At 36.4% G+C, this 520763-nt stretch overlaps 7 protein-coding genes, 2 long non-coding RNA genes and 1 pseudogene across 12 annotated transcripts; 5 read left to right on the top strand and 5 right to left on the bottom strand.

Moving 5' to 3' along the window:
- Positions 1–3365: 3365 nt before the first annotated feature.
- Positions 3366–157271, bottom strand: AP3B1 (adaptor related protein complex 3 subunit beta 1). Of its 3 annotated transcripts, none has more exons than XM_026717706.2 (27): positions 157027–157271; positions 137802–137877; positions 135809–135883; positions 128985–129080; positions 125501–125661; positions 125063–125129; positions 119015–119197; positions 111543–111698; positions 107753–107850; positions 104269–104323; positions 104104–104175; positions 102188–102250; positions 101659–101791; positions 99140–99249; positions 87813–87989; positions 83602–83788; positions 82538–82668; positions 81593–81728; positions 79760–79904; positions 77327–77474; positions 65785–65854; positions 63901–64007; positions 45754–45985; positions 43993–44077; positions 23979–24076; positions 18861–18999; positions 3366–4121 (listed from the first exon to the last, which is right to left on the bottom strand). In XM_026717706.2, exons 1-27 carry the CDS (start codon positions 157158–157160, stop codon positions 3968–3970), a joined length of 3288 nt encoding a protein of 1095 aa, XP_026573491.1. In that variant the 5' UTR covers positions 157161–157271; the 3' UTR covers positions 3366–3967. The 3 variants fall into 3 exon arrangements, with proteins under 3 accessions (XP_026573491.1, XP_026573483.1, XP_087783314.1); XM_026717698.2 differs by lacking the exon at positions 157027–157271 and adding an exon at positions 142129–142398; XM_087927188.1 differs by lacking the exon at positions 3366–4121 and adding an exon at positions 22873–22900 and having other exon boundaries at positions 18912–18999.
- Positions 157272–162660: 5389 nt separating this feature from the next.
- On the bottom strand, positions 162661–171344 carry LOC148127393 (uncharacterized). Its single transcript, XR_015742328.1, has 2 exons — positions 171124–171344; positions 162661–162869 (listed from the first exon to the last, which is right to left on the bottom strand). It is a non-coding gene; the product is annotated as an uncharacterized LOC148127393 (long non-coding RNA).
- Positions 170732–203808, top strand: SCAMP1 (secretory carrier membrane protein 1). The gene is made up of 9 exons (XM_026717742.2): positions 170732–170965; positions 182876–182953; positions 183314–183412; positions 183512–183623; positions 184809–184937; positions 190218–190377; positions 192084–192185; positions 195011–195128; positions 198130–203808. The coding sequence occupies exons 1-9, from the start codon at positions 170909–170911 to the stop codon at positions 198292–198294; spliced, it is 1020 nt and encodes a 339-aa protein (XP_026573527.1). The 5' UTR covers positions 170732–170908; the 3' UTR covers positions 198295–203808.
- Positions 203809–206355: 2547 nt separating this feature from the next.
- Positions 206356–306020, bottom strand: LHFPL2 (LHFPL tetraspan subfamily member 2). Its single transcript, XM_087927190.1, has 5 exons — positions 305632–306020; positions 258462–258578; positions 253435–253498; positions 224944–225674; positions 206356–211904 (listed from the first exon to the last, which is right to left on the bottom strand). The coding sequence occupies exons 4-5, from the start codon at positions 225371–225373 to the stop codon at positions 211648–211650; spliced, it is 687 nt and encodes a 228-aa protein (XP_087783316.1). The 5' UTR covers positions 225374–225674; positions 253435–253498; positions 258462–258578; positions 305632–306020; the 3' UTR covers positions 206356–211647.
- Positions 215824–218429, top strand: LOC148127394 (elongation factor 1-alpha 1 pseudogene; annotated as a pseudogene).
- A 20102-nt stretch (positions 306021–326122) lies between the features above and the next one.
- ARSB (arylsulfatase B) lies at positions 326123–394194 on the bottom strand. Its single transcript, XM_026717730.2, has 8 exons — positions 393916–394194; positions 388231–388417; positions 386713–386903; positions 385141–385348; positions 364312–364555; positions 361813–361883; positions 329398–329523; positions 326123–327082 (listed from the first exon to the last, which is right to left on the bottom strand). The coding sequence occupies exons 1-8, from the start codon at positions 394174–394176 to the stop codon at positions 326817–326819; spliced, it is 1554 nt and encodes a 517-aa protein (XP_026573515.1). The 5' UTR covers positions 394177–394194; the 3' UTR covers positions 326123–326816.
- A 3542-nt stretch (positions 394195–397736) lies between these two features.
- DMGDH (dimethylglycine dehydrogenase) lies at positions 397737–437953 on the bottom strand. Of its 2 annotated transcripts, none has more exons than XM_087927189.1 (16): positions 437615–437953; positions 434308–434479; positions 431911–432009; positions 430338–430502; positions 429005–429209; positions 421069–421317; positions 420548–420746; positions 418014–418183; positions 416452–416605; positions 415231–415396; positions 414047–414177; positions 412819–413036; positions 412477–412634; positions 411062–411121; positions 400618–400752; positions 397737–399796 (listed from the first exon to the last, which is right to left on the bottom strand). In XM_087927189.1, the coding sequence occupies exons 2-16, from the start codon at positions 434365–434367 to the stop codon at positions 399581–399583; spliced, it is 2385 nt and encodes a 794-aa protein (XP_087783315.1). In that variant the 5' UTR covers positions 434368–434479; positions 437615–437953; the 3' UTR covers positions 397737–399580. The 2 variants fall into 2 exon arrangements, with proteins under 2 accessions (XP_087783315.1, XP_026573504.1); XM_026717719.2 differs by lacking the exon at positions 437615–437953 and adding an exon at positions 436813–437150.
- A 95-nt stretch (positions 437954–438048) lies between these two features.
- Positions 438049–460032, top strand: LOC113447452 (betaine--homocysteine S-methyltransferase 1-like). Its single transcript, XM_026717676.2, has 8 exons — positions 438049–438158; positions 441983–442115; positions 447225–447343; positions 449185–449376; positions 451190–451337; positions 451752–451934; positions 456875–457103; positions 458832–460032. The coding sequence occupies exons 1-8, from the start codon at positions 438123–438125 to the stop codon at positions 459016–459018; spliced, it is 1227 nt and encodes a 408-aa protein (XP_026573461.1). The 5' UTR covers positions 438049–438122; the 3' UTR covers positions 459019–460032.
- Positions 460033–460323: 291 nt separating this feature from the next.
- Positions 460324–463191, top strand: LOC148127395 (uncharacterized). The gene is made up of 3 exons (XR_015742329.1): positions 460324–460442; positions 460997–461053; positions 463071–463191. It is a non-coding gene; the product is annotated as an uncharacterized LOC148127395 (long non-coding RNA).
- Positions 463192–469479: 6288 nt separating this feature from the next.
- On the top strand, positions 469480–516489 carry JMY (junction mediating and regulatory protein, p53 cofactor). The gene is given in 13 exon segments (XM_026717666.2): positions 469480–469650; positions 469653–469892; positions 469895–470598; positions 498148–498321; positions 500720–500870; positions 501631–501800; positions 503609–503774; positions 505462–505649; positions 507153–507233; positions 508425–508520; positions 509354–509888; positions 510846–511155; positions 515369–516489. Coding segments are annotated over 12 exon segments (2838 nt in total). The 5' UTR covers positions 469480–469625; the 3' UTR covers positions 511154–511155; positions 515369–516489.
- Positions 516490–520763: the final 4274 nt, after the last annotated feature.

Consider the following 520763-nt stretch of genomic DNA (forward strand, 5'->3'; position numbering starts at 1 on the left):
AAATTGTCCACTTTGACTAATAAGTGGTGGTAAAGAATGAATATTGTAAAAGAATGTAAAAGTTCTCCAGAATTTTTGAAGCCAATGTTCTGGGTTGAGTGTACAGTATACTATTTCTCCATGAAGAGAAACTTTATTGTCTTACTAACAAATACTGAAATCAACAATCTATGACAATTGTAGAACCAGTTCAAGAATGCAGTATGTGATGATTTCTTGCAACTCAAGAGGACAAATATCAATGCTCTTAATATCAAGATCAATAGTTCATGATAAAGATCATGAACAATCTTTTCTGTATTTTTAAGAAAAACTCAAGGATTTTGCAAAATCATTTAAAGAATATAATTTGCCAAAACCAACAAACAGTACAATTAATCAAAATGGTGGCAATAAAGAATTATTGCACAAACTGCAATACAACAGAGACAAACAGCAGAAATTTTAGTAAACACTGAGCCCCTACTGAATAATGAACAAAAAGCAGTATCTGACTGTGTGTAAGTACTTGCAATCTTTTTTCAATAATTTTCATTGATGCACCATGAGAAATGGGAAATACATTTGTTATCAACTTGATCCTTGCTGGAAATGTTGCTACCGCTGTAGCATTATCTGGTATTGCAGCAACATTGATGTCTGATGGTAGACAGCTCATTAAAGATTCAAGATACTCCTCAAAGTGAATGAAAGTGCTTTATGTAACATAAACAAAAAAACCAAATACCCACCCCCACCCAATTCTGCAAATTTGGTTTGACATGGAAGGCTTAATTGTCTGGGGTGACAGTCCCTTTATTAGGAGAGTGAGCTTTGAAGCCGAAGACTAGTCTTTTCATGATGTATGAAAAATGAGGCCCTTGGGAAAATCTTAACCATTTGCTGTGGAAATTTCAATCAGCTTCTACCAATTGTGAAAAGGAAAAAAGTTGCTAATGTGCAAAATCCATGCATCAAAAATCATATTTATGGATAAGTTTCAAGTTTTAATTAAAGAGAAGCATACAACTGAGAGAGGGATGTTGGTGAGGTCAAAATTCAGAAAAATCAAAACGATGAAATAGAATTAGCAATAACACTTATATACTGCTTCACAGTGCTTTACAGGCCTCTTTAAGCGGTTTTACAGAATCAGCATATTGCTCCCAACAATCTGGGTTCCTGAAAATATGGTTCTGCAGGCAAGAACTATTGAAGAATGTATAAATTTCATCTACTCAACATTTGACAACCCTGCAGAACTGTTCTCAAAGAACAGTTCTTTGAGAACAGTTCTGCAGGATTCCACACAATAAGATATATGTTAGACCATATTAATGACGAACTTGAATCTTCCAAGACTTTGCAATGGAATGTGGATGGCTATGGAAGAACTCCGTAAGAATCTGGAGAAATCAGTATTCCAGCATGGTCAGTTGTATGCCACTTTAAGCCAAGGAAAAAGAAGTGAAAATACTTGAAAAGGCAGATCAACCACAAATGTTATAATCAAATGTGTCTTTTGTTAAACAAAAATCTTGTATATTTGTCTTGCTATGCACCTTTAATAAAATGTTCTGTTCTTAATTTTAGAATCTAAACAATAGCAATCTGCTCGTGGTCATTCTGTTTCTCTACTTAAGTAAAGAAAGATGTCTGAAAGGATGACCCAAAGGGCCAAGGACTATATAGTAATAAATAAGATTGTCTCAGCATTAGGGCAAGAATAGGAATACTATTCCTTTACTGCATTGTACATTTTTGCAAAACAGGCTTAAAAATTGTGGTGAGAATCAGAAGCATTTATGAGAGGATCTCTATCCTTAGGTAATTTTAGAATATTAGCTGGAACCAATTCATATATTATTTTATATTAAACCTCAGTGGCTCTGGTGATGCAATATTATTCAAACAGCATTTGAAGCATTGTCATATTACAGAGGGTAATTACATCATATAATCTAATTCTACAGCAATAATTTTCAAATGGGCCTTAGCCAATGACGCTGCCAAGAATGCAGTAGATCAGTGGATCCCTTGTAGCCTTTTCTTATATGTGAGGTACATCAATGATGGGTGTATGTCTTGTTATGCATTCATAGTACAGAAATACCATGAGACTATACCACTGAATTTCTAGATGGTAGAGTACAGCAGATAGATAAAAATGCATTTTAATTGAAAATTACTGATTAATATTTATTTTTTCTTCTGTGACTGATTTCTACAGAAACCTAGTCTATTTCCCTAATATTTTAAATAGTAATACAGTCAATAGAAAAGAATGTTAGCACCCTCAAGCAAGAAGCTAAAACAGCTCTTTACTGATGATCCACTCAAGAAAAACAGACCTGCATTTAGATCGTATCAGTTTTATGTGCATTATATCATGATAATTATTGAAGCCAATAATGTTAATACTATTATCAATGCATTGTTCTCATATATCACAATTCTATTTCTACTGCTGCCAGCATAAAATTTTCTAGGCAAGTTCCAAGACCTTTTGTAACACCCTATCAAGCTGGGGTGGAAGTGGAAAGGACCAGAGGTGGTATTCAGCAGGTTCTGGCAGTTCTGGAGAACTGGTAGCGGAAATTTTGAGTAGTTTGGAGAACCAGCAAACACCACCTCTGACTGGAGATTTTATAGTATCCTTTCCCTGCCACACCCACCAAGTCATGACCACAGAACTGGTAATAAAAAAAAATTGAATCCCACCACTGGAAAGGACAGTGGAGAATGCACAATTTTTTCCCCGTTTTTCGTTCCCCTTCCCAGTTGTTTCCCCCTCAGCTCTCTTGAAACAGAGCATTCTGTCAAAGAACTGACTCTGGTTAGATAGGAATGCATTAAAAAAAGGTGCAGGTAAAGAACCACTAAAAATCTCCGTATGCAAGAATTGGAACAAATGAAACACTGTTGGAAATCCAATACTGTTTGATTTCAGGAATAGAATTGATTAATTTTTATTCATATGCTATAATTATAGGACTGTTCTTTCACAAGGCATATTAGCAACTTAAAAAAAACTTATTAGAGCCTATGTATTGATTGCAGAGTGTTCTTTTTTTGCTAGGGTTCTGAAGGTTTTTAAAAAGTTCAATGTAACTAGTTTGTGGTCCTCGCAAAAGCTTCTGAAGATGCAACTACATGCACAGGAAAATAGTTCTGCTGGGATACCCAATGCAGAAATGGATTGCATGGCCAGAAAACTGTGAAGGCTAATTGCACCGCAGCTCTTTTTGCATGAAATATCTGTAGTCTAGTGCTATTTTACTAAAAAACAAACTAGTAGTGTTTAAATATGTAGGATACACACACACACACACACACACATCAGTTGGGGTGTCGCCAATTCTCAGAAAAAAAGGGAAAACCCCATATTTATCATAATGTGACTTTATTATCATCTCAATGTTTAGGAATTATGGCAGCTACAGAAAGCAGATACAAATAAATGATTAATACAGGCGTAACCATTGGGCAATGAACACTAAAAATGTGATTCCTTTAAAATGACAGCCCTGCCCCCAAATTCCATTTCCCCAAAAGCTTATCTCATGATGAACCATTTCAGACTGATTTCCACAAACATTATTTAATTGTTCTAATTAAACTGATTTTTTAAACTAAGTTTTCTAAGTCAGCTTTTTTCGCAGAAAATAAAAAAAAATCATAATAAAACTAGCAGAGTGAAGGGAAAAATCAGGCTAAAAGGGAAATGTGTAACTAACATTTAAAATTTAACCGAGAGTAAAATGCATATTTCTTTGGTTAGAAAAAAGGGGGTGGGGGAGTGGAACAATATACTTGTTTGTGTGATAGATGTACACTATAGCATTCTAAAACAGGAGACAAGAATGTCAAGAGTGTATTCTTCCCCCACCGCCAGATGGAAAGGCTATTATTATAAACGAAAGGCAGCCGTAGTGGATGCCAGGTACTGTTGTGGTGTGCCAGATTCTGAAGTCCAGATGTAAGCGGGTTACCCCTGGGACAGGACAGGCTTCAGCTCCCGCAGAAGAATGGAGCCAATCACCGTCTTCTCCGTGTTGATGAAGAGCTGTGCTGTGGATCCTTCTTCCAGCTCCACTGTGACAAGCACAAGTGACCCACTGTGCACAGTTTTAGCCGCAAACCTAACAGATTAAAAACAAAATTGGTAAGTGGTTCCCTAGAAAACTAACATAAAATGCAGCGCTTGTTTCAGTGATTAAAGGGATGAAACTTCACAAGACACCCATAGAATACAAAGCTGTTCCAAAGCCAAACCATTAACACTGCACCACGCTATATGAAAATAATACAATTTTATATAATGATATCTATATAATTTGCATAGAAGAATACTACAAATGCTTAAAACATAATAGTTAAGTTTGAATTTTGCCTGAAACAGCTTCGCAGAGCACATAACTGATCTGAAGGTTAACTGCATTCATTAAGGAGTCAAAATCTTGCTAATATAACATATATGGTAATCAATAAAGAAGGGCCTCCACAACATATACTCTTGAGTACCCTCAAAGATTCAAACTTTCCAAATTAACAAATCTTTTTCAGTTTTACATATTGGAACATTAAATAGATTTCTAATGACTTTAAGCCAATAAAAGGAACCATGAGCTATAATCCTCTATTACTAAATTCCAAAACATGAAAAACCTACTCATTACATGGAATTAAAAGCAAAACTAGTCTTTTAAGCACTGCAACTGATTGAAAAGCCATTTTAGGCACAATGAACTTCTGTCAATCCCGTTAATTCATTCTACATGCAGAGCCAGACCCAAGAGACAGGATGGAAAGACATAGCAAGAGGCTACTTTTCAACCTTCCACAAAGCAAACTGCCCCCCTTCTCTGCGTGGAAAAAAAAAAAAAAACCAGGGAGAACCCAAGGCACAACAAAGTTGCTGCACATGGGCTTTTGAAAACACTAACAAGTGTGGAGCAGGTCTGCGACCCACAGTGACCCCACTTTGCGGGGCCAATTCCCTCTCCCCTTTCTGAATGACACGTGTCTGAATCAGAGCCATCTGCCTCAATTTGCGCAACATCTTCAGCCACAATAGGACCCAGTTAGCCCTGACAACAGCTCACAATACATAAAAATAAAACTGCTGTGCTGACAGCACGCCATCAGCTATTCAAGAGCAAACCAACTGGTCAGTGTCTCATGTCTGACAATTAGCATGGGCCTTGCGCAGCGCCTCCTGGGCTCCTTAGGGATCTGTTTAATTACCATCAACATAAAAGTGGGAGTTTATCAGCAGATACTCAAAAAGCTTCACTCTAGACTTAATTAAAATATTAGCCTCTTCAGCAGGAAGCAGATTCTCTTTAAATGAAAAGTAATTTCTTTTTTTAAAATATTAAGTATATCAGTATCAAAATCTTGTAACACATTATACTAATTTAGGAAAATATAAGCCTTTCCTAACTGCACTCTTCATAGGTCAATGTATTTATTTTATTTAGATTAAATATACTATTTTCACTCTTCACGGCTAAGAAGAAAAAAAAAAACATACCCATCAAAGCAATGCCAATAGGGCTACTTAGTCTTTTTCTTTCAGCAAAATGTTAAAATCTATGTTTCTCCCATCAATTTGGAAAGGGTGATAATTAAGTAAACAATACTCTTATTAATCTATTTCTTTATCATTTGTGTCTTGGGACTATAGAAGTCGATTATGCCTGATTTCACATAATAAAAGCACCAGAGCTAGGGCTTTCATGGTTTTTCATAGCCTCAAGGTTCATTTTAGTCTTGTTCTAGTCTAAACTGCAAGCGATATAAAGTCAATGTTATTATAAAAGCAAACATAGCCCAAAGGCACAATGGGGTCAATTCTGGTTGGGTGCTTTTCATGTCACTTAAGTAATTAGTTAAGAAAAAAAAACTCTTTGAAATCTCTTGGAAAAAGATTTTGTTGTAACAGTAAGAAATCTGTACCGCCCACCTTCAAACAAGTATTAACTTCCCATGTGGCAGGGATTAATGCTGCTATTATATCTAAGACAAGCTAATATTGGAAGCACTTATGCAAGTCAGATGATGAGTAGTGTCTCACACAGCATTTTACTGTTAAAGACAAATCTATTTAAAAGGATAAGCAAGTGTGGTTACAAATATTATGGGTTGTGGGAGGTAAACATTACTTCAGTAAAATTAACACCCAGACAACACTCAAGAACACTTGTGTCAGTAAAGAAAACATACACAAACATGTTGAACAATGACTTAATGGAGAATACAGTGGCTCTAAAATGATGGAGGTAAGCTACTTAGGAAACCTGGCAAAGGAATATACAGTCCCATACATCCAAGGCATCTATACATAGACATTTCTCATCTGTAACCTCACCAGGTTGCTCTGCAGCTTTTGTAACTTCTATATACATATGTTCACATGTTTCTTATAAGTGAAGAATCTGCAACTTATATACATTCAAGATAAAACACTTGAAATTATTAAACTATATAATTTTTAAAAACCCACCCCTTAGTCTATTTTATCTATATGTATGTACAACCCTGGCATATAAAGTGCATGGGGGATGGTTTTGATTTTAAGACATTGGAACTTCAACTGCTAAGTAGTGCAGTCATTAAGTGAGTTTTGCCTATATTTACAATTTTTTTTTGTTAAGTGAATCACCATGGTAATTAAATGAACCACAGAGTCAATAACCAAATCTGGCTTTTCCCATTGCCTTTCTCTCTTTTGCTATGCAAACACACACACACACACACACATACCCTTTATTATTTTTATAAGTAACCCAAGGTGTTGTTGTTTGAAAGCCCTCTAGGAAGGCTGTAAATGGTGATCATATGACCCCAGGATGTTAGAGTCATTGTAAATACATTGCAGTTGCCATGAGCCTGAATTTTGATCACGTGATTGCTGCAACAGTCATAAATGTGAGGATCAGTCATAACGCACTCTTTTCAGCAGAACTGTAACTTTGAACAATCGTTAAATGAATGGTCATAAATCATAAGTTTTGAAATTAAATGCTGATCCTTTTAATGTATATCCACTTTGAAAAAGAGATCTACACTTAAAAGGAAAGTCTTCATAAAGAAAAAAAGCCCTTCAAATTACATACGGTTACCCTTGTCCTTAAAAGGAAGCAGTAAAGCAAAGTCTAATTATGAAAAATATTCCTGATTTGAATTCTACAGCAAGGGTATCAAACTCGTGTCGTCATGTCATCACGTGATGTATCGCAACTTTCCCCCCTTTGCATCTGGCCTGCAGGTCTGACATCCTGTTTTAATGTAATAATCTGCTGATTTTTTTAAACTAATACTGCTCCCAATCTCTTCTTCACTCTTAAAATGAAGATAAAAATGTATAAGTTGATTTAGAAATCACCATTTTCAGAATCAGAAGGCCACTACATTGTTTCTTTTGTTTAAAAAAAGACTTTAATTGTTTATTCACTTATATAATCACTGGCTACAAAAGATTTGCAACACTTTCCAACTGCATGCTTTCTTTCATGTAGTTCTGATCCAAGTTCAATTTCTTCCTCTTTTCAGATTAACCAGGAATGTTATAATAGCCCATTCATGCTACAACTTTTTTCCTACTCTCTGCATGTAGCTTTCATTTATTGCCTGCTGAAGCAGACAGAATCCTATTAGTAAGAAAGACCATCACCAGAGGCCCAAGCCCTAGCTGTATAAAAATAATTAGCCCAAAGTTGACAAATGAATAATGAAATTGTACAATGAATTAGTCTTCCAATCCAAAATACCAGGATAGTCTTTGAGCAGACGTGAAAAGAATCTACAATCTTGCAACTATTGTAAACCATAAACTTAGCATAAACCAGTCCAAACTAATAAAAACAATTGTTCTTGTTCTTTTATCAGTAACCTAAAGAGAGCTGTAAGTCATAAACAAAAGTCACTTTAGGAAGTAACTACACGGTGAAACAGAGTTTCTAAAACAAGTAGATTCTACAATTTCATATACTGTACATACCCAGCAATTTTATTTATTTTCTCCGGCTGTGCTTCAAACAAAATAAAGCCACAAAAGGCAAGCCAGTCTCTCCTCAACCCCGTCTCTGCCACTTCGTTATATTGGCAGATTCACAGCTCTGTCTAGAAAAGTATGATTGCAATTGTATTGTTTAGTTTCATTTTATTCTTCTTATTATGCAGTTACCACAATTCAACTCTCAAACCAAACCATAAGTATTATAGCTTGAGAAACAGAATGGCACGTGCAGTTATTTAATATTGAAAAACACTACAAAAAGCATCAATTTGTTTTGTATCAACATTTAATAGTTATTCTGGCATTTAGTATGTCTCTTAGGTTATTACAATGTTTTGTACTCTGAAAAAGAATTAGTTTCCTGCAAAATTCAGTATTTCTGTGTTAAAAAAGGAAATTATAAGTAGTACCATTGTGTAGTTCCCATTATTGAGAAGCAGCTATAATAATCAAATTGTAAAACTGAGCTCTCAGCCAGAAAGGTTAATTTTACACAAATAATCCATAGTGGTTTAAACATAAACCGGCTTGCAAGTATGCTCTGCTTAGAGAATCAGTTGACAACAACATAGAGAAAAAAGTGATCCATGTATTTTGCGCTTCTTAATTTCAGATATAAAAGCAGTGCTGCTCTCTAGTGGACAGTGATCAGGATAGTTGCCATACCTATCTTGATTCATAAAAAAAAAAAAATCCAAATAGCACAGAGGCAGATTTAAAACTAACGCACTGCTATTTAAAATGGAATTTTGGCTCATAAATAGTAACATTCTGTAGAGATCATCTTTGCACACAAATAAGAATATGTTAAATGGAGTTAATTCAATATTAAATTCAACTTTAAAACATATCCCTATTAATAAGGACGTGTACTACTACAAGATGAAGTTAGATATGCACTCCATCATTAACTGGTCAGAAGACTATAGGATTTGATGGACTGTCTACAGAAATATTGCAAGTAACAGAAGAACCAAACAGTGACAGCGAATTGGGAATAATATAGCAGACAATAGATTAGAGATGACTACACACAGATACCAAAGAAGCATACAAGGGAGACATAACAGGATGCAATTTTATGCTGACAAAATAATCATCCAGTGCAGAATAGAGCTTTACATGAAAAGGGAGATGCCAAATATTCAAGCTTGTCTTAAATTGAAGAACAACTGTATTTGTTTTATTATTTGCAAAAAAAAAAGTGCCTTTTCTATGGATTATGAAAAAAAGAATAATAGATGTCATTTACTTGCATCTGTTTCAATTTACTGGAACTGGGAGGCAGGAATGGAAGGGTACTAATACTTTTAACTGCATCTATATGCCACTAACCGAAACTCAGTAGGGTAGAAATGAAGGCCTTGGAAAACATATTGAGATATTGTAACAGGTCCATACCAAAAAATCAAAATTCTGACCATCTGTGGAAGCAAAAATTGTCCTTTGAAACATGATAGAATGAATGTTGATACTTTTGTATTTTGGTGATGGAGAAAAATTCTGAAATATTGTAGCTAGCTTAGCTCAAATTCTCATGTTTTGGACTCATAAAAAGAACAGATGGTAAACCTAGAAGGAAAGAGAAGACAATGACCAGTAGCAAGGCAGGTGGACTCAATTAAAATGGTGTTGGATGCACCATTGCAAACCTGACAACAGGTCAAATGTTGGAGAAGATATATCTATGTTAGGGGTGTCAAACTCAAGGGGCTGGATCCGGCCTGCAGGGTGCTTAAATCCGGCCCGTGGGGCTGGCTGGAAATATCAAAGGACCCACCCGCGGTGCCTCTGGCAGCTAAAATGGGCCGTGTGTGAGGGCCCTGCACCTCATTTTCACCCTCTATGCCCCCCTGCAGCACTCTACCAGCCTAAAAATTGGCCGAATACGGGCTGAAAACAAGCCAAAAAACAGTCCAAAAGTGGTCTGAAAATGGGCCATGTAGCCTGTTTTCAGCCTGCAGATTGCTGCAGGAGGCCATGGGGGGCAAAAATGAGGTGCAGGCCACACATGGACCCCACACATGCACCATTTTGGCCAGCAGGGTGCTGCAGGAGGAATCTGTCCCTGCCAGTGGCCCACAGAGGGGAACTAAAATGCTGATCCGGCCCTTGAAGAAATCCAGTTTGACACCCCTGATCTATGTGTTTGCTAAGGGTTGACAATGACTTGACAGCACATAATAAATCAATCAATTAAATTCAATACCTAAGCATAAAACCACTCACATTTCTGTGAGCCCACCTCTGAAACACAGAAAAACTATTCCATCACGTCAGTATAATCATTAACTTCTCCACTGACAGGATTGGGGATAAGTTCATTCACATGGATACATATCTATATACCTCAGTGCCTCTATTTTTAATTCGGAAAGATATTGAGAGTATCTTTTAAGGACTAATGACAACCACATCCTGGAACTTTATAAATTATTAGAGGAATGGAAGGCTGTGAGTTTTAAACTGGATGATTATTAATTACCTGAGGAAAAGTGTTTGAAAATCAATATTAACATTGAAAGTCAAATGCAAGTAAAGTAAGAAAAATTGATATATTAAGTTTAAAGCTAAGTGTCATAATGAAAAATTGTTTTGTTAATACATTTTAGCTTGCAAAATCTTCAACAATTCAAAATTTAGATCAAGCCCAGGTATGTGAATTTAATGGCTAAAATTGGCCATTAATACACTATAGGCTGGAAGATTTGGTTTCAAAGCATTATTTAAATGTTAGAATAGTCAACTAGTGGTTATTAAAACAAACAGTTCTCTGGGTTGTAAAGTGTAATCTCTTTCATGCCCATCGGGGGCATCCACAAATGGATGTTGGTCAGTAGCAGCTGCACAGTTAGAATTCTGAGATGCTTCATAACTTCATAAGCATCACAAACATATCCCAGAACAAGAGTTTGCAATTATTCCCTATGCTGTGTACAATTATTCCTATTATTCACAAAGCTGTGACTCTTCAGAAATACTGAATTGGACCACTATCACTTCTAGACTTTATCCATGCTCAATGATATAAGGCAGAAGAAATTTCTAGTGCTTAAGTTTTGTATAGAAAATTGTATGTTTCACACTGTTCATTACTAACAATAAGGATGCAATTCCAAACATAGTATTAGCCAACCTTGCCAGTTGGAGAGTTTAATCATTTTCCCCCAAGTGGTTATCTCTAGCGAGTATGTAAGAAAAAATATGTATAGTACTTATATTTACTATAAAAACAAAAAATTATGAATGTTTATCAGGAAGAATATATTATACAAATGTTTAAAAACTAAAATCATACAATATTCTAAGTATCTATTTTAAGAGGGTTGTTTTGTTCATTTGTGGGTGGAAAAGAAAGTATTCTTACATTAAATATTTTGTGCAGATAAGGCTAATTTGCGTAAGAAGGATTTCCAAAAATTTTTCCAGTTTAATTTTTTTCAGAAAACAATAGAAATATAGTGATTTGCATTAACAGCTGATTATGAATGTAACTGCACTGCTAATAAACAAAGTTTCATATTATAACAATGCTTTGTCATCAAGAAGTAATAGCACTCTTAAGTATACAATTGATGATTTAGTCAGATGTAATTTCTTTCAGGTAGAAAAAACATTAATTGGTAATTTTGGTTATATTGTTTCTCCAAAAGCAAAGTTATTTCATATCTGCTTCCAATGAAACTTTTGGGTAAGAGTTCATACAACACAAATACCAAATGACTATAATTAGAATTATGAACTGGCCCAACATACTCATGAATTTAGATATATCATTAAATCTATTTGACTGCAATGAATATGCAACTTTCATGCTGTTAAATGACAAACATGAAGCACTACTTATGACTATTTTTTACTTCTCAATCATCTATATGGGATGCAATTTAAAATGATAGCATGTGAAAGTCTTAAATATACATTGAAAATCAATTGGGATTTTAATAAAAAATTCTTTTCATTGAAAGAAAAATATTCCAAAATGACAAGATTATCTTTATTGGTGACAAATTTCAATTACCTTTTTAAAATTCTAATAATTTCCAGTATAGTTATTATATATTCCACAACAAGATAATATTACCAACCTCATTATTGATAATATAAGGCAAAACATCTCTCTAGCTGTATACTGAATTAGAAAAAAGATATAAATGTATTTATGACTTTGGTAAGTTACATGAATCAATAGACAAATTTCTAGATTTATTTTTTAAGAATATAACAATTGTATTGATTTTATTCATTCATTCATTCATTCTTGATACCTCACAACACCCAACCTACTTGTACTCTCTAAAATATAAAACAAGCTTCTACAAGCTTCTACAATGAGCAGCAACTGAACTACAGAGACAACAACAATTTCTTAAAATATCAAAATTGAGCATAATTAATGTGAAAACTCTAAATGTTGTTACCTGAGACAATCATATTTAGTAACCATCCAAAAGCTCCATGCTGCATGCAGCAAAAAAAAACCAAATAAAAGTTCAAACCATCTAATGGGAATAAATAATAATTTTTTGGTGGTAGTTGAAGATGCTATAAGTATTTATTAGTATATTGAATGCTTTTTTTTTCTAGATGGAGATTTATTTTTCTTTATTATTATATTTTTCTAACTTTTCAAAATATAAGCAGCCCAGAGCTGTCTGAGATGGAAAACTTCTAAATTTAATAAACAAATTGAAATGTTGCTGGATGGTTCCATTTCAGATACACACAGGAATTAGATGATCTGTTTGCATGCCTCTGTAAGCAGGTGTACCTGTTTGGTAGACCCTTAAGCCTGTATTGTTAAAGCTTTTCATGAACCTGCTGCCATCAACTTGTAGAATCCGGACATTTGTTATAAATACCATAGCAGGATGTCTCAAAGTGTGGAGTCACAAAACCTGTGTCAGATACAACAGGGTGGGGGGAAGGGATAGTCCATTTTTTATAAAGTTATTTATTCAGGCTTTATAGACTAAGTCTGGTGTTTGAAAACAGAAAATGATTTCAAAGGAACAAGGACAATTGGGACTGCCTGATTTGAAACCATATTTTGGAGCTTGCTGCTTAGTTGGGATGAAAAAGAAGATTTTGCTGAGAAATAAAATAATTTTAGAATTAGAAGCACACAATTTGAAGTTTGGATGGCATGGTTTTCTATAGTACAATATGATTAAGGTTAATGAAGACTTTACAAATTATCTTTCTTTTCTTTCCTTTCCTTTTTCGTTTTTTTAACTTTATTATTCTTTATTACTTTTATTTTCTAGTTTTTATTTTATTAAGATGTCTTCAATAAAAATGATGTTAAACGAAAGAAAAAACTGTTTTTGTAGGATGTAAGAAAAAAAGTTTTTAAAAATACAATCTAGCAATACTACTGAAAGTAAACTGTCAAGAATATATAAAGAAAGGTACATCTTTGAATAGATGGTTCATTTCTTTTCTTGCCAAACCCCAATTAAACCCTTAGTTTTACTGGGGGGAGTGGTGGGATAGGCAGAAATAAGCAAATTCATTTATCATTTTATATGGTAAAATTTGAGAAATCCTGTATTAGAAGATAGAACTATTCCAATACGTAACTGGGGATACTATGGCAAGGTTAGTTACTTTCACTTCCACAAAGCTTTTGACAAAATTCCACCAAAAAGATATCTGAATAAACATAAAAAGTCCTAGGTTAACCAAAGTCCTCTTAAAGAGCACATTACAGACCAGAAAACACTGTAAAGGTTTATTTTTCACAATGGAATACTGTACAGTAAACAAGTCAGATATCCCAAGGATGTGATTATTAACTTGTTTATATTCTGGAGATATGGATGAGAACTGTCAGCTTTGCAGCTGACAACAAATCAAGATGATAAGGCAAAATACAGCTGTATGCATTAGAAGTGGAGTCATGACACAGTTCACAGAGAAGTCTAACCCAGTGAAGATTATCCATGGAATCACATTTCAAATATTAAAAGCTACATCCTGACAAATCTTTACTACACAATAAAACAATTTTATTTTCATGGTGATAGCTGAAAATCATATATTGTCCCAGATAATAAAGACTGAGTTTTAACTATAATAGGTAGCAAGATACAATTGTGGCAAAATTATAGAATATAAAATAAACAAGAATATATTTTTCCTTGTGCCATTGCTCAGCTGAATACCTAATTTCCATAGTACTGTCATGTCTTAGTATATTTATTCATGTAATTTCATACTTCTCATCTGTTCTACTACCTTCTCTTATTGATATCATTATTATGATTATTACTAATTTGTTGTTTTGCATGTACACTGTTTATGCACCGGAGATAAATTCCTTGTATGTCTAATCACACTTGGCCAATAAAGTATTCTATTCTATATATACCACTGTGCAGTAATATACACTCCAACATTCTTTGATTTAATCCAAAATATAAAGTAAAATGTTGCCATAAAGACTACTAAATGTTGATACGATCCAGATTCCAGATCATATGTTTAATATAGTATTTGTTTTCACCAAGTAAATACAAGGAATATTTAAATATGTTTTTAAAAATAAAATATAGACAGTTATACAGTTGTTTTCATAGTAAGCACAATATCTGTAAAATATTGCATAAGTTGCAATATAGTAAGAGATTTCTTCAGCCTGTCCAAAAACTGTAAAAAAATTTTTTTTGCATAAATGTATAGAGAACTTCCAAAAGGAATTACATTGAAAGATGTTACATTACAAAAACATCTGCTTAGCCCTGAAATGCAAGAGGGAATGAGAAAGAAACTCAAGGCTGGCCCACCTTGATTCTCTTGAGAGGAAGAAAAAAAGGGAAACTCAGCCAGACTTTTAAGATTCTGTTATTAAAAATGAAGCTTTCATTAAAAATGGAGGCTTCAAAAGGATTGAGGAAATAGCAGCTGCTTGCTGAATAACACTGCCATGAGGCTTTCTCTATAAGAAACTTGAGCTCCCACATTGGCTGGGCATGTCTCTCAGAAGTGGCAAAAAACAGAAGGGTAAGTTAGGCGTGGCTGGGTCCTTGACCAGTTGAGGAGGCGGCCAAGTCCTGGCAGGTGGGAAGTAAGCCTAAAGCTTGTAAGCTGCACTGATAGGCTTGTCAGCTGGCCTGAGACTCCCCTGACTGGCTGAGTAAAAAGCAAACTGAAGGCCTGCAGGAGGATGGGGATTGGGGGAGGGAACAGGCCCAAGACTTTGGATGGGTGGGAAACAAAGTATGGATGCCTCAGGGGTGGGGGGAGGCCTTGGAAGGTCTGGGGCAGGCAAGCATTACGGCTTCCCAAGCATACAGGCAGGCTCCATTATAGTTAACTCAAGGACTACCTGTGTCTCAAAAGGCTGATAGTGTGTGAGCACCATACAGTATCTCTTCTCATTCTCAACTGGCCTTAGAAATGTGTCAATTGAAGTGCAATTCTGTAAATGTCTTCTATTTGATTATCTGCATAATTATAAGCCATAAAAGGGTATTAAAGTGTTAACATGAGTTTAGTACTTATGGGTAAAATTATCTGCATCCAGTGTGCATGGCAAACTAGACATGCAGCTTGTTCATTCACAACTGGTTCTTCCTGAAATCCACAATAGTAGAAAGGAACCAAATGTTAGTTACTTACTGTGTTGTCTGAACCAGACAGCTGGTCTGTTGTGTTCTTTAGAACTCTAAATAATAAATCAAGGTTTGTTCATGGTATATGAACTGTGTTTTGCAAAGCATATAATGAATCATAATATGATTTCTCAGTTCAGAAGTCTCACAGGTGAAACTATTTCTGTTTATTTGGGGGGAGAACAGAGAAGCAGAAGCCAAATACACAGACACATCACTCATTCACAATCAGTCATCACCAAAATGGAGCTATTGTTTGAGCCAGCCTTCTTTCAGCTTTTTAAGATAATATATATAGACAATAATGAAACTTTTCAGGATATAGTGAAAACATCATCATCATTTTGTATGCTACCCAACTCTTAACAACACTAAGAATGGAAGTAGATGAAATTCATAGTTCTAATTTTCATAAAATTTCATAGAATTTTTAAAACATGTAATATTACATGTCCCCTCCCATCAAAATACATATAGACATAAATCTGTTAAAAGTATCTTCCTCAGTAAGGTAGTCCTTGACTTACAACTCATTTGTTTAATGATGAATGGCATGAACTTACAATGGCATGAAAAAAGTGATTGATGACCATTTTTCACACTTATGATTGTGAAAGACAGTTGTCAAGTAGGTTTTGCCTCATCTTATGTCCTTTTTTGCCACAGTTGTTAAGTGAATCATTGCAGTTGTTAAATTAGTAGCACAGTTATTAAGTGAATCTGGCTTCACATTAACTTTGCTTGTCAGAAGGTCACTCGTGGTCACGTGATCAAAATATGGATACTTGGCAACTGGCATGTATTTATGCCGGTTGCTCTATCCGCGGGTTATGTAATCAACTTATGTGACCTTCTAGTGGTTCCTTGACCACTGAATGCATTGATAGGATGATACAGCAAATGAGACCCAAACCTTGGACACTATGCTATGCTGTGATATTAGTATAGTATAGTGTAGTGTAATATAATAATACAATACAATATATTTGCATATTTGATTAAGATAAAAGCAATCATTTTGATGTGGAAGGGCTTCAGGAAAACCAAAGTTTGAAAACATTAGTAAAATGCTCAGCTCATATACACAAATGGACCATCTGCAGTATTTTTTTCTTTCATAGTGCTCCCTTTTTTATCACAAAAACATAGACAAGAAAAGAAGAATCCTATTTTAGAAGCTTTATTTTGCACTCAACTGCACAATTTGCCAAAAAGATCAGTAAAACCAAGTATAGTTTTTAAAGTGATTATTAAATATTTTGAAATAGAAATTTTGAGTTTTAATTCATTCAAATATTATTGAAAAGTGAGCAAATATTTCTGTCTAATCTCTCTAAAATCTGAACTATTTTTTGTATTGGGAAATCAGCAAGCATAGTATTTTTTGTTCAAGACATTCTGAAATTTGATATGTGCCATATGTTTGGAAGTTCAGGAAAAAGTACTATCTAAAAGTATGCACAATGAATTTTGCACCTTTTCAAATACAATAAAACAAAATACAAATTTTAGTGTAACAATTACATGTAAATAATGTTCAAATAATTCTATTAAAATAGTACTAGAAAAAACATATAATTTCAGTTTACTGATAAAGACTGGAAGTTTCTACAGACTTAATCTCTTAGAATTTGGCCAAGTAAGTACTACTATCAGCATGCAAGTGTTTTCTTTTAATATAAGGACTGTTATTATGGTTTGTTAGTCAGCCAGATGTTTTGACTAGATTTGGCATTTTTAGCCAGGTATCAAAGTCCTTCCCATGGACCTAGGATAGATAAGATATTGTTGTTTGATGGTGTTAATGGATCGTTGCAGGATGTAATTATGATGATTATTATTAAACATTTACCTTAAAAACATGAACATTAAGATAAGGTTCACATTCATTTTTAATATAATTGCAGTGTTTCCCTTTTAAAGGCTGTATCAAATGCTGTTTTTTAGTCTAGAAATGAACTTCATACTGTGTAATGCTAATGTTTGGATGTTACAAAGCAGAATACAACTCATTATTTTTAAAAAAGAATCCATTCTCAGAGATCTTCCAACAATGTTCAATCAATTGTAATCAATATTTCTACTTATTAAGGCAAGAATCTGTTTAACAAGCTTTCTTTCCCAACTTATTTTGTAGTTGGCTTTTCTTTGTCCTTTTTTTGACACCTTCCTGAGAATATTTTTATCACAGATGCTAAGTTGCTCAGTACTCTTCCTTTGTTTCAGCTTATTTTTCAAGGTCTCACTTATTAGAGTTTGTTTCCTCTTTGTTTCTTCTACATTTTCTTTCCTAAGATTCCCTTGTTTCTTCTTGACTTCCCTGCTGCTAGCAAATATTTTGTTCCATCCAAACTTATATTTATCCATCCTTGATTTAAGCTCAGCTTTATCATTACTCCCAGAGTTACATAATTTTATATTTTTATATTCAATAGAAAAATATTGATTTAGAAACCCATAGATTTCTAAAGTTTAGAAAATGATAAGCCTTCTTCTATTAACACATATAAAGAAAATAGCTGATACACTGGTTTTCTCTATAGTTTTATTTAATCCTGTAGTGATAAAACAGTGTTTATAAAATTTAACAAGGACAATTAATTTACAGTGGCTTGTGCAATATTTTCTTTTCATCCTGTTTCTCTGTACATTGATGAATTCTGATTCCTTATTTTATCGAGTAATGCATTCATAAGGATACAGAAGTGTTCCTCATAAGCAGAAAAAGTGCCATCAGGAAGCTTAAAAATAGGAGCCAAATATGATAGTAGCTGACAATAATTATTCAGTAATTCTGAAATAACAGTTATCATTAAAGGGAAATTATGCAAATAGCACAAAACTGCTATTAGAAATGACACAGTGGTACAAATTCCCACTATGAATGTGTCTTTTTTTGCCATTTCTACATCTTACACCTGAATGTTATAGTTTATGAATATTTCCTGTAGTAAGTGGTCAAGGAGGAAGCACAGACAATTTACCTATGATTCTCTCTGATTTTTATCTATATATATTCACATGCATGTAGAACATTATTTATAAACAGATTGCTTGAGTTAATTGGGATATTGCTAGAAGATATTATTGCTATAATTGAAAATGGGTATTCACAAGCCATAAATTAGTATCATTTAAGTGTGCTAAAGACCAAACCTGACTTGGAATGCAAACTTTAAGTAGCCGCATATTCATATACAAAATTTCTATATTAAACTTTACAGATTTTATACAGTGATTACCTGTGGATGTTATCTTCACCAGAAGGAACTCCACCAAGGTTTGCTATGCTTGTTACCTTCTGCAGTATCATAAGACGGGTAGTATTCTGTGGTGCCACAGAGATTATAGCGGATACTTCATTCATACCAGTCAGCCTTCCTGAAACAGTAGAAGCTGGTTATTAATACAATTAATATTAAAGACAATGTACAGCACCTGAGAATACATTTAGTTTTTGTTAAAAGTTTAACTCTTCTTTTTTAAAGAGATTTTGGTATATTTTAAGAATACAGTATAAATTAAAAAAAATCAATTATTCCTATTATTTAAATTTCTCTGCAGATGACAAAAAGATATTGAATGGCAACAGACAAAATAGCTAACTTTCCCTCCTCTATAAAAGCTTGAACAACTTTAGCTCTTTCAATTACACCCAAAGAACAAATGCATTATTATGGAAATTCTCCTTAAAAGGTGTACATGTAAATAAAAGACACTGGACTGGAAACCAGTGCAAGAAAAAAATAAAGAGACATAACATAGGGTCAGCCGCTCCGTCTCATGTGTATCACGTGAAGCCTGATTACCATGTTGTGAACACTCTTGCTAGTAATAGCTAATATGCCACAGACTTTACTGCAGACAGGCACAGAACTGAGGCACATGTCTCTCTGCTCACTAGGATCAAATGGAAAGAACAAGCACATCCAAGTCCCATCTCAAAGTCTATTCATAACATGGCTAAATGATAGGCAGCAAACAGTAATGGTTAGTGCTAGAAGCAGAAAAACACATTTATAGGAGTATTAACATGTTTAATTTGCTTGAATATCAAAGTTTTTCTTTCCTTTAAGCCAAATGTTTCACTCAAGAAAATATTAACATTATCCAGCTTTTTAAAAAAAACCAGCAAATTTAGTTAGAGCTGTATGTTTCTGTTGCAGATATTTAAAAATTGACATTAGGCAAATACTTCAAAAAAATACAGAAGCCATCTAAGGCTGCTTTTAAGCAAAAGCACAGGACTGGGATAACACTGTTGAGAGATGTGTGTACTCATTAAGGATTTAAACCTTCTCCATTAAGCTCTATTGAAGAGCAAATGCTGAATAAATGAATGCAACTATGTTTATGTTAAAAGCCTGTTTTCCGTACCATGTAATTAAGGGAAATATTGTACAAAGCCAGTACTTTTGTCAAGCTCCTGTAAATGGAAAGATGGATAGCACTCAGAGAAGGGAATGCATTGCTTCATATTTAACCTTAACACTCTTGTCATTAATGGTTTGTCTAACTTGTTCTATAAAGACAAGGTACTGCTCCATTGAAGTAAAATTTAAAAAAATCAACTAAACCATGCTTTTCAGAACAGAAGATTCATTATCATTGACTAATGTATTGGCATAAAGCAAAGTAACATCCTATCAAGTAAGGCACACATTCAATCTGCCTTACCACTACCACCACCCCCTTTATTTTTAACTCATGCTGTTTTATTGTTATAGGCAATTTGTACCACTCAGCATGACAGTGTAAACTGAATCAAGATTAATTTACATGCAAAAGAACACTTAGCATGGTAAGCAAATGTATTGTCTCGATTGCTGAGGTGGAAAAGAACCTGAAAAGAAAAAAAGGTGCTCTAATTAAGGGGCATCAAATATGATTGCTTGTGGTAGTTAAAGGCCAGAAAATAGGGAATGCCTGACCATTTAAAGAATTAGCACCTTGCTTGTTAGGGAGAGAGAAAATGTTGTAAGCATAAATCTTGATAAAATCAAGCAAACATTTTGTGGATTTCCTTTTCTTTCTTTTTTTTAAGATACAGCATTTATATATATCTAGATATAGCCTTTATATATAATATATTTCAACTAAATGAAATCTACTGCCTGCACTTGGACCAAAACAGAAAGTTTAAAAAAAATCCAGAAAAATAAATTGCCACTGAAAAGAATTAGGTTTCAAAAATAAAATAATTACAGATCTTGCATCTAATTATAAAAATGTACAATAACAGCATTCCTAATGAATAACCAAGCAAATTAAAATATAGCATGAAGCTGGAAACACAAAGGTTGTAGGATTTTTAGTAACTTTGACATTATAAAAAAAATGACAACATAATATTAAAATCATTGACAGTGATTAGATCCTTTGGCTTCTTCCTAAAGAATTCTGGGTATTTAAGGAAAACTGCATGACACCTCTGCGAAGCGTGGTAGCCTGTTATATTACAGAAAGAATTAGCACTGGTATTATTAAATGATTTGCATCAATAAACACTGCTCAATATTTGAAGTTGGAAACATAAGCTAAAGGACAGACATAATTTAAAATGATTATGGAGAGCAAAATCAGACAAATTTCAGCTGCTGCTTCAAACTATGTCAGAAGGGAAGGGCTAGAAAAAAAAACCCTATCCAGAAGATCCTGTGCACTAATAGCCCTTCCCATCTTTTCGGGCTACTTAAAAATCTTAAGCAGGAATATCAGCGTTCATTATACCCATTATATTGCAACTATGCGTGTTTATTTCTGTTGTAAAAATAATTCCAAAAGTTATTATTATTATTTTAAGAAATCCTGTTTATTTCAAAACATATTTAAGAAATGAATAACTATCAAGTGAAGTATTTCTGGATATGAAAGTCTGAGACACTTCAGAAAAGAAACAAAACTCAGAAATCATTCTATATTGACTACATTATTATATTTGGAAGGCCTTTTATCATAAAAACTATGGGAAATTAGGAGAATCCTATCTGAGATTAATACTGCAAATGTTTGCAAATTTAATTAGATGCTACAGATAGGAATAGGGATTATTTTTAAGTAGATGCAATATATCCTGGATTTCACTATTAGTAGTGGTTAAGTTTGTATATCACATTAAGCGATTGCTTATTTAATTACAATTTACTGAATACAGCACAATGGGTTAGCTTGTTGCAGCAACAAACTAAACAGAAACCCACCATATCATTTTATGTGATAGACTGATAGTGTGATGTGGGAATTGATCAGAGAACTAAAATTGGACTGCATACTTTATAAGTCTTTCCATATAAGCCTACTGTAATTCCTTGAAATGATGTACATAGGTTGGAGAGAACTGCTAAATGGGATGCCTTTAGTATGAACCTAGGATGTCCTTCTATCCATGGAAGGCTTTCCCCTGGGGAAACCTATGAGCAGAAAACCCCTTGAGCAAGATACCTCTGCTTGATTTTACGTTTCCTGCATATAATATGAACATACCCATTTAGCAAGCATTGTATTATGCAATATTTGAGGTGTTTCAGTTGCTTTTCCAAGTCTGCCTGGATCAGGCCAAATCTGGATACAATCTGATTTAAAAGCTCTGCTTAAGAATTCCCTTTTCTATATTTTCTCAATGGCTTCTTAATCTTATTTATAAAACAAATAAACCTAAAAATGAAGAATTCTATTATTATGAATTTTATAAAGTAGCTGAAACATTTAACTAAAAAAAAAAAGAAATTTTAAACTAGCAGTAAATTTCACAGCATCAGTCCTGCATCAAAAGAATGAATTCAGGAAGACAGAAAGAGCCATACTGAAATGTCAAGAGGCTTCCATGGATTTACAAATACTTCATATAAACAAATTTTCAAATAGCTTATTCAGAGTAGCCTTTCTGCTCTATTAAACATAGCAAATAACTGCCAGATGTATTCAGACAAATAATCAACAACCTCAGAAGTAAAATGGCAGAAGAAAAAGGAATTTTGGCAACAACTCCATAGAGGGCCACAGCTATTCTCAAAGTGCACTTTTTCTATGCACTCTTGGTTCTGAATGGCCAGCCATGGGGGGAAAAAGCTCTCAGTCACATTTAAGCATAGAAAACTCAATCAAATACCAGGCAAGCGAGCACACAAATAAGAATGAGAGAGGGACAGAGTACAATATCCCATTTTGCTTAAAACTACACTGCCGGAAAGCAATTTGAGAAGATGAAGGAAATTGTTCACAAAAAAATATGAGAAAATTCAAAGGCTCACTCACCTTGGTTGCTGTGCTCATGTAAAGTAGGCTTTAGGCCAGCAAGAAGTAAGAATGGTAAATAGTTATGAACAGATTAAAAAAAAAGAAATGGCCTAATTTTAATATCAGATGTCAACTGCATGAAAATAATATAACTGAAATAATTGCTGAGTTATTATTTCAAGCCACTGAAGGCAAGACAGAAATATATATATACAGTATTATTCTGATGCACTATCCTTCTTTAAAAAAAGCACACTTTGGGAGGGTTTTTTTTTGGGGGGGGGGAATGTGATATACTAGACTGAAATAATTGACAATATGAGAGTATAACCTCACATAAACCATTTAAAGAAGCATATGAAATATGGAACAGCTGACATATTTGCTGAACATATTTGCCAATGGAAGCTAAGCAGGGTCTCAAGCCTGGTTAATATTTGGATGGAGAACTACCAGGAAATACTGGGGATTAGGATAAACAGAGAAATTGAAAAACATTCCAGTAGAAAGTTGCATGGATATTTTGTCAGGAGAAGAGCTCAATTGAGAAGAAAAAATTATTTAATACAAAAGAGCTTCTTATATTTAATGCAGGTAAACCAAGTAGAATTTTGGAAAATTAACAATCACTGTTTGAATAGGATATTAACTTATTGTAAAAAAAACTTCTAATGCAACTAAGTGCATAAAACTTTTAATAATGTAGCTGAAGATATTATGCAGCCAGTATAAACCAGATACAATATAAAACCATCATGTTCTATAGAATAGAACATATAGTCAGTGCCAATATAGTAGTTTTTATACACCAGAAATTCTCAATGATAGCTGAATAGAGGAACTCTAGCTTAATATTGGTTAATATGACATAATGAAAAGGTCTGCCCTAATACCATTTTTTGATATTTGCAATGAAATTACCACATGGTAGAAAGAGGGAAAAGGATAAAAGCTTGTTCAAGAAGACACTTCAGGCATTATGAAGTTTTTGATGATAGGGCTATGTAACTTCATAGCTGATTTCTGGAAATATGCGTATGAAACACTAGAACTGAATATCTGGAATTCTTACAATATTTTACAGTAAGATAATTTATTTATCTAATTTTAAAATTATTTCTCACCTTTTTCTTTCCTGAAATCCTTTTCTGTCATAGTTACTGGTAAAAGTAACTCTCCAACTGGAGGCTGAATACTAACACTGAAGTGATCATTCTTTGTACTATGGAAGAAAACATAGAAAAGTGAGAATTGTATGATTATGTACATTTTTACAAAAAAAAAAAGAAAAAGAAGAAAAAGAGAAAATATAAACTGATTTTCCCAAGTAAAGATAATTTTACTCTTACCAGAATACAGAGGAGAGGAAAGAGAAAGGCTCATTATGATTTTCAGCATTGTTTTTATTTATTAGGTTAATTTTATTTTTATCACTGATTAGGTAGTCCCAAAAATGTTTTTTCAACAGGTAGCTATACTTTATTTTTTCTTGAAGAAGTTTAGCTTCTCATCCAAGTAGCATCCCCAGCATTTAATCAGAACTGAGGATGCTTCTTGGATGAGAAGCAAAATGCCTTCAAGAAAAACCAAAGAAAATCCAGTTGTCTTTTGAAAAAGTAATCTTTGGGAAAACAATGACCTGGATGACTGAAAATCTCTGTAAGCACAGGTTACATAACTTGTTTATGGTTTATTACTCATCACCTTAATAATCTTTTGGCATAAGATTCCATTTTTTTAGGTGCCACAAAGAAAGTTAAGACATGGGGATTAAAAGCAGTCCAACAAGTACAACTGTTTCCTATAATGGTAAACTGTATGCAAAACACAAGGCAAGGCAGAAGGATATTATGAATCCAGCATTGTACCTATGATAAAATGGCAAGATGGAAATGAAGTTTTGTTACTTTTCCTAGTATTTTTAAAAATTAATTTCCCTCTGTATTGCTAACAATGCAATTTACACCAAAGCTTTAGTAGAAAATGATCCTGAGAATTCAACACCACACTAATTTTCTCATACTATGTTTCTCAAATTACCCCGTTTTCTCTTTCTAAATTGATATTTTTAAAAGGTCCTTCAAAAAATTCAGGTACAGGCAGAGCAATCAGGTACTGTTACATTTTTCCTTCTTAGATTAGATTCAGAGCTTCTCTCTGAACTTGAAGAAAAAAAACAAGTGTATCTTAAGGTTCCTCACGACGATCCTATGCCTGTAGATTAAGTCACTGTACAGTTTAATTTTTTAAATAATTAAAAGTAAAATATGAGGTGAAAATAAGAGTCAGGAGAGAAGAAACAAACAAAACAGTCTACAATACCCATGAAAGAGAGCAAAGGAACTATTTTCATTCATCTTATGATATGGACCAATCAGTACCTGAAATGTTAAAATTGTAATTGTAAAGACAGTTCATGATTTTCTCTGATTCACAATTTATGTGCCCAGGAACCTGGAAATTCAGGCATGTGTTTATAAAATTAAGGGTTCAGGTAGCTGAATCAGAAAACATTAACAATACAGGATGAAAGGAGGGCAGAGCTAGCATCCTGGTGGTTGGACGGGAGATCTTGATTCTCCAAGATCACCGTCGATATCTCAGCTGCTGGTCGGTCCCCATGGACCTAAACCGTCCCGTAGAGATGGTGATTGACAAGGGCACGTCTTGTTGATCCCAGGGACATCGCAAAGTCCCTGGTTGATCCAGGGAAAGCCCTTCTTGCCAGCGGCAGAGAGGCAGCCTTTCAAGCTGCTGAAGCTGGGACAGCTCCGGAATGGAAGAGATTGGAAAGAAAGTGTGTCAATTTGGTGATATGAACTTTTACTTATTATTTCTTGGAGAGAACACCCTGAAAAAATGAAAGTGGACTAAAAGTGAAGAGGAAAGAGTTTAAGCGGCATGATTAATTGTCAAGGTGAAAGTTTTGTCCTCCCCCCCCCTTTTTATTGGAATTTTGAACTTGGCAAAGCTGTTTTATTTTAAGCTGGACTGGTACTTTTTAAATCTTATTATTTCTGTTTGTATTTCTTTCTCTTTTTTAAACAATCCTTTTGAAAATTATTTTTTGATTAAGACTCTTCTGCTTGACTTAAGATTTATTTTTCTCCCTCTAAAAAAAAGGGGGGGGAGATTTTACTTTTTTTTTTTCTTTTAGTTCTTGGTTGTAGATTGAGGAGGGGGAAGTGAAAGTGAAGGAAAGTAAGTAGCACTGCCGCCCAGAGCTTGGATACATTGTTTCTTTTTCCTTTCACTAGTTTGTATTATAATCAAGGACTCTGAGCTGTGTATTAGAAAAGATAAGAGATGAGCATGGCAGTTGTTTATTCAGGTGCTCATTTCTGAACAGATAGCTGGAGTTTGGAGTTGAAGTTGAAAGAAAGAAGATTGAAGTGACCTTGAAAAACTTTGAGCTGACTTATGAAAGAGCCTTGGAGCCTTGTTTTATATTAGAATTGCTTTTTACCTTTTGCCTCCCTTTCTACCCCACCACCACCACTAGTGGGGCTCTTTTTTTTCTTTTTAATTGGATTTTAACTTTTTAAACCAGGAACTACAATGTAAACCTTTTATTTTGGTTTTCCTTATTAAGACGAACATATAGAATATTTTTCTTTTTGCCTTTTTCTTTTTTACATCTACCATTGCAAATAATTGGATTAAGGTATAAAAGTGCCTAAAGAGTTTCTTTTTTTTTTTTCCTTTGGAGTGGCAACTGTTTCCCTTCGTTTTTTTTCCTTTTTCCTCTTTTTTTTCTTTCTTCTCTCTGTTTCTTTACAGATAAGCATTACAAGATGAGTAGAAAGACAACAGCCTCAGCTTCTTCCATAGCAACTCCCTCCCCATCTGGAGGACAACGATCTATATTACAACAGGAAAAAGAGAAAGAGAAGGATGATCATGCAAGGAATTCAGAAAATTGAGCAAAAAATTGAAAAGACAGATGAAAAAGTGGAAAATATTCAACAGATGATGATGAAATATGAAGACAGATTCAAAAAAATTAAAGATATACAAAGGGATAAGAAAATTGGAGATATTGATACTCGTTTGAGCGATATCGAAAAGGGCAGGGGTGAATCATTAGGATGGGAAATAGACAAATCAGAATTTTACTTAAGATTTCAAAATATAGAAGAAGGGAAAGGTGAAAACCTTGCTGAAATAATAGCAGAAATATTGGCAGAAGCACTGGAAATAACTGAAGAAAAGATGATGGATGGGATGGATGAAGTGTTTTGTGTCTACACAAGATATGCAATGAGGAACAGACTACCAAGAGAAGTTCACATCAGATTTACTAAGAAGATTATTAAGACACATATACTCCAGGTGGCGAGAGAGAAAACACTAAAATATAAAAATAAAGAAATTGTGGTGCTGAAACAGATACCAAGAAGAATAAGAGAGATGAGAAGAGAATATTTATTATTGACTAAAGAGCTACTTAAAAGAGGAGTAAACTACAGATGGTTGATGCCAGAAGGCCTTTTGTTCACTTGGCAGGAACAATTGACACAGTTGGAAAAGCTGAGCTATTCTACTTAGAATACTTTAGAGAAAAGGAGGAAGAAAAAAGAAAGGAAGAGTCACTAATTGAATTCCAAGAGGAGTGTATAGCAGTAATTGAAAAAGAAAATGAAGAAGGTGCAGTAGGTGGTGAACCCAGAGAACAATGAGAATTGAGATCTACTAGAGCAATAAAACCCTCTTATAAAGTTTAATATGGATGAAAGAAAACTGATTATGATTAACATAAATGGACTTAATTCGGCTATTAAAAGAAGGAAAGTATTTCACAAATTAGATAAATTAAAATTTGATATAATCTGCTTAAAAGAGATACATATTAAACAGCAACATGAATATATACTAAAACAAGGAAAATTAGGGAAATTATTTACATCACTGATACAATCAAAAAAAGAGGTGTATATTAAAGAAACAATTTTGGCAGAACTAATTTATACAGATGATGATGGAAGGATTTTGATGGAGATAATGGATAACAGCGTTAAAACACTTTTGATTGCAATTTATGCCCCGAATGATAAACAAGAAGAATTCTATAGGAAATTACATACAAAAATAATTGATTTGGACTATGTTAATATCTTTATGATGGGTGATTTTAATGGAATAATTAATGACCAGTTGGACTATAAAACACAGAAAACAACAAAGAAAGTTAGAAAGATACTACCAAAATCCTTCCTTCGAATAACAGAAGAATTTAATTTAAAAGATGCATGGAGAGAGAGAAATGTGAAAAGTAAGCAATATATTTTCTATTCAAATAGACACACATCCTGGTCTAGAATAGATATGATATGGATGTCAGCAGATTTATTGACTAATGTACGACAGATTGAAATAGAAACAAGCACATGGGCAGATCATAATACCGTGTCAGTTATTTGGAAAGGATACAAGAGGAGATCTAGATGGACTCTAAATAATAAACAGAAAATAGAGAAAGAACTTGTTTTCTTCTTCAAAGAAAACAAAAAAGAGGATACATCTTTACAGAATCTCTGGGACACGATGAAGGCCTACACAAGAGGCTTGATAATAGATTATACTAGGAGAAGAAACAGAAAACAGAAAAAGGCATTTAAGACATTAGAGGATGACTATAAAAGACTGGAAAAAGACTTACAGAAGTCCCCACAAAAAAAGACATTAAAAATAAAATGGATATAATTAAACATAAAATGGGACTAATGGCAAAAGAGGAATTAGCACAAAAAATTAATAGTGCGAAACAGAATTACTTTGAAGATGCAAATAAACCAGGCAGATGGCTAGCTTATAAACTGAGAAAGGAAAGAGAAGCAAGAAGAATTAGCCAATTGATAAATAAAGAAGGACAGGTTTGTTATGGAAATGAGGAGAAGAAAAAAATTATACAAGATTACTATGGAAAACTATACTTTCAAGAGAATATTCAAGAAGAAAAAATCAAGCAATATCTTCAGAAAGCAAACTTACATCAGAAACCCAAAAATATTCAAACAATGTTAGAAGGAAGTATAACAATGATAGAATTAACAGAAGCTTTAAAAACCAGAATGCTGGGAAAGTTCCAGGTCCAGATGGGTTGCCAGCAGAAATCTATAAGACTTTTCAGGAAATATTGAATTTTCATCTTCTAGAAGTTATGAATGAAGTTATGTTAAAGAAAAGAATACCCCAAACATGGTCAGAAGCGTACATTACACTTATACCGAAGGAAGGTACAGCAAATTAACAATTATAGACCTATATCTTTACTGAACTCAGACTATAAAATCTTTGCTTCAATTTTGGCAGAAAGACTAAAAAGATACTTAAATAATTTTATTCATACTGATCAAAATGGATTTCTGCCAAAGAGACAAATCAAAGACAATGTAAGAATCATTTTGGATACTCTGGAATATTATGAAGCACACCCTGAGAAGCAAATGGCCTTGATGTTTCTAGAGGCTCAAAAAGCCTTTGACAATGTGAGTTGGCAATTTATTTTACTGCAACTGATACAAATGGGCTTTGGTAAGAAATTTATCCAAGCCATTGAAACAATATATCATGAACAAACTGCAAAGGTGATGGTGAATGGAGAATTAACAGAATCCATAGATATAAGAAAGGGGACAAGGCAAGGTTGTCCATTGTCACCTCTGCTGTTTATGTTAACATTGGAAGTGTTGAACAGGAATATCAGAGAAGAAATAAAAGGAATAAAAATTAAAAAGGAGGAGTATAAATTGCAAGCTTTTGCAGATGACCTGATATTTATATTAGAAGACTCAATGGAAACAGCACCCAAATTAATAGAAAAAACAGAAGAATATGGAAAAGTAGCAGGTTTGAGAATAAATAAAGACAAAACAAAGATATTAACAAAGTATATGTTAACAAGACAAAAGGAAGAGTTGGAAGAAATTTTAAAAATACAGGTCACGAACAAGGTTCACTACTTAGGGATTTATATTACACCAAGATGCAGTACCCTGAAGGAAGATAACTATGTTAAACTCAAACAGCAGATTGTGACAGACTTGATGAAATCGGAAAAATTGCAACTATCATTGATTGGGAAAATATCCACAATTAAGATGAATATATTGCCTAGAGTTTTATATTTATTCCAGACAATTCCTACTCAATTAGGGAAAGAGTTTTTTGAAGATTTAAATAGAATTGTGTTGAAATATACTTGGCAGGGTAAAAAAGCAAGAATAAAATTAGAGCTGTTACAAGATGTAAGAATAAGAGGAGGATTTGCCTTGCCCCATTGGGAGCTGTATTACCAGGCGACAAGTTTGATGTGGGTAGAGGAATGGATAACACTAAGGAACAGTAGATTATTGACTTTAGAAAGTCATGACTTGCTGCTGGGATGGAATGCCTTTCTCTGGTATAAGGGAACTAAAACACAGGGGTATTTTAGAAGACATTATATTTGTGAGGCACTGTTTTTGAGTTGGGAGAAGATTAAAAGATAATATTACTTAAACATTCCAACATGGATATCAACTACTGAAGCTTTTTCTTATCCAATAATATATAAAAGTTATTGAATTGAGTTATTGAACGAAAAGGGTGAACTTAAATCTATGCAAACGTTGCAAGAACAAGGTGTAAAAATGAATTGGTTTTCTTATTTGCAAATACAATCTAGGTTTGATAAAGACTAATGAAAAGGTAATTGAAAAACTTTATGGACATCTATTAGAATTTAAATTGGAGGAGGAGCAAGTTAAAGAAATGATGATTGCTTGGGAGAAAATTTTTGGATATGGGATTGATTTGGAAAAATGGCAAAAATTGGGGTCTCAAAATTATAAAATGACAATGTCAACTGCATATAAAGAAAATTTGTATAAGATGTTTTACAGGTGGCACCTACCCCCGACGAGACTTGTGAGAATGTTTAAGAATAAATCGGATAAATGCTAGAAATGTCATCAGATACCTGGTTCATATTACCATATGTGGTGGACATGTTCAGACGCAAAGAAATGTTGGACTAAAATCCACACATGGTTGGAAAAAATGATAAAACATATAGACTTTAAACCAGAGACCTTTTTATTGGGAGTCATACCGCACATATACAATAAAGAACTGAAATATTTGATTGTAAATGTTTTAACAGCAGCTTGAATTGTATTTGTGAAGAACTGGAAAAATGACAAACTACCTATGCAGGAGGAAGTTATCAAAAAAATTATGGACTGTGCTGAAATAAGTAAACTGACATTTGAAATTAGAGAACAAGAAGATAAGCAATTTTACATGACATGGAATTTGATTTATCAATGGTTGGATAAAAAGGCATGGTAATATAATAGACTGGATAATTTTGTGATAGAAATCTAATAGATTGATATAAAACATAATATAGATATATATAACCATTGGTTGAAAGTATAACATAAATTTTAAGATAAACTTGGAACATCTCGTATAAAATGATGGAATAAATAGTTCAGTCATGAATGATTGATAACTGATAAATAAATAAACATGTTAGTTTGACAATGTGAAGACTGATATAAGTTGTGAGTAAATGACTACAAAAGTATAGCACAAAAGATACATAACCAACTGACACACTGTATGTATACAAAATGGAAGAAGATTTTATGTTTTTGTATGTGTATTTTTGTGTTTAAAAATAAAAAACTTTATTTAAAAAAACAATACAGGATGAATAAAACAAACCTGAGAGGAAAGGTAAAATATAAACTAAACATAGTAACACTAATTCTACAAATATAGTGGTCTCCCATAATAATAAAAAATGAAGATTCCCTCAAGCTGAGCTAAACCTTTGGTGATTGCATGGAAGTGTCCATGTAGCATCATGACAATTGTATGGAACTGATTTGCTTTATTCTGGTTTTTTAAAATAATTCTTGGTTTAAACCTAGAATTTTAGAATTTTCTGACAGTCTCCATCCAAGAAGTTGTCCAGTTCTAGCCCAACTTACTTTCTGCTGTCAACCAGGGCTGACAATAAAGGCTGGACAATTTAAAATAATAACATGCTTGTCAAAATAGACTAGGATGCTTTTTGAACATTAGAGATGCATGGAAGTATTATTTTACTACAGAATGCTAACAGTAAATTAGTCCATAATCAATGGCACGTCCCTTTTATTGTCTTAAAAAATATTAGTACAATGATTTCTAACACAAAAATCAATTTGATTAATATCCATGTTATTTAAATTAAACTCAAACATTTGATTAATATCCATGTTATTTAAATTAAACTCAAACATTTGTTATTGGTTTGGATAGACTAGTGATGGCTAACCTTTTCGTTGCCATGCGCCAAAAGTGCGCATGCATGTGTGCCTGCACCCATAGTGCAATGCGCGCATGACCCCCCTGCCCCCTGCACAGGTGCACGTGACCCCCACGCATGCCCCGCTCCCCATGCATGCGCAGCAGATACCCAACAATCAGCTGGCTGTCGGGAGGCATGCATGCATGTGCAGTGGCTCTGTTCTAGGTGACAGCTTGTGTGATGGCAGAAATGGCTCTACATGCCACTTCCGAAATGTGTGCCATAGGTTCACCATCATGGGATAGACTTTTGACCTTATAAATATGAAGTGATATTGATTGCTAAATAAGTAAATATAATGATAAATATAAAAGTGGTTCTTCTTTTATGAAGCAGATAAAAATAAAGAACAGCATTTTAAAATTCAAATCACTAACACTTAAATGAATCACAAGTACATTATCTTCGTAAACTAATATGTTGAAGTAAATCTAAGGTTAATTATTTTTAGAATTGTGATTCTAATCTGTAAGTACAATAAATCTACTTTAAAAACCTTATGCAATAGCTATACAGCAAAATGTCTGATTAGTTTGCATGAAATCAATCTATTATTTAATTTTTTGCCTAAATTTTCAAAAGAGTAATAATAAGAGAAAAATGAAAGTGCTCAACCGATAAGGAGATATGAAATTTTATTTTGCTTGAATTCATATGTTTACTAAAATAAGCTGCAGTCTGGGACAGTAAAATACGCTGCTGCTTATAGGATGTGTCTGTTAGCGGTGAGTTTAGGACCACTGTATGGCTCAGGGTTTCCTGCATTGAGACTTGCTCCTTCTGAAGTCCATACAGTATTTTCGGGCTACTTAAAAACCTGGCATTTCATAAATGAGTTCCAGACAGTATCCTTCCTCAAGCCAATCCAACTTCATTACACTGTACCTTTGATTATCTTGGGCACTCATCTATAGTTTTTGTATTGGGTAGGCCAGACAAATGAAAAAGAAGTGAGTGAATAAATAAACTTTATTGTAAAATATTAATAAATATGTTCAATTATGTTTTGAAAGTAAGAACTCCAAAAACCTGCATCACATATTAAAGAAAATATCAAGTCTACATTAAACAGTTAACTTAGCTCTCCTAGAAGAGTTAACTATTTAAAAAAACAAAAACAAAAGAAACCTAAGGGTCCTTTGTCTATGGCAAAAATGTTGTGGTTTCCCAAAATTTAGTGTATTATTAAGTGCTGTATAGCTTACTCAAAGGGTTTAGGTACAGGTGCAAGGCAGTGGAATATAGCAAGGAATGTAATTTTTCAAATTAGACAACCCTCCCTTGCATTATTTAACATTTTGTTTGACAAGAGGATTGGAGATGCCAACTACCTGGATGATGGAATTTATATTATGGCACTGAATATATTGATCTTTGCAAATGAATGTGAATATGCTCTATATCAGGGGTTGCCAACCTTTTGGACCTCAGGGACCACCAAACTCATAATTTTAAATCCCATGGACCAGAGACCCTGGGAAAATCTCCCAAAAAAGTATGCATTCCCCACCCTGTTTTCCTACTGATTGATCATTCTTTATTTGGGATCGCAGGATATCGTCTCCAGCTCTGTTCTCAGGGGAAGAGAGAGAGGGGGACTTTTGGCTTCATGCAAGGAAAGCAGCAGAAGTTTTTCTTTCTCTCTCCCAAACTCTGCCAGAATGGCGTAGCCTCTTGGAACAGGATGCCTTGCAGGGTCCCAAAGACTCATTTCTGGCAGAGTTTAGGGGAGAGAAAAAAGACTTTTGCTGCTTTCCTTGCATGCAGCCAAAGGCAGAAGAACAAGCGGAAAGAAGCAGTCCGGTGGCTAGGCCAGGCGTGTGGGGCAAATTCCCTTCCACCCTTTCCTCCCTCCTCCTCCTTTCCTACCTTGTTTGTTCACAATGCAAGCGACGCAATGCAGCCTTGTGTTCCCGCGCAGCCTGGATTAATTGCTTTGAGGGTGACACTTCTCTGTGGACCACCCAAAATTTTTCACAGACCACCAGTGGTCCCTGGCACACTGGTTGGCGACCACTGCTCTATATAATATGTTGGTTTTTGACAAAGTATACATTAAGATTCACTTATAAGTGAGAGATTAACAGAGCAAGTTGATATATACTATTCATGAAGCTAATAAAGTTTGGGAAAATACAGTAGTTCATTAATGCTGCATTCTACTATAAAATATATAAAATATGAATTTATCACAGGATTTCACACAGACTGAAATAGTGTGGTCATAATTTAGTCCAAAATATTAAGTACATTATTTTATATTGTAACATATTTTTATTTATCCGATCATCCAAAGTTCAACTGGTGAAAACTAAATATAATAGGCAGTGTTTTTTTAAAACCTATACTATTATGAATATGCATTATAAACAACTTTCTAACTCTGGTAAAGAAGCATGTTGCAACCTTTAAGATTCTTTAATTAAAGAGAAATTAATTTTTCTTCAAAGAATAGCCTAATAAAAATAGCGTTTATCAAAGAACACTTTCAGACATTTTTATTTCTTTCTGTTAGGTTTTCCCTCTTTTCCCATAATTGATAGAAGGAACCACTTAATAAAATAATTCAAAATGTTTTATTATTAATTTTTACTTTTTTAAATACAGCTTGCTTTTTCCTGGATTACTAGCTCCAATATACTGGTTACTTTAAAAGTGTAGATTTTGTGATGCAAAACACACAGTCAATGAATGGCATCTAAACCAATTGATCTACCTATTACCATTATCTCCCTCCCCACCCAAGCCTTACTACAAAGCTATTGATTTAAACACTGCCGATCGGTTTCCATTTTCTGATTTTGGGCAGGCTAATTAAGAAAGTGAGTAATTGTGATTACACTGCTTCAGGATCAATTACATTTGATGTAAGACAAAGTTCTCCCTTTTCGAACAATGTAAGAAAATAATTATCATTAGAATTGTTTTATGAGGTGAACCTTCCCTTAACTATAAACATACATTTGGTCCTTGAAATGTGGACATAAAATATTCCAAACAAATGTAAAGTTATTTGAAAGTCCAGTGTAGAGAAAACATGCTCTATTTAGAAAGCGTAAGAGAAAAATCTATTACTTGTGACATACAATGTAAGTGGTTTCGGGAAATGGAAACAATTTCTAGTCTCACAGAGACCTTTTACTTTTGTAATACACCACTACAGAGGGCTGCCAACAGAACTGCAGGCTGCAGAGAACACAAGGTATAAATTTTGACCAAATTTTGACCACAAACAGGGAGTTTGCTGTATGTTACCTTTCAGTCCAGCAAAAACTTCTGCAAATGATTCTGAGTAAAAGTGTGACTTCATTAAATATCCTGAGCAGCCTATTCTCCCTTCTTATGGGGAAAGATGACAAGAAGAGACCTGATGCTGTGTCCCTAGAATGGATGAAATTGTTAACCCTCCTGGGTAAACCAGACACGAAATAGATGAGCTAATTGTTCATTACTGTAAAACTACATCAACAGAATCTTGCAAATCTGAAGGTACAAACTTCCCACCACCACTTTACCATCTGATCAATTAGGGTGGATCCTTCCTAAGTTTCTTCCTCTGACCATTTAAGCCCTTGAGACTCTCTCTTCTCTTGTCTGGATCTTTCCTAGGCAGTCTCTCTTTTCCCTGGCCACCAAAGTCATCCACACATTCTCCTACAGAAATGGAATGGCAGCTGCAATTGTCTGATCAAACTAAGTTTGGTGGAAGTGAGCAAGCTCTGAGAAGATTTAAACTTATAATATACATTTAGCATTAGTCATTTTTCAATTCTGAGCATACAGAATCTATTCTGCTGAACTTTCTTCCTGCTTTTGCTGCTAGGATCTTGCCCCATTTAGGAAGAATGTATCTCAACGAAGAAGTGCAGAAGAAACATGTAAAATATTTCTATAGCAACAAGTATTGAATTCCATCCCCTTTTTATTAAGCTAAACTACACTTCTACTTAATTCACATTTGGCTTGAATTACAAAACTAATGATACCAGATTCTGTAGAAGATGACTAGGCTGAGTCTGATGACAGGGTAAAAATGTGTGATCAGTTTGCAGTTACTACGCTCCCACAAGAGACCTATCTTTAGCTCCCTGGGAATTCTGTTGACTTTTTCCTAATGCCAGATTCTTGTGCATATGTAACATGAAATAAATTTGCAGTGCTTTTGAACTCTAGCCCAGTTTGTGTTCAGTGCACCTGACAGATTCTTGGTATTATGATGTAGTTTGGTGTAATGGTTAAGGCACTGGATTGGAAACTGCAAGGCCCTGAGTTTTAGGCCCACCTTAAACATAAAGTCAGCTGGGTACTCATGGACCAGTCATATCCTTTTAGCCCTTCAAAGCAGACAATGGCAAACTATTTCTGAAATATTGTCAAGAAAACTTCGGGCACTAGTCCAGGCAGTTGCCAGAAGTCAATATACTCCCCCCCCAATGTGTTAAAACATGAGAAAACCAATTATTTTTTATTTTACTCCTCCAGCTCTAAACTCTGTGCTTGGTTTGAGTTGTGTCATTGGGTTCACATTGTTCAAATCATTACAATGAAAATACCACTGATGTCTGAAGCAAATATATTTACAGTGATGTTACTCACAGACCAGTGTTGAGAAATATTGATATTTCTTGTTTGTCTAATAGGAAAATAATAAACAATTACTAGGCAATGTTGGAGAAGGTAATCAGTTTTTATATATCACTAATACAGCAGACCTCCCAAAACATAAAGATGATGATATGCATAAAATCAATGTGTTATGCTACATTGCTTATATTCATCACTGCAGAGAATTCTGAAGCTTTCAGGGCCTTAAGTCTGAAATGGAATTATTAATATAGGAAATAAGAGGCACTTGAGATGCAAACAGTCTGTAAAAATGAAAAATTTAAAACATTATATTATTTAACTTGAGATCAGCATACTATATACCCATAGCATAGTGACCTTTATAGTAACTCAGCACTGACACTGAATATTGTTATATGAGGCAAAGAAAAAAGGTAAACTTCTTTTAATACTTTTTTAGAATCTGCAAGAATCTTATAAAATGTTGTTATTGTATTGCACTGTGATATTTTTCCAATGGAAAATCTGGATTACATTTCAATATAAGGATGTAAAATTATATATTCTACGTTCTTTGGCATTGACAACCACAATTCCTTAGCTAGCTGATTTCTACATTGCTACTTTGAATTCAGCAGCAATATAGCCTAGCCTAATTGCTACTTATGTTTATTTCAATACCATTTCAATATACAGTGTTTGATGGGAATAAATGTATAAATCTTTTAAACAAAAAAAGAAACAAGGTGTGGGATACTTCTGTAATAGAATTCCAGCTCACATTATTTGTAGGAGATAATTTCATTTTTCAGTCAATATTGACACCTTTATGCACTACATGAAGTCTGGCAGGCATGTCTAGTTGAAAAAAGGATCCTGGTTTGGAAAAAAAATGCCTTCAACAATTTACCGGAGGAACTGTCTCACTCCAATAGATTTTTTTTTTTTTGTCATGGCTCCCGCGCTCTGGAATATCACGGCCCTCGAGGTGAGATCTGCCTCTACCATCTTGGCCTTTGTAATAAGAGCTTTAAAACTGGCTCAGCCAATGGGCCCGGGGACCCAATGTGGGTGTTCCATGTTGGAGGTTGTTAGTGGACTAAGAAGAACATCCCACCTCCCATCCTTTAGTATCCTGGCTTTAAACATATTTAATTTTGGTTTATTTTATATTTAATGCTTTAATGTTAGTACCTCTGTTTTTATGTTTGTAAGCCAACCAGAGTTGCTTGTTAGTGAGCTGGGTAGCATATCAGTTTAATAAATAAATAAATATCTTCAATAACTTTCCCTGTATAGCAGTTCTGGTAGTTATAGAAAATAAAAATATTAAAAGATTACCTTTCCAAACTAAGATTGCAGAGATGCCCCCACCCCTTCAATTCTTCCCATTTGCACTGTTGATTCCTGGATCTTGGTAAAACAATTTCAGGTGTAGGAAAATAACATCTATCTAAAATAAAACTGTCATAGCCTAGGCCATTCTTTTGTTAATATTAGCAAGGTTTACAGTTATCAGTGACTCAACTGTTCTTTTGTCTAAAGCACTTTAAATTTCTCCTATTTCCCTTAAAGAGAACCAATCGAGTGTAGTGGTTAAGGCACTGTGACTAGTCCTACCTTAGGTACAAAACTAGCCAGGTAACTAAAAAGTCTAGTCAAGCCATTTAAGTTGAATATCTGGAAAATTCTGCCAAAGTCCTGAGTAAGCTGGCACCAATAATTGCTGGCTTATCACAGTAGAAGAATGACACTGAATCTGGATTGATTAACTAAGAAAAATAAGGTGACAGCTGGCTGGCTGGTAGGAAAGCCCTTCAGAGATAAAATCAGGACAGTCTTTTCTGAAAAGGCAGAAGAGATCAAGCAAAGTACTAACTTGCCAAGTTGATGAAGACCTTTAGGGAATGTAAGATGGGAGAGAGTGACCTCAAAGTTGCAGAACAACTGTCATCTACATGGTGCCAGAAGCAGCAAATTATCCCAATACATGCATATATGGATTTCTGTTGCCAACGGCAACACATTGGTAAAGATCATTAGGGCTATGGAAAGACTAAAAGAGAGGATAAATAAATGATAACATAAAACTGACCACCCATTTTCACACTAAATATCAACAAAGAGCAAATCATTTTACACTGGGTTATGTTTCCTAAGACTTGAAGAACAGATATAGTCATTCATTCATTCACTCATTCATTCATGGAGGTTTGCTAGAACCCTGACCCCTTCCTTCCTTCGCAATGATTATCCTAGAAAAATGCTGTTAACTGTAATTTACCACATGCTTTATCTGTTGTTTGGACAAGTTATGGTTTGGGCTAGGAAATTTAAATTTATCTTTTCTCGTCTAATAGATGAGTAAAATAAGCAATAGTTAATGCTAATGACAGGCCGTACAATGTTTCATATTTCTAAAGGAAAAGGAGATGAATAGCATTTGCCCATTGCCTCAAACTTCCAATCTGTAGGAAGTCACTTGATTTAGAGACTGAATCCTGCTTTAAGAGATTTCTATTAGGCAATACGAAAGATCACGTGCATAGCTTTCCATCTTTGAAAGAGAAACACACTAACTATCACTAAGGAATTCTTGAAACATGAGCAGGCAAGCACTGCACATTCATTTCAACAGCATTTGTAACTGCTATAGTAGCACAGTTAACATGAAGGCAAGTGTTTGTATTATCTAAGAAATGATAGGTAATCTTACTAGAATCCATGTTGGAAGGGCAGTAACAGTACCTGGAACTGCAGGTCATAATCAACTGTGGTTGTGTCAAAGTAGGTTAATGTGTTGAATGTGATTCTGAGTGGAAATCATGTGAGTGATGCACCAAGGATGTCTCAAGATAATAACTAGTGATGTCCATTCAAAGGGAATAATAATATAAGCAATAAAGTCCAAAGTCCATCTCATTTCCAGCTTCAAGAATGGTCATTAAGTGATGATGATGTGATATGACATAAATGTTATTCTTGATCTGGTCTCAGAACAATGCTAAGAAAATGGAGATTCTTGAAAATTTGAAGTGAATGGTAGATAAAAAACTGGAAAAGAAGAGTTTGGTAAGCTATCTTTGCAATAGCCTGACAATTGAGTTATGTGTTTGTTTGCCTTTATCCTAAAAAGGAAACACCTTCTTAAGCTCTCCATATAAGTTTGTACTCGTACAGGATGGAGTTGACTAAATGGGTTAGTTAACTGCCAGCAGCTTTATCCAAGTGTAGAGGAATCCGGCATTATTGGATGTAGCTAATGCAAGAGCATATGGATGACTTTAGTACATATGTTGCCAAAAAGTGCTGTGATTAATGATGATGATTCATTATGGCTCAGAGTAAGATGCTTCTCCACATGAGAATATTTGTTCATTGATGGAACAGGACAGTTCCAACAGCAAGGGAAGAACTAAAAGTGAAGGAACGAGATAGTGAAATTCACATGGAGATCACAGGAAATGTTAATACCACTCTATCATGCCTTGGTAAAACCACACTTGGAATACTGCATCCAGTTTTGGTTGCCATGATGTAAAACATATGTTGAGACTCTAGAAAAAGTAGAGAGGAGAGCAACAAAGATGATTAGGGGACTGGAGGCTAAAACATATAAAGAATGGTTGCTGGAACTGGGTATGTCTAGTTAATGAAAAGAAGGACTAGGAGCAGGGCTGGGATTCAGCCGGTTCAGCCCAGTTTGAGAGAACCGGATGTTAAATTTACATCTGGTTCACAGAACCAGTAGTTGAACTGACAGGCTGGCCCCTCCCCTCCTGCCCCTCCCAGGAGTCTCCATGCAGCCCATTTTGAATACAGGTAAGTGCAAGGCTCTGGGCGGGCAAAAATTGGGCTGAACTGGAAGTTCCAGGAGTCCGGAAATGGGCCTGTTTCCGGCTTCCAGAGGCCCTCTGGAGCCCAGGGGAGACCATTTTCACCCTCCCAGAAGCCTTAGGGATGTCTTCAGACTCTGGGAAAGGTGAAAAATGATTGAACTGGAAGTTCTGGTAGGCCATGCCCACTATGGCCATGCCCATTCAGCAACTGGATAGAGAACTGGTTGCTGGGATTTTTGAACCCCACCGCTGACTGGGGTAATATGAGCAGTGTTCCAAAATCTAAAGGGTTGCCATAAAGAGGGAGTCAACCTATTCTCCAAACACTTGAAAGCAGGAGAAGCAGCAATGGATGGAAACTAACCAAGGAGAGAAGAAATCTAGAACTAAGGAGAAATTTCCTGACAGTTACCATTAGAACAATTAATCAGTGGAATGATGGCTCCAGAAGTTGTTGGTGCTTTCAAAACTGGAAGCTTTTAAGAAGAGATTGGACAACCATTTGTCTGAAATGGTATAGAGGGTTAAACTAAAAGACTTCCAAGGTCCCTTCCAACTTCAACTTCATTTATACTGAAATTAAACTTTGCCTACATTTACTTTGCTGTCCTCTATCCAAAATATTCCAGACATTCTTTCATTTTCCAATTTCCAACTTTCAGGTAATACATAAGACCTTGCACAGGTAGTCCTCAATTTACAACGGGTTGCTTAGTCATTCAAAATTACAATGGACTTCTCTGAGGGTACAGGACCTTGTTCCAAAGTTGCAACAGCCATTCCCCAATTACATGGCACCACTTGGCAAAAGCCCAATATATATGGACATTTGTAGAGTCTCGCAGTTATATGATCACATTTTATGACAGTTTTACTGAAAATCCTCATTTGCTTTTGGTTCCCACAAAAACAACCCACAGTAAACCATTGGTTTGCTTCAGTATTGGGGGGGTTGCTTAACAACTGCTGCAAATAAAGTCATAAAGTTGGGGTCAATCACATACCATGTTTCTCCAACAATATGGCCCCCCCAGTAGGAAGACTCAGCATGTTTTCTAGGCATAAAATGAAATTAAGCCCCTCCCCCCAAATTTAGGCCTAGTTTAAAACATGTGAAATGGGGGGGAAGGCGGGGGGGAACTTGCCATTAGGAGTGCCCCGCGGGCAGCTATGCCTCACCATCAGCTGCTCCTAACAGCCAATCATGGTGGGGCACGGAGGGCTCCCTTACCTGGGTCAGCAGGCGGGCAGTGCAGGCATGGATGTCCAGCAGCGTTTCAGCCGCTTCTCAGGCCTCCATAGCTTCCACGGTTCCCATCGGTGCTGGCGCCTCTCTCGCCAGTGCCGTCTCCAACAACAGCATCTGAGCTTCTCCTGCTTTTCCCCCGTCCCCGTAACAACAGGGAAAAAAAAAGATTTTGAGGTACCTTGGGAGTATCGCGCACTGCGTTTTGGTTTAATCCCGAGCGGCTAGGTGGGCGTGAGAAGAGCCAAGCGAGTGTCTCTGCTGCCGCTACCCTTGGTGCTCCAGCCTCGGGCTCTGCAAGTTTGCAAAAGTCCCGGTGCGCAGCCCATTCCTATATTCCAAGCGCCCAGGGCGAGATGCAGTTGTCCCTCTCTTGCCAGTGCCATCTCCAACAACAGCGGCAGCAGTGGCAGGAACTGTGGAAGCGTTCCAGCTGCTTCTCGGGTGAGGGAGCCACCTCCATAACTTCCACAGTTCCCACCGCTGCTGCCGCTGTTATTGGAGACAGTGCTGGTGAGAGAGGGACAGCTGCAGCTCGGCCTGGGTGCTTGGAATGCAGAAATGGGCTGCGCACTGGGACTTTTGCAAACTTGCAGAGCCTGAGGCTGGAGCACCAAGGGTAGCAGCAGCAGAGACGCTCGCTCAGCTCTTCTCACGCCCACCCAGCCACTCGGGATTAAACCAAAACGCAGCATGCGGCGCTCCCAGGTCCCTCAAAATCTTTTTTTCCTGTTGTTACAAGGATGGGAGAAAAGTGGGAGTGACTCAGATGCTGTTGTTGGAGACGGCGCTGGTGCGCGTGGGGGGGGGGGGAGAAATTAATTCACCCCCGAAAAGACGTCCTAGCTGTTTTTTCAGGGCTCAGAAAAAAATAAGGCCTGGCCTTATTTTGTGAGAAACACGGTAGATGGCCTTATTTATAACCATTATGACTCATGAGCTCCATTGCAGTCATAAGTCCAGTCCTACCAGTAATTGCAGTTTTTCTTTTTCACAAGCTCTTCTCCCAAGTATCCAACTGAGTTAACTTAGTTTGTTTACTGTCTAGAACAGTGGTTCAAACTCGGTTTCATTGAGGGCCAGGTTTGTGTTTGACCTCGGGTGGCTTGGATGGGCGTGGCCAGCTCGACATCACTTGTGTCGAGGACACGTGTGGTGGCCAAGTGCTAAGGCAGGATTTCCCTCAGATCCTCCCTCACACTCTTTATAATTTCCTTCCTTCCTTCTCTTCTTCTTCCTTCCCTCTTCATTCTTTCTCCTTTCCCCTCTTTCCTTATTTTTCTTCCTTGCTCTCTTCCCATCTTTTTCTTTTCTCTTTCCCTTTTCTTTTCCTGTCCCTTCTTGGGATGCTCAAATGCAAAAGGGGAAACATTTCTCCTTTTGTTTTGCTTTTAGTTTGTTTTGCTAGTCCTCTGCCAACAAAAATGGAGCTTCAGGGGGCCCGCAGCCCTGCCAAGCTCCATTTTCACTGGCAGAGGCACCGCGGGCCAGTCCTTTGTTGTTTCCAGGGCAGCCCTGCGGGCCAGATCTAAGCACCAGTCCGTGGGCCTTGAGGTTGATACCCCTGATCTAGAACATTATAAACCTTTGTGAAACTCAGCAACTCACTGTAGAGGCTCTTCTTATTCTTCTCCAGAGAGGCTTGATCTTCTGTACATTTAGTAATGATTACTGCATAAAAATTATAGATTGCACTTGAAAGAATGGCTCTGAAAAGGTTATTTGTATATTTTAGTCCCGCCTTATGCAAGAAGGCAAGCTGGGTAGCTTTGGGCCAGTCACTCTTTCTGAGCCCAACCCACCTTACAGGGTATAGTTGTGGGTAAAATAGGAAGAGGAAGGAGTATTAGGTATGTTCATGCACTGATTTATTTATAAAAAGCAATAAAGGCAGGATACAAATAAACATCATCATCAAATTAAAAAAATATTATATGACTATGCTATTTTTTAAAAAATTAAAGACAGAAAGAACTTTGCACCTCAAAATTGAATAAACCGATCAACCTTAAAGATAATTCATTTTGTTTTAAAAGTGTTTCAGTCAACTATGTTAACATTCCAGTAGCATAGGACATCAGTGTTATTCATTTGCACTGCATATAAACGATTTGTTTTTGAAATGCCATTCTAGCATAACTTACCATAACTGGAAACTAGCAGCCTGTGTAGAATCACAGAAGTCAATTCCTACTGGAACGGTAATAGATTTCCCAGGTTCAAGGGATTCTAATAAACACAATGTTGTGAACACTGAATAAGTTTCAGATAAACCATCCTATCAATATTTAATCCTTATCTATATTTATATATCTCTGGGTGTCTGCTAAAGTAAGTTGTCAGCAAGAAATATGAGCAAATACTCAACTAATGTCAATGTATAGAAGCTATCTTAATTTTACTTTTGCCTGATTTAGCTTTGAGATTTAAAATGTTTATTTATCAAGGAAATTAGTTTGAATAAACCATCTGTCAACACCCTGAGAAGTTAAAGCAAGATACATTTATAATTTTGCAAGCCTGTATCTCTATGATATATAGAGATACTATTAGGATATCATTGTTTTTATAACCATAAGAAATTAATCTACTTAATTTAAAAATGAAATACAGAAATGTGAAATATAGAAATATGAAATACGAAAAAGGAGATTATAGAAAATATGGGGAAATTGTCCCATTGGTTTTAAAAACATTTTTAAACAGAAAAATAGTATTTAATACCTTATTTTAAAAGATCAAAGACTTGCAGAAGAAATAATGGCACTTTCTGCTTTTCATTGTTAAAAATAAACCTCAAACCAAACGATTAACAAATTACGTTGAGGAATAAATTCTGTGATTTTATTTTCTCAATGTTTGCTTTATTTGAAAAGTAACCATAGTAAAAGATTAGTCTGCATTATCTATAGATAATTTTGGATAGCTGCCCCTTTCAGTTTACTAACAAATTAATGTTACTTTTTCTGAATCTATTACTAGATTATGGTTCTGTGGGGGTTTTTTTGTACATTTTCTTCACCAAGATCAGTATTTTTAGAACTTCATATGATTAGTTCCTGACTTGTCAAAGAACATTCAAATACCTCAGAGAAAAGAATTTCTTTCATTACTATCTAGTAAAGCAGTAAGAAACAAGATTTTTATTTTTTTTGCAAATCCTCAATTCCCTCTGCAGCATCCAAAGCTATATGCCAAGCAGTGACTTTTCAAAGTAGTTTCAGAGCACCAGGAGACAGGAGAAATGAGTAAATATTCTAAATATACTTTCTCCAGTTTCCTCCATGAATATCTTTTGAATGAAATTATATTTTTAAAACGTCAAAAGTGGGTGGGGAGGAGGGGATGAAGCAGGAAAACTTCTATTATAATTGCAGGGCTCCACTACATTTGAGAGTATAATCCAGAGTGCATCTATCTGTTCCCAACAATGAGGACTCTAAAATGACAAAACAGATACTAAAGGCTAACTCTACCTTTTCATATTTATCTTGTAATATCTGTTCAAGTACATAAAAGGCAAAATTTGCATCATGATGTCATGGTACATATTTTGCATAAGGCCCCCCGCAGATACCTTATGCTATTTAACTTGCAGGGATGTGCTGTTTTATATGAAATTACTTTCTAAAAAATATAATGCAAGCTTATATCTTAATCATGCCTGCTCAGAAAAGAAACTGTTTAGAAAAACGTATAAATCAGGTCACAGATACAAAACATTTCAATGGCATTGTAAATATAATCATGTCCTGCATCATAAAACATTCAATAAATATAAAAGGCTAATTGAATCATGAACTAAGTTGATAAATACACCGATTTTTAAAAAACATCCAAATCAGTATTTTTTTAAAATTTACACAGTGATGACTAGATAAGTGTCAACATAAGAATTTAATTACCTATTGAATTAAATACGTGCATTCTCATGCCAGCTGGTAGCTTTTTTTCACTTAAGTGGATATTCTCTATCTTCTGGTCTGTGGTATTAGTTAGCATCACCTGTACAGATACCATCTGATCACTATAAATGCATGGCTGTCTTGAGAAGTGATAATTGGCTGCTAATCCTTTTCCACTCATTCGGTGAAGGAGTTCATGAGATTTCATTGGCACAAAGAAGGGTGCGCTGACCTGTTATACATAAAAAACAAAATTGTGATTATAGACTATTAAATAATTGTGAACAAATATGAAAATTCATTCATTCTTCACAATGTTGAATTGCCTATCTCCTTCAGACTCTGACCGAGGTGTAATAAAATGTTAGAATGTAAAAAGAGTATACCAAAAAGTTTTTTAAAAAGGAGGCAAAAATAATTGAAAACTGATAAAATTAATTAAAAAGCAAAAGGAGGGCTCTCAGGGCATCAGCCAACCCCATGGCTATATGTTCCTCTGCACTTCCCAAACAAGGCCACAGAACCATGTTTTAACTACTTTTCGGAACGCCAGTGGGGGGCAGGGGGGGAGGTCTGCCTCACCCCTGAAGTGAAAATATTCAACAGAGTGGGAACAACAAAAGAGAAGACTCTCTTCTTACACCATGCCAGTTGACATTCTTTAATGATGGGATCTGCAACATACCTTCTCTGCCTGACTGGGTGGAATGGGTTGATGAAAAGGGACAAAGACAATTTCATAGGTAGCTTGGCCCCATCAGCCAATATTATATTCTATGTGCAACTAGCATTTCATGACATTCTGTTTTACTTCATCAGACTGAATACCTTTCTCAGTTGAAATGTTTCTGTGATATTTTTAGTAACAAGCAGAACATTATCAAAGCCGTTTTCAAATCACAATGGAAAACCATTACTTTTGATATTCTGGAAGGCCTTCAAGACCTGGTTATGTTATTCAGGGTGGGTTCCCAGGAAATACTGAGATGGTTCCATTGCTGATCTGGTTATCCTCATCCCCTCTTTGCCTAAGATTTGTATCTCTGTTTTTTAAAGTGTCAAAGTGTTTTTATATCTTTTATATTGTTTTTATATGTGATTTTTTATTTGTTATGTGTGTTGCACCACACAGGTGCTTTTGGTGAGGTAGGCAGCTATATAAATTAGATTAATAAATAAATAAAACAATGAGAGAATAAATATCAGAGAAAGTAACTGGCTTCCCTAGTGCTTTCTAACAAGCAATGTCAATGGAGAAGCAAGATTCACTTAACAACTGTAATGGTTAACTTAACAACTGTGACCAAAAAAGGTTGTAAAATGGGGCAAAACTCACTTAACTACTGACTTTCTTAGCAACAGAAATTTTGGGTTTAATTGTGGTTGTCAGTCAAGGAGTATTTGTAAAGCGAATAAATTAATATAACCACTGATAGCATAGAGTAATGGATTTATTATTTTACTAATGAAATATTTTATTTAGTGTTTGTGGACTGCTTCTTTTTTGTACAAAGCCTAATGTGATTTACAATTGCAGTGAAATGGTTATATTAAATCAAACACTAAAAAAAATTAAAAATACTAATAAGAATAAGCGCAGTGGAAAAATAAACATTAAAAATGAGTTTTCATGAAGCAGATAAAACATCCCAGTGTGCAGACTTGGTATATTGCAAAGGGAAAATAATGGAAAGTAATTCTAGAAATATTAACGTTCTAGTAAGTATACTTATTGTTCTCTGGGCTTGGTTTATTTTTGCAGACATTTCATTAGCACACTAGGTTATATCATCATAGGAGAATGAGGTTTGGTGGCTGATTGCATATAACAACTTGTCCTACCAATCCTATGTGGATATTGGGATATTGTTTTTATTTGATTGCTCTTGTTGTCTGGCAGTGCTTCCTGATTCTCTGATTATCTAAGTTATATAGTACTTTAAGCATGAATTATGGTTCTCAGGATAATTTTCAACTGAGAAAGGATGGAACTGTTTCTTTTAGGACTGGTTTAATTATAATGTTAAAAAAAAACAGAAATACAGGGCTTAATGCTTTAACATACATTTAGCTACAGTATGATAACAACAACAAATCCCACTGGCATATGGTTTAGAAAATCACCTATATAATTTCGTATGTTTGAGGAAAATAATCAATGAATTCAGTAGACAATTAAAGGAAATCTGTGTGCCTGTAGATACAGAGACAAGCCACACATATTTTATCAGTTTATTACAGTAAGCAAATAAGCGTGGAATGAGAGTGCACATAACTGTCTACTTAGTGCTTACTGAAACATTTATAAGAGCTGTTATCTCACTAATAACAGACAGACAGCATACAATTTTAGAAAAGAAAAGGCTTCATATTTTCAACACTTCACTAAAAAGCAACTGAAGAGTGTAAAATGAAAAATACTCTGTGCAGCTTGCTGGTAATGGACCATATTATCAACTCAAGTTAGATTTATATGATACAAACTAATCACTAATAGTTATTTTATGATATGGCATGTCTGATTCTTAGGGGGTAGCTTTAAGATTAAAATCATAAAATGTTAAATGCCACTACTTAAAGCTGACTAAAATATAGATTAAAAACAAAAAGAGCATGTACAATTAAGCTGCTAAACTCTGAGATAGTTGTGCAAAAATATGCAATCCAGAAGTCAAATGAGGGCAAATTATTGTGTTGCAATGAGAAAAGTCATCTTGCAAATTAGTTTTAGGGCTGAAACTGGGTTATAGCTTTCTGTGACTTAGCTAAACATAAAAACATTCCAAAATTTTCCAATCTTAGAAATTTACAAAATCATTCCAGATCATTTATCTTTATGATGAAATTCAGAAAACAATCTAAGTTTCAGAATCAAACAGGCTTAGAGTTTGTATTAGCATTACAAAACAGAGAGAGCAGAAACTGATACTACTAGTTTAATACTTTTTAAGTGTATTTCTGCACAAGAGTTAAGATTCCAAAAGTAAAACATCTGAAATAAAAAGGACCACATTGCACATCATGAAACCACGTTTCACTTACCACCTAGAGGCAAACTATTAAGCACCAGTTAAATTACCTCACCAGTTATCTTTCTGGGACTACAAAAACATAAGGCTAGTAAGCATATACATGCCATCCACTCCATTGGGCTTGACAGATCAGAAGTTGAGAGACATTTATATAGGTTGCCATGTAATAAAGCACTGAACTGATGTAAAATTGAAGCTTAAAAGAATTACATTTCTTTGCAGGTCACAAAGTATGGATTATTATTTGTGCATTCAGAGACTTAACTCAATTTCTCCCAGTACTTTGAACATTTAAATGCATTTTTAATTTAAAAGAGCATCCATTATTTAATAAAGATAATTGCTATTTTAGTGCGCCCTTTGCCAATATTACTGAAGTAATTGCAAATTTGTTCTATTGAGTCATATCCAGAAAGTTTTGTCTTTAACTACAGATTATAGCTTTTCATATGGTTTTATCATGCCCATATTGAATAAATGAAACTGTACAAAAGTATTATCTGACTCTTTCTAATTAAGCATCATCGATAATGGTTATTGCTTAATATCACCAAACTCCAAAAATTGATGATCTTGAATATTGCTTGGATTCAAATTCTTGGGTAAGAAAAAGCAGCTGAAATTGTTTTTAGACCAAACTGAAGTGATACTGGTAGGACATCTGGTTTAAGAATTCAATTGGCCTTGGAACTGATTACATTACACACTTAGGAGGGTGTTCCTTGAAACTACACTAAACCATCCATCTTCAGGACTCAATAGTTGTTTCCACAAGTTGAGTTTGTGTGTAACTATTTGCTCTTCCTAAATCAATATGAAATAGTCACTTATGCTCTGGCCATTACTGTAACACATTTAGAATGTTGCAATGCCATTTATATAGGATTCCTTGTGTCTAGAGTCTGAACTAGCAGGAAATGTGTTATCTAGACTGTTTACTATTACTGCATTGTATTTATGTCACTCCAATACTGGAAGTTCTAGAACGGCTCACAGTTCTTTTCAGCTCACAACGCACAATACTGTTATTATAATTTCAAACATTTCAAACCTGAAATTGCTTGGATCTTGAATATATGAGGGACTTCCTGGTTCATTATGAACTACCCCTATTACTATGATTTATGTATTAACATATAGAACTCCGGAGTATAATCACCATTCTGATGAAATTGCAGTCCAACTCTGTAGCTCTCACAGAGTAATTCAATAATAAAAAAAACCATCATCATCCCTTTTGTGGCCCTCAGAGAATCTCTCAAAATGCTACGTAACACCAAAAGCACACCTGTAAATGATCCAGAATTTAAAGTCCTTTGAGTAATCTGCTTGTATATTTGGTCCTAATAAGGTGAGATTGGAATGGTTCCACTGATCTATTTATTTAGATCAGTGGAACTGAACTATGCTAGAAATGATCAATACATTAGGGAAACATAAAAACGATATGGCATTTTCCCAAGATTTCATAATAAATCTGTAAAAATTATCATACATTTTTTCACTAATTGTTCAGAAAAGGAGTTTTATATATATATCAATTCTGGTATAATCATTAGCCATACTTTGTATTTTGTCACCAAATAAATTGTCTTATAAGGATGTTTCAAATCTTTGCTGCAAATAAGAACAACATGAAAGGATTTTTTATCGTGTTTGGTGGATGTATAAAAAAGTAAAAAAATGGATACAAATATATGCATTAATTCCAAAGATTTTAAAATTTAAACTATAACTGAAACAAGAGACTGTTTTTGAGACTAATGGACAGGCAATTAGAAAAATGTTGTGGAACTTTGTTTTTATATATGACAACTGCAGTGAGACTATTACATGCTCAAAAGTGGGAAGATTTAATACCACCCACAATGAAGGAATCATTGGTGAAGATCATGGAACTTGAGAGATGGCTAAGTTAATCTTTTTGATTTGAGAGATATTTACATTTATGGTTGACTGAAAGCCTCTTACAGCTTTTTGCATGAAACAGAATAAACAACAACACTTATGACTTGCGGCTTTGAGGATTAGAAAAAAATGGAGAATAGAAATAACTGATTTTTTTTTTGGTAAACAAAGAATAAGAGATAATTATATAATTATACTTATATTTGCTGCAGAGGAAACTGGAATTTCTTTCTATTCTTTTTTACTGCACTTTTATACTAAATGCAATATGCTTTGTCCTCGACGTACAACTGTTCATTTAACAGTGACTTATGACCCATCCTCACAGTTACATTGTCATATCATCCCATGGTCACATGATTGTAATTTGGGAAGTTGGCAACTGGCTCACATTTATGACGATTGCAGCATCTTGCGATCATATGTTCACTATTGCAACCTTTCCTGTTGCCTGATGAACAAAGTCAATTGAGGAAAGTTGATTTGCTTAATAACCGCATAATTCACTTAATGTGATGTGCTTAACAACCATGGTAAAATGATAATAAAATAAGTCCCAGTCATGTGATGACTAACTTAGTGACATCACTTAGTAACAGGAATTCTGGTCCCAATTATGGCTTTAAGTCAAGGATTAGCTGCACTTAGATTTTCTACTAATATTTATAAGAATTAAGAGCTAAATGTAGTTGCTTTAGTTATTTTTATAAAAGGGAATTCCATATACTACATATAATCTGGTAAATAAATGGAAACAAAATTAAAGAACAAAACAAAATCTAGAACTGAGTCATTCACTCTACATGTCACTGAATTCCCATGATTTACTTTCATACCTAAGTATACGATTTTGTTTAAAATATCTTCTTTCCAGAGAAATATAATTCACCAATTCTTCTAAAAGTTTATCACAGTTTTTACAAGACATTGCTGAATATACTGATATACTGATATACTTAATAAAGCCAAACCCTCTAACTGTCCTGGGAATGTGAGGAGCAGTAATGCAAATGTGACTTGCACCAGCAGAGTGCCTTGAAACGTGAATCATGAATATTAAGTTAGTCTGTCATGTGCCACAGATTTCTTTTGAAATAGCCAATTTCACTCAAATAAGCAGAATACTTTGCTTCTATAAATATTTTCTAAATACTTCCCCAAACCAATGTAATTAATCTGCAAAAATTTTCACTCACAACATAACAATATTACATTTTGTTAAAAGTAGTAATCAAGAAGTTAAATTATATTTATTCATTTTTTTCAAAACCGAACCCTTTTAACAGCTTTCCTTTCCTCCTTTCCACAAAGTCCCTAAGTATTTGAATTATTTTTTTAAAAAATCACTCCAACTGAAATAAACTATCTATGTGGTTTTTGAATGTCAGAATAACATGAAACTGGGGAAAACGTATTAAATATAGAAAGAAGCACCACTCAATAGAAAATTTTGCAGATTAACTCAATAATCATCAAATTTGTAAGAATGATATTCAGTCCAGATAAAACATGGTACTTTTCACTGTTCTGAGGAGTGATGCTGAATCTGCTTTGGAAGAGACTAAACACCCTTTAAAGGATCTAGTGGCTTTCTGAGAAGCACAAGACCCATTATTATTTCATCTAGTGTCACAATGGCGGCTCAATTTGGGACTGAATTGATCTCACTGCAGTAACCCATGCTGTGATAACTCTTTCTCATGTACCATCTTGTTCTCTCTTTCTTTCTGTGTGTATGTGTGTATGTCTGTGGTATATTAAGTATGTGTATTTGTGTGTATGTGTAGAGAAGATATATCTACTTGCTGAAACTTTACTTTGGACAAAATATTGTGGTAAAATTAGATTGAAATCGATAATATGGATACATCACATAATTATTTATTAACTTCATTCAATGTCCCAAAGTGTTGGTATCAATTTCTAAAGTCTTTCACTTCTTGGAATCACAGTGCTTGGAGGAACTTCTCTTCCCATATATCTCATATGTTCCTGCTCAAACTTAATATCAATATATTTTTTTAAAAAATCTGAAGCGATAAGCGAAAGGTTTTAAATAAATATTAGTCTTTCACCTGGGTTAAAATAATCCATTGGGTAAAAAACTCCATACTCATAAAGAATATTCATTTCAATGGAATACAATCTCCAAAATAAATATTAACCTAACATTCCACTATTTATTATTATTTTTGTTAATGATATAGTGTAGCAAAAACAAACCACTTTCAGGCAACATTTAAAGAGCATGGTGGAAAAAAAGAATCAGTGCAGATGTAATTATTATGATTGGTTAATCCAGATTTAATCATTAGGCCCAGTGAAATCAATATTACTTGAATTAATCATTCTTAAGTATGATTAGGCCTAGATCCAACTTTCATTCATCAATTTGATTTTTAAAACTGTAGCAAAAAGGTGTCATGCTCTTAGCAATCAAAAACAAGATTCTCACAAACCTTCCCTTTATTTAAAAGGGAAAAGAGATGACATTATAGAAATCTTGATAGCTGATACTTTTACTTTAGCGTCTAATCTATGTTAGGTTTATTAGGAAGAAACCTCCTATTTCTCTTGCTACTTTTTAATAGACAGGGAGGTGCTTATTTGCCTAATAAAGGAGGAATGGAACAAGTAACATTTTGCAATCTACCCATTCAGGTTCCAAAATAATTCACAGCAAAAGACTTATCCAAATCTATGAAGCTATTATAAAGCTCACACACTGATAAAAAATTCCAACTTATTTTGAGACATGCATTTAGATAAGGGACATTTGGAATTCCTCACAAAAACATAATTTCATTTACATGTAACTATCAATCATATCTTACCCAAAGCAAACTTTAGAGTTTGTTACTTTTATAAGATACCTTCTATCACCCAAGATGATCAAATCTTAAATGTAACATAGGATTGCAGCAAGTCAGCATGTTTATACAAGTGCCTATGAATTTTATATGGCCCGAGACACTTTTGTAAACAGCACAAGAGCATGGTGCTTTGCAACCTGTTACCATTTCTTCCTTGCCTGCTTGTTAAAGAAAAGACTTTAACCCATCCCTCAAAATCCCCAAATTCAGTTGGATCAATGAATCTGATAGTCACCAAAGAGTATTTGTGAAAAGCAATGGCAAAAACAAAAAAACCCTTTCATACAGGCAGCATTATGTTCCTAGAGCAACTTATATAGTTTGGAGGATACATGCTGTACTCAGATGATATAGGAATATACAGACAAACACTCAATTCAAAACATAATTATGTATATACAGAGGGAGATATTTAAATCAGTGCATCCAGTTTGTTGCAGGAAAAGATTATGCAATATTTGAAATTATTAGTGGTATATTCGGTAAATGTTATTCAAAAAGCCCAGGACTTAATTTTAAATGCAATTTATCTGATGCCACTGGCATCAGATAGATTGCATTTATGACTCTAGTAAATAAAGCCTATATTTATGAACACATTTCCTTGAATTAATTTTGTACTCTGCCATTGACCATTACCTTAATTTCACATTTTTGTTTGAATTCTTTGCTTTTGCAAGCACCATAAAGGCCTATGGGGAAAAGCTTCAAACTGCATATTATCTCTCCTGACAAACTCAACATTTTATGAAGAGCTTCTGCTCACTCTGACATCTCCTTACCTTCTGTAAATAAGAAACAATTCATTTTGTAGCCTTGACTTTAAAGCCCAGCCTTTTCACTTTTTTTTCTTTTTCTAAACAAGTGACAAAGAACAAGGAAGCTGATTGAAGGGGTCCATTATGTATCAACTTAAAGAAAGGCAAAGTGATTGATGAAACTAGCAGTCACCTTCACTGCTAACTACTGCACCTGTATCCTTTTTGTCAAATGACCTGAAAATCCTGCTGACAGTTTCACATTCACTACAAGGATACACTGTAGTTTTGAATACTTTTATTTGCCTTCAAGACTTCAGGTATAAGTTTTTGGAGCCTAAATTGGGTTTTCAAACTTTTCAATCATACATCATTAAGCCTTCATTTTTATGGGTTACTGCACACACTGTCTTAGAAGAAGTGGTACTAGCAGGTGAAATGTAGTCTTATCAAAATTACTTAACATAGAATAAAACAATGCCTGCAAAATACTTTATCTACAAAAGGTGGTTAATTTGAGATAATTACTGTGTTTGTGGAATATTTTTCTACTTCTTGAAAACCCAGAGTAACAAAAATAAAATATGCAATATTAATTTTAGGTTACCAATAATTATTTGAATTTATTATATTTAATTGGATTGCATAACAAACTATCAGGGTCTTCCTGAAGATACTGAATAACAGATTCAGAACAATTCTAGTGAAGAAGCCATTTAATATATAATTATTAATAACTACTATTTAGTTATTTTTTTCAATAATGTGCTATATATGAATACAAAATTGAAAGCTGCCCCTAAATTCTTTTTTCATCCAATTTTTAATGAGAAATGAGAAGCTAGCATGTGTTTTGAATAGAATAGAATGGAATAGAACAGAATACAACTTTGTCACTTTAAATGTACACTAATCAGCATATATTAAATTGAAATTTTATTGCATTCAGCCTTCAAAGGATAACAATTGTGCATATATACATATACACACATATATATGACACAGAAAAACATGATTTTATGGCTTAAATGATGTGCCCTTTAACCTGTGAATGAAGGAGCAATTGATTACTTGCTGTTTAAGTCAATTAAAACTTCTGATATTAAAAAGTAGTTAATGTTTATTTAATAGGATCACTTTTTACACAATTATTAACTCTAGGTTTTTTTCCTTCTTATATAAAAAGCTTACATTTGTTACTAAATTCAGTACTATGTTCTTTTTATTTTCTTTTTAAAATCTACCAGGCAATAAGATACTTGAGAGGCCAGAAAATCTCCAAAGGAGCTGGTATGTTCTTTGTGGGACACAGCACCATTTCCTCTGGGCATTTATTACCTGTTAAAAACCAATCTTTTGGTGAGTGGCAGTTCAGGGTTTTTGAGAGCAAGCTGCAATATTTCTTCGGGTCTGCAGAGTCATAATTAAAGCTGAACTGAGTGGAATTGGAGAGGGAAGGTCAGCGAGGTGCCGTATGAGAGATGAGGCTGGGCTGATGGGCACCAAATGAACAAATTATGATGGGCCCCACTCAATGTGATGAGGTCAAATGCTTGTTTCTACCCACTGACAGTTCAATTTCCCTGCAATGTCTCTCGGTTCTGTATGAGCTAATTATGAATGAAAAGTTATCAACTGCCTGCACCAAAAGCTACTTAAATACCTTTTCTCCAAGCTTTTAATGTCAAAATATTGTAAAGAACAGCACATTGGACCAGTTTTTGAGCCAAGCAATTCTTGGGTTGATCTAAATATCAAAGAAAACCCACACATTTTTGTAAGTTACAGAATATATGAGACAAGTTTGCCAGCTGTTGCCTGCTTAGCAAAAATATTTTATAAAGCAAATCTTTTATTGCACATACAAACAATTTCCATCACAATAGCAGCAATACTGAGCTCAAATGCTTTTGGTATTACAGGCTGGATAATTTTCAAAAGTCCTATATCTTTCTTGGGATGATGCTACTGAACTACTATATTTTAAGCATCAATACGCCTAAATATCCTAGCACACAAATATATTACACATAAAAACAACTGATTACAACATGTCAATTTGATCAAAACTTGCTTTAAGATACTGTTTTCTTTGCAAACGTAAGAACAAAAGTTTTTAACTGTTCTGAATCCTATGACATCTGACAAAACAAAATGCCATCAATTTTAAGATGTCAGCAGGAAATAGCCATTTAAGAAGATATATGTCTAGTGAAAATATTTTCAAAGTTATGTCAAAATGAGTTGAAAAATATCTCATAATTATTGCTTTAACATAAGATTTCCCTGTTCTTTAATTTCTGTTATGTAGAGACCAGGTACATAAGTTTAAAATATACACAAAAACAGACCTCAAAATAACTAGCTATTTTATCTCTCTTTATTACAACAGAGCATTACTATCATGAAAAGAAACAGCAAATGCAAGAATGTTCTAATCCTTATATTTACTAACATTATATCAAGTATGTTTCAAAACCTAACCCATTAATAAGAACAAATACTGCGTTGGGTTTGTGTGTTAGGTTTGAATATTCTGTTTTAACCAACTTTCTATGGTTTAATGGCAATTGTTTTTTTTTAACTGCTGTTAGTGATTTTCAAAGTATTAGCTGTGATTGCTGAATTTAGAATACTATCTTGTTAAACATCAAGAAATATCACAATAAAATTATTGTTGTACCATCCTCATCTTTAAGTAGCATAATTAGCAGCAGAGAAATGCAGTTCATTCATTACAGAACCTTTCAGGAAGTTGATTTTTTCTAATTCTGATTGTAATTGCATTGTTCTAATCTTGTATTATAAAGGCAGCTGCTTGCCTATCATTTGTACTTTCCTAGTTAATCCTGACTCAGTGAATTAACCTTTAATTACCGCTGTTAAAATTGAAATGAGCCTCTTGTCTGACTGGGGCTGCCCCCTTTCAGTGCATGATTCTGATGAAAATTTTTAGGGTCAATGAATATGTCCCATGTCATGTCTGATAGATGCTAAAGATGTGAGGACGTAAATGTTACCTTAGAAAGATGTGATTGAAATTTTAAAGAGACTAATCCTATTGACAAAAATGTTGGATCTTCATTTTCCAAAGAAAATATCAACAAGGATAAAACAAGGATAGAAACTGCATTTTTTACATTTTATATCAAAAATATTTGAAAGCAGTCTTGTACTAAAATTTGCTATATATGACTTATATGTGAATATATATAAGTGAATTATCTGGAAGAATAAGGTGGCACTACATTCTTAAATTAGTTATAGATTTATGTTTTCTGATATGTATAAACTTTAAATAGAAATTTATTGAGAACAACCCTACTTCAACAAATATATTTCCATATGTAGCACTTAAAATTTCTGATGCTGTCCAAATAAGGTGCAAATAAAACAATTTTAATTCTATTAATAGATTTGTTAGCTAAATTGGGCCTTGATCTCTCTTCAAGTGAATTATAGATTCAAGTTGTAAATGATTATATTTAGCTTTTTTAATTTTAAAAGGATACACAAATTGGAAAAATATTGTATTGCAACAAAATATACTACTTGAAGAGAAATCATCGCACCTGACAAATCTTCAATAGAAGGTTTATATATCAGTATCTGTGTCCTTAATCTTCCTTATTCTAATAAGTAGACTATGGGACACCATCCTGAACCTTTCATTAGTCCTCACTCCAAATAATGAAACATATCCTGTTGCAAATCCCATGATTTGCTATTTGCATCCAATATGAAACAAAAATATGTAAGCCTGGACTTTATGTCATATAATTTTTCATGATTGACATTTTTTTCATCATTGCAATTTGTACTAGGTGGCTGTCTGAGTTAATTTTTAAGATTTAACTACATCCAGTTTTGGTCACCACATTATAAAAAAGAAGTTGAGACTCTAAAAAAGTACAGAGAAGAGCAACCAGGATGATTAGGGGACTTGAGACTAAAACATATGAAGAACTGTTATAGGAACTGGGCATGGCTAGAGAAGGATCAGGGGAGACATGATAGCAGTCTTCCAATATTTGAGGGGCTGCCACAGAGAGGAAGGGGTCAAGCTATTTTCTAAAGCGCCTGTAGGCCAGACAAGGAATAATGGATGGAAACTGAACAAGGAGAGATTTAACCTGGAAATAAGGAGAAACTTTGTGAGTGAGAACAATCAACCAATGGAACAGCTTGCCCTCGGAAGTTGTGGGAGTGTCATCACTTGAGACTTTCAAGAAGAGATTGGACTGCCATTTATCAGAAATGGTCTAGGGTCTCCCACTTGGGCGGGGGGTTGGACTAGACTACCTACAAGGTCCCTTCCAAATCTGATTATCTGTTATCTATTAAGATACAAGTTACTTGACAAGTCATTTTATTTATTAGAGCCTTTAGCTCAGTTTATGCTATGTTACAATGTTTCACTGTATTAATTTTATTGTACATAATTTAGTGTGGTCCTCAATGTATAATTTTTCTACAGCACTTCTGTTTTATAAATAAACTAGCAGAACCAATTGTCAGCTGTAGACAGTGGTGACATTCAATTTTTTTTTACAACTGGTTCTGTGGGCGTGGCTTGTGAGCATGGCAAGGGAAAGATACTGTAAAATCTCCAGTCAGAATTTGTACTTGCCGGTTCTCCATATTAGTCAAAATTTCTGCTATCAGTTCTCCAGAACTGGTCAGAACCTGCTGAACATCACCTCTGGCTGTAGATCTACCCAATCACAAATGAATTATAGGTTGATCTAATTTAAACAAAAGAAGTATTCAGGGTGGATAATGAATCCCTGCTCTCACTGAAAGTTTTGCATTGAGGTGATTTGTCTCCAAACAGGTTACAATATTGGAACTGAGATGGGACTAGGGATGGGTGCAAATAAAGTCTTGGCAAAGTAGAAGATTCAGCATTAAGATATCTTTGAGGTTTTAGATAGCAGACCAAATTTAATGAAAGATACCATCTAGGTTTGCTCTTGATTTTACATCTTCTGCTAAAGACTTTCAATGGGGAACATTATCTAAAGTATTAGAAGACTAATTTCTTGTCCTAATTTAAAAAGAATGTAATGTCAGTCAGATTAGTCTTTAGGAGCACAAATCAAAATTGATCAACTTTTGTTGAAGAAAGTGCAGAATTGTATCCTAATTTCAAATGGATGTTAACTTGAAATGCATGTTAACGCAAACTGGATAGGAAAGCTGGTCTACTTTTAGTTTCACAAAGAAAGAATCTCATAAGACTGTAATCGCAAAACCGAAGAACAGATTTCACAGTATGTTTATTGACTGTACTAGAATCTAGTTATGGAATCAGCCAAACAGGAGGTAGTCCTGGACATAATTCTAAGAAGTGGTAGAAGCAAATGTTTAATACAAGCAATGAATCAAATAGAAACAACAAGCTCCATTCTACTACATTACATAGGAAATTATTAAAGAAACCTAACACAGAAATATTTAATTGAGGCCAGGTCTGTAGTTTGAAATCACTTTTTCACTAGGTATTTTCCTTCTTTTTCCAAGAAATACAAATAACGTTAATAATTACAACTGATATTTTCCCTAAATCATATTTTTGGTCATGAGCTACTTGACTACTTGAATGTGTTCTATATAAGGCCATACTTGCAGAAAGTCCAAAAAATTTTGATAATGTAAAGCGTATCAGAAAATTTCTGTTATCATATTAAGATCACATTGCCTTAATTAGAAAATTATGAATTTTGGATTCAAATAAAGGTGCTATATTAATATTAAAATCATTAACAAAACCAAATTAGAGCCTAACTATCTAGAGGAGTGCTTCAAGAACCTATCTGGTTATTAAATCAGCAGACAATCTTTGGGGGCATAATTATTCAAAGAGCTCTATTTCTTTTGATACTTCTTATTCCAAATTGTGAAGTATTATCCTTTTTGAGTTAAACCTTTTTGAGTTGATTTCCAACCAGCTTTGTTTTTAAAGCTGATGCCTTCTACGAGGGCAAAATGTTAAATAGAAATGATAAAATAAAAAACTAAGATATGCCTCTTTAAATTGGCTATTTAAAACATTTTAGTTATTTTAATATTTCATCTGGTTTTAGGTGCTTTTCGGTTATTGTTATTTTTATCAAATTTATACTATGTTGTAATTTATGAAAAGATGATACTGAAATATTAATAGGCAAAGAAATAAAAAGGATCTTTACAAATTGAAGGTTTGCTTATAAAAAAGTGAAAAGAAAAATAGAAGATTAAATATACCAGCATCCAAATAACAGATGGTCAACTACAGTATTCATAAGTAAACATTGCTATTGCAAGTCTAGCTGCTCAGAATAGCATTGAACCACGAGATGGATGGCAAATAAATCTGGTAAGTGAGTCAGAAAAGGACCATTTTGTCCAAGATGTCACCAAGGAAGATTATTTAAGAACTGTGACCAAACAAGAGAACAAACAGGAAATGCAAATCAGCATGAAACAAATACAAGAAAATTTTTCAGCAGCAAGCTGCTAATAAAATTAAGACCAAACATAACAATTGTTTTCTACATACATCCAAAATAGGAAGCACTTAAAAGAGCTGCTGGATAATAAGGAAACTAAAAAGTACTGAAGGAAAGAAATAAAGCAAACTACATATTTTTTGCATTTATTTTTTAAATCAGGTATATTAAGAAAAGTATTATTACAAGATAAAAGTATATAGTTTTAATAAAGGCAAATAAATAAATAAATAAAAATTAAAAAATAAATAAAGTGAATATTCTAAGCAAAGAAGAAGCCCTGACTTACAGTTCTAGATTATGAGGAAAGAAATAATTCAGGGATCCTGCTTTGAATTTAACAATAAGGGTGTATGCTTATTTCCTAGTTAAAAAATTATTTTTTGTTGTCAAAACTAAGCAGAATCAGCACCCTTCCTTCATCAAATAAGTCAGAATCAATCAAGATATTCATTGCCTTCGTTTGATTTCAGCCATTGTGTGAGACTGTTATAGCTTGAAAGGATGTCATACTTTCATCAAGAATCTTTCAATCTGACATAGATAAGCATAGTTGATATTTGGCACTATCTGACATTCAGAACATTGTGTCTTAGTTTCTTAACATGGTCAGAAAGCAAATGGTTCCTATTTCCATTCAAACTTTTTCTTCTCAACATGGAAGTATTTCTAGGGAAAGTGTCATGTCTGAAAGAGCACCCTCTAAATAACTGTATGTAATTTAAAAACCAAATTTTTCCCATTTAAGATTTTTCCCTGTGATAAGCTTAACAGATATCCTAAGAGTCCAACAGTTGTTCCATGATGCACTAACACTTCTCTGATTCTTCCTTCCAATGACAGTACCTTATTCCATCTAAAAGTCACAGATGGAAAAGATTCTTCGAGCTTTATAGTACTCCTCTTAAAAGTTGGTATTAAGTATTGGATTAGATTAATTTAATGATCTTTTCCTAACCAAACATGACTTTATAATTGTTACAGTTTCTCTCTGGAGCTTTTGCTCAAAAATACTTGAACCCAGCATCCTTTCTGCAAAACAAGGCAAATGTCAGAGGGATGTCTACTTTCTTTTTTCTTTTATTTTAAATATAAAAATATACATTCAGTATCCATATAAACAGTGTGTTGTCTGGTTACAATTCTTTTGAGTAATACTCATCATAGTAATAATAATAATATTCTCTAGTAGTAATCTCGTAATGACAGTGCTTTTCCCTCATAATATTAATAATTATTAATACTAATTGAAATTAATAAGTTACCATAATCAACCCTAATAGTAAAATTAATCTTTCTCTTGTGATTTTAGAAGTTCTAACTTTTGTTTCTCTTATTTAACCATCAATAGAACAGAACCTGTATCTCAAAATATTCAGTGTCTTCCTTTTCTTCAATTTCAAGCATTAGTTTATTCATTTCTGCCCATTCTAAGATTTTTGTAATTATCTTTTCTTCTGTAGAGATATCCTCGCGCTTCCAATGCTATGCAAACATGATTCTGGTTACTGTTAACACACGTACTATTAATATACATTCCTTTTACTGTATTTTTCTGGTATAATGCCCAACAGAAATATTTCCAGTTTTAAATTATATGTTCCTTTATCATTTTTTTCTATCCAGATCTGTATTTTAATCCATTTTTTTTTGCTTTCGGGCATGTCTACCACATGTAGTATGAGCCTGGGGTTTGGTTGCACTTGCAACACTTGGCAGACATATTCTTAAACATTCTAGCTAATCTTGCTGGAGGGAAGTGTCATATATAAAACATTTTGTACAGGTTTGCTTTATATGCAGTGGATGTTGTCAATTTATAGTTTCTGTTCAACAACTTTTGCCATTTGTCCAATTCTATAGAATATCCAAAGTTTTTAGCCCATGCTATCATGGTTTCCTCTATTTGCTCCTCTTCCATTCTAATAGTCAATAGATAATTATAGAATTTTTAATTAGTTTCTCCTCCAGTCCCAGTAAGATTTGATCCAATTCTGTTGGATGTCCTCTTTCTTTTATGATTAATGTGAATAAAAAGAAAAATGAGAAACATATAAATGTATTTTGAATTAATTCCTATTGGTTAGACATGATGGGTATCTCTTGTAAGTATACTAAAAAGATTCCACTGTTAGATCTTTTATCCTCTATTTCATATTTTTTCTGTTTAATATTCACTAGATTCTATGCATTTTATAGTCTTTATCACATATAATATAAACAGCAACAAACATTGGCACACAAATATTATGTACTTAGGGTAAACTAGTTTTATAGGGGCTACTTTATTATAAATAATAAATTGCCATACAGATCACAGAGTTAGATAAGATCAACACAAAATCCATGGAGGTAATATTTCTATTAGGCCAAGTGAAGTTGTACAAAACAACTGGCAGCTTGAATGTCGAAAACTTTATCAAGCAATTTGGATGTGAGAAGGGAAGAAAGGGTAGGAAAAAAAATGTGAAAGATTATATTGAAGTAGTCCCTGTACCAGTCTACATAGAAAGTAGGTCCCATAAAGTACTACCTTCATTGATTTTTATTCTGTTGATCATTGTGGATAATGCTGCTGTTCATGAAACATGGATAATAATCAATTTAACTAGTCTATAGCAGGATTCTACAGACATGAAGGGCAGTATATAGATGTATTGGAACCAATGCTAGAGCATCCATTTGTTCCAACCACAGATAGTCAAACCAATTTTCTTAATTTTCCTTTCTGACTTTTGAAAGCTTTGAGTGATATTTTACAAATTCTGTTGATCTAAATAAAAGCATTGTCTCTATGGCCTTGTTTTTTCCCTCCTCATAATATCTCACCGTAGCATCCAGACAAATGAACTTTTAAAAAATCAATGTAATAATTATGTTTCTCTTGCTGGCTGATTTATTACTGACAGTCTCATGAAACTAAAGTTTTGTGTTTGGATTTTAAATTTTAAGTAAGATGAAAGACATATATAACTGTAATATGTTGGTTTTATTTTTTTACAGTGAAGTTTCCTCAATGTGTATATACAAACTATCAAATTTAATATAGCATATAGCAGAAGTAAATTAGTTCATAATTACTTACATCAATTACTGAAGAACTTGATAAACTTAAACCTTCTAGGTCTGCTGCTAAGATGGGAGAGAGAATCGATGGTTTGCAAAAGGTAGTAAGAGCTGGTGCAGGGCTGACTGAGGAAAATAATGTGATTAAGAAAAATAATTAAAATTGCCAAATACATATATAAATAAGCATATGACTAAGACCATGATTCTATGGCAACATAAGAAAATAAGGGTTTTCCCATATCACTTCACCCATCCAGGCCAGTATTTTATGTCACGCTGTCCTGAAAGCATAATCTCAGAATACCATTGTTACTCCCTACAAAGTTGTACTTAAGAATTGCAGTCTGTGATTTATAGCCATCAAGACTGATAGCACTATTACTAATCTTCCAATCATTTGTCTCCTTTTAAAATGATCTAAATGCCATCACCATATCTGATAACTTTTCTGCTCTGAAAATAAATTCTTTTTATTAGTCCCCATTTTACCATATTTGGATTCGGCAACTATACACCCAAGTTCTAACATTCTGAGAAAAATGCTACTGTATATGAACACATTCTGCATATGGTTTTACAAATTTCTATTGTATCATTTTCAATCTACTTCTGCTTTAACCTAAAACATCTCAAATGATGTATTTTTCATTACAAAGAAGGCATTCTATGCTCTAATCATTTTGATTGCCATTTTCTGTATCATTTCCAGCTCTTCACTATGCTTTCCAAGGTATTGTTAACAGAACTGTGCACAGTATTCCAAGTGAAGTTGTATCATACATTACATATGGACAGTTTTATTTGGTCTTACATTTCAGGAAGGTGAATTCTAATTGAATGTTAGGAAGAAACTTCCACAGTGAAACAAATTATCTAGAGAGGTGGCAGGCTCTCCTCAGCTGGATATGTTCAAATAGAGACTGAACAACTACCTGCCAGTGATGATTTAAGCTGAATTCTGACATTGAGCAGAGCATTAGTCTCAATGGCCTCTCTTCCAGCTGTATAATTTTCATTCTTTTTTGTAATGGTGCAGCTTTTATGTCTGAAAATTCACATACATTGTCTATTGCATACTTGTAAACTTGTAATAAAACTAGTGCTGCTAATGCTTTATAATATATGTACAGAGCTGAAAATAAACCAGGGAAATGTTATATATGGAGAGAGAGAGAGAGAAACTGAGATTGAGAGAGTTTTTAAAGGCTTGGATTTTTGTACTTTACAATACTTGTAGTACAATACAATACAAAGGGCACTATAAAAAATCTATGCATTTTGAAATTCTATTGCAAACAGAAATCTTGGACTCCAACCTTGCTTCTGCTGGTAGAAGAATCCACTGAGCAGAATTATACTAGCAGAAGTGGGCTCAACGTATGATAATTTCTTCTTTCCCCAGTTACTCTCTCCAAGTTTCATATTGTGAAAGATAGAGCTTGCAATTTCACGAATGTAAAGCTAAGAGTCATTAAATAATCTAATTTCCAAGTTTAAAGCTTTTGTTGTTGTTTTATTTATAATTGAGGCTACATTTTTCTGAATAAGAATATTATAAATATTATCTATATTCTCACTTAAAATGCTACTGAATTATAAAGATATATTTAATCTAATATAGTACATTATTATTACAAAAATAAAAACAAGAGATTTTCACATTAACTTTTTTTTAGAAAGAATAATTAGAGATTTGGATATATTATACAGAATTTCTGAAATTAGTTATACATTGCATAATGTAACAAAAGTACTCAGTTTGAACATGCAGACATGTTAACATATCTATACAAGACTATTAGAAGTATCCTTTTTTCCAAAAATGAATTCAAGTAATTTAATTGGCAGGGCCAAATATATCTAAATAACACAATCAAAGGCAAATATCTCAAGTACTTACAGTCATCCAAATCTAAGAGCGACATATCTTGTTTAGTAGTTACCTTCTCTTGCAAATGTTCTGCTTCCTTCTGCAAAAAGCATATGAATGTTTGATGCTTTTTGTCACTGTATAAAAACATTTCTCATAGTTGTATAAAAAAAATAAAGTAACTCTATGCCCTCTACCTTAACAAGCTTCACAGAGTAAGAACCATCATTGTAATATTATTTGCCTGAAGTACTAGCACAATACAATATTCTTATTGAGTAGTATTATACCATAATATGAGGCATCTTTTTACAGGACTGGGTTAATGTTCTGCATTAATCACACTGTACTATAAGCTTTTTGTAGTATTCTAAAAATAATTTATGATGGCTTTGATCTAGTTTATAAGACACTACATTTTCAATATTCAGTATCAGTATTTCCTTCACTACAAGCCTGAGGTTGTTTATTTAGCATTCAACTTGGTTTTCCTTCTCTAAAATTAATCTCACATTTCTCGATCCAGCACATTCCAAATGCAGTAGACTAAAATTTGCAGAGTTCCAGATTGTCGATGGCCAATCTGGTGCTTCACCATTAGAATATGTGAATAAATCAAATGAGAGCTAAAGCCTGATAACAGTGGGAATAAAATTTGATTTGTGTTGGACTCTATAAGCCTCAGAATTAAGATTTCATTAATCAAATATTCAAACTGACTAAACAATCCAGAAGAAGGCAGTAAAAAACTATATATCTGTATTTCTTCCAAAAAAAACTCTATTTGGATGCATCCATAGAGGCAGGAGGAATCACATTAAATGTTATTATTTTTATTATGTTATTTATTTATTATTTACTTAATACAATAGAAAAAGATCTAAAATCCAGCAAAGAAAGTCTTCAACATAGATTAGCCTATCAACATATAAAAAGATAGGAAAAAACTACCAGTTTTTGATAATAATGTTTTAGAGTGAAAAAACAATCAGAGATATATATTTTTACTCTAAAACATTGTCCTCAAAAACTGTATAGAATTCACTACTTGCTATAGCATACATAATCAATGTCTTAGTCCCCTTTAGGAAGGAGAGCTATATCTATAACAAAGATAGAACAGACACATTTAAAAAATGAATCAATTATCCCCTAGGTTACACTGTAATATATCATAAGAGCATTCTTCTCATGTGAAAATGAGATGCCTTGTCATAGCTTGGCATGAATTCTGGTACAGATTACTTAACAAAGTTGTAACCTATTTGAAGTGTTACAATACAATATACAGTATATCAGGAATATGAAGCATGTTTTCTCCAGGGTTCACCCCGCTTCTGTTGAGATGGCAGACAAAATTCATTGCTGTCTCTATCTAGGGTACAATTGCTAAGTATTGTAAAAGAAAACCACCATCAGTACATTTACATACCAATTAAATCTACCAGATTCAGTAAATATAATCATCTGTATTTTGCTGGCTACCATGAATGATTTGCATGCCCTAAACCCATATATCTTAAGATCTTGTCCAGTTGTCTGTACATTACAAATTTAAAGTGAAATGATTTGTAATTTTAGGAGAATGTAGAAATGATTCTCCCATCATTTCTATTCACCCTACCAAATCTAGCTGGAGGGCATGCTCTGGGCGATCAATCATGAGGATTATCTGTACTCCATCGTCAGTAAATATTGTGTGAAAGGCTACAATGCATCTACTTTTCTAAAAAAAATTGTCATTGGTGTGCAATCATTCACTTCACTACCTCAAAATAAAGCAACTTTGGTGTTTCATCAGATCCATTTTCCTTTTCGAGATCCATCAAATAATCGAATATTTGCTGGAAATAATTTGGGTTCTCAATCAAAAAGGTATAATCCACATATAAAAGTATATGACTACTTACATCCTCAAGCAACAAAGCTCTAAATCCACCTCAAGTATTTCTTATAATTTATATTAATATACTTAACCAAAAGGCATCACCCATCCCTGTCTTACTGACTCAATCCTGAACTGTTTGCTAAGCATTCCATTTATTCTCAAACATGCTTATTTTCATCATATACAGCTGATATTACATTTGCAAGTAACTTTCAACTTCATATTTGTACAAAATATTCCATAATTTAACACTGCTTACTTTATTGTAGCCTTCCTTTTAATGATCATACAATTAACTTGACTTCTCACATTCATATAATTTCTTGGTAAGCTATATTCTAATCTACTCACAGGTAATGTTCATTGGATGAGTTGGGATCAGTAATTTTCTCTTAGCCCAACCTATCCTATAGGGATATTGCAGGTAAACATAGGATTTGTGTTATTTATTAATATAAACATATAACAGTGCTATATACCCTGCTTTCCCCAAAATATAACCTACCCCCAAAATAAGTCCTAACTTGATTTTTCCATGTGCGCCCAATGTAAGCCCTTCCCCAAAATAAGCCCCAATTAAGACTCCACCCACTCCAAAGTGCATGGGTAAAAATTAAGCTAGGGTGGGGATGAAGGTGGTGGAGCTGCCCGACTACTTACCTTTGGACAGTTGTAGCCAGGCCTGACACCTGCCTTGCTGGCCCATTTCCTCTGGCTGCAGAAGAAATGGGCCAGCAAGGCTGGCACGGCTTTCCTGAAGACCTCTGCAGCTGATAACAAAGCTCCAGATCAATCCAGAGCTCTGTTATCGGGTGCAGAGGCCTTCAGGAAAAGCCTTGCCGGCTGCAGAACAAAGAAGTTCCTGAAGGGTTCTTACAGTGAAAAGGAGGCTGGGGGTGACACGCGTAAGTGAGGTCAGGGGATGACACCCCCCTAAAATAAGACCTGGTACCTTTTCTGGTGGCAAAAAAGATATAAAACAGGGTCTTTGGAGGGAAACACGGTACTTTGAGCACCCATATGAAAGGTGAGATATATATCTATCACCTAAAAAAAATAAAACATTCCTTTTAACATTCCTTCAATTGTTGCATCATTCTTTTAATTATTGGAGACTCTTTTTTTCTTTTCTTTTTCTGCTTTTAATTTCCATAAAAATCAATTTTTTAACGATTCTTTATAATTTGTGCATTTTTGCATCTTTTCTCTATTTAAGCATTGTAACATATAATTCTCTAATCCAATTTCCCATTATTCTCTTAAATATATATATATTTCTTATCCACAGGCTCCCTCATGTTGTCATTTCATGCATCATCCTCTCATATTTTTCATTAGCACGATTCCATGCTAATGCATTTCCTGCGTCAGATGAGGAGAGCACATCTTTCTCCTTCTATCCTGGCCACTTTTCACAGAGGCACAATTGAGAGCGTTTTAAGAAACTGTATCACTGTTTAGTTTGATGGCAGCAGTGCCTCAGATAGAAAGTCCATTCAGAGAGTGGTAAGGACAGCTGAGAAGATTATAGGAAGCTTGCTTCCTGTCATTCAGGATACTGCTTATAAGCGCTATGTGCTTAGAGCTCAAAGCATTGTTAGAGACCCCACATACCCACTTCACAGTCTGTTTCTGTTGCTCCCTTCTGGGAGGAGGTTTCGAAGTATTTCTAGCAAGACTTCCAGATTCTGTAACAGCTTTGTTCCCTATGCCATCCGTTTGATAAACATGCAAGATTTGTTTCTTTCACCATGTACAAGTATACATCCGAACTAGACTGTGTTGTTTCTCCATGTCATATAATTTATGTGGGTATATGCATAATTTTGTATTTATTTATCTTGTCATGTTTATATAGTATATATAAGAGGTGGGGACCCTTTGAGAGCTGCAATGAAATTTCATTTTAATGTATGTTGATTTGTGTACATTCAATGTGACAATAAGTTATTCTAAGTTCACTCATTTACATGGCACTCCGCAATATAATTTTTACTCTCTTCCAAGCAGCTTCCATATCCTTCTTCTGATCATTCTGTGGGAAGCTAAATTTATTCATACTTCCACAACCAACACCTATGTTTACTCTCAGTTTACTCCTATTGGCTTACAGCAAGACATATATCTAATTTAGCAATTACCTTTTAAGCTAACATATTGTTGCCCACCTTTTATCAGGGAGTACAGGTAGTTCTCAAATTGTAACCATTCATTTAGTGACTGATCGAAATTAAATTAGCACAGAAAAAAGAGAATTATATAAGTTTTCATACTTATGACTATTGCAGCATTCCCATAATCAAAATTTGGGCACTTGGCAACAGACAATGTATTTATGACAGTTGTAGTGTCCCAGGGTCATGTGTTCACCGTTTATAAACTTCCTAGTCAGCTTCGGACAACCAAAGTCAATGGGAGAAACCAGATTAACATAACAACTACATGATTTATTTAACAACTACATGATTTATTTAACAACTACAGTGAGTCATTTAACAACTCATAAAATGTCACAAAATGGGGCAAAAGTCATTTAACACTCCCTTTCTTAGCAATGGAAATTCTGGGCTGAAATTTTGGGCTTATGTGGTCATAAATTGAGGACTAACATTTTACTCACACATACTGAGAATATTTTTATTTATATTTTAGTTCATTTCTTTTGCAATGTATGTGTCACTTTTTGAGTGCCAATATAACTTAAAATAAAATATCAAAACAAAAAAAATGTTACAAGCAGGAATATTCAATAGCAAACTGGCTGGCTGTAGCAAAATCTAAAATGAAGAGAAATTTTAAAAATCTACCTAACACATTTTCAAATATAAGAGGAACATTGGTAGGAAGGCAATCTGAATTCTAATGGCAGGAAAATTCATATACTAGTTGGCTCCAGGAAATACATACATTGCCATGCTTGCATTCATTTCTCCATTTATAGCCTCTCTGCATCACTGAGAGTTTTGATTTTCAGGAAGGATGGGAATGGAATGGAAATGGAATAAAGTTGCAAATAAATATGATTTCTCTGCTTGTGTGTGGTATCTTTGGATTCAGGCTATAGGAAAAACTTGAATTCAAAGATAGAACACCTTTTTCACATGTTGCCATCTGCTCTGATTTAGAAAGCAAAGACCGAAAGGCCTCACCAGCATCTAGAGAACTGCCAGGCCAAAGTGGGGAAAAAAGGCTGAAGCACTTCAACAGCAGATTAAAGGCATTAATGAGGAATTATAAGCCAGTGCCCCATTTTGAACAAGGAAGCTCTCAATATGACTGACCAGCCAACCAATGTTTCCAGGAAAGTCTTTTTTTCCCCAGCCAGACATTTATTGGAAATCTGCCACAAGGTATATGACTCTGGTAGGAATGGGGGAGAAGGGGACATAACACCAATGGATGAGCCTGCTCATTTGGGGCTATTTTCTTGTCCAGTAGTACCATAAAGCCCCTAAAACTGCCACTTGGAGCTGAGTTAGCACTTATGCTGGCTTTTGATCTGTGCTCAAAAATGAACTAGCAGGCAGCTGAATGTACAAAGTGCTTTATAATCTATTATTGAGTCTCCTTCCCACCCTTTATTTTATTTTTACAAATAGAAACTGTGGCTACAGCACTCTAAACTTGCCAAGCTTATTCATTATTTTTAAAACTTAAAAAAAATTTTTTAAACCCAACACACTTACCAATGCTGACGTTCTCCATTTACAAGAACTTTAACTGAAATTGAACTTAGAACACTAATATCTCTGTTCTCTCTTTAAAATTACAATCCAGATAGACATATAAAATAAACATGTTCTCCCCTTAGAGAAGAGAATGCAGTCCATAGCTGAATGCTAAACAAAGAAGTTAAGCCATATCCCATCAAACATTTCTCTATTTTCAATTCATCTTGATAATAGAGACAGAACCTGGGTAAATGCATATAGGAGCTGAAGCAGGAGATTTCTCTTGCTCAATGCATAATTCATGTGCTCCGCCTGCAAAGTGTGTAAAATGAGAATTTCACACCGCAGCATGAGGCATGGAACTGCAGAGAAGAGGCAGATGAAATCATATTTTTCAGTGCGAATTCTGCTTCTTATCCTTCCAATATTTATACAAAACCACCATTGACAAACCAAATGCACTGACTGATCACCTACTGTTTCCATTGTGTTAGCAGTTGAAAAGAGATCATGCAGAAAGATAGACAATTTGTTTTTATATCTTTTTTTAAACAGTGAACCAGGTTTTTAACAGTTGACTGACTATACCAGGCTTGTATAGGAGGCCAGCAGCAAAGACTGCAAAGACTTTTATTTCCATGGGCATTATATTCAAATCTTAAATTCTTTTTAAAATGTATGTGATCATACATTTCAGTGTTTTATTTTTTTCAAATACTTTGAAAGAGTTTTATCTTTATGTAAAGAGCTAATTTAAAAGTTATATTTCTACAGCACCAAACTAAAGGCAGTGTACTATCAAACTATAATTATCAGGGGATATTTTACTTCTATTTTGTAAATATTACTATATTACCAATAATAATGCCATCATATAAATATAGAAATACCTCAAATTTATTTTTATGAATCCACAAGAATTCCATAATAACTATCCTCCTTAAATGGTTTTTAAAGTATTCGTATTTTGCTCTAAAATGCATTTCAAAAATGTACTGTACTTGAATATTTATAAAGAAAGATGAACACTAAGGGGAGCTAACAATCATGATTTTTTTAACAAATAAGGGTTTTAGTCCAGTTTCCTTACAATAACTATATTCTCTAAGTAGATGATGTTCCAAATTGCATTTATGACAAGGAATTCTATTTTTTTTATTTCCACAAAATAATTTTACATATTCACATGATAAAAAGCACATTTAGTATAGATATTTTGATATAATAGATTCCAACATTCACAAATCTGTAAAATCTCAAAATTATTTACAACATAAGTCATATTAAGCTGTGAATCAACACCACAGAAAGAAATCACTCTCAGCAAAAACAGCATATAGGAATGCATGCTAATATCATTGCAGACTTCAGCCTGTTTGTTTGCACAGGCAAAACATCCAGTAAACTGATACTGAATGTATTTTGGGTGTAAACAAGCAAGAACCTTTGAAACCGTTTCTTGCAAGCAATTTTATGGTTAGTTCATAGGGTACTATTTCTCATGCATGAAGTATTTTCTACACTGAAACCTTGAATTAGGATGGTGTGAAAAAATGGAAACTAAAAGAATCAACATATATTTTTTCTACGTAAGTGCTAACACCAGGGATCAGGTTTGCCCTCAGGGAATGAGCCAAATAAAGCTTTCTCTTTTAGTCACTGTCACTCATTGATGACATCATCTCTAGGATTTGGGAAGCCTGAGGCTCATGAGTTGACTGGAAAGGAGGACCATATTAGAAGTAGCCCAAATGTCTTCAAAATATGTGGATGAGCTGATCAAGATCAGGAGAGGGAAAGGACCACAGAAAGATGAACTACTAGGAAGGAGTTGAGCCTCTTTCATTCAGACACAGTGGGACAACCTGGCAGAATAAGTGTGTAGTGTAACCTAACCATGTTTACTGAGGCCCTGAACAGGGTTCAGTTATGGGTTTCTTATGTATTCCTTACTTGTCATTTGGAGGAGCTTAAGGAATGAAATAGGAAAAAAAAGAAGATACATAAATGCAGGTGAAACTCAAAAAATTAGAATATCGTGCAAAAGTTAATTTATTTCAGTAATGCAACTTTAAAAGGTGAAACTAATATATGAGATAGACTCATTACATGCAAAGCAAGATAGTTCAAGTTGTGATTTGTCATAATTGAGATGATTATGGCTTACAGCTCATGAAAACCCCAAATCCACAATCTCAGAAAATTAGAATATTACATGCAATCAATAAAACAAGGATTGTACAGAGAACAATACTGGACCTCTGAAACGTATAAGCATGCATATGTACTCCGTTTGGGACCCTTTTTGCAGCAATTACTGCCTCAATGCAGCGTGGCATGGAAGCTATCAGCCTGTGGCACTGCTGAGGTGTTATGGAAGTCCAGGATGCTTCAATAGCGGCCTTCAGCTCTTCTGCATTGTTCGGTCACATGTCTCTCATCTTTCTCTTGGCAATGCCCCATAGATTCTCTATGGGGTTCAGGTCAGGCGAGTCTGCTGGCCAATCAAGCACAGTAATACCACGGTCATTGAACTAGGTTTTGGTGCTTTTGGCAGTGTGGGCAGGTGCCAAGTCCTGCTGGAAAATGAAGTCAGCATCCCCATAAAGCTCATCTGTGGAAGGAAGCATGAAGTGCTCCAAAATCTCCTGGTAGACAGCTGCATTGACCCTGGACTTAACGAAGTACAGTAGACCAACACCAGCAGATGACATGGTTCCCCAAATCAACACAGACTGTGGAAACTTCACACTGGACTTCAAGCATCTTCCAGTGTGTGCCTCTCCATTCTTCCTCCAGACTCTGGGTCCTTGGTTTCCAAATGAGATGCAAAAGTTGCTCTCATCAGAAAAGAGGACTTTGGACCACTGAGCAACAGACCAGTTCTGTTTTTCTTTAGCTCAGGTAAGACGCTTCTGACGTTGTTTGTTGTTCAGGAGCGGCTTTACAAGAGGAATATGACATTTGAAGCCCATGTCCAGGATCCGTCTGTGTGTGGTGGCTCTTGATGCAATGACTCCAACCTCAGTCCATTCCTTGGGAAAGTCCCCAACACTTTTTAATGACCTTTTCCTGATAATCCTCTCCAGGCTGCGGTCATCCCTGCTGCTTGTACACTTTTTTCTTCCACACTTTTCCTTTCCACATAACTTTCTTTTAATGTGCTTTGATATAGCACTTTGGGAACATCCAACTTCTTTTGCAATTACCTTTTGAGGCTTTCCCTCCTTATGGAGGGTGTCAATGATGGTTTTCTGCACAACTGTCAAGTCAGCAGTCTTTCCCATGATTGTGATTCCTACTGAATCAGACTAAGAGACCATTTAAAGGCTCAGGAACCCTTTGCAGGTGTTATGGCTTAATTAGCTGATTAGAGTGGGACACTTTGCGCCTAGAACACTGAACCTTTTCACAATATTCTAATTTTCTGAGATTGTGGATTTGGGGTTTTCATGAGCTGTAAGCCATAATCATCACAATTATGACACATTACGACTTGAACTATCTTGCTTTGCAAGTAACGAGTCTATCTCATATATTAGGTTAACCTTTTAAGTTGCATTACTGAAATAAATTAACAGTGTTGCCTCTGATGTTCCTCAGTGCTCCAAGATTCAGAAAAGATGTTTGCCTTTGATACATGTGAACCTATGCTCCAAAACTTAGTTACTTTCTCATTCTTTCTCCATCACCAAGTCCTTAGATATAAAGACAGATCCACTTATTTATTGTCTTCTGTGGAATTTTTTATAGTGGAGACCTGAATGTCCAATCAAATATATACTAGAATTTAGACCTCTCCACCAGCAGTTTTCACTTCCATGAAGGTAAGGGAAAATCAATAAGGTATGGTGAAATTAGAAATTAAATGTGTTTGTTTTTTAGACTCATTTTTCAACAAGGGGAGAACATGAAGGGCAGCTACAGCTATAGGAAAATAGAAAAAGGCATAGCAAACTATTATGTAAAAGAATAAGAAGAATCAAGAGAGAAAATGAGAAACAAAAGAGTAAATTTAATACAAAATTAATATACAGTGCTTGAGATTTGCTATATAGACTATTTATTTGCTATATTGACGAACTACTCCTTGAAAAAAAACCTTAGCCAGTGGAGACTAAACTGGAATGGGTATAAGGTTAGCCTTTCAAGCTAGGGCAGGTAAGAAAATGTACTCCACAAGAAATCTATTAATTGATATAGTATATAATAACAAATTCTTAGAAGCTGAACAGCATTTCTGCTTTCTTCCTTATAAAAAAAGAGTCAAGGCAGAGCAATTTTACTTTATTCTTTCTCATGCTTCCTTGTTTTCCTGGATCAAGTTGTTTTGCTAATGGTCTTCAGATAACTTCTGCAAGGTCACCTCTATACTTGTCCTTAGGTAGGCACAGATTTCTTACCACTAGAGTACAGCATAGCTTTTCAGATGTCATACAAACCTATTAGTATGTGCAATTTGCTGAAGTCTATTCTCAACAAAAGCATGAAACTCTATTGCAAAGTTGAATATACCTTTTTTTCATGAAACATGAAATCTCATTATCACGAGATTTTAGAATATCTCAGATTGCAAGACTGGGACAGCTACTGATCAGACACTTTGGAAAACTACCTCCAGTCACAGCAGTCAATACTTGTTTGATCAAGCAACAGTTTATCTATTAGATGTAATTGTCAGCAGATTGCTGTATCTTTTCTACTGATAATCTCTCTGTAGAATCAGTAATTTGGAAAAAAAAATGTTTGCTAACATTCTCTAGTGCAGAAATAAAACTTTTCAGTCAGACTGCAAGGTGCCTTTATAATATTTATTCTTGCCAACCATGACAGCAGATGTCTTATTTTTAACTGGTCATAAAATACAACCTTCAGTATTTCAGAGTCAGCCACAGATGAGCTTTTATAAGCATGATTGCAACGCTTATCATTTGACAGCAATTAAGCCTGCCACAACCTTCTAAGACAACAACTATGATTTTTGTGGTCCATTGATACATGCCTACACCATACATGCTTCAGTATATTATAAAGTAATAAACTTTAACAGTAGCCTGTACTTTTCTTCTGTATGTTTATATTCATCAGATGTCTGCATATTTTGTCTTGCTTCTGAAAACAACGATTACTCTGGTTGCCTTTTTTCCATATTCTCCAGTAAGATGAGAAGACAAACAGAGGAGTCAACCCATACGAGGGTTTCATGGCACTGAAAGCAGCAAGAGAGATTCTTGCATGTTCCATATTTTTGAAGTTAAATACCCAAATAAATAAATCATCTTATGGAAAAAAAATCAGGAAATTGCAACAAAATTTGCAGAATGCAAACTACTCTGGAATTGTTGTTTCTTCAACCTTAATGTTTTCAGTTGAAAGTATTCATTGGTTGAAAATGAGCTTCTCAGGGCAGCAAGCATACTATATCCTATATAACTAATGCTATTGTTTAACGTATTGGTATGAACATAAAGTGACTTCTATAGAAGACACACACACACACTCACACACACTGCCCAGAGCATATTCATACTAAAAAGAGTAAGCAACAGTAATTAAGTGTTTAAATCTATGATGCAGGGCAATTTATAGTGTACCTTTCAACTGAATTTTCAGTTTTACTTTATTTATTTTTGAAAGTTACAAATGATGTAAATCCCCTTAGAAGATGAATATTAATAACAACCTGATAATCATAACTAGTAATGCAAATGTAAAAAAAATATTTTAACCTTTTGATATTCTTATGTTTTATAACATACATGATAAAATAGACATGTCCCAATCCATTAGATCATTCCACAGTGGTTGATTATCAGCAGCCAACAGCCTTCTTAAAAATAAAAATATCAAACACGTTTATTTTCACTAACTTAAAAATAATCTTTTGCAAAGTAGTTCCAATCCAGACAAAAGAGACAACACAATTTTTTGAGGTATCCTATACACACTTATAGAAACAATTGACAATATAATTTCAAGATCTGTGTATCTAAACAATATATACAAGACATACCTTAGGAGGAAGAGGATCCACATTATTCTCAGAATCACTTTCTGAGGTGGAGTCTGAAGAACTTTCCTCAGCTGAGCTAGATTCTGAGTTGGGAGAACATTGTTCTTTCTGTGAATTCACTTTATTTTTTTCTTTTCTTTTAGAATCTCTAATATAAAATAAATACAGAATCAAAACATTTATGTGTACAATATTATGTAGCCATGAAAGAAATTATTTTCAGAAGCATTTCTCAAGAATTGTATCTTCAAAAATTAGTGTGCACACAATATAAAATGTTATTATATAATATACTCAATTATTAATAATTGATATTGTCAATTATAATATTTATTATAACATTACAATTATAAATATTTATAATAAGCATTGCTTGCTACCAACAGTATGCTCAATATAGAACTCAGGTATAAGGAGGTATTCTTGCCTCACGAGGTTTCCTACACCTATCACACATCATAATATTCTCCTTTGTATTCTGGCATACTGCACTTATACTTTGCAAAAACTACATAAAGTGAGCATCCTGTTCCAATTTTCATTCAAGCCGAAACCAGCAATAATCACAATTTGACTAATTCAAACACCCTCACAAAGTATGATTATCATAGATTTGGTGTGGAGAAATAATTCTGGCATACAAGGCACTCATAAGACATTTCAGAAATGAAATAAAATATATGGGTCCTAATCATATAAATAATCAAAATACATAAATTGCATGTAATTTGGATGTATTTAATAAAACAGGAAGTTTAATTTAATAAAAAACAAAAATATATTTCTGAAATAAATGGGTCCAAATTGAAATAGCTACTATATTTCAATAAATTAATTGTATCCTACAATATGTTTGACTATTACAACAAAAGCTAAATATGGTCATAATCATTTTGGAGATTTTGGACAAAGTATATAACAATATTATATGAGGAACCATAATAATAAACCATAAGTTATTAAAGTTACACTTTTAATTATTACATTTTTAATTTTATTATTGTTATGTCCAATAAATTTATAAATATTAATAGATTTAAAATACTACATTTATATGCCACCCATCTCCCAATGACAATGGATGGCCCTGATCATAACCAATAATATAAATGTAAAGCTTTAATCCCGATGAAAGCATTCAAGAAGAAAAATCAATATAAAAATACAAAAAAAACCACAAGAAAGAATGCTAGCAATACTATATTAATAATATATTACATTGTAATTCCCATTTATGAAATACTAACATACAATCAGTAAATTTTAAAAAAGCCATAATATTCTATATAAGAAGTGTCTATTTGAGTAATATATCCATACATTTCACCTCTATTCTCCACCTCTGTCTTCATGAAACAATTTTAATTCCAAATATGATTCATCAAAACTCAGTATTCATTTAGTGAAATGAAATACTTAAAAAAATCCAATTTCTAATTTGAAGCTATGATTTTTCAGGTCAAACTTATTTTATTACTTAGTTTTTTTATAGGCAAATCTTTATTTATCTTACTGCTTAAGAGTTTCACGTGTTAATCTAATGAAAAAAATTTACTGGAAACTAGCTTTTTAACTTTGCAATGATGAAAAGCCTGTATTAATTTAACCTACAGATTTCATTTGTTCTGAACAGGAAAAACAATATAAATCACTTTTAAAATCATTAAATCCTGACTTAAATTAATAAAGTCATAATTAGGGCATTATGCTGTGTTTGTTATGGAAGTGGCAGGGCGAGCTGCTTTAATTACTGTCTGTAATAAAAGGAGCACAGTGCATACTGAGCCACAATCAGCTCTGTCAGCCACGACTGAGCTGAGCTGCAAACTCATCAATGCATTGGCGGCAGGCTACAGAGTAAAAGGGCCATCATGTCCACCGAGGCCACTTGCTGACAGAAGTGGAAGAAACAGATTCAGACAATCCAAGGTATTAGCCCCAATTACTTAAATTCTTAATGGCATTTTAATACACATTAACTCTATTAGTAACAGGCAATCTTTAAAAGACCTTTCCCTTAAGCAGCTTCTGACCGTCTCTCTTCACAGCCCTTGCCTCCAATATCTGAATCATAATCCTTTTAATATAACATTATTTAGGGAAAAATCAATTGCCTTAGTTACCTAATGGCAAGATATAGAACGGTTTAATTTTATCCTTCACAAAATTACTATATAAAGTAAGTAAGTGTTTCACAAAGTGGCAGGCTAACTGTACAGTCTCCCAAGGTTATGTTAATATAGTCTGCTCATCTAAATATATAATAGAAGATTTTTTTTACAAAAGGGTTTGCTCAACTTACATGTATATGTCACATGAAATCACAGAAACGGGCAATATTTTTTTCAAAATGCCACTATGAAGGTAGTGAAATATAAAAGGCTGTGTAATTTTAACATTATGAACTAGATTTATAAACAAGTACATAGATACCTTTCTGAAAATGTTCTTTTTCTTGGAATTCCTTTTTCAGACTTTGGTTTCCTATCATTCTCATCTTCAGTAGAAGAACTTGAGCTACTTTCAGTGCTGGTATCTCCTTGACCTTTATTTCCTTCCTCAGATTCAGATTCATTTTCTAGTTGTATGCATTAACAATTCAGGTGAGTAGCTTCCAACACTACCTTCCAATGATGTTTAAACATTCTTATACAATCTTATCATAAACAGTGACAAACAAATGTTGCTTTCATAACTTATAAAAATTGTAGTTTTAAAATCTAGGCTTACTTTTTGAACATAATATGTTTGCAGGATGATGGAAAAGGAAAGAAATCAGACATGACCTACATGTCCTCTATCCTTACTTTCTTGCTCTAACGTAGTGTCATCTTCAGAACTTAAGTATTTAATCTATTCTTGCACACACATCCAGTGATGACAATTTAATCAGGAATTTAAACAAGTTATTCAGTTTCTAATCGGCTGGAAAGTGTTTCTAATATTTAACTTGAAGGTACGCTTTCCCAGTTTCAGTCCACTGCTTCTAGTCATTATCCTTAATAATCTTTAGCAATTTTTCTCTTGTTTCCCAGTGTTCAGAGGAGTAGCCTCACAGGATTTGAAAGTGTGTCCTTTCTATATTTATATATGTGTGTCTATATTTACACACTTGTATTTCAATAATTCCATTGAATTAAAATGCTAGATGGGAGGGACCAGTACAGATATAACATTGTAGATGTAATCGGATGAAGGTGTGAAAAAAAGAAAATGAAAGCATTTGGGCATATTAGTAACAAACCATTCATTGATTATTTCAATTTATCTCTATCTTAAATTCATGACTCTGACTAGCAAACTGATATAATAAATATTTTATTTATTATTATCTATTTGAGGCAAATAGACATAGCACATTAGCAATAATTAGAATCTAAAACATACCTTACTATATAAACAGTAGTGAGAAAGTAAGAAATATTGAAATAAATATGTACTCTGACTTCTCCTTTTTATTGTCTATATACCCAACAACAAACTACAGACTTCAGAGCTTGGATTTCATAATTGCTATTGGGTTTGGTTAGTTTTTCTTTTTCTGTTTTAAAGGAGATCCATAACTTAGGATTCCAGCATCACAATGTGAAAATGGAACTACGGAGATTTGAGATTATTTAAAATTTGTGTACATGCTAATTTTTACTTAAAATCTTAAAGTGCCTTATAAAGTACCTATAATCAATTTGCCTAAAACAAGTGTTTCTGTGCATAATTATATAGGAGCAATAATTTTATTTAATTTTGAATATATGAAATAAAAGTGTGATTAAAATAAACAAAAGAGTATAAAAATGTGGGTGCATTTATATATCTTATTGCCTATAATACCAGTTGACACAACTACTCCCATTACCTATAAACTGGAATCGTTCACCTGTAATATGCAGTGGTATTGCTAGTATTAGAATACTGCTTTTAGGTTCAAAGCTCCACATCCCCAAGCATCCTTCATTTTTTTCTTTAAAAAGCCCTTTCCCTCTCCTTGTTCTGTTCCCCCACAACGAACAGCTGCAATGACACATTTTTGTTTTTTTTAAAGACTTAAGCTGCTGCTTTAGTTTGCACCTTTATACACTAGAAGACTTCTATAAAGCTCTATATGATGGCAAAGATAAGGAAGAAATGGCATCAGTTTCAAGTAAAGTAATGAGAAAATAAATTGTATGCAGAAAAAGAAATTGGAAACGAGGAGAAAGAAAGTGCTCTGGGAGAGAAGAAATGAGTAGGACAACATCTGGGAGTGTGCTGAGGCAGAGAACATACCACTTTCACTACTGCTGGAAGAATCATCACTTTCTTCATTAGTGTCCTCTTCCTCCTCTTCTTCATCAGACTCAGGATAAAATTTTTCAGTGGTTTCTTTTATTGCCTTTCCTTGTAGATAAGTCTGTTCTTTTGTCTATTCATATAAATGGACAGGTTTATATAGCTGAACTAGAAATATCTATACTTATCCACACTTTATAGCTCTCTTTTTGGTCCTTGTATATATATTATAGTATATATATACAGTAATGTGAACCCGCTAAATTTGGAGCAAAAATATGGGCATTTTTAATCCTCTACTATTATTTATTACTAGAATAATAGTATTTATTAGAAAACAATAACGTCATTAGATTTTTACGCCATTTTACAATAAGGAATGTTTAAAAACACACTTTTCAACATCAAAACCACAAAATGCATTATTTAGATTTTTATAAGCCCCTGAAAATACTATTTTGCATTTTGATAACATTAAAAACAACAGCAACAAAAGGCAGTAAAAATAATACATGTATCCTTCTCTACATTCCTACTCCCAAATCATTTTTGTTTTGTTTTGATGAATTGGAGGAAGAGACCAAACAGAACTTTTTAGGATGTGCAGTGAATGACATTTATCAGCAATAGTTGCAATTATCTAGGAATAGTCATTATGGTTTATTAATCTGAAAACACCTTGCCAATTAATTTGGGAAAGCTGAATTGGTTGGAGTAATTAATCATGAGCAAGTGAAGTTGGAAACAAAAAACCTAAGATACCAGAACATATTGAACATCAGCAGAGTAATGCAGAGAATTTCAAAATAATTATTTGGAGCAGAAGCTTTATTTTGCAATTATGTTTAAAATACACTTGAAACCTAAAAAACATATAGTTTGATAGAGTTACAGTTCCTTGTTTCCAAAAGTATAAAATGCTATTTTGAAAAGTGAACATACCAATCCAATTTCTTCTACATTTCTCACTGACGGGTCAGGTGCAATTTCCGGCCAATTAGACAATTCCAGATAGCCAGAGGCTTTCAGGTTCAAAGTATGAGACAAAGTACCAAGTTGGAAGTGCTCCCTATCTATTTGAAGATGGGAAAGATGAAAAATATACACATGAGCTCTGTATCATAAAGAGCAATCTTAATCAGGACTAAAGGTAATTGGTATTACATTACTTCAAATGTCATGGAATAAATATAAACAAGAAGCTCTTCATAGGTCAAAAAACTGATTCCAGTCCATAGATTACAATAATCTCCCCCATAATGGTCAATAAAAAAGCTAATCAGTCAGTGTATTTAAAGGTGTTGATCTGAAATGTAGCTTCTCTAAAAATTACTTTACTGTGAATATTAAGAATGACAGCACAGTTAAATAAACCATATACATGTCTTGGCACAAACACATCCAGAATGTTAATAGTTTTTCTTTCAGAATGAGTGCTGCTTTCAGGACTTAAAGTAGGATTAATATAGGATAGTATGTGAAAATTTAGAAAATAGATAATGAAAATGACAAAATTATAAATTATCATTATGATTTTTAGGTTTAGTTAAATAGCAATGGAGAAGGTACCACATGGCATTCTTCTCTATGCAACAATTTAGAAGAATAGCATCAGTAATCTTGATATGCCAACAAAAATGAATATGGGACTCTAGTTTCATGTTGCTATATGAGAAGTATAATGAATACTCTCCAAAGTGAAGTTAGATATCTTCTTAAGCTGCTAAAGATATTTTCTACATAGACTGCACTTAGCACAAATTATGTTTTTCCAGAAACTTACATCATATATGAAAACAAACATTTAAATCATATCTGATTTGTTTTTTAATACACTTCACACTAGCAAGCAACATACAATTCTGCCTGCTTTCTTAAATACTGAAAGCTGAAATCATACTGTTTGTATGCTATTTTTTAAGCTACTTGGTTATTTAAATATATAGAAATAGATAAAACAGATTCATGTCTCTATCTACATTAGATAGAAAATGTAGCTGGCATACCTTTAAAAGGTGACTCAAGTAGTGGGGCAGGCTTTTGTACCAGAAATATCTTTTTGGCATATTTGTTTAAAGCTCCACTCTTGTCATTTGGAACAATAAGCTGCCTAATAAATCTTGTTCGGTCTCTGATGTCGTAGCTTTGATCATACTTGCCGAGGTTTAATATGTACTGGGTAAGCAATTTTGTCTGTGAAAAACAGGACAAGAAGAAAATACAAGTTATTTATGATTATTGATAACTCTGGATAAACATATTTAAAAAGGTAATAAAAATGAATGGTTATGTCAAACAAATGTTGTTCCATAGGGAATATGCATTTCGAAAGGAGTAAATGGAATTTTGAAGCCAAAGCACATGTCCTCTTCTGTGTAGGGGAGGTGAATGCTGAGTACTGAGAAGCAGCCATGTGCTAGATTATTAAACTGCTGAAGTGGAAAGAAAGGCATCATTAAAAAAATAATCATATATGGCAAACCCGCTGAAGGGCCTACGTGAGAATAATGAATGTGGAAATACAACTAAAAACATGGCACTCAAAACTTAATCGGAAAAATATGCAGGACATCAAAACATCAGAGGGTATTAGGAGGCTGGCAAACTGCTTCTGCTGAGGTGTGTTTTATGAAGAGATACTGTCCCTGGCACAAGCCGTCTCTGCACTCTGACTGCACTCAGTTACTTTACTCTGAATTATGACCCATTAAAGCAGACACATGAATCACTGAACTGGATTACTGCAAATTATTTGCAGTGCATTTAGCTGTTACTTTTTCATAAAAGCAAGCTGCTGATGCCCTCTAAAAACCAGGATAAAAGACTTCTTCCATTTTTCCTCTCACAGCTTAAAGCCTCCGGTAATATTGGTCATTTATATACATAAAGGCAAATTATATTACCTCAGCTTTTTACAGCATAACCACATCCTTTAATTTCATGTACAAATATTAATTACTAAAATTATTCAATGCATACTGTTTAATTTTTGCATTATAAAAAACCATTGGAAATGCACAAATAGTTTGCATAAATTGTATATTTGGTTTAGGAGATATCTCCAAATCACAACTGATAACAATACAAAAATACATCATTTAAACACAAAATATAGAAAGTATTATATTTATTCTAGCTGTGATAAGCTATGTACAGTACATTATTTGATTTGAACATCTTTTCAATAGTCACACTTTTGCATGGCACAGAATTATATTCTAATGTATAAACATATTATTTCTCAAAAAAGAAATCAGGAAAGCACAATATAGTTATATGAATGCATGCCATTCATATAACCTATTTATTTGACATAAACATTTATTGTTTTGGTACTCTGTAATTACCCCTGAAATTTTACATTTTAAGCAGTACACTTAAACAAATGTAGTAGATAATACTTTCCCCAGTCGAGATTGATTGGTTTTAACTACCAAATAGTATTAAAAGAAACCAAAGAAATATTTCTTCATCTATTAAGGAATTCTAATATTTAATATTCCTGGTAATTTGGTAAATTCTCTGGTAATTTCAGTGCTTGTTAGTATTGGAATACCAACAGTAAGTCAAGTCTACTCTGACTGCCAGTTCCATGGATTGTCAAACTGAATTGGAAACCATGCTTTTATTTTTGATCTTCTTTCATCCATTTTCACTCTCACTAAAAAGATATAGCTTAGACCACTAAAGTGGAGAAATGTGTATTTGAAAACAGAAGTGTGAAACTTCAATAAAACCTAGTTTACTGTATAAACCCATGTAATTCTCAAATTTAAAGTATTTGATAATAGTGACTATTTTCAACCTATGGGTTAATTTTTAAATGATTACCATGAATTCAACTGAACTGACTATTATAATTAAGAAGGTTGGATTTGGATAGTATTTCAGTGAGAGATTATCAAGTAATTCCAGGGGTTTACGCTACTGGAAAATAAAATAATAATCTTGGGGAAAGGCATCCACAAAATTATCAAAAATCAAGGTCAACTCAAGGGAGTTTCACCTTACTACTGATATTCAACTGACTCAGTTACATTCAAACTTTGTAAAAGAGGAATGTGGCTCAACTGCTGAAACATTGCTTTTAAAACAAATTTGAGGAAAATGATTTGTGGTTATGTTTAAACAGCACCTTTCACCCAATCAGCATGCTGCTCAACTTCTACTTGAATGTTGTTTTCTATTACTATCCAAACAAGTCTGTCTCAATTTTGTATACAATGTATGGCATAAAAGCAGTAAGACAATACAGGCAGGTATTACCAACTAGCCTGCATTTGCTACTACTGCACATACAATTCAAGATAATACTAGCTGCATAAAATAACATTATTATTGGCCTTCACACAGAATTATTACAAGGGTTTATAAGTAACTGCCTTGACAATTTATTCAACACACAGGTGGTAAGGCCAGAAAGAAAGATCTTGCAAATAATTAAGAAGTTATCTGTCTGTAAATGTCCCTATCCTGTGCAAGGGAAAATATGGTGCTAGTTAAGACAAATGAAATAAAGAAGAAACATCCCTCTGTCTAATTACCTTGCAAAGGACTTGAGAAATAATAAATTCTGTCAGTTCAGCCATAAAAACATTTAGAAGGTTAAGGAATGCTGATAAAGCTGGGAGAAGATATTAGGAACTAAGCACAGATTCTGGGAACCAAGGACAGTTGAAGATTCATTCACAGAATACCTTCTTTGTTCATTCAATGGACCACTGTTTTTGTAACGCCACTCTATCACCTCAGAGAAGTTGGATCTGACCTTATTATCACATAAAATAAGATTATATCCAATCATATTCTATCAATCGTATATACTAATTTGCATACATCTAGATACTGGAATGATCTTTTAGCCATCCCTGGTACTGTCATAAACGATCTGTGCTTCAACAGAAATTGTTATGATTTTTTTAATTTGAAAAGAGCCCTTAGAAAAATTTGTGAGACTATAACTTAGTGTCAGCAATGGAATATCCAGAAAAATAGAGGTGGTGCCAAGCACTTCTGCACTAAGCTTCATGCATTCTTCCACTAAGGTATAAATTGGTAATGTGTATGACTCACTGCCTAACCAGAGTTTGAACTTTGTCAATGTCCTCATTGTATGTGCATAGTGAAACTTTGTCATGGAAAACACTGGATCCAGGAACTGTTGAGTGGGCTCTATTTTTTGCCTAAAGCAGGACAAGTTCTGGGTGTGAGGCCTACAATGGGGGACAACCTCAGAAACAGCTGAGAGAGAAAATAACCCTCCAGGTTGGGAACTGTCCATGCTTTAGGGCCCCAGGCATTTTCTAGGTTAGAGATGTGGCTATGGGAATTCTAATTGAGCTCATGAAAGTTATTGTGGCTCTTAGGCCAATAAATAACATACATATGCAAAATGACTTGGGGAGACACAGACAAGAGTCCCAGGGAGGTGTGAAGAACCTCTGATCACATAGTTACAGTAAATCTACTTCTCCCGAAGTTTCATTGTATTGTTTTCATTATTCATTTATGTGCATTTTTAGAGGAGACACCATCACACCTGAAAAAAACTGTAATTCTGATATTTTTTATTAGAACAGCTAGGGCCCAATTTTGCTAGTAATGAGTATGTACTTTTTTAGTTCTGCATATTAAACTGGCCCTTTTTATTTCTGTCTGTCCAGAACATGTCAGTAACCAGTGCAAATTACTTTCTTTTACTGACTTCTTCCTTTCTGAAAACCTGTCCAACAGCAGAAGTAAAAGGGAAAGCTATTTTTTGTTCCTTCTTGAATCCTTAAGAATATACTGGGTCGCTGACTGTTGTTCATTCCAACTTTCTGAACCATCATCAATGTTACTGCCACAAGTGGATTTTTGATTATTTGGTAATGTTTGGGATTTAAGTGGAAATTTTTCCAATGTCTTGAGTCATTTGCAGAAATTTGTCTCAGCAAGGATTCATGGATTTGAACTCATGGATTTCAGTTTTAAAATACATTTATCAAGGTAAGCATCAATACAAGCCAGGTTTTTGCTTTAGATTATATGTTTCTGAAGATTAAAATGGTAACTGTGGGCTTTAATGTTATGATTTCCAAAGTCCAAAAGAAAAACTTAACATTCTAATTTTATAAATGGCTGTGCCATTCATTCAATGTTTTATTCAGTCAAATTTAATGAACTATTTACATAGTTATGTTTGTGATTTCACGCATCAGTGGTATTTTAATCTTACCTGTTTTGAGTTGGTTAAATACAATTTTGCGCCAAGATTTAAAATTTGCAGCTTTACAAGATCATCTTCCACAGTGAAGCTCTTGGCCATTTTTCTTAAAACATCAGGGGCTATTTTCGGAACTCGCTCACAATATTCTCCAGTAAGCCAAAGAATGCTGGCTCTTGCAACAGGAACCTTAAGCAATAAATCAATTAAAAATAACAATTTATAACCTTATTAAATGACTTTTTGAAATTGCTTCTCTAATGGTACACTAGTAACAACTTAAGATAACTTAACAGAGACTCGCCACATATTTTAACCTTTGAATTTACCAAATGATTATTTACAGCTAGCTTTGATTTTTTTTCCTAAGGAACTTTCCAAGCAGTTAGGGATTAAGTAATTGAAATTGCTGGTGAGATTAGTCATTTAGCTTAAAACAGGCTTCTATACCACTTTAGAAGAAAATAGTTCCAATACCCACATTAAAACAACTTTCTTTAAATGATGGATCAGAAAATGTTTCCTGATAATTTCATTGGGCTCCTGGAAATGCACATTTCCAGCGTTTCTTAAAGTGATGAGAGTGAAAAAAATGTTAATTCCAAAGAAAAAGCGAAGTTAAAAAAGAACTTATTTTACTGTATTCTTAACAATTTGGACCAAGTCAATTTAAATGGCTAAATACATTTAAATACTGTTATCTGCACATAACCTAATAATACTGCCCTTTGTATGTTTTGTTTAAGTTTATAATAAGGAATTTATATGAAGTTTATATGAAAAGGAACACGGAGGACCATGCTGCTTTCCTGCATATTGTCACTTAGCAGAGCATGGGTACACAAAACTACTGAAATACAGGCACTCCTAATAAAATGGGATGTGATACTCATTATGTAAAGGCAGTCCTGTGATTGTAGAAGGTAGAATATTACTATAAGTCTGTGTAGGACTAAAATCTAGAAAGGACAAACAGTTTTCCTCCCTGGTCAACAGTTCAAATAGGGTCTAGGATAACTTGCCACAGCCGACTTGCCGTGACCAGTTCACTGCAGGACAACTTGCCGTGGCCAACTCGCCACGGGACAATTCAACATTGCTAGGACTTCACGCTCTGGCTCATGTCAGCCTTGAAGACTTCTAACCTGAGAAGGTTCAAAATTAAAGCAAAACAAGGTCCACTGCAATTTACTTTTCCCTCTTAAGTTATCCTGCATTGAATTTCCCATGGTGATTTATCCCATGGCTAGTTGGCTGAAGCAAGTTGTCCTGTGGCAAGTTGGCTGCGGCAAGTTGGCTGAGGCGGATTGGCCACAGGAATTGTCCAATTCAGGTTCTGATACCTATCTAACTGTTTTAAAAGAGAGAGGGCAAGATCTACTGATAAAAAGCTTTAAGTTAGTTTTGTATGTATAAAATGTATATGTATGTATATACACAGGTCTGCCAGTAATGCTGTAAAATATTATGGACTAAATTTGAAAATATGAGAACGAATGATATATTATTCCCCACAGAAAGGAGAAGCTGAGATGGTTAAAATGATTCTTTTATCCAAATAAGAGAATACATTTAATTTTGTCTCTAGTTTGAAATTGCTTCTGGATTTTGTACACTAGACAGACTTATTATAGAAATGGCTTGCATATACTATTGTGTAAAAGCAAAAAGTTGTGGTTGTAAGTTTTTATTGTTACAGTTATTACTTTCAACTGTGTCAAAGAGAGATGGAAGTTGATGCCTTTTCTCTTTTTTTTTCTCCCATTACACTATACCTCCTCTTTTCCCCTTCTTCTCCTTTTACTTTTCCATGAATTTTTTTCTTTGTATTTTATACTTTGATAAACTAATTTCAAAAATTAAATCAAAAAAAGGAGGGGGAGGTGGCAAGATAGAGAACAGTTTGTTTTCCTATATAGAAAAAAAATCTGTTATTTGTCAATCATGTCATTTATGTAATGGAGAAGATGACAGTGATAACTTTGGATGAATATTTAAAATTTTCTAAGCAAAAGAAGGCACAGGATTTCATGTAACAACTTTTCATATATTGGTCAAGGAATTTGGTGGAAGGAAAAGTCCAAGGTGGCTGAACTTTTCTAGAATAAGTTGTGTGCTTTTTTCTTTTTTTCATAAAAGAAAAACATAACCTAATTGGCCATTTGAATCCTCTAAAAAATTTCCCCACTACCAAATGGGCAGAGACGCCAGGCAGAGATCTCTATTGGAAAAGTTATAGACTCTGAATGAAGAAGCATGAAAGACACTTTGTGTAAGGGATGAAGGTATCAAAATAAGGACTAGTGCTGGTCAGACCAGAAAGTTATAAAACCAGCCTCTTATGAGAACCAGAGTTAAGGCAAAGTCACTTTAAGTTTTTTTGTAATACTTTCTTCCTTTCCCAGGCTTAATTTATGTTTTGTTAACTGCCATATTCCTTCTACAATGTCAGCTATAAGATTCTGTTTATGCTGATATATGACTTTTTTGTTGGCAATGAAACAACTTACATAGCAGTATCAAGTCTTTTAAGAATAGAGATTTATATTTCAGCCTGATCTGAAATTTGACCCATATTGGGCTGCCTATCCCAGAAAATGGGACAGCTTTCTTTTTTGCTCTTGGTTTCAACAAAAACTCTAAGTATGGATTTATAAAACATCTGACAACCCTGAAGATGATGTGAGCTAATACAGATTTCTATATTCCAACTCCTGAGACACAGGTATTAGTACAGGTATTCCCTGAGTTACAACGGTTCAATTAGTGACTGTTCAAAATTGCAAGCCCCCTCGATCTTCCAGTAGCGCCTTCCACAAATACGGACCAAAGACCACGATCATCTGCGGCTTTGATCCATGCTGCTCCGTCTGAGAGCCCCGTCCACCTGTTTTGGGGGCTGGAACCACCCGGTAGGGGTGGCGAAGGGGGAGACCACCAGCTGGTCCGCATCTCCCCTCCCTAGGTAGGCATTTTACTCCACTCCGAAGATGACCATAGCGGTGGTAAAATGGCCACCCTGAAGAGGAAAAGCTGACTGGGACAAAGACTGTGCAGGAGCGGTGAAGGAGGACAAAGAATCGCAATAAATGGACATAAGGTACCTTGGAATTAAGAGATTAAGAATTTTTTAAGAAATAGAGTCAAAGTGGCAACCAGAGAAAGTGAAAAAAAAAATTGACAGCTGAAAGTGGCTTTGAACCTTGAAAGGAGTTATACTCAAGGAGGAAGTCAGAAAATATTTGTTTAAATTGGATAATATATGAATTGGCACCAAATAGGCATAAAAGCTGAACTTGAATGTGCTAAAAAATTGAAAATTTGGACTTATTGGACTTTCAAAACATAAAAGCTCTAAATAGAGAAATGAAAGTAGGAAAAAAGGGGGGTTGTGGAAATTGGACATAATAGAGAGAGCCATCTAATGGTAAAAGGAAAATTAGTGACTATTTTTTTTAAAAAAGGAGGTCTGGTTCTTGAAAAAGTAAAACTTGTTATAAAACAAGAGGAACTTTGTTGCAATAAAATAGACCTGCAAAGTGAAAGTGGAAATAAGTTTAAAGAAGACTATACTACAGGACTGTTTGGTAATTACAGTTAAAATTGAATGTATGGACATTGGACTATTTAACAACCTGGGGGAAATTGGGAAAAAAAGGATCTAATAATAGTAGACTGTTGGAAATAAACATTAAAGACGTTGGTGGACTTAGATTACTGGACAAATGAGTTGGACCTAACCACTAAAGAAAGGAACAAAGTAGATTTAAAAGAAGTGTACAAAAATGGCAGAACTTTTTTCAGAAATAAAAATGGAACTAAGAACTATAAAGGAAATACTATGGGAAAGAGAACAAACATGCTGCACTGCCTTACAATTTATGAAAATTGTGATTTTGAAGAACAAAGAACAAGAAGAAGTGCCAAAAGGGGAGGAGTTGGTTACAGAAAATGCCAGCTTTAATCAACAAATGCAACAACAAACATTGAAATGGAAGGGGGGGGGGATGGAAATTATACCCTGAAGGTTTGAGGAGACAATTAAAAAGGGAAAGGTTTGGAAAGCCAAACAAAGAAAAAGGAAACAGCAAAAACGCAAATTACAGAAGAAAGCATTAAGGAGAGAGGGAGATAAAAGAGTAAGAAATCGGAGGGAAAAACAAGGGGAAAAGAGGTAATAAGAAAAAGAACCAGAGAGAAAGGGGATATGGGAATCAAATAAAAATGAAAAGAAATTGCTTAGTCACGAGACACAAACATAATGGGTAGCTATGGATCTAAAAAAAGGGATTCTGCAAGGGACTGGGTAGAAATATTAATATATTTGAAATGTTAAATGATTTAGAAAGTAGCTATACTGATAGTTCTTTTTTGGGACTGTTATTGGATTATTTGCTATTTAAATTATACATAGATGTAATTAGAATAAAAATGAAAAGGGGGAGATATGAAAGTACTATGAAGATTGTTATACAAACTAAACTAACATCAGTTTCTATGATATGATATTTTGAAGAATAACTGAATTAAAAGATAACTAAGGTAAATACCATGTGGAATCTTTTTAACGTATATATAAATCATGTAGTAGCTAAGAGATTATTATAATTAATTTAAAGTGATAATTAAAATGACAAGTTAAATAAAATAATATGTTAAATATTACTATGAACAAGGGGAACTAATTAAATGATGTATAAAATAAAGGGGTGGCACATAAATTAGTAATTAATGGGGAGGCTTTTGAATTTATTAATTATTGGCATTATAATGGAATTTTTTGAATAATGAACCAAGAATATGCAATGAATTTACAAATATGACAGATACCAGTATAAGTACAAGGAGTATTGAATTAGAAATAAGAAATTTTAAAATTATATAAAGAAATTTGTGTTAAAAAGAGAATAATTGAAGAAAAATAGAAAAAGTTTAAGACATGAAGAGAAATATGTGGAATAAATGTGAAGAATATTAGAGAAAATTTATAGAATTCATAAATTTAATTATATATGAAATGAATATGTAACTTTAAATATTGTATAAAGAATTTGTATTAAAAAGATAAGAGAATATTTGAAGAAAAAATGGAAAAATTAAGATATAAATAGAAAATACATGTAATGATATGATATGAAACTGAGTATGAAAGGCGAAGATGTAACTAAGGTCATTTTTGTATGGAAATGTAAAGATCTGGAACCAAAATGTTCACTAAAAGAGACAATTTATGAAATATAAAAAATAAAAAACTTTGGGGAAAAAATTGCAACCCCCTAAAAAAAAGTATTTACTCGGTTCTGAAGTTACGTATATTGTAGCACGACAGCAGTCATTCATCCTTATGACCAAGCACAGAGACGGAGCAATATGACCCCTGCCTATTCCCCCCTCATCCTTCCCTGCTGGGTCTCCACAGGCACTGGAGCCTACTTTGCTAGCATCCCGGATTTCATTTGCTCTCCCAACCCCAATTCTCTTTGTTTATTTACTTTTCAAAGAGCTACAGAACTCCAAAAGAGGCTGACCCATATGGCAGAAAAGCTGGAGTCTTTTATTCAGGGGCTGGTGAAGCTGTAAGAACATGAGATCTAAGGAAAAGAGTTTTGCCAGCATCTGAATAAAAGACTTTGGTTTTTCTGCCATTGAGGCCAGTGTCCCTGCAGGCTTCATTTGGGCCCAGCCTGGGCAGCACCAGAGCAATCTCCTGCTTGCTGCTGACTAGTTGGTTTGAATGAGTAGCTTCAGAGATTGGGACATGAAGGCAGTGGCAGTAGCCAATCAACATGATTCAGCCCAATAACACAAAGGAAACATGGGAAAGCAACTATGGGGATCCCAAGGAACTGTAAGTGAGCATGAGGCATCTCAGTGGGTCGGAGGACACCTTGGTGGCCTGTTTCAGCACTAGGGCCCACATGGCCTTCCTTCCAGCCATGCTGAAGGGGTGGGGCATCAAAGCAGGCACTGGTAAAGACTTGTCTGTATTTGCGTATGTTTAGATTGTATAGATACAATCTACATTATAAACTACAATGTACAATCTACAAGTGATCTCTACTAGATTATCTAATCTAAAAATATTCTTAGTGTCAAAGGCGTACATTATATGTTGCATTTATTGATTTAAAGACAGCTTTTGACTCAATTCACAGAAAAAGATTCTGGGCAAAGTTTATCACATCCTGTAATGGAATGTATGGATGACCTTGGGGAAAGAGAAGAAGAAATGCTCCCTAGGAAACAATCAGACAAGAAAGGCAGGAGGCTGCAGTTGCTTAATAGTCAGATAAAGAAACTTAGCAAAGGCCCTCTGTAATAGATCAAATAATTAAAAGCGGAGGCAGGAGGTCTCTGCTTTCAATTGGCAAGATTCTGTTAATGTAGCCTTACAATGAAGTGAATTAGTTCGTCTTATTGTATATCCTGTCAGATTTAACAGGGAGTGATGACACATCCTTTATATTTTGTCAGCTTCTACTTGAAACTTCACAAAAGCACTCAAATGTTTATTTACTTGACTGTTTATTTAATCATACAGTTGATCATTTTTTGCCTCCTTTGTTGTTCTAGTTACAGATGTTGATGGTTTTTACATTGTCACAAATAAATGATGAAAAAATGAACAGTCTAACTGGAACAGGCATCAGAGTTTAATTCACTGAATAGTATGTGTAGCCCCAAAAAACTAAGTGCTGTATTTCCAATATTGAAGGGCAAGTGATAACTGTTATGAGCAAATACACATGAAAATAAAATCCTTGCAGCCTTGTTCATATGCATGATGTGTCTTATTCAACTTCAGTCATGGAAAATAATACTAAACTGAAAAGGTCTTTAATATATATCAGGAAAAGGTTTTTTTTTTCAAATCTTCTATATAAACTCCTCCCTTGCCCTGAAGACAGCATTGCTTGAACAAACAAAGAAAATAATGGTTTTCATATAGTCTTTGAATCCTGGCTGTTACTCATTAATACATTCAAATGTATAGTGAGACAAAAAGGAGCCATAACTCATCTACTGTTTCGGTTCACTAATCTCATTTTTCTCAATATCCTGCCCTATCTACAGGGATATCAACTCTGAAAATATTCCTAATACGATTTACAAAAAAAAGGGTAGAATTTGTTTAACTGTGGTCAGCAAATGCCACTTTAAATCAAAACTTACATGCTATTCTCAAGCAAAGTGATTCAATAACTTTTCACTAGTGAAAAGTTATGGAGCAGAAAACTAGTTACGAAACAGGAATCAAGCTTACTTTTACGAATTCCCTTGATTCACAAGTATCATGTATACATAATATTGTTAGGCATATTATCTCATTTGACATTACTGGACATAGTAGAATATCAGTTTTAGTACATTATTAGAAGCTTAAATAGTCCGTTTAAAAATATAAAAAATTATAACAGGTATTGGAGCAATGTTATATTTTACTGTGGAAGGTTTGCCAAAATATAAGCCAGAGACTTTTAGGCAACCCCCAGTTAAACGTAAGAATTTGGGCTTATGAGTAATGGGAACCAATGGGAAGTTTAATCTGTTATTAAACAGGATAGTGCAATCCACTTATACATGTGCAAAAGGAAAAAGCCCTGTAACTATTTGAGAAATATAAGACATTGTTATTTTCAAGAAACTGCATCTACTTTGACACTGCCAAAAATTGCAGTATTAATCCTCATAATAAGTAGATATAGGATGCATACAAGTAATATTTATTATAGCCTTTGGCCAATCAACAAAAAGCAACATATCCTATAGCTGAAGTGTGATACTCATATAAAATTAGCTGAATACAGTCATTTTTGATTATATAAAAATAATGGGCTATCATGTTAATAGAAGTACAAAAGTACTCAGTAACCTGTAATACACTAAGTTATACACAGTAACCCTTTTCTGATGTCTTTATGATATCAAACACCAGTATCTACTACCTCAGGATCAAGGAATCTGTTCTCCCTTCAGATTTGACATTTATTTTCCCTTGAATAATAAAGGGTCATATCTATCTTCACTTACTTTCACCAAACTTATAATTTCCTTCAACAAGGCCTATTTGAATGTGTTTCTCTCATCCATCCTGGAGAAAAGATTTTCAAAGCAGCAATCTTTTAATGGTAGACTGGCAAGGCAAAAACTGTCCATGCCTGCTACTAAATTTCTAACTTCTCTGAAAAGGTTCTGATATTTTCTTGAATACACCAGAAGGAGATTCTCATTTCTATTTTTTTTAGATGGGTGCTCAAAAAGGATGTCATACTAACATTATATCAAAATCTATCTTATTTGAACTTTTTAAAATAAAAATAATTAATATCCAATAGCACTATCATAAAATTTAGCCTTTACAACCCGTATTCTGTATTGAAGTTCTATATTGCCAAATAATCTTGCTTGTTGGGGCTTGTAACAGCTATTTCTCTTCACACGGACAACACAAAGGAACTTGGCACCATTTTAGCTTTTTTGAGGCCTATATCTGTAGTTAAACAAGTTATGTGCCACAATTTCCACCAGCAAACATGGGGACATTCTATGATAAAATATATTTTGGTCCACTGTTTCTTTTTAATTGGGATGGTCAATATGTGACTCCCTGCAGTCTCCTACTGAGATTGTGTCAGTGAAACTCGGAGGCAAATTGGCTGAATTTGGGATCATGCTTTTGAATTTGGGGTGTTTAATGCATTCTATTCTATCCTTATAATTACCTGAAAAGCTACAAAATTAGCCAACAATGTGTAAGTCTTGTGTCCCAAGAAGATCTGGAGTATGAATTCTGTCCACCCATCTTGAAAGTTATCATAACACTTATGTTCACAGAGTCATTAAAATCTCTGCTACTTTGTGCTCAAAAGCTCTAATCTCAGAGAGATACTCTTATCTAATCAGGAATATCAAAGTCTGTCACTAGAAAGTTACCACTGCAATTTGTCATACCTGTTACTATATTCATTTCTTTTAATAGCAATCCATTATAAACAGATATTTTGCAATATTTATATTTGCATTTTATTGTCATATGGATAAACATCCATAAATAAAGATTTACAGATATAGAAAATGACAGACTAAACAGATGCATTGAGGAATTGTTAAACAAGGGAAGTTTTAAATGCTTTAGTCTATTGATAAAATTAAGTATGACAAGACTGATGTTATTAGTACATAGTGAGAATTGGATTATTTCTAATGTTCCAAAAGGTACACTGCATTAAGACCTTACTCCCAAAATATCACTGAAATTGGGCTAAAGAATAGTAACTGAATGCTACATTAATTAAGTAGAAAAGGTATAGTCACCTGGCAGAACCAAAGTTACTTCTACATAAGAATGCAGGAGTAACTTAAATATTAAGACAGATTAGCTCAAGAGCTACATTTGCAATGTTACAAGAAATATCTCATAATATTATTAAAGTCTTTTGAAAGACTGTAAAGACTACCTGTGTATATTACATTTATATGAATATACAACAATGAATATGTTCTATTGTAAGAAAAGAGTTTATCGTTTTCATTAAATGTTGGCCAAATAGCCCCAATGGGCACAATAAAACTTGCAGGGGTGGGGGGAGAAGGAGGGGGAGAGAACAAGAAGAACAAGAAGAAGGAGAAATCTGTTGCTCATATTTGTGAGTTATCCATAAATAATTCACACACAGTCTTAAAATAAGAAGTTAATTGATCCTTTTCCTGGCTTTTCCTGAATTATATGTAAGGACCCTGAATGTGTAAGAATAAAGAAAATAATACATTCAGTACACATTTCTGTTTTGTATTATTCTTGAAGATCAAGCAAGATTGTAAAATATGCTCTCTGTTATTTTATATGCATATACAAATAGTTAAGGGTATTTTTCAATCCTGGGGATTATGTACAGTGGCTTTACAAATGAAGGAAATTAAGTTCTAAACCAGGAATAAACACGATGTAATATTTATCACATGAAGCACCTAATATACTCCACTTCACATAACTTATGAAAAATTATGGTGATGACATAGAATCTCAGATAAAAACAGCTACATCTGAGAATATTTTGCTATCCTTCATATTACAACCTGAGAGTTTTAAGAACAATTCTTGTAAAGCATGGATTTAGTAATCTTATTTGCTTTGATAAGATTTTTCAAGATAAACCAGAATACAAATGTGCTGCAATGCATTAATACAAAATGTAATCAATACAAAGCAAATGCTAATTTGCCTGAAGGTTTGAGAAATATATCATAATCAAAATAATCACAACCCCATCAAAACATTTATGGACAGATGTAACTGTGACTTAAGTTTACACTAAAATAAACCTATCCACTTATACCTTAGTATGATAAAATTGCATCTCATGGGAGAAATGAAGCCATATTTTGTCCCACCACACTAGTGATTTTTTTTTTTCAGATCCAAATTCCTCAGAAAAGAATTAACACATGTTCATACGTATGTATATAAGTGTGCTTATATACACTCACACTCGTTCATATATAACATATATTAAAGACTACATACAATATACTTGTCATTCTATTAGAAAATGTAGATTAGAGGTCAAGATAATAGATCATTCAGTAATAACACAAAGGGCAAAGGGCAAAATGTAGTAGATCTTAAGATCATACAGGCTAATACTGGAAATTTAGTGTTGATGTTATTTATGTATTACATTAGGAACTCATTAGCCACTCTGCTCTTCCTGTCAGGTCATCAAGAATATTTAGGCACACCCAAACATTTTTCTTCTGTAACTACTTCTTGACATGGAAAAGGTTTATCCTGGATGAACCTTTAGGATGATATGGTTTCTGTATCTGTCTGATCCTAGAAACATACATGTGGCTGAAATGAGATGCAGATAGTGTTGGGTTGTATTCCAAGCACTTTTTCCAAATCGAATCTGAAGCATTAGGAGATAAATATTAATACAGATGTTGTGTAATATTAATAACACTTAATTTGCAGGTTAAAACTTTTGAACCATTCATAAACTTACAGATGGATGGCACCATAAACATTAAAACGTATGTTTGGTTTATAAAAGTATTAATACAACCCCTATGTACAATTTTTGCATTTCAAATTATTAACAAATATAGTTAAAAAAGATCTTGTATCTTTCATATTTTGTTTCTATGTGTGTGTTCATGTGTATATTTTAATGTATATAGAACACTGATTTTTCCATTTACTGTAGAAGGTACGTAGAATACACAAACTGAATTCAAGTTATAATTTGTTAATTATCTTGAACAAATGAAATTCAGAGAATTTTTAGTTAAAAAAATCTAAATACCATAGTATAATCATAGAAATACTCAATACTTACAGTTATATTGTCAAGGAGCCTGGCCATTTGTTTAATTATTTCACTATGGTGTGCTGGTTGTGTTTGCAGCAGCTTCTTAATTACTACTATGCTTTCTGCTACTACTATTTCTGGTAAAATAAAAGAATAAAATACATTTTTAAAAGATATGCATCATAGTCAAATAATTAGAAAATTTGTATTTATTTCTAAAATATGTTGTGACAAAACAGAATATCCTCTAATACTCAGCTTAGTAGTTTGTGAATATCCTGCACTTCTGCAGAACAGTAAATCTATTAGGACAGTCAGTCTTATCACTGTGAACAAAGTTGTTTGTTTTTAGTCAAGACTGGATACCAGTTCCACAAAATCAGGCAAGACGAGTGGAGCAATATAAACTTTGATAATTTTGAGTTTATGACCCCAAGGAATTGGATATGTTTGATTTGAATGTGAATTTAAACAGGTTACAAGGACATAGAAAAAGATATTGCACTAGACACACAAAAGAAACCAGCTGATGTCTGAATAATTAAAAGGGATATACAAATAACAAATAAAGTGACCTAGATAACTTTCCGATATTGGATTTACAGAAGAGGCTTGTTAATGCTTTGAAGGATTTTGGAGAGAACTATGTTCAGACTAAATCTAAACAAGATGGAGTTGCTGTTCATCCATAGGGACCTTGGCCTCCCAGTTGTTGCTGTTGATGGGGTCATAGCCCATTGATGGAGAAGTCTGGAACTTGTGGGTTCTCTTCAAGTTAAATCTCCTACTTCAACAGCAGGATGAAGGGTCTGGTCAGGGAGATATTTACCCAACTTCACTGGTATGCTAGTTCTTGGACAATTTAGTCCAGGAAACAGAAACTCCTGCTCTTGTCAAGTGGTCGAATTAGGTAACTGTCACAGATGCAGCTGGTATAATTGCAGAAGATAGACTGCTGGTAGATGGACCTAACTAATAAAGAATAACACTGATTTTTTAATTATTTAGTTGCTTGTCAATTGGCTTTGACTCATGGTTTTGTGCAGACTACAGTGTGCACATGTGTCATCTCTCCTGCGGAAGCTGCATTGGTTGCTGATTTGCTTCCAGGTGCAATTCAAAGTGCTGGTTGTCACCTTTAAAGCTCTTCATGTCTTGGGATCAGGTTATCTGAGGGATAACCTCTTCCGAGGTGGTAAAATGAGGACCCAGCTTATTGGGGGCAATATGCTTACTTCATAAACCGCTTAAAGAGGGATATAAAGTACTGTGAAGTGGTATATAAGTCTAAATTTATTATTTGATTATTTTCTTCTATTAGTTTTATTTTATATACAGTATATGATGTTTTTGTATTTGTGTAAGCCACCTTGAGTTGCCATGTGCAAATAGGTGGCAATATAAATTTTCTAAAATAAATGAATAAATTCAAATTGCCAGATACTATCAATGAAGTCCTTCAAGACAAGGTATTACATTAGGGAACGCATTAGCTAAAGTGACTCTGCTCTTCCTGTCAGGTCATCAATGCACCTCTTTCATGAAATGAAGTGGCATGGATTGGACCAGGTTATATTCTTTTCAGTTTATTTGTACTTTATTTTTATACTATAAGCCCAAAATCAATTGGAGGCAGGTGTGCCAAAATCAAATAAATAATAAAATTGTGAAACTGGTTCAGAGTAAAAAAAAATCATGTTAAATAGGTTGGTATGTAAGTAAACAAATACATTAAATAGTGAAAAGAGATGGAAAAGATACTTAAGCACACTTACAACTTTTATTTTTCTTCTATAACTACTTCTCCAAATGGAAAAGATTTGCCCTGGATTCTAAGTACATTTGTGCAATGGAATTTAAGGAAGAGAGCAGCAGATGGACATAATTATTTCTGTCTATTCTTCTCTACAAATCCCTCCTTCCTGAAATTTTTTGATTTAGGAAATATTGCTATTCAGAAGACATTGTTGAAATCTGTAACTTTAATATAACTATAAAATAATGCAAATATGAAGCTATATTTTGAAACACATACTTATGTGTGTAATATCGGAAATAGCAAAATAAAGTACTTCAGCATTTGAAAAGACAGATTTTAATAGTCAGTGGTATAATTGCACAGAAAAGCATCAGTAATAATTTGGACACCCAATGAGACTATAAATATACTACATATCTGTGATTTTTCTGATCTATATATTAAGAAAGAAGAAAATGAATTATGAACTCTGTGCATATTTATTAATGGCTAGTTTAAACAGGTTTATATGCTTCTTTAGTAACACAAAAAGCTCACATTTCTCTGCTTATAGCACCCTCTGTAGTACAGCTACTTTAATGCAACAGTGAAAAATGAATTTATATTCTGTATGAAAGCCATTCTAAAGATTCTGAAATAGGTGCAATGCTACTATTTGTCCTACACTCGTGTTGTTTAGGGGAAATGACATTTCTATGTAGTCCTCTAATAAGGTTCTACTATAGAATGTTACTAGAAAATAAAAGTGTTCATTCATTCAGAAGACAAAATGGAATAATTAACTTACCATCCCTATTGGACAGCAAACATACCAAGCCATTTAGGCACGTGTCAGTCACTTCTGAAATGTTGGTTGCACATCTGCCTATTGCTTGGATTGTAGCTGCAGCAAATTGCTTATCTTGGCTTTTCACATAGGTCTGAAGAAAACAAGAAATTCATTATCTCATCAGGTTAAGAAAGCCATACCTAGCTTCAGTGCTTAGTAACAGTTGTGGGGATAGAGGATGTGCTAACTGTAGTTATTCAAAACATATCAGAAGGAATCAGTCTATTTTCATGTATAATAGTAATGCAGAGTAACTCAATAACAAGTATTAGTCTGAGCACAAAAATAGCTTGGTTCATATGTCGTTTCAGAAATGTTTTAATCTATTAAATTAGCATAGCCTAAGGAAAGCCAGACAAGGAAAAAAATACTTTGAAGGAACATAAATTATGGGTGCCTTTACATATATGGCCACTAACAACCAGTTTAGTTTAAATCTGAACATCAGAGATAATGGCATAAATAAAAATATAAATAGAGCACAAACCTGAAATTCTCTGAGAAGAGTTGATATATTAGCTTCATTTGCTAGGTTAGTTAAAATTTCAAGCTAGAAAACAAGGTAAAATGTTAAATAATAGGGATATAACAATTATATTCTATTTCTTACAAACCATTGAAAACTGTAAATATAAGATAGTCTTGTAAAATTAAAAATGGGAAGATATAAGCTCCAATTTTGTATCTGCTAAAACAATATTTTTTCCAGAACTGAAGAAATCATACTAAAGACAATATAATTTCTATCTATGCATCATAAAATACTTTGCACTGAAGGAAGTCCTAAACTCATGCTAGGCAAGCTGAAGCTTTTACGTCAGTTATGGAAGCTTCCTAATATAGAATAGAATAAAATAAAATTCTTTATTGGCCAAATATGATTGGACACATAGGGAATTTGTCTCCAGTGCATATATATAAACAGCAGTATGTCATAAATCATAGTTACAATAAATTTTAATTATAAAAAATTATAAAAAATATTTCTGGTCTTCCAGAAGCATTATCAACATTTATTAAAAATAAAAGATGGCTGAGACCCAGTGCTTTGACCATATGTCTACATACCAAAACAAATGCAAAAGTTAAAGTGGGTTAATACTTAATCCAGGAAGACTAGAAAAAAACCAAGATTCCAATAGTAGCATTCAAGCAACAAAATTACTGTGGCTCTTTCCTTCTAGATTTTCAGAATTTAGAAACCTTTCATTTGTGAAGATCTTACAAACTGATCTTGAGTAAAAAAAGATCTGTAATCAAATCTCCTGTTTCTCAACTACTTGAGGGGGAAGACCTCAAGTGATGATACCACTGTTTAACACTTGCTTGTGACTCAGCTGTTTCATCCATCCATTCTGGTCATTCTTGATGTGTTGCACTGCAGGTTATTAGGAACAGGGTACTTCTTCCATCTCTTTTGATCAAGTAAGCCCTCAGTTATTGATCTTATGATATTAGTCACTTGAATAAGTATCTGCTGCCCTAAGACTAGGCTGGGAAATATTTGAAGAGATAGATAAGCTATCCATATCTCCAACCAGTAAGTACAATGAGAAACTTTCTGTCCAAAGCATTTTCTCCGTATTATCAGTCAAGAACATTTATTCCTCTCTCAGAAGAGTTCCAATTCATCACTAATGCTAATAATTAGACTTCCTAAATCATCCCCTTGGAAAAAAGTGAAACCTCTATTTAATAATCTGCTATTTTATGTACAACATACAAAAACTTTGTTTGGACTTAACTTCCTACCCCATCCCTGCGATAAAGGGCATGTTTGTTTCTGAAGTTCTACAGTACATAGACTGTAGCCATTTTTGCATGTGCATTAGCGTTTTCCTTTTATACATTTACAAGTCACTTTTTCCCAACCCAGAAAAAGGGAGGTGCTTGAGCTCTCCAGTGCTGCCTGTCTTCTTCTTAAATGTAGAGCAGAAAAAGAAGAGATCTTGAATGAAGTGGTTCCTTTGCATAACTTCAGTGTATATACCATTTCCTCCATGCTGTTTTCTTAACATGATTCTTCATTAATCACCTCTTCCTGAGAGAACATCAAGTTCTGGTTTCAGTGTCCTATTCTCCCTCTTACTCTGTTCTGCAGAATCCACTTGGAGTGAGTCACTTGGGTAACTTCTTGGTGTGTTTTTCTTGGGGAATGATGAAAGACTAAATGGAAGAGTCTTGAACTAACACTTATTTGGGTAGTAAAAATATCTCATGAATGTTCAATGAAATGTTGAATGGAAATTTGACATATGTCTGTAACAGATCTATGAAAAACAACATGTCAATTGGGTGAGTTGCTTCTGCTGTAAATCTCAGTAACTAGATTCACATATAAAAACATATTTATTTTTAAAGATTTACTATAGGGTTAACATATTAGCAAAATACTAAGTATACCTTTAATGTCTTGATCATAGTTGGATCAGTTGACCTAATATAAAAACTCTTCAAGTAAGGCTCAAACAGCCCCTGGATGGGAAAAAAATACAACAAGAAATCAATGTCAAAAAATGTGAAGATCAAAATGAAGTATTTTGAATGTATAAAGTCAATATGTCAAACCTTGCGCTGGATCGACATTGTTGCTATATTCTGGAGAACAATATACTGTACTTCCCTAAAAGTGAATGAAATATGATTAATATCTTGCTTAATTATTTCTTCATGAGAACTATGTAATGAAAAACAAACTGAATATAAAATGATAAGACAATGCTTTTATATAGAAATATTAGTAAGTTACTTACATATATATTTTATACAACTGAATTTGACAAATATTATTTACACAGTAACTCATAATATGAATACCGTCATAAGTGTATGCCGAAATGCAAGGGGTTAGTTATATCCACAATTAAAACTAATTTTATTAGAAGATGAAAGCTATACTGAAATGACTAAAATCTTATTCCATTGATAGAACAGTAATTTTATTCAATATTACTGAAAATATTATAATAGACTCCTAAATTTGCATGTGAAGTCCCTGATTAAACCTAGATTCTCAAATTAAATTTAAAGATTATCTTGATTTCATTTTAATATGCACCAGTAATGTGGAAAATATAAGAATTGACAAGAAATAGCATTTAGTAGTAGTAGAAGAGTTTAGAGAAATCTTGTGGTCCATTATTCTTATTCCACATAAGGAGATCGCAATATTGTTTAGTAATTTTTTTGGTTTGGTAGAACAGAGTTCCCCAACCTTTTCAGCTTTACGGACTGATGGAGGGGAGTGGGAGAAGGGATGGGTCAGCATAAGCACTGGGCAAATGCACATATGCAACTCCATTTGCGAGAGTGGCAGGCGCATACACCTGCCACTCGCGCAAATGGAGCGCCATCTCCGTGGTACAGTTCTGAAAGGCTCAAGGCCAGGTAGGGGTTACAGTCTGGGAGCTGGGGACCCCGTGGTAGAATATATGAACCAACCCCACAACAGAAACTAGTATAACTCCAATGAATACCTTTCTAGATCATGTTAAGCCAAAACTAAAAAAATATAGCTCAGTTTTGTTTCATATGAATTAGATATGTAGTTGTAACAATTTCTGAGACTCAAGCAAATTTATACTTAATGTGCTACTATATTATTATCTATATTAGTTCCTCTAAAAGTTTGATAAAATCATTCATTCAGAATATAATGGTACGTATAATTCATACGTCCACACAAAAATCAATACAACGATGTGATCCCCAATTATAACTTCAAAAAAGGCAATTATGATCTTATCGACAACGATCTCTCATCTCTTGATTGGCAATTTCTATTCACTGGATACAATACTGTTGAAGACCATTACAACATATTTTTACTTGAAATCAAAAGAGTCATCAAACTATATGTACCAATAAAAACCAGAAAAAAACAGATTACTCATAACAATAAGGAAGCTTCAATCCCAAAAGAGACCACTTTGGCGGAAAAACAAATCTGGTCACGTTGCCAACTTCAAAAGCCGATACAAAAATTTATGCCACCAGATAAAGACTGAATGCACCAATTATCACATTAAACAAGAGGAAAACCTTCTACGCACCAATTCCACCTGCGCTTTCTACAATTTTGTAAACAACAAACTAAAAGACTCAAGGTCCATCCCAGCCCTGAAAGGACCTAATGGTAAAGACTGCAATGATGCCACCATTAAAGCTAACATCTTTAACACATTTTTTGGCTCAGTATTTGTAAACAGCAATGGATCATGCCCAGTATTTCCTAGTCGAACCACAGACAACTACAATGATCTAATACATATCGATTTTATAGAAGACAATGTTTAAAAAGCACTACGCAATCTAAAACCATCTCTATCTATTGGACCAGATGGAATATGTGCCTACTTCTTAAAAAAGCTATCCACTGCCATAGCAGAACCTCTAAGCATCATCTTTGAAAAATCTTTCAGGACCAGCTCCTTGCCAAAACTATGGTCACAAGCCACGGTCATCCCCATCTTCAAAAGGGAGACCCCAGCCTAGTTGAAAATTACAGACCAATCTCTTTATGCTGCATCACCTGTAAAGTCATGGAATCAATTATTAACCAATCCATTATCCTCCACTTAGAGGCAAACAACCTACTCTCTAATAAACAATTTGGTTTCAGAAAAAAACTATCCTGCAATCTGCAACTCTTACACTGCAAAAACATATGGACTACACAACTCGATCAGAGCAAAGCAATAGACGCAATCTACATAGACTTCTGTAAAGCCTTTGATTCAGTGGTATACGACTAAAACTAAAACTAAAATCCTAAAACTAAAATCTTATGGTATCTCTGGACACCTGCATAACTGGATAGAAGCATTCCTGACAGACAACAAATGGTCAAAATTGGGAATGTCCTATCAAATTCTGTACCTGTCAATAGTGGTGTCCCTCAAGGCGGTGTTCTAGGACCAACTCTCTTCATACTCTACATAAATGACCTCTGTGATCATATTAAGAGCAACTGCGTCCTCTTCACTGATGATGTAAAGCTATTCAACACCATAGACAATACTGATACCCTTCAAAAAGACCTCGACTATGTATCAGAATGGTCAAACAAATGGCAACTTCAAATCTCAACAAACAAATGTCTTACATAGTGGTAAAAAAAAACAAAAAAACAGAAAATAAAATACAGGCTGAATAATCAAGACCTTGTTGATGATCCAAACTCTGTCAAGGACCTTGGAGTATTCATCTCTAATGATCTAAGTCCTAGAGCCCACTGTAGCTACATAGCCAAAAAGGCATTAAGAGTTGTTAACCTAATCTTACATAGCTTTTTCTCTGGTAATATTACACTACTAACTAGAGCATACAAAACATTTGCTAGACCAATACTCGAGTAGAGCATCAGTCTGGAACCCACATTACGTATCTGATATTAACACAGTTGAAAGTCCAGAAATATTTCACAAGAAGAGTTCTACACTCCTCTGCTCGTTGCAGAATACCTTATGCCACCAGACTTGAAATTCTAGACCTAGAAAACCTAGAACTACGCCGCCTTTGGTCCAATCTAAGTATAAAAAATCATACATTGCAATGCCCTACCAGTCAATGAATACTTCAGCTTCAACCATAATAACACAAAGGCAAACAATAGATACAAACTTAAGGTTAATCACACCAAACTTGATTGCAGGAAATACGACTTCAGCAACAGAGTGGTCAATGTCTGGAATACTCTACCTGACTCTGTGGTTTCTTCCCCAAACCCCAAAAACTTTAACCTTAGACTGTCTACTATCGACCTCACCCCTTTCCTAAGAGGTCTGTAGGGGGCATGCAAAAGCGCACCAACGTGCCTACCATCCCTGTCCTATTGTTTCTTTTATTTTTCTTATGTGTATCCATGTATTCATAACTATGTTTTTACTTATACCTATTATCTTGTAAGCAATTGACAAACCAAATAAAATAAAAATAAAATAATTGATAGCTACTGGCCTACTGCATATCTGGTCTAATATTTCAAAATTACATATACTCCACAGTTGGGATGATCAATAGCAGCTAACAAAAATAAATAAATTTTATTTACCTGTTACTCCGTAGTAAACGCACAAGGGACTTAGCAACTATACCAGCTTCAGAGTTGGGTGCCACATGCCAATAAAGTTGTGCAACTGCCATCACCACCTTTAAAAAAATAGCCATTATTTGCTAATGATCACATTCATCTATAGAATATGTTAATTCCCTTGGTATTTTGAAAGAACATTTGTTATTTTTCTTTTTAAAACTATGTTCTATTTGTCAGATTAATTAATAGCATCTGACTCACCAACTACAACTGGCTGGCTTACATAAGATTGAAACAAAAATACAGAAAATAACAGAGAACTGAAAAAACAGAAAATAACATAATTGAGGCTGATAACAGTTATAACCTCAATTTTTAACGGATTTGGCTCATCCAAATCTGAGACCAAATGCCTGGGGTAAGATTTCAGGACCAGCAGGATTAGAGCTGAGTGTTGGGAGATATGCTATTCCATAGGACAGGCATTACAATACAGATGTCTCCTGGGTACCATCAAATGGCACTATTTCACAGAGACCTGAAGCATGCCCAAGTTGTTGGACCATGTTGGAAAGGCAAAAACATCCAGAAGGAAGTCCCAAAAATAACCAGTCTCAGGTATTATAGAGGGGTTTACAGGTGATAACCAGCACTTAAATTATTCAGAACATATTTTCTAATAAGAAAAATTATCTCCAAATGCTTATTTTATTTACATAACTCTAGTATTTTGCAGGAAAAATAATCTTTCCTCAGAGGCTACTTGTATCATTAAAGCAAAGTTTACAGCACAACAATTTATGAAAGCTCATGGGGAAATGAGTATCTCTCATTCCCCACATTCATCAAATAGATTTATGAGTAGTCCTCAATGTTTTGAAGGTCTGACAGTCTGAAATGATGTGTTAGAAAGGGTGCTTTATGGCCTGTAAAGCACTTCCAGTCATTGCAAACATTGCACAACCACCTTCACATTCACTGATCTCACTGCCTATCAACCTGTTTGTATTTACAACTAGTTGCCAAGTGCCCTATGAACATATGATCATCATTTGCAATTTGCTATGCTGACTTCTCCAAAAGTTAATGGGGATGGCAGCAGAAAAGGATTGCCTCTTGTCTCAGGGGTCTGGTTGAAAGACCCGTCTCCCAAGGAAAGCTGAAAGATTTCAGCTTCAGAAGGTTTCTGCACCATGACAAAGAAATTTCTTCCTATGCATGAAGAGTAGCTTAATTAATTCAGCAGGTAGCTCTTCAGACAGCCCCCTGAGGTAGATAAAGATAAAATCCAAACAGAGGGCAATGAGTCAGCATGGTAAGGTAAGGACAATAGGGTGCCTCACGTGGGTGGGTAAATACACAGAGGAGACCTGACGCAGGCTATGCACAAGCGTCTCTCCATTCAGTACTTGGATTTTGGAAAGAAATATTTTCAGCTCCTGAATGGAGGGTCTCCCCTATGCCCTGAGACACCCAGTGTCTTTCTTACTTGAGACTATCCACTTAACGGTCCACCTAATCACTTAACAAGAACCGGGAGCGGCTGGATTATGGTTGTTGAGTGAAGCAATCAAAAGGGCAGTCACATGATGTCTTGTTTAACAACCGTTTCACTCAACAACCAAGATCCAATTGTGATCTTAAGTTGAGGTCCATGGGTACCCAAATAAAATATTTGAGATATCATCTCTCTGGTTACTAGATACTGAAATTTAAAATAGGAGTCTTCATGTTCCAGTAAACAAATTGGCTGACATTATAGGGATGAGATAAATCCAAAGATTATGTGCTTTAAATATTTATTACATTTCTCTTCTAAAAAGGTTTTAAGCAATAAACCATTGTTTCATGCTAACAAAAATGTTTGTACAGCTGCTGCTGCAATGTTTTATAGCTCCTAATACACTTGAAAGATGTCAATTCCTCAAAAGAAAGTATATGGCTGGAGTAGAAGGACATTCAATGTCCAACCCAAGAAACATGAAAAGAAATGGACCACATTTATCATTTTTAAAAAATCTCAATCCAAATGGATTTTGAAGAAAAAACTCTTATTCAAGGAAAAGTTACAGCGGACACAGCATTTGTGCCATATGATGTTCTACACCCACAGTATTTCCACAAAAACACACCAGGACTGAGAATTTATAATAAAATATATTTATACCATCATCTTTTTCATCTTCTTAGTTTGATGTGTATCCTTTTATTTGTCCACTACAAGAAACATTCTGTCTATTCAGTGTTGTATATACATTCACAAAACTATATACATTAACTTCCCACCAATTAGGCCTAATATTCATGATCCCATGATGGATTTGCTTTAAAAACTTAGTAAAACAGCGAAGTAGAAAAACAGATGAATCCTAAAAAGAAGCCCATTTATAAGAAAGTGACAGCTCCTCTATTTAATGTCATAAATGGATTGATTTTTAAATACCATAGGTTCACAACATTATCCTATTCCGTTAGGAAGATATCAAAATTGAAGAGCAATTCTAATTTGTTTAATTTGTAAATTTGTTTCCGCCTATTCTGGGAGGACTAATTAAAAGCAACAAATATTATGGCCATGTACAAATACTATAAATGCTTAATACATCTTGCCCATTACTGACAACTAAAAAAGCAACAGGTTTGCTTTAAGAAAATCTACCAAAAAAAGAAAATAAAAGTAATCCTTCAAACATTTTTCCATTGTTAGGGCATAGAGGAGATTCTGAACTGGGCTTTGTAAAAAAAAAAACTAATATATTGTATAGATCCTTTTCATTAGTTGCTGCATATCAGAGATGGGTGAATTTCTATAATCCAAGTTCCTACAATAGTTCTCCAGACAGTCCACAAAAGACCAAAGAGCTGAACAGCCCAAAACAGAATGTTGGCTTAGGAAGCATCATCTCAAAGAACTAACTAAATTCATATTTGCAGGGGAAGGAGTGTTTTTATTGATCTGCAGAAATTCCACCTCACTACAGAGTGGCTCACGCTAGTCACTTACTCAGCAAGGACTCTCAATAGGATATTGTTAGAAGTTCAAGAGAATCACTGAGAAATGTTCTGACCAAGGCTTCCTAAGACAGTAACAATCACACGTTGTTCCCAACATGTTTTATTTCAACTGCTGTGAATTATATGCATTCATAGCCCGTAATGTGTCCCAAACAGTTTCTGAATAGTCCAACAGAAGTCTGCCACAGTCTTTCGGGATAAGGCTGATAAGCACCCACCTTTCTCTCCCTTGAAATGCTGCCAACGACTAAATTGCCAATTAGCTGTACCAGGCCAAAGGGAGCACAAAGTCAAACACGGAACTTCAGAGTTTAAACCAAACAGAACAAACAAAGTTGCTTCCTGCAAAGGTTCATGTCCCTTTGCTCCTTTATGTCTTATGGAAGGGGCCAAGCATCTCCAAGCCTTACTCCCAAGTCACCCCTTTTATCTTAACTGTTCTTGCCTTCTGGCAACTCTGCGCAAGCACACACTGGGAACAGAGTCTCCTGTTCCTCTGCTTCGCTGATGTCAGATTCTGGAGGGTCCGAAGTCAGCACATAACTCTCAGATGGCCCTGGCCCCATCTCTGTGTCGGACACAGATCCCTCATTTGAATCCTCCCCAGACTTCAGAATTGGCCCATGTTTCCCCCCCATTGTCCGACTCTGCTGCCAGCTCTGCAGGCTGCTGGCAGACCACAACAAGAAAAAAGTAAAGCAAAGACAACTTCTACCAACCCTGATACACATGCTTAACTTTAAATCCACCCATTTGGCTAAATGAAAAAAAAAGTGAATTAAAACAGCCATACAGCAGCATTCCGGCTTTGTAATAAAGGCTTTGTATTTCTTATCAGTAATCTGTGGTCTGGATCCATAGAATAGGGCTTGTTCACTTTTGGATCGTTATCCTGCTGCTCAACAGATTCATAGAAATTCTTTTCACTGTATTCTTCCAGAGCACCGTCCTATAAAGGAAAATAACACTCATTATTTTATTTATTATTTTTAAATTATAAATATAGTTCTAATTTTTTCCAACCCAGTAATTTCAAATCACAGTTTCAATATATCAAGTTTCAATATATCAAATTTTCCAATTTAAAATCTAATCCAATTTAATCTCTGGTTATTTGTAGATATATGGCATTACAAAAAATAAACCTACTCATTTACCTACCAATCTCTAAGTAGATTGTGTATCCTAGTTAATTCTTTCACTATTTCCAACTATAATCTGTGGTGAACAATTCACAATTAACAATTATTTCACATGTGGACATATCATACTTTAATTTTCAATCCTTTCCTATTGATCACACTCATAAAATTTGCTTTATAGCTACCACATGCTGAGTCAATATCCTCACTGACCTATCTTATATGATCCCAAGATCCTTTTTCTGGTTAGTGGATTATGAATCTGAAGTCTCCTCAATTGCAATCAAACCTGTGAGGGCCACTGAAGATGTTATGAATTAAGGCTGCTCATGTTGCTTTAGTTATTTCCACAATTTTTCATTTACGCATTTAAAGCTGCCAGACAAGATCAGAAGATCTTAACAAAACTGTAAAGTTACAGCAGTTCCAAGTGGAATGTGTTCCAGTTTGGACTGAAATCAAATGAAATAAGAAAACCTAGAGTAGTTTTTAATTCATGCAACTGAGCACAGATATTTCAAACATTTCCTAGATCTAAGATATAACATGGAAGACTGTGAGGCTACTGTAGCTAGAGGGCATATTAGGAGAATTTACAGATTAACTTTAAGAAAACATCATCTCTTATTTTTCTTTCCACAGTAACCACTTTCTTCCATGAATCTTGGAAATAGGTCCGCATGGTAATGTGGTAGTTTATTAGGAAGTTTCATGCTGAACCAATCTGAGTAGAGTTCTTATAAAGAAGCTAGAGACAGTCATTTGCCTATTGAGCAGGAAGATACAGGAGGAAAAAAGAGATCTGTCTGTTTGTCAGTCAGTTAAAGAATCATAGGAAGGAAGGGACTCAGACTAGGAATCCTCACAGGCTATCCCAGATAAATGGTTTCTAGCCTTTGTTGGAAAACGTCCAGTATTGGAACCTCCTGTACAGAGTAAGGAAGATGACCTTGATGGGAACATGCAAAAACCATCATCTCGGGGTAAACATTTCTAAGTCCTGAGAAACATAGTAATATTCCAAAGGGCTCATAAAGATGCCTCTCTGATTCACTGGAATATGAAGAAAGGAGAAGACAGGTACAACACAGTTTTGCAAGATTCTGATATTATAGCCAATCTCAGTAAGAGTAGTTCTAGTCTTCCCATGGAACCAATTTCCCAGTCAGTTTTATCTACCAATAGTAGAATTGATACATCTGCAGCTCTAGGAGGTAATTTTACTGCTTGATAGGTTTCACAAACATGAAATTCCTCCTTATATCAAGTTTGGTCACTTGTATGAAATTTCCATCTATAGCTTCTTGTCCTGTCCTTGAAGGCTACAAAGAATTGATACCAACAAGTCTGAGAGCAGTGTTTATTTTTTAAGGTTTAAAAAAAATATTGAGATCTCTATTTTTTCCCAATGTACACTAAATGAACTGGAAATGAGCTGGAACAAAGCATTTATTCCAAGCCAATGCAGATCAAGCTATTTCAGAGATCAGGATCTAATCTCAAAACAGAATAGGCAATCTATCTATAGCTTTAATTCCATTTCAGCAAACAATCTCCTAAGTAATCTTTAAAGTATAATATTTATTCTTGAATGTTCAAGTAAAAAGCTGTTTCAACAAATTTAGTTATATTAAGCAATTTTCATTTTAGAGGACAAAAAAGACACCCACTTATTATTTTTTAAGAATATTTCTATACCATCACAGATTCTAACGTCAAAATAATATTCATTCTCTTCTCACAATAAAAATTAGAGGACGTTTAACAAAATTAAGAAAGCAATGGATTCCCCCCCCCCCCACTTATTTGTTAGATTACTTTAGCAGCTGAAGCAAAGTAATTCAAAATTATTAATTTACAGAGAGATATACATTTAACTTGGGAAAGAAGATGAGGAAATCTGTTGAAAAGAAAGGTAAATTCAGGAAATAAATATGCAAATATGCATTTTAACATTCTTGAATGTATTAATCTGAAAGGTTTAATTTCCATTTTCCTGCATCAGCTTTTTTTATAAAATGTCATGCCCTATAAATATGCTGTTATTTTCTATAGTCAAGTACCCCCTTAACAAATCTTCTCATTAATATGTAAATTTAAAGTCAATCGGTCTTCTCCCTGACAGCACCATGAATTCCTAGTGCACTGTATAATCGATTTTGACTTGGCAACCACTATTTATCAAAGATGTCAGTTAGAAAAATTATGGAAAATGCAGTACAATTGATATGACTGCAATATATTTTGTCAACATTTAATTGTTCCTCAAATCATACATTTACATATAAACAGACTAAATACTGATCTATAATGATGCAGATAAACTAAATTAAAAATCTGTTTTACTACATAAGAAGCTTGTTATATGCTTATTCAAAAAAGTACTAGAAGAAAAAATGAGGACCTACTGATTGTTAAGATTTCAGAGATTTCCTTCTGCTCTTTTAGCAACTAAATGAGAAATCTGCTTATTTATTTGATTTAGGTAGCAGTATCCAGATAGATGGATGGCTTCCTTTCCCCCTCCTCCAATGTCATTCCAAAAAGTCTTAAAGACTTGATTGATAGGTTAAAAGCCTTAAAGACTTATCAGATATGTATTTATATGCGGATGTTGTTGGCCAGTCTTACCATCTTGTTCTTTATTTTTCTTTATAACCCCATTTCTCTTGTACTTTCTACAAACTTGGTTTTATTGTGAGTCTTCAGAGTCAGTCTAGAGTCAGGCAGTGAATGCTGCTATTTCTTATATATATTTATAAGAATAGGAACTAATCACTTATTTACTAATGACTTTTTCTTGCCATTCTAAGACACAGTATATTGCATTATGTCCATACTATTTAGTCTCAACTTAAGTAAACAATAGTTTAGCTAAAAGATTGAAAATTGAGTGATGCTTTGATAATATATCTATGAATGACCATCATATTTAAAAACCTGAAATATCTTTCCATAAATATGGAAGCAAAAATTTAAATGTACCTGTGCCCATAAAAAATTATGGAAATTAAAAATGTTTAGTTTCCAGTAGTCACTAAAAACTAGCACTGGCCCATATCAACAGGATTAGAATTAGAAGAGAACTAGAAATTCTAACTCATGTAGACAAATATGAGAAACACTACTTGAAATTACTGGGATGATCTTATTAATTGGCACAAGAAAATTACAACTTTTTAAAAGTTAGAAAATCTAAAAGAAAAGGTTGAAACTATGCATATAAAAAAGGTATATACTTAAGCAGAAATTCAGGAATTAGAACATGGAAATTTGAAAGTACCTGTGTAAGAAGAAAAGAAAAGAGAAAACAAAAGTGATACTATCACAGTTTTTAATAAACCGCCTTGCCAAGCAAGAGACATGGTTGAAGATTTTCTGCATCAGATGACCAGACTTTCAAAGAAGCATGCAGTAGGATAATGGGAGATCTCAATTATCCTGACATCTACTGGGAATCTAACTCAGCCAAGAGCCAGAAGTCCAACAAATTCTTGTCCTCTCTTACTGACAACTTCATTTATCAGAAGATGGGGGTTCGGGAGGGAATCAAAGAAAATAAGTTAAAAAACTGAAGGGCACTGGTACCTTGGGGAAAGTAGTTGTGTTATGTTTGGATTTTTGATATACAAAAGAGGAAGAACTGAGAAAAATCAAATCTGTATACTGGTTTGAAGCATTTAGAAAATGTGATTGTAATCCTTAACTAGATGGGAAAAAATCATGAAGACTGGAGAATAACAAATATTATCTCCATCTACAAAAAGGAGAAGCTATAGATTTATCAGCTTGACATATATAATAGGCAAGGTCCTCAGATTATTAAACTGTATGCTTTAAACATTTGGATATGCAGGTGACAATTAATAGGAGTTGCATGGCTCATTGCAGATATATGGTTAATAGTTTGGGTAGAGCAGGAGAACCATTTAATTATATAGTACTGGACATCAACAAAATTTTAGACAAACTCATAATAATCTGCTTTATGAAAAGATATAAAAATGAACTATGGGCCAGACAATATCACTGTTAAACAAACTCAGAACTAGCTGAATAACCACATCAAAGAGTGCTTGTTAATGGCTCCATTTCAATTTCCTAAATGGAAGTTTTAAATGGAGTGCCAGAAAGCTCTGTTCAGGGCCTTGTGCTGCTCAGCATTTTAATCAATGACTTGCATGAGTAAGTTGAGGGGTCACTTATCAAGTCAGAATATGACACAAAGCTAGGAGGGGTGGCTAATAAGTTAGAGCAGAGAGAGAAGATTTTAAAAGCCAGAGACAGGCCTGAGCAGTAATGAATAGAATGGAATTTTAATAGGGAGACATGTCGAGTTCTGCACCTGGGGAAAATGAAAGGGAGAAGTGTAGAATGGGTGTGAACCCAGCAAGAGTACATATAAAAACAGAATAGAATAGAATAGAATAGAATAGAATAGAATAGAATAGAATAGAATAGAATAGAATAGAATAGAATAGAATAGAATTCTTTATTGGCCAAGTGTGAGTTTGTCTTGGTGCAAGTGCTCTCAGTGTACATAAAAGAAAAGATACATTCATCAAGAGTCAAGAATCATAAGGTACAACACTTAATAATAATCATAGGGTACAATAAGATGGGTGATTGTCAGCCCTCTTGTGTAAACCACAATGAAGTAATTATACTTTATTAGAATAGTAGAAGACCACATTAACAAAATCTTGCAAGTCTGAAGGTACAAACTTCCCACAGTTAAAATGACAGTGGGTCCTATTAGGTGGGTCCTCCCTAAGCTTCTTCCTCTGACTATTTGAAGGCTCTCTTTTGTCTGTTTCTTAGGCAGCAACTCTATTCCTCATTCCCCAAGGACATCAACACATTCCATTATAGTGGCCTTGTCAATCACAAGTTCAATATGAACCAACAATGATACAATTGCTATAGAGGCAAGTACAATCATGGTGGACTAGGTGTGTAGATGATGAGATAAAAAATAATTGTTTCACTCTGTTCAGTTCCACTCTGCTCCAACTCACTTGGAATACTATGTCCAGTTCTGGGCACCATAGTTCAGAAAAAACAGTGGAAACCTTGAACAAGTTCAGAACACCTCAACCAAGATATCAGGGAATGTAGCCCCCAAGTCCTGTGAGAAATACTTAGAGGATCTGGGTAGGTTTTGTTTACAAAATAGATACATGAAAGATTATATGAAAACAAGGTTGTCACACAAAATATGGAGTGGAATTATTCTCAGTTGCCTAGAGGATTAAAATTAGAAAGAAATAAGTTCAGAGTAGACATTAAGAAGAACTTCCTGACTATATGAGCTGTTAGCCAATGGAGCAGGCTGCCTTCCAAAATAATAAGTTCTCCATTGCTAGAGAACTTCAGTCAGTGCATGGAATGTCACCTCCCCAGAAATGATATTATATATCCTGCACTAATAAGGAGTTTGACTAAATAACATCTAAGGTATTTTTCAACTCTATGAATCTATCATTCGACCAACATTGCACTCATGAAGAAATTCTTCCTCATCAAGGAAAGGGATCTGAATAACCAGGTAGGACACAGATCAAGCATGAACTAGAGGTGTGCTGCAGCTGCCAAAACAGCCAATGAACTACTGGGCTGCATCAAGTATATAATATTGCTTTCAAGAAAAGTGACAATTCCACTCTTTGCAGCATTGGTTAAATTTTTTCCAAACCGATGTGCAGGACTGATCAACATTGGAAACATTTACAGGTAGCTCTGATTTAGCGACCACCATTGGGGCTGGCAACTTGGTCACTAAGCAATGCAGTCATTAAGTGAAATGACTGCAACTGTGTTTACAATTTTACTTCAGCTTTCCTTTGTTTTACAACAACAGAAGGATACAATCCCAAAGTGTGGGAATCCAAATGGCAGGGAAGATTTCTAGAACATGATTTGTAGGGAAGCCAGATTAAAAGACACATCTTATAACACACACACAGCTCACCCCTTGGAATGTTTATCTCAGCCCTGGAATAATTATTAAGGAAGAAATCAATGTTTGTATTTACATTCATTGGGGACGAAGAGATTACAAGAGAATAAGCAGACACACAATGAAGAATACACGGAGAATGGAATGCGCTAGCGCCAGCTGTTTACCTAGAGCACTTAGAAGGCACAAGACTTTATTGTGAAACTGATTAGGGTCTTATCAATTTCAGTCAGACAAGTCTAATCAGATAATTAAGGTCACAGAGCTGAAAACTTTTACAGGCACATTGCATTGGGAGAAAAGCAGTTCCCAAAGAAAATGCTTGTTTAGGGTTTTGTGGGAAGTGGGGAAATGGGTCAGGTACAGGACATAAATACTGACTAATAATAATAATACTTTATTTGCGGTCACAGACCAAAACACAAGTACAACAAAAGAAGAACATGGGAAAATTAATCATGAACAATTGGTCACCAAAAACTTGACTAAGGGGAATTACAGCGTTCTCCTCTGATGGTTACAGCTCTTTAAAAAAATTTGGAAACCAAAGAAGTGATATATGAGGAGCCAAATACTGACTATAATGGCAAACATGACTGAGAGAGAAGAGCCACTGAGAAGATTGTATAGCCAGGCATTAATCTCTGAGAAAGTATATACACAGGCATTGATTATAAGATTACTTTTTCATCATAGTTATAACTGCTATCACTGCCTAAGGCTAAATGAGGATTACCAGTAGATGCAGTTATTATTGCCCAAAGGAGGCATACCAGTTACTGAAAGCAAAAGTTCACATACTTTTGCTATACAGAGATGTGTGTGTATGTATGTATGTATGTATGTATGTATGTATGTATGTATGTGTATATATATATATATATGTGTATATATATATATATATATATACACAAATAGTGTGTGTGTGTGTGTGTGTGTGTAAGCATGCATGCATGCAATGCATGCATTTGTGAGGGTATATGCACACACACACACACACACACACACACATACATAACCCACATATACACACTCTTTGTGTGGGTGTATAAGTATTACTAGTACTGTTTGATATAAATTGTTAGTGTCCAGAACTGAAATATATATTTAAAAGTCTGCTTTTAACAACACAGAGCTATTCAAGAAAAATTTTAAGTGGCTTACCTCTTTGCAAGGGCTCACAAACTGTGTTCGTGCATACCGAGTCAGCATGTGAACAATAACAACCTGTCCCCATTCTTCCACATCAATTAGTAGATTACAGAGCTTTCGGTAGTTCTTGTGAATCAGATCTATTCTCTCTGGACATACTTCTTCAAATGCCATCACGACACTCCCTGCTACAAGCTAGAGAAAAATAATTTAAAACACATAAAGGGTCAGTAATTTTGACTAAGAACCTTATTTTAAATTTAAACATGAGAGGGTCAAAGGCGTGAGTCAAACTTGTGGCCGATGGGCTGGATGCGTCATGCACTGGTCATGCCCACACCCGATTTAGCAAAGGGGGGGGGATCACAATATGTCATGTGACGCTACTTTGGCTATGCAGTTTGGCACGGCTGCTCTAAGGGATAAATGAATTATCAAGAAGCAGGAGAGAAAATGATATCGAAGAGGTTAGACTAGCTCTCCGCTCACATATAATTGCAGAATTACATTTTGTACCTTTGGTATTACCCATGCCTTAAAAATCTGGTGTTTTTTTGCCAGAAAGTGCAGCAAAACCACCGATTTTGGAAACTGTCAAGACCAAATAGGTATTAAGAGCTAGATTCTTCATTTCTACAGATTATATTACAGAATATTCCACCATTAGTCAGTTTCTACAGTTCTTCCAAATAACTGCTGACACATAGAAGTCTGCCTTAATTTTTGCTAGCTTTCAAGTTCAAATAACAGTATATATAAAGCCTGCAAAATTTTGAGACATAAACCATAACTTTTATAAAACCTGCTTTTTATTACGATAGTTGCTTATAACTTCAAGTATCTTATGTGCTGAGGTCAAGTTTTTGTTTTTCAATGAAAATAATTGCTAACGTTACAAAACTCTTAAATACATTATTGAGTAGTTGATTTGTAAGCATGTAGAAACCTGCAAGAAACCTGACTGGTAGAAGTTTATTAAGTCTAAATCACAGCAAGTCAACCTGATTCCTTTTTTTAAAAAAAAATAGGGCGACTCTTTTAATTGGTAAACGGAAACTTCATTCAGTGAAATTTCTTATGAGATTTTAGTAGTGAAGATGACAAAAAGTTAGATAGATTATGTCATTTTTAGATGGCTATAGATATGATGAAACAATTGTATGAAGTATTAATGGTTCTATGCCAAGATGAAAAGAAGTTTCAAATGGAGAGCCACAGAGTTCTATTCTAAAACTGTCTAGTACATTCAAAACTGATTCGGAAGATGGGTCAGAAAATATGACCATCATATATCACCATAACTTTTGCACTCTGCATAAAAGTGAGGGAAAAGCAAACACTTAAAGGGCATATCAATCAAGAGGACTAGAACAGGCCTGTCAAACTGGCAGCCCACGGACTGGTTATGTCACAAGCAGGCCACGCCTATCCTGTGACGTGAACAAGTTTGACACCTGTGATCTAGAACAATGGGCAGAAATTAGCAAAATAAAATCTCAAAAAGGAAAAATCTGAAATATTTTTGCTAGGAAAGGAAAAAAAGCAAAGACACAAGAATGAAGGTTGGGACAACCATACACATTAGTCACCAGAATGAAAACTTCTTTATTTCAGTCAATAACCAACATAAAACAATAATGAAGCAAAAATACTACATCAGTCACTAAAACAAAATTCCTTACTCTGCTAAGATGCAAGTATTTGTTTCAATGTTATACCATTTCACATCCAACTAAGAAACAAGACTGTAAGTCCTTTGTGATAAGCTAGCTTTACCACTAGGGTAATACTGCAAAAGAGCCTTTTTCCTGGCCAGCTCAGAAGGAAACAGAACTGACAGCAGAAGAATCAAATTTACTGTTCTCCTTTCCAGACTAGTTGGCACCTATTTGAATTTCTTGTACCTACAGTTGATCAGGACAATCAGTAAATGTAAAGCTGTCTAGAGAGCACCTTCCCAAATAATTTGCAGCATACCAGTTTGTCCTGTGTAAACCACACATTTTCCCTTTATTTTCTCTTTCTTTTCTTTTTTGCTGTACTAATTATTTGCAAGGAACCTTTCAATGTTCCACAACATTTAAAATTCAAAAACAATACCATGTCTTGCCTCTGTTAACTGTTAGTTAGAATATAACATAATGACTTGTCACTGTGCATTACCTATTATCTTTTCCTTAACTGCTGTAATTGAATTTTGTTTTGTTTCAGACAACATGCTATGCAAAATAGATAACCTGACAAGGCTTCTATATGAAACAACTGATACATATGCAGTTAAGCATGCATGTGAAGGTTTCTAGCTGCAAATTAATGTCACATTGTAGCAGAGAACTAGGAATCCACATTTCAACCTCTAAAATTTCCCCAATGATTTAAAATAAGCAATTAAATAGAAATACAATTTACTGAAATGGTACTTTCAGAAAAAATATTAAATACAATGATATTCATGTTACAGGTTTTCCCTATTTTTCATTGACATCTGCTTTATTAATATGCACCTATTATTACAACTGAAAGAAAACAGCTCAGAATATAGTTCTGCTATTATGCTAAACAAGTTCCAAATCCTGTGGGGATTGTATAAATTACCAATAACTATAAACGTGACGTTGCATTTATTGCCTTCAGCCTTGCTCCATACTGGAACCTGCTGGTCCCAGCATGTATAGAACTCATTCCATAAAAAACAGAATTGATTATTTGTAAAAAAAACCTAAAGAAAATGCAGTCTACTTACATTTATTTCCTATCACATCATTTGTAAAGGGGGGGATTTCATTTTTAAAAAAATATTCTACCTTTTTTGTTTCTTTCCCAAATGTTTTTAATATTTCTTACCTTGACTGGCTTTATCAGTAATGGGATATATCTGGTACAGGGATTAGTACCAGATATAAAGATAAATTAAACATTTTACTTAAAATAACAAATCTTAAATACAAAGGATTGTGTTCTTTCATTTTATTTTCACACAGTATCAAATATATACTTTTTAAAATGATTCCTTGTAAGTGTCACTTCTTAAGAAATTATTTCTTTGCAAAAAATATAAATTCTTTAAAACTAACTTCAAGAAATTGGCAAAATGTTTACTGTATTAAACATAAATGTTTAAATTCATAATTAATATACAAAGAATAGTATTTCCAAGGAAATGTTAAATAAACCTAGGAAGACTAACACAATGAGACATCATTTTGGACAGATTTCTATAAATTTGTAAAGCTCAGCAGTATGTCATAAAATAATATTTAATTTTAAATTACCCTCTTAAAATATAAATGAAAAAGTTTATAAAGGTATCATTGACAAGATTAAAATTAAAGATTAGTTTTACTAGATGGGAAAATATAAATCATTCTTACAAAACTTGCAATGAGCTCATCAAATTCAAATACAGCTTTCCATTAAGGTTTTTTTATATATTAAAGCAAATAAACATGGTTCATTTGTCTTCCAGTGGTTGCCATGTTTTTCTGTGCTGTTGCTATGAACTTCAGCCATTATCTGCGCTCCAAGGTAAACTACATGAACCATCAACAAAAGTGACACCCAATCTATGGAGTTCATATTTTCTCCAGATTATCTATGCTAGTTGACAAGCTGGTAATGAAAAAAATCACACTAAGCAAATGGTTCTCTAATAACAATAAATTTTCTATAAAATTATGAAGGGTACAAAATGTTTCCTTGCATCTATTTTGTCATGAATTCTAATTAATGCTGCAAAAACCTGAGAGTGCTGGGTCATCACAAGAAGTATATCAAGGCTTGATTGATACTATGGGGCAAGTTGGCCTACACTGCCAACATTTTCTTCTTTTAAATTAATGGCCATCCCACCTACCCTAATCATATAGCTCAAATTATATTCCTCTTCTTATTTCAATTTTCTGAAAGCATGGAGGCTGGTAAAGATCAGTCATTTATCTTCTAATAGCTGGATAATAGATCTATCACAATATAGCATCTGCAGAAATTCAGGTTCCCCCCCCCACGTAAATATTTTACAAACATTGAATCAGTATCTTTAAAACACACCAGATTATTCATATATCTGTAAACTAAGCATTACATTTTATACATTATCTCTTGCATATTTGTTACATATGGTTAAGAAATACATCTGATTTTGCTTCATTTCCCTCACAACAGAACATCAGAATACATTAGCAATTTTAATGAAAAAACTATTAAGAGTCATAGTAATAAAATAAACACATGCATGACCTACAAATTTTTAGACTTCCCAGGAGTAAGCTGCTACAGATAACCCTTCTTCACAAGGTACATGGACAGTCACTTTACTTTAAATGAAATATATACTTAAATCCAGAGCTGCAGACCCAAAAAGGCCAATAAGCATCAAGGAAGCTGTATTTATGGAATCCCTGGGGCTCTCTGAGCTTCACTGTTTGCAGACGTTTCCTTACCTGATTAGGTAACATCATCAGTAATCACATCATCAGAGCACTAATGATGTTACCTAAATGGGTAATGAAAGGACTGCAAGCAAGGAACCAAACTCTGACAGCACCAAGAACTCCATACTTCAACCCTGAATTACATATTGCTTCTATTGAAAGCTATATCTCCTATAACATACAGGTAGCCTTACACCTCTATACAGCAATTGTGCCTGAAATTTCCTTTGCTAATCAAGGCAGTTGTTAAAGGAGTCATGCCCCATTTTACAACCTTTTTTGCCATAGTTATTGAGCAGTTAAGTGAACCATGCAGTCGTTAAGTGAATTTGGCTTTCCGCATTGACTTTGCTTATCAGAGATTCCCTAGGAAGGTTACAAATGGCAGTCCCAGGATTTTAAAACCATTGAAAATCATGCCAAGCACCTGAAGTCTGGTCATGTGACTGTGGGGATGCAGTCACTTTTTTCAGTGCCATTATAAATAATGGTCATTAAATGAATGGTTGTAAGTCCAGGACTACCTGTACTGTAAACTATGAGGCTACGTTTCTATACTCACTTCCATATTATTATTATTTTGGTCTAAAGATTAAATAATCTTCCTACAAAATCTGTAGGACTCCAAATGTAAAGGTATCTAGAATAATCTTTATGGTTTTTTTCTATTTTCTTTTTCATCTAAGAGATACAAAATGAATTAAAATGGATAAAATAACAACTAATCAACTTGTATGGAAAGCAACATCTAAAAGCCAGGATTATTTCAACCTTAGTTAAAGCAGAACTAAATAATTTTTATTCTGATATTTTCCAGTAATAATCATACCTTCATATTTAAAGTATTAATTATGAGAATTTTCCAAAAAAGAGGGATCATTCAACATTATTTAGAATATGGTTTCTTGCCTCCTCTTAACAAGGACTGGTCTACCCTAGCTAGTTCCTGAAACGATGCTGGTAAATATAATCCATAAAGCTTTAATAAAGGAATTACATAATTGACATAGCCCCTATAATCTAAAAAAAAGCTATCCTAAAAATGACTTCTAAGCAATTTTGGACAGAACTCTTCCTCTGAGCTTTCAATCTGTAATATGTTTAGCATCCAGTCATTCAGAGAAGGTTGATAATAATATGGTTATTTTATTTTCTTAGCTTTATGGTTTTTATAAAGATATTGTATGTCAATAGAGTCCATGTGTACTGAAAGGCAGGATTGTAAATAAATAAATATAAGTAAATAAATACATAAAAGATATAATAACTTAAGGGGAAGGGATTTAGAAATTCACTAATTCATATTGCCTACATTTAATTTATAAATTTCATTTCTTTAATTCAGACTTTCTAGACAAGAACACAGTGGGAAACGAGAAGAAATTATTGAGGTATCAGCAACCACCATATCTGTTCACAATGTCAACCTTTTCAATCATAAAGTAGCACTTCTAGTTCACCCTAAGTTTTATTTTATTAGAATTTTGTCCCATCTTTATTAATGTATCAGTAGCTATATATAAAACCTGAACTCTTAACCTTATGAGTTTTATGCTTAAAATGGCTTAACGTAAATAAAAATATCATGATTCTAATTTCATTATAAAGCTTGCTAATTTTTGTTACTTACCGTGCTTTTGTCTTTCAAAAGCTTCTCTATTACTTCTATTAACATTTCTTTTTGTTCTGGATCAAGACTAGAAATTTAACATAAAAATGTTATCACATATTCGACAGATTTGGGCTAAATGTATATTTTAAGTGGACAAAAAGGAACAAGTGTATTGGATTTCATTCTAAATTATAATATGGATATATTTCTACTGGACAATGAAAAAGAAAAAATTAAAGAAATTTTATCAGAGCTTTTTCAGGTGCTCAATAAAAATTGAACTTGTCATATACAGAGTATATTCTATTCTACATCTATGCTGAAACAGACAATCAAAGTAAATTTTGTTGATTTTTATCTCCATTAGCAGATGGTTCTAATCATAAATTTTATTCAATTTCATTAGGCTAACTATTAAAAACATTTCTTATATATTAATGGTTAGAGATAACTTACCTGTAAAGTTTCTGAATTGCATGGGCAGCATTTTTTCTAACATAAGGTGATAAATCAGCTGATGCTTCTTTGATAGCAAGCATCATAATTGGAACAATAATTGGCACTCTGATACTTGATAGCACTCGCAAAGCACTTGCACGAATTAACTGATTATGATCCTAAAATAAAAATAAAATACAAATAATCTTGAAATAAATGCCACATTAAAATCATACATATTTATTTTTGTTTTTTCTAACTTTTTTATTCTTAACATCTTATTTTATGACACAGTTCTACAAAAGAATTGAAAAGAATAATCTAGTCCAGCCACTGTAGATATTTATCTAACAGATACAAAACAATCAAAACTTGTTTGAACTTTTAAATTCCCCATTAGATAATTAAAACCAAAGTAGATAGAACAGCCTATATTTAGGTTATCTAGTAAAATGTACACTTAGAACAGTGGTTCCCAACCTTTTTTTTGTCCCGCACCCCTAAAGAAATTTCACTCGAACCTCGCACCCCCTGAAATTTAGACTTTAGGAACTACTGAACGCGTTAAATATATGGTAGGATTGAATCTTTTCAGCTATGTATGTGACGGCCACTAAATGATACTTAACTCTAAAATGAAAACAAAGTTAATCCATTGCATAATAAATAAAAATGCTAACATATAGCCAATATCCTATTATTTACCTGGACTTTTCTCGCACCCCCTGGAATATCGTCTCACACCCCCAGGGGGTGCGAGCACCCCAGGTTGGGAACCCCTGACTTAGAATCATAATTAATTTATTGCTTTGTCTATTAAATCCTTTTGATAAAAATGAGAACATCAAATCGCTGAGCAAATTCAACAATTTGTAAACATTTTTCTTTGAATTAGAAATACTAAAAATTATTTTCATGAACTCTTCATTTTTCTTGATTGGGAAACACACAGAATTTGGTATAAGTGGTTATATAGATATTTTATAGAGTAGAGGGTAGGGAATAGAATAGAATAGAATAGAATAGAATAGAATAGAATAGAATAGAATAGAAGGCACAGCAGGGCTTCATAATGCCAAGCCGATCTCCGATGACAAGACGTTGTGGTTTCTAATCACTGCAGAAGCGGCTGAGGGATCCCTGGAGAACCAATGTGTATTCCAACGTCAGTCTTTACCAATTTGCCATCAAAATGATGTTACTAGAAAGCAATCTAGACTTGTATTAAAATTATAATTTAGAATTGCCCATTTAAGTATTACGTTGAAATTCAAACCTGTTTACTTTGTCCTAGTCCGGTCAAGGAAGCAACCAAGCTGCCTTCCTCACAAAGACTGAGCTAAAACTGGGGACGCTAAGGAGGAGGCCGTGGAGGGGGAGGAGAGTCCTATCAATCAAGCCCAGCCTATCCAATCTAAGTCTAAGCGCCTCCCACTGCTGGATGCTCGGAGCATCTCATTGGAGAATAGAATAGAATAGAATAGAATAGAATAGAATAGAATAGAATAGAATAGAATAGAATAGAATAGAATAGAATAGAACAGAACAGAACAGAACAGAATTTGGCCAGGTGTGATTAGACACATATGGAATTTTATCTCCAGTGCAAAAGCTCTCTGTGTACATACAAAAACAACATAGTAATGATGATACCAATAAGAGGTAGTAGAAAAGATGAGAAGAAGAATAGCCATACTACATGGGTAAATATACGTAGACATAAGACAGTACTATGGGAATTAGGGGTTCATCAGAGTGGTGACACGAAGGACAAAACTGTTTCTATGTCTAATTTTTTTGGCTTGCAATGCCCTGTAGTGGCATTCCGTGGGAGGAGTTGAAACACATTATGTCCAGGATGTGAGGGGTCTGTAGATATTTTCTCAGTTCTCTTTGACCCGTGCAGTATTCAGGTCATCAATGGAAGGCAGGCTGGTTTGCAAGTCCTACCCATCAGTTGGAAGTCTGTACCTGTCCTGTTTAGTTGCTGTACCAAATCAGACAGTTATAGAAATACAAATGACAGGCTCAATAATTCCTCTGTAGAACTGTATCAACATCTCCAGGGGCAGTCTGAACTTTTTGAGTTGATGCAAGAAGAACATTCTTTGCTGTGCCTTTTTGATAATGGTTCTAATGTTAGGCATCCTTTTCAAATCCTAGAACCCAAAAACTTGAAGGACTCAACTGTTGTTACTGTGTTGTTGAATATAGTAAGAAGTGATAGAACAGAACAGCTCTTTCTAAAATCCACTCTCATCTCTACAGTTTTAAGCATATTCAGTTCCAGATTGCTCCGGCTGCACTAGAAAATCAGTTGTTCAACCTCCCGAATATACTGTATGCAGACTCATCACTGTCTAGAATGACACCAATGACTATTGTATCATCTGCAAATTTCAGTACTTTAACAGATGGATCCTTAGATAGGTAGTCATTGGTATTGAGAGAAAAGATTAATGGAGAGAACACACAGCCCTAAGGGATGGTGGTGTCTGTGCTTATAGTTTGAGTATTTGATGTGACTTTACCTAGCTTCATCTGCTGCTTTCTGTCAGAAAGCTTATAATCCCCCTATAAGTATAGACTGGCACAGCTAGCTGATAAATAAATTAAATAATTCTGTGAGATGTCATCACAATCTGCGTTACTGATGAATATAGAGTCTATTATGTCCAGAAAATACACCACAACAGTTAAAAACAACCTGATAGCATTTCTACAGCTATTTTTAAATCTGCAATTCCTAAAAGCAGTAGTGCCTTTCCCCAAGATTGTGCAACTGCCTGTCACACTCCTGCTATATATGAAGTGTCTGAAATATGTCACTGCATTTTATTCCTCTAATCAATGTCTTTACATTCCTTTTAGAATTCCACAGCGTCTGACACATAGTCCAAATAGAATAATGCGTAAGCAGGAGCAGTTATGTAACATATAACAAGTGTACTATTGTAGTTTATTTCAGTAGTCAACATTGAAGAATGTATAAGGCTTGCATAAACTAAAGTTGTTACCAAGAATTTGATTAAAACAATGTTATTCATTCCAGTTTTCTATAAATATTGTACGCCCTTCCTGGTAAACCTTCATGTTTCTAACCCAATTAGAGAAATAACAGATTTGATATCTGCGAAGGGCAATCTATTAGATCCAATCAGATTGGATTCAACCATGGTGACTGCCATTAAAATACCACTGAAAAATTATCTTCCCTGCAACTCTAAGTACAAGTGTGTAATTTTCTCTAGGAGTGAGGAAACCCTCCCAAGCAGATCTGAGATGCCTGCAAGGAGCTGAAAGAGAAGGACATTTCAGTTATACAAACAGAAAACCATATCTGCAAAACTGGATTTAATCACTTTCAACTTTTAAAATGGCACTTTATATAAGCAATAAAGCAGAGTAACTTCAGAAATAAAATTGTATACCTTTGGGTTTTGTTGAAAATCAGCCACAACTTTATAAAAACAAAAAATGCTTCTAATTTAATTTTACTCACTTTCAGAGCACGCTGAAAGGTGCTGATTGACAACAGTGCCAGATCCTGCTGCTCTTCTGCATAACGCATCAAATAGACGTATACAAGTTTTTTAATCTGAAAAACAAACCAGTTAATTTAGACATATTAAAATTTTGTACTATCCACAAGTACATTCAATATGGTTGTTTAAAATTGTTGCATTATAGACATTCTAGATTCTCTGTGACATGATATGTTTGCATGTTATATTCAGGGTTTCTAAACAAATAAATCACTGAAATTCTACAGCTGACCAAAATTACAGTTTAGTTAATTTCTAAATAAAATCCATACAGGTTTAAGTGAGCATGAATAAAAAAATTGTTTTCAATTTAAAATAGACCATAAGGAGTTCTAAAAAAAATCCTGTAAAAAAACTTACAGTTGTGCTATAATTATTGTCACTATCTGAAGAAATATTTTTCTGTCTACTCTGCCAAAAAGCAACTTATTAAATCACAGAAGGTTACAAGGCTTTAAATTATTTGTTGTTCTACTATGAACAAGCAGCAATCAACACTGACAACAAGAGGCCCGTATAGTGAATGACTGCAGGTGTGCAGAGAAAGCCTCTGTTCCTTGAAACCACTTGGAGATCAGAGGCAGGAGAACTTCAGTTTCGTGACTGCACCGTTCTTTCATCATTTACTTTCATTCAATGTTACAGCACTCGTCCCTTTAAAACTAATAATAACAGAGCCACATTAGAGTTGAGGAACACAGGCAGATCTGTTTAATTAGTTTATCAATACAAGTATATCAAACTTCATGAGTTATTGACTAAACCTTTTGTTATTTCTGCTGTAAACCAGCAATTATATTTCGAGGTCACTTTCTGCATCTTTTAGTGTGAAGCCTAAAATTAAGTGTAGGGCAATTCCCTGTTTATAAAAATTAATCTGACTGAACTAAATGTCCTTGACTAGCTTTGAAATCTTTATCCTGTCACAGGGTCTATAACTGGATCTTTTTCTAGAAATGTGATGGTGGGGCAGGGGGTGGAGAAAACTCAATTATAAAAACACATTTCTCCTTTCCCCCCACTTTTAAGTACTCTTCTTTATCTTTCAGGTTTTTTAAAAAAACTGAAAATATTAAGTATTTCCCAATATTTTTATTTAAAATTATATTAAAAAATAAATAATAAAAATCCTGATGAATATTAAAAAATAGACTAAATAGCATGCAAACAAAGAAAGAAGCCTACAACAATAATAGCAAACTTTTAATTTCTAGAAAGTCAGAGAATGATAAAATAACATAAAGGACTAAACCTGAGAAGAACAGCTGGGTAGAAATAAATTTAAAAATATCCCTACAACAAATAGATTGCAATGTATGGCAGATATGGGGTGCTAATTTTAAACTGCTACAATACACTTGCCTCATAGATTTCAAGCACTGCTGTAGATTTATATCTTTGATTAATATACCTTAATGTCTGTTAAAATCTATTGACAACCAAATTACTCTGAGAATTTTAATGTAATATGCATTGAAGATTGTCAGAGGAAACATATTTCAATATTCAATTCACATGTTATTGGAAAGAATACAGTCCAGCAAAGTATATTTTATGTGCAATTTTATGTGTTCATAATACAGCCTAGTTTCTTCCACAAAGATACTTATAATATTTACTTGAAGTAAATGTTTTAAACTGTCCAGAGTCACTGAGAGCTGAGATGGATGGCAAATAAATCTAATAAATAAATAAATAAACGTATTTTTATAGTCTTTAAAAACTGAACCAGAGATCATAGCATTAACTTCTACAACCCAGCATGAAAGAGATTATTTCTGGCTCTGTGTTCACAACACAGCTGTACAGTACTTTGTACTTAGTGCATAATATGCAGTTTCATAAATCATGATAATACCATGCTAACACATTAACATATTCCATTAATTATTACAAGCAAGATGTGATACAGTGTTTATAGCAGGCAATAAAGCTTTGCTTTAGTATCGTTCAAAAGGTAGGCAAACATTTCTGCCCTGGTTCAGAATTAGTTTAACTAATGTTGATGTGAGGGTACATTAACTCCTCCCTAAAATGAAATATGAATAAATTGGAAGACTTTTATTTTGGGGTATTAAGCTCATATGTTGGCTGGCTCAAATTTCTCAGTACAGATATAAAGGAAGCTGGTTGGCAAGGAAAGAGGAAATAATACTCTCTTAGGAAGAACCATATGGTTATTTTAACATGAACAATTCTCACCTCAGTGAATTATTGTTTCTTCATTATTCAATTTAGATGTTCGTAACATTAAATGCTTTATTAAATATATATTTGTCTGAAATAAATGGTTTGCTCTTCATAATTCCATATTCTTAAAAAGAGCTACATTCAATGTCTCAGTTTCTAAACCTTAATGATTCTAAAGACTTGCTCTAATAAAAGGTTAATAATGACATTTTTCAGATAAATTTGGTATCATGTTATAAAGATTATGAAGGATTACTTTTGGATATGCAGTCTGTATAAAAAACCCACGACATTTCTTACCTCATAAATTCCTAGTCCCATTACTGGAAGCCAATCTCATAACACCTAGTACATTGTCAATAATAAGATATACAATAAGGTACAACAGACTACATTCCTCTTAACAATGAGAGAGAGAGAGAGAGAGAGAGAGAGAGAGAGAGAGAGAGAGAGAGAGAGAGAGCTGCAAGTAGCTCCATGCAGTACTTCCCATTGGTTTTAAAGTAGTTCATATGTAAGGTTGATTTAAACTAGGGATTAGAAATCCTGTGGCTCCTGAACTACTTTTCTGTACCTTCTATCAAATCATCCCACTAAAAGTGGTTCTACTGATTTTTCATGGAATATAAAACCATGAAGGTATGTAAGCTTCAGGAAACTGTAGTAAACTAACCCCCTATCATGCCATAAAGCAGTCCACTCTATTCACCTGCATGACTTTAATTAGTGTGACATCTATTGGGACACAAACTCTACTATGCATGATCCTTCCAGAAAACTTAAGTTTAATGTAATTGTAAGATCTTATCTGGATTGGTCACCAGGACCAGAGGTTTATCTTCGGATTCATACTGGAGCCCAATTTCAGGGAACTTCTTTCTAGCCTCTGGTCCCATGATCAATCCAGATTGGATCCTGCAACATTATCCTGAGACACATATATTTGCCTTCATTCATGAATGTAGTTGAACATGTATCATGAAATCAGAATTTAATAAACTCAGAGAAATAATGAATGGAATTTCACAGAAGGAGAAGGCAATGGGGAAAGAACTCATTATCGGTGGATCCAAATGAGATTAAAGTTTGCACAAAAGTTTCCACTGATGTGTAGATGATTTTTTTAAATATACAGGAATGATTTTATTAGTTTACTTTACTTTATTTTACTTTATTGTCATTGTACCTCATACAACAAAATCAAACACCATCTTCAGTGTACATCATGACTATGAAAATAAACACAAACACACATCCTTCATACTCCACACTGAATTAAAAAACCCCGACACTGCACCAACACTGCACTATGCAGTAGATTTCAACAGAGCTACTGCCCTGGGATTTTATTAGCCCTATTTAATGAGATCATTCCCTTACATTTAAACATTGTACATTAAATCAAGCATAACAATTAATAACCTGTTCATAACAGCAAAGAACATCCTTGGTTTACAAAGAAAGTTGTATACTCCTAACTTATTGTTATGCCTGATATAAAAGCAACTGAAAAGAAAGAAATAATGGAAGAGATGATATTATACAATTTAAGCAAACACAGAAGTCTTAATCTATATTCAGAGCCTCTGGAATAAGTAATTCTGCCTAAAATAGCAATAACAAATCAATTTACTTCTCAGGATAATGCTTTTACTTAATATCCTATAGACATAATCAAGGCTCCATATTTTCCTTCAACTATGACTGTTCCCTTTATCCTCTACCTTGACAGTAAAGAAAATCCAAGTGTACTATTAAGACTAGTCAAGATGTTTTCTCCATGAACCTGCTTTTAAGTCTGATACGTTATAACAAGCACATTTTAAAAAAATGTTTGAGAATACAGAAGAAATACATTGGGAAATGTATTGACATAATTCAGAGCTCTTATTTGAAATATTTCAATTACTGTAGAATATGAGAAATAAATGCAAAGTAACAAAATATGAGAAAAACAGATACCAGCTAAACCATAAGAACATATAAACTATTAATTTATTCAATCAATTTATGCCTTCTGCTTCTATTGTGACAAATACTCACGAGTAATTACAGTATGAGAGCAACTTTGGTGTGATGGTTAAGACACCAGACTAGAAACTGGGAGACCACGAGTCCTAGTCTCATTGTTAGGCATGAAGCCAACTGCATGACTTTGGGCCAATTATTCTCTCTCAGCCTTAGGAAGGAAGTAAAGCAAACCACTGCTGAAATTTTGCCAAGAAAACTTCACAGACTTGTACAGTTACCAAGAGTCAATACTGAATAAAAGGTGCACACGGGCATGCACATACACAAATTACAGCAATGCATTCGCCCTGTTCTTCCTGGAAGGATTCAGGCTTCTGGTTCAAGAGTAAACATACCATTATGACCCAATTGTTGGGGGGCAATATGCTGACTCTGTAAACCGCTTAGAGAGGGCTGTAAAGCACTGTGAAGCGCAGGGGTGGGATTCAAATATTTTAATAACCAGTTCTGTGGGTGTGGCTTAGTTGGTGGGTGTGGTTTGGTGGTCATGTGACTGGGTGGGTGTGGCCAACTCGATGTCACCCACGTCAAGGGCACTTCTCGCCTGGCTTCTCATGACTGTGGGGATGCTGCAACAGTCGTAAGTGTGAACAACCGTCATAATTACTTTTTTCAGTGCCATTGTAACTTTGAATGGTCACTAAATGAAATGTTGTAAATCAAGGATTACCTGTACAAAAATACAAAAAGCTTCTTTGCTTGCAAAAAGCTGCCCTAAATACCAATCATTAGATTAAAAATACCTGCAAGCCAGAGTTACAAATCAGGCAGGGTACCAGAGCACCTTGAGGAATTAAAATAGTTAAAATGCAATCATAACTATCAGCAGCCAACTCTTGCTCATAAAGTGAAACCCAGAGGTCATTTAAGCTCTCCAGAAACAGCACAACCAGAAAAACAATCCTTAGAACCATTTGCACCACTTAAAGATACTAGCTGGTCTCACTCACTCCACAAGATATCCTAAGAAAATCAACCAGATTTAAGGAAAGATCAAATGCCCCCCAGAAAGGCAGTAAAAAAAATCAGTACCAAGCTTGCATCCTGCCTCTTGGAAGTACACCCCAAAAGGACAGTGCCAGATAGTACTAAAGCAGCGAAGGAAGACCCCCTTCCCAGATAGAAAAAGAAACCATGAGGCAGGAAAAAATGTAAACACAATACAAATAATTAAATCACAACAGTACCTGTTGCTTGTTAAACAAATTACCAGAACAAATAGACACAGGAACTAGCCAGATTTCTCAACCCAGTTTATTTTCAGGAACAGAGATTAACTTTTTTCCTTCCAAACAAAGATGAATAGAGAAAATTACCCCATCAATAAACAAAGGATTGAACGTCACCAAGGACAGAATTAAACTTCACCAAAAACCAGTTTTAGACCAAAAGTCAGAAAGGGTTTGTAAACCCACATTTGAATGTCAATCTGTCTAGCTAGCCAAGAAGCCTTGCTGAATCATCTTGGTTCCTTGTCATTAAAAGCTCCTTTCTGGTTATTCAATTATATCTTCAAAGGGCTGATTGTCTCATGTGGCTGGAAGTGTATCAGGGAAGTATCTCCTCCCAATAGCAGTGTAAAAAGCTTAAAATAAACCTTCCCCTTTAAGAAAGTAAAAATAAAAACTTCCTTCGGAGACAGTAAGTCTAGTTACACTGCCAAGAATGTAATAAGGGTGGAAATAAACAAAAGGAGATTTCTTCTAAATACCGGTTCTCTGAACTGCTTAGAAAGGGGTTCTATAGAACCGGTCCTACCCCTAGTGAATCCCACCCCTAGTGAAGCGGTATATGTCTAAGTGCTATTGCTATTATTTCATCAATGATGGGCAGAACTAACCTAACCAGAGGTATCCTGGTGGGGGTAGAAATATTTGTACCAAAGAATTTTAATAGGGACAGATGAACCTTTGCCAAACAATAAGTAGGTACAAAATCATGTCAAATATTAGCAATGAATAAGAACAGAGCTAACCTTAACATTTACATTTAGCAAGGGCAACATATAACTGACAGGAATTTCTATTAAAAGCAAAGTCATTCCCAGTAAATACACTGAACAAGGTCAAGAGACAGGAATAACTAAATTATGGCCTATAAAAATGCTTTATTATGATTTAAGAATATCAAAAGTTCCTATCATAGAAGATTATTACTTTTTCTACATCTGTTTCACTGGAACATTACTGTAATTACTGTACTGGTAGTCCTTGACTTACAACAATTTGCTTAATGATTGTTTGAAGTTACAACAGCACTGAAAAAGTGACTTAACATCATTCTTCACACTTACAATCATTGCAGCATCCCCATAGGCATATGACTAAAATTTGGACACTTGGCAACTGACTCATATTTATGACGATTGCAGTGTCCCAAGGTCATGTAATCACCTTTTGCAATCGTCTGATCAGCAAAGTCAATGGGGAAGCCAGATTCACTTAACAACTTTGTTACTAACTTAACAATTGCAGTGATTCACTTAACAACTGTGGCAAGAAAGGGCTTATAAGTTTTAAAAGGTGCTCTTAGAATTAAAACAAGTGTTTTATCACCATACCTCAATACTTTTACTTGCTACATTCTTCACTACCGCAGGAAACAATTCAGATGCATTTTTTCCTCTGGCAATCATCTTGAAAAAGAAAAAAAACCTTTAATATAACATGCTACTTTAAAATACAGTCAATAATTTAATATATATATATATACACTAATAGTACATTTCAAATTACAATTAAGTTCCTTCAACTCTGAAGTAAGTTTCTTCTTTGATGACATATCTTCAAAGGAAATTCTATATTAGATATTTTTCAAAGAAATTTCAATTAATTTAAAACAGGTAAATAGGTAAGTTAGTTTAATTTGTTCAAGGGTCAATTAAAAATAATATAGAATACCATTTTTGCTTGAATACCAATTATTCTGATTTTAAGAGGTAGAATTGAAGCCAAACAGTTATCAAACTCCACAAATATTCCAGTAATACTTATAGCATAATAAAACGGCAATATTTAATATTACTTTTTAAAGTATGCTGCATTATTTAAATTGCAATAACTGAAGCATACTATGAAAGAATACATTTGGAATCTTTTCAAAACATATTTGGTCTCATAAAGTCCAGAATCACTTCTTGTGAGATGAATTTGACAAATAAATAAAAGTCATGATCACTGTAATTTCAATAAAAAAAATTAAAAAATCCTTTGCCTCATTTGATTAGTCTCCTTTATATTAAAAAAGAGTTAGGTGCTGAATAAACATAAATTAAATATAAAAGTGAGTAATCATTAAGCTAGAGAGGGAATGAAATACATGAAATATAACTACAAGTCTAAAGAAATGGAAAACATTTAAAAAGTTGTCATTGGAACGATTAATGAGAATCTTAAAAAGTGTTTAAGAATTTTAAAGAACAAAGGGAATACATGAATTGGTGTACAAACATGGTGGAAATAAAGAATTTTCAAGGATAAAAAGTATCAAAATGATTAAAGAATAGCGTTGGCATTAGTTACATTTTAGGTATATCCTTTTTATTTTCTTATCTCATGCCTTATTTTCTTCAGCTAACAGTTTCTGTGTTTTTCATAATGTTGTCTAATCAATGTGCACCTGCTTAAGTATACTATAATTTTAAAAACCATTTTAATCCATTTTAACACTCAGGTTTTGCAAACTATTTGTGGTGTCTGTTTATTTATTTCTGGCCTCTGGTCATGTATTTTTATTCAAAATATACATCAGCTTTTCCGAACATTGGCATAAACAACATGTGGACTTGAACTTCAGACACTGTAAACCACAGGGAATCTGAATGAAATAAGAATGCAAAAAAAAAAAACAACCCTCTGCCACAATTTCCTAACCAACACCTAGAGGAGGATGACAAGTCTGAGGAAGTGTGACCTATGCATTTTTGATTCTTCAGATCATATTTAACAAAATATACAACAATCCAGTTTGGATCCAAATATGGACTCCTGTGAATAGAAAAGCTCCTTTCATTTAGATTCATTTAGAATCACAATGACTGAACTTATTTTCAATTTTCCTGAAAATCTCTTAGAAAATTCCTAAAAACAATAAGTAGGGAAAAGAAAACTGATAAAAAAATACCAAACTGAACTTGATACTGTAAGATTGGTATGCTCAGGGTTCTATCAATTAAACAACAATATCTATTGGGATCTCGGAAGCAAGTGTTCTTTATAGCAACCCCTGCCCTCTACAATGAGGTACCTCAGCCAGATTCCAACAGAACCCATCCTGCTGGTATTTCAAATGGCTTTGAAGACCCAGTTCTCCATTCAGCGGTTGAGCCAGGGTGAGTGAAATTCCCTTTAAAACCTGTGGGTTGTTTTCTTTGTTCCCCTTTGTTTTGCTATCCTGCTCTTCACTTTTGGTCTCGTTTTTGTGTTTTAAACCATTTGTAAATCACCCACAGTTGGTGGGAGTCAAAGGACATGTAAATTTATTAAATTTATATGGATGTTCAAAATGAAAAAAGATGCAAACTACATTATACACATAATAAAAGCTGAACATACTCCAACAATCCTTTTCATAGCCTCCAATTTAGCAGAATCTTTGCTGCTTTCCAACATCTGCTTAAGATCTTCATTTCTATAAATGAGAAAATGAATATGTAAGTTTATTGGCATCAACACCTGATTGTGAATTTATTAATCATAAAAACAAAAAAGGGATCCGACATGCAACACAATGTCAGGATTCAGCAATGCAGGAACTTACCTAAAGAAAAGCTATTGCAAAATCCATTTTGGGAAGATATTAAACATTTCCCTTTTAGAACAAAGCAAATATGTAAAGTACAATATATATATAAAAATGAATTTTGAAGGATGAATATAATAGTATATGAGGGAAAATCTTATATGTTTACATATCTTATCAGACTAATAAAGTTAAACATATAATACAATAAATATACTATTTTTTTTTCAAAATATGGCAATGTAAATTCAATACCGTAGACAAATAATTATATAATCCATTGACCTGAGAAACCTAATCCCAGATTAATATACTTCCAATAGTATTAGGCTTGACTTTTACAGTATTAAAAAAAAATGGCATACTCCAATCAGTAACTACAGGAGAAATTTTGTTTAATGAGAAAAGATAATAGACAATTGAAACAGGACAGAAAAAAATATAATGATTTGAATTGAGATGAAATAAATACAATAAAATTGAGGAAATTAAAAGAGGGGAGAAGCCATGTAGAAAATGTTAAGTTGTAATAAGATATGGAATAGAATATAAAAATGAGCATGAACCTGAATTTGTGCCTGTACGAAGAAATGTAACCCGGGATTATGCTGCTTTCAAAAAAGATGTTTTAATTGTATTTCTTTTCTTTTTGTGAAAACTCAAATAAAATTTACCAAAAAAAAAAAAGTATTTAAAGGGGGGGTCCATGGTAAAGAAAAGGTTGAGAGCCACTGCACAAGATCAAACTTTTCCTGCATTTTTAATCACAAATATGTATAGAAATAAAACTGAATTAATTTAACTTGGAGAAGTAAGGAACTGAACAAAATCAAACTGGACAGGTCTGTTCAACTGTAAGGAACATAGTCACACTACTCTCTCTTCCCATACTCCATTCATCAGTGACAATATGTCAATTGTTGGACTGGCTAAAACAACTTCTATCTAAAAATGAGAGTGAAAAAAATCACATTGAAAAAACACAGAGCAGGGGTGTCAAATTCAATTACATTGCATGAGGGTTGTGTTTGACCTGAGGGGGTGGGGGTGGAGTGTAGCCAGGGTGGGTGTGGCCAGCTTGACATCACTCATGTAGGGGGCTCCTATGGAGTGCTCCGCCAGTGAAAATGGGCTCCTGAGCTCCTTTTTCAGCTGGGACGGCCTTCTGCAACCCTTGCCAGTGAAAATGGAGACCAGGACCGTGGGCAGGCCTTACAAGTTCTGTTTTCAGCTGGGACGGCCTCCTGCAAACCTCTGCAAGCGAAAATGGAGCTTGCAGAGGCACCACGGGCCGTTCCTTCGCTGTTTCCAGGATGGCTCCACAGGCCAGATCTAAGCATTCCAGATCCGGCCCGCAGGCTTAAGTTTGACACCCCTGACATAGAGCATGTTAGAAACAAAAATTTTTGCACTTTCCTGTTTTGGCAAATAATTCCCATTGCAAACTGGAAAAATTCCACTTCAAATAAAGTTTATAAGTTACAAAAAAAATCTTCCTTTTAGGTTACTGGATATTTAGGGAGATGCAGCATTCTAAAGGACTACCTCAAATTACTTCATCTTTACTATTACATTTAGAGTAGCAAATACTACACTTTGTCAGAAGGCCAATTTTCTTTAAATCTGCACTTGAACTTAATTTGTACTTTCTGACATCCATAAAACCCAGGACATACAAATAAGAAAATTTCCTCAATAATATAGAACAGGGGTGGCAAACTCGATTTCATTGAGGGCCACATCAGTATTGTGTTTGATCTCAGGGGGCCTGGTGGCCATGGCCAGCTCAATGTCATTCATGTCAGGGCACCTGTGGTGGCCTGGCTTGGGCTGGGGGGATCCTCCTGCAGCTCTCTGCCAGTGAAAACTGAGCTCTCTCCCTCCTGGGCTCCAGTTTTGCTGGCAGAGGCAGCGCAGGACGGTCCTTTGCTATTTCCAGGGTGGCCCCGTAGACCAGATCTCCATGGCCGGAGAACTTGAGTTTGACACTCCTGATATAGAAAAAGTAGTTTTATATTCTTTAACTTTAAAAATACTGCATAGAATTGAGAAGAGTGTACACACTAAAGGGCATTTGTATATACCAGTAGTAGCTAATACAAATCTAAATCTCACAAGAAGATTATTATTAAATTAATAGTTATTTTTGAATGTGTACAAGTGGAAGAGTTTAAGATTGAGATGAGTTATAGTGATCTCTTTGGAGAAAATGAAGCTGCTTTGCTCAGTTACGGATAGTGCTCCCTCTATGATGCCCTATGTCAAGTTAGCAAATTAAGTATTATCTAAGGGCTAAATCCTTCTAAGCTAACAGTCTTTGATGTCTAGTTTTCACAAATTGTACTTTTGTATTTTGGGGTTATGAGGAAAAGGTTATTTGGAAAACAAAAACTTATTTCCATATATTTAGGACTCACAGCATGCGGTTTATCAGATGCTTAGAGGACATTTCCACATTCTATACAACCAAAGTGGTTAGAGACACAAGAAAAAATAGTCTTCCTATAAATACTGAAACACAAATCATCTCTGCAATCTACTGTACTAAAACCAAGAGCATATTGCAAGAAAGTATTATTATTGTTCTTGAGTAGGTGGTGATGCTGGCGGTGATTGTTGTTGATCTCAGTCAGCCAGATGCTTAGACTGGATTTTTTATTCTCTCTACCAAGTCTTTCCCATCTAGACCAGAGATGTCAAATTGGCGGCCTGTGGGCCAGATGCATCACGCAAAGGCCATACTCACCCCAGCTCCATGAAGGATGGAAATGTCATGAAACATCACATGATGACGTGACACAGCGAGTTTGTCACCCATCTAGACCACTAACCATTGAAGCACAGCATCATTCATGTTGAAAAACTGGTATATGTCCTCAACTTACAGCTGGTTAGTGTGATTTATAGTTTGATGTGGGACCCCAGTTACATTGAAGGGAGGACACTATGCCCCATAGAAAGAATCCTGGCAATACATCTGCTAATTTGTAATATCTACAGACATTTATGCTCCTAAGAAGCCAGACACTTAAGTGATTATGTTTACATTATGTGATGCATTGCATGTATGAGAACCATTCTTGCTTAAGTTTCAATTTCTTTGAAACTTTTATTATGTATATATACTGTTAGTTTTGTTATTGATGTGTAGTTTTCAATCAGGTATTGTTGGAATCGGGTCTTACTTCCAATGTTGAGCAACGTTTATTCTTCTTCTTGCATATATCCCATTAAATACTATGTATATTTTTTGGGATTTTTTATTGTTTGTTGTTTATTGTTTTAAAATGTTTTAATTGGATTTTTTTTTTAATTATAAGCTGAGTTGGACAGTTACGATGTTTCTCATTCATTTTTTTCTGAGACTACAATTAGTAAGAAAAGTTGTAGTTTCTTTATAAATTTAAATTTATCATTTATTATATGAAAAATGTCATAAATACTATTTTAATTAATACTATTACAAATAACAACATAATAACCCTTGAATAGTCCCATCGATCCTTGGAGGTTGATACTGACCACTCTGAAAATCCTGGACTGGAGATTACCAGCTTGATTGGTGGTCACCTATAATAATTACTAGGAATCCCTTGGAAATAAGATACCTGCCTAGTAGGTCTTTCGTTTGTAACAGGGAAAAGAGAAAATGATGCCACAACCTTCCAGTATAAAGTTTTTCATAGCACAAATTGTCTGCTTAGTTTACAGTAAACTGAGCTCACTAAGAGATAGTATTTTTTTCTTTTTTTCCCCCTTTTAAGAACAACTTAAATTGTTTTGTGAGCCCAAGCCACATACCTGTCACCAGTGCAACAGATTTCTTCCATAAATTTGCTGTTGTAAGATAAAACAGCGGTTTCTCTCATCTTCCTCCCACCCCATGTAATTATTTCCTCAGAGAATATACAAAAGATGGGCGTTTGCAAAGGTGCAGCAATAAATGCAGAATTCATGTCCAAATGCTTGGCAAGAATGAGATTTTTTTAGAGCCCAGCAGAAGTAGTAGTAAGTCTGAGACATATTCCACTGTTCTTTGCACAAGGAATGCTACTATACTGCATTCAAAGTTAGAATATGAAATGAAAGAAAAGTAATCAAAACAAAGAAAAAATGAAGTTAACTTAATGAAATACTTACAAAAAAAGATTTTCTTCATATGATTCAACAGAAACACTAGTAATCCTATTTTCTTCCTCAGTAGGCTCTGATTTTAGAGTAACGTTGAGCATCTCTGCCTTTTCAAGAATAAATGTAATCCTGCAAGCAACCCCACTGAATTTATCTAACAAAGAGTACTTGTTCCAGACCTCCAAATTTAGCAAAAAGAAACAAGCATACTTGTAGTGAAAGCTACTGATCACAATCAAGACTGTAGAATGATTATGTAAGAACAGGATACCAACTCCCTTCACTTTCAGGAAATGCATACACTATCAATGATCATTTCCTCAAGAAAAACGTCTTACTAGCCAACTTCAACAAACAGCGTGATACAGCAAAACATGAAAATCATTCTTATTTAATTTTTACCTTATTCCAGTTTTTCAACAAAAATCATTCAGGAACATGTAACATACATCCCAAGGGAAGATACAAGTTATCTGAATATGAAATTAATAGGATTATAATGTATTTTGCATTCTAGAGAAACGTTAAGAGGTCATATGGCAGACTATATAGTAGTAAAATACAAAGCTAAAGAATTCAGAAGCCAGAACCAGTGCAGTTTAAAATGAAAACAGTAGCCATGATCAACTAAGACTTTGAATGAAATTGCTTTCAGTTGGTTATCCTATTCCAATCCATTCTGTATAATTAACAGAACGGAGAATTAGAGAATTAGCAAGGTATTTTTCCTTATCTCCTGAGCTCAAGCTGCACAATTAACATTATTAAAGTTACAACTGTATAGAAAGCATTTAGATACAATGTAAATTACCAAATAAAATGAATGTTTATGCAAATATAATATTGCCCATATTTTTTTTAATACAGGAAGACTGGAACAGAAAATAATGAATCTAGAAATGACAGTTCTCCCCTTCACATTTTCAACTTTCAAATAAAAGAGATTGTGGAACTCCTGGATTGGGGCCTGGAAGTTACTTTTGGATGAATAATGGTGAATCCTAATCCAGAAAGATGGACACACTCTGGATGGCGAACTGGTCAGTCTGAATAAAGTTTTGTAATTGATGCTAGAAGAAATGTTACTTATTTTTATAGTTTGGGCACCTTCATGTACTAGCATTAGTAGAGAAGCATAAATTCCAATAGTTAGAAGACTTACCAAGAAACAATATCCTAGTTTTTCTACCTATACTTAGCAAAATCTTGATACACTATTGTAACATACTTTACACAGATAAACTTCTATTATTAATAAAAAAAATACAACTTGGGTGAGGCAAAACATCTGGGAGTTCACACCATTATATGACATAAGTTGATGCCTCATTTAGAAATGTGATTCAGGTTCTAATTTATTTTATTTTATTTGTTTTGTTTTGTTTATTTGATTTGTAAATCGCTTACAAGATAATGGGTATAATAAACATGAGTATGAATACAGGAAATAGGTACAAATAAATGGGGACAATAAGACAGGGATGGTAGGCAGGATTGTGAAACTTATGCACACCCTTACAGACCTATTAGGAATGGAGTGAGGTCAACAGTAGATAGTTTAAGGTTAAAGGAGTGGGGGTTGAGGATGTAACAACAGAGTCAGGTAGTGCATTCCAGGCATTGACCACTCTGTTGCTGAAGTCGTACTTTCTTTACATCACTAGATGATTGACATCTTGTTATCTAAACGATTGCCTTTATCTTTGCATCAAATTGGTTTCAAAAACTTTGCTTATTGTATTAAGTAGGGCAGATAATCTTGACAGAGATTCCTGAGATCTGTTACAAATGATAAGAGATGAAATACATTTTAAATCCACAACAGACAGAAATATACAAAGGATATTTTCCTAATTCACAGGAATATAAGATGGGAGGGAAGGTACTAAGTATCACAATCACACTTGAAAGATTCTGTTATTGTAACCACTCTCAGAAAAGTAGTATTATCCTTCCTGTGGGGATGATTTCTTGGTCTGGTTTATATGGTGCAACTGACATGTTCAGTATATACATTATTAAATAGAGAGCTATGAGGTCGAAGACCTTACTGGTGGCCTGAAATTTAAGGTACTCTATAAACTTGGATTTTAAAAGCCATGGGGAATTGTAACAAAGACAAGTTAGTGAGATAAGAAATGGTATCAGCCCTTTTTGATGGATCTCTCAATGGTAGTTGCTGTGATATCAACTATGTGATTGTCAGCCTTTCAGTGGAGGCAAGAAACAGGCATAGCAGGGATGCTCTGAATTATTGTAGGATGCAATGACAGAATCTTAAAGCCTATGCGAGCTTCTCTTTGCCCATTCTTATAGTAAACAAAATCACAGGAAGGCTATTTTGAATTTTCTTTTTGTCAGGACTAAGCAATCTTTTCCAAAAATCTCCTTTTAACAATTTGTTTATTCTACGATCAGGTCTATTATTCCTTCACAATAATTAAGAAAAGCTAATAAATCATGGCCCTCAATATAGGAAAATTCAGGTTTACTATGTACACATACAGGGAGCAAAAGGGTTGCTTCAAAAAGGTTTCTTTAACCTCTTTAAACCAGATGCACGTTTAATCTGCGATCTGATTCCCAAAGACATTCTCCAGGCTAAGCAAACAGAGTCCACAGTTTATTTCTCAATTCAATATACTTATTAAAGTCTTAAGTAGCAAAGAGTAAAAAAGGCACATTGCTTTTTAATAATACAATAAAATACAGAGTTAATTAAAATGATAGAAGTGTTTAATCAAGAATGTCAGGTAAATCCATTATAATACTGTAGTGAAAGTTTGCCTTGAGATCCAATAATATTTGATGTTCCATTAATGTAGTAAAAATACATATTTTTGTGTAAAATCATTTATTAGTTATAGCAATGCTTCCTACAGCAAATGAACCAGTTTTAGCATTCTAAATGAATTTTGCTTCAAAATATGCTGCAATATGAGCATGTGCTAAACCTATTCAGAAGCTATATAATTACAAGACTCAAATTTAATTTTCCGCTTCATACTATAGCTATTTGAGTGACATCTTGTGGTGTAATTCTGTATTGCTATATCATACATTAATCGCATTAGCAAACTTGATTTCATATTATTTATGAAATTTTACCTAACCACCCAATAATGTAGACATTCGCAAATGTGGATCTATTAATAAACACTAAACAACCAGTGAAAAGCAGCAAGGCCCGGCAAAAATCTACAAAAATAAAGTTATTTCAGTGACATACCTTATCTATGGCAGTTTCCCTAAACTTTGAATACCATACCAAAAAAGATTCATTCTAGAATTTATTTGCTACATTAAGCAGCAGAGATATCTGAAGAAAGGCCTCCAAGGAAACAGCTACTATTCTAGGCAGATTCATATTCAATTTCTTAAATTATCAAGGGGATTAAGATGTTTAGATAATGTAATCAGGAAAGAATCTAAAACTAAACTTGGTAAAAATTGTTGAAGACATGAACAGTAAATTGTATAATTTATTTTCCCTGGTTCCAGTCAAAGTCTTGGCTGCTAAATTCTGAATCAGCTGATGTCTTCTAATGAGAGAATGATACTTGGGAAGAAATGGTTCCACAAATATCTTGGCTGCAAGACATGTAGGACTTTAAAAATCAAAACCAGCACATTTAATTGAACTTGGAAGCAAACTGGCAACTAAAGCAACTTGTGGAGCAGAGGTGTAATATGTGCCATTCTAGGGTCACCCATTGCTGTCTAGGCTGTAGAGGTGATATTCAGCAGGATCTGACCAGTTCTGGAGAACCGGTAGTGGAATTTTTGAGTAGTTCAGAGAACCGGCAAATACCATCTCTGACTGGCCCTGCCCCCATCTATTCTCTGCCTCCCGAGTCCCAGCTGATTGGCTGGGTCTTTTGTTGCCCTGCACAGGAGAACGGAGCTGGAAAGCAGGTTAGTGGGGTGGGGAGGGAATGGGATTTTGCAGTAACCTTCCCCCAGGAGTGAGGGAGATTTTACAGTATCTTTCCCCTGCACACCCACCAAACCGCGCCCACAGAACCGTAATAATTTTTTTTTAATCCCACCACTGCTGTGTTGCCTCATCTTAGCTGAAGCTTCTGAACACTCTTCAAAGAGAATCCCATGTAGAACAGATTTAGTTAGTACATATTTTTTCAAATGTAATGTGGCAAAAAAGAAAAAAGAACTTTTTCCAATAAATACGTAGTTATCGTTCAGTTCTTTGAATTCTCTGCTAACTTTGGAATGCATTATCTGAAATAGCTGAATTTCTTGTTTCCCTTAAAATGGTATGGGTTAGTCTATGCCTAGCTGGTAACTGATAGTATTTTTCTGCAGCTTTGTTTTACATGATTTTTCTCAGAAATCCTGATTCAGTTTCCATAATATAATAATGTAAGTTGGACAACAATGAGATTTTATAGTGAGCCCCTATGGATTGAGTAATTAATATATGTATACCCATCCCATCATGGCAGGCAAGATGAGCATATTATGGGTTCTATCTGCTAAGGAGCAACATGTGACAGAAGCCAAACATTTCCACTGCATCTCTTGCCTTTTGGTGCATTATTATCCCTACTCCAAGATTAGCTAGGAGGAACACTTTGGAACAGAGAGCCCACAAGATGGTTTTATTATGCATGAGTTTTTTTTAAATACTCCTCTGTTATATGAATGTTTCTTGGTTCTTATGGTTATTTTAAGATGTTTTTGTTTTGTTCTTACTGTTTTATTTTTACAGTATCCTGCTCAGAATCATATCTGTAAGATAGCCATATAAATTTGATAAAATAAAATTTCTGGTTTTAAGCGTCTTATTGTAGGAGATGACCAGACTAAGCCGAGGTAGGGGTCAAATGCATCATAAGTCATGAGTCCCTGTGTGCCCACAAGAGATCTAAGTCCAGCCCACCTTGAATGCCTTCTTATTCCCCCTCATTTCACTTGACCATTAGTAGGCCAGATTTTTGCAAAGAGCTTAACTTTGCAATAAATCTTTATACTGCCTGAATCTCCTGATTTCCTAGTGCTTGACGCTTATCTTTTATCTTATATGTCTACAGTTTTATTCAGATGAATGAAAATGTATATACCTTAGATAAATCAAAGTGATAGGAAAAATTGGATCTATTGAATATCTATGTACTACATATTAATTATAGGCCTAACAATTCATTGGACTACCACTATAATTATTTGTAAGTCACTCAAAGTTCATGGGAGTGGGTGGCCACAATAAAATTAAATAAAGTAAATGAATAATACAGCTGCTGTCATGAGACAATTGACAGTAGCCCAAACACAATCATTGGGAAAATATAAAAGATAAATTAATATCTTGTAAAAGACAAATATTAAAAGTAGACATTTTTAAACAAGTTCTTTATAGGCCACATTAAACTTGAGCCAGCAGTTTGACACTACCTTGGGATGCAACAACAAAAGCATAGAGCCCAGATCATAAGAAACAACTGTCTCAGTCTATTTTCTTCTGGTCAGTAACCACTATGTCCAGTTCTATGTGTTCAAACAGGACAGTGACAACTTGGTGCAAGTTCAAAGGACATTTAGGAACATGGTGAGGGATCTGGAATCCAAGCCCTATAAGGAATTATTAAAGAATCTGGAGATCCTTGATTCTACAAAACAGACAATTAACAGATATAACAAGTTTGAATATCAGAAGATATTTTTGCACACAACAGAGTGTTGCCTCAGAAGATAGCAAAAGGGTCAATGTAGTAATGTACTTTAAATTACAAAGAAGTAGATTTAGGCTAGACATGAAATTCCTGACTGTGTGAGCTATCAGCCAGTGGAATACACAGTGGAATGGACATTTTCTTGGGTTTTTCTAGGTTTTAAAAAGACTGTGGATGGTCATCTTTCAGAAAGGTTGAACTAGTTCCTATCCTTAACAAAGGATTGGACTAGATAACCTCTTCAGTTCCTCCCAACTCATGAATTCTTTTCTGCAAGAACGTTGTCTATTACCATGTGGATCAGCTTTTATGGAAAACTGCAAAGTTCAGTGTAAAATTCCCCAAAGTGATATGATACAGCTACTATACCATTCAGAAAAAGAATTACAGTATTATAACACCTTATTAGCAATCGCTCAGCCAGTTAACAGATTGAGAGTTAATCATAAGTAACCAATGACATTAGATTAGAAATACAAGTTAATATAGAAACCTACTTTGTTATTGTTCTTATGATCATCAGTGCTTGAAAGGAAGAAATAGGTCCAAAGTTTGTACAGATTTTTTTAACAACATTTGAAAAAAAAAATCCCTGTCTATTTAGAGATAGCTTTGGAGGTGTGCATGAAACTGTACTTCCATAATGTACTTTTGGAATTCAGACAAGATTCCAGATGGTAAAATTTCCATTTTTCATCCATTTCTGAATATAATATTGGGTATGAGAGATAAAACACCTGATTTTTGAAGCACAATGGTATCTCCTATTCCAATCCTGGTATAATCTAAAAAGAAATGTCTATGGAGATTCCCAGTCATCCAAGTTGTTCCAAATATGCTTTTTCAAGGAGGCAACTGAACTTTGTTTTTTCTTTTAAGATGTTTCACTTCTCATCCAAGAAGCTTCTTCAGCTCTGACTCGATGGTAGGGATCCCCACCATCCTAAAAGGCTTAGGAACAAAGGCAATTAAGAGAAAGGGTACAAAATCAGACATAAAGAAGTACATGATATTTTCTTCTCTCGTCTTAAATATTAGGACAGGGTTTGGCCAATGAAGCTGCTGGAAGAAAATTTAGAATAGACATTTCTCCCTCCCACACACAAAAAATCATTTCCCCACACAAATACATAATTTGTAGAATTCATTCCCCTAAGACTCAAACGGGTGTCTTAAAAGGGAGTTGGATTAATTCATGGAAGACTGGTCTTACCTAGCACTGTTGTTCTTGAGACACAGTTACTTGCACTTTAGAGAAAATGTGCCTCAAAAGTATCAGTTTTGGAAACAGATTACATCTCCATTCTTTGAACACTAGAGAAATAACTAGTAGGATAATATGAGCAATATTATTCTAGGCTAAGATAGGCCCTGGCACAATCCAGCAAGACTTGTCATAAGGTCTTATACTTTTATAACAATTATGAATCATGGAGAAAACAAATGTGCTGCATTCTAACTATTAGCCTATGCTAGCTCTGTGTCCAAGCTTTCATACATTGGCTCTGTTTATACAGGGCAATATACAAATCAATTTTAGGTGTAAATTGAGTTTATACAACATAAACTCCAACATAAATTCCAAATCTGTGTAAATGTTATATTCAATATTGAATGAACGATGGAGGTAGTACATACCTACAAGCCAAAAATATATAACTTGTAGCATTTAAGACTTTTGACAACCTTAATTGTCTCTGACATTTGTCTTTAAAAATAGAAGTAATAGAAACTGGGAAATTCAGCAACATTTAGACCACCACAGATCCATTACTCTTCCACAAGGCTTTTTTCTATTTCAGTCTACTACAAACTTTTCTAAGCCACATATTTTATTTTCATGCCACCTGTCAGATCACAACCAAGAATTTTTTTGCTGGTTTTATGCTACCTATTATTATGTCACAGATTGAGCATCAGATAACACTATGTAGATTTAATAGCGCAAAACTCATTTTGGACTTATTTTATAGAATACTTAATCCAAACCATTCATCTTTCCTGGCTCAAGTATTTAATGAAACTGGCATAACTCTATAGCAGCAGGCACACTGCCACTCTAACAGATGGGCCTAGACTGTAGTCATGCCAGTGAAGCAATATATGCATGAAATTTAAATATTAAAGCAGGAGTTTTCGGCAATAAATTCACCTATTTACTTCTAATCTTCCAAGCCTTTTGAATGGAATATACTGATTCAACACTGAATCATTCCATATAACTGCTTTATATAAGCAGTTTCTATAGTAAGCTGCAATATTCTTCTACACAAAAAAATCAAGAACATCAGCTAAACAAAGTGAGTTCTGGTTAAAACTTAGGTGAGAGGTAACTAGAAAACATCACCATCATAGCTTAAACTGAGAAAGGAAAAAATGTAACAAAAAAGGCAATAACAAACCACTTCTTTATCATATAAAAAACCAGCACAGATGTGCCCATGAAGTCACCATGAGTCAGTTCAACTCAAAGAAAAATTTATCTTTCCTGTCTCCAAATTTTGAAATTTAACAAAATAGTTTAATCTAATTGAACAGATAAGCATGACACACTCTATATGGGGCTACACATCAAAACAGTACATAAAATCAGCTACTACAGAATGCACTGTCAAGACTATTATCTAGTTGTTGAAAACAACCATATAAACACAAATCTTGGATGTATTACAATAATTCCCAATTCTTGTCACACTTGGTAGCTCCCACTGTAAAATTACCTTCTCCCATATTAACTTTCCTCTAATTTGAAACCATCATGGGTCCTATCTTTTCCAGATTGGTTAGATCAATGGTTGCAATGTTTAAAAAGGCCCTAGTATCACACTTACTTCATAGAAACTAGCTTCATTATGCTGCATTCAGAATATCAAACTTTTAAGAATTTTTTACACTGCCATCAAAATATTATATAATGCCACTAGTGTCTTGTGAAAAGATAGCTACAAACAAAAACAAAAACAACAAAAATCATTTTATTATGAAGAAATAAAAAAGAATGAAAAGAATGAAAAAAGCAAGTGTACAACAGAGCTTAATCAAGATGGCCATCTGCTGGATTAGTAACAGCTCTGATAAACTCTTTTATTTACAGTGGCATATACAAACTTTTATATAAAATCATTTTTTTTAAATATCAAAATTACACACATATATTCCCACAGATTTTCTAATTTCTAATTTTATTTTCTAAATAAATTAGGCAAAGGATTATTTTGTACTATTTTAAAATTATCAGAATCATAAAGCTCATGGTATGTTATTTATCTAAGTGATCTGATTACTCATTATTTTTATCCTGCCTTTATCAAGAAGGCATACATAGCTAATACCCTTTCTCCTCATATATTCTCCACAATAACAACCCTGTGATGTGAGTTAGCCCAGCTTTCATGTGTAAGGAAGGATTAGAACTCACAAGTCTCTCAGGTACTAATCTGGTGCTTTAACAACTGGACCAGTGATGGTGAACCTATGAAATTCCATAATATTTTGGAAGGCATAACATTAATTGGCATGACAACTTGAAAACCTGTCCCCTTCCCGCAGGATTTGGAGAGGCCGCGTGAGAATGAAGTGTGCTTTCATAGGACTTCAGAAAGTCAAGAGAAAGGGCTGTGCAAGAAAGGTAGCCTCCCAAACTTCCAAAAATTACACAAGAATGGGGCATGCAATTTTCAGAGACTGCAGAGGCCATAAGCTGCTTGAAGAATGACGGCCTTGTGTGATCTGGAATAGATAAGACTACAGGAGCATCTTAATAAGAAAAAAGCATTGCCTGAAAGCAAGCTATGCATGGCAAATTTGGGAGAATGCTAGGCTACCAGGGTAACGATACCTTTCCCAAGGCTCACACAGATTGAAAAATGGCATGAGGGCATGCCCTTTTTAAGTGGTAGTGGTGGTACTTGGCAAAAGCTGCAGCCCAAGGCTCAACTTCAGGCCAATCCTCAGCATTGCCACTGAGTGCCATTGTCCATTACAGCAAACATCTGAACTTCTACTTCTGAGCATGTAGTTCTACAGCACTCATCATAAAATTCTGCCAAATGAACAAGCCTTATTACTTAATAAAACTAATTGTGTTCTTGATATGGCTGGGTAGATTCTATCAATTAAAATATTTGTTAGAAGTAAATCTAACACAAACCTAAGTAAATTGTTCGATTTACTTTAAACTCTGATCAAAATAGAATGTCTTCATCTCAATAAAACAGATAATTGGAAAGTGGAATATTTTTATCCCAGACTGATCTCATTCACAATCAATGTTCTACTTCCTAGTACAGGAGAGGGCTCTAAATCACAAAAATGTCAAAAATTTAACTAAGTTTGTTGCTACTCTGAATTTGCTGGTACATATTTATGTTGCAATGTATTAACAAAATAATAACTATAGCTTTTATAAGGGAGAATTATAATTCCTTCTACAGAGGAATTATTGAGTCTATCATCTGCACATCTATAACTGCCTGGTTTGGTTCTGCGACCCAACAGGACAGACATAGACTTCAGAGGATAATTAGGACTGCAGAAAAAACAATTACTACCAACCTGCCTTCAATAGAGGACCTGTATACTGCACGAGTCAAAAAGAGCTGTGAAAATATTTAGACAGCCCTCACCTCCCGGACATAAACTGTTTCAACTCCTTCCCTCAAAACGACGCTATAGAGTACTGCACACCAGAACTACACACAAGAACAGTTTTTTCCCAAACGCCATCACTCTGCTAAACAAATAATTCCCTCAACACTGTCCAACTAAACTATTTACAAAGTCTGCACTACGATTACTATTAATCTTCTCATCACTCCTTATCATACCTTCCCTCCCACTTGTGACTGTATGACTGTAACTTTGTCGCTTGTATACTTACAATTTATACTGACTGTTTCCTAGTATGATTTGATTGCTTATTGTACCCTATGACTATCATTAAGTGTTGTACCTTATGATTCTTGACGAATGTATCTTTTCTTTTATGTATACTGAAAGCATTTGCACCAAGACAAATTTCTTGTGTGTCCAATCACACTGGGCCAATAAAAGAATTCTAATTCTTAGAACTCCGTTACCTGCTTTCTAGGACAGTACTTTAATTACTACACAAAACTCTCAACTCCTCTTAAACATGCATTGCAGCATCCAAGCATTCGAAGTTTTTTTTTTAAAAAAACTAATAGATTGTATGAATTAAATACTAGTCATGTGAGGTAGAAAATTTTCCACAAAATGTTTCTCTCCTAGGGCAGAAAAAAAAATATCTGCTGCAAACTCCACATGCTGTCAGGAAGGGCATCTGACCAGTAAATGTTCAGGTCCATCCAGTCTCTCTGACTCTTCCCAAAATTAAGGGATTACGGGGTCATAAAAAAGGATGGATGTGTGTAGATATACATTGATCAAAGCAATTTTCCATAAAAGAGTGTGGCCAAACCAAAACATTAACTGAAAACTGATTAAAAATTAATTAAATAAGGTAAAATAAGACATCTATCTGCTCATAGAAACCATTCTCTCTCAAACACACAAACACACACACTTACACCATTACTCCTTTTCTTTCAGGAGAAATAGGGGATAAAAGGAAAAGAAAAACCAGAATGAAGAATGGATATTAGAAGACAAAAGGAAAAAGAGACTGATGACAGCTAAGCTGCCAAGAGTTTATACTAGGCAAAGAAACATAAGCTATGCACACTTACTCTGTAGTTAGTTGTACTGAATTCAGTGACTCTTAATTCCAGGTATATATGTTCAGGAATTCTAGGCCTGTTCATTTGAGATCTCATGACAATTTACTTGCATTCAAAGGAAAATAGGAATGAGCATGGTGTATCTATTCTACTTGTGCTGTTTTTCACTTGTAGAGATAGGTGGCTCTAACGGATGCAATGTGAAGGTCTTCAATGGAAGGTAAGTTTCAATTATCCAAAATAAGAATCACATTTTAGAATATTATTACAGTATTATTACAGTTTTTGATTTGACCTAACATTACACCATAATCTAGAATTGAACTGAATAATATTCAGCAGAATCCCAAATGAACAAAATTTAATAATTTTTGTCTTATAGTGAGAAAAGCTAGAGTAGGAATAAGTCTTGAAAAGGCTATAAGACTCATATTATGTAAAATTAGTTCAATTTATCAAAAATATGAAAAATGTATGATCAAATAAGATCCAACTAGAAAACTCACTCTCTTATATAGCATTTATTGTAATAGTGAAATAACTGTTAAACAAATTTTGATACTTCATAATTGTAACCTTTAGATGGAAAATTTTGGAAATGAAACCTTTAGCAAAATCTGGTTTCTCTTAAAGACAACAAAAACAAAAAAACCCAGGTGATTGGTATTCACATGAATGCAGTATAATCTTGTATTATAAATAGCAATATAAATAAAATAAATATATGCTATAGCATTTAAAAATAATGTAACATTTTTGGAGAATTCTTTGACATTTTATGATTTGCATTAGGTTACACAGGAAATAAATGAGTGTCGAGAGTAATTTTATATCTGCAGCAGCCTACCCATTTTCTTATTAGAACTGAGTGCTCATCTTTCTACTTCAGCTTTTGGCTATACAATAGTTGTTGGTAATAATCCTCAATAATCCTTCATCAATTTGCACTAATGACAAATAAATAATATGAGATTATTTATTTAGTGATTATTTATTTAGTGATTCAAAATTATTTTATTTACATAATTTCTATCTCAATTTTCTAATACATAGTTTCAATCAGCAAAAAATACATCATAAACATTATTCTGAATTCATTATAATTAAAAGTCACTGACATGCACTGACAAGTTTTCACGTTGTCTCTACAAACTCAAAAACTTCAGAAGCAGATGCCTCTATATAACTGCACTTTCTAGAACACACCATAATTGTAATAATAAATTATGCTTGATATTAAGGGAATAAGAAAACACAACAGCATATTAATAGCACAATTTAAAGAATGCTATAAAGTTCTATTTGATAGTTAAAAGCAACTTAAATAAGACTGTCAATATAAATTATATGTTGAATTAATTCTAACTCTGCATGGAAATGCTTCCTGAGAGATTTGCCAATCAAAACTGTCATTTTGGCACTTGTAGCTGATAATCTTCCAACTCTACTTCATTCACTGAGCCATCGATTTACTCATAATTCTTCTCATATTATCATCTTATCAAAGAAAGTAAAAGAACATTTAAACTGTCAAACTAAATGTAAAATCAGATGGTAGTTTGGTATTGCATGGGAGCTTTTCTAATGAAAAAAACAGCTGCTTGTGAAAAAGTTATCTTCATCAAGATATGAAGAAGGAAATGGTTAAAATTGTTTTTATGTCATTTTTGAACCAATCTCCCACAGCTACAATTTAAAGTAATTTAAAATAAAAGAACAAAAAACATTAAGAAGCACACCAGATGATGCAGAGTCTGATCCTATGCCTCCCAGTTCTGTAAAGTAACCAACTTTTGTCTGAGGGGGAAAAAAATCAATATGTCATATAAATAGTACTCTTCATATTCAATAAAAAAATAAATACATAACAGCCATGCCTCTAAGCTATACCATATTGTGCCTGTGCTTTGGATAAAATAGCGATATAGAAGATGAAAAAGTACAGAATATATTATTTATAAGTTTTAATACACATACACACAATGTGTGGACATATAAAATTCTTTCTATAAACTGATATAATTGGTACAAAAATATTTCAATCTTAGCATAGAATAAATTTGGGCAAAGAATAGCATATATTAGATCTAAAAACCGTAATTCTCAACATTTATCTATGCATACTGATGAATACCTTACTATAATAAAAAGACTTTTTTTAACCCTGAGAATCATGCATAGAATCAAACTGGAAACCACTGAGATGGTCTTAAAAACAAAAGTCTTGGCTTAACCCTCAACTGTCCATTTGACTAGTCCATTTGTAGAAAAGGCTGTGAAGCACCCCCCCCCCATCTTAGAGTACTATATTTTACATTAATTATGAAAAAAATCTGTTATATACCAGATTAAAAGTAAAAGTAAATTATTGTTAAATCCACTGTCACAACTAAAACCTTTATATTAAAAAGTATTCAATTAATTTTTTAATAAACTGAGATTACAAATTACCCAACCATATGCATGTAAGCAATATTAAAACTACAAAGTAATCAACACAACAAAATAAATTTTAGGGTTACTTGGAAAACTACTGGAAAATGGTTAAACTCCTGGCAAGTCTGAAAAGTTAAGAGTAGAATTACCAGACATCAGATTTTAATAAACAATAGTCTTTAGCACAGAGGATGGGAACTATATAATATAATATAATAAAACAATCTTCATGTGATGGTAATTTGTAAGAAAAGAATTTCACCCCTTTAAATAATTCAAAAAGACTTTAATTGAAATGCTACAAATAACTGATATTAGCACAGGCCAAACAGAAGAAACAGTACTGTAATAAAAAGTAACCAGAAGCTGTCAAGTCCTTTCACTGCAGTCAACCCCCATCTGGAAAAAAAAACAATTAAGAAACAATCCTATATGTGATCCCACCATCACTAGCCAAATTTAACTTCATTTTTCTGATTGTAAATCTTTCAAATTCTCCAAGCGCACGCATTTTTAAAAAAGAAAATCTTAAGTCTTTCTCTGAACTTTTTTTTTAAGCGTACTTTAAATGGAGCAGAAAAAAAACCAAGAAGCCCGTGGACAGCCCATTCCACCAACGATCCTGTGATGGACGATCGAGCAGTTATTTATTGAAAGGTGTATTTCTGTGTTAGCAGCGCAAGAATATTTACCATGAACTTTCCCCTCCCTATTCGGACATTCAAGACAAGTTTAAAAAGAATCACCGGTAGAGGTGATGGGTCAGCGAAGTACAAAACGCGAGGGGAAATTATTACTAAATTCAAGTTATTACTTGAATTCGAGCATCCCACAACATCTAGCCCTTTCCTGCTTAGCGACCTATCCGATGGGAGTCAGAGACCCTGGAAGCGGGCAGAGGGCTGTATTGCAGAAAACTCATCAGCCCCCTAAAAAGTGGCCCAGAGGGAAGAGCGAGTAGCGATTAATTCTGCTTCTGCTCCTTTCGGAGAACGCGGCGCCTGCACTTCCCGTCGCCGCCTGCAGAGAAGCTAACCTACCAGCCCCCGTCCCAGCCTCCCCGACCTCCGCCCTTTACTTACTTCTTGCCATCGCCACTGAAGAGCCCGAAGGCCGCCGGGGGAGCAGTGGAGGCTGTAGTGGGCGCCGCCTCTTGGCCCACCTCAGGCTGAGCATCCCCGGCCTGCTCGTTGTAACCGACGTTGTTGGTCAACATCGTCCCACCGCACCGTTACCGGTTGAAGCGCCCACCTGAACCCGGTTTAGCCCTCCTTTCCTCCCTGCAGTTCCTTCCCTCGCAATCCGGCTCTTCCCGGAAGCTGTCGGCAAACAGCGGCCAAAGCCGTGTCACATGATCGCCGAGAGGGGGCGGGGACCAGTCGACCCAACAGACTTTTTTCTGGAGAGTCGCCCGGCGGCGCCATCGTTGCCAAGGGAACGGTGCAAAAGCTGCTCCGGTTTCCTCCGGCTTCCAGGAGGACACGCCCCTCGTCACGGGGAAATCTCCGCCGTGGAGCCTCCCGGAGGCGTCCTGGTCATGAGACACTTTGTTCGCTTTCAGATGCTCGCGTGCCACGTAGGCAAAGAAGACTACGATGGTCTTCGAGGTTGCTCTGCAATTAATGGCAGGTCCGATTGCAGTGGTGCTTGTAATTAATTAGAAGAATGTCCTCAGATTCCCACCTTCACAGTTTGGTCAGTCTTTGAACTTAAGGAGGGCGTGACAATTAAGCAATTTTTGCATGATGCAGCCAAACACACTGGCCAATTACATTTTAGCCTCCTGTGGGCCAACTCAGATCATGTGGTTATTTTATAGTTTTATTAGGTTGTGCCAAAGTAAAAGTTTCACTTGGTGAATATGTTCTGCAAATGAAACACTAGCAAGGGAAAAACAGTATCTCTACTACTAAGCTGGGTCCTAATTCATAGCCACCCAAGAATGAGTAACTCAAATAGGAAATTCCTGACTTCCCAACAAAACATATAACTTGTCATTTAATGTGTGGGGGCACAGATGTGAAGGCAACCAAACTGATGGGAAAAATAAGAAATGATTTCCATTGCTAAAAGTTGTTGAGTTTAAGAAACACTGGGCTACAGGTAGGCCAGCTGTCAGAGAGTGGGAAAGGGACAATTATTTTGCTACCTGTTTATATTTGTTACAGTATAAATAAAATAATTTTGCTTATATTTTTAATATGCATCAACTTTAAGATATGTGTACTTCAACTCCTAGAATCCCTCAACAAATTCTGGGAAGTGTACATGTCTTAAAATTGCTAAGGTTCAGAAACACTGCTCTAGTCTCAGACAGATTAGGATCAATATGCAAGCAGTTGTATCAGTTTCCCTATACTTTTAATTGTTTCTGTTATTTTATTTCCATTGTTTTACATTATTATCCTTAAATAGTGGAACCAATTAAAAAAAACTTACAGGAGAAGCTTCTCCAATCAGAAAGACATGCTCTTGGATAGAATAGAATAGAATAGAATAGAATAGAATAGAATAGAATAGAATAGGAATTCTTTATTGGCCAAGTGTGATTGGACACAAGGAATTTGTGGATAGTATATTTCATTACCAATTGCCTCTTCCTGTTTTTCATAATTTCTCTCTTACAAAGCATACCTTTCCAGTAGCCCCTGAAATTTGAAACATTGCATTCTGGAAGCCACCACCTCTGATTTCTAGCTTGATGCCTTAACCACTGCACCAAACTGCCTTTCTTACTACTTATCCATTTGTTTTAAACTAAGATTTAGCTGATTTTACATGATTATTTTACATGTTTTTAAATTTTATTTTGTGAAATTGTACCAAATGTGCAGTCACAACTTGCAAATCTTACTTGGATTTCTGATTTTTCCTGTGTCAAGAGGACTATGTATTGTACAGGATTAGTTCTAGTTACTGCATACTTGTTTGGTGTCCTCTTGTGGTTTAGATTATGAACTGCAAAATTACACTAAAAATGCAAACTTAACAATTGGATGATACCTTTATTGAGATAACGCAAATGTTATGAAACAGTTTACAAGTTTTTATGTTCTCTAGAACTCTTCACAATGGAGTGTTAAAACCATTTAAAAATTATATCAAATTTACAATCAGGATGTCTGTTGTTCAAAACCGTTTCACAATGATGTTTATATACTGAAGGCATTTGTCAGGTTTCGCTTAAAATGTACAGTTAAAGTAGTGGTTTCTTTCACTCATCTCTAAATGTAAGATAAAATTAGTTTCCAGTTTGTTTCTACCTACAAGGATGAAAGAGACAAGAAAAAAAAAGAAAACTATCTTTATAACAGCAGCAAAACCAGAGGTATCTTTGATAAGTTTTGGGGGCTTGGGGGGAAGGCAACTCAAGGTGTTGGTTATTGGTGTTGGTTAACTCTAAAATCCTAAATGGCACAGGACCAGGTAACGTACAGGAACACCTGCCTTAGGTTATCTGCCTACCTGTCCTTCAAGATCCTTCAAGAGTGAGTGCTGTACAGATCCCTTCTCATAAATGTTGTCATCTAGCAGGATTTAGGAAGTACACCTTATCTGTAGCTGCTCCTCTCCTGTGACACCCTTCTCCCACAGATCCCAGACCTCCATATTTCTTGAATTCTGGAAGACATTGAAGAGTTGATTTTTCTCCACAAACATTGGGATACATTGAGACTGGAACCCAATAAGAAAGTACCTATATTGATAAGTGGAGAAATGTTGCCTGAGTTTTTATTGTGTTTGTTTGCAGTTTGTTTTTGCTAGTTTTATTATCTACCCTAGGTTGTGGCTATATAAGTCTAATTAATGAATGAATGAGTGAGTGAAAAGGGTGAATGAATGGGAGTCTGAATAAATAGCTACTCTTGCTTGAGTGATATCTCCTTCTCCTATCCAACCCTGGCCAACTTTTAGGCATCAGGATTCAAGATAGTTCTGCTACATGTCACATTTGGCCTTAGAAGGAGGTACACAATATCATTGGCATGTCAATGGTACTTCACCCCACATAGGCAGACAATTTCTCCCAAGACATATATAGATGTTAAAAAGAATCGGGTCAGAGGAGTGAATCCTGGGATATATTATAACGTAGCACCTATGAGTTAAACCTTTTCCTGCCTGCAGCAACCAACAAAATTTACTGGTTTGTAAGGAGCAGAAACACCCCTCCTATCCTTGTAGGCAGGCCAGAACAACACTGTTTGTAGATAATAGTATCATAAGCTTCTAAGAAATCCAGAAAGATGAAGATGGTCACATTCTCTCCCAAGTCATCCCCAAAGGTAACAAGTATGGTTTAAGTTTTATATCTAAGCCTGCATCCTTCCATATAATTTCCTTTATCCTGTGATTGACCTACATTTCCCATAACATCTGGAAGAGAGGCTTCTCAGACAGCTATCTATTCTTGCAAGTTGTGACATAACAAATTTTTTGCTCTAACCCCAATCAGATAATTATTTTCCTTTTGTAGCAGTTAATATAGAACCTTCCTTTACTGATGCCTAAATCAAGCAGTTCTGGGAGTGGAAGGGGAAAGAGAGGTTACGGGCTATAAAACTTTTCCAACCAAAGCAACCCTTCGTAAGTCAAATTCCAAAGGCTGTCCTTGCTCACTTGGCTGATTGGAGATAGATTCCCATAGTGTGGTGAGTATATTTAGTGACAGTTTCTTAATAAAGTTTGTTGAAAAGGTTTGCTGTTGTGCTAGTGTCTTCCATGGTGTTTTTGTTCTTTTGTATCTATTCTAGAAGTCCTAAATTAACTATTGACAAATTGATAGCCAGTCTGGTGAGGTTAAGGCATAAACCTAGAAAACAGGAGATTTCTTTCTAGGGTTGAGAATGACTGGCCTGAGGTAATTCACCTGACTTTATGCTTAAGACTAGAACTCAGTGTCTCCAATTTTCTTTCCCAGAGTACATCAAACTGGATCTCTATGACCAAATTACATAGCCAAAAATAAAAGACGTCATCTTATTGTTACAATTAGAAGGAAGGGATAGCTTCATCTGAATCACAGTTAGAAAATACATGCTGCCATCAGAGCAAAGGAAGCCCATTTAAACTGGACTTGTTAACTTTATTTTGAGCTCTGCCATCCCACATGAATAATGAGAAGGTAAATGTAGACTTTGTAAGTTTCCTTTACCAAGAAAAAAAGTCTGCAGTCATGTTCACTCTGTAACAACTTATTACAAATGACAAAGCACACTGTTGTTTCATATATTCTGTGATATAATACTGAAATATGTTTATATTGAATGTTGATTTTCTCTGATAGCAATATTAACAGGAACTTAAGACATTTGCTTTTCTGCTCAGTCTCCAACACTCTGGAAGATGCGATCCTTCATGATACAAAATGTTACTTAATGTTGATTCTTACATATATCACTCCCTTTTTATTTCTTAGGGCAGTGTAATGCATGATTACGATTGTTCAGAAATACTTCATAAAATATAATTTTAAAAATAATGGCAGGAGGTGTATAGGTATCAAACTATAGAGGCTAATCCATTGGTTGTTAAATTTTCTCTTCAACCCCTCGCCCGCAATTGAGGACAAACAAAAATATATTTCCCCAAATCTTTAGTCATACTCTTCCATTCAAATTTGGAAGTAAATATCATCAAAGTCAACCATATTTCCAAATACGTTGTTAGAGAATGAGATTACCACAGATCATGTTCCTACTCCATCACAAGATTTGATAAGCATTATTGCAAACTGTCAATCTGAAATGTAGGACTTAAGAATGTTCCCCTGAAAGAAACATGCAGCATCATAAGCAACAAAGGAGTCAATTTACAACTTATAACCGTTCAATCATCTGTCATATTCTCCATTGACTTCTCAGAAGCAATGTCCTGGGCATGATTTGAAAAGAAAGATGCAAGTTCAGATGAGCTTGTGGTCTAATCTGTGAAGAATATCACTTTATTCTCAAGCAAATTTGATGAACTAAATAAGGTCTAAAGCAATGAGGTCTGAAAAAAATATTCAGTGCATTTGGGAGGTGATAACAACTGCAAGCAATAATAACATAAATAGTATAATTAATGGAGTATAAACATTATGACTGCTAGTGATGTCACTCATCAACCATCTGTGGAATAATGTCATCCTCAAGGGAAGTTGGCTGTTCACCAGATGTGCCTGTGTAGTGGAATTAATCTCATCAACTATCTGAAACATACAACCACTTGCTTACAGTTGCTCCATTGTGAATTTAGAGCCAGCCGTTATGGCTCTCTGCAGTAAACTGGAGAAATGTACTGCTGGTTGGTAATGAAGAGAAAATGGGAATGGAAAAGAGACAGCCTAGAAATTGATAACATTTTGCTAAGAGTGAAACACTTAACTTATTTGCCCTAGTGTAAAATCTTCTCTAATATCTGATAATTTATAAATGGTTTCTGGGTGGAATGTAACAAATTGTCTGTGAATCAGATCTGTAAGCATTTGCTACACTCAAGTGCGCTTGTATATGAACGAGGTGAAAAGGCCAATAAATTATTTTCTTGGCAGATCAAGGATGAGGAATTTGAAAGATCTATTTTGGAAACAACACTAGATACACAGATGGTAATTTCTAGCAGAAAATTAATCAGGCTTTTTTTTCCACAGACACTGCCTGCAGTTTGCCTCAATGCAGTAACTCTGTAACATTCAACTGTGAGAGCTTGATTCTCTCAAACATTCACATCAATTTGTAGGCAGTTATTTTTTTTTATTTTTCTGTGCTATGACTCGCCATATATGGTTAGATCAAAAACTTAACCAAGGACTGCACAGATTATTGCAGGCATCAGCAGTTTTTTCAGGGACAGTGCAAATGAGTACTCTTCCATGAGGCACTTGCATGGGGCTGTGGTTTCAGGGCCAGTTCTCAGGCAGTCATAAGCATTCAGCCTGTTTCTAAAACAAGAGAAAGGTAGAAACCAAACTTTCACTATCAATTTATCTTGCATTTGTTATTACAGCAGTCATTGTGATTCTTTCACAATGGTTTCTTTAGCACCTTCATAGAAATTAGATTGTGCACATTTCTGACATCCAACTTGCTAAAAACTTTTTTTTTCTGGCAGCTACCACTATTTCAAATCTTTGGGAATGAGAGGAAAATTGCAATGACAAAAATAAGTAATCTGAAATCATGTACCACTCTAGGAGAACCATCTTGACAAAAACAGTTGGTAAGGTAAAAGTGGGTGTTGAATGGTGAAAGAAATCATTTCTGTAATTTATTATTGAAAAAATCCTCTGTGCAAACCAGTTCTTTTGATGGCACGGAATATTGATATTTAGCAAGAATCCAGTTTATAAATTCAGTCATAGGATTCAAGAAGGGCAAGTCAGATACAACCTTTCTCAAAACCTGAAAATAAGCAGAATATTTAGTCACCTGTACTATTCTCTTCACTTACTTTGTCACAGTTGTCAAACCTTATGGTTGGTTGTAACCTGTCTAACTGAATCACTGAAAGCACCTCAGAATCTGGCTATGAATTTAGCATAAGTGTCAAGAACGGACTTGCTTAAGACAAAGAAGAAACATCTGTTTTGTAACTTACCTGGCCAAATGTCCAAATATAAATTCTAATAGGAGTAATCTGTGAAAATAAACAGTTCTTTGATATTTGTGCAGAGGCTGGTGATTGCTGGATTTGGCCCATTTGTTTTATAATTTATTCCATCACTGATATCCACAGGCCTCCAGTATTTGTGAATGCAGTAACGTTTGGATTAAGTTTCCAAGGACAAAATGTTAGGTGAGTAGGTTTATTGTGGAAAAGATAGGAAGCTATTATGAAAGAATGTAAGTGACCTGTGTGTCAGATGATGTTTTTAATTAAATAAAGGTTCAAATTATTGTGCCTTTTCTTCTGACAGCACAGTGCAATAGCTGGATGATTGTCTGTTTTGGGTGGCAAAGCCTGGTTCTGTCTGTCTCTTGTTTTGGTGGTGGACAGATCTGATATCAGGCGGTTTAGTTGTGACTGAGTAAGAACTAGCTCTCACATCAAATAAGAAAATACTATAAAGTAGGTATGAAAACATGCTTTTTCATATTCCTGTAAGTGACCACATTTGGTCTTTGAAAACATGCTAGAAGAAAAATGAGTAAAGCTAGGGCAATTATATATGTTACTCCCCCTGCACTGTAATTGTTTTCTATATTATGTGTATGTAAAATTGTCTATTGCATATATTTTTTATATGTTTAATAATGTTTAATGCAATTTTCTTGCAATTGCATTAAAAATTAGTTTGGTAGTATTGGGGAACGAATTCAAAGGGCTCGAAGGGAGGTTCATTGGGTCTGTAGGATCTACTTCTTTTCCATCATTCTAAAAATAAAACAGGAAATCAAAAAGTCTTTCATTGAATCTAAAGAAAACAAAGATCTGGCTGTTCCATAAATTGTGTGCTTGGAACTTTGAGACTTGGCCTAATTGGTTCTGCTGATTAGCTAGAAAATTATCTTTATGAACTGTAATTTTAAAATATCTTTCTTGATCTGTGCGATGATATTGCTTATGAAAAGAATACCCCAACTAAAAATAAAACTTTTTAGAAGAACTAATGAAAAAGAAGTTATAGTGGCAATTTTAAAAAAATCACAGCTGCATAAAAATGCAAGGGAATGATGATACTATTGAAAACATCTAGTTCAAGTAAGTGAAAGAAGGAATAAAAGCAGTTTCTCTGTAGGGGTCTATTCCTCTTTCAATAAAAAGGAAGATATTGAGGATGTTGTCCAAAGGAAAACTGTAGATGTTTCAAAGAGGCATACTATGATTTCGAAGAATTTTATTATTCCCAAATTGTTTCCATTTTATAATTTTTCAAATATTTTATTTATTCAATGAATTGTTATAATTTTAAATTTGATAATTTCCTTATTAGATTCTGGAAATATTAAGAACATAGTGCATATTATTGTTTTAGAGAAGCATTGGACATAGTACCTATGATATTCTGATTAAGAAGCTGGGCTTGCTGGCATATTATTAGGTGAATTGACAGCCGATTTGAAAATTGTACTCAAAAAGTGATTTATCAAAAATTAAATATCTTCTAAAATATTATAGGGTTGGTTCTAGGTCTTGTACCATTCAAGATATTTAGTAATTATTTGAATGAAGTAGAAATCTTTATTAAGATAGCACAAAAATGTATAACATATTCTAGAAGAAAAAAAACAAGTTTCTAAATTATTCTTATAGGTTCTAACTCATGGCTTCCCATTTTTTAATCTTATGCTTAACTACTATACCCAAGTGGCTCTTCAGGTCTGGAGAGAACAATATAAAAAATAAACATCCTAAATTATAGGAAAGCTGTATTTGATTCTGACTATCCAAGTAGCTTTCCAACAATAAGAGCAATTTGATAGTGGAATCTATTACAGAGGGAGGTGGATGTGGCAAGCAGAGGCTACACAAGCATCTGACAAAGATCTTGATCTGAGGACTTTTTAATTGAGCATGGGATTGGTGTAGATTTTGTAAATATCACACTTTACATGTTTGATTTGTTAGTACAGCTTTGTTTAGCTATTTATTCAGAAATTCAGTGACATTTGTAGAACTCTTTATTTGCAGCTTCAGCTAACACCAGTAACCTTAGATCTAATCTGAAACCTGCATGGTTATCTATTAGAAATTAATCCATTGAAAACTCTGTCTTCTTCCTAGAAAGCAAAAACCATACTCAATTTCTCCTTTATGGTGAACTATTATGCCATTACAATTTTTTCTGCAGTTCCTACTATGAACACCAGAGGTAGTTGTTTTCACAAAAAACACCTAATATTTACTCTGTTTAATCACTTCTACCACACTGTGTCCTATTAAGGTTTCCCAGATAATTCTTGATGAACTGATGTGTAATCTGATGCTTATCTTTACTACAACACTAGAAATTGTAACCTAGGAGCAATTAGTGCAGCACAAGTAGCAAAATCACCACTTACTCAAGGCAAAATTAAGTCTGCTAAAATACAGTCCCAGATTGATATAACACACCCAGCCTCTCCAGTGCAAAATCCTCTGGCTGACTTCACGACAGCAGTGGAGAATGTTGAGATTTGTGGTTCAGTTCAGTGAAATGTACCACTAGTTTATAGACCTGATATAGCTGCATGTTTTGTAGTTGATGGTTATGAGTTAATCTGGGTGGAAACTGTGTAAGATATTTGGGGAACATTATGGAAAGCCAATTGCATGTGAGATATGGGGTGTGTGTATGCTTTTTGTTACAAGTGGGCTCAGGTTAAACCCTGCCTGAAACACAGGACAAGCACTGCCAGTCAGTTGCTGAATTCACAGACGGTACAAAATCACAAACCAACCAGCCAATTATATTTTAGCATCAAGTGTCATACATATCCAGCCAACATGAAAGTTTATAGTTCAGCTTATTGTGCAAACCCAGAAAATTGGATCAAATAAAACATGGTTAATTTAACCATGGATAAGCATGATTAAATTAACCACAATAATTCTGGGATTGATGGACCAATGTCCCCATTTAGTATAAAGAAATTTCATATTTTTCTAATGTTCTTGATTTGGTATATATTGAAAAATTGCACTGTTGTCTTTTTTATCAGGGTATTTTATTTTTATTTTCCAAATGAATGAATTCTGGATTTATCTTACTTTTGTTTTGGTTCCCTTATATATAAAACTCCTCACATGGCAGGGAATGCCAAGATACTTAGAATATATTTTTTGAGGATAAAGAGACATTGTTTTAATAATAATGGAAATGATCCAGACAGAAATGAATAATAATAAAGTAAAATATATATATAACTGTCCAAGCAGTGATTAGTAGTTGGGGGGGAAAGGTGTTGGGGAGAAAGAGAGAAAAGAGGATTACTAAAATCATCTTTTTAAGATTTGTTTTATTCTGCTTTTTAAAATTTTTTACTCAAAATCCTTTGTGTATGTTTTATATATATTTGCTTGTAAATTTTATTTAACCAATTAAAAAGGGGTTAAAATATCCAAAATTGTAATAAATTTTTAGTTGATATCTTTTAACAAGAAATATTTTAGAAATGACCTCATTGCATTTATGTTGGGATGCAGCTGAAATCTATTAATCTAAATATATTGTTCTACTTTGGTAAGAAGCTATTACATATATTAACTCAACTTTGAGTTTAATATCTTTAGATGTTCATATTCCATCTTTATGAAATGGGTGCTGACCTCTGGACAAAGAAAATATACCTGATAAAAATATTGTTCAGCATCAGAAAAACATACATATGGCTTTAACAATTGGATGGTTTGCAGAATTGATTAAAATAGATTAACCATGGATGATTGTAACAAATCATGTTTTAATTTATTAATATATATATGTCTATCTGCAGCTTTTTTTACAGTTTTTTTCCTCTTATAATTTTGTGTATTTTTTGTGTATTTAATAAAAAAGAAAAAATGAGCTGTTTGTTTTGTGTTATTTGCAAGTCAGATTCTTGACAACAAAAATGCAGAAAGTATAAATATTGCAAAGCAGTTTGCAAAAGTAGAAAGTATATTTTAGTAGATATCACGGCCCATTTGTCACTAACAACAGAGGTTCATAACTCAAGTTTTAGAAAAAATAAACCGTATATTTTTGACATCATATCCCAACCTGGCATAGTCTAAACTTTTCCCATTCTTGGTTAGCATGATTTAAAATTCTGAAAATGGCAATTCCATCTTATCAGGTGCGTACTAGATTTGGGAAATTTATTCTATAACCACCATTATTCACTGAAGATGCAGTTATCTCATATAGTTTAACAGCTTATAATTAAATACACCATAGAATTCAACACAGAAAAAAGCATGAGAGGGAATGGCAGGACATATTTGAAAGGTTCTTGGTGTTTTAGTATATTACAAGCTCAGTCTCAGCCAGAAATTTGATGCAGCTGCAGTATTAGGCTATAGTCAGTGAAACTGTGTACCATTGTGTATATCATAGCAATTAAATGGTTCTGCTCCATTTTCTTCTAAACGTGATACTCTCTTTCATTGTGCTCACCACATTTTAAGGACATTGACAAATACATGTGTATTTAGACAACAGCAAAAGTGATGGGGAATCTGGAAATCAAGTCCTGTGAGAAACAATTGAAACTGAAGACATGAATTTGTTTAGTCTGGGGAAAAGGAAAATTATGATAATGATCTTCAGATATCTGAAAGGCTGTCATGCCAAAGATGACTAGATTTGTTCTCTCTTACTCCACAGGATAAGACTAGTATCAATTGCAGGGAAGCAATTGGGAGAACTTTGACAAAAATAACTACAAACTGCTCTGTAATTGCCACACTAAATTAGGAGTTTGTTAATACTGTTAGGTGTGCATATTTTATTAATCTACTGCAATAAATGTATTTTTAATTGGTTCTACAAGGTACCTTCTACATTATGTACACACATGCATACATACAGATAATTAATTTTTATTTTGACAAGGAAAAAAAATGCATGCAATAATATAAATAGTTTAATCCATATTAAAGTGAATGCTAGTCAAAATTCCTATCACACTTGCATGAAAACATAGGCTATGGCTGGAGGGGGGCTCAGGATGGTCTATAAATCAGGCAGATTGCCAGTTCATGAGACTTTAGCTGTAGCAGACCCCCAAATAATTAAAACAAAATGGTAGTTACTGGCATTACCCTTTAAAACAGATATAAATGGTAATTCTTGTGTTACAGTCCTCTGGTGGAATGACTTAATACATAGAATGACCATAAGCAAACTTTTGATAGTACGCTTGGATTTTAGATGAATCTTGACAGAACTATACGTCTCTGGCTAGAACAGCTTTCCAAAATCTGATACTCTCTGGATGTACTCTTATTTATTCTATTATTAAACTTCTATGTCATGCACCTTGCTGAGGTGACTCTAGCTGGCTTACACTCATGCAATTAAAATACCATATACAACTCTAAACAATTAAGTAAGAACCATATATTTAAAATTCAGTTAAAGTTCAATTAACCAAGATGGAAAGGGAACAAGGCGTGAAGGGTGGAGGTGGGGTCTGACCAGCTGATTAACCACCTCCAAGATGTCATTTCCCCATTGGGGCCCCAGCTGGCACAGCCAGGTCTTCAAGTCCTTTCGGAAAGGCTAAAAGGGAGGGTGTGGCTCTTACCTTGGGAAAGCGGGGGCAGCATGTTCCAAAGGGCAGGTACCACCATCAAAAATTCCGGTAACAAATACAACTATTACTGTTTAGACCAGCCTGTATACAGCCCACCCAGCAATGTGTTTATTGAAAAATAACCAATCTATTGCCACCAAACTTCACCACCACCAGGAAAGATCTGTGCCTAGGTTTTTGTAGTCACTTCCACTCTGAAGATGCACTGCTAAGTCACCAAGCCTCACAGTTGGTGGCAGTTTCATAATTGTCTACTGGGCTGCTTGTTTTGGCCAGCTTTGTAGTCCAAAATTATTTTTCAAGGTGTTAATCTGGTCCTTTCCCTTCTACATTATACACAGCTTTGCTTTAGACTCTTCACATCTCAGAACACGACTTCAGTATAAAAGACAGCAATCTGATAATCTGAGGCGCCTCAAATACTAAATATAAATGATCTTATCAGAAAAGGGGTAATGAAGATGGATAGGAATGGGAATTGACACATTAAAAAATGTGAATAGCTTATATATTGTTTTAAAAATGTTATTTGTTATTCTTACTGTTATTTGTTCTAGCAAAAATGTTTTTAAAATCAGAGCTTAATGTGTCTAGGATGCATAAAAATAATTATCACTCCAAAATTGTCTAGAATGTATAAGCTACTTCAAACTTTTGTTGGAAATGGGGGCAACATGAAGGGTAATTTTATCATGCCTAGAATTTTAAAAAGTTAAACTGTCTGGGTTCGAATACATGTATCGATAGAAAGAATTTTAAAGATCAACATTTGACTGAAAGCAGAACTTTTCTTGCTAATCAATTAGAAAAGAGCCATGGAAGACTATTTTCTTTCTTCTGTCAAGATTCTTTTTATAATTGTTTTTTTCTGCCTCTTTTTCTATTTTCACTATTATTTATATTTATCTTTATTAAAAATCTTTAATAAAAATGATTAAAAACTTTCCTACCGAAGTCTTAAATATGTGAAAAGCTATGTAAACAATAGATTTAAAACAAATGCCAGGTTCTTGTTGGTTTGGGGAGAATAGAACCAATCATAAATCATCTTACTTAAAAGTTTATCAATTGACAAATGCCAGGCGTGGGCAATAAAGTAGTGTTTTCTAATCTTGGAATTCTTTTTCCGATCTTTCCCAGAATTGCCGGCTGGGGAGTTCTGGGAGTTGGAAGTCCACACATCATAAAGTTGCCAAGTTTGAAAACAGCTACAATAAAACTATATTCGCTTCCCCCCTCCACCCATCATTGCCTTTTATTATTAAATACATGCAAGACCCTTAATACAGCTTCAAGACAAGTTCACCTTTAAAAATAATGTTTGGGATGCAAATGCTAAAACTTGCAAAAATTCATCAATAAAAACAGGAGATCTTGAAGCTGCTGCATTCCTTAAATGGGCGTAGGGAAGAGCCAAAGAGCTGCATGGTAGTTCACCCTAATCTTGTTGAACACACGGAACCCCCACCCACCCAAAAGAAAACCCCAGAAGCACGCCCACTTCCCCGATCTCCCCTCCGCTTCATTCTTCTTCCATCTCCCTGTCCCCTAGCGTCCCCGTCCCTCACGTCATTTCCTGGGCGGCCATCTTGGAGGCCTGGCTATCCTATCAGGCTCCCTTGGATTTCGGGTGGGGGGGGTTCTACCTCGTGCCGGATCTACCTCGGCTGGCAACGGCAGGGACGGGGCTGCCTCTGGGGCGCTCGACTAAAGTCGCTGGCGGCCGCCGTTCGCGCATCGCAGCGCCTGCCTGACCGTCGCTATGTCGGATTTCGATAGCAACCCTTTCGCGGACCCAGACATTAACAACCCTTTCAAGGTAAGGAGGGAGGGAGGGAGGGAAACGCAGGCAGGAGTGGACGAGCCGCCGTGTCTCGGCGGAGCAGCCGCTTGGACCACGCCGAGTTGCGCCGGAGCAGAGCGGAGTGGGAGGGGGGAGCGTTCGTTATTCGTTACTCTCCGGGCTGGCGGACATACTTGCAAACTCTACCTTCCACCGTGGCGGGGTCTTTTTCCGCCCCGCCCTCTTCACCCTTTTGCGGGACACAGGGATCTCGCCGGGCTCGATCTTTGGCCTCCCAAGGAAGCTCCATTTGGGAACCTGCTCTTTCTTCTCTGCCTTTCTTCGAGGAGGAGGAGGAGGAGGCTGTCTGGTTGTATTAGCGATGTTCCGCCCTCGAAGGGGCTTCCAGAGGAGGGGTGGCCAGGTGCGCGAAGAGGTGTAGGGCTTGGATGCTCCAGTGGTTTGCTTCTCCCAGAAGGGTGCTGCCCTCTGTTGTCAGGTTCCGGCCCTCGTTGGTAAGGTCGTCTGCTTCCCCATCTCCTGTCTAAGAAAAGTCAATGATAGAAAGAAACGGTGACCTGATGACCGGTACTTTTTAAATGGCTTATGAATTACTTGGGGAGGTGGCCAAATGTGCCTGCAAGTATTGAATTCTTTACAAAGCAAAGGCAGCTGAATTGACAGAGGAGGGTAAAAAGATTATACCAGGGTAATCACTTTGTAAGGTCACCTGGAAGATTGTCAAATTTTATTTGTTTTTGAAATCCCATCTTTGTTTCTTTATAGTAACTCAAGGCAGCAGACATACACAATGCTTCTTCCTCTAGTTTTCTCCCAACAACATCTTGTGAGGTGACTGGGGCTGAGAGAGAGAGAGTGGTCCAAAGTCATCCAAAGTGGCTTTCATGACTAAGGCAGAACTAGAAGTGACAGTCATATAGTTTCCAATATGCAGGCAAGGCATAAGATTGATGCACCAACTATTACTAAGATGATATACAAACATTATGAAATAAGTACACTTATGCCTCTGTACCAATTTGAAGGCTTGAATAAAATGGGATGCCTATTTCTGAACTTGTCATATAACAAGAATGGAACTGGGTTTCCCCAAGGTAGGAAGTAGCAGGAACAATGAATAATAATTTGGTCTGCCATTTTTATAAATATACAGTGTGTGTCAGAGAGAGGAGGAGGGACGAAGGAAGGAAGGAGAGAAATAAATGAAAGAAAAAGGAAGAATGGAAAAAAGAAAGAAATGCGGAAAACATTGGTTCCGGACATTATTAAGAAAGAAGCCAAAAATAAATTGCTAACACTGTAATGTTTTTGTAAAAATCAGTGATGTAACCACACTTGAAATATGTACAGTTCTGAGGCTAAGAAAACACTGTAGGGAAGGAAAAGTGCATGAAAGTGCAATCAGAATAATCAAGGGACTTGAACTCATTTGAGAAGTATCACACTTTTTTTTAGTTGGGAGAAAGTGATATTTAAGCAAGTACTGTAATAAAAAAAAATGCATTTGATGATATATGGCTCAGGAGAGGTAAGAAGAACCAGTAACTTTACAATGTGTATTTAAAATAATAAATTTATTGCTCTGGATGTAATGATAGACCATTTAGAATATTAGACAAATTATTGACTAACTTGTGATCCTAAATTTTACTTCTAATTAAGGCCGGAGTAGCAATCATCACCCCATGTTTTGCATTTCAAATCTGGAAGTTCTCCTTTCAGTATCGTAAGCAATTTACTGTACTTCTTGGTTCATTTGCTAGCAGGAAGGTGCTATTATTATGTTCTTATTTGTGTACTTCAGACATATATATTGGCTGTTTGAGGAAAATGCTACCATAGATTAAGCATTTAATTTAATCCATCCTGGTTTTCTCTTCCTTTCAAATTTGTCAAAAAGGCCTTAAACAGATGGCATTGTTAAAGTCTCTAAAGAAAATATAATTGTTTCTATATGGCATTAATTGTAAATGAAGAGAATTTCTGATTAATATCTGCTTTGTTTTAAACTATTATCTTAAATACTTACAGTATTTATTAAAAATGTAGGATTTGTCAAGTTGGGAGAAAAATCTAGAGTAACCTAGAGAACTTCAGAATAATAGTAAGCAAAGTGCTTTCCTGGAATGTGTAAGCATTTTCAGTTGTAAACATACAACCTTCAAAATACATTTTTCCTTAGTAATTCCTACAAGTGTATTTTTATATTTAGTTAATTAGATTTGCATAATCTATCTGGCTTTTGAACTTTTACTCTGTTAATCTCATTAGACATTTAGTCTGTTTATACTTTCATCATTTAGCACAGTTCTTTCTTTTCCTGGTGGGTGTACCATTTATCACTATCAACTTTAGTGAAAGTTATCCAAACTCAACCTTATGTGTTTCTCTTTGAAATTCTTTACAGTATTGATTCTTTCCATTCAGACCTTTAAGCTTATCTAGAACTGTTTTCTGAAGTAAGACAGCGACTATTAAAACCAGCTTGGATTTCTAATGGGCTAGATCTTAATTTTTTAAAGTATGGCCTCACCCAATGTAAGATGTTTTTTCTATGTCATACCCAGTTCTTGTTTTGGCCATCAGTCATACCAGGTAGGCCAGACAGGAAATACTACCAGATAAGCTAATCCTACTTTATTGTAAACCTACATTAACATTAATTTGAAAATACAATTCTCCAACCTAGCTGAAGAAACTAGAGAATATCCCTTCTGAGCCTCTTGCCTCATCCACTGTCCAGGCTATGCTATCTCTTATCTGAGCATTCCCGAGGCAGCATTTCTTTGCCCCTGTCCCAAGGAATATACTACCTACCCATTACAATGGTTACTATGTAAAGATAATTATAATTATCTCAACATACTATATTTCATCTCTCTCTGACCTTTCGTTATTCGTTAGTCCTCTCTTCCTTCACTGATGCATATGTTTTTCTCAGTGCATCTAATGAAGTGGCATGTAATTCCTGAAGACTTCTTCTGTAATAAATTTGTAGTCTTTAAGATGCCATGTGTTCAGAGCTTTCAGATATTAGAGCTTACTCTGTTGCATAAGTGTCTGTCCTCTAGTAAATTTGCTGGAAACCTGCAATAGTAGGTTTCAAGGATTGAGGAAAGGTGCTCTTTGGGAATATTAAATACACTAGTACAAGTTAAAATTCTCAGATTACATAAGGAGCCCAAATTTTAACTAGACTGAGGATTTTTCCTTCCTAATTTTTCAACTTTAGATCTTAAGGCATCTCCTCTCTAGTTTCTCTTCCCCCTCTTTGCGATGTGGTAGTGCCAGGAGCATCTTCTCCCTCCCATCCTCCAAGTATAAGAAATATTGGAAAGCATCATACCTCTCTATTACCATTTGTTGGCAAGAATGGACACACAACTTCCTTAACTTTGCCTCCCTCCTGCTTGGTGGAAATTGGAGTGGTTTCCAGAGTTGCTTCCCTCCTCCCTGTTCCTAATAGCAGAAAGCAAAAAGGGGGAGAATTTTCATCTCTTCCATTTTTTTATTTTCTCAGTAATTTTCTTCCTTTGCGATATTCCTTCTAATAAATAAGATGTTCCATTGTGTCTCTTCTGAGACAGATGTGTAACATATTTCCACCTAAATTCTTCTCTCCTATCCTCACTCCCAAGATTGGGGATGATATTGTAATATACAAGGGGCGGGGGTGAATCATGACTGGCATGAGAAATAATGGAGACCTTCAGCGTGGATGGAGGTTGTATTGGGATTTATCTATGCAAGTAGTTAAAATGTTCCACTAGGCATCCAGCTTCTTAGCTGAAGGGAGAAGAGAAATCAGGTAGAATCAAATCATATTTGAAAGCTAAATGTGATAGGAGACCTTCACAGTGATGCAACAGAGGACTTGCAGTGTTTTGGCATTATCTAGCTCAAGGATCTTCAAACTTGGCAAGTTTAAGATTTGTGGGCTTCAACTCCCACAATTCCCAAGCTAACATGACCAGAGAAGGAATTCTGGGATTTGAGGTCCAAAAGTCTTAAAGCTGTCAAGTTTGAAGACCTCTGATCTAGCTGTTCTTTAAGGAGATCCTGAGCAAGCTGTAACTCTAAAAATAATTGGAGGCCTCTCAAATAACTTACAACTGGGATAAATTTGATAGCAGGCATGACAGTGATCTGAAACAGTGATATCTGAATAGAGGCATTTTGAAAGCAAATTTAGCTGTAGTTAAAAGATCAGTTGTCTTGCTGGTAGTTTGTGCAAGAATGAAGTTAATACTTGTAAGGTAGCATATATCCTCTTGATTTCTCCAGCCAACTACAGAAGATGGATGTAATGTAGGTGGAGCTTAATGTCCAATAATTGAAACAACTTTCCAGAATTGTGCTGTTAATTGTACGCCTCTGAAAGACATAAGATGATTGGGCAGGCTTAGTTCTAAATTCTGAAAAATTTGCTGAACAAATAAATGAGCTGTCTCAGGGGCAGCAGGAGACTATGGTGGATTAAATTGAGATACCTTAAAAATAATAGCAGGTACTATCAGAATAATATCCAGGCAGTTGATACATGGTAGATCAGCAATAAATGTTCAGGGAAATTATATCCTGTGATCTCTCTACAGACGTGAAGGAATGCATTACTCTAGCTCAGCAGTCACCAACCAGTGGGCCGTGGACCACTGGTGGGCTGTGAGAAAATTTTGGTGGGCTCACCCCCACCAAATCTCACCCCCAGAGCAACCCCTCCGAAGCAATCCAGGCTGCGCAGAAACACAAGGCTGCGCTGCCCACATGGCCTGTGGGAACCTTCCCCGCCCACTCACTCCTTACCTGGCAAACTTGCCTGCTAAATTGCTATTTTTCCTTTTTCCGACTATCCTCTGTTCTGCTGTGCCGGGAGATTTAGATTAGCTATGAAGTAGGAAATGGTTGAATTTCTTGCTTTCTAGCTAGTCTTTAGATCTTCAGCTCTGCTTTTAAGCACAGCCGAACCTCCCCTAGGACTGAAGGTTTAGTTATTCAGTGCAGACTCACGGCAAGCAAATTTGAGAGACTGAGCTAGCTGATGGCAGATAGATAGATCACTGAATGATTATGTGAGCAACTCAGTCTGCCTGCCTGCTTTGCCTGATTTTGGGTAAAAGTTGCACTTTTTTATAAAAAATTCAATATTTACATACATGGTGTGTTCTGAGTTAATTTTGTGAGTTTGCTTTCAAGCAAATTTTATGTGACAGACTGAGTAAGCCAATGATAGATTTCTGTATGAATCTGTGATTCTGTGAGCAACTCAATGTGCCTGCCTGCTTTGCCTGATTTTGGGTAAAAGTTGCTCTTTTTTATAAAAAAAAAATCAATATATAAATATTTATAATATTTACATACAAGCCATGCCCTGCCAGTCACATGACCACCAAGCCACACCCACAAATTAGGCCATGCCCACAGAACTGGTTAGTGGTCCTTGGGATTTAAAATTAGGAGTTTGGTGGTCCCTGAAGTCCAAAAGGTTGGCGACCCCTGCTCTAGCTGGTTTGTCAGTGAAAGGTTTGGCATGGCAACAAGTGTGGTAAGAAACCCAAGACTTGATATCTTCTCTAATACAATGCAAAAAGTCACAGAGAAGGACAAGGGTTATTTGAAATCGTTCAGAATGTCTACCTGCTTGTAAGAGCAGAGTTGTAAAATCTTTTTCCTCAAGGAAAGAAAAAAATTACATTATTATGACACAGTTCTGCCTGTTTCTAATGGAAAAGGAGGAAGACGAGGAGCCAAAATATAAGCCATTCAGTCAGGTAGGGCAAGTGTTTCATTTCCAGCCCCAAATGCCTCACAAAATGGATAACATGTTGAGGAAGGAGTACAATTTTCTAGTCCAGTTCAGAGATGGAAGAGTATCTTAAAGCACAAAATATCCTGACTCTCATGTTAAAGCATCCATGTAGGAGACTCAACATTAAAACAACAAATTGTGCTTCCAACATGGCATTCCTGTCAGTACAAGTAGTCCTCGGATTACAATTGTTCATTTAGCGACTGTTCAAAGTTAAAATGGCCACGAGAAAAGTGACTTATGACCATTTTTCACTTATGACTGTTGCAGCATGCCCAAGACCACATGATCAAATTTCAGGTGCTTGGCAAGTGACTCATTTATGTACGTTTGCAGTGCCTTGAGAGTCATGTGATGTAAAATGGGGCAAAATTCACTTAACAAATGTTTCACTTATAAATTTTGGGCTCAATTGTGGTCATAAATTGAGGACTATCTGAATATAAATGATCCAAATTCCTGTAGTTAAATCTACTTTGATAAATATTGTATTTCTTTGGGAACATTGGGAGATAGCATCAATGCTGAAAAATGTTTAATGATTAAAAACTCCCTGTTAAAAATATCAGACGGATACATCCGGAAGTGCTGACATCCCTCCATTTCCCTTCCCAAAAATATTTAATGTTTTCTAATGGCCATAAAAATATTTCATTTCTATGAATAGTTACATCCTTTTATTTAATTATTGTAAATATTTGCCTTATGGAATGTACTATATTCCATTGCAATTCTTGCAGAAGCTAATAGAAAGCACCTCATTTCCAAGTAGTTGCTGTTTTATATTTTCCATCTTCCTAAATTTCTTGAGGGAAAGCTCTTATGTATATACATAGCTACAACAGCTATAATATTTATTGTATCTTGAACCAAATCATATTCACCCATTAAAGCAGTACTGGTACTAGGTAGGATTTGTTGGTTGTTTGCGTTTTTGGTGTATTAATTGGCAGCATAGTTCACTTCTTTTACCAATTTTTAAAATTGCATCCAACTTTAATTTCCCTGGATAGTGCTATTTTTGTTTTGATATTTGTGCTGTAATTGCAATTCCAATAGTCAGGGTAACTAATTTTTAAAAAGTAATTTACTTAGTGGTATTTTCATTTTAAAACTTCCTTCTATTGAGTTAGTTTACTAGTAAATGGCTGCAATGAAAATTTAATGTATCTTAGATATTACAGATTTATAAACAACTTGCCTGGAATGGGTTAACATTGCATGTAACTAACCCCCCAAAAGATTTTTTTGGTATTTTTGTCTACTCTATAATGTAGAATTCTTTCTGTTTTATATCCTAAAAAAGAGAAGAATGGGTATTGTTCTGTTACCTGAATGTTAGTTAGGCTCTCAACTTCCCTGGATAAATAATGGAAGATAGTTAAATGATGCTTCTATGATAAAAAATAATGTATGTTTGTCTCATTGATTGTACACAATGAGAAAGGTAATGCCAGTCAAATGCAATGAAAGTTGTTGCTTTACTTTGTTTCTCTATTAGAGAACACAAGAAACATAACTTGAATAGCACAACAGTATTAGCTTGAACTAGCTCTTGTCACTATCTCGCCCCTCTATGATTTACTTTTTCACAGGAAATCATATTTTTTAAATTACTTGAAAATAGCAACAGCAATAACACTTAGATTTATATTCCACTCCATAGTATTTTGCATCAATCTCTGAGTGGTTTACAAATGCCAGCATATTCTCTCCAACAATCTGGGCCTGATTGTTTTTTACTTTGTAGCTAACCAGTGTGTGTGTGTGTGTGTGTGTGTGTGTGGTATATGTACACACACACACACACACACACATATATATATATATAGATATAGATATAGATATAGATATAGATATAGATATAGATATAGATATAGATATAGATATATATAGTATTAATCTCTCTGTTCAGGTATTTTCCCACATCATTATAGTTGTGCTTTTAAAGTTGTAGCAACGTTTCGGCAGAATCTCATCTGCCATCATCAGGCTTCTATATTGAGTTCATCTGTGAGTCAGACTTTCGCAGCCGTTTCAGTTTTAAATTTGGGGCTAGCCTACTGCTGTGCCAGAAGTTTTTTTCTTCATTCTGATTGGTTGGGAGTTCTGGTCTGTGTTTATTGGTCTTGGAGTTTGCTGTGTTCTGCTTGATTGGTGTTTCTAATATCTTCTGTCTGTTTTGTGGCTTTTTTTGTCTTGATTGGCTGGCCAATCAAAAAATCAAAACACAGACCAGGACTCCCAACCAATCAGGATGAAGAAAAAAACATTCTGGCACAGCAGTAGGCTAGCCCCAAATTTAAAACTGAAACAACTGTAAAAGTCTGACTCACAGACGAACTCAATACAGAAGCCTGATGATGGCAGATGAGAATCTGCCGAAACGTTGTTACAACTTTAAAAGCACAACTATAATGACGTGGGAAAATACCGGAACAAAGCTGAATAACACACACACACACACACACACACACACACACACACACACACACACAAAACACCTAGGAATGATTTGTGAGTGGAGGAAAAGTATGATGTTATTCCATTGGTTTTGTCCCCGGTTCAAATCCATTTCAACTTGTGTCTACATTTTATTCTGTCTCTGTTTTCAGGGAAAGAGGAGAGGGAGAAATTATTCAGTTGCATTACTTTATTTAGGCAATGGAGCAAAACTATCAGCTTGGACCTGCGCAGTGTATTGATATGAAGAACAGGAGCTTGAAAATGCAAAATTCTTAAATGTTAAACTTACAAAATGCCAATCAAAATATTATTAAAATTTAAAATCTAATAAAAATTATGATTATCTTTTAAAATAATCTTTTACCTCTTAATTTGAAAGAAAGAAAAAATAACTTGCAACAGACTGCAGATAAAATAGCAGTGCTAATTGCACCTATTTATTTCTGGCTCTTCTCTGCCTTGTTAAAGCTATGAAACGAAGGATCATGTCTGCAAGCAGCCAAAAGTATATTCTCAGGTCTGGAGTTGATGTGTTTGTGAATCTCTATAGTATTTTTTTATTGTTATGGTTGTTCTGTGGCCATGGCTTTCATGTTTTGCTGTTCTTAATTGTTTTAGTTGTATATTTGATACATTGCAAACTACCCATTTTCTTTTTGGAGAAAATAATAAATAATAATAAACCTATAGTTAACTTTTTGAACTTTGCTAACAGCAAAGGTTTTTGTTTTTAGCCCAAGTCAATCCATTTTAGGATGAAGGACTCTTGACTGAAGATTATAAACTATCATGCTGATTTGGTGTAAGTTGGAAGACAGATTTTTTAAAAAATTTGTCAGAGTGACTGAGCAATATACCGAAATAAAAATGGTACTTGGTCCCATTGTCATATGATGTAGTGAACATGTAGTTCACACATCTCATAGATTTTAATAATATTAGAATATTGCTGTTGAATAAAATTTGAGCCTTTCTGTTACCTTATTTGCAGATACTACTTTTTTGTCTATATGTTAATTTCAGAATGGTAATTCCCAATTGGTTTGGTTCAGTGTTGAAACGCAATCTTCAGGTTGCTGGCTGTAGTCCAGTAATCAAGACAGTTTAAGAAAACCTTTTGTTTTTTGTTCTCTAAAAATAACACTAAAAAGTACACCACACTTAATTGCAACTGTAATCAATGTCAAAACCCTTTTTGTTAGGGCTGTTCATTAAGTTCTTAGAATATAAAATCAAACCTATCTAGGAACCATTTTGCATGATTCATGGAATTTGTAGTAGAAAATGCTAGCTAGCTAAACCTTGGAATGATACACTTGTATACACTTGTAGGTGTGGGTGTGACTGTTCAGGGGAAAGAACTACAAGCCAGATTGGAAAATCATAAAAAGAATCTAGAAGGCGTGACAAACCACTTTTCTACCATGTCAACAAAACTGCATGGATATGTCCATGTAACTCACCAGATTTAGAGCAATCATGTGCAGCCTTCTGCACATGATTTGGTCATGCAGAGAGACTGCAATCAGTCCAAACTAATCTTGTAAAATTAGTTTTGGCGGAAAAATAGAGATGGAAGAGAAATATTGTCTAGAATATGAAGTAGGGTGCATTGTGTACTGCTAAACAGAAGTGCGTATTGTAATAGTAAGCTAACTTGCTAACATAGTTGGGCCCTGTGTGTGTGTACATAACTCTATTTTATCTTCAGAAAAAAACTTCCTAAGGAAGAGGCTGCATGTACAGGTAATATCGACTTAGAACCACAATTGAGTCCAAAATTTGTTGCTAAGTGTGACAGTTCTTAAGTGAGTTTTGCCCCACTTTATGACCTTTCTTGCACACTTATCATGTGAATCACAGCAGTTGTTAAGTCAGTAACAAAGTTATAAAGTGAATCTGGCTTCCCCATTGATTTTTATGGTCAGAAGATCGCAAAAAGTGATCACATGACCTTGGAACCCTGCAATCATAAATACGAGCCAGTTGCCAAGTGATCAAATTTTGATCATGTGACCACGGGATGCCTCAACAATTATAAATGCGAAAAGTGGCCACTTTCCAATGCCATTGTAACTTCGAACGGTCACTAAATGTAAGATTTGTAAGTCAAGAACTACCTGTATGTATTACCTTATAGAAAACAATGACAGGCAGATAATCGTATTTCCAGGAGACAGGAAGACTAACTAAATTTCAATCTGTGGACTAAAAGTGAGGAAAATTGAACTCGGAGCTCCTTTTGTGTGCTCCTTTATGACTAATGTATTCTGGCCCCATTCTCCAATGAAATTCATCTTTGGAAGAGATACTTTACTTCTTCCTTTTTATTTGTGATCTTTCCCATGTTATGTTGAAGAATTCTAACATCACAATTTGGGATTTGACAGATAATGGATAATAGTTTATTCTGTACTATCTCCTGTATTTCATGTTTAGCACAAAGTAGTGGTTATTTTTTTTCCAAATAAGAGCCTGGCATAATATTTTGATAGGATAAAATTGCTTATTCATAGCTTCCAATGCATAATTGATTATGAATTTTGTATTTCAGTTTCTTAGTAAAGCTGGAAATTCAGCTGAAAATTGAGAATTCAGCTACATATGTAGGAAGAGCAGATCTATTTCATAGAAGTTAAAATAGGTTTAAAAGGTCCTCTGCATGAAATTGATTTACAATTTAGGGAAAATAAGAATAAAATGTGTTTCTCTGTTCTATACTAAAGGAAGTAAGATCTACAAGTAAAAACACTGAAGATTTGCCTAATGATAATCTTTACTCTGTTCTTATTTAAAGAATACTAATAAATATAGCTACTAGTACATTTTTGAAGTAGTACAATGATATTGGCTTAATTGGTTGTACATACAGTATACTTACATCAAAAACTAACTTAAGTCTTCAAAGAATTCTAAATACTTTTTATAGGGGTGCTATGCTTGTGAGAAAAAGGAAGTATTTTGTTTTTAAGTTGCCATTTTTCTTTGGGCATGGTTATGTGGATTGGTGTCCATATTACCAGTTCCATGGGATGTGTCCTGAGATGATTTATGCATATGCAAGCATCTATCCATAGGTGTAGCAGAGAAATCAAAGGAAATAAATTAGGAAAAAAAACGTATATCATGATACTATTACAAGATATCATCTTAAAGTAATATTTATAATATTCTGATATTGATAATATAGTACTTGTACTGAAGTGTAATAACAAGGCACACATGGGAGAAATGAACAATGATTAAGTTAATTCAACTATTCCTCACTATATTCTGTCATTTCTTCCATTGTTAAAGAATAACTATCTTGAACAATATGTATTTTCGAGATATTGGAATCTGTCAGGACCTGATTCTGGAAAAGCATAAAGGAATTCAGTATATAAATAACATTTCCTTTAAATGAATTATCCTGCTTACTGTAAGATTGTTTCAGCTTTTGGGGGGAAACAGGAGTAGCAGGATAATTCCTTACTAATGTAGTTTAATATAGAGAAGTTGATTTTGTGATGAGTTCTTGAAAGAATCTAATTTAAATAGCTGTCACAAACCTCACTATGCTTTCAGTGTTTACTTTGGTTCATATCTGGGGACCAGTGCTAGTTTATATATATTTTCTATAATTTTTCTGTCTCGTTTTCCCCTGTTGGTAGGATCCTTCTGTTACACAAGTGACTAGAAATGTTCCACCAGGATTAGATGAGTACAATCCTTTCTCAGACTCCAGAACAGTAAGCATTTTTATCTTAAATGGAATTTTTAATCTGCAAAATTTGTATGTGTTACTTTGAATTCATTATATTTTCACAGACCAAGCTCTATTTGTATTTTAAGAAATAATATTTGAAGCAGACTATTTTAAAAACAAAGTGTAATTTTATAGTGTGATGGGACATAATACAACTGTATTGTAAAGCTTAGCAGATAGACATCACTAGTACTTCCATACATAGTTTATGAAATGCATAAAGTATCCAGAAATTTATTGTAATGCTTCACATATATCTTGAAGTTCTGTATAATGTAAGATATCTTCAAAGGTCTCTGAGGAGTGCCTCAAAAATAATTTTGATTTTTTTTTAATTTACTAGCCACCACCAGGAAATGTCAAAATTCCTAATGTGCCCAGTACACAACCTGCTATAATGAAACCAACCGAGGAACCACCCGCTTATACTCAGATTGCAAAGGTAGATTTGGAATTATTTATAACAGAATCTCAGTAATGAAAGTTAATATTTTTATGCAGACCATTTTTACTGCTTATTTCTGCATTTATTTTTCCTTAGGAGCATGCCTTGGCCCAGGCTGAACTGCTTAAGCGACAGGAAGAATTAGAGCGAAAAGCAGCTGAACTTGATCGCAGGGAAAGAGAGATGCAGAGTCTCAATCAACAGGGAGGTATGTTGGTGTATCTTAAGGCAGTGTGCTGTGGTGGTCCTCAAAGCTGACATTGCAATGGGAAAAAATAATTTGGCGCTAACGTATTATTGTCTGAAATTTGTCAATCTTCGTTACAGTAGGTGGCAGCACTTAGCCAGTCTTGATTGATCATAGAAAAGCTAGAAGATGCCAATAATAATTCAGTAGAGACCATAGGGAAATTTCCAGACTCTAGGCCAGGTTTAGAAAGCAAAGCTGCCCTAAATCACTTTCCCTCTAGTTGCCAAGAGTACAATGTACCTGGAAGTGAACTGAATTTGAAGAAGACTTCATCAGTCTTCCCCTAGAAGTGCAAGTGACAAATGACACAGTTTTAAACTATTGTTCCTCACGTCAGTGGTTTCCCTGGGGGTAGAAATAATTGTTAAGAGAGACAAAAGAATTTCCTGACAAATGATTGGGGAAAGGCCATTGTTACAACATTTTCAGCATTTAGCCACTTCAGCTTTATTAAGGAACTTATTATAATTATTCAGTTTAGGCATTGGAATTTTGTGTATTTTAAGAAATGGATTATTTTATTTTTTAATTACATTATTTTCATAATTAAGCATATGTGGTGGTCTTTTTTCTCATCGAAAGCCATCATCACTTTCTGGGAGAACCTGTAGAAGATGAATACAAAGGCATAGCAAGGCCACCGCTAGTGACATTTTTTTCCTCATACTCCCATACATATACAACATTAATTGTGACATAGGAGACTATTTTGGTGAGATTCACAGTGTGTAGAGTGAATTAGCTCTTGTCTTTTGAGTTCCAATGCAGTAATTAGACTGAAGAAAGCTTACATTGGCAGTAATGGCTTTTCTAAAAGGAAATTGCTATGTAGAGTTGAAGCCACAGACTGGAGATGCCACCTACTTTATGTGAAGACTCTTTTAATGAATGCAGTTCTGAATGAAAATAAATAATGCCTGACTTCTGTTAATTCAGGGGCACAATATTTGTAGGACTTCAGAGCTTTTTTCAGTCAGTTACCATTCTCTATGGGAGATTAAGCACATGTTTGTATGTGCACGTTGTTGGAATGCATCTGCTTAATCAGTAGACAATCCATAAACTTTTCTTCAGAAATTATAAAATAGAAAATGTGAAGTGACCCTTATTGTGTATCAAAGCATTTGCCTTTTGCTCTTGCAGGAAGAAAGAACAATTGGCCTCCACTGCCAGGAAATTTCCCAGTGGGCCCATGTTTTTACCAGGATTTCTCAGTAGACATCCCTGTAGAGTTCCAGAAAACAGTAAAGATTATGTACTATTTGTGGATGTGTAAGTAATACCTATGGAACATATTTTATAATCTTGAATTATATTTAGATAATGTTTCAATGACAGAATATTTTCATAAGCAAAAGTTATTGAAAATTAAGCTTGTGTGCAATTCAATCACCACTTTGCTACCTGTCTGGCATAACTTTTTATGAAGGACCAGAAGACGTTGGAAGGTCCTGGAACTAGTTGTACTCCATAGTTTCAAGGAATATATATATATTGCAAAATCAAATTTGGGTCGGTCACTGCGACCAGAGATTTACTTTTCTGAGCTTTCAGACTCATGCTGGAGCCCATCTTCAGGGAACTTGTCTCTACTGGAATAGGTGCTTTGGGTTGTTCTGTTGTGTTTATGTGGTGCCTTCCTGTTGGCTGATTGGTGTATGGATGGATGGCGACTGGCTGTTGTTTCCTTGTGCTACTAAGACCTCAGCTCCTAAATATTTGATAAGCTAGTGATAAATCAGCACTCCTGTTAACTGACAACAGGCCCGTTTCCAAGGCTTCAATCATTTCCCAGGCCATCTTTCTACCTGTATAGCCAATAATCTTAGTAGCTACAAAATTAAATGTATGTCCCTGTTCATTGCAGTGTGAGGCTGCCAATGAATTTGGGTCTCCCCTCTGACTGCTCACCTGTGTTCTTGCAACCTGGTAGTTAGTTTCTTCACCATTTGTCCTACATAGTCAGAAGATGAAGCTCCAGCATGAGTCTGAAAGCTCGGAAGAGTAAATCTCTGGTCCTGGTGACCGATCCAAATTTGATTTTGCATCATTATTCTAGGACACAAATATTGGCCCTCATTCATAATAGATATATTGTACAGGTTTACTTCATCTGCAAGTGAAGAGTCCTATATGAAGCAACTTACAACAATAAAAAGGGGAAAAAATGAATAATGTAAACAGAAATAAAATAATAGAACAATAAAACAAACAAAATGAAAAAGAACACAATGAGAAAGACTTTTAATGAAGTAGGAAACAGTTTCCATAAATATCTTCCTAATTTATTCCTATAGAAATTCTGTTTTTCATAATAAATTTTGCATAATAGCAGGTAAATAAAAAGCAATTTTATCTTTCACCCATTTTCTTTCATTCCCATTTTCTTGTATTATAAAAATATCAATTTGTTCCTCCTTTCTTCCTGGAATAGTTCATCTGAACTATATTGAATACCCTTAGACTAACAGATATTTGACTCAGTTGTCACAAACATATCTCCTTGATATCACTGACTCTTTCCAGGTTTGTAAACATGTTTAAAAAATAATAAAAAGATAATTGGTGATGTATTCCCAGATACCTTCTACTTACGGCATTTTCACAAGGCTATCAACAATCATTTGCTAGATTTAACATGGTCATGAAAAGTTTAAGCAATAAAATATATTTGCAGCAAAGTATTTTCTTTGTATTTAATACTGTTTGCTCACTTATATTAGTAACTATTAATGAACACTACTATATGCTCATTTCTGCTACTTATTGTATATTCTCCAATTTCCATACTGGAAAAGCGTCTTCTGATATTACTGTGTTTTAAAATATACAAGTGGATTTGTGGCAGTTGAAGCTTGGTTAGCTGTTATGTAATAAAGTTCATGGAATTAGGCTATATTATAACATACTATGCACATAGTCCCTTGACATTAAACTAAATGAACTAAGATCTAAAGAAAGATTTACTTAAGCTTTTGGCACTATAACATGAGTGAGGGATATTGATTTTATGCCTTTTGCAAGATGACATTTTTAGACATAAACATACGTTATATACCCACATATTTATGTTTATATATTCTATTTAATTATTAAATTTCTCCTATTTCTTCCAGCAACAATATTGGAACATTTTTAAAACTGCTGTTAAAACTGCTTTATAGGGTGGTTCAAACTAGCTAGCTAGTTCAAATTGCTAGTTGAAGATGACGGTAGCGGTGGGTGGTGGTAATAATAATTTCCTACCTGGATTTTTGTTTTCTCTATTATCTTGACATTTACTTTTCTAAGCAGCTGATTGTAAAAAATATTTAGTTATCTAAAACTAGTATTCCATTTATTTATAAATACTTAACTGGTGTATTCTGCCCAGCATTTCATCAAGATATAATTGGAGAACAACTGACTATATATAGTTTTAATAAATTATTGGGTATTTAGATGCACAAAATATACCTTACTGGGTAATTAGATAACATTTTAAACTGTTCCATTTAACCAGTAATAACTGATTTTGCATAATTATCTGCTGAGAGAATAAAGGGGACTTGAAAAAGAAACTTCTTTAATATAGGCCAAGGTTGTAGAACATGTAGCCTGCCAATTGTTAAACTACAAGTCTTAGCAGCTTCAGCCATCAATAAGGGATGACGAAAATATAGTTCCCCAATATTGTAAGCATACACTGTAGAATGTTTCCCTTCCTTAATGTATCATACTGCTACCACTGTGAGTAATAACAGACACACAAACTGTTACTACAGTAAATTTTAATAATCTGTGGGAGAAGAGCAGGCTGAGCTGGAAAATAGGGTTTAGAGCAAGGGTGTCAAACTCAATTTCATTAAAGGACGCATCAGGGATATGTTTGACCTGGAGGGGTGGACGTGGCATGGGGGGGGTGTAGCTATATCGGGGGCTTGTGGTGGTCCGAGCACTCATAGCCCTCCCGAGCTCCATTTTCACTGGCAGAGGGTTGCAGGAAGCCGTCGCAGCCAAAAACAGAGCTTGGCAGGGCTGCACGCAACCTTACCGAGCTCTGTTTTCACTGGCAGAAGCATCGTGAGCTGGTCCTTCACTGTTTCCAGGGCAGCCCTGTGGGCCAGATCTAAGCACCCCTCGGCCTTGAGTTTAACGCCCCTGGATTAGAGTCATTGCATTTCCAGAAGAAACCTAAATCCAGCCCCTGTAAATTCTATTAACTCTTTTCTAGTTCCAGTTTAGCTTTGACTATTAACTTGACTGGATTCTTGTATAGAGGTGAAAATAATAAACTCTTCTGTACTTTAAACTTAATGTTCCTGGTGATTTGTGCCTGACATTTTCAAGATTTTCATTCTACAGATTTGAAATGCTCCATGCTATATATGCAATATATGTGTCAAAGCCTAACCAGAATCCTCTACCAATTTTGTACTTAATGTAGAATTCTACTACCAATATTTCTAAATTCATACATGAATACTTTCGTATAAAGTATATGTACAAATAATCACAATTTTGTATGTAACTTAACTTTTTTTTAACTAATAAGAACTTGGAAATGACAAGCAGTATATAATTTGATATAAGTAATTGTAGGGTATTGTACTATTCCTGTATGTATTTACTGGCCCAGCTTTCAGATAATTAAATAGTATCTACAAAAATCTGTACACCCTGTAATTATTGTAGAAACATCAGCTGTTAAAGCAAGTATCACTGCTTGCTTCTCTACTAGGAAATTTGGCAATATATACGGTTAATGTTTATTTCAGAAGTAAAAACTTTATTCCTATCATACTTTCATGAACACATAAATTGTTATAATCCAGGACTAATATTGAAAAGGTCAAGTTTCATTTTAGTCTTTTTTTCCAAAATTATATAATTGGAACGATTATAAATATAATATTTGGCAATTACGAATAGATGCAGATTGGTCAGGAGATTAATCATTTATAGTGATTAAGATAATTACAGATAGTCCTTGTCTTATGAACTCAATTGAACCCAAAATTTCCATTGCTGAGCAAGACAGTTAAGTTTTAAATTTTACCACATTTTATGACTTTTCTTGCCACAGTTGTTAAGTGAATCTAGCTTCCCCATTGACTTTTCTTGTCAAAAGACAAAAGCTGATCACATGACCAAAGTTCTCTGCAATTGTCATAAATATGAGCCAATGGTCAAGTATCTGAATTTTGGTCACATGACCACAGAGATGCTGCAGTGGTGAAAAATGGTCCCAGATCTTTTTTTTTTGTGCCATTGCAGTTTCTAACGGTTACTGAGCAAATGGTTGCAAGTTAAGGACTACCTGTACTGAAAATTATTCTCACTCTCAGCATTGTTTTTAAAATAAAAAATTTCTAATTGGTATTATTTATATATGAAGAGATTCTAAGCAGGCATACTTTTTTAAAAATGCTGTATACAAGAGCTCTTCCCCCTGAAAAACATAATTGAATGATATGGAAGAATAAAACGAGACTATTGTTAAGGAAATTGCCATGAAAAACCTGCTACCTTAAGATAGAAAGATGAGTGGGAAAAGCATCCATCGTCCTTTAAAATAATTTCTGAGGCTGATTCAAGAAGCTGAATATGTTACTGTAGTACTTTGCTCTGAGGTAGAAAATAATTGGCCATGTTCTTCATCTATCAACACATATATATGTGGACCATAATGTATATAGAATACTATAGGAGAGAATCCAGAATTGGATTTTTAGGAATGGCTCCTTTTGATGCGTTTCTAATTTAGTGGGCATTTCTGATACAGTAGAGATTGCTATCTCCTTCTGCAGCTGCATGTGATCCCCTCCAATAATTTACTTCATAGCATGAGAGTAACAGCACTAGGAACTATATGGGAAAATGGGGGGGGAATCACACATTTTTCCAGTGTTGCTAACAATGTTTGAACAGACCTGACTGCTACGTGAAGAAAGTTTACATCCAACCAAGAGTATGCTAGGTGTACTATATGCTGTTTGAAGTAGCATGTCAGATATTTGTGCTCCGACTTATTCCCTTATATAAGGGGGAAAAACCTGTGGCCTTCCTGATACATCTGAGTTACGATATATCATAGTTTCATGAAGGGCTACAGTTTCAGTTTTCTTTTGGAGAAGCAGGCTTTATCTCAGTATCTCAGATCCAAGCTTCCGTATCAACATTATGGATTTTCAAATTCCTCCTTTTGTCCGGATTTCCCCAAAAAGCATGTGAAGCTTATCTTAAATCACAGGATTCTCTAATAGTGATTAAGTGATAAGTGACTAAGAGGTGGTAGGATATTCCTCTTCCCTTTCCATACAACCCCTTTGTTGGTGATTCCTGGCTAATACATATTATACAGTTAGGTTTAATAGAGAGTAATTTCCTTTTGAATAGTCGTTGGAAGAATGCTTAAAAATAGGTTTTTAACAGAATTCTTTTAAAAAATCCATGCAACTGATTACAATGGCAAAATTCTAAGTGATGAAGGTGGCTTATTCAGTTTGATATATTGCTCTGTTATTATAGAAATATAGAAACTCAGTTTTAACTTCTCTTCTCTTCTCCCAGTCCATGCAGTGACATTATTTCTTAATATTTTTGGATGTCTGGCCTGGTTTTGCCTTCAGCCCAGTCGAGGAGTTGACTTTGGACTGAGCATTCTCTGGTTCTTGCTTTTTACCCCATGTTCATTTGTCTGCTGGTACAGACCACTTTATGGAGCTTTCAGGTAAAAGTATTACCTAATTTGTAATTTGTGCTATTAAAAAGATATATAATTGATTTTTTCAGTTAATTAAAAAAACAAGTAGTCCTCAAATTATGACCACAATTGATCCCAAAATTTCCACTGTTAAGCATGACAGTTGTGAGTTTTGCTCCATTTTACTTTTTGTTAAGTGAATCTGGCTTCTCCCATTGACTTCGCTCATCAAAAGGCTGCAGAAGGTGATTCCATCACCCTGGGACACTGCAACTGTCATAAATATGAGCCAGTTGCCAAGTGTGCAAATTTTGATCACGTGACTATGGGGATGTTGCAGTGATTATAAGTGTGAAAAACAGTCAGAAGTCACTTTTTCAGTGCCACTCCAACTTCAAATAGTCATTAAATGAACGGTTGTAAGTCGAGGATTAGTTGTACTGTATATTGACAAAAATGTAACACTCTCAAATATCATTTAACTCAGGTTTTACAATTTAGTGTCAATATAAACTTTGAATAATATTCAGAGTTGATTTTTTGGTTTCTTTTGTAACATTTGGATGTACAGATAATCCTCAACTTGTAATAATCCTCAACATAATCCTTGTGTTTTCCCCAAATTAAGACCAGGACTTATATTAATTTTTACTCCAAAAGGTATTAGGGCTTATTTTCTGATTAGTCTTATTTTGGGGGAAATATGGTACTAAATGTATCTGCCTGGGTGACAATCTTAACTGGGGCTTATTTTGGGGTGGGGCTTATATTGTGAGCATCCTGAAAAATCATGCTAGGGTAGGGCTTATTTTCTGGTTGGTCTTATTTTGGGGGAAACATATCCATTGTGGTCATACATTATGACATGCGTAAAGCAGATCATCACATGACCAGCCTAATTTTATGACTCTTTTTGTAGTGGTTGTTAAGTGAATCCATTTGATTCATTCCAATTTGAGGAGTGTCTGTATTTGCTTAATCAGCAGTGTACTTTGAAGCGATCCCAAATGCCTTACAACAATGGTAGACTTGGAATAATGCATGAAGTTAATACCATGCAGTTACCAGAAGGTGTCAGTTGGACAGTAGTTGGTCTATCATGCTTCCTCACAGATCATTGTTGAAGAGAACAATTTATCTTTTGAAGTAATTCTGGACTGCAGTATAATAATCTAGTAGAGCAGATAGGGAGAAGCTCTTCAAGACATAAAAGGACCTGTGCAGGACTACTGAGAATCTTAAACTGGTGTACCACTGAATTATATTTTCTCTAAAATGTTATTTTCGTGCATTACTCTGAAATGAAGTAATATTCTACTTTCCTTGGAATGTTAGCTGGGCAAGAAAATGAATTGCTGAATTTGTCTTTGATTCAGTAAAAAAAAATGAGAGATGGAAAAATTGCTAGTGAACATCTTAATGAATAAAATGACAATATAGTGTGAAACATAGTTTCCTGTACTTCTTTTGCAATACTGCTAAGCTTATTTTGTAGTTGCTTTGTTTGCATTTAACTTTCTGGTAGTGTTTATTGTAATTGGTCAGTTTGGTAAGAATGCTTCTGAAAGTTCCTATTTCCAACGGATTTATACAGTCATAAAACAGAATTTATATATGAAAGAGATGTTTGAAGTGTTTTCACTCACTTGTTCTGTTAACCTTATGACAGACTCGCTATTTTGTTTGTCAAGTATTATGAGAATATCTCATTTTTTTCTTTCCTTCTCTTTCAGGAGCGATAGCTCCTTCAGGTTCTTTGTTTTTTTCTTTGTATACATTTGTCAATTTGCTGTGCATGTCCTTCAAGCTGTAGGATTCCAAGGTTGGGGGAACTGGTAAGTGTCCTGTTGTATTATTTTTTGGTAAATTTATGTAGCAACAACAATAGCACTTAGACTTATATGCTACTTCACAGTGCTTTACAGCCCTCTCTAAGCAGTTTACAGAGTCAGCATATTGCCTCCAACAATCTGGGTCCTCATTTTACCAACCTTGGAAGGATGGAAAACTGAGTCAACCTTGAGCTGGTGAGATTTGAACTGCCAAACTGCTGGCAGTCAGCAGAATTAACCTGTTACCACTGCGCCACCACATCTCATGTAGTGAGAACTTAACTTTACTTTATTGTCATTTCGCCTCACACAAGAAATTAAATGCCATCTTCAGTGTACATTATTTATAACTAAAAATAAAACACAAACACACATCCTTCACATTCTATACAATTGAATTGAAAACCCGATATTGCATTAATATTGCACTATTCAGTAGAATTCAATAGAGTTACTGCCCTGGGATAGAAGCTGTTTTTCAGCCTATTTGTCCTTGTTTTTATTATCCTGTACCATCTGCAAGACGGTATTAGGATGAGATGGATCTTTGAGAATGTTTTGAACTTTCTTAAGGCAGCGGGAGCTATAAACTCTTCCAAAGAGGGGAGAGGGCAGCCAATGATCCTCTGGGCAATGACGTTAACCCTCTGGAGTGCTGTCCTATCTGCCACTGTGCAATTGGCAAACCATACACAGGTGCAGTAAATTAAAATACTCTGTTGCAGCAGTAGAAGGTTTTTCATTCAATTGTTGTTTCCTGAGAAGTCTCAGGTAGTATACTCTCTGTGGACCCTTTTGACCAGTGCTGCAATGTGAGTGCCCCAGGTCAGGTCCTCTTTTATGATAATACCCAGAAAGTTAAAACTGGCTACTTGCTCCACTCGGTCTCCATTGATAAGTAAGGGCTGGAGGTCTGATCTGTTCCTTCTAAAGTCCACTAAAAGCTCCTTGGTTTTATTGGTGTTAAGGACCAAGTTATTGTCTCCACATCACAAAGGCAACTATCGGTCTACCGATAGTCAGACTCATCCATCCTGGAGATGAGTTCCACCACTGTTGTATCATTTGCAAATTTAGTAATAGTATTACTAGCGTGAGTGGGAATGAAGTCATGCGCATAAAGAGTATAGGGGCTCAACATACAACCCTGTGGTATACCAGTGTTAAGAATAAGAGCTGAAGAGATGATTACCTAATTTGACCCTCTGAGAGCGGCCAGACAAATCCATTATCCAAAGACAGATTGAATAAGAAAGTCCAAGATCCATAAGTTTAGACACTAGTCTATGTGGACACTAAAATCTACAAAAAGCATCCTCATGTAGCCCCCCTGCTGTTCTAGATGAGTCAGAGCAGTGTGAAGAGTGATGGCTATAGCGTCCTCTGTAGATCTATTTTTTCTGTATGCAAACTGGTGTTTATCAAATGTATGCAGAAGACCAGAAATGATGTGCTGGCAGACCAATTTTTCAAAGCACTTCATGATGATAGGAGTGAGTGCCAGTGGTCTGTAATTGTTGAGGCTTTTTGCGAAGGTATTACAACCCATTTCTTTTTTTAATGTTTTATAAAGTTAAACATCAGGTGTTTGCAATAACGAGGTATTATCGGAGTCAGTAGGCAAGTGCTATTCAGGGCATACCAAGAGATAGAATGGGGGCCAGGCCAGGCCATTGGCTAGTCGCTGCTTACTTGCAAGGAGGATGTCTATTGAAGGAATAACACATGCCCGGTATCCTTGTCGTGTGTTGATACAGGCTTCTCATTTGCCCAGATTATCAGAAATGAAAAAACTGGTAGGGGGTGAGGAAATGCTTTAATTGTATTTTGCATGGAGCCAAGTTCAGAATTAGGTAAACTGTTTTCTCATAGCAGTCAGAGAGAAGCCTTTACTGCGGTTTAAATTGTACCTCCTTGTGCAGAAGTGGGCGACCATTGACCAAATGTTGTTGAAGCACAGTTTCCAACAATCCTAATTCCAGTATGCAGAATTGAGAGTGATAGGAGCTGTGGTTCAACATTTTGAAGGTGACATGTTCTTTTAGGTTACTGATTTCTGCCAGTCCTAATTCAAATTCATTCTGTCTGGATTGCAGTATTTGTTTTATCCTTTTTTTCTTTTTATATATATATATAATTCAGTCCATATATTGTAGATTTGCTGCAGCAAGCTGAATGCTGGAATAATATTTTTAAGTGAAAATGTTGTAGCCTATTATTGGATTAATAAAGGAGAATATGTCTTTATAATTTTATTGTATGTATGGCCAATCTTGGCTTCATTAACATCCTAGGATCTGGGGGAAAAACCCAGATCCATAAGGCCACAAAATTTATTAAAAGCTAAACAGACAAATTGTTTTATAATTTTATAATTTTAAACTACCCAGTTTCTTATGGCATAAAATATGTAATGCAGGTCCATATTTTCAAGCGGTATCTAAATCAGGAAAGGAAAACTTAACTGAGTAGCTGGTGTAATTTAAATAGCAACTTTCAGTATGCTTTCATGAGGTATACTTGCTTAAATGTAATTCTAGTTTTATATAACATAGGCAATTTACAAAATCCAATAAGATGGTAAAAGAATTCAGGACTGCTTTACTGTCCCCCCATTCCTCAAAAAAAAAAAAAAACCAAAAAAAACCCTGAAGTATTTGTGTTTTCAATTCTTTTAGGAGTGGATTTTTAAAATATGTGTTAAAAGCTTCCTTTGTAACCCATAAAGGAAAAATGATATTTTCCTTTAAAACATAGTGGGGGGAAATAGCCATACTTCTTGAAAGAGTGTTCAAGATGTATTTTAGAGCTCTCTGTATTTTCTTTAGTGGATGGATTTCATCTCTTACTGGACTTAACCGGAGTATTCCAGTAGGCATTATGATGATAGTCATAGCAGCACTTTTTACAGCTTCTGCAGTCATCTCATTAATTATGTTTAAAAAGGTAAGTGTTTTTTTCATCTAGAAAAATTGAATTTTTAAAACATATTTTAGTCAATCCAGCTGATTATAGTTGTAAAAATAAATAACTAGACTCAAGTAGGTTGACTAAATTTTTTGATACCATTCATATTTGGTATACCATATTTAGAAATTAAATAAAATAAATTTATTTCATTGTTCAATTTAAAATATCAGTAATAGAGATTGATTTGGAGATTGATTTATTTTGAGATCTCTTGTGAAGAGAACCCATTATGAGCTTACAAATTTTTTCAAAAGATTATACAAAAAAAATTATGTTTGTTCTTTCTTGCAGGATTTCTTTAAAATTCTGCATTTTAATATTTAAAAACCAGATGTGACTCATCCGTTTTAAAACGGTGAACTCTTGCCATAAGCATTTTCCTATCGATCCCCTCTCTGTAGTTCTCCATCATTCTGGCCAGGATTGTGGATTTATTCATTTCCACACGCTTTTATTTACTGTTTCAAAATATGATAAATTGAAAAATATAAACTAATGTTTAATTGAAGAAATAATTGCAGTAGTAACCTACATGTGAGAACAAATAGATATGGAAACAAATAACAGAATAGGATTAAAATATCACACTTCATTCGGAGGAATAAAACCTCTTGGCAATACTCAAAAGTTGAATATTAAATAATAAACTTTCTGAAGAATCTTGAGACCACAAAAACGGACGCCTGAATAAGGTAAGTAATATATATGTCCTGTTTCTTGTTTCAAGTGGACATGCACATATATAGCTGCTATGGTAATTAGCAGTTTACTTAAAATCAGGAAGATAACAGCAGACAACAAAACAAACAAAAACAGTCTCTGAAAATAGCTTGCTTTTAACAGCAGCATGCAAAAAAACTAAATTCAGTCCATGGTTTTAAAAGCCAAATCAGGGTTGTCAGCTAGTCCAGAATTTCTCAAGCAGAGCCCAGTTGAACCTTGTGTAGTGATTCCAATGAACAATAATGGGTCAGATTTGCCTCAGACTTTAGCCAGCTGTCTGTAATCAAGAGTTTTACTCTCTTGCTTGGCAAGGCGCCTCATAGAACAGCTTTGCATTCTACTCACAGGGGGCTGGGGGGCTGGGTGGTCTTAAAGTCATTGTCACTTGACTGCTCTTTCTGTGGTGCTTGTGTTTGATTAACCTCAGGTGATTCTTTGTGACTCCTGGGGCTGAATTCTACAGGTGCTGCTAGAGCCTCTTCCTCAGCATGAGTCCGGGCCCTTAATGATATATATTATATTTATTTTCATGCTTAGAGCTAGTAAACAGAAATCGCCCTCTGATACACCTCAAATAGATTCAGTTTCCATTTTTTTCAACTGTATCATAATGTCAGTGAAATATTGTGTGACCTTTTTATTTGACCACTAGGGGTCATAGTTTATATTTACAACTAGACTTACTTTTGTCATAGATGGGTAGTATCATAGGGCAGAAAAAGAAAAGAAAAAAAAACGTAGTCCTGTGAATTGAAATATTAACAGTATTTTAAATAGCTAAAAAAAGCTTAAAATAAGTTGGATTTAAAAAATTATTAGGGAATATTTTTCTCTTTGCCAAGTACTGACTTCAGGCATTTTTAGCCAGCATGTTTAAGAAACTGCTGGTAACTTAGATTTTTAAAAGAGTTTTATTTGCTTTTAGTCTACTATAATTAATAGTTATTGAGCTAAAACAGCTTTCATAATTCATGGAAAAATACTATTGTAATTTCATTGTATTGCTTTTGCTGCAATTCTAAACTAATTTACTCAGAAGCAAGCCTTATTAAGTCCAGTAAGACTTATTCCCTTGTAAACATATTTAGGATTGAAATCTTAATTGTGATTAAAGTGTGCTATTGAATATTTTTTTACTATTCCTCAACCCATAACTGAAAACTCTTAAAGTTACAGGTTATTAGAAATATTTTTGTGTGGTCTTAAATTTGGCAAGAGGTCCATTCTTCCTCTAAGATACTAAAGAAGTATCGTTTGGCTTTCCTAGCTTATCTCTATGCATATTAAATTATTTGATTTGAATATTTCAAATTATTTCGATCAAAAGATTTCAGTTAAATTTTTCTTCTTGTTTCATGAATTTTTTTCAGGATTTCTCAGATCCATTTGCTCAGCAGGCAGAACTTATTATGCCCATAACCATTTTCTTACTTGCAATCTTCATCCTGTTTAATTTATCATGATGATCTAAAAGAGCCATATAGGATGTTTCTTTGAACCTTAATAACTTCTATCCATGAAAATTGGCGTACATAGAAATCTAATATACTCCTATTCACATATATGTTAAGACATCAGTTTTATTTATTTGGCTACTTAGGATTCATGGTGACTTAAAAGACGCCAGAGACGCTCCGGTGGTTCGAGTCGTACCATCGTGTGACAGACTGAGCTCCCATCATGTGCCTCAGCTCCTGTCAGACTAGCAGTTTGAAAGCATGTAAATGCAAGTAGATAAATAGATACTACTTTGGTGGGAAAGTAGCAACACTCAGTGTTTTGCCACATGCTCTATACTGCGGCTTGATTTCATGCTGATATCATGCTGACCACAAAAGCGTCTTTGGACAGTGCTAGCTTAGAATTAGAGATGAGCACCACCCTCAAAGTTGGCTATCACTAGCAGAATAAAACCCACATGGACTCCTTTACTTTAGTTAGGATGCAATTATATACAGTGGTGTTTATAACAAGTCATTTTGACACCACTGTGTCATATATGCTGTAACATTATTAAGCAAATGATGCAAGTTATTATGCTTTGTAAAAAACAAAACATTGGACAAAGAAGAAACATCAGAGTTTGCAACGTCTGCAAATATTGCAGGACAGCTCCAAGTCCGTGCCATGACTGAAAGTGATGATGTAATTCAGCATTTGCTTTTAATTGGAGACTTAAAACTTTTGATTAAACTCTGTATAATGATTATGTCCTGAATCATGCCTCAAATTTTCTCTTTGGACTTCTTTATAGGTACATGGTTTATACCGAACAACTGGAGCAAGTTTTGAGAAGGCCCAGCAAGAATTTGCAACGGGTGTGATGTCCAACAAAACTGTACAAACTGCTGCAGCAAATGCTGCCTCAACAGCAGCAACCAATGCTGCTCAAAATGCTTTCAAGGGTAATCAAATATAGACAAAAGAGATGAAACACATTACAAATTTCTGGCTGTACTTTATTTTTCAGTCCCTAAAGACTTATGTTAAAAATGCACACAGCATGTATGTCTTTTCAGCTGTGCATGGGCTAAGACAGAAAAAAGATCATTCCATTCTTTTTAGATTTTTTTAATGAGAAGTTCTTCCTAGCTACACTCCTAGCTTATAATAGTTACTTTTTTCTCTCCATATTTTTAGAGGTACATGATATTTGACGAAAATTAGAACAGTAGCTTTAAAATTCATACAGCAAGTTTAGCTTCTGAGATAAGCAAACAATTTTGTTTTTCCATGGTGTGTCGCTCTCCGTGGAACTGTTCCTCCTGACTTGAGACAAGCACTTTGAATTAACCCTGTTCATAACACTTTGCTTCCCTGTTTTCGTAAGAAACAAAAGAAGCTGACAATATTGAACATTAAATTTTGGCTGCTGCTTTGTAGCTCCAGCAGCTGATGAAGGACAGACGTAAGCTTAAAATAAGTATGATAGATGATGTAAATTCTTTTTTTTAGGAGAATAGATTTTTTTAAATAATCTAAGTCTGCATGAAAGAATTTTGACCATGCTGCACTAGTGTTCTGGTCCAGAAATTGTCTATCAGTCCGGTTATAGTATTTGTTAAAATCTGTTTTCATGGTGTATATAGTGTTCTAACTAGATATCTTGGAGCACAGATGTCTTCATCCAAGTAATGCAACATGAAGTGAAAAGAATTATGTTTTAACTGAGCCAGAGTTGTTATATTTGTTCTTTTTGATTTAACCATTCATGATTAGGAAGCACATATTTCTAAACAGAATCTGTTTAGCAATATTTAAAACATTAATGGCTAGTCCAATATGACTTGTGTTAAATTGTAGTGGAATTTATTTTGTGCTTCAGAATTTTGACATTTTTAGGGTGTGCATTTGTGTTTAATGCTATTATATCTTTAGTCTTGTCAGTCACTCTGTTTAGTATTTGTATAAACATCTGAATATTCAATAACTTATTTAAATTTTTAACATTGTAGACACTAATCAGGCTTCCAAATACTGATAATTATGTACTTGAATTCTTTTAACATACTTCAGCCTTCATATGAGATTTAATCTGAATAAGTGCATTTTATTAAATGCAAATTGAAGATACACATTATCATAATTAGTTTAGCGTGGTGCTATATAGCAGCTTTTTGTTATTTTAATTGTTCATATTATTCTAAGACTTAATTGCCTCTTCAGGTTACTTTTCCATTTTGAGTTTCTAAACTCTAGGCGTTAATGTATGACAATTTGAAACATACTATATTTAACATGTTTAGTAGACCCTAGAATCCCAGGTTGTAATGTTTGGAGAGGACCTTAGAGACCGTATTTGATTCAGTATTTCTCTTCAGTATGACTGGGAATTCTATAGCATCCTAACAAATGGGTTCGTGGTTGGATTCAAATTTTTTTTTACTACCGGTTCTGTGGGCGTGGCTTGGTGGGCGTGGCATGGCTCGGTGGGTGTGGCTTGGTAGGCGTGGCAGGGGAAGGAACTGCAAAATCTCCATTCCTTCCGCACTCCAGGGGAAGGGTACTGCAAAATCTCCATTCCCTCCTCACTACTGGGAAAAGGTTACTGCAAAATCCTATTCTCTCCCCACCCCACCCCACTAACCTGTTTTCCATCTCTGTTGTCCTGTGCAGGGCAACAAAAGAAGATCCAGCCAATCAACTGGGACTCGGGAGGCAGAGAATAGATGGGGGCGGGGCCAGTCAGCGGTGGTATTTGCTGGTTTCCGAAATACTTAAAATTTCCGCTATCTTCTCCAGAACTGGTCAGAACGTGCTGAATACCACCTCTGAAATGGGTATCCTGGCTCTGAATATACAGGGGAGAGTCCACCCATGGCAGTCTTGTTCCGTTGTTGAATAGTTTTTGCTCTTTTCTTTGATGTCTGACTGGACTTTGCTTTCTTGTAATCTGTATCCATTATTGTCTTTTGGAACAACTCTAATCAATCGTAGCCTGTTTTCTACAAGACAGCCCTTCAGATACTTGAACACAAATATCATGTCTTTTCTCCAGCCTTAATCTTGTGATCTACCAAAATACCCACATGCAGTATATACTCACATGTAAGCCCACCCAGAAATAAGCTAATTGTAATTTTTAACCAAAATATCAAGAAAAAATGTGCTACCTAAGGATAGGCTGACCCACATTTTTCATGGCGTTTTAGTCAAAAAATCCCAAGGTCGGCTTTGGCATGGATGGCTTATGTATGAGTGTATATGGAGATATATGGGCTCACAGATTAGCTCATCCACAGATAAGCCAAAACCAATTTGGGATGTATATTGGTACGTAAAATTCTTGGCTTGTCCACAGGTATATGTTTGTTTTCACATATACTGCCCAGTATTGCATCCCCATTCCTATCTTTCATAATTTTTCTAAACAATCATAGGATTTTGTCTCAGTTACTCAGTTTAATGGCTTTACTCATTGCTCTAGCCTAGTCAAGGTCTTGCTGAATCTTGGTACTGTTTTCCAAGATGTGCATTATTCCACTCATTGTTTGCACAAGTTATCATTGTAGCTTCATGTTATCATCTTGCCCTTTATATAAGTCATCTATAAATACGTTGAACATCACAGAACCCAAAAAAGTATAGGAACTTCCACTCAGCACTTCCAGTTTGACACAGACATTGGGTATGATTGTTCAGTGACCTTTGTATCTATAGCTAGCATAGGTGAACTTTGCCATCTGTACTAGAATGTAATGGGACACTTTCTTGAATGCTTTCCTAAAGGCATGATGTGTTGTGTGCAAGTAAATTGACCATTGTCAGAAAGAGGCACTGGGTTAGATTGGCATGATTTATTATTTATAAATCCATGCTGGTCCCTGCCCAGCAATGTACCTTTCCTAAATGTTCACAGAATGTTCATAAACCCATTGCTTAATTATTGTAGAATGTTCCCAGTACGGACATCAAGCTGACGAGACATTTTTGTGGGCGTGTGGAGACAGGAATATTTAGAAGAGAATGTTTGTATCTAATAGGGGGCACAATGGCTCAGCATCTAAAGGCGCAGCTTGTCAACTTGAAAGCTTGTCAGCTGAGTGCCATGCATGACAGTGCGAGCTCCCATTCCTTGCCCCAGCTCCTGCCTGCCTAGCAGTTTGAAAGCATTCAAATATGAATAGGTTAATAGCAGGGGTGGGATTCTACCAGTTTGCATCTATTCGCTAGAACCGGTTGTTAACATTCTTATCAGTTCGGGGAACCGGTTGTTAGAAGAAATTACTGGCCTAATCCTGTAAGGAAGGCAGGAAGGAAACATTCTGGTGTTGCTTACAGAAACTGCCTCTCCGTTAACCCTTATTACATTCTTGACAGGACTAGACTTCCTGTCTCAGGAATGTCTCTGGAGTTTTTTTCCCCTCCTTTGCTGGTACTTTGCTTGTGTGGAGTGACCATTCAAAGTTATAATGGCACTGAAAAAAGTGACTTATGACATTTTTCACGCTTACAACTGTTGCAGCATCCCCACAGTCACAAGAGGCCAGGCGAGGAGATGCGTGCCTCAGTGTGAGTGATGTTGAGTTGGCCGTGCGCAGCCAATAACATGACCACCAAGCCATGTTCACCCAGTCACATGACCACCAAACCACGCCCACCAACTAAGCCACGCCCACAGAACCAGTTGTTAAAAATTTGAATCCCACCCCTGGTTAATAGATACCACTCCAGTGGGAAAGTAGCAGTGTTTGATGCATATAGCCATACCACACGACCAGAAACAGATGAGCACTGCCCTAGAGTTAGACATGACTGGGACAGGGGAAACTTTTATGTTTGGTATCTCAGAGTTGAACTGTGGTGTCCTTAGTGCTCTCTGAAGTTCGTTGTTTCCTTACGGACATTTAATCACAAAACTAGTTTACATCCTCAGTGCTAGAAGGAAATGGGGTTTCCTCACTAGCAGTCAATACCCATATGAGCCAGAGATTAACACTAAACTAGCTATCAAGAAATAAAATACTCCAATCAAGGAATCACCAGTGAAGACAGATTAACAATAAAAAACACCCTAATCAAGAAATCACCAAGCCCACTCACACCAGCACTGACAGGTAGTATATAAAATGAGAGCAAATCCTACTCCCTACTGGCACTGATGATGTTATCTAGTCTGGTAATGAATGTCTGCAAGAAAATCATGAAGCTCAGAGAGCACGAAGGACCCCACATGAATATTTGCCCTTCTCTAGCACTGTGGTTCCATGCACAACATCCATGATTTCTTAAGGGCTCCTAGATGACATTTTCAGGCTCCTTCAGGACTCTTGAATGTAATTGGTTACACTCTGGTTACACTCTGGATCCATTCTTGGAAGCCAAGTGCTTCCTAGCCTTTTAATTATCTTGGATTACTATTCCCTTTTGTTAGTAGTTCTTTTTAGGTCCCTTTGTATATATAGTTTCTCTTTGGGAAGAAGGCTGAATAGAAGTTCAGCAGCTCTGCTATCTCCCCTTCAATTGTACTATCTTTTCACAGGGTTTCCTCTAACTCCTTTTTCTTTTTTCTTTTTTACTATTGCAACAGGAATAACGATTACTATTACTGAAAGTAAGACGTACTCGAAAATTTACTATATAGGAATTAAATTCTGTGTGAACAGTTTTAATCTAAAGATGTGAAATTCCTTTCTTTACTTTTACATACTTACTAATGTTTATATCCTGTCCATCTCCAGAGACTTCAGAACTCTACAGAAATTTATAGAATTATTGAAGTAGAGGTTTTATTTCATTTTCATGTATTTATTTCAATCCTTGATTCCACAAACCTAACACATTAATTGCTAGTCATTTAAATCTTATTGAGGAAACTGTGTTCACACTTACTAAAGAATCTAATTTTTCTCAGGGGATAAAGCAGATTGAAACTTGAAATACATAAATATGGGCCTAATTTGCAGTAGGTCTGGTAGTCATGTTAGTTCCAGCAGGTAGAACACATGTTGATTGTAATGTCCATTTTCATTCTTATAAACCATAATAAAGAAAATGGACACATATGGACACATAATAAAATTATTCTTCAGGATTAAATCAAAAGTAATGGAGTGAATATACATATTCACAATTTCTTATTTTTCGCTATGGCAGAAGGCTGTTGTATGTTAAATATTTAACAAACGAATGCTATCAAAGTCTGTTGGTGAACAAATCTACACCTATTACACTAATTTTGTAAACACCCAGTTGTAACAGTTTTTAGATCATACTAGAATGTCAATAGTTTGTCGTTTCTAATTTTGGCATTGGAGATATTTAGATGAGGAAAGTCTGTATATTTTGTAAATTACTAGTGATGCTTTGCCATCCTTGTGAATGTGAGAATTCTGTATAAGTGCACACAGATTCTGTGATGCTGCATGTTTGGGTAGTTCTGCATATTTATTATATTATTTCAGTGACATAGAATAAAATGTTTCCTGATTGATTTGCTCTGTATAGTTTAAAAAATAAAGTAGGATCTTTTGTAAAATGCAAGATAAAATACCGAAAGGTTAATATGTATAGAGTACACCAGGTTTTTGTCCCAGTTCAGCTCTAGTCCTGTGTAAGTTACCTGGAGGCAGAATTTGGATAAGGATTTATTTGGAGCATTGTGATGTGGATCAACATCAGTAGCATTCCACATTTTTATTCTGGCATTATTGGTCACATGTAACTGTGCACAACTAGTGCTGGATCAGGGAATTTGTTTTTTGTTTTTGTTTTGTATTATGTATATAAATTCTAGTCTGCAACCATGGCAAAACTATGTCTGTTTGCAGGACAACTCATTGAAAGAACAATCAATGGTGGGCTTGGTTTTCAAGGAAATAGTCAATTGTGTTTTATTTCTGTGATGTAAATGGGAAATCTAAAAAGAAAAATATTGAAATTTATGCAATTGATAGGTGTTATTAGAGGAAGTCTTGGAAGTAAAATGGAATCTTTGAAAATGTATACTATTTCCTAGTATTTGTTTTGAATGGAGGAGTGTTGAATGTTATTTTTGTTACACTTGTGATTAGCCACTTTATTGTTAGTCTTTTGTATAGCAGTGAAGTTACTTATAATGGCCACAATATAGAGCCTATCACTTGCTCTTTAATACATCACTGGAGTCTTTTTCTTTTGTTTTCCCTTCTCAAAGGCTATCTTCTGAGCCATGTAGGAAAGAAAATGTCATCAGATAATTCATCTTTTTAAGTATCTAAAAGTCCTCTTCACTGTGGAAAACCACTTTTTTTTTTAAATTGGGTGGATGACCGATACTTGTAACCAAACTTTATATTTGTCTGTTACAATACCAATAAGAACATTCTCACAACATTATAACCACATGTCATTATCAATGAAGGATATGCAGTTGGGTTGATTGATGATAAGTATTTACATGGCAAGAATCAGGAAACTATCCAGAACTAATGTTCTAGTAGAAGACATTTATTTATCTTTTGAGGTATATTTTTACTTGATAATACTATGAACGTTAAAATAGCTGTAGTAGGACAATGATGATGAAATGATTATTCTGTACTTAATCTGTCAGTGCAGGAAAACAAACCAAGTTTGGCCATTTCCACAAAACACTTAACAGTTAATTATCCATTGGGTTATAGAAATGGTTCATTAGCATGTACGTCATTGGAAAAGGCAAATAAATGAACTATAGTCCATAAAAGCTTATGCAGTAATAAAACTTAACCATTAAGGTGCCATTAGACTTTTCTTCCTATAAGCAATTAGTGTTTCCCCTAGAAACAAGATTGTTGATCTGTTTACAGTTGGAGTAAACTCTGCACATCAGTAACGGCAGATGAATTTCCTTTTCATTGCTTGTTTCATAAATTTGTAGCTACCAATTATACATGGCCAATAAGGAGGCAATGCAAAACACTCCATTTTGTGATTTTTTTTTTTTAAAGCAAGTATTTATAGCTTGCAAAGTGACATTAAAAATGTAAAATTTAATTTTCAGTACAGTACATTGAGAAGATGCTCCTAGGCTGTCATAATACTGAAAGTGTCTTTCAAGGTTTTTAGAATAGTTCTAAATAGTTTGTTTCATTTTCAGCATTCAGTGAAAACTTTTTAACGTGCTTTATTAGAATAAATGTATTTTGTGTGTTCCTGATTATCAAAATGCAATGGAAATTATTTAATTATTCACTTATTGGCTTCTCTTCCATGTAATAATTGACCATAAACTTCCTGTATTGATGCAGAGTTTGCATTTCACAGGAAATCATAGAAAACTTGATGTAAGAAGTAAAAGTATTTTAGGAAGCAGGATTCCAAGGGTGTATAAGATTATTTCATAGTAGTAATTATCTTCATGTGAAAACTGCATCATAAAAGGAATAATGAGGTATATTCGTTGGTCATTTGTATATAATTTATGAAAAGAAAGTTTAGAGAACTGGTAAAGTCATTCCACAATTTTTCTGAACTTTTGTCTTTTCCAGCATGTAGCATTTGAAAAGAAATGAATCTGTTATAAAGTTATTTATCCAATTTTTTGATAGAGAGTTGTAAACTTTTATGAAATTTATGCTGTCCAGCTGTTTCGATTTGATTCTAACAGATCATCATGGGTTGTATTTTCCCGCAAAACCAACCTTCTAAAGAATTCTGGCTTAGCATGACCAAGTAGCATGGCAAGTGATCTTCCTGATGATATGCTGGAGATGGTGTATGTACCAGATGCCAGAGAAAGAAAGTGACTGAACAAAGAATTGCCTGATTGTTGGCTTCAAATGGCTACTTGTTTGGAAGAAAGAAATCTAGTATCTTTGTTAGCTCATCATATATCATGAAAGAACCTTTTGTGGACCAAGTCTGGCATAGTGCAAATACAACCGTTTCTTTTTGTACTCAGAAAGTAAAAATTTAATTTGCCCTTTTTTTTAACAGATTGCCTGGTTTAGGCACCTTTCAGAACACTGTATTACTACCGTACTAATGTAACAAAATCAGAAATAAATTGACACAAACCTTCAGGTGTTAATCATAGTTTATTAGACAAAGAATTACTAATATTGTAGAAAATTAAATTAGCAATGCAGCCCAACAGCACACTGTAGCTCATCAAGTGACTTTACTGTTCTCTTTAATCAATTCATGAGTTTCTAGATATGTGAATACCTTTCACATTGAGACAATATACTATAAATTAGTAAGCTTGGAATAACCAGATTTCAAAAGATTTGGAAATCTCTTATTACAATACAGTAAAGTTTTGATTTAACAGACCTGAGTGCAATAGACATCAGATGCTATGGATAAAATTCCCATTATATACCTATGTTGCTTTTATATCATTTGCTTAATAAGGTTACACAAATGATATGCTATAATGAAAAATATATGCATTGTATATTTTTGCATAATGTCACCACAGATTATATACTCTGATTTAATGGACAATTAGGAATAAAAGATATCCCTTCCCCCCAGTTGAACTGTTAAATCAAGGTTTCACTGTATTTTTAACATCCTTTTTCTCCTCTCACAGAAATATTCTATAGTAATGGTTAAATAATATTGCAGTGGCTTTCCTTTTCCACAAAGATATGCCATTCTGGACTCTTTCGAATCAGTTTTAAAGTCCTTCCTGCATATTATACACATAATTTGAATTTATTATCTGAAAATTGCAATGGAAAATAACACAATAAATGTTATAAAATCATTTATCCACAGTGTTTTATTTTGAGCTGTCTGAACACAGGTTTAATCACCAACCATTTCTTGATTTAAAGTAATATGAATTAAAAAGAAGTAATATGTGCCATTGTGTGACATTAATATAGTATTCTGTAAAATATATTTAATTTAAAAAGAAAGAAATACTGAAAAGATTTATTAAACCATACATTTTTGCTTGTTGGGAACATAGTGGCCTAATTATTCAAATGCAGAAAATATGTAGGATATTGCATATAAGCCTGAAGTTGTGATACTGAATATTCAACTGATAAAATTGTGCCATATATTTTCCCAGAAATATCACTCCCAATTTACAGACTCTGCAGTAATACAAAAACATTATTACTCCAGCTATCAGAAATACAATACCATACTGTAGATCTTGCACACGCTATATCAGTTATTGTAGAGCTACTGTATCTGAACTATAAAAATCTGGAAGGTCGTGGAAATTGTAAGTTTTCTGCATCTATCATCTGTGGTTGTCTTTATAGCTCCAACCTGGTAGCCCTATTTGTTCCAATGTTTATGCATAAGATTTCATTGGCTAAAGTTTCAATTAAAAATAAGAGTTATCAAACATGTATAGGATCTATGGTAACTGCATCAGATGGAAATGGTGTTGTGGTTAAAATGTTAAGTACTGTAAAGTAATGGCAGAATTAGGAAAAAAAATATCCAGCATATCTGCTAGGGCCTATGTTACCTAGTCTGCATGCATCCCTGTTTAGTATATTTTCAAGCTTGTTTTTAAAGTAAACAAGCTATTATACTTCATTTTGCTGTGAATTACAACTGCTAGTATCCTTCTCAAAAAGGAGGTCAATGCTAGGAGTTGCGATTCTCCAACATTAAGAGTTCTGCAAGCTGCAGAACTTTTGCAGAGGAAATTTCATTAAGATTATAACAAATATAATTTGCTAAATTTCAAAAAAAGAGTAAAGTTAATGCATTGGGATTAGAAAAAGTGAATTTTCCTTACTTACCTCTATCCCCCTGCCCACCTATCTTCTGCTTACTTCTACCTGGTGTCCCTTCCTTTTTATTCCTGCCTCATAACACCAGGTACCCTGAAACTCAGAGGCTTCAGGGAGGCTGACGATTAAAGACACAGAAGTGTGCAGTAAACTATTAGCAATCCCATCTTTTTATATAACTATAAAGATCTTTCTAATGAAATAAGGGTTCACTTTTATTGTAATGTTTTCCTAATAAAATAGATTACAATGTATTGGGGTATTATCACTCAACAAAAACAATAGGTTTGGATCTGAAAAAGTGACACATTTGGTTGACGTAAGTAATCAAATGAGATTAAATTCTGAAAAGATATCTTACAGATAGATAATGCATATATCCCATAGACATCACCCTATATTATTTCCCCTTATACAATACTGGATGCCTGTATAAAATAATGTTTGCTTGTATGAAGCCTGCTCTCTTCTGTTGAAACGTATTTTTATTTAAATTTGCTGAACAATCAATGAATATACTTGAGTGATTTTTAATCAATTGTTGGAGAACTAGAATGCATTGTATGAAATCAGTATACCAATTTTGCAACTGTATTGGAAATGCTTGAAGAGAAGTATGCAGAATAATGTTTTGTTGGGATTAGTACCTTTTCTTTAAAAAAAATGTTTGGGTATAATATGAAGTTATCACTTCTGCTATTGTCTTATAAAAGCTGTTTGTTCAAAATATCTGATAGATTTTCTTTGATGCCAATTCAAAGAAGGAAGAAGAGAATTTTGTTCCAGATTTTAATTTTTAAAACGTGCTATGAAACTGCTGAACTGTTTCAAACTTTTCTATTCAAAAATCATCTTGAGATTGTGCAAAAGCAAAATAGAAAGGCAATGGGGATGAAAAATGTAAAAAATATTTTCATATCAGGAGGCCAATATTTATTCTTCTTTAACTGCTATTCTCAACTAATTTCCAAAATGCCTTTTCAGAATGTAGAATTTTAAAACACTGAAGAGCTGGTTATGCATTTTTAATTAAGAGAGCCTGGTTGCCAATGATGTGCATATTTAGACAGAAGTATTCGTACACTTGATCATAGTCACTCTGCAGATACAGATAGTCCTTGACTAATGACCATACATTTTGTGGCTGTTCAAAATTATGGCAGCACTGGACAAGGAGACTTGCTACCTTAACAGTTGTGGCTGTGGCAGTATCCATGAGGTCACATTTTTTATTTAGGCACTTGTCACCCACCTTTGGCTGCAGAGTCCCACGGTCATATGGTTGCCATTTGTGACCCTCATTACCAGCTTCCAACAAGCAGAGTCAACAGAGAAGCCTGCAGGAGGTGGCAAATGGCCATCACATGACATTGTGCTTAACTCTGCAGGATTTGCGTATTGATGACAACTGGAACTGTTACAATTACAGTTGTAGAATGGTGTGGTCATGTGTCATTTATGGCCACATTACTTAATGACAGGAGTTGCCAATCCCAATGATCATAGTTAAACAAGGACTGCCCAGGTAACAATGTGTGGGGGCAGTATCAAATTAAATTTTACTCTATAAAACAATGCTACATTTGTACTTCTAAATGTACAGTATGTATGTGAACATACATATCTTTTAAATATATCTTTAATGACACTAAAAAGTACTCTAATTTGAAATTTTTGATTCTAGTCCAATCTTAGTAATTAATTTCTACAACACAAAAATGTTACAGTACCAAAGAGAAAATAAATTGCATATTACTCCAGCATAGATATTTCTTGTGCTCCAAGTGGAATTTTATACTAGAACTTCAAGCAAAATTTTACTAGTTAACTCCAGCCCAGCCACCAACCCTGTTTTGGATTGCTGATGAGTGAGGATTTCTCAAGCACCTGGTCGTAAAAAGTATCAAGCCATAATTTGGCTTATATCTATTATTTTACACTTGAAACTAGGAAAGTTAATCTGCCAGATTTCCAGAATAGGTAAGGGGTTTTTTTGGACCCCATTCTGGGTCCATGCTTATTACCATACTTTATAATCAGATTGCAGATCAGTCTGCATAATTCCTTAGTAAACTTCAGTATTCACTGTTTTAAATGTGGACAGTTCAGCCTCCTTTTCATGGTTCTATTGTGAAAGCAACATGTTCTGAACAAGTGGTATTATGACAGCAATTCTGCAAAAGCAATTTGGGTTCGATTAAGCCCCCATGAACAGTGTTGGTGCTCACTGAGTTAACAACATTGTAAAATGTGCATGTACACAGTTAATTCACAAATGGCTCTTTGGAATATTTATAGCAGTGGTTAAAGAAGTGGCTATTCACAAAAATCCTGAGTTAGACAGTACAGTACATTCCTCTTCGCTGGAGATTCAAAATTTAATTTTAGAAGATGTGCTAGAAATAAGTTACTATTCAGAATCTGATGTGTTATTTCATCCTGGCAACTTAAACTACAATGTATTATTTCTGTCTATCAAAAGATACATTAAATATCAATGTTAATAAGGCTAATCTAAAAATTGAGGATCTGGACATTAGGCATTAGTTCTCCCATCATTTCTTTTTCTACAGCCATCACTGCAGTGTAGTACATTACGTTCTCGGAACATTTTTACATATTTGACGAATGCAAAAGGCTCATTTTTTTGAAAAAATCAATCAATACACTTATAGATGCAACTAAAAAGTCCCAAAAGCATTGAGTAACATATGGTCACAGTTTAGGCATGTGGTATCTGTTGTTAGATGAGCACAATGGCCATTTGTGCTTGAAATGGACTCAAAGGCAATGGTGGGACTTGGAAAGGACCAGCAATGATCTTGGTTACAACTGGACCAATAGTAGAGGATGCCTATATTTGTCTTCTTTTGAAGACAAATCTCGAGTTCAGTATTAGATATACAAGAGTCTAAATTTTCCCCATAGATATACATATCTACCCAGATTAATTAACCAAATAATGGAACTATCTGTGTAATGAAAATAAAAGTAATTTAGCTTATGTTCTCACAGCTACCCTCGTAAATTATCATAGTTCCGTGCCTCAGGTGTGCATTGAGCAATGCTTTTAAAATATTGCTTAAAGGAAATTGTATTCCCTAGTTTCAACTGGAAGTCTTGCTTCTTTATTAAGACATATTCTTTCCACGCGCCACTGCATACAACCCAGAATACTATGTGTTTTTAATATTCATAACCTGCTTTCTGAAAAGATGCTACGGAGTAACTTAATAGTGTAGTGCTTTCCATTTTGACACTGGAGCCTGTCTTAAAATGTATGCACTGAAAACAACCTGACGTTATTGTTCAAAAATTCCTTCATAATAATTCATCTTGGTGAAGACAAAATAGAAATAATTGTTTCCAGAATAATTGGAAAGCCAACAGGTTTGCTTTGTGGCATTCTTTCATATCCATGTGTCAGAATTCTTACTTCACATTTTTTAATACTGTCTGTAGACTTCAGTGCCTTTCAACCTTCTATGTTGTTGGACTATTGGAACACTTACATGTCTTCATTCTTCCTATAAGAGTCCAAGTAGCTACTTCAAATCCATTATTTTTGAGATAAGAAAAAAAAATGGGGGGAGAAGAGTATGTTATAGGAGGCAAATCAGGCTTTTTCCTTCTTCAATTTCCTCTTGGACTTTGTCGCTGGAGGTGGCGATTTCGGCTTGGGCAGAGAAGACTGCGCAGATGAATGTCAGGACTGTGCCACCAATAGCAGTGTAGAAAGCCCAGCCTAAAGAACAGTCACCAAGTTTATAAGCTGAAGCATAAGGTCCACAATAGCTTATTGCCTTCTGACAACCCCAACCAGCAGGGTATAAGATCAACCCTAGGATAAGGAATAGTCCTATTTGAAAGAAAGAAAATAAATAAGTTAGACAAAAGTGCAGTAAAGTTAGGCACAAAACTAATTTTCATAGAAATGTACATTCTGATACAAGCTGAAATTTCTGATGGCTGCTGCTGAATGTTATGACTTGGCCTGTAATCAATAAACTGGTGGACCATATTTTTGTCTACACTGTAATTGCCGAATTCATGGTGATGAATATGAGTGGAACAGTTTAGCAAAGGGAAAGATGTTGCTATAATGAAGGCTGAATTCAGAACTTGGGAATTTAGGAAAGAAAACATCAATTTAAAAGCTCATTCGGACATAGAAAGCTCAGTCAGTTTTGAGTACTATATTTTTGTTGACATCTAGTGGTCACCTGGATTTTTGCTGCCTAAAATGCTAACCCTAGCTAAAGTTATTTCACTCTGGGAGAAATGGTCTGTTGAGACCCTCTTCATTTGTTCTATGTGAACAGTGCAATGCATGCATCAAGGATGATTCACCAACTGTGTGACCTCGTGTGAGCAGGCCCTACCTGCTGTGCATTACAACAGCCCAACTTTTTTCAATCCTGTGTGACCCAGGAAAAAAAAGATGCTTCTGCCTTAAGGACCACAATGTCTTTAATGAATGGACTCTTTAGTGGCATTTCTTTATGTGTGTTCTTGAAGCAATTCTTCCAGGCCATTCTCAATGTATCCACAGTTCTACAAACTAATTCAAAATTCACAGTGTGGATTTTAATACTATGCCTAACTACAGTATTAAAGGTACATTTTGCTTTCTAAAAGTCTGACATTTTCATCAAGTTCAAATCTAAGAACTTAAACCAAAAGCTAATTCCTAATTTAAAACGAAAGTCCATATGTTCTTCCAGTATATATAGCATCAGCCACCTAGGAGAATAAGACAAAACATTTAAAAGCCATGGATTACTTGTAACTTCTTGTGTTATTGCTTACTGGAATCCATAGATGACTATGACTCTTATCTTAACTGTAGCACTTTCTCTATGGAATTTGGGAATTGGGTAGCATTTCCTGTTGGAATGCCTGAGCCAATTGACATAAAATATTGCTTAAGGTCAGGCAGACGGATAAATTGAGCTTTCATCCTACTGAGCCCACCAACTCTGGCAGACTAAACACCCCAAATCCCCTTCTTGATATCACAAGTTCTTTTGTCAACGAGACCTGCGGCATAATTCTTTTGACTGGAGGTTCTACTGTTTCTACAGCCTCAAAGGCAGTTTGAAAATTACTGTATTTTGTCCAAAGTGTCCAAATTAAATTTTAGACATTTCCTTTAAAAATAAATGTAGTTTATTTGTGCAAACATGATTTCATATATTGCAAAAAAAAAAAGCATAATGAAATTTCCATAGCGGAGAGCTTGACTTTATATTGATTTGTATTATGGCTTTCCTGAAAGGATTGGTTGCTGGAACTGAATTTTGTTGCTCTCCCTCCCATTTTTCTGTACAGAAGAAACAATTATTAACCCTACATTGGTTCTGGCATGTTGCTGAGTTGCTTGTGGTGACTGGCAGCACTGGATCTCTGCAATACAGGGTTTATTAGTTGTGGGAATAGCAAACAATCATTTATGACTATCCTGTTTGTTATCCAGAAGAATCAAGATTTGTTTTTAAAGGGAAATAAGATAGGCATGAAATTCTCCGCCACAGGCCACTTCTGATACATGGACTGGGAGTCCCTGCTGTAAAGGGTTTGGCTAGTGGCTAACTTATATACCACTTCACAGTGCTTTACAGCCCGCTCTAAGTGGTTTACAGAGTCAGCCTATTGCCCCCAACAATCTGGGTCCTCCAAAGGGTGGAAGGCTGAGTCAACCTTGAGCCAGTCAGGATTGAACTCCTGGAGTGAGCAGTGAGTTAGCCTGCAGTACTGCATTCTAACAATTGTGCCACCACTGCTCCATTTGCATAGGTGACAAGCATGCAGGTGAAAATATCCCCTTGGTTAGTTATGGGAGGACTCCAGTTTTTCTGAACTGCTCCCTTTTATTTTCAATGAAATTTTTCTGAATTTTTCTCTCTACTTCAATAGAGAGCACAAGCATGTCACTCCCTCCGCCTGTATAAACTCTGTATGCAAATACACTTGGATTTCACTTTTTTTTCCATCATGGAGAGAGATAACCATACAAGGTTTAAAAAATTGTCCTTATCAGCACTGATAATTCACTTCTTCCTTAGTAGTTTCAGGAAGCAAGGAAACTTTAAAGAATGTAAACTGAAAAAAAACGCCCTGGCAATGGAGAAAAAAATACAATGAATTGCACTGCAAAGACTATGAATTGTATATTGTTTGCCGAAATTAAGCATAGCTATCTGAAAAAGCTGCACAAACATTTTTATACATAAGCTGAAAGTAATTTTTACCAATGACAATCATGATTATTAATTCTATTAAAATGCCAACATTTTTCAGAGCTCCAATATACTAAAAAAAGAGCAGCCTCTTGGCAACATATGGGAACAGCACAATAATTCTTACAAAATGTTTATTCTGAATTGATTGCTGGCTCATACTGGGACTTGGTCTTCATGCAGTACAATTAAGCATTTTCCTTCCTAAAATGGTAGCTGAAGGGAAGGATAGTGCAGAAGTGATGGCCATAAATCCTTCAGCCTTGTGCAAGTCCAGGCAACTGTCTCTGACAATACTTTGGTCAACTATTTTGTAACAGCTGAAATCTGTATTGTTAAATGAGGTTATATGATATTCAGGATATTTCCATTTCCATGTTGCATTTTGGCAATCTATTGCTCTAAATTAAAATGTACTGGACTTATATAAAGCTGAAGTACCAATATCTTTTTGAGACTGTTATATTTGGTTTCAGTTATCATTAATTTAGCATTTTATCTCTGTGGTACAGGTTTAGTGATTTACCTTTATTGAATTATCTAATAATTATTGAAGAACAAAGGAACCTTCATTAAATAGGTTAAGCAGTAACAGCTATTCCCACACAGTACCGTTCTAAAAACAACCATGCACTAAGTTTGAGCAACGCCAGAACAGCAGTTTTGCCCTGATGTAAAACAGATCCTCTGGCCTGATATGGAAGCAGCCTCTTCAAAGCACAGTTACCCAGCTGTTTGTTTGGCTAAGCAGAAACATACGCTTTAGTTTTGACAGTTGTTTGTATGGTGGTTGCTCTGCCATATTAAGGGGTGAAGTACTGCAAGGCACACTTAGTTCCATTTCGAAAATGACCCTCTCCCAATTTCTGTCAAAATTCAGGGAGTGTTTGCTTGCTAAAAGGTCCCAGGAAAATCCACAGGAGCTAAATGTGATCAAAAGGGAATTAATGCTACATCTGTCAAAGGCATATGTGATGCTGTTTAATTTAAATTAAAAAACACTACAAGTAATTCCCATGACCTTAAAAGTCACAAGGCCCTTCGTATATCAGACATTACTCTTCCAGGTAGAAAGCTGCTAGCTCTTACTATCACAATGCACCATGCGTCTTTCCCATCATTCTTCTCTTGACTCTTGTGAGAAGAAGAAAGATGGAAAAAACCATGGAAACATTTTGCAAAGGTAGGGACATCTGGATACCCCATAACTTCTGTATAGAAAGCAAGGCTACTTGGTGAAGAAATATTTTTTTAATGTTAAGCCTACTGAAATATAAACCCCTTAAGACTGTTCCTGTCTACAAAAATGTACAGGTTATATCTGTATAATGTGTTAAAAATCACTCTGGATAGCTAATGTAGGCTTAATGTTGGGAGATTATCAATAATTGTTTTAAGGATATGCTAGGAATGACACTGAATCTTCAACATCCAAAATTTTATTATTACCACTCCCAGAATAGAGGGGAAATCCCACAAGCTCTGGACTTGGTGTTAGTTAATGTATTTTTTGCTCCATAAGACACTCCAAACCACAAGATGCACCTAACTTTTGAGGAGGAAAACAAGAAAACAAAAAATCTGCTTCTGCCTCCCAGCCCCAGCATATGGCTTGTCAGGGCTCCGTTCCTCCGCTTGTTTGTTCTTGAAGCTCTTGAAGCCACAGAAGAAATTTCCTGTAGGTGAGGCTGTCCCCACAATGGATTTTTTTTCCCGGGATTCCTGTTGTTGCCGCTGCCTCTCGCCACCATCTATTGCTGCCACTCACTGCTGCTGCCACTCACCGATGACTTTCGGCGGTTGGTTCACACTCCCAGAGTACCGCTGAGCAGCTGTTCCAGGAAGCAGGGATCACTACCACCATTCACCGCTTTGACCATTTGCCATGAGAATGGCGGTGGTGATCCCCAATGCTTGAACAGCTGATCGGTGGTATTCCGGGAGGTTGATCTAACTGCCGATAGGCAGCAGTGGGGACAGGCTGTTCTTCGCTGCTGCCTGTCGTTGCCGCACCAACCCCTTCTTCTGTCAACACAGCCGGGTCTGTGATGCAATATTCACTCCATAAGACGCACAGACATTTCCACCCACTTTGGGGGGACAAAAAAGTGCATCTTATGGAGCAAAAAAATATGGTATTTCCTTCCTAGTGGAATTAATAGAATTATAGTGCATTTCCTATGTCTCCTACATTGCATTAAATTCATCAAGGGTTCCTCTTAGAGAAGCAAGCATACAGTAAGACTAATGATTAAATTTAAAAAATGCTATTCCATGGCCCCTTGCGTGCTTGCAGGACAAACTCTCAAGACCAACAGGATTGATAACTCAGTAAAATTCATTGGTTAAAAACAGATGGCTATCTTCATCAATTTTAAGGCAAAATGACAACAAATCCAACTTACTAATGCATCCAATTAATCTTTGTTCAATTTTTGGTTAACCTACATTCTGCATAAGACTGCATGCCAATTTAGTTCTGATATAATTAATATGGAGGGTACCATATAAGAGAAACCTGGTTTAATGTTTATGACACAAATCAAGAAATATTTTTTGCATGTTTAATTATTAAATAATAATATACTATTTCTGAATGCTATATTAGAGGTTGCGACAGCTGTATACAATTTTCTGAAAAACTGGAAATTTAGACACTGACCGCTACGGGAAAACTACCAAATTGACTTTGTTACTAGTTACTAGAAATCAAGGAAAAGTTAATTGGTTCTGTCTAACTGCCTAAACAAGTGGCATCGCTTGTCTAGCAACATCTGTATCCAGTAGCAAAACAAAGTTTAGGCCTGGTAGGTTAGGCAGTGGCAACCAACTTCCATACTGTTGCCATCCACACTGCATGTGTCTATTATCTATAGATCAATTTAAAGGAGTCTTTCACAATTTGCTACTGTCAGACTTGAAGTAAGATCTACAAATTAGTTGATCAAGTCTTTGGAAATAAATGTTTAACCTAACAAGTACTTCAACTTGTCCCCAAGCCGGAATGATAACTTTTTCCTTCACATTATGCCACCTTATGAATAAAGCCTTTTCAGCTGTATGTTTTTCTCTCCCGAGGTTAAGTAAAATATCTATGAAGTGGCTTATATATATGGTTTTTGCATACTGTGAAAACTCAGTCACACTGATGTGTAAACCAATGGTTTTTATTACATTGAACAAGACAGCCCAATGGAGGTTTATTCATTAAACCAAAGTTTAACAACATGGCTTTTATACTATGTCTTTAAAATCCAAGTGCATAGGAAACAAGGTTGTTATTAAATTTATATGTGGCTTATTGAATTAGGCATCTTCCAAACTCTGCCCTATTTGGAAATGTTCAGTAACTTTGATGATCTCTGTAAATATACGCTTACAGAAGAAAATAATGGAAGAATCTAAAAGTGAAAGCCACAAGGATGACTGGCAGCTGTGGGACTTTCCACAATATTTCCTAATTCATTTGTTTTACAGCAGTCACTCTGAATTGCTGAGAGTAATGTAGCCTTTCTTCCCCACAAAAACCCACACTGTGAATCAGGAGTAGCATAAAAATCACAAGACTAGTTGTCTGGCCTGTTGTTCCTTTTTTTTTTTAAGTGCTATATCAGGATTCCACTGAACCACCTTACAGCCAGAAGAGATTTGAGGAAATTGTCAAAGAAGTTGGCACGTACATAAAAAAAATCGGCTATAATCCAGATACAGTGGCACTTGTACCAATTTCAGGCTGGAATGGAGATAACATGTTGGAGCCTAGCTCTAATATGCCCTGGTTCAAAGGGTGGAAGGTGACTCGTAAAGATGGCGGTGCTAGTGGAACTACACTGCTAGAAGCTCTGGACTCTATCTTGCCACCAACTCGTCCAACTGACAAACCTCTATGCCTGCCACTTCAGAATGTCTACAAAATTGGTGGGATTGGTGCCGTTCCAGTTGGTCATGTGGAAACTGGCATTCTAAAACCAAGCATGGTGGTGACATTTGCTCCAGTTAATGCTACAACTGAAGTAAAATCTGTTGAGATGCATCATGAGGCTCTAAGTGAAGCTCTTCCTGCTGACAATGTTGGCTTCAATGTAAAGAATGTATCTGTAAAAGATTTGCCAGTTACTACAGCTCAGTGACTATTAATACGAAAATCAGTCAGCATTTTTGAATATCAGTACATATACTGATATTGTCACTATATTATAAAGCTAATACACCAAATTATTTCTCTTCTCATGTCTGCTCTGGCAGCCAACTGGAAACCTGGGTTTGCTAGAATATGCTAAATCTGAGTGTTTTGTTCTTTGCTTGCTTACTTCCTTGATTTCTATGGCTTCCCACTCAGCAGAAACCTCAGACCAGTTAACAAGAACTTAAAAGATCAAATACAAAGGAAAATTCTAAAACAATAGAATATATTGTGAAGGATGGGGTGGGGCAGACTCACAACTTGAATAGTTGCAACAGGCTCATGTATCATTCTGGGCCAGGACCTGCAAGGCATAGCAAACCTGCAGCCTTAATGGTCAGCAAGGTAGGAGCCAACCGAAATCCAGGAGGGCGTTGCTCCATAGGGCACTGGGCCAAGGAAGACAAGCTGCCTGACCCCATGACTGAAGAAAACCAAAAGGACATTTTGTATGTCTAATGTTTCATCTTGAGAGTATCCGCTATCTTAGTGTCTATTGTACCACAAGACAGTTTAAGCCCTGCCTTGCTTATAAAAACAAAGTCACATTCCAAACAGGCTGCTTAAACAGCAGACCAATTTTCCTGCAAGTTTTTATTTCAGAAAATCTCTTGGATGAAACTGTCCTGGGTAGCATTTGGACTCTCTCCAAAAATGCCACAAGAATCAGTCCATCGCAACTTGCATGCTTCAATTACATAATATAAACTAAGCCATAATCCACCAATTAAATTTCAGACAGCAAGAACATAGCCATAAAGGAAATACTAACACAAGTCTAATCCATGTTATGCTGATGAAACAAAAGGATGGGAGGGCAACTTATATCATGGGTAAAAGCATCAGGATGGAGGGATACAGAATTGATTCTCTTTCCAAATGTTATAGGTTATCTCCAAAGGCTGATAAATGGTATGCCTCATTGCCGAAGAGGACAATTATTAAATACATTGCAGAGTATTTACAATAACTGCATTTGTTATCATTCTAGTCCAATTAAAATTACATTAAACTTAACTTCACCCATCCATCCATGCCTACTTTTAGAATACTGACCCCACATACCACTGAAAAACCTGTGATGGCCACTGAGCTTGGAAGAGATAGTCACATAAGTCCCTGTATTAGGATATGGTTTTAATGAATGTATGTATACCCAATTAGAAAATTCACATGTAGATCAGCCTAGAATCTCTGGATTCCAGAAGGCTATTAACGTAAGATGCCTTAAAATTCTACAGCTACTTATGATCAACCTTGTTTAAATGTGGCAAGGGGGAGGGATGAATGAAAAATAACAGGAATGTATGCCCAGAGTATGAAGTCCCACCAGCTCATGAATTGTAGGGGTATCAAATTCATGTCATCATCATGTGATATATCAGGACTTTTTCCCCTTCGCTAAATAAGGCATGGGCGTGGCCACCTGATATGACACATCTGGCCCACAGGCCGGGAGTTTGACAGTCCTGTCATGTCATCCCAGCTGACCAGCTAAAGCAAAAAAGCATGTATATTAAACAACTAGACTGTTATATGATGATGTTGGAGGATATAAAGTGGATAATCATTTTAATGATAACAAAGACCTAGTGTATAGGAGAAAACAATGGAAAACCACTCCTAGATTTTACCAAGGAAACCTCATAGACAATAAATAAACCATGGAGTCCTTGGTGCTGAGGTTGGTTGTTTGCTTGCAAACGTTTTGTTATCCAACTAGATAATATCATCAACATATTGGTTTTGTTCCCTGTTTATATACAGTAGCATGCCTGCCAATTTTGATGGAGATGGGATTTTCTCCTGATTCTCCTTTAGGGGATTCAGTTTCCCAATGAAAATTGTGGTTGTGACAATCCATGTGTTGTGAGATTAAGGAGTTATGTGGCTGTTGTTGGGCCCAATAATGTAACCTTGCTGGTAGCACTAAAGCCAGGTAAGGCTACCTTAAGGAGATATTGACAGCAACATATGAAGAAAAAGAAGCAAGGCTAAGATATGAAGAATATGCAAGTCCCATTGTTATTAGTAAAACTATTAAGTCAAAAGGAGGGGGAGGCATGGCTTTGTTTAGCTTAGCAAGTTCAGAGAATCACAGAGTTGGAAGGAACCTTGGAGGTCTTCTAGTCCAACCCCTGCCTAAGGCAGGTGTTCAAAGGAAAGAGTTGTGTGACACCAACCAGTTAGGGCTTATTTAATAAACAATGTTCAAGCAACTCTTGGCTTAGCATTCACCCCTGTGAATGTGGCTAGAGTCCTGCCTATAATGAAGAATTCATGACTGCATGATTGGGAACTTTAGAGCACCCACTCCAAAGAAGCAAATATGATATTGATAGCAGAGTTACTTTGGGATTCACTGCCAAAACACGTGGCACAGTAGGGATGCTTCTACTTCCCTGTGGTGTTTAAGAGTTTCACTTTGTTCTTGTTTGTTCTAATGGCTGTTCATGTTTATTGCACTGCATTCTTATTAGGTTGCTTTATTTTTATACCTTTGCACATTGCTCTGAAATCCAACTAAATGAAATACTTGAGAAATATTTTGAATAAATAAACAAGACATTCCTGGGCCTGAGAAAGTTCTTACCATTGTTTCTGAAAGCCCTAACAATGCTACCTCATGATATGGTACGGTTGTTGGCTGGCCTTGTGAATGCCAGCTATTGGTACAGATAATCCTTGACTTAACCATTCATTTAGTGATCATCCAAAGTTACAATGGCACTAAAAAAGGGACTTATAACCAGTTTTCCTACTTATGACCATTCCGTGGTCATGTGATTATGTGAGGGCTCAGAGGAAAAATGTAGAAACTAGGGAAGTGTGATATATCAGGATATATATATAGGACACTAGGGAAGAAACTAAGGATCTCATTTGGAGATTCTCTTTTTGAGGAATTCTTATCCTAAATGTTCTCCAGAAGTAGCTTTTGGTTATTTTTTTGGCAATTACCTATTGGTGACTGTTTTTAAATGACAGAACATAACTTGGCTAAAATTAAAGAGGTGGAGATTTCATAAAGCCATTTCCCCCTCTTTCTAATAATTCAAGCATAGCTATTTCCCATTACCATGTGAGTCTTTGTGTGATTTATTGGTGATTACTTTTACACAAGAGTAACCAAATTGCCTTTTTGTACTCAGCTGAAATCTCATTGGGAAGCACTAAAGATAGATGACAAAAGCCACAGACTGTGATATAAACTGGTTGCAGGTGAATGGAGTAACGGCGTGGAGAGAGGTATACAGCTCTATAGCTGACTTCATACAATGCGGTAAAACCTAAACCTATGCTAGGGGTGATAGCAGTTGTGTTATTTTATGTAAACTAGATCAACTACATTATGAATTAATATGATGGCCTGGCTTACACAATACAAAGAAAATGGTTGGGTTCCCTCAATACACTGAGCTGTAAATTTTTCAATTCTATTTCAGTCTAGTTTAAGAATAGTGCAAAGCCAGCATGAGAGTCCTGACATATTAAGGAGAAAAAAATCCTGACCACATGAGCATCAGTCATGTCTGAAGGGACAATTATACCACTATCGTTTCCTCATTTACTTAAGGTTTCAAAACTGCCATCTACATCTGCCAATTTCTTAACTCCGTGATGATCACATGCTCTAAAACCTTAGAATTAGACAAGCAAGTCCTTAGGACATAGTTCTGTAACTGATTTACAAATGTTTTGCCCTCAAACTATAATCTGCTGTATTCCAAGCTCCAATATTTCCTTCCTTCCCTCCTCCCTCCCTCCCTCTCTTCCTCCCTCACTCCAACTGTGTGGACAGATCTCTGAGATTATTTTGGCAAGGTTTCAGAAATAGTTTGCCATTGCCTCCTTCCTAGAACTGACAGTGACTCAAAGTTACCCAGATGGCTTCCAGTTTCTAGCCACTACTACACCAAAGTGGTTCTCTTAATATTTTCTTAAGTACCTATTTAAAATGGTAAATCCATTAAATGACTAAATAACTGGAGGCTCCAAACAATACTGCTTAAGAAAGGAAGCTATTATTACAATCAATCCTGTTAAAATTAATTTCTTGTTAGTATTTTAGGAACAGATTTCCTTGTTCTCAGATCTTTCAAGTGATTCACAGCTTTCTACAAAAACAGCTTATGTACACTCCAAAGAGAGTCAAATAGTCCAGTGGCTTTTTCTTATGAGACAGCAATTACAGATTTAATGATATGGTTCTATTACTTCAGAGTTCTTTGAAACTCTTTCCCCCGCCCCCCTCTTAACAATCTGGTTACAGAATTGTTTACCAAATGAAGACTGTAGCTTCTCCACTTTAACAACCAAGGAAAAACTTTGCAGGAATTTTAAAATGAATTTTTAATCACAAATTTATTTGCAGACAGACTTAAAAGTCCTTGAACCACGATATGTGTGGGCTCACTGTGACTTGCATGCCAATCTACAAGCATAATGGATTACAACTTAAAAGCACACAACTATCTTATCGTCTCATAAATCCCACTTCACGTATCACCTAAGTCACAGCTGAAGATGTTTAACAATTGATGTATTATTTTCTTTCCCATATGAATTCCAAGGAATAAATAAATCACTTTTTGCAATGATTTACAGACTTTTTCAATTGATAACCTAGGCAGAAATACTCTGCATGTTTACAGTACTTGGGAGTAATATAGTTTTATTCAGTAAGACCTACTTTTGAGTAAGCATATCTAGAACTATTATACTGATCCAGCATTCCTGAAAAAGCTCATGCTTTGATTGCCAACAGAAATGTATAACAATCAAGAGGGAAGAAGTGTAACATAGTGTAAGCAACTCAAAAGCAAACAATAGTTTGCAAAGGAGCTCAATTTCACAAAAAAATTGCAGAAAAACAGAATTTATTAGCAATCTCCACATAGATATAAGAATCAACCTTCAATATAAATGTGAAGAATTTTTTTTAACACTGGCAGCAATTTGAAACATGCACAACCAGCAGAACTTAGCACACATTGCAACCTGTTGTTATATTATCATCAGTTAGATTTTCAACAGTCACCCATTTACATTACTGTTGGTCTGACTAAAGAATCACTGCAAGATTGCTGGCATGATGTAAGTTGCAAGGGAGCTAAATTTCAAAAATTCCAAAGTTACTTTCCATCTACAGAGTGCTGTACTTTCAGATCCTATGGTGATTCCCACTAATGAATCTTTTAAAAACTACTATATAGCAATAGATTAGTGTCTCTGATCCATGTCAGTTTGGAAACTGTCGCCTAGAGCAAAGTTCCCCAAACTTTTCTGCTTTGTGGCCCAGTAGGAGAGAGAAGAAGGCATGGTTCTATGTGAATTGCTTGCAAGCTGCAGGCAGCTCCATTTGCACAAGCAATGTGCACACACTCACCACTTGTGCAAATGAAGAGTGCATGCACATGCCTGCTGTTCACGCTAGTTGGGATGAGCGCACTCCCGTCACTTCCACTGCCCAATTCCAAATGACTCAAGACCCAGTAGGGCCCAAGGGTTACCCTGTCTAGAGACTGTGCAAGAACTATGGTTTGTCATTATTCGAACTCTAAGAGTCTAAAATTCATCCCCCTCCATCTCATTCCCCCATCCCCACCCCAATCCTGAATGATTCATTCCATCTGTTTCTGGATTTAGGCAAAATCATATTTATTATTTACATTTAACCAACTAAAATCATGGTGTAATTATACTGTAATCAGGGCTTCCTAGATGTAAACCACAGCTGGCTGATTTAGATGATCCAAAAAAGCATGAATTTATCACAAAGTAGGGAAGAAACTATACTGAAAAAGAAGCAGCCTATAAGTCTGAAGTTCCTTAAAGTTGCCACCTAGTCATCTTGAACCCCAGACTTGCTCGGAGAAAAAGAGGGAGTGTCCTCAAAATTGAGGCATTTTAACTGAAAAACATCAATATATAAAAACTAACTTGTTTTTCTATTAATATTCCCTTCTTATAGTGCCCTTCTTCAGGACCTTGCGCAATCAGGGAATATGTCCCCTTCCTTTTCCACTGATGAGTCTGAATAAACATTCCTACCTGACTTCGAATAAAATTTAAGGGTTTATGAGTTCAGTTTGACCTATGGTGACTTCATGAACATATGCATATAGTTTTCTTGGCAGAAACACAGAAGTGACTGTCTTCTCCTGAAATGTTATTTGCTATTTTGCAATAATCTGAGCCCTGGGATTTCCTGGTGGCCTCCCATTTACGTATTCACCAGTCTTGCTTTTCAAGATAAGACAATTCTGGGCAGCTGTTGCCATTAGCTGAACCATCTTTAATTTGGAAACACTCATAATATTTCTTTGAGCCAGTTAGCTAAAGAACATGAGAAAAGGATTTACAAAAATAAAATCTAAATGTGGGTGTTCCAAATCCACTTATTACAAACATATAATAAGTATGTTACTTACCAACAGATAGTAAGAGCTTCCCTTTTTATTTGTCACACCTACCTGCAATTCCTTGTAGCAGCCCACAGACATTAAAAATACTTTTCTTCATAATACTCTGTACACACATGGTGAAAACAGAAACGAATGCAACTGCACAGAGTATCAAGATCCCCACAGCAAGAAAAATAGCAGTAGCTTGCCAAAACCCACTGGCAATCTCACTGAAGTTATCTGCATAGGGGCCACAAGATGTATCAGGCATGGAAGACTGGAGGTGCTCAATTCTGGTGCAACGTCCATAGATCCCCAAGGTGGGACGGTAGGGATCCATTGATCCTGCCCTCCTGCTGTCTGTGTCCTGAAAACTTCCAGGCTGGGCCTTGCCAATCAGCCAATCCGCACTCATGAAGGCTATGAGCTCTGCAAACGCCACAACAATACTCAAGAGTGTCCATAACATTGAGCGACAAGTAACAATGACATGACACATATTGCTATCCAGTGCTTGTGGCCACGTCAATTCAAAGACTAAAATCCCAAGTGGTTAAAAAGAAAAAGGAATATAATATGTAATCCTTTTTTCTGTTCACTTATTCTTCTACTTCAGAAACTGAAGGCACTCTTGGAAGGCGGTAGTCATGCAAGCAGTTTCGTTGTTGACTCTAAACATCTTCTTTCTCTCTTCCTCTTCTTTGACTGCCAAGGTCTGAAGTGTGTACATCTGTGCTAATAGTCATACTGGCATATGACGTTTCAACCCCGAGGACTGCCTCTGGTTTGACACTCCACACCTAAAAGAAAGAAAAGAAAGAAGGTATGGGAGGAGGGATTGTTAGAAGAATTAAAATAAATCCTTCATTTCTGAGAAAACCCATTTTTGTTTTTAGGTAAGATCTAAACAAGCATCTAATAGTTTTTATATCAGCTTGTCAAATACAGTCGGCAGGAATCTTCTGCAATCTTTACCCACAGCAGGGTTATTAATTTCCTATGAGCACTGCCTTACAGAATTGCTACAGATTATAAAACTTTGCAGTGGTCTGCTTTTAAGTTTCACAGATATTCAGAGTACATCCATCCATTCAAATTTCCACCTAAAAAGAATACACTTAGTACCATTTGTGAGTGTAGATTTGGAGAAAAAGGCCAGCCTCAATTATGAATTTTAACCAAGTCTATTACGTAAGATGAACAACTTTCACGATTCTTCTCTAAAGGAAATCCGCAAACTAAAATAAAATTTAAGTAGTCTGAGTAATTTAAAAAGGCTTTCTCTAACCTCAGGGAAATGACGAATCAACTACTCATAAACTATGGATCTGTATGGTCATAACTACTTCTCTGGTTGGCACCTATCTCATCTTTAAAAGTGACACTTCACACAGAAAGACCACTGAAATTTACCTTATTTGGGGCTGGTTCAGAGTAGCCATTTACATTTTATTCTACACGAAACTAAATATGAATGAAACTTCAGAATATTAACACATGTATACACACATAAGACAATATACCTATAATATGGGAAATCTGTTAGGAAAAATTAATATTGCTCAGGAAAGATGACCATGTTTAAATAAATTTACTTATAAGTTTGGAGTACCTCATAGTTTTTTGCTCTTTCAAATTTTTTATTAAACATTTATGTATTAACATTTATGTATTAAGTAGGCATCCTTGAGAAGGCCAGAGAACAATCTAGAAGCAAAAGATACAACTTTGCTGGTGAAGCAGCACTGGAACAGAGAAGTTCCCATAGGTCAGGTGAAAACATCTATGAAATGGTTGAAGGAAATATAAGAATACATATAAAGCTACAGCGTAGCTTAACATTTATCACAAACTGTGTGGAAGAATCTCCATATAAAATCCATGTGCCAAGGTTTAAGATATGGATCCACTGAATTTCTGAAGCCATCATAAACTATCCAAACATGGGCCTACTAGTTGGAAATTCTGAAAGTTTCATTCACATCAAATCCAGAAAACATTAGATTGGAGAAGTCTCTTCTAGCGTCACACAGGTGAACCCAAAGAGGACATTCTTGTGTGGACACAAATTGTTTTAATATTCCTTGCTTAAAAGTAAAGCATTTTTAGGAAGTTGATCATTATTTAATTTTCTGGATTTAAAAGACCACAACTTCTGGCTATTCTCAGACAGTCAGTGAAGAATTAATACAGTTCACAACTTGACTTCTGGCATAGAGGGGGAAACAAGCAGCACTGCTGTCAGGCAGATCAACAGACGTGTGGTGCAAACACACCCTCTGTAAATAATAAAAGCTGGGAGATAACTTATAACTTGCCAAAGCAGCAAATCCTCTCAGCAGGTCAAATTTCTATAATAATTGGGAAGGAAGGAAATACAGTAACTGTCTCTTTTAACTTCACCCATGCCAGAAAGGAGGTGAAGAATTTAACAGGCAGGAAGCAAAATAATTACCATGTTCAAAAGCAGACCGTTATTATTTTGTTAGAACAAAAACACTTGTACGGTTATTGAAATTAGTTTTAAAAAGATAACGGGAAAGAAGTATAAGAAATAGAGCAAATTAAAATAGAAATCACAATACAGTACAGCTGGTTATATTTACAGATCTTCAGACAGAAGCAAAGTTCAAATTTATTTTACAGGGTGTGGAGATCACTTGTAAGATGAAAGGAAAAGCAATAAAAGAATGAGTCATTGCTCATGATATGAATAGTAAATACCAACGCTGCAAAATAAATAAAATAATTAAACTGAAAAACCCTGGATAGTTTATACTTTGAAATTTACAAATTTAAACCCTTAGGTGTGCTGCAATTTTCATAGACGAGGGCTGTCAAACTGGCAGCCTGCGGGCTGGATGCATTCTGTGCAGGCCACACCCACCCCAGCTCCATGGGAAAAGCATCATGTGACGGTAACGTGACACTGCAAGTTTGACATCCGTGTCACAGACTAATTTGTTTTACAAGTGTCAAAAGACCTTTTATTTGCTTCAGTGGGATCTACAAGAGAATGATGAGTTTGGTGGTCCCTGAGATCCAAAAGATTGGCGACCCCTGCTCTAGGACATTCCTTCAAACTCTATGATTATTTTAAAATGTTCCTCCAACCTCTTTTTTCCCTGCAAGCAGCTAACTGAAAAAGTCATGTTGGCACTGGCTGTCCATCTAATGGAGTCAGATTTTATCAGATGTCACGACAAAATGATCGTGTGTTTAATCAATACAGGTACAATTTTTCAAGAATTGACAAAATGAAACAATAATTGAATCATAGAATTGTTTCACTGAAAAAATTATATCCCAGTGCACAAAAGAAATGATGTTTTTCTTTATCTACCTGTCAATAGTTATCAATTCAAAAATACAGATGGAAATTATTTGGAAATGCGATCAAGTGTAACTTTTGTCGACATACCATTTATTTCCTCTTGGAATAAACAGCAAAATATTAAAATATACCAATAATAACTACTTTTGCATTAATAAACATGAGCATACTACAAATAAATCTATGTATTAATAAATATTAAGCATATTACAATTGAATCTAATGATGGGATTTCAGTGGGTTCTTTAAGTATTAGTAAATCCTCTTATAAATGCATCTCTTCAAAAATAAATCTGACTGATAATTGAGTAGAAAATGGTAGCTGAATAGCAATAAACCCAGTTTTAGAACTAAAGCATGCATAACTCATCTGTTTGCCATATGCTGTGATGATAGCTAATTATTGTGTCTGTGTTCAATTTGTCCACTATTCTTGGTAGGGCTTTACATTCACCACATCAGGACCTCTTATTTTCTACATCCTTCTCTTTATATTATAGTGTAGCTTTTCATCTTTTTAAAAATAGACTGCTCTGAACATTTTTCCTATTATTATTTTTTAAATTAAAATACTCATGTTGATTAAATTTATTATTTGATATCAGTACTGGAGCACCCTGAAAATAAAGTTGCATTTATTTCTAAACAAAATTGAGGGTGGGGAAATAATGCACTTTCAATCATTAATTTCATTAACATTCAATGTTAAATTCCAACAAAATCTGTGAAACATACTCAACAAGAATGGAATCAGAAATGGTTAATAAATGGCAATACTTGCATGAAGTCATTAAAGCCAAGGCTTAATCACGAGTTACACAATAAGTTTTCGATTGCTGTGGAAAGAATTACCTATATGTAATTGGGTGGCAATTCTGCTCCCCCCATTTTAAAAAATGTTCCCTACAGTGCAGGTAGCCCTTGACGTACGGCCACAATTGAGCCCACAATTTCTGTTGCTAAGTGAGGCAGTTGTTAATTTTGCTCCATTTTATGACTTTTCTTGCTATAGCTTTTAAGTGAATCACTGCAGTTGTTAAGTTAGTAACATGGTTGTTAAGTGAATCTGGCTTCCCTGTTTACTTGTCAGAAGGTCACAAGAGGTAACCACATGACCCAGCATGCTGCAACTGTCATAAATATGAGCCAGCATAAATATGAGCTAGTTTCCAACTGTCTGAATTTTTGATCACTTAACTGTGGGGATGCTGCAATGGTTGCAATGTGAAAAGCAGTCATGTGACTTGTTTCAGTGTTGTTGTAACTTCAACAGCCACTAAATGAGCCATTGTAAGTTGAAGACTGCCTATATTCATTTGAACTGTAGGATCAGATTGTTTATTAAAATTCTTTTCTCCCTCACTCTCCTAAGTTTTGTGATGGTGCACTTTGAGCGTTCTTTGAATTGAACTGAATTGAATTCTTTATTGTCACTGTACATATATACACAGTATACATACAACAAAATTCACGTAACCCAGAGACCAGACTCAACATGGACACACACATGACAATCCCCAAACACCTCCCGTAGAGCTTTTCTTCCTTTCAGTTTCCATTATATGACTTCTACCATTCGTAAGAGAAAACATGGACTGTGTAATCTGAATCCTTACACTGAAAAGCATCTTGACATGCTCAAGGATATTAGGTCCCAAAATTCTTGAAGAACAAAGTTTTTTTTATTTTCATATTTCGTACACAGATGAAACTATGTTTCTTACTGTTTATTTCATTCTGATTTGCATTTCTCAATTCAGAGTGGATAAAGCAAATGGGCTGGCCATGAGAAGGGCAAGTTTCGAAAAATTGAAACATTTTGGAATGTAAATGTCCCATTTCAAGCTCAAAACAGTTGTTTTGCATTCAAAACAGACTAACACATTCATTCTGTAACTCTTTTGAGTTTTTTTTTAAAAGCTATATTTTGAGTTTAAAACTCTCAGTATTAAGCTCAAAAAGCCTCCAACATCATCAAAACACCCTGTTTTGAATGCAAAGTACATGTGTCAAATGCAAACCAACTGCTTCAAGCTCAGGATGATGGTTTTTAAATTTGAAACAGTTCAAAATTGACGTGTTTTGCACACTCCTGAAAGGCTACTTTCTCCACAGCTCCCAACTCCTATAATATTTGTGCACTGGGATATAATGTTCTCACAACATGCTTAGAAATAAAGGCTGATAGGTATTATGGTGGCATTAGGATTAATAAGGATCCATGGTTGGTCAGTGGTTAGAATGCAGTACTGCAGGCAAACTTTATGGGGTGGTATATAAGTCTACTATAAGTGCTGTTGATAAGTCTATTGTTATTGTTAGGAATAATTCTATCACAGCACCAATTGTTATGTGGCAAATCGCACCATATAGGTGAACCTAATAAAGCAGACTACCCTAAGCAGGCATTTTCCAGATCCACTGAAGACGCATAAGGCCTACGGAAACTGAACACATCATCATAAGGACAAGGCTGCTGCTTCTGAAGATGATCTGGGATGTAGAGAATCTGGAGTCAATTGTCAGAGCAGACTTTCCTCCCTTTCAAGCTTTTCAAAGAATATGCTTCTTATTTCCTTTGAACAAAAACACAAGTCTGAAAGCGCAATATCACCAGACTCCTAAAGTTCTTTCTACTTCAGCCTCCCTTGTTTTGTCAACTAATAAATCATTTCTAGAAAAGTGTCTTTTGGCTCAATTTAAATAAACAGCTGAAGTTAAGGGCCACACAGAGAGCTAAAATGAAACCATTAAAAAGAAGAAAAGAAAGCAGCTGCAAACACAGTAAGATCTTTTCTTCTTATGTCCAGAACAGTCTGCAATGATATCATGCAGAGGCGTTTTTATATCTTTTGTTTACCAAACACAAGGTTAACATATGATGTCTCAATTGAGGAAGAGCTGTTGGACTCTTGGCGTTCATTTCCTGAAATGTTATTCATTGTTAGATCTACCACATTCTAAGAATGCTTTGAACAAATAGCAGAAGGAGAGATTATTTGGATGAAGATTATTTTAAATTATTACCAATTAAAGATACATTCTTGAACTTACAGAAAGAATGCATGTGAGTGAGGGAAGGGCATCCTGTCAGTTTAGTCCCACTTAACAAAATTCTCAGCTCTCACATTCCTCCTATACAGATGTCTCTCTGCCTCTATTCTACAGAAGAAAATAAATGGTTGGTGTTAGCAAATTAGATGCAATTGCTTAGAGTTTCCCATCTCACTTCAACCTACTTCCAACATTTTTTCTATTAAACAAGAAAAACAGGAATGAAATTTTATCAAAATTAGGTCACCCCGAACATCTCAGATTATATGCACGGATGAAGCTAGATCTCTCATCCTAATCAAGATGTAGATCTTAGAATTCATTTGAATCTGAGAAAATCTAAAGCCAGAAACAAGAAGAGCCAAAGAAAGAAGTTAGGCAGGCAATTGTAGAAAATCTTGGATATGATATTCTCCCCAAAAGAAATCACTATGCAATCTTTGATCTGGAATACATCCTCCCTCTCTGTCAATGCAATAGAAAATCACAACCAATTATGATTACTAAAAAGTTAAAGAAAGGAAGCATTACAGATCTATGTCAGGGGTGTCAAACTCACGGCATCACAGTGGTGTCATGTGATGTATTGCAACATTTTCCCCCTTTGCTAAACTGGGCATGGGCATGGCCAGCATGTGACGATATCTAGCCCGTGGGCCATGAATTTGACAGCCCTGAACTACATGTTCATCATCTATAAATTCTCCCACACCTGCAAGTTACTCTGGAAACAGGTTTTTGAATCAAATCAATCATACTTCCCCAACACTCAAAACTAAAAAAACCTGACTATAGAAATATGAATTGTTCAAACATTATTTACTATCATTCTTTACTAAATGTATGTCCCATCCTTCTCCAATATTCAAATAAAATGCATAAATAACAGTGATAGAACAAGAATATAAAAATACAGGATGATAAAAACATATGAAGCTTAAAAACAATCTACGCTATAGGCTTTTAACCTCCAAATGAGAAAACAAGTCAAATTTTACTGTTCTACAAAAAGAGTATCAAACTATATTTAACTGAGTAGTAATTTTATTAGATTAAGCTCTTTGTTAGGGGCTGTGGTTAATATGCTATGCAAAAAGGTTATTAATGAAAATAAAATAAATCCTCATTCACATGTTGTAATTGATATTACTGGCAGCATCTAAATATATGAACAAGACATATTGTACAGTCACTGCAATCAATGTAGGCTTGTTTTAGCAGAAATCTTTCTCTACTGTTTTCTATTTTTCCCCTCCTGCTTCTTACAGTTGTGCTGCTTTCTTTCTCACACACCCTTTTTGCCTTTTTTATTACTTTGCTCCTTTATCTCTTTGCTCTTACTGTTTTTTCCTCTCAGTTCTGGCTTTGTCTTACTCATTACTATCTCAGTTCCTCAGTTCCTGGCCAAGAATTTGCTCTCCTGTGAATGTTTTCACTCGTTTTGTTCTTTTTCTCTTATCTTCAGTCCTGGATAACTAGCTAATGACAGTAGATAGGAATGCTTTTGAGCTTTAGAAACTAGCTTTTGAAACTAGTTGCATCCATGCCTCAAAGAGACAGATCTTGTCACAGTCACTTATGCATGGCCTGTTTACATTCTGATTAGATTACAGTTGTGTGCCTTACTTTTCACTGCTGCCTTTGAAAAGATTTGGAAAGTCAACTGATATAAAATTATTTGTATTCTGAATCTGTTCTCAGATCACATAATTTCTGTTAATTTTACTGTGTCACATCCTGTTTTCAGGATTAATTCAAAGTGTTATTTTCCTCTCATAAAACACTGAAGATGATGGCACTGGTATATCTAAAGGATCATTTATACCCATCTGAGTTTACATTCACATTTGCACTAGAAAGGAAACCTTTGCCATTTCCGGATGGGTAGCTCTATTTTGCAGCAAAATAAATAATTAAACTTGTTGCAATTTATAGAACAGCACTTGAATAAATACTTCTATTTCACTGCCTGCTTCATCAGCCACGTGCCATATAGGTGTGTTTGTGTGTGTGCGTATATGCAAGATTATACTCTGTGGGTCTAATGAACTGGGAACACAGACGTTTCTGTAGTAATTAATGTGTTAGTGACCAGTTGGATGGATGAGTACATGAATACCCACATTCTATTGACTTTTTATCCTGGGACAATCAGCTTTATCTTCCTACTTTGCCTTATGGTAACATATTAGTTAAATATTACCTTAAGAGGCTCCCAGGGCTAATCCGTGTGCTGTTTTGATACTGCTGATTCTGATAGATCCTTTCTGTTTTAAAACATCCTGGCTCTTTATTGTGTGATCAGTGGACTTTGTTCCCAGCTGGAATGTATGAGGCTTTAAGCTCAATGCCTATATTTAACCTTAATACTGTACATGTAAAGAAGTACTTCTTTTCTTTCCTTCTTGGTATTTATAATACATGCCAGCCCCAAAGAACTCTGGGAGGCTAACAACATAAAATTAAAAATCAGATGGGAACAATATAAACAACAAAAGAGTAAACCCACCACTAAAACATATCTGTGATGGATGTTTATGATCAGCAAGACTGAAGGTGATTGGAACCGTGATACTTTTAATTGTTTTCTAAAATTAAAACAGTTTAATAAGGTTGGCTAGTTTTCTGAGGGAAGGCCTGTTAGAATCATGGAGTGTGTTTGGTCCATGCTGTAGTATCCTGACATGACCGATTTTTTGTTATACTTATTACAAAATGCATCTTTCCCCAAGGTAATGGAATACAGATTAATACCTCTTAAGCTTTTTACCTATTATAATTGTTTATATTATTACAATATACACTGAAAACAAAATTTAACTAGGATATTCAGTTTCTGAATGTTGACATTTACCAAATTTCATTTGTCCAAATACATATATGTAGTAGTAATTTGTAATAAATATGAATATTTTACAACTGTTTTGTCTTTTCCAGTAAAAAATCTACAATAAAAGGCAAATTGTAGCAAAGTAGACAAAGCGAAGAAAGTATGTGTAAAATAGACAAAGCGAAGAAAGTATGTGTAACTTTAAAGTTTCTAGCCTATAAAAATCAGAGTTAATGCCATTGAAGAAAACTATATTTTATTGGCTATAAAATAGAAAGTCAACTACAACATTGTTTTACTTGATAATATTAAATAATTTACTGAATAACATTTATGCTACAAGATGCAGAAATTTGTTACTAAATAACGTTTTGGTACTTATAAAGAAGCAACTGCACCTATACGTCTTTGATTTTAGAGGTTCCTGTTGAGCCTTGGAAGATTGAACTGAGGGAACACTGAACATTTAACGCTCACAGGTTTCTTTCTTTTAAAAAAATGAAAACATAAATCCATACAACAGATAAGTCTGCCTGATGAAACATTCTGTGATAATAAGTCTTACCAAAACATGAAAGAGCAAGGGGAATGGTCTAACTATTGAAGATTCAGCAATTAATTTTAAAATCTAAAACTCCCAACTTCTAAATGTTTTATTAACATTGTCTGGGAATTATTTATCAAACAGATTCTCAGAGGAATCAGGAAAAAGAAAAAAGCCAGAAACCATTAAAACCAAAGTCAGTTTTTTGGAAGAGAGAAAGCATAAATAAATAAGACACACAGAACAAGAAAAACAGCAAAAGTTTTTCCTTTTCTTAGGGAGAAGTGGAAAACCTGAAACTCATAAAGGGCGAAATCTTGAAAAGTTCCTCATGAATAAATGTATTGTCTAGGAAAGATATTCCCATAACACTCCACCACATGATGGCAGTGCTACTTCAACAGAAATCCAACCCATGAAGACAGACTATCCTACCCAGGACAGGTGCAACCTTACTGTCAAAGGGTAAATTTAATGCAGGAGTGGGCAACCATGGCATTTTACTTTCTATGCTGTCTTGGGAATTCTGGGACTTGATGTCCACAGGTCATAAAGTTGGCATAAGTTGTCCGCCCCTGCTTCAATGTATCAGCTAATTCAGCACCACGTACTGTCAAACTTTTGCTATTGGCACCAGAATCCCAATGAACGACTACGATATTAAATTTTATGCTATTGTGGCATATATGCAAGATAATTATTTATTTATTGAACCAAAATTAAAATGACTCTGCCAATACTAGAAAAAACGCTGTTAAAAGGGTAAATAGCACAGTAAACAAAATTATAATTTATTTGATAATTTGACCATTCAAAGTTTAATCGGCAGGAAATATGAAATAACAAAAGAATTAGTAACTCTAGAATCTATGAAAAACTAAGTTGCAGTTAGGCCCAGGAAATGAACATGGAATTACAGAAATACTTCTCACAGTACTCAATAGCAGGAGTACACCTCATCTAAAAAAAACCAAACTTCCATGTTATTATCATTTCATTAAGTGATCACTGGAGAATAATCACCAGAGGATAAGATGCTTTATTATGAGACATACATGCAAAGAAAAAAAACCACACATTGGCTTTCTAACATTCAAACTTTCTGAGAGGAAACATTTACCTAATTATTTAATGGATATACAGCAATTTGGGCTCCAAACTGAATATAGGTTGAATGGGTACCTTATCGCTTTCAAATATTTTATTAAAAAGTTATCCTCCAACATTACTCAATTGTTTGACACATCAGGATCAAACCAACAGAACAGCTTTGGTCTCCTGAACTGCCTTGTCCCTTTTAACACCTTTGTACACAAAGAAGAGTAATTTTTACTTTAGAATAAATTACAGTTCTTTAATTTGTTTGTATAATTTGTAATTTCAGATACATTTATCAGAAGACCTCAAAATTACTATACATCTTTCTAAACTTGTAAGTAGAGCAAAAATTCTATTCTCAGATGCAAGGGCTAAAATTAAGTATGGAATATACTAAATAAATTTTAAAATAATAGTAACGAATAATAGTGGGAGTAATCACAGAATAAACAAGATATAGCTAAGACATTTAAAGAAGAAGCTCCATTTTGTTTTTTGTTTTTTTGTTTTATTAAAAAGGTTTTTTATTTTTATATTTTACACATCTCTTCACGTGAGCAACGTGATTCCAGATTACAACATTTATACATAGTCATACTTACATTTCCAACTTTCTTATTTAATATCACATCAAATTATTATCCACTCCACTAATCTTTAAATAAATTTCCATTTCATATTTCAATTCATTAATTCAATATCAAAATCATTTCCTCACATATATTTCCAATTCATTATCCCCTATTATTTCCATTTTCAGCTTACCACCTATTTTATTTTGCCTTATACATTATCTTAATTAATTAACTCAAGACCAACATATAATAAACACAAAAAAAAATTAAAATAAAATTAATGTATTTAGGATCCACATGGTATATTCCTCAATCTACAATATATCTTATATTTATTGCAACACTATTCCTATAACCATTTCATATTTTTTCTTTAACATCTCTTACTTCATCTTCACTTTTCTCATATATAGTTATAAAATATTCTTAGGGTAATTTCCAATACATTTTGAGTTTCAAATTTCCCCATTCTAAATTCCTAATAAAAAATACCCAAATACATTACCATGTGGCATCCCCCTTTTATATCATATCTAACCCTTATCTCTAAATCTCTCAGCCTTGTCATTTCTCTTGATTTTAGCTAGCTTTCCCTTTTCTAATTTTTTCCAATCTTTCCTTTTTATTTCCATCTGCCAGTCACCCATCTTCTCCCCCACCATTTCCTGTTCTCTTTTTTGAAGTTTCTTCTTCTGTTGTTTAATCCTGGGAGCGTTTTCTCTTTTCTTTATTAAGTCTATCATCATAGTTTTAGTTCCTTTAATGTCTTTTGGCAATATTTCTTGTTCTCCATTCTGAGTCACTTTCCTCTTCCTTTAACTCCTCCTCTGTGAAATTTCTTTGTTCTTGTACGGACTGCATTGCTATTACTTTTTTTGCCAGTATGTCCAGTAATTCCCTTCCTTTTTTCAGCATTCCTCTCACAATTTGCAATTCCGACTCAAACTCTTTGCTTATTTCTTCCATTTTTTTTGTTAATCAGTTGAGTTATTAAAATTCAAAACCTTTTGTTGCGATCTTTGCCAAAAGTCTCCTTTTGTCTTTATTTCCCTTATTAATCCTTCTGTCTCTTTATCACAATCAGCACCCAACAGTCCCAGGAAATTGCATTTGTGTATCCTCTTAGCACAGTTTCTCTCCCCCCCCCCTTTTTAAGTTTCCAGGGTTCTTGCTATTTTATTAGTCTTTTATCTCTTAACAATTATAAGACCAATGATTTTCCATAAAATTCTAAAGGAAAAGTCTTTAACCATTAGATGGCGCTATATCACTTTCCACTTTTCAAAGTTCTTTTCTTTTCTCAATTGTATTAAAGTTAATTTCTAATCATTTCCACTATTAGCTTTCTTAAAAATAGTCAATTCCAGGCAAGTCCAGCATTTTGTCCAATGCCTAATTAATGCCAAATTATATATATTATTCCAAATTTAGTCTTTAATTTTGTTGTAGATTTTTATACTCCAATTTTGTTTACCTTATATTTTCCTCTTATTTTCCTCCGCTATGATACTCTTAAACGCGGGCTCTTTCTTTCTTTCTTTCTTTCTGTTATTAAGAAAAAATCAAGTTCTTTTGTCTGATTACACGTCGCTCATCACTTCACTGCTCCAGCGCATGCTCAGGTCCCGGCAGCTTTCCGTCTTCAGGGCAGCCATTAAACTGCCGTTTCTCCTTGTCTTCCAGGGGAGTAATACCTAGCTAGGGAGGGGAGATGCGACTCCCCTCGACCCAGCTGGTGGTCTCACCCTCTTCCCCCACCCCTCTGAGGTCAAGTTGTTGGTATTAAATTTATTCTCTAATTCCCTAGGTCCCAGCATCATGTCTATATTAATAATAATCTTCAATAACATACCTGTTATGCATATCTTTAAAGATCTATGTAAAACAGCAAGTTTTTTAATCCAATATGTTTGATCAAAATTCCATTAAAAAAAAAGATTTTCATTGAATTAGTCTGTATTGTATTTCCTTTCTCTTTTAAAAATTGTTTAGAAAAATCTATATTTAAAAACACAATTTAATTTATTCTATTTACAGGTCCTTACTCACAAACATACAAAAACACAAGAGCAATTTTCATCTCTGCTGAGATTTATTTAAGCCAGGAAAAAGTCAAGCGCTAAATGAGATTTATAGATATTATATGGCCCTTAACTCATAAATTTATAACATAGTGAAACAACCAAAGTCTTCTGCAAATCAAACAAGGTCTGGAAAGAATTAGTTAAAAAAGCTCTAGTTTACTTGTTTCTCTATAGATTTAAGTCATAGCCACCCAAATCACACAACACCACCAGAGACTGTGAGCACTATTCCCTATTGTAATTATTAAAATCCACCATTAACTTTTTCTTCTGAAATCATAATTTTACAGATGTTTATGTTTTGTTTAGGGGAGGAAAGCCCATAAGAGTTTTATTCCACATCAAATTTAAATGGCATTCAAAACTGCTACATATGCATTTAATTTCAGTTTTTAGAAGAAAGTCCACATTCATATTACATGGATGCAAACTATATCACAGACCAGATAAGCAATGGGACTTCTATTGTGTAACCATCATTAGAAGTCAGAATCAAAGCGAAGGTTTGATACTGAAGGTTTGATTCAAAGCGAATCAGGAGTCTTTCCCCCTCCCCTCAGTTTCATTGTAGGGAATAATAAGTATTTGAACTGCAAACCTTATTTCTCTATATAAAAATTCTAAATTACATGAAGTAGAGCAGGGGTGTCAAAATGGATTTTTTCGAGGGCCGGATCAGCATTGTAATTGTCCTCTGAGGGCCAGCTGGTGGGGGGGCAGGGGAGGAGATGGGATGGAATGGACAGCCTTCTGCGGCATCCTGCTGGCCAAAATAGGGCATGTGGCACCCCCGCACCCTGTTTTTGCTAGCAGAGGCACCGCAGGTTGGTCCTTTGCTATTTCCAGGCCAGCCCCATGGGCCGGATCTAAGATCCCACGGACCTTGAGTTTGATAGCCCTGAAGTAGAGCTTTACAAATATAACAAAATTCATACCCTTAATCATTTTTCAAGTTATTCAGCAGATCAGTCAATGGACAGTAGATTCTATCTTTCCAAAATTACCCGACTGCTTCTGATATTTTTTTCTTCATTAGCCAAAACAGCTTATTGGAAAGTCCTTTTTATCTCTTATCAGGAAGTTCTTATTTAAATGTCCCGGTTGTGATTTGGGCAATGAATTTGTGTTGTTAGCAAAAAAAGAGTCATTCTCTCAGCCCAACTAACCTCACAGGGATGTTGTGGGGAAAACAGGAGGAAGGTGTGTTGGATGTTCATGAGTTATACATAAAAATAATAGAGATGGGATATAAATAAATAAAATAAAATAAACTCTTTTTACTCAATTTTGAGTAATTTATTCAGGGAACTATTACATTACTATTTGCTTCAGAATTTAACAGCACTGCCTAAATTGGCTATTCTGATATAATTGTTTTGATTTATCTGACTATATCACCTCTTCTCCTTAAACAGCCCTTCTTCTGAATGTTGGGGGAGGGTGTATCACACATTTGTCAACTCTTCCATTCTCAAGGACAGAGAATGAATGCCCGGCTCAAAATAATCAGCATCTCTTTCATTGCTAATTTGAACTTGAACCATTTCACTGTAAAACCATTTATTACAGAGCGATAAAAGATGAGTCTTGCTTATTTGGATTACATCATTATCTATTTAGGCATCTAATGCAAGGTTTACTTATTATGTTTATCCCTATTTTTCTTGCCACAATTTAGAGCCTCTCACTAAGGATATAAAGAAGCCAATAAGAGATCTATAGTACAAATGAATTAAAATACACAATCATAAAAAAGGTAATATCATGAAAGAACATACAAACAAACAATAAATAAGAGAAAAGTATCACTTCTATGCCTTTGGGAATGAATACTTATATTAAATTTAAACATGTATTTTCTTGGGACTAATGCTTATCTTTTACACTTCTTTTTGATATAATATTTGTAGATGTTATTAAACTTCCTCAGACTTCTATTTTAAATTAAACATGTCTGGTTCCTTTAATCATTCCTCAATGGTTTGATTTCTAGAGTCTAGAATGAACTCCTCCTGGACTTCTCTACATTCTTTTAAAAGCATGGTGCTTAGTACTGGATCAGCACTGGAAGTGATCTTATCAGTGAAGAGTACAGGTGGTCCTCGGCTTACGACCCCAAATGAGCCCAACATTTGTGTTGTTTAAGTGATGCATTTGTTGAGTTCTGCCCCATTTTATGACCTTTCTTGCACAGTTGTTAAGTGAATCACTGGAGGTGTTAAGTTAGTAACCTGGTTGTTAAGTGAATCTGGCTTCCCCATTCATTTTGCTTTGCTCAAAAGGTGATCACATGACCTTGGATGGGACACAGCAACAATCGTAAGTATAAACCACTTGCCAAGCATCTAAATTTTGATTACATGATCATAGGGAGGCTGCAAAGGTCATAACTGTGAAAAACAGTCATAAGTCACTTTTTTCCAGTGCCGTTGTAACTTTGAATGGTCACTAAATGAAGTGTTGTAAGTTGAGGACTACTTGTATAATGATATTATCTCCTTTGCTCTGGGCACTATTAAAGCAGCTCACAATTGCATTGGCCCTTTCAATTGCTACATGATACTGCTTATTCATGTTCAGTTCATTCAGCTCAACTTAATAATGTAGTTCACTAGTACTTCTAGATACTGCACTTATCTACCGTATTTCCCCATGTATAAGCACCCCCTTTGTATAAGCCACCCCCCCAATTTTTGGACTGTGAAGTTTTGAAAAAAATATTTTATTAGAGAAACAAGTTATGAAGAAAGAAAATTTACAAAGAAACAAAATTCGACGTCTAGATCTACAACTTCGGTCATGACGCCGAAAGCGGTGCGGGCGACGCTAGCAATCTACGCATCAGAACGAGAGTAGGAACGAAGCATTCAGGCCGATGCCTAGCGTATGCATTTCTATCGTGTACTCGCACTCGTAATCGTATCATCACGTACAATTTTTACAAAAAAGTATAGCATACTGATGGAAAACCAGTTTATTCCTACTTTATTATTTTATGCATTTTTCACGTATAAAAAGTGTACCTGCTTTGTATATGCCACCCCCCTACTTTTTGGGCTTGAAAATTTTGGAAAAAAGGGGTGGCTTATACATGGGGAAATACGGTATACATTTGATTTTCCCCTCCCACCGCTCATATGCAGGACATGTCACACTATGACACAGTAGAAAGTCATCCTGATGGATCTGGTGTAATATATTCAAGCCTATCAAAATCATTTGGAAATAACATTTATTCCTTGAAGATTCAATTCCCCTAGATGGGTATCACCTGCAAATCTATGTGGCTATTCATAATTATCCTACTTATTGTATTATGAGGAAGAGATAATGGAATATATATGTAACATATATGAATATACAGTATAATATGCCCTTCTTTTTAAAAACATAAGAAATTCCACAAAAAGTACTATGAGGAAACTCATAGATTTGAACAACAGACACTGAGCAATTCAATTTCTGACACTGCCTGATGCTATTTAGACAAGCAATAAACCCACATAATCCAACATTTGTTTAAAGTTTATAGATCACTTCAGAATCAAACTCTCCAAGGGAGCTTCCAATGTATAAAAGCAGTAATGTACTGAAACGTGATGAAGGTGAGAAGTAGCAATGCTACTGGCAAACAATCATACAAATAATAATAAAAGCATGTCAAGCTTTTTTGGATTATGTGACAGTAAGTTGTATTGTGTTCATTAAAATCTTGCACAAACCACATGAAAAAGAGTTGCACTATTTTCAATATATATTCCAACTCAGCGACCACCATCACAATGAAAGCAGACTTGGGATTCAAAACATATAGACCCCTGTATGAAAAAAAAAATGGTCAAATTGAAGTGGGAAAATTGGAGTTCTAAAATATGCTTTTAATTTTCCACTTAATTTATGTTTGTAGGCTTCTGCTAAGCCTTGATGGCGCAGTGGTTAGAGTACAGTACTGTAAGCTACTCCTACTGCAATTTAGCAGATCGAATCCCACCAGTCTCAAGGTTGACTCAGCCTTCCATCCTTCCGAGGTGGGTAAAATGAGGACCCAAACTACTGGGGGCAATATGCTGACTTTGTAAACTGCTTTGAGAGGGCTGTAAAGCACTATAATGTGGTATATAAGTCTAAGTGCTATTGGTGTTATCAAAAAATTAGTCCTATTATGAGAAGAACAATTTATAGAGGGAAAAAAGACATAACAAAAACTTAAGAGACAGAATTTGCTTTCACCCTCTTAAGCAATTCTCATTGATAAGAATGAATACTAATCTTTTCACAGCACCCAGGCTTCCTTATCTGAGAATTAGTGCACAGATATAAGAAAGTGACTTAGAAAGAAAACAAACCTTCTCTGTTACTAAGCTATTTTCTCAGCTTTCTGGCATTCATGAATTAAGACTGACTAATAATCGCCTGTTTTTTCTCCTTTCCTCCCACTCCTGCACCCTGGATTCCAACTGGAACAGTTTACTAACCTAAAACAAAAGTTACATTAGGAGGATGGGGGAACACAGTAAAGACTAATATTACAACCATGGCATTTTCACTCTGTAAATGCAGGCTGTCTCATTACAACCATGTAATCCATACACTTGGATGTGATATGTGATATAGAATTATGTGAAAAATTAAACTCACTCCGTTGAAATGTTCCACTTTTTATTCTATTTCAATACAGAGGTATTTAATCTTCATTTCAACAATATCAGTAGATAAAGGATATGCCAGGAAGAAACCTCTGCTGTCCAAAAAGAGAATTAGGGCAAGGCTATAGTTTACCCATGAACACCTAGGCACAGCCCAGCTATTTCCTGAGAATGTCCTTTCAGAGAAACTGAATCTTTCAATAACTGTTAATCCAATGATTACTTTTGCTCACCAGGTAGTTAACAAAAATTTACGGGGAAAGATTACTGCTTGCCAAAAGAGAAAATGATTCCCCATCCAATCGGGAGCATACAACTAAAGTCTACAGATTAGCCAGATAAAGGCCCACTCAGCTAAATATAATTCATCTGTTGGCCAGCACATTTGAGAAAGCCTGTTTCTGTCTAAACCACAAATCTGGAGAACAGAACACCAGCAATCCTGACTGCAAAATGTTCAAGGTTTTAAAGGCAGCAACCTGAACTTTGATTTGGAAATAGAACAGTGAAGCCGTGGTAATAATGGAATCAACTGTCTTATCATAGCATTCTGGATTCGCTGAAATTTCCAGGCGGTTTTCCAAAGACCTTATAGAAGGCATTTCCGAACAGCCTGCCAAAAAGCAAGGCTCTTGCAGTCAAAAGAGAAATCCTATTATATACTCTTTCCAACATGCAAGAATTCTGCAGAAGGTGGGTAGGTGGAGGCGTACAACTTTATCAGTTTGTAATAAATATTCCAAATGCTGCAAAAATAATAATAAAAATAAGATCTTTTCCATCTTGAGAGATTTGGAACATCTTTTCATTATAAAATCCATCTACATTAAAAAAAAAAAAAGGGAAGGCATGGTATCTGGTTTCTAACAAATACCTGCCTGCACACATATACCTTGTTTCCTCTACACCTCTAGGAAAAAGCATGATGGTGCTAAATAAATAGAGAGAAGCAAATAAATGTATTTCTTCACTCAATAAATGAAAATCATGGTAATCATTATAATTAGCAATCCAGTTGAATTAAAGTGCACAAATCTGAAATGTATTTTCTGATCCAAATCCTAAAAACTATACAACTAGCAAGGCTTGCAGCTGGATTCCTACCAAATGTTAACCCATGGCAAGGTCACAAAATATTGTCATGCAAACACCTTGCTAATGTTACAACCATTGCAGGCACATCCATCAGATGAGATAATTTAGGACTCGTGTGCCAATTCCATTGGACTATTCCAATTTAAAGGTTTATGGACCATAGCCAATGCAGCCAAACTTTTTTTTATGTGTTCAACACTTGCACATCCAAGAATGGCTTTAGAAGTTCATTGGTAACTGTGTGGCAGAAGTGTTACATAGATGAACCTTACTACGCCAATAAGTAATTATGCATGTGATCTTTCAGGATAGTTCCATGTGGTTCATATTACAGTAGTCTGCACATGTGACTTGAGTGCAAGAAGGGACTCCATCCAGGAAAAGGCACAATTAGCACACTAGATGAATTTGAGCAAAGGTTCACCTGGTCTTTGAATAGCAGGTATGAGTGAAGGAAAACCAGCTGTGAACCAAAAATAGAAAATCTATTGCACCATGAATACCCAACTATACACAGGGTTGAGTTTCAAACTGTTCCTCCTTGTCCAGACTCCAATATCCTCAAGGCACTCAAACACAATTTGACAGTTGATTGATTGACCAGGTTAAGATGTGGAGTAAGATAGCATCAGCATACTATATCTAATCCCATGCCAATGAATGAACTCATCCAGTTTAATATAGATTTTTTTAAACAAGGGGAACAAGAACATAGGGTCCTGTGGTAGCCCACAAACCATAAATATGGATTCAATCTGTCCCCTCCTATCAATATCAGTTAGAACCAATCATAGAGAAAGGAAGAAAAACACTGCAACTCCCAATCTCAATTCCCATAGTTGATTGGAATGGGGAAGAAAGGCTTCAGCTCAAGATCAACCAAACAAGACAAAGTGATTATGGGTTTCAGGATTCCCTAATTCTGTGGATTCTCTATCTGTGATAGTGTTATATTCAGACAGAATAGTACATCATTAAGGAGTATTCTTTTTCTCTAGGCTGAAACAGCAGGTGGCAGCCATGACCATAAATCCATACTGTGCCCATTTCTAGGTTGGGGAAATCCTGCTTATGATCACTAATACCCTGGTCATCTTCTATATGGAGTATTTCAACATTCCCTTCCTTAGCTTCCTCCCACCACCAGATTTGACTCCTTATTTTTGCCCCATTAAACAAGGATCAAAAAGGTGTTTCAAGATCTGATATTGTACCAGTTTAGCTTGGATAAGAAATAATTAAATGTGAATAATTACTTTAAAATATCTATAAAGGTGCTATATGCTGTAGATAGGAAAGCACTTTTGGAATGTTTTTCTGCAGAAAGTAACATCCCGATAAAAGATTCAGTTTAAAAGATTCTGATTAGTAAAAAAAATTCAGGCAATATAAGCCCCTTGACAATACTTTCGACTAGTCTGCTTGAAAAGCACTGGTCATTAAGTAAAGGCTTTATGGCCAACTAAGAAGTAAAAATTTTGTATGTTCAGGGAGATGAAATACTGTATATCTTAACTCTATATAATCCATCCTAGAACATATAACAGCCTCCCCCCACTTCTGAAGCCTTGGGAAAGGTCGGAAATACAATCAATTATAATGTTTAGATTCTCATATTTGAAAATAAACAACAGCTACCTCTACCTGGAAATATAGGCTATAATTCCAATAAATTTGGAGGCTGGGGAAAGGAAGCTCTGCAATACATACACATGTAGCAAAAGAATGTAACCAACTACTCTGCACTTCAGAATAATTAATGTAAAAATAGATTACCACTTCCCCATCCAATGTAATCATGCTCATACTTTTCATCTAAGGGGCTGCCACAAAGAAGTGGGGGTCAACCTATTCTCCAAAGCACTTGAAAGCAAAACAAGAAGCCATGGATGGAAATTGATTAAGAAGTGAAGCAACGTAAAACTAAGAAGAAATGTCCTGACAGAACAATTAATCAGTGGAACAGCTTGCCTTCAGAAGTTGTAGTTGTTCCATCAGTGGAGGTGTTTAAGAAGAAACTGGATAATTACTTATCTAAACTAGTATAGGATCTCCTGCTTGAGCAGGGAATTGGATCTCCAAGATCCCTTCCAGCTAAGGTATACTAGAGAGAAAAAGGAAATCTAGCAATGTATGTATCAAATTCAACTTTCCTCAGAAACTGGTGTAGGGAAATATAAAAGGAAAGAATAATAGGTACATTGTCTTGAACTCCTGAAGAAAAGGCATGGTATAAATCTAATAGACAAATAAATAAATTTAATTTTTAAGTAGACTGATGCTGACGCTTATAGCAAGGGACAATTTTCAGTTTGGATGAATACAGAAATATTTATTTTTATTTTTAAAAATATCCTAAATTTACCATGGAAAAGAAATTAGGATATAAATACCAACAGGCTGACTGGGGAGTAAACCTTTTTCTCTCACACACATGCACATATAAGCCTCACCCATTAGCCACAAGAGAAGGAATGGTTTGAGAAATTACTTCGAAAGCCTCAAATTACAGGCTTAGCAGCAGATCCCCTCAGCAAAATATTTAGTATATTGCAAAATGAATCTGAATTATTTAATGTATATTGCCTCATTAACAGCAGATGTTTATGTGTGAGCCATAAATAGGATGTTTAAATACAAGATGAACAACAAAATCTTCAAAAGTTAATCAAAATTGAATCAGGTTAATCCTACACAAATCAAACACTAAATGAAGTGAAGAATCAAAATCAGCATTGAAGCCTCCACCATTTACTAACACTTCTGTATGTACAATATATTCCCTGCAATACATTTCTATCAGCTGAATGTAAATTAAAATTTGCAATTTCAAATCACTTGTCTGAAAAGTATATTACATCTCCGTTCATACACTTTCAGTCCAAAAACCTTGAAGCTTCTAAAATGGATCAAGCACCCCATTTACAAGCTGTCTATATTAATAATCTTTGTTGAAGTTGGAGGAACCAACATTAATATACTAGCAATGTAGCCAGCAGCTATTTATCGTTTTGCAGTTCTGTATTTTTAAAGAATCCATTGTTTGAAATTATGCAGTTCGTCAAATCTTCCCCATGGATAATTATTAAACTGTGATTTTCATGTTTCAAAAATGTTGAATTAAACCAAAAGTGCTTTAGTGATACTTAAAATTACTTTATAATGACCTATCAATCAAAAGATATACCAAGTACAATACTGTTTCAAATTTAGATAGGCAGATAGAGTAAAACTATATTGATCTTTTCCCCCAAAATATAAATTAGTCTTTATTCAAAGGTATATCTCCATGATGGTGAACCTATGGCATGTGTGCTGGAAGTGGCACGCAGAGCCGTTTCTGCCAGCACACAAGGTCACCTGGAAGAGCCCCACTGCGCATGCACACCTCCCACCAGCCGATTGTCAGGTATCTGCCGTGCATGTGTGGGGGAGACATGCGCATGCATGCACAGAGGCATGTGGTGTGCAGGGGTTGCATGTGCATGTGTAGAGGTACACACACAGGGGGGTCACATGGGTAGGGGTGGAGGGAGTCATGCATGCATTGCATCATGGATGCAGGCATGTGAGTGCGCACACACGCGCACACTTTTGGTACACAACACGGAAAAGGTTCGCCATTACTGGCATATATTATTGAACTGCTTCCATAGTCATGCTGGACATGAAATTACTAACATCATTTACTGACCTGGAGAAGGATGATGATAATGATGATGATAAGAACAACAACTCAGGTCCTTGGGAAGGAATCGATGGTGGATAAAAATGCCAAATTCAGTTTAAACATCTGGCTGAGTGTATAACCAACCACAATAATAGTTTTGAAATAATAGAATTGAAATAATTCAATTCCAGCGGATAGCAAATCAGCACCAATTCTACAAAACCCTTGAAAATAAGAAAGAGCTGACCACAAATAATAAAAAGTCTTCCAAGGAATAGACCTCAATATTCTAGAAAAGTCTAAAATATTACCTAAACAAGGTATTTGATCATGAAGTCATAACACTTGGGGTATAAAAATTAAAAGAGGGGTTCATAAATTCAGAAATGTAACTGAGTAAAACATTTGGCCACAAAAAAAATAAGAAACTAGTAAGAATTCATAAGTTTACGTAAGTTGCATATATTCTCAAAACATACTAATATGGCTAATATAAAATGCAACCTACTAAATTTAAAATATTGTCTAACGGTTTAGCAAAGAAGAAAATGGTGATTTCTTTCAGCTCCTTCATACTACGTTGTTCTTTGATGAAAACTGAATTTCATGGCCAGAACAAGAGGTTCTTTGTAGCTCAAAAACATATTTAGGCTTGTCTCTTTTCCAGAGAAAATAGGGCAGTTTCTTGTTTCTAATCTAATCTAATCTCGTTCTGAGTAAATAGACTGTCACCTTCTTCACTGCACTGCCAGCTTTGGGTCCTGATCAATTGGTCAGAGGATAGAAATAGATACATCAATCTTTACAAATGAACCTCAGAAGGGAACAATGTGAATCCTTCTTTCTTTTCTCGTGAAAAATCACAGCATATCTTAAAGATTATTTTACTCTTAATTATAATTACCTTAGGCAGAAAGGCAGAAATCACATTATTAAGGATAAAACTTTCAGAATAAGAATTGTCCTGAACAATCAAATTGTTTTTAAAATAATCCAATTCTTTGGAAGTGAAAAAGAAGAAGATTCCACAGGGAAAAAAACAGGAGGCACCCTTGTTCTGAATAGAGCAGTTGATAGATCCACTGGAAAAACTTACTTACACCACAACAATTCTAAAGATTGGGTACAAATGTATGCATTAGTGACAACTGAACTGTTTAGCCACAATAAATGTATCAGTCTTTCATTCTGAGGCAAAAAATTATAATCATATGAAATCTATGTGTGCGTATGTATAAATTGCATACACAGATGCAAAAATTGGCAAGTGACATTATTTCCTCTTTACGTAAGTTTTGATTTTTTCTTGCTCATTCTTGTTTCTCAAGGTCACAACAGAAATATTTAGCAGTAACCTTCAATTTTTTGTATTTTTTTGTGTGTTTTGGGATCTACTGAGCATGTTGATACCTTCTCTATCTCCCAAAGGCCATCTGTTGATTTACGGTTGCCCAGGATTCTGCAGCTATTCTGCTTTGAGAATAATAAGGGATGGATTTTAAAATAAAATGGCCAGCATCATACTGCCTTGTGCATTTGTATCCACTGCTGGCATTTCTGCATTTGAAAAATTACTTTAGTTCTGGCAGCACTTTCTCAAAAAAGACATTATATTAGTGTAAAAGATGGAAGGTATGGAAAACAAAGCAAGCAAGAGTGTGAAAAATGTTCTCAGGACAGAAAAGTACAGCAGCGTAGTTTTTCATCTTGAGAATTAAGCTGAATGCTTGGCACAAGTAAACTGCATGGGATTTTTTTCCCACGAGGAGGAGGAGCGGGGGGAGGAGGAGGAGAAGGAAGAGAAGAAAGGTGGACCCTTGGCAGTCAGATTTCAGACCAGGGCAAAGAATGGCAATTGCTTGGTTCCACTTGTGGATGAACTATGGAGAGAGTAAGTTTGGGGATTGTCCTCCTTAATGCCACAGGAGCTTTTGATGCAGGTAGTCCTTGACTTACACCTGAATTACTTGCCTTAAGTAGTTGTGATTGTAAATTGAGGCAGCCACATAACCAGAAGTAATTTTATGGCTTTTTTTATGAAGGTTGTTAAGTGAACACTATGATCATAAAGTGAACCGATTCATTTGAATGGGTGCTGCAACTGAATTCAGTGCTGGATGCCACAAACTAGCAAAAAAAAAAAAGCCCATAGCGAATTGTGGTCATGTGACTGTGGAACACTGTGTGACCACCGAACATGCAGTGGTGTCATGGGGGAGGGGCTAACCTTTTATGACTGTTGGGGGTGCTTTACAGGCCTTTCATAACTCCTTCACACCTATTCACATTATAAATTTGTTTGAACATATTTGAACTGAATATATGAACAGCACTGCCCTGTGAGATTAATCACTCTCTTTAAAAAAGATAAAACAATACTATTCAGTTTATCTACGTCTTCTGCGGGACAAAGTGAAAGCATAGAAAAAACTTCTGGTAATTTTAAACAGGTTAAATGCTCAGGTAGTGATTCTTGTCAGAAAATGATACCAATATTTATCTAGAAAGAAAAAAAAGACTAACAAACAAAATGAAAAAGAGCTTTCAAGTTTTAAATTTTGAGATCACCCAATTAGGGAAGTTGTTAAGAAAAAAGTGACAGATGGAAAAAGAGGAAGTTCAAACTTAAGGCCAGCTATTTCAGCCATAATGCCTGAAGTTCAAATAAGTCCCATGCTGGAGACAGTAGACAAAACACATGAGTCAGACTATGTTGTCAGCACTAGCACTGAGAAACAAAGAATGTCTTGCGTTCCTGTTTTCATTTAAGTGCAGAATATATTCACAGACACTCAGGATTGTGTGAATAACATGCAATGTTTTATATGTTAAAATGCAGTAAAGATAGGTTAAAAAAACCTGGAATAAATGAGAAGAGCTTTTTTTCAGTACAATACAGTTCCTATTTCAGAAACATTCTTAGGAATGAAAAGATGCTTTTTGGCAGGATCTATTTAGCTAATACACATATTAATTATTTGAGATATAACAATTAAAAATGTAAATATTCCTACAACTCCAAGTCAATTCACAGATTCATCTGCTTAAGTTTTTTGGTAGCAATATGGAAGATATTTGCTGCTGATTTCTTGTGGAACTTTTTTAAAAAAAATTCTCACTAGAATATAGTCCTGGAATTACCAGGAAATATTAACTGGACTTCTGAGCCCAGACAAGGTTGGTTACGTGTTAGCATCTGCTGGGGACAGGAGGTAATGTACCTAAAAGCATGTTATACAGAAGATAACAGGACCTGCTATGTTGCTGAACATAACTTTGATAAACAAAGGAGATGAAATCAAATCAATCACCATTTGCCAGAGATTCCAATTATTACTTTTCAAGTAGAATAGGAATAATATAGGGTAGTTTATGCAATGGAAGAATGAAGACTTATCAAAAGAGATTGCAGGCAAAACACACCAAATCCCCTTCTCTTTAATTGCCAAGGCTGTATGCCTTCATATGATAAGGGGCCTGAATAGATATGCAGCTGGTGTGTGTCTTGTGAAAAAGGAGGGGTTGTATTTTGTCTTGGTTATGGGAAAAGCAGCCTTCCAGCTGTATAAATGGTACTTGGCTGCTCTCCATATAAATATTTCCACCTGGCCTCAATGGAGTAGGGAAACAGTTGGGGGCTATGGAAATGATGTAATTCCCAAAGCAGAGGCAGAGTTAAAGGCAGACAGTCCATCAATCAGAGCTCAGCAAGCCCATGCACAAGATCTCTCAAATTACCACTTCACACCAAGAACCTGCTGAAAACATCCCCTTTTAACATCTGCTAATCAGATTGCTTCTCAGAAACCTGCTACAATTATACCTGTTATTGCTAAAGCAATGTGGAAAGTGGGGCAAGGGAGGGGGGGTGTTGCATGTCTACAGCTGGGCATTTAGTAAAACAGATGGACTGTATCTGAAGCAAGGGCTCTCTTTGAAGTCCAGTTCTTAACCATGAGAATGAGACCTAAATGAAGCTGGCTGAAATGATGGCCTTGAACTAATCATCAATAGCTCATATGATACAGTCAACAGAAATGCAGGTGGTGCAATAGGTAAGATGTTGGACTAGAGACCAAGGGAGAGTTGAAGCCTGAGGCATGAAATCTGGTTATTGATTTTGGGCCAGTTGCGCTCTCTTGTCAGCACTGCCCATCTCTCAGGTTGGTTGCTGTGGGGAAAACAGGAAGAAGGGGTATGGGTAGTATGTTTGTCACCTTGAGTTGAATATGAAAAAATAGGCAGGATAAAAATCTAAAAAAAAAAAAAAGTAAAGTCTAGGCCACAGATGTCAAACTCACCACATAATGTTGCCGTCATGTGACGTGTCACAACATTTTCCCCATTCGCGGACCTGGGGTAGGCATGGCCTCCATGTGACACATCTGGCCCACGGGCTGCCAGTTTGACATCCCTGGTTTAGGTAGTAGAATTTGGAGAGACCCAGTCAGAGTAACAACTCCTCTATTTGCAGCAGGTTTACAAAAATGAAAACACCCAGATGTAAAGAATGTAAATGTCTTCAAGGATTCCTACTTCATATTAACATTTGCATGATGTGATTCAAGATATTTGATATAGACTACAATCTAGAGTAGAGGGTTTTTTTTTTTCTGGTTAACAGTATAAGATGAGCACTCTCACAGAATCAAAACCACACAGGTAAGGTTCTGCTGTTAGAAAAATAGGGACCATAGTTGGTGCAGACCATAGTTGTGTCAGATCCATTTAGCAGAAGGCAAACTGATAAATGCCAATATTCCTACTGTCCCATTAAGCCCTCTCTTTTTCCTTTTGCAGGCCCATTTTCAAACAAGCACTGATTTACAGGCATTTTTTATTTTTATAAAAAATGTCTATGAAATCTATGCATCTATGTTCCTGGATCACAACTCCCTGCACACAAGCCCTGGTTAGGCTACCTGATAAACAGCCTCCAAGAGGGATTACTGAAGATCCCATTGGTCAAAGATCTCCCATTGGTCACATGACCCCAGGACACTGCAACTGTCATAGATACATGCTACTTGGCAAGTATCCAAATTTTGATCATGTAACCATGGGGATGCTTCAACAGTAATTAAGTATGAAAATCAGTCATAAATCACTTTTTTCAGTGCTGCTGTAACTTTGAACATTCACTAAATTAATTGTTGTATGTCAAGGACTACTACTATTAGGAGATGTGGTGATGGCAACTAACTGGGATGAATTAAATAGGAACGGGATAAACGCATAGAGAACAGATTTGTTAACTGCTGTTGTTTGGAAGACTCAGTGTTTCCTTCCAGGTTAGGTAGCCTACTTCCAAATTACAACTGAAGGCAAACAATAGCAAGAGAGAAGTATGCCTCCATTTTCTGTTTGAAAACAACCCAAAGAAATGAGGAAAACATTTCTACGATGGTCTTGGTCTGATCCAGCAAGGTATTATTTTATAATTACTGCAGATTTCAATATAGAACCATCATATTAACTATAAGTGAACTTCTAATGAAAAACTATCTTTAATTTCCATGGTTGCTCCCAAATTCTGAGGGGCTCTCATAAAGGCCTTTTGAATAAAATAAAATAAAGAATAAAATTAAATTTAAGCTTATTTAACGAAGAGAACACTCCATTTTACTTACCTGATCAATATATCAGAGTCCTTCCTTTTGAGAAAAAGAGGACTGCCCTTCAGAAAGGATGTTTCTGGGGAAGAAATATTAGCATAATGTAAGAAAAGCTGTATTAGGGCGGAGCTGGCGTCGCGACGATACGGCTTGAGATCTTGGGAGGTCTGAGATCACTGCTGATATCTTTGCTCCTGGACGGTCCTATCAAATCTAAACCGTCCCAAAGAGACAGTGAAAGTGAAGAGCGCATCCTGTTGATCCCAGGGATACCACAAAGTCCCTGGTAGATCCGGGAGAAGGTCTTCTTGCCAGTGTCAAAGAGGCAGCCATTAAAGCTGCTGAAGTTGGGACAGCTCTGAAACGGAAGAGAACAGAAAGAGAGAGTGTGCCGGTTTGGTGAGAACTTTTTTTTTTTTAAAAGATCTGAAAGGACACCCTAAGGAAAAGAATCTGTAAAAGTTTTGACAGAAGTGATTAAGCGGCGATTTTAAACAGGAATGTCAAAGTAATGTTTTTTCTCTCATTGCTGGATTTTCTATATATGATCTTGTATTTTAAAACTGGACTGTTTTTTTCATTTATATCTATTTTTTTCTTCTCCTTTTTGATTTTGTAATATTTTAGGCTAGAGGCTCCCTTTAGTTATTTCATTTTTAAAAAAAAAAATAGTAACACTGCCAACTAGAGGCTTGAAAATATTCTATTTCCCTGTGACCAGACAAAGCTGAGAAAGAAAGAATTGAGACTCTTTTTCAAGGACATTGCTACTTGATAAGATAGAGGGAAGAGCATGGGAGAGTATTATTGCAGGTGCTCTTCTGGGTTTCTATCAACAGCTGGAGTCTGGTGTTGAAACGTAGGGGGGGGGGAAGGTGATAAGTTTTTGGAGAAGAGAGTTATAATAAGAACCTTGGATAATCAAACAAAGTGCAGTGTGCCCTTTTTACTTTTCTTAAGTTGTGCTATCCCTCCTCACCAGCTTTATTGTATTTTTTTATCTTTTTTTTTTTGTAATAACTATTTGGAGTTTTTGGCTTTGTTGGAGCTTGTCTTTGTTTTTCTTTTTTCTTTTGGAAGTCCATCTCTATGTTTGCTTTTTATTTTAAAGGGAAAGCCTTAAAAGCCTTTTTTTTCCCTTTCCTGGAATATTTGTTTTTTCATCTACCTTTCTGGTTTATTTTTATGCACTTTTTTCTATTTGAGATCTTTCAGTTGGATTAAGGTGCTGAAGAACCTGAAGAATTTTTCCTTTTCCTTTTTTTTTCTTAAGTCTTTTTCTTTATCTAACTATTGATTGGATTAAGGTATACAAGAACCTGAAGAAATTTTGTCCTCCCTTTTTTTATTATTATTATTGGCCTTCTTTTTTCTACTATTTTTATTTTGAACTATAATTGGTTACTCCATAATTGGATTAAGGTTTAGAAGAACCTGAAGATTTTGAATTGCTTAAAATGAGTAGGAAATTTATAGCTCCTGATTCTTCAACTTCTACTTCTTCCTCTCCACCATCTGGAGGACAACGTTCAATACAGACAATGTTAAAGCAAGAAAAAGAACAAAAGTGACTCTGCAGATGATTATGCAAGGAATTCAAAATATTCAAGCAAGATCAGAGAATATTGAAAAGAGAATAGAGAACATCGAACAAAGAACAGAGAACATTGAACAAAGAACAAGGAAAACCGATGAAAAAGTGGAGAACATCCAACAAATGATGTTGAAGTATGATGAGATTCCAAAAAATTGAAGAAGATAAACGAACAGACAAGAAGATTGGAGATATTGATAATAGATTAATGGTGGTTGAACAAGATAAAAGTGGTATGTTGAGATGGGAGATGGATAGATCAGAATTCTATCTTAGATTCTAAAACGTAGAGGAAGAAAAAGGACAAAACCTAGCTGAGATAATGATAGAAATACTGGCTGAAGCTTTGGAAATAACTCAAGAGAAGATGATGGATGGAATAGATGAGGTTTATCAAGTTTTCACAAGATGTGCGATGAGAAATAGCTTACCAAGAGAAGTTCACATTAGATTTACAAAGAAAGCCATTAAAATGCAAATATTGCAAGTGGCAAGAGAAAACAATGAAATACAAAGACAAGGAGATTGTGGTCTTGAAACAAATACCCAGAAGAGTGAGAGAGATGAGAAGAGAATACCGATTCCTGACTAAAATGCTACTTAAAAAAGAGGTGAATTATAGATGGCTGATTCCAGAAGGTTTAATGTTCACATGGCAAGAACAGAGACATAGAATCGACTCAATTGAGAAAGCGGAATTATTTTATACAGAATTTTTTGGAAGGAAAGAGGAAGAGGCAGAAAAAGAGATCTCACTAACTGAATTCCAAGAGGACTGCCAAATGGCGACTGAAAAAGAAGAAGGCGCAGTAGGTGGAAAGGTGGAAGCCAAAGAACAATGTGAACTAAGATCTATGAGAGCTGCTAAACTTAACTATAAAATATAACTTCGGAAGAGAAAAAAATGATTACAATTAATATAAATGGACTTAACTCAGCCGTTAAAAGAAGGAAAACCTTTCATAAATTAGAGAAATTAAAATTTGATATAATTTGTCTACAAGAAGTACATATTAAAAAACAATATGAACAATTTTTGGTACAGCCAAAATTAGGGAAAATATTTACTTCCTTGACCCAATGAAAAGAGGAGTGGTTTTATATATTAAAGAGACCACCCCAGCAAAATTGATCTATACCGATGATGATGGAAGAATACTAATGGTGGAAATAATGGACAATAATATGAAAACAGTCCTGATTGCAATTTATGCTCCGAATGACAAACAAGAAGAATTCTACAAAAAAATTACATATGAAAATAATTGAACTGGACTATGCTAATATAGTTATGATGGGAGATTTTAATGGAATTGTAGACAATAAATTGGACTATACAGCACAGAAAACAATAAAGCAAAACAGAAAGACTCTCCCTAAATCTTTTTTTAAAATGGTAGATGAAATAAACTTAAAAGATACATGGAGATAAAGAAATGCTAAAACTAAAAATACATCTTCTATTCAAATAGACACTTATCATGGTCCAGAATAGATAGGATATGGATGTCAACAGAATTAATATCTAATATTCAAGAAATAAATATTGAAACAAGTACTTGAGCAGATTACAATCCAATGACAATTAAATGGAAAGGACAAAAAAGAAGATCTAGATGGACGTTAAATAATACTATTTTAAAGGAAAAAGACTTCACACAGTGGATGGAGAAAGAATTGGCTTTTTTCTTTAGGGAAAACAAAAAAGAAGATTTCTAATTTAACTACAGTGATTCACTTAACAACAGTGGCAAGAAAGGTCTAAAATGGGGCAAAACTCACTTCACAATTGTTTCACTTAGCAACAAAAAATTTGGGCTCAATTGGGGGCGAAAGTTGAGGACAACTTGTACCTCGATGTTTTCCAGTCATCACAAGGATGACCTAAATGAGTGATTAACAATATTATCATTTGCAAATAAAATTACCATAGGTCTCCTAAAGGTCCTTCTCAATGCTGGCAAATCTACATGGCGTTCTGCCCAAATACATTATGAACTCAGAAAACATTAACCCAGCTAGCTGTATCTTTTGAACTACACAGGATAATTGCACTGGACCAAATTGCATTAGAGTCAATATTAACAAAGCAGTTCTCTTCCTTAGCTATAAACCTTATCCTGCTTGGGCAGTCTTCTCTAAATTGATGTCCAGGAGAAGACATAACCCTAGAATTCCAGGCCAGCTGATTTAGGGTACCGAAACAGTTTGGTGGTTGAAGTTTAACCACAAAAATCTGGCTGATTTAAACTGCACCATGTACCTCCCAGAAAGCTTCAATAAAACTGCATTTGCAATGTTTCTACACTTTTTTAAATGTCAAGATTTAAATATATAGCGTACAAACATCCTGAGACATTTTTATCTCTAGCACCTAGCATTTACTACATCCTCCCCAATGTTTTTTCTTAATAGCCGGCCACCACTATTAAGTCTTTAATATTAACTAGATTTATGAATACAAAGAAAAATAAAACTGAATTAGGGAGCAATTCCCCTTATTAAGTCTAGAACTAACCAAATAGTCTACTTTTGTTTTACATTTTTTACATTTCTGGGTTTAATTAAATTCCCTTGGTTTTCATTCACTTCTGAACAGCACTGACGCTCTTATTTATTGATTGCTTTCCAGAAAAGGGGAAGAACTTGCAAAACTGGTGTTCTCTGATGCCAACAAAACAAACATAAGATCAGTTTGTTGGTTTAGAAGGAGTTAACATTGCACGCATTTTTTTAGATGAAGTCCAGCTGCAGGATTAGTGGGAATGTTATAAGTAGTTAACAATATACCACAAAGAACTTTTTCTTTCTTTCTTTTTTCTTTTTGTCATCCTGCAATTCACTGTAGGGACTTCATTATTTAAATACTCTTAAGAGCCTACCCATTACTTTCACAAAAAATAGTCTGTTCTATTTGTTACAAAATAAACAGAATCTTTCTAGTTTTACAGGCTCTTTGTCATCAGCTTTAGAAAGGTGGTAAAGATAAGTACTCTTTTTCAAAAGCTATGGCTCTAACATTCTGCCAAGTTAAATTTTATTCTCTCAAGCTGATTTCTTTTCCAATTTTGTCTAGTTAAGGCAATCCTGCCTTTATGACTAAGAGGCTACTCCACAGATGTTATTTTTTTACATTTTTTTTCTTCTGCTTTCTCTTGTTATGGAAAATTACAGAAAAAGCTTATCTCATAAACAAATAGTCACTCTCTCAGCTTACAATATCCATGAAAATATATCACATCCATACAATGATTATATTTTCTCGGAAAAAATGAAGGTCAACCCTGGAAAGGAGGCAAATCTAAAAAGTCCATAAGGATAAAATAACAACAGCACTTAAGACTTATATACCACTTTTATAGTGCTTTATAGTGCTTTACAGCCCTCTCTAAGTAGGTTAGAGAGTCAGCATACTGCCCCCAACAATTTGGGCCCTCATTTTACCCACCTAGGAAGGATGGAAGGCTGAGTCAACCTTGAGCCTGGTGAGATTCGATCTGCCAAATTGCAGGCAGCTGGCTGCAGGAGAAATAGCTTGCAGTACTGCACTCTGACCACTGTACCACTATAAAAAAACCCCAACTGTTTATAACTTGCTTTACACAAAAGAAAATTCAAGAGCAAATCAAGAAAATAACTACAGCTAGTCCTCAGCTTATAACAGTCCATTTAGTGACCATTCAAAGTTGCAATGGCACTGAAAAAGCAATTCATGACCATTTTTCATACTTATGACCTACTACCTTATGACATACTTATGATCATGTGATTTACATGTGGATGCTTGATTGCTTGAAAACTGATTCACATTTATGACAGTGGCAGTATCCCGGGATCATATGATCCCCTTTTACAACCTTTACTTTTCCTATCTTTCACAGAATGAAATAGAATCTAATTATTTACACTTCCAGCTTTGATTTGAAAGTTTTATTCAGAAAACGTGGTTTAAAATCTAATATAATTTTATTGCATGTTTATTACAATAGAAATTATAACATAAAAAGTATCAAAACACCTCCCCTGAATAAGGTAAGATTTTTCTTATGACAATATTCTTTCTTCTGTTTTTCCTTAATGTCCTTATACCACATAGGATATTATCTGTAATTTTTACTGAAATGCAGAACATGTTGACTTGATAAACTGTCTTCTTCTTAATACTTTTAGCAAAACTCTGAATGTCCTCTAAATACCTCTAAACATATTGGTGTGTGTACTGATTATCTCTGCTTCTGCTGGTACTGTCCAAATGCTTTACACTTCAAATCCTATTATAGCCTGCAAGAATAACCCAAAGCCTGGAAATTAAATCACAACTAAAAACATTCTCTTCAATGGGTTTTCCCCCCAGAAATTTATTCTATTAGTAAGGCAATACAACTATTTTAAGACTTTGTGAATCAAATAAATAGTCTCCTTCTCAACCTCAGCAACTTTAAAATACCTGGACTTCAACTCCCAAAATTCCCCAGCCAGCATATTGAAGTCCACATATCTTAAAGTTGCTAAAGTTAAGAAAGGTTATATATAGCATTATCTGATAGCTAAGCTCAGTGGTATCCAATCAAAACCTTTGCCATTCAACAAAGGAAAACCAACTGGTTGCAGCTGGTATGTTAACAGGAAGAACTCCAGTCTACAAACTTAAGAATCGTTCATATGTGCATACCTACTTTGAAGCATGGTTTCTCGTGCTATTGGATTAGAGATTGATCCAGAACAGTATTATAATGGCTTCAGGTCCTCTTTAAAGCCGTATTTTGCCTATTCTGTAGCGGCCAAATGACACTTATTTTTTTAGTTTATTAATTTATATTTCCTGTTACTTAACTGCAATGTTATTTGTAAAAGTAGGAAAAATACACCTTTCTCTTTTCATTTCACTGCTTCATGGTATTTTGCTTGGACACTATTAATATATGACTCCATAAATTTGCGTATACATATTATACATTAGGACAGAACCCATTTACACTTATAAACTTAGAAGATTCTTGAATCTAGACCTTGCTGATGACTTGGTGGGAACTTTCTTCTGCCTACACACACATTTATTGCATGAGTAGGCATGGCTTATGTGAAACTCTTTGCTTTCCGTTTGTTTTCCAGGACTGTATCAACACATGTCTTTAAGAGCCTCTCCTTTGAAGAGTACTTAGTTCTCCTTCTGCTCATCAAAATGTGTTATTTTTCTCAACTCTCTTTCAGAATCCTTAATTTGTTCAGCAAGCCAAAAGTCATCCCATCACAGAAATCCAGCCTTTAGATCACAAGATGGTCATTTCCTCTGAGAAATAACCCTGAGTAATATGACTCTTAAGAAGTGTCTTAATTCTATCTGGAGAAAAATTGCACCTGGAACTTTTAGATGCAAAACATATGCTTTATGTATTTTTTTTCAGAAATAAAGTTGGAGAGAGGAGGAGACTTTAATTGTTCCCATTTCCTTTTATGCATCTTCCCTGAGCACTATGGCAACATCAAAACTAGAAAGGCAGCCAACAGCTAAGTATTGTGGCTCTGAACTCTCATCAAGACACAATAAATCCAATTTATGAAGCACATAGAAATAATGGGATCCTAGCTAAAAAAATAAATTCGTAAGTCATTGAAAAAGAGGGAGAAAGATATATGAACTACTACTGGGTAATGCATTCTAATAGTTTGGGATTCCAATTGAAAAACATCTGCTTCTTGGTGTTATTAGATTACATATACAACAACCAGAGTATGACTTAGGTCATTAACAAATTTCAGCACTAAAGCTAAGCTCAGAAATGAATTTGGGATAATTGGATTTGAAAAAATATTATTCATATCTTGAAGTATGCATTCACTCCCACTGCTTTCTCATACCCACACAATACCATACATATCAGTATCCATAAACTGCAATTGCCAGACCACCTGGAAAAATACATTAATACATCTGGCAAGTTACTAACAGATGGATGACAATAGCCAGGTCTTGATCCTGCAGACAAAGTTAGAAAAATAGTCTGAATCATAGCCACAAGCATTTTGAGACCCCAGGAGCAAAACTGAGCTCAGAATTATTCTGGGCCAAAAGCCTATTCCTTCAAAGAAGGTATGACATAATACATAGACTGGGAATTTCCTCATCTAGCTGACTTGCTGAGTTCCATAACAACAAATCTTCCTTGTTTGGATGAAGCACATGTTTATTCATTCTTACGTTCAGGACTGAATAATAGATTTATTGTTTATAGCTGAATCAACTGAGATACCAAAATTTCCTATTGATCCTAAAAAGCCAAGATGAAACTTCAATCTTTCCCAATATCAGGGTTTTTTCCAATGTCCTCTTTCTCAAAGTATTTAACCTTCAACTTCAGTATTTGTTCCTTCCAAAAAACAGTCAGGGTTGATTTCCTTTAGGACCCAACTGCTACAAATGGCTAAATAAAACTGATATTATTTTCACATTATATCATTCAAAGTGGAGCTTAGCCAATAAATATTGGCTTGAATTATATTCTGCATTTCTTCCAGGAGTTTGACTCAGTATACATAACACTCCTCTAATTTTTCACCAGTCCAACCCTGTGAATTAGATTGTCCTGAAAATCAGTAAGTGATCATGGAAAGAATGAATTTCAATCTAGGTCTCCCTATATTACTCTACAACATTAAGCTTAATGTTTATGATTTTGGCTTGTAAAAGAAAGAGCGAGAAAACACATTGTATGCATGTACTTATTTGTACTACACAAATATCCTCCATGAATAGCAAACAAGATTTCACCACCACTTCCTGTAATTTCTGTGCAATATATAAAGAAGAGAATAGGATAACAAACTTAAAATTGAGAATGTACAGCCAATCAATAGCATACACTATAAATGGTATTATATCAATAATGATTTAAAAGGTATACAGGTAGTCCTCAACATAGGAACACAATTGGAATCAAATTTCCATTGTTAGGTAGGGCGGTTGTTAAGGAAGTTGCACTCAATTTTAAGATCTTTTTTGCCATAGTTAAGCGAATCTCTGTAGTTGTTAAGTGATTCATGCAGTCATTAAATGAATCCACTTTTTTCTATTGATTTTTGCTTATTGGAATCTAGCTGTGAAGGTTGCAATTGGCGAGATCACATGATCACAGGATGCTGCAAGAGTCACAAATACATGCTGGTTGCCAAGCATCCGAACTTTGATTGTGTGATCAAAGAGAATGCCGCTATGGTTATAAGTATAGGATCAAGTTGTAAGTCACTTTTTTCAGTGATGCTGTTAAGTTTGAAAACTGTGGCTAAATGGATGGTTATAAGTTGAGGACTACTGTAAATGTCAATATTTAAAATCAGATTTTGAGAACAGGAAAACAGAGAAGGCAAAAAAGAGAAAACATTTTCTTTTCTTTTTATTCAATTATTTTCAGATTTTTGAAATCTATGCTGAAAAGATCAGTCCTTCATGTTCAAGAAAACATATCTTCAGAACAGCTGGACCTAAGATTAGAATAGTGAATGGAAAGGACAGCACATGTGAAAAGAGCTTAAAAACATATTTCACTACCAGCCCTATATATTTATAATATATTCTATTGTTTCTTTGTCATTTTACTTGCAGCTGGTGAAGAAGGGAAAAAAAACACACCTAAATGAACTCAATGTATATACACACAACAGTCCCAAGGGCATTGTCCAATCTTTATTAAGCTCTGTCTGGCTTCAAAACATCTGGAGTTGACAGTTTTTGAATTTGTCTGGCTAAACAAAGGATCCCCCTTTCCTCACTGCCAATACTAGGGAAGATTTAATGCGTCTCTGACCAGAAAGCTGAAACTCAATCCAACATTTTCATAAAATGATTCACAGACATTAAAGAAACTTTTAAAGGAAGTGTGAGCTGAGCAAGTGTGAAAGCATATCACTGTAGGCACCCAGCCTTTAAAATTACCTAAAATTAAAAACAATACTAAATTACAGATGGCTATCAATTAAAGTTGAAGAAATCAAATCATGAAGGAAGAACATGGTCAAGTATATTTCTATATCTTTGTAATCTGTTTAATTTTTTTCATTTTATCCTATAAATTCTGAAAGTATTCATGAAGATGTGAATATATATATTTAAAAGCTTATTTCTACATGTCTTTCTGCAGTCTGTATTTGCTTTCTTCATAGGCATTCTCAGAGATATACAGAGACATCTGTAAGTGAATGAGCATTTTCCCTAAGTTGCCTTTTGAAGTTACTGTTGCAGCTGGCATATCCTGTTATCTGAGTGCTCTGGACAGCTAAATGATAAGTCTTAAGATAAGAGAGCTGGAGGATCAAAGAAATTGAGAAAGTTAGGGAAATAGAGAAAGTGGAAGAGACAAGAAAGTCCAACAGTTATTCTCTCTATAATTCAGACTAAATTGCTCAAGTATCTTTCAGTGAGCATGAAACTGGTCTTATTAACTCCTTGCTGAGCAACATATGGCTCTTTGGGTCTGGTTTTGTTCACTTAATTACCTTTAACTACTTGTGGGTAATTTGCCATTGTATTAATAAATCATTATCTGTGCTTAATATTGTAACTAAAAATAAATCAATGTTGGAAGTCTGTTTCCCCAATTAGCAAAATAAACTAGCAAAATCTCACAGGACACCCAAGAGCCAATCAGTCAGCCTTTCTTTTTTTAAAAAAAGTAAAGTTTTATTTGGGTTTTCACACACAAAATACAAGTAAAACTCTTTTCTGAAAATTGCATGGTCCCAGGTTGAACTTCTTTATACAGACACAAAACTCAATTTCATGCTCCTTTTTGAATTCTATTCCATATCTTATACTATTTTAAATTTTCTATATATTTCCCTCTTTTAATTTTCTCAATTTTATTTTGATTATCTCATCTCAATTCTAATCATTATATTTATACTTTTGTCTGTTCTGTTTCAATTTCATATTATCTTTTCTCATTAAACAAATTTTCTCCTGTAGTTACTAATTGGAATATGACACCTTTATATCTTTTAATTACATCCATTCAACTCTTATTTAAATTTCAATATATACCTTAAGTTTATGACCTTCAATATAATACATAATACATAACTTCCAATCGAATTCTGCTTGGCACATTCTTATAATACACACTATATTCTTTAAAAAAAAGAAAGATTGTAAATATATGTAATTATAAACCCTCATTCCATTCCAGTTCAGTTCTATCATTAATAATCATTAAAATCTTAACATCTTTAACACTTCTTTTCAAATTAAATATCATACTTCCTTAAAAACACATATAATCTCCATATTTAATTTTTCCCTTATTTCTCTTCACGTTTTATAAATCATTAAATATACCTTTTGTTACATTTATTTATTGACAAACATTCCACTGAATTACGATAGCTATTTTATCAGACATTTTAATCATACATTGTTTGATATTTTCTAAAATTATTTCTGCTTCTAATATAACCATACTATCTTATGTACCTTTGCAGAATCCCTTTTTCCATTAAGTTTTCACCCATTATCTCTAAATAGACCCTGTTTCTCTATATTTTGCTTCTGTCCTTTATAACTTCTTTTCCTTTCTTTCTTCCCTCTCATCTTCTCCCTCCCCTTTTTACCCCCTTGTCTCTCTAGTTCTAATTCTCTCTTCTGCATTTCCCTCTTCTGTTGCTTTCTGATTTTATACTTATTTTTCACTCTATTTTTTTGGGGGGGAGTGGTTTTTCCCAATCTTAAACTTTCCATTCTCTTTCCCCCCCTTTCCTTTTTTCTCCCCATCTAAGATTACTTGTTCATTAAAGATGGCTTCTTCTTTGTCACAATCTTCTTGTTCTGCAGGCATTTCTTATTTCATAATTCCAAATCTCCATTTTTAAAAATTGAAATACAAAGCCAAAAGAACCTCTCCCTTCTTGTGCATCTTCTTTGTACTTTTTAAGTTCCATTTTCAGTTCTTCTAAAAGTGAAGCCATTTTAAGCAGTTTTAAACAACCACCCGATTGATTTTAGTCATTCAAAACAATAACCAAGAATCCAGAAATCATCAAGTAATCCAGATAGTCCCGAGTTATATCTTCTTATTTCTTTTTTGACTTTCTCTTCCTGGGGTTTTTGTTGCGATATTTCAGTTAGAATGTATCTTTTGGAAGTCTTGTTAAGATTTTGCTGTAAGTTTTTTTTTAATTCCAGGCAGTCTCCTCCCTTCCAGATCCTACCCTTTTATTCTTTTTTCCTCTCCTTTCCTGTTTTCAAAAGCTTTTAATTATCCAGAAATCTTTATTATCCCTTTGACTTTTTATTTTCAGCATTAAATGTCTATTGATGTCAAAGTGGTTTTTTTTCCAATTTCTTGCTTAAGTCTCTTAGCTGTCAGTATAGGAAAAGGAGAAAACCAAATCTTTTCCCTTTTCTGTCTCCTTCGCAGCTTAAAAATCTTCTTAGGGAACAATGTTATTTTTTTTTAACAGTTTCAATTCCAGGGTACCTTATTTGTTGCTTTTGCTGTTTGACCCTGTCAACCAAAACTTTCTCTTCTTATCTTCCTCCTGCACATTCTTTTCCGGTCGAGTTCTTCTTTGTGGTGGCCATTTCTGACTACCGCTGCAACCGCCTTCGGGAAAGGGAGTAATGGCCAGCTGGGGAGGAGAGATGCGGCTCTCCTCAACACTAATGGCAGTCTCCCCCCTCTTCACCACCTCTACGGGGTGGCTTAGCCCTGAAACCAGCCGGCTCGGGGCGCTCCAGCGGTGAGCACGGATCAAAGCCTCACAGAGACGAGGTTTCAGTCTGTCGCTGAAGAAGCTCAAACCGGAAGTCCATCAGTCAGCCTTTCAAATGCAGATATTTTGAAACTCAGCTTGCAGTCCTCTAAGGGGAGCCTATTCCGTAAAAGTCTAATATGTTTTGTAACAATTGAAAAAGCCTGGCATTGTAACTTCTTGCAAGTGGTATCAATTCTCACTATTATAAACAGATGTTTCATTTAAGCCAGTAAGACCATTACAATACTGTGCCATCGGTTCTGAAATCTCACATGTTAACAAGAAACAGACAAAACATCATCTTTTACCAGGAATATTTTGCCTTCTATTTTTCAATGAAATTTCAGTAGTAGATAGTCTTTCCTGAACGATCAATAGAGAATATGTTATTGAATATGTTATATTCCTGTTAATTAATAACTTTTGTCTTTCAGCAAATCAGCAATACTAATACATATTCCTGTACATTTATAATGCCACAAGTTTCTTTATTTAAAATATGTTAACAACATAAACAAAAATGGTAACTTGTCAATTGGGAATTAAGCTTATTGGCAGCAAAGATGGAGTAATTTCTCAACTATGAGACACTGTTTGTCAGATAATAGCTTTCTTCTCCTACTATTGAGAAATGTACATTCATTTTACAACTACTGGGAAATATATTACTTAGACCTAGAGTAAAAGGCAAAACTTATTGCATAGTTTAAGCCTTTAAGATCTGAAGAAGTTGAATCATTTATCAAGTCTGCATAGAGAAAAGTCAGAGATTTGAATAACATATATGCATAAAAGTGTTTATTTAATCAAAAGTAATCAAAGGCCAATGACAATTCACACTAGGATGCAAACTAGAAAAACTGCAGTAATATTTACAACCAAGTAAATATGAAAACAAACAGAAATTTGTATATAGATATAGATATATAGATATAGATATTTTTTTCTTAAGTTTTCACGGTATGGCATTCAGCTTTGTTCGGGTATTTTCCCACGTCATTGTAGTTGTGCTTTTAAAGTTGTAGCGACGTTTCGGCAGAATCTCATCTGCTATCATCAGGCTTCTGTAGAACAGAACAGAACAGAAGCCTGATGATAGCAGATGAGATTCTGCCAAACGCGCTACAACTTTAAAAGCACAACTAATGACGGGGAAATACCGAACAAAGCTGAATGCCATATGTAAGTACCGCTGAAAACTTAAGAAAACATATATATATATATATATTCGTAGATTTTCACGGGTACAGGTATGTAGGTCTAGGTGTGTTCGGATCTTTTCCCGTGTAAGATTAAGATTAAGAGTATCTTGGTGATGTTTCGGCAAGGTTCCACTTGCCATCCTCAGGCTGGTGCTTTCAGCTTCGTGCCAGTGCACCAGCCTGAGGATGGCATGTGTTTTGCCTAATGACCTGTTTTGCTTAGTAACAGAAATTCTGCTTGCAATTAGGGTTGCTAAACAAGGACTACTTGTATAATAGAATCTTACTTCCGTTTCCAAAACATACCCATAAACGTACCTGTCATTTATTCCCTTTCAGAAAAAGTAACTCTGTGCAGAATAAAAGGAATAAGAAATGGCAAGACAGAAAAAGGACTAAGATCAGGGGTGGGATACAATAGGGTTAACTACCGGTTTGGTGATTTACAATGTGCTTCCCTGCACACTGTGCGTGTGTGTAAATCTTCGTCAGCTTGCTGCCTGGACAGTTGAGCAGCGCTGCGTGCAGGGAAGCAGCTTTTGAAAAAGCACTTTTTTTCTGCTTTTTCAACCGCAGCTGTGCCTTGTACAGCAGCAGAGGTTGAAAAAGCAGGAAATAAAGGTCAGGTAAGAGCTCAGGCGGGTGGGCGGGCCAAAACAGCAACAGACATAGAACCGGTTCTATGTCTGCTACTCTTCAGAGCTACCGGTTCTACAGAGCTGGACAGAACCAGTAGAATCCCACCCTTGACTAAGATAAGAAAAATGAAAGGAAACATAACTGAAGCTAATTCCAGTGCTATTCACTAGATACCTCTTCTGCCTTTTCTATTTTTTGTAAAAACTGACAAATTCATTTACTTGCTCAAAATTTTTGCCATAGCTATTTTTATACTTCCAATTATTTACCCTATTTATCCTGTCAAGGAAGTATCTCGTTCTTTCATAACTTTCATTATCTATGTATTTCACATTGTACTACAACACCGATCTAAGTTTGTTGTAAATTACCTGAAATAACAAAATGGCACTATCTCACATGCATCTAATCACACCCACAACTAATATATAGCTAACATCCCGCCTTTTTACAGCTATTCCCTGTTTAACAATTGCTTCAGTTAGCAACCATTCGCAGTTATGACAGTGACAGAAAAGTAACTTTATGACTGACCCTGGCATTTATAACCTTTGCAGGTCTGTAAAAGGAAAGGAAAGCTGACAGTAAGAACATAGTTTCACAACCAAGTTGCTAGTTCCAATTGTTGCTAGTTCTAAACAAAGACTAGTTGTATATGTTTATCCACAAATACATTAGCATCAGTTTTTCTAAATCAACAAGTATCCAACACACTTTCTTGAAAACTTTTTTGAAAAAAATGTAACTTTCTTGAAAAAAATGTATCTGAAGTAGTATCACAGCATTTTGTTAATAAAAAATACTGAAGCAATTTCAATTTCTGATTTAAAGAGTTCATGTTCAGTGCAGTTCAATATACGAATTGAAAAATGCTTTTTATATCTTTAGTTTATACTACTAAGCATTTTATTAGATAAATTGACCTCATTAACTACAGCACAAAATACCCCAGGGAGAATATATGATATATAAACATGCTGTGAATACATTTCTTTAGCTTAAATATTTAACATCATATAAATAGTTTTTACATTCAGTGACAAATCTGAATTGTGTAAGAACATTATTGCATTGAGCAACAAAAGATTCCACAATTTTCCAAGTTCAGCACAAAGTTAATTAGATTTATGTTTCTTTTCTGCTGTAATTTTAAAAATGGATTTCTGATAAACTTTTTTTTGTTATAGCTATTTTGGTATATTCTAAGTAGGTCCAAGTTATTTTCCTGCTAAATTCGCATTGTCCTTAACTAGAATTATTAAGAAAGAAAACAGTATGAGGGCACTGCATATAAATTATTCAGCTAAAAGCAATAATATTTTAAACTGTGATCTTCTACATAATTACATTCACATACACAGAAAATCAATGAGTCATATCTATGTGTGCTGACCATGTGCCAGACTGAAAGCACAGTGAGTAATAGGGTTTTAATACATCCTGGCTTCTATATTAAATAATTAGACCCCAGAGACTTTGGCTTCAGGCACGTACACAAAAAAAGTCTATACAAAAGATGGTTGAAGCTACAAATGATTTTCAGGGTTTAACTACTGAAAAAAATATATTCTGAGTACACAAAAAAGCCACAATTGTTTAAATGCTTTTGGTTTTGCATCTCTATCTTTACACATATAAAACATTTTTAAGAATAAACTAGCATTACCTAAAATTTTTATCAACCTGTCCAAATAGGGAATCTTTTCTAAAGACTTGGCATGTTTATTTTAAATAGCTTTTTTAAAAAATTGTATATTATTTGGGCTGGGTTTATGCGATAGGCAAAAGTAGAAATTATGAATATGTCTTAAATTTTTATGTCATACCCTCCTTCATCCTGGTATCCTTTGCATTCAGATTTCCTCTTCAACCAACTTTTTAAAAAATCAGACATTGTCAGTACATATAAAATGAACCTTTTCCCCCCATAAAAACAACAAAGGACTCGTCTCATTCCCAGAAAAGACATTACGAAAAGTGAAAATGATGTGCAATATTTCAATTTTTCACAATTTTTATATGCCCTTAACTGGCATCACTCACGGATAATTATATTGTCTGCTTCCTTGCCTAAAAAGAGCAAAGCCAGTCTAGTCTGCTTATTCAGAAAATGAGGAATGGAAAGTAGGCCTTGGGCAGCTGGAGAAATGGAAGATATAAGTGGATAGCATCAATAGGTAAGATGACAACCAGGAAACAGGCAATTGGGATGGTACAGTGAGTATGGTATTGAACTAGGAATAGGGAAATCCAGGTCCTAATCTATCCTCAGTCATGGAAGCAAGATTGGGCCATCACTTTTCTCAGATTAACCTATTTCATGAGATGTTATGGGAACTGTAGGTATTGTACTTTGCTTATATGGGATTTCCTCAAGGCTATTTTTCTACCAGGTACTTTTCAGATGTTTTGACTTCAAATTCCATCTGTCACATGACTCTAAAGAGCAACAATCTATAAGGATAAGATTCATTATGGATTTATTCATCATTACCATTCCCAGCTTGCTTTCGGAAGTTGTGGGAGCTTCATCACTTGAGATTTTCAAGAAGAGACTGGACTGCTATTTGTCAGAAATGGTGTAGGGTCTCCTGCTTGGGCGGAGGGGTTGGACTAGATGGATGTACAAGGTCCCTTCCAATTCTGTTAATCTAATATCTAATATCTTGTTCTCTTTATTTCTGTTGGATATTACATGAGAAATACTGAATATTTTATGAATATTTTAAGCTCAATTCACAAAGCAAGGCAAGATTCCTATAATGGTCTTATTAGTCTGTAAGCATCATATAACAATCTATTTATTAGTTACAGCAATCTTTGGTCAGAGAGCCAGTTTGGTATAATGATTAAACTATCAGACTAGAAACCAGGAGTCTGTGAGTCCTAGTCCCGCCTTGGATACAAAGCTGGATGAGCTTGGTCTAGTCATTTTCTCTCAGTCCTAGGAAGAAGGACAAAGGCAAATACCACTTCTAAAAAAAATTGCTAAGAAAACTGCAGGGATTAGTACAAAAAGTTTCCAGGAGTCAAAAACTGATTCAAAGGCACAAAACAAAAGAAAAAAAAAGCTTGAGTCAATTATTATAGTGTTTTTTTAAATTGCTCTGAATGAAAGGAATGGGTCTTCTGCTAAATCAGAAGTGCTATTCAGCAAGTTCTGACTACTTTGGGAGAACCGGTAGTGGAAATTTTTAGTAGTTCGGAGAATTGGCAATCTCTGACTGGAGATTTTACAGTATCCTTCCTCTGCCACGCCCACCAAGCCATGCCCACAGAACCGCTAGTAAAAAAAATTTGAATCCCACCACTGCGCTAAATGTGTCTTCCACTAAATTTATCATATAATATTCACTGAATGCCTTGCTAAGCTCAACTGGGCATAAACTGTAAAATGAGCAAAGTTTAAAAACAGTTACAAATTCTTCAAATAGAGAACCTGATTTACAGAGATGATCTACGAGGATTACTAATGCAGCCATCCCAACCGTGTGACTTTCCCCTTTCTCCAGATACAGGGAACCAACTCTCCAAATTCCTATTCTGTTGGCTATACTTATAAAAGCCAAGATATCTGAAGGGTCTAAGCCTATGAACATCCCCCACATGTATATTCTTCGCAACCCAATTCATTTCAGTCAATGTTTCATTTCAGTTTTACTATTCCTTTTAAAATCAATATGAATGAGTGCTCCATAACCATAAGAAATTTGTAATGAGAATTACAATATTTATGCCAGTGCTGGTTTTGTACTTACACTGCTTATGTATGTGCTATTACAACTTGACTTCAGACAAAGAACTTTTCCATATTCAAAACATCTCTTCTTCCCAATCATTTAATGACAATGTAATCCTTATAATACAGTGACATGCAGCTATTTATAAATAAATGGTGAAAAACATTACTTGCTATATAATCAACTAGCACATGCTTGGTTATGAAACTATGTGGTCAGGCTTATTTTTATTTATTTATTTTATTTTGTCAAGTGATTATAAGATAACAGGTATAAGTATAAACATAATTATGAATACATAACTTCATAAATTCTTTGGGAGGAAAAGAAGGAAAAGAAAATTCTGCCTTTGCTTACTAGCATCCATTGGTATTCATCTGGCCAGCGGCCCGTCAGTGTGTGAGAAAGTTGATGGTTGTTTGAAAACTGAAACATTATTTGCTGTGACAAAATCAACATACAACATAAGATTTAAAATCTTAGCCTGCTTGAGGCCTGAAGTAGGGACCTGTCCATATACGTCTTCCCAGAGTTTAAGCTAATCATCCAAGGGCTCTTATAATATAGTTACACAGTTTATTGTTTAACAACCACTTATTGTCATGGAATGACCTTGAGGAATGAGGGGAAGAAATGCTTAGGAAGCAACTACACAAGACAGGCTGGAGCCTCAGTGGCTTAAATGTCAAACTTAAATAAAACATATTTGTCAAATAAAATCAAATAAACTTGGGAAGGATCTGTTCTAATTGATCAAGTGGTTAAAAATTGAGGTGGGAAGTTGTACCTTCAGACTTGCAATGTTTTGATGTTCTAATTGCAGGGAATTTGCCTAACAACAGTAATTGCTGGAACTGCAATCATAAATTGATATGTGTCACTTAGTAACAGAGCTCGTGGTCCTAATTACCACTGGTAAGTGAGGACTATTGTAACTAATGTATAGAGCAGGCAGCCTTCCCCAGATGTTCTGGTCCTTCTGGGGACATAGGAAGACCTTTTCTTCAATTTTCCCTGGGATTTTAAGAATTCCTTTAATGCTTTAAAATGTGTTTTATTCTACTGAGTGGTGCATTATTGTTTTACTCCAAGTGGTTCACATGTATTGCTTTTATCATTGCTTTGTTGTTGTTTTTCAGTTTATCTGTATCCACATAGAGAGCTGCAATGAATGGGCATCTAAAGGCCGAGCAAGTTGTATATATAAGGATGCTCATATGTTATACTTGCTCAATATGCATACTTCGCTATGAAACTATGTGGTCGGCTTAGTTTTGGGAGAGGAAAATAAGGGGTGGGGGAGAAATTCTGCCTCTGCCTATCAGCATCCATCAGTATTCATCTGGCTAGCATCCCGTTAGTTTGTGAGAGAGTTGAGGGCTGTTTGGGAAGTGAAAGTATTTGCTATGTGAGCAAGGAGCCTGGGCGTGGCTTAGCTCAACTATTCTGTACCAAAGTTGGTCGCTGCTATGAAACTGAAACTCCTGTCCTCTGCTTGTGTTTTGCATTTGGAACAGATTTTTTTTCAGGTGGGGAGGGGGAATAGAACATCTTAGCATCAGAGCATGTTAATAATAATATACAAAATACTAATACTCTGATGGTCATTTTGAAAAATCCTTTCTTAGTGAGCACCTAGAAGCCAAGAAGAACATACGTGCCAAATTTCTAGTTTGTAGGCTTTATAGTTTTGGAGATTTTGTGATGATGCGTGAATGGTATTTCGCTTTTATATATAGATATGTGCTTTGAAAATTGTTCAAAAAACGGCTGATTGTGGCCCCTTTTTCACTGTTCGCATAAGTAGCTGAACGTTTTTCAAGTTTCCTCATGAACTTGAAAATAGTTGTTTCTCCTTCGATGCATCTCTCACTAAGCTTCAAGTAACTCTTAAAGTAGCAGCACCTTTGTAATTCAGGAGCAGAATTTTCTTTTGAAGTACACACAGCTTTGTTTCTCTTGGTTCTTTACTATCCTCTTTATAAAAAGGACTTTTATATTAAATGAAACACTCCTGTTTTACCATAGATATAAGCAGTTTCAGAGTTGAGCTATCCATTTTTCCATAGAGCTGTCTCGAGTGTCCAGGTTGGGAGGAGCTCCAGTCTCGGCTCTCACAGGCTGAGCTTGAGATTGAGGCACGCCTCTCACCATCACGTGGTCCTCCGGGCGCGCCCCAGTTTTTTGCTCAGCCTCGTGGCAGTCAGGCTGGTTTTCCTTTTGCTCCTGGTCGTTCTAGCACCTCGAGTTTTCTTTTTTTTTGATCAACTTGGACTCTCAGACAGCGCAGGAAACTGAGGTTTGAGCTCCCTAGGGAGCCTTTTTCTTCTAAGGGGAATTGTTTCACTATCCTTTTAAGGGAGAATCCAGCGCTTCGAGCGCTGCCCCCCCCTCCGATTGCTGCCTTTTCGCTCCGTGCGAAGCTGCATCGTTTCTTTCCTGCCTGTTTTTGTTCTTTGGCCGTTTCCCCCCCACGAACGCCCTCTAACCCAGGGAGATGCTTCCCTGCCTCTCCCAGGTACTTCTTTGTGGCCTCCGGGCCTTTTTAACTTCTCCTGGGTGATAGCCGCCGCTGGGGATTGCCTCGTCATTGCGCCCTCCATTTTGGGCTCCCTGTGGCGTCAGCCATCTTGGGAGTGGCAGGAGTCGCCGCCATCTTGTGTGTGGCCGCATGGCCGGGCGCCATTTTTCAGAGGCCTATAACAGGGTTTTTCTTAAGGTTTTATAGGCAGACTCCGGACTGCCTATATCCTTGCCTGTTTGCACTTAGTTTCTATCAGGCTAACCAGGGTTAGTTGGCTCTGTAGCCCTTCCCCCAGCAGGCGAGTTAGCAGCTCTGCCATCCCCCTTCCCCGGTCCGTCCGGCAGGGGTAGCTGCCTGGCGTTCAACTTTTGGCTAATTGGCTTCTGGGCTAGGCCCTGCTGTGCAACAGCCTCCTATTTTAAATACAAAAAAATTTTTTTGATCAAAAGGGGGGTGCGAAACGTGCGCTAGGATACCCGGCCTCTACGTAGGCCGCATCCAAACGTGCAACTGTCCGAGGACCCGTGATGGCACTTTACTTTAAAATTTTTGGTTGGTAGCCCCAGGGACGCCTGCCACTGCTCGAGGCCTACCTGCAGGCCGCATTGTGTTTGATTCCTGGGCAGATCCTTGGAATGTCCAAATCCCTGCTGGTACCTTGCAATCCTGCCTTGGTACTCCTCTAGATATAGGAGTCTACTGGCTACACAGTCTCTCCCCAGCAAGGGAGGTAGCAGCTCCGCCATCCCCCTTCCCCGGTCCGCCTGGCAGGGGCGGTTTTTTGGCGTCCATCTTTGGCAAATGGCTTCTGGGCTAGGCCCTACTTCTCAACAACGTGCAAAGCACCTCTGTTGCCCTTGACCTAGGGGGGTGCGAAACGAGTACTGGGTTTCCCGGCCCCTGCTTAGGCTGTGTCCAGCCTTGTTAATCACCTCACGTTAATCAAGAACTTTCCCTCCTTTCTCCTCTCCAGATGGCAGACGACAATGCATCTCGTGGCACTTCACTGAAGGCCAAGGCTAAGTCTCACCACCTGCGCAAACAAGCACAGGAAACATCCAAAGCCTCTCAAAGGGATGCCCTTAGGCGACACAGGGCCCTTGAAAAGGAGATTGACAGATGCTCTAAGGAGTCAAGCTCTGTGCCTCTGGACCCTTCCAATCCCACTCCCTCTACCTCCACCCATCCTCCCTCCTCCCCTGCTTCTGCCTCTTCATCGCAGCCTGGACAGGCCCCTGAGGCCACCTTCCCCCCCGCTGCTGCAGGTCTGCGCCCGGAGGAGCCTCACCCACCCCCCACGGTGGAAATCCCCGAAAATCTCAAACGAGCGATGGAGCTGGCCATCCGGCACGGATAGCACAACAGTTTCAGCAGCTGACCGGTCTGGCCCCTAGGCCTGAGGCCCCGAGGCTCGAGGATCAGCAACTTCGCATGGTCAGGTAGCTCTCCACGGGGACTTGACCCTGCCCTTGGAGATGGAGGAGATGGAGGCCCAGGAACTCGGGGACCCTACCCTCTTTGGGGACGAGGAGGATCTCGAATTGGGGTCTGTCGTAGACAGTGAACTCCTCTCGGGAGCAGGCCCCCCAGAAGGGGACATGTCGGAGGACGAGGGCCTCTCTCCAGGCCAGCCCGCGTTTCTGGGGCTGTTTAAACCACATCTATTTAGGTCCCTCCTGTTCAAGGCCAGGAATACCTCGGGCCTGAACCCTCCCCCCACCCAACCCAGCGGCATCGGGGTTCCTCCCGACTCCATTTTCTCCCAGCCTGTGGTGGAAACCGAAGTGATTCCTGTCCCACCCATATCCTCTGACATGGTCCCAAGGCAGCTAGCCTCCTCGGGGCCTCCTCCTCCTCCCAACGCCCAGGACAAGCGGTTTTTCAATCTTGAACCGCAGTTCTCTACCTTGCTCGATCCCCCCCTGTGGACGAGCCCGTAGTAGGTCTGGCCTCCCGCTCAACTCCCAGCGAATCCCTCGAAGCTCTCCAGCCCGAGGACAAACGAGCTGAACTGGCCCTGCGCCGCGCTCATCTCTCTGATGCCTGGGCGGTCAGGGCCTCCACGGCCGCGTCTTTTTTCACCAGAACCTCCATCAAGTGGCTCCAGCAGCTCAAGCAGCACGTCCCCGCAGCTAATCTCAGAGCGCACCAGGATATTGCCAAGATCCTGGCCGCAGCCGAGTTCTCTGCAGACGCCACCTTCCAGGCTGCAAAATTCTCCACCAGGGCCATCTCGTCCCAGGTTACTGCCCGTCGCCTTCTCTGGCTCCGCCACTGGCAGGCGGACGTAAAAAACAAGGCTAAGCTAGCATCAGCCCCCATCTCTGGGGGAAGCTATTTGGACCGGTTCTCGACCCATTCCTGGCCGAGACCCGCAACAAGCGCAAATATCTCCCTTCTCTTGCTAGGAGGTCTGATTTCAGAGGTTCCTCTCCCTCTTCTCGCCAAGGTTCTTCCCGCTCTTCCTCCTTCCCCAGGTACTACCAATCATCTCCCTACAGGCCTCCTGACCGATCGGAACCAGACAGGTCCGGAGGCACCTCGTCCAGGAAGCCCTCCCGGGATCCGGGAGAGGTTCGTTCCGTCTGTTCCCGATAATGCAGTCGCCCCAGGTGGCTGCCCCTCCCCCAAAAAAAAGAAAGAAAGAAAGAAAGAAACAAGTATAAAAACGAGGAGAAGGAGAGCGAGAAAGCCTCCTCTTCAGGCTTCTCGCCTAGTCTGGCTCCACTCTGACACTTAACTCCTGCAAAATCTCTTTCTCTTCAGCCTTGCCCAAACCGTTGGGGAAGCCTAATCCTCATATCTGCCTTACCTCTCCATACCAAGACTCCCGGTAGACCATACGACTCCCGGACGCAGGCTCATAGTCTGGAGCACCCTTGTCCTCCTCACCTTGCCCCAGGGCATCTGGCTGGCAACACATTTATCCCCACCCCATGTTAGCTGGGGTTCCTTCTCTGGGCCCCGCCCACAGCCTCATAATCCAGATACACGGACCCCTTGCCCTGGTCCTCACTACTACCCTTAGTTCCCTCTGGGGCGGTCCTCGGTCAGTTGGCTCTTGAGCAGGGCCGACCGCCTCGCTCTGGGCGGAACCAAACTTGGTCCCCACTAGCACAGGTCACAGTTTGGGAACTCCTTACGTCTCCCCTCCATCACTCTGACCTGGAGTTCTCTCAGGGGGGTTCCCAACAGGGTCTATCCCATAACACCCTAGGGCGTCCCATCGCCACCCCGCAACGGTGACCCTCCGGTTATTGAGGGCGCCTCCCCTCACTCTGGCTAGGTCTTCTCAGGGGAACTTCCATCCTCGCCTCTGCCCGGGCTCCTCGCACCGGGTCCCTAACAAGGTTTTGGCCGCTCTACCTAGTCTCCTTGCCCCACGGTCTCAGTAAGCATCCGTGGCATCCCGGCAGGGCTACCTTTAGACAGCCCCGTCTCCTTCATCAGGCCCTCTCGTTGAGGCATTCCAACCTCCGAGGGGTTCTCCTGTTGGGCGTGCCCTCCAGCGGGTCATCAGGGTTCCAGGAGAGGTCCCATTCCAGACGGGAGCCCGCCCGCAGGACTAGCCAAGCTTTGGTATGTCCCAACCTGGACACTCGAGACAGCTCTATGGAAAAGGGCGTTGGTTCTTACCTGATACGCTTCTTTTCGTAGAGCTGTTGAGAGTGTCCAGCCCCACCCGTAGGCCGTCTGGTGGGAAACCCTGCTGTTCGACCGAGCAAACTAATATTTTTTCCTGAGTAAGATGAGAACAGGACCTTCCTTCTCGTCTTCGCAAAACTGGGGCGCGCCCGGAGGACCACGTGATGGTGAGAGGCGTGCCTCAATCTCAAGCTCAGCCTGTGAGAGCCGAGACTGGAGCTCCTCCCAACCTGGACACTCTCAACAGCTCTACGAAAAGAAGCGTATCAGGTAAGAACCAACGCCCCTTTTCAGACCTGCCTTTTAAGTCTTCAATAGATGACTAATTCATAGTTCTGTCTATCTGGTATGCACAGCAGTCTAAGTAAAAAAAAAAAAGAGAATTAAATTCCTTACTTCCTTTTTCTAACTGAAAATTAAGATAATATATGTCTATTAACTGATTGTTTTTTTTTATTCAAGTAGGAAATCAGTTCTAATTTTATCCCTAAAATTGTTTCATATTTTGGGCTTTTTTGTCATTAACTTGTTTACTGTATTATTAATATTAATGGAAGAAAAAAATTAACCAAGTGGGTGCAAGAAGAAAATTAACAAATTAACACCCTGGCCTGGGCCTCCCAAATATTTTAAAATGCTCACCCACCCATGTAATGTGGCACCAGGCATATGGACTCTGCACATGCAGACTGTTTAAGAAACTCTAGTGACACACTGAGATCATTTAAATGTTAGGCATACAACATGAAGAGTTCTGTTGTCTATTATGCTACGTTTTGCTCTTTGACAGAACTCTGAGTAAGGATCTTCAGCTGTGCTTCATCTTTTCCTGTCATCATATTACAAACAAACCATTGTTTCCAATATAAAGCCTTAATAAGAAAGGCTTAGCAGAATACAAAGCATATTATTCAGATAACAACAGAGTTCTGTATCTGGTTGTCAAGCCAATTCAAGGAACAATAAATGAATCAAATGTTCTGTCATTCATAAGGCACTTTGTTCTATTTGCCGCTCTTTCTTTTTTGCAACAAACTACTCCACATTTCATCAGCTTTTCAAAATACAGGTAGTTTATAAACTACTAATAAAGCAACTGAATGATTAGAGTGCTGTACTTGCTAATTAAAACAAATGTTTTTAGAATGTGCTAGTTTTATATTCAGCCACTTAAAAACATACACACAAATGACTGTTATATATAGCCCATATCTATGTTCTGTGTATCCCAACAGAGCTGCTGCATTTATAAGCACTCTTGGGTATGAGTTTGATCAAGTCCACTTCTTTTTACTGGAGGAGGAAAAGTAGAATATGGATTCTAACTTCCAGCTTTTCTCTCCATCTGGATCAGGGATGGCTAGCATGAGACCAAATGGATATTTCAGATTCCAGGAAGGAAGGGAGGGAGGAAAAATCTTGCCAAGAAACTGCCAATCAGTTACTAGGAGATTACACTGACTTGAAGCTACACAAAACAAAATGAATGAATGAATGAATGAATGAATGAATGAATGAATGAATTCTGATATATAATTACTATATTGCATTATGATGATTTATAGAAAAATTACCACAGTACTGTGCTAGATCATTATTTTAGTATGCATATTCTCAAAGTATAAACCTATTAGAACCTTTAGAATCACCTGCAATTGAGACAGTATAAGGATGCTTAAAAATATAAATAGGGCAAATGGTGAGTGATGATGTCACATATCAGGAGAGCTACATAATGTGCATCCCAATTTGATACACTAATCTTCTATTATATAAAGCAAAACATTAGCTAAGGTAAAAACTGAACTAAGAAAAAAAGCTGAGCTAAAAAACCCTTCCAGAGCCCCCTTTTTTAATTAACAGCAAATGTTTTTTAAAAAGTGCAGGCTGCTATGAATATAGGTAAGCCTAATAGGTGGAAAAAACTGTATGCACAAGAAAACACAAAAACCAAACATGGTTTGCATAACAACAGAATGAAAATAATGATAGCAAGAGAGTAACAGTGTGCTCAAATAGCGTCACAGAAGCGTAACTGTCATGGAGATATTCTTGAGTTAATTGCAGTGCAAAATATCCTACAAAGAATTCGGTAAGCTTCAAACAAAGCAGAAACAACTGTTTCAATCGGGGAGAATGAGGCTGGTTTAATTGAACATAAGCTATATTTACCAGCTTATTGTGTCATGCAAACAGTGGTCTTTTTTTCTAGATTGGATGTTTTTTTAATTGCTACCACAGACTACAAAGCTACCTCCTGGAAAGCTCATGTTCTACGGCTTGACTGCAATTAATTGTTCGCCAGGATCATTTAAAACAGATTAATGTTCTACAAGGGCATTGTTTTGACTTAAGTCCCTTACAAAAGATTGTTATTGCAAAATAAATAGGAAGTAACCGTTTCTATTTAAAGTAGCTATTTTGAACCAGTGTTCCCCTTGCACAAGGATGGTAGAATGACTATTTTATTTTATTTTTATTTAACCAACAATATAATTGTCATAAATCCACAATGGAAATCACAATTATCAAGAATTATAGTTAGGTTAGATTTACATATCCCAATTATAATATGGTTTTCTTACTGTAGTTTTAGTGTGCTGTGTGAACCTGGCTACTATGACTTGTCCAGCAAGCCACTATTAAACACCCCTTAGGTTAGAGTAATATGCCACTGGGCTAGACAGTGCTGGCAGACAGGACCAAGGGCAGATATGGGATCCACAGGAAACCAACAGGGAAGAGACCAAGCCTAACACTCCCCAAGGGACTCCCAAAAGTGCTTTTTTCACAAGGCATTTTTTTCTTAGCTTAGCTAAGGCTTTGCTTTATATAATAGAATAGTGCATACGGTTATCTGAAATTGAGGTGCACATTATGTAGCTCTCCTGATAAGAGAGGACGAACATTGGAGAGCTATGCTAGCTGGAGAATTCTGGGAGCTGGAGTCCACAAGTCTTAAAGTTGCTGAGTTTGGAGACCTCTGCTCTATAGGAACTGATAGGGAATGGCTGAGGGGTAACTTAGGGTGGCAAAAAAGCTCCATCTGTCCACTGAAGTGATAGGGGAGAGGCCCCAAGTGAGACTGTAAAGGGCACTCATGAGTCTGTACAGAATACTTGGTACCCTTCTCTCCCAAGTAAGAGACGGGGCAGAGGGTGCATGAAATTATCCCCCAGTCAGTCAGTGGAAGAGACCACTTACTGGAGGGGATACTTTGTATGAATGAGGGGTACAGAGAGTGAGAGAGCTCTGGCTGGTGCTGAAAGCCAGCACTTAAGTGCCTCTGGAGTCCTACCCACCCACCCTCACTTCCCCTTGATAATTGATGAATGGGGATGGAGAGAATAGGAGAAGAGCCACCAGCCCAGGTTGGGTGGAGGCAGGGTGGGAGGCAGGGGATCCCTTCTCAGGCTTTGGGATGGGACAACAAATTTAAATGATGAGGATGAGATGGGAGCTAAAGGGCAGGAGAATTCATGCCTGATACTTAATACTGATAGCATGTTCCATCTCTCGAACTCATGCCCAAACCCTCTGGTGGGCCCTCTGAGGCCCAGGCCTTCAACTGCTACTAATGAACATGCTGTTGTGCCATTACCTGGCCCATAAGGCCCTGAGCATAGCCATCCATGCCCTAATCCCTCACCCATCCCTCAGTTGGATTACTCCAAGACGCTCTACATGGTGTATTCAGAAGCTACAGCTAGTGAAGAATGCAGTGGTGCACATAGCTCTGGAAGTCCCTAGGATGGGACATATACAATTGTAAGCCACCAAGTCGCTAGATGAGATGGGTATCTATAAAAATTGAACAAATGAATTGAATGAACAAACACACACTGCTGCTCCACAAGTGCTTTGGTTACCAGCTTGCTCCCAGTCCAATTCAAGATGTTGGTTATTACCTTTAAACCCCTCTATGGCAAAGATCTAAGATAGCTGATGAGACTAGATCCACCCCATTCACACCAGCAGAAGAGGCCTGCAATGGACCCATCTGCTAAGGAATTCTCATGGGCAAGATCAAGGAGAAGAGTCTTTTCTCCGAGCCCGTGGGACACTCTATCCCTGGAGGTGAGAACTGCATCTATGCTTTCAGACTTCCGAGAAAGGTATTAAAACTTGGTTTTGCTGGATGGATTGGGGCCTCAAAGGGGTCCTATCAAACACTAGAGGTGTTTGATAGGGTAAGAAGACCTCATCCCTGCCCCATCCATGTCTTGGTTTCTTTACTTTTTTCTTTCTTTTTTTCTTTTTTTTTTTGCATAGTTTAAATTTTTTAATTTGCATAGTTTACAATTTTTAACTTATTTCTAGTTATCTTTTTTTATCATCCATAAGCCTCCCAGAGTGATCTTATTGCAGGAAGGTGGCATATAAATTTAATAAATAAATACATGGTATCAGTTTTAAAAAGTCAGCTTCTGAACCTGCCTTTATTTTGAAACTGACTAGATTTAGTTTAAAGTCATGAAACATTAACAAAAGTGTAGCTGTGATTTAACAACAGTGTAGCTTTCAAAACCCCTTGACCAGCAGTGAAGAAAGAAAAGGAACAAGCCCCAATACTCATGGTAGCCTGGGTATATCACAACAAATCATGGTTAATGTTATTTGAATGCAGTCAGGAGTGGGGGTTCCAATCCTATGTGGCTTGTTGGAAATTTGGGAGGTCAAGCTGCAATACCAATTTGTCAAACAACGCCTATCCTGGTCATATAATATTCTCCTTAAAATATTACTTGAACAAACTTTGCAAATACTCATTCATAGATTTTGGTTCAGCTTGAAAATGTGAGAAATAGTTTTCATGCCTTGGTTTTAGATAGCTGTTTATTTTAAATATGTACTTTAATGTTATCATGATAAGGAAGTAAAACATACATCTCAAAAAAGAGTTAACAAGACTGGCCGCCCATGGTGCCCACAGAGATTTAAAAGTTATAATAAGATATCCACAGCCAAATCTTGCAAATAAACATTATTTCTCAAAAGACCTATTGTAAGTTACAACAGTTTAATTTACTGTCAACAAGTATACCAGGTTTTTAGTTATTAGAGTTATTTTTTTCATCATGAAATCTAATGGGAGAAGCTCAGCAAAAGAAGCATATTTCCTACTGATCACTTAGACAGAACAGTTGCATCTGTCATTTATGCATATGGAGCTAATACCACCCTCTTAGTGTACTGGTTAAAGGCCTAGGCTAGAAACCAGGACACTATTAGCTTTCAGGCATGAAAGTTAACTGGGTGAGTTGAGGCCACTTAGTCTTTGTCAGAACAAGCCATCACACAAGGATGTTGTTGCAAAGAAAAAGAGGAGAAAAAAGTAGTATTATGTTCAAACCACAGAGACGGAACTCATTCCCAACCTCTTGCTTGGAGTGACTTCACATGCAAAGGGAATGAGTCCCTTTGAAATCTTGTATCAGAAGCCATACCCTATAGCGCAAATGATTGTTGTCCTCAACTAGAAGGAGCAATATCTGTTGCAGTTGTCTACTGCTTTACTTTCTCTTTCTAGATATGCCCAACAACACCAGTCAGTAGGGTTGGACCATCCATACAGAACTGAAGACTGAGTTTTGCTAAAATCCTGGATCTCTTAGGTTCCCTAGAGTCAAATCCTGAGTGTATCATACACATGTAAAAAGAGTTAGTAAGACCACACCTAGAGTTTTGTTCACCACATTATAAAAAAGTTGTTGAGACTCTAGAAAAAATACAGAGAAGAGCAAACCAGAATGATTAGGGGACTGGAGGCTAAAACATACAACGAACGATTGCAGGAACTGGGCTTGGCTAGTCTAGTAAAGAGAAGGACCAGGGGAGACATGATAGCAGTCTTCCAATATTTAAGGGGCTGCCACAGGGAGGAAGGGGTAAAGCTATTTTCTAAAGCTCCTGTAGGCCAGGCAAGGAATAATGGATGGAAACTGAACAAGGAGAGATTTCACCTGGAAATAAGGAGAAACTTTCTGACAATGAGAACAATCAAACCAATGGAACAGCTTGGCCTCAGAAGTTGAGGGAGCGCCATCACTTGAGACCTTCAAGAAGAGATTAGACTGCCATTTGTCAGAAATGGTGTAGGGTCTCCTGCTTGGGTGGGGGTTGGACTAGATGACCTACAAGGTCCCTTCCAACTCTGATTATCTGTTTGATCTGTTTGTTTGAGTTCCCCCTCTAGAGAAAGTTTAGTTGGACACCTGAAAGGCAGAACCGTTTGAAAAACAAGACTCTTTTTAAATGACAACCTCTAGGGAAAAAAAATCTTTTGTGGTCATGAGTCGAAGTATAGTACAGTAACTCATCCCATCTATGAAGTCTTCTCCATAATCACACCCATAGACAATTGTTTGTGAAACAGAGACTTTTTTTCCTAGAAGTCTTCCACGTGGTGGGCCTTCACAAATGACAGAGTTAATTGGAACTCAGATTTATCTCAACCTGAAATTGTGGTGCCTGTTTCTCCTGCTATAACCAACCCAAGCTCAGCCTAACCATCTAAGAATAATTGGAATTTCCAGAAAATAAGCAAGCCTCAAACTCATTAACAGACCACATGAGCAGCCCCAGCTCAGCACCAGGAAAAGACATCTTTCTCTTCCATATCCTTCCATAGCTAATGAGACAGTCTTACCTCTTGGTTGTCCGATCCTGAATAGTTGAAAATGCTAATCATAGCTAGTTTATTCTTCGTAAGTATGGCACTTGCAGTCTGTTGTTGCACCCACTACCAACCTCTGATGAGCTCCTGTAGTGCCACAGCTTGAAGAGATGTGCCCCATTTGGAGCCAAAATAAAGCACAAAAGGAGTGAAAAGTCAGACTACAGAAGCAACTGCATGTCTGTTCAGAGATATGTGTTAAAAAGCAAAATAATACCCCCCAAATGAAGTCTTTCAAGTTATTTATTATTGAAGTTTGACACTTATCGAAGTGTTTAAAGTGTCAAAAAGGAGGGAGCTGAGGGCCTGAGACTCCATCCTTGAAAACACTTCATTTAAAAAAAGGAACATATTCTTTTCAATTCTTTTCAGGCTGCTTTCTTCTTGTCTGCAAAGAAACTCAGAACAGGAAGCTGCCAGCAGCTTAGCTAGATCAGAACAAGATCTGCACACTTGATAAAGACCATTGAAACCAGACCCTACCAGAGAAACCATAGCTAAATGCACAAGATGTGGTTAGGCAGCACCTAGAACCCTATTGTAGCTTGGGTTGATGGACAAGCAGGGGTCTAGATGGTATGAGTCATACTAAGAGCATGGTAAGAACCGCATGTCATATACATATGATTTCCACGCTGAACAACATCACTTACTATATACACATGCTGTATTGATAATAAATTTGTAAACAATCATTGTATTGCTGTTTTGAATTTCCTGTATAAAAAACAGAATGCCAGCCCTGCTTAGTGCCCCTCCCATCTCCTTTGTTTGCTAACAGAAAGCCCCTTTGCTTCTGATCAAAAATAAAATGATAAATTTCCACTTTCCTCCACCCTGTGTTACCCAGGCTACCATGAGTATTGGGGCTTGTTCATTTTCTTTCTTCGCTGCTGGTCAAGGGGTTTTGAAAGGGAAAACCCATGTTGTTGGAGGGTTTGTAAAGTGATATGAGTGTCTATTTCAGCTTGTCTGTGTGATCATGTTAATAGCAAAATGTCATCTAAGTAATACTGCAGTCTAACAGGAGTACTCCTGAGATGGACGGCCAGAGCTGCCAGAACCTTTGTAAATGTCTTTGGCGCAGATGACAACCCAAAGGGCAGGGCGACATATTCAAAATGTTGGTTGTTATAACAAACTCTAACAAATTTGCAGTGTGAGGGTCTAATTGGAATGTGCAGATAGGCCTGTTAAGTCAATGAAGGTTAAAAAGTCACCCTTCCTTATGCTGAGTAGAATAGATTGCAATGTACTCATCTTAAACCTCCAATAAACTAGGGAATGACTGAATCGTTTTAAATCTAAAATTGCCCTCCATTCCCCCAAACTCTTTGGGACTAGAAACAGTAGTGAATAGAAACTTTGCCCTTGCTGATCCGGTGCCACAGGTTGGATGGCCTGGATCTCTAATAAATGGTTAATCGCTGTTTCCATCAGGTTCCTTTTAACAGGATTCCTGGAAAGAGGGCATGGCATGAAAAAGTTCGGGGCAGTGGACTGAAATTCCAGAGCCAGGCTGAATCTGATGGTATCTCTAACCCAGGAATCAAGGTAGAGGAGTCCCATTGGTCTGCAAAAAAATTTAGCCTTCCGCCAGTAGGAGCACAGTCCTTGAGCCTATTTTGTGCATCAGAAAACTCTATATCCTGCCCTACGGAAAGGTATTTTACCTTGCCCTCCCCTCCTGTTCCTCTCTCCAAAGTCAGATCTATCTGGCTGTTGGTTGTTCTTAAATCTGGAAGCTCTCTTGAATCTTGGAGAGTATTGTCCCTGATAGAAGGGATGAAAGGAACCCCTCCAAAAAGGCTGGGAAGGTCTGTTTTCTTGTCTCCGAAAAAGAGAGGGATCTTTTTCTTGCTTCTTGTTTCTATCAGAAGCGGGTCCAGAGCAGCGCCAAATAATTTGTCTCCTGAGATTGAGGAAGAGGCAAGCTTCCATTTGTGTTTAATATCAGCTTGCCAAAGTCTGAGCCATAGCAATCGGCGTGCTGTAACTTGCGAAGCTATGGCTCGAGCAGAGAATTTGACAGAATTGAAAGTAGTGTCCGCAGAGAATTCTGCGGCCACTATTAGTTTGGCGATGTCTTGGTGTGCCCTAATGTTAGAATTTGGAATGTTTTCCCTCAAATGATGGAACCATCTGAGAGAAGATCTAGTGAAAAAAGATGCGGCCATTGCCGCTCTTATGGCCCACGCATCATATTGATGCGCCTTACAGAGAGCTAACTAGGTCCTTTTTTCTTCTGACTTGAGTGCCTCCTCTGCTTCGGTTGGAATCACAGAGGATGTTAAGGCCACCACTGGTTCATCTACTCCTCATCTACTCCTGGAGTATTAAGAGAATTCGAGAATGCTGAAGTCAAATTGAAAATTTTCTATCATATCCTTGGTTGTGGGACACTGCTGTAGAGGCCCATTGCTTCTGGATGAGGTCTGAGAACATCTGCAGAACAGGTATAACATCCTCTTCAGTTATTGGTTGGGAGAAAATCAAATCTTCTGATTCCCCTTGTACTACTGATTGGTGGACGGGGAGGGGGGAATTATGAAGGTGAGCAGTAGTTTTTGCCTTGACTAATGGAGATTTGAATAGTTGACGGCAGAACAGACCGGTAAAGGTCAGTTGGTCTGGCTTGATGCCTTCATCATCTGACATGCCTCTTTCCAGAAATCTGCCTCTGACAGGATCTGGTCGCTGTCATGTATTGACCCTTCCCCAACCTGTTCCATCTGGTCCTCTTTTTCTCCCTCATCCTGTACTTCGTGTGAATGTTTATGTGGTATCATATAACACTCCCCTTGGGGAAATACCTGATGATAATGAAGATCTGTTCTGCATAGTGACTGGATAGATTGTGAGTCGCAGTCAGAAGGTAGAGGCTGCCTGGCCATCACAGTCTGTTGTACCCAGGCGGCGATGCCCTGTCTAATCCCCATCTCCATCTAGGAGCATCTTTTCAGGAACATCCTCTGGGAGGAAGTCATCTTGGCGTAGTCCCACAGCTGTAGGGGTAAAAGTTGCCTCTGGGGCCCACCTGTCAGGTACTGTTGATGAAGGCCTGGGTTAGACCGGTTCAGCTGAGGCCCTCCTGGATGGCATGGAAAGATCCAGGGGTGGTGGCAGGGCGTCTGGGACTGAAGCCGGCCTAGCTGGGGAAGAGGACTGGGACTTTCGTTCAGCCTCCCTCATTCAGTTGTTAATATGTTTTTCTAATGCCTTTTGGCATCTATTGGCATCCTTTTCTACAGCCTTAGGTCCCTTAGAATGCTTTGATTTATTTTGGGCTCGTGATGTAGCATTGGAAAATGGCACCCTAGTGTTATTTTTGCTTGCCATTATGATCCTTGACAATAGACCTACGAGGCTGTGTGTATGTGTGTGTGGTGTGTGTATAGATAGATAGAGATGTTTTGGACTGTTGGCTGGTCTCCAGTCAGATAACCTAATGAGAAAATTTGGAGGCCAAATTGTTAATGTCGAAATAGAGAACACCTTTCAGGGCTAGATAAATTAATAATGAATGATCCTTGTTCTCAATAGCCCTCAACAGCTGCCTGCACATGCAGACACAAGCCTTGGTGCTCGCTGTTGTGCTGCTAACTTCCAGAAAGGGTCTATGAGGGCTGCCAACTTAATTACCGACAAGAAACACCAGAAAGAGGTCAGAAACGGAATAATTATGTCCCCTGAGCTCTCACGGAGAGAGCCTTGAAAGGAATATGGCCTCTCAGCAGACAATATACATGTAGTGATCCCAGCGGGATTTTAGCAAACAAAATGGTGCTGTTGGTTATTTTGCGCGCCAATAATTAGCAGCAACCGTCACCTCTTTCAATGAGCAGATATAGCGATGGTAAATTTGAGGCGAGGAAGGAAGAATGTGAGAACAGGTGGCCCTTCCCCTGTAGGTGTTCTATGAGGGGAAGAAAAGCCTCGGGCAGTTTGAAAACTGACCATGCATTCTTTTAAACTGCGTGGCAGCAGGGGCTTCATGATAAGTGCCTCAGATTGCCGCAGCAGCGACTGAGCAGTCCCTGGGGAGCCGATCTGTGCTCTGATGGCAGTAATTGCCAAAGTGCCATCAGAAGTAATTCTTTTTTAAAGGGGTCTGGAAAGATGTCTATTTAAGATTGCAATTCAAACCTTTTGAATTCCTCCTTGTCCGGCCAAGGAACCACCAAGCTGCCTACCCAATGAAGGCTGAGCTAAAACTGGGGGATGCTAAGGAGGAGTATGTGGAGGAGCATCCAATCAATCAAGCCCAGCCTATCTGAGCAAAGTCTAAGCGCCTTCCACTACTGGATGCTCAGAGCAGCTTATTGGAGAAAATGAAGCTCAAGAGGGCCGTGGGTGGGATCCATTTTCAGTGACAGAGGGTTGCTGGAAGCTGTTGCAGCTGAAAATGAAACTTGGGAGGGTCATGGAAGCCCTCCCGAGCTCCAATTTCACTGGAAGAGGCACCATGGGCCAGTCCTTCACTGTTTCCAGGGGGGGCTCCACATGCCAGATCTTAGTACCCTGCGGGCTGGATCCAGCCCACAGGCCTTGTGAGACCCCTGTTCTGGTGTTTTAATACTGTATATGTGGTTTTGTCTGCTTATTTCTTGCTTTAAAAAGTTGAGTTGAAACATTATGAAAATTTGCTAACCTTGGCTTTGAAACAATGGAGAACCCATGCCAAATTTTGAAATCCACTAGGGAGAAATTTCTCTCTTGTTTAACCAAGTTTTTCCCATCTTAAAAACTGTATTTCCTGTCTTTTTAATTTTACAATAAGATTTCTGGTTGCTGAGGGGAAAGGTCACTAGAAGGTAAAATATCTTCTCTTCATAATGAATGCATAAGATTTCCTGTTGACTTCCACATATGCTTTTCTAAGATTCTTAGAATGGGACGTGAAAAAAATCCATGTTTAGTAGATTAAAAAAGCCACAAATTCCATAGCGTAGATTTCCTAGCTTCAGGAGCATTCTACTTATATATTGACTGCTTTTTTCTTTACTTCCAGATGTTATAAAAATATATATATATAGCCTCTTAAAAACAGGGGAGGGGCAGGTAGATGTAAGAATTATGACTGCAAGGCAGTTGTTAACATAGTTTCCATTTTCAAAATTTCAAATGGCTGAATGTCTCCAGCAACCAGTTGTTGCTTATTCATATTTCAAATGGCTTTTATTGTATTCATTGATCAAATTTATATATCACCCACCTTCACAATATAAGTCACTCTGAGAAGCATACAAGTAAAAAAGAAATACATCTGTTTAAAACAATGGTGACTAATATTGCCTTCAATTACACAATACATTATTAAGCTTTTGAGAATTGCCACAAAAATCTTAACATGTCCATGGGCATCATGACACCTATATGGTTTGCTAGACCTCAACATCAATTAAACTTTACAATTTTTATAAATCAGATGGCTAGGATCGCATGAGATGTCGAAGTTCCACAAGTTTTTGGTGCACCCACTTGTAATCTTGTGATATTTGCAAGCAGTAATATCCATATTCTCCAAGACATCAAGTGAGAATTTCAAAATCTGCAAATTATGGCCTACTTTTTTTTTACTGTGGTTCCTGTATCACAGAACGCATGTAATACTGTGTGAATAATCAGTACTCTTATAACCTAGATCAGAAACCATGAATTGAAATTAACCATATATGTTATCTATTAAAATTACTATGAAGAATTAAAAAAGATAAAGCAACTACATATGGATCACTTCTAAAATACCAACTAATAACACATAAACCAAAAATTCAGCAGAAGTTAAATAAATCTGATACTTCTGAGTATACTAATCAGAAAAGACCCTCTTATATTAAATATAGAAATAAAGCCCTTTGCTGCAGACAAACCCTAAAATTACTGCATTCTAACATCTCATTTTTCTCAAGAAGACTAGATAAAATCTTTCCATAGCATTTTAATTGGTAAAATATTTAAGCAGCTTAAAAGAAGAGTTACTGGAAATGCATAGCCTGGAGTTTAATCATTAACATTTGCAGACTTCAGTATTTAAGTTAGACATATTTTTGAATCACCAGTACTTGTTTTCCACGTTGCCAGTTTTGTAATGAGAATTCTATCAACTTCCTGATCTAAGAAATAGCTCCACGCCAACATTGATACTTAAGATACTAAACAATTCAATACAGAAATAAAATAGCACATTGAGCTACATTTAATGAAGGGAGGAAAAGTTTATGTGGTGATTTAAAATATGAAAGTCTAAAAATGTAGATTCTACTGTCCAGAGATCAAATAATTGTGTCAATAGTCAGACTGTAGGAGTTTGAAATTTAAACCTTATTTTCAAATATTTATGTTAGGTGGTCTTCCATAAAGACTAAATGGTGATGTTGTGAAGTACCTATTAAGGAGAACAATGCTTGAATATAGAAGAATTAGCAAGATAGCACCAACTTCTTCCGTATGGTTATTTAGACCACATGGTCCATCTAGCTGAATCTCTGGAGAGGATACACAGACACCCATTTCATCACTCTTGTAAAGACAAAGACCTCTCCCAAAAGGTGCTTCTTTTAGGACCTTTAGATATCATGCTTCTACTTCATGTTCATGCATATGCTATTTTAATACATACTTTTATTATACAGTATTCTCTGAAACACTATAGATACAGTTGTGGAGCTGTGAGGCAACGAAAAAGAATACTGTATAGTCTAACAATCTACAAAACATATAGAAAAGAATTGGGTCACCTATGAGAGGTGGCTATCCGGCTTCTTAAAACCTGCAATGATGGGGAGAATCACAAGCTCCAGCTTCTTCACTGCTGTACTGATTTTATGTTGAAGTTTATTGTAATTTATAAATGATTCACCAAGGCATTTCAAATGTTATTTATAAAATTTATTTGCTGCCCATCTCGCGGTTCAGATTTTTATTCCTTCCCATACTCATTTCTGCTTTGAAGTTTATATCCTCTGTTTTCCTAAGGTGCTTATTGATGGATGTAGTGGAATATCTGGGAATTCTATTGTTCTTATGTATATATTCTTTCTAAAATCATATGAGTTGGATGATAATATATTTCAATATTATAAACTCAAGGTAGGATCCACAAGACCCACTCCAATAAATGATCATTTTAGAAGATCTGTAGTGAAATAGGATTCACCGCATCATGTTGCAGCCTCTTCTGCTGGCTGACAGTTCATACAATCAGGAAATAACTTCTGATGTCTAGCCTGAAGCACTTGTCTGAATTTACTGTTTCTGGTCCTGCACTCTGGAACAATGGAAAATAAATTATTAATTATTAATAAATAAATTATAATAAAAATGTATTAATGCATGCATTTTGCAGCCAAATCTCATCATTACTCATCAACATCTGTCTTTAAGTGCCATCCCTTCCAATTGTCTTTTGTGTGACATCCAAATTTATTTTAAATGAACAGCAAAATCTAACTACTTTATATATTGCAAATGTTAAGTAGAATGTTAACAGCCAGGAAAAGACTTATCTTTCTGAAATTATGAAGATTACTTGCCCCCAGAAGTGACTAAAGCAAAGATTCTACAGAAGCCGTTGTACTGTAATTTTGTTGACACTTAAAATGTATTAATGCATGCATTTTGCAGCCAAATCTCATCATTACTCATCAACATCTGTCTTTAAGTGCCATCCCTTCCAATTGTCTCCAATGAACACTTTCTCCTGTTTCTTAATTACATGTTCCACATAATTTAGCAGAACATCAGAAAACTGAAGAGCTGGAGGCATAATCCAGCTTCACTGGATATAGCAATAGTTCATTCTCAACACAATGTAAAGTGGAGCATTAGGAATGTATATAGACAAGGGCATTTGATAAGCCTGTAAAAGGTGAAAGAAAATAATCATGATACTGTAATTTCTATTAATTACCTGCATGCTTATAGATGCATAATCTGAATGCTGTAGGTGCTCCCTCTATATTGACTTCATATACGCATAAAACTGTAATAGTTTTATTCTAAGTAGATTCAGGGAGCTCAGGAACTGCCTCATTACCAGCCAATTCAGATTTGTTAGATTTTAAACAGAACTGGGAATAAGATGAATGGATACAGCCAGTTTCTGTTAGTCTGTTTCAAGATTTACAGATGACCTGTACATCAAAGAAAATCATATTAAAGTGTATAGGACCTTATTGAGGAAAGTCCCAATGGCATTTTGTTTAGTTTTTTTCAGGCAAAGATGGTGTGAGTTGTCAGAAGAAACAAGAAAGAGGAAGTTGGTAATTAATAATAAATTAAAATAGCTAAAGTAGACTGTCTATAAAATGTCACGAGGGATAAGAAGCAATGTCAAAACGCTTATACAGATAGACAGCTAAAGTCACATGTACTTGCAGGAGGACAAAATAGAAAAGAAATCCTGCAGAACATTTGAATATCTATGTATAAAGAAAATGGCAAATTGGAAAGGACAATATTCAGATTCTGAATGAGAGATGCACTCAGGACAGAATAAGACCACTGTTCCAAAATAAATTACAGTTTCTGCTTTCCCTTCATCAGATACTATTTTGGAGGTCTGTGAAGTATATGTATCTTTTTATTGGTTTTATTTTTAATTTCAGATACTAATGGGCTGTCATATGAAAGTAGTGGGGTTGTTTTTTCTGGCTCAGGGAGCAGCAGTGCATTGAAACCACAGGGAAATAAATTTGATCCAGATTAACAGGAAGAATTTCCTCACAGTAAGAGTTGTTAACCAGGAAAGTGGAATATGAAGAATGTTCCCTTTCACTGAAGCCTTCAAACAGAGGCTAGATATTGATCAATAAAAGTCTATCAGGAAAGGTAGATAAAAACAGGATATTTCAAAAGGCCTGAAAATGCAAAGATGATACTCTTAAATTTTTCAATCTATTTGCTAAGATGGGAAAGGTTGCCCTGCATCAGGAGTGTCAAACTTGTGGGGCCGTGGGCCGAATGCATCAAGTGATAGCCCCGCCCCTATCCGGTTTAGTGAAGGGGAAAAAGCCTGGATATGTCATGTGATGCCGCTGTGACAACGTGAATTTGACACCCCTGCCCTACATTATGAAGACCTTTAAAAGATAAGTAGCAAAATTTGTACTTTTCTCCTGGAACACACACTGCAGCTATTAAGCTGTTCCAAAGTTTCATAATGAACTAGTCCTAGTTACCATGACATTAACTTGAGCAAGACTGGAAGTTTGAGAGAAATGACAAGGATCTCCAGTTTCATCTCCAATGCTGATGACTCCCACAAGTCAGGGCAAAAGGTGAAGGATGGAGGGAGATTATCTATGAATCAGCTGCACTTGACATTCTTGAAACAGTTGGAGCAACCGATTTATTTCAAAGGTAGTGTTTACAGCTGAAGAAACACACTACCCTGAGTATCTCATCTGTGATCACCAGAGAAAGAACCGAATAGCTTCTAGAATAGCCTCAGGCACTGAGGGAAGCTCTCCACTGCTCTTCTACACATGTGGTCACATGCTAATGCTGTATTCTCATTGCTCCCAGCCATCAACACGAGTTGGATCGCATACTGTTTAAAGTAGCTATATTTTGAACCTCTAAAAGTGACATTTTTATTTACTGAGAATATTTGCAGGCAATTATTAAGGGCAAAAATACCCTCTCTACATTACAGAAATAATATTATTCATGTTATTGCATTTATTCCATATTTCTTCTGTGCAATTTTAAAATAGCTTATATATTATCTGTATCAGGTAAAGGTGAAATCTTCAAATTGAGCTTGAATATACAGTAGTAAAACTTTAAAAGTGACCGTTATTAAATAAAATAAAAATCATCAAGTTCTTCAAGTTATTTTAACTCTATTGGTTTAAAAGGTACGCCCATTAGTTTTCTCAGCAACTGTTACATGAGGGAGAGGAGCTAGGGTTCAAAGGCAGAGCTTTTATATGATGGTCCCTCACACTGTAGAACCATCTCCTTCCAGAGTTTTGCATATCACTCTGGAATCCTTTACCAAAATTAAAATGTTAGTTATATCAAATCAAATAAAATCTTCAAGTCTTATTTTTACATTGGATAAACAGAAAATCTTCAGGTTAATCTTCACTAATACACGAAGGGAGAAGAATGGGGTTCAAATTAACTATGTTATTGTCATCGTTTAAGGACACAACAGGAATTTCAGGGAACAATACATTAATTATATTCTAATTTGAAATTATGCTTTCAGCTGAAGCAATAAAAAAATATAATTTAAGGGATCTACTGCCATCTTCAGGAAATCATATATGGGACTTGTGCCAAATAACTTATTATTAAAAATATTGGATACATGATAGAGTATGCTATCATTGGAAATGTACAAAGATGTTTGAATGTTCTTATGATTCACTTTCCATACCACAGAGTACTGGAGTGCACACATATTATTGCATGTCATTATCTTTCAGTACATTAAAAATTATGTGTGATTCACAATAACTTCTGCTGCCTGTAACTTTCCCGAAACTTTATTATTTCAACTATACCAAAGATACTTTTTAATACAATTACTTTATTGTACTTTGTGCTGCTTTCCAGACAGTATTTTCTTGTAGTTGCATCTAAATATTTTTTGCATATTTCTCAATTATCTTATCTTTTAAAGTTCAAGGAAGTAGATGAAATTGATAATTTACTTGACCTTTATGACCATATCTGTTATGGTCTTGAAAATCAGTTGTTTTTTAAAGTCAAACGATTTTTTTCTGATCTTAAAATGAGATTAATACAACTGAGCATGTTGTGTCATGTATTCTGGGCACCCCAGAGAATGTTAGTAAGGCATAGTTTTAATTGATTTTCTTCTAATGATAAAATTCAGAAGTTGCAACATTATGATCTAAGCATGTACTACTTCAGCTCTATTTTGTCTGATAGCCAAAAGATTATCAACATGTTAAAATAGTAACTGCTGTTAAGGATCCATATACCACTGTAGATCTAACATTTGAAATTTATCACAGTATCAAGAATTATAGAAGACTTCTGATTTGTGAAGATTTTACTTATATCTTCTGCTTAATTATTGTTTCTTTTTCCTTAATATCACTTAGATGTTTCTGGCAAGGTTTTCACATTTGCAACCGCCTATTTCTATGGAGTTATGGTTATTTTTTACATATAAGGCAACACACATAGCCTTCTTTATTAATGTATTTTTTTTTCTGAACATATTATGTATTTCCAGTACTAGGACACCAATTGTTCTCCATACTTTGTAGTGGTATATAAGCATCTGAGCCCTTCAGAACTACCCTTCTTAGGTTCATATGCTATCCCTTTCTTATCCCTTTGCTCCCTGTAAGCAGGGGTGGGCTTCAAAAATTTTAGCAAAGAGTTCTCTTCCCGGATGCTGGGTGGGCATGGCCATGGTGGGTGTGGTCTAGTCGGCTCCTGCACCAGGGAAGGGCGGGGCGTTTTTGCCCTCCCTGGGCTTTCCTCAAACCTCCGGAGGGTGAAAACAGCCTCCCTGGACTCTGGAGGCTCTCTGGAAGCCAGAAACGGGCCCATTTCTGGCCTTCCCGAACTTCCAGGAGGCCAGTTTTTTGCCCTCCCCGAGCCTCCATGCGCACCCTGCACTTACTTGCATCCAAAACTGGCCACATGGGGACTCCTGGGATGGGCAGGGTGAACGGCACTAGCCAGGAATGAGATTTGGGGGTTCTCTGAACTTCACAGAATCTTAGCTAGGGGCTCTCCTGAACCCTTGCAAACCCCCCTGCCTGTAAGGTTTACTATTTTAGGGCATATACTTTCTTTAAATTTGCTTTTGTAGTTGGTTTTCTCTGTATTTCTCTTGTTAAATTGCAGTGGTTTTTTTAAAAAAGTTCGCAAAACTAAAGTCTTTGCTCTCCCTCACTCTTCTGTATCCCAAATCTATCACTCTCTCCACAATGGAAGAGTAAATCAGGAAGATGTTTTTCAGCCTTCAGTTCATTTTCTCTGTAACTTAAGTTCCAATTTGTTGATGCCTGCTGAAAATTACTATTTTCTTTTTTACCATCCTAAAACATCCAAATTAGAATATACAAGTTGGTTTGTTTAAAGACTTAGAGATACAGTAATAGGCATTCTGATCTGACTGTATTTTCTGTTTGCTCTTTTCCTTTATTTTTGTTTAGTAAATTTGAATATCTGTATATAGATCACAAGTTCTTTATAAAGGAGGCACAAGAACTACAATTTTTATTCTGGGTAATTTGTGTTTTATCAGATTGCTTCAAGCCACATAGAGTTAACACATTTTGCCTTAAAATGAAAAAAAAAAACCCCTATTAAATATTCAGGCACTCTTCCAAATAAAATATTCTGTAACAATCTTCTGCTATTATGGTGCCTTCCAGATGTCTTGGACTAACTTCTGGGTAAAAGCAACAGGCTAAGGAAGGATGGTATCTCACTCAGTAAAGTCTTTGTTTTTCCACAGTTAATTTGTATTGCAGTACTGCAGAACAGAATTCAAACACCAGCACAAAATTCTGTGTTGCTTTTCAGGTATTATACAATTACTGAAAAAAACCTGATTTGCATGCCGTTGGGTATTCAGAAGATTCACATCCTGATTGATTTTTTTCCAGTATATATTAAATCCAGTTCCAAGTAAGAATGAATATATTTGTAAGCCTAGACTCATAACATTTAGAAATATTATACACTAATATCACAACTCTGTTCTTGTTTATTCAGAAATAAGTCCCGTAACATTTAATGTTTGTGTATATCTATCACCTGTTTATCTATCAGAGGTCTTAATGTTCATTATTATTAATATTATTAATATTTAAACATTAACATTATTAATATTTATATCAAAGTATGACTAATATACACAGTTAATATATTTACTGATCATAGTCCAGTCTCATCTCATTCGTTTTACTCTCAAAAGTGCTTCAGGCCGCTTTTAGTCTTAGAAAGCATTTCAAGAGGCACAGAACTTTGCATGGAAATTGTAGCACACAACATTTTAAAATAGCCAACCATACAGATCAAAGCTTTGAAAGTATATCCAGATGTCATGATTCTTCTCTAAGCAATAATTGTTAAGAGTTCCTAAAAATGCTTTCAAAGTCAAGTTGGCCAACTGCCTATGTAACTGCACCCACTTTATTGCAGCTTTATTCCAGACCTCCCCCTTTGCACTCTAGTCTTGCTTTATGCTCCAATTGTGGAAAGAGGTTCCAGGTAACAAAATACATGTTTTCTAGTTCTGGTTTCTATGATTTCTCAACTCTATTTTTCCTCTTGGGTTCAACTATATATTCTTTTTATTCTATTAATATTAGATATGACACAAAACATATTTGTAGACAGCTCTTTATCAAGTTGGTTGACCAGGACTGTCCAGATTTAAATGTATAGGCTGGCCAAGACAAACCAATTCCAACTACATTAAGTCATTGTAGGTTTTCAAAGAATAGAGGATTGCAGCTTGCCAGACATTACCAGCCCTAGGGTTAAAATGGGGCAAGATTAAATAAGAGGAAAGCAGTAAAAAATAAAGGCAATAACACGAATATTAAAAATATACAGTGGATATAAAAAGTCTAACACCCCTGTTAAAATGCCAGGTTTTTGACATGTAAAAAAAATCAGACCAATATAAATCATTTCAGAATTGTTTCCACCTTTAATGTAAGATACACACCGTTCATTTCAATTGAAAAGCACTGAAATAATCTAGGGCAAGGCTGTCAAACTCCCAGCCCCTGCGGGCCGGATGCGTCATGTGCTGGCCACACCCATGTCCAGTTTAGTGAAGGGGAAAAAAGTCCTGATACACCACGTGATGCCGCTGTGATGACATTTGACACCCCTATTCTAAGGGGAAAACAAACATAAAAAACTTACATGGTTGCATACATATGCAACTTAAAACTAGTACTTTGTTGAAGCACCTTTTCATTTTATGACAGCATTCAGTCTTTTTGGGTAGGCATAGCACTTCTTCCCTTGAGAATCTTTACCGACTTTTCCTTGCAAACTCTCCAAATCTGTCAGATTCCTGCACACAACCCTGTTCAAATCACCCCACAGATTTTTAATTGTATTCAAGTCCAGACTGTAGCTGAGCCAATCTAAAACTTTGATCTTCTTCTGGTGAAGCCATTATTTTGTTGATTTGGAGGTATGCTTTGGGGTCATTGTGGTGTTGAAAGGTGAAAGGTCAAAGTTCCTCTTTATTTTAGAGAGGCCTGAAGGTTTTGTGCCAAAATTGACATGATATATGTAAGTGTTAATAATTCCCTCCACTTTTACTAAAGTCTCAGTTTTAACTGAAGAAAAGCAGCCCCAAAGCATAAGGCTGTCACCACCATTCTCCACTGTGGGTATGGTGTATTTTTGGTGATTCACATGTAGAATAAAAAAAGAATTATATAAAGTGTTCCACAGTGTATTTCCTACTTACTGTACATGCAGCTCCTATTCAAATCCATGAGTTATCATAAAAACAAGTACTTTAGCACTCGCTTCCCATAAATAGAAAATGCTTAAAAGTAAATTTCACACATCCATATTAAAGTATCAAGCAAACTGTCTTGACTGATTAGCAATGAGTCATCCATACCTGTCTTTTAAAGATTCAATGAAATCATTTTCACTGATTTATAAATGGGCACATTGGTAAGTAATAGTTGGATATATTTTTTTAAATATCTATGTACCTAAGTTAGACAACTCTGCTGACAAACAACTGTGATTATGTTATGCCTGTTCATAATTTTTTTCCTGTAAGATGTCACAATAAAATTGTAGTTGAGAACCAAGATAGAACTAACTGAACTATAATTATGTCAAGATATAATTATGTCAAGAGATATCAAATAAGATAAAATGAGTTATAATTATTTCAGGCTTTTAGGACTACAACTGTCGTTTTTATATATGAAGATCTAGGCCAGGGGTGTCCAACCTTTCACCTTCCCTGGGCCACATTAGAAGATGAAAATTTGGTTTGGGCCGCACATAAAATAAAATAACAGTAACGATACCTGATCATCCCCCAAAACCATAGAAAAGTTAACATATTAAATTTATTTGGAAATGAAGTTAGTGAGATGTTTTTATTATTTATTAAAAATTATTTATTTTTTATCACGGTTTTTTTATCACAGTTTTTTTTATCACAGTTTATTTTCCGGCCAAATTTTTTTGGGGGGGGGGAGAAAGCTCGCCCGCCTCACGCCTACCTCTCCTCCTGCAAATGGCCCGGCTGGATGAGGCAGGACTGGAAGGCAGAAGCAGCAGCAGCAGGGGCAGAAGCCTTCCCCCGCCACCGCTGCTGCTTCTGCCCCCGCTGCCCCCGCCGCCGCTTCATCCCCCGCCACCGCTGCTGCTTCTGCCCCCGCCGCTTCTGCCCCCGCCGCTGCTTCTGCCCCCGCCGCCGCCGCCGCTTCTTCCCCGCCACCACCACCGCTTCTGCCCCCGGCGGGGGCAGAAGCAGCAGCGGCAGGGGCAGCAGCGGCCGCGGGGGCAGAGGCAGCGGCGGTGCCGGTGGCGGCAACAGCAGGAGGTGGCGCTCTGACGGCGCCCGCCTTTTCTCTTGCTGCTTGGCCTGGCGTTCGCCTCGACCCGCCTCGCGCCTGCCTCTCCTCCTCCTCCTCGCTGGCTCTGGCACGAAGGTTGGGGTGGGCACTGGGCCGCATTACGAGGCGACCTGGGCCGCATGCGGCCCATGGGCCGCGGGTTGGACAAGCCTGATCTAGGCCATAACGCAAGGGCAAAAGTTAAAAATTATCATCAAATATAAAGAAACCAAGAAGTATTTGAATGAATAGGCATATAATTACAAAAAAATAACTATGCTGTCAAATCTTAAAACATCTTGCATGAATTAAATAATGAGACTTGTGACCCCAGATCCCCAAAACACTTTTATGGGGTTTTTTTAATTTTAATTACTGCAACAAAATTATTGACATCTTTGGTATATTTGCTTAGAGACCATAGCAATATTTTCATGTATTTTTTCTTTTTAAAAAGCAGTAAATTCACAATCCAAGCAAAAGAAAAGAGAATCTAATAACAGATTGGTTATGTCATTATTTATAATGTTTGTGCAATCTTCTTGCATGAGCTGAGTATATGATATACTGTTTCTTTTGTTTCTTTGCACAATCTGCAATTTGAATTATTATTTTTCATTTTATCGTCTTGATTGCCTTATTTTTGAAAAATTGTGGCTTGTTGCAAAGTCAGCCATATATTTAGACTGGATTTGGCATTTTTATCCATCTAGTTGGATAGGCAGATGTTGACATTTGATGGTGTTCAAGGTATTGTTCACAGGTTGTAAACTATTCCAAGTAACGCTGTTTTTTGCAATTGTCAATGCTATTATTACATTATTATTAAAACAGATACAAAAGAATTAGACACCTTTCTTGAGTTGCTGAGGATGAGGTTTTTGTTACTGCACTTGGAGGGGCAATGGCTACAGTGGATGAAATTAGGATTTTCCATGTTTTTCTAAGTAATTTGAAGCCAACATTAGGTTTACATTTCAGTTTTTATGCATTTTTATGCTTTATAATGCTTATACTAGTACTCTCATAAAGAAAAGATGAAGTATTTAAACATCTAAGATACAACTGAAATTCAAAGATTTGATTCAAATCTGTATTTTGAAATTCAAAGGAAGCAAGTTTTGACTTGGACAATTCAAAAGTAAGTAATTTGACGTAAGTCTTTAGTGGAGAACATCAGTACAAATGTGGACCTTTAGTTTATGTACAAACCTCTCGGCTTGTCCAACCACACTGAATTCTGGAATTCTGTTGGGCAACATATAAAATACATAATACAATTGTATAATATAAAATCCTCTACAAAACCACCTGCTTTTGACCTGCCTCACTTTGCCTGGTTGAAATTGAACAGAAGTACGTGTGATACTGGAAAAAGTGCCTCTGTCTTTTATCAGTGGGGATGGAAAGTTTTCTTTTCTTGTGATTATGGTGCTGATATGCAAACTATTAAACATTTTGTGCAAGATTCCCCAAGATGTATGTTTGCTGGTTACCTAGAAGATCTGCATGAAGCAATGCCAGAGGTGATAATCTAGACAGCTGAATTGGACATCCAGTTATGAGGCCACTGCCAAACCCCCTAGAAGCTTTAGTTATAATTACATGGACTGTGTATATATATATATATATGGTTACTTCTCTTCTGCCGTATTCTCATGTGCTAAATAATAATAAAAATAATATAAAATCACATAACAATGTTAAAAGTTTACCATCTTGTGGGGCCATATTACTAGCTGTTCAAGGCCATATGCAGCCTCTGAGCCATGGCTTGAACACGCCTGCTTTAGCTGATAGTCTCTTTAGACTAGCTTCCAAACACTGAGTTTACATATGTTATGGTGAAAGTCTTTACACTTCCAGGATCTCTTTCTGATAAGCTAACTTCAAATTTTAAAGCAATATCTCATCCATGTGCTGACCAGGCTGAGTGTACTTCAATTCTGAGATTAGTTAACCTCAGTTAGTTACTATGGTACCAATAATATGTTCGTGACTAGTAGGTAATTCTTTTATTTCATGACCTTCCTAAGGAAATACAACCTGGAACGTTTTTACTCATTGCATAAAATGGAATGTTACCACAGCAGAACATAAAGGAAAATTTCAAAGTTACTGGAAAGCTCATGCAGAGACAGGTAATACTAACTGGAAGATCACATGTTTTGCATTATGACAGTTTTTGATTTAGACCTGGGCAGCTGAAAAGAGATCTGAATAAACTTTTGATCAAAACCCATCAAAGTGTTGTCAATAAAATCAGGCAAGGCACGGTTCTTTTGACAGTTGCAATGGGGCATATTCTACAAATGCCACTACACTTTCCAAGGAAATGAATCTGAAGGTTTGTTGAAACAAAAGTGACTTAGCACTCCTGACACACAGGAAACTCTTAACTTACAAGCATTTACTTAATGATCACTCAAAGCATCTGTATAGTGACTCCTATAACAATATCAAAGAGTGATTTATGACTGATCCTCATGCTTACAAACCTCACAGTGCCACGTGTATGTAATTATGACATTGCAACATCCTGGGGGGAATGTGATAACTATTTCCCAGGGGGTTCTGTCAAGCAAAGTCAATAGGAGAAGCCATATTTCCTTAACAACCATGTGATTTGTTTAATAATGATGGCAAAATAAAATAAATACCATAAAAGAGGACCTGACCTGGGGTGCTCACATTGTATCACTGGTCAAAAGGGCCCAGCAGAGATTATACTACCTGAGACTTCTCAGAAAATAACTGAATGGAAAACTGCTGATCTTCTACCACTGCACCATAGAGAGCATTTTAACTTACTGCACCTCTGTACGGTTTGCCAATTACACAGTGGCAGATAGGACAGCACTCCAGAGGGTTAACGTCATTGCCCAGAAGATCATTGGTTGCCCTCTCCCCTCTTTGGAAAACCTTTATAGCTCCCACTGCCTTAAGGAAGTTCAAATCATTCTCCCATCTCATCCTGGGAACCCTTTTTTTTGAACTATTACGGTACAGGATAATAAAAACAAGGACAAACAGGCTGAAAAACAGCTTCTATCCCAGGGCAGTAGCTCTTTTGAATTCTGCTGTATAGTGCAGTGTTGGTACGGGAGTTTCAGTTCAATGTGTGGAGGGTGAAGGATGTGTGTTTGTGTTTATTGTCATGGTCATGGTCATGATGTGTACTGAAGATGGTGTTTGATTTCGTTGTACGAGGTGCAATGACAGTAAACTAAACGAAAAAAATGTTCGTAAAATCAGGCACAATTCATGTAGTAACCATACTACTTAACGATGAAAGTGTCCATCCCAAATGTGACCATAAGTCAATGTGCTATGTATTTATTTATGTACAAAACTTTGATGGCGGTCTCTCATATAATGACTAGGCGCAACTTGCCATAAAAACAAAGACAAAAATAGTCTCCCATCCCAGCCATCAGACTATCCGTCATGCTTAACCCTCACCCTAGCCCAAAGCTTATGGGAAAAACAGATCTTCATGGTCATCCAGAAGACTGACCTAGTGCAATTCTGGAATGCTCATATCATTTAACTTGATTGTACAATGCATTTGTTTGTACATGCTACAGGAATAGAAGTGTTTTTCACTGAATGTAGAAGGAAGTCTAAAGGGCCTATTTTGGAGCCATAACTTGTATAATTTTAACATTTTGACCAGTGTAGTGATCAATTTGGTTGAGATGGGAGGATGGGACACAGAGAGAAAGAGTATATAATGCTTCTCCATTTAATATATTTTATATGAATTTGGCAAATAATTTTTGCAAATATACATTTTGAGTCTTAAGATATACATTTCATGCCCATTGTATGCAATGCGCAATACATTCCACCATTCAGAAAAACGTAATAAACAATTCAGAAAATTGATATAAAAATACAAACAAAGCATTTTTCCAATGTGTCAGATAGCACTTAATGCCACTGTTTTACTTGGCAGCAGTCCAATTTTCCAAACTTGGAAATACATTTTTTCTAGGGGTCATAAATGCACTTTCTAAATTTGTACTGAACAACAACTGTTAATTGTGCTATCTTTCTCCATTTCCCTTCCTGACACAGCTGGCAACTTAATATATATTAAAAGTCTAGAAAACAACAGTAGCACAATGTAGAAGAAAGGCTCTAAAATAGGCTGTCTCTCGTCCATCAGCAAGCAAAATACAGTTGTGACAAGGTCAGGAAGTAGAAGTTGGTTTGAATAGTTATACTGCTTGAAGTAATAAAAGTTAACAAGTAATAGAAAAAAAGGGGGGTTAATGATCAAATTAAGTGCATATCAGGTACTCCATGCTTTCTAAAGTCCAGTTGTCAATCCAAAGACGCTTCAGTGTCCTTGAATAAGTTGTAAAGACATGAGTAAGATCTGCATCAAATCAAACTACTGTATAAGCAAACAGTGTAAAATAAAACACTGCGGTTGGTTATAAAACTCTTTCTCATGTTCTACAATTCCTTATTTGGCCTCATGTGCAATACAGCATCCCCAAACCTATTCTATAAGCCAACGCTTTTCCTGTAATAATTATACTGTTTATTATCCTGTTGTCAAAGTAGGTCTTCTACTTTCTCAAAACCAGGAAAAAATACACCACCAAATAGAAAACAGAAGGTGGAGGAGGGGAACGGATAAGAAGGAAGAAAGCCCCGAAGTTTACATGGAGGCGTCTGGAGAGCCTCTTTCCTGCCAAATCAATGGAACAACCCCTGGACCTGCGGTTTTCCCCTTCAGGGCATTGCAGCCAGTCCAAAAGGAAAAACAAAAGGAGTTGGGAAGGTTTGGATGCAAAGCGTCTGGTAATTCCCCTTCCCCCTTTATAATTTATGCGTGCAAAAGGAACAAGAATGTTACAGTGCCCTGACACACAAAGAGGCGCGAAGGAATAGGAGAGGATACCAGGCTTCTGAAAGTGCTTTACTCCCAAAGAATGCATGTGCAAAAACACCAAGACAAACAAACGCCTCCTTCCCAGCCAGTCACCCAACCAGTAAGGGGTCCCGTGCACGAACAATGCAAGCAGCCCCGCTTCCTTTCCGTGCTGGAAAACCACAGCAGGAGGCCGAGCAATCAAAGGACTGGCAGATTTATCAGCCTGCTCACTTTGGGTTCAGCCAGATGGGAGGAAACGGCTTCTGCAAGAGCAAACGCGCCGCCTGGGAGAAGAACCGGGTCGGTACAAGACGGCGCAGTTCCAGCACCTTAGAAAGCCAGATCGGCTACAGCTGCTAAGTTTGGGGCTCAGAGGATTGTTCCGCAGAGGCGGAAAATGCTAAAGAGGAAAATTGGTTTGGGTTGCAGAGACTCCGTGTGGTTTATGGTGTGTATTCCCTGTCGGTTAGGCAGAACCCCTGTGATCACCAACTGCCAAATCCCTCAGCAGGATCCCAGCTTTTTTCTCCAACTGCTCCCATACGTAACCAGCTGGAGAAGGCTACATAATTTCGTTGCCTTTTTCCTCTTCTTCCCACCCGGTCACCTAAATAGCCGGAAGGCTGGAATTTGGGTCCGTCTTAAAACAGAACTTCTCGGACTGCAATCCTACGCGGGGTTTCCTTAGAAACTAATCCCGTTGAAACCAATGGGCAAACTCACTTTCTCTAAAAGGCGTGTGTGCGTGCCTGTGCCTGTGCCTCTTCCTGCGGGAGCAACCTGCATGCTCTTCGGTTACCAGGCGCGCTACTCATTTGCAAGTCACCCAAGCGAAGCAGAATCGATCTCACCACTCCTCGTCCCCTATTCGAATTTGAATTACCCGGAAGAAAGTAGACTTCGCAAAAGCCGCCCGCATTCTCCGTCCCTCCTCGCTCCCCAATTCCCCTCGATACAATGAATGGAAACGGCTACCTATCTGCGGCTCCCCCTTCCCGCCTTACCCGCCGTCCACGGCCGCTGCTCGCAGCCTTCCCTCTCAGCCAGTCAATTCCCAAAGCCGGGAAGAAAGCGTCCCTGAGCGCGCCTCCGCGGAGCCCTTCGGGTCACCTCGGTCCCAAGCCTCCTCTCCGCCAGGCCTCGGCGCGGCCAGTCCAGAAGGGCGGCTGCTGCTTCCCGCGGGAGGGAAGGAGCCGTGTAAAGCGAGGCTGTCTCGCTCTGCCCTGCCTTGCCCTGGACCAGCCCACTCGGCACTGACGTCCCCCGCCTTCCCTCCGCGGCCCACCAAGCTTCAAGGGTCGGCGGCGGGACGAGATGAAGGGAGGGCTCGGAAAGCGAAAGGGGCGGGCGCCCCACGGAAGAGCCGACCCGGAGAAGGATCTCCCCACCGAAAGGCGAGGGAGGGGGTGGGCAGGACGCGGAAGAGGCCGGAGGTGGATCCGAGTAAAAGGAGGGCTCTGCTGGGCAGCGCTGGCCGTTCGGGCAAGTGCCGAAGCAGCCGGGCGCTCCGGTGTTTTCCCGCTGGGGAGAGAGGGCTGCCCTGAGGGGAACTGGGGCGCGCCCAGACACAGAGGAAAGCCTTAGCGAGGAGGGGCGGCGGCCCCAGTTGGCCTGGAAGGCAGCGAGCGGGAATGGTTAACTTTCTTGAGGTTAACAAAAGGGCCGTTAAGGCGTCCGCAGAGGGGAAAGAGCCCCGCAAGAGCTCTTCCCGGCTGCGCCCAATTCCGGGGGCGAAGGGGTTCTTTTCCACGAATGGAGGCGATGTACGTGTGAATATACCATACAGCTGGCCGACCAAACTTTAGTGCGGGCCTGTGTGGGATTGGTTTATAACTGTCGGGAGGATCTAGAAATGTACTTTACTTCTTTAAACCGTGGTTAAATTTAAGAATGAAGGAGGTGGAGAGGGCAACTCCGAGCTCCTCGAGGTACATTGGGATCCCATTTTTCAGAATAATGCTGGAGGGCCTGGGGATTATATTCCCAGCCCAGAGGGCAGCAGGTTGAGGAAAGGTGGGAAAGAAGCTTTCTCACCGAATAGCAGCCATTTGAGGGTTGCCAGGGGACAGCGAAAGAGTGCAGCCTGAACCCCTTAAGAGTAAGCTCTCCTTTCCTACCTAGGAGCGAGGTGGGGAGGGGGTGAACCTTGGGAAGGAGTTGTGGTAGGAGCAGCCGCCAGGCTCCCGTTCTTGGACCGGCGAAAGCGGTGGGCTGACCGAAAACCAGGCTGTCCCCGCGGCGCAGTCCAAGCAGAGTCTCTCAAGGGACACAAAACGTGGTCAGCCGCTGCCTGTTGGTTGAGGGAGGCCCCGCCAGGCGGGGAGGAGTGAACGCGGCAGACACAATGAAGGGTTCATGCCTGGAGCAGAGCGCGGGAGAGGAAGGAGGGCTGGAGGCAAGAAGTGCCGCAGCGGTGGCGGAACTCCCGGGACCCGGATCCCGCCGACGATTAAGAACACGCAAGAGGGAGAGAGCCAGGAGCGAGTCACCTCCAGGGCCGCCTGGTGGGAAATTCAAGGCGGGGGGAGACACGAAGGGAAATTCCTGCTGCAATAACGAAGTTCCCGACAATCCCGCGGTTACTTAGCCGCTTTCTGGGCGGGAGAGTGGGACGCGCGCGCACGTTAATGGACTTGCCTAGGTGCCTCCCTGCCACGAAGGCTGCTAAGGATCGTATTGGGAGAATCTCAGGGAACTGGCTAATGGCTGCAATAGCACGGAGCCCTTGAGATACAGGGGGATTCAGTTAGGCCCGAGAGATCCACGATTCGGACACAGTGGGTTGTTTTTTTTTTTTTTTTTGCAAAATTCTTAATCCGACATTTATGGCACTGCCGTAAAAAATCTTGATTTCTCAGGCAGGACTACGTCATGGCTCGTTAAAGAGGCCACAGTGTTGTGGTCTGCACAACTCGGCACGAATTTACAAATCATCATGTGTGAGAACGTGATCATGCTTGATGCTGTTCTGTTACTGTTCTTTTTGTTGAGTAGTTGAGATTTATTTCCACACTCCTGGCTGCTGAAGTAATCAAGTTAAGTCCAGACAAGTCATGGCTTGCTAAATAGGCCACAGTGTTGTGGTCTGCACAACTCGGCACAAATTTACAAATCATAATGTGCAAGAGCGTGATCTTATGCTTGATGGTGTTCTGTTACTGTTCTCTTGTTGGATGGTTGAGATTTATTTCCTCCTTGTCTGGACTTCATTTGATTCTTCTCAAACTTCAGCAGCCAGGAGCGTCATTCATCTTGAACTTCCAACATCCCTGCTCTGTGGATCTGGCCATGGCAACACTTGCCTAACCCTAATTTCAACAGACCTGGATTCTTATACCAACAATGCACTCTAGATAGTGTTATCTTTGATCAGTCAAAACAATAGTACTAAAAGAGTTGTCCCATTATCAAGTCCTATCTTGGCTCTGAGCAACTATTCCATGTCACTGCCAAATCATATGGTCCTGATTTGTTTGTGCACTAATCAGTATAGACGAAGGAATTAATTTTTCTCCGTTTGGGTTTGCTCTTCTCCCCCTTTGGCATATTTTTCTGTAATATACAACCACAGGACAAATGGGGAGGGTGGAGAGGTCTGTCCCGCCTACCATTTCAGCATCTCCCAAATTAAGTTGAAATAAGGAAACATGGCTAACACATTCAAAATGAGTCCCAGAGATGGGGAAAGAGCCTCTTGATATGATGGAGCAACCAGCAGGTACTGAGGGAAACTAGAGAATTATGGGGAGGCTGACAAATAAGCAATCAAAAGCTTTACTTTCGGGAGGCTGCAGTGAAGAAAAAAGTTTAAACAATACAAGATGAACAGAGGTAGGTTTAAGCATTTTGTACTGCCTCATCAGTACCTACATTACAATAACACAGTTGAAGTCAGCCTCAAATATAACATCTAGCAAGAGCACTAATTAAGCCAATAACGTATGCAGGAAAGCAACCATTGGCAAGCCTTATGCCCACGGGAAGCGTAGATTGACATAAAGCTGTAATTATTGTAATGTAGGTACTGATGAGTCAGTACGAAATGCTTGCATCTACCTCTGTTTGTCTTTTGGTTGTCTTGTTTAAATTATTAAATGGGACTAATTGTTTTAAAACTAATGTTGATGGAATTGCCCCAATAACACCCTCTGTTCTGCTCCAAAGTAATAAGATTGGAAATCTGATTGACTCTCTTCTGCTTTGTAGGAAGCCTGGAGGGGAAAAAGTGATGCAAAAATATGTATGGATAGTCTTCAACTTGTGACCACAATTGCAACCAAAATATGGTTTAGTGAGCTGCGCCCCATGTTACCTATTGTTTTTGCCATGGTTATTAAGTTTTAAAGTGAATCTGTGGTGGTTAAGTGAATCCAGCTTCCTCCATTAACTTTTGCTTGTCAGTGTTGTGGTCCACCGGCGGCCTGCAGAGCTGGCAGCGGAGTCGGACAGTGGGGAGGAACATGGGCCAGTCCTGGAGTCTGCAGAGGGCTTGGACAAGGGATCTGTGTCCAACACAGAGATGGAGCCAGGGCCATCTGAGAGTTATGTGCTGACTCCAGAGCCTCTAGAATCTGACATCAGCAAGGCAGAGGAACAGGGGGAGCCTGTTCCCAGTGCGTACTTGTGCAGAGTTGCAAGAAGGCAAGAACAGTTAAGACAAAAGGGGCGACTCGGGAGTAAGGCTTGGAGATGATTGGCCCCTCCCATAAGAGGAGCAGAGGGATATGAGCCTTTGCAGGAAGCAACTTTGTTCATTCTGATCGGTTTAAAATCTGAAGCTCCGTGCTGACTTTGTGCTCCGTTTGGCCTTATACAGCTAATTGGCAATTTAGTTGTTGGCAGCATTTCAAAGGAGATAAAGGTGGGTGCTTATCAGCCTTATCCCAAAAGACTGGCAGACTTGTCTTGGACTATTCATAAACTGTTTGGGACTCATTACGGGCTGTGAATGCATATAATTCACAGCCGTTGAAATAAAACAAAAGGTGTTTGGGAACAGCATGTGATTGTTACTGTCTCAGGAAGGCTTGGTCAGAACAGTCAGAAGTTGGCTGGGAAGGCAACAAATTTGCACTCAAATTTTGACCACATTACCTTGAACATGCTGCAATGGCCTTAACTGCAAGAACCAGCCATAAGTACTGTATTCCTACATAGAGTAAGAATCAAATGAAATGATAAGATAACCTTTCTTGTCACTTTTTTCTGTGAACACACTGGCATGCATTAAAAAATGAAATTCTGATGTATACACACACACACACACACAGACACACTTACATATGCTATGCATGTATATATGTTAAATAGGCAACAATTTAATCCAATAAACTGCTACATATGACTATAATCAAATTATATAGCTACTTTAGTAAGTTTGTACTAAAACTACTAATTCTAAATCAAAATATTTCATTTTTTTACAACAGTGATCTCTTCAATGTTTCATGTTGATGCTGCTATTAAATGTTAACTTCTCAACCCACTCACCTCCATTTCCCTATAACTCTATTGACCATTCATATAACTCATTGTAAAATTAGTCAATGTATAGGCTATCTTAATCACCCTAGTAACTCTTAGCGACCTGAAACAAAGGCATACATGTTTTTGTTTGTATATCAGTACAGGCCATCTTTGACTTAAGACCATAACCGAGCCCAACATTTCTGTTGCTAGGCATGGCAGTTGTTAAGTTAGTTTTTTCCCCATTTTATGGCTCCCTGCCCCCCCCCCCCCGGTTGTTAAGTGTATCACTGCAGTTGTTAAGTGAATCAGGTAGTCATTAAGTAACCATTGACTTTGCTTGTCAGAAGCCATCTGGGAAGGTTACAAAGGGTGATTGATTGCATGACCCCAGAACAGTGCAAGTGTGACAGATACATGCCTGTTGCCAAGTGCCTGAATTTTGATCATGGGGATGTTGCAGCGATTGTAGGTGTGAAAACTGGTCATAAGTCCCCTTTTTTTAGTGCTGATGTAACTAGACAAATGTTTGCAAGTCGAGGATTATCTGTAATACAGTCAGGTTTCAAATAAACATTTCTATCTCCACCATCAATATCTTGATGCTGCCTAAATAAAGTATCCATTGGAAAGGGTTATTGCTCAAAACAGATTGGTTAAGATTCACCTCAAGCCATATGAGAAGTAGATATGATATTGCAGCCGCAAGTCAACATTTTCAACAATAGGATTTTATTTGGAACTGTCAAATTTAGATCTAGCCAGAAATGAAATCTGAAACAAGTCTTATCTAGTTGATACAAATGGTGGGTCAAATACAGAATATTGTTATATCTTTGTATCTCTAATATTATATCAAGTAGTATAAACCAATCGGTGCATCTTTCCTCAGGGACAGTTTTCAGGGAACTGCACTTAGGTTTATAGCCAGAACTAAGCTTTTTCTGTGTGATTTTCCACTTACAATCTATCAATTTATATATCCACACATGCTGTTATGAATATTGGCTTTAGACTGTGAGGCAAACTTGTAACTCTGCAGGACAGATAAGAAAGCTTTGAGATTCCATCTCTCTCCTCTTGTGAGCTATCCTAATATCATTTGTCTTAACAGAAAGAATACAATCAGGAAAGCATCGTAGGAGAAAACATTACACTGAATTTATGTATGAATTTACATATTTATTTAAATTTATCAGTAACTCTGCTCCATTATAATTCTGGACAGCATATAATATGAAAAATCTAAAACAGTCCACACAATGAAAATACACAAAAAATAACCAGAGATATCTAATCAATCACAATAACCCCCAAGGTTGCAACCCACTCTGGGATCCTGGGAAAACACAGAGGTCTTAAAGAACTTATCTAAATACAGTCCAGCCATGAGGAGTTGTTGCATTGAAAGATAACTTTAGTTTGCAATACATGGACTATAAATGTTTCAGATATGAGCATTTTGCCATCAAGCAATTACTTGTGGAACTCTCAAGGGAACCCTGATGATGGCAGATGAGATTCTGCCGAAATGTTGCTACAACTGAAGGAGTAATATGGATGTTAATATTTCCCCAGTATAATTAATAAACTATATTTGATTTGATTTCTGCTCCACATTTATTTCTTATAACTCAATTCGTCATTCATAGTGTTCTCTTCTGTTTCCTCACAACAATTCTAGAAATCTGAGTAAAGCTTCCTTTCCTTATTTGCCCATTAAGCCCGAAAAGGCTAATGAGTGACCAAACAACAAGTCTATCTGCCAGTTACTTTGTCTTGTAGATCAATGTTTCTCAGCCTTAACAACTAAGTTGTGTGGATTTCAACTCCCCAGAATTCTCCTGCTACAATTCCAGGAGCTGAAGTCCACATAACCTCAAGTTGCCAAGGTTGAGAAATACTGGTTTACACATTAATGGGGTTTGGTCCCAGTAGAAGATTGAGTGGTGGAGGGAGACAGTGGAGGCATCCTCTCTGATTTTCTCAGCCCACCCAAAATATGGGACTGCTTTTTAGATAGTACCTGCCAAAATAATTTTCAAAAATTATCTTTTCCCATTTCATACTAAAGAGGCTGGATTGATAATTGAATTACCAGAGTCACTTTGGCTAATAAGATAGTTGGTGTATAAATTTAATAAATAAAAATAAATTTTACATCAACCAAGATGCTAGGGTAGTATCTTATACTATGCAAGGAATGAGAATGCAGAATAGTTTCCATGTTCAACAACTCCCCTGCAACATTGTGTATTGTTTATTTATATTCACTGCCTAATTGCTTCCCTCTACCTAATGATAGGGGAAAGTGTTTCAGATTTTTCTCTGCATGCATTAAATCCCACTCAAATAAAGTATTAAAATAGCATATGAGCCAATTCTATTTCTGTTTACTGAAGTATAAATCCTGATAACGTGTTAATTAGCTTCAGATATACTTGCTAAGGATTTCAAAATAGGTTTCTTGATTTAATTTGATGTCTTTTTTTGATGATGCAAAGGTACAGTTCCTACATCTAATGTATAAATTTACTGACAACACAAATTATTTATTGATAGCCTTCACCTAATATAAACCAATACTGTACAAAGCATTTACAAAGAAGAAATTAGGCTGAATTACTTATCCAAAGGTCAGGATGGTAAGCAAAATTAGCTTTTGGATAACACTAAAACAGTGGTTCCAGGAATGATTTAATATGGCAAGAACTACAATATTTTTTGCAGTTTCAAACACTATTTGATTAATTTGTTGAATGGTTGAATGGATCATGGTTGGCTGGGAATTCTGGGAGTTGAAGTCATACTTTTCTAGTCTCCAAGATTAAGAAAGTGACCAAGACATAAATCAGAACAAAAATATAAGCAGGATTTACAATTTAGAACTCTAAAGACTTAGAATATACCATTGTGTTAGCATGTGCATTTGGAGAAATTAATACATAAATAAATCTATAACTGTCACTGTATCAAACAGTAAAAATCTTCCAATATCCAAACAATGAGACAACATGTCGTATTTCACACTTATCCGAAATTATTTGGCTGATTGAAAGGACTGGAATGGAAAAAACAATGTTTGGAAACTAGTTCAGAATTCTTGGAGGAGGCAGAGCATCTGTATAATGCTTATGCATGCTTTCAAAAGTCTTGCATATCACTTGTAAAATATTACTTTGGAAGTGGATTTACTGAGAACATTTTCCATTTCTAAATTTATTAACATGATATACTATGAGGAAACTTGGATAATCTCCAAAATGAAATCAATTTAAACAGCTGATTCAAAATTGTGTAACCCTATAAACCACACATTCAGACAAGAAAATCAATAATAGTAAAATTAGGCGTTATAGGAGACCTGTATGGAAAATAATTAGTCAGGAAATGCCTATCAAAAATTATGCAAATGTTGATTTTTGCAAACATAAAGACTGGGTTTTTTTCCCCAAAGGGTTCTATCATAATGTTTGGCATTGAAGTCAAATCTAAAAGAAAAAAAATAAAGAGGCCATATGCAGGTGTTAAGAATGGTGCAATATCCATACAAAACAGGCAGCGTTTGTACTATTAAAAGCTGCCACTTTGACTTTTTTTAACCATATCCTTGCTGTATGGTTATTTTATTCCAAGGGTGAAGTGTCTTAAACCCAAATAAAATCTTGAAATAAGAAAGCAAACAAGATGCATTATCTCCCTGGAAATCCCAAACATCTTAAAGCAGGGGTCCCCAACCCTCAGGCTGTGGCCTACTACTAGGCCACAGCGTATTTGCAACTGGGCCGTGGGCCAGCATATGTGTGTGAGCAGCGGGCTGCTGCACATGAGCATTCACACGAGCTCAATTTGCAGTCGTTGGTTATGTGAATGCACGCCAGCCTACTGTTCACGCAAGTCTAACTGCACTTGCACATGTGTGCTGTCTGCTGGTCGCATGGGGCCCCCCTCCTCAACTTGGCCACCAAACCACAAAGATTGGGGACCGCATCTGTGGAGAGAAGAGGCCAAAGCAAGAGGAACTAAGCAACTTATTTCCTCACTTTTGCTATTTGGCTCTAGCTTCTTTGCACGCTTGCAGGTTGAGTGAAATGTCAACTAGGAGTATGTAATGCTTTTATTGAAGTGCTATTCCAGAACAAAATTGGATGGCTCTTTTGTGCATGCATGTCTGATATAGGTTTTCTACAACTATTAAAAGAAAATGCAAATCCCCTATAGTGTTTAAGATGGCTAAAGAAGAATAACTCCTAAAATAAACAATTCCTAGAGATAATACTAGACCATTTCCTTTTACACATTTAGTAACACAGCCAATAAGTTAGAAGGCAATTTGGACTTATTCCTAGGAAATGAGTCATTCATGAGAAAGAATAACAGCTATTATAATAACTAATAATATTTGGATAATACATTAGAATTGAAGTTTGGATTGTGCTCTTGTAGTGATACTACATTTTGCTCAGATATTGTTCTGCCCGAGTAAGTCATAATATTGTTTAGACTTCAACATGGTTTTTGTTGTGGAGATGTTGTCAATATAGCATGCAATTACAGAATTGTACAAATCTCAAGTTTTTATTCTCTTGATAGCCAATCTTAAACTGAAATGTTTCATCATCAGTTTCGTTTGATATCACATTGGATGTCATATTGTCCGATAACAATAATAGTTTGAAAACATATTGACCTATGAGCATATTGAGCAACATGGTTAACTCCATGCGCATCAGTATTACAATAACCTGTCATTTGAAAAATGCAAAAAAGAAGAAGTAATGTGGTTTGTATGGGAATGATGTACTGCAGACTAAATTTCAAAATAGGCATTACGATAGAGGTCAAAAGGTGAGATCAAAAACTTTTGAAGGAATTTTTTTGTAGTTGCTTAGTACTGTTTTCCAATTAAATGTTGCAGTTTGTCTCATTGGTGGATACTGTTGACAGAGATCTCCATTGTTTGGGACATCTACTAATATGTGTACTAACCAACTGTAATTAAATGCACAAGTACCTTATTTTGAATGGGATAAATTATTATAATCTCAGGTAATTGTCAACTCTGGAAAGACTGCTTATACTATAAAAACTGCAAACTGGAATTCTAGTTAATAACCATAAAGCTATCAGAGAAGAAACAGATCAAGGGAGAGTCGAGGAAATCTTAGCTGTGAATGGAGAATGGGGAGTTATAGCAGTGAGGCTTAGTTGGTGAGAGGCACCACAAAGAGCAAGACAGAAAGGATAAACATAAAAACCAGGATTGGCAATAATAATGGCAATAAATAAAACATAAAGTCACAATATTAAAAACAGCATATTTCTGCAAACTATAGTGATGGAGATAAGACATTTCATTATGCCCATGCCCTGCTATTATCTATGTTACGGTTTGTTGTACAAACAGTTTGTATTAATATTCTTGGCAGCATTCCATATACATAAACAGCTAGCAAAACCTGGTTGACTTGATGTTAAAACAGGGTCAATCATGATTAACTCTTGTTTGGGAGATCTTTTGGCTGAGAAGTAAAAAAAAAAATCTCAGAAGATAGAAATATCAAACACTATTATACTAAATTAAAGAAAGGCCTCCTTTTAAACTTGATATCAAGCAATAAATTACTGGATAGATGGATGAATTACTAGACCAGTGGTCACCAACCAGTGGGCTGGGGACCACTGGTGATCCACAAGAAAATTTTGGTCCGCAGAGAAATGTCACCCCCAAAGCAATTAATCCAGGCTGTGTGGGAACACAAGGCTGCGCCACCTACATGGCCCGCAGGAACACAAGGCTTGCATCACTTGCATTACAAACAACATGAGGTAATGAGAGGAGGGGGAAAAGGGCGGAGAGGGGACTTGCCCCACTTACCCCATGCACCTTGTCTGGCCACCGGGCTGCTTTTTTCTGCTTCTTCTGCTTTTGGCTGCACACAAGGAAAGCAACAAAAGTCTTTCCCCCAAACTTCACCAGAAATGAGTCTTTGGGACCCTGCAAGGCATCCTGCTCCAAGAGGCTGCGTCATTCTGGCGGAGTTTGGGGGAGAGAAAGAAAGACTTCTGCTCCTTCTGCTGCTTTCCTTGCATGAAGCCAAAAGTCTCTCTCTCTCTCTCTCTCTCACCCTGAGAACTGAGCTGGAGACAGTATCCTGCAATCCCAAATAAAGAATGATAAATTGGTAGGAAAATGGGATGGGGAATTTTCCTGCAGACTTTTTTGGGGATTTTCCCAGGTCTGCTGCTTCTGCTTTTTCTGCAGAGACCCTGGGAAAATCCCCCCAAAAGTCTGCAGGAAAATCCCCCAGCCTGTTTTCTTACCAAGTGGTTGTTCTTTATTTGGGATCGCAGGATACTATCTCTCTCTCTCTCTCCCCCTGAGAATGGAGCTGAAAAGCAGGTTAGGAATGTGGCTGCCTGGAGGGTGTGGGGGTGTGTGAGGGACAGTGTATGTGTATCTGTGTGTGTGTTTGTGTGTGTGTGTGTGTGTGTGAGAGAGAGAGAGAGAGAGAGAGAGAGCAGATTACCGCCAGCCCTCCGAGGTTAGATCGGATCTCCCTCTCTCTCCCTCCCACCACCGTCAACAAGCCACCATCACTCAAAATTCATATTAGTGGTCCGCAGGATTTAAAATTATGAGTTTGGTGGTCCCTAAGGTCCTAATGGTTGGTGACCTCTGTACTAGACCACTTATCTAATCAAGGCAAAATTATAGGTGTACCTGGATTGAGACAGGCAGTTAGAAAGTAAGATATAACCATCTTGATAGATTCTCAGGTAGATGCCACTAGTATCCTGAGCAAGGAGAAACTGGGAACAATGTCAAAATGATAGAGATATTTGCACCCCACTTAAATAGAAGTAAATAGTATTGTGATCTAAAGATATATTCGTACCAGGTAATTATGATTAAATTTACCATGAGCTTATCAATATGGTGTATATGGGTGGAAGCTGGGGAAACAATCCACCAATGGAACAACTTTCCCTCAGAAATTGTGAGAGCGTCATCACTTGAGACTTTCAAGAAGAGATTGGACTGCCATTTGTCAGAAATGATGTCTCCCACTTGGGCAGGAGGTTGGACTGTATGACCTATAAAGTCCCTTCCAACTCTGATTATCTGTTATCTGTTAAATTTGCCAAGCTGATTTAATTGAATATGTGAAAGCTTCAACAGGAAGAACTGAATCTTTTTCTGACTTTGTGAGCCATGTAAAATGCCAAAGATTGATACTTCAACACAACTGCTTTGAGCTGTTTCCACACTAAAATTGGGAACAACTCCTGGCCTTCAAACAACAGATTTTTATGCAACAGATGGCCAATGATGTAACTGAGGTCATTTCATAAAATCCCAAGTTTCTCTTTGAGACAGTAAAAGCTTTCATGTTGGTTCTTAATTTAGCATATATGACCATTCTGGAAATTGTAATTTTGGACTATGTAAATCTTTATTTCTACCACACAGTATTCAAAAGAATTGTTAAAACCGTTTTTACCCAAAAGCAAATGTTAATGTGTTTCCTTTCCAATATATTGTTTCTTAAAAATATGGAATGTGCTTTTCTGCCAATAGTATGCCATAACTGTCTTCAATTACATTCTTAATACACTTAAAAGGAGTAATTCCAATTTAGCAAGTCTTCTGTATCAGAATCAGAAAGGGATTTCTACATATACAGTTGATAAGAATTGAGACTGCAAAGACTTTGGTTTTTTGAAGAGTGTAAGCAAAAGCTAAAGAGAAAATGGTAATCATATCTACATAGGTGGGACACAACCAGAACATTAGCTCAAGGGTAGCACATATCTTACATTTAAGTGATAAGGAGAACAGAACTCACAGTGGAAATCTTTCCAGGTATGAGATACTATGATGGTGTCATTCCAAACTCAAATTACTTCTCACCAGCTCTATGCCACACAGTACAACACAATAGCCAAGTGTTTACAAAGTAAGTAATACCACTGTATAAAGCCTTAGTATGAGCACACCTAGTTACTGCATCCAGTTTTGTTCACCACATTATAAAAAAGATGTTGAGACTCTAGAAAAAGTACAGAGAAGAGCAACCAGGATGATTAGGGGACTGGAGACTAAAACATACAAAGAACGGTTACAGGGCTTGGCTAGTCTAGTAAAGAAAAGGACCAGGAGAGACATGATAGCAGTCTTCCAATATTTGAGGGGCTGCCACAGAGAGGAAAGGGTCAAGCTATTTTCTAAAGCGCCTGTAGGCCAGACAAGGAATAATGGATGGAAACTGAACCTGGAAATAAGGAGAAACTTTCTGACAGTGAGAACAATCAACCAATGGAACAGCTTGCCCTTGGAAGTTGTGGGAGTGCCATCACTTGACACTTTCAATAAGAGATTGGACTCCCATCTGTCAGAAATGGTGTAGGGCAGGGGTCCCCAACCACCGGGCTGTGGACCGGTCCCGTCCGTGGAACATTTCCTATTGGGCCGCCGGTTTGCTCTGCGCCGCCATCTTGTTTTGATGAAAAAGTGCTTCCGGTGAGCTTTTCCGGGTAGAAAGTGGCATTTGGGTGCTGAAAGAATCGTCGTGCCTTAGTTTCATCGAGGGGGGGCGGCTTCGAATAAAACTAAGGCATGAGGATTCTTTCAGCACCCAAGGCAAGGCGAGCCGAGCGATCGTCCCGAAGCCATTGCGAAGCCCATCAACACAGGTACAAAGGAGGAGTTGAAGGTGGCGGGGAGAAGCGGAGGACGGCTGGCTGGCTGGTCGCTCAGCTCGCCTTGCCATGCGTGCTGATGCCGGTACCGGGCCGTGGATGATTTTGTGATGCCAGTACCGGGCTGCGGCACAAAAAAGGTTGGGGACCACTGATGTAGGGTCTCCTGCTTGGGCGGGGGATTAGACTAGATGACCTACAAGGTCCCTTCCAACTCTAATTATCTGTTATCTGTTAAGCACAATATGCACACATGTACATATGGAAGAAGTAGAATATGCTAGAAGTTTTTGAGGATCAGAAAAATGGCAGTTTGAGGTGTTTTGAAAAGAAAATAAATCTTACAATCCCACAGAGCAGTGGTTGTCAATCTGTGGTCTGCAGACCCCTGGGGTCCACGAGGTTGTCCCACCTGGTCCATGAAGACTTGAAGAAATGTTATGATTTAAATCTTGAGTTAAGTCTTGGGGGTTCATGGCCATGGTCAGGGACCACAAAAGCTATTTAAAGGGGGCCCGTGGTGAAGAAAAGGTAAAGCTTAGGGTTCTAAGTCCTCCCCGCCCCATCCACTTTTTGCCAATTTGACTAATGCATTTCAGAAGGTTACTTTATCAACCAACCCAAATTTAACCCACCCCCTAGTTAATGCCAATAATTTTTCCCTGGCCTAATGTTCACATTTCACATAAGAATGTATCTTCACCAAGCTCCATTTAACAATGCAGCATTTACAGTAACACAGTTTTGCAATTAATTGAAGTCATCAAAGGGGGAGGAAAAATCATACAGCTTTCAGGGACAGTAGCATCATAAAGTGTGTGTATGGTTTTCTTGACTGAGAAAATTGGCACATTGATGAGGTCTAATGTTTACATTAGTCTACGTGATATTGCGTGCCTCTTTAGTTGTGCCTGAATATGTGTGGAGTAGAAAAGTATATTTAATATTTGAATACTAAAATCTACATTTATGCAGTAGTGGATGTACATAAACGCAGTACATTTATACCTGTAAAGTTGACTTGATTTTCAAGTGATTATGCACTGAACTGTTTCAATGATTAACTGGAAACCTAGTTGGAACAGTAATGGAATGGAGTGAATTAGGCCATTTTACTAATTACACTTTTTTGTCTAGAACAGGGGTCTTCAAACTTGGCAACTTTAAGACTTGTGGACTTCAACTCCCAGAATTCCTCCTCCAGTCATGTGAGCTCAGGAATTCTGGGAGTTGAAGCCCACAAATCTTAAACTTGCCAAGTTTGAAGACCTTTGGCCTAGAAGGATATCATTTATGAGCTGGTAAGCAATCAACATGTCAAATAAAGGGAAATCCTGAAGCCACACCACATTTCTCTTTTGCTTTTGAATCTGATTCTCCCCTTGCTAGTTGAGTAAGTTTGTATTTAACCATGAATTACATTCTGTAATTTATCTCTGGCCAATATGTTTTCATGGGCTAATAGAGAAAAATCCTTCATGCTGAATAGATTCCCAGGGATTATATTACAACTCTTAACTTTTTGTTTGATTCAATAACCATTGGGAGTTGAAGCCAGATATATTTGGACAATCATATATAGCGTTAGGCTAATGTTGCACTAGGGCAAGAGAGAATCAGGTGCAAATTCCTATTGGGTCATGAAATCCTGACCACTTTTGCCTGAGTTCCCTGATGTGGCTGCTATAAGAATAAAATTAAAGAAGGAATACTATGCTTATGAAAGCCAGTTTGGTATAGTGGTTAAAGTGTCAGGCTAGAAACCATGAGTTCTAGTCCCATTTTAGGCACAAAGCCAGCTTGGTATTCTTGGACCAGTCAGTTTCTCCCAGCCCCAGAAAACAGGCATAGCAAACCATTTCTGTTATCTTGCCAAGAAAACAGCAGGGACTTGCCAGAAGCCATCACACACACCCACACACACACACACACACCTTATGATCATTATCTTGGCAATTCCTAAAGCAAAAATATAAAGGTAACAATAAAATGTATTGAATAAAAGTGCATCTGTTCCGAGTGTTCAAACCTAAATCTTTAAAATAAACAGATACATCAAGTGTTTATCATACCGCATTATTTCCTGCATCAATGTAATGCATGCAAGAACTAAAGAAAAGAAAATGTCTACTAGAAGAAATAAAACAAAACACTACACATCTGCATTTTTTTTAAAAAAAGAAACTCCATTCTGCTACTTATCCTTTCTTCTGTTTGGATCTGTGGTATAAAACATGGTGTGTTTTGTCTGCATAGCTATAGTTAGAATAAGTACAGTCAAGAAGAAACACTAGATTTAGATGGAAAGAACATACACTTTAGAAACCACAACGAGCAAACCTTGCAAAGCCACATGGGTTCACTGTGGGCACATGTTGGCATCTCAAGCAATGACAAAAATACGGGGTTGATTTTTACAAAGGGCCTTTAATTCTTAAAATATCTGAAGGCTTTTTTAAAATAAAGTTATGACTTATATTACAGTGCTCTGTGCCATGCTGAATTTCTCTGATGGGGCTTGAATGCATATTTTTGATTTTAGTACATGTTACTTTGTTTCCTGTATTCCATTTTAGCAATGAGCTCTGACATTCAGCATGATGACAAGAAAGGTTTACTTTAAAAAAACCAGGTATTGTTTAATCTTGTTTAAAGATTATGTTTGCCAATTAAACTGAACAGACAGATATAAGCATAACTCACCTTGACTCTTTTATGCTACTTTCTACTGATGAAATACAGTTTTCTCATGTGACTGTTCAAAGCTACAATGGCACTGAAAAAAATGGGCACGCAACCAGTCCCTGAAGTTCCAGCCATTGCAGCATTGTGGTTATGTCCCAGGGAGTCGTGTAGTTGTGGTTGCCATTTGTTGCCTTTCTTGGCAGCATTTCAACTTCTCCCCTCATGATGTTGCTATAAGGCATTGCAGGCCAAAACAACTAGGCATATAGTTTTTTCCCCCATGCTATCATTGTTAAACACCTAATTGCCACATCACTATCTTATACCTAAAGAAATTTACCCATGTAGTAGGGCTGTATTGTTATTAACTTTCTCATCTTTCCTACTACCTTCTCCTATTGGTATCTTATGATTTATCATTTGTTGTTTGTATGTAGACTGAGAGCTTATACACCGTAGGCAAATTCCTTGTGTGTCCAGTCATACTTAGCCAATATTACAATTCCAAACTTCAAAGGCAATGGGGAAGCCAGCAGGAAAGGTCACAAGTCAGTCCTGTAAGTTGCCTGCAGCACCTCACACACATTTCCAGGGCTCCCCCACCCCACGATATCCCCCCACTTATCTGGGAGTCGTGCCAGTCCTTGTTTAATGACCTGCACATCTTGGGGTTACAATGGCGATTGGGACTGCCAGGATTGCCATGGCTAAGTGATGAAATCACGGGACAGTTACACTTTACAACCTCGTTAGATACTGTAAATGACCCAAATAAAGTAATTTAACAAACAATTTTATAACATAATAAAATCTAAGGTTTAATATCTAAGAGATAGGAGTTGAAGAAAGAGTTTCATCAAAACAGTATTAAATGCTAAATGATCTTTCAAATCACTGGAGCATGAAAATAATGCAAAAATGATATGTTATATGTATAAATATATTCTGTCTTGTTGCTTTCAGAGAATGTATTATGGTAGATAGCTTTGATATAATTTTGATTTCTAAGATTTGGCACAAAAGAAGTGGTAAAAAAAATAATTGCCTGATTACAATATGCCTTTTGCCTTAATTTCCTGCTAAAATATATTCATATTTCTAAAGAAATTATATCAGTAAAAATGTAAGATTTAGAAATATTGGTTTAAGTTCTTTTCAAGATATTTTATTGCTAATGTTTCCATTTAGTTTACATTATTGGCAAGGCATTGAATCAGAAAAGCTTACAGGGTTTACACAGTAAGTCAAAAACTTCAGCTAGGAAATGTATTGGTTAATAGTAATACTACTTTTTGACAATATGCAATTTTAATGCTGAGGTAATTATTCTCTTGGGGTGGGATTATGAATGGCACTGGATGTCTTATCTGAAGCCTCAGAAGAAGTGATTTTAAAAAGTTACATTGTCAAGTACTATTTGAAAATGATTTTAAAAAATATGTTGCTGGGCACTAATAATTACATTCCAGAGAACGCTCAAAGATTAAATTTCTCTTCTGAAACATGCTAAAATGGCAAGAAATAGGGGTGGTCTATAGGAGTAATGGAACATTCCAGAATTCTCCAGAATATTTTATTTCTTGGAGTAGGTTTACACATCCCTAGGTAAAATTGCTTACTGTAATAAGAGGTCTAATTGATCAGACAGCTCAAAGCCAAATTTAGATCTGTTTTTTATTCCCAGCGTGACTAGCCTAACAAAAACAGGAAGCCTTTAACAAGGCATTCTTGCTTCCCTAATTTCAGATGTATAGTGTATGCACTTAAGATAAGCTAAGTTGTTTTGTCTCATATGCCATGAAATCTCATAGGTGCATCTCACCAATTGTAAAAACAACTTTATAGTACTAAAAACTTGCCTTTTTTTGACATCCAAAATCAATTGCCTGAAATAGCTTCCTTCACAGCCTAATGACAGGAAGCGCCTTGGCCCTCAATTATTGGATGCTGGATCTGAATTTCCAGTATCCCTGGAACCCGCTACCTACTGTTATCCAGATTTTTGTAGTTCAAATCTGATAGCCTGATTCAAGTCAGACAGAGCAACAGTTTTTCCAATTAATTTGCTCAGTAACTGATATTCAGAATCTTACCTGCAGTCATCGTATGTTTCCCTGCAAAGCTTTAACTTCCATAAATTCAACTAATCTTTTGAAAACTGGACCATGCTGGGGATTTACACTTTTCTAACTGGTTGTAATTTCTATAAGTGTTTGTTTGAAAAATCATTCCATTTGTCTGTTCTGAATTTTCCCTTATCCCATTTCATTCAGAAACTTGGGATTTTATTTGATAATTGTATAAGTAATTGCATCCACTACATACTTCCTAAGACTCAGTTTTGTTTATCTTAAAAATAAGCAATTAAAATAACAACAGTAACAATTTCACTTATCTGACAGAGAATCCTTTCAATCTGCCCTCCCTTGAAGAATGTGTATGTTGTGTATGCGTATGTAAATTTAGCTGGGAAAAGTATAGGCAACTTTACTAATAGGCATTTGGGTGCCAAGCCATAAATGACTTGGAAGATAAACATCAACACTTTGAAATGGATCCAGAAGTTAATGCAGTGACTGCAGCATATATGTAAACATTGGGAAATCTATTTCTAATGGATGGAAACTGAACAAGGAGAGATTTAACCTGGAAATAAGGAGAAACTTTCTGACAGTGAGAACAATCAACCAATGGAACAGTGGAATAATGGAAGTTGTGGGAGCACAATCACTTGAGAATTTCAAGGAGAGATTGGACTGCCATTTGTCAGAAATGGTGTAGGGTCTCACGCTTGGGCGGAGGGTTGGACTAGATGACCTACAAGGTCCCTTCCAACTCTGATTATCTGTTATCTGTTAATTAGCTGGTGGGAGCATTATGGTCCAGCTGAAGCTTCTTCAAAAATACATACACGGATAGAGTGTTGCAATATAGCGATAAGGACATGGATCATTGTTGTCAAGATCCCCTGATCCAAAAAAGCCTGCAACAGCTGCACTAATCAAAACTGGAAAAAAGTCCTCCTTACTCATGCCTTCCATCTCCTCTGCCAGTTGTGAATTCAGGGGGACCTATCTGCTGCTTTAAGAAGAGCACAACTGACAGTTAAACATGAAATCAAAATCAATCATCATAAATAGTATAAATAGTACCTCTATCTTGCAAGAATTTAATTTGAGCTCCATTAGATCAATTCAGCCCTTCACAGACTCCAAACATCAAGACAAGATTGTGACACTATCTCTAGTCCAGGGGGTCTTCAAACTTGACAGCTTGAAGACTTATGGATTTCAACTCCCAGAATTCCTCCTCCAGTCCCGTTAGCTCAGGATTTCTGGAAGTTGAAGTTCACAAATCTTAAACTTCCCAAGTTTGAAGACCCTTGCTCTAGTGCAATCTGGGGTAGCACAGTACAACTGAGTATTGGAAACATTCTACTATCTCACTCCAAACTGACAAAGGACCTCCCCAAGTGGGGAATCCTGTAGAATTAGTGTGCATATGAGAATCCCACTATTCTCATATGCACACCAACACACTTAGGAAGAAGTGGAACCACTGTAAAATAGTCTCTCTAAGTCACAACCCTTAGAAGGATACCATGATTGGTGATTCTGAATCCCATCCTAATGAACCCTAGCTCTCAATTTATCTTTTATAAACCTTCTGCACTTTGGGTCAGTTTAATATACAGATTAAGTCCTTGATTTAAAACTATTTGTTTAGCCCCTATTTGAAGCTACAACAGCACTGAAAAGTTATTTACAACAAGTCCTCACTTACAACCATAGTAGCATCATCCTGGTCACATGATCAAAATTCAGGTTCTTGGCAACTGCCATGTTTTTACAATGTTTGCATCGTGAGATCATGTGATCACTATTTGTGACCTTGCCTGGTGACTTTTGGCAAACTAAGTCAATGGGAGAACCAATACTTATTTAATAACAGCATGATTCATTTAACAACCATGCCAAAAAAGTCATAAAATCAGATGTAGCTCACTTAAAACAATCCTGCTTAACAACAGAAATTCTGGTTCCATTGTGATGGAAGGTTGAGGATTATCTGTTTTAGCTAGCAGAATTCTAGGAATCTTTAATAGTCCATGACTGCAAGTTTAGAATATATCAATGTATATGCAAAGGCAAAGTTCCTATATCATTTTGTCTTCATATTTTGAACATATTATCAACCACTTATTTTGGACAGATTTTCTTGGTAATTATTTTTATACCATCTAAAATTATTGGATGTTATCAATAATTTGTCTTCATTTCATTACTAATTCTAGGTAATTATGTAAAGGTTTTTGAAAAAAACTCTTATAGCAGCAGAGATTGTTATTTCCCTATGTTGTGATAACTGCTAATTGCATCTGGGTTTTTTTAACCAGTTATTGGTCCATGAGAGCCTGCTGTCTTGTTCCAAGTCTGAAGTTTAAATAAATATGTAAAGATTGCCCTGTTCAAACTGTAGGATTTAGAGACAGACTTTAAATGAAGGTTGTACAAGCAAATACCTTATAAATTATAGGTAGACCTTTCTTCAATCTATGAGCCACACTTTGCCTCTGAAAGTCAGATTCCACAAAGTTAACAAGGCTAGGTTTAAAACATGGAATCAGAAAAAAATATATCATTGGAATTAAAATAGTATTTAATAATTTCTTACAGTTTGGCAGCAGTTCCTAAAGAGGTTCTGTGGATTTCTAGGATAAGAAGTTCTACTCATGAGAAAATTGGAACGCTCTTCTAATTGGGAAGGTAAAGGTGAACAAAGAAATGCCAAGACAGTGCAATAATCTGCTTCTTCACTTTTTCTTCTCAATTCTTTCAGCATCCTCCCTCACCCCCAGTAATGCTGACTGCTTCAGGCAAATATTGAAATCCAGGATCTAACTTCAAATGTGAAGGAATTTAGAAGCCCCTACCATCTCACCACCACTCATGACTCAGAGCTTTCCAAATGAAATAATGTTTCCCAGCTGCTGCCCAGCAATTTTGAAAAGGGAGCATCTCTTTACCCTCTGCTTTGAACAAAAACTAACTTCCAAATTACAGACTTATGATTTCGGTAGAACTTCAAGACCAATCAAATGTGAAATTAAAATTGCCCAGAGTCACTGAGTAAGAAATAAATCCAAATGTCTGAAATTGAAACTGTCAAGGTACAATAAAAGGATCCCAGAATTATTTACTTGTATCCCTGAGTCTATGGAATGGTTGCAGTTATCATTATGCAAGAACACATACATCTGATATACACAAATGGAGCATGGCAAGCCATTTTTCAACTCTACTGCATGACATAATAATGTCTGCTGTGCAAGTTCCTACAACCAAGGCCCCCAAGCAGCTTGTGCAGATGGATCACAGCGCGGATCCTCTTCTGGGTAGAACACAGGGACAGAGTTCTTATAGTAATGCCGGAGTCGCAACAGCAGTTTTTTCACAATGTCAGGATATTGTTCTGACAAATCATTTCTTTCTTCAGCATCATGAACAACATCAAATAGCCAAAGCTTCTTTGTGGATGGATCTAATGACAAAGTATTTGACTCATTGAATAAAGATGGTGGTGGAAACCAATGGCTGCACCCTATAAAGAGAAGATCAAAGATTAGCTGGGAAAATATTTGCCTCATAATTGGAATCCAACATGTTTCCAGATCTAGGTTCTTCAATTACATTGGCATGGGATTGAATTTTCCGCCTATATTTGATTCTGTTGTGGTGGTAATGGGTCAGTTCTTGTTAAATGAACAAGAGGTATCAGGTACTGTGAAGAGAAATTAAACATTAATAAAAATTAGGATTCCTGATATAACATGTATGAAAATGTGCACGAGGCAAAGCCACTTGGCTGCAGTTTATTAGCTTGGCTTGGCTTGTTTAGATATTTTCGTTTATATTTCACCATGCCTCATTCATTCCCTGTGTGTGTGTGTGTGTGTGTGTGTGTGTGTGTGCGCGCGCGCGCGCACAGGAAAAAAACAAATCACAAGACAGAGATAAGCAATGTTTTCAAGATACAAAAAAAGGAACTTAAGTGCCACCAAGTGTATAATCTCCCCATTAAACTGCATACTAGCTTAACTTTTCTCCTTTTCAGGATGCTATAAGCATCAACATTCAACAAAAGCGATGGGTTTTTCATTGATGTTGTTCTACATTATTTTTGTCTTCTCCACTTGAGATTCTTTCTTCAAATCTCTAGCTTTTTAGGCAAATCAGTTTTTTAAAGATTTGATGGAAACAAGAAGATACATTTAAAGATTGGAACAAGAGAGCTTCTATTTGGCTATCTGGATTAGTTTCGAAATTCTGGCAAATTTTGAATTGAGGACAGCTATTTAATCATACTTTATAGTGAATCATCATGGAATATATTATACTGAAGAGTAATATATTAATGCTTTAAGTAAATATTTCTCAATCTTGGCGGCTTTAAGATATGTGGATTTGAAGCCCCTATTCTACTTCATCAAGCTGCTAAGATTGCAAAACACTGCTTTAAGGAAAGTGGGCCCAATCCTGAATCTTACATCTTCCAGGTTTGTTTTCCTCCACTCTATACATCTACATAGGAATTGATTAGGAAAAATGAGAAAATTCTGATCAGGAAATAATTAAGAAAATAATGGAATGTGATGAAATGAGTAGATTGACAATGGCAATTAGAGAACAAAAGGAAAAAGATTATTATAAAATTTGGAGTTTGTTTTATGAATGGCTATATAGAAGAGTAAGGAATTGAAATATGTAAGTACAGTATAATATTTATTACTGATAAATATTATAAATATATGATAAATGAATGAGTTAGGCAGAGTAAGAAAATGAATGTGAAATATATTATTGAAAATCAATAAATATGTTAAGGCTAATACAATAAGTGATATATATGATATAAAATACTGATTAGGATTATAAACATATATAAGTATGTATGATAATGGTATTATGTACACAAAGAAATGTGTACGCAGCTGACACGCTGATGAACAGAAAAAAGGTTTTATTTGTTTTTGTTGTTGTGATAAAAATAAAAAAAATATTTAAAAAAAGGAACTGATGAGGAAAGAAGAAGCTGATTTACCTTTTTTGTGACTAAAAATGTGTCCTTCCATTTTTCTTTCTTTTTTTCTTTTTTAAAAAAGGCACCCTTGTAAAAACTCACATTAGTTTTTATTCCTCCTATATTTTTATTCAGTAATTATGACCCCACCAAGCATAGCTGCTGTGTAATCAGATACTCTTTGAAAATACAGACTGAAGGACAGCCCTGCACTAATACAACTATGCATGCAAACTGTTGGGGTTGTTTTGTTGGTTGTTATTTCTGAGTAAAAGAAAGCATGAAAGATGAATTAAAAGAAAACAAAAAGTTTCAGAACAACATGGCATAAATAAGAGACTTTCTTGCAAGTATATTTGGTAATTCCAGTCCAAGCTTCGTGCTTGAAAAAGAAAGAAGTGGTAGCTACCACTGAGCAAACATGCTTACAATCTTAATCTCCTGCGGTTTTAATGGATAGAAGAAAGTTCTGTCCATTGGCAGAAGAAAATGTTCCATCTAGCTTTTTCTTGTTGTCAAGGCAAGTGATCACACCTTCTGAAAGAAAGGTTAGGTGCAACACTGGTCGTGAGGCCTATCCAGGGCCTAGATGCATTTTTATAAAGGTCGTGCTAAGGAACGGATACTTTGTTTTAATCAACTTCCCCTTTAAATTTATTAAGTGAAATAATCTTTTTTTAAAATCAGCTTAGGAAAGACAGAGAATCCAGCAAGAGCAAAACCCGATTTCAAAGGATCTCCACTTTGAAAGTCCTGCTCTGAAGCATCAATTACTTTCAAAATTGTCAAGTAACCAGTGCTCAACTAACGTTTTCCAAATACCGCTAGAAATTTACCAGGATTGCCTGTGAGTAGTTTCCATTTTCCATGTCGAACTGCAGCATGTATGGAGGTATTGAAAATGGTGTCTTCCCATGAAATATAATTATTCTGTGATGAACTTTTGTGGTTGCTGACAGCACCTAAAAGGAGAAAAGAAAGCTGTATAAGAATCATTCTGAAAATTGGGTGACAATCAATATTGAGTATTTCAATCTTATTCTGTATTTTGAAAGAAACACTTCAAAGTGTTCAAAGTGAGATACATTTTTGCCTGAGGACAGAAAAAACATTTGTACAATGTTCAAAGCAAGACTTTCCTATCTTGGCAACTTTCAAGGGATTAAAAATATCAGATTTTCTAACTGTATTTTAAAAGTTTAGTCAACTAGCTTCATCCTGAAGCCTAAATAATTTGCTCATATGTACAAATGTATATGCAAATATGAGAAGTGGAGGCATATTAAAGAACAATGAATAATGCAATATTTGGACAATCTAATTTACAAGATTTATAGGGAAAATATGTTCAGCCATGTGAGAGGTTTGAGAATATTTTTTAGCTTTTAATTTGGTCCTGGCAATAATGTAAATATTATAATGAACATCTGTTCCAAGCCTTGCAGACTAAGGAGATGGATGCAACCTGGGCTAACTGCTATCCAATAATACTAGAAAAAATGTACGGTAATAATTTAAACAATTCTCAATAACCCTATTTTTCCCAGGTTTACAACGGGCTGCTCAAAATAGCTTGAAACTTATAATTATTCTGTCCAACTTTTCAAAACCTCAAAATCCATTCAATGAAAAAGCAAAGAATTAAATCTTAAGAAGATAATGTGTCTTTGAATTCTAAGATTAGTTTAGTTTACTTTACTTTATTGCCATTGCACCTCGTACAACAAAATTAAATACCATCTTCAGTGTACATTATGACTATGAAAATAAACACAAACGCACATCGTTCACATTATCACTTGTCACTGCAGGTAATCCTTTTGTTTAACAGTCATTTGAATTTATGATGGCACTGAAGGCATTTATGAAGTTATGGCTATTGTTGTGCCTTTGTAGTCACATGGTCAACATTCGTGCACTTGGCAATCCATTCTCACCTATGACCCCAGAGATACTGCATCTCTCTCACCGATCTCCTTAATATGTGACCTTTTGGCCCCCACTAGTACCTTGCCTTGCCCCAGCTGACTTTCACCTTATTGCTACTGCTGCTAATGAAGCTTGCCTGGTGTGGCTCTGGGCTGTATGGCTTTGCTCTGTAAAAATGGGGGAGAAAGCTGAAAAAAGCCCATTCATTCTCTTTCTCATAGCACTAAAGCAGCCCCATATATTCCAATAGTCAGGCCAGATACATCTCGTCATCACTGGAAGTGAGAAGATGATGGCGACAGTCAGCTGGGGTGGCCGAGTGCAGGGCAGTAGAGGTCTCGGAGTGGAGGGTGGCCGAAGGCAAGAGGGATTGGACTGGGGAGGCTGCAGCTTCCAGAAGCATTTCAAGTAGTCCCAGAGCTGCACTGTTCTGAGTCTGCTTACGGCCCTGAAATGTAGGGTGGAGGGCAGTCAGAAAGGCAAGGATGGGAGAGACACAGGTGGGAGTGCCTTTCCTCAGTTTTGGCAAATATTCCAATAAACTTTGATTAAATGAAACTTTCATTTAAATTATTTTAGGGTATCCTACAAATAATTTTTTTGAAGACAATCTGAAAACCATATCTGAATCGAAATGCAAGGCTTCTAGGATACCGCAAGGAAAAAGAATGCAGGAGGGATATATTAAAGTGAATCTGAGAAAGCTGTATTAATCATCTATTGATTTGGGAGCAAATTTAAAATGGTTGTATTGAATTGTAATCTCTGTATGTGTTGTGGTTAGCTGGCAGCAGGTGCAGATGGCTGAGGAGAGCAATGACTCTGATGAAGGGCCAAGACCATCAGGGAGTGGACTGCTGCCTTCAGGGATTGTGCGGGCTGGCAGCAGTGACGAGGTTCCCGAGGAGCCTGTGCCAAGTGCACGTGAGCGCAGGATGATTCGTAGAAGAGAACACCTGGAGCAGCACAGGCAACTCGGGAGTAAGGATGCAACATAATAGCCCCTCCCTCCAGGGAACATAAGCCTGGTTTCAAAAGGTTCAAAAGGTTTTTGCTTTTGCAGAAAGCAAAAACGTTCTAAGGATTCAGCATTGTGTGTGGAGACTCTGGCTTATCTGAAGAATTCTGTCAAGGCTTTTCTGGTTGGACTAATTGGCTGCAAGCCATCTTTTATCTACAAAGAAGTTATTTGTAGATTAAAGCTGAGAAGGTTTGAGTTGCTGCGTTTGTTTGAGATTTTCTTGCTGGTAACAGGGTTGGGTCAGAACAGTATGTTCTTAAATCTGTGAGGATGTGATAATCTTCCAGAATCCAAAATCAAACTGCATCATATCCCAAATTAACCTTCTTCATTTTTCATATGAAACAGAAGATTCTACCAGTACAACTTTCATCCCTGGTAATAAGGCAGATATATAAATAGAAAAAGAAACACTCTGCTGCCTTTTATGATATTCAGGATTTGTCCCATGAACCCCACTGATATTTTATCACCTGAATAGATCCTCTTACTTTCTTCAAATATTCATGAATGTAATAAATACATTGTAATCTTGTTTTCTTTAGTATTGAATATATTGGGATTAGCTGGGTTTTTTAAAAAAAGTTTTAACTAATATTTTATCACGAATGGTTTTATTTTATTATGCCCCATTTTTAAGAAAAGATGGACTAGAAATAGAAATGAATAAAAAATAAAAACAAATCATACTATAAAATGCAGAGAAGCCAGTTGAAAATAAATATTCAACATTTGAGCCAAAGCAAAAGCTAAATAATTACTTCAACAGCAGGCAGAGATCAGCAAAGCAGGGACAGTTTTCAATTCCCCCAGGAAAGGCAGTTCTGCACAGTAGAAATTCTTGTGTCTGGAGGCATTTCACCCTTAAATATAAGAATCTAGGTTCAGACTATATTTTGTAAATAAAGACTTTTATTGAAGTTCTTTTACTGCATATAGTTAAAGATACTGTGCTATTCTTCCTTCTGAATTTCACTCATCATATCACTATATTCCAGGGTTGTGTTTGATCTTGGGGGGCGTGGCTAGGGGGGCATGACCAGCTCAATGTCACTCATTGAGGCTTCATGTTTGACCACGACGGCCCTCCTGGGCTCCGTTTTCAGCCACAATAGCATCTGCAGCCTTCTGCCAGTGAAAACGGAGCTTGGAAAGGTTACGCATGGCCTCCTCAAGCTTCGTTTTCGCTAGCGGAGGGTTTCAGGAGGCTATTGTGGCCCAAAATGGAACCTGGGAAGGCTCCCTTTTCACTGTCAGAGCCACCGCAAGTTGGCCCTTCACTGTTTCCAGGGTGCCTGTACGCCAGTTCTAAGCACCCTGCAGGCTGGATCTAGCTTCCAGGCCTTAAGTTTGACACCCCTGCTGTATTCCATTCCATCCTGGAGTAGAAGAATCCTATGCTTAGCTCAAAATATTCTTAATATCAAAGAATGGGTCAATGAAAAATGAAAACATTAGGTAGTTCATAACTGAGGTGTCCCTTACATTCTCAACAAACGCAACATGATTAGGCAAGATACAAAAAAGAGCTAATTTCAATAATTTTTGAGTACTTTATGAAAGGAATGACAATATTGATTACTTGAATGCTGTAGAACTGTAACTCCCATAATTCCCATTATTTCTAGCCAATATGACTAAACATAGGAGAAGCTGTATTTCATATAGTGCTCCAGATAGCTAGCATTATTAGTTTGATCAACAGAAGCATGATGGAATGCCTATGCGCAGTTTTTTTTTTAATCACTTAGATTTAACAAGCCTAATAGTACAGCTAGTTTACAAAGCTTAATAATAAGATTTCTATACATTAGTAAGGGTACACAGGGAAAACATTTGAAGGTAATGCAACGCTCCCTAATTGCTAAGACTATACTATATAATTGTAAATTAGCCTTATTATTAAGCTTTGTACTTTTACTATTATTATTACAATAGTAATATACAACATTATGGTAGTCCTCAAGTTATAACCATTCCTTTAGTGATTATATGAAGTTACAATAGCACTCAAAAAAGTGTCTTGCAATTGTTCCTCACACTCATTATCATCACATTTTGATCACGATCATGTGATCAAAATATGGGTGCTTGGCAACATAGCATACATGTATGATGGTTTCAGAATCCTAGAATCATGCAATTGCTATGGGTGACTTTCCAGCTACCAATCAAACAGTCAGTGGAGGAAACCAGATTCTTTTAATGACCACAATTCACTAAAATGCAATGATTCGTTTAACAACAATGACAATAAAGGATGTAAAATTGGGCATGACCCACTTTAACAATCTTGCTTAGCAAGCAAAATTCTGGTCTCAACTGTGATCATAACTCGAGAATTACCTGTATAACTTTCCCAAAGGTGGGATCTGACAGGGTTAACTACCAGTTCGGTCATTTACGGAGGTTCGGTAATTTACGATGTGCTTCCCTGCATGCTGCCGGCATGCGCCTGTAAATCGTCATCAGCATGCTGCATGCAGAGAATCAGCCTTTCAAAAAGCCCTTTTTTCCTGCTTTTTTAACTGCAGCTGTGCCTCACATGGCAGCTGAAGTTGAAAAAAATCAGAAAATAAAGGTCAGGTAAGAGCCCGGGTGGACAGGTAAGCAAAAACATCAGCCGACATAGAACCGGTTCTATGTCTGCTGCTCTTCAGAGCTACCAGTTCTACAGAGGTGGACAGAACCAGTAGAAACCCACCCCTGAACTTTCCCCAACTTGCTGGACCTCCCAATATGTGTTGCTCTACAAATATGACAATTCACAGCCAACAATAACAACTCTGCTTGCTGGGAGTCATGGCGGTAGTAGTCCAATATATTTGGAAGGCCATCATAACAACATTGGAGAGTTGAATTAGGGAGGTGACTTGTCCCAAGCTATTTTAGGAGAGAGTTTCTCCATTCTCATTAAAAGCAATCTATCTTTGTGTTTATACAGTATTTCATAGTCTGTGAAATCTTTTGTGAAAAAGTTCCTTTTCTGAAGAGTATTGGTGAATAAACAATTCCATGAGTTTTGATATGTTCTTCTAGAACAGGCACTTTCCCACACATTTTAAATATAAAATAAAGCCAGTCCAGTTCATCCTAAAGTTTCAATAAATTATGTTGGTTTATGCTTTTTCCTTGATCTCTGTAAATTTCATTATGCTTTTAACAGTTTTCTTGCTCTTCTTTTAACACAGAACAGGAAAGAAGGGAAAATAGTGCCAGACTTAGAAAAATCAGCAACAGTAAAACAACACATGGTATTTATTAACAGCACGAGAAAAGTCAGATCTTCCATCGTTTTGCATACATTCCATATGACTTGTTGCAAAGTGGTTGAAACTTTCTCATTTGCAGTCTAGAAAATCAAACATCATATGGACCAGGGATGTCAAATTTGCAGCCCACAGGCCAGATGCATCAAGCGCTGGCCACACCACCCCATTTAGGGAAGGGGAAAAGTCATGATACGTCACGTGATGATTAAGAGGTCTTTTCTTCCAACTTCCAGAATTCTCCAAATACTCAAGACCTACTCAGAATCACCCTTTAGATTGCAATGTTCTTTAATCTGGTACCCTCCAAACTACTATGCTATTGTTCAGGAATTGGCAACGCTTCCTATTTTTTATTTACTTGTTTGTTTGTATGTATGTATCCCACCTTTATTATTTTTACAAATAACTCAAGGCAGCAAACATATCCAACACACCTCCCCACCTCCTATTTTTCCCACAACAACAATCCTGTGAAGTGAGAGAGTGACTGGCCAAAAGTCAGCTGGCATTCATGGCTAAGGTGAGACTTGAATTCACAGACTCCTTGAACCTCAACAGAGGGAATAAAATAAAAATTTGGCTTTTTTTATCTTTATAAGAACTGGATAATTAAGTCAAATAAGTAAGTTAAGCAAGAAAGAATATGATGTACCTATTTTCTTTAGACTGCATTTCTAGAGCCACGATGCTGCAGTGGTTAGAATACAGTACTGCAGGCTACTTCTGCTGACAGCTGGCTGCCTGCAGTTTGGCAGTTTGAATCTCAAGGCTGATTCAGCCTTCCATCCTTCTGAGGTCAGTAAAATGACGATCCAGATTGTTGGGGGCAATATGCTGAAACTGTAAACCACTTAGAGAAGGCTATAAAACACTGTGAAGCAGTATATAAGTCTAAATGCTATTGCTATTTCTTTGTGGAAACCCAGGCAAACATTTTATGCCTACACGTTTGCATTTGCTGCTGAATTTTAGTGATATCATCTACAGCATTCCAGAGGTCAAATCAATATGTCTAGAGCTCTCCAGATTAGGAATGGCTATTTTAGAGACTGAAATTAGTTGAAGCATTGAGTTATAGCTTTCACTTTTCTTATTTACACACCCACCATGCGAAATCCAACAGTACCAAAATATCTGTTTTTCCCTGCCTCTTCCCTTTCATTGCTTCTTACATGTGGCTTCAAAAGCTGGGATCTGGTGGAGGATCCCACTTTAAGGCTGTCTAAGCACAGAATCATTGTCCCATCCTAGTAACTTCTGACTCTTCAAGGATTGTGGGAAAGCAAACTTCCTAAGACAGTGCAGTGATCCAGATTCAAAGGGGAAAATGTGATATCATTTATGGGCAGGCAAGTTGTACTTGTCAATAACTAAGTAAAGTAGTCTTATTTTTCTCCCTAGGTTCATCAGACTTAAACAGCTGCAGCCTCTTCTCCCTCTTGGCCCATCATTCCCTTGGCAGCATTTCTTCCCTTCATCCTACAAATTTATTCCCTCATATAATTATATATCATTCTTTTAGCTTATCATTCAAATCAATTTCACTCTTGTCTGTTATATCTTGTTCTTCTGTAATATCATTTGTACACCATCTATCTATGATGTCATTCTTAAAATTACCTTTTATGATCATTGCTCACAAATATTGTTCAAAATATCCAATGTTGAAGTATTTTGCTCCATTTTGTGTTAATGAGTTGACTTTAAGTATTCTTCTCCTTTAATTATAATCTTTAGTTTATTCTAGATCCCTCTGTTACCCAACTTTCGAAGTCCGATCCCATCATATTTTTTCCTAGGGAATCAAAAACCCCAGCAATTTTCTACATGAAAGGATTCTTATATTTAATTTCAAAGTCTTATTTCAAATTCTGTTTTTAACTTTTTAAAATCAACACTCTAAATACTCTTTCCTTTTTATTCCAAAAAGTATTTTTTCTAAATCCTCAGATTTATAATTAAATCTTTTTTTTTTTTTGCCAAGGAGAAGGAGATTCACATGATGAATATGATAAAAAGTTATCATTCAGAAAGTACTGAAAGTACTGACAAGTGAATTTTAAAGTGATTAAAAAATAAGACTCATTTGAGCTTTGTGCCCATAAAGGCTACCTTACAATTATAAGTTCTGATGGTCGCTTATGAGTCAAGCAATTCTCAATGCTTGACTCATAAGCCCATTGTAAAAATCTCAGTTCTTATAGTCTATTCACGAGAAAAAGCTGTCTGGAGAAGACATATAAAATCGCATGATCTCATCTGTCTCTGGACAGACTTTGCCAGCCATGTACAACATCTAAGCCACCAATCTCTCATAAACACTGTCCCCAGACTTGCATTCTCCAAGTTTTGTTAGACTACAACTTCAAGACCAAAAGCCCTTGCCGTGCTATCTGGCAATTCTGGGAGTTGAAAATTGCAGGAATGCCAGCATAGCAAACACCGAGTTACAGTTTAACAACTGCAGCATTAACTGCTAAGGCTCATTATTTATTTTACTCACAACATTCATTCACTCAAAACCCCAACAATATTATTGGTGCAGCCAATAAAAGAAATGAGTTATAAATAGACACTCAGTATGTAAGAAAAGAAAAAGAAGAAGGGAAGATAACCAAATACATTCTTTAGTCTGTGATTAAAATGATGAGAGAGAACTAGGCGGAGAGGGATTTCTTTCCTCCTCCTATATGGCAAGTGATCAAAGGGAACATGATTTTGGTGTAATTTAGTAAAAATTCAACCACAAAAGTTATGGCATTCTGTATTACAGGAGATTTGTGATCCCTTCTTCCAATGAGTGGACAGTATATTTTGGTGCTTGAAGAAAAAACTGGAAAAAAAACCCCCACTAAAACCATATGAATGTACTTCTTTGTTTGGAGGCAGAGCTATGCTCAATCATCTTTCCACAATGCATTTCATATGAACAGAGGTTCCATATTTTTTCTCTTTAGACTTGCTTGTTGGCTACCTCCCACTTCATTGAGATGGTGGTAAAGAAATAGTTTTTTACTAGTATAGATTATTACATGATTGTAACTGCCAAAGTATTATAACTAACCAAAAGGGGCCATTGATCTACCAAAACTAAACAGCTCAGTTTATTTTGCAGTCTTGCAAATAGGTTTGGTCCAAGCATGTCATAATAGTTTATAATCTTTTTGGTTGCTTTCAGTGGAAAATGTTTGTGTGTCAATGGCTAGACTTCTAAGGGAACAATTTTGTAGTTTCTGAGCATGTCTTTATGTGGGAAACAGGTGAGCTATCTCATGCTAGTAGAGATTTTAAAGAATTCTATAAAAATGTATTAACACTTGCCAATTTACCTATAAATCATCTCTAATATTGTTCATCAATCAGGACTGCTGAATCCATCCAAAAATTGTAGATGGTTTATTTAAATAATTATCCAATTAACTAAGGGATTTGTATATTGAAAAAACCTCACTTTCAAAGTATTTATTTTTGTCACCATTGTACATTTTCTTGGTGTTCAATTTAGTTATCCCCAACTTACTGAGAAGTAGTAAAAATGAACACATGACAATTCAAAATATTGATTATCACAATACATACAATTATTTTACAATAATAATAATAATATAATATAATATAACCAGGACCGGATCCTGTAAACAGGAAGTGTACATCTTTATTTGTTCAAGGGGTTGCAACAGACTTAAAAAGGCATATAAGGGAGTGTGATTACCAAAAGGGAGTGGGGACACATCAAATGATAAACAGATGAAGCTTGACAAAAATTTAAATAAGTATTTAAATATATGAATGGTACATAAATATATAAATAACTAATTATCCATAAATAAATATAACAACATGACTATTGTTACATAGGCTGGAAAGGGGACCTGAGAATGAAGGATGAGGATGGAGTTAAAAGGGTGATGAAGGTAATGGTGTTGGCTGCCTGAGGAGACAGTAGATGACAAAATATGGCAGTGGAGGATGTGACAATGAGAAGATAATACAGAGAGGCTGCCATGGAAGGTTAAAGTGGAGAGTGAAGAAGGATCAGAGATGGCAGAAGTGGTAGTATAAATAACCTCAAAACAAAGTAGCACAATCTAATAGTACAATGGTTCACATTTGAAATCTCTGTAAGGCTGCATGTGTACACAGGGTCTCAGGCCATGCACCTATATTTGCAGAATATGAAAATACACACCAATTTTTAGCTGAAAAGGGAAACATTGTGGACCCAATTTATAGACAGAAATGAGCAGCAGCTTGCTCACAGCAATGATAATATAATTTTTACAAAATATAGGCTCTTTAATCCTTTAAGCCTTCACTTCTGGAATCTAGTGGAGAAATCTGGCAATGCTGTCAGTCTGACCACTTGGAAGTTTTCATCTTGATAATATTTAATGGACTAAGGAAGGTAGCATGATATCCTTTCCCAGGGTGTCTTTTTTTTCTACAAAGATAATACATAATGTCAATTTGAGCTCATGTCTTTCTTATCTCTTAAATTCTTAGGTTTCATTAATCATCTGCCCCACAGAGATTGATGGTATGTATTCATAACAGGAGTTCAACAACAATCTTCCTACTCCTTGTTTGATAAAAAACAAATTCTATCCCATCTTCTTTATTGATTATATTAAGAAGAGTGTGACAGACTGGCACACCTTCTTTTGCATAATATACTTCCTAGCAAAATATTATGCTACTTTAAACTTTGCTATTGTATTAATGTCACCTTTTTGTCTCTTTTCTGTAGTAATGTGTGGGGATTGTATGCAGATCAGTTCATGCAAATGTTAAAAAGGGTGGAGAGTAGTAGCAAGCAAAACATTAAATATGCAAGAGATATTTGATGTAAACATCAATTATCTCAACAAAAAGATCGACTAACACTCACCAGTTCAATATTTAATAAAGGAAAGCTGTTCTTAAAATATCTCGTCTTTGTTCCATAATATCTAATCATATGTATTATCTTGTCATTTATTCCATAATACTTAAATCAACTATCCAGCCTAAATCACTTAATGTTCTGGTTTAGTTTATCATTCAAAAGTTATTATTAGTTTCTAATTCTGCTTTATAGGAATTAACGTACTAAAAAGATTCCAAATGGGAACTTGTGGTCAACTATATTGAATGTATACATCCTGTATGTGTAGGAATACGGAGCCCTTGATACTTTCTGGGGTTGGTTTGTTGCTTGCAGACTTTTCATTAATCAGAATATATAATAACTTCAGTACCAGCTGGGAGTGCAGTTTGGTCTCTATTTATATTCAATAGCTTGTCCTGTCACTGTTGGTGGGAATGTTCCTTTCACCTAGGTAGTTCCTTGATTAGACTGTTGTTAAAATTGATTAACTGTTGATTGTTTGTCTGGTATAAATCCTGCTCTTAATCCCTGCTTATCTGGTGTTGATTGCTGGAGCGGAGGGATTTTGATCCTTTTGTTACCTTTTAAACTTTTTTATTGTCTCTTATGAATAGTGTATAAATGTTGTTTAGCTCCATTTGCCCATTGATAGTTGATTTGTTTGAATAACAGGCTTCCACAAATTCTCCAACATTTTTGGATTTAGCTTGGTTTAGGATTGTCACAGTTTCGCAGTTTAAACTTTGGTTAAGTCTGTCCATATGCTATGAAATTAAGCAGTTTTCATTGTATCTGAACTGATTGGAAGTTGAAGCGCTTTGCTAGTCTTGTGCCTGTCCTAAATAGTGGCTCATCTTTACAATGTATGTTGTAGATGACTTCTGTTTTATCTTCACTTAAATGTTTTGGAGGGCTTTGGTTGGTTTGTATGCTAGGGTGATACTATGTGGTTGTATTAGTTTGTTGGTTGTTTCTGATATGTTTTTTTCATATATGGCAATGTTATCCTTTTCATAGCTTATATTGGTAAAATAGCATGGGTATCCATTTTATTGAAAGACATATAGTGATCGGTTTCCTTTTTCTGGTTTTCTCAGTTGCTGCAGTGCATTTATGGTCATCTCAATAATGTCCTTACACAGTTCCTCTTTTGAAAAGTTGGGTTGTTACTTTAGTGCTCCAATGGAGCACTTGGTTAGTGTGGGTAGTTTTTCAATAGATATGTATTTCTAATTTGCTGGCATTTCCTGTGTTGATGAGGATTATCCAAGAAACATTTTATACTATTGTTTTCTTCTTCCCTTTTGAATTTTATTCCTTTGAAAATTTGGTTTATGTATCTCCTCTAGTTGTTCCTTATTATGACAAAATATTATCTATACATTGGATTCATATTTTTGATTCTATGTATGATAGTAACAGAGTTTCTAGATGCTACATCACAGTCTGTACTACAAGTCCCGAGAGTGGTGATCCCATGGTTATTACTCTGATTTGTTGGTATATTTGTCCATCAAACTGAAAGTAGATAGGCAAAGGTTGATGAGATCCATGATTCTGGGTATTTTGATCTTAGTAATTTTGGTAAAGTTGGGTGTATTATATAGTATTGCTGCTGTGGATTCTTTTGCTAGTTCTGTTCCATGTATTTAAAGAGCTCTGTGACACTGAATGAAATCATAGTCTTATCTTCTACTATTATTTGGTCTTTGGTTTTCTGGAGGCATTGTACTGGGGAGTTCATAGAACATTTACTCCCCTTTGTGAGATGTCCAAGCTTTTTAAATAATTTCTTTAAATATATTGGTGTCCCTGGTAGTGATACTATTGGATGAAGAGGTTTGTCAGGTTTGTGTATTTTGGGCATCTACAGAAGGTGGGAGGATACAAACACACCCAAAAATTCTATCAAAACTAGGAAACACAAAATCTATTTTGTAGATTCTTAATGTAGCAAATGGAAGACAACTGTTAGAATAGAATAGAATTCTTTATTGGCCAAGTGTGATTGGACACACAAGGAATTTGTCTGTTTAATTATATTCTAATCCAAAGGAAAAAGAAAAGAGCTTCAAGCTCAAAAGATAGTAAAATTATGTTATTCTGAGTGGTGTTTGCAAAAGTATGCATGTTCCACACTCTTACACACCATGCCCTTGATGTTGTGAGACCTACTTCCCATTTTTTAAAAAAATTCAGGAATTCATGAAGTTCCCTTTTATAAGACAATATAATTGAGTGCAGGAGGTATGGACTAAAACATTAAATACATTCTTTCACTGGCTAATTAAAAACATTCAAATGTATTACTTATTTATGCTAAAGATAATGTAAACAAAAAGGCATATAAATGTACAAAGGCTAGAATAGTGGGACAATTAGTTCAGGCTGCTTAATTGTAGCAATAGTAATGGCAATAGCACTTAGAATTATATACCATTCCATAGTGCTTCACAAATGTCAGTATATTGACCCCAACTATCTGGGTCCTCATTTTACTGATCTTGGAAGGATGGAAGGCTGATTTGACTTTGAGCCAGTTAGGATCAAACTCCTGGCTGTGGGGAGAGTTAGCTTGCAATACTGCATTCTAATCACCGTGCCACTACGCAGGTAATTTGATCAACTGATTTCATTCTTATATGTCTAGTTGCTTACTAAGATCATCAGATTACTGTGTGGGACAAGGTTGGCGGAGAAACACCTTATGCTATTTAGCTTTCTCTAATGCTAACTCCCTCCTATGATGCCCTCCCCCTGAAATTCATAAGGAATTATATTGAATACATAATTTTGTATCTTGTAGGTGACTTTCACTGAGGCCTTCTTTGTAAACCTATTGAATGAAATGTTGTTTTCTTATTGGCAGTTGTTAAGTCTGGGATGTTATGTGACAAGTGCTTATCTATTTGAATTCTAAAGTTCCACAGGACTTTAGCTTATTTTTACGACTGTTTTGTGGTCCCACCAGTTCTTGCTTGCAGTCAAATGATAATTCTTGTAGATGTTCCAATGCACCACTGTGTTACTTCAGCATGCCAGTGTTTGTAGTCAGTCTGAGCGATCTTCTTGCAGCAACTAAGTAAGTCCACTGCTTCCTCAGCTTCTTTGTAGACACATCATTTGCTATCTGTTGCTCTCCTCTCAGTTCTGACTTTGTATGCATTTCTTCCCAAGGCTTGATATTGTGCATAGAATTTGCTCCTATGTCTCTTTCTTCAACTTTCCTGTTCTTAGCCAATGCCAGGTCTTGTTATTTGCTTTGCCTATTTTGTTTTAATTTACTTGTCATATGATACTTTCCTTACCATGTCTCCTTTCTGTTTCTCATTTGGTGTTCATAATATACTAGCTTCACTGCCTCCTCCTCCTCCTCCTCCTCCATCATCTCCATTCAATACAGTTTTATACTCTATCCTTGTGTTAAAATTACACCATCATTTAGCAGTTAAAGTAAGATTACCCTTTGATGCATTACAACAAATGTTTTTGACTACAATTCCCATCATCCCAATTCTGTTATCAGGGAAGATTATATTGCATTACACAGTTGCTGCTTCAGCTTAATGGATCTCAAATAATATATCATTCAGAATTGCAAGCATTGGTTTGTTTCAATGTTGGCTTCACATCAGAAATACATAACTTAAAGCACACATCAAGTAAAAAAATGGAGGGGTGGAGAGAAGGAATAAGCATGCAATCAGACAAGTACTGCAGTCCAGACAGATATTAAAAATAACAAGTTTTATGAAAAGCTGATGGATTACCATATACTGTTGGTGGATTAACTTTTCCTAGATGATTTGGATAGAATTACCTACTTGCCAATTTGGATTTCTTATTTTTCCAGCCTTAAGCATCGTTCATTCTATTTTCCCATCTGAGATTTAAAGCAAAAATTACATTTGTGCATATTTGTAGATGCATTTCCCCCAATATAAGCAATTTTGTATGTTAACTCATATAAGAATAATTTCAAGGGCTGACAATGCTTTTTCTTTGCAACATTGCTCAAAAGAGTTGAACCAAATCAGAAAAAGTGAACGTAAGACACATTTGAAGACAGTTATACAAATATACAAACATACACACAGATAACTAAAATGATACCATTTCCCAGCTTATAATTTATACACCAAAACAGAGCTTGGGATTGGGAAAAAGCCAGAAAAATGATGCTTCCTCTACAAACTACTGTATTTTCTCCAGAGATAAGTGGCCTGACAGTGTTTGCATCAACAGTTTTTATGTTTTCAGAGTAGTAACTTCTACAACCAGTTAAACACACACATAAATTAAATCAATTTCAGAAACTTCACACAAGCACAATCCTTTCCATTGTATTGTAAACACTTCCCAAATATTGGTGATCTAAAAAATGCTTAAAACTCATGATTCCATGACCATCTGAGTTCTAAGAAATATTGGTGCCTCACATATTCTGAACAGACATTTAGAAGAGGAAAGTTAAAAAAAATAACAGAAAACCTTTGTGAAATAATTGCTTCCAGAATGTTTCCACTCATTAGTTCAAGATTTCAACTGTGCTCTGCCAACAACAGTTTTCCTGTTCCAGTTACATTTGTATAAAAGGATGAAATATTCACCCTTCACTTCTCCTTTTTATACATCTAATAAACTCTTGAAAAAGAAACTAGAGAAGACCAATCATAGTATCACATGCTATTTCATATGAAATACAAGTAGTCCTTAACTTAAGACCACAATTGAGCCCAAAATTTTTGTTCCTAAACTCCAAGACATATGTTAAATGGTTTTACCTCATTTTACTACCTTTTTTGTCACAATTGTTAATTATTAGGTGAATCACTGCAGTTATTAAGTTAGTAATACAATTGTTAAGTAAATCTGGCTTCCCCATTGACTTTGCTATCAGAAGATTGCAAAAGGTGATCACATGACCCTGGGACATTGCAATCATCATAAATATCATAAACAGTTGCCAAGCATCTGAAGGTTGATCACATGGTCATAGGACTGCTGCAACGGTTGTAATTGTGAAAAATAGTCATAAGTCAATTTTTTTCAGTACCACTTTGTAACTTCGAATGGCCACTAAATGAACTGTTGTAAATGGAGGACTACTTGTATTATTCTCCACTCTACGACTTCAAATATCAGATTATAAAGTGATGTGGTCTCACAGGACAGCAAATCAAAGAGCGGTTTATTTAAAAAAAGAAAAAAACAAGCCAAAATTCTGTCTCAATTTTGTAAGTGAAAAAAGTGACTCCTCCCACTTGTGACAGAATTAGCATCTCTGTGATCACATGATCAGAATTCAGGCACTTGACAACTAACATATATTTATGATGGCTGCAACATCCCAAGGTCGCATGATTGCCATTTGCGACCTTTCCAGATGACATTTGACAAACAAGGTAAATGGGGAGAGCTGAAGTTGGTTAATTATTGCATGATTCACTTAACAACCATAGCAATATACTTAGCAATCACAGCAAAAAAAGTCATAAAAGTGGGCACAACTCATTTAACTATTGCCTCGCTTAGCGACAAAAATTCTGGCCCAACTTTGGTTCTAAATCAAGGACTACTTGTATAACTTTTGTGGCAGGATGATGTTACCATTTTGATTGTGCTTTTGAATTGCATCTGAGATAACCCCAGAATTTGCACATGGATTTGCACATATTCTCCAGAAAATTTCACAATTAATATCTGTAGCTGAAAGTAATTCTACTGCCTGTGGCTTATACATTACAATAACAGAAACATTCTGGCATTATCCTCCTTGTTAGCGTAAGTAAGAAGTTCAAACTACCAACAATCTACAGCAGAGAAATGCATTGAATGTATCAATATGTCTGTTCATGTTCTCTTTCCACAGGCTGGCATCATGATAGAGCCATGACTGTGTTTACTGCATGACAGGTTTCCCTAAAAGAAAGACTGAAAATACCAGTGTGAGAGATTACAAGTGTAATTCCTGACCTTTCATAGGAAAAAGTAGAATCTGTGGCAAAAGAATTATTTCTTTATCCACAGTTGATTTAAAATAAACATCTCCATCTTTTTACTGGAACAGTTTAAGAAGAGTAATAATATTAGCACACAATAAGGCCAATAAAACAGAAAAAAATTAAGTAAAATGACATAAATGAAAATATCATTAAATGAAAATAATCAGACAAAACACCACTAAAACTATAGAAGAAACTGAAAGATTTTATACCAGCAGTGAGAAACTTGTGCAGTATTTCCTAAGAAAAGGACTTACTGCTGAGCCAAAGGCTAAAACTAAAAAAATTAGCTAGAGTTTAGTAAAAAAATATTTAGAAGCATTTAGTGTCCCAGCACTATGTCTTACATTAAACTTTCTGACCTTCCTACGTATTGTGGATGGAGTTGAAAACGTAATTTCCAAGCAAAATTTCAGATACAAAGTACAGAACAAACGATTGAAAAGTAGACTGTAGCATTATAAATGGCAAATCCAATGGCTTAGCTGGAAAAGAAACTGAGAATACAAAAACTGACATTTATGCTAGATCCAGAAGAAATTATTTACACATTAAAATCAGTGTGAAAAGGCAGGTTACGTTTTAAGTCCTACTTATCCCATTGGGAACCATGCAACTAAGTTTACTTTTATACATAAAATGTTGTATAAATATGCATAACCAAATTCAAAAATCATACATCACCAGCTCTTACCAGCTCACCTTCTAAAATATTTCCATAAATCTATTAAAATCTGATTATATTCTCAGAACGTCTGGCAATTTTCTTCATAAAGAAAAAGCCTGCCATTTTTAACGTTCACAGTAATAACGCTAAAAGAGAAATGGAAAGCATGACCTAGAATTAATAACAATATAATATTCATATTGATCAAGCCCTAAGCACATATTGTCCCACAGACATTTCCGCTGCCTCTAGAATTTAAAACCATGCTGTTGAAATAGTGGCAATGTTTGAGTGTAAATTGTTTTATTTTCTTTCTCCTTTCCTCCTTCAACTACATCCTAAAGTTGATATGTCAAATCTCTGCTACAGTTTTTTTTTATCAGTGTCCTACAATACAGTACAATAGGGGTATGATGGCTCAGTGGTTAAAGACACTAAGCTTGTCAGCTGTCAGCTGGAGAACTGACAGCCCAGGTTTGAGCCCTCAGCTCCAGGCAACTGGGTGAGCTCCTGTTATTGCCTCATCTCCTGTCCACCTAGCAGTTCGAAAGCATACATGCCAAGTACATTAATATGTACCACTTTGGTGGGAAAGTTAACAGTGTTCCATGCGACTTTGGCATATGTTACCACTGACCAAATTATCATGGAGATTGTTTCGGACAATGCTAGCTCCCTCGGCCAAGAAACAGAGTTGACCACCATACCCCACATTCAGATATGACTGTCAGAGAAACCTTTACTATTTACCTACAATACAATACCTACAGTCCTACTCTCTTCAGATACATTACTACCACATTCCTTGAAACTACTGATGGCCTAAATAATAAAATATTATAAAATATAAAACAAAAATGTTATTAGTGACTAGAGAAAAATTCCCCATTTTGACAACATAGATAGTCAACTAGAAGCACTTGGTTGCCCTATACTGGAAGCAAATGATAGCATAACTAAACAGTGGTTCTAATCTAGAAAGGAAAATATTGTGAGTCCATCAAAGTGTCTTGCATACTGTATATGTATTGAGAGAGATTTCATAGATCCAACTGCTAATTTTGCACAAAGAGATGAAAAAAGCACCCATGACAGCATGCAGGCGAGGAACTTAAGAACAAAAGGTAATACAGATGATCCTTAGACCAGAAAGGTTTGTGTTTGTTTTTCGCTAATTTTTCTGTCATTTCCTAAATCATGATATATGAAAACAATTATTTCCCCTGAAGGATGAAGATGCTAAAATGTCAAAAGCTCCTTTAGGCTCTACTGTAATAATAAAGTATTGGAGAAATAAAAAAAAATTTTTTTGCTCTTTTAGTGAAGAAAGACATTTTGTGACCTTTTGCGGCTTTATGGCGATAATGAATTTTCTGCAGGACTCAGACAATTTCAGTTACTCTATTAAAATAAGAATGCTTGAGGAATAGCTGTGACCTTGACCTTTGAAAAAATTAATGGAAAACTGATTTTGAAGGAAGTGATAGAAATCTATTTATTATCTAGGCTGTGATTCATTATTGTTATGGCAATAATGCTCAGATAATATCTTGATAAATATTTTTTACAAAAACCAAACAATGTTATTCAACCTTCTTCACTTCTGAGTTGAAGTAGTAACACCTGATATTTAGATATAAATCCTCTACTGATTTTTTTTCATGGTTTCAGTATCAGTTTTATATAAAGATGTTTTTGTTCAAGTTGAAAGGTTTTGCAAGTCAGAAAAGTAACAGTAGCAACTTGAACAGGATTAGTTCCAGGCCTCATCTTTTAATTGAAGTGAACCATAAAATAACCAGGATTTGTCCTTAGCAAAACCTTCTCATTCAAATTTCCAATTAGTCTTTAATTATTATTTTAAGAGATCAAGTTAAAATAAAACACAAAATTCTTTCATTAGAAGGGCTACTGTGCTGTGTTACAACACTATTTTAGACCTTATAATTGTTTTAATTATTTGATTTTGTAAACCCCTATCCCTGAGGTCTCCTGGAGTGGATGGCTACAATAAAATTAGTAAAATATGTAAATAAATCAATTACTATTTCAAGAACATCACAGTGAGCTGTTTCCCCAACTTTAAATTTTATTAGAAATTTTATTTTCTAAAAGAAAAAAAGAAGAAAAACCACTCCCAATTTATCAGTTTCTGGCAGTGCTACATAGAAATCTGAAAGTAAGCTACAAGTGAAGAAATTACACATATAAAACAAGACAGAAATAAGATCTAGTTTAGAACTTCATTCCCTCTGATGTGAGATTAGTCCCTATGATAGTGATGGGGAACCTTTTTGGCACTGATTGCCCAAACTGGAACGTACGCATGCCAGAGAGCCGGAAACCCAAAGACTAGCTGGCCAGTGTGCACGCATGCACGCACCAAAAGCCCAAAGAGCAGCTGATGACGGAACGTGTGCCCACACGTGCCATAGGTTTGCCATCACAGCCCTATAGGCTTTCCAGAAATTTCTTAATATATGGTTTTTCCATCAAACTTGGGGATCCCATGGAAACAGCGACCCTTTGAGATGGTTGCATTGTGTATAGGATGTTAGCCCATTCTCTGGCAATCTTATTTCTTTTTATGTATAATTAATTGTCTTCAGTGGTTGTTTTAGACTTATTTTAACTATTTATTTCATGCTGCTTAGAGTTACATTTCTGAGACAGATGGCAGGCAGGCAGGAAGTCTTTGTCCATATAGCTAGGCCAATCTAATTCTTGAGAAGAAAACTCTTGGAACAATATTTAAATTTAATTTATTTGATTTAATGTGTCTAGTCAAATCTGCACAAGTGGAGAAAAATCTCTCTCCTATTATTCCTATATTTTTCAAATCTGCTCTGAAGGTTTTCAGTACATTTAGTAGCTTCAGGATGAAAAAGGCAAATATTTTTGCAACTGCAATAAAATTTTTATTGACCTTCCTTCATTCTGACACCTTCTTGATGCATTATTTGCCCAAAACATGAGACAAAGTACAGGACACACGATATTTAAAAGAAAATTGAAGCAAATTAATAATGTGGAGATACGAAAGGGTTTCTAAAAAACATAGCTTTCAATAAGAATTTTGCCACCTTCTTAGAAGTTTTTGAGAATTGAACATATACAAGAAGAGTAGTATCTTCTAAAAATAAGAGCTATTAACATTATTGACAAATTGAGTTATGAATTTAGATTGAAAATGGTAATATAATTGGCATTTTACTGGCACACATGATGCAGGTTAACCTTCTGTTTCCCAGCATGGATAAGTATGACTTTTGTACAGAAGATCACATTTTATTGATTGCCAATTCAGTGATTCTTAATTGGAAGTTCCCCAATTTATACCAGAGTAAAAAGTTTCCTGTGAAGAGCATATAAGCTATTTAACAAAATGTTTAGGGAAAATCCCAGGTGGGAAGGGAGCAATTGTCCTGTAGAAATGATGAAAAATATCAACCTCCTTCCCAAGCTTATATTTTGTAATGACCTAATGGAAGAAAGTGGTCTATTAAATTTAATTGATTCTCAGAAAAGCAGGAGGGAACATCCTAGGATTTCAGTCCATAGGAGATACCCAAGTGTGAATGCCTTTCAACTACAATGCTGATGTTGGTTTATCAGCCCAATGCACAAACTAGAAGTCAAATACTATTCCCCAGTATTTGTATTATAAATTTATATTTTAATAAATATAGTTAAATTTATAACATTTGAACATCTGAGAAAAATCCCAACCCAACTCCCTCTCCTCCCAAAATAGTCAGATGAGGAGAAGAGGAAAATCGGGCCTCTCCCATGGGTATGATATGGCCTTACCCACTTCTCACTATGGTTTTATCCTTGGCAGTCCCTCAGCCTTTCACCATTCAGTGCTCGCTTAGTCATCCAAAATTTTGGATGCTTTGCGATACACATTTAATACAAAATTATCAGACACACTCCCACTTATGAAAAAAGGAGATAGAAATTAAATTGTTGATTTGTAAAGACAAAAAGGAGGCATTTATAAGGAACTAGACAGCTCACAATCTGATGGGTCACCATTTCAGAGATATTTCCTTACTTAAACAGAAAAACAGAATGACCAAGGGGAAAAAAATCGGTGAGAATGGGAGCGACTTCCTGCAGGCTTCTCTATTACATTTCCATGAGGGAAGCTGGCAGAAAGCAGTAAGAGCAGGAACAACTTTTACCTTTCTGATGGCTTAACAGCAGCTGAAATGTCTCCAGTACCTGATAGTGGAGCTGGTCTACCCTGCCTCTGGGGGCGCCATAAGGCTACAGTGGGAACTAATCTACTAAACCTCTAGGCCTGTGTTGGCAAACTTATGGCATGGGTACCAGAAGTGGCACGCAGAGTGTCAGCCTTCAGGATTTTCTCCCTTTGCTTTGCATATTTCGGCTGTCATAGTAACGGGGGGAGGAGGGGGGAATGGTTATGGGAAGTGAGCTGGAGGTGTTACAAACTAGAACTGTATAAACTGGGGAGGTACATTCTTGCTTAGGTTTCTATCCTATGCTATGCGCAGCTGCAACCCTTTATCAAACTATGTCAAGGTCAACGGACAGAAGCCTCATCACCACCTAGAGATGCCCACATGATGATATACACAACTTTTACTTGGATGAGCTGTGACGCGAGAGCTTGCCCAGAAGAGCCCCACAGCTAATTGTTGAGTATCTGGCATGCATGCACAGGGGTGTGCAGGAGATGCGAGTGCATGCGCAGAGATGTGTAGCATGCGGGGGGGTTGTGCGAGCAGGCGCAGAAATGTGTGATGTGCAGGGGGGTCGCGTGCGCTGGCGCAGGGGGTCGTACACGCATGGGCAGAGATGCGCAGTGCACATGGGGGAGTGATCGCACATGCATGCACAATTCATGGCGTGCAACAGGGGAATCACACGTGCATGTGCAGACGCATGGCGTGCAATGGGGAGAATCACTCGTGCATGCGTAGAGGTGTGTGGTGTGTGTGGGGATCACGCATGCATGCACCGGGGCGTGTGGGGCCCAGCACGCATTGCCTTCTGGGTGCTGGCAAACGAGAGTGTGCGCAATTATCAGCATGGAAGCTGAAAAAGGTTAGCCACCACTGCTCTAGGCAACATCATGGAAGTGCAGCAGCTCTGGAGCAACCACAAATCGCTTCAGCCATGGAAGTTACAGATTTTGAGCACATTCTTTAAGTTAGCCCACTTGAGGTACCTTTATTCAAAAACTGTTGCACTGTTTTACCCAATTCAAGGTAACAAACATATGAATTTTAGTAATATATAATTATATTTTGTTCATTCTCATTTAAAGTATGTTGCCTAGTATGCTGTTTGACTGGGCTATCTTTCCTTTTCATTGATGTTCCAGAATAAAAATAGTCCATCACCAAGAAATGATGGCCTCTTTGAAGCTTGATATTCATCCAGACTCTGCAGTTCCAGAAAAGAAAAAAAAGCTTGTGATCTGAGGGACCATCATTTATGGTTGCAAGTTTTAATTTGGTATGAACTGCTACAACTTCTATAGGCATAATCTATTTCTGGGATCTCTAATCTTCTGGAGCTGTTGAAAATATCTGCCATAATAAGAATGTCTTACCACGTAGCTGAGCCTTACCATCCACAAGGCGTCCATGGGAGACCAAAGTAATCACAAATTACCAAACCACTAGAATAAGTCCACTCTTGCTCTATCTCAAGGCACTATCCTTTACCTCTGTTTATCTTTGTTCTTTTTCTGGAGATAATTTTTAAACATATGTTCTTTTAAAAGAATAGGTACCAATTAGTTTTATTTTCTAAAATAAATTTTATGAGATGCTTTGGAACCCAGAGGTATTTATTTTTTGGAAATAAAAATGAAACTAGTTTTTGACACTTTGCTTTGGAATATACCAGCATCTCATTTTTAACATTAACATATTTTAATCATGTAAAATAAAATCTCAAAAGGAGCTGAACATATACACTGGTTAGGCAGCTACTTCCTTCAGGATCCTTAACAACAGTACACATACCAAGTGATACTACTAATCTACCTACCAGTATAATCCCACTACAAAATAAGGGGGTGTATTTAGAATTTTGTGCTTATATAGTAGAATTTACTGCTGCCATATAGGAATATTATAAACTATTTCTTTGTTTCCAACACACAGCTTGGTAAAGTTGTAGCCTATTGAACTCTTTTTCAATAGAATATCATGATCAAGTAATATAAAGATAAACAATTTTCTTATTGAAGTTTTGGATTAGATAATTTATGTGTACTTGACAAGCTAAAATGCACTAAGTTAATAGTAGGAGATCACTTATGGGACTTAAAAATTTTGTTAACTTTCCCCCCTCAAACAATATTATCTGCCTGAGCATAAAGAAAAATATTTGCTTCTTTTTAAGAGGCTATATAAGTGCACTCAACCAAAAAATACTTCATTTCATTTCCTTACACTGCATGTTTGTTCTCTTTACATCAATTTTATATTCTTCTAATATTGAAAAAGAAGTATGAATGGCACAAATCAACCTAGCTGTACAATAACTCATAGAATCATTTCTAGCTCTTGTGCACTGGATGAAAGATGGAGCCCAAAGGAGCTAAGTGTCCAATAATCAAGACAAATTTTTTCTGGTATTCTTGCAGATGCAATATATAATGTCACTGGAATTCAAATGTGATTTATTATAAACTAAATACAGTACTCACATATTATAAAATATTACTTCAAAAGGTAATGTGCAATTCCATAGAAAAGAAAAAGTACTGATTCAGCAGAATATAGATATGCATACCACAGAAACTATATTAAGATATTATTAAACACGTTTACCCCAAACATGAATATAAATTATTCATTTTGATAACTCCACAGACTTTTGATTTGATTGCTGTTGTATCTTCAATAGAGGGTTTGTCTCTTTCTCTCTGATCCTGATACTCTTTCTGAATGTCAATTAGTGGTAGTCACCAACATCTGATAATAGGTTATGGGTACTAAATCTTAAAGAAATGAATGAAACTACAAGCAAATAACTGAAAATAAAATTTTAGCCAATGCATTCTGCATTTTGCCAATATACAATCATTGTGTGTGTGTTTATGTATGTGTGCAAAGCAAAAACAACTTCCACACACACACTGAACCTAGTATGAGGTTATTTATTTTGGCAATTGTTGAAGCACTGATCTTGAGGATGTCATAGGCAGTGAAGGAATTTCATTTTAAAGTTTAAAATAGGCATAATGGATAGTATCTCATTTATTACAGTGTCATAGATCTATGGCTTAAAAAGCAAATTTGTCCAAGTTGCAATCAATAAACATACAAATATATGTTTTTTTCATATAGCATCTTTTATCTTTCTTTTATTACTTATTTTTATTTTTGTGAGCTGCCCAGAGTCATTTAGAGTAGGATGGCGTATATTTAATATATTATATTAATATAATATACTAAACTTATATTATAGTGTATTGCTGACAGCATCCTAGGTATCAACCAAGTATCTTCTTAAAATGTATGCTGTTCCAAGTAGCGCAGTTTTTTGCAGTTCTGCTGGTGTTATTGCAGGAAGCTGCAATTTCTTGATCTATTTTGTAAAATTATTGGACATGGCACCAAGTGGTCCGATTACAATGGGTAACACTGTTACATGCTTCATCTATTATTATTATTATTATTATTATTATTATTATTATTATAGTATACACAGCAGACGAGATAACCATGCTGGGTTTCGTATCACAAATCACTAGTCGAACACTTCCCAAGTGTTTAGGACTGTGTGATGTATCGGCGGATTATGCGAGCAGATCCCAGTTATTATTATTATTATTATTATTATTAGTAGTAGTAGTAGTAGTAGTAGTAGCGGTAGTCTAAAATTTAGAATGGAGAATATTTCTTCCCCAAAAAATATGCAAATAGCACTTCTATGTTGAGTTTAGTACTCAACATTAGATGTATTTGATAAAAATGCTATTTAAAATTTTCTTAATTTTTTATTAATAAGCTAAAATGATAACTATATGGATAAGTTCTAATTAACAACCATCAGTGCCAAGGATTCAATTATTTTTATCATCATTCAATTCAGATTATGAAAAAATAAAATTGGATACGATAGAACACATATGTGACAGGCCATAGAGCAAAGTCTGTGTGGTTGGGAATATGTTTGGTTTAGCAGTTAAGGGAATTTTGATTCAAAGCCAGCTGGGTTTTAATTCAGCTGAATCACTGAAACTTGATGAAATGCCATAAGACAATCTAAAAGAAAGCAGATCCTTCACAATGGAAGAGCTGACGTCACTCTCAAAGCTGCCAAGCCATCAATAACTTGCAGAGCTGTTTTTCAAAAGGAAAGATGCAAAGTTGTACCAAATGTGTATATTACATTTTGAAATATTGTTCCAATGCATACAAGTCACTTAATTTGAAACATATATTTGTGAGTTCTTAGTGTGGTTAATTTAGTGTATTCATCAGGGAACAGTTTATCTTGATGTTTGGTTTGAAATTCTGACTAAACAGATGATCAAGAAAGCCTGAAAATATATAGATTATTGATCAAGGAAAAAAAGATTTCAGTAACAGTTCTGAGTAGCTAACAACTTTCATAAGCTTGATTTCTTCCAGATATATTAGACTTCAGTTATAATGCTGACACAAAAACGTAGGAAAATTGGAAAATTTTATTGCAAATAAATCAAATTTGGTCTTTAATTAATTTTAATTTGAAAATTGTTTTCTGACAAGTCCATGTTAAAATTTGGATGTATTCTGCTGTATACTTTTCAAATGTATTTATTTGCAATTTTGTCAGTGAACAAACTTTTTTAAAATATTTTCTCTAATATGATGCATATTAGAGATGTGCTATGTGCAGAAACGGAGTTATTTTCAGCTTTTGATACTTGTAGTACTATCCAGATGTGGTATTCAGCAGGTTCTGACCAGTTCTGGAGAACTGGTAGTGGAAATTTTGAGTAGTTTGGAAAACTGGTAGTGGAAATTTTGAATAGTTCAGAATACCACCTCTGACTGGCCCTGTCCCCATCTTTTCTCTGCCTCCGAGTCCTAGCTGATCGACTGGGTGTTCTTTTGTTGCCTTGCACAGGAGAATGGAACTGGAGGTTGGTGGGATGGGTAGAGAAAGGGGATTTTACAGTATCCTTCCTCTGGAGTGGGATAGGAATGGAGATTTTGCAGTAGCCTTCTCTTGCCATGCCCTAAAGCCATGCTACACCCAGCAAGTCACACCCACAGAACTGGTAGTAAAAAAATTTGAATCCCACCACTGGTACTATCATATCTCTGAAATGTCCTATTCTAGCTCTTTTATCTTTGATATTTTGCTGCTGCTTTTGCTGTTTTTGTGTTGCATTTATTGTTTTTATTGCTGTAATGCAATGGATGCAACTGCTGGAAAACCAAGTCCTTATTTATAAGTTGCAATCTTATGTATGTCATCTGGATGAGAACTGTTTCCACTGAATTCCAAGTAACTTAATTCTGAACAAGCATACACAAGTTTTGTGTGTAGGTATGAGAAATTCTTAAATGTGTTTTATAAGTAATGTAAATATGCAAGTGGTTAGAGTTCCAATATTTTTCACTACGTTTTGCTAGCTTATTAGAACTTTGAGAAAATACAATCCAAATACAGCAGTTAATCCACTAAAATCAAGATAGCTACTACACAAAAGAACCTCTCTTTGCTGTTATTTAGCCATCATTTAAATGTTTGAAGTGGCAAGGAGGCAGCTCTGATTCATCAATTAAATATGTGAACCCTTCCACTTCCAATTTGATTTAACACCAAGTTCAGTTGCATATTGTAGAACACATCAGGAACAAATATTCAACTTTCAGTTAGGCTAATGGAACAGCTTTTCTTCCAGAGTTTTGGAGACTCTATGCTGGAGATTTTCAAGAAAAGATTGAATATTCATTTTTCTGGGATGGTATAAGGATTCCTGCCTTGGATTGATTGGAAGACCTCCAAGGTTCCTTCCAGCCCTATAATTCTATGATTCTCCTACTAAGGAGCCAGGTGTCTGTGATGTTGTCATTATTTATTAAACATACAAACAGGGAAACTATCTGAGTTTAAATAATGAGACAAAGGTATCTAAAGGAAAATCTGTTCATGATGCAACTGAATATTACAATTGGACCACCTCAGATAATATTATATATGTGCTTGTGTGTGTTTGTTGGCTACAAATCATCATGGTTAGCATAATGGCCCTGTTCACTCTTTGTATGCCATAAACTTTGTTTATAAACCACAGTTGTGTTCATGAAACACAATATGGTTCACTTGAGCTTAATGTGTTTCATGAAGACAACTGTGGTTTACAAATAAAAGTTTATGGCAAAGAATGAGCTGGCCATTATGCATTAACCATGGTAATATATAAACTTTTCTGGTTTTTTAAATATTTAAAACAATATAATAAATTGGAACTAAGGAATAATAGAATACTTTTTACAGTGGATAGCTGCGTTACACTTTTGGAGTGAACACAGCAAAGGATCTTGTTGCAACTAAGATTAGATACACAAACAATTATCCAAAATTAAATCTGTTAGTTTTGAAGATAACACAAAACTGTTGTTTTTATTAGGAAAAAAAATGAGGAAATACTACTTACTGGGCAAGCATTTCAGAAAATGAACCTGTAGTACTACAAATGGTACAATTTATTACATTGTGATTGCTGAAACATGTTATATAGGATGCTGCATTTTCCATCCATGCTGTTGTTTTTATGGTCATCATAAGACTGACATCTCTAAGTTGAAATAGGGAATCCATGTTTTTTTCCCTTTTCTTTTTTGCAGCTTAAAAATTGTGCTTTTCTTTTCTACCTGAAAAGGACAGAAGCAGCCTTCTTCATGCCCTATCAGTCATAGTTTTCCCAGGTTATAAAAATAATAATAAATGTGTAGAATCATACCAGCCCTTATTTTGTAAGTTGGACATCTATTTTAAAGGAAAATGTTTGGTAATATATGTTTGTAATTCTTCAAGTACCAATGTTCTTTTCAAGAGAAATTATACTGATTAAATCACAAGTGGTGGATCCTCTAATCTAAACATGTGTTTTGGAAATAATAATTATTCTAGCAATGTTTAAAACTCTATATTTGAAAGATATTTAACCTTCAGACAAACCGTTCCAATGCTCAGCACTCAAACAAAGATAATCAACACATTTGCATATAAAACAGGATGAATGGGAGTACTTCCAGACAAATGTTTTTGCAATCATTTCAGGATTGGCTCCAGTCCTAATTGTTCACATGACATTATCTGTTTTGAAGCTTAGTTGATTTATTCCTGATTATACACCAGCTTATTGGAAATTACAGCAACAATGGCTTTTGAATTGATTTTGGAGAGCTTGTCCTACAATTCTGCAGAACATGTGGGTGGTCCACTTTCCACTGCAGGAAATTCTCACCTCATCCTGCCTTGGGAGCTCAAATCAGCCAGTGCACATCAATTCCCCTCCACAGAGCTTCAATATCTTGTTCCTGAAGTCTGTTTATATATGCATAGTTTAGAACTTATCTTCTTTCACCCCACTCCCCTAATTCAATCAACACAATAATATCCAATCATGATAATACCCATTTGCAAAATTGCAACTATCATGTCACTTTCACAAATTTCAGAGGATTTTAAAGCAGCAGTCAACTAGAACCAGTCAAACAAGAACACTTTAGTAACTTTCAGTAAATTTATTGTTTTTAATAGTCTACCTTTTTCTGCATAGGCTCTGTTTGCTGAAACCTCTCAAATGATTTTGCAAAATACAAACAAATCTAGGAAAGTAAGGCAAAAATCTAAGTTTTATTCCTGGCATCTTCATGGACACAGTCATGTTGCTTTCTCAACAGCAACACAAACGGATCTGGCACTGCCTTTTTCCAAGTTTTATCAATTTTCTAAGATTGTCTATCACTCTGGTATTTTCTGGTGATCTCCCAAAAAAACATAATCCAGTGTGATTCCTCTTAGTTTTCTTTTAATATAGACATTTTTTAACATTGGGTGACACTACTAGCAATTTATTTTATTTACTTTCACTATTTTTACTCCAAGATCTAGAACATATCAGGAAACAGTGTACAGACTGGAACCTTGGGAGTGGTTGAACATCCTAAAACTTCTAGTACAACCTTCTTTTGGCCCATAACTCTATAACCTCATAATAAAGAGATATTACTCTTGTACAGGTCACTATGAGTACAAATATTTGAATGCACAGATACAAATCATGAGGGTCAAGTGCATTTTAAATAATAGCAATTGCCAAAAGCAATAGCACTTAGCTTCACCGTATTTACAGCCCTCTCTTAATGACTTACAGAGTCAGCCTATTGCCCCCAACAATCTGTGTCCTCATTTTACCAACCTCAGAAGGATGAAAGGCATTTAGAACAGCACTTATAAGCCCATCCACCATTAAAACAATAAATTAAAAATTGTTCATCCATGCTCACTAAATCTTAGGCTTTAGTTTCTCTTTTATAATCTTATCTAAACTCTCATAATACTGTATATTGACAATGCCCAGTTCCGACAAAATTGCAAAATTTACTGAGAACATCAAAATCTTAGGATCTCAAGTAAGAACTCAATGAGATAATTAAAATCTCAGAATATTTGACAATCTTATTAAATACTAGATGACTCTGTGTGGTTTGCATACAGAAATTGCTAGTAAGACCATGCTGGTCAGAGTTTAGTTGGCAAAATCCTATACATGCCACTTTTAGTTACAGATACTAGAAACCAAATAGATATGTTTGGAAAAAAAACAAAATCTTAATTCATAGGGAAGCCGTCTTTATCTCCTCCAAAGCAACTGCTTTTCTCCATAACAAATTATTTAAGGGGCTCTGTGCACTATCTGGAATATACAGAATTCAAAGCAACCATTTTGTACAGCACATGGCTCCCTGGTTATATACAGCACATTAATTAGCTGATGTTATACTTCATAAAACTTTTTTAGACTTCCAGAAAAGCCAATATATATGCCTGGAATGCTCATTATGACCTTGATAGCAGTGTGCTTCTTGTTCTCCCGCTCCTTTATCTGCTTTCTCTCTCTCATGCCCGCACAATTATTTATCTTCTATCCATCTTGCACAGTTTCTTTGGGAAGAAGGAAAAAAAGCAGAGGCCACCATATAAGGTAGTCCTGCTTATGCTTCCCAGCCTTTCTTTCTTGCACTTCAAGTCAGGAGTGCCATTGACTGCACCTTCGTGCATTAAGTGGTAGCTGTGGCTTCCCAGTATTTCATTCTCCTTTTCTTATATAGTGCATGTGCACAAAGTAGCAACTGGATGAGCTGCTTCCTCTATCATTACTATCCTTTGGCACTCTTCATGTCATGAAACCTTTGTGGAATGCACAACTTGCACACCTGCATTGTGGTGGCTCTGCTTTCAATTTTGTAGAAATGAGAGATTTAAAAAGCAGCATAAACCCACAACTCTGCAGGGAGGTGTCCTCTGTAGTTTTGGATACCATTTTCTTATTACATGGTAATTTCATTAAGAAATCTAGAGAGAATGTAAAAATGACATGTTCCAATGAAAATTTTGTTATAATCATTCCCATATTTGAAAAGTTAGTATCTGGCAAAGAAAAAAAAAACCTGGAGAGAGTTTTGGAATAGACAATGTTTACTGGAAAAAAAAGATCAGAAGCAATCTCCAAATCATATTGTTACAATGCAAAAGCAATCAGAGTGCTTGAAACTTCAGAGACAGAAATGGGCTCAGGTTTCCCCCAGCCCGCCTCCCTTTTCTAAGAGGTCAACAAAGAAACTTGATTGCATATGAAAGCCAGTGTATCTATCAGATAAAACAACTCTCAGAGCAAAACCACTACATTTTATTTCATTTCTGGGCATTACAGGACACCCCAATCTGTTGCAACTCTAGCATACAGAAGGGCAGCATATAGAATACAAATTAAAGACAAAAGTTTTTTTAAAAAAAGAATTACATCATTAAAATGAGAACATCCATAAAAAGATTCCTACCATTCATAGTACCGCATCACACAAGGTGTTCACTGCTCACTCTAACCCAGGCTTAACAACAGAGCCTGATCTTAAACGATAGTTTAAATAGGGTTGGAGGAAGAGGTTATACCTTTGGCCTGAACTGTATACGGGTAGTCCTTGACTTACAACTATAATTGACTCCCAAATTTCTGTTGTTAAGTGAGACAGTTTTGAGATGAATTTTGCCCCATTTTAAAACCTTTCTTGTCTCAGTCACTAGGTGAACCACGGCAGTTGGTAAGTTAGTAACCCTGTTGTTAAGTGAATCTGCCTTCCCCATTGATTTTGCTGGTCAGAAGGTCGCAAAAGGAGATCAGATGAACCCTGGACACTGGAATTGTCATAAATATGAGTCAGTTGGCAACAGTCGGAATTTGGATCACTTGACCAAGGGGTCGCTGGAATGGTCCTAACTATGAAAAATGGTCCTAAGTCGCTTTTTTCAATGCCATGGTAACTTTGAATGGTTATTAAATGAACTGTTGTAAGTTGAGGATTATCTGTATCTGGGACATGTAGCTCTTTATCAACAACAGCTCCACACTGTAAATTACCTTTATATTTGAGTAACTTGAGTGCACTAGTTAGGACTATAATTTCTGAGAATGGTTTAGAGTGGTTAACTGTGTATGCTACATGGATGCAATCACAGTAACAGTTTTATAACAAAGAGATAGAATAGTTCACACCCAGCCTTAATAGTTCTTCCCAGTGGAGGAGTGAACAGAATAACAGAGTTGGAAGGTACTTTGGAAGTTTTCTAGTCCAACATCCAGCTCAAGCAGAAGACCCTACACCAGTGGTGGCTAACCTTTTCTGCACTGAGTGCCGAAATGGGAGCGTACGCACATGCATCGGAAATCGGAAGAGCAGCTCCCCAACATGCATGTGGAGTGCCGGAAACTGGAAGCTTAGCTTCCAGCATATGTGTGCGTGCCAGCCACCTGGTTTTCCAGTTTCTAACGCATATGGGTGCACAAAGACCAGTTGGTTGGCACACGCATGCCCTCCGGGGAGCTGCTCTTCTGGTTTCCGGTGCTCCTGTGCATGCCAAGACCAGCTGGCCGCCGTGCATGCGCACACCGGAACCCAGAAGAGCAACGGCCGATGGCTGGTGTGCCCAGAGAGATGGCTCTGCGTGCCACTTCGCCATCACAGCATCACTGCAGACAAACAGCTGTCCAATCTCTTCTTTAAAAACTCCAGTGGTAGAAAACCCATAATTTCTGAAGGCAAGCCATTCCACTGATTAATTGTTCTCACAGTCAGAGGAAATCCTCACTTCTCTTCAGGAGGATTCAAATAACACTCATAGCTGGAGACATGTCCCACTAAACTCAACAGGACTCGTTTTAGTACATGTGCACAGATTTGTAAAAAGTTCCAGCAATTAATGTCAGACTTACATGGAGATGGATCCACGAAAATTGGATCTATGTTATGAAGCAGCTCCTTCCTGGGTGATGGTTTTCCTTCGCTGAAACAAAATTTATTATAAAAGGATTCAATCTCCTCTCACAGTTCAATAGAATCCCATTCCTCCCACTTCAATGTTTCCTTTTGAACAGATAAAGAAATTCTTGTTAACCAATGACATTTGCAAGGTTGTTCCAAAATAAGTTTAAAATAGTTGAATCCCCTTTCATTGCACTGGGAAAAACTTTACCTAATTTATTTCTTTGTTTTAGGGAGTATGTCTGGTTTTTCTTATATGAAATGAAAATCAAAGAGATTTGCATCAATCTCTTGTAATACGGTAAGCCAATTCGAGAAATTAAAAAAGGAATTCTGCTTCATATCTCAAATTAAGTCATAGTGGGAGATTTAAACATAGTTTGTTCAATAACATAACATAACCACTGCACCACCAGAGCCGTGGTAACACAGTGGTTAGAATGCAATATTGCAGGCTAATTCTGCTGACTGCCAGCAGTTTGATCCTGAACAGCTCAAGATTGACTCACCCTTCCATCCTTCCAGATCAATAAAATGAGGACCCAGATTGTTGGGAGCAATATGCTGGCTCTGTAAACTGCTTAGAGAGTGCTATAAAGCACTATGGAGAGGTATATAAGCTATTGCTATCTAGAAATAAGAAAAGTCATAGGAACCTGATTGTTTGATTAATTGATAACTAGACTTTCTTCAAGGAGCTCAAGGTGGTAAACATTGCATTCTCTCCTTTTATTCTTTCTCAGAACAGTCCTGTAGAGTAACATAGGCTGAGATAAAATGACTTGCCGAAAATATATATTTTGGCTTTCTTCAATGCTAATCCCACAGATTAACCATTACGGCAGACTAGGCCAATCCACTATTTCTTTTCATTGCACTTCCAGCTGCAATATTGCCCTTCAGCAATCCAGGTCACGTTCTAAGAACATCATTGGTGAGTTGGGCCTGTGGTTCAGACTCTAGGCAAGGCGATATGACACATGGGCAACCAAGCTATCCATGGAGCGGTGTATAAGTCTATGTGCTACTGCTATTGTTATGTTAGCATTTTGTGTTAAACCCTATACATGATTTATAAACCACAATGGCTAGCTTCCCACAGCATGATAATCTAAAATTGGAAACTATTAATGCAATACATTTTGGAGAGTTACAAGATGAAATTAAAACACACCATAAAACAAACCAATAAACATAACCTAGCTACATATTTAAAAGCTATTTTCTAAATAGTTCAAGGGAGAATCTTAAGAAGACCTTTTTCTGGGGGAAAGTTCCAAAGTTCCTGTGCCACTTACTGAAAAAATGTCTTATCCATATTTTGCCTTACTGACTAAACTTCTCTTTCTGAATCTCAATCCACCAAGGGCTAATCATACAAAAGATGTTCCAGCAGGTACCTAATGTATTATCCTTCCCAGTCCCTTTTCCAAACACTGCTGGAAATAGTGCATCACAAGACTGTGGCTCAGCATATGTGAGATTTAGTTTTACAGTACTCAGTTTATACAACATTGGTTGCTATGGTGTAATTTTATTTAGACAGCCTTGTCAGATCAGAATCTTTGTTGGTCTACTGCACTTAGAAAAGTTCAGGGACAGCAGCTGCCAGAGAATGCCCAATCGTTCATAAAATATCATCCTTGTTTCAGATACAGAGTACCTAAAACATCCCCAGGGATGGTTGCCTGGCTAAAGAGAATAACAAAAACCTTACCCTGGGGCAAGCAAAATAGTTTAAATAGTTCTAATAGAAAACTGTTGTAAGTAACTGATGCATGACGGAATCAGGCAGGAAGCGTGTGGTCAATTTCATGTACTTGGCCTTAATGCAAAACTGTAAGGGAACAGATTTCTTTTCCCATGGAGGGGTGTCTCCCAATAATCCCATATCCAAAATACATGTATGATATATTTAAAAACTACCTATTAAAACTCAGCCATTGTATTTCAACAAGTTTTTGTTGAAACAATGTTAGAACTGCAAGTAATTTTGTGCTGCTGATAGCTTATTAAGCAATTATCATGTCTCCATTTACTTCACAATTCTGAAAATCAGTTACTTTTCTACTATGACAGAAATAATCAGGTTACATTTTTAAAACTATAAGCCCTCCGGGGAAATCTGTTTGTCCTGTAAAATGCTGTAAATATGGAAGTGAATACTTTTTCATCCTCCTCCTCATCTTCATTACCATCATGCCATTTTAAAGATACTTTATTTTCCCCATATTTGCTGTTTAAAAGTCCTGGTGAACAGTTTTCCATCATGTCCCATCCAATTTTGTTCAACATCTCTTTTTTGCTTTAACAACATTAACATTTTCAGAGTTGAATAGACTTTTTAATAAGTTTACCTTTAAAAAAACCCTTTCATATTATAATAACATATGTTTTAGAAGCATACTTTGCTTCTTGGGCTTCATCAAATTCAGCTTCAAGCATATTACCTGAGTGTTTTCCAGACATCAAAGCCATCTAAAGGCTTTGTGCCATTGGTATGTCCTCCAGCAAGCTTCACCAAAGTTGGCAGCCAATCAGAAATATGGATCAAGTCATGGCTTTCGACTCCTTTCCGGTTCAATAAAGGACTGGCAACGAATCCAATTCCTCTCACTCCTCCTTCCCATAATGTCCACTTTCTTCCTCTTAAGGGCCAGTTGTTTCCACCTCCCAGAGTTTGACCTCCATTATCTGAAATAATTTAACAACATATGTGACTGAGCCTTAAAACATTTTCTCATATACTGTACATTTATGTAATATTTTATGTGTGAAGCAGAAGGTTGGACTTGACAGCCAACTTGCTCCATCTCATTCTATGATTCAGTATAAATGTTATACAATATTAGACCAACATTTTCAATAGGAAAATAGAAGGCTGTATTTTAATAAGGAAGGCCTACAGTTCAACCAGATATTGGTCTATTACAAATGGGTATTACTTTTGGCTTTGATAGTCTGAACCCAGAAGTTATGGTTTGCACATCATAGTTTATAGCTTAATTTTATAACAATATAATCAATAAACCATAGTTAAATAATGGTTTATAGAGTATGAATCAAACAGATTACATAGAATAATAAAGAAAGGATCAGTCCTCAGAATCTCCAGTGTAAGAAAAAAGCAAAAATTCCTGCCTTCAATTTCATAAGCAGTTATCCAAATAAACAGTTCTAACTCAGAATAATAGAACAACAGAATAACTCTTGGGATTATAAAGTAGGGAACATGACTAAAACCTTGGATAGGTGCTCTGGCTCTATATAAACAATATAATGTAAACTAAAAGGATTAATCGCCTGACTGGAGAAGAGCTGTGTCCCTTGTATACAACTGCGGGTACCAATGTGTTGAAGGATTCCTCTCCACCATGCCCATCATCTTTATGTTTCATTTCTATTCCATGTTTACCTTCTTTAAATTTAAAACAAAACTTAAACACAAAATTGTGTATATTTCAGTCTAGACTCAAAACCACTTAAAATTAGTTGTTCTGTTCTGGAAATTAGATTGGCCCCATTCCTGTTAGCCTGTTATAAGCCTTAAAAGGCATTATTTTGTCATCAAGCCTATAGAACTGGATGCGTGGCAGAACCTGGGAAGTATTTATATTGATTTGTTAGTTGTTTTTTAACCTCTGGTGTTAATTACACATGTAATGTTTTATTGCTATATTTTAAGGATGGTTTTTTTAACTGTTAGCTACCAAGAGCCACAAAATTGAACTATGCAGAAATATAGATTGAAATAATAAATTCATAATATTCAGTCAACATATCTAAGCCAGCTCCATTAAGATTTATATTGTTCCCTTTTCACTTAGCTTTAGAAATGCACAATGCATCCATTGTTTCCTTCGTTTTATACATTAACTAATGCTTTTACCATTTATTCTTCTTATTTTCCAAGTCCCAATACTCTCCATATGTTGTGGTTGCCAACAGATGAGCCTGCAAAGCTTTGGTCAATTCAGGCTTTCACAAAATGGTTTTTAGTAAATTAAACAGGAGAAAAGTCTAAGATATTAGCTTTAGTAGTACTCATGTCATATGCAGGAGTGGGATCCTACCGGCATAACAACTGGTTTAGGGAGCGTGCGTTTTGTGCACTACTTACAAATTACCGGCTCCGGCAAGCATTCACCTTCTCCAGCTGACAAGCGGCACTCAACTGTGCCGTGCAAAGCAGCTGAGGAGGAAAAAGCAGGCACTAAAGGACAGCCAAGAGCAGTGATGGCGAACCTTTTCAGCACCAAGTGTCCCAAACTGGAACGTGGATGCATGTGCGCATGCTGGAGTACTAGAAAACTGAAGTGTGAGCAACCCTGTTTGGGGGGCATTTTGATATTTTTTGGCTTTGAAAATGGCCTGAAAACAGCCTGTTTTTCGCGCATTTTGGGGTGTTTTTCAGGGCATTTTCAGGCTGTTTTTGGCATGACAAATGGCCTGAAAATGGCCCCAAAACAGCCAGAAAATACCCTGATTTGGGGGCATTCTTGGGGCCCTTTTCCAGCACTCCAGTGCCCGCAAAGACCAGCGAGCCAGCGTATCACAAAACCAGAAGAGCAGCTGGCGATGGTGTGCATGTCTACTGAAAGGGCTCTCCATGCCATAGGTGCCATAGGGCCTGGGCAGGTGGGTGGGCCAAACAAAAGACCAGAAGATCATTGCAGCAAACCGGTTCAGTGTCAGCTGCTCTTCAGAGCTACCGGTTCTATAGAACCAGGCCACACCAGTAGAATCCCACCCCTGGTCATATGCCCACATTCTCTGCTGATGTCAGGAATCATTTTACTTTTGCCATTTTATCAGAAGAGACACCCAAATATTTACACAAATATTTACGTGAGCTACTGTTTTAAGTCTAAAGTTTACCTTGCAAACCAACCTCCTATTATTCTGAACTCATTAATTGGACATTCATGCACAAATCAAACATCATATTTACTTATCAATATATACAAGTATTATGATAAAGGATAAATATCTAATAATCTGGTCCAAGTCAGTCACCTTGAAAACTGTAACTAACTGGCTATCACTGCCTTTTGCTTGAGTTTGTGTATAGCACTAAGCCATAATTAGCTTAATTTGGTGAATAAACCACATTAGACTGGGTTTACAAAATATATTAAGCAATCACCCTGGTCTGCAAGCCATAATGGTAGGATTTTCAAATCATACTATAAACCAGATTATGGACCAGTTCAATGTAACAGCAATTCAAACCTGTAAGTATGCATATGTTGATCTTTTCCCCAAGGCTTACTCTATTTACAGTGCTATGTTGAATGTTTGATAGTTGAACTATGGGGTGAAAATACCTACAGATTTGGGTCCATTTGGCAATTTCAGAGTTTCTGTTTCCAAGGAATCTTTTATTTTAATATGCAGTAACAGAAATAATGAAAATCATTCTTTCTTTGGCTATTGCAGGAGTAAGAATTGCTGATGCATTAGCTCTGTCAGCTGAGTATAATTCAGTACAAACTATGTGCACACAATGTACTGAGGAACACTGGATAAATAATAATCACACTGACTTGGAAGCCAACTTTCACATTTAGGATGACTGCTATTGCAAGTGTATTGTACTTTATGAAATTATTGAGAAACGTCTTGTAAATCTTTCAAGCAGAAAGTCTTCTCTAAAATATTTCTAAATATTATCCTATGGTGGAAAAGCTGATGTTTAACATGAGACAAAAATTGTACTAATCTTAAATACATTAGCTGATACAAATATCCATCAATGACATGTGAAAAAAACAGCAACTTTCATATTCAGTATATGTGATTAGCTTTGTGTAACAGAAAAAAAAAGCTTCTGTGGGAAACTTGATTTTCTCATGCCATGTTCTTCTGCATAGTGCATGAATGAGGCAAATTTATTTATTTGATTAATTTATATAGCTGCTCTACATATACAGCTCTTCTGAGCGCAGAAGTACATGCCAACCAAATTTTTGGAAGGAAAATCGACTGATTTCAATGGAATTTACTATCACGTTTATTTAGGAAGAGAGCCAAAGTCTTGTATTTGTTGCCATATCTACTGAATGAATACTCAAATGCTGCAAAATTGTGTCTGGTGTGTGTGTATATTTATGTGTATAGACACGAAGGAAGTTTATCTTGAATACAATGTTTGGGCATTCCCCAAAGCCTTTTGAAACATTATGTTCTTTTAGAACAGGATTTACTCATCTGATTTTTTTAACTTAAGGAACTAATTGAGATGTATATTTATAACATCTTCAAAAGGGCCAAGGAGGAAATGAGGCCACTCTGATATACTTTTGCCGATGTTAGGTAGGAACTTCAAACAAACAACGAAACCTCGCTATCTTACACTCATAGCAACCTGGTTGGTGGGTGGAAAAATTAGTCACAATTAAAAAGCCAGCTGGACAGATACAATTTTTGTCAAAGCTGAGGAAAATTCAGAACTTCTTTTGCTGTAACAGTTCTGACAATTATGCCTTTCCTATTTGTGGATCAATGTCAGTATTGCTGTTTTCATTTTACACATGAGAAAGCAGGCACATCTGGGTGGTAGGTGGACTAAAAAGGCAAACTGGTGGACACAACTGCATATCTGAAACCCTGCCTCATTTTACATGCATCATATGCATAACGCAGGTAAAAAAAAAGTCCATTCATAGCCACCAGATTGATTTCCTCAGAGAAGAGCTACGATTTTGCATTAAGATGTGTAGCAGAGGGCTCACTTCCAATTGCAGCCAAACCTTCAGGGAATGAGCCTGATTCCGAGCAAGTCAGCACTACAGGACAGCAGTAACTTTAAAATAAATAAACAGACAAATATAAGCTGCACCCCACTCTCTATTCCTTCCATCCAAATATACTTTAATCTGATAAGCCTTGACAAGGTGGGGGAGTGACGGAGGGGAGAAGAGCGATGGAGAAAGGACCATCTCTATGGTTGTACTCAGGGCTTGGCAATGGCTACCACCCTTCTCCCCAATCTACTTGAGGTGGCAGGCTGGGGATGCACATTGTCGCCTGACACAAAATAAACAAAGCAATCTGGAGCTAATTCGAGCAGGATCAGGATACGGCTGGAAAGGCTTTACAGGGGGGAGAATGGGGAGTGAAAGGGGGGAGGACGCGCAGGGGGCAAACAATGGCTCTGTGAAGCTGAACAGCAGTTTGGACAGGAAGGCTCTGCAGACAGGCTGGCAGACAGCTGTCAGCCATTCCAACAACATTTCCTGCAGCCAATGAAAACTGGCCAGGATCTAACCTCCCAAGCCAGCTCAGGAACACCAACAAAGGATTAAACATTTCAGCATTAGCGGCCTGAGTGTCATGGACATAATTCAGTGTCAGGGATATTCTGACTGCACGTGGCTTCTTTTTCCCCTTCCCCTCCCCCATTCACAAATAAAGAGCAGCTGCAATTAAAGTAGCGTATCTGTAAAACACAGGCCCAAAGCCAATACACTGGCTTTGTTTACTGTTAGTTGCAACTGAGTTCAGGCAGTCAGACATACAGTATGTACATCTGTTTTGCAAATCAGTCCTCTCCCCAGAGTGACATGTACTTTTAACCACTAAAGACACCAGTAATGGATACCAGCCCATTTTTTTTTAAAAAAAACTTCGCATCTAAATGTTTTAAAATAGACCTAAGAATTATTCTAAAAGAAATAAATCACACCTAAATATTGAGAATACTTATTATACGTATGACTTCAAATAATATCTAATGCTGATCAGCACTTTGGACTTTTAAAAATTAAAAAAATGACTTCTCAAATGGTAATTTGTCCATCTATTTTTTTCCCCCCCTAAAAAGCTAAATGAAGAGCCAGTTTGGTGCAGTGGTTAAGGCTCCAGACTAGAAAATAGGAAACCATGAGTTCTTGTCCTGCCTCAGGCACAAAGCCAGGTGAGTGTCCTTGGGCCAGTCACATTTTCTCAGCCCAACGAAAGGGCAATGGCAAACCACTTTAAAAAAATACTTTACCAAGAAAACTGCAGGGACTTGTCCAGGCCGACTCTAAGAATTGGACACAAGTAAACGGAAGGAAAACAAAAAGAACCAAATTGGTCATACTGGTTTCTGTCTTTTAAAAACTAGCCTAAGTACATCTTTTCTATGCACATCTGCACTACTTTTAAGAAATGGATAGTCATTTCCATATATTCAGAAAGAAAGTAACAGCAAATTCTACACATATATATAATAGACTGATATAAAGTATAGATTCAATGGCAAACTATGTTATCACATCTCTGATTTCATAAAGAACTAACTTCCCCAAAAAATAATACCTTAGGACTGGTTCCAAAGAATTGATATGTATTTATCTTGAAATAAGGAGCAAACATAATCAAAATTTCTATAGTTTGGCTTAGCTGAAGGTCAGATATCACCTTAATCACCTCTGATACAAATTCCACTTAATATTCACAAGTTATCTGAAACAGATTTAGCAAAATAGAGTTCTCACTGACCCTTTAGTTTCTCAAGACTAATCTTCCAATATTGCCAGATATTTATTTTCATCTGGGCTAAGGTCTTATATGCCTATTTTTTTCCAAGTAAAGGTAACTTTTTTAAAATTATGCTTACTATATCATGTACTTCGGCTTTTTCTGATTTTCAAGAATTCACCATTTAGTTCAGAAGTTTACAACAAAGAAGCAAAGACTTTGTTTCTAGATCTCTTTTTCCTAACTTTTTTTTCCCTAGCTGCTATTGCAGAATATAGCATAAAGGCAGGAGGGACAATACTCGGAAGACTTTCAGAGTAACTTAGCATCATACAAAAATGTATTGGTACCATGGAAATAATATTCTCTTCCTTCCATCTATCTTCATAATGTAAATATTTTAAGTACCCTCTTAAGTGGATTTTCAGCTGACTCTTTCTTGACAAAGAAACCAAGAGCCAGACAAGAACTTTGCTTAATCTGATGGTCTCCAGATGTATCGTGCATACATCATGCAGAATTCCCAGGCAATATAGCCAAAATTGTGTCTCCAAGCACCTGATGCATTTAAACCTGGAAGTAACTGCTAATAATGAGGCTATTTCCATCCTAGTGAGTTCAGACATCTGTTTCCCACATCATTATTAAAGTCCCAGACATAATATAGGAAGGTACAGAGGAAAATAAAGGAAAAGGAGATAAAAGAAGGTTTAAGACAGAGGGGTTATGAAAAATAAAGCAACAGCAGAATGGGAAGAAATTGGTTCAGAAATAATAGAATCAGGACAGATCCCTGAGTAAACTATTGAGTACCGTATTTCCCCATGTATAAGCACCCCTTTGTATAAGCCACCCCCCCAATTTTTGGACTGTGAAGTTTTGAAAAAAATATTTTATTAGAGAAACAAGTTATGAAGAAAGAAAATTTACAAAGAAACAAAATTCGACGTCTAGATCTACAACTTCGGTCATGACGCCGAAAGCGATGCGGGCGATGCTAGCAATCTACGCATCGGAACGAGAGTAGGAACGAAGCATTCAGGCCGATGCCTAGCGTATGCATTTCTATCGTGTACTCGCACTCGTAATCGTATCATCACGTACAATTTTTACAAAAAAGTATAGCATACTGCTGGAAAACCAGTTTATTCCTACTTTATTATTTTATGCATTTTTCACGTATAAAAAGTGTACCTGCTTTGTATATGCCACCCCCCTACTTTTTGGGCTTGAAAATTTTGGAAAAAAGGGGTGGCTTATACATGGGGAAATACGGTAAATACTAAAACTATTTTTAAATTTAGAATGAATAAATTAAAAACCCTTCATCAATGATCTAAATGCACATTAGAGAGAAAGTACTTTTTACACAGCTTCATGGCCATTTTTTATGGGGACACAATCCATGCAAAATATTCACTGAAATAATCAGATGGACCACTAATGTTCACTTATGACAGAAAAATAATTACAATGTTGCAACAATGTCTATACAATTAGTCCTTGACTTAAGACTACAATGGAGCCCAAAGTTCTGTTGCTAAGCAAGACAGTTGTTAAGTGAGTTATGACTTTTGCCATAGTTGTTAAGCAAATCAGTGCAATTGGTAAGTGAATCATGTGGTTGTTAAGTGAACCTGGCTTCCCCAATTGACTTTGATTGTCAGAAACCAGATAGCAAGGTTACAAATGGTGATCACATGACCCTGGGACAATGACAGTTGTCAAGCGCCTGAATTTTGATCATGAAAGTATGGGTTTGCTGCAATGGTCGTAAGCGTGAAAAACAGTTATATGTCACTTTTTTCAGTACTGCTGTAACTTCAAATGGTCACTAACCAAATGGCTGTAAGTCAACGAATGGCTGTATTTTGCATTTCCCTCCATTTTCTGGACTATAGGCCTAGCTGGACAAAAATCAAGAGCCAGAAATAATTCAGTGCAGTTAGGAGAGGAGATATCCAGGGTTTAAAACAAAAAACAAAAAAAATGAAAACCTGGATATCTTATCTTAAATCAGAGATGTTTGGGGTACTCAGATCTCTGAAAAGAGTGAATTGTCCCTGTGATGGCAACCTACAATATGAGGAAGAGTAAAAAAGAAAATGATATAAGTGATATAAACAACAAAAGATCAATTCCATCTACTGCTGGCATGCATGCAATTCCTAACACAGTATTCCTGCAGGAGTGTGATCCTTGAAAATAAATTATACGTGGTCTTCATAAGAGGATTTTAAATTGGTACCCCATGTAATTATTTCAATAGGGGCACACCGACATGAATTATATTCCATTGAAATAAATAATGCTTCAAGCACTTTAACTTACAATTAAGTAGAAGAAAAAAATACATTTTTTTTCCTAAAGTCACACTAATTTGTAACTTAGCCAGGGATGGGATTCAAATTTTTGAACAACTGGTTCTGTGGGCATGGCCATGTGACTGGGGTGGGCGTGACTTTTTTTTTTTTTTGGCAGCACCCGCACCCTCCGTTTTGGGGCCTTCTGTTCCTCAGGGAAGCCTCCGGGGGGGGGGGGCATTCTTGCTCCCAGAAGGCTTCCCTGGGGTCCAGGAAGGCAAAAAATGGAACATGGGGGGGGGGAGAGGGGGCACTTCATTTTTGGCCTTCCTGGGCCTAAGTGAAGCCTCCTGGGCAAAGCAGTAAGACAGCGAGGGGAATCCTGGCACAGCTGATCATAGGAACAGCTGATGGTTGGGAGGAAAAAAAATACCTTAAGGAGTGACTGGGCAGGGAAGAACCCAGTCAGCGATGTTGGGCACACGTGCGATATTGCATATGCGCGATAAGGACTGACTGGGGGGGTGGGAGAGGGGAGGGGCCAGCTAGCGGCACGATTTGCCGGTTCTCTGAACTGCGCAGAGTCATAACAACCGGTTCTAAAAAACTAGTCCGAACCAGTAGAATCCCACCCCTGAACTTAGCCATAATATTTTTTTGCTATTTATTCAAAATCTTAAACAAAACAGCAGTACCCAGACCAACAAAAAGGCCTAGAATATTCTGGGAGAAAAAGGACATTTATAGTGCTCTCCAAAACCTCTTGTTTACTTTTTATCATCTTATCCAAACCCTTAGATTTTCTCCTTATTTATCCAAAACATGTTATCTGAAACTGACTCATTGTCACAGTACATAAAGATAAGATGATTCTGGTTGAAATGTCATTGCTAAATGTTGAAATTACTAGAATGTGCAAGGCTTCAGAGCTTCAGTAATCACCTAAATGACCATTTGCAAACCATGAGTTATAGTGTATTTTTTCCTGCCTGACATTCAGATTTTATACTCAAAATTATACAGGGATGAGCCGTTAGCAAGCAAGAACTACTTGCTGTGAATAAAGAAAAAAGAATACTGTATAACTTTCCAGTGGGCACAGCTATTGCTAAGAATTGTAGGAAATTCACATACCTGGAAAGCATCTGGAGAAATGAACATTCTACTCATAGTGAAACATTTTGTTTGAATTGGTTTTCCATGAAGGAAATTTCTACTAACATAAACCTTGATCTTAAACAATTGTGATACTTCTTAAAAACTACTGAACAATGCTAGCTGGGGAATTCTGGGAGGTGGAAGTTCACATCTTAAAGTTGTCAAAATTGAAAAACATTGTCCCAAAGTGAGCTTTCACATTAATATGGGAAATGTTTTGAAAGATTAAGACACCAACCTTTTTTGGTTAAGACCAAATGCTATGTGGTATCTCACTTTTTCCAGAATTCTTTCCACAAACTATCTAAACATTATACAAAGCTGTGCAACTTGTATCTTAGATGGTAAGTCACTGTAAGACGCCAATGTTGTGATAGGAAAGTGATATATTAATGAAGTCAATAATGAAGAAAACAATTGGTTATGTTTATGCATTTGTCTCTAAAACAAACAGATTCTGTAACCTGATCTGCTGATATTTGTAACAGCATACCACAATAGATAGGTACACAGGCAGACAGGTAGATAAACATCTACACTGTCTGGCTCACCATGGAAAAATAAATACCGAGCTGTTTATATTTAAGTTGCTTTGAAGATCATGCTTCATCTTTATCCAACTCTGTTAGAATATATTAACTGTTGTTAGCTATTTAAGAGCTTAGGGCTTTGAGAGGATAATATATGCATAAACTGAAGGATATTATCTTTCTGAATTTCAAATCAAAGTTAGATTGGATTTAATGTTGTACATTTCTTAAGTGAATTAGTAACTTACCGTGAAAGATTATTGGGAATAATCTTTCTAGCTTTTCAAATCTTCTAAAGTTTAGAGAGTTGTGTGGGATAGGTGAATAAGAACAAAACAGAGCAAAACCTATATATTTTCTCAGATATTATTCATGTACTCCTACCACACATTTAGAATATATGTCTGAAGAAGAGCTTATGCCATCTCAATTCAAATAATTGCTGGGTATTTCATACTTCTTAGTAAATTTATTTGAGATAATTATAGTCTAGCAATTATAATCTCAAATATGTGGCCTATTCAAAGCATATTTCTAATGTGACTTTGACAGTGGAAAATCTCCATGTATCTCCACAATAATTTAGCTTTCTGACAAATTGGGATAATACTAATGTTAGGTTTATCTTATCTGGCCATTGATGTCTTGGGTTCTTACAAAAGTATTAATAACTTCCTTATCTTACCTTTTGGGATGGGCATATTGTGGTGCCTCCTACCACCATCTACCTACCAACATTTTTTTGGTCATGTTTCAAAATAGGTTCATGTTGCAAGGCTTTGACTCTGTTGCCAATGCAAGTAAAAATCCAATATGTTAGGTACAAAGCTGGAAAAATATATTCTAATCCCATGTCAAATCGAGTAAAATGTATCTGTCAATGCTAGTCTAATTTAGAAGTATAAACAGCATTGTCTTCATTAGCATACACCAAATCTGATGCCACAGATTGCTTATGATATATGAAAGAGGCAATGAATATTTGGCTTATACATCATAAGCAATCTGTGGCATCAAAAGCAGAAAAGCACAATGGTGAAATCTGACACAAACCTTGAGGCCTGGTCAATCAAATAGTGACACCATCCAAGTCTGAGCAGTAATGACAGTAATGGCTTTTTACATGTCACGAAAAAGACAAGATCATAATTAAATAAAAAATAATTTGCAAGTTTAAAATCTTTACAAGCTCGTAGCAAGCCTTAACATCTCACTGTCTTTTTCCACAGCATTTACAATATCTAAAAACTGTGAAATTGTTTATTATATGGGGACAACAATATAATTTTGAAGAATTAAATCCCAGAAAAATAAACAATGTAAATAAGCTATTCTTACAGAATATGCTGTATGGCTGCAAGATAAATTAAATAATGGAATGGCTTGCTTTTAGGAGTTGTGGATGCTTCATCGCTGAAGGCTTTCAAGAAAAGATTGTATATTAATTTTTCCAGGATGGTATAACTGCCTTGGCAGGGGGTTGGGCTGGAAGATCTCAAGATCCCTTCCAGCCCTACGACTCTATGATTTAATATTTATTAGCAAAACTGCCTCATAGGGCATTCAGAACTGTACAGAGTGTTCCTTATTTAACTCTGAAAAATTTACATTAAAATATTACATTAGTAAGCATATTTGCAATAATATGTATAGACAAGGAACTCATCCTTTTCTCTTGAGAGAAGTGATTTCCCATTTTTGGGAAATATATGATTTACGCTCTCTCCTTTTTCAGATCATTCTTCTGAACTAAAAAAAGAGAAGCTTAGAGAAATATCTCTCCTCACACATACTTTTGAACTTTATTAGGCATTCAGGGGAGAAGAGCAAATTCTTTCTAAAAGTGCACTTTTCAATATGCACTTACTACTTTGTGCTGCTGTTGTTTTGCTGAAAAGGGGAAATACACTGTAAGGGGAAAATGAAAGTGACAGTGACTGACAGAAGATGGTTATTAAGTTCATATCCCCTTGAAATAAAATTTATCCAGCCTTCCAACCTTTTTTAGGCTTATGTAGTCAAGTCCACCAATTTGTCAGATGGTTTCTCCAAACTCAAGATCATCATAAATAATAAGTTAAACTGAATTCCATTTCAGTTAGCCTACATCTACTGCTATATTCAGCGAAGCTGAAATAGTAAATCCTGCTTCCAAACTTCCGAGAGCCTCTTACAATGAGTATTTTGCCATTCATATACTGTATCTCATTGCCAAAACATTTCCATGCATGTTGATGAAAGAATCTCAACTGCCATCTGCTAATGCAAAATAATTCTTTCTGATGTTGAATTTAAACTGTCAAGTTAAGGAACTGGAGACATTATTACTAAGCAGTCGTTTTCACACTGTGTTCAGCCATGCTTTGTTTTAATAACACAGCACGGTTTAACAATACAGCATACTAACCCATAATCTATAGTTTACATAAAGAAATAGATGGATTGATAAAAAAATTGATCTGTTAAGCCAAAATCAAAAGAAATGCATTATTGGTTAGTGTGAACCTATGTACACATCTTCCTTAGTCTGTTTCCTCTTTGTATTCCAGGGATCACTTTGGATAAGAATGGATGAAATCTGTTCCAGACTCAACCAGAAAATCAATAAAATAAAATATCCATATGGATAATCAAATATTGAGTCTCATAATTGAGGTGGTAACATAGGATCCAACTCATTTTGTATACATCTCTCAGACTTTCCTACCATTGGCTGCAATGGCTGGTTTGAAAGTAATTGAAGCTTAAAACATTTGGAGGGCATTTCAGATGCCCCTCCTGAGATCAAAGTAAGGGAAAAATCTTGGGGAATTGACAGTACTATACCGCACTGCTTTAAGAAAATCAGTGATCTATTTTTTAAAAAGCAACTTCATATTAGCATAAAGTTAGTCCTTTAATAAGAGATAAATAAGTTAAGAAATCAATAGCAAGAAGCACAAAGGGAATTGAGACCAGCTGTTGAGCCTGGAATCTGGCTATTTATCATAGAAGTATATCTTAGAAGCAATAAAGAGACACTAATATGTCAAGAATTATACAGGGTGGTACCAATATTAAATGTCTCAAACATGTACTTATTTAAAAGGCATGAGGCTGTGGAATGAATTTAAGCAAGGGGCAAACCTGCCACCAATTCAAGTTGTTCTTCTGTTCGCATCAGCTTGGAGCATTTAGAATTGACTGCCAAAAACAGCAATGGAAGCCTGATTTCAATTTCATTATAAATTTTTAGACTGTGAGAGTGAATCCTTCCAAAACTTATAAAAGGGGAGGATTAATAGTATGGTCTATATTTATTAATTGTGCAGCTTCTATGAAAGCTTTAATTCAGAGTTTGACTGAGCCACTTAATTTCTAACCTCAGGCATTCCCACTGACCTGGATTCTTGAACTTCTATACTTCAAGGATTAAGCAGCTCTCTCCACTCTCCCTTTTGGTCTTTGTGTATTGTATGTTTCAGTGCTGTCCACAATGAATAATTTCTGTGATAAGTATATTCTTCTCTGAGCAAGATTAGTTCCTTCCCACTCATCCTACTAAACTTCTGAAAAATGCACCCACAACTTCTATATTTTTAAGAATTCTGCTCCCAGTCTGAACTCCAAAATCACCCATACATTTTGTATTTGAAAACTTTTATTTTAAAGCCTACTTGCAATATATCTACGGAGAATATACTGCAATTTTCTGAAAAATCTTAATATGCTGTTAATGCATGCTTCAATGATTGCACACATTTCAATTATATTGAATCCAGTCCTGAGTACATGGACACATAACAAAAGACACATCTTTGAAAAATTAATCTACACTGAAATGCCTCTATTTTTATTTTACTGATTTGCTAAAAGTATTTGCTGCCTACCTTGCCCACTCTAGCAGCTTACAATAAAAAGGAACAAATGAAAAGACTAAACAAACAAACAAAAGTAAAATAATAGAACAATAGAATAAACACTGAAAAATAAACCAATTAGAATCCATCAATATGATAACAAAAAGATGGATGAGTGGAGAGAAGAGAGCAAGGAGGGGAGGTGGAGTCTGCCAATCTAGCAGCCACCTCCAGCATGGAACTCTTGCATTTGGTCCCAAGGCCAACCAGCAGGTCCAGGTCTTCAGGCTCTTGCTAAAGGATAGGAGGGAGCAGATCTTACCCTAATGGGTAGGATGTTCCAAAGGGTGGGCACTGTGGCAGAGAAGGTTCTTCTTTTGGATCCCAATAGTCAAGAGTTCTTTGACCAATGGGATCCACAGTAAGCCCTCTCTTCCAGCATGAATAGGGCAGGCTTGTCCTAGAAGATTTTCAGATTCATCTCCAAACAGGTGGGACTAAACCAGAGGTGGTATTCAGCAGGTTCTGACCAGTTCTGGAGAACCGGTAGTGGAAATGTTGAGTAATTCGGAGAACCGGCAAATACCACCTCTGACTGGAGTTTTTACAGTATCCTTCCCCTGCCATGGCCACCAACCTCATCCTCAGAACCGGTAGAAAAAAAAATTGAATCCCACCACTGGATTAAACATTTTCAAAAGAGGCTCAAAGATTAGAGTACATCAATAGGATTGGAATGTTCTCTATTGCTGAAATGAACAATGCCGAGAAGCTATCAAAAATTCCTTCCTTGATATTCTTTCTCTCTTTCAACGTTATTTCAAAATCAGTAATGTTTTCTGGTCTCTAATATCACACTGGGACAAAAAGAAACTGTGCATCCAGCAAAATCTAATTCACACTTTGCCTCACTAATGAAGTGACTATAAGTTTCCACATGAGCTACCAAGGTGATAAAGTTCACTCTCTTTATTGTCATCATTGCCCTGTAATTTAGGGGAACTCCAGTATTACTAATTATACTCAAGATGCTTATGAACATATTTCTCTTGGTGTACAATAGTGCTGGTCAATCTGACCTCACCTGTTATTTGTAATTTCAAATCCATACAAAGATAAACCATTTTGAGAGGGGAGCAGGACAGGAACCTGTGAAATAAGTGGACCACAGAGTAATCAAAGTGGAACTCCCATAGAATAACAGAGTTGGAAGGGACCTTGGAGGTCTTCTAGTCCAACCCTCTGCTCAAGCAAGAAATATATACCATTCAGACAAATGGTTGTCTAATCGTTTCTTAAAAACCTCCAATGTTGGAGTACCCATAACTTCTGCAGGCAAGTCGTTCCACTGATGAATTGTTCTATTAAGAAATTTCTCCTTAGTTCTAGGTTGGTTCTCTCGTTGCTTAGTTTCCAAATATCTAAATTATTTGTGGATGAAAAAGCAAGGCTTATGTATTGCAACAAGGAATCTGATCACAAGAATGGAAACATGGGGACAACATACAAAGCACATAGTAAACAACTGTACTTGTTCCTTGCCTAACCTATGGTCACAAGCCACAGTCATCCCCATCTTCAAAAAGGGAGACCCTTGCCTAGTTGAAAACTACAGACCAATCTCCTTATGCTGCATCACCTGTAAAGTCATGGAATCAATTATTAACCAATCCATTATCCTCCACTTAGAGACAAACAACCTACTCTCCAATAAACAATTTGGTTTCAGAAAAAAACTATCCTGTAATCTGCAACTCTTACACTGCAAAAACATATGGACTACACAACTTGATCAGGGCAAAACAATAGATGCAATCTACATAGACTTCTGTAAAGCCTTTGATTCAGTGGTACATGACAAACTGCTACTAAAAATAAAATCCTATGGTATCTCTGGACAACTGCATAACTGGATAGAAGCATTCCTGTTAAACAGACAACAAATGGTCAAAATTGGGAGCGTCCTATCAAATTCTGTACCTGTCAATAGTAGTGTTCCCCCAAGGCAATGTTCTAGGACCAACTCTCTTCATACTCTACATAAATGACCTCTGTGATCATATTAAGAGCAACTGCATTCTTTTCGCTGATGATGTAAAGCTGTTCAATACCACAGACAATACTGCTACCCTTCAAAAAGATCTTGACTGTGTATCAGAATGGTCAAACAAATGGCAACTTCAAATCTCAACAAATAAATGCTTTGTCTTACATATTGGCAAAAAAAATCCAAAAATAACATACAAGCTGAATAGTCAAGATCTTGTTGATGATCCAAGCTCTGTAAAGGACCTTGGAATACTCACCTCTAATGATCTAAGTGCTAGAGCCCACTGCAACTACATAGCCAAAAAGGCATTAAGAGTTGTTAACCTAATCTTACGTAGCTTTTTCTCTGGTAATATCACACTACTAACTAGAGCATACAAAACATTTGCTAGACCAATACTCGAATACAGCTCATCAGTCTGGAACCCACATTACGTATCTGATATTAGCACAACTGAGAAAGTCCAGAAATATTTCACAAGAAGAGTTCTCCACTCCTCTACTCGTTGTAGAATACCTTATGCCACCAGACTTGAAATTCTAGAACTAGAAAACCTTGAATTACGCCGTCTTCGGTCTGATTTAAGCATGGTATATAAAATCATACATTGCAATGTCCTACCTGTCAATGAATACTTCAGCTTCAACCATAACAACACAAGAGCACACAACAGATACAAACTCAAGGTTAACCGCACCAAGCTTGATTGCAGGAAATACGACTTCAGCAACAGAGTGATCAATGTCTGGAATACTCTACCCGACTCTGTAGTTTCTTCCCCAAACCCCAAAAACTTTAACCTTAGACTGTCTACTATTGACCTCACCCCTTTCCTAAGAGGTCTCTAGGGGGCGTGCATAAGCGCATCAACGTGCCTACCGTCCCTGTCCTATTGTTTCTTTTCTTTTTCTTTTACTTTTCTTATATGTACCCATTTCATGTATTCATAACTATGTATACACTTATACTTATTATCTTGTAAACAATTGACAAATCAAATCAAATAAATAAATAATCTGGAGATAGGCACACAAATGTTACATTAAGGAGGACTAGCTCTGGGTACGAGAGGCAGAGCAACTGTTTTTTAAAATGCCAATTTTCACTGGTAAATTAGAACGAATTCTCATACTCCTTTCTCTCATTTTATTAGAGAATTGGGATGATTGGGGAATTCTGGGACTTGAAATCTACACATCTTAAAGTTACCAAGTTTGAAAACACTGTTTTAGATAGAAATAAATACATTCCTAACAGCAGTTCTTAAAAACTTGCAGCCATCACTCCAATTTCTTACATTGGCTTGCTATAGATTATGGAAATTATGTGATAGCATATCTTATATCTGTATGTATTGTGCATTATATTTCAAGCATCCTAAGAATAAACGCAGTAAAGAGCAAAAAAATGTAATTAGAGTTGGAAGGGACCTTATAGGTCATCTAGTCCAACCCCTGCCCAAGCAGGAAACCCTACACCATTTCTGACAAATGGCAGTCCAATCTCTTCTTGAAGGTCTCAAGAGATGGTGCTCCCACAACTTCCAAGGGCAAGCTGTTCCATTGGTTGAATGTTCTGTCAGGAAGTTTCTCCTTATTTCCAGGTTTGAATCTCTCCTTGTTCAGCTTCCATCCATTATTCCTTGTCTGGCCTTGAGTGCTTTAGAAAATAGCTTGACCCCTTCCTCTCTGTGGCAGCCCCTCAAATATTGGAAGACTGCTATCATGTCTCTTCTGGATTCTTAATTGGATATTAATTCTTAATACATCTCCACTTCAAGAAGCTTAGGAAAGGTGATACATTATTTTGTTGTTTTAATCTCATGACCGTGCAGCAAAGTAGGTTCAGTTGAGAGACTTACCATGAAACTCTGAGCCCTAGATCTTTAACTCCTAATTTTAGAAATTCAGTAACCATACAACTGGATTCATGATTTCAACTAGACTACTGACTCTCTGGTACTGTCTACTGAAACAAGGATGAAGAACTTACATTCCTCCAGATATTGTATTACAACTCCCAACAACTTCAGCTAATGTGGCTATGGTGAGAGATGCTGAGAGGCTACATCTGGACAGCAATACCTTTTTCACTGCTGCACCAGAAAGCCAACCCAGACAACAAACAGCATACCAAAGAAGATCAGGATGTTTACTAAATTGTACTAGCTGTTGATGGAAGAGAACGTACTCGGATTTATTTTAGCTCATTGTTTTGCTGCAAGATGTGTCATAACAGTGGGAAAGTAATATGGAAAAGGTTACACTTCAAAACAAAGAATATAGATTAAACTAATTTCTGACCATGATAAGTAAATTTCATATCTTGTAGCACCCTCTTCTGGAAATTACCAGATATACAGTAGTAGGAACAGCCTTCTCCCTAGCTTTGTTTGTATTTGGAGCGCAGAACTCAAAATCGCTGCTGATCTGATAATATTGGCTAAATTATCTGGCTCAGCATAAGGCAGCTTCCTATGAAAAAAAATACAAATCTAGGCAAAGTGTTTTCTAATTACCTCATATTTGGACTGTGAAATTTGTCCAGTTATTACTATGTGTGCTCTATGACAGTATAATGCTAAGATTTAAAGTTATTTTTCCTTTAAAAAAAGAGGAATTCTTAAAAACACCAGGACTACTTCAAAAAATCTTTATAAATTGTATGATAATATAAATAAATATATAGAGGTAGTCGTTACCACAATTGAGCCCAAAATTTCTGCTGTTAAATGAGACATTTGTTCAGTGAGTTTTGTCCCATTTTACAACCTTTCTTGTTACAGTTACACATGCACAGAATCACTGCACGTGCTAAATTAGTAACACAGTTATTAAGTGAATCCAGCTTCTCCATTGACTTTGCTTGTCAGAAAGTTGCAAAGGGTGATCACATGATCCAGGACACTGCAACCGTCATAAATATGAGTCAGTTGCCAAGTGTCTGAATTTTAATCATGCCACAATAGTCATAAGTATGAAAAATGGTCATAAGTCACTTTTTTCAGTGCCGTTGTAACTTTAAATGATCAGTAAATGAACTGTTGTAAGTCAAGGACCACTGATATACAGTAAGTAGAATTCTGGCAGATTTATTTAATACTTTACCTGAAAAGGCTGTTAAGGTATTTTAAAGTATACCTGGATTCATTTTGCCTTTTTTACAAGTACTTTTAGACAATAGTTAAATCATGAACTGAAATGTTCTTAATATATTTAGGCTAAGCATTTCTTTCTTCTTTGCTATATTCTCTGCTTCAGAGGTGGGGTATTTGTGTCTCAGAAGCTGATTCAATTTTATTGAGCTTACTGCAAGGTAAGGCCGGGTCTTTTTGTAACTGTCTCATTCTGTTGCAAGAGAATTTGCTTTTGAAACTTCTAAGAAAAATAAGAGAATTCTGATGAAATTTCTCAGGGATGATGTTCTTGCATGTCTTAGAGGCCCAGCCTGTGTGTCTGTCTGTTTTTTTTCTTGTACAATCATATTTCCAGAATCATAATGAATAGGTTGGTTTTGATATAGTTCTCTTGATTTCTCTGGTTTTAATAATGTACAACAGAAAACTACGACCCAGAACTAAAGAGGCTTCTTGGATGAGAAGCGAAATGTCTTCAAGAAAAAACAAAGTACAATTGCCTTTTGAAAAAGCATCTTTGGCACAACCATGACATGAATGTTTGAGAATCTCCACAGACATGCAACCTAGCAGTAACAGTCTTTATTTTCAATAATAAAGTAACCTAAAATTGCTAAAATAAATTAAGAACAATTTTTCAGAGATGCTTAATTATGGGAGAAAAGCAAAAGCCTTTTTACAGAAGTTTTTTGAGAAACTACATGGCAATTCGAAAAAGCATTGGGTAAATTGTCATAGTAATAAAAACTGAATAGCAATATTGTTCTATATTTAAAATATCACAAGGTAAGTTTTGTAAAGAGCATGCCAAGTTTTCCATATGTACTTTTACAGCACCTGTGTACAGCAAATTTGGGCAAAACTAATGCATGCCCTATAAGCAATAGTTAACCATATTTTAATTTACTGTAAGTACATACATTAATAGGCTTGTTAGAAAACAAATTCTCAATATATCCATCTACAGTAAACATGTGTTGGAACTTGTATGTTGTGGATCAACTGTTTGCCTATATTGCATCATTCCCAAGTGTTTGGGGAAAGAATAGGTTTCCTAACATTTGTTAAAAAAAAAATGGAATGAAAGGTACCACAGGAAATTGACAAATTAAAAAAGAAACCCAATTTCAACTGTAAATAGGATTAGTGACAATCATATTTATCCATGTAAGTACATTAAATGTTGCCAATTTCCTTATTGTGCAGCGAAGCAAAACGGGGTAGAATTGGTTCGGAATTCTGCCCTTGATATCAAATGCCATCATCTATTTATGGTGCCTCACTTTCTAGAGATGTAATTATTTATTTGGATTATTTCTATGTCGATGTCAGGTGATGTACAGAAAAAACTGTCAATAACAAACAATATCTAAAAGTACCAACAGTTTAAATAACTCCCCTCCCCAATAAGTATTTTTAAAAATCATTGGATGTTCCTTGATAGAAGCTGAAAGCTTCTTTGATTTTTTAAAAGTAGTTTTAATGCTTTTTGAAACCCCAGAAGTGAAGGGGCCAAAGGAACCTGGGGAGATCAATATGTCCCACAATGGGGGAACTAGTACCAAGACCACCTTCCTTGTGGCTTACACATCTTTTATCTCATTTGAGGTTTGGACCTTGAACATGATGTAATTCAGGGCCATACCATATAGGGCTTTACAGTATTCTAAATTGGTTCTGGAAGCCCATTGATTGCCAGTGCAATTATTATTCTGCAATGGCCATTTTCACAGCAATCTGCCTCTGTATCACAAGATATATCGCTGGGTACCTATATATTTAATTATTCATTCTTACCTGTAGAAAAGATGAGAATGGTATTATTCCAAAGGCCATATCTCTTCAAGGCTGAAGTGATATTTCCTACAGCTTCATCCATTATAGAAACCATTCCAGCATATTTGCGTCTCTTTTCATCTTTGATAAAAGAATATGGTTCTATGTATTTTTCAGGCACTTGAAGGGGCTCATGGACAGATTGCAAGGCAAAGTAAAGAAATAATGGCTATAACACAAACATACACATGACCAAAAAGAAAAAAGAAAAAAAAGAAACCATAGCATTAAATAAAACCATCAGAAGAACAAATGATAACATTTTCATTTATGTATACTTCCTTCCTTATATTTTCACTTGGCTAGGGTAAAAAACATTTGAGCTTTGTTTTCCATGTCTGTGAAGTTCTTATAATGAGCATAATCTCATTATGTTCAAATAATCTCATTATGATTAATCAAACTTTTGATTAGTTTTTAAAAACTTTAAAACATTTACAATATAGAGAATATAGCAGCTGAGTTAGAGTTCTGTTTGTTATAGATATATGTTTAGGAGCCAAAGACACTGACAATCATTTACAATAAGGTGAGACGAGTTGAAAGACAGTTGGCCATGGTTCCATAATTTCCCACATGACTTCATCCCTTCATTTTAGTTTTTGCAAGTTTCCACCCGCAATTTAGAATCCAGATTACCCAGGATTCAAAATGATATAAACCCTATTATGTAAGGTATGACAAAGGTAAGGATGATAGGAGAGAAACAGAAGCTCACAGATATGTAACTAGATATGTTCCCAAACCCCAAAAATCTTAATCTTAGACTGTCTACTATTGACCTCACCCCTTTCTTAAGAGGTCTGTGGAGGGCGTGCATAAGCGCACCAATGTGTCTACCGTCCCTGTCCTATTGTTTCTTTTATTTTTTCTTATATGTACCCATTTCATGTATTCATAACTATGTATATACTTATACCTATTATCTTGTAAGCAATTGACAAATCAAATAAATAAATAAAAAATAAACACATGACCCCATTGTGTCTTTCACCATGATTAGTATATGTGAACCCAGTTAATTGTGGCTCAGCTATGAAACATAATTAAATAAACCATGCTTTAGTATAGGAACCAGAAATATAGAATCAACAGATGCCATGTCAACTGTATATCTACAGATAGCATTCAGAAACCTTCAATAATAAAATTCATATTTATTTTTAAATTATTCACAATCATGCATGATTGCCTCAACTCTCATGAGATATTATTGTTCCCATTTAAAGTCTTTTGGATTTGAAGAATGAATCCCCCAAATACTTAACATTTTTGCCATTTTGAATTATTTATTTACTTCAACCTATATATAAAACTGTATAAGAGCAGTTCATGCTTGAAACAACTGATGACACCTCACAGTGCAATGGAATAACCCAGACCATTATTTTTTTTGGAAACAATGTATGTTTAAATAAGGAACCTATCCATACAGATAATCCATCTGCTTTTGCTTACAACAACTCGTTCAGGGAAATTCAAATATTTAGCTGTGTTGAAAAATGTATGTATGACCAAAAAATATAATTATACCTTCTCAGTCTGATGACTTGCTATAAGATCAAGAGCTCTTTTTGTAAATATGTTAGTAGAATACATAGTTTTAAATCCCTCAGCAATTTTTTCTCCATCTCGAAAATCAAGAGCACATCTGGTTACATTTTTAGACACAATAGGCACACAGCGCTCATGAGAATAATAATCTTCACTTCCAAGAAGATAGCCTAAAACAAGGAATGATCAATTATAATATAATTTCAGAAGGCAAATCTGCAGAAATTCCCTAAAACTTAAAAACAACAACACCCTTCTCAGATTTTTTAAAATAAGTAAATAAACTCCATCACTTATTTGGCAATGTACTCCATCCTCTATTTAAAGAAGTATAATTAAGTACATTATGTAAAATTATTAAAAGCAATGCAGTAATATATTAAGTGGTTTAATATATCAGAAATATTGATATCGAAATTATAGAATGTTGTAGGCAAGAACAGCTGTTTTTGTTTTGAAATTTACAAAATAAACTGAACAGCTGCTCATACAACTTTTGTGCTACTTATATTCACGTTCTCCAGGCAAGTTTTAAAAAATCTGATCTACTACTGACACCAACTGGTGACTTAAGAGACTCAGAATAACGAATTACCACTATCAAATAAGGAAAAACATTTTTCTCTTACTACTGCTGGAATATTATGAATCCTTGAAACTAATAAATGCATCGATTAGCAATTTTTACATAGAATGATAAACTCTGTCTCAGAATATTTTCAGTAGACTTCTCCAGCTTTAAGAGAGACAATATTAAAGTAATTAGAGTATGCATATAGCTTTCACATCCAGTTCTTCTCTGAATCTGCCATCAACAAAGATGAAGATTGTTGCGCAGTAAACTTACATTATATTAGAAACTGAAACCTCTACAGAAACGATTGCAGTATTACCTAATTTTCCCAACTTACTTTGCTTCAAATGTTTCGAAATTGCAACTCCCAAAAGAGCAAAGTATTTGGAGAGTTTCAAGGCTGGAGAACATTGATGCATCTCTTCATAAATCGACACAAGTGTTCGACATGCCCAACGTATCAATTATGATAGAATTTCTTTATGAATTCATATGCTGATTCATTTATGCTTATCGACAACCAGCAAAGAATATATCTGAATAACAGGCAAAAGAAATGCATTTTATAATTGTACATAGTGTATATTTGTTTCACTTTTGTGCACTCCGCTACTTGTTTAAAATTTGAAAGGCTTCATTCTTTGTGTCTTGCTTACCCAGTTCAAAAGAATTTTCTACCTGAGGTTCACTCATCGCTAAGTTTCCATTTCATTTGTGTGGTTTTGCCTTGATACATTAAGTGAACCTGGACACCAGAGTTTGAAGCCTATGGAGTTTGCCTTAGCCTATAACTGATCTCAGGCAATTATAACTTGGTCAATAAAAAAAGAAATCATGACTTGGCTTACCAGTTCGGGCTATTGGAAATGATAGAACATTCTTAGCATACAGCATAAAGAAAGAATGAAAATAGATTAGCTTACCAAAGTAAGTATCAAACCCTCTACGGGTAGGAAGACATTCTTTTCTGTACATTCCAATATGCCACTTCCCCACCATGTGAGTAACATAACCTGCTTCTTTAAGCAGTTCAGGCAGGAGTTTTTCATCCAGTGGGACACAGCTAGGTTGACAAGGCCAAATTATTTGATGCTGTAAACCTGTATGGATCTAATGAAAAGAAATGTGCCTTAACAATGTAACTAATGTTACATTAGTTCCCATGTAACATTAGGAAGATTAGCCAGTTCTATCTACAGCAGTGTTCCTCAACTTTAACAATTTGAAGAGGTGTGGAGCTCACAGAATTCCCTAGCCAGCAATATTTTGCTGGCTGGGAAATTTTGAGAATTGTAGTCCATACCTCTTCAACAGGAGGAGTCCTCGTCTTATGATCACACTGAGCCCAAAATTTATGTTGCTAAGTAAGACATAATTTGTTAAGTGAATTTTGCCCCATTTTATGATCTTTCTTGCCACAGTTATTAAGTGGATCACTGTAGTTGTTAAATTGGTAACAGGCAGGGATGGGATGCTACCGGTTCTGCCCAGCTCTATAGCTCTGAAGAGCAGCAGACACAGAACTGGTTCTGTGTCTGCTGCTGTTTGGCCCACCCACCCGCCTGGGCTCTTACCTGACCTTTATTTCCTGCATTTTTCAACCTCAGCTGCTTTGCGTGGCACAGCTGAGGTTGAAAAAGCAGTAAAAAGATGCTTTTTGAAATGCTGCGCACCTGCATGCAGCGCTTATCAGCTGTCTGGGTGGCACAGGTTAATTGCTATTTTACACACACACACAGCACTGCAAAACATTACACCGAACCGGTAGTAACACCAGTTGAATCCCACTCCTGGTAACAGGGCTCTTAAGTGAACCTGGCTTCCTCATCGATCCGCTTGCCAGTAACCATCCTAAATATGAATAACTTGCCAAAAGACCGTGCCTATAGGGATGCTGCATTGATTGTAAGTGTGAAAAATAGTCATAACTTACAACAGTTCATTCAAAGTTGCAATGGTACTGAAAAAATGAGTTAATTTTTCCTGTACCATTGCAACTTTGAATGAACTGTTGTAAGTCAAGTTCTAGCAGCATTTGTCTAGAGCGGGGGTGTCAAACACGACACATTGTCATCACGTGACATATTGTGACTTTCCCCCCTTTGCTAAACTGGGGGAGGGCCTGGCCAGTGGGTGACTCATCCAACCCATGGGCCACGAGTTTGACACCCCTGGTCTATAGTGACATATTTTTATCAGAAAACAAATCTGAATATTGGAAAAACCAATCACGACAACTTTAAGTATAATCAAATAAAGAAATATATGAAGATAAAGAATTTGCATGATGTATCCATAAGAAAACACTTAAACATAGTTAGCCTGCATTTATAGGACATCTGTATTTTGAGTTTATATAAAAGGCAACCAAGCTCAGAACTGCCACTTCCTTATTTCAGATTAGGTACACTTATTACAGAAAATGTTTGAAATTGACTCATCAACTCGGTCTTCTTTTTAATAAATCCCTACCTATCCTTCTTTATCTTAAAGCTGGGGAGGGGAGAGGCAGAAGGAAAGTATAATGGAAACTCAGCTAGAGGAGCTTACATTTTATGTACACTAAAGATACAACAACAGATCTTCACTGGGGCCGCAAGAAGCACCCTCCTTTAATTATTCAAATCTTGAGAAATCCCAATGTTCACTCATGAATGCTGAGTCTTTGTGAAATCTTAGGAGAGAATACAGGTCTTAAGACCATTCATTTAATGACCAAAGTTAATACAAAACTAAAAAACGTACTTACAACTAGACCTTGCACTTACAACTGCTGCAACATGATCAAGAGGGTTGCAGTGTTCCAGAGTCAAGAGATCGCCATTTGTGACTTTTCCAATTGGCTTCCAATAAGCAAAGTCAATGGGGAAAGCCAGATTCATTTGACAACTGTATGTTTCATTGAATGAGCATGGAGGTTTATTTAATGGCCATAGCAGAAAAGGTCATAAAACTGGAGCTTAAGGGTCTCACTTAGCGACAGAAGTCCTGGTCCCAAATGTGGTCATAACTCCAATACAACATACAAGCAGTAATGTATTTGTACTTATTAGATTTTAAAATATTGAGCATTCCTGGATGTTGGAGAATGGGGAGGAAAAAAGGATTAGTTTATATTCAGACTCAAATCTGTAATATGTTCAAAGATCTGATAGATAAGTAGGATACACAGTACTAATATTACAACTCTATTTTGTTTAAAACATCTTTGCTGCAAATCTAGCTCTCTGTATGGTGAACCTTAATTGGCTTCATGTACTGATTTGTCAAGGAAATCAATGTATTGATTTGTCAGGGAACCACTTTTCCATACAGAAAAGGTGAATGGTATCCAGGACAAACATTGTGCTAAGTTGCTGGGAACACCTTGAAGCAACCTCATCACAATTTTGATCTATTTTGATCTAAGTGCTAGAGCCAACTGTAACTACATAGCCAAAAAGGCATTAAGAGTTAACCTAACCCTGTGTAGCTTTTTCTCCGGTAATATCACTCTACTAACTAGAGCATATAAAACATTTGCTAGACCAATACTTGAATACAGCTCATCAATCTGGAACCCGCATTACATATCTGATATTAATACAATTGAGAAAGTCCAGAAATATTTTACGAGAAGAGTCCTCCACTCTACTCGTAGTAGAATACCTTATGCCACCATACTTGAAATTTTAGACCTAGACAACTAGAACTACGCTGCCTTCTGTTCGATCTAAGTATAGCACCTAAAATTATACATTGCAATGTCCTACCTGTCAATTAATACTTCAGCTTCAACTATAACAACACAAGAGCACACAATAGATACAAACTGAAGGTTAACCGCACCAAATTTGATTGCAGGAAATACGACTTCAGCAACAGAGTGGTCAATGTTTGGAATACTCTACCTGACTCTGTGGTTTTTTCCCCCCAAACCCCAAAAACTTTAACCTTAGACTGTCTACTTTTGACCTCACCCCTTTCCTAAGAGGTCTGTAGGGGGCGTGCATAAGTGCACCAATGTGCCTACCGTCCCTGTCCTATTGTTTCTTTTTTTCTTATATGTATCCATTTCATGTATTCATAACCATGTTTATACTTATACCTGTTATCTAATAATAACTTGACAAAAATAAATAAATAAATTTTGGGGAAAGTAACGGTACAATTCTGACTCTTGAACTAAGGCTTTTGAAGAAGCAAGCATTTTATCTATGTATACATTTTCCCCTGCAAAAATGTTCTCAAAGAGAAGTTAAACACTGTGGTATCTTACAGAAACCAATCGTGCTGGTGCAATTTGAGATGTTGTAAGAATTCTTCAGAATTACCAAAATTCTTTTGTTTCTCCTTAGTCTATTTCCAAATGGATATTGTCAGACTTCCTAGGTGCAATACATTCTCTCTAAAAAGTGGGGGGAGGGAGAATCAACTCAAAATCTTGAGTAACAAGAAACACCTATAAACACAAAGTTCATTAAGACGCAGGTGCTAATTGAAAAAAACTACCCCGATTAGTTTTTCTTAGTTGGCTTCTTCCCACAATTCTATTATTAACATATTTTGGATATAATACTCACCGGAAAGTAGAAAATGTTTTGTGGTTTTCTACCCCCTCATCTCCTATGCTGAAAAAGGAACTTATTACTAAACATTTTGCTAACATGGAAAAAAATATTGGTGCTTCCATTTATAAGTCATTTTCCATAATAGAGAAGTTTAAGAATGTACAATACCCCCATTTCTTGAAAAACAAAATTAAAAGCCACAAGAAGACTCTGTAAAGGACATTATCCATTTTGACTGTATCTTGTGAGCAGGAGACAATTTCTTATCTTTTAAGACTGACTTAAGTAACAAAGTGAACACACTGAATAAATAACTGGCTAAATGTATACAAAGTGAGGCGAAACAAATCAAAAGCATTATGTTTCTCATCTCCCTTTAACTACCCTAGTTTTTTTTATCGAAGGCATCTTTTTATTGTGTTGCAGGAATTCAAAATTTAAATGTGTCCTATGTGAAATGCATTCTTTCATTTGACCTGAAACTGCCATAATAATTCAGCATGATTGGTTGACTCTTAATTTCTTTATACTAACTGTACTTGCACACATTTCTATTATACCTTATTTGTTTTTTAAAAGGAAAAATATTGCAATATTTCCTTAGAAGTGAGCTGACTGTTGCTCTTCTCTGCACCTTTCTAGCTCTATAATATTGTACATAGAATGGTATATACTAGTGTTTCAGGGCTGATTCTTTTCTCTATTATCCCTTTCTCTATTCTACAATCCCAGTTTATTTTTAATTCATTTCTTAATAACCTTCAACACAGAACTTGCCCTTTTCATAAGGAACTAGGCTCACCTGATATTTCCAACATTCTCCCAAACCATCAATCAATGTATTCCTAAAAATCAGAGGGTTGGCCTCATGTATTCAATTCATTAATTTTCTACTTGACATTTCCTCTGGTAGCTCAGTGACATACCCCTCACTTGCTTCAACTTTCCTCTATAACAACCTTGTGAAGTAGGTTGGGCTGAGACCAAGTGACTAGCTTTTATGGGTGACACTTGAACCTGGTTCTCCCCTACATCCCTTTATATTTGTATAATGTAAACTTATAAATTTAATAATATTTGCCTTTAATACCATTTTCCTAATTTATAGAGATTCTTTTCCTCACATTCTTTAAACCTAAAGTATCAGCAGTTTGGTTAGTCCCCTGCTCATCTTTAACATCAGGTAAAAGAAGAACTGGGCCTAAAGAGATTTTTGGGAAAGTCTACACTTTATATCCCACCCCTGAGGAAATGTTTAATTCCAACTTTCCACCTTCTGTCATTCTGTATTATCTGGTCATGATTTCTCCTGATTTATGAATGATATATTTTTCTCAGAAAATCATCGTGGTTGACCTGGTTCTGAAAATCAAGGCAGGCTTTATAATGTGATCCAATAGCAGAATAACAGAGTTGGAAGCGACCTTGGAGCCCCTCCTCAAGCAGGACCCTATACCGTTTCAGACAAATGGCTGTCCAATCTCTTCCTAAAAATCCTTAGTTTTGAGCACCCACAACTTTTGGAGCTGTTTCCACTGTCAGGAACTTTCTCCTTAGTTATAGATTGCTTCTCTCCTTGATTAGTTTCCATCCATTGATTTCGGGTACTTTGGAAAATAGGTTGACCCATTCTTCTTTGTGGCATCTCCTTGGATTTTGGAACAGTGCTATCATGTCACCTGTCATTAAATTAGGCATATCCAATTTCTGCAACCATTCTTCTTAAGTTTTAGCCTCCAGTCTCCTAATCATCTTTGTTGCTTTTCTCGGTACTCTTTCTAATTCTTTATGGGACATGGAATAATAGACTTGAAGGTCTTCTAGTAGTCCAGTAGATTCTAAGTAGTCTTAAATAGTAACCCCCTATTTAAGCAGGAGACCCTACACCAATATATAATAGAAGACCCTATTATAAAACTCTCTCTCCTATCGAAGTGGGTTCAAAGCACCAAAGTTTTACCTCCTTCTGCAACAGGTGCGGGTTAAGAAAAAAACCAGCCAATGTTGTTATACATCTCAATTTTCCTGGGGACAAGCTCAACTCCTTTTAGCACCTACCTGGTACCTGCCGGTCAGCAGCTGACTGCGAGAGGGAGTACATAGGGGCTGCGTATAGTAGCGCTCCAGACGCACTCCGCCGGCACTCAGCGCGTCCAAGTTCGGGGTGCGGATCTGGGAGCCGTGCCAGCCCACGTCGTTCCAGCCTAGATCGTCGGCCAGGATGAAGACCAGATGCGGCGACGAGCTTGGAGACCCTGCATCCAGACGACACAGCTGCAATAAGACCTGCAGCCCCACGAACAGGAGCCGCCGATCCATCGCTCCTCGCCTGGTCGAGCAGGAACTAAGTCGACCGCCCGCCTATAAGGAAGAACTATGATCCAGAGGCGGGACCACCAATCAAACTCAGCGTATCCGCCCAATCCGGACGAAGCAGCTTCTCCCAGGGCAATGAAAGGAGCCCGCTGGTTCGCTTGAAGCGCCTTTTTCTAGGTGAACTCCGCGGTTGTTGCAGTTGAGGCTAATAGGCCATGTGGTGCGATGAAATGACTATCGGGTGCAGAGTGCAAGCCCGAGAACCGGCCGGCCTTTAAGCTGGGCCCGGTTCCCCACTTAAAGAGGTCCTCGTTCAGAGAGCTGGTTTGCACCAGTGCAATCTTGCTGGAAGACAACTTCTAGTATCCCTCCTCCTGCGCTTTGCTGAATGGGGCTGTGGCTGTAGTGAACAGTTGTTGGAGGGACACAATCCGCATCTTGGAGATGGAAAAGTGAGATTGGGCCAGCTGCGAACATATAAGTGAGCAAGAAGAGACTAGTGGTTCACTTTCCTCTGAAGAGTAGAGCCCCTTTCCTATTGTAGGGTTAACTGAACTGTATCACCTCTAATTTGAAGGGTCCTTGGTGCTCTCTGAGCTTGGTTGTTTTCTTGCAGACGTTTCATTACCCAAACTAGATAACATCAGTGCTAATATGGAATGGGATTTACTCTGTTTATATTCTAGCGCAGAGGTCTCCAGACTTGGCAACTTTAAGACTTGTGGACTTCAACTCCCAGATTTCTGGGAATTGAAGTCCACAAGTCTTAAAGTTGCCAAGTTTGGGTACCCTTGTTCTAGTAGCTTACCTGTCAGTGTTGTGATGGGAGTGGTCTTGGAGGTTCTTCCATTAGGCTGTTTACTGTTAGCATGTTTGATAGTTCCTTGTTTAGGGTATTGTTTATTTCTTAATAGTTGATCTGATGTTAATCTATGCTCATCTGGATGTTGATTGCTGGTGGGGAGGTGTTTTGGTCTTTTTGTTTGCTTTATGGCTTTTTGATCGTCTCTTTTACAGTCTCTACATCTATGTTTCTATCGATAGCTAATTTGTCAGAATGCCAGGCTTGGTATTAGACCAAACCAAGTTTAAAACTGCTAGAAAATAGCATATCATCATCTGTAGTTCATGGAGTCAGATGTATACTGTGAATTATCAAATGCTGCATTAGAAGCAAGATTAACTCCATTTGTTTTATACACACCTCAATACATAATATGCTTCATGGAATTAGCATGTTATAAGAATGATTTTGACTAAAATGTTTGCATAAACTTGGGGGAACTATGAACTGATGGTCTGATGTAAACTTTGTGGCAGGATTCTACCAAGCAACTTATTTTTTTTCTTGCTGTAACATATTTCAGTTAGTGGTCAGGAAGTGTAATAATCACTCAACTCTATTTCATTCACAGACTCTTAGTTGCTATTTTCTTGCAAAAACCTGTTGACATAAAACATGGAAATAGCAATACCTATTGTGTTTATCAGAGAAAATATATAAATGTTAATCTAAATATATAAATGTTAATCTAAACATTAAGGAGTTGGCATTTAGGTCATTATTCACAGCTGTTCTGATTATCAGGGTGTTATCTATTTGACACATTACCATATACTATTACCTTATACTATACATATACATATACAGTATATGTATACATATGCATACATACGTATATGTGCATATAGTGTGTGTGTGTATTGCAGTAATATAATCTTTAAGAATAATCTGATTTTTGTACTAATAATATCAATTAGATTCACACCACTTTAAAGTATAAGAATGTACTTTTTAACAAATGTATTTTTCGACGCTAGGTAATACTATAGACCAGAGTTCCCCAACCTTTCTGGATTGGCAGCCTAGAGCAGGGGGAGGGGGAAAGGATGATTTTGAGAGCGCAAGCGCCCACATTTGCAACGACATGAGTGCAAGTGGTGCCGCAAGCACCCATGAGGCTCATGTGAGTTGGACTGTGAATGCCCACGATGAGGCTTGTGCGAGTGGGGCCATGAGTGTTTGTGATGAGGCTCACACAAGTGGGGCCACAAGTACCTGTGACAAGGCTCATGCAAGTGGGGCTGTGCATGTGCATGCAAGTTTGTACTCACGTGGCCTAGTGATATTTAGCCCACGGCCCGATAGTGGCCATGGCCCACAGGTTGGGGACCCTTGCTAGAGATAGTTCTGCCATGTTTTATATTTTATTGTTTTCTAAGTGGATATTCAGCCTGATATATCAGTAGATACTAAATTATTAGCAGTCCTGATTATTCAAACTGCATTTCTATGGCCCTATCATCAGTTTTTTTTACAGTACTCAGGGTTTAGATATATTAATTCTTTTGGAAGCTTCTATTTATTTGAGCAATTTTTATCTAAATGCTCTTTTAAAATGTTAATGCAAACTTAGTTTTGAATAGTACAATAATGTGCATAGCAAAAAAAAACAATTACTACCCACCTGCCTTCAATTGAGGACCTGTATACTGCATGAGTCAAAAAGAGGGCTGTGAAAATTTTTACAGACCCCTCACATCCCGGACATAAACTGTTTCAACTCCTTCCCTCAAACAAGGCTATAGAGCACTGCACACCAGAACAACTAGATACAAGAACATTTTTTCCCCGAAAGCCATCACACTGCTAAACAAATAATTCCCTCAACACTGTTCAACTATTTACAAAGTGTGCACTATTATTACTGTTAATCTTCTCATCACTCCTTATCACCCATCCCCTCCCATTTGTGATTGTAGGACTGTAACTTTGTTGCTTGTATCCTTACGATTTATATTGAATGTTTCCTAGTATGATTTGATTGTTGATTGTACCCTATGACTATCGTTAAGTGTTACACGTTACGATTCTTGATTCTTAATGAATGTATCTTTATGTATACTGAGAGTATTTACACCAAGATAAATTCCTTGTGTGTCCAATCACACTTGGCCAATAAAGTATTCTATTCTATTCTATTCTATTCTATTCTATTCTATTCTATTCTATTCTATTCTATTCTATTCTATTCTAAGTTTGTTCTAAGATGTACATTGCTTATAGAAAGGAAATGTTATGGGTTAGCATCAAATAAAGCCACCTTAATGGATTTGCAATCTATCATGGAAAGTATGCATATGGTAAATTTCATGTATAGCTTTTCCCAGTGCCTGTCAAATACTGTATATTAGACTTACAACTCCCAACATTTGCTTCTAGAGGATTGCTATAAGCTAAGTTTTTTCTTGGACAACTAGGAAATAGGAAAAAAATAAATTAAAAATAGTCATGCTGAATTCATTTGTAGAATCAAGCTGCATTTTTGTCCTTAGTGCTTCATCACTTTTTTATATGATCGATACTATAATAAAGGGATAGTTTATCCAGCACTTGATATTAATAACTGGTTTGCACCTGTAAAAGGTATTTTATTTATTGACAGCAAAACTCATGGACTCTATCTTATAACAACCTTGGCTATGCCTTTTTTGTTATCACAAGCAATCTCCTAATATTAACCGAGTGTTCAAAGAGAACAGAATTGTTTAGCACCATAAAACAAATTTAGAAGTTAGATTTATTAACTCAACTTTATAGACATTTAAAGGAAAACAGCAGCAAAATATTTCATGCTATATATGCTCTTTTTAAAAAAGGGGGAAGAAGCCTTATGTGAAAAAGGCTGCTAAATTTTCTAAAATACAAACTTCTTGATGCAGGAATTGGGTTATACAACTTTCTTTCCACAATAACAAAGAGATGCATTTTTAAACTTTTGTGAGATTATATATTTCTGGAGGGGATCAGAGGAAGGCAATGAAGAAGGCACCAATTATTCAGGATGCAGGAAGAAGGTAAGAACTGCTATCACTAAGTGACATCATGTTATATGATCACCTTGCTTAGTACAGAAAGTCCAGTCCCAAATGCCATACTTAACTACTTGTGGTCCTAATAGAATATTCTCAATATTCACACATAATTTTCTGCTTTAAGAACGTTTGCTGAAATTTCCTCTTTTTAGATTGAATCAAATACATCCATTAGTTATACAATTTCTTTTTAACTGCTTCAGATGCTTCACAGGAGAAGAGCACAGAAGAAAAATGATGTTGAAATTTATTTGGTATGCATTTGTTACTCATTTTTATAGCATATCCAGATGGTGGTATTCACATTTTCCCAGCATTCAAATGATGTTTTGTTGTCCAGAAAAGGTCTTTTTCTTTCTATGATAGTTCTGTTACTTTAATGCCACAACCTTTTCTACTAATGTAAAACAATCCAAGTATAAATATAAGTAATAAAATTCACTTTTCTGCTACTTTGTTACCATAAAAAATATTTACAAGGAGTTGATCACCCTCTTAATGCTCAGGTGGCAGATGGAAGCTCTTATGGAGTTCTTTCAAACTGAAATTCTTTCAACTGATGGGAAATGTAAAAACTAGTATCTTCTTCATTGCTCTTGTCCCATCCCGTCAAGAAATGGTATATTTTCAAAACAGGTTGAACTTTTATCTCCTTGTTACTGTAGAAAGGAAGTTCTATACAAATAGTCCTTGAATTACAACCACAACTGGGGCTGAAATAAACACAGAACTGCACCCAATTTTACAGCCTTTTTTGCCATGATTATTAAGTCAATAGCCAGGTCATTCAGCAAATCATAAAATAATTATATTCTGATTTCCAAGGGCCTAAATTGCAATCCCATGACCATGAGGACACCGTGACGGTTGTTAAAATGAGAACTGGTCATAAATCACTTTGTTCAGCACCACTGTAAGTTGGAATAGTTGCTAAACATATGGACATAACTTGAGGACTACCTGTAACCTAATATTTTGTTCCAGCAATACAAAAACAGTAGCTTTGCAAAAACTTTGTTTTCTTTTTACTACACTGTTTTGCAAATTGTAATTCTTTTCCCTTTCTTTTCCCCTTGTTTTTTAAAGATATAAATGTAATTTCTGCTTAAGATCAGAATTACTCATCAATTATTTAGAGATGAGCTATTATATTTCTGGTAGATAATCAAGCACTTAACACCATAAAGGTACAGGTAATTTGGATATAGACATACAGTTAAATCCAGTGTTCTTAAAATCAGTTTGAAGGAGCCTACTAAATACTACAGTATTGAATGTTTTAAGTATGTAAACATGATTTTTTTTCTCTTGAATATTTCTTTATGGATGATTATTGTTGTTGTTGTTGTTGTTACATTTTTTTCCCAAATGAAATGCAAATATTCGTAACATATCTTTTTGCTCCAGAAAAGCTCTTTCATATTTTCTATCTTATGTGATTCAAGTCACATGGGATTTCAAATATAGCAAAATTTCAAATCAAGTTAATCCCATTTTAATTGTCCAACATGACAATTTTGTGATTCTTTATTTATACTTTAGAACTTCCACCTTTCTTTTGAAGCCGCGTTCTTGTTGGTTCAGTCATTATCAGTGGTTCTTGAACAACAGTTGCTGGGTAATTTTTGCCTAGTAACTCAACCTCCAGCTTCTGTCCAATTTTACTGAGTTCCACGGGAACATATGCAAAAGCCAGACTTTGCTGAGTACTATAGCTGTAACATCCAGATGTAGTGTTGCCAATAACCTGAAAAATTTAAATTTATCACTTATAGATTTATAAGTATATACAATATATAGTTGATACAATTTGTGTTTCTAAATATTTAACTTTTAACATTTGTAATAAAATCAAATATGTGATCGTATTAGTTTAAACAATGGCAAAATTTTGAGATTATATTGATACTTAGATGATATAATTCTGTTTTATTGGACCATCTTTGTCCAATGGGGAAAAATATTGCAGGTTAATTCCTATGCTTGATAAAAAATCTACTAGAGACTAAATATTGTTTGACTTCTGTAAATGCTACAATTTCAACTCAAGTGGAAGGGGTCATTTGGAGGAATGGTGATTTACAGCAAGTACAGTATACATGCACCAGTGATGGTATTTCACTGGTTCGGACCAGTTTGGTCAAACCAGTAGCTCCGAGGATCATCTCTGAGCGAACCAATTCACTTTGACAATCAGATGCTGGGCCCTCCCACCCACCAAGGGTCTATACTGACCATTATTTCCAGTTTTTCAACCTTAGATGTTTCGCGCGGCACAGCCGCACATTACCTGTTTTACACACACGGCTTGCAGCAGAAGGTGAGTTGCAAACGCTGCATGCATGCAGAGCACCCATTTGGTGCGCGCAAAGCACACCCGCGCAAAGCATGCGCTCACACCCATCCGGTATGCACCACTGACATGTACCCACATATACCCACCTTCTACTTTTTGAAAGGCACATTAGCTTTTGCAACTAACATGATAGCCATTTTTAAAAAAAGAGTAAAATACAAAGGAGGTTTCAGAAAAATGTTCCTCAATTATTTGAACTAAAATCTGCTTACCTTGTCTTTATACCAGATACTTTCATTTCCTTCAGGATCAACATCATCTGTTTTCAAGATGAGACACACAAGTTTTCGTTCAAGACCCTTTTCTTTAATCTGTTTCAGTGCGTTCTTTCCTATGAAGTCTGCTGGCTGGGGAAAAATGATAGTAAGTGATTAGTAGATTCTGATAAGGTTATAGATCAGTGGTGGGATTCAATTTTTTTTACTGCCAGTTCAGTGGGTGTGGCTTGGTGGGTGTGGTAGGGGAAGGATACTGTAAAATCTCCAGTCAGAGGTGGTATTTGCCGGTTTTCTAAACTACTCAAAATTTTCGCTACCGGTTCTCTAGAACTGGTCAGAACCTGCTGAATACCACCTCTGTTATAGATGCAGGTTTTTGAGAATTAACTGGAAATTTTTAGTTAGGTTTCAGGTGTGGACATAATGAGGAGCCAGGGTGATTGGGGGATGTCCAATGCCTAGAGGCTGTTGGGGTTTTGATGGAGAAAAATATGTTTAGGCTGAAACACAGCAAAATTGAATGGCTGTTGGTGTTCGGCCTCCTGGTGCTAGGAACTTTCCATCTTTGGACTAAACAACATCTTATTTGAAATTGGGTTTTGAGTCTTCCTAGACTCTCAGCTCCTTTTTAAGAAGCAGGTAGCAAGCTGGGGGTCAGAAGGCCATAAAGAGGAATCAATAGTTCAATTACACATAAGCCTGTCTACAGTTGGAAGCCTGATTACTAAGTGAAACTTGGATGCTTCTGAATAGTTACTGGAACACAGAGCAATTGGAAGATTTCCCAGAAGCATTTAATTAGTTTCTTATTCTTATCCATTTCACTTTTTATGGAATAGCAAGTTCAACAGGAATAATTTTATCAAGAAATGGCACTTTTACTAGTTACTGGAACAGAATAGAGATGGATGTCAATGCTCCTGCCTCCGGAATTGCAATTTGCATTTCAAACAAGTGCCTGTGCCAGATTATCATTATGAAGCAATTATATACTCAACACAATGTAGAAAAACCTGTAGCAGTTCCACAGACTAAGCAACACATTCAGACCAGCAGCTTTTCAACCAGTCTTTTTTCCAATGGAAAAAAAATATGTTGTACCTCCTCAGCAAGGGGTCAGGAGTAAAAAGGGTGGAAGAAAACCTGTTTGTGACTCTTTCATTTCCATGGGAACATAGTATTATGAAATATTGTGAATACTGCTGTAATTAATTCATTATCCCTTCCTCCCATTTATTTTCTCTGTATCAGTCTGAAGTGATGAAAAATCATGACCATGCAATTTGCAGATATCATATGGCATCCCAAGAATCAGCTAATTTGTATAAACACTCCAGGACAGAAAAAAGAAACATTTTTTTAAATGAAAGCAAACCACAAGAAATGAAAATAAAATCTAGTTTAATGAAAAGAAGGACTTAGAGGTGACATGATAATAGTGTTCCAAAAGCTCAGGGGTTGCCACACACAAAAAAAGAGAGAACCAAGCTATTCCCCAAAGTACCTGAAGTCAGGACAAGAAGCAATGGATGGAAACTAATCAAAGAGAGAAGCAACCTACAGTAGAACTAAGGAGAAATTTCCTGACAGAACAATCAGTGGAATAAATTGTGATTGTTCCAACGCTGGAATTTTTAAAGAGATTGGACAACCATTTGTCTGAAATGATATAGGGTTTCCTGCCTGAGTAAGGGGTTGGACCAAGGTCCTTTCCAACTCTTATTCTACTCTATTCTAAAATCTGCTTAAATATCTGGTCAACAATGAGTTCTGCAGTGTTGTTAGTTGCAAAGTTATGTCCAACCCATCGCAACCCCATGGGCAACGTTCTTCCAGGCCTTCCTGTCCTCTACCATCTTCTGGAGTCCATTTAAGCTCATGCCTACTGCTTCAGTGACTCCATCCAGCCACCTCCTTCTCTGTCATCCCTTCTTCTTTTGCCCTCAATCTTTCCCAGCATTAGGCTATTCTCCAGTGAGTCCTTGTCATTAGGTGGCCAAAGTATTTGAATTTCAACTCCAGGATCTGGCCTTCTAAAGAGCAGGAGTTCTGCAGTAAGCATGACCAATTTCTACAGTTCACTTGAATAAAGTGGTAGCTGAGAAGATAAAGAAAGATGCCTAGAAGTGCCGTTGGAGGATAATGAAGAGTAAACAGAACTGAACATGAGTTAAGAACCTTTTTTGAGGAGATAAGCTTGTGGCAATAAGGGCAGAAAAAAAATCAGTTATTACTCTGCCCTCATAGTACCACCAAGTGCCAACTGGTGGCCCTTTTTAGAATAACCAGAATAATTCCTCCTTGATTAGAAGGTATGACAGAAATAACCTGCAGAGCTGCAGTGAGGACTATTCTAGGTTTCTATTGAATTGGATTTATTTTGAGTTGGACACTGGTTGTACAGTCTTTTGGATTTGGCCAAGGCACAGTCTTGCCCAGTTAATCAGAGAAGAGTTTGAACTCTGCCTAGAGGTACACTTCCCAAATGAGAACTGATGCACAACATGGGGGTCAATTTATCATCCTTACTATATTCTGTAAGCCAGGGGTCACCAATCTTTTGAACCTCAGGGACCACCAACCCCATAATTTTAAATCCTGCAGACCACTAATATGAATTTTGACTGAGTGGCAGCAGAGACCCTGGGGAAATCCCCCCCCCAAAGTCCCCGCCCCATTTTCCTACCGATTAATCATTCTTTATTTGGGATCACAGGATACCATCTCCAGCTCTGTTCTCAGGGGAAGAGAGAGAGAGGGAGGGAGGGAGGGAGAGAGACTTTTGCCTTCATGCAAGGAAAGCAGCAGAAGCAGAAGTCTTTCTTTCTCTCCCCCAAACTCCTCTAGAAATGAGTCTTTGTGAGACTGTCATGCCAGCATAGCCTCTTGGAGCAGGATGCCTTGCAGGGTCCCAAAGACTCATCTCTGGCGGAGTTTGGGGGAGAGAAAGATTTTTGCTGCTTTTCTTTCATGCAGCCAAAAGCAGAAGAAGAAAGAAGTGGAAAGAAGCAGCCTGGTGTCCAGGCGAGGCGCGTGGGACAAGTTCCCCCCTTCCCCCCCTCCCCTCAATACCTCATGTTGTTCGCAATGCAAGCAACACAAGCCTTGTGTTCCTATGGGCCATATGGGCAGCACAGCCTTGTGTTCCCACACAGCCTGGATTAATTGCTTTGGGGGGGTGCTTTGAGAGTGACACTTCTCTGCAGACCACCAAAATTTTATCGCAGACCACCAGTGGTCCCTGGCCCACTGGTTGGCGACCACTGCTGTAAACAGTAATTCCATATATTGTCTCTACAAACTCTAATTAAACTCTGCCTATAAAACACATTCAAATACAACTAATCTCCCCAGTGCTTAACTTCAACATTAGTCATCTGATACTCAACATCCTGGCAATATTCTAGTCAATATCCTAGGAAGCTCAATATCCTAGTCAATATCCTGGCAATGAATCTTACTGTTGTACGTATTCCATTATTAGTTCTTTTGGGTGCTTCATTGTAAATACATCATCATCAACAAATCATTTTATTTTATGTTCTTGATTTCATAATTTAATTCCTGAAAATTTGTTTTCTGGTATATTCTTTGTTAATGGTAGTAGTAATAGAAATAAAGAAAGCAAGAGGAGACTAGTCTTGTTCCTTTTGTTATAGTATATTTTTGTGATAAAATACTCTGGTGCATTCTCAAGGATAATTCCCAAAGATCACAAGGACTAACCCAGCCTCAGTAGCTGTACAAATTACAAAGAATTTAAGTACCCCAAATAATGTGGAATTTGGAAAGTAACTCCCAGATTATAAGATTATTATTTTATCTGGTGAGGAAAATAAAAGGCAGCAATTAAGGACAATAAAAAACCTCTCTATTTTTAGTGTGCAGAAAGCTGTCAAAAGATGTTTAATCTTTTAATAACATGATTTATTTGCTAAATCACTTGTGAATGCTGGAATAGATCCAAATTATACACACAAAACTACTCAGCTGCACATGAGAGCACAGCATCTGCTGCAGTCTGCTTTAACCACCACCTTAAAATACACATGAGACCATACTTGTGCAGTACTTTCAAATTAATTATTCTTCATTGGCTGTTCTTGAATAATTGCAGGAAAGCCGCCTAAAATAAATTCCTTTCATAGTTAAACAAAGAGATGACATTTTATCCCTAAAGGCAATTAATATTTCACAGATTCATGTTCCAAATACTTGTGCTAAATGTACTTTCCTAAAAATACAGACTCAAGAAAATATTGTGGAATTGTTTCTCCTTTTTACAATAAAATATTTAATGAACTAAATAAGGTCACAACTGATTACAAAATTGCCTTGCTAAGCAATATGGCTGTAAAATGTGACATCACATGACTAGGCCTCCTTAGCAATCCAGTTCCAGCCGTCCCAGCTGTTGTTAAATGGGGACTGTGTAATTCCAATCATATGACTGCAGCTCTGCCATTTTGTAATTGTGAGATGGTGCTAATCATATGACCATGGACTCTCTTAATAGCGCCAAGGAAACCTAAACACACACACATACACAAACTGAGAAATTATTTAAAAATGAGAAGTGCTAGGAAGAAATTTCGCATTCTCTAAGAAGATTATCCCAGCTTCTCTGGTAAAACTGTAAACTTCTATCTTTAACATAATAAAATCTGGTACTGTAAGTTTTAAATGCGTCTTACATGGCAAGTTCCAGTTTAATAGTACTCATTAACTAAATAAAAATGTTTGCAAACTGTAAAAAGATTCCAACAACCCACATTTCCTGATTTGATTACCATATTAGTAGGCTGATTATTAGTGTTTGGGGACAAACCCCCAAGCAGAGTGTGCAGCAGCAGTCAAGCCAGGCAGCCAAATGAGAGAGGCTGGGCCCTAGAGTATACACACACTGGAGACAAAACACTGTTTGCAGTTTTAAATAGTTGTTTAATCCATTCAGAGTTTAAGCATTGTCAATCAGTCCATATGTCATTCACAAATATATCCATCCAGTAACTTAGTCCATTTTACTAGTCAGTACTATGTCCTTATCTGCTTGTAAATCTTCTCCTCCCGATACCTTTCTCTCGAAGACAACGCTGAGTATTCACAGGATATCAGCTCACCAAGGGAATAGTCCTTTTTCTCAGCAGAAACGGTATCCAGCACAGTAGCCAACAAACAGTAACAAGCAGATGTCTCAAACAGGAGTAAGCAGCAGGCAGGCAGAGCAGAGAGACCAAGGAGCAGGAACTGTTACGTTTCTCTTACTGCCTTTTATTGCTGCTTGCAACCGCACCCTTAATTAGCTAATTACATTGCAGTTTGGTGCTTAAAGCTACAAACACTTAAACCTAGGTTTATATATTTATTCACCCAAACCTAGTTGGTGTATCGATATACCCAACATTCTCCCCTTTTGGGTGATATAAATATATAATACCCTTACACTCTAAACCCATACTTTTCACAACTCTCTAGGTGCTTAATGGCACCTTGGGCTTTAGTAAAATTATCAGCTATATTGTCCTCCGACATGCAGTACTCCAGCTGTATCATTTTACTCTGTACAGATTGTCTAACGTTTAGATACCTTAAATCAGTATGCTTGCTCCTAGTTTTTACTGCGATATTTGTGGCCATTTGAATTGCTGCCTGATTATCTTCATGTACAATTATAGGATAATTTACAGTTATACCCATATCATTCATCATTTGTTTATACATAATTAACTCAGTACATAATAGCGATAAACAGGAGAATTCTGCCTCCATAGTAGACAAACTTATATGCTGTTGTCTTATTGACTTCCAACCAATTAATGTCTTACCCAGCATTATGGCTGTTCCTGAAGTCGACTTTCTTGTGTCTCTTTCTGATGCAAAGCTAGCATCTGCATAAGCACTCAGTATGAGATCACCTTTTGGTTCTAGATACAGTGCATGGTGTAATGTTCCTTTAAGATATCTTAAGATTCTCTTCAATGCATTCCAATGACACTGAAGTGGATCATTATTGTGTCGTGCCAGTTGATTAATACTATAAGCTATATCTGGCCTTGACCAATTGCTAATGTATGATAAGCTACCAATCAAAGATTGATATAATACCTTATCAAACTTGGGACTTTGAGCATCCATTTTGCAAATATCCTGACTCATTGGAGTCTTTGCAGGCTTACAAAGTTCCATCTTATAATCTATTAGCAATTTAGATATCTTATCTTCCTGAGATATCTTAAAACCTTTCTGTGTTTTCAGTATATTCAAACCTAGATATTTCTTTATCTCCCCTAATTGCTTGATTTTTATTTTCTTAGCTAATGATGCTATTATTTTATTTGCTTCATCATTAGTCTCAGTAATCAAGGCAATATCATCAGTGAACAATAATAATAATGATATTTTCCCATTTGTCTCCCTTTTAAATAGACATGGATCGGCTAAACCAGCTTTAAACCCTATATTGTTTAGTTCCTTTACAATATACTGGTTCCATTCATAGCCCGATTGTTTAAGACCATAGAGGCTCTTCTTTAACAACCAACAATCATTATTATTTTCACCTTTAAATCCAATAGGCTTTTTCATATATACAGTATGTCTTAGTGGAGCATGCAAGTAAGCAGTTTCCACATCTAGATGGTTAACAATATATTTCTTGCTTGCTGCCCACACTAAAGCTGCCCTTAATGTTGCTGCTTTAAGACTAGGTGCAAATACCTCATCATAGTCATTGGCACTTTGTCTAAAACCTTGGGCTACTAATCTTGCCTTATGGATTATATTTCCATCCTTATCAGTTTTTATCTTAAAAATCCATTTGCAGCCAATGGGTTTTATATTAACAGGTAATCTCGCATTTTCATACACTTTCATATCCTTTAAGGATCTCAATTCCTTATTCATTGCTGCATACCAACTTTCCTTCTCTTTAGAAGGATACATTTTTATCTCATCCACAGTATATGGAACTCTATTTTCCTGGCACACTGTGTTAGCCTGGTATCTATCAGGCGGTCTAGATATTCGTGTAGTTCTTCTGGGAATTACAGGGCTTGTATGAGGACTTTTTTGAATTACTACCTGTTCATGTTCCTCAGCTTGTTCAGCTATTTCTTCTATTTCTTCCTTTATGGGCTCTATCTCGTCCTGTACTTGTCTCTTTACTTTATTTTTAAAGTTACAGGGATAATAAATGGGATTTCTATAGGATTCAATAATTACTTCTTTATTGTTATCCTGTTCTAACTTATCCCATCCTACGTGCTCTAGAAATTGGGCATTGGCACTACATAACACCTTAGATGTGCCTTTCTCCCAAAATCTATATGCCCTATGGTTAGCTTGGTAACCAACGAAGAATAATTGTTTAGCTCTGTGTTGCCCTTTACGCCTGAGTTGTGCAGGGATATGCACCCATGCTGGTGCACCAAATGTGTGCAGGTAACTCAGATCAGGCTTCTTGCCATGCCACATGGTGAATGGTATTTCACCAGTAGTTGAGTTAACAACGTTGTTCAATATGTTATTAGCACACATTGTGGCCTCCCCCCACAAAGAATCAGGTAATCCAGAATCAGTTAACATTGTTCTAACCATTGCCTGTAGTGTTTGGCCTCTTCTCTCTATAAATGCGTTGTGTTGTGGTCTGTATGGTGCAGATTTCTTGTGCTCTATTCCAGCTACCTTTAATCTATTCTGGAATTTGCTGTTAACAAATTCCGTACCATTATCTGTCACCAAGGTTATCAGTTGCCGTTTAGTCTTTCTTTCTGCAAACTTTAACCAGTTGAAGAAATGTTGATATGTTTCAGTTTTGCTTTTCATTAGGTAGCAAAACCCATATCTAGAGTAATGGTCCATAATGCTCAGTATATATCGAGCACCCCCCATACTGGGTTTCTTTGGACCTATAATGTCTGCAAATACAACTTCTAAAGGTTCTTTAGTTTTGAAACCATTTAGCCTATTTGCAGGCAATATTTTACTCTTATCTTCACAGCAGACATTACAACGCAAATATTTATCACAAGGTTTTAACCTTATTCCATCAGATAACTCTACTGTACGTTTTAGCATTTTAAAATTTACATGCCCCAAACGCCTATGCAATAAATGGATACATTCTTTATGAGGCTGTATATTGTTAAATACAGTCTGTGCCTCCCCTTTCTTACTATCATGTAAAACATACTATGTTCCATCTAAAGCTGCAGTTACCCTTTTGTTATCTTTCTCAATTATGCAATTATTATCCTTAAATGTAATTACATAACCTAGTTTGTCTAATACTCTTACAGAAAGTAAGTTCATCTTTAACTGTGGTACATACAACATTTTTATATGCTGGTTTAAGCATGGACAGTATGCAATACCTTCACCCTTGGCCTTGAGGTTCCAACCGTTAGCAAGTGATTTATGTTGAGAGCTTGTAGACATTTTTATAAATTTTGTCTTATCTCTCGTGATGCAGTGGGATGCTCCACTGTCCACCACCCATAAATTATTCTTCACATCACAGTTGCTAAACGTGGCTAGTTCAAAGGATTTCTTTGGCTTTTTTACATTCTGGCTTTTTCCTTTTCTGCAGAATCTTGCCAAATGTCCTCTGCCTCCACAATTAAAACACTTTTTAATTGTGTATGCCGTCGAAGATAAATTCTCTTCTTCCGGGTGCTTTACTTAGTTGGTTTCTTTCAAGCTTTGAAGATAATTTCTCTTCTTTATTAGGTTTATCTTCCCTCAGCTGGTCACGATCACACCTTCTTCTGGCTTCTTCTAATAGCCTGCCGGTAATCTCAGTTAATGATAAACTTTCTTTTGGCAATACCTCTAAAGCCGTCACATAATCATCATAGGTTGGATCCAATGAAGACAGTATGATGTATACTTGTTGCAACTCATTAAATATAAGCTCTTTTTCTTGTAATTCCTGAAAAATGCTTTTTATACAGTTTAAATGAGTTAACATGTCTCCATTCTTCTCAAGATGTGTTCTAAACAGCTTCCGTGTAAGATTGATATGAGCTCCTACACTGTCCCGAACATAAATCTTCCTGAGGTTCTCCCAGCAGTTTGCAGCATTTTCCTCTCCACGGATATGGATGAGTTGCTGGTCTGAGAGAGTCAGTCCTATGATGCATAAAGCCTGCTCATTCTTTCGTTTATAGTCTTGTATTTTTTTGTCATCCTCTTCAACATTAGGATCTAAGTTAGATACATCTGGTGGGTTTGTTATTATGTCCCACAAACCATCTCTTCGTAGAAGTAAACTACATTTCATTGACCATGAAACATAGTTTGTTCCATCTAGTCTGGATATCATGGACAGATTTGGCAAATTTACTTGTGCCATTGCTCTTCAGATAAGTAACTATTTAACAAACAGTTTGTTTTTACAGTAATGTGCAACTCACACCAACTCTCTCTGCTATATCCTGGTTAGTTAGACTGTGCTCACTGGGCCCATAACCAATATTAGTGTTTGGGGACAAACCCCCAAGCAGAGTGTGCAGCAGCAGTCAAGCCAGGCAGCCAAATGAGAGAGGCTGGGCCCTAGAGTATACACACACTGGAGACAAAACACTGTTTGCAGTTTTAAATAGTTGTTTAATCCATTCAGAGTTTAAGCATTGTCAATCAGTCCATATGTCATTCACAAATATATCCATCCAGTAACTTAGTCCATTTTACTAGTCAGTACTATGTCCTTATCTGCTTGTAAATCTTCTCCTCCCGATAACTTTCTCTCGAAGACAACGCTGAGTATTCACAGGATATCAGCTCACCAAGGGAATAGTCCTTTTTCTCAGCAGAAACGGTATCCAGCACAGTAGCCAACAAACAGTAACAAGCAGATGTCTCAAACAGGAGTAAGCAGCAGGCAGGCAGAGCAGAGAGACCAGGGAGCAGGAACTGTTACGTTTCTCTTACTGCCTTTTATTGCTGCTTGCAACCGCACCCTTAATTAGCTAATTACATTGCAGTTTGGTGCTTAAAGCTACAAACACTTAAACCTAGGTTTATATATTTATTCACCCAAACCTAGTTGGTGTATCGATATACCCAACACTGATAATTATGCATACATTATTATTATGCATAAATAATTAACCTATAGTAAAACTGAGGTGTGTGCAACTAATTTTATTTCAACTAAGTTAGAACTGTATAAAATAAAGAAACTGCTCTGATCCCCAAATTACTTGGAAAGTGCCAAAAAATGAAATTAATTAGTAGATCACATTATAGTTTATCTACCAAAACAGCAGCGTGGACTGGGAAATGAGACAGAAGGAAGGAACACTGCTACATACACCAAGGTACACTACTTACTGAAGTGTATAATTATCTGGTGTTTTGCTGATTCAAATGTAACAACTATTCACAAACAAAGGAAAAAAATAATAATTAAAGTATAGTAGAAAAAAAATAAACCCACCTTATTTAATTTGATAAAATATTGCAGTCCAGCTTCCAGAGGATTGGTGTCGCAATTCATCTGTTGAAAAAAAAGGTGCAATAAAAAAACCACTAGGTGGCATATTTTTTTCTCATTTCTTTTGATGTCCAACAAATGAAACCTATATTTTACATTAATCAAATAAGTATTTATTTTAATAAATTGGCATAGGTCTTAATAAAATTTATATACTAATCTTATACTATTCCCATTAAAATAAAACTGTAAGCTTCACCAGCCATTGGTAAAATCAGCAGTGCATAAATGATACAGGATCATAATGATAAAGGCACATTTTTAAGCAAGACAAATCAAGGAAACTCACAAAATTACCTTTACTCAGTCAGACCAGTGAAAGTTATTCTATGTGAAAAGCAGCTCCTTCTAGAACTTTTCTGTAGGTTTAGCTAGGGATGCTAGTGATCAAACCTAAATATTTTACATGTATGGCTACAGCATTAGACAAATATGTGTTACAAATTCTGTCTGGATTTCTGGTGTTCTGTTACATCTTGGCTCTCTAGACATTGGAGAATTACTATTAAGGGGGTTACTCTACAGAAGGCTCTTAGCCACTAATAAGCTAGATTGATTAACTTATTTTAGACTAGAATAAAGTAACACTTTTATATTATATTTTTTTTATACATTAGTTTTTTGAAAATTGTGAGCTGTAATTTCTTTAAAGAGAGAGCACCAATCACCTACATTAATATGTACTGGTAATCCTTGCTTACTGACTGCCTTGTGCAGCTACCATTGGAATTTATGATAGTTGAAACTACCCCCAAACTTGGCAACCAATCTTTGCAATACCTGTTGCAATTCACACAAAAGCACACACTGGAGAAAGATTTCATATGGTTCTCTTTTGGTGTATCTTTGCTCTTTGCAGAGTATAGAGGAAAAAAAATAAGTTTAGGTTTTATTATTTGTGCCTTCCCTTTGATATTTTTATTAGGTGCAATATGTTTGTGTATGTGTATGAAGGAGAGGGAGGGAGCATGAGGAAATAATTTCTTAATTTAATTTAATTTACCTGCAAATGATTTATTTTAATTATTACTCTATATTTTGGTTTTATTATGTTTTACCAAATTAAATTTATTATTATTAGATTTATTCTATTTAGCTACGAACTTGCCTAGGGCAGTAAACATGCCTTATATTCCTGCCTCCTGTTTTCCCCACAAAAACATCCTTGTGAGGTGGGTTGGGCTGAGAAAGAGTATCTGGCCCAAAGTCATCCAATTGGCTTTCATGCCTAAGGGAGGCCTAGAACTCATAGACTCTTGGTATCTAGGCCGGCACTTTTAAATACAAGTTTGGCATGAGCATGAGCACACATAGACACACAGGCATACACCCCCCCCACAAAATAAATGGTTTCCCACCTCTGCTCCCCAGGCACGAAAAGCCTTTTCTAGCCGTAACGTATTCATTGCATATGTTCCAAAGTTGTCAATTCCTTCTTTACATCCAGCATCCATGATTGTAGAATATAGAGCTGCAGTATGTTCTCGTTTGTGGTACAATTCCCATCCTAGTTCACCTATAATACATCAAAACTAATATAGATTTTAACTAGGATTAAATTGTAGCCATCAAAACTTTAACTTGAAAAGAAATTTGGAATGTTCTTTTTTATATAGCTAGGTTATTTAGTATCACTTTACATTTTTTAAAAAAATCAACTATTCTATTTAAGAGACTAATAATAATTCCCTTTCACTTACCCGTATAAGAAATTCTAATTGCAGTAACCTGAATGTTACCAATGCTTAAATGCTTGGATTGTAGAAAACTAAATGCAGCATCACTAAGATCTTCAGAAGTTAATTTCTGGAGAACTTTCCTTGCATATGGACCTGCTACACCAAGTACTCCAATTTCATCTGTAACATTTTTGATGTCAACATTATATTGTCCTCTATATGCCTCTTCTTCAATCCATCTGTGTATAAAATAGAATTATTAGATCAGAACAAAATAATATTTAAGATATTATAGGACTAGAAATAGAAAGTAAGAGTAATATTGATAGGCACCCAGTCTTTTAGAATTACCAAAGAATCAGTGGAGTCAATGGGGCTGAACAGTTTAGAAATAACGTAGTCTCCTTCTTCTGCGTTACCTTTTTTTTTGTTTTTTACTACTAGCTTTTTAAATTTCTGTCCTAACTGGCAGCCAGGCTGGAAGATTCCAGTTGTGAGAATTCATAGGACAGGACAGAATTTGTATCTGCTTCTGAGGCAGAAAGAGCTTGGAAATGCAATTCCTGGCTAAGTACACAGATACACAACATGTTAGCCCAGCCTTATTGTCTCTTCAACTATAGCTAGTCAGTAGATCAAGGAATATAATCATTGTGAATCTAAAGCATGGTACAACTCCAGCAGTCACTTCCAGAAAAAAAAAGATTCCTTAGACTTCTTGGATAACATTAGCATAGACATTACTTTCTTTATGCATAAGGAAGGAAAGGTTGAAGAAACAAGCAAAAATATGTCCATAAGGTTTTTTTTAAAACCTATGACTTAACTGAGGCTATTGCAGAGTTTTTCATTACTAATATTTTATCAATGGACAACTCATTAAAATTACTTCTTAATTGTACTCTTTCAACATATTTACACAAATATGCCACAAAAAAGTGCAGTATTCCTGTATCCACACACAACTTTCTCGCACATTAGTGAACAAGACTTCTGCAGTTTCTTGTAAGCAATTGACAAACCAAATAAAATAAAAAATAAAATAAAACCTTGTGAACAAATTGCTCTCAAGATTTTACTCTATATACAATAGACATATATACTCAACCAGTCATGAATTTATCTCTGATAAAAGCTATTATTATTTCAAGTTTCATAGCCTTTCTTTATTATTCTGAACTGCAGTTCATCCTACATTTCTTGGACCACAGGCTACTTTAAAACTTCAGCATTTAAAATTTACACTGACCTTAAGTCATGAAGCTCTGATCCAGAACCAGTAATTAATAAAAATTCCCCTGGATTCAGATGAGAGACTGTGAGTTCAGCATAGACTTTGCCTTTGAAGGTTAACATATGACTTATATTTGTGAAACCCATCTATGTAGAAAGAAAGTAAAAACTGCAAGTTAAAATCATCAATTATACAGTAGCTTGTAATAATGCAAATTAACTTTTTATAGCATAGCACACAAATATTACTGAATTAAGTAGACTTCTTCCTCTCCTGACTTTCTATGTTCTTCTCTTTTTTTCCCTTAATAGGAACATTTTGTATGCAGAATCAATTGGAAAACATTTATTCCAGGCAAATCTGTAAGCACTACCACTGACCTTGCACTTTTTGTCAACTCATTGTTATGTTTTCTTTTTGAGAAAATAATAATTATAATACTTTTGTGTTTTCTTTTCTTTTATGTTTAAATGTCTTTTAGTTTTAATTATTATGTTTCTAAGCTGCCCAGAATCATGTTTTATGAGATGAGCACCTATATGAATCTGCTAAATAAATACATAGATAAGTAGGTAAACAGTTTGCTCTGCTCTTCTTCCTGGCATATCCTCACTACTAACAGGATTAGGTCTACATCAATCTCGTTAAATTGGAATGGATTAAATAACTAGATATTGGAAGCATTATTTACATAATATGCATTGACTATCTCTTTAATACAGATATGATCCATGCAATCACTATTCCATTCCATAGTAAACACTGTATACAAGATGTATTTGCCCTAACCCAACATAACGTGGAAATGAAATACAAATGCATCTAAATAATGGGGAGACTGTGACCCTGTTATTTTACCACCCTGGAACCAATCTACAGAAAGTATTATTACATTATTGGCTTTTTAAAAATGCAAGGGGAAGCCAATTCTAAATCATTTTGTACTCAACTGTGACCTCGTATTTAAACAAAGGAAGATAGTGGCAATTAGGAAATGTGAAAAATATCAATACAGTGGGGAAGGCAGTGTGACATGAGGTAAAGTGACTTTCATGGTCCCTGTAGCTTCAGATGGAAGGTGGTATACTTATCTAGTTAGGACTATTGATTCAACACCTCTGAGTACAAAGTGATCAATAGATGGAATTAACAATGGACTATTTTTATATTGTTATTGTTGTTGTTATTATTTTATTTACCTTTGGGACCACATTTGCAAACAGACGATCCAAAAGTTTAACTGAATCACTGCCTTTGATGCTAAACTTGCCAAAAGGAGTAAGGTCAATCACACCCACTTTTTCCATCACTTGTTGATATTCCCGACCTACAGGTTCAAACCAGTTTGTGTGTCGAAAACTAGGTCTGGAAAAACAATATTTCAACAACTCAAAAAAACTAGCATGGCTATTTGTAAATTAGCATAAAGCAACTTGTTCAAAAACATCATTTGGGCATTATTTTTCTTTAAAAATAAATGTAATATATCATGATTAATGTATTAACTACTTTTCAAAATGCTGACATATTGCATTACAACGGCTAATAGAGAGCAAATAAAATATATTTTAAACTGAAAGCAAAATGCTTTATTTGTTTGTAACAAAAGGCATATAATACAGGAATAATATGTTCTGAACGGCACTTGCATATTTTAAACAAAAGCAAGGAATTCATATACATATGCCCAGGGATGGGATTCAAATTTTTTAACCAATTCTGTGGGCGTGGCTAGGTGGGTGTGGTCATGTGACTGGGTGGGCATGGCTCCTTCTTCTTTTTTGCAGCACTCCTCCCCCAGTTTTTTTGGCCCTTCTGGGCCTCAGGAAAGCCTTCTGGTGGGGTGTTTTGCTCCTAGGAAGCTTCCCTGGGGCCCAGGAAGGCAAAAAATGGAGCATGGGGGTATGTATGCTATGCCCACGCCTCCATTTTTTTGCCTTCCTGGGCCTCAGGGAAGCCTCCTGGGCAAAGCAGTAAAACAGCAAGGGTAATTCTGGCACAGCTGATCATAGGAACAGCTGATCGTCGGGAGGAAAAATAAGAAAAAAATACCTAAAGGAGTGAATGGGCAGGGAAGAAGGCAGGCAGCGGTGTGCAATGTTGTGCATGCACAATAAGAACTGACCGGGTGGGAAGGGAAGGGTGGGAGGGGGGCAGCCAGGAGCACGATTTGCCAGTTCTCCAACTACACAGAATCATAACAATTGGTTCTATAGAACCGGTCTGAACCGGTACAATTCCACCCCTGCATATGCCAGATATGCAGTGAAAACTGATGGATCAATTATTCTTAATCCTATTTCTTAAAACTACAGTAAAAATAAAATGAGGAGGAAAACCAAATGGGCAATGCAGTACAATATATTTCCATTAAATTCTTAAAGATAAATTAGCAGCACAAATATTTAACTTTCATTTACTTGTATCCAATGTCATCACCCTGTTTGTAAAACCAATGAGGTTGTTCCCAGCCTGCATGGAATCCCATGGAGCATTTAGATTTAAGCTTTTCATAAAGCCCACTGACTCTTTCTGTAGGTCTTCCAGCAAATCTTTCTTCTTTAGGAAACCCAACTGCAAAATTAGAAAAATAGCATATTAAATCAAATAACACAAAAAACAAAAAATGGATCACATATATTGTACAAACGAAAGTTTTGCTTCCAAAACCTCATTAGAAGGCCACATGCAATTTGAACAAGGCCATGTATGATTTAGGTAAGGGCCAGGCACAGCCTCAGGGCCAGGACCAGGCCGCTTCATGAAGGGCCCCGATGGACACGTCTCAGCAGCAGCAGTGGGAAAAGATGGCAAATGACAACTGCACTTAGCAGGGCAGCAGGCTGGTAGAGCTGGCAGGATGAACAGAATGCAAGATGGCCAAAGGGCAGAGATGGAAGGGGAAATCTGCAGGTGGGAGGAGTTGAGAGGGAGGCAGTTGCTTACCTAACAAATTTGGGGCTAGTAGAGACCAAACCAGGAGTGGCTTGAATTGGACTGGGTTCTTAGCTAATGACAGGTGGGATTCAGTTAATAATGGCAACCAGGACTTTAAGGATTGCTGTTGCTAAACAATATGGTCATTTGACATCACGCTTTACAACCGCATCACTTAGCAGCAAAAATCCCGACCCCAATTACCATCATAACTCAAGGACTACCTGCAGCTGAAACCAACACTATTGAAAGTATAGGCCACTCCATCTCTTTCTATTTTCACTTTACCACAGCCATATAATAATTAATACATTATCTTTTGTTTTTAAGCTTCTCACCTCCTTCATTTTGGGGAGATTTTCCTCAGTTTTTCTTCCTATAGATTTATTCTCTCTTACTTCATATATTGGATCTGCAGTTCAATTCTCGCTCATTCTTTCTACATGACCAAACTATCTCAAGTTAGCTTTTTGTATTGATTACTCATTTTTGTATTTAGTCTACATTCTTTTACCATCCATTCATTCTTCCCCATCTCTTCTTGTATGACAAACACTTCTTAAGTGTTTGTTAAATGTTTCTTAAGCACTGATTGCATGTCACAAGTGGTCAGAAGTGTGCTCTATGAACAATTCACACTTATTTTACAGCAATTATAGCAAAAAAATTTATTTATAGCAATTATAGCAAACATTTTAAAACTTCTGCAGCCCTCTGCCAGTGAAAATGGAGCTCACACCCCACCTCAGGCTCCGTTTTCACTAGCGGAGGGCTAAAGGAGGCCGTCATGGTCAAAAACAGAGCCTGGAAGGGTCGTACACAACCCTCCTTAGCTCCGTTTTTGCTGGCAGAAGCACCACAGGCTGGTCCTTCATTGTTTCCCGGGTGGCCCTGCCGGCCAGATCTAAGCACCTCGTGGGCTGGATCCAGCCCATGAGCCTACCGTTTGACACCCCTGGTCCAGATAATTATTAAAAAGTCAGTACAAAAATGTTTAAGTGTCAATATTATTTGTAACATGGAAAAGTATAAGCAAATGTCTTACCAATATTATTGAAACCATAAGATTCTCTTGCTTTTGCTTCTGTATATTTTGTAGTTGTCCACCTTCCATACCTATTCGGATCTACTTCGATTAGATCAAAAGGAGGCTCTCCACTGAGTATCCAGTCACTAAGATACTTTCCTATCCCACCGGCATGAATGATTCCATACCTGGTAGGGAAGAGGAAAGAGGGGGAAATACTTAATTTACTACAGTAATATATTCCATCAAACATTTCAACAAAGGCTATGTAAACTTGCATTCTACTTGTTTTACAGGAATTCCATTTATTTTACCTCCCTAATATTTTGTTAGTGCAAAGCATAGCAAGGGAGAGGGAGTCAGCTCCAGTAGAAGGATTAGATTTGAATATCTGTGTGTAATTCCCAAATAAGGCATTGATTCAAATCTACTTGACACAGGATGAAATCTCCTACAAAGAAGTCAAACTTCTGCATAGGAAACAGCATTAGTTTAGTTTTAGTTTGTGATACAAAATTAAGTATCTATGATACCATGTGCTCATGTCATAGGAAGCTGCAGTTAACTGTATTTCCCTACTGTATATACACATGGTAAATAGACACTTCCATATATATAACATGCTGATACCTGCAGCTTCCTCCAAAGAAGTGCCCTCTGTGTAGGAAATACATCTGGCATGGAGCAATCTTCACGGGACAGTCCCTTCTCATTTACTATCTATCTCTTTGTTTAGCTGATCACCTGTAAAATTGGGAAATCAGTGATCTGCTCTGTAAAGGTAAATGAATTATAAAAAATGATTCATAACCTAATGTTAAATTATATTTTCATAGAATAATTGCAACAAATGAGGTTCAAATCACATTAAATATACCTATTTATAGCTAAAATGTATACCTATAATAAGTTAGTTTATAAGATGCCGATGGATTATTGCCTTCTAATAATTAATACTTTATTCATTTAATTTTGTTTAAAGGTGGACAAGAACATACAAGTCCTTACCAGATTGTTAATAAAATCAATAGGAGAGATAATATTGACTCCTACTGAAACAATATAAATTAAAATACTACAGAATAAATCCAAAATCTTTGATAATGTCACCAGCAATGTTTCATTTTGTTCAGATCACAAAAGGAAAATATTTGACATTAATTTCAAAAGGTAAAGGTTTTCCCTGTCCAGACATGTCCGATTCTAGGGGGCAGTTTTCATCTCCATTTCTTACCCAAGGGAGCCAGCATTGTCTTAAGATATTTCCATGGTCATGTGACCAGCATGATTGTACACCAAGGTGCACTGAATACTGTTACCTTCCCACTGAAGTGGTACCTATTTATCTACTCACATTTGCATGTTTTAGAACTGCTAGGTGGACAGGAGCTGATGCAAGTAACAGGAGCTCACCCCCTTGTGCAGCACTCAGGTCTTGAACCCGAGCTGTCAACTTTCCAGCTGACAAGCTCAGTGTCTTTAACTGCTGAGCCATCATGCCTCCTATTATTTGTAAATTAGTGTGAATGTAATACTAATTAAATTTGAAATTATTAATTTTTCTACTTTTAATTTGGCTGGAATCAAATCATCTTGGAAGATATTTTTTACTATTTTTATTTATAATCACTATATGCTAAGATTGACTTTGAGGTGAGTGTCTGAGTATTAATCTACTTATTAAGAAGAATAGATTCATTAAAAAAAAACAATCAGCACCATAGAATGCTAGCTGTAATTCCAAAAAATGACTTTATATCATACATAAAGTCATCATTTGGAATTAAATAAATTCAAATTATTTAATCCGAAATGAAGGATTTTTATTTTTTAGAACTTTTTTAAATGAGCTAAATTTTAGTCCTCTGATTAACGACTTTGAACTGTGGTGCTGGCTACATTATATGTATACCATGGACTGCCAGAGCAACCAACAGAGAGGTGCTGACTCGTATAAAATCAGACACATCACTAGAAACCAAAATTACAAGTTTACATCTGTTTTACTTTGGCCAAGTCATGTGTGCAAATTTATTGAAGAACTCAATGAAACTAGGAATGGTTAGTGGGACAAGAAGGGGCAAGCAAGAAACAGGCTGGTCTGATAACATCAAAACTGATACAATAATGCACATCCAACAACTGAAGGAAGCTGCGCTTGACGGAGTAGCATAAAGAACACTTGTCTATAAAGTGGCCAAGAATCAGACACATTTGAATGATTAAAACAATAAAGTCCTCTGATACTAGAGGTACATTGCATTTTCTTTCAACAAACAAATAAAGATTTTTAATAACTCTCAGTGAATGCTCTCTCAATTTGATGGTTTTTAATTTTTAATGTCCTAATCACAATTTCATATCATGACCTACAGCAAGTCTTCAAACTCCTTTTCTGAAAAAAGGAAAATTAGGCACAGATACCTGTGATTTATATTTTATTTCTATTTTATTTTTGCAGTAAAGATTTCACAATCGATTTCACAATTTCACAGTAATTTCACAAACTTTTTTCAGTAATGACCAATACCTTAAAGAATCAACTTACTTACCCAAAACCAATGGCCACCCAGTAATTATGAACGCTCTGATGTGGTCCCACCATTGGCAGAATATCTGGTGAATATGTTATAGGACCTGCAACTACATTGATAATATCTGCTTCTCTCAGGACAGGGACCATTTCCATAGCAGCCTCGACATGATCAATTATTCGATCTAAATCAGATTCAAAAAGCTCCTTTCCAAATCCTTAAAAAAAAGTTTGATACATTTTGTTTGTATTGTCTTCCCACTTTAATATATTTTCTATTTTATACAGAGCAAGCAAATGTTCCTGTTCTCAATAAGTCTCCAATGTTATAATATTGGACGTGTACGCAAAAAATATACATTTGGATATAAATATGGAAGGGTACAACAAGGAAGCAATGACCAGCATACATTCATAAGCAAGACTGCCAAAAACTCTTTTTTGTTTTCATAGATATATGTATATAATGTAAAAATCCAATTAACAGGTCTGAGCTCCTAGCATATATCAATGAAGTTTTTTTTTCCCAAGCAAAATTACCTGGTGGGACTCCATCTTCTACCCAAGATTTCTGCAGTTTCATTTTTTCTTGACCTTCATATGGCCCTAATAAAAGCCCGTCTCTTTCTTGTCTTAAATAATATGAACCTTCTAAATCACGAAGAACAGCCAATTCCTTCTTCAGGACTTTCACTTCTGGGATAGTTCCAGTAACAATATATTGGTGGTGAACAGGTATAAGTGGATGATTCAGTCCAATCATTCTACCTATTTCTCGGGCCCAGAAACCTAAAAACATAATGTACAAAAATATAAATATTAGAATGACATGATTCTGGCCAACAAAGTACAATTTTAAGTACAATATTTAAAAAGTAGAATTCAATATTTTTAAATACGACAGTGGTTCAAGGAAATCACAACCAAGATACTTATGCCTGGGCTGCAGCGGTCTATTATAATGTATCCAACTAATACTACAAAAAAGTCAAATATAGCCCAAATATAAACAGGATAACTTCAGGTTTATTTACATACTAGCTCTATACCTGTGGTTCGCTACGAAACTATGTGATCGGGCTTAGTTTTGGGGGAGGAAAATAAGGGGGAAAATTGTGCCTCTGCCTACCAGCATCCATCGGTATTCATCTGGCTAGTGTCCTGTCAGTGTGTGAAAGTTGAGGGTTGTTTGGAAACTGAAAAATGGAAACTGAAACAATATTTGATCTGTGAGCAAGGAGACAGCAAGGAGGCTGGGCGTGGCTTAGCTCAACTGTTCTGTACTAAAGCTGGTTGCTGCTGTGAAACTAAAACTGAAACTGAAACTTCTCTCCTCTGCTTGTGTTTTGCATTTGGAACAGATTTCTTTTCAAGTGGGGAGTGAGAGTAGAACTCCTTAGCATCAGAATGTGTTAATAATATACAAAATATTAATACTCTGATGGTCATTTCAAAAAGCCCTTTCTTAGTGAGCACTTAGAAGCCAAGAGGAACATATGTGCCAAATTTCAGGTTTGTAGGCTTTACAGTTCTGGAAATGGTATATTGTGGTATTTAATTTTTATATATATAGATGCTATATACTTCAGTTGTTGGATGGTATATAAATACAAGAACCAAAGTAAACAAATAATGCCCCCATTCCAGCTTTCCCAATATTCCTTTGCTATGTACAGTTGCATATGCACTGTATAAAATTTAGCTGGATAATCTAGAAAGTCTTCCTATAAAAGGTATAACAAACTTTCTAAGAAGGTATCTGTAAAATTCACAGTGAAGCAAAATATACTGTCCCTGAGCAACAACAGTAGGTTTTCCTAAGTAAGGAATTTTAGTAAATCACCCTTTTAACAGAGCAAGATGTTGAAGTGAATCTGAGATAGGTATCTACAGTGGTTGGGCAGTTCCAAGATATTTAGCCAGCTGCAAACTCAAATTCATTTTATAGTTCAAAGTCCAGGGCTTGCTACTTTGACAGTACCTTTGTTGATTGTAATCCACAGACAGCATAAACCTTGTGGAAAAAGCATAAGCTTGCAGTTTTTCCAATAAGGTCATATTCCAGGCTAAATGAAATTTATCATGAATTATGAGAATCAGACTGGCTGTACAAAAGTTAAACTTTAGTCAGAGATTAAAGATCACCAGACAAACACAAGTTTCCAACTCAGACAAATGATCTTCTAGACATGAAGCACACGTAGGAATATGAAACACTGTCTTATAGAAGGTAGATTGCACTATTTCCAGAGGAGAATACAGCTGGTTCTCTACTTACGACCACAGTTGAGCTCAAAATTTCTGTTGTTAAAGCAAAACAGTTGTTAAATGACCAAAACAGTTGTTTTACTTTTTTTGTTTTTTGCAATTGTTAAGTTAGTAACACAGCTGGAAAATGAGTCCAGCTTCCCTATTGACTTTGCTTGTCAGGTTGCAAAAGTTGATCACATGATCCCACATGATGAAATGCAACCATCATAAAAATGAATCAGTTGCTAAGCATCTGAACTTTGATCACATGACTACGAAGATGTTTCTGTCTGTCTCCCTTCCTTCCTTCCTTCCTTCCTTATGTGGAACAGTCATAAGTCATTTTTGTAACTTCGAATAGTTGTACAAATGGTTGTAAGTTGGGGACTACCTGTAATTGGGGTATAGTACGAATTGAATTGTGTATAGAAGTTAAGCCAAACATCTAGGTTCAAATAGTTTAACACAGCAAACACAAAATTACTTCCTTTTAAGAGGAAGGAAGGAAGGAAGGAAGGAAGGAAGGAAGGAAGGAAGGAAGGAAGGAAGGAAAGAAGGAAGGAAGAAGACATGCAGAAAGAAAAAGACAGACAGACAGACAGAAAGAAAAAAAGAAAGAAAAAGAAAGGTCTACCAAGCATCTCTATGCTACTCATGGTATATTTTCAGCTGGAACCTCTTTCTACCTAAACCTTAGTACAACACCCAGATATTTAAAGCCATTAAACGTCTTGGATTAATCTTGAAACTTTTTGCACACATGTACTTAAATAGAACGAATTTTGTTTAAAGAGATATGGATTCAATTCCAAAGCTATTTTTTATGAAGACCAAGTCATAAAACAAAGATTGGAAACAAAGCAAAGGTTAAACTTCTCATTCTTTCTAACCCCTTCCTTCTTATGTGGAAGTGAGCCTTTCTACTTGCCATTTTATTACCAAAAATTTACCACTATCTTCAAATTATCTTCAAATTAAAGAGTTGCCTTCCAACAACAAAAAACACAAGTTTGCAAATGGCCTGAATAGTAACACAGCACATAATTTGGGGTGTTAAATAGCGAACCACAAAGTGGACAAGGGAAAATATTTGTGAGAAATATTTACTGTGTTTTTTGCTTTAAAAGGCCATTGGACTCCATAAAAGTTGTGACAATAACAGAAGTAATGATGTAACCATGAAACAGCAGCTAGGCAAGTTACTGAACGGTCTGAATTATGCTTTGGACATTGCGTAATGTATGCTCTGAAACTGAGCAAATGAATGAGACCTAAAGGTAAGCTGTTCTCTACAAAATCCACTCTGAACTTACTACACTAAGCCTGGCATGAAAAAACAGAGCAAATTATTTGTTTTGAGGAGGAGGATATGGAACAAAGGAAGAAGATTGGCTCCAACAGTTTTAGGAGACTACATAGTTTTGTTTGCCTAGAACATTCTCAGGGCAGTAATCAATACTGCATTAGCTCCAAATATTCTTTTGGCTAAACATTGAATCAAGGGATACTTCAGTTATTAACTTAATGAGAGAATGAGAAAAACCTGTGTAGACCTATCCATACCTGCCTTTTCTTTAGGGATTGTTTTCTTCTTTCTCATCTCCGTATTTTGCTGTTGCTTTCCCAGATATTTCCTGTCTGTCCTTAGAGGTAAGCCAGGTCAAGAAACAAGAGGATGAAGGAATTCCAGAAAAGCTCCTTTATTGTTGTGGGGCAGTGTTTCTCAACCTCAACAATTATAAGATGTGTGAACTTCACCTTCCAGAATTCCCCAGCCAGCATGAAAGTTAAGAAACACTCTTGAAGGGTATGGTCAAAGAATCTTGAAAGTCCGTCACAGTTCGTTTTGCCTCATCTTATACCAAATAATATCACGGCAGGGCTTTCTAAAGTCTTTTTTCAAATTTCTTTTTTTCAGCACTAAATAATATTTTCTCAAAGTACTTTCTTAATGGGTTGCTCATTTGTACCCTATTCCCAATGCTAAGTCAAAATTTCAACCTGGGATATCACTCCCCTCAAAGTCTGCATGGCTGTGACCCTGTTGCCCTTCAAGAAAAGGGCTGGCTGGGCCAGGGACATACAGGAACTCATTTTGGAACTCAAATTACATTTTGGGTGTTATTCTATGCTATGCTCTTTGTTTTTTTCTGTACTTTTATTATTACATTTTGTTTTTAACTATTCTGTACACTGCTTCATCATAAGAACATAAAGATTTTTACATAAAGATTAAATGGCATTACAAATCAAATAAGGAAACTTCCCATGTTATGGATCCCATTTTTTAAAACCATTGCCACTATTAAAAGTTTTCACATTAATAAATAAAAGGGATAGCATTACAGAATTTTACTGTACACAGGGGCAGCTGACTAGATGCCTCTACCCCACTTCTTTCCCACTTGGAAAGAAAATGATATATGCAGTAATTGAGAGTTTGGTGCCAATACTCTAATTTGGTGCCAGTTCTCATGAACTGATCCACAGGATAAGAGAATCTGCTCCCAATTTGCTCCCTTCTTTGCCAAGGGTAGTATAAGCAGAGAAGGCAGGTATGCCAGGGAAACGGTTATTGTGATGCCCTTTTTCTTACCCATGGATCACTCTACAGACAATATAGGGCATGTGTGGAGATTGCTTTAGATGATGCAGCCAGGGTTGGCAATCTGCTTTGCTTGGCTTGGTCTGGCAGGTCTCCTACATAACTATCAAAAATTACTATGAAACCCGGACTTCCGGTTTGAGCTTCTTCAGCGACAGACCGAAGCCTCGTCTCTGCGAGGCTTCAATCCGTGCTCGCCGCTGGAGCGCCCCGAGCCGGCTGGTTTTGGGGCTAAGCCACCCCGTAGAGGTGGTGAAGAGGGAGGAGACTGCCATCAGGGTTGAGGAGAGCCGCATCTCTCCTCCCCAGCTGGCCATTACTCCCTTTCCCGAAGGCGGTTGCAGCGGTGGTCAGAAATGGCCACCACAAAGAAGAACTCGACCAGAAAAGAATGTGCAGGAGGAAGATAAGAAGAGAAAGTTTAGGCTGACCAGGTCAAACAGCAAAAGCAACAAATAAGATACCCTGGAATTGAAACTATCAAAAAACAATAACATTGTTCCCTAAGAAGATTTTTAACCTGTGAAGGAAACAGAAGAGGAAAAAATTTTGGTTTTTTCCTTTTCCTATACTGACAGCTAAGAGACTTAAGCAAGAAATTGGAAAAAAATCCACTTTGACATCAATAGGCATTTAATGCTGAAAATAAAAAGTCAAAGGGATAATAAAGATTTCTGGATAATTAAAAGCTTTTGAAAACAAGAAAGGAGAGAAAAAGAATAAAAGGGTAGGATCTGGAAGGGAGGAGTGCGTGGAATTAAAAAAGAACTTACAGCAAAATCTCAACAAGACTTCCAAAAAATACATTCTAACTGAAATATCGCAACAAAAACCCCAGGAAGAGAAAGTCGAAAAAGAAATAAGAAGATATAACTCGGGACTATCTGGATTACTTGATGATTTCTGGATTCTTGGTTATTGTTTTTAATGACTAAAATCAATTGGGTGGTTGTTTAAAACTGTTTAAAATGGCTCCACTTTTAGAAGAATTGAAAATGGAACTTAAAAAGTACAAATAAGATGCACAAGAAGGGAGAGGTTCTTTTGGCTTCATATTTCAGTTTTTAGAAATGGAGATTTGGGAATTATGAGAAACAACAAGAAATGCCTGCAGAACAAGAAGATTGCGACAAAGGAGAAGCCATCTTTAATGAACAAGTAATCTTAGATGGGGGGGAAGGAAAGAGGGGAAAGAGAATGGAAAGTTTAAGATTGGGAAAAACAATTCCCCCCCGAAAATAGAGTGAAAAATAAGTATAAAATCAGAAAGCCACAGAAGAGGGAAATGCAGAAGAGAGAATTAGAAGTAGAGAGACAAGGGGGTAAAAAGGGGAGGGAGAAGATGAGAGGGAAGAAAGAAAGGAAAAGAAGTTATAAATGACAGAAGCAAAATATAGAGAAACAGAGCCTATTTAGAGATAATGGGTGAAAACTTAATGGAAAAAGGGATTCTGCAAAGGTACATAAGATAGTATGGTTATATTAGAAGCAGAAATATTTTAGAAAATATGAAACAATGTATGAGTAAAATGTCTGATAAAATAGCTATCATAAGCTATCAGAATGCTTGTCAATAAATGTAACAAAAGGTATATTTAATGATTTATAAAACATATGTGAAGAGAAATAAGGGAAAAATTAATTATGGAGATTATATGAGTTTTTAAGGAAGTATGATATTTAATTGAAAAGAAGTGTTAAAGAAGTTAAGATTTTAATGATTATTAATGATAGAACTGAACTGGAATGGAATGAGAGTTTATAATTACATATATTTACAATCTTTCTTTTTTTTAAAGAATATAGTGTGTATTATAAGAATGTACCAAGCAGAATTCGATTGGAAGTTATGTATTATGTATTATATTGAAGGTCATAACCTTAAGGTATATATTGAAGTTTAAATAAGAGTTGAATGGATGTAATTTAAAGATATAAAGGTGTCATACTACAATTAGTAACTACAGGAGAAAATTTGTTTAATGAGAAAAGATAATATAAAATTGAAACAGAACAGACAAAAGTATAAATATAATGATTTGAATTGAGAGGAGATAATCAAAACAAAATTGAGAAATTTTATTTATTTCTTTTTTCCTAGTGTTTCCTTAGTAATCCAATTATATCCAGAAATAACTTCAAGTCTCAATTCTCAGTTCAGTCTCCTTACTCCGCTCTCCCTGTCACAATGTCTGCCTCCACGAATTGCACTGTCACTCCTCTGATCACTTTCAAAAATTTCAAAGTTTCAGTTTTTGTCCGCTATAAAATACTCTCCGCAGTATATTCATGTGACCAGAAATACAAAACTTTCCTCATCAATAGTCACTCTTCTTTCCTTTCCACTTTCCTTTGTAAAAGCAATTTTCCACTTTATCCAGAGCTATGGGTAAATAGCTCATTCTTGCCGCCACTTTCCACTTTCCCCCTTCAGCTCTGGCACTTCACACATGTACCAATTACCTTTCAGATTTATCTATTAGTTATAATCCAACACCGATTCTTTTCGACCTCTTTCCCGGACTCCAAATTCGATCTCGTCTCTCCGCTTCCTTCTCAAAGTTGTTCTGTCACATCTTCGGGCCAGCCTAGCTGGCTGACTTCTTTTGCCCTGTGCTTCGGGCTCCCTTCTTCACCTCCGGGATTGCACTTCCCATTTCGGCTCCAGGAGTTTTTCCTTACTTGAGTGATCCCACCAGGATCTAACTTCGTCTCGAAAGGCTGCCCACGAGCAAAACCCCTGATGTAGGAGAGCGGATCAAGATTCTCCTACCTCGGAAGTCATGCAGCAATTGGATCTTGACCATGAGCCTGCCAATTGTCAGCCAGCGTACACATCACACAAGCCACTGCTCTCCTTTTTTTGATGGATAAACTGACATTTCAATCTACACATGTGTAACAAAATCATTTCTCAAACACCGGCTCTTCAAAACCGTTTATCCATTGTCTGCATCTCATTTGTATGGTTCCAGCAGATCTTTAGATAACATCCAAATAATACAGAAGCTTTCTTTGTTGCCAGCTAATGGTTATTACGTCAACTGGTTAATAATCATTTTGATAACATTTAGCAGATGTAGCCAAGAGCACTCCACTGCATAATAACATGTGTCACACACCCTCAAGCCCCAAGAATGTGCTATTGTCTGTTGTCACAATACCTACAGTACTGAGCAGTCATGCAACTCAATTCTTTCCTGTCATCTAGCTCTTCCTGGCTGATAGGAGAAAAGTATAGGAAAAAGGACTGTATGGATGAGCCTTCAGTTAGATCTATACTTTGGAAATCTGGCATTGTATCTTCATCCTATATATTTGTGCGCAATTTAGATCCACTGATTTATGTAATGAAGCTAAGGATAAATTAACTTAGATTCTCTATTATTGTCATCATTTAAACTTAAAAGGTGAATAATGAAATATTTGTATAAATAGCAGAGCAAAAAATTCCACGAGATCATGAAATGTGAAGTGAAAAGCAAATTATTACTTTATTTTGTAATGTATTTCCTAAAACATTAATAGTTAGATATGCAAGTTACATCTTCCTGCCCAGATTGAATTTTCTTATGCCTATAGTTAAACTATAAAGGCAAGAAAGTATAATTCATCACTTACCAGCTGTATTCACAATTCTGTTTGCTTTAATTGTTCCATGTGGAGTTTCAACTTCCCATGTTCCGTCTAGTCTACATTTTAAATTAGTTACTTGAACTGGATAATTTAAATGAGCTCCATATTTCCTAGCTCCTGCAGCCAACGCCATAGTAAGTGAATAAGGATCTATATGACCATCTCCTGGATTGTACAGACCAGCTAAAACCTGTATCAAACAGAATTAATTTACTTTACTTATATTAGTTTTACTTTTTGTCCCTGGTTTCACAGCCAGTAGAAAGTAGGAAAGGTGTGAATACAAAACTTGGCAGCAATATATAACTTGTAGAAATTCAAAATCTTTCCATATGGAATAAAAAAAGCAACTACTTCATGTTAATTTGTTTTAATGTTAAATTAGGAATTGTCCACTTTTATCTATCTTATTCTATTATTGTTAGCCTGCTTGTTTTACTTATCAGACACCAATGTATGTCATAAACAATAGATTGCAAACAAAAGTTGACCTTCACAGGATTTTCAAGTTCTTCTATAAATATTAGTATTTAAGACTTATTTCTGCCTCTGCACTAGTATAGGCTACAAAACAAATCAATATATTTGTATATGTAGCTTACAGATGACATGATCTCCTTCTCCCACTCCAAGCTAAGCTTCAATAGTTTAAGTCTGATCCAAGAAATGCACAGCCATACTCTAAACAACTGAGAATTAGGATAAAATTAAACTTTACTTGTATTTAAATTACTTAAAATTGATTATAGTTAATACAAATATTCTCCAGTAATGTATTTAATAATTTTCCCTTTCTCAAAAACCCCCAGTTTGCTAACATGTATTGGAGATGTCTCATCCTTGTGCAGATACAATGAGCTCAATTTTGGAAGCAGAAAAAGGATGTATTTTTTAAATTGGGTCCTTGAAACAATGGCTTCCAATTGCTTTATTAAGACTGATTCTATTCTTGCATAGCTCATTATTGTTCATTTCTTCTTTCGAATAGAATTCTTTATTAGCCAAGTATGATTGGACACATATGGAATTTGTCTCCAATGCATAAGCTCTCAGTGTACCTACAAATAACAAAGTGATATGCCATAGATCATAAATCATAAGATACAATCATAATCATAAGATACAAACAACAAGTGATAAATCATGAGATACCAGTAGGAAAAGTGTACATTCTTTACTGCACATTCTTTTCATCGTTGCCAAACCTTCAGTGAAAACTCTGCTGATAAAAACATTTAAAAATAATTTTACATTAAGACATGTTCCTTGTATTTCTTAAATATTTTACAGGTATTGTAAATAAATATTATTCGTATACCTTTTCCATGTTTAATAACGGAAATAATTCTTGCACTTTTTCTGGTTCAATAAGATATTGCTCTGTGGGGTGCCAACCTGCTCGAGTCATTTGATATTTAAATTCATCCACTCTTGTTGGAGTTGACGCAATTCTAACACTCCCTGGGCAATGAAACCCCACAGCCTGAGAGAAACAAAACAAAACAGTAAAAACCCATCAGCTTTCAAAATCAAACATTCATAAGCACTTATATATAATTCAGTAAAGTTCAAAATAATTATAATAAAATATATCTGGAACTAGGATCCTCATCATATTAAATAAAATAGTTACTAATATTAGAAATCTTAGAAAAGAAAAACTAGAAAAGCTACATATGTTATATTTTAATATGTCCTATATCTGAACGATCTTATTATGAACTATGGGAATATATTTTTCCATTTATTTAAAAAAACATTTCCACTGGGTTTGATGTCTTGCTCAAAATGTATCTGAAGGAGGCTTCAAAAAAAATTAAATCACATTTTTATATTTATGATGCTTTAGAATTTATTCTAAACAGTATTTCTGAACTTATTTTATAATTGCCAGTTAGCAGATGATGTGTTGTTAGGATTTTTTTTTACCAAGCATAGTAAAAAATATACTAATATGCTATATACTAATATAATGTACTATATACTAAGCACTGATTCCATAATCTTGTCTCCCTAACTAATGAATATGAAAAAGCACCATGGAAAATGTTCCCTCATAATAAATTCAGTTTAACTAAAGGATGGAAAATCAAAATCTGAAGACTACTAGCAAGATGACTGGGCTGAAGTAATAAAGTGGCATCCCATTCAGGAGAATTACACCAAAACCTTTCATCCTTTGTGGAGAAAAATTGAAAGCATTTTTCCATCAACTTTACTGAGCATGATTCAAAATATATATACAGAAGAAAAATAAATAAATTATCCCTGATTTCCATAAAGGATACAATATAGCAGTGGTGTCAAACTTGCAATGACACGTCCTCACGTGACGTATTGCAACTAAACCAGGGGTGGGGGTGGCCAGCGCATCCGGCCTTGAGTTTGACACACCTGCAATAGAGACTTACTTTTTGATGACAAAGATCATCTGGTCTTTGATTTTGCTTCATCGATGTGGTTATTGCATCAACCTGAACTTTGCCTTTAAGCATTTTCATTGTATTTATTTGTTCTCCATCACAGATGTAAACAATATGCAGTACTTTCAAATTTTTAAAGTTATTAATCAAAGTGTGCCACAGATAAAAGGGTTCAACATGAATTCACATGTAATATACTATAATTTCCAGAGAAACTGTAGATGAATAAGGATGCCAGGATATAATAAAACGATTAATATCTGCAGATACCTTTGAGGCATTAAAACGTATTAGTTATACACTATACAAGCATTCAAAACTACATATTAATGACGTATTTACTTAATATTTGTTTCATTAATTAAAAATGCTATTCTCATAGTTAAACAGTTCCAGCCAATCAAATCATTCTAAAATTGTGTATTTCACATAATTATTAATTAATTTTGGTAAATTAGGTATTATTACCTGTCCTGTCTCCTCCTCTAACTTTTCATAAAGCTTGATGCTGTAATGATGGATTTTCTTTAGATTTATTCCAGGATGGAAATACGTTGTCAAACCCGCCTTTAAAAAAAAATAATTTTTTTTTCACAGCATTTATCATTTCATTTCCATTAACTTTTTCTTGGATAATCACATTTAAGGTTTTGCTTCAGTTTTTGTGTTCAACTTATCACTACCATTCCCATTAAAATCTCTAATATAGTTTTTCCAACATCCCCTCACTTCAGTTTATTCAAATGAATTCCTAAATTTTATATTTAATTTATTTTGCTGTAGATTCTTCAGTTTACCCCCTTCAAAACTATTTTTAATTTCTATCAAATTTGTTCTCAAGTCAAAAGTATCAATTGTGAAAAAATCCTAGAACAATTAGCAGCTACAAATTGATATCATGAGGTAAGAAGCATATAGTTTCTAACAACTATAGCTATTGATAAGAATTTTGCAACCTTCTTAAAGCTTACAGAAAATAACCTTAAAGCAAATTATGGAAATTTCAAAATTTTTCGGGTTTAGTCCTACTTACTATACTTTATTTATTTACCTATCTAATCTAATTTATAGAACTGCCCATCAAGAGTAAGTGACTCTAGGTGACATACAATAAAACTAAACAAACATCTAAAGTCATTAATCAGTGACAAATAGATTTTTAACAATTATTCTAGCTAATATTTTATATGTTTTTGTGATGCACATTTCATAGAAGAGTGAAAAATCCTGCATTATTCAGATCAAGTATATAGTCACAGTTAATACTACAAGGCAACAATATGGTTCATTCTCTGCTTAAAATTTTTTGATTTTGTCCTTCAGTAAGATTTGTAAATGGCTTACTTAGTTATTGTGTTCTACCCGTGTAGCTGCATGAATCCAACTTTGCAATGTTGCAAGAAACCCAAGTGGAAACCTACTCACTTTGTATATAAAAGGTTAGCTAAACTAGTTAAAGGGATTGGCTCCCGCTAGAGAATGGAATACTGCATTAGACAAGAAAAAATGACAGATGTATCTTTTATTATGCAATCACCTTCTCATGTTGACGAGTACATATTAAGTGAGATCCAGGTGCTGTCCTGTTATTTCCAAACACTGGGATATCCAACACTACCAGATATTTCCAAGGGATAGCTTTTGGAACCTAAGACTAAGGCTTCCAATTTTGTCAGCCTTCCCCTCTGATCGGGCAAATTTGGAAAAGAGATTTAACAAAATACAAGACATGGTGAAAAGCTTTCTAGTGCTCAGATTTTTCTAAACATTGTCAGAGAACTCTTGGAAACTCTATGATCTTCCTTTAGGAATTATAAAAAAAAGCCTGGTACACTAAGGAAACAGATCAAACCATTAATCCCATTTCAGTTCCAGCAGAAATATTCAAGGACAGGATTTTTAATGATTAAACCGTACATCTTAATACATGCCTAAATCAATGTAGCAATCATACTTGCATATCTAAACAGTCTAACAATTGCAAAGTTAGTACTTTAAGATTTTCAGACTGAGGATATTATTTTTCTAGCTTCTAATAATGATAGAAACTAAATGTGATTTTCTTCTCCTATTAGAAGAAAAATATTTGTTATAAAACTTATTAGAAACTAAAGTTATTCACGATTACTATATATATGAACATATATGATGACCACAAATGTTTTCCAACTTAGATATTATGGTACATTCTAGTTGTGTCCAACTTGGCATGATAAAATGACACATGATCTGGTATCTAGGATTACTCTCTGACTGCAAGCTACTGAAAACAACTTCTTTGTAACAAGTGATGACACTTGGGTGATGACACTCTTATGTGTTCCAGAGCAAGATGTCTTGTGTACTAACTAAAATATAAATAGAATGTTTATCAGTGAATGCAACCTTTCTTTTCCTATTACATCAGAGTATTTTTCTCCTTAGACTGCAACCCTAAAAGTTCAGAAAACAAGATTGATGTATCTTTATTTAAATGCAGTAGATCTTACCATTTTTACCTCTACACGTATTTGTTTCTTATTGTTGAAGCTCTGTACATCGGCTTCCAAAATATCATGTCCCACAAAACATAACTAATGTTACAGTTATTGAACATTCTGGGTTTCATATTACAGTAGTAATCCAGGAACATTTCCTTCAATCTGAGCGTACAGTTGGTTGCCAGAACAGCTGCAAGTGGACAATTGGTTCTTTTACACTAGCATTAGGCATCAGTAATTAATGAGTTTCAGCTGGATGACATTCTACACTGGATTGCACAGTAATTTAAATGGCTCGCAGAAATCCATTTCTAGTCTAAAATGAATTGTGACCTAAGCACAGAAGGTTTTGTTCCATGTTTAAAACATTAGAAAATTCACTTACTGCATGCCAAGTAGATCCAGCAGTGAGTTCAGATTTTTCCAACAATAGTACATCCTTCATGCCAGCCTTGGCCAAATGATAGGCAAGACTGACACCAACACAGCCACCTCCAATAATTACGGTTTCTGCTGTGTCTTTCCATTTTGTTTCTACAGAAGATGGCTTTTGTTCCCTGGGGGACAAATGAACAAATATAATGATGGATACTTATTCCTGCATACTTTACATAAAGTTACATATATCAACTGTTCTTTGTATACCTTTTATTAACAGTTAAATTGTAAGACATTAATAGAATTTTGAGCTATACAGATGAAAATGATAAACACTAACTGGCACAGTTTTAGATCGAACATCAGGATCAAAAACCAAGAATGGCATGGGGAATTATTTCTTAATTTCTTTATTGTTGTTTACTTACAGACAGAATCTTGCTAGATTAAAGCAATTATCTGCATAACTATAGATAAACCCAGTGTGCTGCTGAAGAGGTGGGTGGGTGTCCGTCTTCGCCTCTTTCTGCCCATCAGCCATTTTTGCCAGTATCCTTTTGCAGAGATTCCAAAATGGGTAGATAGCATATCAATAGCGATTCTAGACTATGATTCCTGATCAACTGAACATTCATGCAACTTGAAAATTTCAACAATAATTCTGTGCATTGTTTAATGCCATTTGTACATCTTTTACTGTGCCAACATGCTGTCTAATTATAATTTGCTAAAGAGGTTCCAAAGTATAGTTTAATAATTCTTTTTTAATGGATTTTATGTAATAAGAACAAAAATAGAAGAACGAGTACAAAAATGTTAAAAAATTACAAATGATAGACTACATAATATGTCACCTATTTAAAAATAATATAAGTTAAATCATGCACAAGAGGCAAAACTAATCTGGAGGCATTCCATATGGAGCTATGTGAATGGCTCATCCATGTTCTGTTGGATTCAGAATAATAAATTATAGATAAGAAATGAAGGAGAAACATCTCATTTTCATCAACATACCCAGATAGTCCTCGATTTACGACCACAATTGAGCCCAAAATTTCTGTTGCTAAGCAAAACAGTTAAGTGAGTTTTACTCCATTTTATGATCTTTCTTGCTACACTTCTTGTTAAGTGAGTCACTGCAATTGTTAAATTAGTAACATAGTTAAATTCATCTGGTTTTCCCATTTACTTTGCTTGTCAGAAGATTGCAAAAGGTGATCACATGACCCTGGGATACTACAATTGTCATAAGTATGAACCAGTTGCCAAACACCTGAATTTTGAACATGTGACCATCAGGATGCTACAACAGTCTTAAGTGTGAAAAAAAGGTCATAATTCACTTTTTTTCAGTACTGTTGTAACTTCGAACAGTCACTAAATGAACACAACAGTCAAGGGCTACCTGTAATTATCCAAGAAGCCAACTGAGTTATTCTAAAATGCTGCAGAGTAGTTTACAAACAGACCAATGAACTGTGTTTGTTTGATGTAAAATATGCCAGGAATAGGTTTATGAATTGAATTTCCGTAACATTTAACCGTCAGTTAGTTTAATGCTTGCATTTGCACAATGTACTAAGTTTAATGTTTTAACTTTGCTTCTTTTTCTTATTTACCCTGTTAGGCAACTTAGTTGACTTCTTGGTTAACTTATAATTTAATGTATTGAGCAATCCAAGAAAATAGATTACAGTACAGTAATTCCGTAACAAGCTAGGTGTGCTGTGCAAGCACAGGGATAAAATTCAAGGATATTTCCAGTTATTTGTTGCGCAATTATTCTGTCATTTAAGTGAATATCTAGATTTCATCATACACAACTCATCAATCTATATTTTCTGCTTCTCTGTTTTTCTACAATAACAAAAATCCATTGAAAAATAATAGGTGAAATAACTGCAGTGTGTTTCTGACTGGCAGCATTAGCCACTCTTTTTTAAAGGATCTAACCAGGCATGCAATAGGCATGAAATACAGTATATACACGCCTAAATAGTATGGGGTGAGCAATCCTGTCACTAGATCAGGGACAGCTTAGTAGTTCAACTTTGTGCTTGGCCACAAAGTCTCTTGCATGACTTTGATCCATGCACTATTCTATCTTGCTTTTTGTTTGAAAATTATTAATTAAAGAAGAATGCAGTAGCCCAGCCCCCCCCTCCATTGGAGGAAGGGTAGAATAAAATGCAAATACATACTGGACTTGAGATTATTTGGACTCTGGGAAGAAGTAACACACATGCAACACACACACACACACACACACCGTAATATTTAAGTTGTTTTAATGTCCTGGAATATCTAGGAATGGGGATTTAAGAGGTGTGTACGGGCAAACTACAGGAACGGGGCGAGGTAGCTATTTGAGCAAACCACGCCGCAAACTACAATGTCTGTGCAGAAGCCAAAACTATCTTTGTGGATTACCCTCGCCCTCGTACTGTCTGAAAAAGAGACGCCAAAATACCCCACCAACCATACAAGGGAGAGCTGAAGCCGGACTCACCACCTGTCAGTGGTCGGGCTGCAAGCAAAACCTCGAGAAGGTACGAGAAAGGCGGGCTGTTTAGCTCGCAGTTTTACTGACAGCAATCTCCGCGTTCCCCGGAGCATAGCTTTCCCCTCGAAGACGCCAGTGGATGGCAAGGGGCACAAAGATCCCCCCGACCTCCCTTTCAAACCAAGCAAAAAACTTCGAGTTCCCTTAGTTGGCAGCCTAAGCGGAGGGGCCCGGAACCGCCCGTTGCAGGCGATAGGTAGAATCAGCTTCTTTAGCGACCCTCCTGGGAGGGAGGAGACAGTGTCCGGATTGCGTCGTCCCGCGGACACTCCTGGGACTCCGTTCAAGTGGTTGCAGAGGGGAATCGGGGGCGGCGGAGGGGAATAGGGCTATCTGAGGGGACGAAGAGAGGCTGGCTCGGGAAGCAGAAATGCAGCGGGAATCTTGGCATCGCCTGATATTTAGTCTGACAACGGTATACACATAGGCGAGCCCGATGCGTAGGTTACTGCCTCTGATTAAAGAAATAATTCAACTTGGCTTTCCATGAAAGTTTGGAGAAAAGATTGCAGCCAAACAAGACCAACTAAATCTTCAGACTTTTTTTTTTTTTTACTAGTGTAGAAATTAGTGCACGTTCATAAAGTTATTCTAAGTCTACTAATAGGCGCACTGTTTTAAAATCCCGATAATGGTACATGTGGGCTGCTTAAGCAGGGTACGGAGAAATAACTGTAGGGGTATCTCTATCTCCACTAAAATGTACACACGTGTCTATGTACGTATGTTGGAAATCATAGCAGGTTACCTCACGGTCTTTCGGTGGGAAAAAGAAATGCCTTTCCCCCACCTGGCATCATTCGAAAGTTGGGAGTACGATTCCCAAGGCCCCGTGCATCGTGTGGGGACGAGGGGGAGGTAGTTGCGAATGATGGAAGCCGCTGTGCTCAAGGCACGTTCCAAAAATATTAGACTTGGAAAAGCCTGCTCCAAAACGGCCCTTCCATTTTTGCGTATTTTTAGATACACATTCTGCGTATGCTTGTGCAAATAAGCGTCTTTACACAGTCCTGCGAGGGGGACGCCTCGCACTCGAGTTATGGCGGAAAGAGATCAGCAGGGAGACCACTGAACTCGCTGCCTCCGTAGCTAACCTTCAGGCCTCTCCCAATCCGCCCCGGGCTCCGAATCCGCCCACCTCAGACTCCAGCCTATAAAATGCGAGGTCGGCGGGTTGTGCTTACCCTGCTTTGTTAAAGGAGAGTTGGGACCCGGTGGCGGACGAGGAGAAGTGCGGCCAGCGGGAATATTTCGTCATGGCACCTATTGGAGGGAGCTCTAAAGCAAAGAAGGTAAAAAGAACAAGTGGCCTTTCGGGACGCGTTTCTCTATTCTCTTTTGCAGGGAGCGAAATACAAGGAAAGGGCCCCTCTTGTTGGCGAGGTTGCCTATTAAAGTACTCATTGGGAGTACTACTCTTGCAAACTTCTTGGAATTAGAAGAGTAGAAGCGATGGCGAGGAATGGTTAGAAGGGGAAAGTACCAAACACGAGTTGAGAGAAATGAATGCCAACTATCTTTTCTCACTTGGCTTTTTTACTGCAAGTTTTACTGCTATGGTTAGATCCGTTGTGTAAAATAACCAGGGAACACAAACCTTGTTCTGATATTCCTTATTCCGATTATTATTTTTTTATTCTTTATTTTGTGATGCATACAATGTTTTCTTGTATAATATTTATAGAAGTTAATGTGGGCTGATTTAATTGATGGCAGAAATAGCTGCCCAATTGTATTCCCTGCATTTGGGAAAAGATAGTTATACAACACTTTCCATAGTTCTAACTTATGCATCCACAGACATATAATGTAATGACATAGTAGCCCCATTCTGGGACAATCAGGATTCTGGATAAAGCTGGTTCAGTCAAGACTGAAAGCTGAGTCACAATTTCCATATACGAAGTACATGCAAAAATTGGATTTTTTATCCTTTTAGAGAGGAGATGCATTGCTTTAAAATTGCACACAACATATAAATAAAAACTAATGCTTTTCTATTATGAGTAGAACTTATAAAAAGAAAAGTTATACTGTCTGAGCTAAGGACAGAACTGACTCTGATAATAGATGATTAATATTTGTGAAGTGATAAATTTAAATGAAAGTAACTGAAGAAAACCTAGGAGGATTATTTGATATAATCAGTGCTACTTTTTAATATTACAAAGAACCAAATTTTAAAGTGTTTTAGGAATCATCAGTAAAATTCATATAAGTTGAAAGTTAATAAAACCAGAGGGTTAACCAATTAGCATTAATTAAGAGATTCTTCATGAGAAATCCTGGTGCTTTACAAATTTTCCATGTGATTCTTACTTCATCAGAATAGTTAATTTAACCATATATAATTGAAATTATTTGGTCAATTTTTGATTAATGTATTTCCATGGTGTTAGGGTGAGATCCAATTCATACTGTTTTCATTTGGAAATCAGAGTTTTATAAGTTTGATCAAGTAATCTTCTGGAAAAAAGCTAAAAAGTGTGTGTAGGGGGAAAGAAACATGCAAGAACAATTGAGTCTGATAGTAAACAACAAATTTCTGCAGTTATGAAAAGTTAACAGGACAGCTGTCGTACCTTATGAGTATGATATGGAGGGCTAAATACTCTCAATGGTATTTTGTCACTTTTTTTGAGAATAATTGAATATAAAACTTTTTAGGAAAATATAACTTCAAAAAGTAGACCAGATACTTCTCTGACTGAAGGGTAGGAAAAACACCAAGAAGCAATTTCAGCCTACTAATGGTCATGGTAATTTTGCTCTTAGTAGATTTTATACTCCATTCCTAGCATCTTCAGGAAGAGTTGAAAAACACCCCTAGCTGAAATCCATTGCTGTAGAGCAGTGGCCTCCAAACTTTTGAGTACCAGGGACCAGTTCCATGGAGAGATGTTTTTCCATATACTGGAGGAGGCGTGGCTTTGCATGTTGCCTGTATGCCATGGATGAGGCTGCGCTTGTTTGTGCAGACCAGTTTCTGGCATGCCACGGCCCAGTGCTGGTCCACATACTAGAGTTGGGGATTCCTGCTGTAGTGTAGACATTCATTATCTATCTGCATGTACCCTTGTCCGATTCAGTATATAGCTTTGAATAAATTCCTCTGTCTTTTTACATTTAGTTAAAGAAAACCTGTAAACAATCCCATCTGTTCTGGTCTCTTTCTGCACACAAAAGAAAGTGTTTCTTTAGAATGATAACTCACAATGTTTGGCAGAAGGGGGAAGTAAGTTAGTTTGTGCAGGGTAGTGTATGTTTGTTCTGGGACAGTAACTCAAATTCTGACTGGGAAAATTCCAAGAATCTTGTATTATAACTAAAATACAAGTTAACACTTACCAGAGTTCCAGTAATCCTATTAGTCAGTTATTCTGTACCCACCCACTTTCTTTGGTTAAGAAGGCGATAGCACTTTAAACTACCATAGTTAGGATAAACTCTGAAAGCATGTAATCAGTTCTTTGCAGTCTGATTCCACTTTCTTTTATATCTAATTCCACCATTACATTTTTGCAGACGTAGTAATCATTTCTTATAGTCACACTGAACACTACAGTGGTTTTAAGTCCAGAAGAAATTTAAATTTTGACTGCATGTGTTGGCTGTTAAAGTCTTCCCTAAATATTCTGGAATTGTGTATTGCAAAATAGAGTACAAAGTTTACATTAAGAAGACAATTTTCCTATAACTCCTTTAGTTTTTGCTATAGAATAGTAGTAATTTACTCTTCCAAAAATGTTTTTGTACCCACACACTGAAGGGGATAAATAATATATAAAGAGTATACAGTTGGCAACTATGCTCATAGCAGTTGATACCCAATAGGTGGCTGAAGCATAAAGAGAGATTTGAATGGATATGTTGGAAAGATACTAGCAGATATTTCTATTTAACAAGCTTGTTCATAAAAATGCTAAATATGTTAGAATATTGAATGTTAATACTTAATAATTATTAGTATCTGATAACCTCTGCTTTGGTGATAATAATCCAAGAACTGGTTGGAAAGGAATATGAGTTTCTTTAGATTTTTATCCTGCCTTTTTTAAAACATACAACTCAAAGTGGCAATGCACCCTCTTCCTATTTTCCCTATTGTAATAACTCTATGAGCCACAGTGGTGCAGTGGTTAGAATGCAGTACTGCAGGCTACTTCTGCTGACTGCCAGCTGCCTGCCTTCCAAGATGGGTAAAATGAGGACCCAGATTGTTGGGGACAATATGCTGACTCTGAAATTGCTTAGAGTGGGCTGTAAAAGCACTGTGAAACAGTATATAAATGTAAGTGCTATTGCTATTGCTATGAGGTGCATTGGGCTGTGACTGGCTGAACGTCACCCAGTTTGTTTTTCATGGCCAAGGTGGGACTAGAATTCACAGTCTCCTTGTTTCTAGGCAAACAGCTTAAACTGCTATACTAAATTGGCTTTCATCTTATAGTTACTACTGTATATGAATTAGTTTGTCTATATAGCAAATGTATACTATTGTTTGATAATACAGGTAGTCCTTGGCTTATGATTATACAGGTAATCCTGGAGGTATGACAGATCAATAATAATTGTTCAAACAAACCCCCACCCCAAAAGCTTTGTATTAGCCATCCAATGATTTGCCCTTAACGTAGAATTCTTACATTTGGGGAGCTGCCGCTGCATGCCCACCTGTCTATTCCACCCCCCACATACTAGAGTAAGCCCAGTGCCCCAAAGCACCGGGCCTACTCTGCCCCCCCACAATATTCCAAACAGTCCTCTTCCACCACTCAAAATTCATTGTTTACCTTCTGAAGATGCGCAAAATTCAGGAGGCTGAGAAGGAGCCACATATTGTGAAACCTGAGCTAATACTGGACAAAATAACTTCATCGTCAGCAGACCCACATCAGGTTACAAAATTCAGGCTTTTCTATCCAGTACAAGGAGGAAACACTTTTGCATTTTGTGGAGTAACTCAGCAAAGCAGATTCTTTCTTTCAAATCTGCTTCCTTTGAAAAGTCAATCATAACTTCAAATATTTGTTAAACGATGGCTACCTATACTTCAGTGCTACCATCAGGTTCACATTCTTTTTAAAGTTTACAGGAAACATTATTGTCATTTTAGGGTATTTTAGAACGGCTAGATGCTGGAGAAATTGTGATTGGTGATGGAGGATTTGTCATTGCTCTTGAAAAGAGAGGTTATGTAAAAGCTGGACCTTGGACTCCAGAAGCTACAGTGGAAAACCCTGAAGCAGGTAATGTATATTTATGTATTCATCAAATTAAATTTGAGGGGCTGCCACAAAGAAGAGGGGATCAAATTATTCTCCAAAGCACCAGAGGACAGGACAAGAAATTATGGTTGGAAACTAATCAAAGAGAGAAGCAATCTGGAATTAAAAGAGAAACTTTCTAACAGTAAGCACAATTAACCAGTGAAACAGCTTGCCTTTAGAAATTGTGGGTGTTCCATCACTGGAGGTTTTTTAAGAAGAGACTGGATGGTCACTTGTCTGAGATTGTATCGGTTCTCCTGCTTGAGCAGGGGGCTGGATTAGAAGACCTAGTCTATTCTTTTTAAAAAAAAAAAAAGTTTTATTTGGGTTTTCAAACATAAAAAATACAAGTAAAACATCTTTTTTGAAAATAGCATGGTCCCGGGTTGAACTTCTTTATACAGACACAAAACTCAATTTAATGCTCCTTTTTGTATTCTATTCCATATCTTATACTATTTTACATTTTCTATATACTTTTTCCCCTCTTTTAATTTCCCAATTTTATTTTGATTATCTCATCTCAATTCAAATCATTATATTTATACTTTTGTCTGTTCTGTTTCAATTTCAAATTATCTTTTCTCATTAAACAAATTTTCTCCTGTAGTTACTAATTGGAGTATGACACCTTTATATCTTTAAATTACATCCATTCAACTCTTATTTAAACTTCAATATATACCTTAAGTTTATGACCTTCAATATAATACATAATACATAACTTCCAATTGAATTCTGCTTGGCACATTCTTATAATACACACTATATTCTTTAAAAAAAAGAAAGATTGTAAATATATGTAATTATAAACTCTCATTCCATTCCAGTTCAGTTCTATCATTAATAATCATTAAAATCTTAACATCTTTAACACTTCTTTTCAATTAAATATCATACTTTCTTAAAAACACATATAATCTCCATAATTAATTTTTCCCCTATTTCTCTTCACATGTTTTATAAATCATTAAATATACCTTTTGTTACATTTATTTATTGACAAGCATTCCACTGAATTATGATAGCTATTTTATCAGACATTTTACTCATACATTGTTTCATATTTTCTAAAATTATTTCTGTTTCTAATATAACCATACTATCTTATATACCTTTGCAGAATCCCTTTTTCCATTAAATTTTCACCCCTTATCTCTAAATAGGCCCTGTTTCTCTCTATTTTGTTTCTGTCCTTTATGACTTCTTTTCCTTTCTTTCTTCCCTCTCATCTTTTTCCTCCCCTTTTTACCCCCTTGTCTCTCTAGTCCTAATTCTCTCTTCTGCATTTCCCTCTTCTATGGCTTTCTGGTTTTATACTTATTTTTCAATCTATTCTTTTTTTGGGTTATTTTTCCCAGTCTTAAACTTTCCGTTCTCTTTCCCCCTTTTCCTTTTTTCCCCCACCTAAGATTACTTGTTCATTAAAGATGGCTTCTCCTTTGTCGCAAACTTCTTGTTCTGCAGACATTTCTTGTTGTTTCTCATAATTCCAAATCTCCATTTCTAAAAACTGAAATACGAAGCCAAAAGAATCTCTCCCTTCTTGTGCATCTTCTTTGTACTTTTTAAGTTCCACTTTCAATTCTTCTAAAAGTGGAGCCATTTTAAACAGTTTTAAACAACCACCCGATTGATTTTAGTCATTCAAAACAATAACCAAGAATCCAGAAATCATCAAGTAATCCAGATAGTCCCGAGTTATATCTTCTTATTTCTTTTTTGACTTTCTCTTCCTGGGGTTTTTGTTGCGATATTTCAGTTAGAATGTATCTTTTGGAAGTCTTGTTGAGATTTTGCTGTAAGTTCTTTTTTAATTCCAGGCAGTCTCCTCCCTTCCAGATCCTGCCCTTTTATTCTTTTTCTCTCCTTTCCTGTTTTCAAAAGCTTTTAATTATCCAGAAATCTTTATTATCCCTTTGACTTTCTATTTTCAGCATTAAATGCCTATTGATGTCAAAGTGGATTTTTTTCCAATTTCTTACTTAAGTCTCTTAGCTGTCAGTATAGGAAAAGGAGAGAAAAAAACCAAATCTTTTCCCTTTTCTCTCTCCTTTGCAGCTTAAAAATCTTCTTAGGGAACAATGTTATTGTTTTTTATAGTTTCAATTCCAGGGTACCTTATTTGTTGCATTTGCTGTTTGACCCGCTCAACCAAAACTTTCTCTTCTTATCTTCCTCCTGCACATTCTTTTCCGGTCGAGTTCTTCTTTGTGGTGGCCATTTCGGATCACTGCTGCAACCGCCATCGGGAAAGGGAGTAATGGCCAGCTGGAGAGGAGAGATGCAGCTCTCCTCAACCCTGCAGGCAATCTACCCGTTCTTCACCATCTCTACGGGGTGGCTTAGCCCCGAAACCAGCTGGCTCGGGGCGTTCCAGCAGGGAGCACGGATTGAAGCCTCGCAGAGACGATGTTTCAGTCTGTCGCTGAAGAAGCTCAAACCGGAAGTTCCCAGCTCTAGTCTATTCTAAATTCTAAATCAAATATTTGGAATTGGCTAGTGACCCAGTTGTAGAATAAACATATTGCTCCAGTCCAGATAAAATTAGTTACAGGTAGTCCTCAATTGACAACAGTTCATTTAGTGACAATTCAAAGCTACAACAGTGAAAAAAGTGACTTACGACCATTTTTCATACTTATGACTGCTGTAGCATCCCCATGGTCATGTGATTTACATTCAGCTGCTTGACAACTGATTCATATTTATGGTGGTTGCAGTATGTGAACATCTTTTGCAACCTTCTGACAAGCACAGTCAATGAGGAAGCCAGATTCACGTAACAACATGTTACTAATTTAACAACTGCAGTGATTCACTAAAAAAAATGTGGACAGAAAAGTCATAAAATAGAACAAAACTCACTTAACAAATTTCTCAGCAACATAAAGCCGGGGCTCAGTTGTGATTGTAAGTCAAGGATTATCTGTATTAGTAAGGCTTCAAATTTCATTTGCTAAAGACATAACCATATTTTGCTTAACTTCTTTCAGTTATTCAATCATAATGAATTAGGTAAACACCGTTCACCACATTCTGTATGTACTACTGAAAATAGTTCTATTTATATTTCCTGTTCTTATCTATAGCTAACTTTTACTGTTTTTTCAAGCAGGGAAAAGAAAGTTAGAAACATTGTTTGCCCAAATCAACATCTGTGAAGTGAGCCTAGCGTTCCTCCTAATTTAAATGTCTTGTTTATCTGTAGGGATCTGCATGTGGAATAATTTAATTAATAATTCTTCATGTACCATTTACAAGCTGTGATGTGCAGGATTTCTTTGAGCTAAAGTAATAGTTTTTCTAAACAAGTCAATTATGACTTTCTAACTATGGTTACAGAAAAATGTCGAGTCATTTTAAAAAATTAACTCAAGACACTTCAAACACAAAACGAGATAGATGAAACAAGATAGATACATATAGATGAAACTCGAAAAATTAGAATATCATGCAAAAGTTCATTTATTTCAGTAATGCAACTTAAAAGGTGAAACTAATATATGAGATAGACTCATTACATGCAAAGCAAGATAGTTCAAGCCATGATTTGTCATAATTGTGATGATTATGGCTTGCAGCTCATGAAAACCCCAAATCCACAATCTCAAAATTAGAATATTACATGCAATCAATAAAACAAGGATTGTACAGAGAACAATATCGGACCTCTGAAAAGTATACATATGCATATGTACTCAGTACTTGGTTTGGGCCCCTTTTGCAGCAATTACTGCCTCAATGCGGCGTGGCTTGGAAGCTATCAGCCTGTGGCACTGCTGAGGTGTTATGAAAGACCAGGATGCTTCAATAGCGGCCTTCAGCTCTTTTGCATTGTTCGGTCTCATGTGTCTCATCTTTCTCTTGGCAATGTCCTATAGATTCCCTATGGGGTTCAGGTCAGGCGAGTTTGCTGGCCAGTCAAGCACAGTAATCCCACGGTCATTGAACCAGGTTTTGGTGCTTTTGGCAGTGTGGGCAGGTGCCAAGTCCTGCTGGAAAATGAAGTCAGCATCTCCATAAAGCTAATCTGCGGAAGGAAGCATGAAGTGCTCCAAAATCTCCTGGTAGACGGCTGCGTTGACCCTGGACTTAATGAAGCACAGTGGACCAACACCAGCAGATGACATGGCTCCCCAAATCAACACAGACCGTGGAAACTTCACACTGGACTTCAAGCATCTTCCAGTGTGTGCCTCTCCATTCTTCCTCCAGACTCTGGGTCCTTGGTTTCCAAATGACATGCAAAAGTTGCTCTCATCAGAAAAGAGGACTTTGGGCCACTGAGCAACAGACCAGTTCTGTTTTTCTTTAGCCCAGATAAGATGCTTCTGATGTTTGTTGTTCAGGAGCAGCTTGACAAGAGGAATACAGCATTTGAAGCCCATGTCCAGGATCCGTCTATGTGTGATGGCTCTTGATGCACTGACTCCATCCTCAGTTCACTCCTTAGGAAAGTCTCCCCAACACTTTTTAATGACCTTTTCCTGATAATCCTCTCCAGGCTGTGGTCATCCCTGCTGCTTGTGCACCTTTTTCTTCCACACTTTCCCCTTCCACATAACTTTCTATTAATGTGCTTTGATACAGCACTTTGGGAACATCCAAAAGGCTTTCCCTCCTTATGGAGGGAGTCAATGATGGTTTTCTGCACAACTGTCAGGTCAGCAGTCTTTCCCATGATTGTGATTCCTACTGAGCCAGACTGAGAGACCATTTAAAGGCTCAGGAACCCTTTGCAGGTGTTATGGCTTAATTAGCTGATTAGAGTGGGACACTTTGAGCCTAGAATATTGAGTCTTTTCACAATATTCTAATTTTCTGAGATTGTGGATTTGGGGTTTTCATGAGCTGTAAGCCATAATCATCACAATTATGACACATCATGGCTTGAACTATCTTGCTTTGCATATAATGAGTCTATCTCATATATTAGTTTCACCTTTTAAGTTGCATTACTGAAATAAATGAACTTTTGCACGATATTCTAATTTTTCGAGTTTCATCTGTAGAATCATAGAGGCAATATATTTGTACAGTGCTAACAGTATGATTAACTCTTGACTTTGCTTCAATATTTGGTAGTTCGTCAGCTTCATCGAGAATTCCTCAGGGCTGGAGCAAACGTTTTACAGACATTCAGCTTTTATGCCAGTGATGATAAATTAGAGAACAGAGGAAACTATGCAGCTGATACATTTTCTGTAAGTAGTTTCAACCACTTTTTATTAGTAATTTTGACAAGTAAGCAGAGTTTTAAAAATTGTTCTGTCCAAGCCTCATTCAAAGCAAACACAAGAGATGAAAGCAAAACTTTTTTAATGCTTCTCTGTGAATTGTGTTCATTCATAGTAAAACGCTATTAAAAACTAATTGTCCCAGATAAGAACAAGCCTTGCCAAGGTTGTGCAAGGCTGCCAAGAACAGTAGATTAAATTGCAAGGAAATAATCAAAACCAAAAGTCTCCAAACACAAACCAGGATAGTCCGAACTTCCACAAGACTTGAAGTGCAAGAATTTCTTTGCTTCCTGCAAAGAATCCCACATCTGAGGACTGGCTTTTATCCCTTAAGGGAGGAGCCATCACCTTGCAGCCTTACTCCCAAGTCGCCTGTGCTGCTGCGGCTGCTTTTTCCTTCAAGCAGTCCTACGTGCATGCACACTGGGAATAGGCTCCTCGGGGTTCTCTGCATCACTGCTGCCAACCTCCACAAGCTCCGAAGGCAACACCCCATTCTCTGATATTCCTGGCCCCATCCCTGCATCATCCGAGTCTTCGCTCTCCGAGACTGCTGCAGGCGAACCACAACAAAAATGTATATTTAATCTTGATACTTTTGTGTTGCTACAGTTGAAGCAAAAGTATTCAGGTAATCCTCAAGACCACAGTTGGAACCAGAATGTTCATCTCTAAGCAATGCAGTTGTTAAATAAACCATACCCAATTTTCTGACCTTTTTGTCATGGTCATTCAGTGAGCCACTTTGGTCATTACACAAACCACATAGTTGTTAAATGAATCTGGTTCCCCCCCACTGACTTTGCTTGTTGGAAGCTCCCTTTTGAAGGCAACAAATGGCAATCAAATGACCACAGAACACTGCAATGCTCGTAAATGCATGCCAGTTGCCAGGTACCCAAATTGGGATCACATCACTGTGTTGTGGTTCGCCGGCAGCAGGTCTCGGAGAGTGAGGACTTGGATGAGGGGCCTGCATGTGATGCAGGGATGGGGCCAGGACCATCAGGGAGTGGAATGCTGCCTTCAGAGATTGTGCCCCTCATTACCTGCACATTCTGGACAGGGACAAGCAAAGATCCAGATGTAGCCTGCAGGCCATAAAATGTCCAGGTCTAGTCTGGACACATGCTGATCTGCCATCCCTGGCTCAAACTCCTTACCCCAAAATGGGCTATTACTACTATGTACATTAAATTGGTCAGAGTCATCTCTCTTAATAAGGCTTCCACAATTTCTGTATCCTTTTGATCGGTTTCCCTTGGTTAGGTGTAATTAATCAGATTGGACAAAGGTCAAGTTTAAAGGGTAATCTGCACTTCTCCAATACTGTATATACTGTATTTCTGTAGGCTACTGCAACTGGAAATGATCGAAGTGTTGCTCCATTCTCATGTATAAATCAAAAGTATGCCAGTTAACACTTGACAACCATTGCTTGCTTTGTGGAATTGCTGACTGATAAAATGCACAATACTTTAACTGTATAATATAGGTCATTTTAATTTTTTTCGTATAATATTATGTATATTATTTAATACCCTGTTTTGAAGAGGCCTGAAGACTAAGTTCTTTACTCAGGCCTTTGATAAGGATAACTGAAGCCTTCTTTTAATCTAGGTTGTTTTTCGTTTCCATCAGGTTTGTCATTCTGCCATCTACTCTTTTTTTGTTTCTTGTTGTTAATGCCTTGTTTCCATGTTTTTAATCACTTGTAAACCACTAACAGTCACTAGGAGTTGGGCAGCATGCACATTTAAGTAATGATAATAAAAATTCACACTTTAATCTTTTTATACCATTAGGGCCAAAAAATAAATGAAGCTGCTTGTGACATTGCAAAAGAAGTTGCTCAAGAAGGTGATGCTTTGGTGGCTGGAGGTGTTAGTCAAACACCTTCATACTTAAGCTGCAAGAGTAAAACTGAAGTAAAAACGATCTTTCGAAAGCAGTTGCAAGTTTTTATCAAAAAAGAGGTGGACTTCCTGATTGCAGAGGTAAATAAATTCACTGACAAATTACAAGTATTGCTTATCTGGGGACAAAGACTTTGTTGCTTTATAATGGAAATATCAATGCTTTGGAGCATCAGAATCTGTTAGTATCTTTATTTTATTTTTACTCTTAATGACATAAGGACAGAAGAGGCAAATGGGACTGCAGTGAGGCAGAGACTTGGCAAAGCTTTATTGCACAAGAAAGCTTTAATTTGTGCAAAATCTGTGTTCATCTCCTAGTTGAATTATATTCTACCTCAGTTGTACTTCAAATTCCAAGACCTTTCTTGATAATATGATACACAGACACATGAAACCATATACATATATGGATATATTTATATCCTTCCTTTGGAATAATAACCCAGGCCTCAGACAAAAGCATTGAATTGAAGCACTTGGAAAGTTCTCACACTAAATTAAGAAAATTCACTATTCTAAGATTTAAAGTAAGTTACTATATGGTTAAAGATACCTTTGGTAGTATAGGTGGGAATGGGACAACTTGATGTGGCAAACTCATCCACAGCTGACTTGATGTGGCAAACTCATTCCAACCAACTTGCAGTGGGCGAACTTGCCATGGCAAACTCACTACAAGACAATTGTGGGACAATTTAACAATTCTTTTTAAAATAAATAAAAATTATTCTATTTTTTTTATTCACATTTCATTCTGTCTCCTTTTGCATCCTTTAATGATTCTACTCCATCATTTCTTTGATATTAGTGTAACTCTTTTCCCTCAGCAAGTTGTCCTGTGGCAAGATGGCCATGGTGAGTTGTCCGTGGTTAGTTGGCTGTGGCAGGTTGGTCTTGGCAAGCTGGCCACGGCGAATTGTCATAGACCCTAGTAGTGGTATCCCTTCCTTACAACTATGAAAAGTGACTTATGACTGTTTTTTACACTTACGACCATTGCAGTATCCCCATGGTCACGTGATCAAAATTTGGACACTTGGCCCCTGGCTCATATTTATGATCCAATTGCAGTGTCCTGGGGTCATGTGATCATCTTTTGCGCCTTTCTGCCAAAGTCAGTGGGGAAGCCAGATTCACTTTACAAACGTGTTACTAACTTTATCAGCTACGGTGATTCATTTAACACAGAGGTGGGCAACTATGGCCCCTTTATGACTTGTGGACTTCAACTCCCAAAATTCCTGAGCTAGCATGGCTTGCTCAGGAATTCTGGGAGTTGAAGTCCATAATTCATAAAAGGGCCATAGTTGCCCACCCCTGATTTAACACCTGTGGCAAGAAATGTTTTATAACATGGGGCAAAACTGACTTAACAACTGCCTCGCTTAGCAGTGGAAATTTTGGGCTCAGTTCAGGGGTGGGATTTAACTGGTGTTACTACCAGTTTGGTGACTACGTACACGCTGCACGTGTGTGTAAAAGAACCTTAAGCTGTGCCACTTGGACAGCTGAAAAGCGATGCACGCAGGTGCGCAGCATTTGAAAAGCCTCTTTTTCCCTGCTTTTTCAACCTCAGCTGTGCCGTGCAAAGCAGCTGAGGTTGAAAAAGCAGGAAATAAAGCACAGGTAAGAGCCCGGGCAGGCGGGTGGGCCAAACAGCAACAAACAGAACCGGTTCGGTGTCTGCTGCTCTTGAGCTATCAGTTCTATAGAACCAGGCAGAACTGGTAGCATCCCACCCTGGCTCAATTGTGATCATAAGTCAAGTAAATATCTGGAACTAGTCTTTAGAAACAACTTGGCTTCTTATTTTTATCTTAACATATTGCATTTTTTAAAAACAAATGTTCCTCAACTTGTTTTCTAAATTCTTTTTGTAAATTGTTGCTAGTATTTTGAACATGTTGAAGAAGCCACATGGGCAGTTGAAACTTTAAAAGAATCTGGGTTGCCAGTTGCAGTTACTCTATGCATTGGCCCAGAAGGAGACATGGATGGTGTACCACCAGGAGAATGTGCTGTTCGACTAGTTAATGCTGGTAAGATGTTACTTTCATTATCAATTTTGATTCAAACTTCATTCCTGGCAATGTCATGGATGTGTCCATATAATTTTATTGGCAATAATATAGAAGAAGCAATTTGTTGTTGCCTTCAGGGATACTTTCCAAGGTAGCCTAAGTTCTGATATTCCTATCTAAGATTTAAAAGAGTTAAAGAAAGGTATTGTGCTTCTCTCTGTCTCTGTCTCTCTCTCTCTCTTTTTTTGGCTTTTTAGTGATTTTCATCACAACAAAAATATAGCTTCTCACCATTTTTAAGGTGATTCCATTCAAACATCTTTAAAATGCAGTTAGTTTTACAAAAGATTAAAAGAGGTGAATCCTGAGCATTATCTTTAAAAATCTTGACCCTAAAAAATATTACAGAAAATGTCACTTCTTGTTTCTTAGGGGCTTCTATTGTTGGAGTAAACTGCCACTTTGATCCAGCTACTTGTCTTAGAACTATAAAACTCATGAAGGAAGGTTTGGCAACTGCAAAACTAAAAGCACACCTGATGTCACAGCCACTTGCTTTTCATACCCCTGATTGTGGGAAGCAGGGTTTTATTGATCTACCAGAGTTTCCTTTTGGTAAGATTACATTGCTCTTTTTTATAGTTATTAAGGTAGGAGAAAAATAGTGCAAAAAGATTAAAATCAGATACATGCTGGGATTAAAACTGCACACATAATTTTAGAAAAGACTTGCATACGGTTGGTCTAAAATGAAATCTACGCTTAAAATGCAGGTTATTTGATAACTTAAACCAAAATAAAGAAATTTTTCAAGAGTGTAACCTAAGGTACAAGGATGTATAATATAGATTAGATTGTGATGATTTCTTCACAGATACTTTAACTGGAACAGACACAGGTACATTAAAATATGTTTGTCTTCCTTTTAAATAATAAAACTGTTGTATCCTGAAATACAAGTAGTAAACTGTAATCTAGTTATTTTTTATTTCACAAAATATAATGCAGAAAGTTCTGTGATTATCCCTATAAAGAGAGAATAGTCAATTCTAACTGGAAAAATTACTGATTAGGAAAATAGAAGTGAAGATGCTGTTCACTCAAGGATGTGTACTCAGTTGATTTATATTTTTAGATATTCACCTAAGCATGATTTGAATTGAAAACCAAAATATTCAAAAGACACCATACTGGAGAAAGCTTGGGTTGAACGTAATAGGGCAGACCAAGTTTTAAAAATTACTTAAGAGAAATGCTTATAGAAAATATTATGGAAACAAAAGACCCTGTGAAATGGAACTGACTGGAGCACAATATTTATTTCCTCTCAAAAAATAGAGTAAAAAAGATGCATCATGAGGAAACATTTCAGAATCCAGAAATGCTCTTTGGTTCTATGCCTCTAGACTAGGACTCCCCAGAACTACAATGGAAAAAATAGGAATAGAAAAAATTAGTTGGCACTGGGATTTAGACAATTCCATTTAAATATCCCAAATTCAAAGATAAGGAGACTCTTTAGCGCAGTGGTTAGAGTGCAGTACTGCAAGCTACTTCTGCAGCCAGCTGCCTACAATTTGGCAGTTCAGATCCTACCAGGCTCATGGCTGACTCAGCCTTCCATCCTTCCGAGGTGGGTAAAATGAGGAGCCAAATTGTTGGGTCCCCTTAAGCCCCTTAGAGAGCTCTGTAAAGCACTATAAAGTGGTATATAAGTAAGTGCTATTGCTATTTATGTGAATTTCATATTTAAATATTTTATCAAACCAATAATATCCCCCCCCCCAAAAAAAACCCCCAAAGACAGAAACTAGGTAAGTAAAGGAAGCAAATCAAGCAAGCAAAAACTGTTCTTTGTCATATCTTTTTGAAAGATTTTGACTGTAAGGATTTATTCTTGTTATAGAGACCCATCTAGGCTAGTCCTGTTTGACAGTATTGGCACTATCAAGCAATTTCTGGTATAGTGCTTTGATTTTCAAGACTTTCATCTATTCCAAAAGATGTAAGCAAGAATGGTAGTCTATTGAGGTTCTAAACCAGGAGTGTCAAACTCAATTTCATTGAGGGCCGCATCAGTGTTGTTTGACCTTGGGGGGCAGGTGGGTGTGACCAGCTTGATGTCACTCATGTTGAGGATGCCTGTGGTGGCCTGAGTGCTCTGCCAGTGAAAATGGGCTCCCCGGCTCCATTTTCCCTGGCAGAGAGTTGCAGGAGGCCACTGTGGCAGCTGAAAATGGAGCTCGGGAGCCTGTTTTCATGGCAGAAGCACTGCAGGCTGGATTTCCAGAGCAGCCCCATGGGCCAGACCTAAGCACCCCGCAGGGAGGATCAGCCCCCGGGCCTTGGAGTTTGAAACCCCTGTTCTAAACTAAAGTACTGAGATTCTAAACTAAACTGAGGTTCAGTTTAAAGCATTTTCTATCTTTGGATTTCTTATACTAATCTATAAAATTAGAGTAACAGCTGTTCCTTGTGAACACTCTGAAAAAGTTCAACAAACACATGATATATCTGTTTTTTGTCTTCCAACCCTTTCCTTGATTCACCTTCCTGAAACATGTTTTTCTTTTAAAGTGAAGTTTCAAGTGCAATGATTTAAGTGAGACTGAAGCTGAGCTCTTTGAAATTGCTCCATATCTATTCTGCATTAAAATTGCTACTTTTTTCACTACATGTTATTATTTTGTTTAAAAATCCAGAGAACAAATTACATTGGAGTTGCATGTAATTCATACCTGAGAGAGTGTGTCAAAATGAATGGAATTGGATCTATCAATTGGAAGCAGACTTTGGAAAGATTTATGTCTGTCCCTATACTGTATTCTGCTGCTTGCTCGGGATGATAGTAGGGGAAAATGAGGGACTTTACATTATTTGAATTTGCCCAAGGGCAGAAAATGGTTCAAGTAGCTGTTCCCACAACTCTTCCAGTTAAAGTATTTTTGCATTTTCCCTGGGGTTGGGCCTGTATTTAATAAATATGGGGATTGATGAAAAGAGTACAAAAATCCAGGACTTCCGGTTTGAAGGGCTTCGGCGACAGACAGAAATCCGCGATCGTGTGCAGTTTCTGTCTGGGCTCGCCGCTGGAGCGCCCCGAGCCGGCTGGTTTCGGGGCTAAGCCACCCCGTAGAGGTGGTGAAGAGGTGGGAGACCACCAGCAGGATCAAGGAAAGCCGCATCTCTCCTCCTCAGCTGGCCATTACTCCCTTTCCCGAAGGCGGTAGCAGCGGTGGTCAGAAATGGCCACCACAAAAAAGAACTCGACCGGAAAAGAACGTGCAGGAGGAAGATAAGAAGTGAAAGTTTTGGCTGACCGGGTTAAATTGTAAAAGCAACAACCAAGGTACCCTGAAATTTAAACTTCCAAAAAATAACATTGCTCCCAAAGAAGAGTCGGAAGCAGCGAAGGAAAGTGAAAAGGGAAAGGTTTGGCTTTTTTTTTTTTCTTCTTCTCTCTCCTTCCCTATACTGACAACTAAGAGACTTAAATAAGAAATCGGAAAAATTCGCTTTGACATCAATAGGCAATTAAGCTGAAAATAAAACAAAATGCCAAAGGGATAATAAAGATTTCTGGACATTAAAAACTTTTTTTTTCATAAGCAGAAAGGGAGAGAAAAAGAATAAGGGCAGGATCTGGAAGAGGGAGGAGACTGCCTGGAATTAAAAAGAATCTAAAGTAAAATTTCAACAAGACTTCTAAAAGATACATTCTAACTGAAACTTTGCAACTAAATAGTAACCCCAGGAAGAGAAAGTGAAAAAAAAGAGCAAAAAAGAAACAGTTTGCATGTATTTGGATTATTTGGTTATTTTAGGATTTTTGGTTATATTTGAATGACTAAAATCAATCAGGTGGTTGTTTAAAAATTTATACGATGGCACCACTTCTGGATGAATTGAAAATGGAACTTAAAAAGTACAAAGAAGATGCACAAGAAGGGAAGGGTTCTTTTGGCTTTGTTTTTTAATTCTTAGAAATGGAGATTTGGAACTATGAGAAACAACAAGAAAAGACTGCAAAACAAGAAGACTGGGACAAAGAAGAAACTATCTTTAATGAACAAGTAATTCTAAGTAGGGAAGAAAAAGGAAAGGGGGCAAAGAGAATGGAGAATTTAAGACTTAAAAAAACAACCAAAGAAAAGAAAAATAATTTGAAAAATAAGTATAATACTGGAAAGCAACAGAAAAGGGGAATACAGAAGAGAGAAATAGAGGTAGAAAGACAAGGGGGTAAAAAGGGGAGAGAGAAGAAGAGAGGGAAGAAGGAAAGGAAAAGAAGTTACAAAGGACCGGGGCAAGATATAGAGAAACAGGACCTATTTAGAGATAATGGGTGAAAATCTAACTGAAAAAGGGATTCTGTAAAGGTACATAAGATTGCGTTGTTATATTAGTAATAGAAATAACTTTAGAAAATTGGAAACAACGTATGATTAAAATGAGGGATAAAATAAGTGTAATTTAGTGAAATGTTTGTGAATAAAATAAGTGAAATAAAATAAATGAGAAAATTGAATTAGGAAGGAACGGGAACATTTTAATTAGTCAATGTTTTATAAAATATAAGTGAAGGGGGGGGGAAATTAACTATGGAAAGTTTATAATTGTTCCCATAGAAGTATGATATTTAATTGAAAAGTAATGTTAAAGATGTTAAGACTTTAATGAATATTAATATTAATGATAGAATTGAATTTGAATGGAATGTTGTTTTAATTATATACATTTATAATTTTTTTCTTTTTTTAAGAATACATTGTGTATTTTAAGAATGTACCAAGCAGAATCCGAATGGAAGTTTTGTATTATATTGAATGTTACAACTTTAGGGAAAAGATATAAAGGCGTCATACTCCAATCAGTAACTACAGGAGAAATTTTGTTTAATGAGAAAAGATAATAGATAATTGAAACAGGACAGACAAAAAATATAAATACAATGATTTGAATTGAGATAAGATAATTAAAATAAAATTGAGAAAATTAAAAGAGGGGAGAAGCTATGCAGAAAATGTAAAATAGTAATAAGATATTGGATAGAATATAAAAATGAGCATGAACCTGAATTTGTGTCTGTACGAAGAAATGTAACCCGGGATTATGCTGCTTTCAAAAAAGATGTTTTATTTGTATTTTTTTTTTCTCTTTGTGAAAACTCAAATAAAATTTACAAAAAAAAGAAAAGAGTAAAAAAATCCTGTTAAATGGGGTGGGGGATGTTCTGCAGCATCAAACTTAGAAAAACTGAAAGCTGAGTGGCAAGGAATGTTTGTTTGTAAATAGTAAACAACTCCTACAAGTGATTTTAAGTAATTTTAAGATTAGGTCAATCTTGTGGCAGGAGACTATTCCCAAAGATGGAGCCCCTCATGACAATGTCTGGAAACTTTTAAAAGCTAAAGTAGAGTGAATAAATGCATGATTACCTAACTTGGTTCATGGAGATCAAAGTAACATTGAGGATAATGCTAAAGTTTTATCAGCTCCGTGCATAATATTAACTGAATATTACAATGAATATTTAAAAATTCATATCATTACAGCTTTGGAGCCAAGAATTTTAACCCGATGGGATGTTCACAAATATGCCAGAGAAGCTTACAATTTAGGGATCAGATATATTGGAGGATGCTGTGGATTTGAACCATATCATATCAGAGCAATTGCTGAGGAGTTGGCCCCAGAAAAAGGTTTTTTACCCCGTGCATCTGAAAAACATGGTAGCTGGGGGAGTGATTTGAGTATGCATACTAAACCCTGGGTTAGAGCAAGGTAAGTGTACTTTTAATTTTGGTAGTAAAATAATTGATTTAAAATATAGTTACTCATCAAGTTACAACAATTGGGAGCAGAAATTCTGTCGCTTAATGATGTGGTTGTTAAAATTATCTTTCTGCTGCCATCCAGTGGTTGCCTGGATTTTTGCAGCTCAGATATTGAAAACCCAATAGAGCCAGAACATATATTATCTCTCTGCTGCCATCCAATTGATAAACTGAAAGTTTTGAGATCATTTGTTCCAGCCACCTGTCCTATTCTAGAACCCATTATTGAGTTGCCTCATAGAAAAACTATCCCAGCTTCTCTTTAAATGCTTAAATGATTTGAATGATTCTTGACTCTTGACGAATGTATCTTTTCTTTTTTGTACATTGAGAGCATTTGCACCAAGACAAATTCCTTGTTTGCCTAATCACACTTGGCCAATAAAGAATTCTATCTATCTATTCTAACAAAAGAGAGTCCAGTATTTCATGTTCCAGTTTGTTCTGTTACTGAATCAACTAGAGTTCTTAGGGAATTGGGCAGATATTATTATTATTATTATTATTATTATTATTATTATTATTATTATTATTATTATTATTATTATTATTATTATTATTATTATTAATAATAATCTTTTATTGTTGAAAAATTATTTAGATGTCCAATTATAATAAGATTCCTTATAATTTAAACTATTGTTTTTGCCTTCTGTACCAAGTTTGGCCCATTTTCCCCATGATGGCCTTTCAAAGACAGCTAAGATGTTTTTGCATAGTCTTTTTCTCCAGGCTAAACAAGCCTCCAACAGTTTCTCTTCTTCCATTTGCTTTTTGGGTGCTTTCTTCTGTATATGTTCTCATAAGATGTAATTCACATAACTAAACACAGTCCATATTTTGCTATCTTCTCTGCTAGGATCTTGGGAAACTTGGGAAATCAAATGTTTTGCAAAATCAGAATTGCACTATGTCTGTTACATTCCTATGGTCAGCTAAACTGATCACAATAAAAATGGAGATTGGCATGATATATTCTGCTAAGCAATACATTATTTTCTAAATACTCACAGAATGTTTAATAATAGTTAATAATACATAATAACATAAATAATAGTTATTTAGATCCTCTTTCACCCTTTTCACTCTTTAATCCTGTGCCACTAAACCATGATTTCTCACAGATCAGAAAAAGGGTTCCAGGGTGATATTCTCAAATTCCTTCAAATCTCGTGAATGTAACTACTGGTCCTGGAGACTTAGAAACTCATTTATAGTAGCCAGGTGCTGCCTAACTTTTGATTGTCTCTATGGGATAATTGATCTGCTTAGGCCTATTTCAACAGTTCCCCTTGAAGCAAAATAGGGACTGAGAAACTTTCTTTTTCTTCCCCTTGTCACCTCTTAAGATTATCTTTCTTTACCAAGTAGTGGCTTACCCCTTCCTTTTTTTCTTCCTCTTACTATCAAACTGACTTTTTATATACTTTATGAGTCTAGGTTCTATTTTCACCTGTAGGTATTTACTATTTGGAACTCTTTCTAGGATATTATGCTCATACATGCCTCTTCATACAGTCTAGAGTTCACTGTGCATCCACAAACCACAAAGATCTGTTTCCTCTGTTTCTTGGTTTTTATAATTACTGTTGATAGTCATGACAAAATAGATTAGAAACCTGTCATTTTACATTTCTTTATAGCCACTAATTGGCTTTGTTTGTTTTGTATTTAGGGCTAGAAAAGAGTACTGGGAAAATATGTTACCTGCTTCAGGTCGGCCATTTTGTCCCTCACTGTCAAAGCCAGATGATTGGGAAGTGACCAAGGGCGATCTGATACAGCAGAGAGAAGCAACAACTGAACAACAGCTGAAAGAGCTTTTCAAGAAACAATCATTCAGATCCAAAACTGTACCTTAAATTAGCAGCAATTTAATAGCAATTAAAATTACAATCATTATTAAATGAACAGATGATGCAGGCAAATGTAATTCATAGACCTCAAACATTATCTACTTTTTCCCACATGGTAATGCAGACAGAAAAGATTCCTCATCTTTGACCCTATTGAAATAATTTTATTAAATACCATAGGACTGTCCAATTGAAAGAAAGCAGATAGACATTCTGTAGCTAAGCTAGTAAAGTGGTTTTTTTTAAAACTATGCTGGCTCAATGCAATTAGAAACTCTATAAGGCCAAATTGTGATCTTTTTTCCTTTGGTTCCAGTGTTGCAGTTTGAGATTTCCATAGAAGCACAACACAGTCCTACAGATTCTTGATTATTCTGACATACCCCTCCAGTACCCAGCTTTGGCCATTTCTGCCAGGGGTTCCATAGATGAGTCATGCTTGTGAAACCTGTGAAAATTCCATTATATAAAACGGTTATTTCTTCAATAACAATTGCTGGCTCCAGATTGTGCTTTTAAGTTACACTGCATTCAGTTACATTTCATTCCCAAAGTCTGGGTTTAAGATTACAGGCAAAGTATGAGTGCATTTTAGATTAGATACAATTTAGCTTCAGCTGGGTTGCTACTGTAACATAATTTTGAGGGGTGAGGCTTTTATGTAGAGCAATGTTTAGCAAAATACCAAGGTACTAAATACTTTAAAAAGCAGATATGTTTTCAGTCTGTGATGTTTCAGTCAACTATCCTCTTAACAGATTAAATATCTGTTGCCCATTCAGGAAACCAAATAGGAAAACTTATTCCTACAATAATGTTTTTTTTTAAATTAACTTGTTTGCTTTATATTTAAGCGGACCCATATTAAACTTCAGTGCTGTTTTCTCACTGGGACAAAGGATTCCTATACTGTATTTTGGGACAGATATACAAATACTCTTCTTGATTTGGATGTTCTTAAAATTATATGTTTATAGTTTAAGCAGTTCACTCTGAGATGGACAAATAAAATTAATAAAACAAGATTTATTGCCAGTTTGGTTCCTTCCTTAGCTTTTCTGGACAAAAATAATTAAGAATATTTAGATTTGATTAAAGTAAAATAAAATGTGTACTTGCTAGTACACACCATGGTTAACTATTTTGCTAAGGCTGTTATTGAGTAACTCACACTACACTGCAATACAACACTACATAGAACAATGCTGTAACTCCTAGCAATGGGGGTATTATTTCAACCAAACTAATGTAACTGTAACAATAAGTGCTTGAGATGATCTTGTTTATTCATTGCATCATGTATATTTTGCACACTTTTCCTGCATGACAAAGACACTCAAGTGTGAATATATTTGATGTTTCTAGCAAATAAAAATAAAGAATTGTCAAGTCAGTAAAGAAATGGAACAATCACTCCAGAAATAAATAAGGTTGTGTTGTTATTGATATATTTCTAATAGTTCTTATGAACTACTAAGTTCAGATTCGACTGAGATATATTTCTCTTACTGTTTGGTAACGATATATCACTTTTTAAAATTAGCACAGGGCTAATAAACTAGCACAAAGGATGAATGTAATATAATACTTCCCTATTTTATATAAATCTAACAATATAGTATAGACCTGTGCATTTTATGGCCTACGGGCCTCATCCGGCCCTGGTCTGGCCTGTGGCCTGGGTGACAGTGGCAATGGAGGACGGGGGACGGCAGCACCCTCCTCCAAAACAGTTCCAGTTTCTCATATGGCCTCTTGGAAAAATTAATGATATAAAGTCTCAAACTTGCCACATTTGGGTATTTTAAATATGTGTGTAAAGTTTTAAGTGAACAATTTATCACATGACATGCATATGTTTTTATAAAACATTAAATTATATAAAAAGTTAATATGCCAAATATCCCTAAGAGGAAAAATCCCTCAAAATTAGGGCAGTATCAGTATTAGGCTAAAAGTTAAACATTCGTGTACCATTTTTCAGGTTCATGGAAACTTTATTTAACTAGAGGCAGAGATTGGACTCTAAGAAACCTACTTTGTAAGTAAATACAAATATGAGTTGTACTTATTCATAAAATGTTTAATCAACCCTGAAATTATTCCATTAAAAAGAAATCCGCATATGTGAAGAAGAAAAAAAGATAAGCGGAAAAAAACCCAGGTAAAGTAAGAATTGAAATGCATACTTTTATATGTGTAAGGAAATAATATAGATATTCAATACCGTGTGTAATTATGCATAATACTATATAACAAGTTATGGTACATAAGGAACTCAAATTTACAGGATTCTTACATTGGAGTACTGGATGCAAATTGCTTCTAGTACTTACCAGCAGTTTTTAGAGAGAGTTAGGGAGAACCAACAAAACATTTTTGTGGAGTTAGTGAATAGTCTTATTTTTTTTTATCTCACCTAAACGTAACTGCTAGGGAATATGTATTTCTTTTGAATCAAGCCTGTATATCTGATTTTCAAGATCAAGTAATCTCAGATTTGTTCTTTATTACATGTATTAATAATCACACTTGGATAGTCAGTAAATATATAAGATTCAGAATGTAATACCTTGGACAGAGAGATAACCCTTGGACAAACTGGTCAACCCAGAACAAAATATAGCATTTTAATTTAACTACTTCAATTTAAAGATATGTTTTATAGTACTGTTGCACAATTTCATGAAATGTAACAAATGTTCACATTATGGCAACCTTTTCCAAAAATAGAACAAAAGCTCTTTGTGCTAAATGACTAGAAGCCAAAAAAATTCTTGAACAGTTTGTCCACAAGAATCCAAAACCAGTTTTCCTATAAAGCTGCCATCATGGAAAATATTTTTTTTCATATCTTGTAAAAAGAGAAATAAATACTAGAAGAAAGAACACTAATACTTCTTATCAACCTAACATAACTTCAAAAAAAAATTGTCCTAAGAATTACTTAATTACATTAGCTAGTCAGGAACTTCCAGGTGATTCAATGTATGCTGTATCTGAGGTCCAGAATTTGGCAACTTCTGGTATAAAATGGCAGAATCAATGTTGGTCGCTAGAAAAATGATTCTGTCTCAACCGGGCCAGTAGCAAATGCGTTTGGAATCCTTTGTATATTGCAGCTAATTTTAGTATTCGTATTTGTTGCTACTAGTGTTGAGTTATCTGGGCATTCATGAAGACAATGGCTGCATTTCAAAATAGTTTACTGTCACTTGTACCGTTTATCCGCTTATGCCACATTTTTTTACTTAAGAGGTTCCCTGAGCATTAGGGGAGGAATTGATTGATACAATTGTTGCCAGAAAATGACCTTATAGAGCTGTTGTATGAGTTTTAAAAATCCTGATAACTTACATTTCTTTAATTCTTTGCTGCCATCTTGTGGTTGCCTATCCCAGTTATAACAACCTTGCTTTTTTATTATTCCCTTCCCCCAGTATTTTTTGAGCATATCCACATCTCCCTAGTTTAAGTTTGAATCCAATAGTTGTTGAGGAACATCTCTGCATGACATTATCTTCCTCTTAATCATAACTCGGAGGCAATAACAGTCAACTTCGTGAGACAGTCTGAGTGAGCCCCCATTATCCAGAAATTTCAGGTGGTTGAACCTGAGGATGTGGACAAGCAGCTTTGAGCTAAGCCATCTATTTTCTGGACCCTGCTGATTAGTTAAGGCATCATGAGAGATGGCATATGGCTGGAACCAAGTGGTTGTTAATGCTTCGTTGCAGGAGGAGATGGTATCACAGGTGAAACTCAAAAAATTAGAATATTGTGCAAAAGTTCATTTATTTCAGTAATGCAACTTAAAAGGTGAAACTAATATATGAGATAGACTCATTACATGCAAAGCAAGATAGTTCAAGCTGTGATTTGTTATAATTATTATGATGATGGCTTACAGCTCATGAAAACCCCAAATCCACAATCTCAGAAAATTAGAATATTACATGCAATCAATAAAACAAGGATTGTACATAGAACAATATTGGACCTCTGAAAAGTATAAGCATGAATATGTACTCAGTACTTGGTTTGGGCCCCTTTTGCAGCAATTACTGCCTCAATGCGGCATGGCATGGAAACTATCAGCCTGTGGCACTGGTGAGGTGTTATGGAAGACCGGGATGCTTTAATAGCGCCTTCAGCTCTTCTGCATTGTTTGGTCTCATGTGTCTTATCTTTCTCTTGGCAATGCCCTATAGATTCTCTATGGGGTTCAGGTCAGGCGAGTTTGCTAGCCAATCAAGCACAGTAATCCCACAATCATTGAACCAGACTTTGGTGCTTTTGGCAATGTGGGCAGGTGCCAAGTCCTGTTGGAAAATGAAGTCAGCATCCCCATAAAGCTCATCTGCAGAAGGAAGCATGAAGTGCTCAAAAATCTCCTGGTAGACGGCTGCATTGACCCTGGACTTAATGAAGCACAGTGGACCAACACCAGCAGATGACATGGCTCCCCAAATCAACACAGACCGTGGAAACTTCACACTGGACTTCAAGCATCTTCCAGTGTGTGCCTCTCCATTCTTCCTCCAGACTCTGGGTCCTTGGTTTCCAAATGAAATGCAAAAGTTGCTCTCATCAGAAAAGAGGACTTTGGACCACTGAGCAACAGACCAGTTCTGTTTTTCTTTAGCCCAGATAAGATGCTTCTGACGTTTGTTGTTCAGGAGTGGCTTGACAAGAGGAATGCGACATTTGAAGCCCAGGATCCGTCTATGTGTGATGGCTCTTGATGCACTGACTCCAGCCTCAGTTCACTCCTTGGGAAAGTCTCCCCAACACCTTTGAATGGCCTTTTCCTGACAATCCTCTCCAGGCTGCGGTCATCCCTACCTTTTAGGAAGCCATGATGCACCCCTACTCAAGAGGCTAGTCAACGGTAGCCATGTTAAGCAACTTTTGTCCTGTGTCCAACTATCCCTTTTTGGGAAAAAACTGTTGAGAAGGTAGTTGGCACAAAGCTTCAGAGAGCACTGGATGAAGCAGATCATAGAACAACACTGAGATGGCATTGGCCATGCTTGCTGCTGATCTCTGAAAGGTTCAGGATGTGGTGGTGCAACTGTCCTCGGTCTCCTGGATCTTTCAGCGGCATCAATAGCATCTTCCTGGACTGATTCAGGAGACTGGGAGGAGGAGGAGTGTTTTGTGGTTATTCTCCTCCATTCTCTGTGGCCAGCTCCAGATGGTATTGGTGGTCAAGAAGCAGGGTCCACTCAGCTGCTGTGATGGCTTTGTGATGCAGCCTCTTCTCCTCTGATCAGCTGTCATGGATAATGACACTCATATATTAGGGAATAATATGACTGAAAATATAATCTCTCCAATACCTGAACTATAGGAGTGAGCACTGAGGTTGATTTATGAGGTGGACAGGGGCTTCTTGGTTCTGACAGTCAGCTACTACCCTGGTCATCAGTAAAATTTGCCTTTTTCTCAGACCCAGCCACATTAGAGAAAATGCTTGGTTGCTGTTTTACCCACCAGCATTGCTCTGAATGGGAACAGAGCAAATTTATGCTGGCATATTTTGTGTCAGCTCCCAGAGATGGAAACAGAACACTAAACTGGTTGTCTGGATATGCCCTCTGAATTTAAGCCTTTATCTGACAAAAAAAAAAATCCTCCTAAGATTGGTATTTATTTACCATATGATCTTTGTATGATTTAGTTGTCAAATGTTCTTGATTAAAATGAGCAAACATGCTGGAGCTTTAAGAGAAGTAAACCGGTGAGATTAATTCCAGAGATGTAGCCATATTGCTCTATTACAAGTAAGCCCAAAGAGGTCACTCATCTTAAAAGAGAGGTAGGCAATTTTTTAGTTCGTGGCCCACATGTGATAGAGAGTTGCAAAATATGAGCACAGACATAGATATGCACTGAAATGCACATTTGTATGTAGATGTGCAACCTTGCCATTTTAGACAAATACATAAAAATAAAAAGGGGCTTCTGTATTTTCATAGGATTTGAAACAAGACACAGCACAAACTTTCTTTTTTACTTTTTATTAAGAAACCAAACAGTAGTTAATTTTGGATTTCTGACCTGTCTTTACAAGAGATATTTACAGCTAGACAACCCAATAACCTCAAAATTTAAAAATAATTGTAAAATAACTTTTTCCCTCTACTGAATGCATTATCTCTCAAGGTATTTGTGTATTCTAGGATATTGGCTTAACATCTATTTCATAACGTTTTCTATTTAAAGTAACAAACATACTGGCCAGTATCCTCTCTTTCAGGCTGATACAAGCATTCTCTCTGCCTGAAAAGACTTAGTATGTTCAATCATATTTTCTTGCCTTCAGGTCTTCAGCAAATCAGGTTCTACTCAAACCCACAATCATTCAGCAGTGTAACATAATAAGTCCACTTCATGACCACCACCCAGTATTATTCTCAGTATTAAAAACTAACCAAAAATTTTCAGGATTAAAACCAACAATTCAATTATCTTCATGTTAGATTAGCAACAATCATACCTTCTTCAAGATTTAAAACTGCTCCTTTCCAAATTTTTTAAAATTCTTTGCCAGTCTATCAACTGTTCTTCCCTCCTTCTATTAATCGCCCTCCCCAAGCTATGTCATGCTTTCAGATTCTACTAATCAGTATCAAAATAAATAGAATGTTTGGGTACTTGTTAAGATTCATGAGACTCCCAGGAAGGCATAGAGTCCTGTAAGTGGTGATGAACCCCATACACATATACATGAATACATAAGAATCTACAGCTGTCTCCTTGTTTCCCATGTGATCTGAGCAGAGCCAAGGTTATTGAAGACTGGAACATTAAAGCAGTTTGCTTCCTCTCTTGATTTATAGGTCCTGCAGCATTTTTTAAAGGACTTTTTTAAAAATAAGGCCCAGCAACATCTGCCATTTTGGCACTGACACTATGATCTCTTGGAAGATGATTTTCTAGTAAAACTGGCAAGAATTGCCAAAGCTATTAACCAAAAATGTAGGAAAACAAATTAGAAGAAGGATCATGAACATCAAGTTGCATGCAGCTTTCCAGGCTCAGGAATTTTACATGAGATGTGGAAGCTGTTGAGTAGTTTTATCTTCAAAATAAATAGAACCATCCTGTTGCTACAAAAAATTAATTTCTAGCATATTTAGAGCTTACTAGTACATATACCTATTTACTTGGCAGCAAACTATCAAGCACTATTAACCTAATTTTCAAATAGAAGAGTCCGCTATATAATTTAAGGAAACAATTTCTATGAGTATACTTGTAGATCACATAATCACTGATTTGACAATCTATAAAAGAAACCACACCATTTTAAATGGTTACATATAAACAGTATAAAATGAAAATTTTGTAAAATCAGTTTAAAGACAAACTTAACCAAAATTAAGAAATGCTATAATATGTATCTTGGTTATATACTGCTAAGAATGTGAATTTTGGTGGCAAGCTGATGTACAGAGCTCCCTGCAACCAACCAACTCTAAGACACAAACAGTGACAATTCAAACATCATTTATATGGCAGCTCATATGAAAAAAATGTAAAATCTATGACTTTGTAAAACAAGTTATTGAATTAGTTTTTTTAAAAAAAGGAGTAAACAAGTTGACTTCTATATAAAAATGCAGAAGTAAAGCAATATTATATGTTTAACACATTCAACATATATGTCATAGTTTATAGATGATAAAAATTATTTATACATTTTAAAGAAATTAAATTATTGTTCTGAAAGTATCAAGTAAAAATACACATTAAATCTACTTAATTTTCCTATTATACCATGTTAAGCTGTCATCTTGATCCAAATGTATCAAATAACCCTACAGTATAGTTCTATGGAGTTATCACCTGTGAGAGTCGATAAATATGTGAGATTTAATAAACTATGAATGATGGTCTACCGTTAGCCTGCCTTGTTTACTTTTCTGAAATAAATCTAAATCATTTTGCAATGGAAGTGCAATATGTCAGGCAAGGCATAATTCAAGCTATAGTTTTTAGAATTATATTAAAATCAAAGATCAACAACGCTAAGCAACAAAATTTAAATATTTAAAAAATGTACCCACTTACCACCTTTGAGCAGTAATTTGTAACAAGAATGAGATGCGTTTGTTTGAAAAATACCACAGCAGCTATTTAAAAAAATTGCTCTATTATATGGCTTGTGGTTTCTCCCACAGTTCCTCATTTACTGTTTTGGTTCCTCATTTACAATTGTAGTTGTAGTTACAGAGTTAAAGTATTTGTTTTTCTTTGCTTTTTGGGGATAGATATTGTAACCTGTTTTATTAAATTTTATATGACACATAATATAAACATCACTATTCAATTTTACACTAAGTAGCCTCACAACTTCAAGGTTCTTCTATTTTCTTCACTGTTAGTATAGCTTGATGTACTCACTGAACCAGTGTTTCTCAATCTCAGCAACTTCAACTCCCAAAACTCCATCTTAAAATTCCTGAGATTAAGAAACACTCCACTATGCATTTAATAGTTACATTATTTCATTTTGTGCTACTCTTCTTTGAAATTGCATTTAGTGAAAACAGAATACAAATGTATAAATGAAGGGAATGACAAAGAGAGGATGTAGTGATGTCCTATTCATATTTAATTTACTAACTACAGATACATAGGCCCTAGTCAACCTTCAACAAAAAATATTCCCTACTCAAAATATAACTTGCTATTTCAACTGATGGGAATCTTCCATTATTCAAACCTTACCACTAATTCCACTAGTTCTGTTTTTGGAAGCTGGAAAAGTAAATCTAAATATTAACTAGCCAATGAGAACCTGCAAGAAAACATTTGTTTTTGGATATTTTTAAAAATAATTTATATTTCTAAAACTACTAAGACAACATCACAATATCCAAATACATGCTTACTACAGGAGAGTCCGTTATTTTACAATCAGCTGTTTTAATAGTAGAGAAACTAATAGCCTTTAGGTCTCAAGAACTATATTTAGGTTCATTTCAGTTGTATACTTTCCAGGGAAATAATCTTGAAAAACTCTATTAGGATTTTATTGTTGTTTTGGTGGATTCAAGTCAGAAAACTCTGACTTGAATGTGTTATTTCCTAATAAGGAAGGTCCTTGAGTTTTAAAGTGGAAAATATCTGCACTGTGGCAGAATCTGTAACTTACTGTTACTTTGAGAGACAGGTATATATGTGCATTAGCTTTGTGTTTTTTATCCTAATTACAACCATCATGATCTCTGATAATTATTGACCAATGTCAAGAATATTAGCTTCAAATACTCTTACTGGTATTACAGCCTGTCAACCTAGACCCCTTTAGCCTACATTTTTCAGGTTCATAAATAGCACACTGCCTAGTAAGATATCAGACAATGATTAGGCAAAAGATATTTAGTCATTATTATTTTTAGTCATTACTATTATTTGTAATATTGTAATTATTAACAATTAATAGAAAATAATTAATAAAATGTAATGGAATTAAATTATATGAAAAGAAATTGGAATCAAGTATTCAAATTGTGATATATTTAGATGTGATATACAGGGTATATTTTCTGGTCTACACTGAATAATGAAATTTAGAAAAATGTAAAAGCCTAACGGGATATCTATTGTACCTTGGAAATAGTTTCTACAAAAGACTTTGGTAAGGCTGGTTGAAAATTAAGACTGACTCCCACACATCATATTTGTATTTTCCGACTATCTGAAGTCGCTACGATTGATACAGGTTTCCTCTTAGACGCCTTTCATTGATACACATTTTCTTTCCGCAACAACCAAAACCAAAACGTGAGGGACTCACTTCAAAGGCAAGAAACAGTTTGCAAACGAAGTTGAGCTCGTCACACACACACACACACACACCCCGCATCTCACCGCAGAAACCCGCCATAAACGGTCACTGTCCGAAAGAGAGTCTCACGAACCCCTCAGCTGGGACTCTAAAGCGCTGCTGCCCTTTCCGGCACCGGACGTGGGTTCAAGCCGCCTTTTTGGCAGGATGCCGGCTTTCCCCCCTAATCCGCCGAGGAGCCCTTGGATCTTTCCGAAGAGAAAGAGGAAGGGAACAGAAGGAGGCGCTCCTGAAATCCCGGAGGGAAAAAGGCCGACAAAAGAGAGGAGCGAACCGCCGTCCTTTCTGTCCTGCGGACTCGAGGATGAGCCCTCCCCCAGCTGAAGGGAAGAGGCGGGGAGGGCAAACAGCGCAAGAGGCGGGACAGCGGCCTCGCGGTGACTTGTAAACAGATCCGGCGTCTCCACGTGATCGCCTGCAAGTACCTGTGCTGGGAGACTCTGCAGCCGCCAGACTCTTGACAACAAAGCAGAGCGCGCGGAAGGCGCGCACGCGCGCTGCAGTAGCGGCAACGGCCGTTGAAGCCATCGGCGGGTCTCTGGCGCCTTTCCACCGCGGCTCTCCGGGTCCTGGCTAGCCTGGCATCTTTCCTGCTTGGGTTTCCGATGCCGGCCGTTAACATGGCTGAGGCTGGGCGGTGACTGGGTACCCGGCAATCTTGACCGGAACAGAGACTTATCCGCCGCCACCACCGGCTTCGCGACGTCCGTGAGAGAAAAGAGAGGCGGGGGAGTCGCGGTGTCGGTCCACCATGAGCACCTTCGCCTTGGAAGAGACCTTGAGGCGGACTGGGTGGCCGTGAGGCCTCACGCTTTCCACGAGCGGGAGAAGCAGAAGTTTGTCTTTATCGTGGCCTGGAATGAGATCGAGAGCAAGTTCGCCATCACCTGCCACAACCGGACGGCGCAGAGGCAGCGCAGCGGCTCCCGGGAGTTCCGCCGCACTGGCGCAGTGGGCCCCGGGGCGCCCGAGCCGCTAAGCGCCTCCTGTAAAACGGCCGGCAGCCCCACTATACGAAAACCCCGGCCCGACGCGGCGCGGAGCCCGTCCAAGCCAGGAGCTCGCCGGCATCGCCTGCCCGGGCCGAGTCGCTTCCGCGCAGCCCGGGCAGCCGAGCGGTTGAGGCGTCGCAGAGGAGCCCAGCGAGGACGAAGAGCAGCCTGTCCCGGAGGCCTCAGCCAGCTCCGAAGGCGCCGCTCAGCCCAGCGGCCTGCGCGGCCGAAGATTTGGAAGAGCTGGACCTGGGCAAGGACGAGCCTTCGGGAGGCGCCGCCGCCGCCGCCGCCTTTCTCCCTTCTCCCCCCGCCGGGCCTCAAGCGACCGAGTCGCCCACCGCGGCCTCCGCCGAGGTGGAAGCGCTATCGGGAGAGGAATGCAGCTGGGCCGGCCTCTTCTCTTTCCAGGATTTGCGGGCCGTCCATCAACAGCTGAGCTCGGTGAACTCCGAGCTGGAGTCCTGTTTGCCCGTCCTTCCCGAGGAACCGTCGGGGATGTGGACGGTGCTCTTCGGGATTCCAGAGCTCTCCGAGGGAGAGATGGATGCGCTGTGCTATCAGCTGCAGGTATACCTGGGCCACTGCCTCGATACTTGTGGCTGGAAGATCCTCTCTCAGGTACTCTTTACCGAAACCGACGACCCGGAGGAATATTACGAGAGTCTGAGCGAGCTACGCCAGAAGGGCTACGAGGAGGTTTTGCAAAGGGCCCGTAAGCGCATTCAGGAGGTGAGCGATGCCCCCAGTATAGATAAGGGGGGAGGCGGGAGAAGACCCTCATCAAGCTTGCACCAATTATTCTTCAGCTTAATCTTAAAACAAATCTCTTTTTCTTTTTTCCCCTCCCTCTTAACATACTGTTAATAAATGCTCCAAATAAATGCTCCCGTTTAAGGAAAAGAAAATACTTAGAGAAATACAATTAGTTCATAAGTCTGAACATTTGCTGGAGTATTTCTTAGTAAATCCTCGGTACAAATTTTGGATTCAGATACTTGTATACCTAACTATGATGGAACTTTTTAAGGGGAATGTACATGTTTGTGTTTTATTTATTAAATTTCTAGGCCTCCCGACTCTGCATCTAGGTGATTCATAAGTAAAAATATTAACCACAACGATAAACATGGTTGATATGTTGGGCTGTACTAGGAAGTCCCAGTTTCAAATCCACCCTTAGTGAAGCTGCTTGGGACTTTATTCACTCAATTTACCTCGCAGAATTATTGTTTTAGGAGAAATTAGGATAAACATATATTGATTGGACAAAACACATCCAGAAGATAAGTTTTTTTTAAAAAAAGGAAGAAGATGGCAGTATTTTCATACCTGCACAAGAGGGGTGGGGCTTTAATCATGTGATAATTTTTATTTAGTACCTGACCTACATGATTTATTATCTTACATACAATAACCCTGTTTGCTCACAGCAAGATCAGTAAAACAAGCCAGATGAAACAATAATACCAACTTCATGCTGCCATATTGACTTTTTGGAGTTTCCAGTGAATGGGAAACTATAAATCTAATAAGCAAGTAAATAAGTGGTATTTGTTTTCTGCTAAATTTGATTTTGAAGTTGGCATATTTGTAACATTAGGAGTTTAGCCCAGAAGTAGGATGTCAGTTGTAATAACAAAGCTGAGATTCCTAGAAGGGAACTAGACCATTCATTTTATAATTCATGGTAATTATATAAAATAAAAGTTGTGTAGGACCATAGTAGCAGCAATATGCAAGGAAAAGTTTTATTGCTTGAGTGTGTTTCTCAGAAGAGGATAACATTTTATTCTACAAAGATAATAGAAAGGCAGTATAGTGTAATGGTTAAGGCTGGCATAGAAACCAGGAGACTGAGTTCTATTTCTGCCTTAGGCATGAAAACTGGCTGAGTAACTTTGGGCTGGTCCCTCTGTCTCTGCCCAACTCACCCCACAGGATGGTGGTGGTGAAAATAGGAGGAAGGAGTATTTAGGAATGTTTGTCATGTTGAGTTACTAATAAAGTAATAAAGACTGGATAAAAACATATAATAATCATTGAATCGTGTGAAATAAGACTGTTTTGATGCCACATGTTTTTTTAAAAGCCCTATTGTAAGGTTTTATCCAAATTCTTTATAGTCTGTATATGATTTTGTCTTACTGTAAATATTGGTAACCTTATTCTAATCAGGATATGTTTATTTTTAAAAATGAAGTTATTATACATGCAGTGTATTTAATTGTTTACCAAGTATTTTAAGTATTCTAGAAGTTAAAATGTTTCTCATATGAAACAGGCATAAAATATGTTTTGTTAAACTAGGCTCAGTTTTATGTGGATATGATTCTAATAGAGCAATTGGCTGTGCCAGTATTATTATGCTGATTGATAACAATCTGCATATATACTCTATGTGCTAATTAAATGCATTGTCTGATGTCAGTATATCTGTTAGTACCTTCTATGTAACTGATTCATATTTAATTAAAAGTTGCATATTTAAGAAAGGATAACTTACTTTTTTCTCTCAGGTTTCTACTGTCTACTGTATTACCTGCTTGTCAATTGAAACAAGAACCTCATAGCTCACTTGGTTAAATTATTCCATGATAATGAAGCAACAGATGACAGACATTTAATATTAATGTGTAATCTGAATATAGTAGTTTTTACACTTCAGATTGGGATTCAATTATCTCTTGAAATATGAGACAACTCAGTTCATGTGTTGTATTTCACTCGTATTTTCTTTTGCCTTACCTTTGCTTTTAACTTCTTTAAAGAAGTTAAAGAGTCATTGAGAGAAGATACTGGATTCTTACAGTTCTCCAGTTAAAAACCTATGACAAAATGTTTCAGTTTTAAAGAGAATATTAATAACTATGGTTATAAAATTTGCTAGCATATATTAATATGCCCTTTCATTAAGATTTATCCTGATGGTCAGTTGAATGATTCAACTCTTTGGATGAAATAAGAAAGGCCATATGTGCTGATAAATTCCTTTTATTTAGAATTAGCTGGGATTATGTTTTCTTTAGTCACACATTCCTGATGAACTATGCAACATTCAACTCAAGTTCAGACCTGATTAGAATGTTATATTAAATGTAAAACTTTATATCTTTTTGTAATAATTTTGCAAATATAATGGTTGGAATTGTAAAATTGCTTCTGTGCCAAAATTATATTCTTAATATTTAATATTAATACTTAAAATAGAAAGTAGAAGAATATTGGTCTCCTAAGTTACTTTAAAAGTCAATATAGACAGGTGAAGTGGCACTTTAAATCTCATCATATAGAATTTGTCTCATTCATAGTGGTCCATACTATGGGTATTGACTTTTGTTTAATGACCTTCAAAGATATGGTACTGAGAAAAGTCATTTATGACCTGTCCTTGCATTTGTAACTCACAGTGTCTCCATGATCACATGATCAATATTTGGGTTCTTGGCAATTGGTAGGTAACAGTTGCAGTGTCCCAGAGCAGAGTCACATGATCACCTCTAGTAACCTTCCCCGGAGCTGCCAACAAACAAAGCACTTGTTGGTAGCCATGGGAAGGTTATTAGTGGCGAGGGAAGCTAAATTCACTTAAGACTGTAGCAAAAAAGTTATAAAAATGGGCATGATTTACTTAACTATATTACAGTGTGGATTCTGGTCCTAATTTTGGTTGTAATTTGAGAACTACGTATATTATTTTCTAATCTCAAACTCAACCATGGAAATTCAGTGGCTAACTCTGAGCCAGTCACTGTCCCTCAGCCTAGCCTCACTTAAAGAAGTAATTGCAGTGGAGTTTAAGTGAAGAGAGATAAGGCTGTCTTGTGCTTTTCGAGAAAAAGGAGGATATAAATCTAATAAACAGTATGGTTTTTTTAAAAAAAGTTTAGTTTAATAATTTCTGTATAATGGATCTTTATATATACTTGTTATGCAAGTTACTTTCAGGATAAAAAGTTAGATTAAGTGTAGAAAAAGAATAAAAATGGTAAAAGAAACATAGAGGACTAAAAGAAGAAATATAACTAAATTTTGTTTTATACAGATGCCATTCACAATTACTGTCCATACTTTTTCTATCATTGGAAACTATTCCTGGTTATGCCATCCATACAACAATTCATATAATGCATTTAATTTTTCAAACTGTTCAACGCTCTTTTTTTAGGTCTTATTAGTGTTTTTCCTTCCTGTCCATCCATCACTCTTCCTATATATATTTATTTTATGATGCAGTCGTCATGCTTCTCTCTGTATAACCAAATCACATTAATGTATTGGTTTTGTACTGCTTTCTCAACTTTTCTATATAGTTCACATTTACTCAGCATCCATTTTTTCTTGATCCTATCTCTTCTTGTTTTACTTGTTTTACTTAATAACCCATTTCTACTCCATTCAACTTTTACACTTCAATTCTCACTCCCACATAACATAATATGCAAAAGTACACTTCATTATTGATACTGTTTCTTCTTGTCTATCTTTGTAAACTTAATAAGTAATTCATTGCCATTATTTTCAGGCTTCTTCTGAAACAATTGTTCTCGCTTCCAATATTATAAAATATACTAGCTCGATACCCGTGCTTCACTACGAACTATGTGGTTGGGGTTAGTTTTGGGGGAGGAAAATAAGGGAACAAATTTCTGCCTCTGCCTACCAGCATCCATTGGTATTCATCTGGCTAGTGTCCTGTCTGTGTAAGGCTGTTGGAAACTGAAGCAGTATTTGCTGTGTGAGCAAGAAGGAGACAACAAGGAGCCTGGGCGTGGCTTAGCTCAACTGTTGTGTAATGAAGCTGCTTGGTGCTGTGAAACTGAAACTCCTGCTTGTGTTGCATTTGGAACTAATTTCTTTTCAGTAGGGAGACGGAGTAGAATTCCTTAGCATCAGAGCGTGTTAATAATAATGCTTGATGGTCATTTCGAAAAATCCTTAGTGGGCACCTAGAAGCCAAGAGGAACATATGTGCCAAATTTCAAGTTTGTAGACTTTACAGTTCTGGAGATTTTGTGATGATGTGTGAGTGGTATTTATTTATTTTTTATTTATTTATTTTGATTTGTCAATCGCTTACAAGATAATAGGTATAAGGATATACATAGTTATGAATACATGAAATGGGTACGTATAAGAAAAATAAAAGAAACAATAGGACAGGGACGGTAGGCACGTTGGTGCGCTTATGCATGCCCTCTACAGACCTCTTAGGAAAGGGGTGAGGTCGATAGTAGACAGTCTAATGTTAAAGATTTTGGGGTTTGGGGAAGAAACCACAGAGTCAGGTAGAGTATTCCAGACATTGATCACTCTGTTGCTGAAGTCGTATTTCCTGCAATCAAGTTTGGTGCGGTTAACCTTGAGTTTGTATCTATTGTGTGCTCTTATTGTGTGTGTTGTTATGGTTGAAGCTGAAGTATTCATTGACAGGTAAGTCATTGCAATGTATGATTTTATATACCATACTTAGATCAGACCGATGACAGCATAATTCAAGGTTTTCTAGGTCTAGAATTTCAAGTCTGGTGGCGTAAGGTATTCTACAATGAGTAGAGGAGTGGAGAACTCTTCTTGTGAAATATTTCTGACTTTCTCAACTGTGCTAATATCAGATACGTAATGTGGGTTCCAGACTGATGAGCTGTATTTGAGTATTGGTCCAGCAAATGTTTTGTAAGCTCTAGTTAGTAGTGTGATATTACCAGAGAAAAAGCTATGTAGGATTAGGTTAACAACTCTTAATACCTTTTTGTTTTTATTTTTATTTTTAAATTTCACTTTTATATATACAGACTAGCTGGATACCCGTGCTTCGCTACGAAACTGATCGGGCTTAATTTTGGGGGAGGAAAATAAGGGGAAAAAATTCTGCCGCTGCCTACCAGCATCCATCGGTATTCATCTGGCTAGTGTCCTGTCAGTGTGTGAGATTGTTCAGAAACTGAAACAGTATCTGATGTGTGAGCAAGGAGATAGCAAGGAGCCTGGGCATGCCTTAGGTCAACTGTTCTGTACCAAAGCTGCTTGCTGCTCTAAAACTGAAACTCTTCTCCTCTGCTTGTGTTTTGCAGGTGGGGAGGTGGATTAGAACTCCTTAGCATCAGAGTGTGTTAATAATAATATACGAAATACTAATGCTCTGATTGTTATTTCAAAAAATCCTTTCTTAGTGAGCACCTAGAAGCTATGAGGAACATATGTGCCAAATTTCAAGTTTGTAAGCTTTACGGTTCTGGAGATGTGATGATGATGTGTGAGTGGTATTTTGTTTTGTAGAGAGAGAGAGATGTTTTCATTATTTTTGACAAATGTTCATTCCTTGCAACAGCCACATGGTATCACAACTTTTCCACTAGCGTTTACATACCTTAAAACTTATTCATTTTTGTATTCCTTAATGTCTGTGTATGACCATTTTTTGGTCAAACGCTACCTTGGCCTTTGATACATTAATTTTCACATCATGATTGTGTCATTATTTATACTTGTTGCAAAACATTAAGTTCTTAACCAGCAACACATAATCTGCATATAAAGTACATCCACATCCATATCCCCGGCCAATATAACCTCTGTTACCATCAAAAGCATTTCTTAACATGTTTGTCAATGTATGTATTAATCAAGATGATACCAAACATCCTTGTCGTGTTCTTGGAACAGTTTTGAATCATTCACTAAGTATTCAGTTTATTTGCATCCAGGATTTACTTCTGCCATTTACTGTTCTTTTCCCATTCAGCTATCAACTTTTAATTCCTTAGTCACATAAACTATTCTGTGTTTTAAGTCTATGCTTTCTTTAAGTCAATTTACAATAAACCTCCTCACATTTACGAATGAGCTACTGAAAAGAAAAGATCAGGCCTTAACATACTTCACACTGCATACAACTGTATTGTATTTCCCAAATTGGGACTACTGTCCCCTTTCAGAATTTTGCCAAACACCTTCCCAGGCACACTTAAGACACTGTTTATTCTGTTATTATTTACCATTCATTCTTACTTTCTTGCTGCATGATGGTGTTCTTCCATTTTTCAGGCAGGGATCTCACAGACTTGCACAAACATGTCATACATACATTAAACACCCCATAATCAAATAACAGCCATATTTTAACATTTTTACTGTTATACTAATATACTGGGAACTTTACTGTTTTCCAATATTCTCACTGCATTCATGACCGTTATCATTTTTAATTGGATACTAAACATTACAGCATTTGTTTCATTATTCATTCTTTGAGATGTCATTTTCATACAGATCTTCAAAATACTCATTTCACCATTTACTTCAGTTCCACATTAAATCATCTCTTTTTATTTTTAATCCTATTCATTGTATAGTCTTTCAGTGTAGCCCCTTTCCAGCCACTAATAGGATTCCTCAATGCTTGCTACCTTGCTACCTCAGCTACATATTAATGGTATATCCCCTGCAGGATCTTGTTTTGTTTTGCCATGACATTGCTTGATCTTCCATGTCTGCTGCTGCCTCAGACATTTTCTTAGCAGCTCATCTTCAGGTGCCATCTTACTGATGTATTCCTGGATGCTCTGGGTTTCATCCAGGACAATGGTTTTGACATTCACCATCCTCTTTCTGGCTAGTGTACAATCTCTAGGTGTTGGATTTGGATTGGAAACCACTGGATATCGTGAGGAGCTTCTAGATTCTCACATGAGCAGCGTCAATGTCCCTCTTTGGGGCAGCTCACTATACCAGCATGCTATCTTATGATGGGCAGGGCATACCTATTGATGGCATGGATCTTGTTCTTCCCATTGAGCTGGCTCTTCAAAACCTGTCTGATCCTTTAGCGATATTTGAATGTTGTATCCTCTTTGCCTCTTCCTCATGGTTCCCATGCGACTGAGATACCAAGGTAGTTAACACTGGTCTGTATGTGCTATGTGGCCCACTGGTAATTCTACCTTTTCAATCTTAACTATTTTACCTTTTTCTCTCGATCACCATCCAGCCACACTTCTCTGGTCTGAATGACTTCCCAATGTCTTCACTATAGATCCTTCTCAGGTGGACCAGTGAGTCAATGTCTCGTTCATTCCTAGCTTACAACTTGATGTCATCCATGATGGTAGTTCTACTCTCGAACTTATATTAAGCCCCTGTGATTATCTAGCTGGAAGAGTTCAAGCCTATGCAGAACAGCAGTGGGACAGTGCATCACTTTGGTACATGCCGCACTTAATAGCTACTTGTGTGAGTTGTCTTGAGTTGACTTCCAATATTGTCTTCCAAAGTCCCATTGAGTTGTTGAGGAAAGTCTTTAGTGTTCTGTTGACTTTGATTTGCCGCAATCATTCACAGATCTATGTGTCTGGCATTGAATTGTGGGGGTTTTGTAGTCAGTCCAGGTTATGCTCTGATTGGTCTCTCTCTAGACCTTGAGTCTTGGGCAACTGGTCTGTTTATGAGTTGGTATTTTGAGCCTCTGGTGTTATTTCCAATGCCCTTTGGAGCTGTGCTTATGTATTGGCCCAATGGCCCATATGGTAATGTAGCTTAGTGGCTATAAGGCCTGATAGAACTTTCCATGTTGTGCAGTTCTTGGGTTTTTTGTTGAAAAGTTTCACTTCTTGTCCATGAAGTTTCTTCAGTTCTGGCTGAACTTATAAATTACTATTACCCAGAAGAAGCTTCTTGGATGAGAAATGAAATGTTTTCAAGGGAAAAAAACCAAGGAAGTCCAGCTGCCTTTTGAAAAGTACCGTTGGGATGTCTTTCCTTGGGTTAGCCAGGATGGATGGGAGCCTGCTGGTAGCAGCTTGTTCATCTGTGCTGCTAGGCATGGCCACCCAGGCCCAGTGAGGTTTGTAAGTCTTGCCCCACTCTGCTGGGCCTGGGAGGCCATGGTGCCAATGGGGATCTTGGTTCTTTCCCCACTTGTGTTGGCTGCCTTTTGCCTGCTGGATCTGGGCGTGCTCTATCACCTCTACTCAGCCTTTCTAGCTGGCTGCTTCACCTCCTTCAGGCTAGGCAGGTCTGCCAAGCAGCAGCAGCGGGTTTGCTGAGCGGCGGCAGCCCACAGTAGGGTTGTGATGCATGGGGTGAGTGAGAGCAACACACTTCATGCATGGGCCAAGGGCAAGGCCCATGAGGGGGCCAAGGAGATGACCAGTAGTGACCTGCTCTCCAACTGCAAGCCAAAACTGAAGGGACGGAGTAGGCAGCTGCTGCCCCACATCCTGCATCACCTTGTCTTGGCCTGCATTGGCAGCAGTAGCCAGAGATAGAGGTGCAGGGGAAAGGCATGTGGTCCGCCCTGCTGGATGTGCCAAGCAGCCAGCTGCCTGCCCCAACCACATGGGATGGAGTAGGTGCATCCGGTGGTCTGCATCATGCACCTTTCCCCCAACTGTGCTTCCTGCCAGTGCTGCCACCGCCATGATGCTTCTTGGAGGGCCAGTTGCAGAGGCCCTGCTGCTGGACACCTCCCTTCTACATGCACACACTTGAAAGGCCGCTAAGAGCAGCTGTCTTGGAACCTGTAAGGAATCTGCCCACGTCGCTTTGGCCTGGCTGATCCCATCCCAGCAGGAGCACACGTGCACAGTCCTGGCCCACAGCATCCCAGCAGGCATGCATGTGCACAGGAGGCGGCAGGTGCACACATCCACAAGTTTGTCCCACCCATCCTGGCGTGCACCTGCCTCCTGTGCGCCTGCCAGGATGGGATGGACCAGGTTAAAGCAATGCAGGCCAGCCCCTTATTGTTTCCAGGATGGCCTCAGGGGCTGGATCCGACCACATTGTGGGCCAAATCCGGCCCAAGGGGCCTTGAGCTTAACTCCCCTGTTCTAGCATATTATCTGATGGTACTTCTTACTGAGCCTTAGTAATTGGTCTCTAGCTAGTTTATCTATGATCTTATGCTATCAGCTGGTGTGCTCTGCCACGGAGAGGGTGGCAGTTACGTTCCAGTTTCAGGGATTGGCTGCACATCCAGTTGTCCTCCAAATCTTCTTGAGTATGGCGTGTAATGTGGAGTTGGTCTATCCCCAGATGTGAGAGCAACTTCCTCTTCTTTATATTGAAGCGTCGAGTAACTAGCTATGCCCCAGTTAGTGTGAATTCAGGTGTTCTGTCCATCCATAGTTTCCTCATACATTTCATATATCCCTTCTCATTAGGTCCATCAATTCCAGGTTCTCTTCTCTCATCCGTCAGTATTGTATATATAATAGAAGTAGTTGTAGTTTTCAGTAAATTAACAAAGTAAAAGCTATTTCTGATTTATTTTATTTATGTCATGTATTTCAGATGTATTAAAATAGAAAAAATAGGAATGTCATAAAACTCATATTGTTCTCATTAAGAGGGTAGGATCATTACCCGGATAAATGGAAGATTTGCACGTAGAAGATCTCTGCTTCATTTCTTGGCAATTCAGTAAAGGATTTTATGCAATAGAAGGAAAAGACTTTTCATTAAATCTTATAGAGATTCTCATATTAGATAATGATTCTATAGTAATGGTTCATAATTTAGGGGGTAATTAGCAAACAATACATTTTGCCAATTTTTCAAGTTTTGAGGTTTTATACTCTTCCAGGATTTGAAATGGACACCTATCATTACCACCATCATTAAAAAGTCATAAAGAACAAAGAATATTCTTCCTGCATAGTTAGGATTGCAGAAAGAACAACTGCAACCAGCCTGCCTTCCATTGAGGACCTGTATATTGCATGGGTCAAAAGGAGGGCTGAGAAAATATCTACAGACCCTTCACTTCCTGAACATAAATTGCTTCCCTTGGATGCTACTACAGTGCGTTGCATGACCCCCTTCCCTACCAGAACCAGACACAACAAGGGTGAGACTGGACTCTCTTGCAGCATAGATAGAAAGGACGTTCTCAGGTAATTATACCAACGCCCATTCTCATCCACGCTTTGCCAAGAGTCCAGGATGGGACATACCAAAACCTTCATGTCCACCGGAGGGCCATTGTCTTGTCTACTTATTCTGCTTGTGGAACAACCCTCTGTAGCACTCGTCTGCCTAATGCTGCATCCGCTGAAGCAAATGAATCCAGACGATAGTGCCATATGAAGGGTGATGGAGATGCCCAAGTAGCCGCTCTACAGATCTCTTTGAGAGATGCCGAGTGGACCAAGCGGCAGATGTAGCTGCACTCCTAGTGGAGTGAGCTGTTAGATTTTTGGGCATCAGAAGGGCAAGGTCTGGTAGGCCTTGGTAATATATACTCTGATTCATCTACTTAGGGTAGGAGATGAAGCCTTGCACTTCAACGAGTTTGGGGAAAAGGACATGAACATAGCTTCAGTTTTTTGAAAAGCAGCAGTATGTTTGATGTAGATGTGTAGTGCTCTCTTCACATCCAGTGTATGCTACTTGTGCTCTAACTCATGGCATGGCTGAGGGCAGAAATCTGGCAACACAAAGTCTTGAGCCCTATGGAACCAGGTATTGATTTTGGGGACAAAGATAGGATCTAAACGGAGGACCACCCTGTTCTGAAAATTGCAGAGATCCTGTCTGAGAGCACTGCCAGCTCTGACACCCTTCTGGCTGATGTAATAGCCACTAGAAAAACTACCTTAAAGGTCATGAATTGGAGTGACACAAATCTGAGGGGTTCAAATGGGGTATCTGTAAGAGCCTGCAATACCTTAGGGAGCTCCCACATGGGGTACCTATGAACCACTGGTGGATGGAGATTGGAGGTCCCCTTTAAAAACCTATGAACTGAAGGATGATGGGACAGGGAAGAGAAGTTTTCCCAGTGCAGAACTGATGACAGGGCTGCCACCTGATGGTGAAGGGTGTTGGGGTGAGCCCTTTATCTGATTCTTCCTGAAGGAAGAATAACACATCAGCTACCAATGCTGTGGTTGGAACACGGTTTTCCTTCAAACACCAATTACAGAAAACCTTCTAGGTGATATCGTAAATGCGAATCGTAGAAGGTTTACGGGAGGCCTGAATGGTATGGATAACCTTATCAGGAAGGCTAAGGTCTCTCAGATGTTGCCACTCAAGTGTTATATGGTCAAGAGGAACCACTGAGGGTTTGGGTGGATCAAAGCTTCCTGATGAAAGGCGATCCTGTGAGCCGGGATCCTCCACGGCTGGGCTACAGACAAATTCACCAGATCAGCAAACCAGGGTCTCCGTGGCCAATGGGGTGCCAGGAGAAGCAGCTCCACCTTTTCCTCCAACATCTTCTGAATAACTGCCGGAATGATTGGAAGAGGGGTAAAGGCATAGAGGAGACCTGGGGGCCATCTGCTCTGAAATGCATTCGCCCCCTCCGCCTCCTGAGAAGGAAATCTGGTGAAATATCTGCTCAACTTGAGCGTTCAGGGGAGTGGTGAAAAGGTTACTGTGGGAGTTCTGAACCTGAGAGTTCCCTGAACAGAGAAGGGTGGAGACTCCATTCCAAATGGTCGACCCTGCTCCAACTTAGCCAGTTGACCTGGGTATTGTTGATACCTGAAATGTGGCCCTCCCGGATGGACAAAAGGTGCCCCTCTGCCCACCGCCCCAGGCGTTAGGCTTCTCTCATTAAGGCCCTGGACCTGGTCCCCCCTGTTGGGTGACGTATGCCTTTGCAGCCACATTGTCCGTCATCACGAACAAGTGGGCCCCTGTTACCCTGGCCCGGAAATGTTTTAGGGCCAGGGAGATGGCCCTGAGCTCTAGCCAGTTTATGGGACAGGTTCTGTCTACCTTGGACCAATTCCCTTGGGCAATCTCACCAGCCAAAGGGGCCTCCCAGCCCTGGAGACTGGTATCGGTGGTGAGCAGGATTCTGTCCAGTTCTGTGAATGGATGTCCCCTCCAGATTGCTGGAGATAGCCACCACCGGAATGAGCATAGAATCTGTGGTGGAACCAGCACTCTGGAGGAAGTATGGCTGGTTCCTGCTCGTTGATATGGTAGCAGGAACCATTGAAGAGTCTGAGAAAGAAGCCGTACCCATGGGATGATGCTGATGCAGGAGATCATGAGGAGTTTGGACAGATGAGACAAGGGGACTGTGCACTGTCCTCGAATCTGAAGGATGATCTCGTTTAGGCTTTCCACACGATCCAGAGAGAGGGATATCTCACAGAGGGACGTATCGATGATCACACCCAAATGAAGTAGCTTGGTCATGGGAGAGAGATGGTTTTCCTTGAAGTTGATAGAAAAACCATGGTCCTGTAGAAACTGCAATGTAATGAGGAGGTCTTGGTGTGCTGAGTGGAGAGAAGTCAACTGGATCAAGATGTTGTCCAGGTAACATTGTATTCTCATCGGAACCGCCCAAAACAAAGCAATCAATGCTGCCAGCACCTTGGTGAAGACACTGACGGCCGATGAGAGCCCAAACAGAAGTACCTGTTACTGGAAATGGTCGTTCTGGTAATAAAAACAAAGGAACTGGGGGTGATGATGCCAGATGGGGTAATGAAGGTAAGCCTTCGTGAGGTCAGTGGAAGAGAGGAGGTCGCCCTCCCAAATGTTCTCTAGGATCAAATATAAGATCTGCACCTTAAAATGCCAGTATGGGATGAACCTGTTCAAAAGTTTGAGGTTGAGAATAGCTTGCCTCCCCCCGCCCCCCGATGCCTTTGGGACCACAAAGAGCCAGTAGTAAAATCCTAGCCCTCATTGATCCACTGGAACTGGCTGTATGGCCTTTATGTCGACGAGCTATTTAGAATGGCCGATTCCACAAAGGCCCGTTTAGAATTACCCCGAGAAACAGGACAGTTCATAAAAAAAACTTGGGGATGGCAAGAGGAACTCCAACTGCAGACCTGACCTCATTGTTCTGAGCACCCAGGCGTTCAACGTAGACTCCTCCCATCTGTAGGCAAAGAAAGTCAAACAATCTCCGATTGCAGGGGGGAGAATAGGCATTCACTTGGAGCATCGGAAGAAACGATCTCCCCCTCAAAAGGGCTGTTTACCCATATTTTGTTGTTGTCTGCCTGCCACCTCTGATCATTGCTCCTGGTGCTGAGGGAACGCTCTCTGGTTTCGGGAGAAGTGAGAATTGGATTCGGCCCGGAAGGAAGAAGAAGGATGGAAATATAGAGTTGGTCAATAATCCACTCTCTTTCCTGTTGAAGAAAGGACCTTTCTCTTGTCCCTGGTTTCAACCAGAGATGGGTCCAAGGCTTCCCCGAAGAGCTTCTCTCCAGCGCATGGAGCAGATGCCAACTTCCACTTTCGGCGGGAGTCAGATTGCCAATTTTGCAGTCATAATAGCCATCTAGCTGCCACTGAGGAAGCCATAGCCCTAGAGGCAAACTTGGCTGAATTAGAGTGGTGTCCACTGTAAATTCCGCAGCTGCAATAATCTTGTTGAGATCCTGATGTGATCAGAAGTCAGTGGGAGGTAAGCGATCTTGTAGTTGATGCAGCCAGCGAAGCGAAGCCCTTGTAAAAAAGGACGCTGCTGTCAAAGCCCAAACAGTGCAAGCTGAAGCCTGGTGGTTGTGCTTGAGTGTTTGTTCGGACCTCTTATCCTCGGCCTTGAGCACATCTTCTGGCTCAGTGGGATGCCAGAGGAAGAAAACAAGGCCACGACTGGAGCATCAACAGAAGGCGTTACAAGGGTATTGTCCAGGGAAGGACCCATGTTATAGAAACACCTGTCATGAGATGAAGGTCTTGGCCCAGCAGCAGGTGAGGTACACTGCTCTTTAACTAGATCCAGGAACAACAGAGGCGAAGGGATGACCTCTGTATGGACCGCTGGCTTGGAGAAGAGGGAGTCACCAGGGGTCAATTGGGCAGTGACTAAAGCCTTCTGTAGGAGTGTTTTAAATAGAGTGGGCTTAAAAACCGCTGCTGAGGGGAGCTGTTCAGGATGAGACCCCCCCTCCTCTGACAAATCAGGGTCCCTGATTTCTTGGGAGTCTGAGGAGTGGGTCCAGTCCGAGGGGTTGGTTGAATCCCTCTCATCATAATCTCCCCAGTCAGATTGGGTGGAAGGGCCAGTGAACTCCTGATACCTGGGATACCCCCTTTGTTGATGAGGGATCCCCTAGGAGTAAGCAGGAAACAAGGTCTGCCCCCCCAAGGGACAAAGGAGCTGTTGGAAACCTTCCGCTAGGCCCTACCTAATGGCTACAGAGACCATATCTCACTTGGCCTGCTGCCAGAGGAAGGGTCAGCTGGGCGTAAGCCTGCTGCAGTAGGTGTAGGTCTAGGTCTAGGTCCATGGCCACCCTGTATAATCTGACCAGAAGGGAGGCCCCGAGAGGCCTGTACAGAGTTGGGGCCAGATCTGCTTAAATCCTGGGAACCAAACTCTTCCTCTACTCTTACAGGGGACCAGGCTTGGAGATGGCTGGAGGTGCTGGTTTGAACCTCCCCCTCCCTGGGCAAACCTGTACTTCTCCTCAGTGGGAGGCTGGAGTGGGACTCCCTCTCATCTGCTCTAGGGTTTTTTCCAAACTGCCTTTCCAGAGCAGCATGTCTTATCTCCTTGGCCTTGAGTTCGGTCTGGGAAGTTTTCTTGGGTGCCAGCACCTTGGCCCTGATTTTTGCTGCAGGCTCTCTCTACGCAGAATGACCTAGTTGTCTCTTCCTTTTCCTCTTTTGGACCTGAGGCTCCTGGTCTTCTAGGCCCGAGATTTCAGATTGGGCCCTATGAAAACAGGAAGCTGAAACGGGAAGGACACAAGAGCTGCTGGGAGCAACCCTCGTATATGTGCCTCCTATTGCTGGGGCCAGGCGCTCAGGAACAATCACAGAAACATTTTTTAAAAGTCTTCCCTGAATTCGGGCCAATTAAAAATGGCCACCCTCCACGTGCATTATGGCCAATGTCTCCAAAATGGCCGCTCGCAAGTGTGTTGGCTCCCAGGGGAATGGCCATGGAGCCTCTGTTGCTCTTTAGGCTTGTGAGCCCCGAGCGAAGCAAAAGAACCAGCAATTAACCGGCTGCCTTGATCAGAACAGCTGAGAGGTGCCAAAAACAATAGCTGCAGCTTGCGGAAGAAGCGGCAGCCCGATCTTGCTGAGGAAGGCTGCGTGGGAGATTTCTGAGCGCTTCCCTTGATCGCAGCCTTCTGACAGCAGCGCTGAGTCCTCGACATTGCAGGAGAGTGGATCTCCTGGTGGCACAGCTCTGCCAAGCCGCAGGAGCTGTGCAAATTGATTTTCTTTCTTTTCCTTTCCTCCTATTGCTCTCTTATGAACAACTGCTTCCAAGACACAAGCTCAACTTGACAAGGAGCTGAGTCAAAGCTGGGGAGCCAGCACGGGGCTGGCTTTTTATATAGTGGCAGAGTCAGCCTTATGACATCACAGGGAGAAATCTAACCCATCCTCGACTCTCGGCGCAGCATGGATGAGAAAAGACATGGGCACTGCTAGGGAGGAAGTGTTTATATTCTCTCTCCCAAGGCTTTAATTAAAACTATATTAAACTGGATTATAATTTTGATTATACTTCATGTAATACACTGATTGGCATTCTTGCATTCTGGTCTGTCTACTGCAGACAAGAGAATTTGTATTTAAGGAGGAAGTAAACCTTCAGCTGGAGATGCGGTGACTCAGTGGCTAAGATTCAGAGCTTATTGGTCAGAAAGGTGGCAGTTCAGCAGTTCAAGTCCTTAGTGCCATGTAACAGAGTGAGCTCTCGTTACTTGCCCCAGCTTGTGCCAATCTAGCAGTTCGAAAGCATGTAAAAATGCAAGTAGAAAAATAGGGACCACCTTTGGTAGTCCCTATTTGGGAAGGTAACAGTGTTCTGTGTGCCTTTGGCCTTTAGTCATGCCAGCCACATGACCATGGAGACGTCTTTGGACAGCGCTGGCTCTTCAGCTTTGAAATGGAGATGAGCACCACCCACTAGAGTTGGGAACGACTAGCACGTACGTGCGAGAACTTTTACCTTTACCTTAAACCAGGGGTGTCCAACCTTGGCAACTTTAAGACTTGTGGACTTCAACTCCCAGAATTCCTCAGCCAGCTTTTCTGGGAGTTGAAGTCCACAAGTCTTAAAGTTGCCAAGGTTGGACACTCCTGCCTTAAACCTTCAGTTTACTAATCATATAGTTGGCCAAGAGTCAGATGTAACTAAATGGATGACATCATCATCATATAAGGTTGATGTCTGTTTCATCTCTTCCAGACAATTTAGAACTCACCAAAATGTGTTTGATACTGATATGTTATGCTAAATAATCACCAAAAAACTTCCATATCAGGAATAATCTATCCTATAAGTTTATTATCCTGTATTTTGTAGGATAATAAATGAGAAGACAGAAGTATTTACTATTTTATTTTATATTGAGCAATATTGTAATAATATAAAAGTACATACAATAGAGCATATTAAATTGCCTATGCAAACATTAAAATGGAAGTCTAGCATCAGCCTTTACGTAGTTAATTAGAAATTCCTATCTTCCTACTTTTTAACATTATTCATTGATATATTAGAAGTTTGTGACAGCACATAGAATTCTTTTTCACTTACATAAAGGAAAATTAAAGTAGGAATAAACATTTGCTGCCTAGATCCCTACAAACCCAAAAAATGCTCTTAGAATTATTTTCTGTAGTTTTGGTCTTGTGACTTGGCACTAAAACTATTTAAAATATTTGTATAGCCATCCACCTTAAAAACCAAACTGTAAAACAGCATAAAAGCTAAATTCAGAACAATACAAAAGTAGGAAAAACAGAAAAACCTGGCACCACAACACTTTCTCCTCCCATTATGACCTCACCCATTCTCAATGCCTGAGGGAAGAGCCAGGTCTTGAGTACTCTCTGGAAGTTTAAAAGAGTTAGATCTCCAGGGGCAGGTCTTTTGGGGACTGCAAAGGAGAAGGCAGCTTCCAGGACCTACAAGGGACAATATTTAAGAAAAGGAACCTGAAGGAGTACAGGTAGTCCTCGACTTATGACTACAATTGAACCCCAAATTTCTGTTGCTAAGTAAGACATTTGTTAAATGAATTTTGCCCCAATTTATGACCTTTCTTGCCATAGTTGTTAAATGAATTACTGTCATTGTTAAGTTAATAACACGGTTGTTAAATGACTCTGGTTTTCCCCATTGAGTTTGATTGTCAGATTGTCACAAAAGGTAAACAGGACACTACAACCTTCATAAATATGAGTCAATTGCCAAGTATCTGAATTTTGATGATGTGATAATGGGGATGCTGCAATGGTCATAAGTATGAAAAGTGGTCATAAATCACTTTTTTCAGTGCAGTTGTAAATTTGAACGGTCACTAAGTAAACAGTTGTAAGTTGAGGATTACCTTACTTTGGTCCCATACGATGTAGGATTTTAAAGATGATAACCAACATCTCGAAGGAAACTGAGTGCCAATGCAATTTGGACAGCAGAGGGCCCAAATTTAGGGTCCAGATTTAGGATTCTCCAGTGGTGCAAATACTGTTTCATTAAACTTTTTAAATTGCATATGGTTGTACTTACCTGTACCATTGTTCCCATCTCACAAACATGAAGATTAAGCTCTGTCTTAATTCCCATATTTATCTGCAATTAGAAGTTGTGTAATATGAAATTTTTCTTGTTGTTTCTTATACTTTATTGGAATATTAGTATTTAATTTATTTTATTGAGCTACCAGCTCAATCATAGAGAATCTAAAATTCATTTTGGTGGATGTTTCAAATGTTAGATCATTTATATCTGAAAACATCTATTTGTAACATGTACTTGTCTAATCTGTGTTTCAGATACTAGTTACATTGCAGTTTCTGCTCCAAAGTGTATCTTGCAAATTATCCATTTCTGAAATAATAATACTTTTCAGATATCCAATGTTTTCAGAGTTAGACAATGAGGTGTGGACTAGTGTCATGATGCTGGCTCTACATTTGTATCTGCTGTAAGTAAGAAGAGGCAAATCTTCATGCGGATTTGGCAATGACTCTTCAGATATTTAATTTCACTTGCTTACAGAGCAAGTAGATGGGTAGATAAGCTGCTTTGTTGCAGACATGATAGAATATATACAGACACAGACGGACAGTAACACACACACACACACACACACACACACACTCTTATAAAGAAAACCAGCCTCGTGCAGAATATGTATCAAGCCATATATTTGTTTAGATTTACAACTCCCAATCAACATTGCTTTTGAACATAAAATGCTTTGTTTTGTAATGTGACCAGTTATCCATAAAAAAGAAAATATTTTAGGATTAGAGGGGTAAAGAAGAGCTTTCTGAGGAATTTGGAGACCTGAAAGTGATTTATTATCTTCTAGCAATATCTTATTTTTCTTAAGTTTCTACAATTTGTCTACGTGTATATAGTGTGTATTCCCTAGAGCTCTATGTATATGTTAATATATTGGAGTGGGTGCTGGGTTTTATTTCACTAGTTGAGTGATTCTCTGAATGTGTCTAATTTATTTCAAATGGGGATTTTACTTTATAAAGAGGAAAAGAAATCTACATATCTGTTCCGCAGTAAAACTGGCTGAATACAAGTAGTCAAAGACTACTTGTTAACAACTGCCTTGGATCGAGACAGTTTGCAATTAAAGTGCTAAGGGCAAGTTAGCAAGCTCAGCTCAGTTGTCTTAGTTGATTAGAACTCTCCTGCCAGCTGCACTATTTCCTGAAACTGACAAAACCCTAATTAGTTTCAGACTAAAGGCTTTTGTTTGCTTCTTAAGAAGCTTCCTAGACAAAAACCCAGCTCTAGCACATTCCTTTCAATGTTTATTCTGCTGTCATGACTTACCTGGCTGTCTGGGGTCATACCCCTGTGATTCTATAAAGCAAAGCTGAAATAAACTTGTAAACAACAGTCATGGTCATGTTGTTTTCTCTTAGTAACCAGTTTGTTTAATGACTGAATCACCAGATCAATTGTGGTTACTAAATGTGGACTACATACACAATAAATAGATTTGGGCACTTTAAAGATGTGTTGTTGCATTTCAGTCTATTTCATCAAGTAAATGGATCCTATAATACTGCTGAAAGAATGATATTGCATTGCCTATCAAATGGCTTATTTGACAGTGTGTTATCACTGGGGGCGGGGTGAAAGATTATTGTTCTTTATTTTTATTGTTTTTTATTTTCTTTTTCTATACTATGTTTTTATTGTTTGTAAGCTGCCTAGAGTCGTTATGAACAAGTAGGTGACTATATATATATTCATATTATTGTTAGAGAAAGGTAGAGAATAAACAGGGTATTATATATGAATGTTCTTGTCAGGATAAGATAGAAAAGGGAAAAGGGGAAGTAAAGAGACAGCTTTACCTTCAATAATGGCCAAAATATTCTCTAACAAGAGGTAGGCATAACAGAAATTGTTGTGTTTTAACCTTTTTCTCATGGGATTATACAGGTAATCCTTATTTAGCAACTGTCTTGTTTAGTGACCATTCACAGTTACAATGATTATGAAAAATTAAGTTTGCAATATTTGCATTTATGAACTTTGCAGGCCTGTAAAACAAAGTAAAGCTGAAGAAAGATCATAAGCACAGATGCAATATCACTTTGTGACCACTTAACAACTGAGTTGCCAGTCTCATTTGTGGTAGCTAAATGAAGACTACATGTAAAGGTAAAATATAGGGATATGGATACTGTCCTAAGCTCCTTAGAGTGGACTAAAATATAATAAATAACGGTTTCAAGTGTTTCCCACTTTGCTGCTTTAGGTATTTTTTTAATATTTAAACTAAATCTTGCTTTTGTTTCTGACTCATGTTCAATTTTTTATCTTAAAATCCTCAAAATTATTGTTGTTGCAGTCTTATGGTATTAATTCAGCTTTTATCTGAAGATTGTGCTCTATTGCAGTGTTTAGTTTTCAGATTGTGAGAGAATATTTGGATTTATAAAACGATATTTTACAGCCAGCATTCTCATGTTTCTGATACAAAATTTGAGTTAAGAATTAGTCTTAGATCACAGAGCTACTCATAAAGCATCATATGCCTTTTCCACTGTGACACCAGTCATCTGGAACAGTTTCTACCCATCCCCCCAAAATACATCTGATCCTGACCCTGTTGGTATTCATAAAGGCTGGAATTCTTTATCTTGCTTTGAGGTGGGGATGGGGAGGGACTGTATGCTATCCAGAGGTTGCAGTATTTGAGTTGGTTAGCCATGTAAATTCTTTAAACAAGCAAATGTTAAGGAACTGCATTTAGAAAAGAAAGGCAGGTTTATATATTTGGGCAGTCCCACAGTCAAGTCAGACTTTCAAAAATTGCAGAACTTGCATATCATTTCCATTAGATCTGAATGCTGCTTTTTTGATGAATGTGGCTATAGTTGCCTTCCATGTACAGTATATCACAGAAATGAGTACAGCCCCAAACATTTTGTAAATGTTTAAGTATGTCTTTTCATGTGACAACACTGAAGAAATGACACTTGGCTACAATGTAAAGTAGTGAGTATACAGCTTGTATAACAGTGTAAATGTACTGTCCCTCAATATAATGCAACATACAGCCACTAATGTCTAAACTACCTAAGTGATAATGTCCAAACGGGGGCCAAACTGTCAATATTTTGTGTGGCCACCATTATTTTCCAGCACTGCCTTAATCCTCCTGGGCATAGAGTTCACCAGAACTTCACAGGTTGCCACTGGAGTCCTCTTCCATTCCTCCATGACGACATCACAGAACTGGTGGATGTTAGATATATTGTGCACCTCCACCTTCCATTTCAGGATGCCCCACAGATGCTCAAAAGGATTTAGGTCTGGAGACATGCTTGGCCAGTTCATCATCTTTACCCCCAGCTTCTTTAGCAAGGCAGTGGTCATTTTGGAGGTGTGTTTGGGGTCGTTACCATGTTGAAATATGTCCTGTGGCCCAATCTCCGAAGGGAGGGGATCATGCTTTGCTTCCGTATGTCACAGTACATGTTGGCATTCATGGTTCATTCAATGAACTGTAGCTCCCCAGTGCCAGCAGAACTCATGCAGCTTCAGATCATGACATTCCCACCCCCATGCTTGACTGTAGGCGAGACACACTTGTCTTTGTATTCTTCACTTGTTGCCGCCACACATGCTTGACACCATCTGAACCAAATAAGTTTATCTTGGTCTCATTGGACCACAGGACATGGTTCCAGAAATCTATGTCCTAAGTCTGCTTGTCTGCAGCAAACTGTTTGTGGGCTTTCTTGTGCATAATCTTTAGAAGAGGCTTCCTTCTGGGATGACAGCCCTGTAGAACAATTTGATGCAGTGTTTTTTTTTTCTAGTCTCCAACAGCCAAAAATTGTTACTCCTCTTATTGGACCAAGATCCAAATTTATATCCGGTTCAGATTATATATTTTTATATATATAAAAAATAAAAATTATATATATATATATAAAAATACATATCAAAATTCCAAAAGGGGGGCGTGAACTAATTGAAAGGACACCCGGCCTTTGCTGCAGGTTGAACCCTAGGCGAGCCAACCGCCTTCAGTATCCTTGTATACGCTCATTACTTCTTAAAATGGCAGATGACAATTCTTCTAAAGGCCCTTCTTTGAAGGCCAAATCTAAATCTCACCATTTGCGCAGACAGGCTAAGGAAACTTCCAAGGCCACTCAGAGGGACGCCTTAAGGCGCCATAAGGCATTGGAGAAGGAATTCAACCGGCGAACCCGGGAGTCATGCTCGGTGCCTCCAGCCCTCCCCCCCTCCACTCCTTCCACCTCTACTCAACCCCCCCTCCTCCAGACCATTCTTCCTTATCCAGGCGCAGCTCACCCCAGGGTCATCAGGCTCCTGGAACAACGACCAGACGGGCACCCGAAGCTACCTTTGCTCCTACAGCCGCTGGTCTGCACCAAGAGGAACCTTCCATAGTCGAGGTTCCAGAGCAAGTGAGATCATGGATGGAGCTGGCTATCCGCCAAGGGATTGCGGAAGGTCTCCAGCAGATGTCCAGACCCGGCTTCTTCCCAATGGCCCCCGAACATGAGTCTCTATCTGTCAGATCCCTGCCCAGATCAGATCCTCCCCACGGTCAGGTACTCTCACAGAGGGACAGCCCTCTTCCAGAAAGGGAGCAGGAGGAGGAGGAAGGGGGACTGGATCAATTCAGGGAGGAGGAAGAATTCGAATTGGGGTCGACCCATTACAGTGAACCCCTATCGGAGATGGAGCCAATGGAGGGGGAGATGTACGAGGATGAGGGCCTCACCCCCGACCAACCCACCTTTGTGGGTTTGTTTAAGCCACACCTGTATAAATCACTACTCTTTAAGGCCAAAAACATCTCTGGCCTGTACACACAGTCTCACTGTGACCCCACTTCCTCAGCGGAAGGTCCAGAGGATTCCATTTTTAAGCAGCCCATTGTGGAGGCTGAAGTCATTCCGACTCCGCCTATTTTTTCCTGACCTGGTATCAAAACAGCTGGCTTCCACAGGGGCCCCTCCTGCCCCATCCAGCCAGGATAAGAGATTTTTCAACCTCGATTCAGACTTCTCTAGGTTACTAAATACCCCCGAAGTTGATGAGCCCATTGTTGGCTTAGCATCCTCCTCCACCCCAAAAGACGCTCTGGAGGCTCTGAAACCTGAAGACAAGCAGGCTGAACTGGCCTTGCACCGGGCTCACCAATCTGACACTTGGGCCATTAGATTGGCCATGGCCGCTTCCTTTTTCACCAGGTCTTCGATCCGGTGGCTCCGCCAATTAAAACAGCATGTCCCCACCTCTAATGTAAGGGCGCATCAGGACGTCGCTAAGCTTGCGGCCACAGCAGAATTCTTGGCCGATGCCACCTACCATTCAGTTAAGTTTTTCACTAGAGCTATAACTTCACATGTCACAGCCCGCCGCCTGCTCTGGCTCAAACACTGGTATGCGGACGTCAAAAACAAAGTCAAATTGGCCACTGCTCCCATTAAGGGAGACAAATTATTCGGCCCAGCTCTGGAACCCCTGTTGGTTGAGAGCCAAAGCAAGAAAAAATTTATCCCCTCTCTTTTTCGGAGATCAGAACCCAGAGCCCCTCAGCCTTTTTGGAGAGGGTCCTTTCGACCCTTCTACCAGTCTTGCTTCCCGCCCAGGTACCCGAGACCCCCCTCCTTTCGGCCACCCCAACCCCAGGATCGAGCCGACTCGGGCAACAGGAGTAGAAGGGGCGGCAGCTACAAAAGACCTTTTAGGGGATCAGGTGGGAGACCCTTCCGGCGCCCAAGATAGATCCCGTACCTCCCCCCCATTGGCAGACGTCTCAGACATTTCGCCGACCAATGGGATTCCTCTACCTCCGATGCCTGGGTTAGAGACACCATCAGATTCGGTCTCGCCCTTGAATTTCAGTCCGCCCCTCTGACTTTTTTCATGGCATCCCCCTTTGAAGGACCCCCCAACGCAATTTGATGGATTCCGCTATTCAGCACCTCCTCAACATACAGGCTATCCAACCCGTCCCACCCTCTCAACGAGGGCGGGGTTTTTACGCCCACCTCTCCGTGGTTCCCAAACATTCAGGTGGATGGAGGGCAATCTTAGACATAAACCAACTTAATTGTTACCTGATCCATCGCAAGTTTAAGATGCACACCTTACAGTCTATTCTCTTGGGTACCAGGCAAGGGGACTGGCTCTCCTCTATAGACCTTTCAGAAGCGTACTTACACATCCCAATCCGGCCTCCAATTACAAATTCCTCAGGTTTTGTTACAATAATCACCACTTCCAATACGTGGCCCTCCCCTTTGGGTTGGCATCGGCCCCTAGGACCTTTACCAAGGTCCTCGCGGCGCTAGCAGCTCACCTTAGGAACCTTCCCGTACGCCTCCACTGTTATCTGGATGACATCCTCATCCTGTCCCCCTCCAGACGTCAAGAAGAGAGGGACACCAGAGTTACTCTCTCTGCCCTCCAAGACCATGGGTTCCTTATAAACTGGCAAAAGAGCCAACTGTCACCATCTGCCCGAATTACCCACTTGGGGTCCATAATCGATACGGTCAAAGGAAGGGTCTTCCTATCCTCAGAAAGACTCCTTAGTATCCAGAAATCTCTAAAACAGATCAGGCGATCAAAAAAGGTAACTCTATTAGACTTGTTTAAGTTATTAGGTAAGATGGTTTCATGCATTTCCATTGTTCCCTGGGCCCGTTTACACACCAGATCCCTATAGTGGTTCCTGCTTCCATTTCAAAGATCTGGCAGAAGCAATTTGAAATCTATGGTCAGGGTACCTCCAAAGGTCCTCACGTCCCTCCTCTGGTGGACCAACCCCACCATCAACAAAGGTCATTACTTCAAGGAGCCCCAGAGGCTCACCCTCACCACAGACGCCAGCCTATCCGGATGGGGCACTCACGTCCACTCGCTCACGGCACAGGGCAGATGGTCGGAGACAGAACAAGTATGCAGTATAAACTGGTTGGAACTTCACGCCGTACACCTGGCCTTGCGCAGATTCCTCCCTCAGGTACGCGGACGTCATGTTCTTATTCTCACGGACAACGTCACAGCCAAGGCACACATCAACAGACAAGGGAGCACACAGTCCATACAGTTGATGAGAGAGGCCGAGTGCCTCTGTCATTGGGCGGAGTCCAATCTCCTCTCTCTCAAAGCGGAGCATATCTGAGGAGTTTCAAACATCCAGGAAGACTGGTTAAGCAGGGCCATGGTGGACCAGTCAGAATGGCGCCTCTACCCATCACTGTTCAGGGAGGCGTCCACAATCTTCGGTCAACCGGTGGTGGACCTTTTCGCATCCCCACTCAACGCACAACTCCCAAGATTCTTCTCAAGGTACCCCTCCCATGGGGCGGAGAGTCACAATGCGCTACGTTGTCCCTGGCCCCCCAGGGCTCCTATACGCATTTCCCCCTCTAGCCCTAGTTCCCAGAGTCATCCAAAAATTGATCCACAAGAAGGCGGAACTGCTTCTGGTGGCCCCCTACTGGCCCAGGCACCCGTGGTTTACGGACCTCCACAATCTATCAGTAGCCTCCCCTGGAGGATCCCTCCGGACAGGATCTCTCTCTCTCAGGGGCCCCTTCTGCATCCGGATCCTCAATGGCTCCAGTTAGCCGTCTGGAGGTTGAGCAGAACCACTTAAGGAACAAGAAGTTCTCTAACCAGGTTATTGACACCATCTTGGCCACCAGGCGGCCCTCAACCACCCGAATCTACAATGCCACTTGGAATAGTTTCTGTAAATGGTGTCATAAATCCCAAGTCAACCCACTCTCGCCCTCTATCGCTCAGATTTTGGATTTCCTCCAAGAGGGACTGAATCAAGGGCTTTCCCCTAACACCTTGAGATGACAGGTCACAGCCTTAACAACTATTATCTTTTGCGAGAACATTGGCTCCCTTTCCTACCACCCTCGCATTAGGGCTTTCCTCAGAGGAGCCACTGATTTGTGCCCTCCGACTGTTTACCGGTACCCTACCTGAGACCTTAATAAGGTCTTTGTTTCACTCACCAAGCACCCCTTTGAGCCTCTAAGGGAGTCTACCCTCCAGTTTTTAACATTCAAAGTTGTGTTCCTGGTGGCCATTACATCTGCACATCGGATATCGGAAATCGCAGTCTTATCAGTTAGAAAGGACCTCTGCGTTTTTCATGCCGATTGGGTGATTCTCTGGCCTGACCCTACCTTCTTGCCCAAGGTCAACTCAGCCTTCCTCAGGGCACAGGAACTCATTCTCCCAAATTTTTGCCCCAGACCATCGCGGGATAGGGAAACACTTTGACATACCCTGGACGTGAGACGTGCCCTGCGCATTTACATCAAGCGCACTCAGCCCTTTAGGAGGTCTGAATCCCTATTCCTTTCCTTCCAGCCCAAGACACTGGGTCACAAAGTATCCCCATCAACTATCGGCCGCTGGATCAGAGCAACTATCTCTAGATCTTACTTGTCACAAGCTCTGCCAGTACCCAGTGGAATAACAGCACATTCCACTAGGAGCGCAGCTACTTCGCCAGCTTGGGCCACCCAGGCCCCAATCACTGATATTTGCTGGGCTGCCACCTGGGCTTCCCCGTCTCCCTTCATTAGGCATTACAAGATCGACATATTTGCCTCCGCGGAGGCCTCGTTTGGCAGACGAGTCCTACAGCGGGTCCTCAAGGACCCGGAGAGGCTTCCGAACCAGACAGAGTCCCTCCCGTAGGACAGCCAAGCTTTGGTATGTCCCACCCTGGATGCTCCGAGCAGCTCTATGGAGAATGGGCATTGGTTCTTACCTGACACGCCTGTTCTTGACGAGCTGCGAGGAGCATCCAGCCCCACCCTAATTTCACCGTCTGGTGGGGAATCTTGTTTCGGCCAATGATCCATTAGTTAGTTAGGATGTGAACACGTTTTTTTCTTCTCGTCCTCGCAAAACTGGGGAACGCTACGGAGGAGTCACGTGGAGGAGAAGGAGCGTTCCTCAATTCAAGCTCAGCTTGTGAGAGCGGAGACTGAAGCATCTCCCACTCTGGATGCTCCTCGCAGCTCGCCGAGAACAGGCGTGTCAGGTTAGAACCAACGCCCATTCTGTGCATGTGTGTGTTTCTATGCACAGATGCCTGTGCATAGCTATCTGTGTGTCAGCAGTATCTGCAACAAGCCAAGATTGTGTCAGAATAAGAATATCCATGATGATATCCTGATGCAAATTCCATCCAAAATCTGACAAAAGTACGTAAGTTGTGACTTTTGCACCAGCACATCATGATGCTCATTTCATCCCTCCTCCCTCCATGGAAGTCTATGTTATGGGATAAAAATAAATCTGTAGGTGAACCTTCTAAGAATGGGTGCTGCTTTGCATTTTTTAAATTCTGATTAGTGAGACTTACCAATATAAGCAATTAGATGCATATTGTTTAAACTGTGGACAGTGTATAAAATACTGCATAATCCTACATCAATAAAAGATTCTTTGGCTGGACAATATAAAGGAAGAATCAAAACTTCATACATGAAAAATAATGTATTATTTTTAAAATTCCATGGTCCTGCTGGATTGTAGCAGCAATATAAGTAAACAAATAAATGTAACAAATAACTAATACTTGGATAAGTATTCAAATAAAAAAAGAGGGGAGATCAACTATTTTAGCTATTTTTAGTTTTATAATTTAACAAAAAATATGAAGTGGGATTAAGATACCAATATCATACAGTGCGATACTAGGATGAACGTTAGTAGCCAAAAGTATGAGCTCCTATGCCTGATTTTATAAGGTTTGATAATGCTTTCATTTTTAAATTTAATAATACTTTAATATTTTCTTTCACTTTGCACAGCTTCTGGAAAAACACAAGAATATAGAAAGCATGGTGGAGTTGCTGGAATTATATCAAATGGAAGATGATGCATATGGTAGTCTTGCTGAAGCCACCACAGAACTCTATCAATATTTACTGCAACCATTCCGAGATATGAGGGAACTTGCAATGCTCAGAAGACAGCAAATAAAGGTATAAAACCAGCAATATACACTAAAAATATTATTGGACATTATAATAAGTGAACTTTTTCATCCCATGTCATATATATATCTTTGAATATTTGTCACACTTTCTGAAGTTGTAAAAGTTTGTGTCTTAGGTTGAGTCAAAATTAGAAGTACAAGAATGACTTTTCTTCATGGTTTTTAAGCTTTATAGTCCCTTCTGATTTCTTTTCTTGGTTAAAGTATTTGTGGAGAAAGCAAATAAAAGCCTTGGCTATAAGAAAAGATGTTTGATAATGGGCATTGAACAAAATGGATTGAACTATTGTTTTTAGTAAGGAATATCTTACTCAGTCACTGAAATTTTGTGTGGATCAGATACACTCTGGGTTTTGAACCTTTAGCAGTTAACTGCTTAACAAGTTGCAAAATATTTTTACAGAATCAATAGAATAAAACTGCTATTTTTCTTTTGAACAAATTTGAAATTCTAGGCTTATGTCAGAATTACCAGTTAGATGCTCAGTTTTAAGTTGCAACAGAACAATGGGGGAAAAAATGCCAAATGGCATTTGTTATGATCTATACTGCTAACTTTACAACTCATTTGTACAACTGTGCTGTCTTCTGAGCCACCCAGTTATTTCTATGTCCGTAACCAGGGGTGGGATGCTACCAGTTCTGCCCGGCTCTGTAGAACCGGTAGCTCTGAAGAGCAGCAGACACAGAACAGGTTCTGTGTCTACTGCTGTTTGGCCCACCTGCCCGCCCGGGCTCTTACCTGACCTTTATTTCCTACTTTTTCAACCTCAGCTGCTTTGCATGGCACAGCTGAGGCTGAAAAAATCACTAAAAAAGGCTTTTTTCAAACGCAGCGCACCTGCGCGCAGCACTTATCAGCTGTCCGGGAGGCACAGCTTTTGTTGTACTGTGTGTGTGTAGTGCACATGCGTGCGCAAAACATAAGTACTGAACTGGTAGTAGAACCTGTTGAATCCAACCCCCGTCCGTAACTAAACATTTTTGTAGCAAACCTCCATTAGACGGAATCATTTGAGGGATAAGAAGAAAGATCTATTGAAATATACTTTTTATATAAATATGAATAGCAGGTTATCTATAAGAACATTCTTTTCATATTTAGATATGCATTGGTATGGTTGATTTTGTGCTGGGAACCTGTTGAAGAAGAAGATTAAGCACCTGTTCTTTATATATTTAGGTCTCTCCTTAGGAACGCATACTGTATTATTCGTCTTAGAAGAAAAATTGCACTGATGGCATAATGATAAATAGATAAGTAAAAAACTCTCTTTGCTTAACTATTTATCATTGTGCCATCAGTTCCACTTTTTCTTCCAAATATATCTTTCCAATAAATTGTAACATTTTACAGGAATTTTAATTGTTTACCACCTGCAAGCTTCAACATGAGTAATTCACTCTTCTAAACTTTAATTTGAAGTGCAGCTATTGGCTGTCTTATTCTATTAACATGTTATCAGATCTCTTCCAATGATAGAAAAGAGATACTAAGGAAAAAAAATGAATGACCATGAGATGAAATATAAATCCCATGCCCCAATGCTTAGCTATGGTGGATAATCTGCACACTACTTGCCAAAAGGTAAGGGGCAGACACTGTTTATTCTTGTCAAGTAAAAGTGCTCAGACAACGTTAGGCTGCCTGGAAAACTTAAAGTAAATAATTGGACAGAGACTATTTTCTAATTTAATGTCATATGTAATGTTTTCTTCAGTTTCCTTTCCAGTGTAGATTAGGACATAAGGAGTGGAAAGGATGTCACCACACCCTTTTCAGGCTTTTTTAAAATGCTGTACAATACAGTGTTTTAAATATTTTTCTATGAAGAGAATTCCTTTCCCTGTTTTCTTCTTGTTTTCATACCCAACATTGTTGTCTTGCTGGAACATAGCAGTCCTTTGCCTGCCCCTATCCAGAGTACGTAGTCTTTCTAAATGCCTAACAGGTTTCCTGGAGCTTGCTCCATTTGCACAACTTTTAAAGAATAGGATGAAAGTAGAGGTTTTTTCCCCAGATCTCTCTTCATGTGCTAATTTGTTTCTTTTACCTTTACATCTCAGTTTTTTTTTAATTCCCTAGATTGTCTTGTTTCTATCATTTCCCTTTTCAATAATAGGAAAAAGGACATGAAAAAATGCCCATTTAAGGTTTGATAAGCAAATGAGCAAAATTATAAAGGAGCACTAAATGATTTATAAATAGTTTTTGTCCAATTTCCATTAGTTAATTTTCCCCAAATATTTTTTTACTGTTCAGAAAAGTCCATGATAATATTTTAAAGAAATTATCCTTATATAATCTTTGCAAGATTATATGTTTACTACTTATCCCTTGCTGTTTATTTCATGATGGATACAGTGAGTTGATTTATCTTCAGATTTCCATAGAGAATGATTACCTAGGACCTAGAAGAATTGAAAGCCTTCAAAAAGAAGATGCAGACTGGCAACGGAAGGCTCATATGGCTGTATTATCTATACAGGACCTTACAGTAAAATACTTTGAAATAACAGCAAAAGCACAAAAAGGTAATGGATAAGCTATTTTACATTTGCTGCTAAAACTGTTTATCTAAAATTTCTCTACGTGTTCAACAATCGTGTAACCTTGCAGTTTCTCAAATTAACATTATTGTTCTAAGTAAATATCTCTACTCAAATCACCAATTGATGTTTTTTCCTGATTGAAGTGGCTTATTCAGTCTGTGATATTTGTGGGGAAAGTGTTCTATAATATTATTAGCATCATTCTGTGGAGTGGGGGTATATTTCACTTGAACACAAGGAACTGAAGTTTGAGAAATAAGTTTATATTGAGTTTAATTTTTGAAATTAGTGTCTCATAATTTTCTTTTTCCCTTCAGATTTCTTCTTTTACAAGTTCAATACCATTATAACTTAATAAGCTATTGATTGTTAATTAAAAACTATGGATACTTTCTGTTTATAACTTTTTATTATACCAAAATTATAATTTAAAAAATAATTATTTTCTACAATTTCCTTTTAATTTTTCACTAATTGGTTTGGTGTGTTTTATCCAGTTGCTTTTAATAATACCAATAATTTGGCCATTAAATAACTTCAAGCTATAGACTACATTAAATAAGAATAAAAGTACCACATTACCCCCAAAAAACCCAAAACCCAATTTTTAAAATTAAAATAACTACTACTTTGAAGATTGTAACATTTTATTTGCATAAAGAGGAAGCTGATTTACTTAAATAGGATTTATAATGAAACCATTTCCAAGTATGATAAGCCTGCTATTAAATTTTATTTACAGCTGTATACGATCGTATGCGAGCAGACCAGAAAAAGTTTGGTAAGGCAGCTTGGGCAGCAGCAGTGGAACGCATGGAAAAACTTCAGTATGCAGTGTCTAAAGATACTTTGCAATTGATGAGAGCAAAAGAAATCTGTTTAGAACAGAAGAAACATGCATTAAAAGAAGAGGTAATAACTGATGAGTATTCAACCTAAAAGGAAACTTGAAAATTATTTTGTAGGGCTAAATTTCAGGATAATGGACAGGGATTTCAAGAGTAAAATCTTTGGCTAGTGATTACAATTTTCTTTGAAAAGAGACTAGAAATTAATTAAGAGCTATTATGTAGCTATTGGAGAGGCTGGATAAAATAATTTCAATAAATAAATTCAAAGTTATGTAATAAGTAGTAGTTCACTCTTTTTTTCTGTTTTATCTAGTACATATATTTTTTTCTTGGAGATTATTTAATATTCTTTAAAACAACTGAATCATTGTGATTGAAAGAATATGAATTACATGCATAAATAAATACATTAATAATCCTTCCAAGTGCAGCTATACTTGGTTGTAAGGATTGTCTAAGTCTGAAAACAGATAAAACCCATGGGTATTCACACTGGGCACAGAGCAGATGATGTTTTTGGTGATGGTAGTAATATTTAGCCTTTCTACTTATATGAGCACTCAAGGCAACATATCACATTTAAATCAAGAAATACACAATTTATTTTTAAAGTGGAGAGAACTAACTGTTGCAATAGAAGGTTACTAGACTGAATTTCTTATATGATTCATAACAGTGCCATTCAGATATTTTTTGCTGGCAACATTTCAATAGACCAATGTGGTTGCTTTCTTTAAACAAGGCTTGCTTATTTTTGAAAGTACTCATGCACAAATATATGAAAGGTAGGCATTTATCTGTGGTATTAAAATGAAAACTTTCTGGGAGAAAGATTAGATCCTATCTTGCAGTTCTGCTGCCAGCCATTGTCATTATGATGACAACCAGAAATTATATATCATTGAGCACTCTTTAGATTAGTAGTCCCCAACCTTTGCAACTTGCGGCCTGGCTTGGGGTGGGGGGGAAGGGAACCAAGCTGCATGAGCAGTCGGCTGGGGTACACGTGTATGCACACACAGCTCGACTAGTTGATCTATGCGTGTGCATGCACATGCGTACCAGCCCACCACTCACACAATCCTATAGTGCGCCACAGCCTGGGGTTGGGGACCTCTGCTTTAGAGAATTACAAATATATCAGATATAGTTGGATGCCTTCAGTGTTACGCTCGGACTTAAGTTTAAACTTTCAATCTAATGTTTAGGGTGTATTCAGGGGCCTCAAAGAGTTGTTTCCTAGTAGATTCTGAAAAGATGACATTTTAAAACTGGGTCACTGTTGCTTTTATTAACTGCAATGTTGATTCAATTTAGTATTTTACTTTTAAAAAAAGTTTTTTGTGGCATCTTGTTTGCTGAATTAGCATCGTAACAACAAATGTGAGGACAAATGTAACTACTTTGAATATATGGCAAAGAAAATTGCTTTAGAAAAAAAGATTATATCAAAGCAGTACTTTACTTCAGTCTATTAAAATTCACTATGCTGTATTTATCCAATATATATATTCAGTGCATAAATACGTGTAAAGAGTGGATCTTTTTCTCCCCCATAAACTTTTATTGGGCCATTCAACTATTTCCAAGCACAGTAGGATATTTTATTATGTTAAATTTTTAAAATTTTATATATTTTCTTTCTACACAAATAAAAAATTAACCTTTGATAATACATATAAAACGGAGCTATTATCATGAATAATACAGTTACGAATAATATGGTTTTAAATAATAATATTTACTTTCTTTTGATTTCTAATTCCTTAATGTATCCAGTTCTGTGATGGAATATTTTGCAGTTAGTTTGTGGTAAGATTAAGATTTATAACCTTTTTGATGTAATTATTTTTTTTAAAAAAAAATCAGATGCAGAGCTTGCAAGGGGGCACAGAAGCTATAGCTCATTTGGACAAACTTGAAGCTGATTATTATGATCTGCAACTTCAATTGTATGAAGTGCAGTTTGAAATTCTGAAGTGTGAAGAACTATTACTGACAGCACAACTTGAAAGCATTAAAAGACTTATTTCAGGTGACATATATTTGTTTCATATCTATATATTTAGCAGTATCATTGACTAATATATAAGTAGTCTTTATTTACTGACTGCCTCATTCAGTGACTGTTTCAAGTTATGATAGTGCTAAAAAATAATTTCATGAACAATGCCAGCATTTATGATCTTCATAAAGTCTCCCAGACACATAATCACCATTGCAGGCAGGTAGTCCTTGACTTACAACCATTTGTTTAGTTAAAATTAAAACAGCACTGAAAAAAGTGATTTATGATCCTTTTTTACACTTACAATTGTTGCAGCATCCCCATCAAAATTCAGACGTTTGGTAACTGCCATGTATTTATGAGAGTTGCAGTGGCCCAAGTCATGTGATCGCTTTTTGTAACAAGCAAAATGGCGAAGCCAGATACACTTAATTGTGTTACCAACTTACCAATTGCAGTGATCCACTTAACTGTGGCAAGCAAGAACATAAAATGGGGCAAAGCTCATGTAAAATCTGCCTTGGTTAACAATGGACATTTTGGGTTCAATTGTAGTCATAAGTCAAGGACTACTTGTAGGCCTTGTCCTGTGCCTGACTTGTATTTCTTTTATTTCCTTTACAGATTGGAGAGAAAGAAATTACAAGAGTGTCTGCAGGCATAGAATAGGAAATACACATAGAAAAGAATGTGATGGAGTTGGTAGTCTTGAATACATTAAGCAAATAGCCGGTGTATTTCCCATTGTGTGTCTCCTTAATTTCTTGTAAACCCTTCCTCTGAAATCTCTCCACTCTATGAAGCACGGAGGAGAAAAGAAAACAGTCAGGCACAATAGAAATTGCCTAAAGAGATTGTTTGTTTTTTTCTTCTCCCCACCCTCTCCCTAGATTGTTCAAACAATTTTTCTACAAGAAGGGGTGGAGAAAGTAATGTCTACTGTGCCTCACCCATTTAAGCCCCCCCCCCCAGTTATTTCTAGTTCAGTTATTGAAACTGTTGTATAGAACAATCCAATGTATAACTTGTTAGTGGAATTTATTTAATATGCACATATATAGGATTGTAATCTTAATTGTTTTTACTTCTGGCTTTTTTATTTTATTGAGATGTCCAGGATAGACTATTCTAGTGTTAAGATGTTGATGTTGGTCTCTGATCGATGATAAAATGAATTTGTGGTTGCAATCTTAAGAAAAAATTAAATTGTGAATGTTAGTTTGATGCATTTTTCCACACTGGTTAACTGCTTACCATAGTCACCATATATGAATATCAACTCCATTTTACATTTATATTATATATTACATTACATACATTACACTACTAATACTGCCCAGTAGTTGAAGCAGTCAGAGTGATTTACATAAGATTCACTAAATTATAAATATGTACAATACAATCAATTAAAATGCAAGTGAAAACAGAATAAAGTAGATAGCAGCATGACAATAATTCAGAATCGAAAAGAGTAAATTAAAAGCCAATTAAAAAGTCTGGGAAAACTTTAGCTCTGTAATCTAATTTGTAAGTGATTTTGTGGTTGTTTCTCTCCTAGGACATAGGCAGAGATAGATGTTCTAATCTTACAATTACATTTACAGTATTTTTTTAAAAAAAAAACTTTTCAGAATGTTGCATATATTTTGTAGTATGGTTTTGCTTAACTGAATATATGTTTAAAATTATTAAATGAGTTGGAATTTTGTGACAGAAAAAAGAGATGAAGTTGTATATTATGATACTTATGAAAGTATGGAAGCCATGCTGGAAAAAGAAGATATGGCAGCATCCATACATTTGCAAAGAGAAGAGTTGCAGAAATTACAACAGAAAGTCCGTCAACTAGAAGCAAGGCGTGGTCGCATTTCTGCCAAAAAAGCCTACCTCAAAAATAAAAAGGTAATGTTTTTGTTCATTTTTCCATTTTTCAGCAAACAGATTTTGCAGTAGCTATAACTTAGCATGGCTAAAATCATGAGATGTTTACTTAAAGACAGACACTTCTATTTATTTGAAATGCAGCAGCCAACCCTAATGCTAAGGCAGATTGCATTGGGCCTTTCTGTGCCATCTTTATTCACTTTCAAATGGTTGCTCAGCTCAAGTATACTATATATAACTGAATATAAATTTCATTGAGAGCCACATCAGCGCTGTGGTTGACCTTGGGGGGGTGGCCAACTGGGTGGGGGTGGCCAGCTTAATGCCACTCCCCAAATTGCTGGCATGTTTCCTTTGCGCACTGGGTAGACCAGCCCGAAGCAACACTGGCCTGATCTTTCCTCTTCACACCGGGTAGACCGGGCTGAAGCTACGTTGGTCTGATCTTTCTTTGCCCTGGGTAGACCAGGCCAATCTTTCCTCTTTGCATTGGGTAGACCAGGATGGCCCTGCGGGCTGGATCCAGCCCACAGGCCTTGAGTTTGACCCCTGGTATGTAACCTTGAAAAGCCCTAATGATCAAAATTAAAATCACTTGTTGCTGTATATTTTTGTCAGCAATTTATTTAAAGTTTTCTTAATAGTATTTTCTTGATAGTATTCACTTGCACACCTGTCCTCCTCTTGTTTCCTTGCTATAAGTACCATTGTAGGACTGAAGAGTACGAGATAGCTTTTTAATTAGTGTTATGCTAGTCAGAAATTAATCTACAGTTGCAGAAAAATAATTAGTTTTGAAATTCCTGAGAAATAATGCAGCAAAAATGGGTTTATACAACCAGTTTGGAGCTGCATGAAATTATACTTTAATTTCAATTGCATAATATGACTGTATATTTTAATTTTGGTTGGATGCTAAAGAAATTATAGATTTTTCTCAGTTGGGTTAAGCATGATTTATCTACTGTTATGTTTATAGAAAAAGCAGAAAGGGCGGGGGAGGAGGGAGAGAGAGAGAGAGAGAGAGATGATACTTGAAAACTACTCAAAAGCCACACACACACACACACACACACACACACACACACACACACACACACACGAATATATTAATAGAAAAAAACTTCTTTGTTTTATTCAGTTTGTAATATCTTCATTCTCTTAAGTAATGTTTACTCCATGTAAATCCTATGGAGGGTGGGATTCTGTGGCAAACTACCCGCTGTATCCTAGTTTGTAAACTTATTTTGATCAGACTTTCCTGCACTCCCCACTTGCCTGTTTCTATTAATTCTATTACAAAGAAATCAGTGTACCAACCAGAATGTTATTCATAGTCTTGCAAGAATGAGAGGTCTTTGGGTCCATGGACAATCACAGATTTTCACATCTTATACCTTAACATTGATAGAATATAAATAAATTGTGGCAGAGCTTCTGCTCTGAATCAGAGTTCCTCTACTAAAGACAAGATCAATATATAAAGTCATGTTTAAATGGAAAAATGTTCTTTCTTTGTAGGAAATCTGCATTGCAAAACATAATGAAAAATTCTCACAGCATTCTCAGAGTGAAGAAGAATCAGAACATGCTGCAAAAATTGTGAGTGATTTTTTGCTGATTTTACAGATTTAAGATTCTTTGTGCCCTTTTTACAGAATTTTAAAGGAGCATTTTGTGTGTGTGTGTGTGTGTGTAGTTTACTCGAAAATAAGCCCTTATATGTTTTTACGCATGCAACTAATATAAGCCCTACCCCCAAATAAGCCCTACTTAAGCCCCTGCGCAGCTGGCCACCCATCCATTCTGTCTGGTTGCTCATGATTCCATCAACAAGAGGCAAGGGGGGATGGAGTTGCCCTACGTGCCCCACATCGGCTTACCTCAGGGCCCCCGCAGCCAGGCATCCATATCCCGACAAGTGCCTCACGACGGCAGCACCAAAAACCATGTGCAGCAGGAGCCCACATGGCCGCTGGCCCACTTCTTCTGCTTGCTTCTTTAAAATCTCCAATGATGGAGCGCCTACAGATTCTGAAGGCAAGCCAGTCCAGAGGTTAATTGTTCTCACTGTCAAGAAATTTCTCTTGTTCTAGGTTGGTTCTCTCTGTAATTAGTTTCCATACATTACATCCATTTTTTGTAGCAGCCCCTCAAATTGGAACACATCATGTCATTCCTGATCCTCTTTTTCACTAGACTAGACATACCTAATTCCTGCAGCAATTCTTTATATGTTTTAGCCTCCAGCTCTCTAATAGTCTTTGTTACTCTCTGCATTCTTTCCAGAGTCGCAACATCTTTTTTATATTGTGGTGACCAGAATTGGATGCAATATTCCAAATGTGGTCTCACCAAGGCATTATAAAATGATATTAACACTTCGTGTGATCTTGATTCTATCCCTTCGTTAATGTAGCCTAGGATTGCATTAGCTACAGTACATTGCTGGCTCATATTTAATTCATTGTCCACTAGGACTCCAAAATCCCTCTCACAGTTACTGCTATTGAGCCAAGTTCCACCTATTCTACAGCTGTACATTTGGTTTTCCTTGCCTAAGTATAAAACCTTTTCTCACCACTGAATTTGATTTTATTAGCTAGGGCCCAGTATTGAACACAGACAGAACTTAGGAGTACCCCATTACTTATTACCCTCCATGTAGATGTAATTCCATTAAGGATTACACTATATTGTCCTCTGGAGAAGAAAGTAATAATGTAAGGATATTATTCTTTTCTCCCAAATTTCTGTTCCTCTTATATTTTACCATTTTGTTTTTATCATCAGAAAGGAGAGCAGTTGCAAGATGAGATAGAAAGAAAAAGCTCATGGGTTAGTCAAGAACGACAGAAAACATTGGACAGACTTCGAACATTTAAACAGGTAATTGGAAAAGATTGACTTCGCTTGAATTTTCAGATAGGAGTTTAAATAAATTATTAAACAAATTATTAAATAATAATTTGAGCAGTTAACCCATGAAGTCTGAATTTGCCAGAACTCCCTATCATCTAAACACATGATGTGTGGATCGGTTGTTAAATTATACATCACAGGAAATTAATAAAGATTAGAATATTCATAAAAATCATTTTTATTTCAACTCTCAGCTAGAAAGAATAATTATACTTGAATCTTCTATAATGAATTTTTCAATTTAGTTAAGTACATTATGTAGTCTTTCAGATGCTATTATGATCTATAAATGAAAATTTTGTTTAAAAAGAAAAAAAAAGATTTTTTAAAGTGAATTTTAAAATTGGAAAATTTAAAGCTTAGTTTCACATATTTGTTATCTTTTTTATCTGATGATTTTTGATATGGTTCTTGCTGACTGTTTGGATTACCAATAATCAGTATTTATATCACTAAGGTTGTTGAAAAAATATTGAGGAATTAAAATGTTCTTCATATAATGTAATTCACATCAATTGTGCAGAAATAGAAAATTTATCTTGAATGAATTTTCTTGTTCAGATGGAAATAAATTATTACGACTGCATTGTACACTTTCTACATTCCACCTCTATGGAAAATATAATTTCAATATTGTTTTTCTGCTTTTCTATTTCATTTTATTTTAAAGTTTCTGGCACTGAAAGATGAAATATGTAAATGACTTCTTACTGTAATTTTTAAAAAATGAAGTTTGCATAGTGGGCTACAGAAGTGTAAAATTCTACAATTTAAATTCTTTTTTTTTTTAACTTTCTAAGCGCTATCCTGGGCAGGTAATTCTCAAATCAACTAGACTTCGCCTGACTCATGCAAGAAGAAAAAGTACAGCCACTTCAACATCTTGTCTAGATCATCCCCCATCTTCACCAGTAACTACACAGACAGATAATATGGAGCAAGAAAAAGTAATCCAGCCTTTACAAAAACAGGACTCTACAAATTTAGGACAATTTGAAGATATTTTTCTATCTCCCAGTAGTGTTATGTCTGAATTTTCTCAAACTGATTCTCTTCCAGCTCTCATTAGTAATGAATTTATTTCCAATACAATCAGTGAGGCACCATTTCCTCCTCCTCTACCACCACCACCACCACCACCTCTGCCCACCAAGGAAGAATCTACTCAGTGTTCTGAAAAAAGCACCAGTCCTGTTAAACAAAGCACTGCAGAGAAACCAGCTCCGTTGATCACTATTGCACCATCAGCTCATTTTTTTGATAGCAGTGAATTAGTCAGTGCCAAGAAAAAATTGAAGAAAACTGGTGATATAGAGGGATTGCAAAGAAGAAGAGGTAACTTCTGATTTATTTTGAATGAAGCTACTTAAAAAGTAAAAGCAGTGTTTGTTTACTATTGCTTGGCTAAAAATCTAAAATAATAACCAGGTTTCAAATCATTAGCTTGTCACACTAAATAAAACTTTGAGATTGCATACCATGAACAATATCTGCCTAGGCCCATATATTTGAAACAAAAGATACTTCAAAAGCATTTGTAATAAAACTTGAATTTTTATGGGGGGAAGATCAATAATCAATTCTTAATTGATTGGAAATACTGTACCATGTGAATCCTTTTCTTAATAACAACATGATTCCAACAGTATTAGTATTGTTTCCACCAATCATCCAATAACATCAGGTTTATATCTATTTATTCTTTAAATATATCTCTTTCCATTGTTTGCCTCCCCCTCAGGCAAGTTGACTAAGGATACTTGTTTCAGGATTTTTTTAAAAAAAATGCAACCTCAAAAAGTATACACATACTGTAGCCAAGAAGTGATTAGTAATGGTTTATAATTTTTTTTAATTTCTTCCCTCTATAATCTAAACAGTTTTATTTGTTTTGTTTATAATAGTAAACAATTAACAAAAATCTGCTTCCAAAGAAGAGAGAAGCAAATTTTGTTTCAGATCTATTTTTTATTTTGTTTTTTCTTTCAATGAAGGAAAAATTATATTAAAAGTTTGCTTGCTGGAAACTATTTAATTTGCCATACATTTAGGTGATCTGGGCTATTGTCAAACCCTTAATTTAAACATAGATTTTCCCAGGACCATGTTGTAGCTATTGTGCAAACCCAGGAAGATATGTGGCTTCTTTAAGGAGATCCAAAAGGTACAGCAAATGAACTCATATTAGATTTGAATACCTTTCTCATTTTGGAACTGAATACTGTACACAAAATAAAATTAGAACTTGTAGTATGTAAATTTATATTTAGTAAGTCTTACTATTTTCTATAGTGAGTTCACCAATGGATGAGGTTTTGGCTTCCCTGAAACGTGGCAGCTTCCACCTGAGGAAGGTTGAACAGAGAAATCTACCCCCATTTCCTGATGAAGATGACAGCAATAACATCTTGGCACAAATCAGAAAAGGCGTGAAACTGAAAAAGGTTCAAAAGGACATTATGAGAGAATCATTCACAATTTTACCTGATGATGATCCTTTAACGCGCAGTATCCATGAAGCACTACGACGGATTAAGGAGGCATCACCAGAATCTGAAGATGAGGAAGAGAATCTACCATGCACAGACTGGGAAAATTAAGGGTAATTTTACCATAAGTAGTAGCCTCTTAGATAATGCAGCCTTTACAGGAATTAATGTAAGTTTTCCTCCATAGGAGAGAAAATACTAGAGTGCCTTAAGACTAACAGACAATGTTACATTTTCTTATTTTTCATTTCGTTAAGATATTAGATTAAAATGCTCTTACACTCAATAATACAATTGCCACAAGCTATTAATTTTTCAAATTCAAGCAACAAATTTACCAAGGAGGAAGCCACATCGAAAGGTTTTTAGGGCCTTATGAAAGGCTAACAGGGTGTAGTCTATGCTAATCTCCAAAGGGAGAATGTTCCATAGAGCAGGAGCCACTGTGGAAAAAGGTTATCTTTGGTCCCTTCCAGCCAATGCTTCCTAGGCACCTGATACATTACTTAGTTGGGTGATGAAACATCTGAAAGCAAATAAAAAGCACTAAGTTTCCACAATTCAACTCTGAGCTACATGTATTATCTTCTATTAGAATTTATAAACATATTAAATAAACATAAGAGGAAAGCCATGTAGCCTATGTTAGCCAAAAAAAGTTTGATGATGAATTTTCGGATGTACACATTTTTTTTAAAAGTATATAATTTTCTGAGTTACAATTTAACTTTATCAGATTTATGTAGTAGAAGGTTCAGTTACACTGAAATAGGGCATTTGATTTCTGGATTGTAAACTGAATTCAAACATTTGCTATGTTAATTTTTACATTCAACTTGCTGTCATAGTTGTTATCAATTTGACAAAGATGGCCTTATCAAATTAATAAATGAATTGGCATGCTAGTAGCTAATTACTGGTAAATTTAATAAAATGAAGGTCATGTCTGAGGTCTTCAGAACAAGTTTTTCAGTTAAGAGAATTTTCATTTAATAATGTAGCCTAGTGAACATAACATTACTGTATTTTTTTCAGTATAAATTTTACTGCAGAATAATTTATATATTAAATGAGCAGTTTATAGATGCAAGTGTTGATTTCTTCCATAGCTCTGTCTGCGGTAGCTAAGCATATTCAATGGCTCTGTATCTGGGCCAGAAATGCTAATGATGCTGGATTCCAATTGATAGCAACCAAAGGATATTTTTCCCAATTCCAATACATCAAACCATTTAACTAGCGATGGCACAAATTGAACCTGAAGATGTTGACATGCGGAGAAGATATATTTCTGTTCAGTTGTGGCTTCTTCCTGTGCCTTCTCTTCATATCTACTGCATATGATCATTGACTTCTTATAATAATAATCCCAAATGACTATTCTAAGCTTGCTATTTTTAGTCTTTTGCCAATATTCTGTAACAAGGATTTAAAACAAGGACTTGTGTGCTTGCAAAAATAACTGGGTTACAAGTGCTTTCTTTTTCAGTAACTATTTTCATGTGTTGACAGTTCAATGTGGGTCTTCCTGATGTATATTGAATGCCTTAACCCCAGCACTATAATGTTATGGCTAAATTTTGCCCCTTAGTGTCAAGTGATGATATGTCATTGCCCCATCGGATCTCGGTTCAGAGGAGGAGGGGGAAGAGGAATTGGAACTGGGACTGTCCAACAAGAATGGCATATCTTCCCTGGGAATGTTTAGAGAGGCCAGGGGCTGAGCACAATGGTATCCCAGCCCCCTCAGGCATTGGGAGAAGTGGTCAACCAGATGGGGAGCTGCCTACACTCTCAAAGAGGGAAGGATGGCTGCAGATGGGCCGTGGTGATGAGAGGCAGCAAATCCCCTCTGATGAGGAATAACTGCCTCACCCACTTGATCCGAGGGCACAGAGAATAGAGTGGAGGCAAGCTCAAATGAGGTCTGTGAAGCTGCTCATGAGAAGATCGCTCCTCACAAGGAGGACATAGCTTGGGTTGACTTAAGCAGAGGCTGGAGGAGGGTGTCTTTGTTGGGAATAATTATTTTGCTTTGGCATGCACTTCTCCGGCCTTGGAAAACACTGCTTGGAATCATGTTTCTACCTGTGCCTTTGCCTTGTGGATTTGCCTTTGCTTTGTGGACTTACCTTGCTTTATGGACCTTGAATTTTATGTATGACTTACAGATGTTGCCCTATGGACTTGCACCTTGTTTTTGGATTTCCTCTCTGCCTTTGTGAATTTGATGGGACTGTGGTGGCTGCCTTTAGGGAAGTTTGGGGTGGAGCTTTACCAGCAGTTGTAGAGCAATTTCCTGTGGAATTAGCCGAGCAGTAAAGGATTCTATTGAAGCCAGCCTCTGCCTAGGCAACCTGGGTCATAACATAATATAGGATTAGGATGACCAGAGCTGCTTCTTTCATTGTCTCCTGCCCTTCAATGTCTTTGGACATTGGGAAATCCTGATTTCTATGACAGCTAAATATAGAGACTGGCAGGGCAATAGATGAATTCCAATAACAGATTTATTCATTTAATTGGTTTGTTGCTATGTCACCATTAAGTTTATAAGGGTGAAGTTATTGATTGCAATGTTTCTGTGATAAGTTTTTGCTTTCATTTTGCCACCCCAGCCAGGAGTGGGATTTGGCAGTTCGCCAAACCAGCCATAACGTTAGCTACGGGTCCGCCCAAACTTGGGCAAACCCGTAGTAGCTCACCCCTGGCCAGAGACTACTTGAAGCATAAGTTCCCCAAAAACTATATTCTGAACAGAAGCTCTGAAAGTTGAAGGGCAGGAAGAGGGAAGAATATTTTTTTCCTTCAATGATTTGGAAGGGGTTCTTGCCAGTAAGTAAAACAGATCTCCCACAAGTTTAACATTCCAAAATGCCATAAAAGAAACACTTGGTTTCAGTTTTAAATGTATCATAGCTGAATTAGGAATAATTTAAGTTAGGTCTCTCAATTTCTGTGGGATCATGAGATCAGGAGCTACTGTTGACTTGTAGACATTGTTTTCAGGGAAAAAATTTTTAAAGGTCAAGATTATGTTCACAACTCCCCCTGTGAAGAAATCTGCTCATTGGGGATGCCCTTATCATTCATGATCCTGTTTGAATAGAAGAGAAAATGCATAGTTCGGGGTTGAACTGTGGAATACTTTGTGCTGTCTAAACTTGGCTTTTTGCTTACAGACATTTTATTTCTCAACAATGTAACATCATCAATACAAGTTAGTTTTCGTAGACTCCATAATATTTCCTTGATTGTATCAAGTACTTGTTATCAATCTCAGTACAGGGCTTCCTAACATAAATTGAAAGAGGTATGGAATAATTTATTAGAATGTAATGGTTGGACATCATCTCAGAGACCACTTGTCCATACCTAAATAACAATAGCGTTCTTGGCAGATGGCCATCACATCTCTGTTTGACACCTTAGGACATCACCTGTTAAGTAGGGGTGGGGATTCAACCGATGTTACTACAGGTTTGGTGATTACGTGTTGCGCGTACATCGTTAAAACAAATTTATACAAACACCAATCTAGCCAATAGAACTTTGGCTGGCAAACCAAGTTGGAACACTTATACATGATTAAAATTAATTTAAAAAACCAAATTGAGACTCATTGTGCTACTTTCATAGCAAACACATATCCTGGTCTATTCTAACATCCTATCTTTTTCCAGAAAACCAGCAAAGTCAGGGTAATCTAAATTTCTAAGAGGGGGAAGTTCCATAAGGGAAGCACGATGACAGGCGAGGCATGCTTCCAATGTCTTATGAGATGACATCGCTTCAGCTAAAAGCTCCCTATGGATCTGTAATAGTTTCCTAAAGTGACTGTGTTTTGCTCATTAGAATGGTTTGCAGTTGTCTTTTCGGTATCTTATTTTTCAGAGGTTCTCAACCATCCTGCATTTCTTTGTCATGAAAATAACAATCCATGGGGCCCTATTTACTTTTTGTCTATAGTTAAGCAATGAGCCTGAAGTACAATTTAGATTTTATTTGAAATTGGCAGTCCTGAAATCTTATATGCTATTTATTTCACTCCCATTTCTCTTTCTGTAGAACATTTTAACTATATTTTTAATTAGAAGTCAGTATTCAATCAGATTGGCACATTATTCAGTTGTGTGTCTTTAATACTATGACACAAGCCTTTTTCATTGGCACAATTTTTTAAAAGAAAGGCGATGTCCAAAAAACCAAAGCTGATTAAGTAAGATGGGAAGAAAGGATACATGTTTTCAATGTAGCCAATTTTAATGTAGCTCAGAGACTAGTTTGCAATCAGTTTTTTAAATTTCTTTGTTTTTATTTTAACAGGTCTGAGGATTCCAATGAATAATATATTTCTTTCACTTCTGAACATTCATACTCAACAGTTTGGTCATCACTTTAGGAGAATTTTACTCTGAGAAAATATTTGATATGTGCATGAATACATTTTTTAAAATTCATAGTAGAAGATTTCAGTTGGACCAAAAGCTGCATTATTTAAGTGCACATTTTGCATAATTCTGAGGAGAAAGAACCTTTCAAAATATTTTCTGATTCTTCACTTACTTTTTACATACAGTATGTGTGAAACATGTCAGCAGCTTTTGCAGCCAAGCTTCTTCCCAGCATAATTTACTAGAAGAACAAGTATGAAGTCTGACTCCATTGAAGACATCAGTGTTGAAGAAAATACTGCTATATTGACATTAATTTCTTGTTACACCAACAGGAATTCATTTCACATAGGAGGTAGATTTGAAAGAAAACTGCATTTTAACTACTAATAATTCAAACTACAAATTGGTTTGAAAGTGAAAAAATGATTACATGTTTAATGGAAAATGCTCCAAGAATGAAATTCTCGTATTTAAAATTTGTTTACAGTCTACTGCATTATAAAATGATATATAGCAAAACTCTTAGAAGGCCATGGATACTGTATACACCTTATATTTTTAAATTAGTGTTTGTTTGTTCTCTTACAGTAACATTTTAATTGCAGGGCTTAGTTATAATAAAGTTACACATTTTATTTATAGAAGCAATATTTTATAATGAGAACACTTAAAATTATTTTTATCTATTTGTTTGACTGTTATTTGATTACTCTAAGGAACTTTTATTTAAGCAGAATGCAAAATTGAAATGAGATTTTACTTCTAAGTTGTAAAATTGCAATCATTTTAATCCCCTTCCATTTTCATTATCCCCATTCATTGTTACAAATATATTTGAATTATGTAATACCCTACTTTTTGTAAATAATTTCTTTTTAATCCCAGGATAATCGTCTAAAGGAGACCACGCCTTAAATACAGTGAATACTGAAAGAAATGTATTCTTAAACAGTATCACTAATAGCTGCAGGCAGCTCATTTTGTACTGTCAGAATACTAAACAGTATTCCTGTATCAAAGCTAGTCTTATCCTGTTAAAACTGATCAAAAGTCAATTGAGGAGAATTTTGAGTTTGGCCAGCTCCTGCTGTTAAAGTATATGCTTGGAAATGGATAAGATCCCTGATCTTAGGAAAAATCATGTTAAAATTATTTACTATATTAATTTGTTGTCCTGTTCCAAGGATATTTTATGAGATTGCATATTGGTAGGAATGTGTACAGTAATTTACTTACTTTTTGGAACAAGAGTCTGCCCCCTCCCCCCCCCCCTTTTTTTTAACAACAAATGGAAAAAACATAATACGTTTAAATATGTTATGAATCTTAGCCCAACACAACCGGTTCTTACAATTCCCTTTTCTACAGTATTAACGACAATATTGGATCTTTTAAAGTGATGCCTGCTATTCTACACTTGGCAGGTGTATTTCTTCAGATGCTTATTGCCTTATATAATCTGAAATATTGTCTTCTGAAGGAAAGCTTAAAATAATATGAGTTTGATTAACATAGGAACACTAAACACTTGACAGAAAAATAATAATAATATATTAGCATCAGATATTTGTTTCATGGACAAATTGAACATACTGTAATACGTTATTCATAGTTGTAATCCCAGATAATACAGGGTTCTGTGGCAATAATTCATAATTGCAAAATGTAATTGTTAAAGTTTAGAAAACCCCATAATGTCCTTACTGCGCTGATAATTAGTTGTGTCCACAATAAATATACTGCGTTGAATATTTTGCCATGGCACAAACATGAACTTCTTCTACAGTGAAGGTGATATGTGGATTATGCTAAACTTTGTATAATCATTTGCAGCAGAAGTTTCAAGCAACACGTCACTGGGCCCTTACCAATCTGTTACCAGACCATCTGTGCAAAAGATACAGAAATCTTTGCATTATTTTGCATCCACAGGTCTTGAATTTATGGAAGAAGTATATGAAGCTCTCAGGCTTTTATAGTTAAGATTTTTGTCTTGAAAACTGCATGAGTGTTTTTAAAAAATATAATAGTTTAATTATTGCAAGAATATGAAAATGGCGTGAGTCTATAAAAATGGCTTGTTTGTAGGAACATATGCACTGGCTGCTGTACAATAGTTGATCTCCCTTTAGAGTACAAATGTTCATAACCTGTTAGGATGAGACTGGTTCAGTTGTCAGTTAAGAGTACAGTAGCAGTAGTTTATTGATCAACACCATGTGCTGTTATCATAGTCAAGTTTTCTGACTAGAAGTAATTCTTAAGTTTATTGCTTAAAGCCCATTGTATATAAAAGTTGTGGCAGGCTAAGAAGTCATAGTGCTCAAGTCTACAAATTTCTCAAAATAAACTTATAAAGTATGTAGAAAAGCATTTAAGAAAAGATCTTAGTAAATATTCTTTGAATGATAAATTCCAGTATTTTATTGTTGCATGCTGCCATGCAACTCTATTTCCTACTGCTAATGAATGACAAATTTAAGTTAGTTTTTTTAATCCATAACTCATATATCAGTAAATTATCTGCATATGTATAAATAAAGCTGACATTAATAAGGGACGGTAAATGCCAAGTAATGTAATATGATTTGGAAAATATGTGATAAAGAGGCCCAAGTCATTTAAATATTTCCATTTGAAAATTTATTTAAGATGAAGGGGAACAGTAGTACTCACAAAATTGCTTTATCTTCTATACAATGGTTAAAAGAATTATGTTCTTATTAATTGCTTGGTTTTTATGATTATTTACATATTTCTGTAATTTAGCACATATACCTTTGTTTCTAATTTCAATCTTTTTCTTACAGAACTCTTCAAAACTGCAACTTATATCTTAAAAGTTGTAATCATAGAAACAAGTTTAATGATACTAACTTGGATCTTGCAGGGATATAGGAATAATATGTATTTCACCCTAAGAAGTCTTTGCTCTTGAGCTTCATTTTAGGCAGTTATTACTTTTCATAGTATTGGTTCATTTCTGTAACGGTGCTCTGTGAGGAAGAGGAAAGTTTCATAATAGTCAATATTTTATTTTATTTTATTTTATTTTATTTTATTTACACTACCTTTAAATGAATAATACCATCAACCATACGGATTTGTAAGCATGATTTATTTTAATTGTTATGCTTTATAATCCTGGTACCGAAGGTAGTCATAATGTCTCAAAAGATGAAGCAGAATGTGTAACATTCCAAAGCCATACTAGGGAAACTTCTTGCAGCAGTTAAAAGCACCTTATTTTTACTGGTAATGACACCAATCCAGCAACAGCAGGTTTCATAGAAACACATATGGGAAGAAATACTTGGATTGAATGTAGGCTTGTTTATCAGTCTGATGATAATTGATGCAAACTAACCTTTTGATATAGTATCTGGGCAGTCAGATTTTCACTGTATTTAGAAGTCAAAATAATTCTTTGACCAAGCTTGCAGAAAAATACATATTTTTTCAGTTATTACATTAATAGCTGGAAAAATAAAGCACTTCTTGTTTTTATCTTATAAATGTAGCTAATGTTGTTTTGAATGAAACAAACATGTTTGTTGCTGAAAAATATCTTCAATAATTCATGGATTTGAGCTATATAGACATTCTGCATGTAACTTTTTAATAATTATTTCCTAATATTTTGCACAACCCTGTGTGTTGTTTAAGACAATTATGTGGGACTCCTAAATAGTGCTTCAAAAATAGAAGCAAAAAAAAGCCCATTTTTATTGGGCCCTTAAAAATCTAGAATGGCTTATAAATGCCTTGTGCCAGAAATTTATTTTTCAATTTTCACATACTGATTAGAAGAAAAAGGCCAAAGGCCTATTTCAGGAAATTCTTTACCATGCTCTTGTACCTAAGGTAAACGATGCACTTTCCAAGTGTAAAGGAAATAGACTTAGTGGCAAACTGGTTATACCTTCTTGAATCAAAGAGAGGAAATAAATTTGAGTTTGGCCTGTTTGCTTCATACTGGGACTCAACAAGGGCAGTCATCATCGGACAACTACGTTGTTGTAACTGGCAGTGAACCTGCAATACTTCCACCATGTTTTTTTTAAGAAATAATGTGCCAAGGTCTAGTTTGATCATAGTGCACTAGCTTGCAATTCAGTATATAATTTGCTATATTAAATGAGTATGACATTTCTGCAAGGAGATTTCTTATTATCTATAATTCATTTGATAACCTATTGGACAGTTTATTTGACCTAGAGCAATTTCAGGATATTGGCCGCAATTGCTCAAAGTTTGTATTATAATATCTTCCCATTTTGACAGGATAAACACTAAAACTAGACTTGGGTTTTTTATAAGGTAAAACATCAGAAAACACTATTTCTTGTGCTGTCAACTGAGGTCATCTTCCAATAAGAACACCCAAAAGCCACCAAATTTACTCTAGACATACATTTTATTTTTTAAAAAATTAACATTAAATTGTTATTTGTGAATTTAGCAGTCTCTGATAAGCCATTTGGTCACTGCCCCAAATATCCATTTCTATACCTTCTTTCATTTTGCCAACAGATAGAAACAGTGATTAGATACTAAATTCATTTAAAATATCCTAATCTAATCTCTGTTAAAGAGGTAGCCTGATCTTGTCTTGAATACAATGCATATGAATTACAGCATTGTAATTGAATGAACAGGCTCTTTGAACAATTTAGTAGTTTCAGAAAATATATGCTATCTTTTTAAAGAGAAAATATGCACTTCCTAAATTTGGAATTTCTGACTCGTTTATTGTTGTAGCCCTTTTTATATCCCTGCTGTCATTTGGGGACTGTATAACCCAAAGGGGAGCATGACAATGAAATCTAGTACTTAATTGTGCTATATTGATGCAGACTTTCATGTGAGTTCAGAATCATGAAGGCAGTCCCTTTTATGAATGTGTCCTTATATTGTTTATTTTCTACTGTAAAACTATGGTAGTGAGACAAGCAGTTTTATGTTGATTGCGTATTGCTCATTCATTTATTTGTCATATCAACTGCAAAATTTAATACCTATGATTTTATTCTGTGAAATTTATACATTGCCTCTCGTATCACTTTAGAAGCAGATTATTTCCCCATTCTAATTTGTCTCTCATTTCCTTCCTTTGTTGGTAAAGGTATCTACCTTAGTTATCATTTTCCACACTGAGTCAAGCATGCACAAATACTTTTCCCCAACATCAGTCCCAGCTAATCTATTTTAGCTTATATGTGTGAGTGCCATGCTTTCAATATAAGTAAAATGATAGTAAATTAGAGAGGCAGCTAAGATAAAGTATTTGATCCTGAGATGCTAGTTTGGGTGTGGTTTCTGCC

This window comes from Pseudonaja textilis, chromosome 2 (genome assembly GCF_049901715.1).
Source record: "Pseudonaja textilis isolate UNSWEBS1 chromosome 2, rPseTex1.2, whole genome shotgun sequence".
Taxonomy (NCBI): domain Eukaryota; kingdom Metazoa; phylum Chordata; class Lepidosauria; order Squamata; family Elapidae; genus Pseudonaja; species Pseudonaja textilis.

Coding starts and splice junctions, on each gene's coding strand:
- AP3B1 (XM_026717706.2), bottom strand. CDS start 157,160: ATGTTGACCAACAACGTCGGTTACAACGAGCAGGCCGGGGATGCTCAG. Junction 129,081..135,808: donor TAGCAAGTAAAAGTATTGAG/GTATGGTGATAA, acceptor TTTGTTTTTCAG/ATTAAAAAACTTGTATACGT. Junction 79,905..81,592: donor TTCCAGCAGTAGTGAAAGTG/GTATGTTCTCTG, acceptor GCATACAACTAG/AAAATGAATCTGAATCTGAG.
- SCAMP1 (XM_026717742.2), top strand. CDS start 170,909: ATGTCGGATTTCGATAGCAACCCTTTCGCGGACCCAGACATTAACAAC. Junction 182,954..183,313: donor CTTTCTCAGACTCCAGAACA/GTAAGCATTTTT, acceptor TTAATTTACTAG/CCACCACCAGGAAATGTCAA. Junction 184,938..190,217: donor TATGTACTATTTGTGGATGT/GTAAGTAATACC, acceptor CTCTTCTCCCAG/TCCATGCAGTGACATTATTT.
- LHFPL2 (XM_087927190.1), bottom strand. CDS start 225,373: ATGTGTCATGTCATTGTTACTTGTCGCTCAATGTTATGGACACTCTTG. Junction 211,905..224,943: donor GCTGCTACAAGGAATTGCAG/GTAGGTGTGACA, acceptor TCTTTCAAATAG/GACTATTCCTTATCCTAGGG.
- ARSB (XM_026717730.2), bottom strand. CDS start 394,176: ATGGATCGGCGGCTCCTGTTCGTGGGGCTGCAGGTCTTATTGCAGCTG. Junction 361,884..364,311: donor GATGTCTGGAAAACACTCAG/GTAATATGCTTG, acceptor ATTTTGTTTCAG/CGAAGGAAAACCATCACCCA. Junction 329,524..361,812: donor TTTCGTGGATCCATCTCCAT/GTAAGTCTGACA, acceptor TTCTCCTTTTAG/GTGCTGTCAGCAACCACAAA.
- DMGDH (XM_026717719.2), bottom strand. CDS start 436,919: ATGCTCCGGGGAACGCGGAGATTGCTGTCAGTAAAACTGCGAGCTAAA. Junction 434,480..436,812: donor AGCCCGACCACTGACAGGTG/GTGAGTCCGGCT, acceptor TTTGTCCCCCAG/GGAACAAAAGCCATCTTCTG. Junction 411,122..412,476: donor TTCGTGCCTGGGGAGCAGAG/GTGGGAAACCAT, acceptor TTTTTTCAACAG/ATGAATTGCGACACCAATCC.
- LOC113447452 (XM_026717676.2), top strand. CDS start 438,123: ATGGCACCTATTGGAGGGAGCTCTAAAGCAAAGAAG. Junction 447,344..449,184: donor ATGCAGCTGATACATTTTCT/GTAAGTAGTTTC, acceptor TTATACCATTAG/GGCCAAAAAATAAATGAAGC. Junction 451,935..456,874: donor TCTACCAGAGTTTCCTTTTG/GTAAGATTACAT, acceptor ATATCATTACAG/CTTTGGAGCCAAGAATTTTA.